This window comes from Equus asinus, chromosome 1 (assembly GCF_041296235.1).
Source record: "Equus asinus isolate D_3611 breed Donkey chromosome 1, EquAss-T2T_v2, whole genome shotgun sequence".
Lineage (NCBI taxonomy): Eukaryota > Metazoa > Chordata > Mammalia > Perissodactyla > Equidae > Equus > Equus asinus.
The window spans coordinates 128,280,049-128,856,764 of record NC_091790.1 but is presented as its reverse complement, the minus strand read 5'-3'; the positions used below and the strand labels follow the sequence as shown (position 1 = coordinate 128,856,764).

Here is a 576,716-nt window from a genome sequence, read left to right as displayed (position 1 = left end):
CCTCTGAAGTGAAACGTGCGTATTTAACCATTGCACCACCAGGCTGGCCCTGCTATCTGTTCTTTATTACTATTATTGCTAGTGTGGAAGGGTCACACATTCGCAGTCATATGGACAAAAAAGATATAGTTTTAAAAATTTTTCTTTAGTTATTGTAATCTTGCTCACAAATCACCCACTTTTTCAGTTAATGGAGATCCAAAAGCTAGTCAATAAGAGTAACTTGGTCATTCTCAGTTAGGGGGTCAGTCAATGTAAAAAGATCCAGTCTCTGAGAGATTGTTTCTCCCCTTCCCTCCTCTTTCCATACATGGCTATGAGAGGAAGGTTTCCAGTCCTTATGGTCCTGGGGAAGGGAAGGTTGTCTCTGGCTGGTTCTATGCTCATCCTTGCTATCTAGTCTGACTGAATGTCAAAGCTGACTACGGACTACTTTTCTCCTTCCATTCTTGCGAGAACAACAGTGCTCTCCAAGGCAAATTATGCAACTAAAGTGATATTATTCACATCATACTTGATCATTCTAAGCTTTGTGCAGTTGTTGCCAACTAGTTCTTGACTTTTATTTATGCTAGAAAAACGTGCCCATCATATGAATCAGTACAATATAGGTTCAAGAGACCAAAACTCAAAACAATTTACACAAACAAACTGACGAACTTATCAGATCAAATGGGCAAACTCTGAGTAGGGTAGAGCTCTCATTAATGACTTGCACCAAGGACTTGAGAATCTTAAGGATCACCTTCATCTCTTTTCTGTCTGTGCTACTCTCAGTGTGTTGATTTCATTCTTCTGTAAAGCTTCTCCATGAGGTAAGCATTCTCTCCCCTGGTTAGTTATGAAGATGTGGTATTCTTAACAGACTTGTGTACAGACCCAGTTTGAAAAACATCAGAGAAGCACTTCAATTGGTTCACCTTAGCCCATTCACCTGTCTTCTGATAGGTAGGCAGTTTCCAATGCAGGTCATATAAGAATCACATTCTTTGAAGAAACGTTTCACAGGGGAAGAAACCAGAGAAGGTGGTGAAATAGACATCAGAATAATACATTCCCCCACGTGCAAGTAAGTAATCATTTCATTGTCAATATTTTTAATAGAATGTATTCATTTTCCCTAATTTCTTCTAGAATCTATTTTAAATGTCTTCCCCAGAATCTTTAAATTATTACAGCCTTATACCTTAATATAAGTACCCTTTTCTTAGTTTTTAATCGTGTCACAAAATTGACTCTTCAATTTCAAAATAAATATCATTTGGCCCTGCTTACTCCTCAAACCTCATCTCTACAGCTCTGTGAATTCTTTTTCATGTTTCTGAAAATCTGCCAACCCTTTCTTCTCTGAAGTCTTTTGACCATGCTTTTTACTATGCTTTTACCATGTTTTTCCCCGTGGTTAGCCCCTTCCCATCTTTTGTTCTCCGAAAGACCAACTCCTACCACTTTAATTACAACCTTTATTTGTTTGTTGATTTATTCATTATTTGTCTCTTCCATTGGATAGTAAAATCCACAAATACAAGACCACGCCTCTGATCTCCCATTCTATCCCCAGAGGTTTGCTCAAGCCAGGCACATGGTAAGCTCTAAAAAGCCATTTGTCAACTTAATAGTTGAATTTGACACTTTCCAACTTTTGACTTAACCAGTTGCAGCACTTCTTCTTTGGCTTCTGTATCAATAATCTCTCTGGCTTTCTATTGTTATTCTGGCTCTAACTCCTTTTGCTTTTCCTCTCCATCAAAAATATTAGTTTTCTGGCAATCTGTGTTTTCTTCTCAAACTGCGTACTCTGACAAATCTGATTCTTGTCTATGGTTTTAACTACTGCTCTATGCTTATCTGCTTTTAGCTCTCCTTGTTATCGGAATCATTCTTTGTTGCCTATTGACTATCTCTTTTGAACATTGTTAAATGGAATTCAGCATTCCCCCACCCTCAACAAACTCACCCTATTTTCCATCTTATTGAAAGAAAATTCCAACAAGCCAGTGATCCAAGCCAGAAACCTAGAAATTTCATCCAGAGGTCTCATTCCATTCCACCATTTGCCAATTATGCCTGCAATTATACATTCTGTCACCAATATTTAATAAGTTGTGTTAATTTTTCCTTCTATATAATTCTAAAATTCATCCTTTCTCCTATAACAGTCCCTAACTTGTATCCTTACCACATAATATTGCCCAGGATGATTGAAACTACATACTGCCGCCAAAGTGGATTTTCTAATCATGAACTTGCCTTTTATAGGATTTAAATATTTCAGGTGTTTCCCCTTGTCTTCAGAATATTCCTCTTTTAAACTATGTAAAATTCTTTCTAACCTAATATCCAGATAGTCATGAATCATTTGTATATCAAATGATTTGTAATCTCTTAAATATTTTAAGGTCTTTCACATCTCTGTGAGTTTAACACATTTTTTTGCCAGTCAGTTGACTAATCTAAAAATTACCCATCCAGATCCATAAAAGTATTTTCCGACTATCCCATTTCAAAATGGCTGTGTTGCATCTCCTCTTTAATGTCAAAGTATTGTATATGTATGCCTATAAATGGTATTTATCACATTATATCATAATCATTAATTTGAATTTATGTATCCTCTGACTAATGATTATCTGGTTAAAATCACCACTAACATTTGTTACAATTCAAGGTGATTGCTCATGTTCTCAGATAAAGTGGGCTTGTCTGGTATAAAAGAACAGAACTCATTCAGAGAAATTCAAGCAAAAAAGGAGGCTTAATGTTAATTAATCACAGATGTAAACTTGGGAATCCTACCTCTTCAAACCCAGGAAAACTTACATCAAACTCCTCACTTCCAAGATCAGAGGAAGTCCAAGCTGTCCCTCAAGGATTCAGAGGATTCCTTGGAGTGGAGAGATGGAGAAGAAGCCAGATAACATTCTCATAGCCCCAGCTGATCCTGATTCCGTGAAGGAAGTTACCACATTGATGCAAACTTGAAATCCCACTTCTTCTCCATTGCCTTCCTCCACGGACACATGCAAAAATAGACACACAATCACACAAAAATTCACGAGTCTAATGGATAGTACTGAAATGCCAGAGAAGAGGTTACATTACATTGCAAAAAAATTTACAATCTCTGTTTGAAATTTCTATTATTGAAAATCTCCTTAAACCTCTCCTCCACTAGGGATGTTTTTCTTGGCCCTTTTTGCTTTGCTACAATCTTCTTTCCTTCTTCCCTTCTTCTCTTCCCACTTACTTCCCTCTTGACCACTTTCTCACTGTGTTTCCCCAGGAGCTCCAAATTCTTCTTCTTCTGTTAACCAGAACAAGCAAGTACAATCCAGTGTGCATTTTTAAACTTGCACCTCCAAATCCAAGAAGCTGTTTTACATGTTTTGCCAGAAATCAGTTCCCAACTCTTCCATGTTATAGAGAGTAACCTTGGACAAGTTACTCAAGCTCTGTGTACCTTGGCTTCCTCATCTATGTAATGGGGATAATAGTAGTAATTAACTCATATGTATATCTTGATGGTCAGATAACTCAATATTGATAAACCTAAACAAACCCTGACAGAGTTAGGGGCTTAATAAATGTTAATTATTGTAATTGTTATTTTTATGGTTGCTTACCCTCCTGGGAAGCCTCTGTTGTTATACTGATTATTTTTTTCTTGTTGTTATTCTTTCTTTCTCCTCCTCTCCTTTTCCTCCTCTTTTGCTGTTAAATAATGGTAGCATGGAATCTCTCAGAACTCCGTTACAGCTAGAATAGCCCTGTCATATGAAAACAAGCAAGCAGAAAGCTATGCACTTTTTTTCTTTCTGCTCTCATAATGCCTTTGACCCTTGCCTCTCTTTTTGCAGATACTTTATTAATCTGTGTGCACATGACATATGACACACACATAATGGCCACCCAAAAATGGTGTTCTAGGATCCCAAATCTATATAACCTACCCACTCATTTCAAGTCTCTGGGAGAGAAAATCTAATTGGTCCATCCTGGTTCAGGGGTCCACTCTTACTCTAGTTGACCTTTGTTCGAGTTTAGTGGGTTCTCTAAACAAAAACAAAAATGTTGGTCTCTTTTAAAACACCCCTTCTCTGTATTTGTTCACCTGGACTTTAGGGAATGTCTCTTATCTTTTATTCCTAGCATTAAGCACAGTCTTAGCCTATGGAAGACACTCAATAAATGCTTATTGAAAGGATCAAGTATTGATTCTTTTTTTTGTGCTGAATTTCACTCCCTAGCAAATTTTGTTAAAGTAACATCCTAGCATTTATGTTATTAATAAACTGAACTATTCTTATGTATTTAAGTGGCTTTCTGGTCATTTAATAAAAAATAGATGTGGCCTCTAGAGAAGACTGAAAAAGCAATCAAGGATGAAGTTGTCAGTTAACAGGACTAGAGAAAGAGAGAGAAATAAAGGAAAATAGAATATGCCAATAGAAATATATAGAAAACCGATAACACTCCCAGTAGTTATTCTCAATTATCTAAAGAATAATGAGAATGAGAATTATGAACATTTCTTTTTATATATATAATTATTCTTGGAAGTAATTTTTAGATAGTCATCAAAACATATCTATCTATTTCTTCCTGACTCGTATATCAAATTTCTAGGAGAGTTTTGTTTTATTTATTTTTCTAAATATTTTCAAAATTTTAATTTTCTAAGATTTTATAAACTTCATTTTGAAACCATCTAGAAATGCGGCCAGTATTAATTTTGGAAAATATGTTTAGCAGGTTTTCATTACTAAACACACTTTACTGCAGTTCAAGGTACCTAATTTTACACCTGCTTGATCAGTGAGTAGAGTAACAACCAGAAGAAACAGACAGGAGAGAATCTTTAAATATACATACAAATAATTTTTTAGTCCTGATTCTCAGTCACGCTTGTTACCAACCAGAAGTCAAGCCATATTTTAATTATTAGAGTCTATCAGTGAGGAAAAAATCAAGCCAGCAGCAGTGGAATGGGAAAAAGAGTGATTGGCAGCTTCTAGGGGAGCAAAACCTTCACTACAGGAAATGAATGCCATTCCATTTTGATTTTACAAACAAATAGCTTAATTGAAAAAATTCTTAGTGTGTTGGAAAACCTGATCTCCCACTACATATTTCTTGTTCCATAGACCATATCTAAATGAAGATTTGATGATCATAACCTAGTTAATAATCCTGAAATTTATCTGCCTTCAATAAATGTTTACAGATTTTCACAGAAGTGGCTCAAATATTAGTTTTTAAGTGCATAAATGTATGTGAGTATAGACACATACATTTGTTATATATATTAAACAGTTTTCTTTTTAAACTAAAATCAATTATTATTTTTTACTAATTAAATATATTAATATCAGATATAAACATAATTAAATTTATATGTATGTGCAGAGGTGTGTACGTGTGTGTGTATATATGTAAAGATAAATATTAATGTCTTCTAAACATTTCGAGGTTGTTGGAAACTCTTCCTTATTGTTTCTTAGATCTTAGAAACCTACTCCTAGATAGTAAGAGTACAAATAAATGAATACTTTTACTCTTGCATGTTTTGCTTTTCCAAAAGGAATCCTAGAAATTGCCCAGAGTAATTATCACGTTACACTGAAAACTGTGTGAAAACCAAAGAACTAGTTAACTTTTGCTTAATAAAGTTTAGTTGAAATGTATTTTATACATAAATTATTTGGCATAACGCTAAAACTGTCCATAGACAAACATTGTGATAAGCAAGTTTGCAAAACGAATTACACTTGACTTGTAATGGTCTCAAGGTTCCCTGTTTGTTCTTCCTTTCCTCTGTTGTCAGAATCCAAAATTTCCTAGAGTCCACATGGAGGACTTCCTGGAAATGCCGCGTAATTGACACCTCATCCCTAACATATTCTTCTCATCAAAATACTTCTTACCAATGCTTCAGTTTCTTGATTCCAAGTTCTCTGCACTTCAAGATTATTTTCTTGTTAAAACATTCTATTTTTACATTTCTATACAAAAAGAGATAAAAATGGTTTAGCCATAGAACAGTATACATTCCAAATTACTGTGTGCTGGCCAAAAAGAAAAGAAATGCAATTCCATCCTTTGTTTAGGACACTTGAAAGACGTGGTGGCAAATCCAACATCATTTATAGAAATACTTAATAATATCTTATTTTTCTCTCCTATCTTTTTTCCTCTTCCACCCCCAGTTGATGGGGCTGTCTTCTTTGGCCACCCCTCCCACAAATATAGTGTTATTACTTCCTTCAGTTACTTAGCATTTAGTTGGTGATTCTCCTTTCCTCTCCTATTTTATATCTTTTTCCCTCATGAATCCTTTTTCCTAAAAGACTATCCTCTATCTCTTTCTTGCTACTATCACAATCTCTCCTCAGTGTATAGTTCTATTTAGATGACCACATAATCTCCCTCTCTAGTCTGGAGTTTGATGCTAAATTCTACATGCTGCATTTTAAATGCTTATTTGGCACTTCCATCTCATGTCTCTTAGCACCCGTAAAGTTACCACCAAGCTATATTGATTAAATTATCATTTTCCAAACACGTATACTTTAAATTCTCCTCTAGTTTTACCTCCTAATAATCAGTTGCTAATTTCTATAGATATAGTCTACTAAATAAAGTTGCTCCATCTCTTCCATTGATATGTGTATCAATTTATTAAAGTTTTAATAGCTGTCATCTATACTTTTATACTTTCTTCATAACCTATCAGTTTGGAGACTCTTATCTTTTCAAGTAAGGCTCATAGTGCCCCAGCTTGATATCATTAACCACACAATATTAGCCCACTGAAAAAGGGGGGTATGTGTTTCCACATGACAGCCTACTAAATTTGAATAATATCAAAATCTTCAGAATATCATTCACTACTATCATACCAATAACCTCTAACCTATCAAACTGGCCTATTTATCATGCCAGGATATGAACTCTTAAATTTGTCTTTGCTTATAATATTGACATCATCTACAATGCTCTCTCCATCAATGTCTTTTAAAATCCTATTAGTTTAAAACTGTTTGAAATGCAACTTACATTATGGAGTCTTTTTTTGAACTCCACGTGTCTAGGTATAAGCTCACTCTTTCTCTCTCCTTGAATCTCAAAAGAACTTTACCCAAAAATAATTTTTCAAGATTTTTTTTTACTTTGTGCAGTGCATGTTAAACTTTATTCCACTACTGCCTATATGATTTTTAAAATAAATAATTCCATTGCCAATATATAATTTCCTTTGCTCCAGTAATTTTTTTGCTTTACAGTAATATCTCTCAAGAGGTGAATGGAAAGAGAGATGTGAGGATTTGGCTGATGAAAGTCTCTGATAACCATATTCTAGTTTCCCCAAATTTCAAAGTTCTATTTTACACAATGTTAACACAGTTTGTTTTACATAAATACAGTGCCTAAAAACCCTTAATTTATTTATTTTAATATTATGACTGTTTACTTTTTACAACCTTGAGCAATTTTTTCATATGGCTTTTTTATATTGTACATCGTAAATTTAATAGGAAACAGTACATTAACCAACAAAGTATTTTCCCAGGTAATGTTTTAGATGAAAACGTCATTCTTGGTATTGTGCCTGCAGTCTCCAAGAAACCAAAACTATAGAATGAGAAAGTGACATTTTTTATTATGTTGCTTGGTGGGTTCAAAATACTATACTATGAGTTTGCATACATTAATTCATCCAATATCACATAGCTTAAACGGGCTCGAAGTGACATCTCCAAGTCTGTAATTCTCACTATACCATTGTCTCATCTAAGCAAGTATTCTATTCATTTTAAAGATGAACACCTAGTAACAGAATGCAAAGGCTTTTGTTGGTTTTGTTGTTATTTCTACTTTTCCACACTATGATTATATAAAATTAATTATGGATTGGGTAGTTAAAATATCAAGCAGATTTCCATTTATTTGCATAATGCTTAGCTAATTTGTAGATAATTTCATATCAGTGGAAATGAACTGTTATTGATTTTTTTTGTTTCATTCCACTGTAGTCAGAAAATACACTCTGATTTCAGTTCTCTTAAATTGTTGAAATTTGTTTTATGGCCCAGTACATAGTCTAAACTGGTATATGCTCTGTGGGTGCTTGAAAAGAATGGGTATTCTGCTGTTGTTGGGTGAATCGTTCTACAAAAGTTGATTACATTCTGCTTATTAATGGTATTGTTGAGTTCTTCTATATTCTTGCTGATCTTCTGTTTAGTTGTTCCATCAAATATTGAGAGAAGCGTGTTGAAGTCTCCAACTATATTTGTGAATTTATCTTATTTCTCCTCTCAGTTCTATCAGTGTTGCCTCATATGTTTTGCACCTTTGTTGTTTAATGCATGTACGTTTAGGATTACTATGATTTTTTTTTAATGGATTGGAGCTTTTATCATTACGTAATATCTCTCCTTATCTCTGATAATTTGCTTTACTCTTAAACCTACCTAGTCAGACATTAATACACCACTTTTTCTTTTCTTAAAACAGTGTAATAGCTTTGTTATAGTCACAGAGTGTATGACCATCACCATAAAAGTGATTAATTATTAATAATATAATAATCATTATGTTAATATATAATGCATGATATATTAATTATAATAATAAAATAAAAATAACTATTCAAATGGAGCCCCTGTCTTGATGTCAATATTGCTAGGGTGGGAGTCCCTGATTCGTTAGTCTTCTCTGCTACTGCATACCTTACTGCTGGCACCAGGATACATCACACTCCCTAGACCCCCAGGAGTACCATGGATTGTACCCATGGAGACCAGTGGTCTAATTTTTAATTCAAAAGTGATAAAGGAATGAATACCTTATCCCTGAACCCCCCAAAACACCAGCTAAAGTGACCCAGTTACTCAAACAATGTCAACCTCCACCAGTCAGTTTGCTTGGGCCTTGTTATGTGCCACCTCATATTAACATGTGAAGAGATTGATACTTTGGCAAGAGGGCTAACAGTCCTAAGGAACAGGATGTTATAGCTCTCTTAAATGCAAACCTGGATCCCTCCAAAATGGACTGGGAAGCCTTGGAAGGAGAGATGGCTGCCTATGAGGCAGGCCTCCAAGACTCCCTGACCCCTTTCCCTTTAGCCACCTAAGGGCCTGCACTATGAGTTATTAAAAGGAGATGAAAAGTGAGAATGTCGGCTAGAATCCCACAAAGGAAAAACAGGAGAGAGATGTTAGGAAAAGACTGGCCAGTTTGGAGGGAAAAGGCAGAGTCATAGCAAAAGGAAATTCAGAGCTATATCAGAGTTTCAATCTGAGCATCTCTGGGTTGAGGACTCAGTGTTCTTCTGCTGTACTACTCTACTGCTTATGCCTCTATTGCAACAAAAAACCTGATCCTTAGGGTTATAGGGGAAAATATCTATGGCACAGCAAAGGGGCTAACTAAAACCCAACTTAGGCGAGAACTGGAGTCCTTAAAACATTAAACCAATGCCTTGAAGGGGGTCTCTAACCCTGACGATGCTGATTTGAAGATCTCCAGAGGAAGAAATTTATAAATATGATGAATGTAAAAAGAACCCTCCCCCACCCCAGTATATCCAGTGCCAAAAAATAAGGAATTAAAGAAAACTGGATGCAGGGCAAGGCAATTTTTTAAAAAACACTACATAAGTCTTCCATAAGTGGCTCAACCTAGTTGTATTATAGAGCCGCAAAAACATGACCCACATCTCCCAAGTGGGTGTCCTCTTGAGAATACCCCAGTTCTGCGTCTCTCTGGATCATGAGCTCACTTCATCTCATGAGATGACTTCACCTTGGACACTGAGACCACTGCCTCAGGGATGCCCACAGGCTGCCCCTCCTAAGACACTGAAATATTGGACACGGGACATGTATTGCTTTTCTTCCTTTGATACCAGGAAATCTATTCTATTTCCTGAGCTCACTGTTCCTTTAGCCCATGATACCTGCTCTTTGTCAAAACATACTATCCTATACTTCCACACATAAAAGGAAATGTTGTAGAGGTTACTACTGTCTGTGCCATTCTAAAAATTAATGGAGATTACTGCTTTCCTCAGGAGCCAACTACCTCATATGTGTCCAGCCCTTGACCCCATGGGGAGAGGACCTTCTACTTCCAGAGCCTTCTCTTACTCCTCTACTCCAGCTTTCCACTGCAACTTTCCACATTGTGTCTCTGACAATGACCACCATGACTGTCCCTTTCCCCTTGGTTACACTTAATTTTTACATACACCTTACCAATCAGTTCATACTCTTCAACAATGTAACTGCTGGACCTACTACCCTGACTCAATACACCAAGATATTATTGTCATCAAAATATAACTCAAACTTTTGCACATTTTATGACTCTGCCAAGACATTGTTAGAAAATTCAGAAATTTCAGATTTGTTTTCTTGGCTAATGCCATATAAATGGGGAACTTGGTTATGGGCTGGCCTACATGGATTCTTTATGCTTCCACTTGTTTTATTCCTTTTTACTCTCATCATAAAATATTTTCTAGAGAAGTTAGGGCAATTTATGCCCTACTGTGTGGAAGTCTCCTCTCCTACTTGGGCCATTCAACCCAAATAATTGAGCTCAAAACTGATGTCAAGACATCAAGAAGTCAATTGGAATATAGTTTTGTTTTGTTTCTGAGGGCTTGGCTGGAGACTAGGTCAGTTCCTACTCTTGAGGAGCTGATTAAGTCCACATCCCAAATACTTCCCTTATTGGACTCTCATACTTCTGATCCACTATGCACCCACCCTAATTGCCCAGGACCCAGGTACCAGGTGTCTACACACAGACCCTATTCCCCAGAGCTTGTGAAATTATTCAAATTAGCCAATCCACAGAGAGCTCAAGAAACATAGTTAAACCCATCCCACTTGCCACACATAAGCTGCCATCTCCAACTCCAGCTTGCTTCTACACTGAGCCCAGGTATAGCCCCTTGCCTGGCCCTGTATGGCAGCCTTCACTTGTTTGGAGCCATAAGTAACAAAGAGCTCTGCCTTTTATCTCTCTGAGTGTCACTGCACTGTTTACTGCCATCAAAAGAATCCTTAAATCTTATAAAATAATTGTATATACCTTGTCTTCTGTATACTTTGCTGTTAAGTTAGACTATCATTTATTAAGATAACAAAAATAAATTAATAAAAGGTAACTTCTGTGTACATTGGAAAATTCATGCTTTTATTTATCAATAATTATTCTTGTCATAAAAATTCTGCTTTTAGATTCTTAAGTTAGAATAGATTACATAGTTTTGCTTGTTTATTTCACAGAGTATCTATGGCATCTTGGTTAATATAACAATTAGGACATGGAAAAGGAAATTATGTTTCAGAAATCTTTCTGAAATGACTATTTATAGATGATATTTTTCTTTTTTTATATTTTTCCCACTCTAGCCGTTAAACTATTCATATAGCCTAGAAACAATTATCCACTGAAATTGCTGCCTAATTAAGAATATGACTTAAATTATGGAGGATCATAGGAGACCACAGATTAGAAATTAACTCACAAAAGTTAGTAAAGGAAATCAAATTTGACATTGAATTTTTTTCCTATTTGTTTAAGAATTAAACATAATAGTTAATAAACACACTATATGTATAGTATATAGTTCTATATGAGAACAAAGTAGAATGAGCAAGAGAGAAAGAAAGAATATGTAAAACAAAAAAAGAATGAAACGCTAGAATTATATTATCATTCATTTCACTGTCTTAATAATTCAGGTACATTAAACTTTTTAAATTTTTTGTTAACACTTAAAATAGAGTTCGCCTGTATTTTTAGAGAGGCAGAGAGAGAGAAAACATGGCTTAAACCTAAAGAGAAAGTCTCACCCTGTAAATAGACACCACAAAACCACTGCAAAGCCCTGAAAATTCTAAGGCTTTGGAGGGGCCCAGTGTTCTATGTAGGAGAGTTTTAATAGACACCGGTGAGGCATTCTGGCAGAATGACAGTTCCATTGGAATAGTAGCTTAAAAGTTTTCCACTTCCAGTGACATTTTATTTGTAAACTCCTGTCTTTCAGAGTTAGGCAGATGCCTCTTTGTTTAAATTTGACAATAATAAGCCAAAATTGAAATACAAAGATGTAGATTTCCAACATGTACTATGTTACTTTCTTACAGGCAACTAAAAAATGTATATCTGATCATTACAGAATGTGTTTAAAAAGAAAATTGTATACTTTAGAGGGAAAATTTAATAGAGGTAATCAGAAAGAAAGCATCAGCAATTGCACCCATGCGTTGGTTTAAATGCTCTAGGCTGTGTGCAAAACAGTTTCCTTCGTGTCGGTACAGTTTAGTCTCTTACATCAGAATTTTATTAATCTTTCCAAACTTTTCTCTTGGAAAATTTCTTTTACTTCAATGGCTGCAATATGCTGCAATATGCCAGATATTTCTCAATCATACGTATCTTTGGGTAAATGGACTTTATTTAAATAAAAATAATCTAAACCAGAAGTAAGCAAACTACAACTCTCATGTCAGATCTTGTCTGCTGCCTGTTTTTACAAATAAAATTTTACAGGAATGCAGTCTTACTCATTCATTGACAAATTGTCTATAGCTGCTTTCACACTACAACCGAGCTGAAGAGTTGCTACAGAGACCATATGGCCTGCAAAGACTAAAATATTTACTCTCTAGTCCACTACAGAAAAAGTTTGCCAATCCTTAATCTAGACCAAGGCTGTCCAATAGAATATTCTGTGATGATGGAAATGTTGTTTCTGTGCTGTTCAAAAAAGTAGGCACTAGCCACATGTGATTATTGAGCAAATGTGGCTACAGTGATTTAGAAGCTTATTATTTTAAATAAATTTTTAATGGTCATATTTCAATGGCTAATTACCTCTAGTAACTGAAAAATTCTAACATACCAGCATAACCTTGTACATATAAATAGCTTTCAGTTGTATTACTGATTATTGGTGCTGAAATGATGAAAGCAGGTATTGATTGTAACTCTGCTTGTTAATACTAGATTTCTCTAGTGAATTTTCTTTTCTGAAGACTACTTCACAGCTTTCCTCTCTATCAAACCACCAGATTCCTCTCCTTTCACCACTCTATTTCAGCTTCCAATCTCACCTTTTAATTCACTGAGAGAATAAAGTAAAAAGACGGAAGTGCCATTTTCCCACTGTCAAATCTACAAACCAAATCGTCCCCCTGTACTCACATTTTTATCTTCCCTCTTGTTACACTCCATGTTGGTCCATAAAGTTTGTTCATTCATTTTGATCTCTCCAGAGCACTCTAACTTATAACACTGCCACAAAATATCAATTTTCCTATTAATATGCATTTGAAGGTTTTTCTTTTTGTACTTAGCTGTGTACATCTAGTGAAGCTGACAAGAGTTTCTCTAAGGCACATTCCTATAAGTAAGATTTCTGTATTACAGGATTTGAACACTTTCAATTTTACACGTTATTGCCAAAGTGGTCTCCAAAGTTATTGTGCTTATTTTTCTCTATTAGCAAAGAAGGAGAGTCATCTCAAACTCTTGCAAAACTTGGTATTGTGGTATTTTTATATTTAACAAATTTCAAGGTATGAAATGGTATCTTATTATTGTTGTAATTTGCATTTCTTTATCAGTAAGATCAAATGTCTTTCCATCTATGCAACTCTAGTTCTTTCATCATATTACTTTGCTACATTGAAAAAATCTATATACTAATTGATAATATTTATTCTCCTTCCAATATTGCATTATTACAAACACTGCTCTGGTGAAAACACAGGGAATGCCTTGTTATCTGTACTCTCTCTCTCCAAGTATTTGCTACAACTTGCAAAACTTTCTACCCCATCTCAGTATTGAATCAAGAACATACACCCCATTGTAAGACATAGAACGTGCTGCAGCCATATCTCAGTTGTTTATTGGATAGAGTCAGGATCATGCCTTATGGTTGTTGTTTGAAGAGATCACGAATTAACACTCTCATCTTCTCTGCACTTTCTTTGTGGGTTTGGCCCTTCCTGGGCCCCAGCATTACCCTTCTAGTCTCCTGAACTACTTCACACCTTCTCCTCTCTCTTCAAATTGTCAACAACTTTCTCCACTTTTCAGTCTCACTAATGTCCTTCCTTATAAATGTCACTGATAAAAAAGAAGAAAATCCACAAACCACTTGTGTCTATACTTACATATCAGTTCTTCCTTCCTGTTCCTACGTATGAAACATCACTGCTGATATTGAAAACTAATCCCTCCACAGCTTTGCTAGATCTTGTCATTAAACTCCTCAAAGCTTTGTTTTCTAATGTCTCCATTTTGTTTCTGCTGCACAATCAAATTTTCACCCTTTCCTGGATTATTTCCATCAGCATACAATCATGTTTTGAAAAACTTTCCCTGGAACCCACATTCTCTAGTAACCACCTTATTTTACTTCTCTTTGTAGAAACACTCTTTGAAGCAATTATCAATTCATTCTGTATTTCCTCAGCTTTCATTCTTTCTTTATCTTAATAATTGCACTGAAACTTATCTTTCTCAGATTACTAATAATCACATAATTGCCAAATTCTCAGTCCTCATCTTACTTGACTTCTCAGCAACTATTAATTCACTTGCATCCATTTTGAAATTCTTTCTCGAATTGGCCCCTAAATTGTATTCTTACTTCACTAGCTACTTTTTCATAATCTTTGTAGCTGACTTCTCCTTCTTTTCCACATCTCTAAATTATCAGGGGCCTCAAAGCTCAGCCTTGACCATTTCTTCTTCTCTATCTTTGCACACTCCCTACAGAACCTCATCCAATCTCATGACTTTAAATACTATCTATCTTTATTTGACTTCTAAATGTATATCCCCAGCCTTAACTTCTTTCTTGATGCCAGGCCCCTATATCAAACTGACTACTTGATGCTTCTGTTGGCTGTATAGCAGGAATGTCAAACTATGTCCAAAGTAGAACTACGCACCCCCCCCCCACACACACACACGTCACCCCAATCTGCTCTTCTTCATCTCAGTGAATGGCACCACTGTTCACTCACTGAGTTAGGTCAAAGGCCTAGAGGTCATTCTCAGTTCCTCTTTACTTTGTATCCTATATCCAAACGATAATTTTTTAACTCTTTATTTGTCATGTACAGTCAATGAGGTAGGCACTTTATCTGCAAAATCAAGATCAGTTGTTGGCATATGTAGGTGTTCATCAAATATCTGTTGAGCGATGAACGAATGCAGGAGTAAGATTGTTTTTGTGTGAAATATGTAAATCTTCTCTTAAATCATAGATAGCTTTCAGAAAAAAGAATGAGATTTAACATTGCTTTCATATGCTTATGTAAAAAATGCTTTAGAAATAGTCAATCAACATTATGATTATTTATGTGTAAAATTGATATTCCACTGGCATAATGGTTCTATTCCTTACTTTTTCAGATGTGTTATCTTTGGCTTTCCTTCCTGGGTAGATTTCCTGATATTTTATGCTATTTCCACTTCTTTCAATCTAACTGTATAATTTAAGAAAAATTAGCCATTTATGGAGAAAAGATAGTCCCTAGTGACATTCAAGGGTATCAAGCAAAAGAAAAAGGCACACTCAATTATCCAAGATGGATCTATAGTACTTCTGACAGTGCAGGTTAAACAAATAGTTAACAAATTCAAAACAGAGCAATTCCAATCCTTCATTAGAGCTCTTAAGTTCTATGCATATCTGGTGATGAAACATATAGGAGTCGTTTATTATTTTGATTTGGACTATGAACTATTCCAAGCAATAATAAGGAAGGAAAGCACACTTTACTTTCTTATATGAAAAACACATACTTTGGTAGGTCACAAAATCTTTCAGATGTTGATGTTTGAGCCTTTTACCTAAAATACGCATCATAAGTGTAATAGATATCTATTATTTTTATCTTCGGGCATTCTTTCATTTGCATCTTTTTCGTTTTAAAAAGGCAGTTCCTTCTCCTATCTGGTGGAGCCGATAATCACCTGGCTTCACTTCCTCAATTTCATGGTGTATATGAAAGAAAAAGATCTGCTCAATTTTCTTTTTAAATGTTGATATAAATCTTAGGAAAGGGATGCTATGCACTTTCCTCTGACATTGTTGGGTATAAGTATAATCCAAACTATATCTGATGATGGCAGTGAGACAAACTTCTTGAGCATGAAGCCGTCATAGACTAAAAGTGAGCAGAGAGAAGACACAAAAAAGAGGCATATTGCATCCGTCCTGGTGGCGCAGCAGTTAAGTTATCACACTCCGCTTCGGTGGCCCGGGGTTCACTGCTTGGGATCCCCGGTGTGGACTTATGCACCACTTATCAAGCCATGCTGTGGCAGGTGTCCTACATGTTAAATAGAGGAAGATGGGCACAGATGTTAGCTCAGGGCCAATCTTCCTCAGCACAAAGAGGAGGGTTGGTGGCAGATGTTAGCTCAAGGCTAATCTTCCTTAAAATAAAAAAAAAGGGGGGTCATAATATATAATATTTGATTATATTATTTACGTTCCTGGATCCAGCTATGCCTAAATGATCTCTGGATTTTTTTGTATTTCTGAGCCAATATATTCTAGTATTGATTGACTTTTTTTCACTTATAACCAAAAGTGTCCTTACAAACACAAGCAAAGAAAGGATTTCTATGTAAATATTTACATAATTTTTTAATAACTTATAATTAAAAAGTAGTAAAATCATTTTCAAGATCCTCAAGTATTACTAGAAACAGAAAATATTAGCATTTAGAGCATTTGGGTTTTACTCATTGATTGGATTATTGAATTTACCATTTTCCTTATCCTTCTGTCACTATTGCTTCTTAGTCTTCTTTGAGGGTCCCTTTCTCTGAGTTAATTGCTTTCATTACTCTTTATACTCTCTGTATGTTATTTCATCCACACACACAATTTCATCACTGGCCTGTATGCTGATGACTCCCAAAATCTCCCTGATTTTCAGGTTTCTATATTCAATTGCCACTGGGTATCTTTTCTTACAAAATGTATAATTTTAGTCCATTATTTCTTAGTCTCATGTGAAATTATAATTAATATCACTGAGTAAATATCAAGAGAGAGAAAATATGAGAAAGTAACAGCTTTAAAACCTATGAGTGTACAAAGCGATACAGCTAAATAGCAACTCAGAAGAGATGGGGCATGTACATTAACTCCTTCTCCCCTGCGTCCCTTACTGATCTACCAGATAATTAAATCTAACATTAACGGAACAAGCCTAGGGTGGCATGCCCAACTCATTTCCCACCTTGTTTTCTCAATGTTTCTCTAGTCCTTTCAGGGCTATCTAAATTAATAGCCACCATACTCATATTCTGAGAGTTGTCATTGATTTGTCCCTTTCCATGAGTCCTGACAGCTAATCAAAAAATTTCTCACCTCAATGCTTCCCTAGTCATTTCTCTGCTCTTCAGCCCTAATTCTCCTATCCATCCTCCTCACGTTTTGCCTGAAAACTGCAGCAACCCTTCAGTGATCAAATAGCACTTTCTCAATGATGCCTTCACTGAACCCTCCTTGGAGTAGGTGGGGAACCCCTGCTATGTGCTTTCCTAATAATCTGTGATAGTTGGTATCATTGCAGTTGGCACATATCAGTGTACTTTTATTTGTTGGTCAATTCCTCTAAGTTAGAAGCAATTTCCCTTACTATTATTCAATATAGAAGAGGTGGAGCATCTTGAGTCCTTTCAAAATATGGCAAATACAATTTACCAGGTTTATTTTGTTTTTTATTTAAAGGTACCACTGCCTGGAATCTGACCAAATAAAAATCTAGGGAATTTATCTAAATTGTCAATCTCCAACATTATATTTAAGGTTAAGAATTTGCTTCATGATCTTCAGCCTCTTATACTTGTTTTCTTCAACTGATGGTTATGTGACATTATTCCTCTGATTCTGTGGCTTTGTAACACGGTCAGAATATTGTTTAATCCTCTGGATGATGAGGTCTATGATAAACCTAAATGCAATTCTTTTTGAGCCTTACCTAATTTGAAATTTCAGAACCTAGGTCCAAGTTGAGACATTCCCTTTGATGGAAATTTCCTCCCCAAGATCTTCTGTTTGTCATCATTTTACTCTCTGCTCAAATATCACATCTTCAGAAAGGCCTCCCTAGACCATAACTGCAAATTAGCTGCCAACACTCCCTGCTCTTAAAATCCTCTGCAAATCACTTGTGTCTTCTTACCCTATTTCAATTTCCCCAAAGTACTAGTCATTAAATGACATCATTTGATTTTCTATTTGTTTATTTGCTTATTGCCTTTCTTACTACAAAAAATATAAGCTCCTGTGGTAACAGACTTTGTTTTATTTTCCCATTTTATTCCTAGAGTCTAGAATACAATGTAGAATATAGTAGGACTACAATAGCTATTTTTTTAAAATAAAGAACAACTGGAGCATAACATATTAGTTTCATTTCCCCCTCTATATTGCCCATTGAGATGTTATATTTTTTGTTTTTGTTATTAATCATTAAAGCTATTCATCTCCTCCCCAATTTCAACTATATTATTGAGGTCATTCTTTTCCCATTTAATGTAAACATAAACATAATTATTTTGCCTTCTGCCTTACCATTTTGTTTTCCTTGCTTTTATCTGAAACTTCCAGTATCTCTTCTAGTTTCCCTCTCGCCAGTTCATTAACTAAATATTCTTCCTTTACTTATTCATTTTATCTTTGATAAATCTAATTTTAACATTTTCTTCTTAATTATCTAGTTTTTTATTTTATTTCTTAGCTAGGTTGCAGAGAATATGAAAAGACCGTTTCCTCATTAGTTGTAAGAGTAAATATGTATTGAGAAAACTGTGGTCTCTTAGTTTCATCTTCTAAGTTTAGTCTTATGGAGGAAAAGGAAAAAGAAGAACCATCAACATCACATGTTAAATTACACTGTCTAAGAATGACAAGTAAAAATACAGCAAAGGATTTATATAATGGTGTGGAATGACACCCACAGTTCATTCATTCCCAAAAGAGGGAAATTGTATCGTGACAAGAATTGAGCAGGGTACTTTCAAACTATTGGTTAATCACATTAAAGGTGATGAACTTGGAAAAAACAGTCACAAATACACTGTAGTTTACACTACATGGACATTCCATTCATCAGTCACTCTTTATGTCATATTTCCATTTTATAAATCTCAGAGAAGCTTGAGTTGTAGGTGTTGGAAAAACACGTAAACTCTGGAAACATTTTCTGCTCAAGTTCTTGGTATTTGTCATACTTATTTACTGTGATTCATGACAAGATTCACAAGAAAATCTTAAAATCTGCCAACTGTTAAATCTTTCTTAAACTATGACTTTTTGTTTGTCTTTGGGTTCATTTATTTCCCAACTAGTAGAAAAATACATGTGCCCATTTTAGCATTTTGAGAGGAAAAAATGAGGGTGCTAGTTGGAATGGATTTTTTCCAAATTGGACTTTGACTCTAAAACCAATATTTTTAACTATTTATCAAGAGTTTAGGGTTAGACATACATATATATATATATATATATATATATATATATGAAAATAGAATTTGACATGAAACTTTCTTGAAAAATAATTATTTTTGAGTATGTGAAGTTGGTTAATGGCATGGATTCCAGAAATATATTGCCTGTGTAAAAATTCTTTGCTATACTGCTTACTGTGTACATGACTTTCAGCAAGCTATGTTGCCTTATTGTTTTCAACTGTAAAATGACTATAATATTGGCACTTAAATAATAGTGCTGTTGACAGATTAAAACATGTTAAGTGGTGAGAATAGGGAATGACATATTAGGCACAATGTAAGTATTTAATTTCATAATTATTTTTCAGATTTGAATTAGAGAAATGTAATATAGGTGCTAAGAAAAAATAAAAGCAATTCAACGTATGCATAAAAGAAAATTAAATCACCAATTTAATATGGTCAATAAACTGGATAGGTAAGTAAGTTTTAAAATTTATACCAATTGGAAGCCAAGGTGAATTATAGGATTCTAAAACCACTTATGAAGTATGCATCTTTTATGCAATTCATAACATTTAAAAATATTCCATAAAGTTTAAAATAATTATTCCACAGAGAACAAAGTAATTGATAGCAGCATATTTCCATATTTCTATTTCTCTGCAATTTCAAAGCTTGTCTAAAGTAGTGATGAATTTGCCAATTTTTAAAAATCTGATCGAGTAGGACAAAGGATACTAGCTGACTTGAACTCTTTAAAGGAGATTAGTGGTTCCATATCTTGTAAATAAATTCAAAGTTAAATTTGGCTTTGATAAGGGAGGAAATTTCCTGTCTCATATTAATTTGTTGAATCAAATATTGACAATAATACTCCACGACTGAAATTAAATTAAGAAAAAAATCTTTATTTAAAATACTGAAATCACTTTTTAGAAAGATCTCTAGAATATTCTGAAATATTACCTCTCTCAAATATATATCTTTAATTTATGGCATAACGATTTAGTCGGATAGATCTATAAAAATATGTGGTAAATTTTAGAGTGTAAACCTAGGTTTCAAGAGAGGTCTTGCCAAGACAGAGTGGAAGATGTCTATGACTATAGAAATGCCTAGCAAATCTGGTGGATTTTAAATATTTCCTTCAATAGTATTACTTTGAACCAAGGAGGGGATCCAAGTTTTGTGAAGCCTGAAGCATAAATAACCTTGAGATCCTTCTGTAAGGAAAAGAAAAGACAAAACAATAATATAACATTGGGTGTTAAAGGATTTCTTGAAGAGAAAAAAATACAACAAAATATAAATATTTTAAAGCTTCAAGTCTATAAAGATACCTTCATCATAAATAGAATTATCACAATTGATCACAGCTGATTATAATTTTTATTATTAAAATAGAAATCTTTATTTCAGTTCGCAATATATTTATTCAATGATGAAGCAGTAATGGATGTCCTTGTTTAGAGCTTTATGTGTTTAATAGTATCTTCACCAGTATATTTTCTATCTAATTTCCAATAAAAATATTTTTCAGATATGTTCATGTATTTCGCTCCTCTTTATTAATTGGATTATCAAAAATCAAATAGCCTATTCATTACTTCTTTTTGAAATGCATATCTTCTTAATGAATTACTACATCTGCTATTCCCTGAAAAAGAAGAAAATATCAAAAGTGCTCTATGTTATCGCTCAGCTTTATCACTTTTAGTTCATATTCCATTAATATTTCATCTAAACTTTTCTCAGTTTTGCCATAAATAAATTTTAAAATGACAAAAGAAGGCAACCACAAGAAACAAAATGTGACACCAAAAGTGACTAAAACTCATCAAGTTCAACTGCAGCCAATAAGCCTTCACAAAAAAGCCAATAATATGTGAAATATAAAACCAGTAATATAGTCATAAACTGATCCTCACTTTTTAGAATCTAAGTTCCAAAGGTTACTCATTTATGAAGGTTTAGAATAAAGAGCTCTTCACTTTAAACTAATAGTATGTTTACATGTGTTAGAAGATACAATAGTCAATATATTCAACTATTTAATACTAAAAACTTCCCTTCATTTTATGAATAAGTTACTGAAATAAAAGTATAATAAAACTCAGATCAGAAAGTAATGCTGCAATGAAATAAATATTTAACCAGTGAGCAAATTTCATATGGAAACTCCAAGAGAACATAACAAAATGGTTTTCACCCTGAAAAAAAATTACCCTCATTAAATCCTAAAACATGCCTTCATTCCTAAATCGAATAATAAAGAACATTAAACATAACACATGTCCTCTTTATAACCCAGGTAAACATTAAAAGATTGATTCTAATATGAACAGGGGAAGTGTTATTTTGAAATGAAGGTGATCATGTTGATAATTCCGTTAAACTCAAACTATATAATTAACTTAAATTCAGAAAATTTAAAAAGTTGGTTGGCCCAGGGGAGTTGCTTTTTCAAAATCAGATCATTCACCTCTAGGTTACCATTTTGAATCCAAACAAGATAAAAAGAGACTGAAAATTGTTAACACACGATGTTGCTTTATGGCTCATAGGAAATTGGTTGGTGGTCTCAGCTTAATCCCACAGACAGATACTGACATCATTAAAAAGGCCACCAGAGTTTGCAGTAATTTGTCTCTTTACATCCAGGCTTACAAGAAACAAAGGAGGGGTCTCCCCGTGGCTGAGTGGTTAAGTTTCGCCGGTCCTGGGCGTGAACATGGCACTGCTCATCAGGCCATGCTGAGGTTGTGTCCCACATGCCACAACCAGAAGGACCTACAACTAGAATATACAACTATGTACTTGGGGGCTTTGGGAAGAAGAAGAAAAAAAAAGATTGGCAACAAATGTTAGCTCAGGTGCCAATCTTTAAAAAAAAAAAGAAACAAAGGAATTACTTGCAAAAAATCTCTCAAGGGCAGTAAAGGGATTAGTTAAAATACATTCAGAAGAGGCTGGCCCAGTGGAACAGCGGTTAAGTGCGCACATTCCACTTTGGCGGCCTAGAGTTTGCTGGTTCAGATCCCAGGTGAGGACATGGCACCGCTTGGCACACCATGCTGTGGTAGGTGTCCCACATATAAAATACAGGAAGATGGGCATGGATGTTAGCTCAGGACCAGTCTTCCTCAGTGAAAAGAGGAGGATTGGCAGCAGTTAGCTCAGGGCTAATCTTCCTCAAAAAAAAAAAAAATACATTCAGAAAAAAATATTATTTCAAAATAAAACTCCTATAAATATCTAAATCATAGAAATTTTAAGATTAATAGTTCAATTCTTTTGATAAATAATCTACCCATTTCAAAGTAGAAAATGACCCTTTTGAATTTGTCAGTATTTGGGGACAGCAGAAGAAAACAGACCAGCAGATATTAGGGCAGAATTATCACATAATCTGTTGCGCGTGTGTGTGTCTGTGAATGAATAGATTCCCAAAAAATGTATTTAAATTTCCTCAAAACACCCAGCATAGAGTTAAATATACTCATATATCTCTAAATATAATAATTTTAAGCTCAAGAGAACTATTTTATAACGTATACCTGTGTGATAAAGAACAGAATTTTGGTTCTACAAAGGAAAATAGTCCTGAAATTCAAATATAAAATATACTTGAACTAGAATTTAATTTGAGTCAACTCAGTTAAACTCAAACCCCAGAATCTGAAAATCTCAGACTGGAAACATCCTTCATTATTTCTTCATGCAACTTCTCTTCTTTCTTATCTGATATTTGAATTTCTTTTTAATTTTTGGTTATTTTTTCTCTACTTCAATATATTTAGAGATGGAGAAATCACTTTTCATAAAACATTAAATTTCATTTTGAGGTTGCTTGTGTGAGGATTCTTCACTGTAATGCACTGAAAATGCATGTACCAATTATATCCATCAGTAGGTTCTAATTTTGCCTTCTCTGGTGATGACTGTAAAGTATATCGTCTTTTCCCCAAAGTGATACTCCAAACAGACCCTACCTTTAGGGCATACTCAGTTGCTGCCTGTGACTACATAGCTATCAATTGCTAGAGCAGTAATAGAAGCCCTGGCTTGCTACTTTTGCTAAGTCCTATGCTTTTAGCAATGATGATATACTGCCTTCATGCTGCTGATGAGAAAGAGAACAATGGTTTTATGAAGGAGAAAGAAATACACATGTTGCAGAAATACTACTCTGAAGGCACTGAGGCAGAGTTTTCAGGGGACAAGTCTTGGTCATGTGGCTGGTTAGGAAACTGCACAAGGTTGGGCAGGACCAGGTATGGGTAATATCCAAATCACACTACTGGTTAGGTGTCTCAGGGTCAGGGAGGGAGAGGATGCTAAACTAACTCCAAGATTCAAGTTTATCATACCGGGAAGATGTGATACCATCAGCCAAGTTAGGGTCACAGGAGGAAGTGCAGTTTGTCCATCTTGGTGGATATAAATTTTCCTTTCAGACTTAAATTACCTAAGGTTGGAGGGGTACTATTTTTTTTTCAGCTTTATCCAAGTATAACTGTAAAATGCAAAATATTTAGAGAGTACAATGCGGTGATTTGATATACATATACATTGTGAAAGGATTCTACCCATTGGGTTCATTAACATATCCATCAACTCACATATTTGTCTCGCCCCCACCTTCTATTTTAATGAGAACATTTATGTTCTGTTCTCTTTGCAAGTTTCAGTTGTACAATAGAGTATTATCAACTATAGTCACCACATTTTATGTTAGATCCTCAGACCTTATTCAGCTTATAATTGAAAGTTTGTAGCCTTTAACCAACCTCTCTCTATTACCCCCAGCCCCTGGCAACCACTTCTCTACTCTCTGTTTCTATGAATTTGACAGGTTTTTTTTTTTTTTTAGATTCACATATAAGTGAGGTGTCAGACAGCTATATTGCATTTTAATAAATTTAAAACTTTAGATAATTGGAATAAGGATACTATGGTGAAATTGAACATATTCTGATGAATATGTAGTTATTATAAAAAATAATTCAATATTCCACCTATGAAACAACAGTGGATTCAACAATTTTCAGTTATTTTACAAAGTCGGTCTATTGTAAATATTTGAGTTGTGGCCCAAAATTTCTAATGTGCTAATTATGGAGACTTACTGAAGTTTTTTAAAGATCTCAGTGAGTCTTTAGAGATCATATATGGAACTTTAGAGATAATGTGACAAATTAAGAAATTGAGGGCCATGGAGATTGAGATTCATCAACACATACATAAAGTGGAAAAGCTAGAAGTCAGATCCAGAAAGGTGAAGTGGATCAGATCTGAAACATTTTCTACCAATGGTTTTATGCCAGTAAGCCGCAGATACTTGAGGTTTTCGTATAATGCTTCATGTCTGTCAGAGGACTCTCACCCTGCTTTTCTTTGTAATAAATACCCTTTAAAGAATCAAAGCATTTTTGGTACCAAACAGTACAATGTAATTCATGGTTTTCTTTATTGAACAAAGAGCCTATATCCACAGGGTCAAAGTTCTGCCCTTAGGAAAGCCCACAACCTGGGACATGTGTAACTGTACTGAGCAGCTAGGGTCATGTGGAAGTTATACTTGACAATAAGCTCAATTCTACTAGTGAAAAAATTTTTTCAATAGGATGTAGGATTTTGGGCATAAAAATTTGCAAGACACATCAAAATACCATGCTTATTACAGGTTATTTAAATTTATCCAGGAGTCAACAGCTATCTCTGATGAGTTAAATGAAGTTGATGGGAATAATAGGGAATGGTGAGGACTGTGGAATACTAGAGAAATCACACCAGGGCTGAATTCCAGCCATGTGAAAATGTAAACACAGTGTTGCCAGATCTTTTGTTTTTTTCCAAGATCAGCTGGAAATTCACGATTTTTGGTTTTCTTTTTGTTTTAGGTGGAGGGAGGTAGAATAGAAAATATACTGGCTTTACATCTTAACAACAAATACACTTTATTATTATTTTTTTAAATTGAAGTATAGTTGACATACAATTTTATGTTAGTTTCAGGTGTGCAACATAATGATTCAAGACTTAAATACATTACAAAATGATCACCACCAACAAATACACTTCAAAAACATTTTATTACCCCAACAAAATACAACTCTGAATTGCATTTAATCTAGACTCCTTCCACTTTTCATCTCCAATGTAGCTATATCAAATATTTTTGAGATGATATAAAATAATGACAGTGAAAGCAAAATATGCAGATTTTTCTAAATAACTTTAATCCTATGGAAAATTGCTAAAAATCTCTAAGAATCTACAAGAAATAGTTTCTGTACAAAAACTTATTCAGCTCTACTCTATGAATATACCCAATATGTTATAAACTGAGATCAAGAAATATTGTGTTTATAAATGCTTTATTTCTTCCCACTTGGTTGATATATAGGAACCTGCCAATAGCAGTTCATGTGAATAGCACAGTTAACTGGGGAAACACATCTTCCTGGATGAAATGCAGGGAGGGCCTGGGGACAGAGGTCAGGAATCTGTGCTTCTACACTCATAGTTAACTGCTATGTCTCGGATAACTGGAGATAGGTTAAGATCCGGAGTCAGAAAAATAAAACTGAATTATCTGTCAGGAACAGGAGTCAAATTACCAGGCTGTACTTGGAAACACAAAAATCAGGGTTATACAGTGAAACAGATGCAGCAAAATGAAACTGAGACTAAACCATAGTAGCTTGCGTCAGATTGCACAACGCAGATGAAACACAGTGGATGTCAAAGGGAGGAGGAGGGGGAGGAGAAACTTGGGCTCAGTCTCAGAGACTGAAAGAATTTATAGGCAGATCATCAAAAGACAGCAGAGTATCTGGAAGGCTTGAATACCTGGCAGGGTACTGTGGCGAATCCCACACCAAGTCTGGTTCACATTAAGATGTGTGTTTCGGCTTGCACACTTCCATCCTTGGTCAGGCAGAACAATCTGGGGCTACAATAGAGATTAACACATGGCAATATTTTTATACCTTCTCTTAACGCAGAACAATAAATCTACAAATAGAAGTCTAGTTCAGAGGCCAAGGACTGTTTTCTGTCTTTTTACTCTTACTTTTCAGTCTACTTTATCATCAGTATATTTGGTCTCTAAGGACCCTTTAAAAAAGGCAGTGCATCTCCCTTTTAGTCATGGCATTGAGAAAAGATATGGTGAGAGTCCAGTCTGTTGAACTGTTTCATGTGTCTTGGTTAAGGACCAATAATTATTTTGAGTGAAAACTTTACTTGACAGAGCAACCTGGTTAAAATTCTAAAATGTGGCAAATCTAGTTTCATCATTTTTTGAAGACATCTTATGAATATGTGCTTTGTGTCATGCATCATTATTGGATTCTGAGATGAAGAAGCTGTTTATGCTCCTCGCCTTCTCAGATCTCAGGCTTAAGAAAGAGATGGATCTGCAGACAAATGATCATTCAGAGTGTGATGAGGCGCCATTAACTTAGATGTGTAATAAATGCTATGAGGATACTGAGGAGCAAGGTGATGACCAAATATTAGGGGAAACGTCATACTTCAATTTAAAAACTATAATCCTTCAAAATTTTCCTGTAAATTTCTCTTCTCTCTGTCCACCAACCACATTTACCTGATTCATTATTTGATATTGATGAACGTTCCTGAATTTTATGCCTTAATTTGCTGAGAAGGCCATAATAGAGTATCACGAACTGAGCGGCTTAAACAACAGAAATTTATTGTCATTGTTTCACAGTTCTGGAGGCTGGAAATGTCGGCAGGGCCGTGCTCCCTCTGCAGGCACCAGGGCAGGATCTGTTCCAGGCCTCTCTCCTAGCTTCTGATAATTCCTTGGCTTGTGACAGCATAACTCCAGCCTTCACATGACATCCTCCCCGTGTGTGTGACTCTGTGTCCAAATTTTCCCTTTTTATAAGGATTTCAGTCACACTGGATTAGGGGCTGATGCAACTCTAGCATGACCTCATCTTAGCTAATTACATCTGCAGCAATCCTGTTTCCAAATAAAGACACATTTTGAAATATCAGGAATTAAGACTTCAACTTATGAATTTTGGAGGGACACAATTTAACTCAGAACATTTATCTAAATCCTGTTTATTTGATAAAAGGCCTGAATTTCTTCCAAGTATGGGATACTCTGAATTTGAATTTAGGTGCAAATATTACCAGATGAATACAAATCCAGGTGTACTTTCTGTATACTGCAGGCGGGTTCTTGGGAAAGATTCATAATGAAGTCTGCAAGGGATCTGGAGATTTGAATGATCCGTGTAAGAGAAATAGTTCATTATAAGGGGTTCTGAGATTCAAGTTGAGACAAAATTTCCCTAGTAACAGCAAAGTATATATTGGATTTATGATTTTGTTTTTTACAAAGTCGTCTTTAGATTTTGCTGAAAGATTTGTATGATTTTCTGTTGTACTAGGAATTCAGCAATTCTGCCATGGTTTCTTGCAGAAGATAATCTGTGGTAATACAAAACTTTGGTTAGATGTATTCAGTCTGGAATGAGTAAGATAGGTTCACCTCTGCTCAGTTTGGTTTGTCTGCCACTAGACGTTATATTGAAATGGTTAGAAAAGTGAGAGAAACACATTGTTTCATTTATATAAAGAAGGATAAACTATGATTACTATACATAAGTGTTAGTAGATTACCAAAAAGTGATGTTCATATGTTAATAAGAAACCTATGTTTCAATGTGATTGATTTATCATATTGAAATATAGGACATAAGCTTTGCATTACTGCAGAGGCCTGTTATGCAGAGCGTGGGGGAGGTGGTACAGGGTTGATAGACAGGGAAATTTGTTATTCTTGCTATTTTGACACAAGTGGCACATTATTGAGATTTGTACATTGTTAAAAATGTAAGTCGAAGTTTATCTCACTTTTGGATAATAAGGATTTCTTTTTTTAAAAAAATAAAACAGTATTTGGGTACTTAGTGTTGGTATAGCTTCTATCACTTCTGATTCATTGGTCTAAGAGTAAAAGACAAGAAATTAAAAATTAGCAGTAGCAATGACATAATCAAGTTTGACCTTTTCACAGAGAACATTATACCCAAGGAACACATGTGGTTATTCAAATTTTCCAGAAGAAAAGTTTAAGAAAGAAAAGAAGAGATTAGCCTGAAAAGTTCTTAAAAGAAAAGGTAGGAAATTAAAATCCACAGAAATAGCATATAACCTGCTGAAGGATGCACTCTTGGAGATTCATGAACACCGAGAAAAGTAAAATAAGATGAAGGCAAGATGTTTTAGTTTGGGAAGGATGAAAGACAAGTGATAAAAGCCAACGATACTGACTTTCAGGGATAATGTTTAAAACAAACAAACAAACAAAATCAAAGTCATTCCCAAATGCACAATAAAACAATCCCTTTGAAATAAATATATCAGAAATGCAAAATCCGCTAGAGATTGACCTGGTCTCTTAGACTACTGTATTGGGAATGAAGCAATCCAAAGAGATTACACACAACGCGGAGGAATTGAATGGATGTTTTGTGCTGGCCTTCTTTCCAGGATGATGAAGAAGCATCTATCCTGGAGTTACTTTGTACAGAGAAGGAAGTTGAAGAACTGTCAGGGAAATCAAAACAAAGACCTGATTGAAAAAATATGAGAAACTAAGTGGCCATAAATCATAAAGTTCAAATGGTCTTCATCTAAAACTTTTGAAGGAGTGAAAGAACGATGTAGCTAAGCTACCACCAAAAATGTATCAACACTTTCCATCAAAGAGAAGGGTGATGAATGCCCATCCATCCCTAAGAATAGCCCAGTGTTACTTGTAAGGTTAGATTTTAATAAAAAACATGGTATTGTCTAGAATTATTCATCCTTCAAAAAAGAGTGTAAGTATTTTTCCCTTTGTAGAAAATGTGTACTTTCACAATTAGTTTGTTGATTTTGGAAGATATTTCTCCACACATAGGCTTTCTTCCCTGTATTTGTTTGTTTTGTGGTGGGTGGTGTTTATTTCTGAGTGTGTTTCTCCATGAGTTTGTTAACCTGAACATTACTGAATGCTACTAACTAGACACACTCTGATGGTTTACCAAGGAGAAGATTGTAATCCATCCTGAAATATCTTATGGCAGCATTTGTTGGCTGTCTACTTGATCTGGTTGATAAGCAGTAACTTTATTGTTGCAACATGTGGGGGTCTTTGGATACTAAGCACCATGCTGAGCAAAGCAAAATAAAACCTGCTTGGTTAACTTGATTACTCAAAGCAATGCATGCATTTATAGTGGTTGAGAATTTTCTCACATTTGGGGAAAGTTTTTATTTTTAAGACAGAGAAATTCTATGATGCCCAAATTAACACAAATTAATAAATGGCTTACGAGCATGTCAGAGTTACTGGTGATGAATTCAGGGCCTCCCATTAAAGACCAGACACTGATTGCACAAGAGACTGCAGCTCTCTGCTTAATTCTTAATTCTTAGCAGGTGGGCACAGGCCCAGCCTTCCCATCTTGCACTGCTAGTGAACCTCGGATGTGACCTCTCCAAGGAAGGGAGGGGAATTCATTCACCATGTTTGTTTTATACTGAGACTCTTTTTAGATGAAGGCCCCTAACCGTGCTGAATTGTTCTTAGTTAAGAGTGTGAGATGTGTGGCATGACTGGTGTTTTTGACAGTCTCTAGAATGATTATTTCATTTGTAACTTTTAGACTGCTCCAAAGCCATCACTATACCTAAAGAATACGTTCAGATGAAATACCTAAGAAATCAGATGAGCCTTCTTAATGGATTTCCATAAAGTGTGTGATATTCAAAAGCCAGTTTACTTTGTTTTGCTAAAGGTTAAGGGGGAAAGGGATTCAAGGCACACACCTCTTACTGCCACATTCTTGGGATTGCCAATGTGAGCCAGGACCACACAGTATCTTCACAGCTACTGCCTCCTCACCTCAACTGCTTTATCCAAGCCATCTATAAAACATCATTTTTCACTGTTTTACTGGATTGGACAGTTATCCTGGGGCACTTATGGGCATTCCTGTTTCCCTTCTCCTAAATCATGTCTCTTTCCAAATTATGGCATGATTCCTTAAAATGAACATCTGTCCTCCAGAAAAACTTTGTAAGGATGGAAGACTGCATTAGGCGGTGAGAAGGAGCACTACTTCCAAGGAGAGGCAGGGCACGCGAAGAGGGCGCTGGCTCACAATCTTTTTAGATCACTGACCACTTTGAAAATCTAACAGAAGCTATGGACTCATTCATTAGAAAAATTTATATGTAAACATTTAGCAATGCAATTTCAGGTGGTTCATAAACCTACAGTAGCCATCTCCAGATTAAGGACCCTCAATCAGCTGATACATTGACTACAATAAACATTACTTGGAGCCCTCATTCTGTACAGTGACCTTTAATCCTCTACTTTACCTCAAGTATGTTGCGTCTCCACACTTAAACATGTTGCCTACTTTTCCGTCAAATAGAAGTAGAAGATGCTGTTCATGAATGAGATGTATTGGAACTGTTACTACATTGATCGTTAGGAGAACTAAATCTATAATAAACTTGCCACAATGTCTAGTTTTCTTAGTTCTCTGAGCAATAGTTTCTTTATCAATAATTAGATAAATTTGATTAAGTTTTCTCTAAGGTCCATTCCAGCTCAGAAATTAGATGACAACCCATATTTTTCAGGAAAAATTCCTTACTCTGATTGCTAACCTAATAATAAGAGAAGTGTTATATCAGTTGAAGAAATTCTGCAGAAATGATAGAATTATATGAAATTGGACATCTGTTCATTTAAAAATAGAATTTTTAAACCATTATTTAGTTTATGTTTATGTTTCTGTTTATGTCTGCTATTAGATTTTGACTCTTCCTATTTTTATTTTATGTGCATAATTGCTATAACATATATATGATTCATTATTTTCATATGCCTTTGATGTTGAAATATATTACCTTTTACACTCTTAGTGAGAAACATAGGAAATATATCTTGGAAACTAAGTAAATATTAAATTTCATAATCTGATCTTTATGATTTATAGGAAGAAATGAATGTCTTTCTTCTAAATTTGTATCTAGTTAGGGAGGCAGAACATCCTAGATAGGAAGAACCAGTCATTTGATTTAAACTGCCTGGTTCAAATCCTGACTCTGCCCCTCACTAACTCTATGACCTTGAGCCTTCTCTCCTGTAAACTAGAGCACATAATAATAGTGCTACTTTGCAGATGTAGATGCAGATTAGATGAGATGAGATTCATGCCCTGGTGAAGTGTTGGTCCACGGGACGTGGTCTATAAATGTTAACTGTTATTCTACTTGATTTTTTTTTGTTGTTTTTTTACAAACGATATTTTAAAATGAGTGGGTAAGAATAAAATTGCATGTATTATAATATTTTGCTCCAAGTAATAGAAAAACTCCAATATACACATTTATTACCCTCTCTAATAAGGGAAGTTCAAAATAGCTAATTCAAAGGTAGGGTGGTCTTCTGTGGGGTCAGGGACCTGGGTTCCTATGTTTTTCTCTGTTAATCTCAGCTTGCAGTTTTTCGCTGCACTGCCCAAGAAGGCTTCTCCAGCTCTGGCCACCATGCCTCTATCCCTGCCTCCTGGAAAGGGGATGGGATGGAGAAGGACATCTTGCTGTTCTTTAAGGTCGTTTCTCCTGTTTATATCCTATGCACCACACCGTAATCATAGCCTGGCCTTAAGGGCAAGCTTTATGCTAGGTGTCAAATCTAAAAATTGGGGTTCCATTACTAAGAAAAAAGACAATATACATTCAGGGACAATTAGCATTCTTACCACAAAAACTAAATATATCATTTTTTAATAATCAAGATTAACTAAATCCATATCAAATAAAATACAGTTATTTTATAATTTAGTGATAAATCAGAGCAACCCTTAATTTCCTGAATAATCATTAATCCCTCTAATTACTAAATAAATCTGTGAACTTTGGTACTATACCTTTCCCATTATTCCCTTCATTTATTACGTGTAACTGAAATATTTCATCTCTTCAGGAAAATTTCCTTAAATCTCTCCTCTTATTTAGATACTTCTTCTCTGTAATTCGATATCTTCTAAATCATACGTTAATCTTGGCACTTATGACACTATAATTATTAGTTACATACCTATTTCCCTTATTAAAATATTCCTTGAGGGCAAACACTATATCTGACATGTTTTTGTAACCTCAGCCCCTAGCACATTCCTGGAACACAGTACATTCAATCACTGCTTGCTGAAACAAATGAATGGACTACGTGAGGTAATTTATGAGCAGTAGCATATAGAACACTAGCAATTGTTCGATGCATGTAAATTAGAAATCAAGTATCAGATATACCACATATATTTGTTTAAGCAATCCTAGGAATATAATCCTAGGTATAAATCCTTTGAATTATTGCTATAATCGAATGTAACCAAAAGAATAAGTAGATTAAAAATATTCCTTTTCGCTTCCTCCTCCCCTAACCACCAGTCAGGAAGTGAGGAAAATGAGAATCCTAAGCCATGATTTCAATTTAACCTGTCTGAATAGTAATGTCAAAATTCTGGCCCCACCTTTTTGTAGCTGAGAGAGTGGACAAACAACATCTCAATTTTCAGCTCCTTTCTTATTACGGACAGGCCTGAGAGGTTCACTCTGACCTCATTGATAAAGGAAAGGAACTGACACTTTTCTGACCTCACTGCCAAAATGAAGCGTTGCCCCAGAGAGAGGAGCCTTGCACATTGTGAGACACTTAAAAAAAAAATATTTCTCTTATTCTTTCTGGTTTTAAATTGTACTGTCTCTGAGAATGAATATTTGTTTTTGGGAGGGGTGTGTGTGTGTGCATGTGCATTTCTTGGTTCTACTATTATTCCCCAGGCAAGTCTTGCCCTGAGTGCATGACATGTATTACTCATGGTGTGCAGAAGAACTTAGGTGTGACAAGGACTGTACGTCTAGGTCACACTCATTGAATACTGACTGAACCCATGGCATTGACCATCTCGTCTCAGGAAACAACGTACACAGAATGGTCTGGTGGAAACTCATGCTACACACACACTTTTCTCTGCCCATTTACTCCTTTCCCTCTACTCATTTGGAGACCTTGAGCTCACTTTACAAGGATGCTCCCAAAATCTGTTCCCAGTTCCCAGCTCTGGGTCAACCCTTAGAAATCCTCGCTTAATCCTCCCTGCAGTCGCCTGTGGATGTCAGCGCTCACCCTACACTGCCTTTGTGCCCCTTCCCTAAACTACTGCTACCTTAAGAAAGCCCCAGCCCTGTCACTCCCTGGCTGCCGCACACTCTCAGCCCATAATTCTCTTCTTCCTTCTACAGAGTCCCTTTCCTCTTAACCCCATGAATCCTTTCTGTGTTACAGCCCCACCTTACCCATAATCTCTCATCCTCATATTCCTAGTTCAATTTTTGATTCCCTAAATCCAATTTTACATCCCTTTGTAATCCTTACTGTGATCCAATCTTCCCCTGCAATGATGGAGTCCCTTCTTTCAGGCAGGATGACAGACACCCCTGATCTCTCCACCCTTCTTATTGTGAGACTCCTGAAATCTGGGGTACCCGCCCATACCTGCTATAGAACTTCTAGTCTTCATTAGCTAATAATGGTTCTCATACTTTTATCTTGGGATCTTCTTGCTGTTTTCCTTTGTTTGTGTCCCTCAAACCACTAGATTTCTTTTAAAAGCAAGCCACTTTGTGCCAGATAGTCATTGATACTTAGTGCCCTTCTAGGCGATTCCCTATACCATAAAGAGGGAAAGCTGGACTCCCCTGCCTGCAGGTTTCTGGTTTAGATACAATAATGAGAAGCACTCATGCAAAATTTGGAATGCAAAGAAGGAGAAGACAGTGTATTCTGACAGCATTTGCATGCTAGGCCATAGGAATAAGTTTGTAGCTGCCTGGGGATTTGCCAAGCTTTCTGGGAATTCCCCCATGTAGGTAGTCCAGCCATCAGTTCTAGCTTCTTTGTGACTCCTGTACTCCCAGATTTCTCGAAAGGAGTCTTCCTGACTTTCATTTCTCCAGGGCTTCCCACTGTAGAAGTCTCAATTTTGACTCCCTAAGCCTTCTTCCTCTCAGAATGCCTAAAATGTCCTTGATTTTCCTGAAAAAAATAAAAAGCCTGACTGAATCATTACTTAAGTATAAAAATGTACAAGTGTTATGTCCAAAAATTGGACATATTTCATTAACACACGGGAAATGTCATTTCAGAAATAAGGAAAACAAACAGACAAAATTATTACTCTGGCTGGTGGGCAGATTTCAATGTGGATTGGACCTGAAGAGTTCATCACAATCATGGGCTGGCTGGCGTCTTGATTAATAATTTGATGCCACCTGGAGCATTTCTCCAACCAAAGAGAAAAAACTGATATGCTTTTAAAAACAGGCAGGATATAATCAATGGAGAACAGCAGTTCTATGACAAAACAAACATTATACTCTTTCTCTGAGGGGTGGAAAGACTCCACAATATCTGCTAATTGTTTCCATGTAGAAATTTGAAGCCTGGGTTTCCAAATTTTTCACCTTATCAGGAGAAGCTGAGAATCTTACTTTTTATGTAAAATCTCCAAAACTTAATTGTTTGGCAATGAATTCCAAAATATTTCTGAACATTGTGTTTATCCCCCAAACACAGTTACACATTGTTTATAACCCATAGGCTGACATTTTCTGACCTCTGGTCTAGACGTAATGACTTAAATATGGGGAAATACACTACTTGAGGGAGGGGAAATGTTCCTAGTCAAAAATAAAATCCTATAAAAAAGAATTGAAATGATTAAATCATCCGTAGAGATCTTAAACATGCAAATATGAAGAAAAAGGCATCTTTCACTCTCGGGTGTACAAACTTGATATCAGGGAAACTAGATTAGAAAATGGGATGTAATCTTAAGAGACCAGGTTCCTCTCTGTGGCTTTAATTACTCGGTACATTCCTACTGGAACTATAGGAACAGCTGTATATTTTACCTTCCTAAGTTATTATTCCCTTGCGTTAACTAAAGTGAGATCATACGATATTTGACTTTCTCCCTCTGACTAATTTCACTCAGCATAATACCCTCAAGGACCATCCATGTTGTCACAATTGGCCGGATTTCATAATTTCTTATGGCTGAGTAGTATTCCATTGTGTATATATACCACCTCTTCTTTATCCATTCATCCACTGATGGGCACCTAGGTTGCTTCCAAGTCTTAGCTATTGTGAATAATGCTGCGATGAACACAGGGGTGTGAGTATCTTTCTGCCTTTGTGTTTTCAAGTTCTTTGGATAAATACCCAGAAGGGGGACATCTGGATCATATGGTAGATCTATTCTTATTTTTCTGAGGACACTCCATAGTGCTTTCCATAGTGGCTGCACCAGTTTGCATTCCCACCAGCAGTAGACAAGGGTTCCATGTCTCCACATCCTCTCCAACATTTGTTGTTTCCTGTCTTGTTAATTATAGCCATTCTGACAGGAGTGAGGTGATACTTCATTTTGTTAATGTGGTGTATCACGTTGATAGATTTTCGGATGTTGAACCATCCCTGCATCCCTGGAATGAAACTCACTTCATCATGATGTATGAGCTTTTTAATGCATTGTTGTATTTGATTTGCTAGTATTTTGTTGAGAATTTTTGCATCAATGTTCATCAGGGATATTGGCCTGTAATTTTCCATTTTTGTGTTGTCCTTGTCTGGTTTTGGTATCAGAGTAATGCTGGCTTCATAGAATGAGTTAGGAAGCCTCCCTTCCTCTTCAATTTTTTGGAAGAGTTTGAGAAGGATAGGTATTAAGTCTTCTTTGAATGTTTGGTAGAATTCACCAGGGAAGCCATCTGGTCCTGGACTTTTATTCTTTGGGAGGTTTTTAATTACTGTTTCGATCTCCTTAGTAGTGATCGGTCTATTCAAATTCTCTACTTCTTCGTGGTCCAGTTTTGGAAGGTTGTATGTTTCTAAGAATTTATCCATTTCATCTAGATTATCCAATTTGTTGGCATATAATCTTTCATAGTATTCTCTTATCTTTTGTATTTCTGAGGTGTCTGTTGTAATCTCTCCTCTTTCATTTCTGATTTTATTTATTTGAGCCTTCTCTCTTTTTTTCTTGGTGAGTCTAGCTAAGGGTTTGTCAATATTGTTTATCTTTTCAAAGAACCATTCATTTTTTCTGTTGATTTTTAGTCTCTATTTCATTTATTTCTGCTCTTATTTTTATTACTTCCTTCTGCTGATTTTGGGCTTTTTTTTTGGTCTTTTCCCAGTAACTTTAGATGCGCTTTTAGGTTATCTGTTTGGGATTTTTCTTCTTTGTTGAGGTAAGCCTAAACTGCTATAAACTTCCCTCTTAGAACTGCTTTTGCTGTATCCCACAGATTTTGGCATGTCATATTCTCATTTTCACTTGTCTCCAGGAATTTTTTGATTTCTCCTTCGATTCCTTCATTGACCCAATTGTTGTTCAGTAGCATTTTGTTTAATCTCCACATTTTTGTGGCTTTTCTGGTTTTCTTCCTGTAGTTGATTTCTATTTTCATACCTTCATGGTCAGAAAAGATCCATGGTATTATTTCGGTATTCTTAAATTTATGGAGACTTGTTTGTGCCCTAATATGTGATCAATCCTGGAGAATGTTCCATGTGCATTTGAAAAGAATGTGTATTCTGTGGTTTTTGGATGGAGTGTTCTGTATCTATCTACTAAGTCCATCTGGTCTAATGTGTCCTTTAAGGCCAGTATTTCCTTATGGATCTTCTGTTTGGATGATCTATCCATTGGTGTAAGTGGCGTGTTAAAGTCCCCTACTATTATTGTGTTTCTGTCTATTTCTCCTTTTATGTCTGTTAATAATTGCTATATATATTTAGGTGCTCCTATGTTGGGTGCATAGATATTTACAAGTGATATATTTCCTTGTTGGATTGTTCCCTTTATCATTATGTAGTGCCTGTCTTTGTCTCTTCTTACAGTTTTTGTTTTAAAGTCTATTTTGTCTGATATATGTATTGCTACCCCAGCTTTCTTTGCCATTTGCATGGAATATCTTTTTCCATCCTTCACTTTCAGTCTGTGAGTGACTTTAGTTCTGAAGTGTGTCTCCTGTATGCAGCATATACATTGGTCTTGTTTTTTTATTCAATTGGCCACCCTGTGGCATTTGATTGGGGCATTTAGTCCATTGAGGTTTAAAGTAGCTGTTGATAAATATGCATTTATGGTCATTTTGTTACTTTTTTTTCCTGGGTGTTTTAGTAGTTCTTCTCTGTTCCTTTCTTTTTCTCTTGCTCTCTTCTCCTGTGGTTTAATGGCTATCTTTAGTAATATGTTTGATTTCTTTTGTCTTACTTTTTTGCTTACTTATTATAGGTTTCTGATTTGTGATTACCATGAGGATCCTACTTAATATTCTATGTATATAACAGTCTATATTGAGTTGATAGATTCTTTAGCTTGACTTCTTTCTAAAAGCTGTACTTTTTCACTCTCCTCGTCCCACATTTTATGTTTTTGAAATCATATGTAGTCTCTTGGTTAGTGTGTCTATCCATTACCCTCTTGTCATTGAAACAGGTGATTTTAGTACATTTGATTTTAACCTTCATATTATCTTCACAGGTAGTTGATCTATCCCCTTTACTATATTTTTATTATTACAAGTGATTTTATTGCCTGGTTTTTGTTGTTGTTGTTTTTTGATAATTTTTTATCCCTATTTGTGGTCATCGCTTTCCCTCTTAAATAAGGCTTTCATGATTTCTTGTAGAACCCGTTTCTTGGTGATAAACTCCTTTAATTTTGCTTGTCTGGGAAGCTCTTTATCTCTCCTTCCATTCTAAATGACAACCTCGATGGATAGAGTATTCTTGGCTGTAGGTTTTTTCCTTTTAGCACTTTAAATACGTCATGCCATTCTGTTCTCAGCTGTAGGGTCTCGGCTGAGAAGTCCCCTGATTGCCTTATGGGCTTTCCTTTTGTATGTCACTGGTGGCCTTTCGCTTGCTGCTTTTAGAATTCTCTCTTTATCTTTAATTTTGGACATTTAATTATAATATATCTTGGTGTGGGCCTCTTCTGGCTTATCTTGTTTGGAGCTGTCTGTGCTTGATTGTCTGTTTACTTCCTTAGGTTAGGAAAAGTTTCATCTATTGTTTCTTCAAATATGTTTTCTCCCCCTTTGTCTCTCTCTTCTCCTTCTTGGATACCTATAATCTGAATGTTGGAGTGCTTGATATTGTCCCAGAATTCCCTTAGAATCTTCTCATTCTGTCTAATTCTTTTTTCTTTTTTCTCTTCAGCTTGGGTGATTTCCTCTAGTCTTTCGTCTAGCTCGCTGATCCATTCTTCTGCATCCTCTTCTCTGTTATTGAGTCCCTCTAGTGAATTTTTCATTTCCAGTATTGTATTCTTCATTTCTGATTGGTTCTTTTTATATAGTCTAGTTCTTTGCTGATGAGTTCACTGTGTTCATCCAGTCTTCTCCCAATATCTGTGAGCATCCTTATGGTATTTTGTTTGAACTCCTTGTTGAGTAGATTGCTTGTTTCTGTTTCATTTAGTCTTTTTTCTGGGGTTTTGTCCTTTTCCCTTGCTTGGAAAGCATTCCTTTGTCTCCTCATTATGCCTCTTTCTCTGTGCTTATTTCTATGTATTAGGTGAGTCGGCTATGTCTCCTGGTCTTGGAGAAGTGGCCTCATGTATGAGATGCCTTATGAGGCCCAGCAGTGTGCTTCCCTCTCATCACCAGTCCAAATGATCCAGGAGTGACCCCTTTGTGGGCTGCGTGTGTCTTTCTGCTGTGGCAGGGTTTCTCCCACTGCAGGTACCCAAGGAGTCTAGTCTTTCCTTCCCTGGCCAGCCGTTTGTAAATCCGGTTTGGGCAGCCTCAGCACATTTGGCTACAAAGTCTATCAGCACACTCCTATTGCAGTTTTCCTCTTAATTGGGTTGTTACCCAGTGTAATTGGCTGCTAGGCTCAGGGGCTTAGAGTTTCTGTAGGCCTCAGGCCTACAAGGCTGTTGTCAGTTCTCTTGGGAGTGCAGCTGTGTAGGTCTGGCCCTAGGCACTGGAGCACTCAATTGCTTCAGGCTTTGGAGGTGGGACTGATCCTTTCTATGTCTATTTGTGAAACACAGGTCTTCTGCCACTGCTAAGTCTCACCCCCTACAGGACCACACACCCTGTCAACTCAGTCTTGGTCTGTGCACACTTCTCAACCCCCTGGAGCATACCCCAGTCTACACTGCAAAGGCCCCCACCTCTCCACCAATAGCCCCCCCAGGTCACCTGGTCCTCACAAAGGCCCTGCCTCACAGAGGCAGACACACTCGCCTGCCTATAGAGGATCAAGGCACCCAGTCAATGCAGGCTAAAAAGTAGCCTGAGGGCTTGCTGTCAGGTGTTGCTGGTCCCTGGTGTGTGCTGCCTGCCTTGGCTGAACTGGATTACATTTGTGCTCTAGTGGGTGTGGCAGACCCCTGGGCTAACAGGCCAAGGGAAGAACCTCAATGGCGCCCACCGGGGTCTGTGTCAGCAGCCTGGACCAGGTCAGAACAATGGCCCCCACCAATGTCTTACTCACTGGAGAGGTTCCTCCTCTCACCAAGATGCCCCCAGAGTTCCCCAGGTGAGTCTTATTTCACCAAAGGACTGTCAGCCTTCTCTCTGGTGATTTTAATTTTCTGCATTGAGTGAGATTGTGCATGGGCCCTTTAAGACCCGGGTCTTTTTGGCTTTTGGAGATAGCTTTTCTGGGGGTATCCTCGTTGTGGTTAATAGCCAGCAAAGCCACACAGTAAGGCCCTCATCTCAGTTGGGCTGAGTCTGAAGGAAGCTTATAGCAGTATCGGTCTACACTCCAGACATCACTCCTCCACAGAGGGTTGCATACCTTTGGGTGTCTCTTGCCTGGCCATCTGAGAAGCTCCACTGCTCCCAAAGTTGGCTTTTTTCCTCTCCAGCAAGAATTACTGACTCTTCTGCCTTAGTCAGGACTGTCCGTTGTTGTGAGGGTTCTTTTTACCCAGTTTTCAGTTTTCTATCCAGGGTAATTTTTCCAAAAATAGTTGTAAACTGGTTGTGTTTGTGGGAGGACATGAATTCAGAGTCCACTTATGCCTCCATCTTGACAAGATATGCCTATTTATATTTTATATTTATCTATTTTATCTAGTTTATATTTATAAGATCTTCAAATGAGGGCTATATTTTTTAGTATTATAATAAATTTTAGAGCCTGTTCAGATAAATTTCAAAAGTGTAACTTGTTTTATGACGTGTCCTATGTTAAAAATGACGTATATGAAGCAACAGGTTATTCTTAATTCTTTTTTTTTTTTCTTTTAAAGATTGGCACCTGGGCTAACAACTGTTGCCAATCTTCCTTTTTTTTTTTATGGATTGGCATCTGGGCTAACAATTGTGGCCAATCTTTTTTTTTTTTTTCTGCTTTTATCTCCCCAAACCCCCCCGTACACAGTTGTATATCTTAGTTGGACGTCCTTCTAATTGTGGGATGTGGGATGCCATCTCAACATGGCCTGATGAGCGGTGCCATGTCCGTGCCCAGGATCTGAACCCTGGGCCACCGCAGCAGAGCGCGTGAACTTAACCACTTGGCCATGGAGCCGGCCCCTATTCTTAATTCTTAATAGGTTGTTCTTATAATTATTGAATTGCTTTTCTCCACACCTTTTTGAGGTCAAATACCATATGTCCCTGGCTCACTCTTTTATCTCCAGTGTCCAGCACAATGTCTGGTACAGAGGAGGGAAGAAATCAACAACTACCTGTTAAATGATGGAACAAATAAGCTAATTATGAGAACACTGTCCTGATTTTTCCTAGTTGGGGAAAATTTATTACACAAAGAATTCTTCATTTCAGAGTTTTTAGTCTTAATGATTAAAAGCATGACTTTTGAAAACAAATGTAGATTCCATTACTTTCCTGCACTAGAGTTGTGTGACCTTGGACAGATCACTCAAACCCTCAGGTTTTCATTTTAGAATGACACCAACGTCAAAAAGTTGCTTTGAGATTTAAATGATTGCTTGCACATAAAGCACCTAATAGATGGCTAGGCACATAGTAGGCAAGAAAATGGTAGCATTATTTAACGTCTATCAATGAATGACGACTATAGGGGTTTCTTAGATTCTGCTTAACTAAAAAGCCTAGTTCCTGATGTACAATGGTGAAGTCCTTTAATTGTTATCTCTTATTACTCCTTTTCCTTGTTTATCTCATTATTTAATTTTTCACATTCACATTTTTCACATTCAGTAGCATGTACTGAAATGACTACCCTTTTCTTTCTATGCTCAGAAAAAAAATGGCTGCTTTTTTGAGATACTGTTTTTGGTATGTGGTTAAGTGCGATAAAATTCTATGGTCAACCTCTCTATATGCAATAACTTCCAAATGATGCTAAGTTGCATTACTTTCTTAAATTTTGTTTGCTGAAGCTTTGCTAAGCATTACAATATTATTTCCAATTTTTCCTAACTCACTTGTAATAAGTTAAATGATGCATGGTATTGTATGTATTTGTTAAAGACTAAGTCTAAGTATGAGTATCATGACCAGTCACTTTTTTCACTGAGTTTATAGTTTAGTCAAAGTAAAATATCTTCAAAATAAAAATGCAGCTCTGGGAAAATGACACTGCAAATATGTGCTGTGAAGCTCACCCTGCCCCACGTCAAATACATAGCCACGATAGAAAAAATGTAAAAAGCAAATATTAAATAAAGTCATCCTCAAATGAGGATAAAAAAGACAAATATTTCTGTTTTCAAGAAAATGAAAAGAAATAGAATAAAATAATCAGAACAGAAGCTAATGGCCTGTTGGATTCTATATCTGGAAATAGTCAGAAGCTATTAGGAATTGAACTTCTGTGGGGTAGAAGAGACCAAATGTGTTCTGGGTAAATAGTACTGGGCAAAGAGTTAATTTTCTGCTGGAAACCAGTGGCTGGAATGGGGCTTCTTACTCTGCATGTAAAAGAGACAAGACAATTTCTGGTGCTGGGGCTCTACATAGTATGAAGCAATTTGCTTGGGGAGGCAGGAAGATAAAGGGCCAACCTCCCAACCAGAAACTGTGACAAACCCTCTATGGTTGGATTCCTTGATCTTTGAACTATCCCTGTGGTGTAAATTCCTCAAACTTCCAAATTAAGAATTGTTTATGTACTGGGGTTCCAGGGACCAGGTAAGGAAACCCCAATAGACTAGAGAATGAAAGGGAGAAAAACATAGAGAGACAGAAAGAGAGAGACTGAGAGTGTGCCAGCCTGTGTCTAGAATTCAAAATACCAAAACATGTAACTAAATCTAATTAGCAAAAAGATAAAAATCTAAGAACAGCAACAATCACAAGATGATGGTGGAAATTAAAATAACAAAATAATCTAAACATATTTAACATCACTACTCTTGGATCCTCAAAAAGCATAATTCAAGGAACAGTACCAGTTTAAAAATATATTTGAAATAAAATAAAGCAAAATGAAACATATATATATATATATATATATGTATGTATGCAATATAGAAATCTTGGAAACAAAAATAGTTTTTGAAAGAAAAAAATCATAACATGTAAAGTCTAGATTGACTCCAAAGGGGTATAGTAAACTATAAATAAACTGTGTTGAGGAATTAACACAAAATGAAACATAAAAATGGAGATAAAAAAATATTAGAGAGGGCCTGGCCCCAAGGCATAGTGGAAAAGTTTGCATACTCTGCTTTGGTTGGTGGTCTGGGGTTCATGGGTTTGGATCCTGGGTGCAGACCTATGCACTCCTCACCAAGCTGTGCCGTGGTAAGCGTCCCACGTATAAATTAGAAGAAGATTGGTAAAAATGTTAGCTCAGGGACAATCTTCCTCAAGCAAAAATAGGAGGATTGGCAACAGATGTAAGCCCAGGTGCTAATCTTTAAAAAAAAAAAATTCATGAGCAGAAGGAATATTTCACCAAAGAGATTAAAACTCTTAAAAAAAAAAAAAAGCCAAGAGAAATCCCAGAGATGAAGAACACAATGATGACATAAAAACAATCTAGAATCCTTAAAAAACAGAGTTGATGTTATAGAGGACAGAATTAGTGATTTTGAGGGCAGAAATATAGAAATGCTTCAGGTGGAGGAGGAGAGAGAAGTAAGACAAAAAAAGAAGAAATTCTTTGAGAAATATCCAACTTAATTAGGTAAAGCAACATAAACATTATAGACATTCCCAGAGGGAGAAGAAAAGAAGAAAGGAACAGAGAACTTGTTTAAAGAAATAATAGCTGAGAACTTACCAAACCTTGGGAAATAACTGAACTAACAAGTATATGAAGACAATAGAGCTCCTAATTACTTCAATGCAAAAAAACGTTCTCCAAGGCAAATAATATTAAAACTGGCAAAAGTCAATGCCAAAGAGAAAATATTAAGGGCAGCACAGCAGAAGTGAATATTCGACAAAGGACCTCATATGAGGCTTTCAGCATGTTTCTCAGCAGAAACCTTACAGGCTAGGAGAGAAGGAAATGATATATTTAAAATGCTGAGAGACAAAATCTTTCAACCAAGAATACTCTATCCACGAAGCTATCCTTCAGATACAATGGAGAAATAGAAGCTTTCCCAGATAAACAAATGTTGAGACAGTTCATCACCATTAGACATGCCTTACAAGAAATGATGAAGGAAGCCCTCTTACCCAAAACAAAAAGGCAAAGGTTTACAAAACTTTGAGCAAGGAGATAAAAAGACAGACAAAATCAGAAAAGTGCAGCTCTCTATAAGAACAGGTTAGCAAACACTTAATTGTAACATAAAATATAAAGGGAAGAAAAGCCTCAGAAATACCTATAAACACTTTAATTGAGTCACAAACTCACAACACAAAACAGAATAATTTGTGACAACAATTACCCAGAAGGTGAAGATGAAAGGGATGGAACCTGCTTAGGCTAATGGAGATAAGAGGCTATCAGAAAATGGACTGGGGCTGGCCCAAGTGGTTAAGTTTGCATGCTCCGCTTGGGCAGCCCAGGGTTCGCTGGTTCAGTTCCTGGGCATGGACCTGCATAATGCTCATCAGGCCATGCTGTGGTGGCATCCTACATAGAAGAACTAGAATGAATTACAACTAGGATATACAACTAGGGCTTTAGGTAGGAAAAAAAAAAGAGGAAGTTTGGGAACAGATGTTAGGTCAGGACCAATCTTCCTCACCAAAAAAAAAAATTTAAAAAGCAAAGCAAAAAAATAGAAAATGGACTGTCTCATCTACAAGATCTTTTATACAAACTTTATGGTAAACAGTAAGCAAAAAATCAGACAAGAGCCACAAATCATATTAAAGAGAAAACCACCAAACTGACATAACAGTCAGAAATACAAGGCAAAAGAAACAAAGGAAATATAAAACAACTGGAAAACAAGAGAGAAAATGGCAGTATTAAGCCCTCATTTATCAATAATCCCTCTAAATGTAAATGGGTTGAACTCTCCAGTCAAAAGACACCAAGTGGCTGGATGGATTAAAAAACAAGACCCAACAATATGCTGCCTCCAAGAACACATCTCAACTCTAAAGACAAACCTAGGCTCAGAGTAAAGGGATAGAAGATGATATTCCAAGCAAATGGCAAGCAAAAGAAAGCAGGTGTTGCCATACTTATTTCAGACAAAGCAGAATTCAAGATAAAAAAAGACAATAAGAGACAAAGAGGGGCACTATATAATGATAAAAGGGACATTACACCAAGAGGATATAAAACTTATGAATATATATGCAACTAACATAGGAGCACCAAAGTATATAAAGCAACTACTAACACATCTAAAGAGAGAAATTGACAGCAACACCATAATAGTAGGGGACCTCAATACTCCACTTACATCAATGGATAGATCATTCAGACAGAAAGTCAACAAGGAAACAGTGCCCTTAAATGAAAAACTAGACTGGATGGACTTAATAGACATATATATAGAACAATCCACCCCAAAACAGTAAAATGCACATTCTTCTCAAGTGCACATCGAATATTCTCAAAGAGAGATCATATGTTGGGAGACAAGGCAAGCCTCAATAGATTTAAGAAGATTGAAATCATATTGAGCATCTTTTCCAACTACGATGCTAGAAATCAACTATAAGAAAAAAAGCTGGGAAAGGCACAAATGTGTGGAGAGTAAACAACATGCCACTAAACAGTCATTAGATTAATGAAGAAATCAAAGGAGAAATATCTAGAGACAAATGAAAATGAAAACACAATATACCAGCCCTTATGGGATGCAGCAAAAGTGGTACTAAGATGGAAATTTATAGCAATACAGGCGCATCTCAACAAACAAGAAAAATTTCAAATAAGTAATCTTAAACTACACCTAAGAGAACTAGAAAAAGAAGAACAAACACAGCCCAAAGTCCGCAGAAGGAAGGAAATAATAAAAATTAGAGCAGAAATAAATGAAATAGAGACTAAAAAAACTTTAGAAATGATCAATGAAACTAAGAGCTGGTTCTTTGAGAAAATAAACAAAATTGACAAACCCTTAGCCAGACACACTAAGAAAAAAAGAAAGAAGACTCCAATAAATAAAATTAGAAATGAAAGAGGAGAAATTGAAATGGATACCACAGAAATGTGAAAGATTATAAGAGAATATTATGAAAAACTATATGCCAACACATTCTATAACCTGGAAGAAATGGATAAATTCTTAGATACATACAACCTTCCAAAACTGAGTCAAGAAGAAATAGAGAATCTGAATAGACCAATCACAAGTAAAGAGTTAGAAACAGTAATCAAAAACCTTCCCCCGCAAAATGTCCAGGACCAGATGGCTTCTCTAGAGAATTCTACCAAAGATTCAGAGGTTTAATACCTATCCTTCTCAAACTATTCCAAAAAATTGAAGCAGACAGAATGCTTCCTAACTCATTCTATGAGGCTGACATCACCTTGCTACCAAAACCAGAAAAGGACAAGACAGTGAAAGAAAATTATAGGCCAATATCACTGATGAATGTAGATGCAAAAATCCTCAACAAAATATTGGCAAAGCAAATACAGCAATATATTAAAAGGATCATAAACCATGATCAAGTGATATTTATACCAGGGATGCAGGGAGGGTTCAACACCTGCAAATCAATCAATGTGATACACCACATTAACAAAATGAGGGGTAAAAATCACATGATCATCTCAATAGATCCAGAGAAAGCATTTGACAAGATCAAACATCCATTTATGATAAAAACTCTCAATAAAATGGGTATATAAAGAAATTACCTCAACATAATAAAGGCCATATATGACAAACCCACAGCCAACATCATATTTAATAGTGAAAAACTGAAAGCCATCCCTCTGAGAACAGGAACAAGAAAGGAATGCCCACTCTTGCCACACCTATTCAACATAGTACTGGAGGTTTTGGCCAGAGAAATTAGGCAAGAAAAAGACATAAAAATATCCCAATTGGAAAGGAAAAAGTGCACCTCTCACTGTTTGCAGACAACATGATCCTATATAGAGAAAACCCTAAAGAATCCACCAGAAAACAATTAGAAATTATCAACAACTACAGCAAAGTTTGAGGGTACAAAATCAGCCTAGAAAAATCAGTTGCATTTCTATATACTATTCTATACACTAACAATGAACTAGCAGAAAGAGAAGTCACGAATACAATGCCATTTACAATACCAAAAAAAAAGAGTAAAATATTTAGGAATAAATTTAACCAAAAGGTGAAGGACTTATACACTGAAAATTATAATACATTATTGAAAGAAATCAAAGAAAACATGAAGAAATTGAAAGATATTCCATGCTCATGGATTGGAAGAATAAACATAGTTAAAATGTCTGTATTACCTAAAGCACTCTACAGATTCAATGCAATCCCAGTCAGAATCCTAATGACATTCTTCACAGGAATAGAACAAAGCAGCCTACATTTTACATGGAATAATGAAAGACCTTGAATAGATAAAGCAATCCTCAGAAAAAAGAAGAAAGCTGGAGGCATCACAATTCCTGACTTGAAAATATACTACAAAGCTATAGTAATCAAAACAGCATGGCACTGGCACAAAAACAGACACAAAGATCAATGGAACAGAAATGAAAGACCAGAAATAAACCCACACATCTATGGACAGCCAATTTTTGACAAGGGAGCCAAGAACATAAAATAGAGAAAGAATATTCTCTTCAATAAATGGAATTGGGAAAACTGGATAGTCACATTCAAAAGAATGAAAGTAAACCATTATCTTATACTATACACAAAAATTAACTCAAAACAAGGGCTGGACAGGTGGCATAGTGGTTGTTCGTACACTCCACTTTGGTGGCAGGGGGTTTGCAGGTTTGGATCCCAGGCGTGGACCTAGCACAGCTCATCAAGCCACCCTGTGGCAGCATCCCACATAGAGTAGAGGAAGATTGGCACAGATGTTAGCTCAAGGCCAATATTCCTCAAAAAAAACCAAACAAACAAACTCAAAATGGGTTAAAGACTTGAATGTAAGACCTGAAAGCATAAAACTCCTAGAAGAAAATATAAGCAGTACACTCTTTGACATTGGTCTTAGCACCATCTTTTTGAATACCATGTCTACTCAGGCAAGGGCAACAAAAGAAAAAATAAACAAATGGGACTACATTAGACTAAAAAGCTTCTGTAAGGCAAAGAAAACAGTGAGCAAAATGAAAAGACAGCCTACCAACTGGGAGAAAATATTTGCAAACCATATATCTGACAAGGGGTTAATTTCCAAAACATATAAAAATCTCATATAACTCAACAACAAAAAACACACAACCTGATCAAAAAATGGGCAGAGGATATAAGCATACATTTTTCCAAAGAAGATATGCAGATGGGCAACAGGCACATGAAAAGACGTTCAACATCACTAATTATTAGGGAAATCCAAATCAAAACTACAATGAGACATCACTTTACACCTGTCAGAATGGGTATAATTAAAAAGACAAAAAATAAGAAATGTTGGCGAGGATGTGGAGAAAAGGGAACAAACACTCATACACTGCTGGTGGGAATGCAAACTGATGCAGCCACTATGCAAGACAGTATGGGCATTTCCCAAAAAATTAAAAATAGAAATATCATATGATCCAGGTATCTCACTACTGGGTCTTTATCCAAAGAACTCGAAATCAACAATTCAAAGAGATTTACGCACCCCTATGCTCATTATTCATGGCATACAAGACATGGAAGCAACCCAAGAACCCATCAACTGATGAATGGATAAAGAAGATGTAGTGTATACATATCTATACATGCATACGCAATAAAATGCTACTCAGCCATTAAAACAACATCATCCCATTTGCAACAAGATGGATGGACCTTGATGGTATGATGTTAAGCAAAATAAGCCAGAAAGAGAAAGACAAACACCACATGATTTCACTCATATGTGGAAGATAAATAAACACATGGATAGAGAGAACAGATTAGTGATTACTAGAGGGGAAGGGGGTTCGGGGGTGGGCGAAAGGGGTAAATGGGCACACATATATGGTGATGGATAAAAATTAGACTCTTGGTAGTGAGCATGATGCAGTCTATAGAGAAACTGATTAATAATTATGCACACCTGAAATTACACAATGTTATAAACCATTATGATCTCAATAAAATAACTGAAAGAAATAGAGTCATAAAAACAGAGATAGATTAAGATGACACGACATAAATTTAAGAGCAATTTAAGAAGACCAAATGTGGGAAATGATAGAGAACGAATATTTCATTAGATAATGGCTGAGAATTTTCCAAAAGTGTAGATAACCTGAGCCCATCAGATTAAAAATTAACAACAAGTATTGCTTGGGATAAATAAAAACACATTCACACATGGTAAAACTACATAACATACTGGATGAAGGATAAATACGAAATCTTCAGTTATGCCATAATGGGGCAAATTTTCTTCAACTGTCATATAGCAGCCTTCTTATTAACAACAGTAGACGCCAGACAAAATGGAGTAATATATTTAAACTCCTAAGAGAAAGATAACTGTCAATGAAAATTTATATATCCAGCTGAATAATTATCCAAATGCAAGGGAAAAATAAAGGCATTTCCAGACAAACAAGGAGTAAGAGATTGCACTATTTTCAGATCATAGGATATAATTCAGGGGAAAAAATTAAATCAGAAGAAATCAATGGGATGCAAAAACAATGGTAAGCCTGAAATATTCTAACATGTATTGCACTATTTCATTAACTATTTCTATTTGGTTTTTAAGAACGTAGAACTAAATTCTAAAGAATGATATAAAGGAAGATGGAAGAAAGGTAGTTTGCCAGATAATTGAGGTATAATTAAGCCTTATTTTGTATGGTGAAGTTGATAGAGATGTCGAATAGCTGAAGACACTGTAGGAAAGATTTATAGTGAGAGACTGAATATATAAACAGACAATGTTCAGGACTTATAGGAAAAAAGAACTCAGACCCACGACCTCTGCAGCCACCAGCCTAAGAAGCCAACTCATAGCCTCTACAGCAATTGGCCCAGGATGTTCTTGACTTAATCAATGACTATAAGTTTTCTATATTCTGCCCACCTACTCAGGATCCATCAGCAAAACTCAATATGTTCCACAAATCACTTATACAAGATGCCTGACTTCTAGCTAAACTTGCCTCTAACTTCCCCATGCCAACAACCTCTAATTAAAGCCTACCTAAAGCCTTCTTTGTTTTTATTATAAAGGTTTTCTTCTTTCCTGCTTGGCTTCAAGTCTCTGACAAAACTTTATCAACTTAACAAATGTCAAGAAAGGGGAAGTTAGGCAGAAATAAAAAATGTTAAAGAACACCAAATAAAGTCTAACAAGTAAATCCAAATATATCAATAATAGGAGGATTAAATTTATCAATTAAGAGACAGAGAATATCAGATTGTATAAAACTATATCCAATGTAAAAGTCATATCCAATGTAAAGAACATACATATAATAAAGCTATTTAGAAAAACTGAAATTTATTTTCATGTAAAGGATATAGTAAAAACATACTAAATACATGAAAACAAGTATTATAATATTACTCTTACTCATATACAAATTAAAAAATAGTCAAAAGCGTTAATCAGAATAAAGATAAGATTTGCATAATAAAACAAGTAAATGTCTACCAACATAATATAAAATTCATGACTGTCCATGCTTTAAATAAAATAACCTTGAAATACGCAATGAAAAATTGATAAGAATCTGAAGAGAATTGAGCAATCACCATCGTAGTTGGAGATTTAAATTATGAATATGTAACATTATATAAAACAGGAACTAATGTATAAAACAAAACATGTTTGGGTAAGGAAACAAAATTTGAACAAAACAACTAAAAGATTTAATGTAAAAGATACAGAACCCATTAAAATATACTATAATATATTATTACATAATATATTATATAATATAATTTAAAAATCCAATACATTAAACTTGAATCAAATAGACAATATTCTAATATACATATTTACTACCAAAATTGTCTCATGAAAATAATAATTGTCTCATGGAAAATAAAACTTGCATAAGGCAGTGAAGCATTTTGAAAGTGAAATAAGTAGGTAAATGTCTACTCCTCAAAAAATATCTTAAGCATAAATGACTTTAAAGAGTATTTTTTAAATCAAACCTTCAAGAAATAAATAATGGGTAACTTCTAGAAACTGTTTCAGACCACAGGACAAGAAGGAAATCTATTCTGAAAATTTCATTTGAAAATGGACTCATACAGTATATAGTTGCTTGTGTCTGCTTCTTTCACAAAGCATAATGTTTTATCATCCATGTTGTAGCATGTGTCAAAACTTCATATCTTTTCATGACTGAATAATATTTAATTGCCTGGACATACTACATTTTGTTTATCCATTTATCAGTTGATGGACATTGAAGTTGTTTCCATGCTTGGCTGCCTAAGACATTTTATAGAGCATTTATAAAGGCTGTATAAGAAAACAATAATATATACCTACCTCACTTATAATTATTGATAAAAAAAATCTTAACAAAAGATTTTCAAGTGAAATTCAGCAAAGTATTAAAAAATATATCTTGATCACATAGGGCTTAATCCTAAGAATACATGCATATAAGACTTCATGCCCTCTATTCATAGTGTACCTATACTGCATAAGTCAAAGGTAAAAGATAGTTATCTCAAACATACACAGTCTATCGAATTCTATCTTTTTAGCAAAGAAATAAGCAAAAGAAATACTTTAAACTTGATTAAGAGTATCTCCTACTAACATACATTAAAGTTGACACAATATAAAAATATATAAGTAGCCCCATTAAATCACTTCTACTATTAAATCCCTTCCTAGAGGGCCTAGACAATGCTATATAGGGAGAAAACATGAAAATTGGAAAGAATAAATACGTTTGGTGATTTTTTTTAGATAACATTATTTTCTATTAATAAAATACGAAAGTATCTATAGCAAAATTATTGGGAATGATAAGAGAATTCAGTATTGCTTATGGATATAAGTTTATCAAAATTCTATGTGTCCCAAATGTAATAGATTCCACAGTACACATATGTGTATAATAGAAAGTATACCATCTACAATAGCAAAATAAAAATTAAAAAACCTATAAGAACTAAATCTATCTAAAGTTGTACAAGGCTTTTATGGAATACGTTATAAAATTTTATTTCAGTACATAAAAATTTCTATTATGGAGGAATGAGATATGTTTGTTGATAGAAAACATTGATATTACCAACAATTCCTTTTCTAATTTTTCTACAAGTCTTATGTAATTACTATCACAATCTTTTCAGGGGTTTTTATGGACCTTGTCAATGAATGACAAATGTTTTATGGAAGATAAAATGGCCAGGATATCAAACACAGTTTTAAGACACAAGAATTTAAATGACAATGGGTTGTAAAAGCTTTGTTTAAAGACACCAAAATAAAATTTATATATATTTTTTTAAATTGACAATTTCAGTACAATGAAACATTTCAATGGAACAAAATTTAATTTGTAAAGCAAATTAAAAAGTGAATTGAATTTAAAACAACACACAAACTAAGAGAAAATATTTTCAACATATCTTTCAATCAAAGAATTAATATTCCAAACATATTTAAAAAATCCTTCCGGAAGTCAATAATAAAAAAATAAATAAAAAGAAGCAACTCAAAAAGGAAAAAGATGAATCTTATGCAAACAAGTCATGAAAGAAGAATAAGGAAATCTTTTGGGCAGTACAAATTTTTCTACAAAACTAGCAATTAGTGAGAAGCAGATTACAACTAGGAGATCCTGCTTCATTCTCCTCAGACTGACCAGCGTTAATAAGGATCAGGACAATGGAATCCCCCCATACCTGCAGGAGGGGGTGAAAACAGGTCCACTCCTAAGAAAGCTGATATTGGTCATTTTTTTTCCCTATCCCAATATATCCAAGAAAATTGGGCAGAATATTCAAGGCAGTTGATATCAGCTGTTGCTACACTGTTATGTACCTTATTACTCCCTGCAGTTTTCCGTTTGATTGACCAATGTCATGGTAAAATAAATGAATAGGAAAAACAAAGTAAATAAGTGCTAAGAAAGAAAAACAAATTGGGTCTACAAGACAAAATAACACAGAGGATATAGTTTACATTGTTTGGTGAGGACCGTCATCTCTAAGGCCCTAACTTTTAAACTGTGACTTTACTTATTTAAATAGTGATTTCCTGAGGTACAGTTGGGAGAAGAACCTTCTAGACAAACAAAACAGCAGATATTGAAGGTCTGAGAAAGGAAAGAGTTTGGATATTTCTAGGGATAGAAAGAAAGCCAGGTTGTCTTGAGTGGAGTGAAAGATGAAATGGACCTGAGTGAAGGTGACTGTGGCGAGGGGTATTCATTTTATTTAAGAGCAATAGGAAACCAATCGAATGATTTTAAGGATCGAAGCATTGAAATAGGTTTGTTTTATGATTTTGTTCAATTATGAGAAGAATAGAATACAAGAGGCAAGAAGAGACTAGGAGACACTAAACTGAAGGTTGTTGCTATTGTCCAGGCAAGAAATGATGGTGGTGTAGACAGGGAGAAGTGGACCAATTTAAGAAATAGTTTGAAGTAGCATTATGAGGACTTTGTGATAGACAGCATGTGGAGAGTGAAGAAGAGGAAGTGTTTGAAGTATGGGTCTCAGACTTCTGACTTGGGCCAGTACTACTTTGACTAAAAAGAGAGGAAAAACTGGAGAAGGGACAGATTAGAGAAAGGGGTGGAAGGATAAAGAGAGATCAAGAATTTAGACACCAAAGTAGAAGGACATTTTTATATGCCGCAAAACAGATATAAAACCAAGTAATGGTCAACTTATATGTATGAGTCCAATAAAATGTATTGCTTACTTCCTCTTTTAGTATTCTTTAAAATGGGAATGTTTACTTCTAACTTTTCAAAATCCTCCTTTTCTTTTCAAAATCATTCTCTTATAATATTTGAGTTGCTCTTGTGTATTGAGTTTCAATAATTTTGATCTTCTTTAGTTGTAATTTTTAAAATTCACTTGCCAAGATTCTAACAATATGCATGTTACTGATTGGATGTCCAATAAGCTATTGTGATTTTGATTCTTTGGAAGAATATTAATAATTTGCTACTTAAAATAATATACATCTTAATAAGACTTTAAAATTTTTAATATGTTTCCGTACAAAGAAAAGAGAAAGACTTGCAATTAGATACAAGGCAGCCAAGGAGAAAAACATCAGGATGTCTAAAGACATTTAATCACATGTTTTTCATGAGATTTCCACTGAGGATTGATTGATTTTAAGTTCAATAATTTGCTCTTTTAATATTATGACAGGGACTCTGAGCCCTAAAAATGTGCAGAAATAACAACAATCGAATAAAATTAGCTAACATTTCTTGAGCACTAACCATGTATCAGATGCTGTACAAAGCAATTTATAACCCTCCTAACAACCCATATGATAAGTAGTATTATTCTCTTTTAGCAGATGGGGAAATACAAGCAAAGTAGTAAAAAATAATGTACTTTGAAAAGTAAAAACTAAATATTCCTATTAGAATGAAATTATCTGCTTGTTGTTCTACATGCCAGAGAGTCAGACCTTCAAATTTGGAGGAAGAGCGTCAATTGAGGCGAGCTTCCGGACCTGGATTAGGATGTGATTATTAACTGGCTCCACATTATTATAAAGGAAGTTACATTTTCTCACCTAGGCAGTTTATTGAATAGTGCCTGTAGATTCAGGGTAAAAAGTCTATTTTAGGTTTCACCATGACAATTTTACCATAATCTTATTTTTATTTCTGAAAGTAGGCTGTTGGACTTACTTGAAGAGAGTACTAACCACATTAAAACAACCTAAGGTTGTTTCAGAAATCTTGCAAGAGAAAATGCGGAGGGAAATATTTAGCATGCATTTGTTCTAAAGGAAGGTGGGTTTGTATTTATAGAAGATGTTCACTTTTGAAAGCAGTATATAATTGTAAAATTATACAGTTTTAGCTAATATGCTAAAATCAAACTAAATATATCCTGTTTGAAAGATATGAAATTTCCACTGTGCTTCTTCCAGCTGTCTTTCAGTGTTCATTTTATCTATTAGAATCCTGATAAGTTTGGGGTTTTTTTTCTTTGCCTTCTTTGTTAGATTTTACATCTAAACAATTTTTCATTTGCCCAAGAAGGGTCTAGAGACCACACAGAACTAGCATATTTTTCTGCATTGGTATTCCTTTTAATCTTTACCTTGTAGCTCATATCAAAGCTGCAATTGTTTGCTAGCCAGCAAAATCTAATGGCTCCCTCTGGTCAAAAGCTGTCAACAGCAATCTATCCAGCAGTGAGGGCATTGCCTGAAATAGAAAAGCAACACATATGGTCATATTCCTTGGTGAGCAACAAACAAGGCAGGGCTTAACATTTTCAAACACAAAACCATTACCAACCCCACATAATAAGACTGCAGTGCTGCCATATCAATAGAGTCTAGCATATCATTACTAGAGAGTATCACTTCCTGGTTCATTACCGTTCTACAGGTGAAAGATAAACCAACTGTTTATACCGTTTTTCCTTCCCTTGATTTGGCAATGTGGCAATAAGGCTGTTTCTTAGATGTTAGATCATGATTTATTAGGTGTCCAAAAGTAAACCCATACTTCACAATGTATAAAGAAAACAGGCCTCAAATGATCAGTCCAGATTTCCTCCTAAGTATAAAGACTGCTAAATTCATTAGGAAATCCAACAAAGTAAAACACTAAAATATTAAAAAAAAAAAAAAAAAAAAAAAGATTCTCTCCAAAATCTGTAATGTGCTGTTTAGGGATTCTGAGATGGGTGATTTGTTTAACATTTGTGTTATCACAACGGTATTGTGTAATCCTACTGACACAGTCCAGCATAACTCTAAACATCAAACCAACCATTTAGCCTCCTGCTGAGTTTCCCATCCAAGCTAATCAGAATTCTTGTCTTCTTAAAACATTTGCACTCATGGCATTCCAATGGTTTTTCCACTAATAGCTCAGCTTTTTGGATATTTCTAAATCAGAATGCACTGCATATTGCTAGCTTTACTTGCTTTTTTATTCCATCTGTCTTCTCACCTGAATGCCAGAATTCTTTTAGTAATTCCTCAAATGAACCCCAAGAAAGAGTTCTTACTATCTCAGTTTGAGGGCATCCAAATTTAAGCAGAGTAGAAACAAAATATTCACCAAGTAGTTGTCATACATTCTCGTGTATCCTCTCTCCAAACCAGCTTTATATAATGTATAGTGTATGATGGAGAGTGGATTGTTCTCAAGTTAGAAGTAAAATTCCTCATGTACACATAAGCTATGCTGAGCTTGGTATAGCGTATAAAATATGTGCCTAATCTTAATTCATCTAAAAGAATGATTATCTAGCTGTAAGATTTAGGTTATAAATTGAAGGAGAAAATAGTTTTAGGTAAGGTAGAAGAGAAACTATTACTCATTTGTTCACATTTAACAAGAGGAACAGCAGGGTACTATGTAAAAGTAGGTGAGTTGCACTGCCCTGTGGTTCATTATACAGGACGTGATAATAAGGCTCTGAAAGTTCCTGCAAAAAAAACGACCTATACTTTTATGAATTTGTTTCTAATTAAAATACTTGTATCACTGGTAGGAAATTCATCCCACAATATAAATTTTAGACACCTCATTAATTGCTGCCATGTCCTTGTATAGAAATCTCCAAAAAATGCATGCACAATTCTACTTCAGAGAGGATTATGAGTAACTGATAAGTCTTATTGGAATCTGCCATTGGTTTAATCATACTAATTCATCTCACAGGTGAGGTGAAAAGGGGAGAGCCTTCAGTCTAAATTCAAAGAAAGAGAATGGCTTTGGTTTAGTGAAAGCATGACAACGTTTGGTATTTTGTCTACTTTCCTGACATATAACTCCAAGGTTCAGTGAACTGGTAGTATGTTTTGTTCATTATAACATCTTCAAGCATTTCTAAGATGTCTGGGGTTTGGCAAGCTCCAAAGTCACCTTGCCAAGAACATTTTCCATTAGTACTTACACCCATATGTATTTTCAAGGAAACATTTGAGTGTTTCTGAATAAATAGAGCTATTAAATGTACAAGTGGCCCTTTGAATAAACTATGATAAGTCACTCAGCTTATTTTTAGGGGAAAAATGAAAAATCAGAAAGAATTCATATTTGCCAATGAGCCCAAAATTTTAAAGATTTGAATTGTGTCTAAACCTTAAATCAAAATATTATTAAATCTTAGAATTACATAAAATACGTTCTTGCCATGCATAGTATCCATGAAATTTTCTATTAATTTTGTCATGTCTGTCAAATTTGTATCTCATCTAACACCACAAATATTTTGAGTACTTTGACATGTGTATGTCATTTTACCACCAACGCTTTCCTGCTTCCTTTTTATGTTAAGTAATCCACATAGGTAGTAATAGTAATTCTTCACAGAGAAGGCCACAGCTCAGCTTGCCAACAGCACACCAAAAGTTAGGTGGAATTGTCTACAGTCTTCCCCTAGGCACTACTGTATAATATGTTAAGTAATATATTAAATATAATGCTTAACAGTGTATAAGTATTCATAAGCATAATATAGTATTTTAAGCAGTATATTAAGGCCTTAATACCTAGTATATTGAGGCACTAGTATCTACTTTTTTAACACTGAAGATAATATTTACTAAAGTTCATTTCATCTATCTCATACTTTATGAGGTCTACTTGCTGCTGTTGTAATAAGCTAAGTGCTAGGTGTCAGTGAACATTCTGACCCTTTAAACTTGAGAGTCTTTTCATGTGGAAGGCCTGCTATTTGAATCAAACCATGTTCATCTAAGGAGCAACAGGTTCCAGCTGACTAATTTTAGTCTTTTCAGGAAAAAGAACATACAGGCTTCTAGAAGATCAAGGAGAATAGTGATACAGACAATTTTGAAGTGTTAGCTGCTAAGTAAGTTTCTTGAAATTTTTTCAAGAAATCTCTTCTATTTCTCTCTTCTATAAATATTTCTTCTACTTTGACAGGCACTGGACACCTCTATGTTATGACCTATGGCAGTGCTCTTCAAACCAAGAGATGTTTCTTTGGAATACATGCTTTTCAAGGGAGAAGAAGGACATGTTATGGACAGTGTTAAGGAGTCACTTTCCAGCTCTAATTCCCAACTTTCAGAAATACTTTAAAATCTATTTGCCTGAGAATACAATTGCAATCAAGATGTTGTGCCAGCTTCCTTTCCTGACTACCTCCTCCCATCACTTTCTCCCACGTTTGAGATCTTTCCCTGGTGCATTTGACCCTAAATGTAAAAAATCCCTAGTGTACCAAACAAAGAAACGATGGAACAAACCGTTGCCTGAGAAACCTCCTTTAACTTCAAACATTTGTTTGAAAATGAAGATATTTGATTGGTCTTGGTAAAGCCTGTCTTTAGATTTCCCAAAAGTTGAGGATGTGGAAGACTTTGACGCCTAGGTAACAAATTCAAGTGACTTCCAATGCTTGCTTTCAACAAAATTGAAGGAGGATCTAACTGAGTTGTCAGCTAATAAATCATAAAAAGTAATTTTGGTAAAAGATCACAATATAATTTTTTTTAATTTGCTTTTTTTGTGAGGAAGATTGGCTCTGAGCTAACATCTGTTGCCTATCTTCTTCTGTTTTGTATATGCGTCACTGCCAAGCATGGCTTGACGAGTGGTGTAGGTCCACACTCAGGATCCAAACCCATGAACCCAGGCCTCCAAAGCAGAGTGCGCCGGACTTAACCACTATGCCAAGGGGCCAGCCCCACACAATATAATTTTGGCATGCAACATAGAAAGAGTTTAAATAATTGAGTGATATATCTATGCTAGAATTCCTTCCATTTCCATCTATTTATTTCTTTGAAATATGAAATATATTGCTTACTGCTGACATTTATAAAACTGAAAAAGAGGAGTAAAATTGAGGCTGAATCCTGGATGATTCTAGAAAGAAGTTACATTAATCTATGTCTGCATAAAATAATTAAAGGAAAAGCCAAAGCATCTCATTAAAAATGAATAAGATTTTGTTTAATAATTATTTATCAAAACTTGGTTATATTGATTATGTGCTGGTAATAATTCTAATGAAACAGAATACAGTAAATATTCTTTTTAAATCAGAGTTTACAATCATCAATATTTTTTTCAAATCATTTACACATTTTTGTTGAATATGGGTCTATTTTTCCTTTCCTTTGCTTGTCTGGAATAAAGGAACAAGTGAAAAGGGAAATTGTTTAAATAATACATGTGTCATTAAAATGTCTACTAATGATATGATTTGGCATGATTTGGATTGGATAGTTTAGACCATTGCTTTAATAATGATATGTCAGTTTCTAAAAATAAAAGTAGATAAAATACAAGATTAAGGATAATTTTGAAAAGAAAATACCTATAATCCTAGCTACCTTGAAAAACATATTTTCAATAATTTTTATCCTCTAGTCTATATATTATTTTTACAAAATATATCAATCAGTTTTAAAGAAACTTAATCTTAATTCTCATTATTAAAAAAATCTCAAGGGAAAAATGCACGACAGAGAGATCATCTATTATAGCAAATATAGTGGATAATTTTAGCATCATTAAGGGTAGGTCAACCAGATATTATGTAACTTCTGCTGTGATGTAATATGAAGTATATAATTTCACCAATATTTATTCTGGTCAAAAATGTCTCATTTGAATCCACCAAGCTTTCAGATTTAACTTACAGTTTACTGAAAATATGGCAGAAGGAGGAATAAGTTAAAAGACATCAAGAGAAAGCAAGCTAACAAAATCAAAAAGCAGGACATTCTTTTCGACAACTGTCCTATTTGTGTCAACAAGTCAGTGTCAGTTAAAAACGTATCTCATAACAGAAAATCTGGAAATAGCCCAAATTGAGAATACAATATTAGTATCAGATAAAAATGTCATCTTAAATCAGGAAAGGATACAACTTTTTAATAAGTGAGATTGTGTAATGAGAGCTATGTAGAAAAAAATAAATTTGGATCCAGTCTTCACGTCATATGCCAGGATAACTTCTAAATGGATTAGAGATTTGAAATTAAAAAAAAAAAATCATACGAGTGCTAGAAGAAAACATAGGTGAATTATGGACTCGAATTATGGACAAAATAATGAAAAATATCCGTAAATTGATAAATTTGTTTATATAAAAATGTAAAAAAAATTGCAAAGAAAAAAACCCACTCCATCATTCCAAAATGACAAACTGTAAAAAAATGTAATTTGTATAGTATAAAAAGTATGCTAAATATATTAAGATCTTCTAAAAATAAAGAAACCTCAAACATTATAGAAAAATGGGCAAAATATACAGACAGCTCAAAGTGAATAGAAATATAAATGCCCTTAAAAATATGAAATGATATTCTGCTTCACTGATAATAAGAAACTGCAAATTGTAACTACCCTGAGGTCCCATTTCTCACATATTGGATTGGCTAAAATCCAAATGTTTGGGAATATCCTCTGGATAGAGATAAAACATTCTCCTATATTGATAATGGAAATGCAAAATGTTAAAACCGCTGTGGAAGGAAATTTAGTAATATCCAGCAACATTTATGCATTTGTTCTGTGGCTTACTAATCCTACTTGTAAGAATACATCCCAAAAATACATTGACAAAAATATGAAAAATAAAATGATATATACAAGGTTATTTATGGCAGCAATATCTGAATAATAAAGACTGAGCAAAAAGGAAAGCAAATGTACATCACTGTGGGGCATGAATTGGTTGAATACACACAGTAAAGCAACACAATAGAGTTCTAGGTAATACTGACAAGACAAAAGGAATATGTCTATAAACTACTAAGGATTTTTCTTTATTTTGTTAAATAAAGAAAGCTAGGTGGAGAAAAATGGGTATAATGTGCTATTATTTATCTAAGAAGGGGACAGTATATGCAAAATGTTAGGTATAAATAGCAATATGTTAAAACATAAGCAAGATGTATTGACTGTTAATATATACACATGTATATAGCTTATGCTACAAGCTAGAAAAATAATTTTAAAATTAGAAAACATATGGATACTTTTAGGAATGGAAGAGAAGAGGATGAAACGGACAGAAATAAGAGCTAGACTTCTCTGAATATGCTTTGTTTTGTAGGTTTTATTCTAGAACCATGTAAATATTCTCTATAATTATAAAAAATTATTTAAAATAAGAAAAATAGCAATTCCTATATCCTGAAAGCAAATTGAAACAAATGAAGCTATGTATTGAATTGATAGCATAACCACACAGAGTGGAATTATTCCAAGTGCCTTTAAAACACAATAATTTGACTGTACACACATATGAGGATGGAGAAAGGACAAAAACAATTTTAAAAATATAAACAATTTTCAGTAGATATTTGTTAGTAATTATAATGATACTGTTAGTCTGACATATGCAAGTACACATACAAATTCACATATAGGAATTGTGTGCATATATATTTACAAACATATACATACATATACATTATACATATATGCATATATTCATATACATGTTTTTATATATATGTATTATTGTGGTTATTTTTTTTAAATAGTGCTTATTTTGTAGAGATACAACTGCGTTTTTATGGATGAAATGATATGATAATATTAAGACTGAGATTTACTTCAGATAAGTCAATTTTGTTCAGGGGGAGCAAATATGTCTTTGGAGATATAGAGATGAAACAGGATTGGCCTGAGTTAATAATTGTTGAAGTTATTTGATGAGTACATGGAGAGTGATCTTATTTTCCTATTTTATAAATGCTAGAAATTTTCAGTGATAAAAAGTTGTGAAAAGGGCAGAGAAGTAGGCAAACGTGATAGTTTAAAAGGGGTTTAAGAAACACCAAATGAAAATGAAAAGAAGTTTTAGAGACATCAAAACCAGAAGCAATGCTTTGATCTGGAATTAGATGCTGATTTAAACAATTTAAAGCTCGATTAAAATAATTTAAATTTAATCTGTGTATTAAAGAGTGAAAAAGTACAACAGAAATGGAGATAAATACTGATAAAAAACAGATCACAAAAGATATACAATAAGATCTCATTTCAGAAAAAATGTATTTATACATGGGAAAAGACCTGGAAGTCAATATACTAGTTATGCTTTGGGTTGGGAGAATATTAACTTTGTTGTTGCATTTATTTTCTAATTTTCTACAATAGATATTTACTGTCTCAGTAAAAATATAAGGTTATTTTATTTAAGAAATAAAACATGAAATCATTTTTCTACCCTAGTGCCACTGATACTTCTATTATAGCAATGTAAAATGATTATAATCTTTAAAATTATTCCCCATTTATTTTATTATATCTGAGCATGTTAATACTTTGTTTTTTTAAAACAAGGGTTATTTAAAAGGAATAATATAAATCTAATTGAATTAAAATTAAAGTCTTTATCACTTATTTTTTATCATTTTAAATACCCAAAGTTTCTCAACCACTCTTCGTGCAAAGACTCATTTTCCTGAAGTTAGTTTATCTTCTACCACTGGCCATTTAGAAGCTATACTTGCTTTTAATCACATAATTGTTCCTATGGGGAATAACTAGTGATGAAAATGAGACTTTATTTCTGTCTCTACTTTAAAAAATACAAAATAGCTTTTTTTTGGTGAAAAAGATTGGCCCTGAGCTAACATCTTTGCCAATCTTTCTCTATTTTGTGTGTGGGATTCTGCCACAGCATGGCTTGACGGGGCGTGTGTAGGTCCAGACTCGAGGTTCCAAATCTGCAAACTCTGGGCCACCAAAGTGGAGTGTGTGAATTTAACCATTACACCACTGGGCCAGTCCCTGAAAATACATTTTTTTCTCTTTTATGTAAGTACTAAAAAGACCTTCATCATTGCTGATTGATTTTTTAAGATATTTTTACACAATTACTATGAAGACATAGTGATCCAGACCTACATTACCGTATTAAACCAGCACAACCTGTTATCATAGTCTATCCCACATATTGTAAGCTAAATGACAAAATATGAGAATAGTCGATGAGAATTTTATGTGATCCAGTGACATAAATAACCAAAAAAGGCATACCTTTTTGAGGGAAAGAAAGGGTATGATTCCCTTTACTACAATTTCTTTTTTCAATATTTTTCCTTTATTAATATTATGTACTAATTTGTTTCATACCTATAATTTTTTACTCCTTTTTTCATACTGTTTTTCTTGAGTGTCTCCTTCAAATTATAGTCAAAATTGGAAAACAAAAAAGATATACTCATTATAGGTATAGTTGCTAATATCCCAGAAGCATAATTTTAAAAAGAATTTTAAATACCAGTCTTATGGCAGACTGACAATATACCTTCAGTTAAAGAGAGTAATAATTCTTTCTTATCCCATTTCTCATCCTAGTAAACAACAGCTCTTGGTTCTTTTAGGACTGGCAGCATTCATTGTCAGCAGTTGTAACTCCAACCTGTTTTATTGGAATTTCATTCTGCTTTGGGCTTCTTCATGTTTGGAAAAATATTAGGTTTCAGTGTTGTGATTAAGATGAAGCTCAGTTTGGCCATAACTTCTTTATAGAAACTTTGAGAGCCCAGGTTTACTACTCACTACACTGTTCTTAAATAAAGTGTATATCCTTTACAAGAATTTCATCGTAGAAAAAAATGTGATCCTTATGAAAATGATGCAAGTGATTTTAAGAAAGGAGCCACAAAAAAGGGAAGCTATAATCTGGCTCCCCCTTTTCACTCTGACCCCATTTGTTGCAAATGAATAAAAGCACAAATTGAGTTTTATGCTGAACACTTTAAAGTCAGTAGTGGTTTAAGGTTATAAGCAAATGAAAACCAGAAGGAGTTTTGGAAGTTATGCGAACCAATGTGCTTGAAGATTTGAGTTTCTCCCAGGTAATTACAGAGAGAAAAGTGGTGAGGATAAGGCTAGCGAGTTAGAGAATGATTCCTCCAGGATTCTGAATCACTTTGTACTTCAGAGTCAGTCTGTGAAGAAATCTCCTTGGGTCTGGGCCAAATGAAAACTGAAAGATGATAGAAAAAATTTTATGGAGCTTGCCCGGTGGCATGTTGGTTAAGTTTGTGTACTCCACTTCAGCAGCCTGGGGTTCACCAGTTCAGATCCTGGGTGCAGATCTACACACTGCTTATCAAGCCATGTCGTGGCAGGTGTCCCACATATAAAATAGAGGAAGACGGGCCCTGAGAGTTAGCTAAGGGCCAATCTTCCTCAGCAAAAAGAGGAGAATTGGTGGCAGATGTTAGTTCAGGGCTAATCTTCCTTAGGAAAAAAAAAATTATAAAGGTAAATTTGTTTCTCGTAACTTCTTTATTCCTTGCTTAAGAAGCCTGTGTATGTTTTTCTGTTGTTAAAAGGCCCTTTCTTTTGTGAAATAATTATACTTAGAAGTCATATTGTTATTTGTTGCTATTCCTTGAATTGAAATTGGTCATATTCATTCTTCTTTTTGACTTCTTATTTATTCAGAATACAAAAGTTAGTAACTCCATGCAGATTAATAATTATTTTTGAAATTGTACTGACAGGTGAAATGGAAAGGTCAGAGAACCACAGAATTGGGCCAACTTACTCATATAGAAGTGTCTTACCCAACATTACGCTTGTGTTCTGGCCTCTCTAACATGCCTGGTTGAGGTCAGTTGACTGAGATGTGAAATATAAGGCATGGGGGCCGGCCCGGTGGTGCAGTGGTTAAGTGCGCATGTTCCGTTTCAGTGCCCCAGGGTTCCCTGGTTCAGATCCTGGGTGCAGACATGGCACCGCTTGGCAAAAAGCCATGCTGTCGTAGGTGTCCCACGTATAAAGTAGAGGAAGATGGGCATGGATGTTAGCTCAGGGCCAGTATTCCCCAGCAAAAAGAGGAGGATTGGCAGTAGCTAGCTCAGGGCTAACCTTTCTCAAAAAAAAAAAAATAGAAAGAAATATAAGGCATGACAGATTGAGAACTCAAGAGCAATAAAGGGAATGCATTTAAGAGCACTGTTCCCCTAGCCCGGAAATCTACTCTATAAATCCCTACACTTTTGAGGCGCCCTACTCAGTTGATATTTGTCTCCTTCATTAAACTTTCTAGGCTAGCCCTTTTAGGCTAAGATCCACCTTTTTATACTATAGGGAGTATATGCTCTTTAAAAGCAGCCTGGCTCAAAATGGACCCATCAATTCAAGTGTTGGCTAAACTGGGCTGAGTTTATCTGACTCATTCTGCCTAATTTGGCTCTTGATTATAATTACCATAGGTTTTTCCAATGTCTCATGTCATTTAGAAAGAAGAAACTGGCCACACATAGTAACTCTGGGCTCTCTTTGTTTGACTTGCTTTCTGCCAAGATAGAAGCAGGGCCTCTAGGTTCCGGAGGTGAACTGACATCTGGTTACTAAATTCTGACCTAATGCTTTTTTCCTACTGACTTAGGATAATGAAAAAAAATGTACTCATTTTGTATTGTGAAGATTCATGTAGCATCACAGCTCTTAAAGGAACTCCTATCAAATATATTAAATAATTTCAAAAATTAAAGAAAGAGAGTGAGAGTTGTGGGACAGAAAAAAATTAGTTTAAGAGCTGATTGGAGGATTCGTCTGACAAGGTGTACCCATTGTTTAGCAAATTACCTGGAGGGGCTATTTTATATGGGAAAAGGCGGCACTCATGTATTTGCCTAGAGTAAAGAAACTGGCCAAAAGTGGAAAAAAATAAACAAGCAGTAAATTTTCCACCAAAGAAATACACAGATGTCTGGAATATTATAATTCAAAAAGGAGATGGCTCTGAAGTCCCAGGAGAAGTGAAAAGAGTGAATGGTTTTCAGTTGTAGAACTGACTTTATTATTATTTTTTTTCCAAAGACAGAGGTCTAATGGACCATTTTAAATGATCTGCTGTTTATTGCGGCAGCACTAGTCCTCACGCACTGTCCTTTAGTCTTCAGTGGAGGTCTCCTACTCAACAGCCGGGTAGAAGAGGGAGTGTGCTCTCTTTTGGATTACGTGAGAGGAGAGCAGGAACGGCCACAGGTGGAAAGACTTGAGGGAGGTGGAGAGTTTGGGATGAACAGGTAAATAGGAACCAAAGATGACCAGGCAAAGCTCAAGCCTCTCACAAAACTCAAGGGATGTTCACACAAGCTGGGAACCCTGTATAGGTAGAATGGTGATTCAACCTAATTGCTACTTGTATCAAAAGGACAAGGTGACTTTAACAACCTGGACAATTTAAGATAATCTAGGTCCCTGACATGAGACACAAAAGAAAGAAATTCCACTTATAATTTGTTTCAAATAATCTTCCTTTGTTTTTGTTTAGATTTTTATTTTGCTTGTTTTAACATTTCCTGTATGTTTTCCCTTATCAAATGGAGTCTGCTGACTCTTCTATTTTGTGTCATCCACCTCAACCTACTAAATTTACTCAACTATACTCTTTAAAACTACGCTATTAATGCCAACAACAAAATTCAAAGAATATACAAATTGCACTGGTCACTGTTAATTTTTATTAAACATGACAATTACTTCCATGTAATTTCCCCAAAGCATTGAGATAGCAGGAACATCTACAGAACTATTTCCACTCGTAAAGAATTTGCATCTCAATAAAATACTTTTCTGCCAAAAACTTTATCACTGGAGTTAAAGTAACACAGAGGTTAAGCTCTTAACTAAGGTGTCTCTCTGGTTCTCTTGGACTCTTGGTATCTTCTTCCCCTCTAGTTCCAGGTCCTCAAGACCTCCCTGGCGGCCAGACCCTTCCCCTCACGTTTCTTGTATGCTTTTTTCTTATCTGTGTCTAAGTCCTGGACCACTTGCAAGGTACAAAGGCTAAAGGCAACACAATAGTTTCTTCTTTCTTTAGGAGATAATCTTAGCTGTGATAACCCAGATCTGAAATGATGAGGACTTCTTACATTGTACTAATTACTAGAGAGACTTTAGTAGAGGAATTCTGTACGTAGATGACTTAATCAAGGAATGACCTAAATATACAAAGAAAGAAATTCACCAAGTGGAATGAGAATCTATGTGGTAAAGTAGGGAAGACTTTCTGATTGAGATAACTTTTGGACCAGCACCAGAGTGATGTTGATATGGCAAAGGACAGTCCAGGGCTTTGAGGGGTCAAGGGAACACTGAAGCATGTCTCCTGTACCAGGAATGGAGGAGTTATTTATAAAGAGCAAAGTATTTATAAAGAGCCAGTAGAGTACATGCAGAGCTTCTCAACAGTCTTGAAATATCATGACACATGATATTTGTAGTTTGTATTGCACGCTGGGGTAAATGGAAGACATTTGTCATGATTGTAGACGCCCTCCTTAGACATCTTAGGCTCCACCCACTAGCTCCCAGACCTAAAGGATGAATATTTGGGTACTCTAAAACCCATTTTTTGTGGACCAGTTCAAAAAGGAGATAAAGAGTCCCTGGAGCAGTTTCAGCAGACTCTCGACGTTGACACACCTTAGGATTTCATCCTCTGGGAAGCCACATATCTACGTGCAGTGTGGCCTTGGATTCCTCCATCCGGTCTTTCAGAAATTCCTTTACCCAACATAATAGACACGCTAATGAGTTGGTGTTTAAAATTAGGACAGAAAGAATGCAATTCTACAAAGCAGTTGCTTTTTAAGTTAAATGATCTACTTATTAATATAAGTTAAATTATCCTCAACTCTTCAAATACAGCAGCACCTGCCTTTGTGGTGCAAACTATAAATAAATGAATAAATAAAGTCATTTCTGAGGATGAAAAACGCTTGGAAGAAAACAAAGCCGAGCAAGTCCTTCCAAGGTGCCTGAGGTTGGGAGGCTGCTTGAGATCGGACCGTCATGACAAGCCTGCCTCAAGATCAGCTGAACCCTGCATGATGCGAAGAAGGCACCTGCCTATCCTGAGAATTACATTCCAGCTCAGGACACAGCAAGTTCTCAAAGCGGCGATAAGTTTGGAATACGTATTTGATGAACAGAAAGAAGGTTAATGTGGCTAGCACTTAGTGAGCTGGGGACTGAGAGGTGAAGATGAGGTGAGAAAGATAGCTGAAGGCAAATCACCTGAAGTCACAGTAACATTTTGAGTTTTATCTTAAAATTAGAGGGTTTGAAATTGTTAAATAAGCATGATATGATTTACATTTTTAGATGATCATTCTGTGTGGGAAACATATCACAGAGGACCAAGAGTGGAATCAGAGAGACTGGTTAGAAGACTATTGTAGCAGATTAGGCAAAAAGTTATAGCTTGGACCAGAATGATAGTAATAGAAATGAAGTAAATTGATAAATTCTAGCTATGTTTGGAGAAAGCATTTCCAGAATCAGAAATTCAAAATTGTTAGAGTCCCAGAGTTTATTACCTTTGCTTACTTATGTCACAAGAGACTGATGTTTAAAATCAAAATGCTGAATTTTTAAGAAGGAAGATGGCCTAAATTTTACCTATCAAAATACTCTGTCTCTCTATGAAAAAAACCCCCCAAAACACAACAATTTGGGAAGCAAAGAACAATTATTTATTTGGGTTGAATGGAAGGCAAATCAGTGCTTGTGTAGATTCTGCCAATGTTGTCATTTAGTCCTTTTTTTAAATGGTTTAAAGACTCACAAGTCCATTTTGGTGGATGTCAAATATCCAATCTGGTCATAAGGGTCATCTTTTCATTTGAGAATCATTCTTTCTCCCTGAGGAGAACTCATTTCTCTCCTCTGACCCATTTATGATATGAGTCTTTATGACTCATTTATAGCTTCACTCTCAGAACATAATATTCTCATGATAGGCAAGCCCCGTTGAACACATTCTTGGTTAATATATCCTAGTAGGTTGCTTCTTGTTTTTAATAAGCAAACATCTATCTCTTAGTTAAATTTTCACCTAAAAATAATATTGGAAAAAATATTTTTTATTCTCCTCAGTAAAACACGGTAAATGACAACAATAACAACAAAAAATATATTCAAGAAAAATCAAGTCACATTCAAATACAATGGGTAAAACTCGGAATCTCATATAGATGTCTTGAAGAATACTTTGAGTGTCAGTAAAAGGAATGTTGCTGGCACCAACAGTGACTATGTTATGGAATATAAAGCAACTATTTTTAAATAGCTGTATTTGTTGTTTAGGGATCAAGAAGTAATGTTTTAGATATTTTATATCCTCACATGGTAGTGAACTTCTTACACAAAAGTGTTTTACTATATTGTAGTTAAAAGATATTGGATGAGGATTTTGGTTTAACATGTAGCCTGTTATAGTTTTTCCAATTTAAAATAATAGAAAATGGGTCCTGCAGTAGGCTAAATAACATCCCCCAAACATATAAGGTACTAATAGCTAGAACCTGTAAATGTTACCCTATATGTAAAAAGGGTCTTTGCAATGTGATTAAGTTAATGATTTTGAGATGAGGATATTATCCTGGATTATCTAAGTGGACCCTAGATGCAATCACATGTATCCTTATAAAAGGGAGGCAGAGGGAAGTTAGATACACACAGCGAGGAGAGGGCTCTATGCATGCTGACAGCCACTAGAAGCTGGAAGAGGCAAGAAAGGACTCTCCCCTAGAGCCTCTGGGGGGAATGAGACTCTGCTGACACGATGTTTTTGGCCCAGTTATACCGATTTCAGACTTCTGGCCTCCACAACTGGGGGAGAAAGATTTCTGTCATTTTAAGCCCCCCAGTTTTTGGTAATTTGTTACAGCAGCCACAGGGAACTAATACAGGTCCCTCGTTATTATTTTCATAAAGAATCTCTGAATTTTCAGAAATGGATTTCTGATGTTAAGTAAATGATGTGATATGTGTATTTCCCGGTTTCTTAGATGAAAGCCTACTTTGGTAACATATGCACCTTCTATGGATCCTCTATTGTGATGAACTTTAACCAAAACTTCTTACTCTGCATTCAAAAATGAACTGATACTACTACTTTGTCCTGTTGAGACCATTTGCTTAAACCTTTGATTGGCATTTCTCCAGGTTTCTGTTTCTGTTCCTATCCCATTACCATCTACTACCTAAAACTACTTGACTGGAGGTAGAGGGTGTGTATATTCGAGGACAGAGTTTTAGGCTATGTTGAAAGGAATCGTCACAAATTACCTATGATTTGACAATAGTACCCATAGTACTGATTATGTTTTGTAACAAAGTATTGACAACAGAGAATAGTCCCATCTTGCTGAAATGTAGTGCTAAAGCATAATTTTCAAAAAGTTGAAAATACAATTTTCATACAAATATAAAATGGAGACACATGAAAGATATTATTTGAGTCTCAATGTTTCTCCATCACCTCATGACTGACTTGGGTCCTTCTTGGCCCTTGCTGGTTTGGAATATGTTCTGAAACTCAACTCTGTCTCCCATCTGGCTTTCCCTTGTCCACATGTAGCCTCTGCTTGTGACTCCTCTCACTCTGGTGATTCCTCACGGAGCTCTCGCTACATTTGGAATTATCTTTTCTACATGGTGAAGATCAGTTGCATCTCAATAAAACAAAATTAATTTGTGTTGTTCTGAACAGGAATCATTTGCATTGCTTTCAGACAAGAATCATTTATAGTGTGATCAGTTTTCAACAGTTAACCTCACCCCTACAGACCCTTAAATAGTCTAATTAATAGAAAGTCACAGCCCTGTAGAATCAGATAATGTCTGGAGGGTCAATTAGACGTCACCCAACACTTGATGGAAAGAATACTCACTAATCTCTTTGGTAAATAGTCTCAAGCAGTATTGATTTATTGTGCTGCCACCTCTGATTAAATATTGACGCTGGGTATTACTGCTCATTCCTGTCACCACTCCTCATCTGTTTGTTTTTGGCTAATTATGCTTACTACCTCTACTATTGGAAGAGATTCAGGACTCTCCATACCTCAAAATGCAGGCCCAGTCTCTTACTAGATCCATATAGTGTATATCCCTCCTCACCTCAAATCAGAGGCCTATAGTATTCCTGACTGCGATTAACCTCTTCCCAAAATAATAGACTGTAGGGAAATCTCACACCCACACACTATGGTATGGTCTTTTCCCGTGGACCTGATAAAGCAATCACCGTTAACACAATATTCTGCAGTAGCATCAACAGTACAGCATAGCAGTATGCACAGCCAGCCTTTCCTGGGGTAGTCAGCGTGTGATGCATCAGCTGTGGAACACTCCATTATCAAGGGAGCCCTTCTGAGTTTCATCACTTTTAGGAATTGGCAAAGGAAGCCAAGGCTGATATTTTGGATGACAGGAGAGCAGAACCGAACTCCCCTCAGATGGAGTACTACATTAAAATACCTTAGGTTAAAAAAAAGATGATTTTGTATCATGGTCACAGTCTAGGAAGGGCCAAGATATATGGATATACACTAATGGGAAGAAAAATAGGATTAGATGATACACATGAGGTAGATAGAATAAAATCTAGAATATTGCAAACAAATAACTATTATTTGTTAGTCACTGCTGCTATTACTTCTCCTCCTCCTACTATAATAAATATTGTTTTATATTCCCATGGTGTTTAGTATTATTCACACTTACTGAAATAATGGAATTAGTTGGCTAATTAAGCCAAGCTGAGCAATTAAGGCATACTTGTCTTATCAGAAATAAGGTGTCAGAGCTACTAAAAAGTACTAATACTTCATTATACCATAAAAAACAATTAAATGACAAAATTCTTAGCGTGAAATTTATATTACAAAAATGGAGCTGTCAAATTCCTGATTTGAAGGCACTTGTACTTGTATGAAAACATTCAGTAATATTAAGAAATCCGTTGAAAATTATACTTGATTTTCTTCTACCATCAACACTTTAAAGAGAATATATCTTTCCTGAGGCACAATAATAGATAGCTATGATAATACTTATATAAATTCCTAGAATACCACAGAAGAAATGACCACTAATGAAAGAAAACAATGATGTCATTTGTTTTTGACTTTTAAAAAAAATGTCTTTAGTCTATGTTTTAGTACTGTCATTCAAGGCCAGAAAAATGTATCAAGGGAGAAAATAGATGTAAAAATTATTAAAGCAATTAGGCCACTTAATAGTTTCAATTAATAATTATATAGTATTTCAGATTACTCGTCGTCTGGTTTCTAACCCATTGTTTATAACCTAGTTTTGTTGCTTCCCCTTGTCCTTCTGTTTCATCACTTTTTTTTTTCACATGGGCTTATACTTATAACACTGACAAGTAGCTTTTTTTCACAATTTTCATAACAGCCATGTGGAAAATTTTTCTGAATTTGAACGCTGATATTTGTTTTGACATTAGGTACAAATTCTCACCATTTAATTTTTTAATGATTGCCCAGTTTTTGTTAAACTTTTGAAACGTTTCTGAGCTCCCTCAACTGCCTCTAACTTGCAGATGTAAATTTGTCATTGAGTCCATCATACTAGATTTAATTTTTACCTAAGTCATTGCAATAGGAAAAAAAATGAGAATGAATACACAAATGTGATATGATTTTTTACATCAATATAACTTTTGAAATTCAATTTCAGGTTTGCTAACTACTTTGCTATTTAAAATGATCCAGACTTGCTTTTGCCTTTTACCTGGTTCCTAGTGATAAGTGATATTAAGTGTGCACCATGACAAAATCATACCCATTCAGATCCTGGATAGGATAGATAATAATTGCTTTCTGGAAGGGATTTTCTGGTAGCCCACTCAATGAGGGGGTCTAATTTATAGTATTCATATGGCTAGGCACTTCATAAACATTATTCTTTTCATTTTCAAAGTAAGTCTCTAAATTATGTACTTATGCTTATCCTAGAAATGAGGAATTTATTGCTATTGATAAAGGCAAATTCAGAGTCTGTGTTGGTTTTATTCCACAAAGATATTCCCTATCATAGAGTCAGGAATAAGAAAGTGCAAATAGAACAAACAGATCGTCTGTCAAAAGCCACAAAAAATAAGAAATATGTAGGTACAGCAAAATGCCCAATGGATAATGACTATTACCTATTGAGCAGTAATGACCCAGAAGTTTGAATAAAATATAAACTGAAATGGAATGCTTATTCCCACCAATAGTTCCTACCATGCCTAACTGACAGACCAACAAAGCAGTTTAGAGGACAAGTATCTTACTTAAATCAAAACGATATATGGAAGAGTTACATGTTTTACTTATTTATTTGTTTGTTTATGTATTCATACTTTTGATCTAATATATTTATATAAAAACACCACAATAATAAACTTAGAAACCAGGCACTCTAAGAGATCCAAATTTTCTTGAAAATAGCAAAAGGATTCAAGACACACACACAATTGCTTAATTCTGAAATTACCAGTCTTTCAAACTTCATTCTTTTGCACATGCTATCAGTATTTACCTTTTCTGAGAAGAACTCAGAATGTCAATTCATTGAAGTCTCAACTTCCAAACTTTTCCTCAGAGAAGTACTTGAGCTATTTTATCATCTGTGAAGTATTCATTGACTACTGCCTTCCCTCACAAGATCCCTGTTTGCATTAACACCCCTATTATTGCTTTTAATCAATGTGTACTGATTACTTGTTTATGTATTGCCTTCAGTACTCTCAACACAGATCCTTGAGGATAGGAAACCATCATTTTTGTGTTTTAGTGCCTCAAACACTGCCTGTCAATGGTGCCTTAACTCATGCTTGAATGGAAAAATGACTGTGTGAAGTAATATGTCATGGTTTATGTGAGTAAAATCTTAAAATTTAGGCTGTGTCTACAGAAATTAGATGCAAGATCTAGTGAACATCTTCCTATCTCTTTATATTCCTCTTTTGTTTGAGTTTGAGAGAAATATGTCCAAAAGGACAAACAAGCCTGCAGGTCTCAACCTTGGTTACACAACAGAATCGCCCCTATACCAATTATAGCTGAATCTCTGAGGATAGGACTAGTCTCTGCCTTTTTTAAAGTTCTCCAGGATATTTTAATGTGTACACAAGGTAGAGAACCATATGTCTATACTACTGTTCTGTTCTTTTAATCTAGAATATGCGTATGGGACTAGTGGGAACACAAATGAGACAATCAGATCAAAGAGGGTGTATTCTTTAGTGATTGAAAACCCCATAGCAGTTTAAGCTGCCCTTATAGCTATAATTAGGAGGCCACCAAGCTAAAATTTAGATTTACATATTTCTTGTGACATTAATTTACCTTCCTTCTCTTTCCTTTCCCCTCCATATGCAAAGACCCAATTCCCACCTTCCCCAATGCAATTAGACGATAACCAACTTGAAATGTAATCAGTATAATTATGATTTAAGTTTAGAGCTAATAAATCATTGTGAAAGGTAAGTTACAAGAAGAACAGGATCACGCTTTGTAAACAGACTGCTGGAAACAGAAGAACCTGATAGTGCAGAATACTATGTGGAAGAGAGAAGTATTTGTTTTCGCTAAGTAAACATGTGTGTCCTTTATTATTGTGATGGTACTTCATAATTATACCATCACAGAGATAAAATATCTATTAAGACCATACATTTTGCTTTTTTATTCTATGTTAATCAATGCCATCTTATGATAATGATTTGATCCTTTAATAAATACTAATTTTAATAATTAAAATTAAAATATTAAAATAACACTTTAGTAAATAGAGTGAAGGTGTCTTGAAATGACATATTGCTTCATTTTTCACGAGTTTTATCCCATAACAGATTGTCCTCTTAATTATTAATATAATTATTCAAAATAGAAAGTGACATTTGTGACATTTGGTGTCTGCTCATATAAGCATTTGACACACAAAAAAATCATCCATACTGTTGTCATTGATGTCTGATTTCACCTAGAATTCAGAGACTTCTGTCTATACATGCAATAACCTTGCTGAAAGCTCTTCAATACATAGCTGGGCCTATCTCAAAAGTTATGCTTACTTCAATCTTTTAATTGATTAATTTATTTATATTCATTACGGTAGCCAAGACTCAAATTATGTCTTAGGTGTTTCTTATATTCTCAATTGTGTGTAAAAATCAAACCATTTACCAAATCTATTTAAGAATATGATAGAAAAATTAGAAACCTTGAATGACCAGCTTGCAGCCAAATTCTCACCTTAGTTAATCAAGAAAGTGAAATTTTTTGAGTGAATCAGACTCGCATGTGTTTGGTTATCGCGAGTCAGACCACTAACTCTTGATCACTCTAGTGATCTGAAAACTGAGTTTCTGAATTTGCTGAACCAAGTAAAAAGACTTTGAACAAGGTACAATTGCAATACACTGAGGTTCGTTAACCATAGATCTGTAATAGAGCCAAATCAAAGAGGACAGAGAAAGGAGCAAAGAAGATTTTCTAAATTCCAATAGATAGGTAATTTTTAAAGATTCCTTAATTTTTTGAAGATTTGGAATAAGCATTTGTATAGAGGCATTCCGGAATTTTAAACTTGATTACCTTTACTGATAAACAGAATTTCATTTCACTTTTGAACATTGTGCCACTTTAATTTATTTTTGTCCATTTGTTTGGAGGCTTTCATAAACTCATTCATTCATTCAGCATATATTTATTATGTCTTTATGACAAGCAAGTCATTTATTGTTCTAATCTGGGTCCTGGGAAAAGCGTTGGCTTAAATATAAAATCTATTTCTCTTATTCACACAAGGAATGGATTTCTTAAAAAGATGTTTACTCTCTATGTAAAATCAATCAAACAGAAGAAGAGGGTTTGAGTCCATACCTCAACTGCAGTCACATGGAAAGAAAGCTGCCAGGCAACAGGCTTTGGATTCTATCATTGGATAATGGCTGATTGAACAATGGCAAATATAAAATAAACAGTAGTAATCACATATCCAAGCAGGTATCATTGCAAGGTAGAAATATGACAGCCCTGGCAAAGTGCATAAGGGTAGGAGCAATAAAATAGCATTTATCAGTTTACATCAAGAGGTGGAAACGTTTTTATATAATTTTGTTGGTGTTTTTAAATTTGTATATTGTCCTGAGGGAAATTTGTAAGCAGATTCTATGGGCAAAGTTTCCTCAATGATGTTCATGAGGTTATCTTTTAAATTTTCAAAGAATGTGATTTAAATTATTTGGTCAAATAGCAAGAAAGTTACAGCATCTGGTTTGAACTCATCTATCATACATAGTAGCATGAATAAATGGAGACATTCATCACTATGCACACAACAGAAATTGTGTTCTCCTATTGATACAATTAAATACTCATAGAAGCCTAAATGCATAATAGCTTCCAGACCCTTTGTTTAATGCCAAAAATCAATGGCTCCACTTCCAATGAACTCGATAGGCATATGTTCCCAGTCAGAACCATTGTGAACCCTCTCCAGTTTCTAAACATTTATTGCTGGTACTGTAATAATAAACATCTTGCATTTATAAATGTAATGTTGCCTAGAATTTTTCATTTTTCAAGAATGCAGAGCACACTATCTAATGGTTCTCATATGTCCAGTGTGCCCACGAACAATTTGTCTTCTGAGTGGAGTGTTAATCTGACACCTCAAGGACAGACCTGTTTTCAGAGGGACTGAAAGAAAAGCTAGAAATATTCATGGGCTTCAATAACTACTGAAAATCCTAGTGCACTATGGCTGGGATTACTCAGAGTTCTGGATCACATTACTTCTTCATGCCATATTTTGCTTAAATAAGAGTTATTAAAGATGCTGGGAGATTATTTTTTGAGTCATTGCCAAATATGTACACTAAACATACATTTAATATATGTGCATATATATAAAATCAAGCTAATGATGGCGTTTATGGTCCAATTATTTTGTTTCTCATCCAGGGTCAGAGTTGGGTGTGTAATAGTAATGTACTTTCCATTTTTTAAGCCAGTTTCATGTGATAACCCCAGAGCAGTGATGAAAGAAGCAAATATATTCTTTGGTCATAAACACCGTGGGGCAGAGCAAAATCCCTCCTTTAAAGACAAATCCAAGATTTTGATCTCGGGTCAAGGGTAGCACATTAAACATAAGGCTTTCCTATTTTCTCCTATTAATCTATTTCTCAAAATAAGCCCCACAAAAAATAGAGTTTTATTAATGGCACTATTCTGCCTGGAATAAGAAATTAGAAGCTCATTTCACCAATGGAATAAAAGATTGCTTTCTTTAAAAAAATTTAGTTGATAGAGAGAGGAAAAATATTGAACTAAAGCTAGAAACAAAGCAGAGACTCAGACCTGGATCCATAATGTTTGCTTTTCTTATTTGACATGATTATTTATCTTAACATTCCCAGGTGGCTTGAGCAAGACTTGAATATTCGCACGGCTACCTTGAACTAGAACAATGTTTTATACAGGCGTGAGGATAAAATAAAATGAAAACGATATCCATCAGGCTCACATACAATTTTGTTCATTTCTTTATCATGCTTTATATTTAGGAATAAGGTTTTTGCCCACCCCAAATTATCAACTCCTTGCATTCACAGTGATTTTTAATGCTCTCTCCATATTTCTTACCCCAAGGAAATACTTAATTCACAGCTTTGAAATAATGACGACTTCTCAAATGGAAAAAGCAACCAAGCTCCTAATATATGATGATCACAATTATTGTTTCCTCTACTGATATCCTAGCTTATCTTTTTCATGCCCGCAAACGTGTTGCGAATAGTTATGACCTATATTTGATATAGAAAAAACCAAAAGAATGTTTAAGATGGAAACAATTTTTCATGTGAGTTTAGTATTTTATACCATTTTACTTTTTTACTTAGATTTCAGCTACTAATATTTCCACATGGGCTAAAATGATTCACTACCTTCCAAAGTTCATCTCTCTGTTCAAACTTTAATAGTTGAGAACTCAGTGATCACATACTGTAGGCCGGGAGTATCTCTAGAACAGGCATGCAGAGTTTGGCATAAGTTCTGTGATCCCATTATGAAAACAACAATCCTGCCCTCTGCTTCCTTTTTTAAAAATTGAAATATAATGCACATATAGCATTATATTCAAGTGTACAACACAATGATTCAATATTTGTATATATTTTGAATGATCACGACAATAAGTCTAGCTAACATCCATCACCACCATAGTTACAAATTATTTTGTGATGAGAATTTTTAAGATTTACTGTGTTAGCAACTTTCAAGTATACAATACAGTATTATTAACTCCAGTCACCATGCTGTACATTACATCCCAGGACTTATTTATTTTATAACTGCAATTCTGTATCCTTTGATCATTTTCATCCATTTTGCGCTGTGCTCACCACCCCACCTGCCTCTGGTAACCACCAATCTGTTCTCTGTATCTATGAGCTAGGTTTTTGTTTTTTTTAGATTTTTGTTTTGTCTTTTTTATAAGTGAGCTCATACAGTACTTGTCTTTCTCTGTCTAGCTTATCTCACTTAGCATAATGCCCTCAAGGGCCATCCATATTGTCTCAAATGGCAGGATTTCCTTCTTTTCCTTTTTTTTTTTATGTAGTCTGCACATTTAGTCACTTTAAAACCTCTAACATAATCTCGTGTCCATTAAATAGAACCAACGATGTTGGGCCTGCTTAAGTTACAAGAAAAAAGTCACTGTGCACCAACCCAGTATCATACAAAACCAGCCAGCTGTCTGGCCACAAGGGTGGGGGATGGGAGAGAAGGGAGCACCCCTGGGCAGGAGGCTGGGTCCAGGAGGGGACAGGGGAATGATTGTCCTAATGGGAGGGGTACAAAAGGCATGTCAGAAGAGGGGGATTTGGGAGTTAGGACAGGTCAGGGCTTTCTCCACCAGGGCACACTGTTGCAGGGGCTCTGTGCCACCACCTTCTTAGGGCCCAGCTTGCCTGCGGCATGTTCATTTTTGCCCTCCATTGGGAAAGCTAAACACCAAGAGGACCAGATTGCAGCAGACAGAGGGTTTACTCACAAGGCAGCCATACGAGGAAGCAAGAGCATGAGGCTCGAATACACTTCCCAGAAAATAGGAGCTGGGGGATAGGGAGGCAGAGTGGCCTGGAATGTGGAGAGAGGTGATTGGAGGTGAGGAGAGGTGAGGTAATTGATGATCTGCTCAAGTGTAGTCAGACTTGGTGCCTCTTCATAGGACCCATGTTCACAAAATGGTGGTGCTAGCATGATCTGAGGGTGGAGTTTTTATCCCCCTGACGTCAAAAGGTCACTTATCAGGTCACTTATCTGCACAGGCCCACTTGATGAGTTGGTGGTCTCAAATGGCCTGAAGTGGACAAGGGGTTCTAATTCCTGAAGGACAGCTCAAACACCCATTACCATGGTGACCCAGGCTCCAGGGAGATGTTATCTATTGGAATCTAGTGGGAGTCAGATAGCATAGTGCCTAAGCAGCACAGTTAACAATGGGTGGGTAAACAGCTAAAAGCTATAATCAGTAATTGCAAAATGGAAAAAGACCTTTAGTTCCTAACTGCTTAATCATCAACGGCTAACTCTCTGCCAGGTTCACTTGCTTCTTCAGAACTTGGGGCTCAGCTACTTTCACTCCACACAAAAAAGGAGAATCTTCAAGGCTTCATTTCCATTTTTTTAATCTTTCAAGAACATTTTCTTACAAAACCGCATTCAAGTGGCCTGACAAAATTTAAGGCAACTGCAAAGACAACTTCCTATTTATAATAAGGAAACCATGGTTAATGGAGCTCAAAGAGGTATTCTTTGAGCTAAATATAGTTTCAACCTTCTTTTCATAGTTTTTTCTTTTTTTAAAGATCTTGGCCAAGAGAGTCTTAGTCAAATGAACAAATTCAGGGTGAAACGAAAGGGCCCATATGCATAGATGTTTATTCTGAGGAAGTTTTCAATGCTGTACAGGACCTTTTTGCTGAGTTTCTGATTTTATTTGTTGCTCTTTACACACCAAGAACTGCTTACTTAAAGTCATGTTTATCTACAATCTTTCTACTGGTGTCCTGCAATCTTTCCTGTCAGTGAAGATAAAGGCTATGGCTCAGGAACACTTACAAATGTTTTGTTAATTCAACCTTAACACCTAATAGAAGTTAAAGCACATTGCATTTAACTACCAAGCATTCACAACATCATTTTAGTGACCCAGTAATACTTTACTGATTACTTACCCTTTACTCACATTTAGATTGTTGTCGATCTTTTCCTATCATGAATAATACTGTGATAAAATCCCTATAGCAAATGCTTGGAATCTTGATCACTTATATCACTCAGTTTCTTTGAATTCATTCTTAGGTTTGAAAATTCTAGGTCAAAGTGAAATATATTTGCCAATGTTCTCTGTAAATAGCCTATCAAGTTACATGCATATAAGCAATGTGACAATTTGGGGGGCATGTTTATAATGTTGGAAAAGGTAAGAAGGGTATTTAAAAATATATTATGATAAATTAAAAAATCGTAATAGCTGCACGTATTGAATTAAGTCCGTAATTACTTTTTGTATACGAAAATACATTTAAATATCCCTTTCAGTCTAAATTTCCTTTCTCAATCTTGCTCGTGCTTAGGTCATAAGCTTTTATATTTAGAAAAGGATGAAATAACTTTGGAGAATTGAAAGACATTAAACACGGAAGACATGCAATCCTTTGCGGAGAGGTTGCCTGTCCTATTTTCAGCCATCTGTGTGGAAGTGGCACCTCAGTCACTCTAACCGCTCAGACTGAATTTCCCCATCTTAATCTCTGCAGACTATAAAGCCTATCCTAATTGTGGACTCTTCAAAAAACTCTGATGCTTCTTTTCCAGAGCTAATATATAACATACATAATTAATCCCTGGGAAATTAATAAATCTAATATAAGGCAATATGTCAAAGTAATACAAAAGAATCCTAATCTGTTTTCATAGCAAACTAGTTTGTAGGGGAAAAAAAAGGAGATTGCCATGTCAATTAGCATTTTTCTTTAGCTCCCATTGTATGTTAAAAGAAATTGTTTTTAAAAGTAAGTAAATTTAAGGTGGAAAGCTACCTCCAACTTGTTATTTCCACAGAGTACAAAAGAAAGCTTACTTGTAAGTCATATTGGGGTAAACATGAGGGCAATGTAAATTGCTGAATACCCTTTGAATATTATTTGAATATTTCTTATTCCTATGAATAATAAAGAACCTGTACAATGAATGCCCTAAACATAGGAATGCCAACCATTCTACTAAGATGTTTTCATATGGCTGTAGGAATTGAATAGTAAGAGAACATAAATAGAAGCGACACAATGTGAAAAGCTTGGTTAGTTAAAGTACACAATATTGTTCATGGCTTATAGGGAGAAATAGGACATAGGAATATAGTATAAGTGGGATAAATGACAAGAATGCTGTCATGCCGGGATCTCTGGTAACACACGCATTGCTTTGCATCACCTTCTTGTAAATAAGGAATTAGTGTCCCAAATTTCAGAAAAACGTCCCCAAAGAGAATGCTATCCATTACAGCAGCCTCGTTAGCTTTAAATGTCATGAGAGAGGGATCCAAGGACAGAATATCTAAGATTGTGCTAGGCAGTGTCATAGATTTTCCATTAACCTTACCCTGAATTGCTAGCATAACTTCAGGTGCTGAAAAGTGCTTCAAAACCCTAATGTCCCCCCTCCTGAGTAATTTTTCTAGTAACAGAGGGAGATGGATTACTGGAAAGAATTCTTGGCGCCTGAATGTTTGGCAAACTGTCTAGTTCTTTCTTGTGTGTTTCTTTTTTAATTGTGTTGGTTCGTTTTAAAAACATCACTATGTATATTCCACCATTTGACTCAAAAGGATGCCAGAAATGACATTGAAAATGACTCAGCGAAATAGCAAGTTTGTTCCAAACTACAACGCTAATATAAGTCATTAATATTATTACTATTCCGAAATCTAGTGGGTGGTGACATAGGGAAAGAGCTAAGAATTATTGTTTGTTTATTTATAGTTACACAATAACTTAGGCAGTGTTTGATTTTATAAGCACGTTTCTAATTGTAGCCTTAAAACAAGTTGGGAAAAAAAAGAAAATGACATAAACCACTAATGAAATCAGAACTTTGAGGACAAACATACATTATTCAGTTTAGTTTTCAAAATGTGTTTATTCAATTAATAATTTAACCACATAAAGAGTAACAACAAATATAGTCCTGTTCTGTCCAGGTAATAATAGCTAATACCAGAGGAGAAGTACTTTATAAAAATAAAGTAACAAAGAAACTAAGAACAATGTTGGATTTTTTTCCACTGAACTTTTAATGTTTGATGAAATATTATTTTTAATGATGTTGTTAAGCTGCATTATTTACAAATACGTTTTTATTCCATTATATATGCATTCAAAGCTCATGCTTGTCTATTATATTTATGTTTAGAAATGAAAACTGCTGCCTAAATAGAAATTGCTTGATGCCTATTCAATTTATTTATAACTATGATATTACCAAAGTAGCTTCTTTATAAAATATTCTGTTCAGAAAATAATAATTTAATAATTTATTGTACTTATATAATATTGTTCACAATTAATTCTGTTTCATTTCTATGATGATGAACCATTACAAAGAAGTAATTTAAAATAACACAATATGTGGTGACGACTGGGAATTACCCTTAGTACTTTGTACCTCTTGCTTTAACCACCAAAGGGGGAAAAAATCTTAAATAGCTCAAAGTGACTCAAGATAAATTAGTGTTATGATGAGTTTTAAAAAATTATTAGTATCTTCAGTTCCAAGGTAAAAAAAGGAAAAATTTGAAGATTATGCACTTTTACTTTAATGCCCGAGATGAGTGTGATTATCTTTTTCCGTGTAATCACTTTATGGGCAAAGACTGGTGAGGGAATCATGGTAGAAAGGACAAAAGTTCTCCACTCCATCCAGCAGTCACCTGTTTATGAACCTACCATGTACTTAGAGTATATCAGGTGAGCTGGACCCATATAAAACATATATGACATGGCCCTGCTTTTATAATTTTATAGTTTCTGTGTGGGGAAGAACTTCACTCAAAAAAAGTATAAAATAAAACAAAGAGTAATGACAGAAAATTTAGCCACAATACCATGTGTTTAAGATTCTTACGGAAGAAGCCAAAATAAAAATATTAAAGCAGGTAGCATATTTGGAGACGTACACAAATTAAAAATTCTACATTTCTAATTCTTTAAATGATTGAGTTTAATTATTACTTTCGCAGTGAAAAAACAAAACATTTACTAACTGACATTTTTGCACAAAAACTTCAAAATATTAACTTGTTTCTGTAATAGTTAGGGTAGACTAAACTGCAATAACCCCAGTCCCCAAAATAATTAATGACATAAACACAGCAGTTTATTTCCTGCTCACCTAATGATTCGAAATAGACATTCCTCGTTGAAAAGTAGCTCTTTTTCATGTGGTGATTCAACGACTCTCAGACTCTGCCTTTTCCTGGGACCTTGTCACCTGCCACCTCCAGCCAGTCAAAGGGAAAAATTAGAGTGAAGGAGGCATATATGCCCTTATTAGAAGCCCAGACTTTTGTGCTATTGGAAGAATTTAATAATGTGGCCACATCTACCTTCAGGAGGAAAGTAGTCTGGTCATGTGCCTGGCTCTAATTCTACTGCCATGGAAGGAAAAAATGGAATTTGATGGACAGCTAGCAATATTTACCACCGCTTTCATTAAAATGCCAGATTGATAAAAACAAGAAAAATACTCTGATTTTCTTGACTTTCAGTCTCTTATATTACTGGCATATTTAGGTATATTCTTGTATATGCTTTTCATTCTATGTATAACAAAGCCTACATCTCTCTTTCAAGATCATTTTAGTGAGTGTAGCAAGGACTGTGTATTTAATAAAGTTATACATAATTCCATTAGTTATATTTGAATTATTTTTTCATAAACACTCTCTGTTAATGAAAACTATATGTAGGCATAGCCTGTAAATCCTCTCTCCCCTTAAACCTTTCCTAATAGAACACTACCAAGTTTTTAATATCAAATTCCTTAAAATATAAATATGTCTCAGCAATACAGTTTTTTACTGATGCTTATTGAGGAAAAACTTATATATACATTTTTATGTCTCAAAACAAAGATTTTAAAAAAATTATATGGAGGGAAAGTCTCATGTTGTTTTCCAAATATAATTTCAGATTAGCAAAATCACAGGTAGGTGTGTTTAAAAGTGTTGTGCATGCTGATACAGGGAATAAGACTTCAAATGTTGCTAGCACCAAGAGGATCATCAGGGTATCACATCTACTGTCATTATTCTCTCTCCTTGTACAGATCTCCTGAACTTGTTTCTTTCATGTCTGCTTATAGTTAGCCCTTGGTTTTGCTTCATGCTATAATTGTCTTCAAAAGTTTGAGAAAGTTTTGAAGAAAAGTGTGGAGAGGTAAGTAAAACATGTGAGAAGAGCACTTGCAATAAAAGAGAAAATGAAAATAATATTGTTTGACAACAGAGAGCCACCAAAGACTGCACGTGCATACTGTGCACTTCGTCAACACCTTATGTACCATAATTACAGTGAAAAAAATGAGCAAAAAGTCATAAAGCATTTTGGTTGTAATATGTGCAAAGGGACAAAAAATACACACATTTATGTTAGAAAAGCTTGGGATAAACCTGGAAAGCTGGAGTCAAGCCAGAGTGATCAAGACAGTCCATTCTGTACTATGTTGATCTGTAAGAAAGTGAACAACACATTTGAGAAGATGAACATGAAAGTTATGGGGGAGAAGGATGAACTATTCAAGGCGCAAGCCCTGAATTTTGCTGCATGTTAAAACTATCCTCATTATCAAAACACCAGGGAAAGTGGCTGCAGCTGACAGTGACGTGGATCCCACATCCCCGTTTCATTTACAAAAAAAAATTGATGAAGGAGGCTATACCACTGAGGAATTGCTCACTGTAAAAAAGAAAAAAATGTTTTGTTTTAGGGTGTATGCCTTTCTCAGCATTTATCTTACAGTAGGAGAAGAAAGAATCTGATCACAGAGCCTCTAGGGAAGGCTGAGGCTGACTTAACTGCTGGGAGTTAGGTTCAAATCCTTTCTAGTGATCATTCTGTAAACCTCTATGCCCTCAAAATACACTCAAAGGAACATCACCAGCTATCTAGAGTTCCAACATCAACACCGGTTGATAAGACGGTTTTTGTGAATTATATACAATTCTAATTGATGTACTTCACATGGAGAATATAGCCAAACAAAATCTCAGAAAGAAGGCTTTACACAATATCGACAACGTTCCTGGACATCCATGCAGTGTTGTAACAGGATGACAACATTCAAATCGTTTTCCTTCTTCCAAAATCCGCTGTTTCAACCCATGGACGAGGTGGATATTGCATCCTTTATGGCCTATTATGCTCATTTGCCTATGGAATATGTAGTCTAGGATATGAATGCCAAACAAGAAGCTTCACTGAAAGACCTTTGGAAAAATCTTTACACAAAAAAAACTTTAGAGTTCATTGGTGAGTCATGGCAGAGAGTTTCTCTACAAAAAATGAACAGCGTATGGAAGAAACAAATCTGGCAACTCGTGGCCAATTTCAAATGCTTTGAAAACGCGGTCCATGCAAAGGGGAAATTGTTGCATTTGCAATGGTAACTGACTCTGAGGAGGTCAAAGAAAAAGACATCAAGAGCTTTTAGATTTCACTGAGAGAAATGGCAATAGCAGTCTGAAGAGGACTACAGTGATAAAAACCTGAAAAAGCAGTCAATGAAAACCCTGGACATTGACTTATAGTATGGATTATGCAACAATAAGCATCATCCTTGAATATATGATGAGCAGCCTTTCTTTGAAAATGGTCTCATGTCTTTTGTAACACCATTCAAAGATCTCCAAATATAAAAAAAGGAGTGTAAGTGAAGCTCCATTTTGAATTGATTTTAAAATTTAAAAGCCTGTGCTAAATTCCCTAAAAATGTTTCAAAATCTTCTTGTTCAGTAATGCCAACAATAGCATGAAAGTAGTGGAAAACTCAGATCCTTTGATTCTAACGTGTAGTTTACCTAAAATCGTCCCTCTTTAACTCAACTCATCCACGTCATTGTCTTCCACACCCAGTGACAATTTCTGTTCTACCTCTTCTCCACCTTATTTCCAAACCTGTTTTTCAAGTTTCAAGACCCCACCTCAGCTAGGAACAGTTTATTCTAGGAAATTGCTGTGGAAGAGGAGGTCCCGCAAACTATTTGTCTGGTATTAAATACCTTAGATAAATACCTAACTCTGCCCTTGTAAAGCAGCAAAAGCATCATTGACAATATGTACGTTAATGAGTGTGACGGTGTTAAAACGAAGCTTTACTTAAAAATTCAGGTGGCAAGATGAACTTTATTTTGAAGCTGTAGTTTGCCAACTTCTGTGACAGATAATATCCAAACACGGTCAGTATCAATTACTTCGCTTCCTGTATGTGTATAGTGCAACTGATACCAAGAAGTGGAATCTAATCCTCCTCTCCTTTAATTTGAATTAGTCTTAGTGATTCACTTGTAACTAAGAGAATACCACAGAATTAACATTTTGGGATTTCTGAGGCTAAATTATAAGAAGGCTTGCAGCTTCTGCCTGGACCTCTTGCAATGCTTGCTCCTAAATTGTTTCATATCTGAAGTTAGCCACTATGCTATGCGAAGTCCATGGAGAGACCGTGTGTGGGTGCTCCAGGAAACAGCTTCATCCAGCTCCCGGCCAATAGCCAGCATCAGCTGCCAGCTATGTGCACGAACAATCTTGGAAATCCAGTCTGGTTACACCTTTCGATAACTACAATGACAGCTGCCATCCTTACTGCAATCGTACGAGAAACCCTAAGCAAGAACTACCCAACTGAGCCCAGTCCACTAACAGGATTATGAATGATAATACTAATGTTGTTTTAAGCCTCTTATTAGGCTATAAGAGATAACCAGGACAATCACATAGGTTCTTTTTAATTGTATATTATTGTTTGCTTTTTATTCTAAAAATGTTTATTACATTGCAATTGACATGTTGTATCATAAATGAATGCTTATTCTAAGGTGTTCGAACAGTACAATGTACCGCATTTACTGCTTATGTTTTAAACAAGCCATATCGGCTTTTTGTTAGTCAAAAACTAATATTTTAAAACATATCACATCCTAACATGGTAGTTTGTTTCTTATCTATGATCATTTTAGAAAACTTGTTGAAGATTTGAGATTGATGTTCAATGTGTCATAATTTCTCACATTGAAGAGATAGGAAATGGGCTTCCAATAATCATTTCACAGGACTTTTGACTTTCAGAAATGAATTGCTGACATTAGTGAGGAGTCCCTAGATAACCTATTTTAGGCTGTAACTGTTAGTGAGATGAAGAATATTGAATTTACCATTACTCAGTACACAAATGTGACTCTGTTTAAATACCATGTTATTTGAAGTTGTGTCAATGACTTCTGGTAAACCTGTAATGAAATTACATCCATTATATTTGAATTTAAAATTGTCATTACTAGATTTGAGCTGAGAAGCTATATGTGTTATGAACAAGAAAAATATTTGTTTCTAGTTTCTTTAGGCTTTTAATAAGAAGTGACAAGTCTGGGAAATATAATTTTTAATGATTATTTACCTATTTAAAGCCCAAAGGTAAACTAAGAACATTATGGGGAAAGAATGCCACAATGCCATTTGTAATTGTTTTCCTATCACTTAATTTTAATTATATGACAGTGAAAAGAGAAAAAAGCAAAAAACAAAAAACTTGCACATTGCCTCTTAACAAGGGCTACATTGACCTAAGCTGCTCCTCTATTCACAATCATTTAAGATATAAAGAGAAAGAGAAATACGTGATTTACTTGTGGTAATAATTAAAAACCTGATCTAGAAAAACACAAAACCTTCGTATAGACCCCAGAGTATCAGTGTAACACAGATTTAGTGAATATACTTGCTCTTCTGAGCATTGCTTTGACCTAAATATGAACAACTTTCTTTACTCCATTCTAGAGTTCTGAGAAAAACATATGTCAGGCTTGGCTTGTAAAATCAATAGACATCTCTCAATGCTTGGGCCAAAAATCCCTGAAACAGATCCAGAGAAAGCAACAGTTCTAATGGGAGATTACAACATGTTTGGACATTTCATATTTCACTATGTATAAGAAGAATTCAACTTACAAAAAAATGTGTACCTGTATTTGAAAAAGTTCAAACACCTAAACAGAACAGATGTCATGTGCTTTTGGATATACCATAAACAAAAGAAAAATACCCCTACAAGGTAAAGACGTAATTTAATATTGTCACTAAAAAGTAAACAGACATTTACTTATCACATCAGAGTTCAGGCTTGATCACAAAATAAAGTCACAAATCCTATAACATATATTTAAATTGGCACATGTATAAAATATGGAGAAAAATTAGGCCACCTATAAGTTGAAAACCTTGCAAGTGTTCGGTCCTCAGATTCTATTATCACTGAACTTGGAAGAGTGTATTTTGGCAGTGTTATTGGATTGATGTCCCAAGGGTGGAATTAAAACAAGATTTGCACCATATGTAGACATACAAAATCTTGCTTGTTGGATACCACCATAAACAATACGATACAGGCCATCTCAATCTCTTGCTTCGTTCTCTGGGGCCCCCAAGGGTAGAACAAGTATTTTTCATAAAATAAATTTTTCTTCCTAATTGGCAAGACACAGAGAAGAAATAAATAGAACTGTGACAGAAGCAGATACCAGATCTTGGATATCAGAGGTTACAAGGCTGCTGGCATGCCCACCGCACTGAGGCGATATTTAACTGGGGGAAACCTTTTCGGCAACAGGGAAAGGCTCTTTAAGGCTACAACTATGTCTGAAGGAATTTCTTTGGACAATATGCTTCTAAGCGAATCCCTACTTCATACTTCACTTGTTTCATTTTTTGATAAGGAAAAAAGATAAACTCCAAAATTCTGAAATGTCAACCTCATAAGCTTTAAAATAAACTCGAAACTATGTTCACAGAAAATATAAATTTAACTTAAAATACAATTAGCTACCTGAATGTATCATCATATAATGAAAAACATCTGGATTAGCTTAATTATTAGTGCAATTGATGATTGAATTGCCAGAACTGACTAGCTGATGTGTTACAGAGATTCAGTCTGCTGGAAGGGGAAGATGAGGTTTGCTAGAAAGGAATTTACCATCTGGGTCTTATTTACAATTTCTAATATATTCTTGAGCAGGAAACAGAGAGAAGGAATTAAAAACAATCCTTCAACACTGCATATTATTCCCCCTGAAACTTGTGTCTGACTACTGACTAACATGTTCTAAGTGAGAGGAAGGGCACGATAAAACTGTGCTATTTTACTGCTCATGAGACGAAAACATATCACACAGGGTAAGTTTTTAGTTTAAGATCAGCTGGTATTTGTGGTGATATTTTCCAGATTCTGAGTAAGAAATCTTTAATGTTACTAGTAAGTGTTTCTTTCCTCCATTCCTGTTGATTATTTTTCTACTTATAAGCACATGTATCAAATATGGAAACATACGAATATTCTACATCAGATTATATCATATTTATGAGTTCCAGATTCTAAGAGTATATTTCCTAGAGTTCCTGATATTTCTTCCCATTTTTCCATTTAAAAACTGCTTCTTTCAGGTTTTGCTAATTTTAGACAAGTAAACATATTGAAAGGTTTTATATTTAAAATTAACTTTAAAAAAACTGAGATTAATTTAGCTTGGTTTGCAATAATTTTTTATTTTCAAAATGAAAAAAATAAAATTTAAGTTAGGATCTTGAGGCTCATTGGCAAAATACATTACTTTTTTCTTTTAATGGGGCAATTGTACCAATGATGTGTATTGTCAGTTGAAGTTCACTTTTGAAGACTTTTAAATAGCTTGTGTGCACTTACATGTGGAAAGCTATAGCAACAGGCAGTAAAATGTTACTGCAGATCACTTGAGATTTAGCAAGAGCCTTTTATAATATTAGGTAACCTCCTGGAAATGTGATTCCATTCTACCTTCCCTGAGTCTAAGATATACTGCAAAGATTCAAGCCCCCGCACATCTGCATGCTGCCATAAACAAAACCACAACTGTGTTTTGAAACTTATTCCATCATTCTTAAAGGAGAGGAAAAATTCCTTTTTTCCCCTGTATTCCTTATATATATGTATATATATATATATATATGTAAATCTATATACATATCATATATGTAGTCCACGAAATGCAGTAACACTCTTTGAATAATACTGGGAAATGCAGTGTTAAAGTACTACATGCAATATGAATCTTTCCAGTTAAAATGAAAAATTAAAAGAAGTTTCTTGAATTTGAACGTGTTCTGCGACAATTTATAACTCAAGTATTGATTTATATTTTTAGAGAAAAGTATATAAAATATTAACAGAATACTGCACTGATCAAAAGCATTTGGCTTTGGAATCAGAAAAAAAAAAATCTCAGTTCAATTTCTACTATCCCATTTTACTGGGGAAAGTTATTAATTTACCACAGACTTAATTAACTCATTTCTATGGTGGAGATAATACATCATAGAGTTGGTCAACCTCTTCAACAATAGTTATTTATTAAGTACCTACTACAACCCAGGCACTCAGCCAGGCTCAATGCTAGTTGACAAAAAATATGAAACTGTGAACAATGTCACCAGTCAACAAAAGAGACATCGTCCTGGCTTTTTTGGAGTATATATTCCAAAGGGTAAGAGAGATGATACTAAATAAATTAATATAAAATTGAATATACAATGATCATTTTAATAAGTGCTTTTGAAAGAGAAAGAAGAGGATACCCTGAGAGAAAAACAGGGGCAGAAGAGAGATTTGGGGTAAGGAGTATCCCTTAGATACCTACTCTTGCTCCCTTTCAGTATATTTCTAAACCAGCGGGCAGGGTCCTATGGTTTGTCTAAATCAGAGCATCAGGGTAAGAGCCAATAATTCTCCACTATCTGCTGCCCGTTTGCTGGCCTGACGTTATCTACACTTGTCCTTTGGCAGTGAGCTCCATCTACTTGAATTACCCTGCTGTTTCCTCCTCAGGGCCTTTGGATTTAACACGTCCTTGCCCTGTTATACCCCAGACTTCCAAGTGGCTCTTCCTTCTTTAGATCTTTAGGTCTTTACTTAAATACTATTTTCCCGGAGAAGCCTTCCTTGAATAATGTTTCTAAACTTGCAAACCTCCCAAGCCAAAATTCACTTGTCCTCCTTATTCTCCTTCTCTTTCTTATTTTCCCCTATGGCTCTGAGCATCTAACACAACATGAATTTACTCCTTACTTCATTGTCTGTCTTCCCACCTAATCGTAAACTCCACAAGGGCAGGAGTTTGTATCTATTTCACTCACTGCTACAGTCCCATTGTCGAGGACAAGGTATGCTGCATAGGAAGTCATCAATAAATATGTGTTGACTGATCTAGTCAGGACCTGTCTGAGGACGTGACATTTAAACTGAGAAATGAATAATGACTAGGAGTAATGAAGACTACAGGAAGGTATTCAAAGAGAAGGGAATTGTGAATGGACAACCTTTGAAACTAGCAAAATTTGGTTCTAGGGAGGAACTGAAAGCAAGCTTTGGATGGCTGCAGATTAGGGGAGAGTGGCCTCAAAGCAGCAGGAGAGATGGACAGAGGCAGATCATACTTAGACTAAGTCTTCCACTTAGTAAAGAATAAAATGTATAGTAACCTTTTTTTTGAGTAAACAACTCACTTAAAATTTGAAAGAAAAGAATAAAGAAACATTAAAATAATATTTTATTTTAGTCAATTGAAACAAAGAAAGAGCAGGTAGAAAAAAAGGCAGAGAGAAAAAGGGAGGATGGAACAGATAATTGTGAGTTCAGTTTCTGAAGACTAGCTTCCTGAAATAATGGAGGTGGCAAAGGAAAAGTAGAGGACAGTGGGAAATGGAAAGAATTAAAGAAATTAAAGAAAAAGTTAAGAATGAAACCAATATTTTTTTTTGAGGAAGATTAGCCCTGAGCTAACATTTGCTGCCAATCCTCCTCTTTTTGCTGAGGAAGACTGGCCCTGAGCTAACATCTGTGCCCATCTTCCTCTACTTTATATGTGGGACGCCTACGACAGCATGGCTTAGCCAAGCAGTGCCATGTCCTCACCTGGGATCCAAACTGGTGAACCTGTGCCGCCAAAGCAGAACGTGCGCACTTAACTGCTGCGCCACCAAGTCGAGCCCCTTGAAACCAATATTTTATGCTTACATTTACTTAATACTTTCTGTTTCTACTGTATCTCTATGACTCTATATTTTTTAATATTTTTTTGAAATTTGCTTTTTCCATGCTGTAATTTGCTTTCTCTAAACCTGACTTCATGATGGCTTCCTATTACCTCCTTTCCCCCATGGGGCCATCAAAACACAGGCCTCTTGCTCCATCACTCCCAACCCCCTCCTCTAACAGCTCTCACAACTTCTAGCTCTCCCTAACTTTTAGCTCCAACATCTCTCTTTGACCTTTATGTCAGCTACCACCTACTTGATCCCTGCTGAGAGCGCACTGGCCTGGAAGACTCCCAATCCCTTGGCCTCTTGCCTAACTCTAATTCCAAAGCTAAGTGGCAGCTGCTCTACCACTAAATCCATATTCCATAGTTTTATTTACAAAATATCTCTTGGCAGCATGAGCATATAATTTATTGTACCAACTAGGGGCCACTAACAGAAGGGGATATTGCCTGGAATAACAGATATGAGCAGAGGCTGTCCTGGGTAACACCTAGCTTTAGGGAACATATTCTGATTAATTGGCTTAGTGTTGCCACCTTGTCCCTCAGAAATATCATCCAAGGGTTGAAATGGGGGAATTCTACATAGGGTGTTTGGAAGAGCAGCAGCTAACACTTATTGGAGCAAAGATTATTTGTCACACACTGTGCTAAGCACTGAGCTTTATTCTCACATATGCACATAACTGCTTTTGTTGATTTTAAGGCCAGGCTAGAAGAAGGCAACTGAAACTTCACTTTACATTTTATCTAATAACAAATAAAATAAACCAACTGCTATATATAATCTGAAGGCTAAAGTTTCTCAATTACTGGCAGAAATTGTCTTATGTATATACATATACTATTTGAAAAAGAAATTACTATTTTTTTCCCCTAAAGAAGGCTTACGAAAGTCTTATACGACTACAGGAAAAGCTTCCTTATAATAAACCCAACTATCTCATAATGTAATTCAATGTAGCCTTTTTGAGACATGCCGTCAGTTCTCATTATTCATAGTAGCTATGTTCTTTACAGTCACTGCAAATACTGAATTAATGAGTATTGAATCATTGCTCCCAGGAGAAATATAGGGTTAGGTTCCTACAAGCCTCTGCTGGCAAAACTGTTATCAACTGATCAATACATAATCTTGTTTTAGGTGTATTTCTGTTAACGACATCTTATATAATATATATTGCTGATTCATTAACATTGAACTCACAGCCAGCAGTGCTATAACTCCTGCCTGCCTGAATAGAGCTTACCTAACACACGTGTTTTCTCCATAAGGCACATCACAGCCTTTCAGAACTTAGAACACTAGACAGCACTTTGGCACTATGCTTGGGGGACATTTTAAACACAAAAATCAACAAAAAAAGCATGAAAATGTGGTATGGAATGGACCACTAAAAGGGTACTTATTTGCGTATGAGAGGTGAACAAGAAAGCAAAGTGTCACTTTGTTCAACCTCAACTGGGAGCACGTACATCAGAGGCTCGCTGCTGTGTGCATATCTGCATACGACAATGAAAATACCCTAATATTGACTTGGGAGTTACAAGTAGATTTTAGTAAGTAGACAAATTTGCAAATACAAAATTCACAATTACTGAGAAATCCACAAATAAGGAGGCTGTATTATAATTTGAATTATGGCATTGTAGTGCTTAAAAATCACATGATGTCTTCACAGTACACTTGGAATAATACAACCTTCCACCCTGACCCATAGGCCTTGCCTCATGTCATCCTGACTATCTTTTAATTTTTTTGACCACTCCGCCCAAGCATACTGATTTTCTATACATCAGTGACTCCCACCCAAATCTGTCCTCCCAGCCTTAGCCTCTTCCTTAGCTCTGAACCACAAATTCATGTATCCAATTCCATATTAGAAATCTTGATTCAGATACCTAAGGAGCATCTGAAACTTAACCCAGTCAAAACAGAACTCATGACATTTCCTGCCAGTTCTGCTCTTCCCTCAGTCTTGTTGATCACAGTAAATGTCACCACCATCCATGAGGTGCTCTGGCCACCCCAGCCATCTTTCTGGCCCTACATCATGCCAACCTTATCCCCACCTTTGAGAGGTGACATTTGCTCTTTCCTCTGGTTGGAACTCCCTTCCTCCCCATGTTTTTAAGACTATCTCCTTCACATTTAGATCAAATACCACATACTCACTTACTCCTTCCATGACTACCCTTCCCTCCAAATCATACTATCATATCAACTTGTTTTATTTTCTGCATAGTGTTTCTCACTATCTGAAATTCTTTGGTTCATTTACGTTCTTATAATTCTTTTTAAACTGCCTCAGTCCATTGGAATATATTACCCTGGAGGGCAGTGACTTTTTCTCCTTTACTGTCTTATTTCCCTCACTTAGAAGAGGCCCACTTCATAGTAGGCCTTCTGATGTCTGTTGCTTCATCATCTTTTTCTAGACCATCACCTGCCCAAACACCTTTCTGCCCCAGAGCCTTTGCACTCACTCTTCCCTAAGCCTGGACTGGCAACCATGAATCGTTCTTCAGATCTCATCTGAATGTCACTTTCTCAATGAAACCTACCCAAACAACCCACCCCTAAAGTAGTCTCCTTTCTCACTTCTGAGTGTTCTCTCACATGACACCCTGTCTGTTTGTATTTATATCACATTTTTATTTGTTTAACACCTGTATTATCAATTAGCTTGGGGTTGGCAAACACTGGCCTGCAGACCAAATTTGACCCACTGCCTACTTTTGTAAGTAAATCTTTGTGGGAACACAGCCACACCTGTTTGTTTATGTGTTGTCTATGACTGCTTTTGTGCTGCAACAGCAGAGTGCAGTTGTTACAAGAGAGACCACATGATATTTAAAGCCTAAGTTTTTTAGTGTCAGGCCCTTTATAGGAAGTTTGCAGATGACTGCCTTAGATTATAGGCTCCTGAGGTCAGTGATTCTCTTTTAGTCACCACTGCATACCAAACATCTAACATACTACCATACATAGTTGGTACTTACCTATTATTTCTTGAATGAATGTTGCATGATTTAACATTAAAAATAATGTGATTAAGAAAATTTTTCATATTCAAAAATAAACAAGATTTTTTGTGAGTGTAGTTGCTTTTTGTTCTTCTCTATATTACTTGATCCTGATTCTTTGAACTACACTTATTTTCCATTATTTCCATTGGTTGTGTAACATTAAAACAACACAGAGAACTCTATCTAGTAAATATCTAACTACTGCCAAAGTGCTAAATAGAACAGTTTTGTGTGAGTATTTTGGGCCCCTAGATTACATTCACAGAGAGACTAGAATGTGGTGACTTTAGTCTCCTGACTCCTGCAGACATACAGGTATCATTCCTCACTCTTTTTGGCATGGCATTGCTATAGAAAGTATTTCCAATACTATCCCAAATCACCTTCCCTTCCATTATTATAGAAATATTGCGATGTGTCTTTTGAGGTAAGATCTCTGTCTTTTATTGTACTACCTTGAATTTGACACATCTGAACTTTGTTCAGTCCATTTCTCACTGCTTTTCTAGTTTGCCAAGTTCATTTTGAATACTGAATCTATCTTCCATCAGTAGCCCTGTCCTTATTCTCTTCAGAAGAATGAACTCATCTACAAACTTGATGAGCCTATTCTCTATTCCATTTTCCAGGTCATTGAAGAAACACTTAAGCAGCCCTGGAACCAAAGGTGACCCCTTAAAAACGTCACTTGTTATGTCTCCCCAGGCTGACACTTACTCATCAGTCTTTCTCTGGGTATGGGCAGCTGTTCAGTCTACTGAATATCATTGGCAAAAGTAACAGAGCAGCAAAAAGTGTTCAGGGAAAATATTTTGCCTTCTGCTTCACTAAAATAATGTAGTAAAGTGGTTGATGCTTTTTAGAAGTTGAATCTCTTTTGTATATGGAGAATTATATTTTTTGTTTGTGTAGTCAACTCTGCAATGTGGCCTATCATGAACACTGTGATTAGACAGAGAATTGGTCACCCTTGTTTTGTCACAGAATGGTCTCTATTTATTTTCAAGTCTTCTTTGTATCTGTATTCTCCATCCTCTGTGTTTGAGTAATTATCAAGTCCTGTTCATCAAACCAATTCTTGGAATGTTCTTTGCTCTGTTGTTACAGTTAGAGCCTCAGCTCTAGCCACTATTCCCTCTAGCAAAACTACTGGAAAAAAATTCTTAACTGACCATAATCTTACCTCTAAACTCTTGTGATGCCCTTGGAGGGAAATATCTCATCAAATATTATGTTGTTTCATGATTCTCAGTTTAGGAAACCAATAGTGGCTTCCAATTGCCATTCAAAATAAAATAAATCTTGTTTTTAAATGATTGACACCTGAGCTAACATCTGTTGCCAATCTTTGTTTTCCTTCTTCTTCCCGAAGCCCCTCAGTAGGTAATAGTATATTGTAGTTGTGATCCTTCTGGTTGTGTTATGTGGGACACTGTCTCAGCATGGCCTGATGAGCGGTGCCATGTCCACACCCAGGATCCCAACCGGGAAAAACTAGGCGGCCAAAGCAGAGCGTGACACTCGGCCATGGGGCCAGCCCTAAGATAAATCTTCTAATATGGCATTCAGGACCTTCTCATAGTTAGCTTTTATTCTCCAGTCTTTAAAGCTCACTTCCTGCTTAGTGCTCTGATAAGTAAGCATGGTTACCAATGCAGCGACTCCAAAGTCCCCAACATCATCTTATAATAACATCTGCTAGTAACTTAGAATATGCTTTTTTATTAGTAGTATTATTATTTACAAACATGTTCATATTTACCAATATAATATTGACAATTCACTACTTTTTAAAAAGTATTCCCATGAACAGCAGCCTTGTTAGCACTTGAAACTGGTCATATATGTTCTCTATAATATTATAATCATCTCTTGATCTTTTCTACTGATGCATTGTGCATTTGTCTATGATTTCTTATTAACCTCTTTGGATCCTTTGGAATAACTCATGAAGCCAAAAACAGAATCTTTAACCACAATGTATAATTATAGGTGGGCTTTACTGACTGAAAGCGAAAAATAATATTACTATTAGCATCCTTGATAATCAACACCACTAAAAAAAGGAAAAAAGGGACTTATGCTTATAAATTCAGAAAGCCAATTAACTAAAGAGTATTTTTTTAAAAAAACTACTAATGATTTAAGTGCAATTTAATTATCTTTTGTAAGTAGTGTTAGTAATGTTTCAACTTATATTCACCCCACTGCACATATTAGACTTTCATATAGTAGATACTCAATAAAAATCTGTTGAATGGAGAATTATTTGATTCATAGTGTAGGTATATAAAGGTATACCTTTTTTAGTTTTCTTGAGGACTACGTGCCCATCTTCCTCTACTTTATATGTTGGACGCCTGCTTCAGCATGGCTTGATAAGCAGTGCATAGGTCCGCACCCAGGATCCAAACCGGTGAACGCCATGCGCTGAAGCAGAACGTGCGAACCTAACTGCTGTGCCACTGGTCTGACCCCAAAGGCATACATTTTTAATGCTATTTTCCTATTTTGAAAATGTGTGTGGGGAACTGAGAGAGGAGAGAGAACAGGAAATCTTAAAGAAATGCTATGTTTACATAGCATCCATTAAATACTGCAGCATAATAGTAGTTTTTGAGATTCACTTATTAATGATTATTGTTATTAAGATTCATTAATGAAGGAAAGTAGAAAGATACATTAAAATATGCATATCACTTTCTAAATTTAAAGAATCGTTTTGTTGGAAAAAGTTACTTTCATTCCCTAAGCAACCAAAGAGTACAAAATAAAACTTACATGGACATTGATGCTAAGATATTTAGCATATACTAAATATTCAATCAATGTTAAAAAGTGCTAAAGATTATAAGAACTGGAGTGATCAAGAAAGAATTTATGCAAAAAAATGAAAAAGGCAACACAATTTGAAAAAATTAAAAAACATATCTATGGGTAATCTAAGGTATTGACAAACAATTGATTTTTTTATAAACATGCTTTATTGCCAAAATAAAGATGTGAGGAAAATTAGATGAGTTTACCAAAAATTTATTAGAAAGATTTATGATTGAATCAAAATATAAATTACAATAGATTTTGTTCTTTATTATTGCTCTATGAAAATCTGGATTTACTAAACAGATTGTACGGCTTTGTACTTTTCCATCACAAAAATAAAACAACACATGTAACATGCCACTGTGAAGTATTAAAGTGTTGTAGAATCATTATTCGAACAATGAAAACCAGCGTTCACTCCTCTGATATTTCCTGCCTAAGGGATTTTTAGCATTTTCTTTAGCTTTTTCAGATTCTTTCAGTCATCTTTAAAAATCAGTCTCTGAACATGTATAATCAAAGTGTGCTGTAGTAAATTTCCACTAAATCATGTGACATGTTTTAAATCTTGGTGATGGAAAAACTGTCTGATATAAGCTTATGGAAATATTCTTATAGTATGGAAATACAGTTAGCAATGTTGTTCTAATATGTATAAGGTAGAAGGTAAAGACATAGCAATCATTCTTGATAGTCAGTGCCGGCAAGTCAAGCTAGGTGAATGCATTTGAATATGTATAATTACTAAAATTAGCCCAGATTAGGAGGCAATGTAACACATTTCTAATGATTTGGAGTGTTACTGTCTGTCTCTATCAGCTTCCAACAGTGTGACTTTTGGCAAATTATTTAATATCTTGTAGTCTGTTTCCTCACTGATAAGACTGGTTAAGAGTAATAACTAAGTTATACAGTTGTTACGAGGAGTAAATGAGTTAATACTTACAGAGTAATGTATTTATTTCCTAGGGCCGCTGTAACAAATTACTATAAACTTGGTGGCTAAAAAAATGGACATTTTCTCACAATTGTGAGAAATTGTATATTTTCTCACAATTTTGGAGTCCAGAGTCCAAAATTAAGGTGTCAGCATGATCAGTTCCTTCCAGAGACTCTAAAGGAGAATCTGCTTCATACCTTTCTCCCAGGTTCTAGTGATTCCCAGCAATGTTGGTGCTCTTTGGCATGTAAAAACATCACCAATCTTTGCATCTATCTTTACATGATATTCTCCTCTATGTCTCTATGTATCCTTTCCTTTTCTTGTAAGGATACCAGTCATTGAATTTAGGGCCCACCCTAAATCTATGGTGATCTCATTTCAAGATCCTTAGCTTAATGACATCTGCAAAGGCCATATTTCCAAATAAGGCCACATTCTGAAGTTCCTCGTGAGCATGAAATTTGGGGGCACCCTTTTCAACCCCTTGCAATTACAACTGGGCTGGCACAGAATAAGTACTCAGTTTATAAAAGTGAAAAATTGGAATAATTTAAGTAAATACTAGTAAGAAAAGAATACATAAATCATATGAGTCACATGCTAAGCTTTATAACAGTTATTAAGTAATGAGCTCAATCTATTTGTATCAGAATGAATAAATCTGGAAAGTGTATTGTTGAATTTAACAAACTTCAAAATCAAAGGTATACTATTAATATAAGTTAATACTATTGCATTTTAAGGCTACAAACACCAAATTCATGAGAAGTATTGATTTTGGTTACAGAGGAGGAATATGGGACGGGGAAGAAGAGAGAATACTGTAATAATTACTCTTAAACTGTAATAATTACTCAACAACTGTAGTAATTACTCTTAAAAATATATTTTTCAATTTAATTTATAGTAGCATCAAAAAGAATAAAATACTTATGAATAAACTTAAGGAAGAAGGCAAAAGATTTGTACATTGAAAACTACAAAACATTGCTGAAATTACACACAAATATATGGAAAGACATACCATGTTAATGGATTGGAAGACTGAATATTGTTAATATGTCAATACTACTTAAAACAATCAACAGCTCTAATGCAATATCTATCAAAATCCCAATTATGATTTTTGCAGAAATAGAAAAGTCAATCCTAATTGAATCTCAAGAGGCTCCAGATAACCAAAACAATATTGCGAAGCAACAAAGTTGGTGGTATTTCTATACACTAATAGCAAACTATCAGAAAGAGAAATTAAGAAAACAATCCAATTTACAATTGCATCAAAAAGAATAAAACACCTAGGAATAAATTTAATCAAGGAGATGAAAGACCTCTACACTGAAAACAGTAAGGCATTTAAGAAAGAAATTGAAGAAGATACAAATAAATGCAAAGATATTTCATGTTCATGGATTGGAAGAAATAATGTTGTTAAAATGCCCATACTACCCAAAGCAATCTAAATCAAAATTCCAATGATATTTTTCACAGAATTAGAATAAATAATTCTAAAATCTGTATGGAACAACAAAAGATTCCAAGTAGCCAAAGCAATCTTGATAAAGAAGAACAAAGCTGGAGGTATCATGCTCCCTGATTTCAAATTATATTCCAAAGCTATAGTAATTAAAACAGTATGGAATATTGCATAAAAGCAGACACACAGATCAATGGAACAGAATAGAGAAACCAGACATAAGCCCATATGTATATGGACATAATTTGAGACGAAGAAGCCAAGAATATACAATGGAGAAAGGACAGTCTCTTCAATAAATGATGTTGGGGAAACTGGACAGCCACATGCAAAAGAATGAAACTACACTACTACCTCACACCATACACAAAAATTAACTCAAAATAGATTGAAGACTTGAATGTAAAACCTGAAACCATAAAATTTCTAGAAGAAAACATTCCCCTCTATTAATGAAAACCTTCTGGTGTTGAGGTCCATATTTTCAAACTTTTTGAGGAGATTGTTGAGGTCTGCAAAAGTTTCTGCTAACCCCATCACTATGAATTTTCTTGGGGGTTCTTCTTTTTCTTCTCCTGCAGTTTCCTTTTCTTTTGCCTCTTCTTAGGCTATGCATTAGAATTAGTCATTTCTTCAGCAACCACCTTTAGGAGCTCCTCAATCTCATCCTCATCCACACCCAGGTTAAAGCTGCTTGCCATCTCAACCAGAACCTTGTTGATTTTTGAAACCTCCTTATGCTTGGCCAATCCCTTGAAGTTATGGACAAACTTCTTGAGTGTCTTCTTCCAGATGTCACTCATACACTCCTTGATGACATCACCCAAAGCCCAAGAAAGGTTCTTGACACAGTCATAGATGTTGTAATCCTTCCATAATTGCATCAGTGTCTTCCTCAGTTGCAGCAATAGCTTGGGCAAAGGTCCTTCTCACATAGTAGACCTTAAAATCTGCTAAAACTCCTTGATCCATTGGTTGGATCAAAGAAGTGGTGTTATGAGAGAGAAACATCACTTTGATGTTGGGATGAAAATCACCAATAAAAGGAGGTTGTCTGGGAGCATTGTCAACAATAAACAAAATCTTGAAAGGTTGTTATTCTCCAAATAACACTTCTCCATTTCACTGGCATAGCAATTCAGGAGCAAGTCTTGGAAGAGGAGCTAGGAAATCCATGACTTCTACTACACCGGCAGCGTGAGCTTATTCATATACTCGAAGGCCCTGGTGTCCTCACTGTGCCATATTACTAATAGTTTCAATTTGTAGCCTGAAACATTGCCCCCAAGCAAGACTGTTGCCCTGTCCTTAAAAATCTTGAAACCTGGCATTGACTTGGCCTCCTTATGGATGAGAGTCCTTTCAGGCATCCATTTCCAGAATAGGGAGGTTTCATCCATATTGAATATCTGCTCTGACAAGTAGCTTTTCCTCCAAAATCAGCTTATCTAGACTTTATGAAAATTCTTTAGCTGCCTTCATATCAGCACTTGCAGGCTCACAATTTACTTTCACATTATGTAATGAAAGATGGTTTTTTTAAAAAAATTATTTTATTGAGGTCATATTGGTTTATAACATTGTGTAAGTTCAGATGTACATTATTATATATCTGTTTCTGTGTAGACTGCATCGTGCTCACCACCGATAGTCTAGGTTTTATCCATTACCATACATATGTGCTCCTCTATCCCTTTCACCCAACTTCCACCTTTTCCACTCTGGTAACCACTAAGCCGTTCTCCTTATCCATGTGTTTTTCTTCCATATATGAGTGAAATCATATGGCATTTGTCTCTGTCTGGCTTATTTCACTTAACATATTACCCTCAAGGTCCATCAATGTTGTTGCAAATGGGACAATTTTTGTCTTTCTTTATAGATGCGTAGTATTCTGTTGTATATATATACCAGATCTTCTTTATTCATTTATCAGTTGACGGGCACTTGGGTCGCTTTCACATCTTGGCTGTTGTGAATAATGCTGTAGTGAACATGGGGGTGCATAAATCTCTTTGAATTGTTGATTTCAAGTTCTTTGGATAAATACTCAGTAGTGGTATAGCTATCATATGGTATTTCTATTCTTTGAGAAATCTCCATACTGGTTTCCATAGTGGCTGCATCAGTTTGCATTCCCCCCAGCAGAGCATGAGGGTTCCCTTTTCTTCACATCCTATATGAGATTATTTTTTGTCTTGATAATTATAGCCATCCTGATGGTGTGAGGTGATATCTCATTGTAGTTTTGATTTTATTTCCCTAAAAATTAGTGATGTTCAACATCTTTTGATGTGCCTGTTGGCTACCTGTATATCTTCTCTGGAAAAATGTCTGTTCATATCCTCTGGCCATTTTTTGATCAAGTCATTTCTTTTGTTGTTGAGTTATATGAATTTTTTATATATTTTGGAAATTAACTCCTTGTCAGATATATGATTTGCAAATAATTTCTCAGTTGGTAGTTGTGTTTTTGTTTTGTTCATGGCTTCCTTTACCTTGCAGAAGCTCTTTAGTCTGATGAAGTCCCATTTATTTATTTTTTCTTTTCTTTCTTTTGTCTGAGTAGACATGGTATTTGAAAAGATGCTAAGACCGATGTCAAAGAGTGTACTGCCTATATTTTCTTTTTGGAGTTTTATGGTCTCGGGTTATACATTCAAGTCTTTAACCTATTTTGAGTTAATGTTTGTGTATGGTGTAAGATAATAGTCTACTTTCATTCTTTTGAATGTGGCTATCCTGTTTTCCCAGCACCATTTATTGAAGAGACTTTCCTTTCCCCATTGTATGTTCTTGGCTCCCTTGTCGAAAATTAACTGTAGATGTATGGTTTTATTTCTGGGCTTTCACTTCTGTTCCATTGATCTGTGTGTCTGTTTTTGTGCTAGTACCACGCTGTTTTGGTTTCTGTAGCTTTGTAGAATATTTTCAAGTCAGGTATTGTGATGTGATGCCATCAGCTTTCTTCTTTTTTCCCAGGACTGCTTTGGCTATTCAGGGTCTTTTGTTTTCCCATATGAAATGTAGGATTCTTTGTTTTATTTCTGTGAAGAATGTCTTTGGGACTCTGATTGGGATTGCATTGAATCTGTAGATTGCTTTAGGTAATATGGAATTTTAACTATGTTTATTCTTACAATCTGTGAGCATGGAATGTCTTTCCACTTCTTTATATCTTATTCGATTTCTTTCAATAATGTATTATAGTTTTCAGTGTATAGCTCTTTCACCTCCTTGGTTAAATTTATTCTTAGATATTTTATTCTCTTTGTTGCAATCATAAATAGCATTATATTCTTGACTTCTTTTTCTGCTAGTTCATTGTTAGTGTATAGAAATGCATCTGATTCTTATAGGTTGATGTCATACCCTGCAACTTTGCTATAATTATTGATTATGTCTAATAGTTTCCTGGAGGATTCTTTAGGGTTTTCTCTATATGGGAGTATGTTGTCCACAGACAATGAGACTTTCCTTCCCAATTTGGTTCCCTTTTATTTAATTCTCTTGCCTAATTTCTCTGGCCAAAACCTCCAATACTATGTTGAATAGGTTTGGTGAGTGTGTGCACCCTTGTCTTGTTCCTCTTCTCAGAGGGATGGCTTTCAGTTTTTCACCATTAGCTATGAGATTGGCTGAAGATTTGTCATATATGGACTTTATTATGTTAAGGTCGTTTCCTTCAATAGTTATTTTATTGAGAATTTTTATCATAAATTGATGTCGGGTCTTTTCAAATGCTTTTTCTAGATCTCTTGAATGATCAAGTGATTTTTATTCCTCACTTTGTTAATGTGGTGTATCACATTGACTGATTTGCAGATGTTGAACCCTCCCTGCATCTCTGGTATAAATACCACTTGGTCATGGTGTATGATATTTTCAATGTATTGCTGCATTCAATTTGCCAATACTTTGTTGAGGATTTTTGCATCTATGTTCATCAGTAATGCTTGCCTGTAATTTTCCTTCTTTTAGTTGTCCTTGTCTGGTTTTGGTATCAGGGTGATCTTGGCATCATAGAATGAGTTAGGAAGTATTCTTTCTTCTTTAATTTTTTGGAATAGTTTGAGAAAGATAGGTATTAACTCTTCCTTAAATTTTTGGTAGAATTCTCCAGAGAAGCCATCCGGTCCTGGACTTTTGTTTTTGGGGAGGTCTTTGATTGCTATCTATCTCTTTACTTGTGATTGGTCTACTCAGATTCTCTATTTCTTCTTGATTCAGTTTTGGGAAATTGTATGTGTCTAAGAATTTATCCATTTCTTCTAGCTTATCAAATTTGTTGACATATAGTTTCTCATAGTAGTCTTTTATAATCCTTTGTATTTCTGTGGTGTCACTGTAGTTTCTCCTCTTTTGTTTCTAATTTTATTTATTTGAGGCTTCTCTCTTTTTTTATTCAGTCTGGATAAGAGTTTGTCAATTTTGTTTATCTTCTCAAAGAACCAGCTCTTAGTTTCCTTGATCCACTCTACTGTTTTTTAAGTATCTATTTCCTTTATTTCTGATCTAATTTTTATTATTTTTCTCCTTCTGCTGACTTTGGGCTTTGTTTGTTCTTCTTTTTAGGTGAATATTAAGATTAGCTATTTGAGGTTTTTCATGTTTGTTGCAGTAGGCTTGTATTGCTATAAATTTTCCTCTTAGTACCACAGTTGCTGCATGCCATATGGGTCAGTATGTTGTGTTTTCATTTTCATTTGTGTCCAGGTTTTTTTGATTCCTACTTTGATTTCTTCATTGATCCAATGGTTGTTCAGTAACATGTTTAGTTGTTTAGGATCCACTATATTTGTGCTTTTCCCAGCTTTTTTCTTGTAGGTGATTTCTAGTTTCATAGCATCATGATCGGAAAAGACCCTTGGTATGATTTCAGATTTATTGAGGCTTACCTTGTTTCACAATATATGCTCTATCTTTGAGAATGTTCAGCGTGCACTTGAGAAAAATGTGTTCTCTGCTGGTTTTGGATGGAATGTTCTATATATATCTATTAAATCCATGTGGTCTAGTGTTTCATTTAAGGCCACCATTTCCTTGTTGACTTTCTTTGTGTATGATCTATCCATTGATGTAAGTGGGGTGTTGAGGATCCCTACTATTATTGGGTTTCTGTTAATTCCTCCCTTAGGTCTGTTAATAGTTGCTTTAGATACTTTGGTGTTCCTGTGTTAGGTGCATAGATATTCATATGTATTATGTCCTCTTCATGGAATGTCCCTTTTATCATTATATACCTTCTTTGTCTCTTATTGTCTTTTTTATCATGAAGTCTGCTTTGTCTGATATAAGTAGAATAACACCTGCTTTCTTTTGCTTTCCATCTTCTTGTGGTATCATCTGCCCTTCCTTCACTCTGAGTCTGTGTTAGTATCTAGAGCTGAGATGTGTTTCCTGGAGGCAGCATATTGTTGGGTCTTGTTTTTTAATCCATCCAGCCACTGTGTGCCTTTTGACTGGATAATTCAAGCCATTTACATTTAGAGTGATTATTGATATATGAAGCCTAATACTACTATTTTATCTCTTATTTTCCAGTTGTTCTGTATTTCCATTGTTTTTTTTTTCCCTTGTATCTTTGATTGCTGTATCAGTTTGGTGGTTTCCTCAGTTTTCTCTTTATTTATGATTTGTGGCTGTGTTCTGATTTTTCATTTAGTGGTTATCATGAGATTTGTTTAAAAGATCTCAAGGATGAAATAGTCCATTTTCTGATAACCTCTTATTTCCATTAACCTAAGCAGGTTCCATCCCTTTCTTCTTTCTCTTCTGAGTTATTGTCATCACAAATTATTCTGTTTTGTGTTAGTATGGTAAATTGTGAGTAAATTGAAGTGTTTATAGTTATTTTTGATGCTTTCCTTCCCTTTATCATTTATGTTATAATTAAGTGTTTCCTAACTGATAGAGAGTGGCAATTTTCTGATTTTGTCTGTCTTTTCATCTCCTTTCTCAAAGTTTTGTAAACTTTTGCATTTTGTTTCAGGTAGGAGAGCTTTCTTCATCATTTCTTGTAAGGCAGGTCTAGTGGTGATGAACTCCCTCAACTTTTGTTTATCTGGGAAAGCTTTTATTTCTCTGTTGTATCTGAAAGATAGCCTCACTGGATAGTGTATTCTTGCCTGAAAGTTTTTGTCTTTAAGTATTTTGAATATATTATTCTATTCCGTCCTAGACTGTAAGGTTTCTGCTGAGAAATCTGTTGAAAGCCTGATGTGGTTCCTTTCTAGGTTATTTTCTTCTGCCTTGCTTCCCTTTGTATTTTTTCTTTACCATTGACTTTTGCCAGTGTTACTATTATATGCCTTGGAGAAGGTCTTTTTGCATTGACGTGATTAGGAGTTCTATTGACTTCATGTACTTGTAAGTCCTGTTTGGGAAGTTCTCAGCTAATATTTCTTTGAAAAAGCTCCCTGATCCTTTCTACCCCCACCCACTTCTCCCTCTGGAAGACCTATAATCCTTATCTTAATTTTCCTAATTGAGTCAGATATTTCTCATGGAATTTCTTCATTTTTTGAAAATCTTAGTTCTCTCTCCTCCTCCACCTGAAACATTTCTATATTTCCATCCTCTAATTCACTAATTCTTTTCTGTATAACATCAGCTCCATTTTTTATGGTTTCTAAATTATTTTTATCTCATTAATTGTGTTTTCCATATCTAGAATTTCTGTTTGGTTTTGTTTTTTAGAGCTTCAATCTCTTTGGTAAGTATTCCTTCTGCTCATTAATTTTTATTCCTGGGCTCATTGACTGTCTTTCTGAGTTTTCTTGTAACTCATTGAGTTTCTTCATGATGACTATTTTGAATTCTCTGTCATTTATATTTTAAACTTCTGTGACTTCAGGATTGGTTTCTGGTGACTTGTCATTTTCCTTCTCCTCTCAAGTGTTACTGTATTTCTTCATGCTGTTTGATGAATTGATATTTTGACTGTGCATTTGTGGTAGTATCAGGTTGCAGATTCCATCTGTCACAGATGGAAGGGGGAAAGGAGCTCTGTTTTCTGATCCTACCCCATCTGCTGGTGCTTGTGCTGGTAGGGCCACTCTGCATTTGCACAGGAAGCCACAGCCACTCAGCAGGTTGCACTCATGTGGGCAGGGCGTATGTGTTCTGTCAGCCTGCCAGTGGGTCACTCTCACATGATTGGGGCCACTGTGCTTGGCATGGGACTGGCTGAACTGCTGCAGAAGAAGGGGCACGTATGCAGGACCTGAGCTATTGCCACTCACAGGGGAACATTCCCACAGGTGGGGCCACTACAGCATGATGGGTGCTCCTACAGGCCTGGCTACCACTCTGAAAGCATCCATGCACATTCTAGGCTGCCCCTGCCTCCACTTACAGTCTCTCCAGGCTGGCCACTGTGTGAGGATCTGTGACCTGGCTCACAGCTGCCCTGGAGTGGGAGGAGCGTGCTCACCTAGTTCCACTGCTGCCCAGGAATACAGTCAACCCCTGTTCAGATGTATGGCTGCATGCATCTCTCAGGCATCCTGTTGTGCTGTGCAGGGAATACCTTATTGGTTAATGAACATCCATTTAGTTGGAATTTAGAGGGAGGAGAGATAAAGGGAACAACTCACTCCACCATGATGCTAACGTCGCTCCCCAAAAAATGATTTTTCAATCATTTAAACCACCCAGAACTAGCATTAAATTCAACATTGTACTTGGGTCCAGCCTTTTCTTTCAACATTACAAACAAATTTTTTGCTTTGGCTGCCATCATCGTGGTGCTGAGAGCAATACGCTTCTGTGTCTAGTCTTTAATCCAGGTTATTAGAAGTTTGCCAATGTCTGATACAGGCCCTTCTCAAATTTTTGTTAGTCTCATTGTCTTCAGTGAATCAGATCCTTTAACAGCTTCCATCACTTTGCTCTTGTTCTTCAAGATCATAGCTATGGTTGAATGGGACATACCTGATTGGCAAGTAATAACCATCCCTGATTTTCCATCTTTGCAATCTTTAACCACTTTTAATTTCATTTCCAAATCAATCACTTGATGTAGCCTCTTGCTGGCAACATTAACAGTAAATTGTGTATTCCTAGTGGCCATGATGAACAGAACAACATGAGATTAAATCAAACACAAGAGAAAGTGATGCAATCAAGAGATGTGGTAAACACAAGATGTATGGGGCTGCTGGCATAACACAGCATATTGTTCTACAGTAAGCCTGTTTCTTTTATAAGTAGAAATAGTACACTCTAAAATAATGATAAAAAACATAGTATGGTAAATGCATAAACCAGTAACATAGTCATTTTTTATCATTATCAAGTATTATGTACTGTACATAAGTGTATATGCAATACTATTATACAATTAGCAGTGCAGTAGGTTTGTTTACACCAGCATCACCACAACACATGAGTAATGTGTTGCACTGTGATGTTACAGTAGCTACAATGTCACTGAGGGATAGAAATGTTTCAGCTTATAGTCTTATGGGACCACTATTGTATATGCAATCCTTATTGACTGAAACGTTGTCATGCAGCACATGACTGTGTTCATTCCATTGTATAAAGTTCCAGTGTAGTGATCTCATCACTCTTAAAGTTCACAAATAGGGATTGGAATTCCATCTTTTTATGAGGTTTAGGGAAATTAAATTACTATTAAGTGATGGAATAAGGATTTAAGTCAGACTTTTTAAAACTTTGCACTTTTCACTGAACCACAAGCATATGGCATGGCATGAACATAGGGGTAGAAAAGGAAATGGAATGGAATGAGGACTAGATTATATCACTCTGCAGGGATAGGCCTATGCAGAGAGAAAAGTGATGATCAAATGAAAAATGTAGGTCAGTGCCTGAGTCACTGCAGTGCACTCAAAGCTTATCTTGCCTTTTTCTAATCCCTTCCAATTAATCTTTTCAAAACATAGTTATCATGCCAGGTGCTTACCAGAAAGCTTCCAACAATGTTTCTTTGTTCCACACAATCTTACCCCTCCCAAACTTTCTCCATGATTCCCAGTTCAAATCCTCTATTTGACAGAGACTGTTTTCGTCATCATTTCTGAAACACACAATATCCTTGCTTACCTTTGAATTCATGGAACCCACATTGATTTCTCCTTTTTCTGATCTCTTATTAAATTTATTGTCTGAATCATTCTTTCTGATCATAAAAATCTCATTTAATTTATTGTGAGTATTTTTTCATCCCAAGTAGTTTGTAAAATGTCTTGTGGTCAGACAGTAGATCTTGCATTGCTTCTGTATGAAATCTAAATCAGGGGTAGCTTATAATACATATTTATTACTTGTTGAGCTGAACTAGAAATTGTGTAATAGCAGATGTTAGCTCAGGGCCACTCTTTCTCAAACAAAAAGAGGAAGATTGACAATAGGTGTTAGCTTACGGCCAATCTTCCTCACAATAGAAAGAAAAAATGATAGTCTGACATAAAAGTAATAAAATTTTAATAATTAAATTTTGATAAATTTTCAGATTTAAAAATATTATGTAACAAGTCTTGAAGGATACTGAAAATAATAATTTTTGCATTCTAGATTTTTAGCATTTGGATTAACTGACTCACAAATATTCTCCAATTCACTTGCATATTTTCTAGTATTGACCTAAGTAGAATTATAAAGTTATTAGAACTACTTTTTGGATGTCTTTCCTTTAATTTAAATTTCTCTCTGCCACTCTGTCCCCTACCGCCAAGCTTTGCCTAATTTTTCCCTTACCCAGATGTATCTTTTATCGAGAATAACTTTCCTTGGCTTCACCTCTCGTGGCAATTTTTGGTATTAAGGCCCTCAGCCAACCTGGAGACTTTTAAATGTCTCGTGCCTTTTTTAACACCCGAAGTATTTATATTCCCCAAGAAAATTCTTCAGTAATACAACTTGTCCTTTCAAAGGTGACTATACCAGGCTTCTGGTAACCACTAACTAATCCTAAACTAATCCAGAGCACAAAGAACATATTCTAGGTAATAACTTTTATCTTCTTTCTAGATCAGTAGCATTTTTACCAAAGTAAAATTTTTGGTAAGACAGTTCTAGACTTTGACCAAAGGGTATCTGAAGGAAAATATTTAAGATATAATAGAGGAAGAAGATGACCAGTGTTGGAAATATTTTGCATCATAGAATTCTAAAAATCATGCCTTATCTCATAAAAGAAGTTGCCCCTACGTACAGGCATAACTCATTTTATTGTGCTTCCCTTTACTACACTTTGCAGATCTTGAGCTTTTTTTTTAACAATTGAAAGTTTGTGGCAACACTACATTGAGCAAGTCTATAGATGCCATTTTTCCAACAGCATTTGCTCACTTTGTGTCTATGTGTCACATTTTGGTAATTCTCATGACATTTCAGACATTTTCATTATTATTACATTTGTTTTGATGATCTGTGATCAGTGATCTTTGATGTTATTATTGTAATTGCTTTGGGGTGCCACAAACGATGCCTATATAAAATGACAAACAATCAATAAATGTTGTGTGTTTTCTGACTGCCTCACCAACCAACCATTCCCCCATCTTTCTCCCTCTCCTAGGGCCTTCCTATCCCCAAAACAACAATATTGAAAATAGGCCAATTAATAACCCTGTAATTGCCTGTAAGTATTTGAGTGAAAGGAGAGTCCCACCTCTCTCAACTTAAATCAAAAGCTAGAAATGATTAAGTGTAGTGAGGAAGGCATGTTGAAAACTGAGATATGTCAAAAGCTAGGCCTTTTGTGCCAAACAGTTAGCCAAGTTGTGAGTGCAAAGGAAAAGTTGAAGGAAATGAAAAGTGCTACTGCAGTGAACACATGAATGAAAAGAAATTGAAACAGTCTTTTTGCTGGCGTGGAGAAAGTTTTAGTGGTCTGGGTAGAAGATCAAACCAGACACAACATTCTCTTAATCCAAAGCCTAGTCCAGAGCAAAACCCTAACTCTTTTCAATTCTATGAAGGCTGAGAGAGATAAGGAAGCAGAAGAAGAAAAGTTTGAATCTAGCAGAGGTTGATTCATGAGGTTTAAGCAAAGAAGCTGTCTCTATAACATAAAAGAGCAAAGTGAAGCAGCAAGTGCTGACGTAGAAGCTGCAGCAAGTTCTCCAGGAGATCCAGCTAAGATAATTAATGAAGGTGGCTACACTAAGCAACAGATTTTCAATGTAGACACAACAGCCCTATATTGGAAGAAGACGTCATCTCGGACTTTCATAGCTAGAGAAGAGAAGACGGTGCCTGGCTTCAAAGCTTCAAAGGACAGCATCACTCACTTGTTGGGGGCTAATGCAGCTGGTGCCTTCAAGTTGAAACCAATGCTCACTTGATATTCTGAAACTTCTAGGGCCATTAAGAATTATGCTAAATCTACCCTGCATGTGCTCTATAAGTGGAGCAACAAAGCCTGGATGGCAGCACATCTGTTTACAACATGATTTACTGAATATTTTAAGCCCATTGTTGAGACCTACTGCTCAGAAAAAAAGATTTCTTTTTCACTACACGTTGACAATGCACCTGGTCACCCAAGAGCTCTGGTGCTGATGTACAATGAAATTAATACTATTTTCATGCCTTCCTACACAACATCCATTCTGCAGCAAAGGAGTAATTTCTAATTTCAAGTCTTATTATTTAAGAAATACATTTTGTAAGGCTATAGCTGCCATAGATTGTGATTCCTTTGATGGTTCTGGACATTCTGGAAAGGATTCACTATTCTAGATGCCATGAAGAACATTTGTGATTCATGGGAGAAGGTCAAAATGTTAAAATTAACAGGAATTTGAAAGAATTTGATTGCAAATCTCATAGATGACTTTGAGTGGTTGAAGACTTCAGTGGAGGAAGTAACTGAAGTTGTGGTGGAAATAGCAAGATAACTAGAATTAGAAGGGGAGTCTGAAGACATGATTAATTGCTGCACTCTCATGATAAAACTTTAATGGATGAGGGGCTGGCCTGGTGGCGCAGCGGTTAAGTGTGCATGTTCCACTTCTGGGCTGCCCGGGGTTTGCGGGTTCAGATCCCGGGTGTGGACGTGGCACCGCTTGGCTGGCTGTGGTAGGCGTCCCACATATAAAGTAGAGGAAAATGGGCACAGATGCTAGCTCAGGGCCAGTCTTCCTTAGCAAAAAGAGGAGGATTGGTAGATGTTAGCTCAGGGCTAATCTTCCTCGAAAAACAAAACAACAACCAAACAACAACAACAAAAACTTTAATGGATGAGGATTTGCTTCCTATAGGATGAACAAAGAAACTGGTTTCTTGAGAGGGAATCTACTCCTGGTGATGATGCTGTGAAGATTGTTGAAAGAAAACAAAGGATTTAGAATACTACATAAACTTAGTCAATAAAGCAATAGAAGGATTGAAAGGATTGACTCCAATTTTGAAAGAAGTTCTACTGTGGGTAAAATACTGTCAAACAGCATAAGATGCTACAGAGAAATCGTTCATGAAAGGAAGGGTCAGGTGATGTGGCAAACTTCAGTGTCACCTTATTTTAAGAAATTGTCACAGCCACCTCAGCTACCTAATCAGTCAACAGCCATCAACATCAAGGCAAGACCTCCACCAGAAAAAGAGTATGACTCGCTGAAGGCTGAGATGATTGTTAGCATTTTTTAGCAATAAAATATTTTTTAATTAAGGTATGAATGCTCTTTTTTCAGACATAATGCTATTTCATGCTTAATAGACTACAGTATAGTGTAAACATGACTTCTATATGTGCTGGGAAACCAAAACAATTCATGTGATTTGCTTTATTGTGATATTCATTTTTTTCAGTGATCTGGAACCAAACCCTCAATATCTCCGAGCTATATCTGTGTTTATTGAATCATTGATTATTCACACCTGATTGACAAGCCACTGTGTAGTTTTTTCCAGATTTTCTCATAGAAATATTTCCTCTGATCTAATTCTATGCATCTGATTCTATTGATATTTTATCCTACACTATTAAAATAATATCATAAAGTTAATAGAATACTAATGGTTTGGAACTTACACTTTTTTTTCTGCCCAATGCATGATATTTTTTAGAACCGATGAACAAAAAACAACCAAAAGAATAACACTTTTCCAATCTTCTAGAGCTGGTGAATCAATAAAACATAAAACTTCCTGTCCCATCTTCACCTTACATATAATTGTGCTCACCTAAATCACACTGGGAAAAAAACACTTCTGTGTAGAAGAGACAGTAGACCCCGTGCTTTAATGAGCTCCGTGTATTACACATCCTTAGGTTAACAAGGCCCAACATTGAAATCATGGAGTAGAAAAGTGGAAGGATATGAAACGTTTTTGAAGATATTTATATAAAGTATATTTACATTTGAGTTGAAGGAGTTTTTCCAGAAATGCCGAATTGTTACTGTGGATAGGCTCAAAGTTTATTACCTTAAACTTATTGATAAGCTGTTTGGAACTCAAATTATTTACTATTTGGGATTTAAAATCTTTAATCTTTAATAAGTGAAACACTTTAAAAAAAAGAATCAGATCTTGAACCACATAATTAAAAATGCCATGAATTTTTATTTCAGTTACATAATATCTTAAATATTTGAACAAATATATCAAGCAGAACTATTTGTACATCATTTTAAACAAAATATTTTGATATTGAATTGGAAATAACAGATCTCATTTGGAGTTTATTGGCACAATTTTATTGATAACAACTTTACAGCCATCACAACCATCAGTAAAACTAAAGGGGAGATTGTGTTTGGATGGGATGGTAATAAAATCGTGAAATGGGGCTTGGAAATCAGAGAGAAGCTGGTTTGGTGGTGGTTTACCTTTCTTAAGGGAAGAAAGCTTTTGATCATTTGTTCATAAATTAGATAACATTTGGTATAAAGTACTCTCTTAAGAATAGCCTTGTATGATGGGTTATGAAGAAACCCAGAAATAAATCAAAATAAAGTCTGCATGTTTCTCCAAATCTTATCCAAACTTTGGTATTTAAGTTAGACTGGAAACTCCCCAGGAAAATGTTTCTTGGGCTGTTTCCAATATGTCCCTATTTTAGCCAAGATAGAAAATATCACAATGAAAGTATTCATGGCATTTTATGTGAAATCATGAAAATGTAAATGTTTTGTTTGTTTTTCCAATGAAAATTCTTGAAATCTGAAAACACTAAAGTTTGGCTGAAGTCCATAAAAGAGAGTTCGTATAGTCACAGATAAACTTTAATCTAATTTACCTAAATCCAATTAAAGAAAATCAAGATTAATTGCTCTCCTATACAATATTTCTACATGTAATTCTGCACTCTTCCAGCAGTATATTCTCTGTAATTTGAATATCAATGTATGCTGGTAATGTCTCTAGGATATCCAAACCCTCATACATACACACACTCACACATAAACAGACGTTCTAAATAAGCAGACATTGTTAAAAAGGCCCTCTCCTCATAACGTAGCTATACACAAACAGTAGCTGGGAGCTATTCAGGCAGCTTCAATTTGCATTGGCCCCTTGGGTTACATTTAGATTACAATCTGTTTTTTCTCCAGTATTATTATCTTTACTTTTGTTTGTACCCACATTTTTCTTGGTTCTCTACTCCCATTCTTACCATACCTTATATTTCTCCCTCAACATCCGTTCAGACTTTTCTTCAATTTATTCTTGCTTTTGAAGCATATTCATTCTTATTCTCTTGTTTTGGATGGAAGGGTAGAGAAGACACTTTTGCTAATTTTTTAGCATGATTATTATAATTATCCAAAGTCAGAGGACTACAAACATGCATGTCAGTGTAATCTAGCACATAACATAAGACTATGCTGTTATTCAAGACCAGAGTTTTATTTTGTTTATCTTTTGCAAAATGTTTAACTGTGTCTCATTATTTAAGTAAAATTTTCATGGAAGTGTACCTTACTTTATTTCCATATTTATTTTCTCTGCCTTCTTTGTCTCCAGAAATGAAGTGAGACAGTTTGTTTCTATGTTTTTTTTCATATACTGAGTAGTATGATTTTACTGCTGAGTAAAATAAGCTTCTGTTAGAAGAAATAAACCATTTATTCACAGGGAAATGGTAAAATATGAAAAGGAGAATAACAAATTATTACTCAAACAATGGATATTGGCTGATTTGGGGAAACATGGAAAAATGGACTGAAAATTAAGAGTTTATTATTTATTTATTGAAATTCTTTTTTTTTTTTTTTTAGGAACATTAGCCCTGAGCTAACATCTGCTGCCAATCCTCCTCTTCTTGCTGAGGAAGACTGGGCCTGAGCTAACATCCATGCCCATCTTCCTCCACTTTATATGTGGGACGCCTACCCCAGCCTGGCGTGCCAAGCAGTGCCATGTCCGCACCCGGGATCTGGACCAGCGAACCCTGGGCTGCCGAAGTAGAATGTGCGCACTTAACCACTGCACCACCGGGTGGGTCCCTGGAAATTCTTAATTTTCCATCTTATTCTTCCATCTTCCAATTATTTGCTGTAAACCAATTAGGGATATTAAGAAACATACGCTCAAATGATTTTAATTTTAAGAAAATGTGCCAATAAACGATTTTAAACGATTCTTTGGCAATTCCTACCCTCATTGATTCTTAGCCCCCTTAGTAGAACTTTTATCAGTGGGCTGGACTATATTCCTATTAACTGTTTGGGCACACAAAGCTAGAATTATTATAACTACCCAAAGAAATAAAAAAGGAGTTTATTTCCAATTTTCCTGTAAAGAAATCAATGATAATCATTTTATTTTGAGTAGGATAAAATTATTCTGCACAGAGACTGTATGAGATGGTGAAGAGTGAGGATTCTAGAGTCAGATCTAATGGGATCCTGCTTCCAAATAATAACAAGCGTGTGGCCTTGAGTAGAATGGCTTCTCCAACTGTGTCCCTCATCTGGAAAAAGAAGATAAAACAGAAAGGTGATAATAATAGTAATATTGACCTCACGATGTCATTGCAGGACTCACAAGAGACGATGCGTGTGGAGCTCTTTGCATAGTTTCTGGCATCTAGCAACTGTTCAGTTATCATCATCATTATTAATAATAGAAGTTGTCCACTAACATAGGAAAGCAGCTCTCAATAACATAGAAAACTAGATCAAACAGTTCTGCTTTGTGAAAATTATAGTTATTCTGATTACTTGCAGATTTTTGATCGTCAAGGAGTGGTGATACAGAAAGCCCTAATGTTGCCATAGGTTAAGGTGCCTATCTCATAAAATGCCTAAACAGAAATATCTACAAGAGGACATTTTTCCTAACAATTGCCTTCAACCACATTTTTTCTAAAGAGCCCAAATGCAGAATGTCAATCTGCCTGACAGTGTAAATCTCCTTAAAGCAATTTAATACAGATTAAAAAGATAACCTTGGTTTATATAGCAGAATGAGAGATCTGTTTTAAATCCATCACGTTAAGACTATCAATAACCCCCCATGATTGAGTGGTTTTAATTAATTTCAGTTAGGGCATTGGGGGAAGGGTGCTTCATTTAATCCTTCCTTGATAAAGTGAATATTATGACTATCACTGTAACTTTGTAGCTTGAACGTCTTTCTTTTTTTGTTGAATTTATTGTTTTCCTTGCTATAGAGCAATACCATTTGGGGAACTCTGGTTCCTAGGAGCTTTAGTGCTACCCCGCCTCCAGCACTATAAAACAGGGGCCTGCTGTTTTAATCACGCCTCTCTCTCTCTCTCAATGTTGTTTGCGCCCTGGTACAACCCATCTGCCTTGAATCTAGGGCTCCGCTGGGGCTGCACACATCTGCCAGCCAGACTACCTTCATACACAATTACTCAATCCACCGTAAGGCTCTTTAATAAGAAACAAGTGTGACAACGGCAAGCCTCTTTTTTTTTGTCTCTCTCTCCTCTCTCTCTTAAACCACAGAGTCAAATAGCTCTAATAGAGATGAAGCTTGATAGATCCGTCCAGGTGTAGGTGAAATGGTAGAGCCTCAGGGGTAATAGATGCTGTGCTCTCATGCTGAAGTTTAGCAGTTTGTCCTGACCGGCTCTCTAGCAGCAGTGCGATGGGCTGCTCCTTGTACAGTTACAAAGTCAACACGCCTCTTGCCGGTCACGTTTCTGCCTAATCCGGAGGGCAACCTGGGACCTAGGTAAGAACAGCAGAGCAATCCTTTTACTTCAACGTCTGGACAAAGGACAGCAAATGCAGTAAGTGGAAATTTTATTTTCTTCTTTTACTTGGGAATTAATTAAGGATGTTTACTCTCAGGGAATCCTCTGAAGACTGTGCAAAAGTGAACTAGCAAGAAGCCTGTGTTCATAACCCTGTGGATTTCCTCTGGTTTCATTTTGCACAGTGCCTTGGCACGGTCACTGAAGCTTAAATACTCCGCGAATGACTTCCTCATTCAGAAGGTCTTGGAACTAAAATGTGGTGCTAATAATATTGCTTATTCAATCCTGCAGACTGGCATATTTCTGGATGAAATGTCCTTTTATTACTGTCAAAAATGATGATGGCAAGTATTTTGTCACAGTTCTGAGAATAGAAAAAAACTTTAAGAAGCACATACTCTTCCTGAAAATGATTTTCAACTTTTCCACATAATTGCATTGTTACATCACTGTTCATACATTAACGTGAGGAATTTGCTTGTAATTTTTGCTTAACAAATCCATTCTACAACTCAATCTCTTGCCAAAGAAACGATCCTAAAAACTCTAAAAACAGTATTAGGTTGTAGCAGCAGTGACGATGATAATGAATTTTTAAAACAAACACAACAAAACAAAAGGTCATTTGTCTAATAGCATAGGAAAAGATATTAAAACCAGATGTAGGAAATCTCAACTTTGACTTTTTGGTCTTTCATGCTTGGTTTAAAGCAGCCTTCACATTGCGTTTACTTTGCATTTACAACTTTAGATTCACCATTAAACTATGTTTGAACTTGAAGTTCAGATTTGATCTAAGTATAACCCTTTTCCTTGAGTCCCCCACTCTGAGTTTTACTTGGCTATGGGGAATCTTTTTACTACCATACCATATATCCTGAATCGTGTTAACAAGCTAACCATAGCGGACTTTTTCAGATGGAATGTCAGCCAATGTGAAAGAATGTTTGCTGTTCAGACGTATGATGTTCCACGTAAGAAATAAACACATGGGACATATGCCCTGACAAAGATTCCAGTTATAATTTATAAATTCAATCCATCAAATATTGCACAAAGATGATCATATTAAAAAAGGATGCAATAAAAACTGTCAACACATTATATCAATTTGTAGTTAAGTTCTTTTGTGGGGGGTGGAGCATTTTTTATTTGAAAAATTAGTCTAGAAGGCATTGTCATCTCAAAAGACAATGCACATATTTCGGTAGGTAGACAAGCGAAATTAGATAAAACACTGTTGCATTGTTTAGATAATTCCCCTCTGGCCAATGTTTTGTTTTTGTTTTCTAACTATTATAGATGAACATCATTGAAATTGATGGTTTAAAAGCCATGACAATAGAATCCTGATGACTCCCTTGTGTATATTCAGAAATGATTTAGCTTGGATAAAGTTGCTGCTATGAGAGGTTTAATTAATTACTGCTAGTTAAATGTATTTCTTTAAGAATTGCACTTGACATTACTGATGGTGGAGTAAACGCAGTTTAAAAGTCATTCTTCATGAAATACTTTAACCGACAATTGTTGGCATTGAATAGCGGTCAATGTCTACCCCCTACAGGGAGAGAATCTAATTTCACTACGCCTTCTCCAGTATATGAATACCACGGAGTACAGTTCACACATATGAATGCTGTAACCAAGTCAATGACTCCAACAACTGCCCCTTAATGAAAAGGTCAGCCCTGTGATTAACAAGAAGCCAGTTTGAAAGGCTGGACTTCACTTCGGCACTGCATTTAGATTTGTTTCTTTTTCATTTACTTCATTTGCCTTTCAATGTGTAATAAGATGTACTGTACTTTTTAAACATATTGTGGTTGGTTTCATATTATAGCAATACATTAGTTAGTATATTTGGTTCAGTAAAAAAGTAATAAGTGAAAAAAATCAGTCAAGCCAATTATTTAGGGAAGAGCATGGTGAAAGAATTTTTACTCTTCATCCAAGTAGGTGGAATATATAGCCTTTGCTTAAGTTTCAGTTAATTTAATAAACTTTAAGAGGTACTGTAGGGGTGAAGATGGAGTGACAGAGGAAGGGTTTGATATATTACTTACGATTTATTATGCTTAAATGCTAGCTATATGCTAGCAAGTAAATATGCACTGGTAACTCATGAAGATAATAATTTTCCAATAATGGTAAAATTCATTGAAGAATATAGCTAAGTGGAGATAAAGACAGTAATTATAAACCTAGTGACATCCTCAAAGAAGCAATTTAGTCATCTAAAATTCATAAAGGTGGTTTTGTGATAACATTCCAATTAAAACTTGTGCTGTGTAAGTCCAATTTACAATTTAAAAAGATAAAACGTTTAGACTGGAATTACAGTTTGCTAATAAATATCATGTTAAAATTTCAGCAAATCACAAATTAGATGGTCCTTTAAAAAGTTTCCTTTATCTTTTCACTTATATAAGTGTTTTGTGTCCCTCTGGCTTTATCTGTACGGGTTTTTAAAGAAGGTTGAAACTTGCGTAATTACATAATACAGTGTAAGTATATATACTCTATGTAGTATGCATGAAAATTTCCATATGCTTGGAGGAAAGTTTTTAGAAATCACAGGATAGATCAACTTATTTTAAGGGGTATTCTCTTTCAAATAACTTAGATATTTTTAACCCTAAATCAACACTTATAGGATTTCATAACTCCATTTTGACTTGAAAGAAAGGAACTATATTACATATCAAGATAGAAAGTATGGGAAAAAATACAGTCCAATTTCAATGGCCACTCAAGGAGGAGACCATATAGTCACTCTATAGTGGGCACAGTGCTTCCTAGACGTCCTGCCACCTTCTTAATGCCTTCAGCTGTATCTTCCTGGTACTCTTCTATTCAGGGTTCCACTTTTGCTCTGAATTGAAAGCCAACTACTTCTAGATTGGGTGCCAACAAATAACATTAGTTAGACACCCACAAGGAACCAGACACTGCCCTGAGCATTTTGATCTCTGATTTATTTAGTCCGTCTAGGCCACTGAAGTAGGTACTATTTCTATTCCCAATTATAAATGTAAAAGCAAAGTGGTCGAGGGACTTGCCCAGTGTTACACAACTAATAAGTAGAGGAACTTGGGTTCAAATTAACTTTGTCTGAGGATAGATACCTTCTCCAATCACTAGACTACACTGCTTCCCTAACAGGTGACTTCATCTTCAGTGCAAAGTTGACTTTGTCTCTGACCACCTTATTAGGACTACCTGAATTCTAAAGAGGATTCATAAATGGAAATAGATAAAACATCCAGTCAAAGAAAGCATAAATAGTTAAATGCCAATGAGTACGACTCACTTCAAGTTACATCATCATTCAGCACTTATAGACCCTACTACTTTTCAGAGATTTTACTACACCTGAAGAAAGAGTTGCAGTTACATCCCAGACGTTTGGGGAAGAACCAGTTCTTCTACCCTCCCTCAGTTACTAAATTTCCGTTCCTATTAATATTAAGTCTTTGAGGAGAGTTTGCCTCCTCAGGCTATTTCCAACCAAGCTGCTGCTGATGCTAACAGGGGTGACTAATCACAATGGCCTCTCAATGAGTCACCTAAACACATTCCCGCCTCCAAGGCAGTGAAGAAAACAAGCTGTCAGTTATTCAACCTCAAACATTTTCAGGCCTCAGTATTCAAATATTCTGTCTGGGTATTTATTTTTTAAAACATAGAATGCTAATTGAATTTTCTCTTCATTTGTGGATTTTTTTGTCATGCAAACATAATCTGGAAAACACCTATTTGAAAGATTTCACTTCAGATACAGATTTGCCTAGAACCTGCATCTGTGGTAGGTCTATCTGCAGAAATATTTTCACCCCAAGACTGACATTCATCAATAAGATTGAGAACATTCTTTGCAGAAAGATCAAAAACAAAATATTTATGATAAAAAATCCTTTATATTTCATAACGTAAGTTTTGTCACTGTGGGTTCATATATCCTCTCCCAGATGAAGACAGAATATTCTGTTTAAAGAGTGGTTTTTTGAAAAAAAAATTTTAAAAGCCCATATTATCACAATTTTTAAGCCAAGACATCAGTTTCTTTTATAAATGCAAGCAGATTTATGCAATGCAAATGAAATGAACACGAGGGAATTACTTCAAAATTTTAACAACTTCAACCCATTTCTTCTGAAAAAGAGGCTAGCTATAAATGTTAATTTAATTCTCACATATCCTTTGGTTTTGATGAAAGATATTTGATAAAGATATTCAAATGTGATTGGCATTTATAAAACCATAGAATATTCTTAAACAAAAGAAGACGGAGAAGAAAATAAGTAATTTCTTTCAAACTAATCTCAAGATCCTGGAAGAATTAATCTATAGTGACAGGATCTGAAAGCTCTAAATGCCTTGAGGATTGATGATTACTTGAAAAGCAGTGGTCTAAGACTTCCTTTATCACTGTCCTTACTCAAAGATATCAGAAGGCCAGCTCCTTGAAGTTAGTCTTATCCTCATAAATTATTTTTGAGTTATCCAGGAACTACTTCATTTTCATTTGTAGGCTCATCTTAAGTGAGAGTCTCACCTCCCCTCCCCGCTCCTTACCTGATCCCTTCCAAGCCTTCCACCACAGCCCCAGCCTACAACTCATTCTTACACTGGTTACTTCCAGCTCATGTTCTAGGGAAATACTCGGAACATTGTAGGCTTAGACCTTTTACTGGTGGACAATTTCATACAGATTTGGTGGTTGGCTGTCCTTGCTCACTTCCGCAGTTTCATATATTCTGAAACCCAAGCCAGCAGTCAACCACAACTCAACTCATGGTCCTTCCCCTGCGTGGAGGGCTCTTGGCCCCAGTTTTCCTACACAAATAAGACTCCTGGACACCTTGGATCTATGTCTACAACCAATATCCAACAGTTCTTGAGTTTCTATCCCTGACTGATATTAAATATTCTCTTCATTTTAGGCCCACTAAAATATATAACCTATTTTGAGCAGGATATGGATTTTTAATTTTGTTTTAAATTACGCTTTACCATTGCTGTGTATTCAAAGTAGAAGTTGCCGGTGTGTGTAACTCAAAAATTCAAAGGGGCACCTAGGGGTGTTAGCAGTCAAGTTCAGTTTGTTTTATTCCTTAATATTGTACAATCAATTTGATGAAAGAGGCAGAGGGGGTGGTTAGTGTTCTATTTGTACTTCTATTAAAAGTTTGAAGTTTTGACCTTGTTTCTAGCCAGATATGCTGATATGCTTGAGTTTCACATGCTAGATAATCATTTTCCTTCTAAATAGTATTCTTAGTCACTCTAGAATTTGTTTTCCTTAGATAAATCATAAACTATTTATTATGAATATACATTTTAGCATATATAGTTATATTTGGTTGAATTACAGATCTAAAATTCTCTATAAGTGAAGCACTGAATATGAAATAAAAACATGGGGTTCAGGTCCTCTTTTTGACAATTACTACTTGCTTTCAAAACATGAAGAATATCCACTATGCAAACATATGGTGATTTACGTATGAAAGAACTTTAAAAAGTTACCGGGAAGAACTTTAAGAAATTATCCTAAGACAGAAAAGAATATAAGGAGAATGCACAAGCCATGTATATGATGCTGCGCACAAGACTCTTGCCAGACTTTTAAAGGATATTGCATATAATGCAGGACTAGATGTTTGTTGTAATTTATGTTAGATCACATAAAGCATAACACATATTTTCTTTCTTAGGTTAAAGTATGTTTCAGTGATATTTAGTCAGAAAACTTTTATCTGAGCCTAAGTTCCATTTAACAAAATATGAGTTTAAATAAATAATTCTTTCTGGGACCAAACAAACATTTCTCAAACTTTTCTCAATTTGTAAATTTAATGAAAGATTAATATGTAATTATTGCCATTTCTTGATGAGTGTCTTCCCTGTCCCATTTTAAACAATTTAAGAAATGAAATAAAGTTAACAATGGAAGCCAAAAATAATGTGAGAAGTATATTTTATCCCAACCAATATTGTGACCAAGTATTTAATTTATACAAAATGAAAATTTGTGTAAGATTAGCTTATGTGCAAACCTTTCCATTTTCTTTAAGATATAAAAGCAATTGTATGTGGGTGAATATAGAGAAAAAACATTAGTTTAGTAACTACTATATATCCTATGGTTTACATTATTTCATTTAACCTTCATATTAATAGACAAAAGTAGATTTGTAATTTCCACTTTACAGGTGAGCCATGTGTTTTATTTTCTCAATTTCATGAATAACATTAAACCAATAAAAATATTTTCAAGTGACTAATATAAAATTGAAAGCAGTAAATGTGTACAAACATGCCAAGATGCCCATATGCAGTGCAGGCTGAGGCAGAAACTGATTTTTATTATAGTTCCATTTCTTGGGCTGGGATTTAGAGACTGAAAATATTTCAATACATTATGAACCTCAAGGATGAGCACATACACTGTGTACATGGTAAGAGACATACCTGACAAAAGCATTAGTCTTGGCATCATATTTTGATTCAAAAAAATATGAGAAATGAGTGTGATACCATTTCTTTCAGGAAAACATTTTACTTTGGCGCTTTTATGAGAATGCAAATGCTAGATAGTTTTAACCTGTGGAAAATGATATATACTTTATATCATACTTTGTCTTTACTTCATATTTTTAGATATATTCATTAATTTGTGCAATAATAATGTGATAACTAGTTTTGTATGTGTATGTAGTTTGTGTGAAAGTGAATATGTGTATGTGTGAATAAACTCAGCATAATTTCTATCATATATTCTACAGCAATAGCTTTATTAAACAAAGGGTTTTTATTTTGTTTAAAGAATTGTAGTCTGTAACTTAAAAAACAAATCTCATCACAAACTTTTGTTTGCACCAACAGGAAAAAAATCTATGAATTTAAAACATTTGTTTCCTGGCTTACTTTGGCTGTTTTATTTTATTTTATTTTATTTTTTGAGGAAGATTAGCACTGAGCTAACTTCTGCCAATCCTCTTCGTTTTGCTGAGGAAGACTGGCCCTGAGCTAACATCCATGCCCATCTTCCTCCGCCTATCAAAGCATGGCTTTTTGCCAAGCGGTGCCAAGTCCCCACCCGGGATCTGAACCAGTGAACCCTGGGCTGCCGAAGCAGAATATGCATGCTTAACCGCTGCACCACCAGGCCAGCCCTTACTTTGGCTGTTTTAGAGTTTTGGATATTTATGTTAATCATTTGCTATTCTCTGCTGCTATGGGAAGGCTGTGCTTTTGTGTTATTTAATGTGTAACTTTAAACAATGACGTTGGCTAAGAACAGCCTTACACAGGTCTTATGGGTGGAATACAAGTTTTTTTGATAATATTATTAACATCATTGTCTTTTACTTGTCCATTTTGGAAACTGAACTTTTCTTTTTTATTATGACAAAATCCAGAATTTTTTTTCACTGGTATGAACTGATTCCCAAGACTACCATTGGCCACAGCTGACACCAGCCTACTCAGGAAGAGATAGGACAAGAGGGAACCACAGACTGCCAGCAGGGCAGCATCAGGGGCTCCCCTTGAGGCAGTCTCCTTCCAGCAGTCCAACAGCTCAGGTGCAAGTAGAGAAGATTAAAATGAGGCCGGTGGGCGAAACACCTCAGCTTAAAAGCCTCCTTCCCTATAGGAACTGATATCTTCTGTAACCACAGAGGCACAGCTTCTAGAGTTCTTGCAAGGGGCCTGCCCAGCGAAAATAACCCAGATACTCAGAGAAACCCAACATTAGGCTTACTATCAGGTATTTACAATTCTCCAAGTCCCAGTCCAGTGTAGAAATCAAGGGTCATTTTTACAATAGGTAATTTTCCTAGTAATACAGTTGGCCTTCTGATTTTTATCAGGTTCCCAAGGGAATAGAGGTAGACGTTTCATAAAACATCAAATTGTCAAGAGGAAGGGGAAAGTGTGTGTTAGTTCTTTATTCACAGGTGATTGACATGAAGTTTGAGAAGATTAATTTTAAGGACTAGCATGGCGTATTTTCATTCTGTCTACAAAGCAGACTGTACGTTAGTTTATGGGCATCACTGCTGCAGAGACCCGCCATCATTTGTCGTTTTGATTTTGCTTCCAAAGCACTGAAGCATTTCTGTCCCCTCTTTAAACTTTAAAAACTAAATACACCTACACACCAGCATCCTGAAGGGCTAATAAAAGGTCTAGCTAGATCTTGATTAAATTTCCAAAGGAATTTTGTGTTCTTTCTAAGAGACTAGACTAAGAAAGGTTGAGACTACCCTCTGAAAGTCTAAAACTCAAAGTCAGTCATGTACCCACTTAAAATAAATAAGGCTTCACATAAGATGAGCATGGAATTGTTTCCAAAGCTCGGGACACTAGTTCTGGAGAAAGACATTTAACATGAAAAGAGGCTAATAGGACCCATCCGTAGTACCTCAGTTTTGACTGCAGCAATAATGTTATATGTGGCCACACCTGAGGTAAGCATGCCTTCGGGCAAGGATGTGAATGCGAATGTGGCAGGAACTCTGGCTTTTCTAGAAGGAAGCAGTATCATGGTCAGATGATACCTTGTAAGTTTCTACAACTATGATTATCAGTGTTTAAAGATGGATTCCAGCTGTTTTTTTCACAAAGGGCTATGGGCTGGGCACACTCAGAGCGTTTTGAGTGATTTACTACTGTGGTTGCCAATGCTAATTATTGTGTTTTAAAAGCACTGCTAAGAATTTGTAATAGTGATATTTAAATAAATGAACACCAAGACACTATATGCAGTTTGGATTGAGTCTACTAATTTCTTATTTAGGAATAGATTTAGCTATACAATAATTGTAAAATATGTGTGTATTTATATATGTACATTGTTTTATAATGAGTAGAGAATTTACCAAAATTTCAAAGATTTTCCTTGCCATAAAGGCAAAATTAGCATTATGACCATGGACAGGTCATTCAATAACACTACCTCAATATTTTCAAATGTAAAATGAGAAGTTTGAAATAGATGTATATAGTTTCTTTTATGTCTAATTTTTTAAAATGTACATATATTATTTCATTTATGATAGTTATCATTAATCAACAGCAGTACATACAACATAATTTAAAAATAAACTTTAGGTAGAAGATATATTACTCTTAAGAAGACGTGTTAATTTTTTAAAGAATTTTATTTTTACCATACATTTTAAATGTCTTAGAGTCAGTCTTGACTGAATTAATAAGTTCTTGAGTAAGTAAATATCCTCAAGTTACTTGAATATTGAAAAATAAGGGCATTGATTCTTTCAGTTAATTTTACTGGCTTCTCTTAAAGTGCTTATCATGAATTGAGAGTTTAAAATGCATTTCTTGCACTTTAAATAGATAATAATTGCCTTTTTTCTATTAAAGATAATTTTTTATTCTGTCAAACTATAGACAACATAATAAAATGGAGATGGTGCAATGTAATTAGCTGAAAATAGTGAACTTAATTTATCTTGAATTACGTAGAAGAGGAAAAACATATGAAACCATATTGAGAACGATATTACCTAAAGAAATAGAAAAATATATTGCAATTATTTCATATTGCTTTTTGAAATTAGAGCTATAAATCTCTGGAAAATTTGACAGAGATATATGAAGTTCCTGTTAGATCTTTTTCAATTATACACAGCATTTCTTATTTAACAGATGTTAAGTTTTAACATCAGCTGTTGCTGCCTCTCTTAATTTGGATGAATAATATACTTAAAGCATTGTTGGATTTCTTTGTTTCAATAGGATATCTTAAAATTACTGTAAAAGATCTTTGGAATAATGTTTATTTTTAATTAGATTTGATTCTAACCTGTGCGGCATAAGCCATTAACAAGTGAGACACACACAAAAGAAGACAGAGATAATGAGTGTTTGAAAGACCCGTGGCTCACTGCAAACTTAGATTTGCCCTAGTATCTCTTCACCCGTCAACCCTGCAGTTAGGTGGACCTTTCTCTACTTAGAAGCATGGAGAACTAGGAAGTATAAAGAACAGGATTGACTATTAACAAATTGCGAGTGTTATGAACTTTCTCTTTGATACTCTTCCATCCTCTTCACAACTTTCCCAATTCAGGGGCAGTTTCTCCTCCCTTCTTCTCTCAAAAATTGAGTCACCCTCATGTTCACAGTCTTCATACTGACTTCTGATTGCCACAAAACTTGAACTTCTGCCAACAGCAGTGTTTTCAGTTCAAAAAACTCCATGCTCCTGGGGCTGGCCCCATGGCTGAGTGGTTAAGTTTGTGAGCTCCACTGTAGGCAGCCCAGTGTTTCCTTGGCCCGAGTCCTGGGCGAGGACATGGCACTGCTCATGAAACCACGCTGAGGCAGCATTCCACATGCCACAACTAGAAGGACCCACAACGAAGAATATACAACTACGTACTGGGGGGCTTTGGGGAGAAAAAGGAAAAAAATAAAATCTTTAAAAAAAAACAAAAAAAACTCCATGCTCCTAAACAGTCTTTATTCTTTGGCATTGTCACCCTCCTTCCCAGTAATTCCTAAATCAAAATACTCTTTCTATTGGTGCAGTAATTCTAGGTCCCAGAAGGGAAGCCGATTAAACATAGACACGGCATGTTGAAAAATACAGTTTGATGGGCATCTTTTAATTAACAAAGTTTTAACTCTTTGGGGGTGTTTAAATTTTAGTAAAAGCATTCTTCTGATTCAAAAGGGGTCATTAATTTTTAGCTTCAGAAAAATTTAGAGAGTTGAGTTTCAGGCCTCGAGCTTATTGCCCTTGCGTTCCACCCCTGGGCTGTGATCTTCTGCCTCAGGCCACCCCAGCCCAGGAAGCTGCTCCCTGGCTAGTGCTCTCACTGTCGGGAGATTAGGATCTAGTCCAATTCAATAGCAATTTTTGGTGCCAATCAGTTTTGCCTGTTTTGTGCTCATGTGCTCAAATTTTGAAACTAACCAATGGAGGAAACTTACTGAATGAAAATACTCTTTAAGAGAAGTTTTAAAATTTACTTTTGATGGTTATGTGTTACAAGTCCATTTTTCACCTTCTCTGCCATCCCCATGTTCCTTGTTAACCCCTAACCTCCATATTCTCCATCCCCAGCATTCTTTACCTCTGAAATCAGTTGTAAATTCAGCAGTAGTGAAAAAGGGAAAAGAGAAATACAACAACCCTGCCTGAATGTTGTTCATTGAGTGAAAGTGAGGCTGCTCCCTGTATGAAGCATTGTTCCCAGTGGCTGCTGCAGAGAACATTAATCTTGTTTTAGTAAACTTCATTTATATAATTAATCATGTTGTCATTTTGGGGCTTAGTGATGCAGTTTGCCTTGGATAACTGCCGGATATCTCAGACCCTTACACTAGCTTAAACTTTTCTGATTTGCCTAGTCTAAAGTTTATACCGAATTCAAAGTTAGTGTGCTAACGCAGTTGTGCTCTTGTGATTTTTGTTGTTATCGTTATCTTTGCTTTAAGTTGATCTTGAGATTTTGCAGGTGAAAAAAGAAGTATAAGTGAATGTTCCTAACAATTGAACTTCTTATGTATTAACATTATTGATAAGTTGTTGATGCTGTTTTAATGGTTAAACTATGGCAGGGCTATATGTATGGCACATGGTGTCATTGACATATGTTCAATTTGTTTGAGGTTGTATACTTTTTTAAGAGTGAAATATAGCTCTTTGAAAACCATTAATTTTAAGGCATAATTTAAGCATCCTTCCCCATTCTATGAAATCTTGAGCTAGGTAGTATCCGTCTCCGCTCACTGAATTCTGTAATACGTATTATCTGTGTCAGTTATTTGATAGCTGCCAGTACTGAGATATTTTCACTCCTAGTTCCATTCTCTGCTAGATGCCAAGGTTCCTGGACACAGGGGCCATGGCTTCTCCCTCTTTGTGTGCCACACAGCCATGACAAAATAGGTGTTCAATAAATACTTTTTGATTGAGAATTGACACTTTCACCCTGTAAATGTAGATTGAAGGGTCTTTACCTTCAGTCTCTATACCCCATTTGCTGTTTAATTGGCTATTAGCTGGAACTGATTGATAGACACAAAGTTTTTTTTAAAGAGAATTGGCAGCTATGTAAATACAGCACTTAACCCTAAGCACGCAGCCATTAACCTTAATCACTGTCCATTAACCTTCAAGCACCCCAGGTTTCTCCCATTACAATCCCTCAAAGCAGACCCTACTGAATGTATTTTTTAGCATGAAAAAGAACCTTAGTAGAATGTTTTTATTGTTCTGTGAGTGGCTCTAAAACATGTATTTTGAAAGAGAACATTTGACTCCATTTCTCTGTGTAAATACTAATTAATTTTCCAGGTGTTCAAAGAAAGATACTAAATTGGGAAATTATTTTGCGGAGCATGTTAGGACATAGTTGATGAGAGAAAGACTAGACAATGCTTTTTTAAAGTACCATTTATAAGGTTGATAATCACAAGAGTGTCACCTACCACTTTTGTTTTAAAATATCTTTGCAGTTAAATTGGATTTTTACTTTGCTTTGTTTTGAGCTACTGCTGTTTTTTTTGCTTTCTTTTTAAAGATTGGCACCTGCGCTAACATCTGTTGCCAATCTCTCTTTTTTCTTCTTCTTCTCCCCAAAGCACCCAGCACATAGTTGTATATTCTAGTTGTAGGTCCTTCTGGTTGTGCTATGTGGGACGCTGTCTCAGCACGGCCTGATGAGAGGTACCATGTCTGCACCCAGGATCCAAACCAGTGAAACTCTGGGCTGCCAAAGTGGAGCGTGCGAACTTAACCACTCAGCCATGGGGCTGGCCTCAACATCTATCACTTTCTAACTGACCCTACAAATGTATGAAAAATAAATAACCTTTTCCTATAGCCCTGGCTAAAATATTATTTAATATTAACTCCAGGTATATAGAAACAATCAATTACTTTAGGAATAGTGACTACTTGAAATATTTTCTATCTAATGTCGGATAATAACAGAGAGAGAAGGATAAATGAAATTTCCTTCTTTAAACATGACATTTTATATTTGTTCTTGTAAGTATTCTTGCCATACATACGGCCAATTTTATTGAAATAATACTTATTTGCATAATCTTTTGTAGTCTACAAAATCTATATTTTCTCATTTGGCTGTTTCACAAAAACTGTAAAAAATAATAATTGTATGTTATTGGAAAGAAACGAAATGTCAAGTGTTAATGTATTTCAATTTATTGTGTGTTGTTTTATTTCATGGTTTTGTTTTCACCAAGATCTACATTCACAACCTATAAATATAGTAAAATAACATTAAAAAGTTTCAAAAAGCTTTGTGTGTAATTTTATATGCAATTATGTTTTACGACCTCAATCTTTGGAAGGAAAACAGTAAGTCAGTGAAGTTCCCATTGTATTCTGAACATAATACATCTTAGGAAGAGGGGAAGTAGAGTGTGGGAGGGTGGCTCGGGCTGGGGAAGGCAGAAAGAGCACCTTGCTATATTCAGGAAAGCAACTTGATACTAATGGACTGATTATTTTTAGATTTGCCAAAGCACTCAGTTTTGCTTGAAATCCCAGAGGGAACTGACACTAGAAGGTGTGAGCAACTGAGGGCAGGGGAAGGTTTCCCTTACAACTGCATTTCAAGGTATATTTTAACAAACGTGAAATCTCACTGGAAAAACAAAACAGTGTAACACCATGACTTCAACTCTAGAAAGATGTTACCTCAACATTGGCTGGTTAGCTAGCTATTCACTAGGAAAGTACAGTTACCTAACTGAGGAAGAAGGTGATAATGAGAAGGAGACTTGGCAAAAGAGAGAACAGGCAGAAGGAGCTCCACAAAGGCACACCAAATCCAATACTGACAATGTGTTTTGAGAATTAATCAACAGTTTTCACAGAAATTACTCCCCAAATGCTTATTCCACTCTCTAAGCAGTGTTGTCATTCATTCATTCAGGGCCCTGAGGATGCTCTTGGAGGTACAAAGATCCTAAGGGCATACTAATTAATTTTCTTACTTTTTATTTAGTAGATTCTGTATCACTATATATATGGAAAAATAGCTTAGACATATCCATATACTAGACATTCTTTTCACACAGGTGATGAGAAATATGAGCAGATTTAGCTCAGAATTTGAGCAAATAAATGGAAGTAAATTTCTCTTCATCTTGGCAGAATGTCTTCTCCAATAGATACATTATTCATTTGAGTAACATTGCTTGAGGAGCTGTGTTACTTCGGGAGTACTTTAGGTTATTGCTGTCATTGAGACAGTGATAGAAACACATTAAGGATGTATTTTTGAATTATTGTTCTTTTTACAAACATGTGGCAGGTATTCTTCTATAATACTTTTTACTTGCAGAAGAACAACTGGGAATAAGACAAGTTTCTTTCCTTCAATTTGAGTGTTAAGTGCTATGATAGAGTCTGGATACTATAAAATTGATTAAAATGTTAATTTTTTTTCCTGTAGAACTTGGATAGAAATAGTTAGTAATTGTAGCCATGTCTCCAAGTTACAAGAAATAGTTGATTTACTGATAACACAATTAAGAACAAATTAAACCATATCGATTTTGTGCAATTTAGAAACTTACATTAGGTTCTCAGGGACAATGTAAAGAGTCTGGACTACATAAAATGTATATTCTTTTCTAACTCTATGTATTTTCTACTATTACTGTATCACTTTTTGATTATTTATCAGTTTGAATGGTTATGCATAAGAAACACAAGATTCTACTATCTTATTTTATTAAATAAATAGCAAAACAGTATACACAATATTAGTAAAAGAAAATTTTTATATTTGTTTATTGTCTTTATTTTTCACCTTAGCACCTAATATATATTAAACAATTATGATTTTGTTGAATAAAATTATTTAATCTTCCAATTAAACACTGTCAGTCTAATTTAATGAAACTAACTTCTAATTTTACCACTCTACTGCATTACTTTACAGACCCTAACCTCGTTGTTGGCTCTATTTTTGGATGACTGAGTTGTATTTTAAAAATTCTTAAACTAACTTTTTTCGCTTTATCCCCAGGTTCTAAGGAAATATAAAACTTTTATGGAAATCAAAAATTGCTACCATAAATGTTGTATCTTTTCTGTAAATCTGGCTTTCTTTGCATGTTTTTCCAAAATGAATTATAACCTAGATATGTATGAACACTAGAGATAAAGCCTACCAGGAGAACAAAGCAGCTCATAAGATTAATGCAGAAGCATTTTAGAGAAAACTGCCAGGGCAGAGACTATTCCTCAGGGACAGTTAGGGAGGGGGACTGTCTTTGACCCTAGTGTCTCTCCGGTAAGAGCAGGAATGAGGGTCACAGGTAATCAGGAGTTCTATAAGTAAATCCACCTTTCTGTGCTCATCACCTGTCCGTTAACAAAATATTTGCTCAAGACTAATTACTTACAAAAGATTGGGGAAAAAAATTAAGGAAATAGGGATGCCTCATATTTCCCAACTAAACCAGCAGGTTGCATATTATGTGAATTGTTTTTCTTAAAGACTGCTCTTAAAATTCATTTTGATCTCATTTTACCCATAAAAGAGTTAGGTCAGAGTGTCCAACCCAACCCAATAAAGTTTGCTCCAACATCTGTATAACTGCATTTTCTCACTTAAGATGTTTTCAAATGTTAAGTAGAAAGGAATTTAAGAAAATATTTGTTTAATATGTGTTTTTAACCTTAAAACAACAAGTCAACACACCACCACCACCCTAAAACCAATGACAAGAAACACCACAACCACTCATCACATTCACACACACCCTCACGCCAAATGAACAAACAAACGTACAAGCAGATGTAAAAAACAAGTCAACTACAAAAACAGATTCTGCATCTCTAACAACTCATCCTTGCAAGGAAAATTCAGATTGAATGTGTATAGTAAACACACACTTTCACCAAGTAGTGTGAGAGCGGCTGTGCCCAGCCCTCCTGCTCATCCTCACCCCTCCTGGGACCCAGCACTCTTGGGGGTGAGGTGAGAACTCTGGCGCCTCCAGCCCATCTGAGGCCTTCTGGAAGAAAAATGATGTCACAGACGTTTCACTGTTTTTTCCGTATCCTCTCTGTTTCCATTTTTTTTTCTCGTACCTTTGAAGATTTTTCCTCTCTTTCCAGTTCCTCTTCACTTTTTTAACTTCTAACATTTCTCCAAAGCTCTCTGATCCCCTAAATAGAGGGACAATTCTTCTGACCAAATATGAACATTCAATCTCACTGGTCCTTTGTATTTTCTCTCTCTCCTCACTGCGGATGGGGCTGCTGCTTCTCCTAGGGTGGAAGTGAGGGTGTGAGCATCATCACCTGCATTTGCCATCTCTAGGGAAACACTGGAGAATACTGGCTGTTAATTAATATTTTATGACGTGCTTCCTACTCTTCAGAGGAAAAACACTACATAAATGCCAAAAAGTCATAACTCAGTTCTCTTCTCTTCTTTGGGTTGTGGATGCACCAGCTCTCTCTTTTCCCTCGTGAGAAGGGAAAATCCATATTCTGTATTACACCCCCCTAGAGGATAAAATGTCAAGTGTAAAAGCTGCTACAAGGAGGAACACTTGTACTCATTTCAAAGTGATTTCAAATGTTTCTCTTAAAAAAAAATCAAATAGCCGTTTTCCTCATAACTGTCGGACGAGGGACCCTAACCCCCAGAATTCTGTACCATCTGAGAGGGCAGCCGAATTTCTCCCTGTGCTTCCTGCAGTGCTTCACTGTCTGGGAAACAACCTGCCTTTTCGAGAACAGCAAGCTTGGGTTCACTTGTCCTGAAGGCGACTTTCACCACACAGGAAGGTCCTGTTCTACATGAAGTTTCTTTGTGACGCTATTTTTGGCACACACATAACTTGCGTCTTTCGTCTATTGTTTTCCATTTAAAATATGAGAAATCTGTTTCCTCTAGCAAGGAATGTTCTGGTTTCACTCATTTATTTTTTCTAATCATATCATTTTTAGTATTATATTATAGTCAGAGAAATCAGAAAGAAACTTTTTTCTAAGGCCAAAAGATAAGGAAAGCAAAGGAGTGAGGATTCCTCCACTTCTAGCAGAGGAGACTGAGAGCCACGGTTACAGTGATGGGATGTCCACGGCCATGCAGGGTTTTGAACTGATTTGGAGCTCCACAAGGTCCAGACCCAGATGAGTCTCAGGCATCTGGACTCTTCTTCAATAAGGGTGTGGAAAATAGAACTGTAACTCGTTCCTGCTTCCGTATAGTGTTGTTAATTATATTTTGTCTTTTTAATTTTTTTCATTTAAAGGTTTTCTCTTAGAACCAATGTTTAAGATAATTTTCATAGTTTTGAGGCTCTATTTATGATTTGAAATTCTATTCTTAGTTTCCTCATTGTCTGAATGATCAGATATTTTTTTCCAACCATTCTCATGGTAATTATAACATGTCTTATATTTGACTTAAATATGGAATGCTAAGATTTATCCGTGGATGGCATTTTAATCTTTCTTATTTTTTTATTCCTATAATCTTATTCTTTTTGAGTTAAAATCATGGAAAATAATAAAATGATTAAACAAGAAGATTAATGTTAAAATCTTCAGAGGGAATCAGAGAGAGGAAACTAATATTTAATAAGTACCTAGGTATTGCATACTCTGCCTAACTATGTATATATCTTTCTTGTGTGTGGTTCTTTTTTTTTCCATTAAACTCAAACAATATCCCTATGAAGAAAGCAAATATGCTGGCTCAAAGAAATTAAGTAAATTGTGTAGGTTAATATTTAGAGTTACTGGCAGAGCTGTGAGTCAGACCCAGCCCTAACTCCAAAGTCTCATTTGTAACACCAATATACAGTGCCCTTCTCATGCCACTCTCACCATTATTGGAATGTTCCCAACGATATGTGTGTCACTCTAAACCGATAGTAACATGGAAAGCTGTTGTTAATTATATCATCTGCCCTTTAGGGGAGAGAGTATTACTTTACTTCTTGAATGTCAATATTTCATTATATTTGAGATTTTCCTTTTTCCATTGTTAAAATCTACTGCTAGGACTTTATCTGTAGCCTTGGTTTACGTGGACTTATATTCCACTGAAATAATATGATGAAGTGTGTCATGGTGAAAGTTTAAAAGCAGAATATTGATTTCTAAATGAGTTTACCTCTTACTATATCATATGATCCTTTTTGGCATAAGAGTTTGTTTTTAAAAGAAGATTTTTATTTAGCTCTAAAATATTTAAAGGTATTTTGTAATTTGACAAACACTGAAGGTCTTCTCTGATATAAATGGGGGGGGGCATGTTTTATCTGAAAAAGGCTGGAGGATATGATTGGAAAAAAGATCAGCAAAATACAGATTAAAAATAGAAACAGCATCAGCAGCTTCATGACCAGTAAAAATGCAAAGCACTAATGAGTTTTAACCCATTTCTCGAATAATTAACATGTCAGCTAAGATCTCCTTTCAATATCTAGATGTTTACTTTAAATCCTCCTTGCCACAAATCAATATCTCATCAAAGTCCAAAACTTTCCTGAAAATTTCTGCATATTTCCTGAAACAAGTGTTGGAGTAGAGGAATAGGACAATGCAACTCATGTTTTTATTTGTAGCCCTTGAGTCCAAGCTAACTTCTCTTCAATTCATAAAAACTTTTTACTATTTCTCTTGATTTTACTTACATGGACATATAAGCACAAAAGTATATTCATATTTGCCTTCTTTTCTATTCAGCCACGTATGTGAATATTTTACTGTAGACTGGGCGCTCAGTTTGAGGTTAAGTAATCCCCAGAGCTATCTGCTACTGTTCATTGACTTAGTCCCTTAAAATTCTATTAAGTTTAGTTAGCAGTCAGTGTCAAGTCAGTGCAATTAATAATAATCCTGGGCATTAACCTAAGCTACTAAAAGGAAAAATATCTGAGAGTCAGATAATGTGGAAGGCCACTATTCCTAATGTGTTGTTCACCAATGGAAGTGACAAATTTCTTTTCTTTTTTTTTCTTTTCTTCTCCTTCTTCCCAAAGCCCCCCCAGTCCACAGTCGTATATTGTAGTTATAGGTCCTTCTTGTTGTGGTATGTGGGATGTAGCCTCAACACCGCCTGATGAGCGGTGCCATGTCCACACTCAGGATCGGAACTGGTGAAACCCTGGGCCACCAAAGTGGAACTCGTGAACTCAACCACTCGGGCTGGGCTGGCCCAAGAAGTGAAAAATTTTTATCGGAACAGGGGATCTAAAAAATAAAGATTTCCCAGGGGCCAGCCTGGTGGTGCAGCAGTTAAGTTCACATGTTCCACTTCCACAGCCCAGGTTCACTGGTTCAGATCCCGGGTATGGACATGGCACCGCTTGGCAAGCCAGGCTGTGGCAGGCATCCCACATATAAAGTAGAGGAAGATGGGCACGGATGTTAGCTCAGGGTTAATCTTCCTCAGCAAGAAGAGGAGGATTGGCAGCAGATGCTATCTCAGGGCTAATTTTCCTTAAAAAAAAAGAAAAGAAAAAGATTTCCCAAGTCAGCCTTAGGTATAAAAGCACGTTTCCCTAGATACCAGGGGGAAAAACCATGCATAGAAATATGGATGGCTCAGACTGTCTCATGGCTGGGGGAACTGGGAGTTTTGCTGCACTCAAGCAATTCCAGGTCTAGGTTTCATAACACTTTCATTCTCTCTTTCTCCCATGAGGATATAAAGCCACTGGGATAGGTTGCTAACACAATTTCTGTTTTTAGCCCTCGAAAGACTGAAATTATTGTCCTACAAATCTAAGCTTTGCTTTTGTAACATCACTATAGATTTCAAGGTCTTTTGATTCTTCCTGCATATATTTCTTCCTGTGTGCCATGTAAAAATGAGATATATTGACATTAATCAACACTTCCAACATTTTATTAAAAATCTTATACTTAAAATGATACCTAAAGATCCTCCTTTAGGGATTTCCTCTTAGACTTTTAAAGCTTTATGTATCTGTTTAATAAGCGAGATATAAATATGATGTGTCAGTATACTGTTAGTCTTTTACAATGATACTGTGTCAAGCAGTCTCTCTGATTGATAAAAGAAATACTGTTGGGTCTAACAAAAACACAGTTTAATGTAAGTTTGCCCACAAGGCCACTCATAAGCATTAATACTTTATGACTCAGGGCTGGAAAGAAACCACAAAAGATAGGGGTAATGCTTTAATCCCAGTATCTATCTGGCTTAAGAAAACTGTTTCTTTTCTGTATATTGCAGGGTATGAACTTCAGAGTTTTTGCTGGACTACAGCCTTAAAATATCATAATTCTCCATTTTAGTCTTTCTGCTTGATTGTTGGAAGGCATGGTAAACTAGGGCCATCTCTTTCTTTTTTTTCCCTCTCTCTTCTCTCAGTGTTCCCTGTTTACTCTTTGCTAGCCAGTGGAGAATCATACTCTACTTTTCCCTCTGACGCAAATAATTTTATTGTGAAATCCAATTATGAAAAAAGATGTCAAGCACAGTCTTAAAGGAGAAAGAATTCAAATCTCAGGCAGCCAAATGGGCGAATGGGGACAAGGTTGGGACAGACCTACTTTTTATTTGTATAGTGCTCTTTCCAAAGCTTACACTAAGGAATATTGCTGAATAAGAAGTGTTAAAAAGTTAAAAGATAATTGGAGAAGGAGTTCGGGGATTTGTATGTATAAACTTGGCTATATCTTATATATCAGTAAGTAACTATTAGCTGTTATATATATATAAACCTCAGGTTTTTAGCATCAACTGACACAGTCTTATTCTGAAATGAATGATGCTTTGTCCTTGAGTTAAGTCAGTAGGTCACAACAGGTGAGAACTACCCACAAAAGGCCAGTCTGTACTCTCCCATCCTCACACCTTCCAGTGCTTTTTAAAATTCATTTTTTATTTTTTTAACAATATTTCGTAACTGTTACTGTTTTCTACTGCCCACAGACTCATTTGTGTCTCCTCAGATGCCTTATGACACAGCCTAGTTCTTATCTAGAATAACATGTCTTTTTGATTAGGAACATAAATTTTTTTTTTTTAATTTTATTTTTTTTCCCTTTTTCTCCCCAAAGCCCCCCAGTACATAGTTGTACATTCTTCGTTGTGGGTCATTCTAGTTGTGCCATGTGGGACGCTGCCTCAGCGTGGTTTGATGAGCAGTGCCATGTCTGCGCCCAGGATTCGAACCAACGAAACACTGGGCCGCCTGCAGCAGAGCGCGCGGACTTAACCATTCGGCCACGGGGCCAGCCCCCTAGGAACATAAATTTTGTCAAATTAAAGAAAAGTAAAGACGAGGTTTGTTAAGGACATTGTTTACAAGAAAAACACTCCTCATTTAATTTTGACCTTGAAACTTCTGGTAATGGAAACAATAGAGGATTTATGAACTCTTTATGAATTATAATGATGGGGGAATCCCAAGCACTTAAGGAATCTCCTAATGATTTTTTTCTCTCCTTCCCCTTTTTCATTAGATTACCTAGCAGGAAATTTAGTAACTGGTGAATATTTACTCACTGTGCTAACCTCAGAAGCAATGAACTATTTTCTGCGTAGAATGTTTTAATATGTTTTTGTTTCATTTTACTCTTTCTATTTCCTTAAATTTTTTTTAAAGAAACTAACAGATTTATCACTGACATCTCATTTTATGAAAGTAATTAAATCATTTTGTAGAAGAAATCCACTATATATGAGAAGTCATACAAATTGACCCAAGTTACAGTCACATTCATTAGAAGAATGCTTTTACTTTTTTCAAAAGCACTTTTTGCATATATCCCATTTAGCACATGTGGGCAATTATTTAAGTTAACAAAAAAAATTCTTAATGATCATCAGTTACCATGTAAAAGCACAAAACTTTCCTTATGTTTTGGGACACAAAAGAAGGAAGTTAATGCAACCTGTACTTTATTATTTTGTATCAGATGCAAAGCTTTTTCTAAACTTTAAATCCAACTGAAAGCAGCTGCTGGAAAAACATCATTACACTATACCTTAAGCTGCAAAAGCCAATTTAATGGTGACATTTTATTTTGTTCAGATGGTCTGCTCTTTTCTTCTGCTGAAACCAGTAAAGCCCATGGAAACTGTATCTGGATGAAATCACTGGAAGGTGAAGGCCCATGACCAAAAACATTCTTTAAAGATTACAGAGTTATAGTCAAATAGGATAGCAGCACTAACAAGAGTGAAGGTCTCCCCAAGACAGGAAGTAATATTACATCATTCATATACATAACCACATTTTCCCTCTCCTGGAGAAGAATAGAAAGTTTATTATTCAAAAATATCAATACATAAAATGTGGACATTACTTTTAAAACACATATGGTATGCTTTTCAGGTCAGCTCATTTCTATGTTTTTTAAAGATATAATTACTTTTCTGACCTCTCCAGGTGAAAAATTTTTTATAAAAATTCCTTAAATTTTGACCATTTTATTTGCTTTTACTGAAATGAAATGAAAAAAAGAGAAAATTGCCTATGTTGATATTATCACAAACAAAACTTGAATAGCAAGCAAAATCTGACACTATGGCTAATCTAGCTTTTTCAAAAATAAGAATATTTTACTGCAGAGAGACAGTTTTTTAAAAAAGAAAATAACCACTCTTGATATGAATCCAATACTCATAAATCTTTGTTGGAAAACTTTGGAAGTAGATTGTTTAATCTAGCACCAGCCTTTACTGAACAAGAAGGTAAGAAATCTCTCTACCACTCTCACTAATTCTCATTTTTAAATCATTCTTCTTAACTGATAATATGCTTTTGTTCATTCATTCACTCATTCACTATTTATACCTTATCTGTGAAAAGGACTTACAATAAAAGTTATAGATAACAGAAAACCATTGACTTAAATAGTTGATAAAAACAAAGAAAGGGATCCAGTCAAGTTACATTGTTACTGTGATGTGAGTGTCATTACACCTAGGAACCCAGCAGAGTGCCTTTGTAATGACCTTAAATGCAGGAAACTAAGCACCTGCCATGGATCGTAGTTATAACTTTTACGTAAGTGAGACAAGTCTTGCCACTTAGGAATGACTCCCAGGTGGTCCTGGCACAGCCTGGTCACATCTGCTACATCTTAGAAAGCTGAGAGTGAGGGTTCCACGTGCTGGCATTGTGCCACATGGCCTTGCTGAAAGCTTTGTACAAATAAGAAATGCAAAAACTCCCAAGATATAGAGGAAGAGAGAGTTCCAAATTAAAAATACAATAAGGGATGCCTCCAACAAGTAACTTTCCCTTTGTGCCCTAAATCTTCCTGATTCTTAAATGAGTTTGTTGGACTAGATCATTTCCAAGTTTTTACCCTTCTCTCCAGAGTTCTTAGCGAGCATTTCATCTCATCAGTGGTAATCTACATAGAGTCTATCACTTATTCATTCAATGAACGTTTCCTCTAGAGTTTGAAGAATAGAATACAGTCTTTATCTACCTTGGGCTCAGAGTTTTAGCAGGAGAGACAGAAATGTAAACAGATTATTAAAGAATAGAAAACAATTACTTAACACTGTTATTTTCAGGGATGTTGAAGGAAGTACTTAAGCCTTCTGGTGAGACCAAGAAAGCAGCTGTCTTGAGTAAGAGTTCAGTAGGTAACCACTATCAAAGGAAGGAAAAGGGAAGGCCATTTCTGGTAGAGAAAATGGTCTGTGCAAAGGCAGGAGGTGAGGAAAGTTTGGTAAACAAAAAGAGTTCTTGGAAGATCAATGATGTTGGAAAGCAGTGAAAATTGAAAAGTGGCTTAAAAACCAGACAGAGGCCACATCATAAAAGAAGTTGCATGAAGGACTATGTAGGTCAGTGCTTAGGGTCATGGCCCCAGAATCCAGTGCCTGGAATTGATTTCTGACTTAGTCATTTATGTGGTTCACAACTTACAAAAACTTATTTAACTCCTCCTAACCTCAGCTTCCACAAGTGCACAAAGGCGGTAAGATTTCTCCCATATAGGATTATGCTAAGGAGCAAATTAAATAATGTATACTAAAATTGAAACTTCAACTAGGCACCAAAAACTGAAAAATGCAAAATTGCAAATTGAGGTACCAAATCATCACGTGCAGATTTTTGAAGGAAATTTCTGAACACGGGTAACCCTTTGAAACTTTTTACAGGATGAGAGTGAAGAGAGAGGAGGAAGGTTTATGAATAAATTTTATTAAAAAGAACATTTGCCAATCTGTGGGCTTTCATTCTCACAGGAATAAGATGGGAAGTGGTACTATGTCCATCACCTCACGCCTGGGGGTGGAACTGCAGGTGAAAGGATCCCAGCCAGGGACATCCGAATCACTCACAAAGGCACTCCAGTAAAGGCAGTCAGCTTCCACCATCTTCCAGCCCAAGGTACCATCTAGCCCTCCAGCCTCATGCTGACTTGAGCAGACAGGTGGAAGAAGATCTGTCGCTAAGTCGGGTTCATCTTGGATGGAAATATATATTCTGATTCTAAATCAGGGCTGTGTTTTGCGACTTGATCAAAAATCTTTTACTTAAGAAGGGGCAGAGAATGCATGGGCCTGCCAGTTTTCTGTCGTAGGCAGGAAAATATAACCTTCATGAAAAAAGTTTTTGAAAGATAGTGGGAAATAAAAATGAAGTTTCAATTTGATTATGTCACAGACTTGCTCCACACAGCAATTTAACATTAAAACACCAAAAGGAGTAATTGGTACATAGTGAGAGATTAATTTTTGTACTGTTAGCAGCTATGCCAAGCTATGAAGCATGTCCTGGGTAAATTGCGAAGCCATTATAAAGAGAGAAAAATGATTGATTTACATAGCAGAAGATAGTTTTGAGCTGAGTTTGGACAAGTATGTTGGGGAGGAGGAGGAAATCAGAGGAGGTCGTTTAGGAAGCTATTTAATATCCCCCCAAAGACATGTTAATGCTTGTAATGAAAGCAGTAGCCGGCGTAGGTGGAGTACATTTGGTAGATATTTAGGAGGTAGAATGCAGGACCCAGGGGCATATATTGAAATGAGGAATATAGGATGACATTTCTGGTGTTCTGGCTTGGGCAATGAGAAATAAATGAAGAGGAGTCAAGTATTTTGTTTGTAGTATGTTGAGTTTTGGAACTTTCTGAGAGTTCCAGATAAACATATGAAGTTGAAAATAATCATCCATCCTCAGGAGTTAAGGCTGTATTAGAAATAAAAAATTGAAAATTATATTTACTCATGTGGCAATGGCAAACATGATAACACCTATGAATATTATCTATGAAAAGAAGAAAAAGTCAATGTTAGATCTATATAATATTATATCTGACAGTGGCCTCAGAGATAATTTACAATCGTTTTCAATATTTTTTAGCTTAATTCAAGTGAAATATTATGTGTCTAACATGTAAAACAGAAAAAAATGGAGCTATTTAACTGAGGAGAGGGGTGGGAGGAGGTCCTTGCCTGTACAGTCAACTTTCATCCATTTTGAAGACCCCTCCATTCCTGCAAAACACTTAAGACACCAAGGAATAATTTGAAAATTGCAGATCTTGTATAATCTTCTGCATTTTGTGCATGTGTTCTTTATGGGAATATAATTGATATGCAAAAAAAAAACCTTTTGGACATATTTAGTGCATGCAATTTGATGAGTTTGGAGTATGCACACACTCATGAAACCATCACCACAATCAGGGTAACAAACGTATCCATCAACTCCAAAAGTTCCCTCCTGCGCCTTTGTTTTCTGTTTTGTTTGTTTGTTTGTTTTGTGATAAGAATACAACACGATTACCCTCTTAACAATTTTTTAAGTTTTTAATACTGAATTGTTAATTATAGGCACTATGTTGTACAGAAGATTTCTAGAACTTATTCATCTTGCATAACTTAAACGTTATATCCGTTAAACAACTGCCCATTTCTTCCTTCCGTCACTCCATAATCTTTCCATTTAATACACAAGGAGATGATAGTAGGAAAATTTAGGTGGTTTGTTTAAAGTTGCACACAATCCACATATATTTATTTATGATTATATAATTCAATAAGGGTAGTGTCAAACTTAAGGGTTTGTTACCCTTAAGACTCTTTATCTCTTAAAGCCATACAGTAGATGATTTTTATATGACAATCTGTGGGTCACTATGTTTACTCCTCACATTGCTAAGGTCCCAGTTAAGACTTAAGGAAAAGCCTGTATAATCAAGTGGCCTTGAAACAACTCTTCCTGCTTCAATCCTCTCTTTTTTCTTTTTTTTCTTTGTTTTTCTTTTTTTTTAAAGATTGACACCTGAGCTAACATCTGTTGCCAATCTTTTTTTTTTCTTCTTCTTCTTCTTCTTCTCCCCAAAGCACCCCAATACATAGTTGTATACTCTAGTTGTAGGTAATCCTCTCTTGTTATTTATTTTATTAATAGGAATACATGCTCCTGCTTCAAAAATAAAAAGATATAGATTACATAACAAAAAATCTTCCTCATACCTCTGTGCTCCAAAAGCAGGTAAATATGACTTTCTTACATATCTTTCTTATGTAATTTTGCCCATCTTTGATATCTGTTCTCTATGGTCTAATCTGTATGCAACAATTAAAATGATCTTTTTAAAATGAAAAACAGATCATATCACCATTCCACTTACAACCTTGTTATGGATTCCTATGACAATTAGGGAAAAAATTCAAATTTTTACCATGGATTTTAAAGTCCTAAATGATGGATGTTGTCTACCTTTTTGGCATTATCACACTCTATGAGACCCTTCATTCACTACTTTTTTCTTAAACCTAATTAAGCACTCTAATAACTTAGGCCATTGTACTGGTTCTACTTCGTTTCTAGAATGTTCTTTCTCCTGTCTTGATCCTTCAGAAATCAGCATAAATGTCAACTCCTCAGAGCATCTTTCTTCTCTCTTTCATCTATTGTAACTTTAGTAGACAACTTTGGAGAGAAAGATTTGAGTTCCACTCTGTGTTCTGTCACTCACTTGCTGTGTAACCTCAGGCCCATGACTTTTCTGGGCCTTTTTAAAGTTGAAAAATAAAGATAACATTGCTTTTTTGTCAAGGTTGTTGTGAGAGCTCAATAAATGGAAATAGTTGTGTTAATTTCTGTCTCTCTTTCGCTCAAGAAGAATTTGAGGATCATTTCTTTTGTTAGAGTTTAAAAATAAGGAAAACTAAGAATGTGAATATCTGAATGGAAAATGATATTAAAGGGAGATTAAAGTTTCTAGATCACCAGCTATGCCCAGGACCTACCATTAATTAATTAATAATTACTCATTAGTATTTACTATATATCAGGTACTAACCTTAATCCCTGGAAAGATAATGACACATATAATCTATAGAGGAAGTAGGTATATAACTATATTGTAATATATATTATTAATATAAGTGCAATATTTTATGGGAACATAGTGTAAAGAACAGAGGTTTTATATAGGTTCACTTGATTTGATTCTCAGATATTAAACAAGTGTTTAACAAAGAGTAGAGGAAAAGTCATTCCAAACAGAAAATTATGGATGGAACCTCAGTAAATTCTAACACTGAGGAGAATGCAATGAGGAGATTGAGAAGGTAAAGTTTTAAGGAATAAGGGTCAATGGAGTCTAATGCTTCTGAGGTTAAATAATTTAAAATTTTTAAAGTGATTATAAGATTCGAATATGAGCAGTTCACTGGTAAATTTTTCAAAAATCATTGCCTTAGAGGGATACAAGCAGAATGTAGATTCAGTGTGTTGAGGAATTAAAGGAATTAAAAATGGAAAACAGAGTTAAACTCCTATTTCAAAAAGGTTGATAGCTATTTAAAGTACAGATGTTGAGTGAAGTCGTAGAGATTAGATTATTGAGGGAAAATGTATTAAGATGAAGGAAACTTAAAACTATTTATAAGAGAAAAGGAAGAGATAGTATAGAGAGGATATTTGAAAATATAAGCAACGGGGTCAATAGCATAGGTGGAGGGGCTCAGAGACACTTCCGTCTCTGGAAAGAGGTGAAGATGTCAGTTATGATTTGGGAGGTTGCGAGTTGAACAGCTACTATATAAATATACAAGGAACACTGTTTCTAGATCATCTTTTCACTAGAGCCCTCTTGTCCTTTTTACGTGCTATGAAAGTGAACTATTCTTGAGTGGCGTGGGCATCCACACATCGTGACTTGTTTCTGCTTTAGAGGGCCTTTGTTATTACAGAGCCACTCAAAATAAAGGTCTGAGGAACATGACTAATTAAGAATGCCACACTAGGAGGAAGAATAAATGTGACTTAAAGGAAACAAGCCAGACAAAAGAGCAGACCATAGCTATTCTAATTTCAAAAATGAGTCTTTAATGATCCTGTAGAGCTAGTGTCAGTATCAATGATCATGGAAAATTAGTTTCTCACATTCTTTCAGGGATGCTTTGGCTTTTTTACATAAAATTCCTTGGGAAGACTCCAGAAGTCACAGTTGCTATATGTAAAATTTTGTCATTTCTTCTTGCTTGATTAATATGAACCCCTGAATTATATGCTGCACTATAAAATATTGCAGCACTAGTATCCTGAAAATGTAATATAAGCTGAAAATCAGGCTATACATCTTTTGTTAATTCCTCAGAATGCTTTGGTAATAAGGTATGTGTTTGTGAGGAAAAATCATTCAAAGCATAAAATGTCAACGCTTAATAAAACATGAGAAAATGCTTTAGAAATTGTAAGGCGCTAGTCATTTATGAGGCATTATATATTCATAGAGAGAGGGGAATAACTAAGATACATTGGCTATCACAGTAGTTTAAAAAAATAGAAAGTGACTTAAAAGATAACTGAGCATCAAAAGAAATGTCCAAATGACTGAATATCACAAAATTTTATTAGTATTGCTAAGACAGTAGAATCTTCAAACTTCCAAATCCTGTTGTTGAAACATTGGTCTTTGTGGCGAAGATGGTAAACTTATAAATTGTGAAAGAATTGAATAACCCAGAATTAAATGAGAAATAAGAATCAAAGTAAAAGAAAAAGAATCATAAATTTATTTTTCGTAGAAATGAAAAAAATTCTCTTCCTCTATGTGGCTTAGTTTTCTTCCATTTGAATTGACTCCACCCTAGTGGTACTCAAGTTAGCTAAACATTAATAGATATGTGTTCTAAAGTGGATTTGACCCTTCTCAGAATGTCTGTTTATTTTCGTCCCTAAAGGTCTATACATAATTTAAAGGAAGGTGGAGAAGGCACGTCTCCATTATTTGTTCATGCCTATGCTTGATTATAATGCAAAAAATATTATCTGTTCATGCGTAAGTATCCTAAATTATGTATCCATAGTTCGTCTTATTTAAAAGAAGTGAAGACAGCTGTAAAAAAGAGCTTTCCAAGTATTTGTGCATGAAATATACATATTCATGATGGGAAATTACGCGCCTAAAATGTGCTCTTTGCAAGGGGCAACATTATAATTTTACCAAAGTAAATCCTATTTTTGTACTCTGTTATTGTGTCACTCCTGGCGGGACACAGCAAGCTATTCAGTGGCGATCCTTGAAATTTTGCTCTGTTTGAATGTTTAAACATATTGAACATAAGAACTAAATTTTAAGGATGTAAATGACTGAAACATAAGGCAGCTGCAGACTGCTCACTAAGAACATTTGTCAACATATTTAATCAGCAATTCATTTCACATCCCCTGTATAGAGCATCGTGTCTAGTAGATGGCATTTAAATGAAGTATACTTGAAGCATATTATGCTTTCTTAAATGGGGAAAATGACATATAACTTATGAATTTGAAGAATCTACCTAGGATGCTAAAATAATTTTACAAAAGAAAAGTATTTTAAAAATATAGGAATAAATAGCCTGCTTTTCAACTGCACATATTGGGGTTTCTCTTGGTTTGAAATGTAAGCCAATCTGTGCATCTAAGTGTAGGCATTTCAGTGAAGCTTATGTGACTCAGTTTTGCACTTAGGTACACTTGGGTGTCAGTTGCAAAGAGTCACAAATAACACCTGAAACCGGGAGGCTGAAGCTTCACTTCCTTTGCGGACTCTTCCATTTCCTACATGGATTTCCTTTTTGAGCCTTGGCTTCCTTATTCTTGAATGGGGAAAACAATCTCTTGTCTCTCCAGAGAGCTTTGTGTGTCTTAAATTAGATAGCATATAATAAAGCTCTGGGTAAACTGTAAAACACTCATCAAATGGGACAGCATATTCTAATCAAATTGCTGGTGTCTGAGTCAACAAATGGACTGGAACAGTGTAAAGGCTATGAGACCTTTAAGTTGTGGATAATTATTTACCTCAATTTCACCAAATGACAAGATTTGAGAGGGTAAATGAGTTTACATTCTTTGTTTCATTGCGAGATGGTAGACAGATGCAGAATAGCCTGCAAGTTGCATAAAACTTTTCCAAAATAATTACTACTATTATTATTGTTCCTTCTCATTTTTATTTTTTCTGAGGATTGATTAGCAAATTATAGCTCCCCATGTTTCATCATATTTTTGGAAAAATGCCCAAAAACATAAGTTCTGACACAAAGATAGCACTAAATTACTAGTTTCTGAATCTATTAAGTTAAGAAAACAAAATTAAACTTCTATCCCATTGCTTTATTTGCCTTTCAATCTGTAGGATTACAAATCCCCTGGAAGGGTGTGTTCGTGATTATAACACCTGTCTTTAAATTAGCTTTAAAAATTCTCAGTCAAGAATTCTTCACATTTTGAAAATTGGAATTGATAGTATTGTCAAATTGAGTTGATGAAACCCTAAAGCCTCTGAAAAGTTATATGTAACCAAGATTTAAATTTTCTTAAGTAAATCATAATTCATTCAAAGAAAATTTTATTCCTTAAGATTATTAATGTTTTCTGATGAAGTTATAAAACGTATGTTGAATGCAAAGCTTGTTATTCAGAGCGTCAAGGAAATCTTTAGGAACTTCGTAATTCAGACCCTGTGTTTCTTTCTATAGATTTTCCTCACACCATTGATTTGAATCATATCTACTTTCTTTCATCTCTATTAGGGTTGATAATATTTATTGTCCACCTGCTACAAAGGTTACTGAAGTTATTTTTTGTTTGAAAAACTACTTGAGTTCTTTAGAGATCATTTTAAAACATTGCAACTTGTGATTACTATTGTTTTGTTATAAAGAAATGAAGCACAAATAAAGTGTAATGATTCACATTCTCTAGAGAATTTGTTCTGTATCAACAGTTCCAATGTGAAATCCTTCTTGTTCTTAATGGTTCAGAAGCTACATTCTTTTTTTCTATCCTTGAAACAGAATGCTTAGAAATATGAGTATGTGTTTTTAACTGCAACTCATTTCATATCTTACATGACCTATATCCCTGATTTTACAACAACTTTCTGGAACGTGACAAATCCCATGTTGGAAATGTAGTAGGTCCTTGGAGGATTTTTATAGAAAGCAACAACAATATTATAAATACGTATGTATAAAATTTGAAAGCAGGTGCCAGGAGGGTGATGATATTAGTGCTGTACACTCACAGGAATTTAGTAAGAGCTGGGAGATGTCAAGACAAAATGTGAAATCTGGAGGATGACCAGGAGAGAGGTGGAGGACTCCTTAATCAGAAAGCTAACAGGCTAGAGGAACTTTCCTCAAGGAAAGGCAAGGCAAAAAGCTAGAATTCTAAGCTCCCCGGTGGGCAATTGCAGTATGTAAACTGAAAAATTAATAATTCTGTGAGAAAATTTTAGAAAATGCAATAAAAATTAAAAAGTAAAATGTTCATCCTATTTATTTGTTTCTATGATTTACATAGTAACAAAGACTAACAACTTTTTTCTCTGAACTAATGGCTTCAATAGGTTAAATTATAATAGAGTTAAATAAAAAATTGTTTAAATATTCATTTCTTCTCTTTAAAGAGGGACACAAATAAAAGCTGCTGCACATGTTAAATGAGCCATTAAGATGTGTTCTTTTTTCCAAAAGGCTACAGAGGGAAAATCACTCTCTTGGTATAAAGGTGAAGCATTGCTTTCTCATTTCACAAACTCACAATCTTCCTGTGTGTGTAATGCTTCTATGTTTAGAAGATGAATAATTACTCATGTAATTTAAACTGTCCTCTTCCAACATAGAATTTAACATAACATCCAAACAATTAAAAAAATAGGTTGTGAACACAAAGGACTAGGCCTAAAAGTCAAGTACACTTCGGCTCTCATCATTCGCCAAGTTGATTCTCCTCATTTCATTTACATGCATTGTGTGTGTATATATGTACCTATCTGTTTGTTTCTTATAATTATATAACATAAGTGGACTTTTTTGCCTAATAATTGTGGAGTTTTTTTTTGCCCAATGATTGATTGACTAATATATTTAACAAAAAAATTAAGAATTAGTTAGAAACATGTTTTTCCTTATTTATAATCAAGTGTATTTCTATTCTCAAGTTAGAACATCTCAAATGGATATCTGGCAGTTTAGTATATTAACTTCTATTTAAAATATATTAATCATTTGATTAAATAGAAACACTTGAGATTGTTTCTTTATCTAGCAGAAATGCCTCATTTAAACAAAACATTTTCTAGCTTAATTTTTTAAGGATTATTGCAAAAAAGTAATTTCAATTCAAATTTCCTATGTATTCAAATTACTTGAAAATTTATAAAGCAAAAACTACTTTTGGTTTTTCACAGTTGCTTTAAAAAGACAGACATAAATCTCTCTCCTCTAAATATTAAATCTTTCACTACTTTCTGAAGTCCATTAATTTGTGTCAGCAACTTCTCTAGAGTTTGCTCTGCACTCAGATCTTGATGATTCTTGATGGAGTGGAGGAGCTGCAGAACTGAAGTTTGATAAATGGTCATACATACCTACGTAGATATGAAGTGTATTTTCATGTAATTGAACAAGACTATATTCTATACTTGAGGAAGAACTGCCTCAGGAGAAACTGGAAAATTGCCTCTTTTCTATTATCCACCCTTCCTGACATTCCATTCCACACTAGAGATAGCATTATCATCAGATTTGTTCAGAGGTACTGGGTATTCATTGATGAATCTGAGATTGGAACCCACTTGTGTTTATATTAAAATTCATGTATATTTATATAAGACACGTAAATCAGTATGCTTGGTATCTGAAGACCTGAGTTTGAGTGTCCTGGCTGTATTACTTAATAGCTGACATTAGCTAAGTCACTTAGGGTCCATTGGCCTCAGGTTTTTTTTTTTTTTAAATATTTTTTTTTTTTAATTTTTATTTATTTATTTTTTTTTTAAAGATTTTATTTTTTCCTTTTTCTCCCCAAAGCCCCCCGGTACATAGTTGTGTATTCTTCGTTGTGGGTTCTTCTAGTTGTGGCATGTGGGACGCTGCCTCAGCGTGGTCCGATGAGCAGTGCCATGTCCGCGCCCAGGATTCGAACTAACGAAACACTGGGCCGCCTGCAGCAGAGTGCGCGAACTTAACCACTCGGCCACGGGGCCAGCCCCTGGCCTCAGGTTTTTATAATCATAATGGGTAGGAGATTTAAATTACAAAACCACTAAAAGATTAAATGGGTCTTTCTAACATGTTGTACAAATGGGGATTTGTTTGTTTGTAGAAAGGACTGAAGTGACATCACAGATATTAAATGTAAACAAAGCCAAATACACCATGATTATTTCTATAAGTTGTATAAAAAGAAAATTCAAACTTTTATTTTTTAATTGAAAAATTTATTCAATGAAGTTATTTTTTAAAGGCTTTACTATAGCATACATAACTATGCGGTTACATAAATCAATATATTACTATTCATTAATCACCAAATATTTTCAAAATTTAAATCTTTCTACTTGGTTGATATTAGATTCTCAGCTTCACATGGTAGAATTTTTATCATTTGATATCTAGCCCATTCAAAGTTAAATGGTTAAGAGATGATAGTGCCTCCTTAGTCATTTATTTAATCACAGTGTCTATAAATAAATGCTCAAAAAAGTTCGTGAATGATTCCTGTATTAATTTAGGAGTCCAAGAGTTTTATAACCCAGAGTTCGCTTTCGGCTTTCAAAATAGAGTACTAGAGTCTACCGTATTAAGGTGTTATCCATCACATAGCCCCCAAACTGACTGGACTGAAAAATCTTAGATGTCTTGACTATCTAATTTATTTTTACAGGCATATCTTTATAAGCATAGAGGATTAGAAATAAGAAAGGGGGATATTTTCTGATTTTTAAATATTTTCCCCCCATAGGAGAATCTAATAACTTGTGAAGTACATGAAATAATTTTAGAATATCATCCCAAACATCCTTACATTGAGGCATCTCATTCACAAGTGTTAAATCTACTTTAAGGCCTGAATTGTCAAGGATCACATACATTGGGTAGCTGCCAAATTTCCATTTCAGCTTATGCTGTGTAGACAGAACATGTATCCATATGACCTGCGTAAATCAGCCATTCAGCTGTCTCACAAGCTATTTCAGCTCTTGCCTACTGCCAACTAGGTGAGAAAGACTATGCATGAGAATGAAAGTTGGAGTATATTTGGGTTATTACATTGGTTAAATCTTGTTCTAACCCTTCCGTCTCCCCTATACAAATGAAACAAATGTTTTATTCTTGAAATTCAGAAAAATAAAACTCATAACTTTTAAAAATTGTTTAAAGTTATAAATTTAAGAAAATTCTTATAACTTGGTTCTAAACTTTAAGTGATAAACTTGAGACCATTCTTTTTAATTATGTACAAATATATTAATCAGAGGCCTCAGACCAAATTGTAAGAAGAAATGGCTCACACTGAAATTTCAGAGATATCTCTGAAAAACAAGTCCTCAAATGAAGAACTGAGTTTGCTAAGCGTTGCTATCACTAACTCAGATCGAGTGACTGAACTTAACATGTAATATACGACACTATCTTTTATACCTTTTAAGTTATTGTAAGGAGGTTATAAAAATATTTTATTATTCAAGCATCTATTGATCATTTGGAAGTATTAAATTATCATACATTCTTTCAAATATTCTTGTTCAATAAGATGTAAAATATTAGAGTAGTTCTATTAAAGTAAAAACAATGTTGTAAGATAAATTTTGTACTCTCATTTTAAAGGAATGCATTCAAAGTATTTAATTTGCACAATGTTTACATAAACTTTATATTTATTTTTTATCTTAAACTTTCTGTTTGAATTTTTAAACATCTTCAGAAAGAGGTATTCACCCGATCCATCACATTCATTTAAAAAAAATGAGAATGAGAGCTCTCATATTTCTAGCATACTGTTGCTTAAAATCGTCTATTTTAATCAAAATTCAGCTCTCTATTAAAAGGAATTAATATAGTGCAGCACTGTCCACTGAATTTATAACAAATATTGAATGTGGTAAAATGAGAAGCAATATTGACATACAAATGTGATACCAGCTATCTTGTTAATTTTTCTGAGAGTCTTAATTTTAGTGTATTATAGTACCTATAGCTTTAAAGATTAACATAATCTTCGAGGTGCTCTTTGTTAATATAATTAAAATAACTGTTTTTATTTGGATTACACATATAATTACTGAAGTTATTAAATCCATTACTGGGATCATATAAAGTTAATTTGAGTATACCTTGTTTGACAGTGGTAAAAAGATTTAAAATTTGAGTGCATTGTTTTTATAGGCAAAGATACATATCTGAGTTTTGATCTTGCCACCAGATGGCAGGAAAAATCAGAATCAAATAGTTCTATTAAGCAGCGTAAGGATCTTTTTTTTTAGGAGGGGTGTTTTTCTATTGTTGATGTTTTTCACAAAGCCCAAGACATCATAAATATAATGTGAATAGACAATAATATCTGATAATTGCTGGTAAAGTTTTCTATGTTTTCAATGTAATCATGCTATAAAATAACTTAATATATTCGTGCTATCATTGATATCATGAGTTTGAAAATTATAATTAAAGTTATTGTTTTAGGAACATTCAATTGTAATGACTCTAATGACAGTAATGACTGGAGTTTTCATTCCCCAGATTTCCCTAGGTAGAAGAACTGGTCACTAAGCTCCCTCATATACAGGCCTTCAGTTAAAAGAATGGCATGACAATAAAGTGTACAATCAATGAACACTCGACAAAGAGATGATGGAAAAGAAAACTAAACTCTCACCTTAAAGTTAGCTTCTGTTTGGTCAAGGCCAAGCAGGGACTTATCTGTGGCTGATATATGTCTTACAATTTCACAGAGTAAACATTTTAAAGTCGTAGTGTAATGCCACTTGACATCTTCTATAAATACAACCCAACTTAATTATAACACAGAATAAAGTCAGAAAGAGAAAATATTCCCCAATCTGCAGTAAGATTCTACAGTTCTTTTATGTTTTTTCCATGTATGCTTTTTACTTTTATCAGGAAAAGTTCAGGATCATTAACATTTTGAATATATGCAAAGGAGAGAATTGAGGCAAACTTTTAAATTATGTCAAATAATTGGTACGCATATATTGTGGATGCATTTTTTACTGCTCTAATAATCATAATTACTTCAATACAGCTACTTATTTTTCAATACAGCAGTTTTCTTTATCTTTCTTTAAAGTATCACTTTAATATCAAAAAGGATGGGTATTGTCTCCTCCCTCTTCTAAAAGAAAAAGTATAACTGGAATTAAACCATTTAATCAAGTCAGGTTTGATTCATTGATGTGATCCTTGCATAATAGCTTTCTTTAGCATATTAGCAAATACATTTTTATACAATTTTTTTTTTGCAAAGAAAGGCAAAGAGCTATTCTTGATAAATTCCAGATTACTTTTTACTGAGATAATGTAAACAATGGAAGACTATTTAATGTAGAGAGTGAGGCCTTTAGGGAAAGACAGGAGTGTTTCCTTCGGGTGGCTCCATTATGTGCCATTTCCTGACATTACACAGAATAATGCAGCATTGCACTGTGTGGAGTAGAATGACGTCTACCTGTCATTCAAACTGAAACAAAGTCTCATCAACCATAATTTCCTCTGAAAGTAGATTCAGAGGTTCTCTCTTCCACTGTTTAATTTGCATAATGGCAGGTATTCAAAGTGTGCAAAGATAGAACTTTTATTTTCTCCCCAGATTCCTTTGTCTTTGATAAAGATGAGGCAAAAATTTGGAGAGTCGTGGACTAGGGTTACATAAAAAATTTAAACTATCATTGGTAAAACAACCTGCTGCAAATCGATAAGGATGTTACCCTGCAAATTTCCAATGTTAACAAGAAGTGGAAAGACTCCAACAGTTTACAAAGATTTACTTCCGAACAAAAGACCCTTGCTTACTTGCACAAATGGTCACATGTGACCCAGTACACCAAGTTCAGGCAAGTTGTGAATGAAAAAGAAAAATGACACCTCTGGTCAGTGACAGATGAACTTTGCACCCATCATGCTGCTACAGGGAAAACAGGTAGGTGAATTGCTGCTGCTGTCAGCAAGTCTTTCATCAGCAGCACCCCATAGAGCAGTGCCAGTGGCAAAATACATAGTTGCCCTGTACATATTTTGGCTTTAAAAGACTTTTAAAACTAATTCTTAATAAATAGTAATATAACATTATTTATGTTTCATGCTGAGGCTCAATTAAAAAGGAATCACTAGGTTTAAAAGAGAAGCAAAGTAATGGGATAGAAATCATCATGAAACTTACCTGGGTCATGAGAACACTGAATTTATATTATCAGTTGTGCCACCATGGATGAATGTTTGTGGGAATAACATACAAATACTTTCCAATGGCCACATCATACTCACAGAGTGCATGCCATCCTATCTGGATTTCTGGCATTATCAATTCTCAAACAATAACATTTAATTCTCCATTATGGTCCCCATGACCTTATAGTCGTCCATAAAACAAGTCTTAATGGCAGATCACTCATTACAGAGTAACATCCACGTGGGTTTGTGTTAGAAGCTCAATTATTTTAGCTTCTATTTTTTTAATCTTGCCTTAAAATAACAATCTTGAGTCTACTTGGTGATTATTCTGTTTCGCCAAACATTGAACTTTTAAGCTTTACAGAGTGAAAGAGCAAAAGTGTGATCTTTACATGAAACTTTTTATTCAGACTCATTTGATTAGTAAAAATACAGATGTTAAAGATAGATTTAAATAAGCAAAGATAAAAAAAGTTAAAATAGATTTGAAAAATGACAAGTTAAACAAATACTACCTAATTCATTTAGAGATTAAGAGTATGAGGAGGGGAACAGAGATTGCAAATTTCACAATGTAATTGTTTCTTTATTTGAGGAAAATATAGTGATACTAACTAAGGTTTTGCAGACTATAGAGGAAAAAAATAAGACTTCGAAATTCTCATCAGCCTAACTTGGATGACGGGAAGTTAAAGGGATAATGCACATAAAAAAATAAAACTATGTTCCTATTCGCAATAAAGTGTTCAATGAAACATGAACTCGGCATACAGCTAGGTCACCAATGATTTTTAAACAGGAGTTTTGCCAAGGCAAATTTGCTTTGGTAAATTTGCTTTAAGTTTTCAAATCATGCCACTTTGTAAAGTAGTGCTGAATTTCAGGCATTGTAGAGACTTCCTAAATAGAAGACCTTAGCTCCTTTTCCATCAGATATTCATCCATGTATAAGGCAAATTTCTATCTATTGTCATGCTCTATAAAAATCACTACTATCACTGGTAAGAATAATCAAATCTCGGTCAATGATTTAGTTTAGCTTATTTAACAATAGTTTAGGACTATAAACATCTGTAATCAATTTAAGAGCTATTTGTGATAGCTGGGCAAACTTGTTCCAGAATGATTCAAAATTGACAACAGGGGCTTTTCCCTATGACTTTGGTTACCCACGGACCTGACTTTAAATAGCACCCAAAGGGGAGATTTTGCTTCCCAAGGGAAAGCACAACAGTTTCTGCGCTGGGCTAGGAGAAATGCTATGTGTTGCACATATTTTTTAACCCAGCAATTTTGCTTCTAAGGATTCATCTTAAGTATATAATCTCATCAGTCATCAGGAATGTATGTACAGAGTATTCATGAAAATATTGTTTGGAATATTGAAAAGCTACAAACAAAGCAAATTCTTACCAAGACAACACTCTTAGAAAAATTAGAGTATTTTCATGAAATGGAATCATTTCAACCCACTGAAAAGGAATGTGACTATTTAGAAAATAAAGCTCTCCAGGATAGGTTGTTAGTTAAAAAAGAATATATTTGAAGAAGGCATGCGAATGCAACCACAGTGGTGTAAAAAGTAAAGAAAGAAGTTACACAAGAATCCCTTCAAAGTGGTCACATAAGGAAAGTGAGGGAATATTTATAGGTGAGGAAATAGTTTTTTATACCCAATTGTACTAATATATGTATATATATATATATATAATTTTACTATGAAAGTAAGCAAGTGTTAATTTCATTTTTATAACTGAACAATTACTTATATAACTAACAAACTTATTACTAAAATGTTTATTTTGGATTATTTATAAATATGTATATATATGTACACATATAAACATATATGTAAATAATATTTGACATTATAAAATTATAACCACTGTTTATAGATTGGTGACAACATGCTAGATACAGATGTAAGCTTTTCATACAACATCATATTTAAACAGCACAAAACTCTGGGGTAAATTTTGTTATACCCATTTTGCAAAAGAGAAAACTGTAGCTTAGTTAAGTAACTTGTCTAAGGTCTCCTGGAAATTAAGTAGCCAACGAGAGACTTGAACCCTGATCTGACTCCAAAGCCTGAGTTTTGATTTCCCATTACTCTTAATAACTCCTTAATGTGGTCATTAAGAATGAATATTAAAGGCCAGCCCCAGTGGCCTAGTGGTTAAAAGCTCAGCACACTCTGCTTTGGTGGTGCAGGTTCAGTTCCTAGATGTGGACCTACAGCACTCATCAGTGGCCATGCTGTGGTGGTGGATCACATACAAAAAAAGGAAGATCAGCAGAGGATGTTAGCTCAGGGTGAATCTTCCTCAGCGAAAAAAAAAAAAGAAAGAAAGAAAGAAAAGAAAGAATGAATATTAAGATATTCTCCGAGACTCTAACTAAAAATGTAAATAATTAGCTGAAAGGTATTCCATCTTCTCTCTCCCCTCTATTATAATGAAATAATTAATTGTAATGTTAGAGATTATAAACTACATGATGATGAGCCAGGTACCTAAATCACTGTGAGTAGGTAGGTAGATAGATACTCAGGTTTCACACCTGTAAAGTGGAAATGATAACAGATACTCCATCTGCTTCACAGTTTGTTGAGAAAAGATGAGATAGTATTTATGAAACTGTGTTGGAAAATGTCAAGTGTTATACAAATTTTACCTGATTCGGGAACTATAATATTAAGATCTATTTTTTTTGATGATTCAAAAATACACATTTCACTGATTCAAAATATCTTTGTTGTATTTTTAGAATTATTGATTGGCAAGAAATGTTTACATGGAAACCTAGACATAGTTTTGAGTCTTTTAAATATAGCTGAAGCCAGAATGGTTGAAAAAATTAATCACTGTTTTCTTCTCATGATATGTAAAATGAATCCCACAATACATTAAAGGTAATGTTCCAGATTAAATTCCATGATGAATCATTATAATCCCTCTTTTCTATAAACTCTAGATTCCCTTGCCCAGTTTTCACTTTTACTTGCTTGACAACTAGGATTAAAACCAATTCTCCACCTACTCTATCCCTGAACCCATACCACTGAACAGAGGTAGAGAGACCCACACCCACACTGACGGTTCTCTCTTTAAGTTGACAATCGCTAACCTCAAGTAAGTCCTTCATGCTGCCTAGAAATTTCATTAAATTGCATGAGTCACCATTCTCCTCCTCTTCCAGAAGACGTTTCACCCCTTCTCCACTCTAAATTAAACCTCTAATACACCCCCCTCATCTTCACTGGCAGTTGACAACCTTCTATTTATTTACTGAGAAAATACTAGCAATGGAAGAAAGACTTCCAAAAGCTTCCACATCACATCTACTCACCCACCTGCATTGTGCTCATGCCGCCCAGCTTCTTGTCCATAACTGTAGATGGAATTGTCAGTGCTACCAGCAAAGGCCAAACCTTTCAGTTCAGCTTTGGATACGTTCTCTTCTTATCTATTCAAAGAAATCCTTCTCTCCTCCATCTACTCTATCTTTGAGTTTTTCTCTTTATTGGATCTATCAAAATACAACACACGTTATACTGTTGCTTTTCCATCTTTATAAAGAAAGAAAGGAAAAAACACTCACTGCATATTTTCTTCTTGCAGCTACTGCTCTGTTTATCCCTATACGGCAGAATCCCTTAAAGAGTGGTCAATACTTTCTTTCTCCATCCTTCTAACACATTCTCTGTGTTTATTTTATTTCTGTTATAATTTCATAGAATAAAATGCCCAGGTTTCCCTCAGGCCTTCCCTATGCCTGTATCCAGGCCCTCGCCTGCTCTTCTCCTGGGCAGGTGATTGGTGTGAGGGCCCGGCCATCCCTGCCATGGCTGCATCGTGGGCAGAGGCCTTATCCTCCAGCCTGAGTCTTACTTGGTGTGCTGGATAATTCTGTCGTCAACTTAGTCAAACTGGGGGCTCCATTACCCAGAATTAGGCAATATTCTTTTATTCTGTCTTTGTCAGTTTTTAATATCAGGTACACTGACCTTGTAGAATGAATTTCATTGTGGTCTGTCCTCTATTTTATGAAAGAGTTTGTATAAGATAGATATTACTTCTTCCTTCAATGATTGAAAAAACTTACTGGTATATCCCTCTGGGCTTGGAGTTTTCTTTATGGGAAGGATTTTATAATAAATTCAATTACTTGATTTGGATAGGGCTCTTCAGATTTTTCAATTCAGTCTCTTGTCAGGTTTGGTAAGTTAGGCTTTACAAAGAATTCACCTATTTCATGTGAGTTGTCAAATGTATTAGTATAACGATATTCACTAAATCTCCTTAGAATTCTTTTTATGTCTGTTTGATCTATAGTGATGTCTCATCTTTCAGTCCTGTTACTTATAATTTCTGATTTTCTCCCTTTTCCTTCATCAGTCTAACTAGAGATTTAACAATTTTATTAACTATTAATTATTTTATTAATTTTACTAACTTTAGACTTGATTGACTTGTCAGTTTTTGCTTCATTAATTTTTCCTCTTATTTTTATTATTTTCTTTATTCTACTTAATTTGGATGTAATTTACTCTTCTTTTTTTAGGTTCCTAAGATGACAGCTCAGGAAAAGTGATTTCACTTAGGAAAGTGTTTCAATATCTTTTTTCTTATCTATAAATTTCATTCAAAGCTCTGGCTCAGTTATATTTCACACATCTTAATATACTGATATCTTGCTTTTCTGGGTGAGGACTGTGGGAAGTGCTTGGCCTGGGCAGTTCTGAATCAGGTCTTTCATGCTATTAGATGGTGGCTGAAGGTAGCATAGTGGAGTGCTGAAGATACTGTGAGTTGGTCAGGCCTTCCCCCTCCTTCTCCCTTTCTCTGTAATCTCAGAGCCTCATTGTGTGATTTCTCCACATGTATTAGTTTAGAATTGCTCATAGAATGATGCTCTCAAGACATTCATTCAGCTTACACTATGGCTCAGGGCGCCAAAGGCAAGTGTCCCAAGAACACCAGGTAGAAGCCATACCACCTGGCCTTAATGACCTAGCCTTGGATGTCACATAGTGTTACTTCAGCTATAGTCACAAGCCTGCCAAGATTCAAGGAGTGGGAGAATAGGCCTCATCTTTCCATGACAGAATGGGTGGCAAAGTCACATTTTAAGAAGAGAATGCCAGATGGGAGATAGCATAGCTAAGTTTGGAAAATACAACCTGCTACATCATCATTGACCCATGGATGTGTATTGCTTTTTAACAAAATATATTTTTATGTATTTGCTTCTATCCTCTGCTCCAAATGTAATTATTTTGCATATTTGTTTACTTCTCTATCCCCTTAGCTAGTACATGGTAGGTGATCATAAATATTTGAATATATAAATAAATTTAATGATTCCATCTCATCTGTCATGGATTTACCAATTTTCATTTTTCTAACCTGAAACTATTTATTTTTAAATTTCAACATTAAAGGTGAATATATTCTTGATTAATTAATTCAATATGAGTTCCATTTGCTTTGTTTGTATTTTATGATCTTTAGAGAATTGGTAACATTGTCAGAAATCTTCATATGCACTGCCACCTTGCCCCTGTTTCTTTTGTGTTGACAGATTTAATTCCTTTTCCACTTTCTAACAGTTAGTAATTCCACAAGCAAGCTTTTTATAGCCTTAATCTAAATCTTCTTTGTGGGTGGCTAACCTTTGACAGTCACTGTTTGAAAAGTCTCATCAGAAATATCTATTTTCATGGCTCTGTTTTAATATCAGACATAATCCAGAATTTTTCATAGCACACATATTTGTTCTGTCAAAATAAAATAATCAGGACTGCTGCCTTGCTTATGCTCAATAGAAACACTGTAAATAAAACCAGCACTGGCAGTCAGTAATCTAAAATAACAAAATAGTTTTACTTCTTGAAATATAATCAAGAGTTAAGGCAGGCATGAAACTAAGATAAAATTCATCCAAGTAGGAACATGAACTTTGATTTGTCATAAGTCTTTTATGTTTCTTTGTACTTCCCATATCCTCTTGACTGAGAATTGTTCCTAGGTTCAGAATGAAAGTGGGGGAAGGAGGAGGGGGAGGTTATGTGCCTGTTCTCCCTCTCTGATTTTTGACCCATGGTTTAAGGGCTACAAGAAGGAAGAAGAAAGGACGTTTGCCATTGTCTTACTTTGAAGTCATTAAATCACAACAGCCTAAAACAAGTACAGGTGTTAGTGTTCATTGCTCTAAATCCATGTATATCCAGCAAAGAAGTCATCAAATGTAGAAGTTATTTAACTGTGGTGGCTCTAAGGAGTTAGTTCCTCTTCCTTTATTAAAAATAAGCATTTTTCTATTTTTCCTACCTTTCCTTTCTAAAAGTTTTTATTGGGGACCTATAGAAGGAAAATCATCAATGAAGAGAGGGAGCTGAACAAGTGGGTTCCCATTCTGTCTTCCTTGTGTTCAACTTCTCATTGAAGCTCTCAATTTTGTTACTCTTGTGTCATACTGCTTGGGTCCCTCTGATAGAACAGTCTCTGGAGAAAACCCCTTTTTGTTTAGTTTCCTTTGCACAGTTCAGACAATGATACTTTCAGAATGTTGATTTATTACATATTTAGAAACAATAAGCTATAATAAAGAGGAAACTTTAATGAAATCTGTTATAAGTTGAAATAAAAAGGAAACTTGAACAAAATCTTTTATTACAATATACAGATGATGAGCCCGGAAGTATTGGTCATTACCTTGCTGACATTCTTTGATCTCTCAAACTCTTGACTGTTTCTACTTGGTGAGTTCCCTCTCATTAACTATCATACAAAAGCAGTCTTCAGGCAATATGTCCTCTGTCCTTACTCAGGCCGAGGGAGGAAATATTATCGCTACTCAGTTTTTGGTTTGAAAGGCATCACTTTCCAATGTTTTGCTGGCAATCGGTGATGATACATATAATGAAGTAGCTCACACTTTGAGTTAGCCCCAACATCCTGCCTAGCTAAAAAGTTATTTGATCCATTACACCTCCATGGACCAATGAATTTTTAACTGTATGACAACTATAATTACCATGGCACACCCACTACAATTATAGGCTTGGTCTTCTATGGATTTCATCATAACATATTAGTTTGATGCCTTGAAGTTGTGGGAAAAGCTAATTGAAATAGTTGAGCCTAACATACAATGTTGTAGGGCCATCTTATTTTGACTATTTTTATTTTGTTTTATACACACACACAAATACATAAAGTCATTTTGAACACACTGTAAACTTCTTGAGTGCAGTATTTATATCCACTTCATTTTGGTCTTCCTATTTTGTGTTCAGAATAGACAGGCAGCCAATACATATTTGTTGACTGCTGAAAGAATAGCACTTAACTTCCTTTTGATTAACAAAGTATAATCCATAGCCTGTAGTCTTTGGAAGTTCCTGAAAATATATAATGCTTACATATTTTTCTCCAGCCCTTTTTAGGATAGATTGCTTTTTTTTCACAAAGATTTCCTTCCATTGTTTGTCTGTCAAGCCATTAACTTTCATTTTCTGTGACACATTGTTTGAAAATTAGCTTTTCAAAAATCAGCTGAGGTTAGTAGGGGAGCAGTTAATGTCACGTTGGCCTGAGGAAATACCAATACTAGACTGGAATATAATTAGTTTAGAGAAATTAATTTTGAAAGTAGCACCTGAGCACTACTGACTAGAGCAAATATTTTGATAGAGTCACACATTACAGTCCTTTACTGTTCTCTTTGCTTTTATTATGCTGATCTGATTACTGCACATTTCAAGTTACTTTCTTAATGGCATTCTCTATTTGAAAATTTCATCTATCTGGAATGCTCTGTTCTCATGGATCATAACAAAATATCAAGTTTTTAAAAATCTTTCCTTTAATGTTTTTCTTTAAAGCAGTTTTCCTTTTTTTATTTAAAAAACAGAAGTAGAGGGGCTGGCCCCGTGGCCGAGTGGTTAAGTTCGCGCACTCCGCTGCAGGCGGCCCAGTATTTCGTTGGTTCGAATCCTGGGCGCGGACATGGCACTGCTCATCAGACCACGCTGAGGCAGCGTCCCACATGCCACAACTAGAAGGACCCACAACGAAGAATATACAAAACAACTATGTACGGGGGGCTTTGGGGAGAAAAAGGAAAAAATAAAATCTTTAAAAAGAAAAAAAAAAGAAGTAGAAATAGAAAACTAATGCTGTAAAAGCATCAGATTAATTTTGAAATTAAATTTATGTTTTTAAAATGAAATGAAATGTGCTCTACTAAGCAAAAAAAGGTTCTATCCAATCTTTTGAGATACTACATAAGACTATCTTAATAACAATAGCAGTTTAAGTAATTGATGTTCAAACCAGACTGTTAACTGGAAAGAAGCAGGCAAAGAAGAATGGCCAGAGCAGGGAGTTACTTCGAATACCGGCAACAAAAACTAATTACTAGCTCAAATGACACAAAATTCCACCTACCATTTTTGTCTACTTCAGTGTTGCTCCTTTTTTATTCCAGCTGGTCTTCCAGGAAAAATTAGCCACTAAAGCTTACTTTCTTCTGATTTACCACATGTCATTCTTCATTTGAACCCTTTGGGAATCACCTTAACCAACCAGAAAGCCTGTGGTAAAAACTCCTTGTGATCTTTTATTCTGAGGGATGATATATAAAAGTACATAGAGCTGAGGAGCTGTTTTAGATGACAGCCACTAGGATTCTGCTTTGTGTCCCTATCACGGAATTGAATTACTGGTATTTAACTCAACATAAATGGCAGTTTCATACTATTTGGGGAAGCTGAATGAAAAGACTTTTGGATAAATAAATAATTTCTCTTTCAGAATAAATAATTCATTCATTGTTTCCACAAACACGCAATTTAATACTTAGCCCCTCAAAGAACATAGGATAAGTAGATGAAAGAAACCAGGACTTAATCTCAGTTACACTAAATTGTGAATGTTTTAATTTTTGCCCTTTTTGCATACAAGGAGAATTTTAAAACAATTTACGTTCTGATTGACTACTTAAACATATATCTTGTTGTGTCACTTCTACGTTAAAACATTCAATGGCTCCCATCATTATTAAGCTTTGTCTAAACTTATTTACATGGTATACAGGGATCTGGCTCCGGTTTCCTCTCTACTCTAATCCCCCGCCATATGTGGAGTAGATTTTTCTAATCTAGCGTTACTATAAAGAGAATGCTAGGAATCTACAAAGAGAAATCACTCTGTCTCACTTACCACTGACACCATCTGCTGATGGTGTTTTTTTGTGTCAATAATCCAATGTCTTCCTTTGTCTGCTTGGAAAACTTCCGTTCCTGTTCAGTACACAGTTATCACTGCACTTCATCTTCTATAATCTGCCCCGACTTCTCCAGAGAGAGGCAATTGCTTTCTCCTCCATGTTACTCTGCATGTAGTTCTATCATTTGCCTTATTATAATGTATTATAAGTATTTGCTTATAGACCTCTACTACTCAACTATAAGCCCTTTGAAGGCAGGGTACTCTTAAGTCTTTGAATCTTTGTAACGTGAATGTCAATGAATTCTTGTTAAATTAACTGAGTTTTGCCACATTCTGTTCCATCATTAATTCCTGAAGCTGGCTTCACCCTAAACAATTTTCTTTAGATTAGATTCTTAGAAAAATAATTAATGAACCTAATAAAGTTGTCATCAAATTTAGGTAGACTTTGCTATTCAAGCTCTTATTTTTAATTTTCTGTAACTTCTTTGAAACATATTTTATTTTCTTCTACCTATTAGCTTAAGTAAATGAAACAAAGTATTTTCTTCTTTTTAATTCAGCTCAAATTTAGTGAATTCTGACTCTAACATGAGTATAAACTTTTTGAAAAGTAGTTAGATTCAAAGTTTGGCAAAATATGACCTCTTGGTTCAAGGAAGAAAAGCTTTAAAAGACTAACAGACTGATAAGACTCCATGAACATCAAATAGTACAAAAAACAATATTTGATGAATTAGGTGTCAGTGAATCATAATTATGGAAACTAAATTTCCCCTCAAGTGCTCATGGGCAAAAAGGCAAGTTTAAATGCACTTAGTTTTCCTTCACACACAAACTTAAAACGAAATAAAAAAAATTTTTTCTCAAAATGTCCTCTAATTAGGGCTGCCTTTTATGTAAAATATTTAGGGCAGCCAGATTATTAAGAGAAACCACTTCCCCAAATAGCTGCACACATAATCTATTAATGTTAAATTCCATTATATCATTTGATTCTTTGGGAAAATGATCTTGAAGGACCATGTTCTGAATATGTAAGGCTTTTAGAGTTTTACACTCCATAAAGATCTTCAAAACATTATACAGTTTAGCTGTTTATTTCTTTGCCAAAACTAAACTTAAACACAGTAAAACACACACACACATACCATTCTGTGGGTGTGTGGTTGTGGAGAAATGTGGAAGGCTTTGAGACAAATGATCTATACCTTGAACCAGCATCCTTCACTGACACCTGGCCCTCCCAGCCAATCTGTTTCATGGATAGCCATCCCATGAAGCCTGTTTCTTTAATAAATCATCAGACACAGGGTCAAATTACTATGTTACATATGAAAGGTTAGAATTACTTATTTTTCACATCCATCTGATTGAATAATAATGATCTAACCAGTTTGAAAAGCTCATGCCTTAACTAAGCATGATTATATCCTTATAATAATGACAATTGGAATTTGCAATCATTTTCATTTTTGTCCATTCTATGTGAAATTTTAGCTACTTTTATTCTTTAATAATCACGTTTGTATAGAAAATTTTACTGTCTATTCTTTAGCATTACAGGAATTGCCCAGTTCTTATGCAAAATATTATTTCCCTACTTGGAAAGTATGTTATTTAGTTAACTTTATCGTTTGGAGAATATATATGTCAGAATTTCCTTTCAATTATCTTTGCTTTCCTAAAATCAAGCACATTTCATTTTAATTATTCTCCTAATAATTAAAAGCTGTTGAAATATGCATATTTTCTTTTGAACAAGTTGTATCATAATTAGAGCCCTCTTGAGTAATAAAACTATTCAAAAATAGAAGATAAATGAAACGAAGGATTGTTACATTTTAATAAAATAAAAATAATTGTCAAAGACATAGCCTTCCCAATTGGGTTTATATTTCATTTAGGTTGACAGAGTAACAAATACAGTCCTCAACATTTTGATTGAGGTATTTACTTAGTGTGAAATTTAATGTGTATTTTAACTTTCTATCTCCACAATTTGCCAGGAACATTTATAATAGCATAAAGCTCCTGGTAGCATATTACTGTGTTTATGGTTTCTGTGCTGGTTGACATTTATTGGTATTCTTGTCCGTGATATGTTCAGAAGGAAAGTGTTCGTGTCCATTTCCCTGCCTCACCTTCCTCCTTCCACCAACATTCTCAACAGCAAATTAAATTAGGACAATGTAAACATTTTGACTGCCTGTTCTTTCTTTAACATGTCTTTCTTGTGTGCATCTTACTGGATAGGACATCCTTGAATGAGAGGTCATGTTTTATGTCCCCTTCCACTCTCATTGAAAATTTTAACAGCAAAGATTTTGTTTTAAGCCATTGGAATTCTTGGTCATAGCCCTTCTTTGATTTTTTATTTTGAAATGATGATATAGGCCAAAAATAAATTATTGATATCATTCCTTAATTTAGAGGCATTTGGAGAGGCTGGGAAGGTAAGCATAGCTATTCAGATAGAATTATTCCAACTTATGTTCAACAGCTTCTAGAAAAGGTAGAGAAATGGGATGGCATTTATTATAGTAGTCGAATAACTTAACACCCCAGGATCCCTCTAACATGGTTTTCTTCTTTACCCAATGGTATAATCCTCACTCTAGAAGCCCCATCCTTTGGTAATGCATGTCCTCACATCTTCCCAGAGTAAGTCTTCTTACTCTTGATCAGAGAAAATGCACATAAAATATGTTTATTTGATTAGCCAATATTTTATTTTATTGTGTTAAAAATATTTAAAAATGGAGAACAGCATGTGTGAACAATGAAGTTATAGCCTTCCAGGGGAGATTAAGAAAGAATTTGAAGTTTTGAATAGGAAGCCTAGAGATAAAAGCTACAATATTTATCTGAAAATGTAAAGATTAGTGTTAAAAGATATTAAGTTTAAATATCAAAAGTTGTTGCAATGAGTATAATGGTAAGTTTCTCTTTGCTAATAGTCAAGAAGGGACATAATGTTAAAGCTCATTAGGAGATATTTAAGTTAGATTTGTAAGAATCCTATGATTTTACAAGTTAAAATTGGGAGTAAAGTTGTGTTGCGAACATTTTCTTCTTTTAAATCATAAAAAAAAAAGATTTACCTGAACAAATAAAGTTAGATAGATAGACAGATGATAGATAGATAGGTATTTAAACTGCTATGACAAAAAGTAAATAAAGATATAGGGAATCAATTGAAGTAGGCAATGTCTGGGGAGGAATGTAGTTCTTGTTTACAGGATGGCTGGAGAAGGCCTGTTTGGTGAAGTGACGTACATGAGGTAGGGACACTCAAGTTTATGTACAAGGATTGTGTTTATGCTGAAGGAATAGCAAATACAGGAGCCTCAAGACAGGACTCTGTCTAGTGTTTTCAAGAAACAGCAGAGAAGTCAGGGTGGCTGGAGAGGAGGAAGGGTAGGCAGTGCAGTCAGAGGTGTCAGAGACCATTTGAAACTTACAAACCATCACACAGTGACAATTTCATATTCAAGTCTTATACCTATAAGTCTTTCCATAGTATTCTCATAGTACCAAGACTACAAACATGTCTCCTTTATTCTGTATTTATCAAAGAAAATTTTTTTGCTTTTTATAAATTTTATATTATGTTACAATGAATTAAAATGTTGTAGTGATTACTATGATCTACTGGAAGGCAGGTTTAATACTTTATTCAGCACTACACTGCCAGAATCTGTTAAAATGGTTTTCCTTAGATGGCCAATGTACATATTTTCTCAATGAATGCGCGAATAATTCAAATCTCCTTTCACATTGAGAGGTAGCATAACATGGTTAAGAGCAGACACTAGGTGAGACTGCCTGAGTTTGAATGTAGGCTCTTTAAAACTTTGGTTACCATGGGAAATACAATGAACATCCTAAATTTATAACAATCTAGTTTTTTTGATCCTAATTAGCTTCAATAGCATACAAAGCTCTACTCCTATACACTTCTGCTCTTCTCCTTTATGTTGGTGGTCAAATTATAATTTTGTATATTATGTGCCCAATAATAGATTTATAATTATTTTTATGCATTTGTCTTTTAAATCATGTAGAAAATAAAAAGTGGAGTTACAAACTAAAATTTCAGTGACTATTGCAGTGTTCTTAACTATAAACTAATTTACATTAGGTTATTCCTCACATCTAAGCTGATGCCTGGGAATAACTGATTATCAAGAGCAATATCCAATTAAAAGATTGAAATGCCATTTTTTGTTAGCAATTTCTTATTATAATTGAGATTGTTTAAATGCAAACAGTAAAAATGTTTTCCTGGTATTAAAGGACTATAAAATTTAAAATTTTGAACAGAATTTCTATGACAGTAAGTTTATAGTTGAAATAAAACAAAATTTTGTAACAAAAACACAAACTGGTCATAGGATTTTTGGTGTGAGGAAATAAATTTACAACCCATCTGTATCAATTTATTTTTTCAGAAACGTTAAAGTGAATATTCCTGTCTTCTGTCATGTAAGTAAACATTTTACACAATGATATTCGTTAATTAAAAATCTAAAAGAAGGTTTTCGTCACCTTACAAGAGTTCAAGACCAAACAACATTGAAGCTATCCATATTTATTATAAATTTACATTTTGTAGTGTCTTGTAATGCGTACAGAGTATCTGAAAGAGATTTGAACTATTTATTTGTAACAAAGCAGAGCACTATTAAATCACAATATAGGTAAAATACTCTTTATTCAAGATTGGAGTAGAGTTTCTCTGCACTGAAATCAAATATCTATTTATAATGCAGCCAAATTAAGAAGTTTAGCACAGAGCTAAATTTTAAAATATGATAGCCAGTTACAATAATCAAGCAAATTAGGGTTTTTCAAAGGATTGTGCCTTAAAAATTGCAATTACCATGGGAACCTTAATGAACAAAGCAGGAACTGAATTTTATTCCTTCTTGGAACAGGATTTTCTAATTAGTCTGCTATGTTAGAGCTGTGGATCCATATGGATTAAAAATAGATGAATAGCCTCTGCATCATTTTCCCTCTGAAAGTTTGTCTTTACTCCAAAGCCTTTGCTCCAAATATTGCTTTAAATTATACCTGCCCAATTCCAAAGTAAACGCAAAAAACCTGAGAACATTTTCATTTTTCTGAATCTCAAGTTCCTATCACTTTTCCAATCTGGTATCTGACTAAAGGTTGATAGTCTATTGGTAAAGCTTCTGTCTTTCTTGTTTTAAACCCAAAGTTCCTTGTTTCAAAGATCTTTTTCCAACTTTATAACTTTGCATTTATGAAGTAAATGCATGTGACTAGAACTTCCTTTTAGGGATGCTGATTAGCAAGGAAGAACCAGCAATAAATAAATGAGCTCCTGAATGTCCCACCAATAACAAAAAGATATCAAAGTTTTCTGTTAAGTCAGAGCAAGCAAGTCTAGATTACATGGATATACTTTTTGAGGCTTGTGGAATTAGGTCTACCTTATGCTTTAAAGAAATTCTAAGAGTTTAGTTAACCATTGGTTGAGTATTAAATATATGGTAGGTAATTTTGTTGCTATATCCCTATCATACAACTCAGAAAAATAAGCACAGAGTGTATCTAAATTGTCCAATGATACACAGCTTGTAAGTAGCAATTTTGATATTTGAAACCTGTTACTAAACTCTCACTTGAGGGCCTATGCTCCCAGCTGCGCTGCTTCCAATGTCTAGAAGACCAGGGCACACACACAAGCAAACTGATATCAGCTTAAAATTTAAATATGACAAAATGCCAAAACAAGCCAAATAGTTCATTCTTTACATCCCCAAATGTTTATTTAGAAAAATTCCAACCTACAGAGATGTTGGAAGATTAGCAAAATTAACATCTGTGAAATTTATGAACTAAGTTCATCAGGTATTAACAGTTTTGCAACATTTGCTTTCTGCTGTTCCCAAGCAGCATTTTTCTCTGAATCATTTGAGAGTAATTGCAGACATTATGAAACACAATCCCAAAATATTTCAGCAAGTATATTCTAAAACCTAGGAAATTCTCTACTTAAATGACAATTTTGTTATGACACCCTACAATATTAATTTTGATATAGCAATGTCAAAAAAAATTTTTGAAACTTGTTAATAGGCAAAAGAGATTACTGAGTATCCTTTCATACACTCATTAGTACGAAGTGGTAAAATTAGTAAATTTTCTATTAGCCAGTTTATTTTATAACACCTAAGGTTTATAAAATAGCAGAGGTTAACTTGTAAATTTCTGTTTGCAGAGGTGAAAATGATTTCTATCTATTTAAAAATATAACCCCAATGGCTATAGTTTATTTCCCTAGTTTTGTATCTAACCCAGCAATGTTATCTTAATATTCCTTTGTGAATTTGCCTTTGGAAACCTAGCTCCTCGTATAATCTTTGGTCTAACTTTAATATCTAACTTGTTCCTCACTAATTAATGAGCTAGATAAAATCTTTGTCGTATATATTTATTTCATATTTGTGAGTCATGTTTTTAACTTTTTGAAAATTATTCTTTAACAATAGTCCTATCTAAATACAGTTCTTATTCAAATTTTCCCCAACTGTTTCAACAGTATTCCTTATAGTTCTTTATTTGTATGATTATTTTGATCCAGGATTCAATCAAGGACCTTGCATTGTAGCTGTTTTACATGTCTCTTTAGTTTCCTTTAATGTGAAAGAATAGTCCCTCCACTTCACCCTGTCTGTTTTGTTTTTCATGATATTGACTTTTTTTTTCTTTTAAGAATGCAGCCTAATTGTGTTAAAGAATGTTCTGCCATCTGGATTTGTCTGAAGGTTTAGTCATGCTTAAATTAAGGTTAAACAGTTTTCGGAAGAATTCTACAGGTGATATTGTGCACTTCTATTATATCAAATTCACTTAATGAATGTTTGCCTCCTTTTTGAAGATGCTAAGTTTACTCACGTGGTTAAGGTGACTTCTGTGAGATTTATCCATTGTAAAGTTACTGTTTATTGCGTGTATTGGTCAAGCTATCTATGAGGTGTTACTTTGAGACTCTGTAAAGATCCCATTCCCCGACAACATTTTAGCCAATGATTCATCATGTTCTGATGACTCGTGCTTTGGCCAATTATTACACTGGTATTTGCAAAACCAATTCGTTCATTTTAAAATGTCAGCGTTTATGGGCAGTAGAATGGTTAAGGGAGCTCAGGATTGGAGTCAAGAGATAAATGCATACATATGCATAGCTTCCAAATTTCGAAGAATGGTGAACCTTGGTTATAAAACTATTTTTTAAAATATAAAACAAGCAGACAAATATCACAATTTATCTACTTTTTAAACTGGTATCAAATAAGCTACTCAGGTTAACAATGCAGGGGTTAAACCATAAATATCATTATAAGGCTCAATAAAGTATCAATTAATAGAGCTATCAATAAATAGAGGAATTTATAGTGAAACAGTGTGTGTGACCTTGAGCCTAATTTTCCCCATCTGCCAAATTTGGAATAATAATCCATACTTCACAGGCACGTTTTGAGGATTAATTGAGATGCTACATGTAAAGCATGGATCATATTTCCTAACATGTAACAATGATTTTTAAATGTTAGTTATTTTTACTGTATTACATTGTCCTATCCATCATATGATCTAGTATTTTCAATTTTTTTAAAATTACTAATATGAAACAGTGGAAGGAATAAAATCTGCGCTGCTTTCAGATCTTTCCTCTCTACATATGCTTTTGATGGATTTGCTTTCTACTGTATGTTCTGTTTCATACCTTAAATCTCTTGTTCATTGTTTTAAAATGGCCACATAAAATCCTTAGAGAATGTGATTTTCATTCTTAAAAAACCTTCATTTAGAGAGGATGTGGCAATAGCAGCAGTACTCTACACATATGGTAATACATTCTGTGATGTCATAAAGGCAGCAGTTATAAACAGCAAGTTCTTAAATGAAAGTCAGTAGTGGAAAGAAAGAAATGTACAACAGAGTAATAATTCCAGGAGCATGTATGGAAAATTAATTAAATGAAAACTATTAAAATACTTTCTGTCTGTAAAAGGTGGTATTTCCTTCCAAGGGTAGAAAAGTAACTTTTATTGAATTTTTTATATTTGGGTCTTGAAAAAACAGCTTGATAAACAGAAATAGAAGTTTGCTCTGTGCACTTGAAATGCATGTCCACACATATATGTGTGCATGCATCTGTGTGTGAGTGTGTGTGTGTTGGGAGAAAGCTGTGCAACATCCTTATGCAGGACACTGTTTTTAAATTTAGGGAAGCTTTCTAAATTTTCAGTCATTCCTATCTGGAGTACTATAGCCTGGGAAAATGTCATTGCATAAATTATCTCAACCATAGTGTTTGCTTCTGTTTATATTTTTGAGTTAAAATGAAAGAAGTCAGGGAAATAGTTCAGGAACTTTAAAAATCCCTCATTGACAAATAAAAAGTCTTGCTTTTAAAATAACCCATGCAGTCTAATCTGTACACCACTTAGAGCACAGCTACAAGGTTTGCTCATCAGGAAAGGACAAAGGGAATTTGGCGATGTTTCTTTGTAAATGATCTAGCTCTTGTTTTATTTGCCTCTTACTTTGAACTATTTCTATATCAAAGTCATGGCTAGTAATGAAAGAGCTTTGGGGGGATTTCTGACTGACAGTTACCATTACTAATAAATTGCCTCAGAATGTAAAAATGTGACCCCTCATGTGGTTCAACCACATTGTTTGCAAACTGTGACTAAGTATCAAATTCTGGCTTTTTACTAAGCACTCACCATGGAACAATACAGTTTCACTCTTTAGTGCTTTCGCACTGATTGTGTAAGTCATAATTAGAGATTCAGCTGGGGATGAATAGAGAAGGATTCGGCTGTGCAATTGGCTATAACCACTCTGACCCTGCTTGATCCTCACTCCCTAAAAATCTGTGACCTCCTGTAGCCTCTTGCATGATCCATGTATATGGTTCGTCTTGCCTCTCTACCAACCTTTTCATCAGTAGGCTTTTCAAGCCATTACTTTGCTTTGTAGCCTTATCAAGGCATTCGTTTTGAGCTATCATAAATAGCATCCAGGAGTTCAAAGCTTTCCCAGCACAGTAGGAAAAGTCACAATGGATTTCTTAGGAAAGCAGTTGAGAAATGTAATAGAATTTTACAGAAATCATGCATTTTAAAACAAGTGCGCATTTGAATTAGAGAAGAACCACAAGAGAATGGAATAATGGGGATGTAGATACAAGGGGTCTATTTTATAGAGTCTATTATATTACCAGGATTCAACTTCACAAATTTTAATTTAATCCATCAAGATCTAGTTTACAGGTGGTTCATGATCTCTTGTTGAAAGAAAGCAGAAGGAAAACAAAAAACATAAAAAGAAAGAAAACAAACCTGAATCTAAAATACTGTCTTTCTTAATCCAGCTGTTTCATGTTGACATGAGAAAAATATAACACCAGAAAATTTCTCAACGTGTGTCAGGGAAAACATAATTTTTCAATGGAATTTTTACATGTCTTTTAAAATTTTAAAAGCTTAATAAATTTGAGCCCATCCCACTTTATCCCATTTGTTTTGTTATAACAGTAGAATCCAAGAATATATGTCATACCCAAACGTCAAGATTTTAAGAAATGGATGCAGTTATGTTAGTAGTAGTCTATTTTTTCAAATGGGTTTAATATAAAAAGCTGATTTGGCTGATATTTTGGAAACACCATAATGGAAGTAATAAGACATAAAGTCAATGATTCATAGTAATTTGGAAGCAAGGGACAACTAGAATTTCAGCATCCCTCCAAGATAAATTATTCCTGACAATAAAATATCTTATTACTTCCCGCTTAAGTTTATGCTCCAGTGACTGTGCTTTCTACTTTGTCCTTTAAATATGTTCAGATGTTAAAATAGAAAATTTTAATCATAATCATCTTACAACATTATAAAAAAACGTCCCAAGTAGGCTGCTACCATTTTTTCTTCTATTCCACAAATCAAGTGCCACATAGGAAAGAAGGCTGTCTGTCCACCTCTGTTCATGTTCTGAGATGTGGTCAGCTTTTCTCCTGAATGCACACCCACACACAGACACACAAATGCATGTGTGTACAAACATTTTTGAATACACTGACTTAACTGCAAGTCCATAATCTTCTACCTTAAACCTTAAGATTTGGGGGGCAATGACATGTTATACCCCCCACCCCAAGAATAGCTGGGAGTTCTATCTAATAGCTGCCCCTGTGTCAATGTAAAGCTAGTCTTTTAGGTGCAGATATCCTGGGAAAATAGTCAAATGGCTTTTAAGAGTCCAAGTGCGGAGAAACACAAATACTTTTGAATGCTTTAAAGGCGCGGGGTTAAATGCTCCCCCAAGCAATTTGCCATTTCCGTGTTAATTCAGTTTGTAGAAACACATAATTAGATCTCCACTACCTGCATTTGTTATTTTCCTTATGAGAAAAACATGTGGTAGAGACAGAGCAGTGGCTACATCGGGAAGGGAACACTTCATGGGGGGCCTTTACATCTGCTGAAAGGCCACAACTACTACGTTTCCAACAGAAAACAAAGCAGAATTACAGTTTATTCCTTTATTGAAAACTAGCACCTCTCCCTAAAACTAAAATAGGTGCTTTCATGTAGCATTGGTAATTTTCTTCTTTACAGGTGTTACACAAAGCAGCCTGGGGAGTGTGCCTTCTGGGCTGGGAATTAAAGCCAGGCTGCTCACTGAATCCTATAATACATAACCATACAGGCACAGGCTGACATTAAAAGAATGCCTTCTATCTTTAAAATTACAGAAGAAAATGCCCTCTGATGAGTAACCACAATTACTACTTGTAAAAGAAAAAAAATGTGTTGTGTATGATTTTCTATATATATATATATATGTATATATATATTATGTGCATGTATTATTGTGTATAAAAATATAATGATTCATGTGAATTTGTGTTTTCCTTTAACTAGCAAACAATTGATCATATAATACAAGAAGATAGCATGTATTTACTTTTGTTTATTCTTGTACTAGACCAAAGAAATACTTAACAGCCTTGTAATATTAATTTAATGTGACTTACCCAGTGGGAAAATTGTCTTTAAAATCAATTATCATATAATGCTACTCCATAATGTGATCTGTATTAATCTTTCTTTCCGAACAGGAAAAAAATGAAAACTTTTAAGGGAAGAGTAAGCATAATATTTACATTTCCTTAATAACATTAATACTACTGTATTTTATATCTCACAGTAGAAGAACCTTGAAACCAGTACATGACTCTCTGAGAAATGAAATTCTTATATAATTTTTATAGTTTCTATCTAAATTAATTTTTTTCAAAAATGCCTATTTCCACAAATTATATGCCATAGCATAGTTTTTCTCACCTAACATATTTGGTCCAAGAATGTCAGTGATTCAGAAAACACATTTGCTTTCTCCTTCTCATTTGGGAACAATTAAATCAAACACAAATAAATTAGATTTCTTCTTTTAATTTGAGAAGAACTTAAACAATGGAAGTTTTCTATCCATCCAGAAGTAAGTGAGTTTCAGGGAAGGAGTCAATTGTCATCTACGAATCCTAGTAAATGCTAAGTTCAATGTTAATAATGTCCAAGTTATTATCCTCTCGTTTTGATTTAAAAACATTCGGGCAGCTGTAAAATGCCAAGGAGGTAACACAAAAAGTTCTGATGTGAAAGGTGCCACTGGGATTTGTGTAGTGTGGTAGACCTGGGATGAGAGATTTTAGAGGGCTGCAGAGAAGCAAAATAGAACTTTGAACTATCATATACCTGTGATTGTAAAGCCTGCAGTGAGGAATTGAGAAAGGGTGATGCACTTGAAATGTGCGACACCTCTGAAATCAAGAGAAAACTCTTCTAAGAAGTGAATGGTCAGAAACGTCACAAGCCACAGAGATATTAATCAGGACAAGAAGTGAGAAAAAGGCACCAGACTCATTTATGTTAAATGAAACAGCCTAAAGCTCTTATTCTAGGTTCTGGGAAATTGCAGGCACACCATAAATGGTAACTCTTATTACTTTCAATAAGGAGGAGTGAGATGAAACTCAATTTTAGAGTCTTAAAAGACTGTTTGAATAGGAAAGTGAGGGAGTAGCTGGATTATACATGTTTGAAAATTGAGAGACAGAAATCAAAAATGGATTATCAGTCAACACGGCTTTTGGTTATTTTGTTAGTTTGCTTATTTTTACTTTTCAAAATAACTGTCCTAGTTATTTGAAAAAATAAACTGAATAAGACATGAGTCATCTAGCACAATGCCTGGCATACAGACTCAGAGGGGAAACAAGCTCTTTGTTTACCATGTGCCGTGCCCAGTTTTATAAGCTTTGCATGATTTATCTCATTTAATTACCACAAAACCCTACGGGTTAGGTAACACTCTACAGAAATAGGTGATTGTTCTAGTATGTCAATTTATGTAAAAGGAAACAACAGTCCATAGGGGTTAACTAAACTTTTCAAAACTACTCACCTAGAGAGTTTTGTCTGACTTCCCTCCACAGTGCCACATTTCATGTTAGGGGCTTCCCGAGCCCACATATGAGATAAAAAGGGAAGAAGTTCATGGAGAATGCCACGGCAAAAGTACAGAGGATTTTCTGGGAAATACCGGAAGTTTCAATGTAAAATAAACTCTCAATAAATGTTTATTGAGCAGCTGACTGATACTTTTTGCACACTTTAACTTTTCTATGTATCACAATTTTAATTAGAACTAGACAATTGAAGTAACAAATAAGATAAAGTAGATTATTATTTGATATTATAAGCATATAGAAATGCTGTAGCTTTGTAAAATTTTGAATTTCTGACCTGGTGTTTTAGTATGCCTTTAAAAACTTCAGTTATAAACTTGGAAATGTAAATCATCAAGATTTTGAAAAATCTCAAACAAAACCATCCCATTTTTGTGTTTTCTTTGCCAAAGAATATATGTCATGTTGCCATTTATGCAACTGTTTGGACAAAGAATAAAAAATCACACACCTTTTCTTAACTTATATTGGACAATAATACAAAGCTATCATCAAAATCATTAACAAAGGCATCACCAAAAAATTAACACATGCTAATTGCTTATTAACTACTAGTTATCCTGCTAAGAGTTTATCCTTATTTCACAACTAATGAGGTAAATACTGCCTTGATAAGGAAACCAAGGATTCAGATGTGGTTCTATATAATTTCTCCAAGGCAAGAAAATAAAGAGTATACAGATAGAAAAGAAAGAAAACTTTTGCTATTTTTCTCATGGTTTCTTCTTACATGTCACACCTTCAACCAGGAATGCTTCCCAGCTAAATATATTTCAGCATTTGGAAGTTCGTCTAATTAGAGTGAGTTGGCAGGTAAATTCTTTTACTTTTTGTTTTCCCAAAAACAAATCTTTTAATTCACCTTAGTTCTTGAAAGATAGTCATTCTAGGTATGGAATTATAAGTTATAACAGTTATTTTCTTTCAACATATAGAGGACGTTATTACAGTGCCTCTAACTTCCATTATTGCTGTTGAGATGCTAGTGCATTGTCATTCCTTTTCAAAGGCTATATGTTTTCTTGTCATTTATAAAATTTTCTCTTTGCCCGTGAGGTTCTATTAGTATTTTACATTACTATAATTACTATTATAGTACAATTACATATTATATCACTATAATAAATCTTACTCGAAAGTTTTTTTCATTTACCCTATTGGTAATTTCTTATTCTTCTAGGATAAAAAATTGGATTTCTTTCCCTTATTCTGTAAATTTATATCATAATTTTATAATTATATCTCAAAATTCATAATTATGTTCACTTTTTAAATATAAGCTTTTACCTATTCTTCTATTCTTTTATTCTGGAATTTCAGTTAGATATATCAGCCTTTCTCAGTTCACCTTCTGTGTCTCATAACTGGTATTTGATATTTTAACTCCTTTCTGTGGATTGCTTTATGAATAGTTTCTTTGGTTTTTTCTGCCAGTTATTGCTTCCATCTTGATACACTGAATGTTTTACTTTACTTTTTCCATTTCTAAAACTTTGATTAGAATCCTTTTTAAATTTTCACAGACATTTTAAAGTTTCTTGATCCTCACTCAAATTTTCAAACTTACTTTTATTTCCTCAAATATGTAAACCATGCATATTTAAATTATTTTCTTATACACTTAATATATAATCTCTCTAGTTTTCACTCATGGTACATTTTTCCCCAATGAGTTTCTTGTTTTTTATCTGTGTTTAAGAGTTCTGAATTGAAATTAAGGTTTTGTAGTGTCGATTTTGCATTTGCTTCTGTCAGTTGCCTGGGTATCCCTCCTAACAACTAAATTGTGTAAAATCGAGGAGCAAATCTACATGAAGACCAGATTATGGTTATGAATTCTCAGAGGATATTTCATTTTCTCTCACACAGTACCAGTGACATAAGGACATTTATTTACTGTTCCTCCTGCTGTGGGTTTATTGCAGGTGTAATCCTTCGGGAATGCAGCTTTATAGAGCAATCTTCTATCATGTGCTCTACTCAAGCATACCAAGGCTTTATCTTGTGTCCTGTGGACCCTGAGCAGCCATCAAAACGGAAACTTGAAATCCCCTGGGTTTGCTGCATCAACGTAGGGGACAAACTGGTGTTTAAGCACCACTAATTCCTAGGGTTCCACCTTCACTGCTGTTTTTTTAGGCCCATATGGATTTTTAAATTTTTCACCACAGAAAGGCATTTAAAAAGATACTTGCTACATTTTATATAGCTCTCATTTGTTTTCATTGAGAGGCCCATTTACAGTTTTGTCTACTAACTGCTGGCAATGAAAATCGTATTTGTGCTATTTTCAAAACTCCAATTACATATGCCTTCTTTTGTTACTTATTTGAATGCTGCTTTTCTGTATATTAAACATGGAGGTTTTAGTTTTAAAAAATTTCATTTGTTGTTTCAATCAGCCATCAACTTTCATACTGGTAGTGGAGTCTTTGTTAGAACTGATGCAAAAGACAAATTAATATTGATATAATATATTCAGGAAATCTGCCTCTAGTATTCCACAGAAAACTGGGTTCCTACGAATTATACCTCAGAAACAACATCCCTGTTTTACCTTAACTATTCTTTAAAGATTAGCAAATAATGCTCAGAATGCTATGAGCTGTTGATTTTATAAGAAAATCTTTCTTAACATGACAGTCTATAAATTCCTGATTTTCCAAATCGTGTGGTGCACATTGGGGTAAAACTGAGTTAATTATCTACCAGCACTTATCTGTTAAAAATGCTTTAAACTATAAGTAACAAAATACCTGACCAATAGTGGCTACACAATATATCATTACTTCTTTATTTAAAGATGCCTAGGGGCCGGTCCAGTGGTGTAGTGGATAAGTTTGCATGCTCCACTTTGGCAGCCTGGGGTTCATAGATTTGGATCTTTGTCATGGATACACACTGCTCATCGAGCCATGCTGTGGCAGAATCCCACATACAAACAGAGGAAGATTGGCACAGATGTTAGCTCGGGGACAATCTTCCTCACCAAAAATAATCATCATCATCATCATCATCATCATCATCATAAAAAGGTGCTAGAGGTAGATTGTTTCATGGATGATCCAGCAATTAAAGAATACTACAAAAGAAAGTATTTTCTTTGTAATTCTTAGTATGCTCTTAATTGTCTTAATCCTCCTTGTATCTTAGCCACAGATGTTTTCCATAACTCTAAGAATCACATTTGCAAGGTAGAAACAAAAGGGAAGGAGTGATGCCAGGCAGTTCTTTCCTTCTGCCTATTTCTTCTCATCAAATTATCTTCTGAACAAGACCCCAGTAAAATTCTTGTTAGGTTACTTTGGTCAGGACTGGGCCACATCACTATTTCTGGCTTCAAGAGAGACTAGAAGAAAGAGAATCTTCCGGTAATTGATAAGGGGAGGGAAGTTGGGAATAGAATGTGTAGGGGAGGAAGACTTTTCCTCTACGGAATGTGGGTTCATCTGGCTGGAGAATGAGTTAAATTCACATGAGACAGAATAGCAAGGGAAAATTAGACAAAGTTTTATGAGGACCATGGCCCAGGGCCTTTCTTCCCGAAGGAAGAAAGGGCACTGAAGAAGTGGGGTGCACAGAGTGGTTGTATACCCCCAAACAGGGTGTTTCACATATGATTGAAATGTCCCTCCCACAATAGTCACAAGATTGCCCTGTTGGCACAGCGCTTGATGGACACAGCAGGTTGTGGTCTGCTATCTCAGAGGCTGTAGCAGGAGGCAAGTCTATTATCTTGAGCTGGGTGGTCACAGGTGAGCACAGCAATCAGTTTCTAGCCTAAGGAAAGATGCTTAATCCTTAAAGAAATGCCAATGTTGAGAGAGCGAGGGAAGTCAATTATAGGAGGTTACCAAACAAGAACAATAAACAAATGCAGATTTAAGTCCTTGCCTTCCCCATGGATTAAGAGTTTCTAGAGGCAAGGTCATCCCCTTTCTTCTTCCTGGTACAGAGAGGGAGGCACCTTTACAGATAGAGATTTCCTTTACAATGTAAATGTCTCCTAACAAAGAGCAAGCAAGTTCCACCCCTCAGAGCCTCCTTTCCTGTCCCAGTTTATCAAAAGCAATCAGCCTCAAATAATCCTCATGCCAAAGAGACATATCTTGGGGTGGCCAATTCTGGTCCCCACAAACGTGAGAGGCAAACTAATGTTATCTGCAGTAGTCCACCTTTGGCTATTCAACATCCACACTCTTTTAACATGGAAGATACTCACCTCTCCCACAAGAAAAACCACCCCAAAGGCTCATCCATTTATTGCATATGGCTCCTTTTCTGTAATACCTAGGTGATATGTGTTACTTTCCAACAGGTTAGATGTGACTACTTATGGTTAGAGATTCCAAGTTAAAACAGAAGGCATTTGCCTCTAACACATACACTATACAATTGTGGTCAATAAATGCTACAACTTAATTTTTCATTTTGAATGTGAACAATTGGAAACACACAACAGTTGTTTCTGAGAGCGTATATCTTACCCTGATAGATAGTAATGGTAAGAAATCCTATCCTGGCAGTGAAGTTTCCTGATTAACCAATCCTTCTGTCCCTGCTTCTGTTCCAAGATCTTTAGTTCTATAACGAAGAGAGGAACATTCTTCTTTATCTTCCTTCCCATCGACATCTGAATTGGATGCTGGGGAAGACGTTTCTCCTCGAGGATCCCCTGCTTTAGCATGCTTTTTCCCATTGATGCTAGCTTAGAGGCCCAGGGATTTACACAGATGTTTCCTAGATAGATTTAGTATTTTATTGCTGGTGCATTTCTCTCAAATTTTAGTAGGTCCTAGTCTGTTTGCTTTTAACCAATTCCATGCTCCTGTACCTATGGCCAAAATAAATTTCTTAAACATAATCTTTAAGTTGGGATACGTAGGCATAACTTCCAATTGGGTATTTGCTAGAGGGTTTGCCCCCTTGATGAAAGGCACTAGGGAGAGTCTGAGGCATCTCCTTCGTGTATCTCCTAAAAAGGCTGATGTTTGCATGATAACGCTTAAACTAGCTTCAAGTGGGGCAAACAGAAGTTGGCTTTTCTAATCCTGTCAAGCTCCAGATTATGAGGGTGAACTCAGCCCAGATTGCAAGCCACAGGCAGAGAATGCCTGGCCTCGAAAAGTAACTAAACACAGGCCAACATTCTGAATTTTATCTACTCTGCTAGCACATTGTTTACATCCTAAAGTAGTTCAGGCAACAGGTGACGAAGTTTCACCAAATTTTAATTAGAGTCTGTAAAAGTCAGAAATCTTTGGTTTCTGGCTCTTCTTCATCTCATCATCAAACAATACCACATTTAGAGGCACTGGCATCAACCCAATTCTGTTGCTCTCTGCAGAATAGGTGTTGGCACTCATTGATGGCTTAGGAATCTTATTGATGACTCAATACCTCCGCATGGGAACGTCTGGTTAAGTGTGACCTTAACTCTTAAGTATGGTGAATCAAGTAGCACTTCAGGGAGAAATGAGAGAAAAAAAACAACAGGAAATCTGGATAGTGTTCTCACAAACTATATTTGTGACCAGAAGAACTATTTCTTATTTCTAGTAGTAAAGGGGTTAATACTATAAACACCATTGAAATTGACCCAGCAGTTGGTTCCCAGCTATGATAATGACCATAATTCTTGAATACCATCAGTTTTTTTCAGTTAGCTCAATATACTAAAAGTATCAGTAAAAAAATATTGCACTATCAGGTACTCAGGAGGCCTCCTACTGCAATGGCACTGGGATTGGAAGGTGCTTTACAAGTCTCAATAGAACTTCAAAACAACCAGTGGCTATACTTGCTTTATAAATATAAAGTGTCTCAGAAACACATCATTTATTTTATTATTATATGTATTTTTTACTTTATGCAGAGGACACGTGGCTGTTACTTTGGTACAAAATAATCATGACAACTCAAGTCTAATATGTCAACAAATAGAATAAGATGGACACAAGGGTAGGGAAATTACCTATATACTTTTAATCTCAGTTTGCATAGGCAATATCCAATTATATAAATTTTTGAGTGCCCTTGAATGTATTTTAAATATTTTGCAGAGTATAATTTCCGTCTTTCTCTCTTTTGGCTTAAAAAGTTTTATATGCCTACAATTCTATCTGTTCTGTTTAAAGAATAAACATTCCTTTATCCTGATCCTGTATAAGTTTATTAATATTTTTTTGAAAATCGCTGTTGGTATACGGCAGCAGGAAAATAGGCGGAATACATTTTCATTCAAGTACACAATTTCATTCTTTACCACGATGACTACTGTGAAGTTTCTAAGTAGACTTAACTAAACAATGGATCTTATGTTACACAGAGGAAAGGTATCTCCAATCACTTTTCAGCAGGTACATTTAGGATCTCTGTATAGTTTTATTAAATTTGGCATATTAACATTGCCAAGACTTAGGAGATTTGTGAATTGTTTCCTAACCAGCCTGGGCTAGACTACTCAGAAGCCAGGTGTGTACCGTTGCATTACACAATTACGTACTTGAAAATCAAAAGGGGGAAATGAAACCATAAAAGCTGCATAGACAGGAACGCCAAATGCACTCTCAGGGCGCATCATTACATACTTCAGACTTGCAAAAGAGGCTTCCTTCCTGTAAATAGTGGATAGGGAAATCAGAGGGTACATCAAATTGACACGTGGGGAGAGATACAGAGAGATCATATTCACTCTAGCAATTTTCTACCAGAGTGGAGCAACTCCAACATACCTGGATTGTCAAAGCCAAATAAATTTTAATTATGTTTTATCTAATCAGGAGAACTCTTGCTATATTTTCTTCTTCACTTGATTTGGTGTCTGACAGATAGAAAGATGCTTGCTTTGCAGAGAACTTCGCCACCAATATTTCTAATCCACACAATGTGAGACATAGAAATGGAGCCCTTTTATTTTTTTCTCCTCAAAATATCTCCTTTTTGTAAAGTGTTCCTTGTAATTTGTTCCTTTGTAACTATAAAGAGTGATTTTGACTTTGATACCCTAGACTGACACCAATGATCATAACAGTAAGGAAGTATTCCAATTAACTTTCACACTTTTATTTTCTTAGTCGTATTAATGAACTTTCGTTTCTACACAGCCCTTGGGAAAAGCTAAGGAATCAGGAAGGTTTCCTAGGATCATACAACAGAACTTCAGGGAAAATGCTCTTGGACCTATTATCAGAAACTAAAATTTCCTCAGATACTGTGTCCCTCTGGTAACCTACTAGGCTCTAGAAACATATTCATGTTTCCATCACTTATTCATGTTTCTATTACATGTATCTATGCTATTACTTATTCCTGTTTCTATGTGCTTCTATTGCTAGGGGTTGATACAAGTTCAGACCCATAGAAAGCATGTAATAGATGAAAGTATACTCAGTTTTCCTTTGTATTCCACACTGTTATATAAAGTTATATGAAGAATTATAAGAATTCTGGTGGTAGTTACAGTCTGGTCATCTGGAAATACAGAGAGGTATATAAAATTAAGACATTGAAAATTAAACAAAAAAATTTTGTAGAATCTGCTCAATAAAGGTTTTGAGTAATCAACAGTACACTCAAACGATAGTGGCCTAAAAAATGAAAGAAAATGTGCTTAAAAACAGTATGGATTCAGGAGAAATTATCCTGTAATTCTTTTAGTCTTCAAAAAGCACACAAAAATGTCCGCCCTTTTTAAAGAGATGTATAGAAGCAATAAGGTTATGGTTACTTAAGTACCAACTTCCCTGAAAACATCTCAATCCAAGATGGCTTAAGAACCAGGTGAAGGTTTTGGAAAAGCTTTTTAAGTTCAGCTTTCTTACATGAGCTAAGAACCGACCTGTCAACTAAGAGACTTTTCCGGAGACACTGAAATTCAAATGTTTTGAGATCAGGAAAAGTCTGTTCTTTGTTGGGTTTTGGGTTTTTTTTTTTTTTTTTTTTTTTTTGGTATAGAGTGAAGATACACTCTACCACAAAAAATATTTTGTTTTTAAGGTCAGATTTTAACACAGAATATGAATTGAGTTCTGTCTTCTATCTGTATTTACCATGATCCCTTGAAATAGGTTATTTCCATTGTGCACAGGTGGTAAACTTATCTCACATGGTTTTTATGTAACAGCCTGGAAGAGCCAGCTCTGAAGAGCAACATCTAATGATATCATTAAAATGATTGTAAACATGCCTGTTCTGACAGAAGTGAGCTTTCTTTCTGTTGATATCCATTCAAATTGTTTGGTAAGATCAAACAAATGTAGAGTTATAATACGTCAAACATGTGTACATTCTAAAAGTTTCTGTTTTAAAAGAGATCTGTTTCTTTAGAAGTCAGGACAGCTATAAAAGAGCCAGACTACAGATCAGATTCAAAGTCAAAACTCATTTTCTCTGATTAGAGCAGAATTCTCTGTATCTATATCATTTAGCCAACAGCTTCCAATGAAAAGAGATCAAACAAAATAATATTGCAGGTATTAAAATATATTGCGGTGGCATGTAGGTCTATTAATTAACCATAATTACTGCTAGGTTTTCTCCAAAACAAAATTAAATATTTTCAGTCATTAAATTTAATCTGTCCTTCTCCTAACCTTTTCACCTCTTCATCACCATTCCTTTTCCTCTAATTTATTAGTTTGCTTAGAAGTGTGTCATGTCATGTGTTCTAATTTTCATACCATTTAAAATTAATTCCAAGAAAGTCAGTTAAATTTGAAGTTCTCAAGCAAAAACCTGGTTTTATTTTTTTCCCGTGGCAATAGAATTGGATTTCTCTGGCAAGTTTCACTAATATGATTTCTTAATATTAGCAAAAAATTGTGGATTAAATATCTGTACTATATATGGAAGTAGAAAATGAAAACAGAGTATGTTTCCCACTTAAACCTAATAACCATCAAATACTTCACAGATGTCTGATGTTTTATAAAAATTATCTCATTTAACCTCCTTGGGCTTAAAATCACAGAGTTAATAAACCAGGCTTGTCTAAAAAAAGAACCTGCATTCTTAACCATTAGAATACGCTGCCTGTTTTTTTTTTTTTCATTTGAGATAATGTTAGTTACAGAAACTTCTATTTTAAAGTAGGTAAATATAGTACAGTATTATCTCTACATGTAGGAGAAATGAGGGGAGGGAGATTTCCCCTCCTGTCAAAGAGTAATACTCACCGAACATTCCATTTTCTCCCCCACATTAGCATGTAGTCTTACACTTACTTTGAATCACAAGATGATTTTGGAGAATAAAGTATGGGACGAAGTGTGATGTGTCTCATTTCTGGGCTAAAATTGTAAAAATTTGGGGTACCGTTCTTCAGCCTCTCTCTTCCTCTACTGTCTTTCTGGGGGGACTGGATCCAAAACAGCAAAACAAAATGGGTTACTGAGTTGCTGCAAGAGCATCAGCGCCCAAAGAATTTCTCAAATATGCACTGGATTCCAAATGAACCAGAAATGTCTTTGTTGTATTAAGCACTGAGATGTGGGCATTGTTTCTGTCTGTCTAACCTATCCTATCTAGTTTGTCTGTCTTATCTAGCCAATCTTGGTTATTGTAGTGGGTGAGCAGAGAGAGAACTGATACTAGAAGCTTTGGAGAGATGGAACTTCATTTCAAAAAGTAACAAAACATTAGAATAACGCGAGCAGCATATCACATACCTAACAAATGTGTGACTCTGGTTTGAAAGCAGGCTGTTTATAACACATGTGATTTGCTATTAATTCTATTTGGCAAGGTATATTAAGAAATAAATGGGCTCAGAATAGAACTGACTAGCTTGCAATCAGAAGTAAAAAGAGTCTAATACAGAGCCTTGCAGTGTTGGTAAAACAATTGTTTCATGACCCTAATAAATGATAAGAGTGCAGAAGTCTTTACAGATAAATGTCTAGTGATTTATTTCCAACTGATTAAATTGCCTCAAAGCAAAGAACAGGTTAAGAATGTGACACTCAATAATTTGGTAAAATGGCTCAGGGAAAAGATCAGATTAAGAGTGTGGCTTTGCTCAGATATTCAAACAGCTTCTGTGTAAGCCTGTTACATAGAGAGTGAACAATGCAGTGAAAGAGTTGAGATGTACAAGATAGAAAAGAGCTGAATACGTTCTGGGTACATGGAGAAGTTTGGAATTAAAGTTCTCTGGCTATTTTATGTTCTACTGGAAAAGAAGTTATGGATTTGAACAACAAAAATGAAAATGACTTTTTGTAGACTTAAAATGACTCTAAGTTACCAAACTTTCTATGAATAGTAAGCTGACTGGGAAAGCTCCTCAGAATCCAAGTAGGGGATCCTATTTCTGATGGGAACAACAAGTATAATGGGAAAGGAAACGCATCCTTAAAGATGAAGCCAGGAGCCCCAAAGAAGAAAGGACTCTCTGGAGGTCCCCAAAAGAAGAAACTAGATCCAACAGAGGAAAATTCCTCAAACCCAGTTTAGGACATCTCACAGTGCCTGATTTTGGGGACCAAAATGTCTAGGGACTAGTCACTGTTGTGTGTCTCTCAGTCTTCTTGTCTCCTAACGGCATCTGTTCTTGTTTCTGTTCCACCAATGTTATTATTATTATGCATGATTGTCATTTATTTTTGAGTGTTCATGGATGTGTATGTATATGTGTGGAGAGGGTCCCTTAACTTGTCTTTTTAGTTTATATGTTTCAGTCAAAAGTAGTGATGTCTGAACCTGATAGAGAGACTCTCACATAGCAGCCAGAGGTCTGGGTGACCTGGAAGCAGAGACTGTATTGGGCTTTGAGTTGTCTCACTTTGAAAGTAGTTGAGTGTGTTTCCTTGTAGATTAGTGGGAACAAAGGATATCTGGGGGACAAAGAAAGTCCTCAAACAATACTCCCCATATATTCCATTACTCCTTTACGATCTCCTTGCTCCAGAGGTTAGGTGGAGCCAAGAACTAGTCTTGATCAATGAAAGGTGAAAAGAAGTGACACGTGAAACTTTCAGGCCAAAAGAGTTTGGCTCATATTTGATTTTCCAATCTCTCTCTTTTCCTAACTTGGTGACAACAAAGACGTGTTAAGATGATACAGCCACATGATTGAAGCAGCTCGGATCACTGAGTTGCTGAACAGAGGGTAATGGCCTTGGGATGCTATGGGGATCCATGGTGTACTTGTGGGAATGAGAAAGAGACTTTTATTGTGTTAGGCCTCTGAGGTTTTTTTTTTGCTGCTATATAACTTCGCTTTTATTGACTAAAGACAACTATTACTACATTTAATGTAAATTATGTACAGATAATACTGTTTTTTTGTTTTCAGACTGAAAAAATATTTGACTAATATTTTTAACAGATTTATATTTGTTTTCATTATTACATATTATAATAATTCTGAAATCAATTTCTCTTTTACTCTTCTGAAGTCACAAGGCTAGATTTATTTTCTATGATTAGGGTTCTGTAATACGCAAACCTACAATAAAGTTTAACACATAATAACAAATCAAAAATAGTGTGAAACAGTAGATGAAAATTATTTTTAATTTTCCAGTGTCATAGAAAAGTGATCTCGGCCCTAACATCTTAGCAAAGATAAATGGAACAAGGAACCAATGAGTTATTTAAAGGACTCATTAACTTTCATATGACCCTATTTGTAATTGAGACAGTTGTGTCCTAGTAGTGCCCTCCAAGAAATTGAATAATGAGGTTTCCAAACATTCTAAATTGACTGACATGGAAGGGAATGATCCCATTCTTTAGCCAAATCTCTGTGAGGTCCAGGCAAAGGGGGAGACATCTCTTAAAGAATTCATGAGAATTTCTAAGACTAAACATTTAAAATGTAATTATTTTTCTTAAATATTAAAGAGTTCAGTACACTGGTTCAGTGAGGAGGTGAATTTATCGATTTTCTCTCTAAACTGAGCAATGTTAGAGCAAGTTTGAGGTGGAGGAGTTGGGGGGAGGGACAAAATAGGTAAAAGGAATTAAGAGGCACAAATTTCAAGTTATAAAATTAATGTCATGTGGATGTAATGTACAGCATAGGAAACATAGTCAATAATATTGTAACAACTTTGTATGGTGACAGGTGGTAACTAGACTTATCATGGCGACCATTTCCAAGTGTATATAAATATCAAATCACTGTGATATACACCTGAAATTAATAAAATATTATATTTCAATTGCACTTCAATAAAAAAATTGTGGCAAGTTTAGATACAGAAAATTTTTAGGCTCACTCGTGGCTCATGTTAGTAGCAGAGTTTTCACAAATGCATTGAATAGCAAGAAGAATTACTATGCCACCTTTATGATATTCTGTGATAAAGGAAATAATTGAAATACATTGCAGAAGATCAGTCTCATTTCTCTGGGAACAAATGCTGGACTCAGTATTCTGAATTCACACAAAACCTGCCATGGAATTTCTCATACTGCCTTATAATTCATTGAAACAATTTTTCCAAAGTCTAATATGCTAAACTCACTCTCATTCTGAAACCATAATTTCATTTACATTTTTAACATTTGAACCAAAATAGCCACAAATTGGTTGCCAAAAAAATCTAATTTATGTTTTTAGCAATTGTGTGTGTCATGCTGCCAGTGTTTTTGCCTTATTTGTTACTAATTGTCCCTAATTGGAAAGCACTATGAACAGTAAAATATTAAGAGAGAGGCCACCAGTACTTTGAAGTTTATTGGTTACAAAAATTGGATAGGTTTTCCTGTATTAACTTTGGTGAGCATGGAGCTTAGAGTTTTGTTTACTTGTTTGTTTTTTTCTGTTTCAGTTTTATCACCACATTCTAGTTATGGAATAAGCTGGTGATTTGAGTGATATTTTTCAAGACTAAACCACTTCCTCCAGTAGAGTGTTTGTTCTTATAAGTATGTTCATATGTTTAGTAGATGAATCCAGTGGTGTGTGCATGTTGAACAGAATCTCTCATAAGTAGTTTTCTCAATTCTTTGGAATTTCACTCGAATTTAATCTATGGAGAAAATTCAATCTGAAAAATAATTTTTCTTAGTGACAATATTTCTTCCCATAAACACACACTTCATCTTGCATGCATGTACTTAATTGTGTTAGACAAGCTCTGGAGATATTAACTGTAAATTATAAATTAATCCCATGAGTTATTAACTAACTCTTAACTATTATAAAGCTTAAAGTTTCCTCCAATTTTTTAAAACTTAGTACAAATGCATGAAAATATGCTCATGGATTTTAATTTTCATATTCATAAGGTCAAAGAAATGAAAGAAATGTAGGTCCAAATATAATGTTTCCAATTTACATTTTGAGTTTTTAAGTAAACTATACTGTAAGTTATACAAAAGGGTATTTTATGTCTAAATTAACTGCATATACATTCTTCAGTCTCTTTTAAAATAAAGAAACTTAGGATTGCTTTTGAGTATCAATCAAGTTACATTGCAGATAGCGTGATATTATGGGCAATTTCATTTACGCAGAAATATTAGGAATCGAAATTTTATTTGGCATTGCCTATGATAACGTGTTGCATCATCTGCTCTTGTCACTGTGTGAAACTGAAATTACCATCAATGGGAACTTCCCAAAGAGAGAAACCCTCTTCTGGTGTGTGGGAGAGAGATTGGGGTGGGTGGTCTGACGAGCCTGAGAGGACTTGCATACAGTCATGCACCAAATAACAACTTTCAGTCAATTATGGACCGCATAGACGACAGTGGTCCCATAAGATTAGTACCATATGGCCTAGGTGTATAGTATGTTATACCATCTAGGTTTATGTAAGTACGCTCTATGGTGTTCACGCAAGGGCAAAATTGCCTAATGACGCATTTCTCAGAACATATCCTTGTCGCAAAGCAATGCACAACTGTAAATTATATTCCCAAGGAGTCACCATCTTTTACTGGAAACATGGCTGTGTTCAAGTAAATGCCTTTTGATCAGTAGTAGCTGGAAGAGGTTCGCCACTAAGACCATGAGGCTCCTCCAGACTGGACTAGACCACTTGGTGAGTCACAGCTGGAGGTCAATCAGTTCCCCACTTAGGATGGAAACCTCTTCTGACTGCCCTGCGATGTTTTCACATGTTGGAAAGTTCTGTCTCTGAGGATGCATAGCGGAGACCAGGCGTGAGAATATCTACCACACTGGGTTGGGAGGTGGATTAAGTGAAGTAGTGTCCCAAAGTAATGACTCCCTTGCTGATCTTCTTGACCCCTTAAACCAATCTCATCTCATGGCATATTTTCAACAACTACTTTTTAAAAGATACAACAGAAAATAAAGATAAACACCACAACATTAACGAGTGTAATTTAAGCTTTCTTTGAAATGATAATGCTCATTTTCATTTGCCAAATAGCAGGTTGAGTGCTATATATACATTATATAAACAAATACTATTATTGATATTTTCCTTTGCAACAAAAAGCTGAAGCTCAGAAAATTTTAATTATTTTCCAAAGACAAATAGCCAATGAATAGCACATTTGGGCTTATATTCATGATTGTGTGATTCCAAGTCTACTCTCTCTCCCTCTTTTTTTTTTTTATTGTAGTAAGAGCACTTAACATGAGATCTGTCCGCTTAACAAATTTTAAGCATTAGTACATTATTGTTGACTAGAGGTATAATGTTGTAAAGCAGACCTGTAGAATTTATTCATCTTGCTTAATGGAAACTTTGTGCCTGTTAATTAATAACTCCCTATTTCCCCCTCAGCCCCTGGGAACCACCATTCCAGAATCTGATTTTATGACCAATTCTACTCTTAACCACCATGATATACTGTCTGCATTTGGAGACTCAGGAACAAATTTAGGGTTCTGCCAGCACTTCAAAGGCATGATTCTGGAAATTTTACTGATAAATTAGTGTGTGACAAAAAGTATAAATTTAAACTGGGGTAAGTTATAAGACCTTATATTATGTTTTTTTTTTTGGATTCCATAACAAAAGGTTATTATTTATATTTTTTCCTTATAGTGATTGCAGACATTCTCTAAGAGATATATAGCTAAAATATATTCGTATAATTATGATGAAGTAGGAATTTAAGCAAGGTTTGACAGAACTTATTTGACAGACAATTCTGTTTAATGGGTATTGAATAGCTGTTCTGGAATAACAAACACTGTAAATTCAGTGCCTTAAAACAACCACCAGCTCAATCAGCTGGAGTTTATCTAATGTAAGGTCACTCTAGCTTCTTCAGGTTAGCTGGGGTCGCTGACCTAGTCTAGGCTCGGCCAAGGCAGCTTATCCAGGGCAGCTCTGTCCCACATATTTCTCATTATCCTTCTGGGACCAGTTAGCCCAGGCATGTCTTTCTTATGGCAGGGGCAGAAGTACAGCAGAGGAAATGAAAACACATAACATTTCCTAAGCTTGGAGCTGGCACACTTACCTTCACCTCATTCTATTGGCCAAAAAAGTCTCATGACCAAACTCATAGCCCAGAGATGGAAATATCATTGGCCCCATTTGTGGGAAGAATGGCGATGTCATGTGGAAAAGAGCATGAAGATAAGAAGGGAGGGAGGACTGGGCCACTAATGTGACATACCACCCGAACAATTGCATTTTATTTGAAAATGTATTCTAATTCCAAACTAAAATGTTACTCTATATTCTTAACCATTTGATCACAGGATACAGTGAAACTTTCTGATTTCCTGAGGGACGGAGGAGATCTTGGGTTTTGGTCAGGTGTTTTCTTCCTATGAAATTATATTGCTCATGCTCTTTAAGAACCTTTTGTGCGTCTCTCTGGGTTCAGTTTTCAGCACTAAAACCTCTCAGTGAGTGACTCATTAAACTAGTCACCATTCTATCCACCCACTCAGCCTCATGCCGCAGCCCCCAAATCTGTGGCTGCTGTGTCACACAAGCAAGAAAACCGTAGAATCCAGAATTCCTATTCAACTGGTGCCAAAAACTGAAGTATTAAAGTTTAAGAAGAGCATTTGAGAGTAATCGTCTGGAAGAAAAATAGCTGGATTGCTGGGGAACCTGATCCGAAGGTGACTATTACTCACTCACAGTGAGTTAAGAGGAAATTGGAGGAGGGAATCATAACCCGGGAGTCTGACTGAAGATAGAAAGCCGGAAATGTCTAAAGCAGCTGAGGGGGTGAACATATTTTGTCTAAAAAGATAAGGCAGCTGAACAGGGAGTGAGAAGACATGAGCCAAATTTACACACATGAATAGTGAAAATAATCTCTAAGTAACCAATTTGGGAAGAAGTGAGGGAGATAATAATGCTCTGAGTGGCTAGTGATGAGAGAACAAAGAGGTTAGCGATGCCTGAGAGAGATCAGTAATGTTTCCCAGGTGCCAGAGAAAAGTTCACTGTCAGGAGGAGAGAGGAGTTCTTTTCTGTTTTTTAAACCAGTTTACCAAGAAAGTTCAAGTTCTGGTAAAGATTCAAATATAAAATATTTTTGTTTGCTGCTTCCTTTACTTTTCAGAATATTTTAAAGCAATCAATGGGACAATCTTTGAAGCAACAAAGGGAAGTATTCATCAAGAGGAGGCCTTTAGCAGCTATTTGGGAGGAAACACTATTTCTAAAAGGCATATGACCCTGCTTTGTGTTTGACGCTAAGTGAAACCTAAAACAGTTTTAAAGAAACTATTAACATCTGTATATTGTTATAGCCAAAATCCTCAAAATAATAGTTATCTAAAAGCAAAGCAAAAAAATCCAATTAGGTGTCTACTCATTTTTCCAAATTCAAATATACAAAATATTAATTGTTCCTCAATTTCTGTGAGAGATGGGGCTTCTCTTGATATAAGTAATTAAATATCTATAATTAACAGCTGTAAGTTTTAATATTTTATTTTCTTATATATATATATTCATCTCTATGAATCTATTTCCTCCCCTATAAAATGAAAATAAAAATACATAGTGTAAAAGTGTTTTTTTTGAAGAAGATTAGCCCTGAGCTAACAACTACTGCCAATCCTCTTTTTTTTTTTTTGCTGAGGAAGACTGGCCCTGAGCCAACACCAGTGCCCATCTTCCTCTACTTCATATGTGGAACGCCTGCCACAGTATGGCCTGACAAGCAGTGCAAAGTCCACACCTCAGATCCCAACTGGTGAAGCACCAGCCACTGAAGTGGAACATGCGAACTTAACCCCCTGCGCCATCAGGCTGGCCCAGTGTAAAAGTATTTTTGAGGTGTAAACAAGGTAATGTATATTAAAAACCTTGAGGGGCTGCCCTGTGGCCAAGTGGTTAAGTTTGCGCTCCACTCTGGCTGCCAAGGGTTTCGCTGGTTTGGATCCTGGGTGCAGGACCTAGCCTGGCTCATCAAGCCATGCTGAGGCAGTGTCTCACAGAGCACAGAGGCAGAAGGACCTACAACTAGTATATACAACTATGTACTGGGGAGCTTTAAGGAGGAGAAAAGATAAAAAAAGAAAAGAAGATTGGCAACAAATGTTAGCTCAGGTGCCAATCTTTAAAAAAAAAACAAAACCTCAAAAACCTTGAAAAGGCAAATGTTTACAGTTACAAAGTGAAATGGAGAATCGAGAAAATGAAGGAAACTAGGGTTGACCCATGGCTAAAATAGGAATTCAACAGAACTACCAAGTTTGTTTGTATGTTTTTAATCTTTTTTTTTTTAATGTTATGATAGATTACAACCTTGTGAGATTTCAGTTGTACATTATTGTTAGTCATGTTGTGGGTACACCTCTTACCCCTTTGTGCCCTCCACCTACCCCCCCTTTTCCCTGGTAACCACCGATCAGATCTCCTTGTCAATATGTTAACTTCCACCTATGAGTGGAGTCATATAGAGTTCGTCTTTCTCTGTCTGGCTTATTTCGCTTAACATAATACCCTCAAGGTCCATCCACATTGCTGCGAATGGGCCAATTTTGTCTTTTTTATGGCTGAGTAGTATTCCATTGTGTATATATACCCTATCTTCTTTATCCAATCATCAGTTTCTGGGCATGTAGGTTGGTTCCACGTCTTGGCTATTGTAAATAATGCTGTGATGAATATAGGGGTGCAAGGGACTCTTGGGATTTCTGATTTCAGGTTCTTAGGACAGATACCCAGTAATGGGATGGCTGGGTCATAGGGTATTTCTATTTTTAACTTTTTGAGAAATCTCCATACTGTTTTCCATAGTGGCTGTACCAGTTTACATTCCCACCAACAGTGTATGAGGGTTCCTTTTTCTCCACAACCTCTCCAACATTTGTCACTCTTGGTTTTGGATGTTTTTGCCAATCTAACGGGTGTAAGGTGATATCTTAGTATAGTTTTGAATTGCATTTCCCTGATGATTAGCAATGATGAACATCTTTTCATGTGTCTATTGGCCATATTTATATCTTCTTTTGAGATATGTCTGTTCATGTCCTCTGCCCATTTTTTGATCGGGTTGTTTGTTTTTTTGTTGTTAAGCCGTGTGAGTTCTTCGTATATTATGGAGATTAACCCTTTGTCGGATAAGTGGCTTGTAAATATTTTTTCCCAATTAGTGAGCTGTTTTTTTGTTTCAATCCTGTTTTCCCTTGCCTTGAAGAAGCTCTTTAGTCTGATGAAGTCCCATTCGTTTATTCTTTCTTTTGTTTCCCTCATCTGTGGAGTTATGGTGTCTGAAAAGATTCTTTTGAAACTGATGTCAAAGAGTGTACTGCCTATATTCTCTTCTAGAAGACTTATTGTTTCCGGCCTAATCTTTAGGTCTTTGATCCATTTTGAGTTTATTTTGGTGTGTGGTGAAAAAGAATGGTCAATTTTCAATCTTTTGCATGTGGCTGTCCAGTTTTCCCAGCACCATTTGTTGAAGAGACTTTCTTTTCTCCATTGTAGGCCCTCTGCTCCTTTGTTGAAGATTAGCTGTCCATAGATGTGTGGTTTTATCTCTGAGCTTTCAATTCTGTTCCATTGAGCTATGGACCTGTTTTTGTACCAATACCATGCTGTTTTGATCACTGTAGCTTTGTAGTATGTTTTGAAATCGGGGATTGTGATTCCGCCGGCTTTGTTTTTCTTGCTCAGGATTGCTTTAGCAATTCGCGGTCTTTTGTTGCCCCATATCAATTTTAGGATTCTTTGTTCAATTTCTGTGAAAAATGTTCTTGGGATTCTGATTGGGATAGCATTGAATCTGTAGATTGCTTTAGGTAGTATGGACATTTTAACTATGTTTATTCTTCCAATCCATGTGCATGGAATGTCTTTCCATCTCTTTATGTCATCATCAATTTCTTTCAAGAAAGTCTTGTAGTTTTCATTGTATAGATCCTTCACCTCCTTGGTTAAGTTTATCCCAAGGTATTTTATTCTTTTCGTTGCGATTGTGAATGGGATTGAATTCTTGAGTTCTTTTTCTGTTAGTTCATTGTTAGTGTATAGAAATGCTACTGATTTATGTATGTTGATTTTATACCCTGCTACTTTGCTGTAGTTGTTGATTATTTCTAATAGTTTTTCTATGGATTCTTTGGGGTTTTCTATATATAAGATCATGTCATCTGCAAACAGCGAGAGTTTTACTTCTTCATTACCTATTTGGATTCCTTTTATTTCTTTTTCCTGCCGAATTGCTCTGACCAACACCTCCAGTACTATGTTGAATAGGAGTGGTGAAAGTGGGCACCCTTGTCTTGTTCCTCTCCTCAGAGGGACGGCTTTCAGTTTTTGTCCATTGAGTATGATGTTGGCTGTGGGTTTGTCATATATGGCCTTTATTATGTTGAGGTACTTTCCTTCTATACCCATTTTATTGAGGGTTTTTATCATAAATGGGTGTTGGATCTTGTTGAATGCGTTCTCTGCATCTATTGAGATGATCATGTGGTTTTTGATTTTCATTTTGTTGATGTAGTGTATCACGTTGATTGACTTGCGGATGTTGAACCATCCCTGTGTCCCTGGTATAAATCCCACTTGATCATGGTGTATAATCTTTTTGATGTATTGCTGTATTCGGTTTGCCAGAATTTTGTTGAGGATTTTTGCATCTATGTTCATCAGTGATATCAGCCTGTAGTTCTCCTTCTTTGTGTTGTCCTTTTCAGGTTTGGGGATCAGAGTGATGTTGGCTTCATAGAATGTGTTAGGGAGTACTCCATCTTCCTCAATTTTCTGGAATAGTTTGAGAAGAATAGGTATTAAGTCTTCTTTGAATGTTTGGTAGAATTCTCCAGAGAAGCCATCTGGTCCTGGACTCTTATTTTTGGGGAGGTTTTTGATTACTGTTTCTATTTCCTTACTTGTGATGTTTTTAATCTTTTTTAAGGTATACTTTTCTTTTTCAGTGAGGAAGATTGGCCCTGAGCTAGCATCTGTTGCCAGTCCTCCTTTTTTTTCTTTTCTCCCCAAAGCCCCAGCACATAGTTGTATATCCTAGTTGTAAGTCATTCCAGTTCTTCTATGTGGGATGCTACCACAGCATAGCTTGATGAGTGGTGTGTAGGTCCACAGCCAGGATCCGAACCTGTGAACCCCGGGCCACTGAAGCAGAGTGCACAAATTTAACCACTTGGCCACAGGGCCGACCCTCTAATTTTTAAAGTTGTATTTAAGCCCTAACTACTCTAAGTTCTGATGGAAATTATAATTCATCTACGAATTCCATAGATGTCCCATATTTTTTCTTAAGAGGTATCTGTTAAGCTGTATAAATCTCGGGGGAAACCTGTACATTAATAATAAGGTCTTAAAAATAAGGAAAGGTTGGGGCTGGCGCCGTGGCTGAGTGGTTAAGTTCGCGTGCTCTGCTTCGGCAGCCTAGGGTTTCTCAGTTTCGGATCCTGGGCACGGACATGGCACCGCTTGCCAGGCCACATTAAGGTGGCATCCCACAAGACACAACTAGAAGGACCTGCAACTAAGATATACAACTATGTGCCGGGGGGGATTTGGGGAGATAAAGCAGAAAAAAATATAAAATAAAATAAGGAAAGGTCTTTCTTTCTCTGCAGAGTAAGTTACTAACTAGTTCCTCAGATTGCTATTCCAGGTTCTCAGGAATCTTGCCACCATCTACCTCTCTGAGGTTGTCTTCTACTTGTGTCCAATAAGATTCTGTACTCCAGACAGACCAGCCTATTCATGCCACCGTAATTCTGCACAGTCAGTATCCTCTCCTTTATTTCTGTAGCTTCCTTTCCCACCTGGGATGGCTCCCCCCTTGACCAAAGATTATACATCCTATGTCCTTTAAGTAAGAGGCCTAGCCTCTACCTGACAGCATTTCTGGATCATCCCAGCCCATGATGATTCCACTGTCATTTAAAAATATGATATCCATATCACTAATTTTCATTAGCAGGAAATAACTTACTAATTAGTAACAAAATTCGATTTCACTTTCTGTTGGTGAAGATAGAATTAATTGACTAATATAATGGGTGTTAAAAAGGGGCTATTAGTTTGTTAAATACCAAATGTCTATAAAGTAATAAAATATTCTGAGTTATATCTTTTTTCCATACGTGCATATATTCCCAATTTATGGAAAATGAAAAACAATGTCAGATGACTAGTAAAATATTATATTATTACAGAGGGAAAGAAGTCTGGTGACCACAAGTACAATATCATATCTTCTGAATAGCAGGAACTCAGGAAAAAGCTCTTTGCCTTTGAAATACTATAGTTGGTACTAGCCTATAACTATATGTATGGCTTTTCTAAACAAATTTAATGAGCCACTTCTCAATACCGCTACTTATTGTTCTTGCATCCAGTGGCCGCCATCTCTTCACTGGACTGCACTCACTGCTCTCACTTTTGCCTCTACACTCTAGTCTCCCCACTGCAGCCAGAATGACCATTTTAAATGTCAATATAATAATTTAACTTCATTTTGTTTAATTATTTTATTTATATATATTTATTTTATTATAATTATTTTTAATTTAATAATTATATATTTTATTTTATTATGATTATTTTAATGATTTAGAATAAAATTCGAACCTTTACTGTGACCTTTGTGTTTTGATCGTGTCTACATCTGACCACTCCTCCCACTGTTCATTCCACCTGAAGAAGACCAGCTTCCCTGCTGCTCTTTGAACGTGACAAGGAAGGTTCCATCACAAATATCAGTATTACTTATCCCTCACCTCTCATTACACATCAGCACATCCTTAGAGAAGCCTTCCCTGACCAGCCTAAAGGAAATATATTCCCATCATTGAAATCCACGCCCTCTGCTTTGTTTGTCATTATGGCACTTATTACTACTTAACATTGTATTGTATATTTATTTGATCATGTTTATTATCTGTTACCACTTAAAAGAATGACATATCTGTGAGCATAGAGTCTTTGTTGTGCTAACCATTTTATTTTCAGCACCTAGGTTACCATAAGGCATATACTAAATGCTCAATTAATCTATTTTGAATAAATGAACTAATATTTTCACATGCCTAGATTAGAAACATACATATGTTGTCCTTTCTAGTCTGCAGAATTAGGTTGTTAAACATTATATTTCTATAAAAAGATTGCTTGATCTAAGCATCCAAAGACGAGGCTTTGCTTTTGTTCCGGGTCCCAGGACCTTGGTGAGTCTCATAAACACTCTACATCTCAGTTTCTCTTCATGAAACAGTGATAAATATTATTTGCCTTTGTTCTTGTCACTTGGTGTCATGAAGCTGATGAACAAAGTATGTTAAATACCAAAAGTCATTTTCAACAGCAAGTTGTTATTAATCCAAGGTATGACTGAAAATGATTCTTCTACTTATTCCAAAGAAAGATGATAATGCACATTTGGTAAAAATCCCCTAGAAATAAGTCTACATAGAACACAGGATATTAAAAATCATTTTTTTTTAAAAAGTTCCCAGACATACTAAACTTATAAAATGTCTGCCTCTGAGCTGCCTTGAGGTTTTGCTGGGACTCCAAATATAGGTTTGTGTGTTTTATATGTCCATCTCTATAATTATTGATTTCCTTTGGGATGCAATTTTGGCAAAATGGATTTATTGTTTTCAATGAAAACAACAATAATATAACTCTAAGTGAGATGAATTGACATCATACTCTAGTGAAATCTTTAGTTACAGGGCTGGGTACATATTTGAAAGAAAATCTAAACTAAAGATACTTCATCAAGATAAAATCCATTCACTGTGTAGACATAAATTTACATACAAATACAAACAGAGATAGAGAGAGAAACAGAGAGACTGAGAGAAAGAACATGTGCTTGGTAGTGTATATATTCTGGCTATATAATAACAAGGTAAGATAGATGTACTTACTGGCTATATATGGTCCATACAATAACCAGGATAGATCAATACATACACTGGTGTGCCCTATCACTCTCTCTCTCTAAAATATATATATATATATTATACTTTATATATAGACTAACAACCAAGATGAATATAAGGCAAATAAAAGCACAAGCAAAATAAACGCCTTACTTAAATGTTTAATAGTTTCTAAATAATATTATAGTTAACACATATTTTCAGTAGCAAGTACTTCCTGTTGTTATCATTTGGCTGCATCTCTGAGACAAAATTGAATTCAATGTTTGAGGAGTAAAAAAATCTTCAAATAGAAAATCTTTGGATTTTCATTTTGCAACATGATTTTGAAAATATGATTAGACTTTGAGTCACCGCCAAAAACAATAAAACATAAAATTAATAAACTCAAATCAAAATTCTGACCTACTGATGTGATATTTAAGTGATCCACAAAATAATTACCTTAGTTTCAAATGATCCTTGAACTTGTAACCCTCATTACAAAGATAAATAACACACTTTTAATACGACTCATCTATAGAAGACAATGATTTAATTCCATAAGTGAATTTGACATACAGATCATCTTCTAATGGATTGCAAAAAGGGTATTACATATCATGAAAAAATACTAGGTCCTAGTGAGAAGCTCACTGTTTTGGTGAGAAAGATTCGCTACAAGTACAATGAGTGAATTTCCATTCTATTTTTGAACTTGTGAAGAAAAATAGATTTTTTATGTTTATACCCTATATTTAAAAATATTATGGATTATTGTCCATAAATAAGCTTAAGTATTTTGTTCTGTGTTTAATTTTTTATGGCACCTATAGCATTTCGTTTTGCTTCCTCATTTTCTTGACTAAGCCATAAAGTTCATGAGAGCATTAGTTATCCTTTTATTTTCAGTACTTTCCATAGAGTGTGTATAAAATTACTGCATATTTATTGAATATGTTTCTGAGAAAGTCCAATATTTTATAAATCTAAGATTTATTAGTGACCTTTTAAATAACCAAATTGTAGATTTGGCTAAGACAAATTGTATGGCTCCCAAAGAATTAAGTGTAATCTCTTTAGCCTAGTCTTCAAGGTCTTTCGTAGTTGGATTTCAGCCTATGTTTCCAACTCGATCTCTCTCTACCTATGTATGCATAGGTCTACTCACTATTCCAAATGTGCCTCTTACTTTCTTCCCTATACTTATATATTTTTTTCCATTACAATTTTCCTGTGTGGAGTGTTGTTTCTCCTCCACAGTTTGTATTAAAACCTTAAACTCTTGTTAAGTATTAATTCACATCCAGTCTTCTCTCTTTGAAATAACTAGAATAGCTGTAGATAGCTAGACTAGATCATCATCTTTTTGGAACATCTGCAGCAAATCTGTCCTTTGAATGTTCAGAGAAATTTTTAGCAAAACTGTTGTTTGGCAGTTATATTATAAGAAAGTGTGTTTTATTTATGCACATACCTTAGCTCTTTAAATATATTTTAGGATTCTTCAAGATGTAAACACATTCTGTGGATTACTCTGGAGAGTTTACAGGCTTAGTTTAAGAATGTTTCTTTTTAAAGGTAATTGTATATAATCTAAAATAAACCACATAGCATTGATTTCCCTGTTTATCTCGAGGTAAAATTAGTTAGACTAAATTATTGAGCACCCGCATAGCTGCTATTTCCACACATAATCTATACACTTACTTATTACTGGAAAACATCTTTTACTCACACTCCATCCCCAGTTCCTAGAGGGATTTTCCTGTCAGTTACTTTATATATCCTGTGTAGATGTGGTCTGAACAGGGAGAAATAGAGGAGAGCAGGGTTTGTAGATTCATAGACATAATTCATAGAGTTATTGTCAAGACCTTGGACAAGTTGCTTAAATTCTCAGGACCTCAATTTGCTCAAAAACCAAACTTGGAATGAGATGAGCCTACCTTATAAGTTTTGTTTTTTGTGAAGATTAAATGAATTTAGATGTAAATTGTTTAGAACGTTGGCCTGCTTAAGAACAAACTCTCAGTACGTTTCTGCCATCATTAAATAAGAGCAAATGAAAAATTCTACGTGACCAAGTAAATAAATTTGAATCACCATTTTTACATCATTAGTTTGGGATTGACAATTTACCTACTAGGAAGCCTGTCATCTTAAAATGCCTAGAAAATGACGTGTGGATTTTCATTGAACAGGGCTTACCTCAGTTGTTGTTTATGGCTGACCCAAGTGAATCTCTTGAGGGAGCCTGAAGTCATCCCGCCTTGGAGTACTCATCTGCTGAAGCAGAAGGAATGCGTGTTCCTTGTTCTCGCTTGTGTGAAGCGAGGTTGTAACCTACAGAGTCATACATGGTGAAATATGAATTGAACAGCAAGGATACCTTTTCTACCATGGTCGTTATCTCAGAAACTTAACAGATTAGAGCAGATTAATAAAGAGGAGTAGTTTACTATATTAGTAAATGAATATTCACCATTTCATTGCAGTTTACTATTTTAATATCACTTTGTACTATTTATTACACTTGTAATTGTTTGTTTAATGCTGTTTCTCCACTAGACTGTCAGACTTATAAGAGCGTGATGTAGTTTTGTTTTACTGAAAACTATATTCCATGGGCCTACTTCAGGTCTGTGGCATCTGCTAGGTTCTTAGCAAGTATATAATGAACTAAGTTTTTATGGTTGAAGCATGCAATGTATTACTCTAGCTAACTGATACAATTAGATCATAGGGTACAGTGAAATCATGATTGAAAAAGAAGGAGGTCTTTGACACATAAAAAGGGCAAGAATCTTGGACTTTTTTAAAATAAAGATTTATCTGTGATAGCTTTAATGGAAGCTTTCAAAAGGCAGTGGAAAACCTTTATTTTTTTCTTGGTAAATACAATATTCAAATAATTTAGTTGAACAGTAGTGTCCCTAATTCTATTAGTTTAATTGTTCATAACCTTGTTATAATGACTCTAATATAAATTATAATTTAAATGTTACGATTTTTTTGTTATTCAAGATAAAATATTTCATAAGAACTAAATTTATGATACTGATCACAGGTGTATTATCGATTCACAATCTCTTAAAATTACTAGAGAAGTATCATCTTATGATGTCTATATGGGTCTCAATATCATAGAATAGCATCTGATTCTGGTTATAAAATGAAAAATGTCAAGTGTATAATTTATCTAGGAACAACTTCAGAGTGATTCTGAAGTTGTTTCCAAAGGTAAGAACATACAATGTGAATAAAATCTGCATAAGTGAAGCACTGGTTTAGGGAATAATTTTTAGAGACTAAGAGATAATGGTTTGAGGCCCAGATTCACCACTGAAGAGCTCTGTGACTTGGAGCAGGCTACTAAACTTTTTCCGCCTCTTTTTCAAGCACAAAATGGGCGTAATTGTAATAAGTGCAGAGAGCACAAACCCAGTGCTCTCAAATTTAGACTATTCTGAACAATAAAGGCACCAAAGGAGTAATCTCTTTCTGGTTCCAAATTCTAAATATGAGTGGGGTTCCTTTCCAAGCATGAGTGTTGTGATAAACTGGATAAGACGTTCTTCTCCCCAGCATGGAGGCGAAAGGGAACTATTTGGTACACATTCTTCCTTGTCATGTCATTTCTTTTCCTGTGGCACAAACCCCACCCAAACAGTCCTCAGTTCTCCCTGCAGGGTTGAACTGACTCTTTCACCTCTATTTCTACTCTTAATTATTATTATATAATTGTCGTATGTGTTTTATTCCCTTTGTAGTGTCGTAATCAGAAGGTAATGGTGAGGCAAGATCCTGTTGTTGACCAGTGGGAGTAGAATTAGTGCACAGGGCAGCTTTGATCAAGAATTGTAACTCTTCTTGGTCAAAGGCATTCTGTGTTTTTAACTGTCCTCATTCTTGTGGTTAAAAGAATGCAAACAATTCTACAGTTCCAGCTCTTTTTTTTTCCTTGTTCTGTTTTCTTTTCTCTCCTTCCTCAAGGTCTCTCCGTGTCTTCAGGGCCTGTGTGATTTGAGCAGTCTATTCAGAATTTACTAACTTCTTTTGGTTCCAAAAGTTACTACTGATTCTTTTTTTCTTCTTCTTATATAATGAATTTTGCCTGATTCATAATTATTACTTGAAAACAAAAAAGTAACAGCATAGTAATGTTAATAGAAAATTGGTTTTCTTATTTGGAAAAAGAAAAAATATTAAGGTTCTTATGTCACACACCAAAATACACCTTGGGTGATAAAATGCTTGGTTTCTTATACCATACAACCATACTTTTTTGTGACTAAATTAAATATAAAATATTCAAATGATTAAAACATTATAAAAAATAATAAATAAATATAGCTTAAATCCAAAAAGATAATGGATTTCTAAGCTTAAATGACGAGAAGAAATTGTAAAGAAAGAAGTAAATAACACAAAATTAAAAGTTTTTATTTGAAAAATTTTTTATATATTTCTCTCTGTATATTTCCTCTCTTTAATCAATGTTGAAATTCAAACTACAAATTAAGACAAACTGTTTTCATGGAATATGACAAAGGATTATGTATATAAAACTCATTGGTTTCAGGACCTCATTATATATTTTTTTAAATTACTGAGAACCCTAAAAGGTTTTGTTTTAATCAATGAATATGTACTGTAATAGAAGTGAAAATGCATACATTTAAAAATATTATATTTATTAGTTCATTTAAAAGTGTAGTAAACTAATCACTTGTTGACACAAATACATATTTTGAAGAAAATATATTTCCAAAGCAAATTAGTGAGACTGTAGCATTTTTTCATACTTTTGTACATTTCCTTGGTATCCAGCTTTATAGACAGGTTCTCATAGCTGCATCTATATTTAATTTGTGGTGGCAGCACTCATCCATAGCCTCTGGAAAACTGCAGTATACACTCACCAGAAAATGAGGGTGAAAGATACTGATCATATCTTCATTTATTTTGAAAGCCATTTGACCTTGCAGAGCCCCCAAGAAGTTCTTGAGGAAACTTAGGATTCTCCAGCTCACACTCTGACAACCATTGTCCTGGACTAATCAGGTCCATACCAGGATTACTAACAATGTCACAAAAGCTGCATAGTTGCTATATAATTAAGCAGGACTAGAATGAGTGTGAAAGTGACAGTCACAAAGTTCTCTAAACCATAAAGTTTATTGTTAGGTAGCCATTCAAATAAGATTAATCACATTTATTAAATAGAAACTTGTTTATGTTATGAAATTGAATACAAAAAGATACAAAATTATATGTTTAATGCAGTCAATTAAAATATCTACAGAAACGTTTTAAAATGGACCAGAAGTTAGATCTAAATAAAGCCGTTAAAACATTTTTTTTAAAAAGACTGAAAAAACATCTGAAAGAAAATGCCTCCCCAAATTATCAGTGATTGCCTTTGGGACATGGCTCTGTATTTCCAAAGGTCCAATAGTGAAAAGAGTGCGAATCCAGTTGCCATCGCCTGGGCTGTCATGGAATTTAGGCCACTGAACTGTTTTCTCCCAGGGTTCCTATTGCTCTCACTTAATGAATCAGTTCTTTGTTGGTTAGAATTTGGGCCAGAGTAGTCTTTTCCCAAATAATTCATTTCCTTTATCTTTGATGGATGGAATTTTCAATAAGGTGTGTCAGGAAACTTGTCAGATGATATGACTTTGCTGAAAGAGAATTTCAGCAGATGTCTCTAGACTGACTCTCCCATTGCTACTTGGTTCGGCTTCTGAGGCAGTCTGATGATGTGTGTCAGGACACATCATCCATTTCCTTCCTCCGGCTATTGCTTAGTGGTACACTCCCACATTGCTGTTTTGTTTGTAACTTTCCCATTTTTTCCTCATCCATTTGATCTACAGCATGTTTCCCTACCTAGACTGATAGATGAGCATCTCTTCTGTGGAGGCACAGTGCTGGACTCTGTCTGCTTGACCCATCAAATACCCTTATGTCCAGTGCTGGGTTTTCAGAGCGCTCCTCTGACACTTGATGGGTTTCCTTAGCAGGGTCTGCAAACAGATTGATTGCTTCTGAGGGAACACATATGAAACAAATTTTTGCACATATAAAATATAAAGTTTGAATATAGGAATTAACTTTATCTTTCACAGAAGTCTCATGATATTCTTAATTGTTATATTCTTAAAATGTGTTCAAGTGCTACTGAGTTGGTTAGCTTGTCTCAGGTAGCATTCATTCACAGTATAGTTTGTTTCAATTAACTCATTTTCATGTACTTGGATGACTACTTTACCTTTGTTGTTTGAATTGCATTTTCATCTTTATTGTGTCACATTGTTATGTGCATCCCTAATGTCAAAGAAATGGATAAATATATCAAAGACAGTTGGTGAAAGGGTAAAATTACCAGTGAAAATACTATAGTTCTGTGAAGTATGTAAATACTAATAGTTAACAGAATCTTATTATAAATATAGAAGGCAATTTCATATGTAGTAGGCCATGTGAAACTTCAAGAACGTGAATTTTTCTAAGAAGGTGTAACTGGAAGGTGAGATTAGAAAGTATGATAAGGATGATCTCACAGTGATATATTTGCCCTTGGTCACCATCATATTCATTGTTATATACTGCTGTCAAGTAGTATTCCAGATCGTTCTGACAGTTTCAGAACAAACGCTCACATATGCATTCCAATATTCTTGATGGATCTATAAAGTCCTGGAATAATGATAGTAAAATTAACATTTGTTAAGCATTTATTACATGCTTGGAATTGAGACTTCTCTAATTCTCTCAACACCATTATGAGGTAGATACTATGATTACTGCCATTTTATGAATATGGTTACTGAGTCTTGGAGAGATTAAGTGACTTATTCAAAGTCATCCAGTTCTTTGTGGTGAAGGACATCTATCTCAGAGATTGTCTCCTGACTTCCCATTCTCCACCATTAAATATATCATCCTACATAAGCGTCAATAAAAAACAAACAGAAAACAAATGAAAGTTAAACTATTTCAAAGAACTTATAAAACTATCACAGAAATGGAAGAAGGGAGAGTCTAGAGCCAAGGTTCACCTTCTAATTCTCTCTTGTAGGATTCTTTGCATAGGAAGCAATGAAGAATACAGCCTCTTCTCCCAAGTCCTTCAGTTAAGCTCCCAGGCCTAACCCTAAAGATGCTTCTTTGACTTTTTTAATGATGTCATTTATATCCACATGATCTAGCAATATGACATTTCTTGGAATTCTGTTTGTAGTTCAATGTGCTTTTCCAGAAGGCTTAGCTTCCTATCCTACGTCAGGAGATTCATCATTACCAGGATGTCATTAGTAGTGAATAGTCCTTCTTCGACTCTCCTATTTTATATTAATCCTTTTCCCTTATGATGCCCATTTATTCTTTTTCTTTGAATATAAACTATTGCTTCATATTTGTGTGTACACATAGCTCAACTGCTCTAGTGGTAGAATCTCTTCTACTGTGTCATAGCTCTCCATTTTTATGTTTCTGTTTTGTAATTTTTATTTGTACATCTCTACCGTTTAGGAATATTATAATCGCTGATCTCTATTTTATATCATTTCTCCAATTCAAAATAAATATCCTTTGTTCCAAGTTGTAAAAATTTCTCCAGACCATTTAGCTATACTCCTTTGAAACAAACTGTCTCAACACTTCATAAGACCATGCTCCTAGTCTAGGCATCTCTCCTTTGGATCATAATCACCAATGGAAGTCACAGCCACTGTGGCTCTCCTTGGCGACTGCTTCAGAAATTGTGAAAAACAATCCTTTCTTTCCAAGGTCTAGCCATTCCAATCACCAAGAGCTCCTGCTTATTTTTTAGTTTTTATACTAGTTTCTGATATCCAGTAGGAACCAATTAACAGTAATTAACGCCAGCCTTTGAAAGTCAGTTAGTTGTAAACTACCCAAAAATCAGGGCACAAGATTTCTAAGAATTATACAAAATTAATTAAACCCACCTTCTATGGAAAAAATAAATCTTGGTTCCTGCCAAAGCTAGTAAGTTTTCTGTAGGAGATTTGAGATCTTACATTTTCTTCCTGCCTCTGTGGCTTGGCCACCCTGCCAAGAAAGGAAATTACATTGATTTTCTCCTTGTAAAACTACCCCATGCTTTCTGTGGTGTTTAAATAAATTTCTTCCTAATTAACTTCCTGGTTAACTTCTTACATCGGTTGTGGAAAAGTTTCCTGTTTTCTAAAGTTACATGTCTTTTCTACCATCTTTATTACTAGCCAATAGTATATTCACTGAAATAGTAATATAACAAAAGTCTCTTTTGCCCTTTCTGACATTATTATACACAGTGATACCTCTTTTGTGTTGTTTTCCTTCCCTTTCATCCTTCTTTCCGTCCTTCCTTTGATAGATTGCACATTTCTTTACCTCATGTCCTCATGTTTCAAAATTTATTGTCAATTCCATTTCACGTGGGAAAGAATGAAGACAACTCAATTCTAATTTTGTTTTGAACAATTTAGTTTCATTCCATTACTACTGAGTAGATGACAATCAATCAAGAACACCCTGTTTTGCCTCATTCCTAGTCCGTTTCCTTTCTGACATCATAGTTTTACAGCAAAAGTTAAGTATACTTATACAGGTTAATAAGGCCTGTTGAAAACATTTCTCACAATAAAATTTGTAATAAGCATATGAAGTTGTAAAACATTTTCAAGTATTCAAGGGAAAAGATAAAATATAGGAAAACAAATATTAAACATTCAATTCCTGATAAAATTTTTAAAAACATATTTATAGCTGTACGTTTTAAAAATTCAAGTTCAGTTTTAATTCTTGATAAAAGAATTTTAAAAGGGTTACTTAAACTTGTATACTTTTTTAAAGTGCTGTAAATAAGGATGGCTTACCAAAAAGTGCGGTTTACTCTATTCCCCTTTGAAGCTAAGATAATTTAAGAACTCTCTGAACATTAGTGGCAACTTGAATAATAAACTATGTATTCTAGACTCATCCTGACTTGCTCCACGTAATTTGGGCAAGTGAAAAATATGCTAATACTTTTGCAGTTGTAACCTCTTTCAATGTAACACCTTCCAAATCTCGCAGAGCAAGATTTGGAAGTTGTTACTCTGTTTATGCATTAATTTGTCAAGACGAAATGGAGAAAAAGGTGTCATATAATTTAACCTGTGTGGTTCTCAGGTAGACTTCATCAAAATTAAGCTGCTTTGAGTGATCATTAAAGGTTGCATAGTGACTGTTTTTCAACTTGTGGCACAACATCCCTACCTGGAATTTCAGAACCTGTCGTCTTTCCGGCACCATAAAAACCTTAATATTATTGTGCCAGCTCATCAGAACTAAACTTTTTAATATTTTAAAATTGTGTTTCATAATAAAGTAATTCTATTATTTGAATTTACCAAAATTGAGGACAGTTTAAAAATTAAAATAAATAAAGCAGTTAGACTAAATGGCCCAAATGAAATCCTTTTGTTGTTAGACTTTCTAGCAGGTGCAAAACTTACTTTATTTGAAAGAAAATCTCAGACTATTCAAACTGCATATTTTTGTCATTAAAATGCATGTTGTAAAGGTCTTGATTTCATAATGATTTAGTTTTACTTTATGAAATTCAATTTACATTCATTTAATAGGCTTCTACTAAATCACTGGTTATAATTAAAAAACACATATCAGAAACTTTCATGTTTAAAGATGTATTTAAGATTAACCTGTAAGTTCCAAGCCATTTTCTTACAATATGGATTAGGTTAAAAAGTAAAGTGCTGTTTATACTCTTGGAATTAGGGTCAAATTAAAGTGAATAAATTCTGCTTTTGAATTTGATTATAAAATATATATTAAAGAAGTAAAATTAGTTAGTACTGAGGTACAATAAATAAATATCTTACCTCTAAATTGTCTTTTTAAAAGCACGCGTTAAATTCATTATATTGTATACACCATAACATCAATATGACCCAAACCCTTACCCAGTTTTAAAACACTAAAATAATTTTCAAAAGAAAAACATAGTATTTTTAATATTTAAAGATCTATATCATTTATTGTGCATAGCTAGTAAATAGGGTCTATAAAACATGATGCATGAATCAGAAATGTAACAAAGATTTGAATAGCATTGCTATTTCTTGTTAAAACCATTTATGGAGAATTTCTGAGCTCTTTCCTTTCATCCTAGGATATTTCCATTTATTTTTATTTATAGCATAATGAAGCCAAGAGCACTTCAGACTAACTAGGTTTTTCATTTACATTTTATTTACCTGGGGGTATATATTAAGAAATTACATTCTCAAGCACCTACAAATTGGTCTTTTATTTCTGGTTTTGTTTGTTTGTTTGTTTGTTTAAAATACTTTAAATTGGGCTGATGTAGTTTTCAGCTTTCTTCAATCTTCTCCTTAGTTTGATTGTCTAGATTCAGCAGACAGAAATTTTTCCAAGTGGGAACAATATGATATGAACCCTTGATCAGATAAAAACCTACAGAAAAAAGAAAAAGGTGATTATACTGAGAAATCACTGGTGAGAATAATTTACAAGTTATTCATTGACTGGATAAATTAAGGCTTTTTAGAAAACATTTATGTAGGTTCTATCCACTTATTACCGAATAAACCTATATAAGTATAGTACATATCTATACTTGAATATAGATTATATTTCTAGCTTATTGAACAAACCAAATAATTTTATCCTACAAAATGGCTGAGAAATTGAGCCGACTTCAAAAGCAGCTTTGTTTTTGTTATACTGAACTTGTGAAACACTAGAGACTTGGTTTTTGGTCAAAACAGTTGTTTCTACTCTCATATTATGAACATCCTAATTTAGAGAATTCCATTCTGTGTACTTAATTTCCCTGAGAATCTTAACTGGAAATGATCTCTGTTGTCCTGAGCCAGTCATGAAGGTCTGGTATGCAGATGCTATACTTCATTCTAATGAAGCTACAGTGGTAGATAAATTGATTTCGTGACTTGGTTGGCAGAATAAAATTTGGTATGATAAAAAGAACAATAAAGCCATATTTCCACATCACTTTTGGAGAATTCACCTGAATTTAGTGATTCTGAGTTATTTTTGTCTCCTTCATTTCCCTACCAAATTCCAACTATATATCTATTTGTTTCTTGTGGTGCATACATAACACATGCACTCAGAAAACAAATATGACACTTGTAAAGAACCACACCTAAAAGGTCTAGCATAAAATTTTTCTTTCTTGGATAAAAATTTCTTTTAAATGATATAATTGAAAGAGCAGTTTTCCTCCTCCTACCCCAAAAGCATAAAAATTTCAGCAGTACTGTTTTGTCTCTATGAATGTTGGGAAGGATAAAACCTATTGTGCATATGATTTAATATTCATCTACTGTTGCTTAGCTTTATAGTTTTTATTAGAAAAGCCTCTTAAAAGAAAGTTTATCTGAAATTCTGGCAATTTAATTGGGGGATATAGGAAAAGGAACAAAAAGGGGAGGAAAGTAAAAATTTAATGGGTAGGGTAATGGTAGAGATACACACCTTCTTACAGTCAGTAGTAAAATCTATTTTTAAAATGTTATATCTCTCTTGTATAAAAAAGGAAACAAGAAATGATTTGTCTCTTAAAAGAGTAAGTTCAGAGCCATCTTACCACTTAAGGTACTAGCATCAGTTGAGTTGAATACAAATCTTTGGTCTAAGTTTTCTTAGCTATGTTGTCCCAGTAAAGAGTAAGCAATGACTTCATACGGGGGGAAATACATTGCCAGTGCTCTTTAATATATCCCTTTACGTCCAAGAACTCTGTGGATTGGTTATTACGTCATTATAAGGTTTGCTTTAAATTTTAAATGTTTACAATATCATTTTGATGAAATTTTATTTTCAGCTAGACCATGGTGACATTTTTATTTCTCAATTTTTTCAGAGCATTAAACTTATAGTATATGCTTTGAGAGTAAGCGTTAGTGTGTCGAGATAACATATGTTCTCAATACGTAACTGACACATAAAAGAAGAAAAATGTGATTTAATGAAGCAATTTTAGTATTCGTAACTTAACATATGGTTTGAGAAGAGGATAAAAATCGATAAACAATGTGGACCTAAAAGCTCACAGACAAAACTACTTCTTAGGTTAGATTCCATGCTTTTTGACATTTTAATGTTGTGATCATCAAGACTTTCTTATTCTCTCCCAAAAATGTGCTATGGGAATAAGCAACCTTTCAGAATTTGATTTCAATTTTATAAACAGCATAGCATGTCAGTTTCTATTCTAACAAAGAAAATGAAACACTTTTTCTCCATATTTCATGTTAATTTACTCATCTATGTTGAACTATGCTTTACCATCTGAATCTCTGTATCCACTATGTAATATATGTTATATAGGATCACAGAACTATATTAGGCATCTGAAAAATATACGAAGAAATAATTTATATCATAGAGAAGACTGTCTTATGTTAAAACATTATTTCTAGATCATTTTTTTTATTTCAGCATATATGAGAACTGGTACAATTGGTGACTAAACTTCCAAAACACTTCTATTATATTAAAAAAGAAAAAGGATATATGTGTGTGTATATGTATGTATATATGTGTAATATATATCTTACATATACTTTGTGTAATTTATAGTTGTTACAGGTTAATTTGATACTTGTCCTTACCAATCCAAACTTTCTTACCCATGAGCTTCCCATAAGTGACATATCAGTCTCCTCTTATTTGATCTCAATAAATATTTGTGGAAATAACGAATGTAAATGAAGGATGTGGCAGTCTGACTCCAACCTGCTTACTTTTGGATAGTCTCAGATTGTTTCAGGATGCAATAGCGTATTGTTACAGAAATGTATCCTCCTTTACCCCACACTATAGCCATGTTATATAACCATGTCGGTGAGACATCCCATATGTCATGCTCAGTCTTGGCCATCTGTATACTGTCAGCATGAGCAAGCGGCTTCTTGCCTTACTATAGAAAGAGGTCTACTTTAAGAATCGAGTTGAATTTTTGAAGTTCTGTTTATATCTTCTGGAATAGGGAGGCAAAAGGTATCATGCTGGGTCATATTGAAGATTAGAAACCCCTCAATTTCTAGTATAGTGTTTGGAAAAATAACTTGTAGTGAATTTGGGGAGCTATCTTTCAGAGGCCTATCCAACATGTGATATTACTGGAGGAGACCAAGCAAGATTCTAAGTCCGTACATAAATGGGGAAATAGGTGTTACGTATGGGAAAGATGAGAAGGAGTTTTGAAGACCATCTAAATTGTTAGGAATGTTGACATTGACTTTATATAAGTACTGTGAATAAGTGTTTGCCCTACACAGCTTATAATACCTGACCATCTGAAAAATACTTTCTAATGCATTATTTTAAAGTGTGTTTGTGTGTGTACATACATATGCTTGCATGCATACTTTCCTGAGTTCATATAAATTTCTATTTATACTACTAAACTTCTGTCTTGAAAATAATCTGCTTTTCAAGGAGGATCATAAAATATACACAGCCCTTCTTATCTTCACTCTCTTTTCAATCACTAACAACTCTTCAAGGACATCAAGTGTCATGACAGATCAAGTTGACTACATTTCAAAGATTACTTGAATTTTTGAGGAAACAGTAAATGAGAGACAAAGACAATTTGGAGATCCAACTTGTGAAAATAGTATAACAACCATGGTAATTAAGGATTTAGGTGCTTACTGGCACAATTGTGCTGTAAATCCTTCTTTAGTTACCAAACAGCATTATTAATGAAACTTCCTAAGAATTCTAAATTTAGACTTCAATAGAGCATAGGCAGACACTGTATTTTTAAACAACGTAAATGAAAAATAAACATGAATATATCCATTGCAGCTAGTAAACACATCTTCAGTGTGGAAGAAATACAGATTTGGGCCATTGGTGTGTGACTTTCACAAGGTGCATGTCCAATCACAAAGAAAATATTTTTCCCAGTTTTAAAAAAATGAAGTTACTAAACACATAGAACTTTTGTTGGATTAAAAATATATTATAAATGTATTGATTGTTTTCGATGAAAATTTACTGCTTTATGTATACTTAAAAGGAAACTACTACCTCACCCCCCCATCCCCTGCAAAACAATTGATCAGGTTCTATAATATATAGGCACCATGAGAAGTTATTGGCAAGTAAGTTTGGGCACAGTGAAGGAGATGATGTGGTATGAACAAGGATTATGGAAATAAAAAAAGGAAGTATAGATTGATGTGAAGGACACTTTAGTGGTCAATGTAGAGAGATTAATATAGATCAATCAATAGAGATTGACATAGATTAAAAGAAAGAGAGGTCAAGGTTAAATTCTAGGTTCTGGCTTGTATGACAGAACAGACATAACGCTGAAATAGGGAACACTAGTGGTTACGTCAATCTGGGGGTATCAAGGCAGCAAGAATGTTATTTCCAGTTAGGATATATTGATATACCCTGGAGATGTCAAGAAGGCAGACAGAGATATAAATCTGGAGCTAAGAGGAGCAGTCTGGCCTGGAGATAGCCTTGTTAAAAATTCTTTGAATGGTTATTCATTGAACCCATAGATGCATATGAGAATATCTAGAGATTATAGTGGAAAAAGAAATGAGGACCTGGAACAAATTCTAGGAGGAAATATCAATAAAGGCTAATGCTGTTAAGGTATCAGATAAGATTAGGTTTGAGAATATACTACTGGGATTATTAATATGAAGGCCATGGGAAAACAAAGAAAATACTGTCCTGGTGGAGCCAGATTGAAGTGGAGGGAAGATTATTCCTTCATACTAATAATTTCTCTTTAGCACAATGTCTGTCCAGATGTTGCACACTCTGCAGGCAATATCTTCCTTCCCCTCTTCATCTTCCTGTGTTCACTTATTCTGGAAAACCATTTCTGACCTTACTGCCTAGCTCATATCTCCATATTATATGTTTTTATAGAGTTATTTATTATTATTTAATTTATTTGAGTGTTTTTTTAAACTAATATTAGTCTCCTTTCCTAGAATTTAATCTTCATGAGAGACAGACCATACCTACTTTTACAGTTCATTTGTATCCCCAGCACCTAGCACATTTGGAGATATTGTAAGGGCTAGATGGAAAGAAAGATGAAAGTGGTGGAGAAAGGAAAAAAGACAGAGCTGAAGCTATAAAGTTTTATTCACTAAGGGAATAAATGAAGAACAAGAAGCCCGGGGAAACTAACAGACCTCCAGAAAAATATTAAGTAGATCGTATAATCCCAATACAGAAAAAACTACCTCAAAATTTAAGTACAAAATACATGGACTAAGTGAACAACTCATCTATACAACTTGATTCACACAGACACACACACCCATGTAACCACCACTGAGATAAATATATAGGATTCCTTCCTGTCAGTTTCCAGACAATAGTCCCTCAAGTAAAACCAACATTCTGACTTTTACCACTATAGATTAGTTTTTCCTTTTCTAGAAATTTATATAAATGAAAACATATAGTTTGTAGTTTGGGAGTCTGGCTTTACTCAACATTATAACTATGAGATTTGTTTTGATGTTTTGATGATTATTTCTTTTCTGAAAAAAGTAAGCAACTATAAATCTCAAAACAAACCAGAAATTTTAAATTATCAGTTTTAAAGAAATAATTTCCTTAGCCAAAGAAGAAAACAGAAATCACAGCTAACAACTGAGTGAATTTACATTTTATAATCTATGTGGAAAAACTAATCTTGACTTTGAATAAATATTAACAAATATTTAGTATTTTCTCTCATATATAGTAGTCTCAAAAAAATAATTCTCAATTAAAAATCTTGTAAATTTTATCTACTTCTATTATAATACTAAAATGTTGACTTTAGCAAAGCCATATTAATGTTTTTTTGATGAAATTTATCTTTCAGCAGTATTTTTTTGTTGTTGACTTTTTAAAAAATAGATTTTATTTTTTAGAGCAGTTTCAGGTTCACAGAAAAGTTAAGTGGAAACTACAGAGTTCCCATATTTGCTCAGCCCCACTCACATCCAATCTCTCCTACCCTTAACATCCACATTAATTTTTTAATAAGCTCTATTGAGGTATAACAGACATATAATAAAATTTATCAATTTTAATTGTAAATTTGATGAGTTTTGACTAATGTGTGCAATCATCCAGCCACCACCGCAGTCATGATATGAAACATTTCCATCATCCCCAGACTGCCCTCACGCCCTTAACAGTCAATTCCCTCATTTCACTTCTGGCCACTGACAATCAATTCTCTGCTTTATGAGTTTAAAATTTCGAATTTTCTAGCATTTCATAAAAATGGTATCATAGAGAATATATTCTATTGTTGTCCTTTTTATTTCTAAATAGTTTACCATTGTCTGGACATACCATAATTTGTCTTTCTAGTCACCAGTTGATGGAAATTGATTTTGTTTTTTCCTATTGAGAATAAAGCTACTATGAGTTTTGAATACACATCTTTGTGTAAATTTGTGTTTTAATATCTTTTGGGTAAATATCTAGCACTTAGACTGCTGGATTGTATGGTAAGAGATGTTTAACTTTATAAGAAACTGCCAATCTTATTTCTAAAGTAACAATACAGTTGTGCATTCTCACAAATAGCACATACAAATTCCACATCCTCATTCACTCTTGATGTTGTCAGTATTTTTATTGGTACATATAAAATAGAGTGTGTAGTGGTAGCTCATTGTGTTGATATTTTGCTTTTCTCTAATGACTAATGATGCTAAGCCTGTTTTCCTGTGCTTATTTGTCATTCATGTTTATCCTTTAGTAAAATATTTATGCACATAAGCACGTTGTTTAAATAGAGTTATCTTATTATTATTGAGTTGTAGAAGTTTTTTGTATTCAGGATGCGAGTCCTTTTTCACATGTGTGTTTTGAAAATATTTTCTCCCAGTATGTGCCTTGCCTTTTAGTTTTCTTACCAGTGTCTTTGAAAGAGCAAAAGTTTTTGAATTTTGAGGAAGTCCAAGGATTCTCCCTGATGCTTCATGTCCTACAAGGTCTTCCCACTAGGGATGACAGAAGCAAAAACTGTGATCCTCTGGCTCCAGATATTTTTCTGCCTACTTCATTTTAAATTGCTTCTTTTTTCCTTTCTAGGGTAGTCTACTCTCACACATGAGTAGGTCAGTAGTCAGCCAAAGACTTGAGGAGACCCTTCCACAGATACACAGTGGTCTTTCTCTTCCTCTGGGTAGCTCCCCTCTCTCCAGGACTCTGGCCAGCAAAGTCTAACTGCCTTGGCCTTTCAGAGCTCAGTTCTCTGTATTCTCAGCTCAGCAAGACTTTTGTTCTATACTTGGATCTTTTCCCTGTCTCTGTACCGAAGCATGTATACTGCTCCCAAGTACTAAGTTGATGCAATTGTAAGGCTCACCTGGTTAATTTCCTTTCTCTGAGGGACCATAGTTCTGCCCTACCTGTTGTCCAATGTCTTCAAACCATTATTCTACATATTTTATGGGAGTTTTTCTAGTTGTTTAAGGCAGAAAGGTAAATCTGGTCCCTGTTATTATTCCACATTGCCCAGAAATATTAGTCTTTATCTTCCATAATATTGGAAGTATTGTAAAAAATCCATATTGAGTGAATTGGTAAACACTTTTAAGCAAATTGTAATGCCCAAAATATCCTTATTCTAATATATTCTAACGAATTCTTCGCGTAAGTATTAATGGGTTTTCATAGGGTCAGATTGCTTCCTTCTTTAAATAATTTCTATGGGAAGACTCTTAATTTTCTGTTTGTATCCTAAGTAACTCTTTCTCTCATGATTCATATTGTTAACTTTTTACTGACATCTCCACTTGGCTGTCCTATAAGCACATCAACTACCTCTCAATGCCAGATTATCCTCTCCAGGCAAGCGTTTCCTTAGAGAATCAATATTTGGCAGAGGACAAAGTAGGATTCAAAAATCACTCTGAAGTGCTTAATTTGAGTAAGTATCCTAGCTGCCTAGCTCAGTCATAGGCAATTCAATGCAGTCATAGGCAAGTTAATCAATCTACCTTCATTAATTTTCCACATGGTCTGCCATGGAAATCTTCCTAACAATTACCTTGGTACATATAATCCGCCTGCTTACAGACCTTCCAGTGTTTTCCGTTGCCTGGAGGACAAAACTGAAACTCTTAAACATGGTACTCAATACCATTTACAATGTGACTAAAGTTTCTAATTCCAGTTTGTTCTCTCTCTACCTCTATTCCTGATCTCTATAATTTCATCCTGTCGACAGGTAGACTTACTATTTTCTTCCTTTGCTTCCTCATAACTGAATGTTCATTCCCCAATTATAAGAATTTTACTAGTAACCAGTTATTTATAACCATATTTAACAAACTTGCTAGATTGTGTGTAAATTCAAGAGATGTGGAAAATTTACAATTGAGATGAATCTATAGAGAAATATTAAATTGTGTATGTATACACACACACTTATACACATATATATGTCTAAGAGTCTCTTTATGCCTATAATTGAAGATCTCTTATTTTCCCTGAAATGTTTATTTAGTTTAAAAATAAAATTTCAAGGCCTCTACTCTTTCTGAATTTTAAAACAGTTTTCTTAATTCCCCAGTTAATTTATTCAAACAGACAAGGTTCTTGTGCACATGGATTTACCATGTAGGTGTTAAATAAGTTATGTTGTAATTACAAAAATGTAATTACAATCTTTGATAGGTTTTCCAAAGAAAAAAAATTTTCTGTAGTAGCAAAGAACAAATGAATCTGACTGAGAGTTTAGGAAAGGCTTCCTTGAGGTGGTGAATCATAAGACAGCATGTGAAAAATTAACAGAAATTAGCTTGTTTGGGGGTGAGAAGGCAGGAAATGCATTGTGAACAAAGATTCTAAAGTCTGAGAGAACATAAACTTCTAAAACAGCAATAGAAGCTTTTCATTAAAAAGGTAGTCTCTGGAGTTATAGGGCTATTTTCAAATCCTTAAAGGGCAGACAAGCTGGCATATGTAGGTAACATGTTCAGAATTATAATTTTAAAAGTCGCTTTTGTTGCAAGCATCATGGAGACTACATTGAAAGGCAGCTAGAATTAATGGGAGAATAAGGAGGCTATTTTAGTCATTCAAGTTTAAGATGATGGGGGCTTGGATGGGTGCTGTCAGTGGAGATGGGGAGAAGTAGGGAGAATAAAGAACTCTTCAGAAGGCACTATCTACAGAATCTGCTGAGGGAATGAATGGGAAGTGAGAAATAGTAAAGAATGTCTCCTAGGTTTCAGGCACGTGGATTCATAAACTGGTACAAGAATTATCAGAATGTTGGCAACTTGCCCATGATTTATACTTTCTTTCTTTTTGGTGAGGAAGATTTGCCCTGAGCTAACATCCATTCCCAAACTCCCTCTTTTGTGTTTTTCTTTTGCCTTGAGGAAGATTAGCTCTGAGCTAACATCTGTGCCAGTCTTCCTCCAGTTTGTATGTGGGATGCCTCCACCGCATGGCTGATGAGTGGATTAGGTCTGCACCTGGCATCTGAACTCACGAACCTGAGCTGCTGAAGTGGAGCATGCAGAAATTTAACTACTTGTGGAGGGGGCCGGCCCCAATTTATACTTTTTAATTCAGGGAAATTATCTCTAATGACTGGTAATTTAAGTCGTGTTTCCTAAAAAAAGCATATGACCTAATCTTGCCTTGATAGTCTTTGAAGATTGATAAAACAAATAGACTACTTTTTGAATGCAATATTTAAATCTCTAAAATTGCGCACTTAGGAATTGCTTAATAAGTGGGTGCTAGTTGAATATATTAAAGTTAAGAGACAAGATCGTGTTAACCACAGGGAGCATGTTGATATTGTGGTAATTCATGTCAAATGGAGACTTTTTTTTATCAGATCATTCCAATAATTAGGTTTAAGGACCTATTTTATTCAAGATTCTTTTATTCTTTTGAAATTGTCTCACTTCTCTGTTTTACTTTGTACATGGAGATATAACCATCATAAAGGTTAAGTTAAGAAACTTTGACTGTCAGAAGAGTTCTAATTTCTCTTTTACATTCCACATTTTTTTTACAGAAGATATTTTAAAAACAAATTTTACAAATTTGTTTTTATAGATCATTCAAAAGTCGGTAAAAATTTAAATCCCTTCTCCAAAAAGAATGTATCTCAGAAATACTGACATAATTACAAATTTATTAATATTGTAATTGATCTGACACAAATATTGCTAATATATGTATATCTTCCTAAACTATCTAGATAAACTCATCTTGAATAATATATCATTCTATGGCTTGTAAACTGAATGCTGAAATGTCTTTGCTAGAGTTAAAAAATATCCCTCAATCAGAAATGTTATCAATCAAGGAATAGAGATCTCATTGGGTTATTAACATATTTTAATGTATTGTTTAAAAATTTAACTAGGAAAATAATTACCTTTCAAATTTTCTCTTAAGAACATTGAGAAATCATAGCTTATAATTATGTTAATAATAATAGTTAATTAAATAGCTGTTTCAATGATTCACTTTAATAATCCTATTTTCAAGAGTTGTAGAAATATATTAACTAAATATTTCTTTTTCTTTATAAGATTTAAATAATCTGAAAATAAATATCGTTATCACATCAGGATAAGTTTTGAAAAATATGTTTCCTGGGCAAAGTTTAAATTCATTGAATTTTCTTTCTAAAGTGATGTTTTTAAATCCTCCCTGCTTTTTTTTTCCCTCTATAAAATAACTTCAGATATCCTAAGTGACTATTGGAGTATTAGAATTTTTTTTTCCCCAAAATTAACACATGTGGGTAAAATGGTTCTATGAACGTTGAAACTTTCTTCAGGTCTACTACAATTAATGTGCTATCAGCGAAAATGGGCATTGTTAAGGCTTTGAAAACTGATGTTTAAATTGAGAAAATAGGACACTCTTCAGACTACTCCACGACATTTTTCTCTGTTATACTTATCAAAGAAAGACAAAAATTTAAGCAGTCTCAGAATATTTTGCCCTCATGTTAGTTGTATGAATGGGACCTAAATGCCCTAATCAAAATAGCCACCCTTATATTCTTGGACTCCATACCTCGTGTGTTCAGAACCACAACTATGGGGAAAAGTTTTACACACATTCTTTAAGTCACCAAACCCTTTCCACAGTTCTTGCCAAACTTTTACACAGTAGGAACTATGAAAACGAGTGCCAAACCCTCACGTTCCTCATATAGCTTCTAACAGCTGCAAACCCTTAAGCTTCAAGTGCAGCTGCTTTAAGTAGAACTATTGAAAGGACCCACAAAGGCAGATACACAGATTACACATGTTCAATAACTTTAGAGCAATAATAAGAATATGTGGTTATATTAAGGCCATTAGACAGGAGAGAAATTGTACAAGCAGTCTCTAATTGACCTCGCAGGGAGAAGCTGATCTCCCTTCCTGTGCCTCTGTTAGTCCCCAAATCATCTACTTTGTTAGGATTATATTTTCTTCCAGGACAAAACCCCACACCAACTAGAGTGCAATTACGTTGGTTCAGTTAGTGCCTGCTTGCTGATTTGTAATTTTCCAAGGGAGCACCATTTGAACAGTTAATTCCTGAAAAGTCTAAAGCAATCTCTGGCACCGAATTATTACTAGGGATCCAATATATGTGACATGTACGCCAAAGTGGAAAATGGAACCTACCACAGACATCTGAGCTGTACCATATAAAAACAAAAAGCAAATTTAAGTAAAATCCCACATGTGAGAGAAATAACTTAAAACATGTTTTTTGTCCATTTTTTAAAAACTAGATTTGACCATGCAGTTCCCTTGTTCCCAAAAATCAAAACAAGTTCAGTTAATACTTTAAATATTTTTTTCCCATTTTAAGAATGTTAGAAAACTGGACATTTGTGAATTGCTTTTCTATTCGTTCAGCTTCTAACTAACTTTATTTAGTTGAATGAATACCATTAGGCAAGTCCATGTGAAGATTGAAATTGGCATTTAAAGATTTTTTTCTTGTGGACATGGGCAAACTGAATCCCCATCTTTGCCATTTCAGTGTCATTATATTCATTTAAACCTAATCTCTGTGCTTAAACTTTCCATTTCTTCAAACATTTATCCTTAGAAGGAAATAATAAGCCTGGAGTTAGAAATAAGTAAAATCTAAGAATAAGTTTAATGTAAAGTGAGGGTAAATTGTATTTAAACTCTTGGGCATCATGAGTTTCAATTAAAAAATGTAAAGAATATTAGCATTTTAATGATCAACTCTCATTACCTATTCTAATGCAATAAAGGCACAATGTTAAAATTAGGAGGGGTACAAAATTTTAGAATTGTTTAGAATTAGAATTTTAGAATTGTTTAGACAATTATTTAATTTATGTTTTAACTTCCTCCTCCACCTAAATTTTATAGTTTATATGACCAGATTTGTGTTACTACAGCTCTCTTAATGGATGTCTTTTACTCTTGTGCTTTATGCAAGCACTTAATTCTCATTCATATCATATTTACTTAATCACTTACCCACCATTGGGATATGTATAACATTTTCCACTGTTTTATATATATACATATGTGTGTGTGTATACACATATATAAACACATATATAAAACATATCTATTATATATATATAAAACATAGTGATGAACATCTTTGTGAACAAAGCTTTGTTAGACTTTGGTTAGCATAAAGTTTTTGTTAGGCCTTTGATAAGATTCAATACCCCTGAACAGTGGGGTCCATCATTTAACTTCTGCTTGAAACGTTCTCCTCCTAGAGATCTCACTGCTTCCTGAAATTCATTGTTAGGAAACATCACTTGTTAGGCAGTTCTGCATGCTTTTTTAAAAAATTTGAGAACGCTTTGGGTGCTACATGTAGATCAGGATGAAGATGTGCCAACCTGCCTTTCCCACAATAAGTGTAGTGAAAAGTATAACCTCAAACCCCAGCTGCACAAGGCATTCAGGGATCTAGGGAGATTCTTTATCAAGGAGTTTCCAATGATCAAGAATGCAAGCTTGTTTCATTTAAATCTCAACACAATGATCCCTCCATCTAAAACCTTTTTATATTAAATTGAATTTGAATCCATTCCTCGGAAAACTTTAGTCTTGAGCTAGTTATGACTCAACACTCCTGGCCTCAGTAGTCTTCTGTGGCTTTGGATATGATTTTGAAATACTGACAGTTGAATGCTGCAGAGTATGGCGCACAATGGAGAGTTGGCAAAATAGCGTTTGGGGAGATAAGATGAGAGTTATCTATCTTCTTTGAGTAGGACTTTGTTTTCTCTTAAAAAGCCTGTTTTAAGGGATGGAAAATATAAATGTGGGCATAGGTCTGTGTATGTTTTTGTGTTTGTGCATACATGTATCAACAAAAATCTGCTAGGCACACTAAACATAGTTTCCATATTTTTCTTGGCAGCTATTTTTTAATTTAATCATATATGGCATAAAAAATAATTCATTGAATTGCATAACAATAAAAATAACTAAAATTTATTAATGTGCCAGTCCCCTCCAATTTCTTTACATTAACCCACATATCAATGCTAGGAAGTGGCACAATTTTATCCCATTTTGCAGGAGAGTTAACTGAAGCTTACGAAGTATAAGGTACCTGTCCTAAGTCACCTGACGAGCCAAAATTCAAAGCCAGGCAGTCTGTATAACACTCCTTCTTTCTAACCACAACACTGATCCATTTCTATAGCAAAGATAAATTTAAGTCTGGAGAAGGTGTTGGAGTAATATAGATAGCAACTGTGCTATTCTTAGAAAAGTTGTATTTAGGGGAGGCTTCTTGAAGGAAATTGAGATGGTAAATAATCTCTTCATATTTTAACTTGGGCAGACTATTTTACACGACTGCAAGACATACTACTTAGTAAATGTGTGTATGTATGTGTACACATACATTTACCATCCTTTCATAGGCCTACTTGGGGATGTTTCTCTCTAATGCATTCTCCTCATGGAGCCCCCTGGTTATGTGCCTTTGTAGGTGATAAGGCCTCCTTGGCATTCTGCTTCCTCCTCCTTAGGCACATTTCTACCCCAGGCTCACAGAACACTGTCCTACTGTATGGAGATAAAACGGAGGTTGTGAAATGCAGTTCATGTTTTCATTCTTGCTTTGACTGAGCATCTGCTCACCAAAGACCAGTCTTTTTTAGTTCCATCTACTCATTACTATGGTTACCATGGTATATACTCTATTTTAGGCCTGTATCTATTGGCGTGTGGCCATTTTCTCCAGGAGCAAAACAGAAAAAGTTTTCCAGAGCCGAACTGGCCTTCTATTCAGTAAATATGGTAATTTTTGCCTATGCTAAATTTCCTTCCCTCCCCTTTCCTTTTATGTTTGGTGTTCTTCTGTTTGGAGAGGATCTTTCCATCCATCTTTTTTGTGTGGATTTAGCTACACATTTTCTACTTAATTACTCCCTCGGTTTTGAAAAGTTTCCCCTTAACTGCACTCATACAGGGTTTGTTTCCGTAGTCATTGTGATATTTAAATGTGAAAGTTGCCTGTATATATTCTTTTAAATATAGTATCTAGGGAAAAAAAGCTCTGATATTTCTTGAAGTAGATCATGCTGTTAGTAGATTTTACCCACGCTGTAGACCTGTGCTATCCGATTGGATTGATGGCTAGTAGCCTTGTATAGCAACTGAGTTCTTGAATTATGCTAGTCTGAGTTGAGTTTTGCAATTTTTGAAGACTTAGTGAAAAAAAAGAACGTAAAATATCTCAATAATTTCATATTGATTATATGAAATAACATTTTTGTTATAATAGATAAAATAAAATACATTAGTAAATTAATTGGACTTTTTAATTACTTTTCAATTTTTTAAAAGTGACTGCTAAGAAATTCAAAATTAAACATGTGGCTCACATTATATTTCAATTAGACTTTGCTGCTTCAGACCACTTCTAAAAGTTGAGATAATGTCGATAAACAAAAAAAACAATAATTCTTTCATTATTGTTCATATTTGGGGTCATCTTTGCATTCTTATTATCAGCTATAACAATTTGTTTGCTTAAATCTGTCTCCATAGTTCATAAACATGTCATTTAAAGGCAACGTGTTTGAATCCCCTAAGAAAATGTGAATCATATAATCTTTACTTTCCAGCAAGGACTAAACAGTGTGTGTGTGCATGTGTGTGTGTGTGTGCACGCATCTATGATATACACATATACGTATATATATATATATATATACAATTTCTCAGTTGCGATAATAAATTATTACCCTACACGACTATAACCTATATTTGCCAATGTAAAGATAGCTTTTTTAGCAGGGAGTAAACCTTCATAGTCAAAATATACATGGAAAGGTCTGAGGAATAAAGATATAAAACATGTTTTATTCTGAAAGGGGAGTGGCCATCATCATATCAAAAATAATTAAAATTATGTAAAAATTTAAATATATCTATTTTATAAGCCTATTCCCTTAGGTTCCACTTGCGACCAACATTAATAATAAGTTTAAAATGAAGAGAAAAGATAGAATTATGAAGGAATCCTAGGAATTTAGAGAATTTCTCTTCCCCATCATACATATCTATAGAATGGACCCAAATTATTTCAAATGATTGAAACTTATAAGAGTGTTTGAATAAAGAACGGTATTTTAAAGTATTTGTAATAGAAATTATATACCCAATATTAGAAACTGTTAATACATTTTAGAAAGATTTTCACTACAAAAGATCAAAATAAAATAAATTTTTTTATTATAAACCATTTATTTTAATTTTTTCTTATTTAATTTTATTTGCATTTATTACTTATTTTATTATAAATTATAAAGAAACTTTAGTTTTCTGGAAAATTTTCTCACCCATCAAACATCATATTAGGTGCAAATAGATGAAATTTTTTCCAGAATTAATTGTAAAATACTTTCCATATTACCCTGAAATCCATATCACATAAAATACATTAATAAATTTATAAAAGAAGACTTACAGAACAGTAAATGTGTAAATGGAAAACAAATTTGCATTTCCAAAATATGTACTCTTAGAAAGATCAATCCAAACATTTGGAATCACGTAAACAGAACTTAAAGGAGCAGTGATTTACTCTGAGTCTTTGATTACTTGCTGCTTTTCAGTTAATTAACTTTTAAGAAGAAATTATTACCTTTGGCATTTAGTCAATTAGAGGAAAAGACAAGCATGGATATTAACTAGTCTTTTTCAGTACACTGGTGGACTTTAGGTATATACCCAAATCTGTTAAATACGGGAGATACAGTCCAGAATCTGAACATTCTCTTTAGTACATTAAGTTTAAATTCCTGGCAATGGAACACAATGTAATGTGGGAAATTCAAAAGTTATTTCCCTTTAAGGTTTAAAAATAACTTCCTTGATGCCCCAAAGCTTAGAATTCATTTAAATTATAACAGATACTTAGTCTCTGTATGTGTAGCACATGTCTTGGATAAAAGTCTCAAACTGAAAACAAAAGGGAAAAGGCATAATGCTCAGAGGCATTTCAAAGGCATTATGCCTTTGAAAATGTCCTTTCGTTAAAGCATTTCAAGTTAGCTCACTTACCAAACTATCTCCTGGCTTATTGGCCTTGGAGCTTTATTTTCTTCATCTGAATCTTTCTTCAGAGGGTGCATACATCATGGCAAGCAGGAAAACTTTGAAATTTTGAAATAGTAATGAGCATTCTTTTGTAAATTTCTATTAATTAGAGGCTACTACCTCTCCTCATTATTTTGTTTTAATTTCTTCTATGAGTGGTGAAGATTTTGATAAAGAGTCAAGTGAGGGGTATTCCGAGTATAGAGTCAGCATTGTAGAAAACCTTAAACATCATTTTAAAGTTAGAGTCTTATTGGAATTGAATATTAGCCAATAGAGAGTCCTTCTGTTGCATTTCAACAATCTGCTGGAAGTGTAAACACCAGATTAGGGACAATCAAGGAAGGTTGTAAATGTGTTTGTGATGAGGACCTGATAGTAGCTTCAACTGAGAATTCTGGAAGATTGTGGTTTTACAAGATATTTCTAAACTGATACTCCCATGTAGTATGTAGGCACTGTTCTTGTGTTTCGCATTTTACATAAGAAATGCTCCATCAAAGCCAGATTTTTGTCTCAAAAATAGAATTAATGGAGGGAATTAAAGGACTAATTAACTGATTCCCTACATCAAGGGCTGAAACAGTGTTCAAAGCAGCGGTCTTAGATTGCATAGTAACTGTTAAAAAACGAGATTGCATTATTTCTCTTTCTTATCTTAAATAACGCAATGATTCATAACCCTATTATGTTAAATCATTGCATTGATAACGTCACTGTAGTGAGTAGAGACACTTAATAATAACCTATTTGGGTGCAAGAACTGTAAATATTTATTCCGGAGTAAGAGCTAATATGTAGTGATCACTTTAAGTATTTTTTCTTCTACAATTTTTTTGTATGGAGTATAGGTCTATCTATCTATATGTAAAGCATATCTACACCTATTTCATTAATACAGCATGTGAAAATAGACAAATATTTCAACTTATCAGTGCCTTAGATTGATTATGTCACAGCCATGTGTTAGGTTATATTCTTTTAATTATACTGAATTTCCACTGAAAAACCAAAAGAAGATTAGTTTTTTTTTTTCCATCTTAAGACATTTTAAATTGATCTTCTCTTAACTTTAGCCTTTACTTTGAACGCTGACTCCCATTTCGGCCTGGGATTTAATACTCTTAATTTAGGAATTAATAGACTTTAACTTGTCTAAAGATTACATTTCTACAGACTGCTGTCCAAGACCATTTAGACTAGAATTAAGAACATCTCATTTTATTGATAATGCATCTAATATGGGTACATTAAAAAAAAAAGAAGGTAGATTACATTGCCATGAATAAGGATTCATAATTATTTACAATCACATTGATCACATTCTAACATGCAACAGATATAGTCATTTTTTTTCTGGAAATGAGTCATCAGGACTTAGAATTTGGGGTTTATTTGTAATATCCTTATTGGAACATCTGGTATGAGCCACTCGTAAAACTCATAATGCCACACCAAGGCTCATATTAGTGTATTGCATGATTCAGCGACCTACGTAGTCTTTGGATCTTTCGTCGGAACTCTCTCTGAAAGGGTGCTGGTAAGGTGTAATGAGTAATGGTAAAAAACAAGTTACTCACTGAAAAAGGAAGACAACAGAATCTAGCTTATGATAATTTTGTGAATAAGCTGAAAAGATACCACTAGGAGCCAGAGTTTTTATTATTTTATTTTTTTGGTTCCATATGTACCTTCATGCAAATTTTATTCTTTCCAATGTGCCAGAACATTTCATTAATAACAGGAAAATGCCTCCTTGCCAGTGGGGTTCTCATCCACATTCCTATTTTATTTCAGGAGGTTGGGCTTCCTTTCCTTCCATTTCTACTTTTTCTGCCACTAGGGGAACATGCACACAGGCATGCAGACTTAGTTCTCTCTTATAACTTGCCAGCTGCAAGGCTGAAATACCAAGCTCTGAAACAATTTTTTCAAATAGCGGCAGCAGCAACATCTGGATCTATGCAACTTTAATCTTGGCTGGTTTTCTTCTTTTCCTTTTTGGCCTTCCAGGCACCTGTGGATGTCTTGTACATATACAATGACATCAAACCGTAGTTGGAAATCTAAATCTCTTGGTATAACGAACAATGATTAGTTTAGAAGCATATAAAACCACAAACTGCTAGTAATAAAGAACAATTTTAATGCATTGTAGATAAGGAACAATGAAAACCTTACTTAAAAATTAAGTCAATTTAAAACAGTTAATGAACACTAGAGTCACCTAAAGCTTTCATTTTCAAACTTTATTATAAAATTATGGGCTAGGATTAAAAGCAGAGACACACCTTTTGTCTAAGGGGGAAGTCTCTTGCCATAGAATATTAAGCCTTAATTTCAAGCTAAAAGAACTTTGGAAGGAAGCCAAAAAATTCTTCCAAATACCCCTGGCAAATTTTTTAATCATCTTAGATACTTCTGCTTTTTTCGATACCTCAAAGTTCCTGATGTCTTTTTGAACTCCAAATGAAATGATTGCAAAGTGGGATTCTGAGATTATTCAGAAAAGAAATCAATAGTTCCACAAAGAAAACCATGTCTGCCACAAGTATTGACAGCTTGAAACTCCAGTCTACACAGCTCATGGCATTCAAATATAAAAGCTGAGAGACACACTCTGATGTACAGCACCCAGCAGCGTATGGTTCTGGTCTCTCCTTCCATGGCATAGACTCATCAGTTTATGTTTTGAATGCCTTGGCAAATTAACCTCAGATATGACTATCAAAGAGATTGATATAGGACAAAATCCATTCTATACTTTTTGATCCTCTTTGATTTAATAAAATCAAAACCATTCTTCTCTCAGAGTATAAAGGAAGGACCATTGTAGTGTTAGCATGAGCTCACGGAAGAGTTGGATGAAAAACTGTGCTGTAAAATTGTACAATTCCCAGTTATTTAAGTGTGCAAAGAATAAATCGAGTTACCCCTACCATGCCCCACGTATCATAGGAAAAAAAAGTAAGTGGTAGAAAATAAGTAGTACAATGAATGGCAGGTGACTATTTTGGGTGGTAAAGAAAAAATAAAATAGGTAATATCCTTTCAATGATAAAGATATGAAAGGGTACATTTCTCTTCACATTTTACCTCCTCACAAACTCAGTCATTGTCCTCAAAATGTTAGCTTATGATGTTTACCTAAACAGATGATCTTCATTGGAAACATTTAAAAGTCAGTAGATCTTGTTACTTAAATGTATACAATGTTTCATTATATATAGTCTTCATTTTTTTTAAAGTTTTGATATTAGGTTCCCTCATTGTTCAGTAGGTACAATTAGAGTCATTTATGTCATCCGTATTCTTTATTTTTGAGATGTAATTATGTATGCAATTATTATCTTTGCTTTGTGAATTATGCTATAAAATATTTAAGAGTATGACCTAAATCATATTAATATCATAAAAGATTTTTTTCAGATTCATTTTGAATTCCGAATTGTGTATTTTTAATAAACCAACCACAAAAGTGAGCAATGGAACATATATCCAGGGCATAAAATATTTATTCCTGCTTAATATGAGGCAGTGATGTAAAATAAATTGAATATAACTGGCCTTGTGTTTCTAGTACTTGAGTTACTTCTTATGAGAATCTGTGTTTTCTATATCATACCTTTATCCTTGGCCATTAGGTAAGAATGTGGGCCTCTGATATTAAGAATTATGATTGACCCCAAATCCTTATAATTGAATAAATCACATTCTGGGGCCCATCAATTAAACTAGCAAGTACAAGCCTTAAATTTGCCGTAAAAATAATACCAAAACATTTTTCTAGGGTAGGACAGTAATTAATTTAAAGACCACGAAGGCCCCACGTGAAGTCACAAAGAGAAGGGGAAACACGTAACATAAAATAACACAACTTTTGGAATTATACACTGTATTCTCTCTTATTTTTCACTAAAACATGTTGTATATTGTTGATTTTAGTGATTGTTGTTTAGAGAAATGTAGAGTAACAGTATGTTTTATAGGAGTTTGGTAGACAAAACCATGGCCCCTGTCTTGCTTCAGAGTCTCCTTGTTGTTGCTTGGAATGTTGCTTGAGTCATCTGATCGGATTCCAGCCCCTCTTCCAGGTTTCGTGGAGAGTCTTCTGCCTAAAAATTCTGCTATGTTTATGTTTCTCCTCTGATTAAAATCTTTCTTAAAACTTTTGCCATGACAATCTCTCTCAAACCTCATCTTTTGCCTTCTTCTTTCATTAAAATATATGTTTTAAAACACAAAACTACATGTAATTCCTTGAACATTCAATGTTTTACTGCCTCCATGCCTTTATACATACTGTTACCTCCGCCTAGAACGCCCTTGTGGATTTATCTAACTCCCCATGTGCCTGGCACAATCTGATCAAAAATCCCGGGATAAAGTTAATTCCTCCAGGAAATCTTCTGTTAACCTGAGTTAGAATTAGTCACCCTATACCACCTCTATATCCTTGGTTTAGTTACATTTTTGCATTCCTCTTCCTAATGAATTTACATTTTTCCCTCCTGTGGGATTTTGAGTTCCTTTAGGGCTGGAACCACATGTTATTTACACCTGTGTTTCCTGAGCCTAGTCGAGTGCCTACACGCTTAGTAAAAATTTGTTAAATGAACAAAGGAAAGAAGTGAATGGGTCAAAATGAATAAAAGTCAGTACAATAAGGAATATTTTTATTCCCTATAAACTTGTCTTAGGTTGTTGAAATAAATCAGCTATAATCAATTGATTCAGTGTAGATGAGAGTCTATCTTATCAGAAAATAAACCTTCAAATATTTATTTTATTTTTTTAAATTTTATTTATTTATTTTTTTGAGGACGATTAGCCCTGAGCTAACATCTGCTGCCAATCCTCCTCTTTTTGCTGAGGAAGACTGGCCCTGAGCTAACATCTGTGCCCATCTTCCTCTACTTTATATGTGGGATGCCTGTCACAGCATGGCTTGCCAAGTGGTGCCATGTCCACACCCGGATCTGAACCGGTGAACCCCGGGCCAATAAAGCGGAACGTGCTCGCTTAAGCGCTGTGCCACTGGGCCAGCCCCTAAACCTTCAAATATTTTATGTCTATCAATTGATGTTGTGTTTTCACAAAGATAGAAACTTTTCACACACAAAAGCTTCTCATCCTGAAAATTTCCTTCTATTTCCTCTCTGCCCCTCTTTCCCTCCTTCACTATCTCCTTTCTCTCTTTCTTCCAAGAACTAGACATTTATTCTATGCCAGAAATTTCTCGAGGGCATGGGGTTAAAGGAGTCATTAATGTTTATTTATGGTTACCCAACTCTCTTGTGACGGTGCAAATGAGTTTTTGAAGTGTAAAGATGGGGACACTAAAATATTTTTTCCACATAGACTGCCATAAAAAATAACTGGCCTCTATGACTTTCAATCCCTATTCACTTGACTCATTTCTGGTTCTCTGAGTAATGTTCCTAAAGATTATACTGGCTCTTTTATTTCTTTAAAATTTACAAAAACACTTATTTGTACAAAAGGAATGATATGTGATCCAATAAAAACAGATTATTTAAAAACAAATGAAGACAGCCACAAATTAAAGATTTAATTCATAAAATTCAAAACTGTAATCTATCAACCATCATCTCAACAAATTAGAAAATGCTATAAATTATCTTTGTGCTCTATTTATTTTGTGGTAGATGCATGCAAATATTATGTTGGTGCCATTAATCCCGTTTTGAATTTTATCACAGGCTAAAAGAGTTTGCATAAAGGAAAACAGGCTTGAGAGTTGTCCATTCATCAAAAAGACCATGTACCGTAGCTGCTTTTCTATATTGAAGTTTGCTCTGTTTGCATACTTTTAGGCTTGAAATCTGTGATTAAATGCTACATTCTTTTCATTAGCTAGCAGTGGTGTAAGTTATAAAACTGGGTCTGGTTCAAAACAATGGTACTTTGAAAAAATGAATTCAAATCTGTGAAACGACAGTTATAATATACAAAGAGTGATTTTTATAGATTTTAAAAATGTTTCATATACAGAAGTATTCTAGTAGAGCTTATAGGAATCAAGAATATTTTTACATACTCTCATTCTTTGTCTGTTAGAAATTATGCATGCTTTTTGATACTACCTTGACTGTATGTGAACGATCCTAGTAGAATTCTTGGCATACATCGTGGGCTCAGTATTTCCCCACTTCCTTTGCCTGCCTGCTTTTCTTTCTCCCTTCCTCCCTTTCTTTCTCTTTTCCTCTCTCTTCCCATCAGGACCACTACATTTCAATGGAGTCTTGCCTCATTACTCCAGTTAAAACCTACCACTTACCTCCTAACTGCCACTGAACATACCTAATGGCCTAGAATTAAGTTACGTTATGAATTTTATTTTGAAATCTCTTTTGGAATTCTCTAACATATAAATATTAATCTCTCTAGAAATAATATGTCTATTGAAGTTAGCTCATCAACAGATTTTGCACATTTCAAACTGGCTATCATTTTTAAAATAGGTGTATAATATTATGCCCATATCAGCCTCTAAAACCATTTTTAAAACAAAGATAAAATGTTTATGTCATACAAATTTTTACAAAAAGGAATAAACAAAGAAACAAATATACATAAAAAATTCAATGGGCACATATCTTTCTTAAATGCCATCATTTCACAAGGAAATTTTACAAAATAAAAATGAATTGCTCTATATTTTTTCACTAACTATAGAGTGACTATGGTTTTCCCATGGGTTTTACTTATATTCTCCAAGCTGAAATAAGTCAAAAGCAAATAATTCAAGAAAATATTTGTTTTTTATGGTTCATAAATCACTTAAATTTAGTTTATAATATATTTCCTTGAATTATAGAATTGGCTGATAGAGCCTTTCGCCAGAAACCTTTATTTAACCATTAACACTATGAATGCCTTCACATAGGCAACCAATCTCTTTCCTCTGAAATATTGTAAAAGCTATCTGAATGATCTCCAAGCTTGCACAGGCAGCTCCAACCATCCCTACTCTGCCAAGTGGCAAGAGTGGTCCTTTTACAATATGCCAGATATTTCACTCCTCTGCTCAAAGCCTCCCAATTACCTACAAGGCCCCCTTCAAACTTCACAAGGCTCTCCATGGTCAGGCTCCCTCATACCTCTCTGATTTCATCTCCCACCACGCCCCTCACTCAGGCCACTTCAGCCACAAGGGCCTCCTCACTGTTCCTGAAAAACTTCTACCCGCATGCTTTGCGTCTCTGCTGCCTCAGGATCTTCTTCTAGATATTCTGTGGCCAGCTTTCTGAGCAAATCTCTGAGCAAGGGTTACCTTATTAGACAAGATCTTCCTGACCTTCCAATCTAAAATAACACCTCTCACCACTCTTTCTCTCCTTTGCCCCACTTTGGTAGTTTGTGGGTTTTTATATCGTTATAATTTATTTCTTCATTTATTTATTGTCTAAGGGTTGTCTATTGTATTGCCTCCTCTCCTTAGAACGTAAGTTTCATAAGAGCAAGGACTCTGCTTGTCCATTACCTTAACTTCAAAGTCTAGAACTGTGCCTGACCCATAGTTGACACAAATTAAATATATACATACATGTTTCTAATATATCTGTATATATACACTCTCCTTTGTTATAGGTCTGTAGGCCTATTATAAAAAATAAAGACAAATATAAATGATTACATATAAAGCATTTATTATGTTAGCTATGCCACTCCATTTCATATTCTTTACTATGCAATGAATATCTTTTTTCTTTCCACTCAAACATAAGCTCTTTGAAGGAAGGGGTTGGTTATATCTGCTCAATGTTAGTTTTTCCTACAATACCAAGCACATGACTTATATTTTATCAAACAATAAATATCTATTGAATGTTGAAGGAACATATTTTTAAAATTATTTTTGTGATTGACAATTATAATGCAGTCAGGGATATTGTGAATCTTCTTCCATTTTTACCAATATGGCAGTCTATTTAACTAGGCTATTATTTTCATATATAATATACAGCTATTTTGATGTGTACTTTCTCTTTCATAAGAATAGAGGATGACTTTAAGACCACACATCTTATGATAAATTTCAGTCGCTTTGAAAAAATGAATTCAGGAATAATTTATGAAATTTCTTGCTAAAGATAAAAAATGACATATTTTGTTATCTAGAATTCTAATTTGGTAAAATATGATTGCCAATGTCCAGATAATCATCATTTTGCTATTTATCTATTAGCCAAAAGCAGCATTTGCTTTGTTTCAACCATATGTTCTTTTCATTTTGCTCTATAACAATCTTGTTTTTGTTCATTCATTGGAGCTGGCAGATAACTCTAAGGGTATGAATTCTGAAGCCAATTCAGCGTTAACTTTATATCCATGACCAATGTCAAATCTGAACTCTATCTAATAGAAATGTTGAGTAATCTCAAGTTAATCTTCTCTGTCCCAGCTCTGACTAGCACTAATGAACAAGGCTTGATTGGAAACCTCAGTAGATTTCCATCGTCCTATAGAGTTTGCTTTTGAAAGAAACCACTCTATGGATTTATCCCGTCCCCTAAGTCAGGCTGCTGTGGCTCAACAATATTTGAAAAGTTTTCATACGCCCTGTCATTAAAGAAATCCTTGACTCATGGTGTCAGGAATGTAAGTGGGTTCAACCATCATACTGGTAAAAACTAGTTCTCCAGATAATTTTTATTTATCTACATATCTTGACATTGTACTGATTCACCATTTTTCAAAATAGTTAGGAAAGGTAATACATAATTAAAAACTTTAAAACAATTTATTTTCAACCACATTTAAAACAAAAACATACTACTCTCTTGAAGAGAATAAACAGACTTATGCATGATTTTAAAATCACATTTAAAATAAAAATAGTTGACATAAATATTTTTATTGCGCAGATGTTATGCCATAACAAAGAAAAATTCATAGGATATTACTTTTTGTCTGTTATAATACCAAAGAAATTAAATGTTGAATTAAAAAATAATATCCTTACCCTGTGTTGCATAAACCTTGAATGATGGTAATCAACCATGATGCGTGACTAAGGCACACATCTGTCCGTATGATTTATGACAGAGTATAATCAGACAATAAGCTCTCCAGTTTTTCAAGCACTATAGTTCATTGTAAGAAAGGATCATATTAAGCATAGAAGTAAGGAAGTATTTTTCATTTATCCTATTTCTGCAGGATTCTTTCCACTTCTTTCTCCCCAAATTTACTCTCTTTTACTCATTGAATGCTGCAAGTACCCCCTTGTGAACTTCCACTCAGGAAATGACATGATTTCTTCTCGTCAGAGAAATGTTTTCTTTTTATACGTATGTTCTGCTTTAGGGGAATGTGGTCTGTCTGTCATACTTGGCATACTTGATTATGTGGTGATTAATGCCCAAAGAACATATAGATTAAGAGACTTGTGATAATGAATATTAGCAAACTTTAGCAGCCACACCACAGTGAATTCTATCTTTGGAAGAGAGGATCAAGCTCTCTTGAGTATGATGCCTTTGATTGACATAATATTACAGTACAGAGAAAAACGCACAATTTTTTTAATTATCAATCTATAGCTAATCTTCAGATCATTAAAAGAAAAGTCTTAGCCTTATTGCTAACACTTATTAAGCATTTAATTATATTCAGCATTTGATGACATTTGTTTAAAGATTTGTTTAATCGTTATTACAACCTGACAAGGATTGTACTATTTCCTTCACTTTACAGGCGTGGAAACTGAGGCTAGAGTTGTAGTCATTTGCTAAAGTTTGCCCAATGGGTAAAAATGGTGGAGTCAAGTTTCCAATCTAAGCAGGTGACCCTGACTGCCATGCTCATAACTGCCAGACTCCTCTGTCCGAGTGTTAGGAACTGAGTCCCTTTTCCGATGCAATCTCCTTCTGGAAGCACCTACTGAGTTTACATGTGACTGATGCAAGTTCTCATTTTTCAAAATCCTCAAAGAATTTTTTTGCATCTTTCTTAAAATATGTATATTTTCCTTGAATATAATTAAAATACAAATGATGATGATGATGATAGTGGGATTATTTTATTGAGAGTTTATTTTTTAGAGGCATTTGTTTTATATGTACTAACTCATTTACCCTCACAAAAGCACTATGAGGTAGATGAGAATACTATCCACATTTTACATGTGATTAAACTAAGGTCACACAACTAATTAGTTACAGAGCAATGATTTGAATGCAGGCAGTCTGATCTCAGAACATATTTTTTTAAAAATTATTGTCTTATCATTATTGCTGGATCGTGCAGTGGAGAAAGACAGTGCTTTATGGAGATCTGGAGACTTTCCTAAAGTAGTATCTCAACATTTTAATTTTAATGATAATTGTACCCCACTTTGTTTCAGAAATCATGTAAAAGTAACTTAGGAAAAAATACAATAAAGAGCACTTTTATGAATTAAGAAATATTTGTTGAGTTAAATATGTAATAGTATGGTTAGAATAGCCATAATACAAAAATAAAGATTATGAGATGAGGTTAGAGTTATCAATTAGAATTGGCCTTATAAACTGTCTGTTTTCCTCCATAGATTACATTGAAACCTTTTGGTTTTATCTAGGTAAACTGAAATTTTGGAAAATGCAATTGTTAATCATAATAAAACTCCTAAAGTCAACAATTAAGACTAAAATTCAGCTAAATATATATTTGACTAATGTTAGGTAATTCTCCAGTGTTAATGGCCACTATGTATTTAGCACACCTGTGGTACAGACATTCTCGTATCTTATCATTGAATCTTCACAATAATCCTGAATGGCAATCATAAGCATACTCATTTTGCAGAAGAAAAAAAATGGAGGCACAGAGAGATTAAGTAACCTGCACTACGGTAACATAGCAAGTAAATTGGAAAACTCCATCTGTTTTCAAATCTCCTAATTTCTTACTACATCGCAACACTTCATCCTGTATAATACCTCTTACAATTAAATAATTATACACAGTTTATCGCTTTTTGTGTGTGAGGAAGATTCATGTTGAGCTAACATTGGTTGCCAATCCTCCTCTTTTTTGTGCTTGAGGAAGATTGGCCCTGAGCTGACATCCATGCCAATCTTCCTCCACTTTGTATGCAGGATGCCTCCACAGCATGGCTGATGAGTGGAGTAGGGCTGTACCTGGGATCTGAGCCTGAGGAACCCTGGCTGCCGTAGCGGAGTGTGTGGAACTTTACCCACTGAGCCACGGGGCTGGCCTCACAGTTTGTCTTTTTACTGTGAAATAAAACTGCTCTGTGCCCAATCTTAATTTATAAAAGTGACTGAGTGATAACAAGGAAAGATCAATGCCATTGAAAGAAAAGTTTAATGCTATTCACAGTTCCCCTAGAAAGATAGGCATGGCATACCACACAGGGCCACAGGAGGAATACCAAGTTTTGGTCAAGATGTAGAAGCAGGAGTGAGGGGAAAGACTCAGGACAGAGCCTTTAACGGGCTTCCTGCAGGAGAGGCAATATAGAGCAGAGCAAGAAGTATAGGATTGGCTAGTTTGAATAATTCTGACAGACTTTGGGCTATAGGGATAGTCTCTAGTTGCCTGCTAATTGGCCTTGGGTTGATTTAGAGCAAGGAAGTTATTAACTTGATGTGTGAGAGTTAGATAAGAAGATAGGTGGGGGTACCGCCTTGGATCTGCAAGTCTGTACATGAAAGATGTGTTCCAGGCAAGCTGTTCACCAGCCTCAGGAATCAGCCAGCCCTGCGAGGGGCACTATCTCCCTGAGTCTGTAAGCTCCCCTCGAAATGTCAAAACATCTTTAGATACAGAAAATAGAAAAGAAAGTTAATACAATAACCCACATATAGAAAAATCATTAATTTACTTGTAAAATATGTAATAGACTTCCCTTCTATGAAGCAAGTGACTTGAGATCCCTAAACTGTTTATTTCTGCAAAAGAATTGTATTTTCCTTTTGCTTTTTATAAATAATTCTGTATATCCAAGTACATACATTTAATAGTATAAGTAGCTGATGTTAGTAATATGAAATTTACAATTTTGCTAGCAATAAGAAACAACTTCTCGGATTTCTTTAATAAACTTTAAGAAATTCTCCTTGGGAGGGATTCCTACTAAAATTTAGCAACTTGTTTAGTGCGCTGGAAGGAGCATATCATTTTTACTTTATAAAGATAGATTAAGCATAAAATCTATAGACAGAGGATAAAAATGTTAATACATCATAATACCCGGAAAGAACAAATTATTCTCTTATGAGAGTAAGAGGATATAAATTTGTATTCCCTGTTAAGTATTGTTAGGACTAAAGGTATAATACACATTACCAAATGGTCTTGATACCTGGTTGCGCATCAGTGATTCCATAACCATAATAATAGCACAGACCCAGGAAACAAGAAAGAGAATAGAGTTGGGAATGATACCAGACATGGTAAGAGAAAAGTGGTTCAACTGAAGTCCTTTTTGCCAACTGGGTTCTTGATTTGTATTCACCTACTAGGGAGCTTTACTATTTTCATGACTTTGGCAGTCTCGTAAAGTCTATGAACTTCTTGCAATGATTTTTTTTTTAAAGATTGGCACCTGAGCTAACAACTGTTGCCAATCTTTTTGTTTTCCCCTTCCCAAAACCCCTCAGTGCATAGTTGTATATTCTAGTTGTGAGCGCCTCTGGTTGTGCTATGTGGGATGCCACCTCAGCATGGCCTGATGAGCGGTGCCACGTCCGTGCCCAGGATCCGAACCAGGGAAACCCTGGGCTGCCGAAGTGGAGTGCACGAACTTAACTACTCAGCCATGGGGCTGGCCCCTAGAATGACATAAGAATATTGAAAAGAATAGATTTCTGATTTAGTAATACATGCCCTTTTAATGAAATCATTAAGTAAGAAGATCTAGTAGAAGATCTGATAATACCACAATTTGAAAGAAGCGAGAGTATAAGTGACATTGTAAGATTTCTGAAAGAAAAATAATGATATAAGAATTATCCTCGTCCGCCTACTCCCCAAGACTAACCACATTGTTAAAATTTCACCATGCGTTTGTGAGACACATACATAGTGACATGGGAAATTTACATCTGAGTTTCCTTTTAGAAATGATTCAATTAGAATCACAAGTTTTGTGACAAATCTGTGAGGGACTACTGAAACAGTGGATACTATTTTTTTCAAACTTTATTTGTCCTGTTATATTATCTCACACTTATAATAAGATAAATAAATAAAATACAAATAACAATTAGAAAAATATTTGTAGCATATATAAAGAACAAAGAATAAAGATCCATAAAATATAAAGAGATGTTACAAATCAATGAGAAACAGACAACCAGTAGAAAATGGATGAAGGGTATGACTAGGTGATTTACAGAAGAAGAAATGCAAGGATATATATAAAGCACATATAAAAATATGCTCCACTTACCTATTACGCAATGAATTATTTTTTCACCAATGGGATTAGTCAAAATTTAAATATTAATAGTGTATAGTGTTGATGAGATTATGTGGGAAAAGGCATTTTATGTTTTGTTGATGGAGTGCAATTTGGAAAAGCTAAACTCTGCCTTTGGAAGATATTTTGGCAATATTTACCTAATTACATGTAATAACTATTTGCTTGATCAATTTCACTCAGAAATCTCTCCTGCAAAAATACTCTCACATAATTATACGTAAACTAAAACAACTTATCTGTCAATTAGTTGAAGTATCCTTAAACTGTAAATGGCATTTGTATTCTATGGAATAATATGTAACAGTTAAAAAGAATGAAGTAGGTTTTTGTTTATTACAGCTTTTTTTTTTTGAGGAAGATTAGCCCTGAGCCAGCATCTGTTCCCATCTTCCTCTATTTTATATGTGGTACACCTGCCACAGCATAGCTTGATAAGCAGTGTGTGCGTCCACGCCTGGGATCTGAACTAGCGAATCCTGGGCCACCAAAGTGGAGCACGTGAACTTAACTGCTATGCCACTAGGCCAGGCCCTTTGGTTACTACTTTTTAATGATCTGCACGGCATGTTGTTATGTTAAAAAATAAAAGCATGGTGTTAAACACACAGGTATAGTATAACTATTTTTATGGAAAAAAGCCCCAAATATTTAGATAAATATGTGGAGAAAGATCTAGAAGGATGTACTCCAAACTCTTACGCAATGAGGAGTAACTGGAAGGGTGGAGGAAACTTTTACTTTTTCATATATTCTGCCCAATTTGAAAAAAATATATATGTGATTTCTTTTGGTGATACAGTCACAGGTACTGCTAATACCACTGTGGTTTGTTACCTACCTTCATAAATGAAGGGATTGAAAAATTTCAGTTAAAAGTTACTAAAAATAATTTTTTTTTCCAATCCAAGTTCATCGATCACCTGAATTTTACACTAGATTCTTGGTGGTCTGTGAAGCCCTGGTTGAAAGCTTTGGGATCCGTAGAAATTTCTTCTCATGAAGTTAAGGAAATGGTTCTGTCAGTAAAGTATGTCATTGACACTGTCTGCTTCTTTACTTGCTGCCCCCTTCCAGCTTGTTGCCCCCTCTACTTACTTTATCTCAGAAAAACCAATTTCATTTGTATTTTTGACAAAAATTGCCAAGAACTTTGTCAGGGCCTAACATCAATAAGCTGAGCACTCTGTGGTCTATCTACCCTTCCAGCTTCCCTTCTCCCACTAAATGTCTCTGGTCAAAATATTGAAGTTAAAAGGCCACAGAGCCTAAGAACTGAGTCTTTGCAATCAGGTCAATTAATCCTTTAATATCAATTCTGTCATTGATTATCTGTGTTCATTGACCTTTCTCTCCCTCAATTTTCTTACCTGTAAAGTGAATCAGAAATACTTAACTAGCTGAAATCTTGTCAGAGTTAAGAATAGCTAATTGATGTAAAGTGCTTTGAACAGCCTTCGGGTTATAGCAAATGCCCAGTAATAGTAGCTATTGTTATCCTGACCTCTGGGATTTGGTGGCTGATATATGATAAATTACTATACTAATCATCATCTATGTGATGAAGAGACTTGAAATCCCTTGAAATTAGGATTAATATTTTATTCAGCCCTGTTTATTTTTATTATCTGGTGAGTGTGTAACATATGTGACAATTTTTTACATAAATATATTTAAGCAATACATTCCAAACACCCAATCTAAATGTAGACTGATGATTTCTAAGTGGTTATATTTCAAGCAAGTCAGTTTAGTTGATATCTGGGTCTGGTAGTATTGTATCCTGTCACAGAATTCACATACAGGTGCGATAAAGGTGGCTATAAAAAAGCGTTATTGAGCAATAAAAGTCGCTTTATGCTAACTGCCCCATTTGTTCTATTCTACATATCTAATAAGAGGATGCGAAAAGAAAGACATCATTTATTCACACAATAATGATAAGAACAGCTTTTAATGATTTCTTTAAACTTTGTTTCAAAATTCAATAAAATAATTTCAAATCATTTTTATTAACAATTAATTGGTGATTATCAATTTGGTATTAACATTTAACAACTAAAGAAAGCAGTCTAAATATGGAAAATCCATATTTCTATTTTTTAAATGCTATCAATGTTTAAAATCATAGCAATTTCATAGTAAATGCCGAGGAATTAGTTATCGCTTATTCAATTTAATGTATGAGGACAGGGAGGCTCAGCTATAACCTAAAAGCCATTTGATGAACAACTTGTTTCACTTCTTTCATAATTCATGCTTTGTTTCTTTCACTCTGTAAAAATGTAGCAAATGTCTTTGATCAATTGATTTTTAAGAATTGAATATACTTTTTCAAATAATATTTATTTCAAAGCTTAATTAGAAACCAGGCATTTTTAATACAATTTTGCAGTTTTGGGAGTTCCTGAAGTAGTTGCATGTTCATGGAGTTTTTCCTAAGAAATTCTGTCCACCAGAGAACAGTTATTGCAGTTAAATAATTTATTGGCAACTCAGCGACCATAATAACTGACAAAATATGTTGAGACAAGGAGTAGTCAAGTATAGTAAATGTGAAATGTACTGGGAATTTTAGAACAGGAAGAGCATATGCAAGGAAAAATGAAGGATAATACCTATAAAATAATAAGATTATATTTGTTTTTAATATTTTTAAGCTGAAAAACTAGTGATATTTAGGTTAAAAGCAATTTTATTAAAATGTGAGTTAAAACTAAAGGAGTAAAACTATGCTATAACAAAGCTCTATGCAAAAAAAGAAGTATCAGCCGATTACCTTTTACACCTAGATAGGGTGAGAGACAAAAATCAATGAATTGTGAGAGAGTATGCTGTCACTAAATACACAATATCGATTGGTAACTATAATATAGCCCATATTTAATTTTCCATACAAAACACTCTTCTCTCTAGCAAATCAAGGCAAAACTGAGGAAATTAAATGAAGAGAAAGAAATAAAAGTGCATTCTTAGGTTTAGTGTTTTAACAATCACCATCAGTGACCCAGTTTTGTTTTGTCTTTTTCCCTTCCAAGGAAAGAATCTATACATTACTTCCACAAGTTTTGTATGAAAGTCCCTCAAGGCTACATGTGACAAATGCTTCTTTGGGACAAATGTAGCCTGAGGGCTAGAAAGAGTTTTTAGGGTCCAAAAGCTGAATCTCACATTAATATGGAGAAGTGTCCTATTAGGATGATGGGTACCAGCTATAGTAGAACTTCCTAATGTGTGAAATTATTTTCTGCTGGTATCACGAGCTTTGTCCTGGGCGAACTGGTTTATTTGGAGCCTGCAACTTGTGAAAGCTTCACCTTTTCCATTTTTAGAAAATGTTAGGCAGCAAAAAGCTTTTTGACAAACTGCAGATGCTGCAGAGTTTAATCAGTTTGATTGTGGGCATCTCACTGCCTCTCCTTGTCCCTTATTTTATTTGAACACTAGCAGTTTTAGAAAAATTTTCTGCTACTGGATTATAGTTTTAAGATAAAGTAAAAGGATGTGATTCTGGAAGATTAAATATCTGCCTTCAGGAAAACATCAGCAAGTAACAGCAAAGAAGACTCACAGGAGCTTCAAAATGGTAACTCTCTCTGTCTTTCTGCCGCTCAACGTTTCCAAGTATACTTTTAATGTATAACCTAGCACATCTCTGTTATCTGGTTAATGGCTGATGTGATATGGTGGTCTGTACTCTGTATGATGCAAAAACAAAGGAGTTAGTGAATTTTTAGTTTGTGTACCTACATTCTGTGTGCTGTGAAATAAGTCCTTGTCTCAGTTTAAGGATTTAAAATTATTATTATTTGAAAATATTAACTGATTCACTCCAAATAGTTCTTCATATCGGTGCTTATTTTGGTTTTAATTTGGTTACAATCATTCTGAAAATTAAAAATGGACCACCTAACTTAAGGCAGTGGTCTTTCTAATTCAAACAATTTTATCTCAGTTAACTTCTCTCAAAGGGAAATGAAAAAATATGAGAAGATGGTAAAAAAAAATGTTTAGTTTGAAATCAGGAGCACTTTTTAAAATAAATAACAAAAGAAAAAAATGAAGCAGAGAAAATGGACCCAAAAGTACAAGAATGAAAAGAAAAAAATTAGTAGTACAAAAATAACTGAGAGGGAGTAATCCCTACAGTTTTAACCAATGCGTATACTTAAATTGAGTAGTCAGATTATTGGGCGAGTTTATAGTTGAAAATTAATAGCCTCAAAATGATTTGATATTGTAAGATATGGGTATCAGAGAAAGCTATTTGAATGGGATTAAAATGTTCTCTCAAAATTTTTTGAAGTATTGCTATAGAGAAATCTGAAAGATTTGCTAAGCTTACTTATTTATGACAAGAATATCTAGTTGATTGCTTTTATCAGTATCCTTTGGGGTTTTTTTGTATTATTGTATCACATTAAGAATAAATTGTGAGAAAAACTGCAGTCACCAAAGATTGCTTACACAATTGTTTAGAAGGAGATAAACTGCTACGAGACTGGTTTTAACAGAGACAATTTAGATGATTTCTCATTATTTGTTTCTCTCCTATGATTTTATGACTTAATAATTGTAGCTGGTATTTTAAAAGCAGAGTTCACAATTGTGTCTGTTATTATTGTGCCAATCCTCCAAGGAGAATAGAAAGTGTATAGACTTTCGTTTCTTGGAGTCTCTACTCCATGGGGCTTATGTCTCCAGTGGTGGTGTCATTAATAAAAACAGAGGCTTCAAAAGTTAAAAATACCTGGAGAAGAATACTTCACATCCTCTCCACCCTAATGGTCTATATTTGCATGTTTTACCTGAGCAGTGAGCTGAAATTTACTGATTACATTTATACATCTTTACATTTCGACTTGATATGATGCTTTGGAGTCTTGTGCAGTCTGATTGTGGCAATTTTGATTACCCATTCGGAAATGAATGTCTTACTGATCCAATCCCATCGGCTAGAACAGTTAGTAGAAAATCATTTCATAACAAACAAAAAACTTCTCCAGATAGTATTCTTTTCAGTTAGATGTTATTTACTTGTTCCCTATAATTGTATAGTACCGTGAAGGATTTATTATGAGATTAAAACAAATCAACTACTTATTCCATTAGTGTTGAATTGTTCTTTTCTTCATTTTATATTCAGAGAAAATCAGCTTTTACTCAAAAAAATGGCTTTCTGACTAAGTCTTGTCTGCTAATTCCCTGAATTCCAGCTGTACTAGGGTAGACAGGCCACAAAAAGAGGCCTCTCGAAAGCGGACAGTGCTTGGCTGTGCAAAGGGGACTTTTGTCTCTGACATTCTGTTTGCTCTACACCTTTGGCTTCTGTGCACTTTCTGTTGTATTGTTGAATCAGTGGGGCTACACGAAGTGGTACTATGCTAACAAATGATTTCAACATCTAGGTGGCTTTATAATAACAAAGTTGACATATTGCACTTTTTGTATGTCCATCATGGGACAGTTTAGGCTATGCTCCATCATTCCAAATAAAGAAGCAGACCCTATCTGAGATATACTAATCTCATAACAGAGGGAAAAGAACAAGGGCAGAACCATGAGCTGGCTTTTAAAGCTTCTGCTCAGATGTGGCACATGTTACTTGCAGTTACACGTCATTGCCCAAAACAAGTCATATGATTATGTATAAAGTCAAGGATACTGGACTCTAATTCTCCTGCAGGTGCTGGCCCAGCAGGGAGTAGCAGCACTCTTGACAATAATACAATCTACCAAAGTCTAGTCACAAATATTCCCTTCCCTCTCTTACACACGCAAAAGTCCCATCTAATCACAGCATCAGATTCAAAGGCTAGAACCTCATGATAGCCCAGATGAGGATCTTAATCTGAAGAACTAGGAGTTAAAAGGACCTTTTATATACTCTATCCCTCTCCTCCCAGCCCCCACCACACACATACACACACACACACACACACACACACACGTTTCTAACACATGACGGAACAGCAAGATACTTTTAATCAGAAAGGGGAAGAAATGAGGCACAAAGCAGTCACTGTGTAGATCATAGCAACTCTGAAATTATAGTGGGCATGACCCTCTCCTGATTATGGGGAATGTTTTGAATTAGTCCCCAGGTCTGAGGCCTGTGAGCCATTGCCTAGCGTATTATTCTCCCTCACCTTTAGCTCTGGCCTCTGGCAAATCTTTATCATTATTCTCCCTCCTTGGCATTCTCTGGAGAGGGCATTGTAGAACACTACCCCCTGCAGGCTAACCAGATTTCTTCTCTTAATTTTACTGCCAGTACAAATTTGGGAGACCTAAAGTTTATTTCAAATCTTGGACACTCACATTTTTCTTTTATTTCAGGCTGATGATTCATTTGGTTGTACAACTTTCTTAAAACATAGTAGGCTTTTTATTTCTAGTATTTTATTGTATTCATCACAAGCATGCACCAACAACCACACCCATGATTTTCTCTCCAAGCCTAGATACCTTGAGCTTACTGGGCTTCTAGAAGACTCATATCCCTTTTTTATTCTATTTTTTCTGAGCCGTTCTGACCAAAGGAAAGTATTTACTAGCTACTACCTTAATCAGTGCAGAGATTTTAACAAAGGAGTGAAAGTCACATCCTTGATTTGCTCTGTGCTACGAGCTGAGTTGTAGTCAGCTTTTGTGACTCAAACTTTTCCACAGTTTTATCCTTTACCAGTTAGAGACAAGAAACTTCCACCTTTCAATGCTGCAAAGCCTATAATTTCCAGAAAAATCTCTGTTTCTGTTGACTTTGCTTACAAACTGGCCTATATGAACCTAGGCCTGACAGTAACTCAGAGGCACAGCTGGTTTAGCACATTATCTACTTCCCACGTTATTGCAGTTCACAGCTTTACCAAATGCTTCTCCATTGCCTTACATGAGTCACCATCTTTCCGACCTCCAATAAATAGTTTCTTATCACCTACTGTTTGATCTCAAAGCTGATACCATATAATTTAGATTTTTGTTACTACAGTACTTTATTTCAAAGCACCAAATTCCATCTCAATTAGCATAGGCTAAGTTATGCTGAGGTTATTAATAGCCCTACAATAAGAATAAAAATTTTTATATCACTTACATTATACACATATATCTTCTGTGATGGTTTCAGCTCTGCTCTGTTGTTTTGTACGCAAACGTAAGAATTAGCTTGTTTCCCAGGAAAAAGAGTGATGCAGAACCACACTGTGGCCCCTATAGCTTCTGCTCAGACATAGCCCATGTCCTTTCCACTCACATTTTATTTGCCAAGCAAGTTATGTTGTCAAGCCCGAGGTCAAAGGAGTGGGAAGTATCCTCCTGATGTGGAGGCACACTCCATAAAACTTCTACATTTTTTGCATTTAATAAAGCAATCTTACACATTTTTCTTAGAAGAGACAATGCTTGAAGGTCGTAGAATTTGGAGTTATATGACTGAGACCTGCTTACCGAGTACACAGCAGAACCTCCTTATCATAACGTTCTTTCACTTTCTGCGACTTCAGTTAGTTGCGGTCAAGCACAGTCTGAAAATATTAAATGGAAAATTCCAGAAATAAATAACTTGTAAGTTTTAAATAGCCGGCCATTCTGAGTAGCATGATAAAATTTCATGCCACTCCTCTCTCCGTCCCACTTGGGACATGAATCATCCCTTTGTCCAAGGTACCCATACTGTGTACACTACCTGCCTGTTAGTCATTTAGTAACCATCTAGGTTAAGAGATCAACTGTTGTGGTATCATAGTGCTTGTGTTCAAGTGACCCATTTTTACTTAATAAAGACCCCAAAGCACAAGAGTAGTGATGCTGGCAATTCAGATATGCCAAAGAGTAGCCGTAAAGTGCTTCCTTTAAGTGAAGAGATGAAAGTTCTCAACTAAATAAGAAAAAAAATTGTATGCTAAGATCTACAGTAACTTATCTTACAGTATATTATTATAATTGTTTTATGTTATTATTGTTATTGTTGTTAGTCTCTTACTGTGCCTAACTGATAAATTAAACTTTATCATAGGTATGGATGTATAGGAAAAAACAGTATATATAGGGTTTCAGGCATCCACTGGGGGTCTTAGAATGTACCTGCCGTGGATAATGGGGGTCTACTGACTAACATGCCAATTGCTTGATGTTTTTGAGTAATCACTTTTTGTTTTTATTTTCCTAATGGAGCTAATAATGCTGATGTTGCTTATAAATACTTGTCTCATTGATATAACTAAAATGAGCATAATATAGATATCTGGTTCATTAATATATTAGATACTCATTGGGAAACAAATAGAATGCCTTGTAATATGCAGTGTACAAGGTTCCTAAACATATGCCTGTGATTTTTATTTACCTAATATTTTCAGGGAATTAAATCATAGATTTATAACAATCTCTGTCTTAACTAAAATTTTGCTTTTTATCTAATTGCAAAATTAGATAGATTCACTGAGTGAATTCTGAGAGTTTTAATAAACACGACTATCAAAATGTCTTAGGCCAGGTCTAGAATGAACACGAGAAGCTATGGGACACACTCTTGAAGGGTAGAAAAGTTGGTTGTTATATTTGTGAAAAAGACTCTCTCTTTACTCATCATAAGCACACAACTGGGAACACAGCATACACTTCTAGACCTTTCTATCACAAACTCACTCATCAAGCACAGTTTTATCTATTACCTTAAGTGTAAGAAAAACAAAACAGTTTTTTAACATGCAATTTAAAGAATGAAAGCTTACTGTCAAAATATTTGAGATCACAGGAAAGGACAATAAGTAATTAATTTGATTTATTCCCAAATAAGTGTGAATCATTATTTTTGTTTCTACAGAATTGCAAAAATAAATAGCTTAAGTGAGAGGACTTATAAACTTATAGTTTCATTCTCCATAAAATTTCTACATTTTCTACTCTCAAATTTGGATTTTTTTGATGTAGACAGCAATAGAACTTGAGAGAAAATAAGTATTCAAAAGTATATCGCAGCTGATATTCTATAAAAATAATGATAAATTGTTATTTAATTACATGAATACTTAATTAAGGTCCAGTGTAGTCAAATAGACCTGATATTTTATTCATAATGTTTCAAACATATACATTGCAAATAACTTTAGAATAGGAGGTATTGCAAATATCAGGAAGCTTCAAAAAAATGTTTGTACCAATAATGTTTATAACTATGATTAAGAAATAATAGAAAGATTCCAAGCCTTCTAAGGAATCATATATATTCAGAACAAGGAATTACATATATTTAGAATAGGTGGAGCACGTATGTTCAGAAGGAAATAGAGACTCCAGAAATTTTGGTGGTACTAAGCACTTGGGTGATTTAAGTTTAAAGTTTATCTAATTAAAACATAACAAAGTATGCACAAATCAGCTAAGGATTCTCCAAAGAGAGAGAGAGAGAGAGAGAGAGAGAGAGTGTGTGTGTGTGTGTGTGTGTACACACACATGCATACATGTGCGTGTGTTTTGCATATATTATATATTAATAGTGTATATTTTACAAAGTGCATATGAATTAAATATATAATATATACACTATGAATGAAAGTTTACAAGATAGCATTATTAACATATGAGTAAACTCAAACATTTAAGCTGTAGGTGATTAGTTCTGTAATAGTTCATAGAATTTCTGTTTATTTTCAAAGCAGAAATTGATTTCAGTGTAATTTTTTTAAAAAGCTTTAGGAATTATCTGTTACCATTGGGGTTCTTTCCACGACCTTTTAATGACCTAAAACTGTCCCAAGAAATTTGTGCAGGCTGATTTAAAGTCTGTCGACAAAGACACTGGGAAGTTTATTTAAGGAGATAATTGTTCAGAAGAGCCTTAAACTAAGGACAATGCTTTAATTTTCTATTTGTATATACTTTGTAATCTCATTGAAAAGTAAAATGATGAAGTTACTTTGTAATCTCACTAAAAAATAAAAATGATGTTTTAGATTTAGGTCTCTGTGCTAAATTTGAGACAATCAATGACAGCTTGGAGTTTAGAAACTGCTTACTTGAAGGAGAGATGCCATGCAAATATTTTGATCAGATTATACTTATTTTCGGCCTATGTCAGAACTGGTCTAAGACTGGATGATACAAACCTGTTTTACGTCATTTGAAGCCCTGGGTGTCATTTCTTTCTTTTGGTCACCTCATCTCATAGCATTTCAAATATATTAAATTTAGCTTTGTCCCACATTAAGAATTTTTTTATTTTAAAACTTTGAAAGAACTTCACATACTTGCCCTTTTATTTCATTATCATTTTCCAGGATTTTTTTCAACAACTTCTATGCATTTTGGAGGGTACTTGGTGAGTAAGAGAATCTTAACTATCAAAAGTTTTCAATTTAACAATTAATAAAGCTGAGAGGTTAAATTTAACAAGCATTTAGTTAAGTATTCCTTAATTTCTGATTTGCATCGTTTTTCATATTCTGGAAGCCATTTAACTTTTCACAACTTAAATATTTTTCTGGGACCTTGAAAAGTGTATTTTTTTCCCTGAGGCGTTTGCTTTAGCGCTTAATGACATATCAGCCTCAGTTGTGTGTACCCTAAGTCTTGACGATGCATCTTTAACACTTTGTTCATAGACTTGGGGCCCTGAACACCCTGTAGTCTGACTTGGATTTTTACTTCTATGCTTCCTAAGCATTCAGTACATACGACCATCATTATATTCATCACATTATACTGCAATCATTAATTTAGTTGTCTGACTCTCTCTGTAACATAAAATAAAGGAGGAGGGAACACATTCATTCAATTATTCAAATATGTACATTCATTCAAATATATACATTCACTTAATATACTCATTATATAAATTTGAATGCTACCCTTTGCCAGGCATTGTTCTCTTCAGTGGGAATATAGGGGTAAAGAAAAAGCAAGTGTCTGTTCCCTGGAAGTTCTATTTTAGCTGCATGCCTAATTTAATTTTGCACCTAAAGCATTGCCTGACATAGTGGATATGTTTAATAAATACTTTTAAGTGTATTAATAAATGAATAAAATATGGAAATTGTGTAATTAAACATAAGAACATTTGAAGTTACTTAAATTTACCCACTTTACTACAATTTAGATATTCAGGACAACACATATCTTCAAGATATTTGAAATGTAATACATCTACTAATTCTAATCAAAATGAGTTGGAATTCTGTATCAGAGATGAAATTAAACCCAAATTGATTAGTTTTTATTTTATTCATATTTACTTCTCAAATTACCTCTTCTTCTCACTCTCTCATGAAAGACAGAGAGAAGGGGAGATGGAGGCAAGAAAGGAGAAAGAGAGAGAGAGGTTAAATTTGGAATGAACTTTTCTAGAAATATTAATGACAGTTTTAAGTTTTTCCAATCAATTTGCTATGTTATTTTTAAAGAAAATGACCAATTTAAGTTTCAATTCAGCCAACTCCTAGTAAATCATTGCTTAGTGAAAACAAGTACAACAGAAAGTAGAATGTTACATTTCTTCTTGGTACATCCCTGTAGAAACTAGCAGACATCAGATTTATCAAAGTTACAACTCCTTTAGAGTTTCCAGGAGAACACCAGGATCAAAGAAAAGAAATAGATAAGAGAAAGAATTACAATTTGCTTGCAATAGGAGTTTCTCATTTAAGTTTCACTTGTTACTATCATTTTAGAACAAGTTAAAATTATGCTGGTTAGGAATCTTTACCTGACACTAATGGAACCTCTTTTGATAGATTTTGTGTTGGAAAATTATATGGTGTGAATTGAAAAAAGGAACTCTCAGATATTTTATATCTGCAGGTGCCTGCTTGGCTCATGTAATCTTCCCAAAGATAGGGGGAAAAACTCTTCTGTGCCAGAAGCTTCTCTACATTATCAGAGAAGATGTGTGTTTTCATTCTGTCAAATAAATATATTTTAGTCATAGTTATAACTATTGAATTAAACAATACTATATGTGTTAGAGTAAATTTTTTTGATCAACATGATGGTTGCATTGTGGTCAATTTGAAAAAAGATTAATGAAGTAGTAAAACTTCCATTGTGTTAAGTAAGCTGTTTTAATTATATTATCTTTAGCTTTTTTTTTTTTTACAAAAATTTGATTTGACCAATGTGTTATTGTTAACTAGAAAATTGTGTTCATAGCATGGATTTTACCAATGTTTGTTGTATATTTCCTTATCAGTTCAAATTTGTTTTTGGTTATGACCATATCATATTTTGCCTCTCCACCTCCCTCCTATCACTCTTCCTTCACTCTTTACTCACTGACTTTATTGCTGTTTCTGGAATATCTGTGCATAATCTTGCCTCAGGGCCTTTGTATGTATTGCTCCTTTGATCTTGAATACTCTTTCCCAAGATACCCACATAGTTTCCTCCTTCAGACCTCAGGTAAAATGTCACCAACTCAGAGAGGACTTCCCTGACCACCCCAAGCAAATCAGTACCCAATCACCTTCTAGCCTCTTATTTTATAGTGCTTACCATTGCCTGACATTGTGTTATGAATTTGTATATTATTTGGCTTATTGTTTGTATAAAATTTATGTGCTTTAATTTGTGTAAAAGTTATGTGCTAAAATAGTGCCTGGCACAGAGTAATTAATAAATATTTATTGAGTTAATGATAAATATCTATAGGAGTTATAGACAAACAAACCAGTTAAAGTTTATTGAGCTGTTCATGAAACAGAACACTTGTAACATCAGGATAAGAGAAAAGTCAAAAATATAAAAAACAGGCTTTATATTTGGAACAAAACTTCCCTTTCTTTAGGCTTGCGGTAGTAGAAGTCAAGGGGAGATCAGAATGCTGACGTATTCTGATCCACTCCTCTGCTGGCCTCTAGGTCTTCATATGCAGAAGATTCAACCACATTCTAGGAGGCTACCATCAGTGGGGCTCAAGGGATTGGCAATGTGCTCAGAATAAGTTGACCTCTAGACTGGCCATAAGATGCCTTCTGTGTGAGTAAAAAGGAAGCCCACATGTGGTGTCTACAGGCCACCACTGATGGGGTCAAGGGAGAAAGACAACCCCTGTGCTAGCCTAAAGTTGTTCATCAGAAGTCAGGAGAAATTCACACATCCTTTGCTGGGTCAGAGAGCACTGTCATCCCTGAAACCCTGAACGCTCCTGACAAGACCTCACAACCACCTCTCTGGCCACACTGATACTCACAGCCTCATCACTATGGTTTGTCTTGGGAAAATCAGGATTTGACTTGTCATACCTGCTTTCTTGTTTTATGTCAATGACCAAAAGGAACGCAGAACTTCTAAGTTATTCCTGATTCTCAAAACTTTCCTCCCCATTCTGGAATCCTCTCTGTTTCCTGATATCCTTTCACCACGCTCTCTGGAACTCACCAACAAAGCCGCTTTATCTTCAACCACTTTTTGTATTTTCCCCTTATCTTCTCTCTAAATGATGCCTGATTCTTCCCTGATGACTCTGCTTCTCATGCCAGCTTTCAAGAGATGGCTATTTCCCTACCACACCATTGCCATCACTGAGATTGGAGGTGGGATAATGTTCTCTTTGCTCCTTAATGTCACATCCAGAGCAGTTTCTTTCCTCCTCTCTAAAACTGCCCAACTGTGATCTCATGAATTAGTAGATACAACTTGCTATACCTCTTTATAGAAGTCTTCCACCAACCTCTGGTCACTTCCCCACTTCCTTTAAGATTTTAGCTTTAGGTTACTGTCACTCTCTCCAACTCCATTCTTGTCATATAGTATGCTAATTTCAGTATCCACATAGATGAGTCTTCAAAAGCACTAGCCTCTGAGTTACTTGACTCCTCTCCCCCGAAAGACCTTGTTTTCCACTTTATCAGTGCCATGGAATAATTTCACCATCTTGTGATGCATGTATCTGAGGAATATTTAACATGATATTAACATTTGAGTTTCAATGTTGGCATATATGCCTGGGGTAATAAATTATCTGTTTATTTGCCTATACATGTGGCATAAATTCTTTTACTTAAATCAACTCTTTAAATTTTCTTTAATCCTATCACATAGAAAGGGACCCAACAAAAGCATGCTGTCTAAATGCATGTAAGATAATATACTCTGTTTCTCAAAAATATAGTAATATAAAAATATTCTATATTTCTCAAAGATTTGCAGTAAAAAAAGGGATTGCAAATAATTCAGAATCTATATTACTGTAGTTTTTATTGACTTAAATAAGATTAATGTTATTTAATAAGGTTAATACTCAGCTAATGACTCTCCATTGCATAATTTTTTGGCTAAATTACATGTTTTCCGAAATGAGATAATATTAAGTCTTTGGTGCAGATTTGAATTGTCTTTATTTTGTTTTCTAAATTGTTTTAATTATTTATTCAAATATGAAATAGTGTATGATCAACGTTACAAAGCATCTATTTTAGTAAAATAAAATTATTCAAGGTATGTTTTTAATCTCATATTTGAAAAGATTCAGTTATTTAAAATTTCTATTTACTTTTCATGTATGCTATCTTTTCTTTATTCAGGAAAAAAACCCACTTTTGTTAAGGTGAAATCTGGGTGCATTTTAGCAGTGCCATGAAATTCCTGCTTAGTTGAGTTGTTGATGTGAGTCTTTCATCAGCAGCAGTGAAAAATGTTAACGACATCAAAACGTTATGGACAAATCAATAAGAGTGTGTTAGAATTTCCACTAATTCTCAGATAAATCAGTTATTCTTTAGCACAGTCAGAAGCTGAATAATGAATTGCTTCAGAATACCTCAGATCCAATTAGTGATTACCAATTGTAATTTGTTTGAAGGAGCCAGAGTGAAATGTTTGTCAAATTCAACGTCTGCCTCTTCTAATAGCTTTTTCCTTCCTACATTACATTCTCCCATGCAAAGTATTAAGGTTGTTTGAAGAAATTTATACTGACTTTTAATTTAGTGAAGCACCTGTTAATTGATTGCTAATTGTTTGGTTTATATTCTAAGAATGAACTTGTTTATTTTTATAGGGTACTTAAAGTGTCAAGGTATTTAAAATAACCAGTTGGACTAAACAAATGTACCTCGGGAATTAAGAATTTTTCCTGGAAGGAGGTAAGAGATTTCAAAATATGAACACGTTTGCATGTTAATAAGTTTTGGTGAAAATTTAGATATACTAGTACATTTGTTTGGCATATAATTTCGAAGATAATATTTAAATATTCAGGGAACTTTCTGTTTTCACTTATATAGTTTTCTATTCTATGGAATGATTTGGATATATGAGAGGGCTACAACATTTCAAAAAAATAATTTGTAGGGAAGCCACATTGCCACTTCAAAATGTGGATAGCAAATGTTTGGCTTTTTTTGTCTTCCTACTTAGGAATTAGACTGGGTTGGCCATGTTCCCCTGGAGCCACAGAGCAGAGGTAACTGGTGTGGGGGAAGATTGCCATCCAGAAAGATCTTTTGGTTAGGCTGGCCCTTCTACATTTCCCGGACCACATATGGTTACTATCAACTAGAATCCGTGCGAAAGCTTGAGTGCCAAGCACAGAGGGAGGAGTCAGTTTTTAGTGGGTTACCCTATCTTAATTTTGACCTGAGATGTGAGACTGAAATTTTACGCTTAAAGTAAATACAGTTAAGAAATCTGAATGTATACATATATTATTTTTTAAGTCCTCTTTATTCCTAAAGATTCCTTTCTGAAGTAGGTAGAAAATTTAGCAGTTATTAGGTTTACCATTCCACTGTGTTATATAAATTGCTATTAGAAGGAATAAACAAAGGAATTAAAACTTAGAGATATATGAGTAGTGTATGGGGCTGGTAAGAAAAGAAAGACTGAATTTAAATGTTTTTTTCCCTTATGGATTTTTGAGTAGAATAAAATTCATTTATCAATTTTATTTTGATTTTTATTTTAGTAAAACTATAGAGTTCCCAATTTTATTGAGTCTCTTTGGATTTAGTTAGATGATTCTCTCTATTTAATGTGAAGAAATGCTTTTTTCCCTAGGTTTTTCATATTTAGTGTCCAGAAAAATAAGATTTTTTGTGAAAACTATTTATATTATAATTGCTATATGTAAACATCACTTACATACACAAATCACTTATCACATAAGGTGAAAATTCACTGTTTTGAGATCTACATTGAAGTTGTTACTGTTAATATCAGGTCAATATATATTTTTAATTTTTTACAGGGACATGTCTCATATCTTTAGTATTGGTAGGGCAGTAAATACTTCAAAATGTGACTCTAGTGTTGCCAGTTCCCCGATACATGCATATACATATATATACATCCATTATAAACATATATACACTTATATATATGTATATTCATTAATGGGCTAGAATAATATTTAGCCTTCCACAACACTAATTTCCTGGATGCTATTTTTCATTAGTGCATCATACGCACAAATACTAAACATTTTCTTTCTTTTTCAGCAAATAAGAACCTTCTGATTTTCCAATTACAGTTGCCTCATAGGGCACCAATAAAAAAGGCCAGGTTCACAAAGAGAATATCCTGGGCACTAATTAAAATCTGTTCCAAATTTATAAAGGCCAAAGTCATACATAGACTTGGTTTCAACATCATTGCCCTCATTGCCTTTTAAGGTATACTTGAAAATCACGCCAATTTTTCAAAATTAGTTTATAAAACCCTCAACAGTCCACATGGATGAGTCTTAAATCACTGAATATAATTAACAATGTATCCATCAGGTTGAAATGGGATAGTGAATAGTAGTCAACTAATGAATATTTATAGAAGTTGGAGTAGCAAATTTGACTAAAATCTGGTGAAATTTACTTCCAGATACTCCACCTAACAGAACTATTGGCAGAACTGAATTTATGCTTCTAGACTTTGAATAATTCAAATACAAACTAGGGTAGATAAATATAAGCTTGTTGGAAAATGTGATCTGGCCATACCAATTGGGAGCCTTGAGACCTGTTTCTTGTCAATGTCCATTTCAGTGACAGAGCTACTCTCTCTCTTGGTTTCTCCCTTTATATTAACATAGATAACTTGGAGGAGAATTATTGGCATGTCAAATGTGTTATGATATATTTAATATAAATAATTACCTAAAAGAGTAGATAATATATTTTGCTTGTCCTGCTAATTTTGTTATTTAATGGCTTATTTGCTTAGGGAATGCCAAGATCCATGACACATTTTTTTCCCTCTCCTGAATCTGAGAATAGTTCTGCAATTATTGACTGTTTCCTAGACATGGCTCCATATATGTTTGATTCTAAACAAATTCTAGATTGAATATATATAATACCTTACTAGGAAGCTCATGACAAAGATTTCAGGCATTCATTAAAAAAGTAGAAGGCAATTAAAAAAGACTGTAGTTTAAAAGGATGTACTGATTTTGGAAGAGAGGAAAATGAGATAAAATGCCACATTAACTAAAAAGGAAAATTGAAAATGTGTGGATGAGAAGGAAGAAGATACAAATCAATATGCTAAGAAGATCAAGTAGTATTTATTAATTTGGTATTCCATTCAAGGTTCATAATTTTACGACTACTGAATAACTTTGGTCTCTTTCATAAGGAAGTGGTCTCATATACTAGAATGAAATTACACTTCAGAACTCACATAGTTCTGAATTTCTAAGCTGAATCACTGTGTGACATTGATAAAATTCCTCGGCCTTATTTAATATTCTCATTCATCTATTGGGATTAGTGATATCTAATTTTACTTGCTTACAATCTTTACATATTTTGAAATATTGTGTGATTTTTGAAAAATTGAATTTTGTAATGTACAATATAGTTTTCCTTTATTTGAATACTTTTCAAACTACCTTTTCCTTATTTTATTTTTCAAAAGGATTTTACTTTTTATGGTTAAGTATGAGTCTTATATTTTTACTCTATATTATAATCTTTTTAGGTGAAAAATATTTTTTCTTCTTTATGCCTTCCCCTACCCTGCAGTTTAAGGGACAGACAATATTTATTTAATTAGTGACTGAAAGAAAAAATAAGAACCTTTTTAGGTGAGGAAGATTTGCCCTGAGCTAACATCTGTTGCCAGTCTTTCTCTTTTCTTTTGCTTGAGAAAGATTGGCTCTGAGCTAACATCTATGCCAGTCTTCCTCTATTTTGCATGTGGGTTGCTGCCACAGCATGGCTTTATGAGTGGTGTATGTCTGTGCATGAGATCCGAACCCTCAAACCTATGCAGCTGCTGAAGAAGAGAGCGCCAAACTTACCCGCTATGCCACTGGGCAGGCCCCACGAATGTTTTTATACAGATATGTGGCTGGTGAATTGAGTTGAAACAAAACCATTTAAAACAGATAAAATTCTCGGGGCTGGCCCCGTGGCCAAGTGGTTAAGTTCACACACTCTGCTGCAGGCGGCCCAGTGTTTCATTGGTTCGAATCCTGGGCACGGACATGGCACTGCTCATCAAACCACGCTGAGGTGGTGTCCCACATGCCACAACTAGAAGAACCCACAACAAAGAATATACAACTATGTACCGGGGGGCTTTGGGGAGAAAAAGGAAAAAAATAAAATCTTTAAAATATATAAAATTCTCTAACGGATGTCAGTGTTTAAGAGGGAAAAAACTTTTGTTTCAAAAGAAGAATCATTTTAACTCAGTATGTTCACCTATTAATTTAGCTGTTATTTAATTTTTATTTTTAAATAGGCTCTCTTAGCTTATAGGATATTAATATTTTAACTTGTGTTGTAACCACTTCTAAGATTTTTCAAGGATTTAGAATATCTTTTCTTTATCAGAGAATTCCCTAAACATTTTTTAAAGAGAGAAAGATTGCTCAGGTGTGCTAAGAAAATCATTCCGGAACTGAGCACACACTCAGCTTTAGTAACAAGAAACTTTGGTGACCTGAGCAACTAGCAAGCTCTCACCTCATTGCCTTGGCTAGATATTAGCGCCCACAGGGTCAGAAAGAGTGCCTAAAGGTGTGGCTTTGCTCCCAAGAGAATCCAGCGCATGCCTAACCTCTGCACCCAGTGAGTGTGGTATCCAAATGGCCATGAGTAGAAGAATGTTACCTATCTCTTTGAAAAACCTCAGCCTGCGTGTTTCATAAAACCTACTTCAGTTTCAGACTGAATCTTTATTTTTCCATCTAATAATTCCTTCTTCCCCCAAACTGTTCTGTTCTATTTTTTTATTTTACCTTTGATAATCTGTACTAAATGTTTTTAGATTCACAGAATTTATGAGCCAGAATGGACTTGCGAGATCATTTCATTGTTTACATAAGCAAACTAAGGCTAAGATAAATTTAATACAAGTTACAGAGACCAAGAACCCAAACTTCAAACTCTAATTCTGGAGTTCTTTTCTTTATATCATAATATCTTGCTCTCAAAATATTCCGTTTGCTGGACTTTCTTCCTTATCATTTTAGGATTATCTATTGACAATTTACATTATTTATCAGCATTGTCTGTATCTGTAATTTGTAACTGTGTGGACAAAATAAAGAGGTAACATCCTCTTTTTCCACAAACAAAAGACTGTCAGTGGGTAAAAATAATTTAGCAGAAAGATTGGGTAATAATAGAAACACATGCATAGCACATTACCTCAGGGAGCAACCCCATTTAGGGAATGACATTTTACAGCTGGCTAAATATTTCTTGATACATATACAAAAGGCAAAACACTGCATAGAACTTGTATCTTAGTTAAACTCCTTAACATGTTTACAATCTCTTTGGGTGAAGCCTCTCTATATATTTATTTTTCCTTACTAACTTTATTGAGGGTTAATTTAGGTAATATAAACTGCATCTATTTTAAAGGGCTCAATTCCATGAGTTTTGACAGTACTCTAGACCCATGAAACCACCAGCACAAGCAAGATACAGAATATTCCATCACCTGGCAAGATTCCTTATGCCCCTTTGCTTTCTTCATACTATGAATTAGTGTGCATTTTATATAAAAGTAATCGTATAAGTATGCATTTTTATGTGTATTTTCTTCGCTTAGCATAATGATTTAGAGATTTATATATGTACCTGTTTGTATCAGCAGTTCATTTCTTTTCATTGCTGAAGAGTCTTCCATTGAATGGATATACTATATTCATTTATTCATTCACTTGTTGTTGGATATTTAGTTGTTTCTATCTTTTGACTTTTGTGAATTAATTTTTTATGAGCATTTATGTAAAAGTCTTTGTGTGGACTTGTGTTTTCATTTCTCTTGGAAAAATATGTAGGATTGGAATATCAGAGTCATTTAGCAGGTATATGTTTAACTTTTTAAGAAATGACGTAAGTTTTCCAAAGTGGTTGTACCAATTGACATTCACCTGAGCAATGTATGAGAGTTCCTGTTGCTCTGCATCAGGAGTCTGCAAACTATAGCTCTTGAGCCAAATTTAGCTTTTTCTGTAAATAAAGTTGTATTGGAACATGACCCTACACTCATTTATTTATGAATTAGCTGCTTTCATGCTACAAAAGCAGAATTAAGTAATTGTGACAAAGATCATATTGCCCTTAAGATGGGGCCTAAATATTTAGCTTAAAATATTTACTATCTGGCCCTTTAAACAAAAAGTTTGCTGATCTCTGCTCTGAATTCCTGCAAAACATTATGTTATCAGTCTTTTTAAATTTTAGCCATTTTAATGTATATGTGATGGTATTTCAGTGTGGCATCAGTTTGCATTTCTCTGATTAATGATATTGAGCATCTTTTAATTTCTGTATTAGCCATCTGTATCTCTTCTTTTCTAAAGTATCTATTGAAATATTTTACTCAATGTTTTTAATTGGATTTTGTCTTATTATTTTTGAGTTATAAGAGCACTTTATATGTTCTGGATACTAGTTTTTTGGTAGATATATATGTTTTGTGAGTACTTTCTCCCATTCAAGGCTTTCTTTTTTCATTTTCTTAAATTTCTTTTGGAGAGCGAAATTTTCAGTATTGATAAAGTGCTTTTATTCTTTTATATTTGTACTGTTGGATACTAATTAAGAAATGTTTGCTTACCCCAAGGTTAAATTTTTTATCCAATAATTTCTTCCAAGAGTTTTATTGTTTTAGTTGTTGAAGGACTATGATCCATTTTGAGTCAATTTTTGCATGTAGTTTGAGGCTCATTTGTTGAAAAGACATTCTTTTCCACATTGACTTACCTTAGGAATTTTGTCAAATATCAATGGCCTACATCTGGACTCTCTAATTTACTCCGTCAGACCATGTGTCTACCTTTTTGTCAACAACATATTGTCTTGATTTTTGCAGATTTATACTAAGTCTTGAAATCAAATTCTGTAAGATAACTAACTCAGCTGTATTTTAAAATTTCTTTGGTTCTTCTAGGTTGTTTCCCATATAACACCCCCAACCCCCAACAAACACACAAAAAAGCCTCCTGAAATTTTGATTGGGATTTTGTTGAATCTATAAATCAATTTATGTTTCTCTAGATATCTTATTGATTTTTAATTTAATTCCATTGTAGTCAGAGAACATATTCTGATATCAATCATTTAGAACCTGCTGAGAGTTCTTTTAAGACCCAACTTATGTGCTGCATAGTGTTTATTAAATCCACTAAGTGGATCGACTAACAAAATTCCTTACGATGATTATATAATTTTAGTTTTCCTCCTTTAGTTCTGTCAATTATTGCTTCCTGTATTTTGTCTTTTTGTTGTTGTTGTTAAGGAAGATTCTTCCTGAGCTAACATCCCTACCAATCCTCTATTTATTTTGTATGTGGGACACCTCCACAGCATGGCTGGTGAGTGGAATAGGTCTGTGCCTGGGACTGAACCCATGAACCTGGGCCACTGAAGCAGAGCATATGAAACTTTAACCATTCAGCCACAGGCCTGAGCCCTTGTCATTTTTTTTATAGGTTCATATACATTTATGCTTAGTATATCTTCCTACTGAATTGATCCTTTTATTGTTGTGTACTGTTTCTTTTCATTTGGTAATGCTTTTGCCTTGATGTCTATTTTAGCTGATATTAATATAGTCAATCCAGCATTCTTATGCTTAATATTTGCATCTAATTTCCAAGTCATCTGTTTAATGTGACAGTTGAGCATTTAATGCATTCTGATTTCTGTTCCTGTGTAACATGTATCCCCACCCCCCAGCAAGCAAAAAAAGCTTTTGCCATCATATTTTTATCCCTGATATTCTGAAAGGTAGTAATGTTATGCCTTTTGCAATTTGTTTTATTTTGTTATCTTTACACTAAGCACTGAGAAGACCCTTTTAATCTGAAGACAGACGCCCTTCAGTTATGGGAAATTTTCTTGGTGTATATGAAGATATGTATCTATGTAGAGATATAGAGTTGGATATAGATATATCGGTATATATGAAATATATATCAAGATATGGATAGATAGATAAGATACATAATGTGAAATATATATAAAAGAAACATAAATATAGATAAATTTCTTCCCTGGATTTTCTGTCTTCACATTCTGTTAGTCCTAAAAATCTCATATTTGACTACTTTAATTGATCAAGTAATTTCCTTTTACTTCTGTTTTTGAATTTTGCGTTCTTGCTGTTTTACTTTGTGGAATTTTTCTTGACTTTGTCTTACAACCCTTCTGGTGAAGTTCTTATTATACTTATCATACCTTTAATTGCTAAGAGCTCTTTTTGGTTCTCTGTTTCTTTTCCTTATAGTCTTATTTGTTTGCTTATTTGTTTTTAATAGATTAAGCATCATTTCTTATTTCTCAGGAATGTTCATTATATTATGTTTTTCATACCCTTCATTCTTTTTTTCAGGTTCCTTCATTTGGTGATTTTGGGGGATTTTTGTTCCTCATTCATGTTGTTGGTTTTCCTCATGAGTCAATTGATTCTGGGCTGTCCATTGGTATTTATGAGTGAGATATCAAACCATTTTTGGAAGCACCGTATGGAGAAGGGATGGAGGGGTAGGGATTTGAGGATACTTTGTGGTGGATCATTAGACAGCACATTATACTGGCCTGTAGGCAAGTCAGTCTATTCACAGTGGACCACCAAATAGTGATATGTGGGGTACTTTCTCCTGTGTTGTTTAGTTTCTTTAATAGTTGGCAGTGGGAAAATACCTGCTGATTGCTGATATTTTGGGAATAGGGTGGGGGAAATGGAAGGATTGGAAATTATCAGCTAAAATGATGCTTTGAGATTACCTAGATATTACCATTACTCATGTTATTTCTGTTCTCCTATTACCATAGATAGTTGACTGTAGTTTAAATGGAAGTATAGACTGAAATATAGTTGCACCTTATCTGTGTTTCATCAAAACCATATCCTTCTTGCACCACAACTGGACTTTGAAACAACTTATGTCTGGAAGAGCTAACCATAGTTGTCAGGGATTTGCCTGAGATCTGGGACAGTTGCTACAGAAACCATCCCATTCTACTTTTTAGCGAAAACTTAACCAACAGCAATTAGCCAGAACTGAAAATAACAAAAGGTGAAACAATAAGCATAAAAGAGCAGAGTATTAACAATAGATGGATTTGTAGACTGTTGTACATAGACCTGTGTAGATTAGTTTTTGAATTGAATTTCTGGAACAATTTAATCTACACTACAAAACTTGAGACTCAGACTCTAAAGTTTTTGAAGACTTTTATCCTACTTTATTCTAAAACTGTGGTCACAAGTTCCCTTGAGCTTTCTTTGTTAAGGACAATTATGTCTTTTTTCTTTTAGAACTTCTTTTAGTAGAGTTTAAAAAAAAAATTAAGACCAAATCATAGAATTATTTCTTAATCAGAAGAGCACAAGAGTTCAGATAAAATTTCCTAACATATTTTAAGTAGTGTTTCTCAAATATGATTTAAAATCTCAAAAAAATAGAGTATCAAACTGGACTCAGAAAGCCATGTTACTGAATAATATGACAAAATTGACATGATTTGAAGTGGTGTTAAAGCCATAAATACATTGCTATATTGGCAAGCTGTGGCTTTTTGGGGGACAGTGAGTTGGAAATTTTGTAGTAAACAAAAGTGTGTGTGTGTATGTATATATATATATATATACATATATATATATATATAATAGATATAAAATGATGGCATTTAAAAGATTTTCCCCTAACATCTAAAAGAGTTCTCCATTCACAATACTAAATTATCCTTGGATATTGACTAAAAAGCTATCACAAAGAAACATAGAAATACTAAGATGAATAAGATAAAAACGTGTAATCTTAAAGGATTCCTGGAATATCTGGGATCTACTTGTTCACATCAATAGAAAAATCAATTGCAGTTCTATAATCATTTAAAGAACACCTCAAATTTCCCTTTTAAGTGGTCAAGAAGTCCCTCTGCAGCAATAACTGCTATAACTGGCTATATAGACTGCCATGGATTCAGCCGGTAAGGAAACAACGGACCAAATAGATCAAGACACTTAAATTTTTGTTACTAGGTAATATGCAAAACATATCCATCTCTTACCATGAATCTTATCCAATTTCTAAAGTAGTAGACGAGTACGTTGCTTGAATTCATAATTAAAAAGAGGTCACACGTGTTGAGGTAGCCATTTTGAAGAAACTACATAAAATGGTTGTACCAATTGGTCTGCCAAAATGCCCAATTTCAATCTCATCCACTCATCTAGGTAATTCCATGTAAAACCTTCATGTCTCATCCCAATATTACGTCCAAAAAAAAAAAGCCTTCAAATTTTGCAGTAGTTGTCACACTTATAACTTGTTCAATGCTTGTTTTTTAGAAATATTTTCTATTAAGTTGGGAATTGTGATTCTCTTTCTTGTTACTGTTTTATTCAATAGTAATTGCTCAGTTAATATATTGATTGCTTGATTAGTTGAGCTTACATTTAAATATTATATATTTTGCTTAATTATTTTCATGGTTTCTGGCTCCTTCAAAAAGATATGTGAATATTCACTATGAAAGAGGCTTTGCCTTGTGCATTTATGAACATTCTTTGAGTTATCAAACCCAACCATGGTAATGGATATCATATCAAAAGTTTTGCGAACATTATCCTCAGTGTGTTGGTTGACATTTTCGAATCATAATGAAAATCCTTGATTATAACTAAAAGTTAAGTACAACCAAGAAGTGGTGCACTAGGTAGTAAAACAACAATTATTGTCTAAAATTTTGGCTTGAATATCAGAGGGCACAATTACAAATTTGGTTACTTATTAGTTGCTTTGTTTTATCAAAGACAGGAAAGTTAGAGCAGGAAGTTTTTAGCGATCATTCTGAGCAATTCATTTAGGTGTAAGAATGAACAAAATGAGGAGAGAAAGGCAAAATGATTTGTACCAAATAAACACAGTCAAAGGAAAGCCTAGGTGTAGAAATCAAATTTTTGAAATAATAAAGACACTTTTTCTATTGCAAACATGTGAACTTCACTTCAGTTATTTCCCTCCTTAAAAAATGTATTCTTTTGAAAAGTTTTGCCTCAAGCAAAAGATGAATTATAGCATTTATATTTTGTGAATGAAGAAAATCTTTACCTCTACAACCTGGTGACTTAGTGCAAGAATATCAGATGAAAATAACAAACATAATGTCTCATTTAACAACAAAACGATACTGTCAGTATTTTGATTAATGTCTATTTTGAATCAAGAGACCATTGTCTTACAGAAATATTCTAGACCAATTGGTAGTCTAGACTCTGTAGTTCATGGAAGTGCCTTCTAAATTAGATTCTTTCATATCCTACAGGCTGAGATCATGCACATCTGAGGCATGTTAGTCAAAATTCCACACAATCCTCAATTGCCAAGTTTGGATGCAATTAATATAATAGTAAAAAGTAAGGAAACTAGGAAAAGTTAACATTAAAAAATGTATATTACATAGAGGTCCTACAGATAGCATTGAGAAGAGAAGGGCCTCTAGCGCTCTCCAACCACAGGTTTAAACTTGAAGCTAAACTATTCTCAGCTCCAGAGGAATTGTGAAGGCAGGGAAAAGGGTTTCAAGATTGAGCAATGAAAAGTGAAATGTCCGACAGAGAAAGATAAATACTGTATGATCTCACTTAGTGGAATCCAAAAAAGCTGAACTCATAGAAACTGAGTAGAATGGTGGTTGCCTGGAGCTGAGGGTGTGGGGGAAATGGGAAGATTTTGGTTATAGGGGAAAATCTTTCAGTTATAAGATGAATAATTTCTAGGGATGTCATGGACAGCATGGGGACTATAGTTGTATATAGTACACTGTATTATATACTTGAAAGTTGCTAAGAGAGCAAATCTTAAATGTTCTCACCAAACACACCCACACAAATGGTAAAATGGTAATTATGTGAGGTGGTGGAGGTATTAACTAACCTTATTGTGGTAGTCATTTTGCAATGCATACATGTGTCACAACATCGCATTGTATACCTTAAACTTACACACTGTTGTATGCCAATTATATCTCAATAAAGCTGGAAAAAAAGTTTAAGCAATCAATTAATTCAGATGTATTTTCTGAACAGCTGTCTGTTGGGGACACATGAATAAGAGGTGTGATTCCTTTCCTCAGGTATCTGACAGTTTAACTGAAGAGGTACTTTTCTCACCATTTTACCAGTTCAACATTCATTCCCTGAATATTTAGAGTACCCCAGATATTATGCAAATTATTAGTAATAGAGGAATAAAAATAAGTGTCCTGCCCTACAATAAAAGGAATGTCATCACAGGAGCAATATAGCGAAAATTTTCAATAAAATATGGTAAGTGCTAGGATGGCAAAGTGCCCACTTCTCAGTCTTCACTTAGCCTTCATGCAACTCCCATGAGAATAATATAGGAATTTAATTTATTTAATTATGGTAACAAATAGAGACAAATAACTTAATACAAATTGACCAAAGCATATAAATAGATAATTACAGCAGACGGAGCTATAATGTGCAGCAAACATATGAAAGGACACTAAAGCTTACCAGTAGGGAAGTGCCAACTACAGCAGTAATGAGATACCATTTTTCTTTCATAAGGTTGATGAAAATTAAAAATAGGAAAGCTAGTTAATGTTTGCTAGGATGCCAGGATGTGGGCACATTCATTGCTGGAGGGAATCCAAATAGCCATGAATTCATGAAAACTAATCAAGAACTATCTACTGAAATAAAAATGCATATATTTTAATAAAGTAACAACTAACAAACAAATAAGACAAATAAACAAAGACAAAAGGAAAAACCACTCCAGGAATATCCAAAATGTTCACCAGTGGTAAAGAGTTAAGTAATGTAGTTTGAATCCATACTATTGAATAATCCATGTTGATTAACAGATCGGATCAATGTATTTGTGTGCAGGCTTATTCATGATGTTTGTTTCATGAAAGAAATATTTTTGCTAAACAACATTTATGTTATGATACTGTTTTTTTAAACAGATAACATAAAATTCAATCTATATGATATATAGGTATATATATGATTTTTCATCAATGTGAAGAAAGATATGGAGGAGGCTGCTGTTGGAAACCTGGAGCATGAGGAAGGGAGTTAATATAAGGAATTTAATTTAAATTTTTCTCTTTACATAGCTCCTTATATTTTCAATAGTTGAGGTGAACACATGTTGATTATTTTTGAAAATATTAATTATAACAAAACGTAGATATTCTGGAAAATAATTAGATAAGTGCACTTGAAATATTTTTTGGATTATTGTTTGTAATTTATAGAGCAGTGACTTATCCCAAATCCATTTGTACAGGTAATCAAGTTGATAATATTACTCTTTTTTTTTTTTTCTGCCGAGGAAGATACACCCTGAGGTAACATCTGTTGCCAGTCTTCCCTTTTGATATGTGAGCCACCCCCACAGTATGACCACTGATAGATAAGTGGTGTGGGTCTATGCCCAGGAACCAAACCTGGGCCTCTGAAGCCAGTGCAGTGAACTTAACCACTAGGCCATTGGGGTGGCCCAATAATATTACTCTTAAAATTAAGATATTTAAAGCAAAACAGAATTGTTAATTTTTTTTTTTGCATCTGTGAATTACTTTGGTATCTTTTATTCCACCTACTATTAGCAGGTTAGAAGAAGTAGTGTTCTCACTTTAAAAATGAATTGCCCTTGTCTATACACTAAATATAAGAAACACCATTGATTAATGTTCAGAAGGAAGCCCTGACATACCTACATAAATCAAAAGGGAACTGTGAGAAAGCGACTCCAACTCCTTTAAGAAGATATTCTTTCAAGAAACCAATGTGCTGCTAACCTGGCTCTGAATAGGTAATTATGTCAGTCCTTTGCCAGGGCACTACGGATAAACCAGCAAGGATAGGGCTTCACAGCAATGACTGGTCCAGATGTTTGAATCTTGATTATATTTGGGATGGAAACATTCAAAAATATGTGCTTTAATTATAGACATGGAAATAATTATTTCTCTGCCTCATCCATCACCCTGCCAAGGCTGAGATTTTTGTAACTACTGCTTCATCCAATGCATTTGTAAACAGACATTCCACAATTTTGCTAGAACTGTTTCTAAATTACTACTTGTATATAATTTGCTTCGAGAAATATATAAATGAATCTTCCCATGCATACATTAATATATTCGCCAATTACATCTCTACTAACTGGTCCACAGGAAAAACTTTGAGAGAAACAGGCAAGATATTTTCACAATATAAGTAACCCACAAAATATACAGTAAACATTGACTTTTAAAATATGTCCAAAAGCCTGTGAAAGTTACAGTTAATTATAATTTTCTAATAGAAATTGATGCAAGTCAGGATCACTTTTCTACATTCTTTATTTACACATTCTTGCAACTACCAAATTTTGTGTGTCATAAAGTCACTACTGTTCCCTTCTGTGATGAAGTTTGTTGAGGAGAAATTAGGAATAGGTTTTGGTCAATCCTAATTTGTGTGTTTTCTCCCTCTAACACATTTTTACATGATATTGCCATCAATTAAATAAAGTATGGAGAATTGCCTCCATTTTCAGAATAGAGGGTCTTCTCTTAAATGTTTTAAGTTTTATCTACTCGGGTGATTAAACTGGACCCAGGGTTTTCACCAAGGAATAGCTGAATATTGTAGTGATGGATTGTTTTTTGATCAGGCATTCAGTATACCTTAATCTGAATAAATTACTTAAAATAAGATAATTAAATTAGCCATAATTTATAGCAGCAATTTTAAAATCAAATCTTAGTTAAACCATATTTCATACTAAGTACATATTCTACTTTCCCATTTTAACTTCCAAATAAGCACTGACAATTAGTCAGCGTTTAACATTTATCATACTTATCACAGCTGCAGTGGCACCAAAGGTGACCAAGAATGACAAGAAGAGTTTTTTGAAAGAGTTGAAAATAAAGGGAAATAATGGTTGATTCTCCTTCGTTTATTGAGTGGTTGGAGGTAGAGAAGCGGATTTGTAGTGAGGTCATCAGTCACAATTGGATGGTAATTTGAAAATGGATTAGCTTAGAAGTAGCAATTTCTGCTCCATGGGTTTCAGTGAAAAAGTCTGCCTAATTCTGTAAGAGACCTCATGAACTGGCAGAGATCAATGCCTACCTAATGTGCCATTATGTACTGGGCACACGTCAGTGATTACAGCACAGCTGTGGCTGGGTTTTGCTTGCTAGTTCTTTAGCACTTGCACCACAGGTGCTCCACATGATTATTTTGCCCAAAGGAATAAACTCTTTAGGGAATTAAGATGGACGAGAGACTTTTGTTCCTAAGAAGCTTTTCACTTTTAAACCAAAGAATGAGCAGTGTCAGATGTCAGTAATGTCAGCTTAGTAACAAATGAAGACTAAACAACTTATAAGAAGGAAATCATTCTCTATTATTTGTTTGGATGGCACTTTATCATTAAAATTTTATAGCATAAGACTACCTGCGTTTTAGCTTGAAAGAACATAGCAGTACAAATTCCAAGTTAGAAATGTTCAGTGTTTTAAAGATTATAGATTCATATTAATATTTAAGAAATAGCATTAACCAATTAAGTTTTTTAGCTTTTCTTATAGACTGTGCAAATTAGTTGGCAACAAAAAATGAAAAGAAATTTGGTCAAATGAATTTACAACAAAATTTGAATGTGAGATACACTGCCGATAATTCTTAGGTTCTTATGCTCCCTAGATTTCTTCACTGTTCCTTGCAAACATTATGTGTAGGAACAGTGAATAAAATACTAAGGGCAGTTAAAGTAATTTGAAATGCAAATCTATGTAATATGAAATAAATTCTGCTTTATACTTTAAACAAAGGAATATTAGTAATATTATTTATCTGAAGTTTTCCATTTTATAGCTCTTTAAATTTGATATAATATGTGATGAGATGATATGAACAACATTCTGGGGTAATGCAACACACAGAAAGGAATTTGTTGAGAATAATTTATGATTAATTCCTTGGCACTAGTCTGAACAATATCTAGTACGTGATCTAAACTCTTTGAAGTCTTCTTTTTCCCTTTATGTAAGATAGATGATGTGTTTATAGTTGATAACCAAATTTATCAGCAACATTGGATTTCATTCAGCTGCCTAAACTGTTCTAGGTGAAAGGAATACAATACAATGATTAGCCAGAAAATACTCTTTAAGATTTTAGGGGCAAAGAAAAGCATCCTGTCCCAAATTACTCCTCAGTCTGCTCATGTAAAATCCTTTCAAGAAGGGATATTCATCTAATTCACAGTTAAATATTAACTTCTAAACGAAATATTCTTAGTAGTGGTAACACACTAATTTGGAGAAGTTTAGTAGATGTAAGAAGGATGGTGACAATCCCATTTAATACTTCCAAAGAGTTATGTTCAGATTTCAAATGGATAATTAATTTTAAAAAGGGACTTAACTCAGAGGAGAATTGTTACCATGGTGAGGGGACTCACCATGCCATTTGGCAAAAAAGCAAAACTCAATGGGAGAATTGGAGAAAAGAGGTAATTCAAAGGCTATCACATGAAAGGAGGATGAAGCTTCACCTGTGTGAATCCACCCGGTAGTACTTAGAATACTCTGTGGCTTCTTAGACACAATTTAGATAAATAGGGAAAATAACTTTTTTAGCTTATAGAACAATCTAAAAGTGCATGAGCTACCCTTGAAGTTATTACTAAAGGTAACTCTCATCCAGGGGTATTGAGTTGAGAGAAGAGATCCTTGGATTCTGCCTTATCCATGGACGTAGACTTGTTCTTTAATCTTCTGTGACATCAATGTTTTAACTCATAAAATGAATGGGTTAGACTAAATTTCTTATGTCCCATTTATTATTTTTGGTGAGGAAGATTTGCCCTGAGCTAACATCTTTTGCCAAGCTTCCTCTTCTTTTTTTTTTGCTTGAAGAAGATTAGCCCTGAGCTAACATCTGTTCTGTGCCAATCTTCCTCTATTTTGTATGTGGGTTGCCACCACAGTATGGCTGATGAGTGGTGTAGGTCCACACCCAGGATCTGAACCTGCGAACCTGGGCCACTGAAGTGGAGTACACCAAACTTAACCACTACACCATGGGGCCAGCCCCTCTTATGTCCTGTTTTTAAATGGTAGAAATTACTTCATAGGTGCCGCTTATTGGGTATATTGGGTGAACCAATTTTTGATTCATTCAAAAATTCAATATTTTTTCCTGTAAAATTTACCTTAAATTTACCTAAATAGGGGCTGGCCCCATGGCCGAGAGGTTAAGCTCGTGCGCTATGCTTCAACAGCCCAGGATTTTACTGGTTCGGATTCTGGGCGCGGACATGGCACCACTCATCAGGCCACGCTGAGGCAGTGTCCCACATACCACAACTAGAGGGACCTACAACTAGAATATACAACTGTGTACTGGGAGGATTTGGGGAGAAAATGCAGAAAAAAATTTACTTAACTAAAACATATATATCTATATTTGTGTATATAAACATTTTGTGATACTACATTTTAAAATGATCAAGATGGAAGGATCCATTAAAGTATAGGAAAATGAGATTCCACATTGTGTTTACATATGGAAGGGGTGATCTCAAAGAGAGATATACTGGAATATAGAAGATAAATTTCTCTTCATTCCCATTTGTCTAACCCCAGCATTGACCCTTGCTATTACAATTCTCATATATAGTCATGAGTTTAGTAAAATTAATCAAGTTAAATACTCACTCTCACTGTCCTATAATAACTTTCTACTCAAGATAAACCACAAAGACACAATCTGAGCCTGCAGATATTGTGGCAAATATGTCTCAGGGAACATTTGAAGTGCTCAATGTAGTTGATTTATAGATTGGCAGACTGGACAGAATATTGGAGGTGCTAGTTTTTTCAAACTTGCCTCCATTTAATACACATAACCATAAATTTGGAAAAATTGCTGTTGGCCTACAAGGTGAAGAAATATATAGACAAGGATTAAAATAAACAAATCAAAGCAATTGTTGTAAAATTTAGTAAATAAGATGAAGATTTGCATTATTTGAGAAGGAAGAGTTAGAATCCTGATTGAAGTTGACAGTTCTGACAATCCATTCTTATAAAGGCAATCCAATTAGAAAGACTCCTCGAAGAACAATGTTTTGAAATTATTGAAAAATGGAAAAGAAATACTTCACATTTGAGTCAAAAGGAATATCACCATAAGCGAAAGTAAAAAAAAAATAACAGATAAATCAGATCATGGGTTTTCAGAAACCAAATAGGCTGGGAAAATGCAGTGAAGGACATGAAGGAATCGGGCCTGGTGGAAGAGGAAGACTTCTGGCGTGATGTATTTGGCAGAATGAATTTAAAAATACATCTTGTGATTGGAATTTGGATTAAGAGAATGATAAAAGAGCGATGATGATACTTTGGGAAACCAAAATAGATAGTCCTTTTCAGCTTTAAAAATGGTATGATTCTAGGCTTTAGATGATTTGGAATGAAAAAGTAAGAGAACATGGCAAGTTTAGTTGTTCATAATAAAGTAAGGTAACACAAACTTTTTCCAGTTTTTATTTTCATTGAGAGACAAAAATAACTTGGCTCTGGTGATAACTTAGATGTAGCAGAAGCCAGGATGGTGCCTGGTATACAGCTGAGGTCAGTCATTTCTTAAATTGAATTATCATATTAATTTCAGTATGCGCTGAGTTAAACACTTAAGGAACCTCTTTGCTCTATGTATGTCTGTGTTATAGAAAGTAAATTTATTTTCTAAAAATTGTGTAAGTCTAGATATAACATGTAAATTATTTCTTTAGAAGTTAAATATAGATTATTGATGACACGAATGGCATCAAATATTAGGATACTCGGAAATACATTATTATTGCATTATTAAATGGTGCAAATGTAGTTTCTTGCTTTTAAAAGTTGAAACATACAAAACATAGTCAGGATCCTAAATCAGTAGAGCATAGCCTTAATGAATGAGATCTCTAGGGCAGGGGGTGGACAGGGGTTGGGTGGGGTTCAAAAGTTGCCCACTTTTGAGTTCAGGTTATTTCTTTGAATTCTGTCTACTATTTTGATAAACTTTTTCTCAAATTCTGTAAGCCCTGTTTCTATAAAATGGGCAGAAACAAATAGCTCCTGTATCAAAGAGCTATTCTGAGGATAAGTGGTAACAGTTTTTTTCAAGACATGTTAGCTATCATTATCTAATAAAATAATAATCCTATCAAACTAAAGGTAGTGAATTGGGGAGTTTTGAATACTATTTTCTTTTTTCTTTCCTAGAGATTCATATTTGTCATTTATTCTTTGATCAGTCTATTATTTTAGATAAAACTCAGGGATTCTTGAAGTGATTTTTTTAAATGAAAGGTATTATACATCAAAATGAAATTCTAAACCCACTCCTTCCTTTATCAGCATTACTCTCTATCTGTCCTGCATTCTTTCACTGTCTGGCACTGAATTTAAGGAGACTTCAAGATGTGACTGAAAGAGTTTGATGTGGATGAAGGTCAAAACAAAGCCACCACTACTCCATCAAGGTGCCTCATATTTATCTCATTTTCCTCCCTTAAAGTAAAAAATCCACCGCACTGCATTTTTTAAGCTAAGGTGGGGCAGGGGATAAATTAAAATTTTTTTAAGAAAATTTAGCATGCCAAGATTTCAATGGAGTTTTAATTTTTTTTTTTTGAGGAAGATTAGCCTTGAGCTAACTTCTGCCAATCCTCCTCTTTTTGCTGAGGAAGACTGGCCCTGAGCTAACATCCATGCCCATCTTCCTCTACTTTATATGAGGGACGCCTACCACAGCATGGCTTGACAAGCGGTGCCATGTCCGCAACTGGGATTCGAACTGGTGGACCCGGGGCCGCCGAAGTAGAACGTGCGCACTTAACCGCTGCGCCACTGGGCTGGCCCCAGAAATTTGAATTATTATAATTTATGCATATTTATTGAGGGCTGTACTTTTGCTAACGTAAATAGCTATTTGTTTCTTTCCCAAGTTGTCTATTGTCAAAGAAAATATTCCTTTATATGCAACTTATTTTATGAGAATCGTCTTATCAGCTAAAGTGAAAACAAGCAAAACATTCAAAGAAATTCTCAGAAAACAAAAAAAAATGAAGATTTTTATGCTAGCATTTATATCAGTCACTTAAAATTGTTGGCATCGCCAGCCTTTACATCTCAATATTTAGTTGAAAAGAAATATAATAACTTTCCTATTAAATGAATCGAGTTTATTACTTCCTCATGTCATAATCACATAAGTTAGGAATTCAATTGTGTGTGTGAATGTCTGTGTGCATGTGTTTGCACACACATATTTTTTTCTTAGATACTTTTGTTATACCTGTATTGATTTCATTTCCTGGAAAAGCCTTTAGTTGAGCAAGAGGTCAGAATTCTTTAGATTTGCCTTTTGTTTAATGTTTTCCTGCAAGTTTTCACGCGCCTGCTGTATTATCTTCTCTATTTAAATAGTAAAGGAAGTAGACTCATTCCAGAGAGAAGTTTGATTTTCTTCTCTGAAAGCACCTGGGAACTGTAGATAAACAGTATATGCAAAATGGGAGAACATTTTTTAGGACCACCACAACCACAACATAAATAATAAATAAAGTTTTGGCTACATTGTCAAATCATAAAAAAGTACAAGAAAATAACAGAAAGTGCCCCGCCAAGCACACATTGAGACCCGCTCTTTTCCCTCTTAGTGTGTCCACGTGGTTTTGATTTCCATCTAATTGTAGGAAAACACAAACATTGGCAAAAAGCTTTTTACTGGATGTTTGGTGACCCCACTGTGTTAAATAGGAGCTGAATTTGAATTCCTAAAGAAAACCTCTGTATGATAAGTTTGTTTGGCTTTTATTCCCAGAAACTTAGTAGGCCTGTCAATTAAAAAAGAAACATCATCCAGAAAACTGGAAAAGAATTTTGATAGTGAGATTAAAAAGTAGGCACATTCTCCTTCCTCATGACTTTTGTTATTAATAACTTTGAAAAAGTCGTTTGTTGACAGGACACAATGATTAAAGGGGATCCAGCCTTCTATTTGAATTGCTCAATACTCTGCAGAACAGTATACTAGAGTTGAATATCAAGTTTTAGTTTTTGATGAGTGTGAGGAAATGAAGCATTTTACCATACTAAGGTTGACCATCTACCTAGCCTTGTCTGCTCTCACCTCAACATTTTGTAGGTAAAGTCCAATGATCTTAGGTTGGTGATATTGTCAACTAGGATAGATTTAGGGCTATCTCCTGTTTTGGCTGTGTTTCAGATCTCAAATTCTACTTTTTAGGTTGTTCCCGAATTGTAATACTTGGAAGAAAGGAGAATACAATACTTAGAGAGTGGTAAGAGAAGCTAGCTTTTGACAATCAGGAGAACGAGAATAAATATTACCTTGGTAGGTGGTCCTTTTTCTGTTCCTACTGATCAGTGTCAGCTAGCAGTTGAAAGCTAGCACCTGCTCAGAGACAGATATACACGGCATTTACTGTAGAAGAGCACGCAGGTACTCAAATTGCACTTAAATTTACACTTTACTGTAAATCAGTTATCTGATTTCCTTGTATAATGCAACTATCTGGATTTTAAAAAGGAAAATGATGCTCATTCTCAAAACTGATATTAATCATAACAGTCTCATTTAAATATTTTGTATACACTTTAGCATTAATTTCCTCTCCCAATCTAGAATAGTGATTATTGTCTGTCACATGCAATCAGTTGCCAAATTTTCTGCATTCTTCTCTAGAATATTACATTTTTCTGTAATTATATTTTCATTGATAACACCTTTCTTTGGAACTTTTTTACCTTTCACTTAGTAAATTAGAGCACCAGGAAGGAATTAAGACTATTTTGAGCATTTTCCCGGATTTTTAAGCCTGCGAAGATGGTGGGTGACATTGAAAGCAGTAGTTAAAACAGAAAAATTGAGGAGAAAGATGAGCTGAGTTTTGACTAGATTCAGCTTGATACTTTCCTTTAGAAATACAAACACACAGTTTAACACATGCACGTATCTGTGTTTGCATATACCATGGAAATGCTCAGTGTGTTCATTGGTGTACTGATTCTCGAATGGTACAATTTTGGGTGCTCTGAGAACAAAGATTTAAGTGTTCAAGTAGGCTTGGAAGTCATGCTACCCATTATAATCCATACCTTTACACTCCCAAACACACACAGACACACGATTTTTCAAGATTAACAATCTATAATAACATATTAAAACTCTAAGATATGCTGCTGTAAAGAAACCTATTTAAATAATTTTATTCACTATTTCTCAAATTTATTTTATCGTGGTAGTTATTTTGTCTTACTTTTCTTCTTTTTTTTTTTCCAGAAGAGAGAAAGAGAGATTGCAACTGTTACTATGTAGAAATACAAACATTTGTCCTTTAGGAAACACTAGTTTAAGGTTATCTAGGGAGCAGAGAAGACTGCAAAAAAGAATGAGGGAAGAGATTTCCAAACAGATGTGTTAGGATAAAAAAGACTTAATTGTGTGTGTTAATAGATGGGAGAAAGTCAATAGAGATGGCGGGAAATTTCAAGAAATTATGAGGATGAGAATAAAGATCATGAAGATGCTTATAATTGATAATATCAACCACCTACATAAAAATGAGGTTACTTTAAAAGTTTTTGGAGGGGAGCTGTTCTGGAGATTTGAAAAATAATGTGGCAAGTTTAAGGAGAATAGAAGTATTAACAGTCACAAAAGGAAATGTTACAAACAGTCCACTAGGAAATTAAGGATAAATTAAAAAATTGTAAATCCACTTTGAGGATACAGCAGTAGCTAAAAAACATGAATTTACTGTGGAGCTAATTGAAAGTGGTGGATTTATGCCAGGAAAGGGTAATGAGCTGATGTGGACGTGGATGGGGGTTTCTGTATGCAATGCAAGTTTGGGACAGTCAAGGGCCCAGATGATTTTGAATGTTACAGAAAAGATCATTCTACTTCAATATGGCTTCTGGGTAGCAGCTGAATGGCAACCTCTCTGTTCTTTGAAATATCCATGAACATATGGAAGAAAAGAAAATGTCTCAACACTGTTAAAAAGCATTGTAATAATAACAGTGAACATTTAATTTTTACTATGCCAGCCAAGCATAGTTATATGTATTGATTCGGTTTATCGCTGTAAATTTTTTATTGTTATCCATAAATTATTCTTATGTTTCAGTTGAAGGAATTGATGTGGGAAGTTAAAGTAAAACACACAAGCTTGCACAGCTAGTGAACAACAGAGTTGGGATTTGAACCTAGTGAACTGTTCTTTTAAATATTACTTTATATTGTTTACTATCGAAACCTATGAGAAATTGATGATGATTTCATGTTGGAACAAACTGAGGAAAATACAGTTTGAATGAGAGAAACTCAGGGTCCCATCGATAAAGTTTTTCCCTTCTTTCTTGGGAGGAAGAGTAGGTCATCCCTCTCCAATCATGTCCAAGTATAGCTCATGTGTGATGCTCACTTAATTGTGAACATACTGACACCAGACCTAAACTAACTTCCCCCCAGCTGCCACATGACTCCCCGGGACTAGCAAGGGCTCATGTTCAGTGCTCTCCACAGGTTGCCCCCTCTTTTCTTCAGGGAGTCACCCTAGGACTGGCTGTTCCTTTTAGTACCACAGACTTCTTTGGAAAATTGCTATACCATTCTCGCCCTCCTCAGTCCCACCCTCATCTTGACAGTAAAGGAGGAGTAAGGAGGCAAAGAGAATACAATCCTTGTATCAGAAATGATTTCTCCAGGAAATAAAACTTTACTCTCAACAATCAGAAAAAATGCTCGTGGTCATTTAGGGTAAAAGATTAAATTCAGTGAAATGCTGTTTGAAAGATCAAATGCCTAAAATTTGGTATCACGAAAATTTGTTAAATTTTAACAGAAGAATTAAAAGCCAAAGAATGGATGAAACTCTAGCAGGCTATTAAAATTCAAAAAACAGTAACAGTGCAATTTTAATATTTCCATATAGACATTTCAATGAAAAAAATTAAATGGGACAAATTTCCCTTTATGCTGGTAAAAGATATAGACTCTGTAATATAGACATAATGTAACTTTAACTCTGAAATGCATTGCAGTGGTATGGTGATCTTTCACAATAAATTTCCTATTGTCAAGGAGCTCATACTGAGCTCAAAAGACAATGTGATTCCTGCGGATGGTGATATACACAGAACGCTGTGTAAATAGAGAGTAACATCTGAATAGACTGGGAGGTCAGACAAAATACTGAGATGACTTTTATTAGGAATAAGCAACATAAAATATGAGATTACTTATCAACAGACAAAAGAGAATAATGTAACCATGTGGAGCACGCAGCAGGCCAGTGTCACACATTCCCTGTGAGTGTACCAGCTTTAGATCATACGTTTGACTAACTGCAAAAAGTTTGTATTTATCTTTCATTATTTTGTATAAAAAAGCCTATTCTTTGTTTTGTTTTCTTCTTTTTATTAAATTTAATTTTATTTGGAAAAAATTCAAACACGGAAAAATTGCAAGAATAGTACAAAGAACTCCCACATATTCTTCACCCACATTCAATTTTGCTAGTTGCCCAGGCAATTATCACAACTGAATCCAATCCAGGATGGTCCCTTTCACTCAGGTGCTTGTGTCTGTTTCGTCTCCTTCACTAGCAACAGTTTCTCAGGCTTTCCTTGGCTTTCATGATCTTGACATTTTTGAAGATTAGAGGGCATTCCTTTTGTCGAATGCCCCTCATTGCAGGATTTTCCAGTGTTTCTTCAAGCTTAGACCTAGGTTATACATTTTTGGCAGGAATGAACAGGAGTGATGCTGTGTCTTCACTGCATCCTATCATTTGGCATATGACATTGACGTGTCCAGTTACTGATGATGTTAACTTAGACAACTTGATTAAGGTGATCTCTGCCAGCTTTCTCCACTAGAAAGTTACATTTATTTTTTCTTTATAATTAATAAGTATTTTGAAGGAAGATATTTTGAGACTAAATAAATATCCTGTTCCTAATTTCACTTCATTCATTGATTTTAGAAACTGTTGATATTTCTTGCCTGTCTTATACTTTGATGATTGTTGAATGATTATTTTCTAATTTCATTTATCCTAATCCATTTATTAGTTGATATTCTACACTAAGGAAGAGACTTGCCTTCTCTCAATTCATTTATTCATTTGTTTATATCAGTGTGAGCTAATGAATTACAATTTTATTCAGTGTGCTGTAATGTTTACTATAATTGGCCGGATTTGGTCAGTGAGAGTCCTTTATGCTAGATCCTTTATCATTTTGACGTGTCTAAATCAGTACTTTGAGTACTCCATTGCTATCTGGTACAACACAATGTTCTAGGATCATCTTGGACTTTGCTGCAGCCCAGAAAATTAGCCATTTCTGCAAGGAGCCCTGGTTACTTTCAGTGGAAAATAATGTGTAGAAACCAAGATGTGCGTGCTAGATGTGCTTGTTATTGGGTTTTGCTACTTACAGGCCCTCTCATTGGACGGAGTTAGGAAGTATATGCATTCACACACACAATTTACATCTATGTTTATATCTATAACTATATTTATATTTACATATTAAACCATGGCTTGATACTAATAGATCAAAATTTTTTAAAGTTTATTTTTATAGAGAAGTTTTAGATTCACAGCAAAATTGAGGAGAAGGTACAGAGTTTTCCCATATACCCCCTGCCCCAACATATACATAGCGTTCCCCATTATCAACAGCTCCCACCAGCGTGGAACATTTCTAACAATTGATAAACCTCTATTGACACATCATAATCACCCAAAGTCCATAGCTCGCTCTCATAGATCGTGCCTTTGGTGTTTTATCTAAAAGTCATAGGTTTACCTAAGGTCGTCAAGGTTTTCTCCTATATTATGTTTTGCAAGGAGTTTTATAGTTTCTATTTTACATTTAAGTCTGTGATACATTTTGAGTTATTTTTGTGAAGAATGTAAGATCTGTGTCTAGACTCTTTTTGTTTTTTGCTTGTAGATGTCCAGTTATTCCAGTACTATTTATTAAAAATGTCTTTTCTCCATCATATTGCCTTTACTCCTTTGTCAAAGATCAGTTGACTATACCTATGGGGGTCTATTTCTGGTCTATTTTGTTTCATTGATCTGTCTATTCTTTAACCAGTTCCACACAGTCCTGATTCCTGTGGCTTTCCAGTTAGTCTTGAAGTCAGGTGGTGTCAGAACTCCAGCTTTGTTATTCTCCTTCAATATTGTGTTTACTATTCTGGATCTTTTGCCTCTCCCTATAAACTTTAGAATCAGTTTATTAATATCCATAATATAACTTGCTGGAATTTTCATTGGGATTGTACTCCCTCTATACATCGATTTGGACATAACTGACATCTTGACTATCTTGAGTCTATATATCCATGAACATAGAATATTTCTCCATTTATTTAGTTCTTTTTTGATTTTATTCATCAGAGTTTTATAGTTTCTGCATATAAATCTTATACATATTTTGTTAGTCTTGTATCGAAGTATTTTTTAGGGGGTGGTAATGCAAATGGTATTGTATTTAATTTCAAATTCATTACTATAAAGGAAAGCAATTGACTTTTGTATATTAACCTTGTAGCCTGCAAAATTGCTATAATTACTTAGTTCCAGGAGTTTTTTTGTTGATTCTTTCAGATTTTCTACATAGACAGAGCTTTGAGTTTCTCACATCAAGTATGATGTTATCTGGAGGGTTTTTGCAGACATTCTTTGTCAAGTTGAGGAAGATCCATTCTATTCCTAGTTTACTAAGAGTTTTTATCAGAAAAAGGTGTTGTATTTTCTCAAATGTTATTTCTGCATGTATTGACATGGTCATGTGATTTTTCTCTCTTTGCCTGTTGATGTAATACATTACATTAATTGATTTTTGAATGTTGAACCAGCTTTACATACCTGGGATAGATCTCAATTGATTGTGGTGTATAATTAATTTTATACATTCTTGGATTTGATTTGCTAATATTTTGTTGAGGGTTTTTATATCTATGTTTATGAGGGATGTTGGTCTGTAGTTTTCTTTTTTGTAATGTCTTTGGTTTTGGTATTAGGGTAATACTGGCCTTATAGAATGAGTTAGGAATTATTCCCTCTGCTTCTACCATCTGAAAGAGATTATAGAAAACTGGTATAATTTCTTGCTTGAATGCTTGGTAGAATTCATGAGTGAATCCATTTGAGCCTGGTGCTTTCTGTTTTGGAACGTTATTAAGTATTGATTATTTTTTTGATAGATAAAGGCCTATGTCGATTGTCGATTTCTTCTTTTGCGAGTTTTGGAAAATTGCGTCTTTCAAGGAATTGGTCCATTTCATCTAGGTTATAAAATTTGTGGGCATAGAGTTATTCATAGTATTCCTTTATTACCTTTTTGATGCCTATAGGATCTATAGAATAGATCAAACTTTAGTCTATTATCACTCATGCCTGTGCAATGACTTTTGGACTGAAATGGGAGAGAAGGAAGAAAAGAAGAAAGGAAAAGATTAAAGGCCTTTGTTTCTGCTGATTTTGTTTTTAAGGCTTCATCATTATTTCCAAATATTCATTGACTTTTAGACATGGAAAGGATGCCACTTTGTCCAAAGCTCTCGTCTTATGCCTAAAATAATTGAGGTAGAGGGAAATGAAACTACTTGCCAAAGTAGCACATTTAGGTAAATGTGAAGCCACAAATTTTCCTCAAAATGTGTAAGTGGTCTCATACTTTACTCACCAAATATTATTTTACCTTTAGTTACTGAAAAGAAAATAAAATGACTAAGAGTTAACTCTTTTGATTTCATATTTATTGGGAGACTGCTATGAGTTAGGTTCTATGAATTGAATCTTTCAATCTTTTTTCAACAAAAACATGTAGTAGTAATTAAAAATCCATTTTACTAATGAGGAGACTCATCTTCAGGAAGACTAAATGAATGTCTTAAAGTCTAATAGGAACATCAATTGTGGCTCAAATTTTTCTGACTTGATTCAAAATCTGCTCAGCTTGATAGTACATTACTACATAAAATATTTGTAATAACAGAAAGAAGAATGGAATAAACCATGCCAAATGGCAATCAAATTAAAATAATCATTGATTTTTAAAATTAAATTAGACTGTGGACATGACTGATGTTTAAAAATTTTACCATTGTATTTGTGAAATAATAAGTCCACTCGAAAATTGGTTTATACAGCACCTATTATATGCTATAAATTGTGCTTTTAACAGAAGATATAATGATCATTAAATCATACCATCAAAGACTCAACAACACATGTGGAAAAATATAAAGTTACTCAATACATATTGAGCATATTATAAGGAGATACTTTTTATGAAGTAGATACGAAATACTGTAGAAATCCAGATTAAGGAGGCAGCAGGTACCTTCAATAAAGAGAGAAATATAAGAGATAAAAGGAATTTTTCCTTTCATGAAATAAGGAGTTACAGATAATATGTTTAATGAAGTTGCGCCATATTGTTTTTATTGCTACACACCCAGTACCTATTAGTGTACCCTAGTTCAGTGTAGACATTCAATAAATATTTACTGAATAAACAAATGAATGAAAGAACAGATTTGAGTGAACTTTTTTTATTTTAAAGATTTGCACCTGAGCTAACATCTGTTGCAAATCTTCTTCTTTCTCCCCAAAGCCCCCCAGTACGTAGTTGTATATTTCAGCCCTGAGTCCTTCTAGTTGTGGCATGTGGGACACCGCCTTAGCATGGCTTGATGAGTGGTGCTGTGTCCGCACCCAGGTTCTGAACCAGTGAAACCTCAGCTGCTGAAGTGGAGCTCACAAACTTAACCACTCAGCCACAGGGCTGGGCCTGAATGAATATTAAATAGCATCATATAGCTGAAACTTAGGGCATGGATGGGGAACGGCAGAAGGCAAACCTGGAAATATTAATTAAGGCACCTAGTGAATGTGTTCACTGCCACTTATATAAGCAATACATCATTCTGTGATCTTGAGCAGAAGGGTCTAATGGAAATATAATGTTAGCCACACAAGTAATTTTAAATTTTCTAGCATTTGAAAAATTATTAATGCATCCATAGTATACATTAAGTTAATTTGATATATCCTAAGGGTCAAAATTATTATTTTAATATATAATCAATATTAAAATTATTCGTGAAATATTTTACATTCTTTTTTGTACTGCCTTTGAAATCTGTTATTTTACATTTATAGTATCGAAACTTAGATTAGCCACATTTTAAATGCTTAATAGCCACATGTGATTACTGTATTAAAGTAGTTACTTTATAACAGCACAGGCCTGGGGTTTTGCTATTTAAAGTGTGGTCCTTAGACCAACAATGCCTGAGAAGTGGGTAGAAATGCAGAATTCTGGGCTGCACTCCAGACCAACTAAATCAGAATCTGCATTTTCTTGAGAATTTCATGTAGTTGTATGTCCATGGCAGTTGGAGAAGCACTAATCTAGATAACCAACTCTAACATTAGGTGAGCACATCCTCAGCAGTACAAAAGATAACTACTATTGAAGTCAGAAAAATTAGAACTATAAATTATATCGATTTCATCTTAAAAGTACAAGCTTTAAAATATTTACCATTGTGTTCATACTAGTGTCTTTACTTTGTCCAAATGCCCGATTGTCTTATGTCCTTAATGTCTGGTAAGCTAAGGTAAGAATTGAAGTTCCATGAAGGGGAATAAGTATAGTGTCTTTCTTTTGTCTATGCCTGGTAAGTGGACTTACGCATTTTATTATTTTTATGTTTCCTACCATTAACTAAACTAACAAAATGGAAGCTATAAAACATTTTTGCAAATACAAGAAAACAAAACGAAACAAAAACCTGGCAGAGCTAGCTGTTCTAATTCTCATAGAAAGTTTTCCTTGGTCTTGATTATAGGTAAAAAACTAATGATGATATAATCAGACTTACAAAGTGGTGAGGTGAAAACTCTAAAGTTCTCAAAATATCTACTTGAAATATAGATTAACACCCCTATAGTTAAAGGTGAACTTAGCCCACTATGTATATTGTTCTTTGAGATATTACCTAACGATGGTATCCATTATAATTAGGAAGACATTTGAAATGTTTTTAATTTAATCTTCTTTGTTAGGCTTTTTCTATATCCAGGTTTGCCTAGGGGAGTTCTGATTTACAGCAGTTGTCTCAATATAATTATTAAAAGCACCTGCTTTTGCTCTCAAATGAGGCTCTGCTTGGAAAATAAATCATTTGATCACGCTGTTTATCACATGCACTTAAAATTTGTCTTTTGGGTGTTTTATAATGTATGTGATGTATAAGTATGGTAAGTAGTACACTTACACAATTTTTAAATGAATGACCATATTCTGATAGAGATTTAATTTTTCATTGTTGTTGTTATGTTGGAGATCTCACAGTGAAGACCTGACTTGCAAGAAGCTGGAATGTTTCCCAGGTTCACTCTTAGCCCTGTGCTTAATTGTTCCCGGCAGTCCCTTTCAGGCAGGGACTATGTGTTCCCTTTCAAACTGATGTGAAGTGACAGTCTAAGCAGAACTGTGTACTTTGCTCTTTCTCCTCTCTCTGCTCCTTAATTGTCGGAAGAGGGGAGTAATTGTTAGGAATTTCAGAGGCCTTTCCTGCATAGTGGATTGTTTACTGATGGAAGGAAAGGCAGAATCAACAGGAGGCAGCATCTCAACCAACTGAGTGAGAGTGGCCTGTTAAAGCCTTGAAGACACATTTGCAAACTGCAAAGTGGATCATCCACTTCCAGCTCACTTGGGATAAATTAAATATACTCTGGAAATGGAAATTTTTATGTTTAAGCAGGAAAAGTAAAATATAAAATTTAAATCATTAAAAATGGGCCCTATTCTAAATAAATGGGTGCTTATATAATCTTTGAAAATCTTTTGGAGCTCTAAGAGTTTATATTAAGAAAATAAAACTTACGTAAATATACTTTTCCATTCCATGTAAATATACTATTATTTTTTACTTAAACTGAAGAGAATAGGATTAAAGAATTTTGAAGAATGAGCGATAAAGTTTGATTGACACATAAATGAGACAGGCAAGGTATTTTGGGATACGTCAACTGAACCAACAATTAGATGTCCCTGAAATGTGGAAATCAAAGAAACGTAAGGTTATCTGTCAAACATGGCTCTCCATAGTGGAGGAAAAAAATGGAGCAGGACACAGCCTACCAAAACATAGCAGACATTTGGCAGAGAATGTCATCAAAAATTTAAATTGCAGGTGTGTGTATTCTAGTTAGAAAATGTCCAATTGCATGCAGTTGTTCCCTCAGCATCCCCATCACTGCAGACAACAGATTTCGGTATTTTTCACATAATGATGGTTTAGATGGGGGCAGCTTTTCTCAAAGTGTGTTCCTTGGACCACTAGTTTTTCCAATATGCTTTGGGGAAAAGTACCACATTCAAGAAAATGTAGAAAAATTTTCAAACTCTAATACTGTCCTAAAATTCACATTGCACATTCACATACCTAATGGTCATAGGGTTCCTTGCAGTAGCTAAATTAGTTTTTTCACTTTGTTCATTCCACCATTACTTAAGCATCTTAAATTTCAGAAACTTTACTGTGAGTGAAATCTATTAATATTCAAGGAAATCAGTGTCCCACAGAAAACATTTTGGGAATTGCTGGGCTGGAGGAATGTTGCTGATGTACTACTATTCCTAGCATGCTGTTGACCTTGTCATGTATACCTAAGTTTAAAGAAAATCCAAAGCAGTAGTGGAAAAGTTTTTGAAAGATTTTAGTTGAATTTAAATTTCCATTGCTCAGTTATTTAAGCCTTCCTCTGTGTCTGAAATAGCAGTATTTTCACTCCTACATTAATGTATCAGCAAAAGACATGGTTACAAGGAACCTGACAAATAATATTGAAATATTCTCAAATATGAAACTTGTGATTCTATAAAGGCCAGGATTCATATACATGAATATAAAAATCGTAATTATAATATTAATATAATTATTAATTATATATTAACATAATATGTATATTAACCAAACTTCATATTTTTCAAATGAGATATACATACTCTCAGAAGTATAATGTTGAAAATCATCATTGTTGCTGTTTTGATGACATAACATACTGTTGGAAAATAATTGTATTTACATTTCAGCTCATGATTATTACTTATTTCTTAAGGTGAAAAAAAGCTGAGCTGAAAAACAGAAAATTCCCTAAGGAATTTCTTGTTGGTACCTAGGGACCAAATAGTGTTAAGTTTTCCAGATGCTCAGAGATAATGGTGTAACCGGATCTGCCTGTACAATGGTTAACTTGGTGGAAGTGTGGGAAAATATCTTTCAGCACTGGACTTTGTAATCTAGTCTCATTTACAATCAATATGAGTGATACAGCTTGAAGAATGAAGCTAACAGTATTGGTGAAGGAAAATGATATTTTAAAACATTCCAAGATGTTGTTGTCAATACAAGTTTATTTTGTTGCCTAGTTCCTCAGAACCAAGTTCTTTCCTCCCAAATCATATATTTGTCTCTATAAGGCTGATGATATGATTTTTCCTTTATTCACATTTATGTTTCTGTTAAAGACTTAGTGAATGTGATTTCCCAGAAGTTATAATTCTGACTTGAGAGAGACAATTCTGACTAGAGCTGGAAACGCTGAACCGCTTTTGTTTTGTGGGTCCATTATCTTCGTAGCTTCAAATGGGTGTGTATTTGTGTCTTTGAAATTAGTACACTTCAGAGGAGGTAACTAAAAATAAACAGAGAAAGAATGATGAAGAGGAGAGGAATTCAGAATAAGATTAAGATTAAAGATGATTTTGTCCACAATATATAATCCCCATATATTTCTTATCAAAGTTAACTATCCTTAAATTTGTTCCATAATAGCCAATTGCTTCAGAAATATGTATAAATAGTAGAAGCAGAGAAAGTGGGTCCTACTAATCCGAAAAATCCCAACCTATTCACCAGGTGAACCAGGCAGACTCAGGGATTAAAAGAAGTAATCTACCTGAAAGTTCCATTTTATAGAAATTGTTCCATGGTTAGAACTCATAATACACAATTTCTGTCCGTAAACTGTGCTTCTTTCTATTTATTTTTTAAAATTTTTTCCAATAGACTATTTTAAAATTTCATATTTGAAACATTTTCATTCCCCTAAAAAATAACACAATCCTGATGTATCCCTGAGATTTACCAAATAGGAAAGCAAACCAAATCAATAAAACAAGCATGCATATAAGAATAGAAAAAAAGAAAGATTATGGCCCAAGGCCAATAAACAGCAGATAGATCCTAAAGAACAGTCAGAGCTATTCAATCTTGCCGGGAGTAAGTAGGGGAATGCAATTTATTTCTCAGTTTTGTCATATTCCCTTGGTTCACCCCCTTCCACTTGTATCAGCAGGTCAAATAAAGGTCTGATACATGGTGTATGGGAGTCTGCAAGGCACACAGTTGTTTGTATTTGCCCCACAAGTGTTTCAGTCTTTATTTTCCAACATGCCAAGAGGAAATTTTTAAAGGAAAATAATTTGCAAAAATTTCTCTACCTGGTTCACAGAATTAAAACCACTCAGGCTGGAAAGTAAAACAAGACTTAGTGACACCTCAACTCTCATGGCCAGACAGACAAACAGGTAAATCACTTGAGAAGATTTTCAAGCTTAATACTTTGAAAGTCGATCTTGCCTCAAGGGGCTACCAAATCATATTCTCCATCTAAATATTTGTGTTTCAAGCCACACTTGTGCTCAACAAGTTTTGTAGGGAAGAAAAATGTTTTTGTTTTGAAACAATATGAATTCATTATTAAGAAAATACTTGAGCTTTATTTTTAGAAGTTAAATTATGCATCTGTTAAAAAGTTACTTTTTATTATAAAGTGATTACTATAATGTGTTTATATGTTCTATGAAAGTGGATAAAGAAAAGGATGCATATTTCCAAAGACACTACAGTACATATTTTAGCCAAAAATAATTTCTGCCACAGAAGTAAATAGCAATGAAATATCAACCAACTTTTTTTTTGAGAAAGTAAAATTCTACATGATAGCTCCTTGTGCAAACTTTAATAATAATAATAATAATAATAATAACAGTGTAGTGTGTATCTCCTTAAGATTAATTTAGGCTAACATAGAACATATTACAGAAACAAGATATTTGACTTGTGAGATAGGTGACCCCGATTTTACTCTGTGCTCTGCCATCAATTAGCTGTTTTATTTTATGTAATTCCCTTAACCTCTCTTGATTTAAATTCAATTATCCTTAAAATTGGAGAGCTTGACTATATTATCTCCTAGGTCCCTAGAAGCTCTAAAGTCTCTATGATGCTAAAAGGTCAACTTCACATAATTCCCATCTCCCTCAATTACTATGCCTCTCTCTCTGGCCCACTTTTGATCAGGGTTCATATGAACTAATGACATGGGTATTGTGTTCAAGGATAAACTGCTTCAAAGCTATGTTTCACTTCTTGGGTTTTCTTAAAATATATTTTTAAATTTATGTATCAAATATTAAGCATTTTAACTCCAACAATTAAGCCAAATCAGATATATTAGGAACAGAGTGTTCTAGTTCTGTAGGACGATAAGGATTGCTAAATAATCCAGTATGTATGTGTGTATGTATGTATGTATGTATGTATGTGTGTCTATATATACTTTTTATTCCAAGCTGACAATTTCAGGCTATTTATTGATCCAGGATGCCAGAAGAAAAGTGAAAGAGTTTCCAAGAAGATGAGAGAAAGAGAGACAGAGACTGAGAGAGAGAAAGGAAAGAAGGAGCAGTGAGAGTGAGAGTAAGAAAAGCCTTCTACTAGTTGTACAGTAAGGTTTATTTTGTTAGGAAGAGGAGTCACCGTAAGATTGTTCATTGATCAGCCACATGCATAAGTAGCAAATCAGAACCATTCATTTTCCTTGAGCTGAAGTTGCAATTCTCAAGAGTGGTGTGGATACACTAATGGGATGTGATTAGTTAGAGGTAAATTTCAAGCAATTTGATATTTGTTAAAGGACCAAACTTTGCAAATGATTTTCTTTAAAGTAAATCAGAACACATTTAGGTTAAGCCTATAATAATAACCACCTTGCTTCCATTCTGACATTGTATCTAGAGAGGAAAGAAAGGGTCGAGTAATAGAGAGCTGTAAATTGTTCATAACTCTGATAGTGAGTGCCTCTTCAGCTGAGAAAGTCCAGGAAACTCTGGATGAAAGTTATACAAACCAAACCCACCCAATGTAGCCCAAGGAAAGAGGTAAATACAGGAAAGGACAGGGATAGAGGTTTGTTTCAGACTTTCATGAAGCAAACACTCGTATATTCCATTGAAGGGCTGGCCCTGTGGCCAAGTTGTTAAGTCTGCACGCTCCGCTTTGGCGGCCCAGGGTTTCGCCGCTTTGGATCCTGGGTGCGGACATGGCACCACTCATCAGGCCACGGTGATGCGGCATCGCACATGCCACAACTAGAAGGACCCACAACTAAAATATACAACTATATACTGGGGGGATTTTGGGAGAAAAAAGCAGAAAAAAAAAAAGATTGGCAACAGTTGTTAGCTCAGGTGCCAATCTTTAAAAAAAAAAAACAACAAATATTCCATTGAGCCTTCCTCTCTCATTTTCACCTGGGCCTCTCTGGGCTTCACTCCTCTACTACAGGCAGTGTATTCTACCAAGCTGGAAGTAGGAGAGCAAACGTCAAAATTGCCTCATCCAAGTTTAGGACTCCAAGACAAAAACAGACACAGAAGCAGAGTGTGTGAACTTAACCACTCAACCATGGGGCCACCCCCAAAAGTAGATTTATTTTTAAGTAGGAGTCTATCTATGTAGAGATACTTAGAGGAAAAAAATCCATTTTTAAAGATTCAGAAACTGTTGCATATGAATAATATTTATACTTTGCTGGGGTTAGGTAAGGGATTTAGTTTATTACTATTTACTGACAAATTTACTCAGTATTAGGCAAATGTACTAGGTTCTGGGAATTAAAAAAAAAATTGTGATTCCTACTATTCAGAAGTTGATAATCGCATATTTGAGTGTATGCATGCACATATGTAGGGAAGTTGGATAGAGATAAGAGTCTTAAAAACCTACTTTGGAAACAATGCACTTAATAATATGTAAGTATTTTTAACAGGTGCCATCATACGTTTGCTAAAATTGGTGAAATTTATTTGGCAGGCATTTTTATTCAATATATTGAAAATTAAATCAGGAAGTATAAAATGACTTTCATAAATTTGACTATATTTCACTTATAACCTCTATTATTTGTATGTGTATGATAAATAATCTGTAACTGTGATTTGGTAGACGCATCAATGATTAGGTAATACTTATATTTAAGGTGGGAACTATTCTCAATAAGCTCTTGTATATAATATTCACAACATTCCTTAAACATTCTGGCAAGTCCTGTGGTGACCAAACCTCAGCTAATTCATCATTCCTATTTTCTCACTCACCAACTAAAGTAATTTCCTTCCATTTGGGTGCCAGTTGGCACTTCAAGTTTGTTTTCAATTATGTTTTTAATTTTTTTGAGTTGTATTTGGCCTCCCATTTCATTGCAATTTTAGGTTGTAGCTCTTTCTCACTAGATGACTCATAAGTTATTGTTTTTTTTTTTATTCTTCTTAACTGAAAAATGTAAATACACCAAATTTGCCAAAGGCTGATGATTTTTTATTCCACAGTTATAGATTCACACCAAGGCTGTTTAATTTTCAAAGTCACTTTCTCACATCCGTTCTCGCCTCTTCTCTGCGATGCTGAAATGGCCTTTTGGTTTTCCTGCCACTGCGATACTACTAGAGAAAGTTTCCTAAAACACCACTTTATCCATCCAAAAATGATCAGTGGGCCCTCATTTCTGGCTAAATTATGTTCAAATTTTTAGTCTAACATTCAAGAAAAATCATTCAATCTGTGATCCTAATAATTTTGTAGCAATGTTTTTACTACTTATCATGTATAGTCTATATATCAATTACATCTCCTGTGCATTAAAATATACTGTGGGCTTCATCTAAGCAAGATTGCTTACACGCAGGAGGTGAAGTGGTCAGAGTTTGGGCAGGGAAGATGGCTGGGGAAGTGGCAGAAATGAGACCTGTTACTAGTTTAGTCCACTAGGCTGCACAGACTAGTGCAGACAGAGTCAGGTGAAGGGAGATTTTCAAATAGTCAGGGAGGCATGGTCGACATGGTAGAAAATAAATATTTAGTTCTGGATCATTTAAAATATCTGCTAATGGAGTAGTATAGCCCTCTGAACACCCAAAGAAAAGAGCAGAACACAGTTACAGTGCATTCATGTTAAGTAATACTTGAATTGCACATTAGACTGTGTCCAAGGGGCCAGTCCATGAGTTGCAGGACTCCATTCCAGGATTAAGTTCAGAGACCTGTCTCCTTGTATTCACAGAAAAGGAGACACAAGGTAAAGCAAAAGCAATAGCTCAGAGAATGTGTACATGGGCTTTGGAATCCAAGGAATATGATTAGATGTGATTATAAACTCAGCTTTTCTGTTTACTAGCCCTCATTTATGGGGTAGTTCCTTAACTTTCTAAGCCTTTGTTAACATTTTGAAAATTTCAAAACAATACACAGGTAGAAATCTTGAACTATGAAGCAGTGTACTCTGGTCTTGGAAGTGGATGCTATTGGGTTCAGACACCAGCAGAACCTTACATTGCAAGGGAAATGGGCAAGTAGCCTGATGACTGGGATAGGAACTCAAAACAAAGGCCACACAAGACACCTGGTTCAGAAAACTGGCAGAGAAGTTTGGACAACTTCAACTCTTATAAGAATCTGGGAACAAACTAGTCAACATTGAGATATGATGAGCCAGACAACTTACCAGAGGTGGTGACTTGGTGTCTAAATCTCCGCAGGGCAATGCAAACACTGAGAAGAATGAGTGTGCCCTAGCTCAAGGCAGCCTGAAGCAGTCTAAAGAAGAGGTCCCGAACCCTTCCCGTGCCAGATTAAAAACTGGATTTTGTTTTTATAGGCATGAATGTGGCTCATTCTCATGATGAATAATGCTCCAAGGCACTAGAGTTCAGTTTGGTTACAATGAGCATCTCAGATCTGTGTATATGAATGTGTTTTATCTGAACCACATGGATCCACAATTGAGTTAGAAATTTAATGAAAATATGTTATCTTAATGTATCTGGTATCCCTGAATTTATTGCTGTTACAGGAGCCAGAAAAAAACCACAGGAGTAATTTTTCTTATAGAATTTTGGCTCTTTTACTGCCATCCTTAGCCAGAAGCAAAATGCATAAATATTCAGGAAAATTAAAAAGAACAGGGAAAAACTTATCCACATTGTTGCAGGCCCCCCAAGTAGCTTGCTTCAGGTTACTATTTGTTTTCCTCAAATATTTACATTCTCTCCTAACACATTCTGGAATGATTGTATTGAATTGTCTAAAGTATTCCGTTTACGTGAAGAGCTGAGAAGATATTTGTAAATTTGTACAGGAAGATAGGCTAATGAACATGTAAGATATTCATTATCTGATTAAAACAAAAATAAGACTGAATTAACACAAAAACAAGAAAAATAACACAATTTCATAAACAGTAATGGAGGATAAATCACCCATGTCTCTCTTTGGTAGAAGCAGTGATAATGATGATTCATTCATAATTTGTTTATGACTTTTATTTAAAAAGAAATTAGTTTATGCTATGTTTTACATTTAACAGTTTTAGATGTGCCAGAATAGATTTTTGGTTCCATTCTTCAGATGCCAGTTCTAACACGATGAAGGAAAAGTTCACTAACAGTACAGTTTATATTGGGATGCTTTATTTCCTTTTAGGACCAAGAGTCATGATTATGATTATCATATATATCTAATATGTACTTTTGTAAATAACACTGGAGAGAAGTAGGATAGATCTCCTGCTTTCAAATATTGTGCAAATTGATTTAGGAAATAAAGAGCATGGAACATCATTTCTAGAGATAACTATTAAAGGTAGTATGCATGTGTGTGAGAGAGAGAGAAAGAGAGAGAGAGCAATAATAGCAAATACTTACATTGCATTGACTGTGTGTCAGACACATTATAAATGCTTTATCTATAGAAACTAATTTAATCTTCACAATAAAATATGTGTTCGATAATTTCATTAAACCCATTTCATAGACGCAGAGGGACATACAGTATAAAATATCCCAATGAAGGAAGAAAAAGTAGTGCAAGGCCAAGCTAAGAAAACCATACCACATGTCCTGTTGCCAACATTAAAACTCTAGGCTCCAGAAGACTGGGATTTTCTAGTTTTGAGGCAAACACTACTGACCTTGCACTCTGTACTACCTACAATGTTTTCCAAGAGGGAGTGACTGGGACTTCTAGACCTCGAGTGCTCCTGCCTGTGTGTGCCTGGCTGTGGTTCACAAGATTAGATAAGAGCACAAATTCCATCATATATCCATATAATGTGACATATTTTAGAATTTGGGAATATCTTTAAAAAAATGAGTCAGTGGGAAAATATATTGCTCAAGAGCTAATAAGAAGGGAAGATACTATAAGTAAATGAAAAAATTCCATTTGCTAAAGTAGATGTTGTTAGTGCCCTTGAGTCAGTTTTGACTCCTAGTGACCCTGTTTACAGCGGAGAAGACTGCCTGGTCTTCCTGTACCATCATCTCACCTTCCGGTGCTATATCAGACAATGTTCCCTGCTATTCATTGGGTTTTCATGGTCAATTTTTTCAGAAGTGGGTGTCCAGGTCCTTCTTCTTAGTCTGCCTTAGTCTAGAAGCTCCACTGAAACCTGTCCACCATGGGTGACCCTGTTGGTATTTTAATTACCAGTGGTATAGATTTCAGCATCATAGCAACAGGCAGCTGCCACAGTATGACAACTGACAGACGAGTGGTGTGGCTCACTGACCAGGAAGCAAACCTAGGCAGAGGCAGTGAGGGCACAGAATCTTAACCACTGGACCACCAGGGCTGGCTACTAATGTATATGATTGCCATAAGTTATGTTTTGATTGTGCCAATCTTAAAAGACCTATAAATGTATAATTTATACCCAACAGTATAGTTTCTTAAAGATAACCCCTTCTACTTCTTTCACAAATAAATAACACAGTTTCCTCTTTCCATGGATCATCCATGAAATGTCTACTCTCTCTCTGTAAGCTTGACCTGGACACTATGAATAAACCCTGGCAGAGTTTTGAGAAGCTGTTCATCTATATTTTGTGAAATATTTATCTGACCTGTAAAGCTGATAGAACATAAACAGGAAAAAAATCATTTAGATATTTGCCATACATTGGGCTGGTCTACCTAGGGTTGCTGAATTAAAAATTGCTTTAAGTTTAAAGGTTTCTAATAGTTATATTTGTAAAAAAGTTATTCCATTGCCCATATATTTATAGATCAATTTATAGATATAGCTATAGTTATGGATATAGCTTTCCGTAGCACGTCCTTTCATGGAAAGTAATTTCATGCAAAAGGGCTACCATCTTTTTAAAATGGTGAATATGCTTCATTGAATACATATGTTAGTATGGTTATATGTTAAAAATAGAGCAATCCTGAAAAGTGTGATGATCATTATGTAGAAGGTATACTTGCTATGGTCTCTCAGTTGATATAAAACAATAATAGGTTCAAAGTAGCTTTAAACTGAGAGATGATCTCCAACATAAGTATGCATAGTCCTCCTATGCAGGGTCAAAAACATATCACCTGGGTTTTATAGATGCTCTTGGTTCAAAGGATCCTGCATATCTGTTGAAAGAAGATCTCTTTTTAAAAAAGATAACAATATTCACTTTAATAAATGGCTATGAGGATTATAAATAATATTAGTAGTATATTGCTGTACCCATTATAGTACCTGGCACAGATTATTTATTAAGCATATGTGACTATTACGATTATAGAGAGAGTTATATTTTATATATCTTGTTCTCCCATGAAGCTCTTGAAGATATGCCAGGCTTAAAAGTTTCAGTCATTCTCACATCATTTTATTCATTCCTTCATTTATTCATTCACTTGTTCACTTTACACATGACTGCCAACTAAATGTCATGCACCATTCTGTTTGTTGTAGATGCAATGAGGCATAGAAAATGTCTTTGAGAAAACTTTAGGAAGATGATGACATAGAAAATCACGAACTCCTGCTGGGGATTGATATCCCCAGTGAGCCTTGATCTAGACCACGCCCTCTCACCGGAAACAGCAGGGGGCTGTGTCCTCCTTTGATGGCATATGAGACTTCCGAGTGCTCCACTTCCTTTTTTACTGGGCTAATCTCCCAGTTCTTCACTTACGGTCTCCTTTAATGTCTTCTCCTAACTAATGTTCTCATTTATGGCAGCTACCTCTCCTTCTGGGCAACGTTTGATCTTAGCAAGGAAAGATTCTATTTCTTTCCCAGCACCATAAATATTCCTGTTTTCTTTTCTAGAATAAGTACTAGGGTTTATTGTAGGAAAATTAGATAATAACTGTTCATTTTCATGCTCTCCATTTTTTCTCAGGAGCATTTTCAGGTCACACTTTCCCCAGACCGCTCCCCAAATCCTCCCCCGCCCCTCCCCCCAACACACACATGTACAAACATGTATACCTGAGAAGTCAGGCTTGCATAGCTTTAGGGAACCAGTTTTTGTTCTCAGAATAAATGGTTGGAGTAGAAAATTTACTCATCTCCTTGGTAATTTATCTTGGAGGTGGTATCCAGATTAAGGACATAAGAAACAAGCTCTCTTTAAAAATTATACAATTTACGTACAATTAATAGAGAAATAGTCTTCTGTATAATCTATCCTCTCTAGTATAAACTGAATGAAAAAAGTTGTTGGTGATCATCATTGATTAGTTAAATATACAATATAGTTTTGAAATGTTCAAATGCCTTATTTAATTTCCTTGAAAAACTAATTCATATGAAAATGAGTAAAATACAGATATCTCACTATTGAGGTTGTTTAAAGATACTAGTCTCTAAAATATAAGATTCTTATAAGATATCTTATTTCTTCATCAGAACTTTAGTTTCTTGGTCATAGAAACCAGTTTTATGCAACAAGGGAAATATAACAGATGGCAAAGCCACAGCTCAGAAAAGAAAAAGTAATCATGCCTTCTGGTTTAGATAATCCCTATAGTTTTGCCTTTGGAATAAGACTAGTTTCCTATAGCAATACCTTAAAAAGAAGAATGAGGTTTAGTGGGTGGAATTTATGACTAGAAGTGAAGAATCCTAGGTTGTAATTTTGGTTGTCCCATTATTCATTGTCTCTTGGAGCAGTAAAGTAGCACTTATTAATAAGTAAATCTTAACAGACTGTTTCTAGGGCTCTGTGAAAAGCACACTAGGCAAATATTCATTGTCACCAGAAGTACTTAAAATATTATTATTCAAATATCAGATGGCAGAAAAATGAAACATAGGAGAGATTTTTATCACCAGTTTGAAAATATATAAAATCCTGCAGAAACCAAGAGTTATTGTCTCAGTTTTTTTCTTTTTTCACAAGGTTTACAAAATCATATTGAAAAGGGCAGAATTATCTTCTCAATATACAGGTTATAATTTTTTCTTAGGATTACTATGTCACATTTTCTCTTTCCCCTGAACTTTTACATGGTGGAAAAGAATTCAAGAGTTCAGTAAAAACATCACATTACCAAACATCCCTTCTATGAATAGCCATTGCACAGAGGAAGTAAGGGGAATTTAATAAAATAGTCACAATGAAGCAAAGGCAGCATCTGACCTTTGGAAATAGGAGCATATACTCAGAGGACTAGTCTGGGAACCTGAAGTCCTCATCCGCCCATTGACCCCCAACAAGGGACAAGCTAAGCAAAGGAAGTGCTGGGTGTGAATCCAGATGATGGAGGAGGTGGAACAAGTCAGACTTTGACCTGGTGTAAGAAAGTGTTGTCAGAAGAAAGGTAGAGGAATGAGGCTTTGAACACAAAAACTTGATCTCAGAACTTTAAAGTGAGAGGGTGTTCTATCTCATGTCAGATAAATCATGAGTATTTGCGATTGCTTTTGAGATATCACAGGAAAGGTATGAACACAAGAAGTGAAATGCCATTCTATTTAACACATCTAAAATAGGATAAGAAATTTTTATCAATTTTATCTGATTTGTGTCCACGTGGTTTTCTTTCACTGGTTTATTAGGTTATTTGATCCACAAATTAAGCACTAGCCACAATTAAGCACTAGCCGAAATTAGTGTCTTTATAAAATTTTGTTCTGAGTCTTTATTCCTCTTCAGTTTCATTTATGGAGAGCCGATGCACATACTGTTGATGAGTCAGATTAGGAAAATCACAGCAGCCCTATTTAATTTCACTGGGAAGCCCTGGCCATCCCCGTGAGGGTTACTGTTTCAGAGCAGGTACACATTCTTGTCCTAAAACAAGTGGCTTGAGTGTTATGCCAGTGCCCGTGTGTTTATGCATCTTAATTCTTTAAGTGTTACCTGATTACCCTGTATGAAATTGTAAATATATATCCCAAGGAAAACTAAAGGGAATGGAAGCCTATATTTCAGGATGTATTATGGCCCCAGTTTCCTAACGTCCTGGGGGAGAAGATGTAAGTTTTAAAACAGGTAGCATGGTAAACTAGCTTTACAGTAGATTTGAACTGTGGATGGGTTACTTGTTACAAGTTCAAAGAACTCAAGTAGAGACTAAAACAAAATTTAAAAAAATTAAAGTCCCCAGCCTGTTTTTGATGAGTGTTTGACATTTATTACTTCCTTTGGCTTTTTTCCCCCTCAACAAAATCTTGTATGATTTAAGAGGACCAAACCTCTAGCTGCTATGGAATCAGAAATTGTTAGTCAGAAAATGATATTCCCTTGTTACGATTTGATTCATGGAAAATTGTGGAGACACTCTCTTTACCCAAATAAATTTTGTCAGTTTTCTTGATCTGCCTTTCAACTATCTTAGCTCTCTAGGTCTGAAATACCTATGCCATGGGAAAACTCAGAAGGGAAAAAGAAGAGCAAAAGTATGATAGTTTAGATTTCAGTTTCTCCGGCATCCATTCCTGCTTCACCAGCGAAGAGAAAAGTTGTCAGGTAGTCAAACTGCCTGACCCATCACAACCAAGTTTCCATTCAGGGAGAAAAGTCATTATAGGGTTCAGAATACTTTTTATTTGTGTCTCATAAACAAGGTTAAAAATAACACCAAAAAAGGATGTTAACCATATGCCGTCTCACAGTTTGTGACTAAAGGGGATAAAGTTACCAAAGTTCCCTCAAGCCCTTTGAACTTGAGAACCAGCATGCATTTTCCATTCTATTGCACAATATGATAAACACTAACCCATTCGTTGCTGCTCCAGAGTGTGTGGTGGGCTCCCTTTGTTCACCAAACACAGGACATCACATCGTTTTCATTACTGTCATTAACTGCAGTACTTTCAAACAGCTGCTTACATTCACTAGGCTTTTGTTTACATTTTTTAAAAAAAAATACTTTTAGATAAAGTCATGATTGAAAATCATAGGTTAAAAAATGTTCAAAAGATCCCTAGGTCTACGAGCAGTGATCAGTTACAATGAATTTTAACAAAGTTTTAGGAATATATTTCATCATTCAAATATAAATGAGTTAAAGATAAATCTTTACTTTCAGATAATGATAAAATTTTAGTGTTATAAGACATATAAGGTAGCCACATATACTACCTTCATTTTACATACTATTTTTTCAGTCCTAAATATGGTAAAACAACATTCTTCAAGGTACCTTAACATGTCATTTCTTAGAAAAGAAGGAAAGTCACATTTGTAGTTTTTCTCTACATTTTGTATATATTTGAGCAAATAAAGGGACTGCAAATGTGCAAAACCAACCATACGGAGACTTAAATGTGGATGTGATGCCGCCATCATCACATCATCATCATTACCCCCATTGCCCACGTTCTGTTCTAAAAACTCCAGATGCTAATTCCATGTTGCATTTTATTCTTGTGCTTTAGGAAAGGATTATAAATCTCTAGATACTCAACAAAAATGAATAAAAAGTGATAGATGCAGGATTGTTTCATCTGCCATCATGATAAAAAGTCCATTAGAATTTTAAAAGTCTTGCCTATTTTACCAGTTGGCAGTTGTTTAAAGGATCAGGCAACATCCATGCAGTGCTGCGGAATGTTTCTGTTTTTATTTTTGGAAATGATTTTGGTACGGCTAATACTCTCCACGCCATCTTTCTCTTTCTCATTAGTAGATAAGTTCTTGTAATGAGACTGATGATAAATGTGAGTTCAGAATAAAATCATAGGAGATTTTCAATCAATGAAAATAATACAACAAAGACACAGGGGAGATCCATCTCTGAAGTTTTCTAGGTTAGACCAAAGAGAAGGGAGAATGTAGACTCCAGAGATATTCACCAAAAGCTATAGATTTGAATAATTCTTTAGGTTTCAAATTTCAACAGAGTTGCTGTAGTATAACAGATGTGTCCCTGTGCATTTCTAATTGGAATTTACAATCTTTGTGAAAGGGTCAAGAGTGAGAGAGTGTTGCCTTTGAGTGCAGATAGCCTGGATGGAAATCCATCGTGGAGACAGAAATAAGCTTTCTACAATCTCACTTCTTTAGGCCTCAGTTTACTCAGCTATAGTCTGGGAGTAAAAGAATAGCAGCCTTACAGAATGGTTGTGAAAGTAATTGAGGTAATATATATGCAGCCATTAAAAGAGTGTCTGTATTGGGGCTACCTGGTGGCACAGTGGTTAAGTTCGAATGTTCCACTTCCATGGCCCGGGGTTCACCAGTTCGAATCCCAGGTGGGGACCTATGCACTGCTTGTTAGGCCATGCTGTGGCAGGCATCCCACATATAACATAGAGGAAGATGGGCATGAATGTTAGCTCAGGGCCAGTCATCCTCAGCAAAAAGAGGATTGGCAGCAGATGTTAGCTCAGGGCTAATCTTCCTCAAAAGAAAAAAGAAAGTGAAAAAGAATGTCTGTATTATGATAAATATCAAAAAGTATTGTTATTTATATTTGCTATATTATTATTCACCATTGAGCCAAAGCCTGCCCATGCCAGGTTCTTAATGTCCCCGTGTACTTAACTCCATGATGGTGATCTACTCTCACATTAAAGCTTTGGATCTTCCTCTTGATTCTACCTTTCACCTGGACTTTGTCTCCAGCAGTCAAAAATAAAACCTCAGGGGCTGGCCCCATGGCTGCATGGTTAAGTTCATGTGCTCCACTTCGGCAGCCCAGGGTTTCCCTGGTTCAGATCCTGGCGTGGACATGGGACCACTCGGCAGGCCATGCTGAGGCAGCATCCCACATAGCACAACCAGAGCCACTCACAGCTAGAATGTACAACTGTGTACTGGGGGGATTTGGGGGATGAATAAAAACAGAAAATAAAAAAGATGAAGATTGGCAACAGATGTTAGTGCAAGTGCCAATCTTTAAATAAATAAATAAATAAAACTTCACAAGACACATGTGCTTCATAGATGAAGTACTTACCAAATTTTACTTCATTAAAATTTGAAGAAGGCTATTAGAAATAATGCTGTCATGAACCTCTTATAAATGTCTTTTGGTACATATGTGTAGGCGAACAGACATGATCAAACTGTTCATGGGGGCATGCAAAAATAGACAAAACTAATCTATGATGATAAAAGCTAGATTAGTAATTACCTGTCTAGATGGGCAGGTAATGACTGGGGGGGAGCACAAGGCAGGCTTCTAAGATACTGGCCATCTTTTATATCTTGACTAGGTGGGGGTTACATATCCATTTTGTAAAGATTTGTCAACTGGCACTTAAAATGGGTGCGCTTTACAATTGTCAAACTAAAATAAAAGTGTTTTAAAAACGTTTGAAGAAGAAATATCTAGAAGTAAGGATTGTCATGAAATGCATATTATCTAGAATTCACATTGGAATATTATGAGTCATTGCTCTGATTTCAGTTCTCAGGGAAGTCCCTAAGCCAGTGCACCTCAGCTCTTAGGTATAAGCCCTTCTAATTTTAGGTCATGCACTCGACTCTATCTCCCTTCATTCTTCTTCGTGGTTAGTTTCACTGACCTTCAAATCATTTCTCATCATTTCCTGAAAACTTTAGCATCCAAGTCAACTCTTTTTCCTCCCATCCAAATCCTATTGCCATCTTATGCAAATTCAATGTTTTTGTTCTTGCTCAGCTGACAACCTGTCCTCTCCGTTTCTTAGACTCATCTCCATTTGACTCAACCTCACTAACTAAATCTCATAGTCACGTCTGGGCCATGAAGGGTTTGGAATAAAAGATTGAAACAACTAAGTCTATCATAGCCTCCTTACTTCTGGCACTGTCATTCAGCTATTCCCAGTAAAGCAGTTCAGTTCTTTGTTTCATCCACACATCCAACAAACTAATGTTTCTATTTTCTCAGTTGTTATCATCTTTTCATTTTTTTACAATCTTCCTTGTTCAGCTTACAATTTGCTATCCAGATAATACCTAATTTCTCCAGGCCAGTTGAACTCTTTTTCATCTTTTTGCCAAAGTCCAGTCTTGGAGCGTTTAAACTGCCCATCATCTCCATGCTTCCACCAGAACTGCTAGAGAAACTCACAAAACAATGAAAGTTAGTAACAGAATACATTCTTGATGGCCAACACCAACTAGGCCCCGATGCTGCCCAGTGGTTCTTTGTTTTCCTCATCAATTCTCTCTGCAGTTCTCCATAGCAGTGATTTCAAAATGTATTTATCTTTCTTACTTACAGCCTTTCCTTTCCTCCACCCCTCCTCTCAGAGATAATTTAGCCACCTACTGCAGTGGAGAAAATAATAACCATCAAATGAGAACTATCCCAACTTTCTGCCACCTGATGGATAAATGTAACTCTCTCATCACTCATAATTTTCTTATTCCCTCTGAATACAGCAGATGTTTTCTTCTTCCTATTCAACTTGTGTTCTCAACCTCATTCTCTATTTCCTTTTCTGAGCTCTCACTCTGTCATATATTTCTTCACTCCTGTAGCTTCAGCAATTACTTCTATACTGGATAATTCTTATTGTGATTTCACAACAGTTATCTTCCATCTAAAACTTCCCTCTTTGCACACCCCCTCTAGCTACTACTCCCCTTTTACTCTTCTTCCTTTCACAGATATCTACATATATGTAGATACGTAGATACATGTATTTGCATATAAACATGTATAATTCATACATGCATATATAATACACACATTATATATCTCTAACTAAAATTAAAATGTGTAACACGTATACATGTGTTAATAATACATAAATTGTGTATCTATATCTATCTTCACACTTTTTATCTCTACAAAACTGATCTCATTAAAGTTGCAAATAAGTGATAACTAGGTCACTTAATCTAATAGGCACTTTGCAAACCTTATCATAGATCATGTTCTTTTGGACTTTCTCTTCACCAGACTGGAGACTCCGTGAGGGCAGGGACTAGACCTGTCTTGCTACTTCTGTGTCTGCAAACCCCCATGGCAGGTGCTTGTAAATATTTCCTGTGTGATTTAATTAATGTTATAAAAAGTCATATAATACTCCTTACCAGAACTTGCATTTAGAAAAACATTGAACTTTGTAGAAAGCATAATTCTAAATTACTTAAGCACAAAGGAAATATTTACTAAAGCTTTCAGAGCCAAGCTCTCTTTTTCAACTTTATTTCAATTCATATTTTTAGCATTTTAAAATAAATTGATGAGTTTATATAATACAATTTCTGTAAACGGATGATAAAATAATGTATTTTATATCTTCTAGTATGTCTTGATTCTTCATGCTATAACAGAAGCTCTTAATGTTTAGATGTCATCCTGAGTTACTTTATAGGTGAGAACTTGTTTTTTCTAATTTTTAAGTATGGGAAAATTTGGTTTTCATAAATGATAAACAATCTTCAAGAATTAGGGAAATATCTTAGATAAGCAGTAATTTTTCTGACAGGTTCATAACTTGTGAAGTAGGCTTCACTTTCAACAACAAATCTTATGTGCGTGGCCCATTTTGTTATATACACTACAGCAGACACAATATCACATCTGGAAAAAATATCTCATTCCTCCTGTCTTGTTCTGTGTTTGCCTTTATACAGAAGTCAGTATTCTTCTATTTGAGTATGAATAGTTTTTGCATCTTTCATCTTTCATAAATGATTACTAATGCTATCTCCCCAAGGCTGACTACTAAATTATGTGATACTACATTTTAGCAGCACCGTAGAACCACTGCCCACCAGGTAACAGTCAAGGGGTCTAATGCTGATCTTACTCTTGCTCGATACATACTGAAATCTTTTCAGAGAGCAATTACGTTCAAGGAAGAGGATTTCTTGGAGCATGTACTTTTCATCCACTCTAGCAGGCACTCAAGAAGAGTCATTCTTGGGCTGATCTGAATATTCAAATAGTTGCATATCATTTTGTTCCCTCATAGAATTACTTTTCTTGAATTATAGGATATTATTTTTAAAAGCTGTATTATTCTTTGGGTTTTATTTATTGTAAGCATATGAGACGTCAAATTTCTCAGGGGCCTAAGGATAAATTTCTCCAATCTCAGTACCAGGAATAAGTATATATGTTCTCTGCAATTATTTTACTTTATTTTGCGGACCTTGAATCGCATTCTGGATTGTATTAACCCTCACTGTCTAAGTAGCAGCTCACAAGAGTAGGAAAAGAAAGTTCTCTTGTTCTAAGTTAATTAGAAGAGAGCTCCTAATTCTTGCAAGCATTGTATAGATTCAGTCACCCAGGAAATCCTACCAGTTGGTCTGAGGGTAAAACAAACTGCGTTTACTGCTCAGGGGAAGCCCAGTATGTGGTGAGGCTGGATGAGTCATGTAACAATGTTTTGTGCAAAGAGTACTAGGACGGTCACTAGATGTGGTGCATGATTTCTGCGGGAACTCTGCTCCATAGAGAGCCTTGCAAGCTATAAAGAAATATAGTTTTCTTGAGTCAGCCTTCTGGCTCAAACACAGTCTCCCATCTTCACTTAAGCATAGATGTCCTCACTTAAGGATAAATGAGAACACACTGCTTATCCTAGAGTCAGTTTTTCTGACCATGTATCCTGGCTTCAAGTTCTCTTGTCCACTTGGAAGTGGGACTAATGGTTCCCAATCACATAAATTAGCCCTCTTGGCTTTTAATCTGCTGTTTCTGTCAGAAATTCCAACCCAGGTACTCTCCTGATCACTTACCAAAGCATAGCACCTTGGATCAGCAAATGATACTTTACATTTTAACCAATGCTTCTGAAAACCCAAAGCACCATAATGATGATAGAATTAAAGATAGCCACTTGCATAGAAGAAAGAACTCAATAGTGTCACTAAAGTCATAGTATGTTGAAATTTGACACACATTTCTCTTGTTGCATAAATAGCTTAAAAGGCATGGGCTATATTTGAACCTATTTACTGTGAAATTCTTATGAGAGGAAAAATCCTATGGAAAGAGTAAGCCCTATGAATTTTATCACTATTGTCTCATCTTCATTTGATAAGAAATATTTAACTATTCATAAGATTATCTCACTTCCTGGACATGAGTGTTCTTTGCCAAATTGAACAAAAAAAAAGTAAGAATCAGCTATTCCATAATTGACAAGTAAGAGTTAATTCCTAATAGATTTTGCTGTAAATGGTAAGATCAGAATAAAATACTATAACTCTAGAATTTTTCCTTCAGTTGTATTTTTTAAATAACCTATAGGTAGAGGTAGCCATTTTAAGAAAGCTTCCACTACTTAGAAATAGTGAACTGTCAATTTATATTGAATTGTGAAAACAGATTAAAATGAAAATGTAAGGTGCTATCACTTTAGAGTTAAAAAAAACCAGGCTGGCCTGTGGCCACAATATTTGCTTCCCAAATGTCATCTTTAGAACAATTTTTTAAACCCATTGTGATTGCCTCTCCATCCTCTCAACTCCCAGCAGGCTAAAGCAGACCCCACATAGTCCCACACAGATGCAGACAGAGAAACTGCTCATTATCAATCAACGAACACAAACAAGTTGAAAACTGCTCAGTTCCCCCTGTTAAAGGTAAAGAGGCTTAAAGCCCCCAAAGAGTTTATTATTTCAGGACTGAGATCGTCAAAGTCACTTGATTTTGACTTGCACAGTAGCCACAAAGGTTAAATTGAGGTTAAGTTTCCCAAACAAAATGGAAGCAATTAAACAGTTAAATAATATTGCTTTATTTTTTTGGTTTGTGTTTAACCTAGAGACCAAAAAAAGTATTAATATAAACAAAATGTGAATTTTTGCGTATCTCTAAGTAACAAAAGTAATACATAAGAAATTGCCTTTTACACTTAATTATATGTTTCTACACACTATTTTTTCGCTAAAAATCACAACAGAATAGTATGTATATGTCCAGCCAGTAACTGATTATAAGATTTCTTTCTTTGCAGTTGGATGTCTAAGGACTTTTGAAGTCTATAATTTTCGATTAGGAAGAAAAAAATCAAGATTGTTGAAATGGGATAATAATATGACTTATGTTTGTTAGAGTAGAGTCAATTAGAAAGAAAGCCAGTCACAGGGTCAAAAGACCTGGATGTAGCCATTTCCCTCCCTTAGAGCACAATGCAAGCATAATCTACTTTATTTTATGTAAATCATGTTCACATTCATTATCTCACTTGACTTGTAAAATAACTTAATAAAGTAGAGGGAAATTTGACCAAAGAAAAAAAGAAAGAAAGAAAGAAAGAAAGAAAGAAAACTCAGATTATGTAACTTGCCCAAGACCACATACTTAGCAAGAGTTGGAGCCAGACTCTAATTCCTCACTAATCCCATATATTACATTATGTCAGATTTGGAATCATGTCTCTTTAGGTATCATGGAGTATTTGGTTTTATGTCTAATAGAAAATATATTTTTGTTGGTATTCTGAAAGAATAATTTTTTAGCACTATAAAGAATAGTTGACATACTATTTACTGAATCTTCTGTGTCTGAAAAAAATATCTTAACCTACCACCATGGAGACCCGAATGTGTTGATTGTATGTGCTTATGTTGGCAAAAAGAAATTAAAAAAAATTTTAGGCTGTGACCAACACAAGCCCCTTTCTTACTAAATTCCTTTTTCCAGCTTGGTCTCAGTTGCTATGCTAAGAAGAAATACTCCCTTGCCTTAAGTTAATCTAAAAGAGTTTCAGTGTAGAGGGGCTAGTAAAAGAGGAAGGATGGATTCGAAGAATGGCCCCTTCAAAGATTTTCTAGATACCAGACAACCTTCAGGTACAGTAGCTGGAGGGAAGGGCAGGGGGCAAAACATGACTCCCATGAGGAACCAGAGCACTGGCATCGACCAAGGCATGGAGAAGCACTTCATTCCTCTGACACAGAGAGAGGAAAACTTGAGCTGCATAAAATATTGCACAGATTTGCCAAGTGTGGCCACACCCAGGTTTCCTGTTCCACATAAGGTTAGAGCTTGGATCACAGATGTACAGCCAAATGTGGCCTTGCTCTGACCCAGATCACGCCATGAGAGGACAAGTCACTCTGAGGAGCAGTTCTCTTTTTTTATTCCTTGAAGCTCTACACTCCCTTACAGTGGGATCACTGGGCTATTAAATGTCTTAAAGGACCTTTTTGTAGTGTTTCCTAGGTGGAGACACTCCCAACACACTCTGGGTAATTAAAAAAAAAAGAGACAGAGACATCAAAGAGTGGGATTTTTTAGCTTTGGTAAGGCTAAAGAAAGCCTTTTAGCACTATAAACAATCATTGCCATTCTGTTTATTGAAACGTGTCTGGAAAAATATAACTCATAGGTAACTAGGCTAAAGAATGTAGTTTTTATGTTTAGGCAGACTATGTAGAGACAAATTCTTGATGAACCTAAATGTATATATCTGCTGACTCTCAAGACAAGACGAGTATTCAGTTTATGGTAAAATAGTTGGTTGACCACTTGCCACAACCTCCCAGCAAAAGGTGATAGTTTTGCTGATTCCCTTTTGTTGTTGTGAAGTATGTGCTTGCTGGAGCATGCCACACATAGACATGTGTGATGCAGAAAGTATTCGTACTTCTTAATTTGTCAGAATGGTGTGGTCAAGAATTTGAAGTACTTTTTAATTCCATTTTAATAATTTCCCCTCAGACAAAATACTAACAGCCTTTTTAAAGAACAACCTAGAGATTATTTGAAGAGAAACCAGAGGATTGGAAGGAAAAAATAGACATAAGAAAACCAGGATTAATTGTATTTATTAAGTGCTAGTTATGTCTGCCATTTCCTGGAAAAGAGACCACAAATGCCAATTTCTATCTTAAAGTCATAAAGAAAGGTAGTATGTATGGTTATTTAGTTATTTACTGGATACTGACAAGAGAATGACTACTTTGTATCGCCCAACACAATGCAGAAAGTGGTTCAATGCATCACTTTTTTTTCCAACTATAAAAGAGCCCAGTTTGTCAATTTGTGCACATGTAGTCCAGAAGACAAATCATGCCTAAAGGAGCTTAAAGAAATTTAAACTCAACACATATTTTACCTTCTAAACACTGAGTTGATCAACATCTGCAGTTTTTAAGTTCTTCTAAGACTCATACTTTCTGAGAGCAGCACTTTCTTCCAGACAGCTACCTGGTGGTAGTAGTGGTGGTGACGGATGCTGTGATCATGAGTTTGGTGGCTCACTGAGTTTTTTTAAAGAATTTTGGAGGCCGAACAACTATTTATTCAACATGCTGTAGAGAGTTCTCTTCTCTTCCTCTGTGGACTGGCCAGTCAAAACGTTTTGTTGTATACTAGAAATTTTTATCACTCTTTATTGACTTACCTCTTCTTAACCAAAGGATTTTGTTACTGAAATTTATTTTGTTTAAAAATCAGATTTTTTTCCCAATTACAAATGTTATACACACCAACTTTGAAATATGTTAACTCTAGAAACAGGAGAGAGAGGGGGTTGCTTTCTTTTTAGATTGTTACTTTTTCCATTTTTCTAAAATATAAAATATAACGGAGAGATCAGGAAAAAATCGTGAAGATGTTAATATTGATTTAATTTTGATGATGTATATATGAGTGCATGCTACATAATTTTTTCTGCAAAATTAAAATACATATATTTAAAAAAATTTTAAATCCAAAAATCCTCATTGTGGAGCCACTAGAGATCAAAAATAAAACTAATTTTTCTGTATAGCTACCACTTAGAATTAACTACTTAAAAAATTTGAGAATAAATCTTTCTAGGCTTACTTTTTAAATATACATTCTCATAAATTTTTGTTGGTTTGTTTTACATTCCACAAGTTTTTTTCACCCATTTATACAATCTGATATTTTCGTTTTTTCTTACGAATTCATATTTCACCGAATTTTGGCACCAAAAGCATTTCTGATGTCATTGATTATACTTAAAAACCATGATTTATAATCATATCATCATATTGCATTACATCATTTTGCAATAATTATAGATTTATCTCCTATGATTAGATATTTGCATTATTTTCAATCATTTGAAAATATTGTGAAAATGGCACTGTGATAAATAGCCTTGTGTAAATCATTCTGATGACTTTCTTTAGAAGTTAAATTACAGGGTCAAATACAATACACATTTATAGTTCTTACACATATATACATATCAAGGTGTTTTCTAGGATGGCATAGTTTCTCCTACGAGAAGAATATGCCAGTGTTTAATTTATCACACCCTCCCCTAAACTGGAAAAAATAAATAGAGTTTGGGATTTTTGTCAGTTTAGGGGCAAAAGATATTAGCTTACTTTTATTTGCACTTATTTGATTGCTTTTCAATTGAACATTAAATGTGTATGTGTATTATATGATCCCTTGAATTTATTTTAGAGAGACCTTTGCTATAATTGGGGGCTAATAATTGTTGTATATATGTATATATGAATTATTAATCCTGTGTTATATTTGTAACAAAACACTATTAACAGTTTGTATTTTATTTTATTTTTGGCATAAAGTTTAAGAGTTTATGTAGTCAACTGTTTTGTTTGTATGTTTGGTTTTTATGATTTTTCCATTGCCTTTGTGCTTGGAAAGTCCTTGTATTAGTTTCCTAGGATTGCAGTAATTACCACAAACTTGGTGTCTTCAAATAACAAAAATGTATTCTCTCACGATTCTGGAGGCCAGAAGTCTAACATCTGCGCCACTGGGCTGAAGTCAAGGCTGGCAGTGCCACGCTGCTGCTGGCGGCTCCAGGAGAGAATCCTCTCCTTTACTCTTCCCATTTCTGGAGCTGTCTTCCTTGGCTCATGGCCCCTTCTTTCATCTTCAAAGCCAGCAGGGCAACATCTTCAAATCTCTCTTTCTGCATCTATCTTCACATGGCCTCCTACCTTCTGAGTGTGTGTCTCATGTCCCTCTGCCTCACTCTCAGAAAGACCCTTCGATGGCATTTAGGGCCCATCTGGGATAATGCAGGAAATCTCTGCAAGGTCCTTAACTTACTCACATCTGCAAAAACTTCACCACTTAAGGTAACATTCACAGGTTCCAGAGACTAGGATTTGATATCTTTGGGTGGCTATTATTCAGCCCACTATAATCCTCTGTCAAAAACCATTGAAAATGAATTAAATGTTCACTTTTATATTTTTTCAGACCTCTTATAATTCTCTCTCTCTCACTCTCGCTCTGCATTTGAATCTGATATATCTAGACTAGCTTTGGCGTTTGACATAATATTTACAGCAAATACTACTTTTATCTTGGGATCCAGTATATCTAGCTACCACTTAGGTGTAAAATGGCGATTTAAAGCACTTGAGGATCTATATGATATTTTTGTATTATAGTTACATACACTGCTTTTAATTAAAACACATTATTCAAACTAATAATATTGTAAGAAAATGTGAGTCCTGCCTATAAAATTATAGGAAAAATGACTATTTTACCACTGTGTATCAAGCCTTTATATTTACTTGGACAGGGTAAATTTTTTTATAACCTCTATCTTTTTTTTTAATCATAGCAGTCATTACCTAGACTTATAATGATAGAAATAGTGATTATGTGTGAATCTTTATCACGCAAATTCATCCAAAGGTGGCCCCCAAAGATGATTAAAATCAGTAATGTGGTTTTGTCTTTAATTCTAACTTCTCAGATTTAGTACCTCAGATCTCATTATATTCCTATAAATATAAAAAATATTCTAGTCACAGTTCTTTTATGATCTATTTTTTAAACTATGAAAAGAAATTACTACTGATAAAATAGAACTGGTATTGCATTTTTAGTCAGAAAGATAAACTGATGCTTTAAATAATGAATTAATGAGGCTCTCCCTGTAACCTAGAGGTTAGTTATGTGGGCTCTGCTTCAGCAGCCTGGGTTCCGACCCTGGGCGTGAAGCTACACAGCTTGTCAGCTGTGTGGTGGTACTGACCTGCATACAAAATAGAGAAAGATTGGCAAAGATGTTAACTCAGGGCTAATCTTCCTCAGCAAAAAAAAAAAAAAAAAAAAAAAATTCATTACAAAAGATTCTCAAAACCTGTTCTGAGAGTAATTATTTCAGCAAATAACAGTTCTCATATTTTAAAAATATAGTTTTTATGCATGTATTTCATTTTTCTTTGATATTTGAGTGTAAAATGAGTATGACACATGGCTACATAAGATGGTTTAATTACATTACGTAGTGTTTAGTGGGTGCAATTGCCTATGGGCAAAGGATTCAATTTATTTGCAAAAAATTTTGGTTCAAATTATTTAGATAAAATGTCTAATGTTTCACAAATTGAAAAATAATTTTGTGATGAGAATTAAACTTTTGATTAAATAGATACCTAATAAACTATTAATAATTTTTTGTTGTTTTACCTAAAGCAAATATGCATAGTTGTACAATCATGGAATCTTGTAGACTAATCTGAAATATGTTAATCTATCATTTAAATAGAAAAAAATCTTATTTCAGTATTATAATACACTTTTCTTGGTCTACATTCTTAACCTTCTTGGATTTGAAAAATGGCTTTAAATCGTAGTTTTTGCAGATAGAGTAAAAGAGAGAGATGACTGACTTTGGCAAACAGGCTTGTGTGTAGAGTGAAATATTTCAAATTATTTTGGAAAACAGACTTATCATAGAAAAAGTTTGCATCGCTATTTTTACATGTAAAAATTTGTGATTTAATATTACATATTAATGATTACCAGTAATCTCTTATAAGCTACTATTCCCCATTTTACCCAAACCAAGGGATTTGAGACAGCTGATTGAAATACATAAATACAAATTAAATGGAGGAGAGGAATAAAAGTGTCTAAGGTTGAAGTGGTTAGTAAAATGTATTTGATTCTGCAGTTGTTTGTTTTGAATATTGTGCTGAATATAACAATTTAACAGAGGTATGATATGGAGGTATTATTACAAAGCCAACCGGTATAGAAATCACAAGATGTTAAGATTAACTGGTATATTAATAACTACTGATATACACATATGGATTGGCAAATAGATAAATGATACATAGAAAGACATAGATCTGTATATCTAAAAATAGATATTCTGTGGGGCCGGCCCGGTGGCATAGTGGTTAAGTTCACGTGCTCCACTTTGGCAGCCCAGGGTTTGCAGGTTCAGATCCCAGACTTGGACCTGCACACCGCTCATCAAGCCATGCTGTGGCAGCATTCCACATAAAACAGAGGAAAATTGGCACAGATGCTAGCTTAGGAACAATGTTCCCCACAAAAAAACACAAAGATATACTGATTTGCATCAATAACTACTAATGTATAAGATGAAATGAAAAGTATGTTTATATGCACCGGAGGGCTTTGGAGAGAAAAAGGAAAAATAAAACCATCTTTAAAAAAAAGTATGTTTACTGTTGTTGTCCAATTCACTAGTATATTTTTAACAACCACAATTTGTACTATATTTGTTAATTTTCTTCAATAATGACTAGTTGATTACTTTTTATTTTTTTAGTTATGTAAACATAAAAGCTATTGCATTTCAAATGTTCCTTTAAAATATGCTTTAAGGCATTTCTAATATCCAGATTCAACATAATTATTTCAAATGTATTAGAATATGATTCATAGGATACTACATTCATCAGGATACTACAAAGTGAAGATATTAGCTTTATTTTCAACTCAGTCATTGTTCCACTAAAACATTCACTTGACTACTCATTCACTCTGACTTTTAAGAAGATCTTACTGTTGAAGCAATACAAGGTCCAGTATTTCACATTTTCCAAAATGAGTTGCATCATTATAGACTTCCTAATTTTCTCATCAAAGAAGAAAATGATGCTTGCTTATCCTTCCGCAGAGTTGAGTTAAGCAGGTTATACCTGTTAAACTGATGAGAAAACCAAGATGAAATGATAATAATTGACCTGCCTTTTGTCATATAGCCAACGAGGAGTGATGGAAAGCTGGAAACCTAATTTCTTGCCTTTTAGGTCACACAATTAGTAAGTAGTGGGCCGGTTTTAAACTCATGTCACTCGGCCTGAAAACAGGACCATTGAGTGTCTGACATAGTCTTGTTAGAACTTGTTGAAACTCTGCTGACAGCATAGAGCTTCAGGTCTTCTGACTCAATAGGAATAGTTTTAAAGTTAGTTGAAGCTTATATATTCAAATATACAGGTTGAAGATATAAGACCCTAATTTGGCCTGTGTTTATTTTCAGTTAGTATTTCATTTTCTTTAATCACACCGCAGACATGTTTTAGCATATAAATTGATATTTTAATAATTATGTATATGTATACTTTTAATTTAGATAACATAGTTGTCTGTAAAATGGTTATTTCTTTTCTCAATAATGAGCTTTCAGAGAAATTTTGATCACTGATATCTGGCAAATCATTTCTCTCTCATTTCCTCTAGGAGTCTAGTTCATACTGTTTCCTATCTTCAATGGTGTAGGCCTTTACTGTGGCTACTGTAGATTACCCACTGTTCTGTCATCAAGTTCAACTGAAAATGCAATCAACATCCCTCTGAAGCATTCTCATCTACTATTCCCTAAAAACAACCTATGTTCCACCAAATCTGGCTTCCTCAGTACTTCCCATATAGCCTTGATATTTGTCCATCTGGTGACCTGTGATATGATTGTCTTCTTTTAATACATGAGTTTTTTGATAGCACTTCAGTCAGCAATGATTCCCACTCTAATCCGCATTGCCATTGAACTTTGTTTTAAAAGCATCCCTGATGCATGTTTCTATTAATTGACTCTATCTATGTCTCAGTGCAGTGTCCTAACTGTAGTATACCATGATGACTAAAGCTATAGATTCTGGAGCATGACAATCAGAGAATAGTGCAAAATTAATAGCTACCTATATTCCAAGTGAATGCCAAACTCTTTGTGTCGGTTAAACTAATGTCATACATGGAAAAATCCAGGCATTTTAGGAGAATGTGGCCATTTATCGGTGGCTAGTAGAGTATTAGGGAGATGAGTATAACTTGTGAATGAGAATTGACTCTTCAAGGGAAAGTTGAAATGACACCTTGGAGGAAGGGCCTGGAATGTCAAACTAATGTATTAGTAATGTTCTTTCTCTCTTGAGAAAGGAGGCCATCATAATCAGAATTCTAGCAACTTAATACTGATGACTGTGTGAGTGAAGGAAAGGAGAGTTAGAAATCTCTATTAGGAGGCTATTTTTGATATCTAAGAGAGAAATATTAATGTCCAAAATAGGCTAATGTAACTGGAAGTGTATAGGAAATAGGACCTCATCCAAACTCTTACTTCGTTTGCCCACTGGCAAATATGTGATAGGCACATAATCAATACAGTATGGTAATTAGCTAAGAAGCACAAGGTAGAGGATGTTTAAAAAGTCTGGAGTTTTAAATCTAAGCAAAGGAGAGCATAGTGATGCATTTAAAATTGAAGGCATAGGGGCTGGCCCAGTTGTGCAGCGGTTAAGTGTGTACATTCCACTTCGGTGGCCCGGGGTTCACCAATTCAGATCCTGGGTGCAGACATGGCACCGCGTGGCAAGCCATGCTGTGGCAGGCATCCCACACATAAAGCAGAGGAAGATGGCCACCACGGATATTAGCTCAGGGCCAGCCTTCCTCAGCAAAAAGAGGAGGATAGGCAGTAGATGTTAGCTCAGGGTTAATCTTCCTCAAAAAAAAAAAAAAAATTGAAGGCATAGGAGAATGAAAATTTGGAAGGGAAACTAATGAATTCTAATCTACTCCCATGGAGTTTAAGGTAACTTCAGGCTTGTTTTGTGCAGTAAACAGCAGGCTCTTAAGTGTGTAGCTCTAATGTTTAGATAATAATTTGAGAATCATCCAGTAAGGGTGATATTTGAAGTTGTGGGAAGGCAGTAGATTAGTGAAGAATATGTAGAGTGAAAAATAATGCACTCTGAACATGGGACCCAGAAAATGTCTGTACTTAGGGGACAAGTGGAATAAGGTGGTGAAAGAGCTTAAGATGCAATGGTATAAAATGTGGTTTAAGGCAGCCATGCTGGTAATAAAGACAGCACACTCAACCATGGCAGATTCCTCAGAGTTGTCCAAGAATAAGCCATCAGTGAGTTTGATGATAAATCATTGATAATTGATTTTTATAAGAACTATTTTAGGGGGCCGGCCCCGTACCCAAGTGGTTAAATTCGTGCACTCTGCTATGGCAGCCCAGGGTTTCTCTGATTTGGATCCTGGGCATGGACATGGCACCACTCATCAGGCTACTCTGAGGCTGCATCCCACATGCCACAACTAGAAGGATGCACAACTAAAATGTACAACTCTGTACCGGGGGGATTGGGGAGAAAAAGCAGAAAGAAAAAAAAAAGAAGATTGGCAACAGTGTTAGCTCAGGCGGCAATCTTAAAAAAAAAAAAAAGCTATTTTAGGAAAATAGTTGGAGTCAGGAAACTAGATTTCATTTTGTTTAGAAACAAAAGGGAGATGAGGAATTAAAACAATTATATCTAAACTACTATTTTCCTCAAAATTAATTAGTTTGAATTATTTTTCTTATTATAATAATATATATTCATGCAGGAATTTCAAGTAATACCAAAAAGTATGAAAAAGAAAATAAAGAAATAAATATCAAAAAACATGCAAAATTTCAAAAAAATCAATCATTAATAATTTAGCAAACATTTTTCCAAACTTGTATGTAGTTACATACTACACAAGACACATATGTTTGCATATAATATTAGGTATATACTCACATGTATATAATTGTATGTAATATGCCAGTTTACAACATTTCATTTCAGTCAGTAATATAGTAACAATCTCGCCATATTGATTAATATAAAATGCATTCGATGGCTAAGTGCTAGTTCACTATACTTATATAAAATAAGTCATGTAACAAGTTTATTATGTACAGATAAAAACATAAATATTTGCACACACGTCTGATAATTACCTTTGGATAAATGCTAATAATGAAATTCCTGTTTTAAAATATATACATTTTTAAATGATTTTCATACATATTACCAAATGCCCCTACAGAGTGTTTCCTTCAAGTTGCACTCTAAGCAAGTTGAGGTAAAAGTTTTCCCCTATGCCAAATGTAAACTGAAAAGATAGCAAAACAACATTGGGATATTAAGTAATATTAATTAGCATTTTTCTAATAGATACAATTATTCTTGTTACTTGACCCTCTTCAGCAATGCTCAGCACTCAGGAATAAAAATGCAAAAGATTATCCTAGATTTGAAAATTGAAATGGTACAAATAACAGGCAGAACATCAGAGTAAGTAAGGAACAAATCTACAGATATGTGAAATTAATGACGAAATTTCGGGCTATTACATCTAAAAGGCATATGGATGCCGTGAGGGCTGGAGGTGAGTTGGAGGAGAGAAAGCTCATAGGATCAGAAATGTTTGGATGAAAAGATAAATACATTTAATAAAAACGGAGACCTTTGGAACTCAAGAGGTCTAAGCTTTATGAGGGTACAGTTTAAAGGCTCATTAACTTGAGTGTTAAGAATGAGACCAGAAAAGGGTAATCAAAGAATATTGTGACCAAACTGGCTTAAGTCAATGGGGAAAAGAGAAGAGCACCATGAAGTTGGGAAGATAAATGCAAATAAATGGGTAGAAGACAACACAACTGAATGGCATGGGCATCAAAAGCAGAGCAGTTACTGATAAATGATAACAGGGCAACAGTCTCAACACAGCAATGAGGGCTAAAGGGAACACTGGCCCCTTCACGTGAGTTCATGGGGATGAGTGTGGGGGAGGGTTTCAGGGTAGGCAGCATTAACAGGATTAGGTCAGATTTCAGTTCAGGTGAGGAAACCGAGACACTTCTAGAAAAAGTTTAGATCACAGGATTTTTTAATTTTCTAAAAGATCCAGAATGTACCCAGAAACAAATGCAGTTTAGAAAGGTCCAGAGAATGAAAAGAACATGGTTTGATTGCCACCACACCCCCCCACCCCAAATCAATGTATTTACTTTTTTATGCAGCTTGTTATTGATTTCTTATGCCCCATATGGCTATGAGGTCACTATTAAAACAAATGAATAGGCAAGACCATGACTATAGTTCTGAAGCACTTTATAAAAATGAGACACATTTTTTAAGTACTGAGCATCTAACAGACTCATGATACCCACAATATTTTAAATTTATTATTAATTAAATATATCTTATGCATTTGAACAGATACTTAATGCTGAGTTCCTACCAGGGCCCTGAGTTTCTCTAAATTCACTATTCTGTCCTTGCATGGCAGAATTTGCCAGACAAACCATCAGGTTACTTAGAAAATACACCAAAAGGTATTATTTTAAAAATATTTTACTTCTTGATTTAGTGTAAGATAAGTAAATCTGAAAGACAATAGAAAGAAAAATATACTCTGCTTACAAGTGTTCAGAGAATGAGACAGCATTATAGTGTTATTGAATATATCATTCTATGATTGAAATATTTCTCAAAGCTTTTAGATGTTTTTGGCTGACTCTTTTATTGTCATTTAAATGAAAATTCTCCCATTAATTTAAATCGTATTCATCAAGAAAAAAGCAATTTTCATTTTTTTGTCATTTGTGAAAATTGCATACTTGTGAATTCGTCCATGAAATTTTACCACACAGAATATCCTGTAGTAGATAATCTATATACATTTAATCCTCACAACAGTCTTATAAAGTAAATACTATTTTCCTTGTGTTTTTAGGAAAAAAATATATACATAGAAGTTAAATAAGTAGCTAAAATCACACACCCAGTAAGGATGTGGGTTTAGGGTTTAAAATATGTTTAAAAGCATTTCTGCTTTGCTGGGTATTCACCAGCAACATAATTTTTACCCAAGAGAACAAATGTATGCAGGAAAAATTGGTTCTTGACCAATGAATGTCTTAACAATAAAAAAGGAGAAAAGATTAAACTGAAGAAAATATTGCAAGATTGAGAAATTCCATGTTGCCCTGACTTATCTTTGGTCAAACCAAGTCTTTAGGTTAGCAAGTGGGATATGGAAAGTCTACAAAGTTATTGAAATAACCTGAACAAAGAGGAGAACAACTCCAAGAGTAATCTCACCTTAATTGCTTGTCATTCTCCTGAATAAAACACTATTCTTCATTAAATTAGTTCTTTGTTACTCGGTCCAGCTAAGAAGGGACGTGATAATGTGAAAGCCACAGAGGCTGTCCCAAGGAAAGAGGTGATCGTTGGCTCAGGAATCTCAGGGAAATAATCTGAGGTGCTGCAGAGGAGGGAAAGCACCTAGAACAGCGAAGATAACTAGATGTTTGTGAAATGTGAATCTGTGTTGGCGGAAAGCATTCTTTGACATTCAAACTGAACTTGGAGGAATTGCAAGAAAATGCATGAAAATACAAACATCGAGTGAGTTTTATAAGAAAGTTTGAAGGAAAAAATTAGAAGGAAAACTTGTCTCTCAGACAAGTTCTGTAAGATTGAGTACACTGTTTTCCTAGGTGCTGGGGTTAAAATGAAGAACCAAACATGTCCAAAGAAGAACAATTAAGAAAGAAGGGACAGCATCATTCCTACTTTTAAAGGGATAGTTGTTGGGTGCAAGCTTGTCACCTTCGTTGTTTAAAGCCTCTGTATCTTTACTAATTTGTATATGTGCCTGTGTCTCTGAATGAGCAATATGTCACTGAGAGATGTGTTCAAATCCATTATTCCAGCCATGGATTTTTACATTTCTATTTGGAAAACTAGATATGTTTGCCTTTTATATTTTGAAAAAATGTTTTAGTTGCAGGCAAATTTAAAAATATTTTATCTATTGAACTGAATATTTTGTCATATTTGGTGAACCTCTTTATTTTAAATGATGCCTTTTTTCTTTTTTCTGAGGAACATTGGCCCTCAGCTAACTTCTTCTGCCAATCTTCTCTTTTTGCTTGGGCAAGATTCTCCCTGAGCTAACATCTATGCCAATCTTCCTCTATTTTGTATGTGAAACACCACCACAGCATGGCTGAGGAGTGGCTTAAGTTCACACCAGGGAAGCAAACCCACTAACCCTGGCCGCTGAAGCAGAGCATGCCAAACTTAAGCTCTAGGCTACGGGGCTGGCCCCTTAAGTGATGCTTTTTATTTTTTATTTTGTCAGATATTAATAAAGCTATACCATCTTTCTTTTAATTAGTATTTAACTTAATAATTATCTTATTTTATATATATACACACAAATATATATATATTTATATCCTTTGTTTTCAGTACTTTTCTGTCTTTTTCTCTCTTTCTTCTCTCCTAAGAAACAAGGCTAAGAATTCCATTCTAACCCCAGTGGCAAAGATGTGTTTTTATTTTCCAAAGTGAAAAGGTCACTTTTCAGGCTAGGAGGCGGTTTCCCACCCAACTTGGCCTTGGCTTTGTCTCCTGTCCCTACACTCAGTCCCTTACAGTACACACCCAGCTTAGCAAGGATAGGCCGAAGTTCCCAGGGTGCTAATTTATCTCACAAGATTCAGACTTTGCAGTCCTTTCTGGCCTCAGTTTTCTCCTTCTCCTGGTGTTTTTTGTAGCGGTGCCACATTGGAAGCTTTCCTGTGGACATCTGGTACACCATGTTAATCAGCATTTCAATAGTACAATAGAGCTCTCCCTAAAAATTACATAGGGAAGATGCAATCTCATCCTATTTTAGAGTTTTAGGATGCTGTTACCACTTTGTTTATTATTTCCACTCCCAGGAAAATTATCATCTAAGAGCTTTTCTTCCATCTGATCATCTCCCATTCAATGGCGACTCCCAGTCTCTCTCTATCTCACCTCATGGATTCTTATTACTGGCCCACATCATGCACCTTTACCACATTGTAACCCATCTCCTCTCTCCTATACTCATCTCCTATAGGTAGACACATAGTTATTGGCTACTTACTATGATCCAGGTGCTGTGCTCGGAAGTGAGGTAGTAAGGCATCTGAGAGACATTTCCTGTGGTCAAGAAGGCCAAAGGATAATTTGGAAAATGACTTGTGTAAATCAACCATTTCAGTACAATGAGATACATGCAAATATGTATATGTACATGCACCAAGGGTGGTATGATTCACTATGTCTGTGAGATTCAGGAATGGCCTCAGGGAAGAAGTATCAGGTGAAAAGATTTTTAAAGTATAATTAGGGCTTCCTAGTAAGAAACACAGCATGGCAATCCAGCCAAAATGATTAACTTGTGTATACATACTCCACTGTGATACTCTCAGATTTGGAATAAATTGCAAATAACTGGGACATGCTGTTAACAGAGAAATGTTAGAAGATAAAATTAGAAATACAGATGGTCCCTGACTTAAGACAGTTCCATTTACTATTTTTCAACTTTACGGCGGTGCAAAAGCAATACACATTTAGTAGAAACCATGCTCTGAATTTGGAACTTTGATCTTTTCCCTGGCTGGCAATAGGCAGTACGATATTCTCTCATGACGCTGGGCAGCGGCAGTGAGCCGCAGCTCCCAGTCAGCCACGTGATCATGAGGGTAAACAACCAGTACACTAATAACCATTCTCTACCCGTAGACCATTCTGTTTTTCACTTTCAGTACCATAGTCACTAAGTTTCATGAGATATTCAACACCTTATTAGAAGATAGGCTTTGTGTTAGTTGGTTTATGCCCCGCTATAAGCTAATGTAAGTGTTCTGAGCATATCTAAGGTAGGCTGGGCTAAGCTATGATGTTCTGTTGGTTAGGCATATTAAATGCATTTTTGACTTAAGATATTTTTCAATTTGTGATGGATTTATCGCAATGTAACCCCATCGTAAGTTGAGGAAGATCTGTGCTGACAAAAGCCAGATTATTAAAAGCCCTTTTTAGAATGCTGAGGAAAGAGCAGCTATTGAAAGACTGTGTAACAGAACAATATTAACAGTTTTATATTTAATTAAATAGCTGTGTAATCAAGGTTACAAGTTGGAAAGTTATTGTAAAAGTGCAATCAAGAGCAGCTGAGACACCAAACCAAGCAGGGATAGGAGCAGAACCAGACAAGGCATTAGACAAGATTAGACAGTGGAATCAGAAGAACATGCTGACTGACTAGGTGGAAAATCCTGGGAGATGCAAGAGCTAAGATAACCGAAAGGACATGATTGATTTTGGGATTTCAGGATTATTATGTGCACTGGAGAAAAGTACAAATGAAAGGGGAGTGCTTTATTTGGGATAATAACGAATTTAACTTTACCCCTGTTGAAGCTGAGTTCCATACAGGATACCTATGTAGATAGCTTCCAAATGAGATAGAAATAAGAGTTTTGGAATTTGAAGGAAAGTTATGGGTCAGAGATATTAATTTGGAAAATATTAGGATATAAATAATAGTTGAAGCTATGATAACCAGGTGAAATATCATTTTAAAAATATCATTTAAAAAAATTTAAAGGCTGAAAAGAGAAGATGGCCAGGGATTAAACTTTGATAAAGAGTGAGGATACAATGAGGATACAAAGAGGTGATTCGGTCAAGATGATAGGGGAGGGAGGTCGGTAATAGATCTGTGAAGTAGGACAGTTCAGTGAGAGCTCTACGATGGAAAACAAAACGGGGAAATTTAGAGTAGGAATTTCAATTGATCAGGAGTGTCAAATGCCAGAGATTTTAAATAAGATAAATTACCAGATTATTAGGAGATCATTAGTGACCTACTTAGGGCATTCTCTTCACTGTGGAGAACTGAGTAATGAGTAAGGGTAAGCCTGGCGATGGTTCCAGTTGGCTCCTCTTCTGAGAAGGTTGGATGTAAGGGGAAATGGAGATTGGTTCATAGCAGGAGGGGGACATAGGAGAGATAGGAAGTTGTTCTTTACTGCCTTAGTTTTTCTTTTTCTTTCCATAAGATCAGGAAATTGAACATGTTTGTTGAAAAGAAAGAAAAGAACCAAAGAAAGGTAAGAGAGGGTATAGCAGATATAGCCGAGGCAACAGAGTAAGGAGTTGATGTGACTTCTTTCTATGGGTATACTTTAGGGGCCAGAGAGCCATAGTTTTGTGTTGCAGAACTCAAGGCAAAATTTTATTATTTTGTCTCCATGCTACAGGAAACCTTCAATTGAGGACTAACCTTGATCTAATCCTAGAAATACAGGACATGTAGACATTGAAAATTATAGAGGCCATAAGACTTCATTATAGTAGTCAACAGAAAGTAACAATTTTTTTTTCCTGTTTTGGTGAGGAAGATTGGCCCTGAGCTAATGTCTATGCCAATCTTCTTCTATTTCATATGTGGGACACTGCCACAGCAAGGTTTGATGTAGGTCTGCATCCTGTATCCAAACCCACGAATCCTGGGCCATCAAAGCAGAGCATATGATCTTAACCACTATGCCACCAAGCTGGCCCCATAAGAAATATTTTAAAGGGAATCCATCTGGAAAACAAATTCTGCTGAATGACATGTTGTACTTAATCAGCAATCCAAGATTAAATTGGATTGATAATGAAACTGGAAGGAAAAAAATGCATTTATCTATGAGATTCTAGTAACTGCTCATTCACTAACTCTATACATAATATTAATCTTCTTCAGAATCTTTTACAGTTGTCCATAGCCAATGAATATCTGAATTATTTGACCTTATTATCAAGTGAAAATGCTACTGCTCAAAAGGAGACTTGAGAAAAATAAATAAAACTTCTTTTTGCCAAATTTAATCCAAAATTTCAAGGCAACTTTGTAACTATATCTACATTTGGAGAGCCGTTTTTAGTGTGAGTCCCTATGCTGCTAGTTACAAATGACAAAAAATAAGATATGATGTGAAAGACTACCCCAAATATGTACAAAAGTAAGTTATTTACAACACACGTATTGTATCATAAGACTCAGGGCTCTGGAAGAAACAGCTGGCACATTCAAAATAGATAATTTGAATAAATTTTAATAAAAGGACAATTTACAAAGGTGTGGGCAGGCTGCTGGAAACCACAGAGGACAGCGCTGTATTCCAGTCCTTTAATAGGAGATGCCATTACCAACTAAAGAACTAAAGGGAGGGAGAAAGGTGCCTGTGTTTACAGAACTTGGAAACAGAGATGGAAAGCATGCAGCCAACCTATGAAATCCTTCAGGAAGAAAGCCAGGGAAATAAATATGGGACCTTCCTCTCCTTAATCCCTTTTCTCACCCATTCTGTTCTCATGCTGGTAATTCCTATTCACAAACCTGATATCGAAGCCAGAGGACCCAAGAGCCATTTCACTGAGTTTATATGTATACTGTGAAGCTCCTTTGGCACAAAGAAGAGAGGATAAGTGGAGAGAGGATTTGGAGGGGCAAATAGAAGATATATGGTACATATCTAGTTTATATTTAACATGAACAATGGTTAAATGCTAAATAAATGCTTCAAGAATATCAGGTCAATGGAGTATGATTTTGTAGCCTTCTTAAGGTCCCCAAATCTTGGTCCTGTATTAGTTAAAATTATGTCTATTTTCTCACTTGTGAGATGTTCACTTTATTCTACAGTTCCCAATCCACCCATGACTCAAGCGTCTGTTCTCAGCTCAAGCAGTTTATGCTGGCCTATTGTACTCTGGCTTCTTCAGCATCCCATTATAGAGCACACCCATGCTGCCATATCTCTGCATCCCAACTACCCCAGCCATATATTGCCTTCCATACAGGTAGAGCAGAAGCTCTTATCAAAGCATTAGAAGGGGCATTTTATGTTTTAATTGAGTTTTTTCTCCATGTCTCATTATCTGTTGCCTTTACTTACCAATCCCAAACGACCTTGAGTTGAACTACCACCCCCTACACAACCACACACATGCACACAAATAAACACACATCATCTACTAGCCCCTAGTAGCTAAGAAAGGGGAAATTAGGCAGTGATGGGAATTTCAAGCTGGAGAGAAGAATAGGCTTCTATTGCAGACTGGTGGTGGAATTACTTTGCACAAGCAGAGTCTTTCAGTTCCCTTCAAATCAGATCACACAGGTGGTCCTACTTATTAAAGAAATAATCCACTCCCCAAGGCATCGGGACTACTACAGAAATGGAATGAATGTGAGGATGCTTACTCAGTTGTTGGAAAAACACTCATAACTATAGGAGTCTTGTTTTCATGTGTAAATTAATTTAATAATACAGTGGCTTTGATTTACCACAGTTCAATTGAATAATTGAGTGGCCAGATAGAATGACATTTCCAGTCAGCTATTTCATTAAAATATATTTTGTTTTTTCAACATCACCCAATACACACTTATTTAAAGCAAATATGTATTTTTGCTTTTACTGTTGTCTCAAGAAAGGAGATAACAAAGAAATACTTGTTCTAATTTAGGAGCACAAATCTTCCCCGCTTCAAGATCAAAAATATCCTAGTAACTCGTTAATCTCTCTTGAGAAAGACTTTGTACAGCAATCACTTGTATTTTCTTCTGTGCTGTTAAAACTTCTCCTTTTTAGAAAAAAATAGAAACAGAACAAAGAAAACTGGTTTTCTGCCAAAACCTGTCTAGATTGTAACTTACGCAGTTCATGTTAAAGTACTCATTTATCATTCACAAATCAACCTTATACAGGATGGCTGCTCTCATTTCCGTCGCCTTTCTGTCCTGTGAAGAGCAAACCTCACGCATTAAACAAATAGAGAGTTGAATCTGTGAGGCATATTCAATGCAAAGAGGATTTTTAATGGCATCTCTATAATTATAGGCACTGATAACTGACTATAAAGCTTCATTTCCCAAATGCCACAGCCATTAGGAATAGAATGATATGTGATTTTGTGCTAGATTTTTTTAAGAACATTATGCCAAAATCATCTTGCCTTCTTTTAGCTTCAAATATTGGTTTTTGGGGAGTGGGTATCAGATATTTATTATAGCATATGAATATACTATGCAGAATGATTTTAAATGTTTGTCTTTGTTTTTTAATTGGAATATGATATCACCACCATGATATTGGCTGTAATCTTTGCCCAAGTATTGGGTGGCACTCTAAAAATCATACTTATTTCAGATAACAATAATATATCAAAAAATTTTCATTACTCAAGTGGGCAAAAAGCTACATTGAAAAAGATAAAGATGTGATTTTTACGGCATGAACACTTATTCTTGTGAGCTATGCCTTGTAACTTTATTGTAGACAAATTTTCTAAGTGCTTCAAAAATTCTACGGAACGTTTGCAAGTGTAGGTTCTCCCAGCTCCTGTTTTTTGTAAAGCTTTATGGGCTCAGCTTGTACACTTAAAGACATTTTCTTTAAAGACTCTTACAGGGGAGTCCATGGCAAAATGTGTGATTTCTGACACCTTTCCTGTTCCCGACAGCGCCATTCTGAATTTATGTTCCCTGTCTTGAATCCTGTTCTCTAGGGATAGAGACAACAGAATGTCTCATTTCCTAGTTAATTTCTGATTTGTCACCCCTTGAATGCTGAACACTCTTAAATATTTGGAAAGACATCATTTCACTCTTAGACATACTTCAAGGTGAATTACTATCTTTCCAAATGTTCTTGCACAATTAAAATCTACCTTATAGACACTATGTATATTGAAATTGAATAAGAACATGCATTTTTATATGGCTTTCAGTTGTGCTCTCAGGGGAAATTTACCACATAGCCAACTAATAAATAATAATGTTTTAACTTGGCATCCATGACTGTTTAAGTGCTTCTCAGAAATTAGCCCATTAATCTTCTTGCAGCTGCTTATAGACAGCAAGTTATCTTATTCTTCCCACCTTCTTCTGTTATCCCCATCCTGCTGCCTAGAATTCTACACTATTGTGCCCACGTCATCACAGCTTCCTCAGGTGCTACTCTGCAGAGCAGCGCACTCAGGGCATGAGTCTCTGGCCTCCCTCTTCTGCATTCATTCTGTGCTGCTTGTGAAAGGGATATTCCATGAATTGTAGAACAATACACTTTAAAGAGCTGCTTCGTTACTTTCTTAGGGGTCATTCAACAAAAGAAACTTGTTCTCTCCAAACGGATAATGTTGTTCGGGAATTTTTAATTTCTTACCACCAGTCTGGATGTATTATTCTTCCTTTCCAAAAGAAAAACCTGTGGCACATTGAGATCAAGCACAATGTGTGAAATATGATAAATTGATGAATTATTCAATTATGTGCTATTCATACTGTACAGAGCTGCGACCACAAACTCAGATCTCCTGATCTTGGTTCATCTTTCTTTATACTATGTATGATGCTTTTCTAGAATTATATTAAATTTGAAACTGAGATGACAAGCCAAATAATTTGTATATAATCTGATCATCAATCAATGAGTATAAATCAGAAATATTAATTTGAACTTTTCTATGAGGCACAGTAAATACTATTTTTTAAATATTTCCCTTTAGGCCTTCAAGAAGCTCATTCTCATTCTATCCTTCCTAATTCTTCTCTTCCCCAACTTCCTTCCTCAGAATGACTTACAGTGCTAGTACACATACCTGAGTAGAATATAAAGCAGGCACAACTTATTTTCATAATAGGGGTTAGACTATTACCTTATTACATGCAGTATTGATGGCTCACAATCCCCAAATATTCACAGAGTCAAGGGGAAACCAATGACTCAATTAACTTCTACTTGAGTAGTTACCAGCTGTTTGAAAAGGTCTGTGTACTAAGGGAGGCATTATTCAATTGGAGAGTGACAAATGAATAAGCATGAAGTCACATCCACCTCCCAGTGAGTGATGTGACAACAAATATTATTTATTTCATTAGTGGTACTTGAAAGGGTGCTCAAGGTGTCCTAAATCTCTCTTTCTCAATACTTGCACTGCCTAAGAAGGAACTAGAATGGAACGGACTTTGTCTTGTTTAATGGATTGTGTATAGTTCATAATGCATATTTTCATAGGAATGTTTTAGCTTGGTGTCAATGCTCATTCATCATGATGTTGTTTGTTTTTTAAAACCTAAGTAGAGCAAAAGATTAAGTGAACTTTTACCTTTTGGTATATTTACCAGACAATTTCTTAGAAATACTTAAATCTGGAAAATTTGAGGAGTTGTAAAAGTCACCTAAAACTCCTTTCTGTCATAATGAGAAAACAATTAATACTGCAATACTTGAAATTTTTTCTTAATTTTGCTCTAATTTACAAAGTACAAAGTAATATTTGCAGAGTCCAAGTATTTTGAGGTAAACATTCAGAGAGAAAAAACAAGATAATTGATTTAGAAGCATCACCTCCTACACAGGTCACTTTCATGCTCTCTTCTATCCTTTGGTACAAATTAGTCATGTCATCTTTATATTAATATTGAAAAGAACATGAAGATCAGAAGGTAAATGTATTCAAATGAATGATTGAGTTAAAGATGGGGAAAAGTTCAAGAGAAGATTATAGTCCAGTTTGTTTATGGTTAACATCTGAACAATGTACCGTTGTGGTAAATTGTTCTATTATCTGCTTTTATTTTTATGTATGTTTCTATTGAAGCCTTTTAAGATATTTCTTGACCACATACTTTTATTCACATATTTATCCTTGTTTTTGGCAAGATTTCCTTCATGTAATTAGCCCTATGTATACCTGGATGTTTATTTCAATAGAAGTATGTGATACAAGTCTCAAGGTTTGCTCCTGGAGAACCCTGCAACTGGGTTCAATTAAGACTTCTAATTTATTTCTAAACTATGATATCATTTTAACTTTCCTAAAGTTCATATTGAAATTCTCTAGATGTCTTGTTAATTTTATCATCTTTATTCCTCATATTGATTTCATATGTTGAAGCCTTAGCTTTTCACATAGACACACAGGATTCCCCTTCAGAGCCTATGTTTTTTGGTTTTTAAAGCCCATATTCTAACTGCCTAACACTTACATATAGAAACACACTCTATGTTGAGTTGAATTTTGAAACATAAGTAATAAATTATTGTCTTTGTGGTGAAATTTTATGTAATCCTATCAAATGAGTTTATTTTCCTCTAAACTACGAAAGAATCATGATATTTGGAAACGTTATTAGCAAGATTTGAGCTCCATCAGTGGTTTGACCTCTGCGTCAGTCACAAAGGGAACAGTTTACAGGCCAATGTAACTTGCTGGACAAGTGCACACACACACTATACATAGAAAGGTGAATAACCAGTTTTTCTTACTATTCTAATGATTTTTCTTCCTACCCTACTTCTGAAAACATTAAGTAAAGCTTTCTGTGACTGTGACAATTTTTGTGTTGTCAGCATTCCTTCTTCTCTTCCCTGTCTTTAGTTCTTAACCTTTTAATGAAGGTGCACATCTCTTACCAGTCTACATCTGCTTCCCAGTTTGCAATGCTAGAGGAGTCAGTCTGCTATAAAATATTTGTTGCATGACTTGTGAAGATTCGGTTATGATAAAATGTTGTATTCAGAAGCATTTTCAATTGATTTAGTGTGTGTTCCTGGCATAAGAATCAGCTAGGAAATTTATTGAAAACAAAGATGATTGTGCCCCACATCTCTGAGTCCTGAATCAGAAAGTTTGGAGTGATTTCTACATATTGGTATGTTGAACAAGCTTTGCCAAGGATATCTACGCGCAGCCCATTTTGAGAACCATTGTCCTGACACGGGTGTCACACATGGTAGGTATTATGCACTTAAAGAATGACTCAATGGGTAAATGAATAAGGCTGAAAATATTAATTTAGAACCAATAAACCTTTCTATACTGAAACTAAATATAATGCATTTTTTTTAAAATGACCGCTGCTTATATGAAATTTGTACATTATTCTTTTGGAAAATCTATCCTATGTTTACAGTTAATATTAAATTTTGGAACAAAAATAAAACTAATTTCTTGTAGGTTGCTTTGTCAGCAGCTGTCATTTCCAAGTTTGTCAGGTATGCCAAATTACCAAAAGCAATATGAGATTTTAACTGTTCCCCCCACCCAAATCCTATCTTGTCTGCTCATTTTACTACAACTGATACATTATCATGGTTAGATCTATTCTTTCTTTCTTCTTCTTTTTTTTGTTTGTTGAAGAAGGTTCACCCTGAGCTAACATCTGTTGACAATCTTCCTCTTTTTTTGCTTCAGGAGGATTAGCCCTGAGCTAATATCTGTGCCAATCCTCCTCTATTTTATATGTCGGTTGCTGCCACAGCATGGCTGGTGAGTGATGTCAGTCCATGCCCAGGATCCAAACCTGTGAACCTGGGCTGCCAAATTGGAGCACACTGAACTTAACCACTATACCACCGGGCTGGTCCCTAGATCTATTCTTATGTGTCCAGTCTTCCATATTTTATTTTGATGTATATAAAAAAAGTTTTAGCAATGTGGCTTGCATCTAAGTATTAATTATTGGTGATATGCCCTTCTAGTTTATCTATAAGTATAAGATCTGGAAATACGATATTATAGTCATAGTTTAGAGGTTATAGTTAGTGTCACAGGTAAAAAACTTGAAATCAACCTCCCTTTACATATCTCAGTTTAATTTTTCTTTGATCACTTTATCAATGAACAATATGGAACCTAAGTATTAGAATCAATGATAACACAGTTTTCTTGACATAAATCTTGTGATCTTGAGAAGTTTCTCAGAGATATAAAAATGAGTTTTGACAGTAATGACTAGATAGTATTAGTAAGTAATACTATAGAGAATCATCATCATGGCAGAGCTTGATGGTATAGACGTACATGATATCCTCAGGAAGTTCCATGGTAAGTTCCACAAGTGCTTTTGTGGGAACTATGGTTTCCATGCTTAGAGTTTTCATAGTATCTCTATACATCTTCAATATCCATTCAGAAAAGTTCAGACTCATTGTAACATACTGATGACTAGTATTAGAGACCTTCTGCCAGATATCAGAAAAGACTTCTTATTCCTTGCCAGGCCATAGATAATTGGTTTATTTTGTTAAGAAGTAAGGTGAGAATATAGAATTCTTAGAGGCAACAAATAAGTCATTACTTAAATGTCTTTAGCCAAGGTCCTTTTACTCTCCATCAAAGATTTGTGTGTGTGTGTGAGGAAGATTGGCCCTGAGCTAACATCTGTGCTAACCTTCCTCTGTTTTGTATGTGGGACACCACCACAGCATGGCTTGATGAGTGGTGCATAGGTCTGTGCCCAGGATGTGAACCGGTGAACCCCAGGCAGCCAAAGCTAAGCATGCAAACTTAACCACTGTGCCACTAGGCTGGTCCCCATCAAAGATAATCTTAATCAGATATTCCCCTCACTGGTTTATCAGTCTTCTGTTAGTAATATGGAGCAATTACTAGAACCCAGTGGGGAAGAATTATGCAGCATCAGCCTCTTTGAGTGGAGACTTGAGTGTTTTGTGGGTCTTCTATACCAACATTTTGTAAATAGTTCTTTTGTAAGTAAATTCTACTCAAAATATCTTACTTTGAATTGTCATAAATTTGCTGCTGGGATCCTAAAACAGGGAGGCATGACCTAAACATAATTAAAGATAAGTCGACACAGAGTAATATGATATGGGGGATAAAAATAAAATATAGTATTTATTCACCACTTAGAGAGGAGTTGGTTCCTCTAAGTTATGATAAATTAGAGGAATAAGTCATAGGAAAGCAAGCTCATGCTAAATGTGACAATTATATTACCGTATACAGTTGAAATCCCTAAATATCACCAATGCCTCAGTTCTTTTTCTTTTTGCTTTATTTCTTTTTGAGAAGTTACATTAAATTAGGGAATTAAGTTCATTTCCATTATTTAATGAAGGCCAACTGAATGGTATAAATCAAATGAAACGCCTTCATTAAGGCCACAAAATAATTAAGATTTGAGGTTTTCAATATTAAATTGGATGTTTCTAAAAATATCTAGAAATATAAAGTATACTCTCAAGTTTGTAAAATGTCAAATGACTTCCTCTCCTTAAAGCTAAGCATCTTTTTTAGACTATTTTATCTCTGATATATCTCGTCTTGTATCTGGGAGCAAGAGAACTTTTGATTACTTAATAACAATCTGAATGCAGAAGGCATGATCATATAATCCCATATGGATTTTACCAGGTCTAAGAATTCTAAGGCTCTTCTTTTAGCTTTATTTAGATTGAAGTAATAGACGCAACCTAGTTGTTAGGACACAATTTGTTTTTTTATGGTAAATCATCTTAAATTTTATTCTCAATATTAGAATATCTTCTCACTGAGGAACAAGGATCTTCAATCTGCAGATCTAGAAATCATACCATAAATGTTTCAAATTATCAGGATTTTGAAATGGAAAGAATTTAAAAATAAGCCTTACTTAAGAACCATAAAATGATCCTAACGTAGGCTAAGATGGGCCAGTAGCAGTATATCAGTCATTTTAGGCTTAAAAAATGCTGCAATAATAACAGTCCCAAATCTCAGAAGATTTATGATTTTGTTCACTTATTGTGAGCTGCTTCTGTCTCTGTTTCGAGTCTTCATTTAGGTTACAAGTTGCAGGATCAACCTCATCTGAGACATGGTAGAGGGAAAGAGATGGTGGAATCATAGGATGGTTCTAAAGCTTCTGTTCAGAGATTGCAGTATGGCTCACTTTTCACTGGACAAAACAAATTATATGACTAAGCCTAAAATCGATGGGGTAAGGAACGTAATCCCACAGCAAGAGGCAGCAAATAATTAGAAATCATATTTCAGTTTACTTTTCGAAAATATTTTTTTCTGATGGTATTCTGAAATACACGGTTTATTTACAAGTTTCTCATAAAAATGCAAAATTTAAGAAAAATTTTTCTCAAGTAAAAATTGGATTAAATTTTACATAAAAATGACACCTAGACCTTTTGATATTTTATCTTTGATAAAGGTCAACTAATTAACATTGTATGAGGAAAATGACTTTTCCTAACCCGACATAAGAAAAACACTTTGCTATATTCTGTAACTTCATAAATACACGTATACCTATCTGACCTTATTTTTAATAAACTACCTTTATTTCAATTTATTAACATTCTCAGATAAAAGCAAAAATCTGATATATCGCTCTTCTGAAATATACAATTATTTCTATAATACTGCATAAATATCCTTAATAATAGCAACAACAAGAAGCATAAATGGAGACAGCAACTTTAATAAAAACAGTACCTCGGATTTGGAATTAGGGTAAATTTGCCTTTAAACATCATCTTTCTGTTTTAGAGATAAAACCAAAATCTTATCATGAAAGTTTATTAAAAAGATCATATTTTTAATTGTTAATATTTCTTTAAGATTAAATTTAGATTTCTTTTTGAGATCTCTCTATCAAGAAAATGTATTGTATAAAATTCCTTTTTTCTCCATTTTCCATCATCATTAAATAAATACTCATCATCATTCTTTTATTATTAACCACTGTGGGATTTTCTGTAAAATCTGCAGCAAATGTCAAAAGTTCTTTATAAAAATAATTTAAAAAATATTTTTAGTATTTTTAATTTTAGGCTATTTGCATATCCCATATGAATGGGAAATATGTTGAAGTCATTTCCATGAAATAATAGAATTGACTATTAGGTATGGAAATTAGAAGCTCTGTTCAAAGTCGTAAAATTAGGTGTGAATTTATTCATAACTCTGTTCTTACTTGCAAGAAGAATGGGTGCTTAAAAAGGATTAAGAACAAATCTAATCTCCCTGGGGAAGATACTTTTAAAAAGAGTATTTTAAACCTTGATTTGTTTGGCTTTTTCCTTATTCCTTCCCTCCTTCCCTTCTCTGCTTCCCTCCTTGCCTCTGCTCTCTCCCTCCTCTTTTTAAAATGTACTGCATTTAAACACTGTAGCACATGGTAGAGCCAGCAAGCAATATTATAACATAAAATTTAGAAACAAGTTGAATTTTTTACACACTTGAATTTTTTACAATTATGTTCATTGCCATAAAAATAGACAGATCTGCAATTTAGAAATAATAGTTTTGTTCCCTTTCAATGATAGGAGACAAACCACTTCTCACATGTATTGGAGCATTCACTTTTTATTGTTAGTTTCTCCTAATCTGAAAGTATTTAGGTATTTTTAAATTATTAGAGAGGAGGAAATTATAGTACAAACAAATTAATTAATTTTTACTTGAAATATTTATGAATGAAATCAAAATTCCCGTCTATCAAAGAGAAGCGTTCGTTTCCCTACACTGAGTATCTGTTTCCGGAATACATGCAATACGCACTGAAAGCACATTACAGCTGTGCCAATCTTTTCACAATTATTTTGAATCGTTGGCTATTGGCCCCATTTGACAGTTTGTGAATATGGCGAATCATTTAGCATTCATGCTGCTGCTGTTTTGGCACAATTAACACCAATCTCGTATCTGCTGCTATTCAAACTGATTGCAATATGGGGGGAAAGAGAGTTACTGCCTTAATGTTTGGTTCTTTGTACTCTGCTTTTCTAAAAGTGGCTTGCTAGGCAATGCTAGATAAAACACAATGAAGACCACTTTGTGTGATGACCTAAAAGCCTCCGAGGACATCCCTTTTTATTAATTTCCTGATACCAATTTAGGTCTGGTATCTAATTTTAGAATTTTCTTCGAGAGTCTGTCGACTGGACGTCCATCTATTCCAAGCATGTGCAAAATATTTATGGGCCTCTGTGCAAAGCCAAAGACTGTCATGTCGTTGTATATATCATCGTCCGTTTGTCATTCTGCCTAACCTGACGCAGAGGCAATGGCTGTCACACAGTTTCTTTCTTATTCTCGGTGGCATCACTTGAGTTTAGTCTTCTGTTATGCTGTTTTAATCTGATCAAAAAATGTCAATATAATTTAAACTTGAGTAGGGGTCAGGTTTTGAAAAAGTACTTTAAAAATACATTTACCGTAGATTTTTAATCCCTTAATATAAAGAGCTACTTTTCCACCTGCTCTTATATCTTAAAAGAAAACCTGAGGATAGATTTAACTTTCACTACCAGAGGAGTCACTTTTAAATAAATACAAAAGTAATCATCTTCAGTAAATAGTTGTTCAGTGAACGAGTACTAGTGTTGAAGACTTCACTTATAGGTGTAAAGTGATAATACTAAAATACTTAAAAAACTGGCACCACAGTCTTTTCTTAGCTCTATTGTGCTAACACACATAGAAAAAATATGTTTGTTTCAGAGCGAATGAATAATGAGTCTATTAGTTTTTCACGGCTATACTTGTGGATGTGTTATGAATTCACTGATTCAGTAAATATTTAGTGACATTAACCATGTACCAGGTACTATCCCACGTGCTGGAGACATAGAATAAAACAGATTAGGCATGGAGAATACTTTCTAAAAAGAGTAGGAAAAACAGAATCTACCTAATTAATGTATATAATATGTATATAATATGTCAGATTATGATAAGGGCCATGAGGAAAAATAGATCAGAATTAGTTAAAAGAAATAAGAGTTATCGTTTTAAATTGGGGGGGGGGGGTCAGGGTGAATGGAACCTCATTGAAAAAGTAGTCTTTGATGATCCATGAAGGAGCTGAGGGAATGAGCAAGGTAGCTATTTGCGGGAAGAACACGTCTGGCAGTAGGAACAGCAACTCTTTGTCTTTGATTATTGATGCCCAAGAATGCAGAGCATAGAGGAGCTCTTCTAAGGTAAAAAGATAATATGTTCTACATAACTCAGTTATTCCTTTGTGTGCAGAAAGTCAGAATAAAATGTTCGCTCATTATCATTCCAGTTTTGTGAGTATAAGATTCTATCATTTTAATAAATGTATTTGAAAGAATGGCAGGACTGGTAGCATGTCTGTTTCACAATGCAATTGAATTCTTTAAAAAAACATAAGTTCTTTATTATCTAATATTGCTACCGTGTTATCTGACTAGATATACCAATTTAAGTCCAATTGAGTTGTAACTATACAGAGGAAATGTTAAAAAACACAATGTAAGCTATGTTGTCAGACATCAAATTACTTAATTTGCCCAGGGCTCAGTTTGGTCATCAGTAAAATGGGAAAAATATTCTTGTCTTGCAGGGTATTGCTGTGAAAATTAAAGTTATGGTATGAAAGTGTCTAGTTCAACATCTAGCTTATTGTAGGCAATCAAAAACTGATGTATGTAATTACTGTGTAATCGATTAGAATATTTATTATTAAGGTACAGTGAGAAACAAATGTCATCAAACCCATAATGCTCACAGTTTCATGACAATCACATTTATTTCTTTTAAGCGTACCACTTGGAGCCAAAAAAAGGGAAGACATTAACATACTTGGATGTTGAAGGGCATCACGTTGAAGGCATAGCCTGATGCATCTATTTTTATGATAGTGTTGTGACAATCTCCCCTTTCCAGAAAATGAAGGTTTATGGGAGATTTATGTGGTCTGCTCTGCCTGGCTTGGGGTCTTTTCTCTTAGTACCTCACTAGCTTCTTATGATTTGCACATTTTTTAGGCTCAATTTGCTAATACATTCAGGCAGATTCAATTCAAGCTTTTTTGTTCTGGCAGTTATGTGATATTTTAGAGGTGGTTTTGTATCATGATTCCAGAGCACTGTATTGATTTAATATTGACTTCATGGCGGACAGTTTTATTTTCCCAACTTTTCAAATTCTTGCTAGGACTCTTATTCTTACCACCTCACGCCATCAATAAAAACATTATCATCAATTCTATGATTATTTTGAATATCCAGAAAGTGAAATATTTGAATTCCAGAGCGAAGCCTCATTATCCCCATTGTTCTGCAGTGTTCATCCAAATGTCTGCCTCATTCCTTCCTTCATTCATTCATACATTTCACCTTTCAAAAACGGCCTTGATTTAGTGCCTAGTGTAAGCTTACTGCTTACTGCTTAGGTTATAAGGCAAAGAAGGTATAATTCCTCCCTGTGAAAAGAGGAAGGAAGCTGATCTTTAAACAAATCATTACAATGTATTTTGAGATTCTGTTATAATCACTAGGAACAGAGTGTCAGGAATTCAGAAATGGGTGTTAATAAATGTCTAGAGTTTTAGGGAAGAGAGAAGGTGACATTTGAGATGAGTCATGAAGGATGGGAAGGGATTTCTCTAATAAGAATATCTTGGGATTTCTTATAAAAAGAAGCAGGTTGTGCTAGTTCTCATACCCAATCCCTTGCTACAATTCTCATGCCTATACTCAAACTGTAAATATTTCATGACTTGTATTCCTTTATTTATATAATTTATATTCCTTTATTTGTACCTGCCACTCTTCACACTGTTCTTAGGAAATCCTGTTCCGGCAAAATGAGGCATAAGGGAGGCACACACAGAAAGTATGCTATTAGGTTACAGTCTCAAGTGGTTCTAAGTGCAGCTACATGTCCTACATGTAAGAAAAATCACCACTGATATTTCTGCTAGCCTCAGGATTATATAATTAAAAATAAAGATAAGCATAATAAATTAATAGATAATGCTCTTCAAGCCAGAATTAAATTCTTTGTACCTCTTTGCTTAAAATTAAGTGTATGAAAAAAAATGGAAATAATTTATTTAGAAAACTCATAGAAAAGTTTATCTTTAATTAAAACAGTACCAAAAAATTATGTTTTTCTTCAAACAATACATGCATGAGTTTGTATGGGAGAGAAAAGGGACCTTCAAAAGGAATGAAGAGAAAGAGAAATAAAATGCTGACCAAATATTTTATTACCATTCTTTCTATTGTTGCTGTTAATTGCACTTAATATTCTAATAACATTTGAAGAGGACTTTAGTAAACAGACACATACATGGATATTCACACGTGATTAAAATAATACAGAATGAGAAAATGCAAAAGAAAGGAAAAGGTGTTCTCCAGGAACCAACTAGGAAACTAGAAAAACCTGGTTTCTATATGTGAACATTAAATTCAATTTTAAACTTCCCATCAGCTGAAGTTAAAAGGAAATACATTTCCATTGACTGATAGTAAAAATATATCAGTTCTTCGTTAGAGAAAACCCTTTCCTGGCACTAAATTCTGGAAGGCATTTGTCATGTGTATCATTATTTGAGATGTTGACTAGTAGAATGAACAGTAATTTTGCAGATATTGGAAGAGTATTCTTTGTGAGATCATTTTTTATATCAACCTACAGTAAAAGTTAGGGCATAATACAACATTATGATCACTGAGTCACAATGACGCTTGGGGGAAAATAGAGAAATAGATTAAACCAAATTATTTGGAAGACAAGAGAATTAATGTCCCCAGTGTGATAATGATAAATGAAAAATGCTATGTGTTTTAAACAGTTTCCATTTTCAGAGTAGATGTTTCCATTTACACTGTGAATTCAAAATTCTAAGACGGTGAGAATTTTTAAATGTCATTTCATGTTTGAGAAAGAGAGAGAGCTGATTAGCCAAAGTCAGCTGATTATTAGTTCTTTCTCTTATGGTTGGTCTTCCCAAAACCCACTGCAACTTGGCTTCTTTTCCCACCGCCAACTCTGTCCTTGCACAGGCTAAGGATGATTTTCATCCTATGCCTTGAATAGAACTTGCCTTGCCCAGCTTCCACATCCGTCTTCCACATTTGGCTGACCTCCTTAAAAGTTTGTGACATTGCTTTCCCTGTCTCTCCCTGCTTGTTCATCTCATTCTCCTGTTTGGGGTTCTCCTCTTTTGCCTATTCCTTACTGCCATGCAGAGTTCTGTCCTCAGCCTACTTTTCTTCTCCACATTGATCCTAACTCCTGCATATGTTTCAGTCTTTGTCTCTGGCATTTAAGCTTAAAACTACTTTACCAGACTGCTTGTATGTACCTAAAATATATGCTTAGTATTCTTCTCAAAACCAACAAGTTCACACTTGAGCTCCCTTCTCTTTTCTCAAGCATATCTGCTCCTCTTCTTCTCGTGCTGGTATCAGTTAATGGCTCTAGTCATCTGTGGCGTAAGCATGGGAATTATTGTAAATAACTGTGTTAGCACAATATTTATAATATCAACACAATATGCAATATTTAATATTATAATATTAACACAATATGCAATATTTATAAGATTGTAATTGCAGCATGGGAAATGTTGTGAAATCCCACATCTCCATCCTTCTCTTTATCAAACCTTCCATCAGGACTAGCATGCCTCTTTTGTATTTTCCTTATGTGATTTCTCTCTTCTTTTCATAATCTACTTCTGTGATTCGGTGCCTTGTCATTTCTGGTCTACACTGTTACAATAGAAACCTGCCTGGCCTTCCTACCTTCATGCTTATTGTTAGTAATTATATCCTTCACACTGCAACCAGGCTCATTTATCTAAAAACCAAATCTGTCTATGGCTTTGTCGTTTTTACAGTCCTTCTGTGTCTTTTCATCACCTGTATCAGAATTACAAGCATGACTATACAGGCACCTTTTGACTTGGCCCCTGCTGGTCTCTCCTTCCTCTCCTCTTTTCAGTTTACACCCTGTTCCTGGCAGAATTGCTCCCATTTCCTGCACTCACACATGCTCTTCTATTTTGTGGCTTTGTACTTTGCTGGAAGCCTGGGCACAACCTCCTCATCTTTCTTCACCTGCTCTTACTCATCATTTAAGACCCAGCTCAGGCACCATCTCCCACAGGAAGCCTCTGTAAAGTCCCAGTTGGGCTAAAGGGCTATCATCTGTGCTCTCTGAGCAATTTGTATGCTGTGTTTTTGTTTTCTTTTCATGTAACTTTCCCTCAGTAGATTGGGACCTCCTCAAGGGCAGGAGTCACATCTTGTTTGTTTTTTTTATTCCCCATAGCAACTAGTTCAGTAACTGGAAATGCTTGATAAATATCCATTGAAATAAGTTGAATTAAAATTATTATCAACAATACTGTTTTCCCTTCATATCAAATGCAGATCCCAGTGTCACTGAATGAGAGGAATGTAAACATGTGCATTATGGTCTCTATTGACCCTCTCTGAGGAAGAAATTTAACTTTTCTTCTGAAAATGATAGGAATAGTAAACACTCTCCAGAAACCTCAACTTTAGCCAAATTCTTCTGCATCGTGCCAACCACATTTAACATCAGAACCATGTAATTAACTTTTATCCCAAATTCCTGCCTCAGACACTAGCATAAGAGGGATATTACAACTATGTTTTATTTAATAAATCAATATTTTGATATTGGGGCTATCATAGATATTTCCAAATATTTTAATTACAGTATTATACAATATTATATAAGTTTTTATATGTAATTTATAAAGTTTTTTATGTATATAATTTATATATATATTTCATAAAATTATATATAATTTATAAAAGTATATGTTTTACAATTTATATAAATTATATGTTTTTATATTTTATTCTCGAACTGAAATTGCAAATTTATATGGAGCAATATGAATCACTAAATTCTTATTCCTAACTAAAATAATTAAATATTGTTAATATTTTAAATTATAAATGTCACACCATGGTTTGAAATATGCTTTAGAATATTTTCAGTACTAGAAGAAACCAAAGGTGAAATATATCTAGTCCAGCTAACACATTTCTAGAGAAGAATTTTGATGTCTCAAGTAATTCATTATCTAATAATACATAACTGGTTAGTGCCCAAGCTGGAAATAGAACTCAGGTTGGGTTTCTGTCATCACACTGTACTGCCTCCTTGTTATTTAAAAATGTAATCCATGTATTTGGGTCAAACATGAGCCTGCACTCCCTCCCACACTCCCCCCCCCCCCAACACACACACACAGCCCACTACATGGAGTGGTTAAATGATGGAATCTTTTTATTATTGTCATTCTTACTTGGACCACTGAGGATTATGAAAGGCTTATCTCCAAAATTAATAGAATCATTGACAAGGCATTATGGAATGTTCATCTCTGTTTTGCAATTTCATTCTAGATTCTTTCCAGGTATATGTAACAAACTTTAGGTCTGAAAGGTGGCATTTCATTGCCCATAAACATGAAACAAAACACTCAGAAGAAAAAGAAGTTTAAAATGCAAATTCTAATCACAAAAAAAAAATTTGTTGATATTTTAAATTGAATCAAACTATGTTGGCCACTAGACCATTAGCTGTAAAACAACATACTATTTATATGTAGAACATTATTTTTAGAGTATTACTTGTATAGAAACCATTGCTCATAATGAGACTCAGGCAATAGTATTTACCTTTAAACCCATTTACAATGCACTAATCAGAAACCTGCAGTTTTCTATATTCTAAGAGTCCGATTTCTGAAAATAGCCTTTATCACTTTTTCCAAGTCTGAAATATGAGAGTATTTCTTCAGAATAGGGAAATGGGAGAAAGCCAACTGTTCCACTTGTATGTAAGATGTCAGAAATCACACATGAGTTTGTATCATTCGAGAAAGGACAAAATTATTTTATTATATGTAATTGAAAACTACCTCAGCCCAGCTAAATACTTTAAAAAGTCAAGAGTAATTATCTTTTGTCTATTTTTTAAAGTTCATAATTAATGGTATCTGGGAGGTTGTAAGCCACCCCTGGTGGTCTAGTGAATAAGATTTGGCACTCTCACCGCCATAATACTGGGCTTGTTTCCCAGTCCGGGAGCCACACCACCCCTCTATCGATTGTCATACTGTGGTGGCTGTGTGTTGCTGTAATGCTGAAAGCTCTGCCACCAGTATTTCACATACTAGCAGGGTCACCCATGGTGGACAGGTTTCAGCAGAGCTTCCAGGCTAAGACAGACTAGGAAGAAGGATCTGCCCACCCACTTTTGAAAAAACTGACCACGAAAACCCTATGAATAGCAGCAGACCATTGTCTCTGATATGGTGCCAGAAGGTGAGAGGATAGCAATGGTGCAAAAAGACTGGGCAGGGTTCTTCTCTGCTGTACACAGGGCTTCAGAATCTACTTGACAGCACTAACAACAGCAAAGGAGGTTGTTGGTATATACTTCTAAAAGGCTAGTAGTCTTACATTGCCTCTCCAACTCACTTGTAAATCCTTGATGGTAGGGAACATGTTCATTTGTCTTTGAATTCTTACAATTTTAGCACAGTGCCTGGCACAGAAGTTCAATAAATGTTTGGTGAATTACATTTACTGTGTATATATGTGTGTATATGAATGAATACATACAGATGTACATATACAGATGTGCATACATATACATATATGCATATATAAAATACATAAGACTAAAATGCTTTATAATCTTAAGAGAAAAAGTATTCGCTTGGCTTCAAACTCCTGACTGTCTCACTGCTTTAAAGTCCTGGTTGCGACACAGCCTTCCACTCTCATAGCAGTATTCCTTGAGTGTAGAGCAATTGAAAGGAACCCTGCCTCCCCCACCAACAGCCCCACCAACCTCCCGGGAAAAGGGTGACACATTTTCCCCACACCTACTTACACAGGAAGAAGACTTACTCCTAAATATTATAACACCTGACATTTAGCTTATGGGTCAAAGAACTGGGCAAAACAAAAGCCATTTATGTCAAATCTATACCTAATGAAATTCTATTATTTAATGATGTTTTATCACCCTACTACAAAATGCTTTTCTACATATCCCAAACTAGAACATATTAACACCTTCAGTTAAACATAGTTTTTAAAACATAGTATTTTTTTGCTCTTTTTTCTTTTCTAAATAAGCAAGTGGTCATTGACCAGTTTTTTGAATTCTGGGATTTGTTTTTCAAACCAGTCTTCATGGATTCAGGAATACATGAAATTCTTTTAATCAGTTTTTGATGGAATGGGCAGAGTTCTTCCAAAAACCTTCAGATTTCTTTCAACTCCTGTTTTTACTGTTCATCTGAACGTAACAGTTTTGAGAGCCAGCTTTGTCTCTTGCTGCCAACTGCATCCTGCATCTCCCAGGAACCATAACAATAGTCAGGAAGTCATTCACTTACATTTATTGAGGACGCATTGTGGAAGGAATTGCACTAGGAACTTCACAGGAAACAGTCCAGATGAGGCTCGCCACTGGAGATGCCCTGTAATTAAAGCAGTACTAAAAACAGCTATATTTATGATACGTGCACTTTACCGACAGAATGAATTCATACAAACATGCCCAAAACACAATACATACATGGAGAGATTTAGCTCATAATGCATAATGAGTGTTGGGGTGACTACAGATAGGATAAATTATTTTGCAAGACTTTATAGAGAATTGAATATAAAGAGGGAGTAACCAAATTAGAGATAGAATGAACTAGGGAAGGGGATAGTTTCTACAATATTATGTTTACTGTAATATACATAGAAAAAGGTATCTTACTCATTTTTTTACAGTATCCAGCCACTCATTTTTATAGTTGAGAGAAAGGACTGTGAAAATTACCATAAAGCCCATTTAATGAAAACACAAAAGATACTAAAGTATCAGAAATTAGAGAAGATCTATAGATTAAAGAAAACGTCATTTTGGTTTGTACAATAATCTAAGCTCTTTAACATTCACTTTGGTGAATTTAATTTGTAAAACTGTTGCCTTGTTTCTCTTTCTTTTCTACAACTTTTGAAGTATAAATGTGTGTGGAGATATTAACACTTCAGTAAATCATAATGGAAAGAAAGTTATAGTGTCAATCATGTAACTTTTATGAAATTATTCTGAAATTGTATGGGGCAAAAGAAATATGATCTAGCGGCTGGCATGGCAAACAGCCCGCCACTGTCAGATACTGAACTGCCACATCCTGCATCTTGTTAAACGTAACTCAATCGTCTCTATTTCAGAAGGATCTCTATTTTCCTCCTGGCACTCCAGTCTAAAGTAGACTAAAGCTTAAGTTTGTTTAAAGCTGCAACATGATTATTGCTATAAAATAATTAGTGACATTTGAACCACTTTCTGATAGACTCAATTTAGGGAGAGTCTAAGTGGCTTTCCACATTTATCGAATTCACATTTGAAAATGCTGCTAGGTACATTTGAAACACAGCGTTTTTGAGGGAGTACAACAGGATGGACTTTTAAAATTCTGTATAGGTTTATAAATCTTTATTTTTTGTTAAAGTCTGCTTAACATATATGACTACTCATGGCCAATAAATCTAGAAAGTTTTTCCATGGACTGATACATATGCAAAAATAGACATTGTAATTCTATTCAGATTGTGGCAATTGCATTTTTATACTTTGTAATGTTTTAACTTCTGGAAATTATTGTGAAAAATAAATATGAAAATGGACTTATTTTGTAAATTAAGATATTCACAACAATTCATTTTGTGAAACTGAATGATATTTTGTGGGTATCCATTTGTAGATCTGAGAATTTGTTCAAAGATCATTGTATAATATTAATCATTGTTGTGTTTTTGGCAGTGTATTTTAACGGTGACAATAAGGTAAAAGGGAAATGTTCCTGTTGAAACTATTATAGTAAAGCATTCCACTAGGTTGGAAAATTAACTTATTTACCAGCCAATCAAGATTCCCTAGTGTTCTGAAAACAGCATGAAACAAAACTTGTTGAAGTTAAAATACTAAAGAGTGTTGTTGACCTATGAGACATTCTGACTTAAAAAATAAATAGTAGCAGGAGATATTCCCATAATAGTTGTACAGGTGTTTCACCTGTTGACCTAAACTTCTCTGCTTCCTAAAGTTAAGTATGACACTTATCTGGGAAAATAATTTGCCCTGAAACATAAATACTAACCCATGAAGCTTGCACATTGAGGATTTAGTGCTAGTAATGGGTCCTCTACTAATTCAAGGTTTGATTTACCATAAAAGATACAGTTCTTCCTATACTGTGCAAGCTGTGAAAGGCAGAGGATCTCAAATCCACATCTGGCCAAGTGAGACACCAGCAATTTGTTAGGAGGTGAAATGCCTCTCTGCTTCAATTTGCAGCTGCCTGCAGTTTCAGGGCTGATTGGGGAAGGCAACTGCACGCTTATTAGTCTAGGTCATGGTTTCTCTGCCTGCTACTGCCTCCTCTACTCTTCCTATTCTAACTTAGACATTCTCCCTGATCAAACATGCTGCACTTGATATGAAATTTGATGAGTTTAAAAAAATAATGTGTGTTAGAAAGAAACTTTTCAACCCATAAAATTAACATCAGCTTAGGTCTTTCTTTTTCATCTCACGTTTGTAGTACCTACTGCAGTGATTCTCAAGCTGTTGTCTTTTCTTTTTCCAAGAGGGCATTTTGGAATCTCTGTTTTTTCTAAAAAATATCTACATGATACCCTGGCTCCCCATATTCAATTCTAATGCCCAGAGGATTGGCCAAGCTCTGTAGCTGCAGTCAGACTCCATGGTGTATGGAGGCGAAAACTCTGCCTAGGAACATTGGCTCCCTTGATGTCTTTGTGTTGAGCAATGTCAATAAGATGTCTGATTTGATCCTAAGAGCCCTTGGGAAGGGGGCGATCGTCAACTTCATTTCTAGACAAACGATAATTTCAATTATTTTGATACAAATTGTGATCTTGTGCTTTAAACCCAGGTGTCCTGTTTCATAGAACACATACATTTTCACAATTGTGGTGGATTTCTTTCTGGGAGTTTTATAACCACCATTCTTAATTTTTAAAATAAAAAACCATGAGAACTTATTGCCACTTGGAAACACTATATGTTTGGGAACACTGTAAAATACCCATTTTGATTAACCTGAATATTAGCAATGTACTGTAATACTTTGTAAACTATAGGAAATCTGAAGAGAGGTTTTTAATCTGAAAAGAAATACTTAATTGGATAAAAATAATAATAACAAAATGATGAAATTTTCCATGCTTTGAAGGAGAGACCAAACATTTTATTTTATTGACCATAAGATGGTTACTTTAGCAGCATTTTAAATAAACAAATTAGAACTCTCTATAATATTACTGCCTACACTCCAATACACGCTTAATATAACAGCATGGAAAACTAGTACAATTATATCCACAAAGAAACCATTTCTAGCAAACTATTTATTAAAATTGTGAGATATCTGGGCCACAGTATTTTAACTAGCTAACATATCTCCCTTGACTCTTTAATTAATTAATGAATCCTTTAATTAATAAGTTAAACTTTACTCTGTGCCAATATGCTAAGCACTGAAAATGAAATGATCAGAGAAAAATTTTCTGTTCTCTTTGAGATTAGAGTCTATTGAGGAAATTTGTTATAATGTAAAGTAATAAGAGCTGTAATAGACGTATGCACACAGTACCATAGAATCATAAGGGAGACACCCCCCATACTAGTCACAAAACACTGAAAAATTAAGCAAGCCTTTTTTTTTTTTTAAGCAATCTTATATCCTGAGTCCCTAATGCAAAATCCTGACATAGGCAGATTAACTTTAGGGGAATACAATAGCCTATAATCATGAGTAATCCAACAAAAGACATAGGCAATCTGTCATCGGCTAGGGTCTTCCACAATAATACAGAAGATATTACAAGAAAGAATGAAAACAATATAGGATTGGATGAAAAGCAAATAGCCGTAGAGATGTATTTAAAAAATAAACAAATAAATAAATAAGGCACACAGGCGCAAAGAGATATGGAAAGCTTTGTAAAGAGTGTTTATGCTTTGAGGTAGAAAGTTAAAAAAAGGGATCAATTGGCATTTGTTACCAGGAATACATATCGCTATTCTCAAAAAACATAATTTGTTTTACAAGTCACAATGATTGACACCTAGACAAGTCTCAAAATTTTGTTGAATGAATGGATAAATATAAAAGAAACAAAGCACGAATTATAAATAAAATGTTTTAAAGTTGACTGGATTTGAGAGTAAATAAAGAGTATATTTAAAATTACATATCTGGAACCAAATTAAGGGTGCTGAGTTACTGACAGTGGCAAGCACCCACAACCTCATGTTGACAGCCCAAGGAATAGATTACCACAATTAGCTTGATTCATTCAAACTTAGTCTTCTTATTTCTCTGTTTTTATTTTGGCTTAACAGAATGGAAATAGATTTCACAGCGTCATTCAATCTGCAGTAATTAGTTAATATGTCAAAATGAGACCACCAAACTATCTGATTCTATTAAAAAAAATCAAATGTCATTTCTACAAAGTTACACAATGGGAAATATACTCAGCGTTAAAATTGTAAGTTCAAAAAACTAGTGTTTTTTTTCTTACATATAATCAGTACGTTATTGCAGTTAATTGCTAAAGCTTTACTTGAGATAATAGGGCTAAAAACTGTGTGAGAACACAATTTGATATAGCAAATATTATTGTTGTGCCTCCAAAGGTGCTCTATAAAATTCTGTCTGTTAGATATTTGGGGGTCTTTGAAGTGCTTTAAGTTACCAAAGTCATGTATCAGCTTTTAAAAAATAAGCAAGGGAATAAGCATATTGTCATTTACGTCCTTGAGTCAAACCATTCTCAGCTTGGATCTGTAACTAAGAAGATTCAAGGTTGGACATATTAGATGGTATTTCTCCTCTCATCGATACAACAGGCTAGAGAAAATGAATTTATGATTGATTTTCAAAGAGATTTATTCTATGGATATGCCCTAAGGGAGAATGGAGAAGACTTGAATTTTCTTCATAAATCATTTGTTAAAAAAAGAAATTGTTAACTAATAAACAAGGCATTTCCTAATCTCTCCCATAAGGTGACAGCTGCTCCTGTAGCCAAGGCAGTGAAATGGAACCTGGCATGATTGTAACTCCACCCCCACACGACAAAGGGAAAAAAGGGTGGGGGGTGCGGTAGGAAGCCCAGACCAAATGATATTTAACACTTGAGACAATACAGAAAGGAAAGAAAATAATTAAAGTCTTTTCTTCCTAACTCTTGCAATTTGGTAAAATCTGTGCCCTTGAAAAGCAGAATGGACTGTAGCTTTTGAGTCACCGTCCACCGAACAGTTGGTTTTGCCATTATAATAACCCTTTCAAGGAGCTCCAGTTCTAGGTCTCGGAACTTCTGTTCCCTATCATTACCAATTTCAATTTCTTTTAAAACATTTTTTAAAACACTGTTTTTTAAAATACAGAGAATTTTAGTAAATTTAATATAGAGATTTTAGTAAACTCACATCTGAAGTGCAACATTCTTTCTAGTGGATAACAGAAGGAAACTGGATGCATCTGCTTTGCCCAAGTCAGACGGAAAGTAATCCTTTAAACAATACTGTCCAGTTTCTTCACTGTGTTTATCTTGTATCGATCTGCTCATTCATTTATTCAGTAAGAAGGCGTATGATATGCCTTTACTGAAAGCGAATAACTATAACTTCAGGTCCTGAAACACTCAACAGCCAACCTGCTCTTTTCATTTGTATTCCATGGGCGCCTCATTTTTTCCTCCTCACTGCCTAGCCTGTACTGATCAGTATTAACAATGGGATTTTTGTCTCACTTTGAAAACTTTCTTGTTCCATTTGAGTTAAGGTGGAGACACTCTCACTTAAAAACAAAACAAAACCAAAAAAACCCAAAAAACAGGTATTTTTGTATTTTCAGTGTTTTATGATTTCAATATGTTAATACTCAGGAACACTGTATTCACTTATCAGATAATCTAATATAGAAGCTGTAAGTGATGACAAGCTCCTTAAATAGACGGAAAAGGAAAAATTTCATGTTTAAAACATTTTGAAATGTTGAAAAATATGATGAATTTAAGAAGTCAAAAGGAAAGAGACTGTGGAAATGATAAATCATGTTTCTATAACTGGACTTTAGCCACTTTGGGCAATTTGGGTACTAACTATAAACAAAACTTTATGCATCCCTTTTTTTGCTACTCTTATCCATCCCATACTCAAATTTAGTAAACTAATGTAACTCACCTCCTAGCCCCACAAATCAAATTCTCAAGGAACGGGAAGCTACTCTTACCTTACCCTAAAGAAGTTCCCCTGTAATTTCTGATATCCTTAATTGTTTTAGTTTTTCTTAAAATCTTCAGCCACAAATAACATGACTGGCCTGTTTCTAGTTTCCTTCTGCATTGATTTAACATCTATCACTTCAATTCATTTGAAAAACAAGGAGTCTTTTATCTTGAGTCCCTATTTACCTCGAAGTATCATGAACATTGATATCACAAGAGAAAACACAAAATTATTTTTTTCACACTGTTACGAATTCAGTCCAGAGGAGGGACAAGTTGCATTTTACTGAAATCTCTATTCATCCAGTGGGTGGGAGGAGGCAGGAGGGAAAGAGAGGAGTTAATTCTTCTCTAAGGATTGAATTCCCTTTGCCTTTTACCAATTTCTCCTCGCAACTCATGCTTTCACATGTTACTTATACTAAAAGCATTGACAAGGGTCAGACTATGAAAAGTTTAACTTAATTTCTTCAATATTGCTTTTAACCTGCCAGTTCCCAGAGACTACCCCAGTAGTTCTTGAATAACTATCATTTTTGGCTAGAGTGAATAACGTATCAGCTATTTAATTTCCTCAATTAATAAGATGTCTTCTGGTCTTCTAAAGAATGTTTTCACCCATACAATTCTTTTTTAGGAAAAAAAGAAGCTTCAAATTCCCTTTATGAAAAAAAAAATACTCATTAAAAATGAATTTCCAACATCAGATGTCAGAGCAAGGGCAAATGTTCTACTATGACATTTGGCGTAATTCTATTGATCATAGGCCTTTCTCATGGACTAACGAAGCATTCCCTTCAAGGAACAAAACAGGAAATGGCAGATGTTGGATGGAAACTAATATAGGTTTTTTACATGACTCAATTGAGTAACACCTTGGGAAGAGTACTGAAATTTGTCTGCTTGTTTTCACTATTGGTTGCCTTCTTGGTGTTGTTTCTTAGGAGAACTGGTTAACTAACTCATTTTGAAATTCTTAACTCCGTAATTTCTCTTAAAGAGGTCATCTGCTTCTGTCAGTGGCACACACTTTGGGGCGACCCTCTATCTAACGACAGAGGGTGGCCTGGGCTTTTGGGGAGAGGCATGTGCGTTTAATAAAGTGCACCATAACTGCAAGTACACTTCATCTACTAAATCTTTTAAATACATCTAAACTATATTTCTCCTCATTTTCTTTTATCCACAAATATAGTGAGTGTTTTTATCTACCAGTCACAGAAAGATTCACAGTATCTATAACCTGGGGAAGTACTTGGAATACCCTCTCACAAATTAGAACAATAATTTCTGCTCCTAAACTGGAACGTTTATTGCCATCCAAATTCATTTTTAAAATAAATAACAAAATACAGAAAGTGGATATTTAAAAAATATACATGTTGGTTTTATCCAATGCATGAGAAAATCAAAATACATTTCCAATGGAGAAATGCTTTAATGTGTATCTTCTAATATTATATGGGTCTTTATTGAAAAACAAGACTTAACCAACCTCTTGTGAAGTTGGAAGTGTTGTTTCTCTAGAAAATCAAACACACCACCCAGAAAACTGCCACTCTCAGAGTTTTATACTTGAAAGTCTTTGTAATCCATTTCAATGTGGATTGGGTGAGATTAAAAACTACTGATTTATTTAACAGAAATGTATACAACGGCATGACCATCATATTAAACATCTGCTCCAATGTGACTCAGTAGTAGGAGTTAATCACATCTGAAAACCTGAAATTTAAAAAGATATTAGGAACTCAGTTGTAAGTAGAGTTAATTTTAGCACACGATTTAGATTTGGGATTAGAAAATGATTGAAAATAGATGCTTTGAGAAAGAAACAAAGTAAAATTTTTCACTTACACCTTACATAAATTTCAACATTGAAAAGTCAATATAAGATTTCTGACTTCTAAAAAGGGGTCAATGATGCAGGAAAATCAGTGGTTAAGGTGGCAAATACGGCAGGCTTGATCGTGTCAAGGCTCAGGCCACACATTTTCAGAGTAGGGCGTGATGTTACTTGCGGGGGAATCAAGCCACATTTCACACATGCACGTCAGATTCTGGTAGGTTCTGATAAACACCCGTCCAAGTGAGTCTACCGCTACTTCCCTTCCGCCTCAGCTGAGAAATAGCTTTAACCTTGCTTGTCTCTCATGTGTTTATGGGTGTAAGAAAAAAGTTGAAAATGACTTTATTTAATCTTGAAAGTCAGTTGAGAAAGTAATAGAAATATAAGTTTCCAAATACTTTTCGTAAGTATTTTTCAAGCATGTAGTTTATTTCCTCTTTTTTTTAATAATCACAGTTAAAATATCTATGTGTGGCTGCATTTTTCTACTATTTTATAATGTAATCAGTCTAGGATAGTTGTGCTGACCCAGAGAATTTACTAGTCTCACATTTTTTTAACAAAAAATTCTATAGATAAGCAAACATAAATATGAATTTATTAAACTTTCAAACAAATGAAAAGACAAAAATCGTAAAAAATTTGGAGGGTGAGAAAAATATCAAATATAATTAAATATATCAAAGTGTTTTTTTAAACTATGTGTATATGTTTGTAAAGTTAGAGGTGTCCATGATACCAAATTCCAGGCTTCAACATTAATTTAAATTATTTGTTTTACAAAATGAAATAATTCTGTTCTGACTTCGTGGTTCAAAATCTAGATTGGATGTCTTTCTTCCCCATGCACTCAATTCTGACAGGGTTTTAAGTGAATTTTACCTACAACCTTTTATTTTTTCCTGGAACATATCAAAATGTTTCAAGATTCGACATTATGCAAGTGAAATGGATACATTTCTAAATTTGCTTATCCCGTTTAGTTTTGACAAATATAAACTTGCTCTCCTACTCTAGGTAACAAGGGCTAGAGAAAAATAAACATTTTAAGACATTGAAAATATTTTATTAATGAAAATGGTGAACTACTTAAAGTATTTAAACTAAATATACGTGATATTTCAATAGGATAATTCCTTAGTTCAATCCTCTAAATAATCCCAAAGTGACATCAATTCCTCTGCAGAATGATTGTCTACAGAGAACAATCCATGGAAGAAGACAGACAAGCCTCTTGTCATTTATAGCCTTAATCCGTTGCCTAGAGCGTGAAAAGTGCTCAGGATAACAAGTGTGGGAATCAGGAAAATCAACATTATTTTTGGATTTTATTTTCTTAACAATACTGACTGGTCAATAGGCTTGTGGAAACTGACAGATACAATATGGTCTGTTTGATGAATCAATCTAGTGAAGCAGTGACAGAATGCCTCCTCCCTTCCTCCATTTCCCCCCTTTAAATCCTCTTCATCCTCTTCCTCCTCCTCCACCTGCTCACACACACACACACACACACACACACACAGAGCTGCTCGTTCTCTATTGATCTGTAGACATCAGACAATGAAAGCTGTAATGACAATGCTTAGATGATTTTTTATTAGAATACTAAGCCACTTTCAATAAGTGTTTGTTTTTAATTGCGAGACTTACCCTCTCTATATTATTGAAATAGTGCTCTCTCTTCCGTACTTCAAATGTGTATGTTATATGTGGGATCTGGGTGGGGTGTAGAACAGAGAGAGTTGGGGAGTAAAGAAGGGAAAGTTTTAGATGTTAACTTTTATACATCTCTCCCCATCAAAAGTTCTATAAGGATATCAGCTTTGGGGAAAATTGAAAGAAAATTAGAAGAGGAAATTTAAACATCTCAGACAATATGCCTAGGAAAGAACTAATGTCGTTTGTATGATTGCCTGAATACATGCATATGTGTCCACAGAAAATTTAGTAACCCTTCACCAGCTTGTGAAGACACACAGATATTCTCTTTATGTTAGTTCTTGACACTCAGCAGGGACTTTTGTGAACTTTGTCATCTTCCTTTGCCCTTTAAACCAAAACTAGGGAAGTGGCTTTAATTAATGAGATGTGATGCATTAAAAATGTTAGCCAGAGCATTCCAGAAGCTGGGAAACCATAGATGTTTTTAAATTCTGAGTATCCTTTTGAGAATCCCAAGTTGTAATTTATAATTCTCAGTGGACCCATATTTGTCTTGAACTGATTGTTGAAACGGGCTTTACTAGGAATTTCTTCACCGAAATTGCAGTGGGGCGGGGGAAGGGGATGGTCGATTCAAGGAGGTTTGTTGGGAAAGGGAATGATCTCTAACAAAGCTTTAAAACCTTCAGTGGTTAAAGTTACATTGATGAAAAGGATATACATATACATGCATAAACCGTAAATGTATATGTGTAGATACTTGTACATACACACACACATATAATGCACAAGTTCAAGGAGAATTACATAATGAGCACAGTTGTAAATTATGTAGGTAGCAGAATTCAGATTTTTTTAATCAAAATTGCACCTAAAAATGGCTATAAAACAACGCTTGCCTTGGGAAGTGAATTTATAGCTGCATGCCTTTCACAGGCACGCTGGAGGGTTCTGCTCTCAGCTCTAATCTCTAGGAGATGTTTTTTGCATGTGTTGTGTGACAGGAGGGAAGGGGAGTGGGTTGAGCTCGCCTGTTTTCCCATTGTCAGCCAGTCTAGTGAGCGTTGGGAAAACCTGTCTGTGGGATCTCGTGTCATCTCTCCCTACATGTGTACAGGAAAACTCCGCGCTGCTCACGGTTCCTCCCTCCCTCCCTCTCTCTCTCTTTCTCTCTCTCTCTCTCTCTCTCTCTCTCTGTTTCCCTTTCATTCTGCTTCCCCGGAGCCGAATGAAGCAGGGAGCAGGATTAGAGTCCGCCGGCTATCGGAAGAGCCTAGATAAAAAGAACTGCTTCTTAAGCACCACTGCAGCAGCTTTTGTTAATTTTTTTTTCCACACAACAGTTGTGCCTCATTATCCGGTGCCTGGCTCGATTTTTTTTCTTTTTCTTGGAGGGTTTGAAGTTTCTGTGCTTCAGTGACTGTTTCAGAAGAAGAGGTGTTAGTGTTGCCTTGAGGTCTTGATTGTCTGCATTTATGAATGAAACTGACCTAAATCACCTGTTACCTCCAGTTTCTAGATTGTTTGAACTTCTCTGGCCGCACAATACAGGAGGGAAGACTGAAGCAGCATAAGGACCGCCAGCGGCTGCAGCATGGGCTGCTTCGCTAGGATTGTCTGTCTTTTCTGGGGAGTATTACTTACAGCAAGAGCAAACTATCCAAATGGGAAGAACAATGTGCCAAGGCTGAAATTATCCTACAAAGGTAATTTTTTCTTTTTCTTTTATTTGGCTAGCTTTGTAATGCCCCCCTGCCTGCTGCCTTTTCATTCCTTGAACTCCCTCCCAACCTAAACCATAAAACCTTTAGTTTAACCTGGGAAACCTATGTGATTGTGTGTGTCTTTCTGAGATGATTTAAACACTTTTTTATAAAAGCATGCCTTCAGTTTGATGTATGACAATTTAAATGCAAACAAAGAACATTTAATCACATTTGCAGAGAAGAGCTGAATGCCTGGTAAATGCTGATCGTATATGTGATCACATTCTGTTGATTTTTCTGACTCTACTTCTATTAAAATATTTTTAAAAACTGCTATTGCAAAAATGTTCTCTTTGTGGATGTGAATACCTCACCTATAACAATTGTTATGATAAATTGTATTTTCTTAGTTTTAGACACTAAATGGTTAATTGTCATCATGAATATTCAGTTTGTTCAAATCTGACAATCAGATGCTTAACATAAGCAGTAGATCAGGGTTTGCCAAGAGAATATAAACTGGAGAGAACAGACTAGTTTTTCCACAGTGTGTTATGATTGTACAAAAGACTACGTATGTGGCTAATTGGTGTAAAGCTAAAGCCATGGAAGTATAATGTTATTTAATTCCATATGTGCTTCAGTGAGAACTGAAGAGACATTACTTTCTAGTTGTACAGCTAGTTGTGTAAACTTCTTTTCAAAAAAGGTATAAATTTAAGAAAGAAAAAAGCTTTATCACGTGGCTGCTAGTACTTTATTTGGTTACAGTTTAATGTGTATGCTTGTTTTTTAATGAGGATTTAAAAAAAATTTGTTCTATATGTGTTTAGATAGATTTTATTAGATAGGTATATAAAATAATGCTAACATAGATTCCAAAATTATATATATATAAACTTTAATGGAAGAGAATGTTTATATAACTGAGGTATTATGAAAATGGAGTTGAAAATTAAGCAGTTTTAACTCAAGTAGTTTTACTCCCTAAGGTGTTGCTTTCTTATGATTCTCAGATTTCTAGAATTGGGGGTGGGGCAGCAAGAATTTTCAATTATATTCCGTTTTTAGCCTGTAATGTGAAAGAAAATTATTGGATCTATCTGTAGAGATGTCCAATGTACGTTGCTCTTATGCCAGAAAACACATCCTTTAATTTTTACATGATAGGAAACATCTCTTTCTGAATTCTCTAGTGTGAATGAGGACCACAAATAGGAACGAGAGATGTAATTTTCACACTTTGAATTAGAAAATTAAACACCTATTAAATGTGTTTATTTGGATTTAATACTTGTTAGATAAAAATACATTGAATTGGAAAATATATTTATTTTTTGATATACTTTCTTTATTACTAAATTGGGAATGGATTTTAAACATTAGCAAACAGAATTGCAATTGTACTCATTATGCAAGATTTTAAAAAATAATCATATAGCATCCATTAAATATTTAATTAAATCTCTATTATGTTTCTCTTAGTAACTGTCTTTAAATTGTTTCCATAGTTTAAGATATTATGGCATCTGTGTTTTTATCAGCTTTTGCTTTCTATTTTCACTCTTTGAGAGGATGCCATCAAATAATTCTTAGGCTGATGGTCCACTTTATCCAAGTTTATATTCCTTATGACTAAGTTTTACATGCAACTTTAGTTGTTCATGATGTGTATGGTTATATGCTATAATTTTAGAATAACAAGTTTGAAACATGAGATACATTTTAAAGATCCACTAGATTTGGAGATACTGTGTAAGCACTAAATAAATTGTAAAGTAAATAAGAATTGAGAGTTATGCTTATGTATTTTATAAGAATTTTATTTCCATGGTGATAGAGTACTGTTCTTTTTAGAAGAGGCACCAGTCCTTTCTACATATTAAACGATAACATTTAATTAGAATAACGCTTTGTTAGGTATACATGCTTTAAACTTGTCCAATGAAGTAAGATGTATATGTTGCCAAAATGTGTATATTTGACACTTTTATAAGCCCTTTTTAGCAATGGTATCCATTAGAATTATTCTGCTTTCCTTTAAATCAAAAGCTGCCCTACAGCTACATAATAATTCTATTGATACACCTAGAGCTGGGCAATTTGGTAAAATAAACTGTGAAATGAACAACAGAAAGAAGAATAAAAGGAATGGCCCGAACAATTTTTCTTCTGTCATTTTATTGGTCTGTCATTACCTTTTTGTCTCTACATGTACACTTGTTTTGCCAAAGCAAACGCCTGGCAGCCGATTGTCACTACTTTGTTTCTAAACAATAATAGAGATTTTTTTTTTTTTTAGTTACTTCTTTTCCCTCCTTAATTAGATGTCAAACGCAGTTAAAACATCCACTGCTTTGCCCTTAAAAATATTCCAGCATGATTCATGAAGAGTTAAATCCCTGCCAACCCTAATTTCCCATGGTCACTTGTTTTTAAAGATCCACCATTAACTCTCTCATTGCTCAGGTTGCCAAGACAAAGTTTCTGGCAGTCACTGTGCTTACTTTCTACTTGTCATCTTGCGTGGTAGGAGATGAAAGAGATTTGATATGTTAAATGAGAAGGAAGAAGAACAAGAAGGCAGCCTTTGTAGTGGATGTACATACATATCTAATAAGGTGCCCCTTTACTTTCTAGGAAAAAGGAATTGAATAGATGTTTTCAGGACCATCTGGAGAAGTGATAATATTAGAAAAATGGGGTATGCTTGCTTTTTCTCTGAACCAATCTGATTTAGAATCCTTGTGGGGGAAGCAAATGTGAGAACTCTGTAAATCTCAGCAGTCACATACAAATTATCCTCAAGAAACATTCACTCAGAAATACTTTTGCCTTCCGTAAATATATGTTATATAGCTGAATGTTAAAATGCTTCTTTTCAAAACTGGTGGATAACTGTTTGTTTCCCCTAGAAAACTAGTCAGATTTTGTTTTTCTCATGAAAGACCAGAATTTCATATAATCTTTCTTTTAGAATGTTTGGTACAACGAAGACTTCAGAAAAACCTATGGAAATCACAAGGAAATAAATTAGGTTTGGGGTTTTAAACAAATGACAAATGTTCCGTCACTCAATGTAATGAGCTTTTCCAGGACAGTGTATGCTTCAGTTTTAGTAGAAATCAAAGACACGTGCAAGTCTCAATGTGAGGATGATCATATAGATCCAAAAGCTAAATCAATGCCTTTAACTTTAGCTTCATAGGGAGAACTTAGTAAATAGCACTTAAATAAATGGTAGACATTATAGAGGTTTCCTTTTCATACTTTGTAAAGTTTTTTTTCCACAGTCAAGTTGTTTAATCATTGTAAGATGAGATTATTACTTAAATCAAAATTCTCATACAGATCTTGCTGATACTAGAATATAATATTTAACTAAAAATTATGAAATAAAATTTGCAAAAGCTTTTTTATTTGCCATTGCTGAATACATTATTATCACTTCAAAATTTAATTAATATGAATAGGGTTTACTAATTAAACTTGTTGACTTTTCAGAGATTTTCTTTACTGCTACCAAAGCACCAACACACATTCACACATACATACGTATATGTGTATATATATGAATAACAAAACTTTAGGTTAACATTTTATAGTTGAGAAAAGTAATCTTGGCAATCAGGTTGTGAGTTATAATAAAATGCTGTACAAATAAGTTATTAGTTTAAATGACATTCATATTTTAAATTTTACATATATATATTTATATATATACACACACACACACATGCATATATTAGAGTGGGCATGATCTTTGAGTCCCGTGAAAAGTTTTCATAGATATCTCAAGTATGCACATAATCGTATAGGATGGAATTTGTCTTATACCAGAAATCTTCTCACAGCTAAAATAGAATGTGTCTATGAAAGGTAGGGGGGATATATGTATATATATATATCTTTTACACAGAGCAAAGAAGTTATAAATTCTTTGCAATGCCTTTTCTCCAATAGTCACTTCATATTTGGTGTCAGGTCTTTGACTGCTGATTCTTATTTAATATGGTCCTTTCTTCTCAAATTCTATGAACCTTAAAACTCATATTTTGATTCTGAAATCTTCCATTTAAGCACACTGAAAACTAAAACTTTTTATTCATCTACTCAACATGTATATCCTGGCAAACAAATGAAAAATAAAATAAAACAAAACGCTCAGTCACACATCTTGTGATCCAGTGCTGGTCAGATCAAATGAGGGCTAGTGAAAATCTCCAATTTGCGGCTTTTGTGTTTAAAGCTGCCAACCAGATTGGCCTCTGAAATAATAATTTATGCAGTGTAGACTTTAGCAAGTAAAAAATATCTGAGACCACAAAACCATCTCATGTAAGCCTCTGTCTAACACACTAACTTTTGATAATGATGTTCAGTTATTACTACCTTAAGTAAACCTGAATACTGACGAGATCACTTTTTCAATTTTAACTTTTTTATGTTGTCATTCTCTTCATATAAATTATTTTCAAGACTCCACTATTGTCAGTGATTGACACACCTGGATATTTAGATAACTAAATAGATGTATAGATCTGATAACTAATTTTTCTTTGTTTTCTTATTTTTAATTATCATATGTAAATTAAAAAACATAATCAGCAAATATGTTGTGATTTTTGATCAATTATATTTATATTCTATACTCAAGAATTAATGCAACTCAAAGAGCTTTCAGGTATCAATTTAGCTAGAATTAATTAATATGATTGCATATGTTCCAAATAACAAAACAAAAGTTAACTTGTCAGTAGCAGAGCATAATCTATTTACGCTCAGTGTGCATATGTAATTATATTTCAGATGTGTGCTTTGAGTAACTTAGGAAGTTATCATGATCTTTATGTCAGCTGTAAGAAATTGTGTGGTTTAACTTCCTACTCCAATTTTTCTCACTTAAACTTCAGCAGCACACCTACGTACCACAGTTCCAAAAGTCAAAATATCACACCTTTACATCTTTTGAGGAATTTTAAAATCTAAAGTCAGGACAATTTTACATAGACTTTATACTTGCATTTTTCTAAAATCGTCCAGATAGACCAGTACTAAAATAAATTTTTAATTGATCATTATCTAACAATGTTCATTTACAAAGTCATGGTATTACATCATGGTGAGTTACATATTAATTGGTTAAGACATTGCATTTATCAAACATTTATGAGAAGAAAAATCTATGATGAAGTGATCTGTTAATGCCAAGTTGTAGGTAAAAATCTCCAAAATGCATGACACTATCTAAGTTTAGTGCATGCAGTGAAAGCTTATTTTAAAAAGACCAGCAGTGGTAAATATAAATTAGAACAACTGTGAGTCTTGGGATGGATTTTACCCCTCCTGACTTCTAAGGTGCCATTTAAAGGAATTATCATGATTTGCAGTTCTGTGCTTCCACTAATAGGTGGCACTAGCAATTTGTGACAGCTCTTTCATTAGTTGGGAAATGGGCAGGCTGGTAGGAAAATAAGCACAGAGTAATGTGTGGAGGCCAAGCTTGGAAAAACTGGCATAGGAGTCAGGAGATGTAATGTGCAGAAAACAGAAGCACTAGTCAAAATGGAATTTTTTAAAGATTTGATGTGCTTTTGCATACATTTATTGGTATATTTTGACCCTGAAAAAGTAAATGGTTGTAAGTAAAATAAATAAATAAATAAATTTTAATTTAAATGAGACTTTACATGTGAAATTGATCTGTAAAATGTCAAACAAAATAATGAGTGAAGTATTAGTACCAAACAACCAGAACAATGGAAGAACAGTTTCATGTGTCTATATATATATTAAATATTTTATATATGTTCATATTTATATATAATGTGTGTATTTATATATATATGTACACACACACACTTTTTTGAAGCCTAAATCATAAAGTGTGCATAACAGGAATAAAGTCACCTGCCTTTGGCTCGTTATTGCCATCATTTACAATTGGAGAGTAGTTAGTTGAAAAGGTAAAATAATGTTTAGAAAATTACATTCGGTATATTTTTAAAAGAACGACTTCTTTTGGTTTGTAGATTGTTTTAAATTATATCACAATTAAACAAATGGAAAAATCAATAAATTCTATCTGACACAAATAAGTCTGAATGTCTCCAGTTATTATCTCCTTCAGTTGCCAAGACATAAATATCAGTATAAATAGGGAATTTGCACACTATTTCCAAACAGTAACATAGCTGGACTCTGTCGAACACAGGATAAGAAAATATACAATTTATACTTGAATTAGAGAATGAAGATAAGCAAAAATAAAATTCTGTTGATAAATATGAAGAATGAATTGGTCTGAGTATTTTCTACAAACTTAGGGTAAAATTTAAAGGGATCACAAATTTAAGGAGTTTTGTCATCTCCTGAATGAGTCATTAAACCTGCATTTCCTTGTTTCTTTTGCATGGAGAGATGTGGCATGGAAAACAATGTTGACCAAACCTTACAATAACTTAATTTGTTGCTGCAATCATAAACATGTCCTTAGATAAATATAACATCAGCCACTTGAGTCTTCATCAGCTAGCTAAATGAAGCTTAGTGCTATTGAATATGTCAAATGACTTCTTTGGTCTGTAAAACTACTTCTGTGAATAGTCTTTGTTCTGCCAGACTGTGCAGTTTTCAAGGCCAAATCTGTATTATTTTCACTGTTATATTTTTAAAGGCTAACACAGATTCACTTGTTGAATGAATTTATGCTTCATCTGATAAACGTGTTTTAAACACAAAACATACCTGTTTATAAGTGAGTACAAAAAGAGTGCAAATTTATAATAAATCAATTCATTATAAGTGAATTGTATGTTATGAATGATGTAGAGAAAATAAACCCAGTGCTAGATGCTAGGGGTAGGAGCTTATCAGCGGAGGCATTTAGGAGTACACAAAGGGTATGTGAGCACTGGTATCTCCACAAACAACGTCTCCTCTGAACCAAGCCTGTTCCAGGACTCAATCAGATAGTATCTGGGTCATCTTTGTTTGCCTGCAAGTAATAGATGGAGAATATGGAACAATACATGCTTCTTGGAAGGCTCTAGGAACGAGGTTGAGGAACTGTTTCACTACTTTGGACGAATACCCTGATCTTCCTTAGTATTGTGTCTTGGTACACAGAGCCAGAAAAAAAAGTGAATGAGTCTTCTAAAATCAAATAGTGACTACAGATAAAAGGTTTCATCACCATTCTCATTGTATCTGAAGCTTCCGGTAGAACAAATCAGTCCTACCTAACAGAGTTGAAAGTATAATTGTTTAAAATTTTAAATTGACAGCATTTCTTGTCCACACTTGTGGGAGAATCCTGGTTTTGGTCTCCGACAACTTGCTAAGATTTAGTATTGCAGAGCCTTCTTTGGTTCCTCTTATCCTTGATTCTGCTTATGGAGAGCAGCAGTTGCTCACTGCCCCTTCCTTTTCATCTCCAAGTCAGCCTCTTTCTTCCCTTGGCTTTGTGTTCTATCGCCGGGGACCACCGCCCACTTGCATCCTTAGCCCTTTCTTCTGAGCCCCAACTTGTCCAATAGAGTAGATGTGATAGGAAGTAACCACAGGAATCTTGGTTAAAGTATGAATGTACAAAATATATATTGAGTTCTTTGTTTAAGATCCTGATCTCATATAATTGAGAAGGTAGGGAAGAATAATAGGCTAATTTCCTTAGTCTGCTTATAGGTCTAAAACTGATGTTTAAATATAAATTAATTTACAATGCTTGATGTTATTCTTATAAAACTATATGTTGGTCTTGCGACAAGATAGAAGTATCAATAGGAACAGTAGGGCAACTACCAAGAGTGTTGTTATGTACAAATCATAGCTATTAAGTGGTGTTAAAAAATGATTAATGCCCAGTTCCAACCATTAAAGAATATATTTGGGAAAAGTCAAAACAAAGTTGTCTGTACTTGAGGTCAAATCTAAACTATACAAGTACTTGTGAATCAGGCTAGGAGCGTCATGAAGTTAATACACAATTGTCTAGGTTTGACTGGAAATGATATCAAGAAGGACAAGTGGCACATAGTTGTAAAGACTTTTCCACAGTGGCCACAGTGGTCACTTGGGCTTAACCATCTCTCCTTTGAGATTTGTCTGTAAAATACATGAGCTAAGCTTCTTCCTAACCAATGGAAAAAAGAAAGGAAAGTTGAGTTTGGTTATCCAGGGCAGAAACCACTGTGACTATAGTTCCTTGAAATTATAAAACATATTGATTTGAAATGCTGATTTCTTCTTGTTCTCCCAGTTAATTTGTATTTTTTCTGCTTTACTTTATTATTTTTGCAACCAATCCACCAAGAAGTTGTTAAAACAGCAATTGCTATTTTATAAATCATGTTCATTTTTAGTATGAAGACACCTATGTCATCTAGATGATGAGTATCAGGCATTAAAATGCCCCTTAACTGTGTATTCCTGTTGTATGCCACATATCTTTAAATGCAAAGTCATATATTACACATATTTTAATTTGCTTAGCACTTTGGTGTCATTCAGGATGTTTCTCTGGCTCACTTAGGAAAAGATTGGTTTCAGAACAAACAAGTCACTAAAATCTTGGAAACTTTTATAATAGACAAAATTGTAGGTTCATGGTATTTTGCAACACAAACTTCGAAAAGTTACTTCTGGAATTTTGGTCATAATAGTATAATCCCTTGAATTTACAGAATTACATATAGATGAAGACTACATAAATCAATGTGTTTACATATAGTAATACGTGTATATGTATTCATAACAAATACAAGAAAACTTATATTCAAGTAGTTGTTTTTCTAAATCACATCACATTTATTTGGGAATTATGGAAAGTGGAATGCCAATCACTAGAGCACAGGATTGAGGTGAAAGGTCATGGGGAGAGGGTCTCATCCTTTTCTTGATGTCAGGTCTTCGGGGGTTCAGGATTGGCTGTGATCTTCTGTCCTTTAATGGTCGGCCTTCTCAGAGCATCTTCTACTGTACAATGCTGCTGTCTAGCCAAGTTCTCTGCTCTCTCTTAGACACTACTATTCTTGGAAGTTGCAAAGATGCCCCTTTCAGCAGCCCTTCCATTGAGCCTTCTCAGCCTCTTGGCTCAGGACCTAGTGCTTGGGGTCTTGCCTCCACAAGCACACATACAACATTGCCACTCCCAAGTCCTTCTGCCTGCAGAGTGCAGGGTGTGAGTGGGAGCAGCTCCTCCTCTGCAGTAGCCTTCCATCAGTCCAGATTTGAAATCAAATTCCTTTTTTTTTTTGACTGATTCTGGACACCCTCTGCCACTCCTTTTCTGTGGAAGTGCAAAGTCTTCACCCATGTCTTCTCATCCTGTGCAAATAAATCTCATTTAAGGCTATCTTTTCAAAATAAAATCCTGTTAATTCTCCTCTGAGGGTATGTAAAAGTTTCTAAACCTCAAAGATTAAAAACTCTTATGTCTCTTTTGGGAAGAGGTTAGGAACCTTTCTTTCATTTTAGCAGATTGATCTAGAGAAGAGCAAATAAAATGACAATCTCTTCAGAAGGTAATCTTGCCACTTTAAATTTTCACAAATGGCCATCTTACACACACATACACCTAATGATCTAAACTAGACATTGTTGTCTGGTACAGAGAGTGTGGTTCTCATCTATTTTGGTCTATATACCTCAGCTTTACATCTATAAAATATGCTGATTAAGAGACAAATTCATTTCCTTGACCCTTAAGATACAGAAATGTTGCCCAAGTGATGAACAGGAAGGGAAGAAGCAGAAAGCTCACACGCTAGAAAGCGTTTGCCAGTGTTACCCAGGAAGTGCTTCCCAATCTATCTGCGCCCTGCCTAGGAAAATTACTTTCCCAGATGCTACAAGTTCTGGGAGCCAGTTGCTGGGCCAGCTGGGGGCTTTTGCATGTCTCTCTTCCACATATCCAAGGCCACAGAATATCCACACTTGGATCTCTCACAGGGGAGTCCAACTCAACTTGTTCGAAACTGTACTCACTGTCCTCTCTACAAACAAGTTTCTCCTCCTTATTCCCCATTTCAGGGAATGTTATCATTTTGTCCCAGTTGTCCAGGCAAATAACATCTTTGCCTCTCTCCTTGCCAGCCCACTCCATATCTAACCAGTCTCAATGTCCTGCGGATTCCACCTCTTGAGTCTCTCTGTCAAATCTGTCATATTCTCTCTTCCAGGTTAAGTCAGACCCTGATTATTACTTGCCCTATTATGATAACAGCCATCTATAATTATTTTATCTTCTTTTTCTGTCATTATGGCTACAATTCTTTCTGATATTCCAATCTACTTATGCCTTTCTCTTATTTTAAATTCCTATGATTAAAGCTCGAACTCTTCAGTGTGACCTATAAGAATGATTAACCTAGAGGAGTCTATGGCATAGAGACAACTATTTAGAGGTCCTGCAGTTGTTCAGATGTAGGGAAATTAGTGCTTGAATAAGGATCATGATAATGGAAATGAGAAAGAAAGGCTGGAGATGAGGCACATTGAATGAACAGAATAATTAAGTTTGGTAGATGACTGTATGTAGGGAGCATCTGGAGAATTCAACAACAATAAGGTTTTAAATTTCTGCAGCTAGGAGCATGATATAACAACTGGTAGTAACTGGAAAGTGAAACTTTCTTCACTTTGCAGTCTCAAACATGCCCCAACACAGTCCTCCCTTCTTGACGTCACACCTGTGAACTTTACTTCCTGGGCGCACATCCTGCCACCATCTCAGTTGTTTACTGATGCTGTCCTCTCCAGTAAACATTGACATGAGTATCTCCTTTGGCAAGGCTTTTGAAGAGGCACAGAAGTGTAAAACATAATATGACAACTGTCCTAAAGGAATTTACCATGTGGAAGGGGAGAAGACACAGCTTGTCAACTTTTTAACATCACACCTGTTTTTTTATCCATCTTATGTTCTCAGTCAAGTGCAGAGTCCTGCATAATGGGAGCCTCACTTAATACTCCTTGAATGAAGTGGTTGAAGGAATAAGTGAGGAGGTGACAAATAATCATTCCAGGTGAGGGGGCTAAGGAGCAGAAGTAAGACCATATACAAAATGGATATGAGTACAAGACATAGCCCAGTTTAATTTCAAGGTTTGTAAAATAGAGTAGTGAAACATTTGATTGGAACAAAAATTATTTACAGCTTCAGAAGCAGTTTAGATATGGACATATGGTAGAGAATTTTGAAACAGAGATTACAGAATTTAAACTTTAGATTTGAACAGTAAATGATGCAACTTTTTTTTTTTTTTTTGAGGAAGATTAGCCCTGAGATGCATCTGCTGGCAATCCTCCTCTTTTTGCTGAGGAAGACTGCCCCTGAGCTAACATCTGTGCCCATCTTCCTCTACTTTATATGTGGGCCACCTGCCACAGCGTGGGTTCATAAGCAGTGCGTAGGTCCACACCCAGGATCCGAACCGGCGAACCCCAGACCCCAGAAGCAGAACATGCAAACTTAACTGCTGTGCCACCTGGCTGCCCCTGCAACTTTTTAAAGTTTATAAATGAGTGGCATGTGCAAAGCACTGCTTTAGGCATCCAGAAACTTGGGAGTCAGCCTTCAGTTCTGTGTTATTGAGTAACCATCGAGAGCTGAAGCAAGATTCTGAGACAAATGGCTACAGTTCAGATTGGACCTCATGTAATGACCTTGTTCTCCTGGAGTACAAAGACCACATGTGGGCACGTAGCTTATTTTTACCTACACAGAGCAATATATTTCCACATATCCAGAAAAATGCAATTCATCTTTAAGAAAAACTGCAGATACTCATGCTTTTATGTAAGCAATTCCAACAATCGTGTCATTTAAGATGCAGCACTCTACCTAAAACTATTCTGTATTACATACTAATTCCTTCTGAATTTCTTAGCTTTAAGGTAGAGTGTACATTTAGAACTTCTGATGAGGAATCACACACACATTTTATTCAATCTCAGAGTCACTATTTGGGAAAAGCAAGATATGAAGGGTGACCTTTTTTTTCAGCTTGCTCTAGTTATGGGTTCCTCATTGTTTCGATGGATTTTTTCTTTTCTCCTGGGCTAGTGTGCAGGGATTCATTCCTTTGCACTCGACTCTAACTGGATAAAGTTGGAAGCTGCGCCCAAGCAGAGCGACTGCTCCTAAGACGCCAGTTCCCTGTGAGGCTCTCACGCTGGCCCAGAGTCCTGGAGTCTCTCACTTTCACCACATGTTCTCCGTGTTCAATAGAGTCTCAGCATTCTTTTGCTTCCTTAGGTGTCTATTCAGAACAGAATTAAAGTTCCTTTTGCACAATCTAACAGAGCAGACATCCTCTCTCTATCTTTCAACCTCCTAATCCTGACAGCTTCTTGAGAAAGATTTCTAGCATAACAACAAAATGAGAACAAGTGACTGGAACAAAAAAGTTTCTGGTACCATGAAATTACTTAGCAAGGCAGTCAGTGCCGGTTTTGTCCACTGTTGTTTCATCAGAAATGAGATTAATACTTATCTGATTGGCTTTGCTCTTTAGCTGTCAAATTAGAGAAAACACTCTACACTGCGACAGTACTTCTGTCCACAACTGTATAAACATCAGCAGGTTAATTTTGAAAGAATCTGTTTAGTCTATTTTAAGCAGACACCATATAAGGAAGTGAAATTATTGATGCTATAGTAATTTGTTTCTTTAGTACAGATCTCAGTCTATAATATTGAGCTGTACCACATATAACACACACTACGGGCCACAGTCTCCCAAATGGATTCTCCATGGTACATATTATAGCATCTTTTTCATGTGATTTAGTTTTCTTTATAGTTAGAGATCATGGCTGACTGTCTCTAGTGTGCCTCACCTAAACAGTCAGATTTCTTCCCTTTTCATATTTCCAAAAGAATAAAATTTCACACTTTTAGAATACACAAAATGATGGCACATATTCAATTAAAAATAAATACATTTGATAATATACATTATCATGATTTACTGTTATTGAATAGTAAGTCGTGCTGTGTTTACAGAGTTCAAGTACCTGCATGTTGGCCTATCGAAAATTAATGACCGTTTTGAATTTAGCTCCTGGAACGAAAATTTCACAAGTACAAGAGGAGTCTTAGCATAGCAAAGTGAATTGACTCAGACATTCTCTGGGGTGAGGACTCTGGCATGTTATCAGGTTTTTTAGCCTCAGGTTGCTCTTCTCTAATGTGGGGAGAGTAGCTGCTTAACAGCAGCTGTTAATCAGGATATTGACAATGCATGTGTAAGGTGCCCAATCAGGGCTTGGTATGGAGAAGATACTCACTAACTACTAATTCCTTGACGCAGATTGATAATTGTATAGGTTCTAAATTACAGTATTTTGCTCATTTGCTCATTTTGCTCATTTGGGGTGGGTATGCATGCATGTATTCTTTAGCTCCTACGTATTTTGTGAATTAGATTAATAATAATAATACAAATAAAATCACAATAGCTGTATTTGTAGTATGCTTCTTTGAAAGACATGTAGCACCATAATGTGAATGTTTAAAAACATGAAATTGTCAATATCAACTAGTCACTGAATATATGAGGAAGCTTTGTAAAAAGCTAGTGTTACAAGTAAACAATTGGTGAACAAATGGCTGGGTCTAACCTTAGGCCTTTCAGTCCTATACAGGTGAAGCTAAATGTCTTGATATTGACCTATGACACAGTTTTAAATGTGATTTCAATAGAATCTGGACCAGTGCATACATAGAGTTAATGATGGGCATGAAAGCAGACCTGATTTTTAGGTCTTCTGGCTATGAACACATACTGAACCAGGCTGAGCAAGGAAGCACCTGTTTATTCAGGAAAGGATTGCCTGCATCTCACAGACTATAAGTTCCAATTCATGTTTTCAACATGAACCAAAGTCAGTCCTTTAATATTCAGTAAAAATAACCAGGAAATGACTAGTTTTATTAGCTCCTGTACTTACAGCATATCCTCTCAAATGGTGTAATGGTTGCCTTGAATGTTATTTTGTTATAACTTGGTCCATGAAGACACAACATCCTTCATGACAACTTAAAGAGTATTGAATCCACATAGGAATTAACACAATATTCCTATTTGTTATGTCCCCAAGTCTGAATGAAATGCTGTAAAGTCAGAGCCTTTCTGACCAATTCTATGAACCACCTGTGATCACAAATAACCCATTTGCCGGAAAAAGGATATGTACTCAAGAAAATAAACTTTCAGTCTGAAGTTAGTAAATAGAATGAAAAACATGTTGAGAGTAACTTAAAGGGGCTTTTGTCTCACAGAAGACACTTGGAAGCCAGACTGGGAAATTTAGACGTCATTAGAAAGGGAGGTGACACTAACCACAGTCAGCTTTTAAAGGATTTTTCTGGAAGGCAGAATTCCTTTGGAAAATGCTTTATGTACCAGCATGAATAAATTTCTGAGGTACTCTAGACAAAGGCGAATTTTATTTCATTGTGGCTTTAGCCATATTACAATGCTCATAAACTATTTTACCTTATGCCAGACATGTGGAAGCAATCAGTATATGTAAATGATATGTGAAGGTGAGGTACGGTTTTAGCTTAAAAACTTAAACTGTCTGTGGTTATAAATTATAACCACATCACAAAGAGCAACTTGCCTTTTAATAGTAACTTAAATGTAAAAATAATCAGTGATGAATTCTTAAAACTTCTGGCATTTTTTTTGTAAAGTACAATAAACGTAAAATATAGTGCTACTTTGTGCTGTTAGATTATTTTTAGGGAGCAATACTCAAAGGCAAATATGTTTTACCTTAAGTAATTGTTAAAATGTAAGTAGCTGTAGTTAGACATAATTACATCAGTCTGTCGCTGAAAAACTGCTTTTGCCAAGGGTTGCATTTTAGACTGACTACAGTTATACTTTATTAAAATAAATGGTCCCCCTCCTTTTTTCTATTAGCATGATATCAATTTGGTTTTGGCCTATAATATACTCTTTCTACTTATATTTATATGTGTGTATATATGTATTCATATGCTTCATAACATTTCATAAATTTTGAACATATAACTTTGAATCAAATCTCCTTGAAAAGGAAACGTATATAATAAAAATAAATGTTTCCCTGTCTTTAAATTCAAAACAATGAAACTCTTAGTCTCAATATGATGGTGCCGTGCCTCTTTTAAAATATTTCTACCATCTACTTTATGTAAAGCTGGATATTAAAATAACAAGAATTCAAAGTAGCATTACTAGACAGACAAACACACAAACGAGAGAAGGGAAAGAAAATAAAGCAAATAAAATAAAAGATGAATATTTAAGCATTATCTTATCTTTTCAATGGGAAAAAAAGCACAAGGTCATATTTTGTTAGAATGAAATCAGATCTTTTGTACTCCTAATTTGTTCATAATAAAACAAAATTTCCACTCATTCTAACATATTTACTTGAGGGAGCCAAGAAGTGGATCATTATAATAAGTATCTAAATAAAATTCATCAATATTTAAAAGAAAGAAACAGTCACCAAACCTTTGCTCAGCATGCCATCCTTCATTCAATAGTTATGTTCTCGGCCAGGGCCTATGAGAAACTAGGACAGACATAAAAGACACAGTCCCTGTGCAGAAGGATCTTACCCCCCATTATCAACCCAGACTAATTAGGGTTGAGTATATCATTGGGCCGATTTTTTTTTAAAAAATGGAAGTTTTCAAAAATAGAATTAATTCGACAGTCTACTACGCAAATGCCAGTTGCCATTTGGAGTTTGCTTCATATGGCAGTAATAGAGGAATGTGAGGGGAAGAAGAATGACTGAGAATAAAGGAGCTAAACAGAGAAGCACTGACTAAGCATGCTGGATGCAAAAAGTGCTAGAAGACAAACAAATCCTTCAACTCAGATGCATGTGCACGTGTGTGTGTGTGTGTGTGTGTGTGTGTTTTGTTGTTGCAGTTTGGTGCCGGGTTCTAGTGTAAGTGATCACTAGGTTTAAATTTCCACATTATTGTGCTCTTGTTTCCTTAAGTATTATTCTCTTTCTCATCCAGGAAATGTTCTTTTAAAACTTTAAAAATTCATTTCAAATGAACAAAAATGTACTAAGTATGACTATACACCAATCACTGTAATGATTAGTAGAAATAGAAAAGCACAGAGGATTAACCTCTGTTTTCAAAAACTTCACAACATAATGCTCAAGAAAGTATAGCACCCAATGATAAGGCTTATCGGTCCATCATTTAGACATGAAACAAATGCTGTGAAATTTAAAGGTGACAATGGTTCATTAAGCATGCTATGGTATGCTATTGCGCGTGAGAAAAATATGTTTCACAGCAAGTAAAAATTAAGCTGGATCTATAAAGATGAAGAAAATATTGCAAGAAAGAATGGGGAAGACCTTTTGGTAGAAGCACAGTCTGAAGACATGAGGCATTAATGTGTACAGCTTATCTAAGAAACAGTAAAATTAATTTAATCTTATATGGAAAGGAGTGGCAGGTAGTAAGGCAATGGGAGCCAATTCTGAAAATCTGAGTATGTCAATGATTCTTTATAATCTTTGATCATTCCTCTCTTAAGTACTATTATGGTATGTGATGAAGTACACTGTAAATTATGGGATATGCTTAGATAAAAAGGACATGTGCTGTCCTCAAGGAACTCACATTTGTTGGGAAAGGTAGGCAAGCATGTTGAAACCCAGATTATGACACAAACGCGCAAAGAATAATATATCCCAACAAAGAACTGTGAGAATTCAGAAATTAAGATATTACAGAGGTAAGGGATCAAGAAAGGCTTTATATGAGAAGAAGCATTTGAGGTGGACATCAAAGAGCCTTTTGGCAAGCATGGAGGGGAGAGGAAGAATAGAGAACATTCTAGGTGATGGAAGTAAATAAACAATAAGCAAGAGAGAAAGTCAAGGGCATGTTATGAAATGTTTAGTATTTTTGTTTGCCTAGGCATATTTAAGAAAATCATATGAGATAAGTTCGGGTACTAATTGAGTAATCATGAACAGGTAACTTGGCTTCTCTGAGCACACAATGCATAACACAAAAAAGGTGATCAATAACTGTCTGTTATTTCACCCTTCAGTTTCCAATGGAAATGATTAAATATCTCATAGGAATTGTCATCATCACTATTTTTAATTGAACTATTTGGGTACATCCTAGGTGCATGGTACCAAGCCCCAGAACCACAATCTAGTTGGAACCAGTGGAGCATAGTAGTAAAGAACATGGTTTTAGTAATGAGGAGGTTTGAGCTCAAATCTGACACTTACTGTGTGTGTGACCTTGGACAATATACCTCACTGAAACTCAATCGTTATTTATAAGATGAATATAATAAAAGATTTACCCTTTAGGATGGTTGTATTGATTACATGAGGCTTGGACAGTGACTTCTATTTACTTATGTTTTTGCTGAGGAAGATTCACCCTGAGCTAATCTCTGTGCCAATCTTCTTCTATTTTGTATGTGGATCGCCACCCCAGCATGGCCACCAACAAGTGGTATAGGTCTGTACCTGGGAATTAAACCCAGACCACCAAAGCAGAGCATGACAAACTTAACAACTAGGCAACAGGGCCAGCCTCTGGATGGGGCTTTTTTGAAATGTATCATGGATAATACACATGGAGCACTAGCAAAGTGATTGTCATGGTGAGTGCCCAGTAAGTAGTAGACAGTAAAGAAAATATAAGAATGGCTCACAATCTATCAGGTCAAGTGATAAAAAGTACAGAATAGATAAGTATAATGGAAAAGCAAAGGAATCATTCTTCATGAAAGAGTGAGATAAGAGCTAAGGAAGGAAGAGTATAAATAAGATAAGTAAGAGTTGAGATAACAGTGTGAGCAATTAGGTAAATACATAAGCTATTGGGGGGAGGGGAGACAATTTATTTGATTGCCTTTTCCTCTATTGTATTAACCATTGGTTTGAATAAATCATTTCGGTCAGTGTGGCTACTCTTGGTGATGTAAATGGTAATTATTGTGTTTGCCTTTCTGTTATTCTCCCTGCCTTCCTAAAAGATTGATAAGCAGTGACTAGGCCAACATGTATTATAAAACAAGAAGGAGTTGAAAGATCAAATGACTAGATATTCCAATAGTTACAAGTAACAATGGAGTTGTTTGATATAATGATCTATCCAGAAGTTTATCAAGACAATTAAAGTGATGGGAGTAAATGAAATCAGAAGAGTAGAATCCTGGGGAGGAAACAGATGCTGTGAGGCAGAAGGGAAGAAGAAACTTTACTTAAAAATATATTGGTTAACACTATTTTTTCTTACATCTCTCATTCAAGACATGAAACAACTCTAACACAAAATTATTTAAACTTCTGTAAAGGATATTGAATTGTTGTATAACAATAACAACTAAATGGAGGTATTTTCTGAATCCACTTTATAAAAAGTGAATATTATATATATCATGCACAGAATGCATAAAAATTATTACCAAATGATAACATGTTCCCATAGTCTCATTACATTTCATTTATTATTGAAATTGTGCCTAATAATATGTGGTTCCTTTTAGCTTAGGAAAAGAATAGAAAGAGAGTTTTACCTTATGTGACAATAATGGCATATGCTACAGCTAAAGGAGTAAGGTGATACTAGATCATAACCATTTAGAAGAATAAAATGTATGGCCTATCAAGGTAACCTACGTGTAGGTTGTTTATTATAATGTCTTCTGACATGTTATGGATCAAAATATGCTTTATGAAGCATAACAGCTACCTAAAGTAAAGGCGACGTGCTGTAGACCCTTTAGTGCTCTTTTATGATATCACAGTTCTAAAGAAATTTAACTGGACTATAGCTCTATTCCTTTAACTATTTTCACTTACATGACTCATACAAAAAAAATGAGCTTTATTTGAATGAACATGCTCATCATGTCCTTTTAACTTTTTGAAGTAGCATTTTCTTAACTTTTTCCCTGGGTATTGCTAATAATAGAAGACTCTCCCAAAAATATTTTCAAGAAACTTGATAGCACCACTGAAGTAGTCCAATTTTAAGGCTCAAGTCTAGAAATTCTTATGCAACAGTGAAAGAAGGCTTCAATGGCTCCATTTTTTTCAATTTCCAGAGTCAGTTGTCTCTGCTACTGAAATCGAGTGTTGTACACTCTAAATCGAATTCATGCTACTAGGAAAGATGACTCCTGACTGCACTATCTGAATTATTTACAAAAGTAAATCAAAGTCATTGCTTTCAGTTCACAAACAAACATTGTCCAAGTGGCTAGGAAATGTGAGTGAATGGGCAATACTAGGAATTGTTCCCTGTCAGCTCTGAAAGTTCAGTTAAATGCTGAAAGAAATACTTAAACATTCTTAAACACTACTCTTAAGACTTAGATCTTAAGCATAGGAAGACCAGCTGTTCACTTTGTTTACAAATACTGATTTCTCTACTATTATCCTTGATAAAACGTGCTCATTTTTAAGCCACTGTTCCAGACTCTTAGGAGCATTCATGGCACCCTAGTAATTTCCCGTGCCATCTTTCATAAATAAATAAGCTCATACAACTTAGAAGATAATAGATGAATTTCGTTTTCTTTTTGATAGGTATACATCAAACTCATGGTATGTTTTCCATTAAATACAGGAAGAGTGAACCGTTTGTGGTAGAAATCCCAATGGAAAACATATTTACACCCCTCTGATCTCTATTCCAGTCTGGATAATAAGTTTTTGACTTGACTGCTCCTTTTTTCAAAGTTCTTACTATTCATGTTAAGTGAGACCTTTATTTAAATTGCTTCAGCAGTTTGCAACATACCACAAAATAACCTCTTAATGTGCGTTTTGTACCAAGATTTGTATCTACTGAAATATAAGAACTGCATCCTAAATAATTTATAAATTCAAGGAAATAAGATATTTTATATATTAAAAAGGGAGAAACTAAATGGAAAGAATTGTTCTCAGAAAAAAATAGAGAGTTTTACTTCAGAATTGCACATTTAGGCTGTCGCAGATTTACCATTTCCCATGCCAAATAAAGTGATAGGAGTGCTGTGAAAAATTTAACGCTTGTTAGTGTTGGTGAATCACTGTGACCATAAATAAAAACTGCTATAAAACTTCAGAGCATTCTTTTGTGGGGCAGGCAAGGTTCACATAGAGTCTGCTCCTATGCCTACTTCCAGACATTTAGGATTCACATATCAAGCTTTTCATTGTACAGGCATCCATCTGATGGAAGGTTCATCAGATTGTTTTATTCAAAACAATGTATATAGTAATACAGAGAAAAAACTGAAAAGACTGCTGTAGGCTTCCAATCAAAACATTTGCTAACTATCATTTAGATAACCGAAACCATTTATCTGCTTGTTTTATGCTCTGCCCTTAAGTCATCCAGAGGACTCCAAAAGAAAGGAATGGAATTTTTTCTCAAGAAAATTCTGGTTTTCAACCCTAGAACATGAGTCCCAAATAACACAGACTGCTGATTACTAAACTTGAAAGTGGTGAACCCTCTTCCCTCAAAAGCAAGGGAAAGCTGACAATCAGGATACTCAGCTGGCATAGGTAACACACTAGGTGCTGGCTTGACATCAACTTTCCTATTCCTTTTTACTGGGGCTAGTTGGCATTCCCCGATGTACTGTTATACTGGTATTTGAAATAGGTTAGCTCTAAAACAATTGCTTTTAAAGTTACTTAAAAGAAAAAACTCCTGTGTTTCTGTTGCAGTAAATAATGGTGAAGATAAAATTAGTATCACCAGTCACCATTTAATGAATACTTATTAGTGGCCAGAAATAGTGCTAAGATTTTTTGTGTAAACTATCTTGTGTAATTATTACAGCCACTCTAGGCAGTGGACATTGTCCATCCTTTTATGGATGAGGAAACCAAGGCCCAAAGTAGAACAAGTATAAAGGAAAAAAGAATTTTCATGTCTGTCTGACACTAAAGCCTTTACATTTTTTTCAATTGTTGTAAAAACACTTAACATGAAATCTACCCTCAATAAATTTTTAAGCATACAACATATTATTGTTGATTATAGGTACAATGCTGTACAGCAGATCTCTAAAGCTTATTCATCTTGCTTGACTGAAACTTATGCCCCTTGATTAATAACTTCCCATTTCCCCTCCCCCCAGTCCCTGAAAGCCACCATTCCATTCTTTGATTCCATATACTTGACTAGTTTAGATTACTCATATATGTGGAATCTCTTCTTTTAATCACTGTTCCCCATTGAAGAAGATCTGATTCCAAGTGATTGGAAGAAACCACTGTCCAAAGGCTGCAACCGTGCCATTGTACATAATCATTGCAGTACAAAAAAAAGACTTTCTAAAAAAATTAACAAATTAAAAAAAATTTAAAAAAATTTTAACAAAATCACAGAATCTTAAAATTTTTGATATAAATTATTGCTAGCTTAAAACACACACTAATATCTAAAATCTTTGAGGGGAAAAAATCTTTTTCTCTAAGTGTATGAGCCACATATAAAAATGAACAATTAGGACTACAAGAAGATTAATTCCAATCTTAGATCTTTACTCATTCTGTATCTTTATTTAGAAAATAATATGGATTTCCATAAAAATCTATCATTTTTTTAAGTGAATCATAATGTTTAGTTTACCAGTAATGTATAGCTAATTATATGCCATTACATAATTAAGTTTACTGAAATAAAAAAGGTAACACATAAAAAGTAATTTTTACAAAAGCAAAGAGTTCTAGCCTCTGTTTTTTGTTGATGCTTAACATACATCACATAGCATACACATCATTATTATAGATGTCAAGAAAATTTTAGGCAAAACTCAAGTGAAACTTCTATAGTATGGCTGGTTGAGGCTAAAATAATACAAAATCTCTGTGTTCCACAGAATTTACTCTCTAAACCATAAATCCCTTCCGAACATCCAAATATTACCCCAGCATTGCTGACACCTTGGACCTGGTTCACATAAAGGTTTCTAAGTTTTGGCAAACTTTTTGACAAATGAATAGAATCAGAGGCTAGCGTCAATTGTCACATTCTATTGCAGATGCTTCTCAGCATAAATAAAACGGGCATTTTTTATGAAATGTTAAGAGGCTCATTAATCTTTCAAGAAGAAAGAGAAAAACTGTTTAGATAATGTGGCTGCTCTAGTTTTACAGTAAGTGATGAGTTCTTCTGTTCAGAGAGAAGAACAATGTGGCAACTATGAACACCACAGGTTATATTTTTGTTTTTAATTCAGCTCTTTCACTTAAAAAAATGTTCTATGTGGTTCCCAGATGAACAATTGGAATGCTTAATTACAAACATTAAATCACTTGCCTTGACTATCACGAACCTGGAAATTTATAAACGCTTGGTAAAGAAACCAATTACGCATTATCTCAATATTTCTGGACCTTGAGATTGGATTTCTGTTTCATATTTCTGCTTGCGAATTTCAGATACATATATCTCTTTGTATCCTAGGTCTCTCCTCCTGAGTGTATCAACTTGAATTCATGTGTAACTTGAATTCATGTCAACTTGAGTTCCATAGGCCTTCCTCTCTCTCAGACCCCTTTCCTTGTCCTCTACCACTCAGTGTATGGCACCATCACCTATGAGTTGAGACTTGGGTCATGCTACATTTCTCCATTATATTAAATGTATTTGATTACATATTTCCAATAAAAATAACTGCAATTTTTATAAGAGTTTTTAAAGACAGTTCAGATGGTTCACTGGAAGGCTCTCATTTTTTTATGATTACTTTAAGCCAGCCCTGGTAGTCTAATGGTTAAGATTCAGTGTTCTCACTGCTGCAGCCCTGGTTTGTCTCCTGGTCAGAGAACCCCACTACCCGTCTGTCAGTTATCATACTGTGATGGCTGCATGTTGCTGTGATGCTGCAAGTTATGCCACCAGTATTTCAAATACCAGCAGGGTCACCCATAGTGGACAGGTTTCAGCAGAGCTTCTAGACTGAGGCAGAGTAGGAAGAAGGACCTGGACACCCACTTCCAAAAATACTGACCAAGAAAACCCAATGAATAGCAGGGAGCATTGTCTGATGTATCACCGGAAGGTGAGAGGATGGTGAAAAAGACTGGGTAGGGTCCACTCTGCTGTACACAGGGTTGCCAGGAGTCAGAATCAACTCAAGGGCACTGATGACAACAATAATATCTTAACTGATGATATGACAAAAATAGGGCAAATACTCTAACTAGAGAGAAACTCAGAGTATAGATAATAGCTAAAATATTAAATAATAACTATACTTTTGCTTCAAAGAATTTCTTCTCACTATACTTTACCTGAAATACAGCTGTAAGGGTTGGGAAAAACAAAAACATATCCTTTACCTTGTGATAGGGACATGAGAGAATTCCAAATTCCGTCATCAGATTGATTAATATTTCCCCAAAACTCTTCCAGGTACATATGTCAGAAGTGTGTATCTCAGGTTAAGAGATTCATATTTCCTCAGGTAAATAAACTCATCTTTTTTTCTATAACTTAGATTACTTTCCAAAACAAAAATAAAACAATAGATTGAATCAGGGGTCAGGAAATTACAGCCTGTGGGCTAAATCTAGCCTGTAGTCTGTTTTTGTATAGCTTGCAAGCTAAGAAGAGTTTCTACATATGTTCGCATGCTCCAATTCGGCAGCCCAGGATTTCGCTGGTTCAGGTCCCGGGCACGGACATGGCACCACTCATCAAGCCATGCTGAGGCGGCGTCCCATATAGCACAACCAGAAGGACCTGCAACTAGAATATACAACTATGTACTGGAGGGCTTTGGGGAGAAGAAGAAAGGAAAAAAATAAAGAAATATTTAAAAAAATAAAAAAGATTGGCAACAGATGTTAGCTCAGGTGCTAATCATTAAGAAAAATAAAGAAATCACAACCAGAAAGACTCATAGCACAATATTAAAAAAAATTATATGAAATTCAAACTTCAGTTCCATAAATAAAGTTTTGAGTTTGGTCAGAAGAAATTGTGAAAATATGCTGTTCTCTCTTGTTATATAAGCACCTACACAATATCCTCAATGTTGCCTCTTAGTCTGCAATGCCAAAAATATTTACTTTACGGCCCTTGACAGAAAAAGGTTGCTGACCACTGAACTAAATGATACTTGGAAATGACTAAGCTATTCATTTTTGCTTTCTAGAGATCAAAGGTCAATTTAATACCAATGATTGACAATATGGAGATGTACAAAATGAACATATTGGTTGGTTAACTCACAAAATATAAACAAATTCTGATTCCAAACATAAAAGTGTGTTTGAGATTTGAAAAAGTATAGGGACATCTTGCTTTTGTTTAGCTTTCTTCCTCTACCACTGAATATGTAAGAATAGCTTCTCTTTTTCTTTTTGACTCTCGTTTGAAACAGCCTGATATGGCTTACGTTATTATCCTCATCATACACCAAATGCAGAAAACTCAAAATGATCATTTTCCCATGTAAGCAGAATGAAATATAATGTTTGGTTATAAAAAAAACTTTTAAGTGTTTAGCATTAAAATAATTTGGTCCTTTCTTAATATAACACTTGTTTTGGTCCAAACAGTTCATTTAAATTATATGAATTATGTTTTCTTATATTATAAGAATTATATTAAGATTTTTGGGGTTTCCTTATTTTGTTTTTTTATAAATCTTATATGTAGTTACTATTTAGCTATTCAAGATATTATTCATCTAGACTTATATGATAAAACAATAGAAAACAACTGGGTGGGATACCAATATCAACATGAAATTAATTTGTCATATTATGGTGAATTTATATCTTTACATTATTATTTTGAAAACAATGAATTTTTCTAGTTGATTTTATATATTTGTAGGTAGAACACTTTCTAAGCTTTGGCAGGGCAAAGGTGTTTAATTTGCATATTTATATGCAATTTACATACATCAAAAAGCTTCACCTATTTCAGAGTAGTATAAATCCCTCTGATCTGAACACTCAAATTGTCAATGAGTAAGTGTAAATCTCTCCCCACTCTCCAAGCCAAACAAGGGAATACAATTTATCTGTTTCCTTACCCCTACTGCAGAGAGCATCCTTTCCCCTTCCTGTAATGTCATCTTTTAATGCCAGATTGTCACAACTTGAAGTTGAACTCTATATTCATTTTTGTTGAAAATTTTTTGTTGCTTCAGAAATAAGCAGTGTGTATTGATTTTGTACTCTCACTGAAATAACTATTCAGGAGACTGGAGCACTATTCTTTATAATTCAGTGTGATAGTGTGTTCCATCACCCGGCAGCTCAATTTCTTTCTTTCACCATCTGTTCTTTCTTTCTTTTCTCTCTGCCAAAAATCAATAGAACTCAATGAACAAAATTGAGCTGCTCCATAACCCAACCATATTGGGATTATTTTGTTCACAATACATTGACCTAGTTCTTACACTGGTCCAGTTTAATTAAGTAAGCCCTCTGTTTATAAAAATGCACGTTTACTAAACTGTAAACATTAAATGAGTGTTATAAAAGCAGCCAAAATGTTATTGTTTCAACAGTTAAGGTTTTAAGATGGCAACACTTGGCAAAGATAAAGCTACACAGTGTCTGTTTCCAGCTTGGAAATCTCTTTATGAAGCAAGAGCTTTTCATGAGGATCAATTGTACACATCCAGGAAATTCAATAATTAAATTTTTCAATGCAAGCAAGTCTGAAAATACTATCAGAGATTTTAACAAATATATATACATATAAGTATGCCTCTGAAGACAAGTCTATCACAATATTCACGTAATCCTAGAATAATTTTCAGTTGCTCTGTTCCACTTGAAAATTCTCTATATAAAGTTTTTGCGCACACATCAAACTCATTTCATATGATTGTCACAAATATAAATACAGCAAATAGCAGAAAAAAATATGTGATAGCATTTCTAATAATTCGTAATTGTCACAGGGTTTGTTATTGTGCAGCCTTATTAGCATAAAAAAACACCATAGCAAAGGGGTTATAAATTCCATTTAAAAAGTCACTGCAATGTTAAGCACCTTGAGAAATTGTAGTGGTTGCATTGTATATAGACTTTAACATTGTCTACTTTATTTATTACAAAAAGTCACCTTCATTTTTTAAATGAAATATTAAGACTTTTATATAAATAGGAATATGGGCAAGATGTAAAACAATGCATATATAAAAATGTTTTATCATTACAAGATAGTGAGTCGAAACAGACTATCAAGATGTTTTTCCTTAATTTATGTCAGCTGTGCTAACAAAGCTGTTTTCACCTGATGTCTCATTCATCTTTGCAACCTGAAAACCGAAATTGCAGTGTGCTTGGTGATACTTATATTTGTCATTTTCTTTCTTTTCATTTACCGTTTTAAAATTTTTTTTTTACTTTTCTTGCTAGAACTCTCATTAGTTGCAGCCCTCTTATTTTTAAATAAAGGTAGACTGGAAGGAAAACAGAGCTTTGTTTCAATATCGGTTAAATATGAAGCTATTTAATGAGATGAGTGATATCTTCTTTACTGAAAAGCTTAAAGATTTACTCAAGGAATTGTCACCAGTTACGGTCATTTTTAAAGAACAGTATCTCATTTTTAAAATTAATTTCATCCTTATTATGTGTATTAATAACACATAATTGTGTTATTTAATATTACTTCCCAAGAAAGTGTCATTCTTTTTGTGATTGACCGTAGACTATTCATTGAGACTTAACCTCAAAGAGATGGTATTTTGTTTTTTAGAGTAAAGAAGAAAATTCTGGAAAAAATCTTTTTTCTTAATATTTATGAATCTTAGTCCCATAAGAATAGAAATTATAATAATTCATATTAAAAAGCAATAGACTAATTACGATAATTTAAAATCCTTCACTACCACTTATATTTTGCTCCAGTAAACAAGGCTTACAAGGAAGAGCATTTATAGACATGCATAAACGATAATGCTTATCTGCAATGCTCAAATTTTACAGTGGTAAACCAGTGATGCTAGATAGCCTGCAGGTCAACTTATTAATGTTATTAATTATAAAATTGAAGCCTAAGATAATTCATTGGCCTTAAATCTTGAAGACTTATGGCAGAGAGAGGATTAGGGCCCAGAAGTTGCATCCGCATAGTCTTTGAACATTTTATGATGTTCCATTATTTTCATAGATAACGTAAGTAATGGAGAAAATTAATGCCCCTATTTTTTTCTCCATATCAATGTCTTTTTATTTAACAGGAATGTTATTTATAATTTATAATAGATGTTGTTTTCATCTCAATACTTAATGTATTTGGGACAATGTAGAGTTTGCAACACTGACTATATATTAGAATTATCTGGTAAGATTGATAAAAAAATAAAATACTGACACCTGACCTCAACACAGGCTCGATTATATTAGCCTCAATAATTTTTTAGGCTTGTCAGGTGACATTAATGTCCGATCAGATCTGAGATCACTGTTCTAGTGGTATATAGTTCAATACAAACTTGAACCCTCAAGAAAATAAAGTTGCATATTACAGCCAACTAGAAAAGAAGTTTAAACCATTATCTGACAAATTTAGATAATGAAGATAATTTTAAAAATGTATATTAAAAGATTAACTCAAGGGGCAGGCCCAGTGGTGTAGTGGTTAAGTTCACACTCTCAGCTTCGGCAGCCTGGGATTCACAGGTTCAGATCCCAGACACAGACCTACATACTGCTCATCAAGCCATGCTGTGGTGGTGTCCCATATACAAAGTAGAAGATTGGCATGGCCATTAGCTCAGGGACCATCTTCCTCAAGCAAAACGTAGAAGATTGGAAACAGATGTTAGCTCAGGTCCAATCTACCTCAGACACACACACAAAAAGATTAACTGAAATGGCAGAAAGACTCATATATATTTTGAGCCAGTAGGTATTATGTTAGGTATCCCAACTGGTTCCCATCGGATTCTGAAATAAAATTCCATTCTATTAATTTTCTAATTTGCTTATGAAATGCTATAAATTAATTTAATATAGTACCTCATTTCTATAACTAGATAGCCATCATTCATTTCCCTCTAGGTTTAGAACAATATGATACTCTTATTTGAAACATACATATTATTTCTTCTGTTAGTTTGTAGAAAGCGTCTTCCTTTTAATACTTCTAACTATATTTGTAATATTGTTGTTATCTTTATTAATGAAAGCAACTGACACTATAGAAGCTTAGCTGTTTTAAGAGAAACTAAAACACGAATTGCTATGTCAGCACGTGGGCTGCAAACAGAACAAACAATTTTGTAAATACACACACACTAAAGGGAATATGCAAATTGATTTAGCTGATTTTTGCAAAAGTCATTTGAATGTAGGGAAAAACAGCCCAGGAGATATACATCTTGTCTTACTACCTCTTTGTTTATCCTTCATTGTCCTTTTTCAGAAGCAGTATTTTCTAGTGGAGTATCATACTGCAATGTGGAATTCCAGAATTTTATTCCAGTTATATATGAATTATCCTTGACCTTAAACCATGTTGTCTTTATTTATTATTAGGTAATACTTCACATATTGAGTGAGATATGATTGTCTAATCATTGGGAATAAAAATAATAAATACAGTCAAGGAAAAATGACGGAACTCTATTTCTGAACCTATTTCTTATAATGACTTACAGCCATTAGCTGTTGGTTTGGCCCATAGCCCACTTCTCTATTTCATTCAGCTTCAAAACATTGTAGTCATCACTGCAATGCTTTTCAAAATTAGGCATTTCAACAAATAATCTCAATATTTATAGCTCTTTTTTGTTGTTTCTTCATTTGTATTATGAGAAGGGATGTTATAAGAATATTTATTTTATCCTCTTGAGTGATGTTAAGCTTGAATTAGAAAATGAAGACATTGGGAATTCTCAAACTGTATACCTAAATAAAATAGAAAAATCTGCACCAGATGATTGTCATTTCACTATGTCTTACACTTTTAACACCACTTACAAATTTGTCTGTACTCCACTATCTGTCTCATAGTTTCTGTCTTTTCATGACTTTTATTGTCTTGGATTCTTCTTACAACCTTCCCTCTGTGTGTCTGGGTGTTTGCCATATGACTCTAGTATTCAAATCCCTAAGAGAGCAAATTTGATCTGAATTCGATAACAAAATGTTCCTACTGAAAAGAGTTATTGTGCCAGGCCATGTCAGAGGCATACAGGGTGCACACTTTGGCTCAGGCAGAGATCTCTAATCCATTAAATTGTAGTTGCATGATATAAAGCATGTCAGCAAACTACTGTTCCTACTTTTCAGAAAGAAGCTATGGGTGTGCTGGACACTCAGAGTTTTAATGACTTTGACCCATATTCAACTGCCACCTGAAAACCACAACCACGTGTTCATAGGTAGCTTGAGGACCGTATGTGTGCTTTCTGGAGCTCAATCCTGATTAGGTCTCTTCCTTCTCTATTTTTTTTCTCTTTACTGTTTTTTAAGAGCAAAGATTCTTAAGCCAAGCTGCCCATATTCTGTTCTCAAGTTATTTACTATACATAAGTTATTTGTAAGTTTTCCCACTGCAAATTAGGGATAATAAAAGAATCCACCTTTGAGTTATTGCTAGGACTAAATGTGCTAATATAAGAGTACGTAGTCTATATAAAAATTATATAACTTGAAGCAATTGTAGTTATGAGAGTATTTTTATCAGTAAATAGACAAGATTATCCTTTCTTGGGTATAGGTGGAAGCCCAAAGCACAAAAGACAAATGATTATTCAGCCACTGAGTGGTATCTAAATACAATTCTATTTTTTCATAATTGTATAAGAATTTTTTGAAGATAAAAATATCAAATTTATCCTGGGAATTTTGTTGCAAAATGTCTTCTATTCAGAATAAATAACGGCAATAAATTTATCAGTAAATTAAGATATAAGCAGAATTACAATAAATGGTTCCCAAGCTGCATTCAAGTATCTTTTATGAGTATTTACCTTTGGTTTTATGATTTAGCATTTCTGTTAAAATAGTACTTTGTGAAATTAACTGCTACTTTCCCATATAAATATAATTTCCCTCAAAAGCATAAATATAGGCCAATGGAAAAGACGAGTCAATAAGAAGGTGATCATATAAATAAGGTTTCTCCCAAATATTAGTCAACATAAATGTATAATATTAGACATGTAGAAAATATCTATTTGTAATATTAATTTTATTGTTTCACTTATTTAAAATTACATATAAAATAATATATTAATTGAGGGACAATGCTGTTTTCTAATCTCACTTTATGAAAATATTTTGTTCAAAGTATTTTCATCCACCTGTGGTATCAGAATGTTCAACAATACTTAAGCTAGATTTAGAGACACCAGAGTTCAGCATTTTAACTATGCTATCCCTGAAAATTATAATCTAAAAATACTAACTCTTATAAAATAAGGACAGTTAATTTTTCTTTTTTTGGCCTTTGGGTATATATTTGCTCTCATCATCTACCCACTGTACTACTTCTTTAAGTGTACTTTAAAGGTATACATATATAACATGTATACATATGTGTGTGTGTGTGTGTATATATTTAGACTTGACCTCTAAATGTAATTTATAGGTTCTAAGATAATACTATACAAAGCATATGAATACTGGAAAGAGCTTGGATTTTGGAATCAACAATTTTGGATTAAACTGCAGCTCCAACAACTTGTCTGGTTTTAACAAGTTACTTTATCATTAATACCCTCTTTGCTTATCTATGAAATAAAGTTTAATAGTCCTTATCTTGCAGAGTGCTCAGAACTTGAGTTTCTAAAGAACTTACCAGCAATTACATTAATTAATCATTTGTATTTCTTTGACTTTAGCATACAGTTCCTAATGCCAGATTCCAGCCTCCATGTGGCAGCTCTCCCCCTGAGTCTTTACGCAAGCGAGTTCCCGCATCACCTTGACCAGCCACAGACAGAGAGTAACAGCGTCAAGTTGTTTCTGTCATGTCTCTTTTCTATTAGAGAAAAATGAACTTAATAAATGACATTTTGGAGCAAACTTCATGAATACAAGAACTTCATCCTAATATAGAAATAAATTATTAAAATATTATATTTATAGTATTCATTTTACATTACATGAAGCTGAATATCCTTGCTTTTTCAGCACTGTGAAATTTAAAATATAAACATTTTTTCCAAGTTAATCCAATAAGACCCTACGTTAAATACTGTATACTTAAGCAGGCTAAACTCTCAGGATGGGAATTAGGGTCAGGATTCAAATTAGTATTGAGCTAAGCAGTTTGGGGATATATTGTTATTTTTAATGATAAATATTTCAATTTGATTAAAAAATTGAAGTATTAATAGCATTAAATGAATTTAAATATTAATTCTTCTAGGATATTTAAGAAATAGAATATATTAACATTCTCTCTCCTGACAATTGGCTTGTCAACATTTTAAACATCTATTTGTTTTTGATCTTAAGTAAAATCAATATGCAAAAGTATTTTACATGAATGAGCATGTCTGTCCCGCATCTGCTCTGTACCAGTTCCAAGATTAGACCGTAGACGTCCAGCAGTTCTCCCCACAAATCCAGGTATTTCTCCAACCTCCAAAGCAGGGAAAGATATACACTATACAATGAAATCATTTCACACATCACTTCGAGCCACTCATTTCATGGGCTTGCCAACAACTTTTACAGTTTAGTACAGTAAAAACCTTCTAACATTGGTTTTCCTAACGTAGAGAAGCCGGGACTCCTGGTATCCCCTGAGGGTGCTTGGGGTGATTTGTGCTACAGGCAGTGTTTGTAGTATAAAGATTGTGCTCACATTTTAATTTCTGGGTTGAATTAAAAAATACTTCAATAAAAAGCATTCTCCTACTCATACAAAAGAGCAAACTTTTGTCCTAATTCTGGTGAATAGTTCTGTTGGAGCAAGCAGAAAGAACAGTTGTGATAAGAGGCCTGCGGGGATTTTAAATTCAGATAGCCCTGACACGTGCTAGCTCTGAGGTCTTAGCCATGTTTCTTCCCATCTGTAAAATGGGAATAACACTACCTACCTCATGAAGTTGTTTTAAGGATAATGTATATTAAGGGTCTGAAACAGCACCTGACCTAGGGTAGAACTAAATAAATATTACGTATATACTTTTACGTCAATAAATGGCCAATAGTCAAAATATTTCAGTACCAATATTTGCTGCAATTTTATGAGAATAAATGTAGAAACATCATACTCCTTTAGAATATATTTTAACTCTAAGTTTACACTAGCTCAGCTTTTAAGACTTCATAGCTACCTCCTGAGGTTTAAAAAGCTGTAAATTATTTCAGAAATAAAATTGGATCATGTATCAATCATATTTTGAGGATCAATTTATAATCTTTATTCCTGTTTTTATTCTTTCTAGTGTGCAATTGATGCTTTCCATTGTGGGACTCTTATTCTCATGGTTTCAATGTTTCTTTTCTGGCTTTGTAACAGCAAAATGTCCAAATTGTGAAACTCACAATATTAAACTCATTAGAAAACAATTGTCTACACCCAACATGCACATAAGACATTACCTAAAGCTAATGGTAAAATTAATCTTTCCAGTCCTCAAATTGCTAGATGCATTAATGCCTAGATTGCATCAAGAACTAAAAGAGCCTAACCATGTTTTTTGACAGTTTATTCTGCGATTAAATTACAGTATCACTAAGTAATGCACTTCTCAAACTGCAAATTGCCTTAATGTTGGAATGCTTTTCTCTAACTGGCATGAAGAGGTGGTGTTCTAATTTTATTTCCCCCACAATTACTATGTCAGCTCCCTTGGAAATACGGTGAGGGTAGACCGATAAAGCTTTACGGGGGAGTTTTGCATCTAAAGTGTTTTACTATGTAACAAGATCTATATGCAGTATTTCCTAGAGAAAAATACATTTGTAAAGATGAGTGCTTCCAAAAAACATCACCTATTTCTTTTAAATTACTATAAAATGAAAAGATACTGCAAATTTTTTTTTTAATTGCTGCTCTTGTAAGGTGTAGCAGTTCTGGACAGACCAGCTACTTACTTCTGTGAGTGTAGAAACAAACTTTCAGTATCACCATAACTGTATAAGCACTAAAATATGAACTAGAATTTTATGAATATTGTACCTTTAAGACCTTGGTAAACAACTTGAAGTGGCTGTTCACTATGCACAGGGGCAGATTCTTCTAATGGGTTTCTGTAAAGAGGGGAAAGCAGGCTACTGAAACAGTCCCTTTCTTTGAAAAAAAATGAAACAAGTAAAATATTTTGAGTTAATGATATGCAAAAAGTCATTACTGAGGCTTGTTTTAAAAACTGCGAGCACTGGGCCGGCCCAGTGGCACAGTGATTAAGTGCACACGTTGCCCTTCTCAGCGGCCTGGGGTTCGCCAGTTCGGATCCCGGGTGCAGACATGGCACCGCTTGGCAGGCCATGCTGTGGTAGTCGTCCCACGTATACAGTAGAGGAAGATGGGCACGGATGTTAGCTCTGGGCCAGGCTTCCTCAGCAAAAAGAGCAGGACTGGTAGTAGTTAGCTCAGGGCTAATCTTCCTCAAAAAAAAAATTTGCAAACACTTATAGAGACTAGCTTTACAAATTAGTCCATAAAATTTACTTTAGGACTGAACTGTAAACTTTGATACAAATTTTGGAATCACTAGTCATCTACAAAAACTAATATGTACAATTTTGCTCTTTGCTGTCATCTTGTAAAATTATTATATTTTACAGAGAAGATAATGTTAAAAAATTGTAGAAAAACAAGTAAAATTCAAAGCATCACAACAATATGCAACGATCAATGGAAAAACAATTAGCAATGGAATTTTACATAATAACTTTTTATTCATATTTTATTCAATCAATATTGTTGAGTACCTACAGTGTGCTAGGCACTCTGTTATGTAGAGGAGGCGTAAACACTTATGGCACTACCCAAATAACACTTATTGTCTAGTTGGGGAGAGCAACAGTAAACAAAATTATGGCAAAAATAAATATATAAAGTTCCACCCTATGATAAATGCTATGAAGCACATAGGATATCATGAAAAAATTTAACAGTGGAACCTACTGTAGATTCTCACATCAGGGAAGACATCACTGAAGTAATAATACTTAAGTTGAAACATAAGGTTCAAGTTAGCCAAGTGGAGAGGATGGAGAGGGGACTAGAAGATTCCAGACCAAGTTATAGCATCTGGTAAAGACCTAAGACAGAAAAGCATTATAGCTCTAAGTGTAGTGATGGAGGAAGGAATTAATAAGATGCTGGCTCTATCACGGCAAGCACTTGAGCAGAGGAGTTGCATGATATGATCCACGTTTTAAGAGGATCCCCCTAATTATGCTGTCTCCAATGCATTGAATGGCTGAGTCAAATATATTTAGAATTCTGTTGCATTAGTCCAGGTAAGAGAGAAGAGTGACTTGAAGTAATTTGGTAGTGGTGGCAACTGACAGGCGTGTGTGGGTTTGAGACGTATTTTAAGAGTAGAATTCACCGTGACTTTCTAAATTTGGGTAATTTACAACAACTATGAACTTTTCTATCAATTGCCCTAATAGTTAAAATCAATTGCTTGAATTAGCCATATGCTCTAGATCTTCAGAAAAGACTGCTAGTGCTATTTTCACACACACACACAAACACACACACACACACACACACACACACTGTTAAAGTAGGTAAGAATGCAAAATCCACCTTTTAACTTTTTCCTAGGAGATCTGCTCTCCAGAGTCCCCCTAACCTTGCTAGATATTAGTCAGTCTGTGGTCATTAACAACACCTTGCATGTGAATTCTCAAATTAGCATTCAACAGCCTCTGAACTCAAGGCTTTTCAGATCCCTGCAGATGTTATTCATCTTTCAGTAATGAAGTATGGTATTTCATAGAATGTAGACATTTTACAGTATGGAAAACAATGAATAGCTAGTAGTTATATCTGTATTTTTTAGATAAACATAAATATTGTGAAATATGTTTATAAGGATTTTGGATAAGTAGAGCTACCAGTGTGAAGGAGAAATATAAGCTTTTAATACTCAGAGGAATGTTAATGATCAGCATCCCTTCTAATGCCATTCAAAAGAGTACTTCTTGCCCACGCATATATTCCACATAATATTGAAATTGCAAAGATCATTCGATAACTTGCTCAAAATGTACCAAGCTTGAAAATTACAATGCTAATAGCTAATTTCTCTGGAATTTAAATAAAAACAAAGGATTCCATACATGCATTTTTAATCAGTGCTGGCATGCATAACAGACATTTCAAGTCTGACTATCTACCTTTAGGTGAAAAGGTTAGTTACAGCTAAGGATTTGGGCTTGATAATGTTATACAGAGTCCATTTAACAAAAGAAATTGAGACATTCTTGAAAACATTTACATTTTATGGGTCAGGATGGAGGACTATGACTTCCATTCAAATAAATATATAGGGAAAAAATCCTATGGCTAGAATGTACAGCTGGTGAAAACATAATATTCCCACATACATTTCATGTCTTCTTGACATGTGTATCTTCATTGTATACAGACTTATATACATACAAACTTTCCCACAGAAACATGCCACATACGTCGAATTGGAATGTGTATTTTACAAATAATTCTTTCACAGACAATCCAGGAAGTAAATACTAAGCAAAGTAATAAAACTATCTTTTCTGTGGCATGCTCAATTATGCAACATTAATATAAATCATTATTTTATAATAGATTATTTTGAAGATGCTTTCAAGTCATAGAATGACCCAAGAATGTTATCATAATTCTGACAAGACCATTTTATTAAGTGACACGCTTTCAGGGGTTCATGATTGCCTGTCATGAGGAAAAGTTTGGAGAGACTACTTTTCTGCTATAAGGCTCACAGATGAAGACTTCAAATTTCAGTTGAATCCAAATAACTAAGTAGTTGTCATAGCATGAGCAAAAATGGCATACTTTGGTCACCTCAGGAAGTCGGAAAATATAAACCCCATCATTTCCTTTTTTTTTTCTCTCCTGGTGCAGTAAATACTGATAACCTTCGATTCCAGAGGATTATATGAATAAAAAAAGAAAAATAAATTAAAAAGTCTTGTTATAATCTATACAATCCTAATTGGAAAGAATTGTCTAGAAACTTTAAAAAATTGGAATCATTATAACACCTTCAGAAGGAAAAGGTCTTAAAGATATTCAGGCATTACATTGTTTTTTTCTTTTTAACTTTGCCTGAGAAATAGTGAGGGGAAGGTATTTCCCATGTGGTCTAACATGGGCAAAGAAAGACATAGAATCTTGCTAGCAGTTCCATCATAAATCAGATGTTGAGTTAAATGTGGTATTCAGAACAAAGACTAAGCTTTCTGAATCTTCCTTAACCCTTACAGCTAAACTAGATATATTGGATAATAATTATGATATTATGTTGCTCAAATATAAGATAAATATTATTAATATAACTTTAACAAAATCTCATCAGGTCTCATCAGCAAGCAGAATTCATCCTTTAAAAATTGTTTTATTGGGTAAGTTAGAGAAGAAATATATTTAAAACATTATGACTTAGACTTTCCCCATCCTCTCCTACATAATCAAAATAAGCAAATGAGTGTAAAAAAGAAACAAGTATTGAAGCCAAGACTGAATTAGGTAACCATTTAAGGCAATGTTTGATACAAGTTGACACAATTCCTTATCTTGTACCCAAAAGAAATTCCCAAGTGGAAAAGATGGCCTATTTGAGGTCAAATGTTTTTGTTAAGTTGTTTGGGAAGAACAAGGCACACCTGCCCAAAGTATAGCAACTTCTTAAAATGTGGAAGCTCTGGTAGGAAGGTATAGAGTTGACGAAAGCTGAAATACATCCAAATTCTCCCAGAAATTGGAGTAGATTTTTTTTTTAAAGCTATGAAAATCTATTGGGAGTTGAATATATTTCAGTCTAATTCAAAGAGACACTATTTTATGAAGTCTTGGCCGTGCTGATTCAAGCAAAGGAAGAATCCTGCATGATGAAAATCTTACATGGGAAAGAGTGTTGATAGACAGGTCTTGAGTTGGAAGTATGAGGTCACTGGTTTATATCCTGGGGAGAAAACCTGGACATATTCCATGAAAAACAGCTGCTTTTGTAAAATTTAATGTCTTGCACACAAATGGAATTAAACTGGCTACTGTCATTTTACGGATTCCGCAACTCTCAAAGAGAGGTGGACATTTGGACTCAAGCATTTCAGATATGCTGCTTCAGCATGAAAATATAATTTTCTTTGAAATAAATCAATAACAGAAAAAAATTACATTGCAGTCATAGCACATACTTTATGACTTGAATTATTTACATTCATTGAGGCTTGCTTTATGGCCCAGAATATGGGTCATCTTGTGTTTCGTGTTTACTTGAAATGCATGTACATTGCATTCTTGTTTCGTCGAGCTTTCTACGAATGTCAACTAGATCAAGATGAGTGATACTGTCGTCTAAGTTTTCTGTATCCTTACCGATACATATATAGGTTCTATCAATTATTTGAAGAGGATTATTGAAATCTCTGAAAAGTGGATTTGCCTATTTCTCTGTGTAGTTCTATCAGTTTTTGCTTCGTGTATTTTGAAGGATTTTTATTAGGTGAATAAACATTTCCTAATGTCCACTTTAAAAAATGTGTAGTTCTGTTCGCTTGCGGGCCTCTGTAGCACTCCCGAGACCCTGTGAAATGGGGTGTCCCTGGGCGTAGTGCTCTGCGCTGCAGTGTCCTTGGCCCTGATTCCACCATTCTGTGAGCCTCTGGTAACATGCTCAGCGCATCCCACCCATCCTCGCTCAGGCCCTCCTTTTTTTAAAAATACCTATCCTCCTTATTGTTTTAATATTTTTACAAGGATATGTTTTTCATTTTAACAAGGAATATTTTTTAAAAAAGCAGAAACACCGCCCCACCCTCCAATTTTAGATCTTTAAAGTTGTCTTTCCTATAGCCAAGGTGACCCAGTCAGAGAGCCCCAGGCAATTTCCTGATAGATAATTGACCCTTCCCCGCCTGGACTCACGCGGGGGCTTGGTGCACCATCTCCCTGCGCCCAGGGCTCCGAGAACAGGCCTGGTGGAGATCCATAACTCCCAGGAGTAACGAAGCCACTGCAGAGAGCTGGAGGGAAACAGGCAGGCTGCCCTTCGGCCCAGCTGTAGAGATACCAGCTCCGACACACAGTAGGTGGTTAAAAAGCGGCTGGAGATGTGGAAGCCCCTCTCTGAGCAGGCCTCGCCTGAGGTTTTGTACACCAAATCCTTCCTGTTCTAGCGGCAATGCTCTATTTAAAAAGCATTTGAAGGCAGCCTGGCAGCACCTCCATATTCAAGATTGGGGATCCCAGAATTTGGTCCAGGTCTGAAAAGGCTTAGAGATGGAGCAGGATAGCGTCTTGATTGGGACCTGGGCACTGCCCTCTTAACATCGAGGGCTTGGCTATTAGCCCATGCTGCCCACGAGGCTCGCTTTCCTACCTGCCAGCAGGGACCACCATCGTCCTTCAGAAGAAGCTTCCTGGCGTAAGGATTCTGAATGCAGTAAGCAATTAGCCGTGTCTGCTGTGGGTGCAGGAGGCAGGAATAGCTGCAAATGTGCCAAGAATTTGTCATCTTCCATGTGAATGCCTGGTCAATGTCCCTCCCTTGGAGATCCTGCTCAGTCAGCAAAGTATCACAAGACGGGGACATCAGCTGATGGCCTGCTCTCTGTTGACCATCATGAAGACTTCCCTTAGCCTCAATGGATGGGAGCAGGTGCCCTCTTCTGCTGGGCCACCTCTGAGAAGGCTCCTGGCGCCCACTAGGACAGATGGATGTCCTGCCTGCCCCAAGGCCTGTATATATATGAAAGCAATGATATGTATAACAATATATACAATGGTTATACAATATATACCATTTTATAAGAAAGATTTGGCCAAATATGTACAGATATAGATAGATTTTAAAATTTAAAAACCTGTCTCTTGAAACTTACAGAAAACAGAAAGGGACATGTTTTATTTTTCAGTTAGGCATATGATTGAAACTCTAGGAAACAGTCCAAAGTTTTTATTAAGAAAATGCATATTAATCAGTTTCAGCTGTATTAGGTATTAAATATTTGTTGCGCTAATTCTATAACCTTTTTCAATGTTCTATTTACCTTAAATAGATCATTTTTCTTTAATCTGGAAATTTATATTTTTTAAAGTAAGTTAAAATTATATTAAGTAATCTGCTGAAAACATGAGGCGTTATTACAATACTGTTATGCTCCAAAATTTTAAAGGAATTGCAGACAACACTTGAGCTCAAAGAAAGGAATGGTCTACATTCATTTTCAAAATAATAAGCCTAGATAATGTCTATGCTTTTAAAATTCCCACCAAACTATTTTTCCCCAAAATATTTTAATGTCCTAGTATTTATTCATATGTTGTGTTATATTTTTAATAATCAATGTCTAATAATCAGTGACAGTGTCTCTCTAAATAATCCTTGAAAATAAGAGCAATTTTAGATTAAAATAAAGGCCCTGTGTCATACGACATTGGGAAACGTTAGGTTTAATAAAGTTTCCTTAAGTGAATTTCCTTACAACTAGACCTCTAAAAGTCTTTAATGTCTTAATTTGAAGTAAAATATAATGATGTATTTAGTATTCTTCCAAACTCAGTTGGAGAATCCTTTATTCCATGGAGCATCAAAGGAAACTAATATTTTAAGAAACATACCAGTATACGATCATTCATTCATTAATATGTATGTTTGCTTTCATTAGGCAAAGAGACAAGGAGAAAGAGTTCTTAATACAGAGAAAATGTCACATAAATGTCACAGAAAATATTTTCTAACTTTTGTTTGGAATATTTAAGATTTTCATACCCACGTGCTTTTCCTGTTTTGTGTTCTGTTTACCAACCATAGAAATATGATAGAAGGTAGAGGACAAATAAAGGCTGTATAATTAAAGTTAAATTTCACTAAAGTCACATTTTGAACCTCAAACAGCGTATCTACATTTAAGACGAAGTTCATGGTAGAATTGTTGAATTAACAAAACAAAAATACATTTAAGAAAAGATTGGCCACAAAAATAGTATAAGGCCAAGCATAAGAATCCATTTAAGCACAGAGATTAAAACGTGCATCTTTTTGCTAGCCCAGCGTGAATCTTTGCCTGCCAAAAAAAGAAAAAAAGATTGACCACTGCAAAGTACCTTAAAGATCATCTCCACTTCCTATCTCTCTGAAGTCCTGTTGACAGCTCTTTCATAAGACCTTAAAAAGCAAAACAAAAAACATGTGCCTTTTTATATTTTATGGTCGCTCCTTGGGGAAGAAAATATGCATTTTTTTATCCCTATTCTGTTGCCCTCACATGATTATAGGTAAGAGTTCTGAGGCCAATGATAACGGTGCTGCAGTGTATATTAAATCAGTGTGTGTACTGGTTGTGAATATTACAAGTCAACTACTGATGGTTCAAATGCTCTCTCTTTCTTTGATGTCTACAAGGATGATAACCAACTGTATGTATGTGGATGATGTGCCTTTCCTGATAGAGTCTCTTTTGACTTCAAGTCTGTTGGTAATTGGTACTTTTACAATAAGAGTGTTTTCAACTACCTGAATCAAGCCCTTCATAGCAGTATCACTTACTGGTTCTTGACAGCTAATGAAGTGGCAAAGTAGGGCTGATAAACTCCAGAGCCTATCAAGAGAGTTGAGGGTAGCATTTTTTAGATTCTGATTTACTAAATGAGGTGGAAGTCATTAAGTTCATCAAACAAACTCTGCTATGAACTTTTAAACTAATTTCTTGATTTTTTTAAAGTAGAAGGAATTTCTCCCTTTTGAACACTTAAAAATGACTAAAAAAGTTATAATTGAGAAAAGCTAGAAACTTTTCTGTATTTTGCAGTTCTTCTAGTTTCTACCACTTCTTAAGTTGTATCAGTAATGGCATTTAGCCTAATAAGAAAAAATGTCTATTTTAAATAATCCCCTTACAAGAAAATATAAAATTAAAATAAGTTTTTAAAATCTTGGAAATCTTATTAAAAATGTATTGCCGCTTAGGTACACAGCAAAATAGACAAGCTCAGCTTTTAAACCAAGTTTGTGAAGTGGAAAAGTACATAGGTTGCTATTTTCGTAACAATTTATTAATTGAAAAGAAAGTTAAAAAATAATACCTATCATATGTTTTCAAGGAAATAAACATGTTCCAACTTTAAAGATATAAAATTATTTTCAAATATTTAATCCAAAGTTTAGTAATAACAATATTGTTATAAAAAGTGATTGGCAGAGATAATCTTAACTATTTACATGCAAAATAAACAAGTATCAGGAAAATGAAAGAATTAAGAAATCAGTGACTTTAGATAAAATTACGTGACTCTTTCCTTGCTCACACTGAACTGTTCTGAGGGTTTTATTCAAACTTAATGGCACTAACACTTACTTTCTGTTCCTTCTTGTCTACAGGCAAATTTTATCCTTGTTATCCTCTGTATTCAGACTAATGGGAGAGTCTCATTGTGGCCAGCAGAGTTTAAAAGGAGACCATGTTTCACTCTAAACAACATTTATTACTTATCATTCTAACATTGTTATTAGCTTTTGTTTTTGTTTTTGTTGTTTTGTGAAAGAGAAACAATCACATTTTAGGATGAAGAAGTGTAGGAGGAGGTTTAATAAGAAATTGACTCACGCTGCTTTTCCGCCCGCTCTTGAAGGAGAGGTAAATCCAATTCCGAATTAGATGTTTATCCTCTGTGTCCTGTGTTGGTCTAGAGATTCTTTAGTTTCTACTGTTCTGTCGAGCCCAGAGATGTGCTTGTTTTAATGGGCCCTGGGAGAGCAAGGATTTTCAACAAGCAAGCTGGATTTTTAGCCTCGTCCTAGGGAATCACTGAGTTGTCTTTACGGCTCTTGAACCAAACATGGCTCACATCATGTTTAGCTTCAGTCCCAGAACAATTCTAAACATGACCCAATCTTAGAATAAATTTACAGCAGAATGTGTATGGAAAGGAAAATAGAACAATTTAAATTTTTCTCATTTTCTATTTAAGATAAAATACTTAAATTATTTTTTTCTGTACCAAGTAAATTTTAGAACAAATACCATCAGATAAGTTTTGCAAAAAATTATTTGGGCACAGCAGAATATAGGAAAACTTAATTTTGCCCAGAGTATCTATATAATGATCCCACTTTTCTCCCTTTTATTATGCATGTAGAAAAACTATAAACTGTTGAGTTGCTATCAATCAAACTCATTAGGGCATCTGACTTCCATTGCTTAATAAATTCTTAAATGTATCTACTCCAAAATGAAACACCTAAGTAGGGAAAAATATCTATAGCGTGTCATCATAAATAGCAAATAATATTGTCACTAAGATTAGAATGTACTCAGAATACATTGTATGGTTTCATCTAGAGACTTCTTTGATTGAGTTTGTTGGTTTTGAACACCCTCCTCTCCCACTTCCTTCCCACCTCTCTAAGGGAGATCTGATTCAAACAAAATCCTTTTAGGAGTAAGCCAGAAGTCTTTATAATTAACATGTATCTATTCTAGTTAAAGGAGTGGGACATGACTAGACATACCATATAGATGCCCTCCCTTCCCACCACCCCTCCCCCGAAAAAAATGAAGAGACAATAAAATAACCTCTCAGATGAACAACTTCTACTTTTTCAACTGACAAAATTAAATTGCATTTGTTTGTGGCATCCAGGCACTATGCAATTTAAGAGACTAGAAGTAGTAAGAACAGCAGGATAAATTATGGGTTATCTAACCCACATGCACTGTTACCCACTCATAAACATGTCTACTTTATCCACCTAATCAGAAATCCATCTGTTCATTCATTCAATAAAGACATAGTAAACACCTTCTGTTGGCCAAATCTAGGGTTTGGGTAATTCCTAACCCCAGCCACACACACCTGCTCCTCTGATTTGGTTCCTTGATTGATCCTTGAGAATGTCCACATGATCTCCTGGACTTCCCTTGTGACCTTCTCTCTCCCTTCCAACTAATAATTAAATAGACTCTTGCCTCAATCAAAAAGGGACGCTCACAAACACTGAAATAAGTATGTTCTCCAGTCTGTTCACACTTGCATGTATCAATTTTTGTCAGTGAATGAGGAAGACTTCCCTCCCGTAAATATGTCTTGGGATGAAAATGATGGAAAAATACTAATGAAATATTCAGTTTCTTTCCTCAATAAAAGTTCATTTGTTCAGCATTAGAACAATTCAAATAAATCACTCTTAAGCAGTTTTTAAAAAATATTTATAGTGGGCATTTGCAACAGATGATGGGTAACTGAGTGGTTTATAACTATTTAATTCTCCAAATGTGAATATTTTCCACAGTTTTGATACTAGAAAAATGAAGTATACAATTTGTAAATATAAAAAAACAACCCACTTACTTTCTCATAGTCATGTGGAATATGATAGTTATTTGAAGAACACACTGAAACACGTGCTGTGGCATATGTAAGTAAGCGATGAAGACTGCCTGAAAAATCAGACTTTCAATTGTGTTGATCAGATAAGGCTCTTTTTTTAAAAAAAAAAAAATACTTTGTTAATGATGATACAGTGCTTGCCACTCCTAGGCACTTAATGAACACTTGCTGGTGAACTGGCTGATAATAGAAACCTGCCTATAGAGGAGCCTTATAAATAATTAAGACATAAGACAGAATCAAAAAACAAAGTTTCGTTCTCTGAGTTAGTAACCCATCAGTCGAAGCACTAAATTAAACCAATGTGAATTGTAAAAGAAGGATCTATACTTTAATTCTAAATTTTTACTGACTAATCATCTCACACAGAAATGAGTGGTCAGTTGCGATGCATATTGGTATTAATCATTTTTATTCACACTAAAACATTTAGATTTTTATGCAATAATGACATTTAAACTCTCATTGTTATTCTTCCAAGGAGAAGTAAAAGTTAACATTATGCATTATTTCATTGTAAATTGTTTGCAACTTTTATTTTTTGAGCATATACTTGTACCAAAAACATACTGCAATATCAGGGATCAAGCAGCAAAAAATAAAGAGAAAAATTAATGTTATAATTTTTCTAGAAATTTATTTAGGAAGAGCATTGAACTGAGAGCCAGGAGACCTGAACCTAAACCTGGCTTCTGCAACTGTTAATGGTAAAGTCACCGATGCTCTTTTAATCAGACTTTATAGTGTAAGGATCCTTCTAGATCTCAAATTCAATAATTAATTAATTATCTAGTTAACCATTTTCTTTGCATATAATTAGGTCCACATTGCACTGTGCTAGCTTTATATCTAGGAGAACTAGAGCATGTACCCTAATGCCCATGTGGATGAGTGGCAGGCAATTAATGCCTCAGTGTGTGATAGGATCAAAGAGTTTGGGGCGTGAGAGGAGAGAGTAATGCCTGCTAATGCTCAAGGCTTTCGTGGGAGAGATGGCTTCTAACTGTAGCTTGAAGAATGAGAACAGGGAAAATAAACTAGAAGCAGGAGGAGGCGGGCCAGGTTTAGAGAAGAGTAAATTGGCCATTTCTGATAGAACTGTGGGAACTTACGGAACAGGCATAAAATAAGGTAGTAAAGGAAGATTAGGGACTGCGACTTTAATTAGGGAGACTGGGGGAAGGTAACAGTGGTTAGGGGAGGTGCTACTTTTTGTTGTTTTTTTTTTAATAAAAGTATTACATTTTTGAAATATGCTCTGGTCAGTTTATATGGTGATTCCCTGAAGAATATGTTAAAGTTGAGAGAAATTGAAGATAGGAGAACAATTAAACTATGTTGCTATAAACTATAGCAATAGTTAAACTATTGCTCCTGCAATAGTTTTTGTGTTTAATGTTAAAAAATAGAAGGCTGACAAACTTTTTTCACATGATTATTGTATGTAAAATGACTATAACAGTACCTAGCACATAAAATTATAAAAATTAGCCATTTTATTATAATTTTATAGCCAGGCTGTAATTAGGGTGTAGATGGCATAATTTTATTAGTCATTTGAATGTAATGTGTAACTGATTGGGAGAGCTAGTTTACAATCTGTCATACACTGTATATTGCTACATTTGCTTCTTCCTAGATGTTTATTATTACATTTACTTTTTCTGAGTGTTGTTGCATTTAAAAAAAAAAGAGGTGTTTCAAATAACAGTTATTGAGACTCTTGCTTCTATGTGACAGGACCAGGTATATGTCAGGAAAATGTTCTAGGACAAGGAATACAAAAATAAGTAAAAGCAGCATATTTTAACTTTAGAAAGGGAGCTACAAAGGTAAAGGAGCGATTCATCTGTATTTGTACAGGACAGTGTGTTTCACAAAGGAAGGCATGATACACTACCCCTTAGAAGGTCAGAGAATTCATAGGAGAGGCTTGACCTAGATCTCGAAAGATGAGTGGATTCGCCTAAGCAAGTGAGGGTGGAAGATGGAGAGCACCAGGAGGATAGAAAGCATTCTAAACTGTGGTTACTGTAGATGGCATGCCATCGAGGTAATTGGAAATAATTCTATATCTGCATGTGTGTGTGGGTAAATATACGTATTTATATATCGTTGTATATATAGGTACACACATGCACTTGCCCATGCTCTATTGGTGAATGAGCAAAAAAATAAGTGTGGAAAATACAAAGGGCTTAAATCACACAGTGGAAATTTCTAGGCAGGTTTTAAAGAGGCAAGGAATGTAATATCTGTGCCCTTGATTTTGACTCATATCTTGTTTGAATGAATTTTATTATTAAGAAGTTGTTACTGCTGTAGTTGCTTGAATGGGTGGGTATTCTGGATCTTTAAACCTTGAATGTTTGAGAATGTCCGATACTATTTCTCCTTCAAAGACAACTTTCTGGATATAAAATTATTGAGTCACATATGTTTTCACTTGGGTATTCACACAAATTCCTTTTATGCTTTCTGGCAAATAACATTGCTTTGAATAAATGTGAAGCCCACATAATTACTTCCCTTCTATAGGTGACTTGTTTTTTATTCATAAATTCTGAATATAGTCTTTGATTACTTAGTAAGTTCCATAATTGATCCTTCTATAAGATTAGAATTTTTTGGAAGATAGTGACATCTCAGACTGCAGATATAAGTTTATTTTTAGGTTTTATTTCCTATCTTTCATTCCTATTATCTTCTCATTAATCAATTTCATCTCTTTAAAAGAAAATTTGGTTTATTATTACTTATTTTGGAACTTTGGCAACCAGAATTAATCCTCTCTTTCCTATGTCAATTCCTCTTCTTTTCTATGCCTTCAACTGCATTTTGGTGAACTTTTTATCTTCTTTTGACATTGAGGAAGTGAGCTGGAGGAGTTCACAGTCTACAATCGCTGTTTTGACTTGAAAACAAGCTCCAAAATTTTTAATATACTTTTTTTCTGGGAAAATATGTTCTTCATTCTTTTATATTTTGGTGATTGGTGTGTTTCTCTATCAAAGACAGTTTGTGGACTAATCTGATGTTCACACCTTCCACTCCAGCCCTTACTGTATTTTATCTACAGTGGTCTCCTTTAGTAGAGGGATAATGTACACACAATAAATATCGTGTGTGTATGTGCGTGTGATTAGAACAATACCTGGCGTACAAGTGTCAGTTGTGATGATGATGATGCCTTTGTACTTTAGTTGTACTTCCATTCTTTATGGACATTTTCCAATAATTTCATAGCTATATAGACTCCTAGAGCTTGCTTCTGTAATAAAGCGTTTGAGGATGCAAGTTTTATGATTTTTTAACACTTTGATTAATAATTCTATCCTATCTGGAATATGTGGAGAGGTATGTTATATTTCAGCATTCTGTCTCAAAATATTTCATGCTTCATTATATTGGATATATTTTCTTAATAACTTTTGGTTTGATATTCCATTGGTGTTGGTTCCTCTCTTCATTTAATGTGGCTATTTTCCGCTATTTTCTTGTTCTTTTTTTCCATAAGACTCAAGGAAAGTGGATAGAGTGAAAGTGCCTTTTCTGTAAACTAGAAGAAAGTTATATTTGTTTTGTAGAAAGATTATTCTGGAGGCAATACATAAAATGGTTTGTTGGTGTAAACCTAGAGAGGAAGTTCTGTTAGAAGATACTTGCAATAATCGAGGGAAGAAATTATGAGGAATTGAACTATGAGAGTAGCAATGAGTATGTAAACAGAAGAAAACATAGGAGAAATTATTATAGTGTTAAACAAAACTGAAGTGATGGATTGGATCTGTGGACGATGAAGAGGTGCTGGTTTCTATGATTCTTTGCGTGAATGATACTTGCAACCAATTTTAAAACATACAGAAAGAAAAGTGATGATGTCACTAATGGAAAGAAGAAAAGGGAGTGAGCTCTGTTAAAGTCATGCAGACTCTGACATGTTTGTACACTATCTAAATAGAGGTTTCTAGTAAGTCTTTGTTTGGCCTTTGGTGGGAAATCTGTCTTGGAAGATATACATTTGAGACATGTCAAAATACTGCTAGTGATGAAAGCCATAGTTGTAGATAAGATTATATCTGCAGAATTATTATTGTGTAAAAAGACCGAGTACAGTGCAAATAAAATAATATAAATATCTAAGAGACTGGTAACTAAGGCAACTTACGTGATCATGAGAGGTAACCCCACTTCTCAATATCAGTTCTTAGTATTATCCAGAATGTATTCTTACATTTTGCACATTTCTTCTCAATAGTCAGTTCTTAGTATTCTCAAAAATTCTGCCTTCTTAGAGGTAATATAAAGTAAGACAGAGCCTGGCCTCTGCTATCAGATGGAAATGGGTATCTTGACTCTACATCATACCAGTTCTATGACCTGGGATATTCCCAATATTTATCTGAGTCAATTTCCTCATGAGAAAAAAATGGAAATGAAAATTCCCACTTCACAGTGTTGTTGTGAAGCTTAAATGAATATACTTATAAATCATTCAGCACCTTTTGGCACATAGTAGGCACTAAAATTTCTTTTCCCTTGTGTTTTCCCTTATTTCTATCTCCTAGTCTTTATTCATTTCCTGTACATGGAATGTTCAGCCCAACCTCTTTCTGCTGCTGAAAGTCCTACACATTTTTAGGTTTAATTGCCAAGCTCTTTCTACAAGGACTATCCACTCCTCCTGTGGCATTCATTTCTCCTCCCTGTTAGTTTCTTTAGCTCTTATTATTCTCTTTGTTGCTGTGTTCATTTAGTGTTTACTTCTCTCAGAGCATTTGTCTAACTTTCCAACGAGGTTTTTTTGTTTTCTGGGGCTTTTATTTGCTGAGCAGTGTTCGCCCTGAGCTAACATATATGCCAGTCTTCCTCTGTCTTGTATGTGGGTCGGCACCACAGCATGGCTGACAATTGGTGTAGGTCTGTGCCTGGGGCACCAAACTCGAGAACCCAGGCAGCTGAAGCAGAGCAAGCTGAACATAACCATGAGGCCATGGGGCCAGCCCCCCAGCAAGGATTTATTAATCTCTATAGTCCACATACTTCTTAGCCAATGCTTGTGTGTTATACATAATAAGGACTGGATACGTGTTTGCTGAATTAGTACTTGCCTAATTCGATTAAATAATAAAAATCTGAATCATCAGATTAGATTGCAAACAACTTACTTTCCACACATATTTTTCACATTATAAGAAGTGGTAAACAGTTTAATATCAACAGGTAGGCCTATCACTGATGTTTTACAAGCATATTTGAAGGAAAATGTATTGTTCCCTCCCTGACAGTGTGGTTCAGGGCACGTATGTATTGTGTGGGTCTGGAGGTGTGGAAATTGGGCTTGGGCTGGGAATGAACCTTTACTTGTCCAAAGCTCAAGTATGAGCACCTTGTAACTAGATCAGGGAGTCTATCCATGTCACAAAAGGCTGATTATTCATGTCAGCTATGAATAAGAAGCATCTGGCAGATGAGAGTCCTGGTATAAATTTAATGTGAGATCAGACCATCAGCAAATAGAAAGAACTGAGTTGCAAATGTCCTAGGCAAAGGTAGTAGGGTTGTATTTTATAGAGTGTTGTGGCCTCTGACACAGGCTGGAGAAAATAATCAATGTAAATATTACTGTTAGCCCAGGATATGTAAACAGGATGCACATTTTGGGTGTCTACCCGCTATTGAAATTAGAAAATAGATTTTTCTAAGTATATTCAAATGATACTTACCAAACTTTGTAAATTGAGAGAATATACTCAGCATCACTGAGTATAAATTAATAAATAAATAAAAGCATGTAGATGCCCACTAACATTGGCTCTGTTTATGCAATGACATGATGCGCTGTCCAGAAATGCTGGGAGCAGAGTCCATCATCCACAGTTTATCTGAGAGCAGCACTTGCCAAACAGAAGTCTGTGGAAAGGTACTTCCCATTTGTGTAATAAGTTTTCAAAACTAGACTTTAGTGAAATAAAAGTAAAGGAAGAAAATTAAGGTGAATTTTCCCACGATATAAATGTACTTATCTCTAAAGATTATCCTTTATATGTGTTTTTTGTCTTTTCTGCTATTTTTGTTAGTTAAATAAAATGCCTCCTCCTTTTTGTATGAAATGATAATGATAGTAAATAGTACTTCTTTTTGTTGTTTTGCTTTTGCAATGCAACAAAAAGTTGCCAACTTTTATTTCAGCCCCTATTTTGCTCTTAAAAGTTTTTTTGGTTTATGAAATTTAAAATATAATCCAGGAAGCACTGAAATATAGGATCTAAAAATTTTGGACCTCGATGAACTTTCCAATATTTACAAATATCTGGATGTGGTCATCATTCAGTCAAAATATTTTGGCATCATGTAGACCCAGCCTTTGACTACTTTAAATGGGGCCTTTGTCTGTTCTATGAAAAGGACAAAGTTTAAGTCATGGAAAAAGGACATAAGCCTAAAGCCATCAATGAATACAGGCAATTCATTTGAGTCCAGCAGAAGTTGGGATCCTATTACCTTTAATGCTATAAAACTTAGAGGAGAGAGAGAAGGGGAGAGTGGGAGAATGGGAGAGAGGGGAGAGAAAGAGAGAAAGAGAGGGAGGGCGGGAGGAAGGAACAGAGAAATAGAAATGTAATGGAAGTCAGAAATACAAAGAACAGGGTGGCTATTTGAATTTGAAGGTCAAGTATACAGCAGCTCTCCATCCCACTAGAAAAAGTCTAGTTCTAGGCGGTCTTGCATTCTAGAAATCAGTGTTCATTTCATTGCCTTTTTGAGAATCTGACCCGGTCATTGTAATGTAATCACCTGTATAAATTTGTGCTTATCCTAAAGATAATCAGAACACCACAGAAACCACACAGTTTTATTATGTAGAGATGAATAGTCACATATGATTTTGATGTAAATTTTGCCATTTTTTCATACATTAAAATAAATATATAAGAAGAGCATTAGTTTATAAAATAACTTTTTACAAATTTTTAAATTTTATTTATTATTTTTTTCAGGAACATTAGCCTTGAGCTAACATCTGCGGCCAATCCTTCTCTTTTTGCTCAGGAAGATTGGCCCTGAGCTAACATCCATGTCCATCTTCCTCTATTTTGTATGTGGGACACCTGCCAAAGCGTGGCTTGCTATGTGGTGCATGAGTCCGCACCCAGGATCCGAACTGGCGAACCCCAGGCTGCCAAAGCAGAATATGTGAACTTAACCACTGCACCACCAGGCTGGCCCCTAAAACAATTTTTTAATATCACAAATAATGTACTGATAGTGATTGCTAGCAATGTCTTGTCCTTATTCAAAGAGAGCTTCATTGAGATCATGATGAATTCGGGGGGAAAGGCAAATCTGAAAATTTATAAATAAGCAAGTAGAATGAAAATTGGAATTGACTCATTACAAGAGATCATGGTTTTTCTCCCATGATTATTTGGTAGGATATTCTGATTAAAGAACAGATCAATCATAATTTCTTTTCTTCTTTTGCTGCATGTTTAGATTAAACAGAAACCTATCAAATGGACTTTATGTATGTGTCCTGAATTTCATAAGACTCTATTTTTTAACTACCTAACAAGTGCAATCTATTTATAATTGATGACACTTCTGCTTTAAATTGTATGAATTGATTTTCCCTTTCAGAACATCTATACACTTATGCTTACTATATACGTCATCTTTTATCATAATAATAATGGTGATAACAATTAGTACTTATTGAAGACAAACTACTTGCTTGGCTTTATGATCAGTGTATCTTCTATTTTGTCATTAAGCAAATAATAGAAACACTAAATCATTTGGTGAATCTGGAATAAACAGAATGCTTGTTTAATAACCTTTCAAATTTAAGAATTCAAGTTCATTAAAGAGTGCTTGTCTGAAATGGCAATTTTTATTGCAATCCTACCTTTACTTCTCTTTATGGTTGATATAAAAACAGCATGACAGCATGTGGAAGTTGAAGTAATGTCTCAACCAGAGAAAAACTGAATTACACCCAAAAAGAATTAGTGCCTTTATATGCTTGGATGTTTTTACCATAGTCACGTTGATGCTATAGAAATTCAGGTTGTTCGTTAAAATAACATTTGTTGTTGTTCAACTAAATATGAACATAGGCAAGATGTGGGAAGCTAGCAGAATATTAAATATTAAATCTCACATTACTGAATATTTATTTTAGTTCCAGTACTAGTTTACGTAACGGTAAGATTTACATAACAGAAGCCCAAAAGAAACACCTAAAATTCTGAAGGAGTAGAGTCAAAGTTGGAGTTATTTAACATCAATTGCAGCTGACTGTGTCCACATATAGGAAAAACAAAATCATAAATAAGGAAAAACAGAATATTAAACAGCGCAAGATCTAGATTTAGAGAAATGGTCTCTGATTTTAACCTAGGTATTTTTGCCCTGGAAAGCGGTGAGATAACCTAAGCAATCCAGAATTTGTCATGGCTCACTGCCATAAGGGTCTCACAAAGACTCCTCTCGGTAATAAAACAACGTAAAAGGTCCCTGATAGAGAGGAACATCTAAAGAAATTGAAGCAAAAGGAATGATGAGGCAAAATTCAGCACATTTGAAAGCAGGGAAACAGCTGCTTAACCAGTACTCCAGGAAAATACTGTCTTTTCGTTTAATGAAATGATCCATCAGAAACATCCTTTACAGTGTAGTTTCCAGAGTGATTTCATACATAAACCACTCAAGACTTTTCTCAAGTTGTCTATACCTATAATTCTCCCTGAACTATTTTACAAAATTCAGCCCGTAACATATTTTTCAATTGGATGAACATTTCAGTGTTTGGAATTATGATATACAAAGTCATCATCTTTATTATTTAAAGTTCAGAGCACATAAATTGGCAAAGAAAAAGTAATACTTCACTCTTCTTAAAATGACCGTTACATTTAATATTAATGTAAATCAAAGAGCATATTGTTCTTCTTATTTATCCCCTTACGGTACAAGACCACTGATGCTAACAAATTATCACACTTGGTGAGATAGGTAGAAAAGTATTTTTTTCCGTCTGCTGCTCTGGACCATAATTTCCTACTTCTGGTCAACAAGATTGAACATATTAACATTTAACCTCTAATTAAACAAACAGGTAATCTTTAATTTAGTGTTTACTATGAGAACTATTGTTCTAGATATTTTACATGAATTATCTAACTTCACCTTCACAATAACTCTTGGAAGATATGTTATTAACCCCATCTTCCAAAAACCGAGGCCCAGGTAGTGTAAGGAATTCGTTCTAGTTTGCACACCTAGTAAATAGTTCCGTAGTGATGCTGATTTTTTTTTTACCTATAACTGGATGACTCCATGTTCTATAGCTATAGTAGTTGTCTTCCTATAACTTCTTCCACTTAATGCTTAGAGCTGCCTTATGTAGTTTCCATGCATTTCCATTTAAAATCCACCCTTCTGTCCCCTTGCATTGGTTAATATGTCTATGTACTTATCTTGGTTTAGACTCAGCTGGCTTTTATTTTTAAGTTTGCCTAGCTACCTTTAGTTTGCTTTCTCTGGTTTTAGGGTAGAATTATAGAGTTTAGAATTGGAAAAGTGAATGAAGAGCATCTAATCTATTTGACAAACAGACCTCCTTAAACAGCCATTCAGTCATCACATGAATATATCCAGTGACATAGCCCCTGCTTCTGGTAGCAGCCCTTTTCATCCTCACACAGCTCAGAGTACCTGAAATTACAGTCTTATATTGACTCTCTGTAGCCTTGATCCTTTGAAGTCATTTGGACACTGGTAAGAGGAACGACATTTAAATTCAGATACCATGTAGTGGATTCTCTGCTTTTTCTCTCTGAAGACTCATAGCTCTCATTTCTTTTAGGTATGATTCACATGAATGAAACTCTTTCCCTTGATCTAGTTCTTTTTTCCCTCCTTCCTTCCATTCTTTCTTGCTGCTTCTTCCTTCCTCCTTCTTCCTTTCTTTCTTCCTTTTTTTCAGCAGGGTTTGGGGGTGGAATAAGACCAGCCTAGTATTATACTGTTTCTCATGACGAGATTAGAAAAGCGTCTTTTAACAACTTGTTAACAATTAATTCTTGTAATTTTGTGTATTAGATAGATACATTTTGATATTTATTGACCTGGTAATATGGAAAAGAAACCGTGTGAGTTGTGGATAATGAGATATTAATTCATATTTCATGAAGTGAGAGAATGTTAATTCTGGTAGATAAATCATCTATATGAATGATTGTAATAATTGACAGTGTGATATGAGCAAGTTATAAGAGTAATTCAAGCAAAATGTTACAAAGAAATTAGTTCTATGAGAATTTCTTAGAGACCGCATTTGAACTAGCTTGGAAGAGTGGATACTATTTTGTCAGGTGGCATATAGTTGTATGTGTCAGGAACAATGGCAGCAAAGGCTAAAATGGATGACTACAGAGCATGTTTTTCTGCAGGGTAGAGGTCGTGAGGAGGAGTACTGGGGTGGGGTCTAAACTCAAACCTGTCCTTTAATGCTAAGTTAAGGAGTTTGAACTTTATCACCTATTGAAATAATGTTTTTGATAAGGTGGAGAAAGCAGTAGAAGAAATAGATAGAGCAAGGCAATTTATCAAACAGCCAATGTCCCAGGGTAGGGGTTTGGACAAAGAAAGGGTCTACATTGGTGCTTCCTTTCTTTGGAAGACACATTGTACATTTTATGTATGCTAATGAAAGGCCTCTACTATATGTGCACTGTAAAAATCTGAATCATTGATTCAAAACACAGTTTTGGAGGATCTTCAACATTTCTGTCCTATGGATGCTGGTTGTATTGGTATATATATACATAATTTTGTTTGAAGCAGATACTTAAACCTCTTTGGTGATTATCAACAACTACCTTTCTAAGGCAAAAGTGAATTTACAATTAATGTTATTTTTATCTGAAAATATTTTACTCACTTAAAGTATAGGCTTAAAAGTTCAGTATTTGCCCATTCACAGCAAAAGAAAATTGGAGAGCAATAACAAACCAAAAATTTGAGGTCAGATAATAAAATTAACTTAATTCATGTTTTCGTAAAAGTCTAACTCAGTTTCTCTATATGTCAGTTACAAAACATTACTAAGGATGTAGATGGTGGAGTTAATGATTTAATGATCAAAAGCACATATTAAAATTCCTCAATAGTAAGAGGTCGCAAACAACATAGAAGGTTAAACAATGTTTCCCCCATACTACTTTTGCTCTGTTGGCCCCTATACTTATTCTTCTAGCTAATGACTTAGAGCAAAAGAAACCACTTAAACAGGTCTTTGTAAAATTAAAGACATTTTATATACAATACTGCCCATTCTAATCTATCACTACACCCAAAGAGATTCTACGAGACCAGTTGTGTGGGCAAGGTATTTCTCTCTCTTTCTTCTGTAAGAGTGTGTGGTCTTGAGTATGAAATCAGCAAACTAATAAATATAACTTCCATTTCAATGAGATGTGAAACAAATTGGCTTCTGTATATTTCTTAGTACCATGAAGAATAACCACTGGTTGGTAAGTACAGCAGGCAGTAGTCAGCTTACCATGTACGAACAGTCTATGCTTATGTGGAACCTCACATTAACACCCAATGTCTTGCTTCGTTACCTTGCAGAAATGTTGGACTCCAACAATGTGATCACTTTCAATGGGTTGGCCAACAGCTCCAGTTATCATACTTTCCTTTTGGATGAGGAACGGAGTAGGCTGTATGTTGGAGCGAAGGATCACATATTTTCATTCAACCTGGTTAATATCAAGGATTTTCAAAAGGTATCTTTATTCTCATGCATATACTGTAGTTCTTTTGAAACAACTGAAAATATAAATAATCCTCTAGCTATTTAACAGTGTGACAACTGAAAAAAATGTTTAAATTAGTATTTTATCTTTTAAGATGGAAATAAAAATAATGCATTAATTTGATTATCACAAATGAATAGATGCAGTAAACCATAAAAATCATTGGGGAAGAAACCATAGTATTTTCAATGATCATTATAAGAAGTATTAACTTCAGCTTATCCTTCCATAGTTATATCATTTTCCTGCATAGATTTAAAATACTTGAATCGTTACAGAAATATAGTTGATTTCATGTACTGTGTATACTATGTTTATATTTGTACATCTCTCTATATTGCCAGCAAATGCAGAGTATATAAATCATTATACACATGCCTATCTGACGTGTCACTTGTGTTTGTAAATAAAGTTTTTTGGAACATGGACACTCTCATTCATTTACATATTGTCTATGTCTGCTTTCGTTCTACAATGGCAGAGTTGAGTAGTTGTGATAGAGATCATCTGGCTGACAAAGCCTAAAATACTTACTATCTGGTCTTTTAAACAAGAAAATTGCCAAAGCCTGATTTGGAAGATCACTTTTCAGTGTCAGGTTTTTGCAAATGTGGTCGTTTAGACACTACCAGTCTATCAATTTTATTCTTATTCTTTATAGTGTTTCTGGCTTATGTAATTAATAAGCTATACATTTTGGAAAATAAACATTGATTGACAGATTAGTGGAAATTGTGCTACTGAGTCTATATGCTGTACTCTAAGTCAACCATTTATTCAGTCAATATCTCCAGTCTTAATTCTCTGAGGAACAAAGATCTTTAAGCACAACTTTCACAAGAGTGCTAGTGTTAGTGCTTTTAAAAGTACATGCATTGCAGGAATTACGTATGTTAGTTTTGTTTCTTCTTAACTCTGAGGACTTTAAAGTGATGTGCCTCCACTTCTTATAAACTAACAGACTGGACATTAATTTTTAAAAAGTAACAGAATTGAAAAAAGCTTTTGTTCTGGCTGAAGAATGTTGCTTTTGGGATACAAGGAAGATTTAAACTCAAAGCTGATTCAAATCTCTAATAGAGTATACCACTAAACTGAAGACTTTTACTTTTATTACTCCAACTCTAAAATTCTGACTATATATAAAAATATTTGATTTGTTACATATAGTCATATGAAATGGCAATGCTCTTACCGATATTTTAGAATAAGATGTGGCATTTAAATATCACCTTGGGTATTTCTTTTCTGACTTTTCAATCTGTTTGATTTCTAAACCTACTCAGATAACAGCAATATCCCTAAGATTATCTACTATCTAAAAAAACTGCTTATTCATTTGTTTTTCTGAAATAGTAAAAATATTTTTCTTGGAGTCTTTTCTAAAGTAACAAAATAAGCAGGTTTTTGTTGCTGTTTTAGTGAAAGGAAACCATCCTTCATAAAATGAATTAAAAATCTAATATGATTAAGAAAAATTTGATATTTTATAATGGGAGGTTATATCAGTTCATATTTTCAGTGTTTATGACATTTTTATCATTTTATAAAATTCATATATATGAATATAAATATATATGTATGTATCTATAGATAGATATTATATAAACACATATCACTTCAGAATATATATATATAACATATTTAATGTTTCTCTCTGAATAAATATTCTTAGTTTGGGTTATATATTCAATTGATTCTAAAATTGCAAAGAACTAAATTATCATATCATATGAGACAAGCTACTATTTTATAGATGAGAAAAATCCTAGAGCCATTTGTGTGCTCGAGATATATCACAGTATCTTCTACCAACGAGGTTTGTAATAAATATATCCTGAAGTAATGAATTAAATAAAAGTTAAGTGATTTGCTCAACATCCAGTGTTCTTCTTGTAGCTCTGGCTCTTGAGCTTAAAATCATTATTCTAATAATAGAAGACATATTTTTAAAAATCCATTCCAAACATATTACTTAATTTTAATTACATCACCCTGTTTATAAAAGTAAATGCAGTTTACTTAAGGATGTACATTTGTTTGTCTATATTTGTCTATTAGTGCTCTTTTTAACCTATGTATAATGTTATTCAACAACTTTTCCTAAGCACCTACTATTGTGATAAACTCTATAGGGGACACTATAGTATGTCATAAATCCTCATTGAGGAACTTACAAGATAATATTAAAGATAAGATGTATGAACATAAAGGTAAATTCTAGGCCAATCCCTGTTAGAACCAAAAGCACATTCTCGGATTTAGAAGGAACATGGGAAGATTCTTGGCCTTGATAAAAGAGTCTAATCTATTCGAGACATAAATGCTTGTTAAATAACAAGCAAGAGGGACTACCAGGAGCAGCATCAGAGAGGCATAAAGAAGGGAAAGGGTAAAATAGATCATGAAGCGCTTGGAATATGAGGATGAGATCTTTAGACATTGTTTGTTAACTGAGAAATTTTGGAGCAAAGAAGACAAAATATCAACAGCTTAACAAATCTAACCAAAAAAGTTAGGAATTGTTCTTCATGGAAATGGATACTGTTGGAAAGACAATTAAATATGTATATTTATTTATAATATATATATATTTGTTCCCTTGACTTATAGTTATCCTCATTAAATTCCTTTCCAAAAGAGCACTTTCTGCATCAAAATGTATTTTACTCATGCCAAATCTTTAAGCTTAATTTTTTTTACTCTGGAACTCTAGAAAGAGTACATACCTCTCTAAGTATGAGAGAATTTAGCATGAATGTTATCAAAATTGTTTTTTTATTAATATTTGACATAGAGAAATGACAAAATGAGGCCCATACTGTCTCAACACCAACATCAGGAGTTAGAAAACTATGAGAAAACAACTGGAAAATTCAAACATTTTGAATTAAAAAAATTATCTGTTTTAATAGTCTGATTTTTGCACAATCTAGTCAATATGAAAGTCAATATGAATATGAATATGAAAGTCAATAAATTTTAGCTCTGTTGTATATTATTACTGTTGTGTCCCTGAGAACATTTGTATTTGGTTCTCATCCACTGTAATCTTTAAGAAAGAATGGATTACTTGGCCTTTCCATAGTCAATGTAAAGATAGGGCTGTGAAACCTGTGGAAGGAACTGCCCAGCAATTGCTCCAGTAATTCAGGAGTCAGGGTAATGTTACTTGTAAAGATTAAGGATTGTTCACTTTACTTGTAAGGATCATATTCTTGAATGTCTTTACTATGTGACTACTTTGTAAAAAAGTTGTGGAATAAGTCAAATGATAGTTTTAATTTACACACACAGACATACATGAAAAGAAAAGCACACAAAAAAAGAAAAGAATACATAAATTAAGAGCTTCAAATGGTAAAAATGAATACATATCCAAAAACTTTTAGGGCTTTGATAATTCTTACATGGACCTGAAATGCATTTGTCATATCATACATTATTTCAATAAGTCCTAAATTCTTGTTTATGAATGGTTGTATTTTGTTTTTTAATTCCCTAGATTGAATATCATAGTCTTTGCCCAAGTTTATGACCATTTATACTGAATTATCTAGAGGTTCCCAAATGAATGATAATCAGTCATTTTGAGACTAAAAGCTTTCTAGCAGACATAAATGATTAACTGCCATCATCTCTAGATTTTTCTTTTACATACAACTTTTTTCCCCTGAAATTAACTAAAGTTACCAGAAGAGAAAAATGAATAAAAAAACATTAAATTGTTCTGCCCCAGTACAGATGGGCGACACTGGCATTTTTCAGGGGAACTGGAAAATTTTATATTAAAATTTAGATGAGGGTATTTGCATTAATGTTATTAAGGGGAATGCATCCACAGTCCTCTAAGCCACCAGTAAACGCCTTGGCTTATCTACTACTGTCACTGTATTCGTACAATATAGGAACCTTTGGAAAGATGAAGAACAAATATTAGGGATGAAAACAGACACAAGTATTTCTCACTTAGTCTAAGTTTTGCCCAGAGTCGGGAGGGTGACTTTTTATTTTACAGCATCTGTTGGCTTCTTTATTTCCTCCTTTATCTCCTAAAAGTATACAATGCTACTCTTAGCATTTTTACCTGTCCCCCCCCCAAAAAAATACCCACTTTTCTCAGATGGGTTTTCTAACCCTATTAGTTGTTCATTCTCTCATGTCATGCTGAGATTTGGATTAGGGAAATGGATCCAGAGCACCCAATGTTAAAATTTCAAAATCACTATTTCATGATCAAGACTGATTCAATTAGAAAAATACAAGCCACATTCTTTGCCTATTTCTACCTTTCTTCACTAGACTCTCATATTCTTTTAGGATGATCTCCATCACCCGAACTGCCTTACAGTTCTTTCCACTGCATGCTGCTCTGATCTATTGACTACAAAAATTTCTGTGTTGCTCAAGTTTCATATACAGAAAGCGTAACACATAGATGGAGAAAGAATGATTTAAGTTATACCAGTTAACTGATGCCACTGCGAAGTCTAACCTGAGAGGTTCCAGTCATATAATGCTTTATGGAAGTTCCTTTATCTCAGTTGCGCCAACTTAGTCTAACAGACTATAATGTTGGGTCTCTTAGAGAGCTTAATTGGCGTAAAAAAATGTTTCTCCTCTGCCTTTAGATTGTGTGGCCTGTATCTTACACCAGAAGGGATGAATGCAAGTGGGCTGGAAAAGATATCCTGGTAAGTATCAATCTACAAAACTAGTTTAGTAATTGCATAAGTAATTTATTACTCTGTCATCATTTTTGTTCATTGTTGTATTAAACATCATGTTTTACTTGTGTACTTAATCACTGTTTAGAAACAAAATGATATTTAATTTTGAATAGGCACTTTTATATAAAGCATTGATGGTTTTATGTAAAGAAAGTGTGCAAAAATAACAGTACACCTAAATAAAGCAAAATATGTTCCCTTTGATGATTTATATATAAGCAAAAGATAATTAACAAAATGCAATTTTGTAGCATACATGTTTATGCTCAATAAGTCAACTTTCTTATACAAATTGGTTTTCTTTTCTTTTTTTTTTGAGGAAGATTAGCCCTGAGCTAACTGCTGCCAATCCTCTTTTTTTCCAAGGAAGACTGGCCCTGAGCTAACATCCATGCCCGTCTTCCTCCACTTTATACGTGGCACACCTACCACAGCATGGCATGCCAAGTGGTGCCATGTCTGCACCCAGGATCTGAACTGGCGGACCCTGGGCTGCCAAAGCAGAACGTGTGCACTTAACTACTGTGCCACCAGGCCGGCCCCTACAGACCAGTTTTCATATGTTAATTCCTTTTCAAAGATATGAAATTTTTCTGAGTCATCATGATTAAATTACCCATCCTTCCTTCTTTCCGTTCCATTCCTTTTGTTTCTTTTCTTTTCCTTCCTTTTTTCCTTCCTGCTTCCTTCTTTTTTCCCCTTTCTTCCTCTCTCCTTCCTTCTTTCCTTTCTTCTTTTGATGCACTCATTCCTTAAATAAATGTGGATTGAGAAGTGCCTATGTAATAGGCATTGTCCTGGGCACTATGTAACAAAAGATGAATGGTAAGCAATCCCTACAATGGTTTTACCCTTGTAAACTGGTAGAGGCCATTTTTCCTGAAGTAAACTTTGTCAGTAAAATAAAGTGGGCCACTGGTTTGAGGTATAGACAAGTATTTGCACAGATCACGACAAGCAGTTATAATAATTTAAATCAATAAATTAAAATGAATTATAGGATTTAAAAGTATATTTGTATTATTTTGTGTCTTAGACATTTCGTCTATGTATTAGGTTTTAGAAGAAATTTATCGTATGTGCCTAAAGACATAAATCAACCTGTATGTATATATATAGATATGTAGATATTTTCCAGGGACAACTTGATTGATTGGTAGTGGTTGCGTACGATGATGTATTTGTTCAGAATGTTTTAGAGGTAGAATCTGAGTTCATGGGAAAAGAATGCCTTGTTCTGGTAGCAGTGTTGGTTATAGGAGAAGGAAGGTGGATAAAGGAGCACAGAGTATAAGTATTCCCCATCTTTGCTTAATTACACATCAGCAAACATGGGAACTTCATCCTCGAAACTTTCATTTTAACGATAATGATTATAAGTTACACTACACACCTTCATAGTACAGCAAACATTTTTTCTGGGTATGTGGAAGTGGACAAAACAACTGTGTTCTATCAAATTTTGTACTATCCCAAATTGATACATATGTTGGGATCATTGGAAAGGAATAAATAGAAAGAACGAAGTAGGAGTCCAGATAAGTCAAGAATTTTATGTTGATACCCCCACTGAATCATTACTTGTACTTGAGCAAGTAACTTAATTTGGGGGGTGGGTTAGTATCTTTTCCACTGAATGAGACGTTACATATTTTACAATTATGAGAAAGAAGTTTAATAGTTTTTGTGAAAATCATATAAAAGTAGAAAATACTTCAGAAGTGTTTTGCAAAAAGTATAATTGAATATACAAAAATTTATTAACATAAAAGTGCAGTGTTTATCATTAACAAATTATGCTGAAGGGTTTCAACGTGATAATAACTAAGGATGGATAGAAATAGAGATTTTACCTCTATGCAGTTGTGACTTTTAAAAACACAGACTTTGTCCCATTCCATTAAATTTTAACAGGTGAGGATGTGGAAACTTAGAATTATTGAGAATCTTTTCTGTGCCAAGTACTATGATAATTTAAGTAGTATTTTGTAGATGGAGTTTTAACAATAACTTTATGATGTGGGTATTGTTACCCCAATTTCCTTGATCAAGAAATATAATGATTCAGAATATTCATTCAAAATATTTTCATTCAAAATTTTTGGAACATTTTGAGTACTCTGCTAAAAGTTGAGATAAAATTTCTGTCCCTTTGATAAGTTTTTGGTGTTGTGTGGCATATATGTATTCTAACTTGCCTAATAACACTCAGATAATAAGCAACAGAGATTCAAATAAATACTTTACCTATTCTGGTCTCATCAAGGTTGTGTGTATAATAATGACCAGCTCACAGCTTTACTATAAGACTCAAATAATCACAAGTGAAATTATTACATACAGTGTAATGCATGATAAAATGTTAACTATTGCTATTATTGGTCTATGTAATAGAGTTGCTTAGACAATTTTTAAGTGAAAACATTGTTAATAAAATGTTTGGTCTTAGTCTTTTTTGTTGTTTTTGTTGTTAAGGAAGATTTGCCCTGAGCTAAAATCTGTTGCTAGATCTTCCTCTATTTTGTGTGTGGGTCACTGCCTCAGCATGGCCACTCATGAGTGATGTATGTAGGTCTTCACTGGGGAACCAAACCCAGTCCACAGAAGCAGAGCAGACCAAACTTAATCACTAGACCACGGGGCCGGCCCCAGTTTGATCTTTAATGATCATGACCACTGTAGTGTTGCACTGTTCTGAATTCAATTTAATTTGAAAATTGAAGATAATAAACATAATTATCTGACAAATTATCAGGATTTTATAGTAAGCACTGAAGCCAAGTGCTGAGCATATTTAATGATTGAATCAACTAATTCAGTTGCTAATATAGCAGATATTCTTTTGTGTTTGTGATTTCCAAAATTTACCTCAGTGCATTTCCCTTATCTTTTATCGCTCTCCCCCCTCCCTTCTCCCCACCTCTCTGCTCTCCTTCCCTATATATACTGAGCACTGAGGGATTCTGATGTTGGTCCCGATGCAGTTAGTTCAGCAACTGCAATAAAGTCGTTATCCTCACAGTGCCTTCTGGGTAACCCTAATCATGACTTCAGAGGTTTTCTCTCTAAGAAGGGAAACTTTATTGTATTTTCCAGGCTTCCTTAAAATGCTTATGGGTTTTATAGAACTACATTAAAAGGAAGTAAGACAGAAGGCATTTGCTAAGTCTGATACAGGGTACCACTGGTGCCTGATCATTTCATAGCACCTTGTAATAAAGACTCTGAAAACTTATAAATCATGATTTATACATTATGGTAGAGATAGGTAATTATGTGTGCATTGGGAGATATACATTTTTGAAAGTTTAATGGTATGGCAATATTAGTCATCTAATCCTTTTAAAAGTCAACTAATTAATGTAATGATGAAATGTCTGTGCTTTGGTTATTCTGTTACATTCTGCATTAAATCAATTCAATTGTTGTGGATTTTGATTTCTCTTTGTTAGCACTTATTTAAGTAAATGAAAACAAACAGTTTTCATGTATTTTAGTTCAAGGAAAAATGTATTTTTTCTTTAACCATCAGGACTCCAAGTAGAGTTGTAACCCAAATAGGAACTGACCTGAACATTTCTAGAAAAGTAAACTAACAACTTCCTTGAGTGCTCTCCATAGTTTCCAGAACCCAAGTTTACCCTTTTCCTGCTGGTTTTAGTATTTTCTCTAAAAGTCCTCTGGAAATAAAGCTCCTTTAAACAAACCTTCCTGGGGGAAGTACTATCTTCTCGAGATTCAGATATAAAGATACAGTAGGAAAATACAATAGGAAAGTGGGGCAAGGATACTGGCTGATTTTATATATCTTGAGAGTGGGTTATTCTTAAGTCTGGTTAAGATGGCATAGCCGTCTGGGAAGTCAAGATATGCCACTGAATGGAACCTACATAGTTCCTGTGTCATTGAGCATAGCATCATACGGAAAGTTGAACCCTTTCCCCATTCTACTGGGCAGCTAGAAAGATACAAGCCATCGTTTCTCAGTGCTTGCATCATACGCATATGTTAAATCAGCAGCTGGAATTCAAGCAGCTGTTCTACAAAGATGGAGTTTGTGGCATAGAGGGAATCTGCAAGCTAAGACACCTTTATTTTCTGTCTCTTTCTCTGTATATGTATAGAATATAAATGTGTCTTAGGCTGCTGATAATAACATTTCTGACAACAACATTAATCTAAATTTATTTATTTTTCCTCTTGTAGAAGTGAATATATATGATATATACTAATATGCCTTCATTTTTGGTGGTGTAGGTTCTAAACCTTTACATTGTTACGGCATTTCTATATTAGAGGAGTGAAATGCTCATGAACTTTTCCAGTGTTGTTACTTGAGAGTTGTAATTTGAAAAAAATTATATAATATATAATATTATTGGACAGAAATGCTGAATAAGGAGATAAATACAATGCAGATAGCTTTATTCTGACTGCTATTGTGCACTTTCGTTTTCACTTTTGATATTTTTCTGGTGCTTAAAATCCACTTTCTTATTCACAATAACATTTCTATTGAAGGATTAACTTTCTTGACCCTGTTTTGGAAATGGAAACTGAATACATGCTAAGCTGGTAAAAGAATCTGTTTTGAATCAATAGCTCTCTGACTCTTCTTTGTTTATCCTGCTAAATCGTCTCTCTCTGCACTAAGTTTCAGTAAAACCAAATGGCAACCGTATGACTGTTAGAAATATTTTGAACAAAGTTGGAAATCAAAATTTCAACCTTCTGAGATGAACAAAAAAAGCAGATTCTTATAACTTCACTATTGTTGGATACATTTCAAAGCGTAGTTTCATGCACCTGAATTTTGGCACATTTTTGCAGTTCTTGAAGGATTTATTTTTATATTTTTGTCCTTAGTTTTTATTCATTTTTGATGATATGATATATTTTGATGCCTGTCAAATTTATCATGGCTCGTATTGAAGACCTCAACAACACTAATTTTTGCCAAATGAATGCATTTGAGAATTTGAAGCTACACATGCATCTTAAGTTGCAGGATAGTCCAAAATGACATCAACTTTGATTTTTGTATTTTAAGGACTTCAAAGCATGTTAAAAAATATTTTAATGCAGAGTTAGAATTATCTCCTAATTCTAAAAAAATTGTAAGACTTCATTAAATCTCAAAATCCTGATGTATAGTTGTCGGAAGATAATTTTTCATGGGTCTCTCACATTTCTGCACACCTGATAAACAGAAGCATTGACTTCTCATTTTGTGGACTATTTTTAAGGATATTCCTATAGTGAAGAAACTTGTAAGGTAGCGTCTCCCTCTTAAGCAAAAGGCTGGTTTGCAAACAACCTTGAGAAGTAGAGATAGTGTCCCTCTTGGAGCAAAGGGTAGGTATGCTTACTGTCCAGTACAATGAACATAACATCTCCTTCAAGATGTAATGGCCAACATATTTATGACTATTATAAAACATTCAAATTCCCTTAACCCAGGGTTCCTCTCTTAGAATACAACCCACTTCATGCACAGGTGTCACCTGGCTCTCTTCTCACTGCCCAGTGGGAACTGGAGCTTGGGGAACTGGCAGAAGAAATGCTGATACCCTGACTACTGCTATTTCTGTGAGTAATAAAGTTGTTTATCTCTGATCCAGGAGCTATATATCTTCTGCCAGCGTCCATGAAACTGTGTCAGGGTAACTTATCTTATAAGTAGGGCAAAATCACAGACCTTTTACATTTCTTGACAATATTGATTACAACTTTTTGTGGACATTCTAGATGATCTCACAAATGAGAAACTATGGTCAGTTTATTCATTTTTAAATATGAGTGCCATGATGAAATTTGATGACCCTTCAGATAGTCAGACACCTGACTTTTGATGAAAGCCAGTGAAAACCTTGCTTATTAAATGTCACAGAAATGAGCATAGATTCCTATGTGCAAGTACCTTTGTATGTTTATTTCTACTTGGGGATAAATGACAGGTAAATTGAACAGAATGATAACAGTTTAAATTCAGCATTCAGAAGTAATAATGATAATAGCTAACACTTATTGAGAGCTACTGTATTTACCAGGTATTGTTCTAAATGCATTACTTTTATTAACTCATTTATGTAACTCATATTTGTTTATAAGATACACATTTCCTTTCAAAGTAATTGGATGAACCAGTTTTGTATCTTAGGTAGGAGATACATGGGAAATGAAGCTTTGCCGTTAAAGTTATTTTAGAAACTAGGTTTCATTCATATTTTGAATTAATATGTTTTACCAATACAACAAAATAAGGTGGTAATTATTGTTTGAATTTCCATGGACCAAGTCTCATATATATGAACTTAGTTTTTTTGAAAATCTTTTAGATTCAGGATTAAAATTTAAATGCATTTTAAGTTTATATTTGCAAAGTAAGGCTAGCACTTATAATAGACACATTATATAAAAAGTTTCAGAGGGTTTGGGGATTTTGAGTTGTGCTCCTTTTTATTGGAAATTTCAATTGTACTCTTCAGTGGCTGAAATGAAATTCACATATTTGGCATTGCTTGAAAATTTTTTATTTAGATTTGATTGGACATCATATTTCACCCATGCATCAATATACATACTTTTAGAGTACAGTAAGCATTTTATACTCTGTAAGGTTCATTAGAATGATTTGGACAGTTCCTCCGGGAAAAGGATTTTGGCCGATGACTTTTGACTATGTAGATTTTTCCAAGTTCAACTGACATATAGTTTCTAATAGTCATCATTGATATTCTGCTTTTTTATGCACTTGATAGTGATTGTGAATGGATTTCTGCTCATTTCTGAGGGTACACTATCACTTCAGATTTAACACGAACTCTGGGAATACTTTTCCTAGATATTAAAAGGGTTCCTAGAACCAATTCAAACATGAGTGTGTATGGAGGATCCTCCACACCAACACGCAATTCTCTGGCACCAATTTGTGTCTGGGACTTCAACTCAATTCTGACACTATCTACCTGGAGATAGCATCAGATTCCACAGGGGGAGAGTTCAGTCCTACAAGACCGCCCCCGCCCCCCAGCACTTCAGATGCCAGTGGTAATCTCAGGTTGTAACCTGTGCTGCTTACTGACCAGGTACAGATTGGAGGTTCCCACGACCTCTCCTTGGACTTTAGTTGCCAGTCGCAAGTCCAGATTGTTACCTGTACTTCTAACAAACCAGCTGCAAATCTGAGGTTCCCATGACCCCCTCCTCAGATTTGATTAATTTGCTTACAGAGCTCAGAAAACATATTACGTACTGTACCACCAGTTTATTGTAGAAGGATATAAATCAAGAACAGCCAGATGGGGGAGGTGCATAGAGCAAGACATGGGGAAAGAGCAAAGAGCTTCCCTGCCCTCTTGAAGCATGCCATTCTGCCTGCATTTCCATGTGTTAACCAGCCTGGAAACATTCTGAACTGCATCCTTTTGGATTTTTATGGAGGCTTTATTACATAGGCATGATTGATTAAATCATTGGCCATTGGTGGTTGATCCAACCTCCAGCCTCTCTCCCCTTCCTGGAGGTCAGAGGGTGGGACTGAAAATTCCAACCCTCTAATCGTATGGTTGGCTCCACTGGCATCCAGCAGCCATCCATACCTGATTTCCAAAGGTCACTTCATTAACCTAGCACAAAATGCCTCTTTCACTCTCAGCACTTGGGAAATTCCAAGGGTTCTGGGAGCTCTGTGCCAGAAGCAGGGATGAAGAACAAATATATATTTCTTATTATAAATCATGTAGCAATAGAAAATCACCCTATGTACACAGGACATCACAAAACTTTCCTCAACTTCTATTTATATCATTTAACTTTTATCTATTTTTAAGTTTATTAACATGTATATATGGGAGAAACCCAGGAAAACCAAGTAACTCACTGAAATGGCAGAAGCCGTCGCCTTAAATTAAATACCATCTTCAGCTAAGAATGAAGGAGGGTGTTGGAGGCAGTGGTTTGGAACTTCAAAGGGGAGAAAGGCAATTCACATGGAGATGGAAAAGCAAATGTTTGGTAAACAAATGTTTGCTGGGCCATCTATAGATAATATGACCTGAGGGAGAGAAAATTTTGACAAAAATGGGCTTAGCCAGGATCCTCTCAGTCTGTCATATCCAGAGTTATCTATGGTGATAGCTCCTTCTGGAGACAGGCCTTCTACCATAAATTCTGTCAATGCAAATAACCCATGGTCAATCTATAAATCAAAATTGGGATGAGTTTATTATGAGCCAAGTTTGAGGACTACAGCCTGCGGCCTTAGGAAGGGCACCAAAGGAGTGGGGTGTACAGAGTTGTTATATAACATCTTGGAACAAAGAGCATATATCACATCACATATGACCGGAATATCTCTTTTACTACTGTCATGAGATGCTTAGCTGGCACAGCAGGTCAGGGGTTAGCAGGTCAGTGGTCACAGGTAAGCACAGAAGGTCAACAATTAATCCTTAGTTCCCAGGAAGAGATGCTTATCCTTAAAGAAATGCCAATATTGGGGGGAGTTACATCCCTATCTGTAAGGACGTCATTCTTGTCTTTGGGACATAGTAAACGTTTAAAGCAGATGTACAACGCATGCTCAATGGGCCATGTCAGGCCCTTTTGGAAAAACAGGGTCGGGCCAAATTAGTTTTAACACAAATGGCTTCCTCATATACTCCAATATATCCTATTGCTTTTCATTTATTTATCAATTCTTTTAGGCAGTTAGAAGAAAGGTAAAAGTTTCTTTCAGAGTCTTGAGCTTAAAAACAGTAAAGCAAGGATGTCAGCAACATGACAGAGTGAGCTGTTGCCTTCATTTCTCCCCCTTTTGAACTACAACTAAAAGGACATTCATTGACCAATGGAGGAAGCCCTCACAGCACAACAGGATGCCTGAGAGACACACACAGCTATACGTCTGAGGGTGGATGGACTGGCCCCCTGGGGAGTGGCAGAAATAGGTGAGCACATCCTGCTCTCACCTGGTAGCCCTATGCATGGAAACAAATGCTTTCTAACTTGGTGTAAGTGCCCAGAAAGTGGGAACACCCAGCAGAGCAACTGTAAGAGGAGGAGGCCATAACCCTTAGCCCACCCTTGTGGTCACTCTCCCAGCAGAGAGATGGAACCCACTGAGCCCCTGTGCCATCAAGGAGCATCCATAGCTCAGGTCACAGCAAGGAAGCCCTGCCCATCAAACACAGCAGCCCCACAAACTGTGGATTGTACACAGGGACCTCAGCAGATTTCCATGCTGGGGCAAACACCTCCCAGGCATGCACGAGCCCTCACAGTGCAGCTGCACTCCCAAAGAGGGAACAGGTCTGGGTGGCTGCAAGAATAAGTGTGGTGGCTTTGAGACCACTAGTCATCACTTTCTGGTGGGGAGGGTAACGTAAAGTGACCCTGAGGCTCCAAAGAGTGGCCTTAGCCTAGCGAGGAAGCCCTGTACAACAAGGACAGTCCACACAAGTGCCTGAACGCATCCCAGACTAGGGCAAGCACCCATAATACCCGGACAGCTTCCAGCATATGGGGTGGAGCCAGAAACACTGCTCCTGCTCCCCTCTAGTAGTAACAGGGGGAATCTGCATCCTAAGAACACCACAAATGCCCCAACAAAAGATTACCTCATCAAACACCATGAGAAACTGCAGCAACAATTCAGACTAGAATGAAATGACAATTCTCCAGAAACCAACACTGAAGACAGAGAAATATACAACCTAAATGACAGAGAATTCAAAATAGCCGTCATAAGGAAATGACTTACAAGAAAACATGAAAAGACAATTCAAGGAGCTCAGTAATAAAATTAATCTCTTCACCAAAGATTGAAACTATAAGAAAAATCAAGCAGAAATCCTGGATATGAAAAACACAGTTAATGAAATAAATAATAATCTAGAATCATTAAGAAATAGAATTGATCTTATAGAGGAAAGAATTAGTCTCCTTGAGGATAAAAATGTAGAAATTCTACTGGTGGAGGAGGAGACAGAACTAAGATTTTAAAAAACATTAAGGAATTCTTCAAGAAATATCTGACTTATTTAGGAAAAGCAACATAAGGATTATACGTATTCCATAGGGAGAAGAGAGAAAGGAGCAGAGAGCTTGTTCAGAGAAATAATTGCTGAGAACTTCCCAAACATGGTGATGGTTTCAGATTTACAGATAAACAAAGCTAATCCAACACTCAACTTCATCAATGCCAAAAGACCCTCTCCAAGGCATATAAAAGGAAAAATGGCAAAAGTTTGGGATAAAGAAAGAATATTAAAAGCAGCACTGCAGAAGAAAATAATCTACAAAGGAAACCATGTCAGACTTTCAGCAGATTTCTTGGCAGAAACCCTACAGGCTAGGAGAGAATGGAACGATAGATTCACAATACTAAAAGACAAAAACTAAGAATACTCTATCCAGCAAAACTTTCCCTCAGATACAATGGAGAAATAAGATCTTTCCCAGATAAACAAAAGCTGAGGGAGTTCATTGCCACTAGACTTCCCCTACAACAAATAATTAAAGATGCCCTCACACCAGCAACAAAAAGGCAAAGGTCTACAAACCTCTGAGCAAAGAGATAAGTACACAAACATGATCAGAAACCTGCATCTCTCTACCAGAACAGGGAGGCAAAAGCTCAATTACAACTTAAAATAGAAAGGAAAAGAAAAGATCAACAGTAATGATAAACCCTTCAATTTAGCCACAAACTCACAAAATTAAAAACAGAACAATGTGTAACAGCAATTACTCAGAAGAGGAGAGGAAAAGGAAGAATCTACTTAGGTTAATGGAGATAAGACGCTGTAAGAAAATGGACAATCTCATCTCCAATACTTTCAAACAATCCTCACAGTAACCACCAAACAAAAAATCAGAGCAGAACCACAGTTCACGAAAAGAGAGAGAGCTGAGAAATACCTCTCAGAAAACCAACAAAATGAAATGGCAGTCAAAAATACAAAGGAAGACAAACAGTGGAAACATAGAATAACCAGAAAACAAGAGATAAAATGTCAGCTTTAAGCCTTCATATAACAATAATCTCTATAAATGTAAATGAGCTGAACTCTCCAATCAAAAGACACAGAGCATGTGGATGAATTAAAAATCAATACCCAACAATATGCTGCCTCCAGGAAACACACCTCAGCTCCAAGACAAACATAGGCTTAGAGTGAAAGGATGGAAAACAATACTCCAAGCTAATGTCCAACAAAAGAAAGCAGGTGTTGCCATATTTTTATCAGACAAGGCAGATTTCAAGTTAAAAAAGACAATGGGAAACAAAGAGGGGCAGTATATAATGATCAAAGGGACATTCCACCAAGAGGACATAACACTTATTAATATATATGCACCTAGCACAGGGGCACCAAAGTACATAAAGCAATTATTAACAGACCTAAAGAGAGAAATTAACAGCAACACAATAATAATAGGGACCCTCAACACCTCACTTACTTTAATGGACAGATCATCCAGATAAAAGGTCAACAAGGAAATAGTAGATTTAAATGAAATACTTGACCAGATCAAGTTAATAAACATATTTAGAGCACTCCATCCAAAAATAGCAGAATATACATTCTTCACAGGTGCACACAGATCATTCTCAAAGACAGACCATATGTTGGGTAACAAGACAAGCCTCAATAAATTCAAGAAAATTGAAATTATTGCAATCATCTTTTCTGACCACAGTGTTATGAAGCTAATAATCAACCACAAAAACAAACCTGGGAAAGTCAAAAATATGTGGAGACTGAACAACATGCTATTGAACAACCATTGGATCACTGAAGAAATCAAAGAGGAAATTAAAAAATACCTGGAGACAAATGAAAATGAAAATACAACATACCAACTCTCATGGGATGCCCCAAAAGTGGTCATAGGAGGGAAATTCATAGCAATAAAGGCCCACCTCAACAAGCAAGGAAAATCTCACATAAGTAATCTTAAAATGCACCTAACAGGGCTAGGAAAAGAAGAACAGACAAAGCCCGAAGTCAGCAGAAGGAGGGAAATAATAAAAAACAGAGCAGAAATAAATGAAATACAGACTAAAAAACTGGTAAAAAGGATCAGTGAAACTAAGAGCTGGTTCTTTGAGAAGATAAATGAAATTGACAAACCCTTAGCCAGACTCACCAAGAAAAAAGAGAGAAGGCTCAAATAAATAAAATTAGAAATGAAAGATGAGAAAATTATAACAGATCCTGCAAAAACACAAAGGATTGTAAGAGAATATTATGAAAAACTATGTGCCCACAAATTCAATAACCTAGAAGACATGGATGAATTCCTAGACTCATACAACCTCCCAAAACTGAATGAAGAAGAAATAAAGAATATGTACAGACCAATCACAAGTACAGAGATTGAAACAGAAATCAAAAACCTCCCAAAAAACAAAAGTCCAGGACCAGATGGCCTCCCTGGAGAATTCTACCAAACATTCAAAGATTTAGTACCTATCCTTCTCAATCTATTCTGAAAAACTGAAGAAGACGGAGCACTTATTAACGCATTCTATGACTCCAACATTGCCCTGATACCAAAACCAGACAAGGACAACATGAAGAAGGAAAACTACAGGCCAATATCACTGGTGAACTTAGATCCAAATATCCTCAACAAAATATTGGCAAATCAAATACAGCAATACATTAAAAGAATCCTACACCACGATCAAGTGGGATTCATTTCGGGACTCAGGAATGGTTCAACATCTGCAAATCAATCAATTTAATACACCACTTTAACTAAATGAGGAATAAAAATCACATGATCAGGGCTGACCTGGTGGTGCAGCAAAGTTCGCACATTCCACTTTTCAGTGGCCTGGGGTTTGCCGGTTCAGATCCTGGCTGTGGACATTGTGCCGCTTGGCAAAAGCTATGCTGTGGTAGGCGTCCCACCTATAAAATAGAGGAAGATGGGCATGGATGTTAGCTCAGGGCCAGTCTTCCTCAGCAAAAAGAGGAAGATAGGTGGTAGTTAGCTCAGGGCTGATCTTCCTCAAAAAAAAAAAATCACATGATCATCTCAATAGATGCAGAGAAAGCATTTGACAAGATCCAACATCCATTTATGATAAAAACTCTCAATAAAAATGGGTATAGAAGGAAAATACCTCAACATAATAAAAGTCATATATGACAAACCCACAGCTAACATCATACTTGATGGTGAAAAACTGAAAGCCCTCCCTCTGAGAACAGGAATAAGACAAGGGTGTCCACTGTTGCCACTCCTATTCAATATAGTACTGGAGGTATTGGCCAGAGCAATTAGGGAAGAAAAAGAAATAAATGGAATCCAAATTGGAAAGGAAGAAGTCAAACTTTCACTATTTGCAGATGATATGATTCTGTATATAGCAAACCTGAAATAACCCACCAGAAAACTACTAGAAATAAACAACAACTACAGCAAATTTGCAGGGTACAAAATCAATTTTCAGAAAATCAGTTGCATTCCTATACACTAACAATGAAGTAGCAGAAAAAGAAATTAAGAATACAATCCCATTTACAGTCGCAACAAAAATAATAAAATACCTAGGAATAAACTTAACCAAAGAGATGAAAGAACTTTACACTGAAAACTATAAGTCATCATTGAAAGAAATTGAGGAAGACATAAAGAAATGGAAAGATATTCCATGTTCATGGGTCAGAAGAATAAACACAGTCAAAATGTCCATACTACCTAAAGCAATCTACAGATTCAATGCAATGCCAATGACATTCCTCACAGAAATAGAACGAAGAATCCAAAAATTTATATGGAACAACAAAAGACCCCAAATATCCAAAGCAATCCTGAGAAAAAAAGAACAAAGCTTGGAGGCATCATAATCTTTGAGTTCAAAATATACTACAAAGCTGTAGTAATCAAAACAGCATGGTACTGGCACGAAAACACACACAGAAATCAATAGATCAGTATTGAATGCCCAGAAATAAAACCACACATCTATGGACAGTTAGTCCTTGACAAAGGAGCCAAGAACATACAATAGAGAAAGGAAAGTCTCTTCAATAAACGGTCTTGGGAAAACTGGACAGCCACATGCAAAAGAAAGAAAGTAGCCCATTATCTTTCACCATACACAAAAAGTAACTCCAAATGGATTAAAGAATTGATTGTAAGAACTGAAACCATAAAAATCCTAGAAGAAAATATAGGCAGTATACTCTTTGACATTGGTCCTAGCCATATCTTTTCAAATACCATGTCTACTTGGGTAAGGGAAACAACAGAAAAAGTTAACAAATGGGACTACATCAGACTAAAAAGCTTCTACAAAACAAAGGAAACCATCAACAAAATGGAAAGACAACCCACCAACTGGGAGAAAATATTTGCAAATCATTTATCAGACAAAGAGTTGATATCTAAAGTATATAAAGAACTCACACAACTCAACAAAAATAAACAAACAACCCAATCAAAAAATGGGCAAATGATATGAGCAGACATTTTCAAAGGAAGATATACAGGTGACCAACAGGCACATGAAAAGATGCTCAACATCACTAATCATTAGGGAAATGCAAATCAAAACTACAATGAGATATCATCTTACACCAGTCAGAATGACTGTAATTACCAAGACCAAAAACAACAAATGTTGGAGAGGATGTGGAGAAAAGGGAACGCTCATACACTGCTGGTGGGAATGCAAACTAGTGCAGCCACTATGGAAAACAGATGGAGTTTCCTCAAAAAACTGAAAATAGAAATACCATATGACCCAGCTATCCCACTACTGGATATCTACCCAAACAACTTGAAATCAAGAATCCAAAGTAACATATGTACCCCTATGTTCATTGCAGCACTATTTGCAATAGCCAAGACATGGAAACAATCCAAGTGCCCATCGACTGATGATTAGATAAAGATGTGGTATATATATACAATGGAATACTACTCAGCCTTAAAAAAAGACAAAATCGTCCCATTTGCAACAACATGGATGGATCTGGAGGGTATTGTGGTAAACGAAATAAGCCAGACTGAGAAAGACAAACACCATATGGTTTCACTTATATGCAGAATACAAACAAACACATGGACAAAGAAAACAGTTCAGTGGTTACCAGGGGAAGGGGGGTGAAGGGTGGGCATAGGGGATGCAGGGGAGCACTTGTTTGGTGACAGACAAGAAATATGTACAACTGAAATTTCACAGTGATTTAACCTATAATGAATCTCAATTAAAAAATAATAATAAAGCCAAAGAGACACATTTTGGAGTGGCAAATTCTGATCTCCCACACTGTCCCTACAAGGAACGAACAATTCACAATACAGTTCTTTCCCAAGTCGTGGCATGGTGTGAGTTAAGCAGACATGGAAATAGTCAAACCAAAAAACTGATGATTATTTTAAGAGTAAGATAACCAGTTATTGATCAATAAATAAGTGCTGGGCTTCATTCTAAGTACTTTACATGGATATATCTTTAACCTCATGTTTAATTAAGAAGACTAAGTCTCAGAGAACCTAGGTAACTTTCCGATAGTCACAAAGCAAATGGAATTGATGCCTGAATAATTCTAACCTGTGTCTGAGTGACTTTTAAAGCATCAGATTAATACAGTTGTTAAACAAAAGTTCAACCAAGTAAATTTGAAGATCAGTTGGCTTTATTAAACGATTCATGAATTTGGCAGCATCCCATTTAGCAACTAGAAGTGATGCGGGGTCGGTGAGCCGAGCAGTCGAAAAGAAAGATTTCTTGGACTCTCAAGATCTGGCAGTAGTGCTCTTTTATTTAGAGAATAATGTGGAATAGCATGGGGACAGGACCCACGGGCAGTCAGAGCTGCTGCTGCTGCGTGGGGACAGGGCCCAAGGGCAGGAGGAGCCGCTGCTGCTACCCTGAGTTGAGGGTTAGGGTTAATTTTATAAGGCATGGGTATGTGAGTCATCTCTTTACAAGACAAAGGAAAGAACATGAAAAAAGTTAAAATGGTATCAATGCAGGTGGGGTCTGGTCGTTGGGTGATCCCATGACTTTTAGACAAGAATCAAATCTGATTAAGTAAAGGTTAGAAAGTTTAGAAGGCACCACCCTAAATCAGTTACATGAGATTGCCAGACAGCAACCAACTTAAGTTCTTGCCTTCCCCATTAAGAGTTTCTAGGGACAAGGTCATCTCTCTTCTTCTTCCTGGTACAGAGAGGGAGGCACCTTTTACAGATAGAGATTTACCTTACAAATGTAAATGTGTCCCAACAAGGGCAAGTTCCATTCGCCAGAGCCTCCCTCCCTGTCCCAGTTTATCGAAAGCAATCAGCCCCAAACAATCCTGATGCCAAAGAGATATATCTTGGGGTGGCCAATTTCAGGTCCCTACAAGGTCATCCCCCCTTCCTTCACAAATGCAAATATCTCTCAAAGAGCAAGCAAATTCCAATCCTGGGAGCTTGCTTCTCATCTGCAGTTTTTTAAAATTAACCAGCCTAAAATCTTCATCAGAAGGACACCCTACGGAGTTGTACAAAATGGAAGATTTTTCTATGGGGTGGAAGGAGAGCAGGGTTAGAAGGTATTAGCAAAAGAAAAGAAAGGATTATTTTGGGCCAGGACATCTCTTTGAAAGGAAGGGAATGGCAAGGGTTTTATCATGCAGATTGCCTCTTCCTCTGGTGGGTGGGGAAGGCCCACATGACAGATTACCTCATTGGTACTGACCAGAAAATTCCAGACTGGTTGATTAAGATTACACTTCTGTGGAGGGTTGAAACTGCAATTAGATCTGGTTTTAAATCTAGGTTTGCTATCTGGGCTTTAGCAGAAGTGATGCTGTTTTGGGCCTGTGGTTTTTCTCTTTGTCATAATTAACTACCTCCATGCTATTTCTATTTTATCATTATGATTTTATTACTTTTGTTCTATATGTTTTTCTTAAACTCCTTGAGAATACCTTTTCAAACGTAAATACCTACTTTAGAATAAGTAACATCTTCATCAAATATTAATAAACAGAAGCAAACTTTAAAATTCCACATCTTAATTATATTCAGAAATTACTTCTAAAATTAATATGTATGTGTATATGTATATATATACACACATTTACACAGACATAAATATGTGTGTGTACATCCAAATATATTGCATCTATGGATTATATATTATATATGGATTATTATAAATGGCTAAGGAGTGTCCATTTATTAGAAGATATGTTGACAACATTTTATATTATTAACTATATAATGGCATTTAGTACTTGAACATTAAGGACTCCAACCAAAAAACTTTTTACTTTTGATGATACCTATGGCAGAGGGTACAAAAGATGTATATATGAGTGAAATCAAGCATTCATCTAAAATCTGGATTTTATTTTCATTTTTCCTTCCTCAAGACTACATCTCATATGCAATTAAAGATGCAGTTCATATCCCCTATTTGAGAATTAAATTCTATTTTGATAAATGCGGATATGTTAGAATTAAGTTGCCAACTAATTCTATCTGCAATAAATCTCTTCAGATTGTAACTCTACCTACTAGGTATAAATCATTGATTTAGTTGCTTCGAGACATGAGCACTAAGTACTCAATACCTTGCATAAAATTGGAAGCCACACAATATCAGTACTGAAATCAGAGTGAGGATTTTGATTGCTTCATAGTTCTCTCGGTTTGGCAGGAAAAATATTTAGGTTGGTTTCACATAATATTTTACAATTGTTTGCATTCATTTGAATATAAGGTGAAGAAGGGTTATGCTAGGTACATATTATGGACCACCCACAATCAAATAACTCCAATGAATGGAACAAATGTAGCAATTAATTAGATTGATAGCACAACATAAAAGAAAGTAGCCAAAAAAGTAGATATCATCAGCTTTTCTGGTCCATATGGAATTTCGAAGTGAAATTACTTAAAGCTCCTTTAAACAGTAGAAGAGAATTGCCTTGGGCAACTTTTGCTAATATCATGGTCTCTAGTGCCTATGTGTATAATCATTTTGACCAAGTTTGAAGGTTTCAAGTAATTTGAAAGAAAAATGTTTACAGAATCTTAATCAGTATTTCTAGAACGTCAAAACGAATAGTCAATCCAGAGGTGAAAAACTTGTCAAATGGAACACTTAACTGATATGGACATTTAAGTAAAATGATTTGGTAGGCTTGTACAGAAGACTTCATTTAGTCTATCAAATCATTCAAGCCACTTTAAAATTTATTTTTCAATTATCCTAGGTTTAAAGGTGACACAGTTCAATTAATAAGAATAGGCTTACATACTTAAATAACTAGCCATGAAATAATGCTGACTTTGTTGTCCTAGTTGAATCAGTATTTTAAAAAAAATTCTCTGAAATTAAACAAAGCAAAGCATCAAGGTGGAAGGGTCAATGGGTTTTATTATACCATCATTCTTCTTAATAATGAGGGTAAAAATGTCTCCCAAAATGGACAGGACAGCCTACTTGCCATTTCATATGGTGGCTGTTAAAAAATTCTGAGTCACAAATTCAACATTAGATGGCTAATATTATAATTAGAACACAGTTAAATCGTCGTTTTATTAGATATGCCTTGTTGAAGAAGAGATTTCTAACATCCTTTAGTGAATGGTGAAGTATTAGGAAGATATGATTATGGACAATCTGATCACAGCTGTAATAGCACAGTGTTAAAAAAAAAAAAAAAGACAAAACATTGTTGCTAGGTAAGTATGGAACCGGCTTAAATAAAGAGAGAGATGAAGTGAGTGACAGATTACTGCTCTGGCACAAAGATTCTAGTATTCAGCTAGTTTGCCAAATAAATTGACCAGAGAATAAGAAAGTCAACAGATTAACTTCAGGAATTAAGCCTATTAATGGATTTTCATGAAGAAATGTATCTACCATCATGATAGGAAAAGAAAGTCCTTTTTAAATTTCCCAGCTGCTAGATTATACATTAAAATATTTCTACATGAACTACTGAGGTGATACAGAATATTCTTTTCTTTTTAATGAATGTTCACTGACCTGAGGAAATGCTGTATGATACCCATTCATTTTGGGCTGATTTATATTTGAACCAGACCAAGTTGTTTGATGTAATCAGGAATTGAGTATATTTGAACAGAGACTGTTCATCTTCACAAACTTCTCTCCTCTTATCTCTTTTATTTAGAGCAAAATTTCACTGCTCCATCCATAATTTAAGAAGATGCAAGGAGGTAATTGGAATAGGAGGTAAAATACAGTCTTTTGTAGAAAGTATAATTACCAGAAGTTAGTTAAAAACCCCTCAATTCTGTTTTAATTTTCATGTGTGGAGCAGTTGTTTTGACAGATGGATAGACTTTATTTTTGTAACCGTCCAGGAAAAGTCTACATAACACAGTCTAATCAGTGCTACATATTTGTAATGTTTGTTTTTGAATCGCTGTGCGTTTGGCTCCTATATCTTTTTCTAGGGGTAGACATTTTCTAATTTATTTTTCCAGGCTAATATCTCTATGTGTAATTCCTCTATCCATTTGATCCGAAAGCACTAGAAACCCTTAAAAAATAAGTATAAACGGTTTGTCACTAAGGATGATGAATCATCGCTCCTCAGGTGTGGCCTTGGGGTTTACTGGTTTATAACTACCTTTACTTTTACTTCTAGGTTAAGTTAACAATTTATAATGCTGTTGGTCTGGAGTACATTTCAGTAAAATAGGAGGTCAGTATGGTTGCCTGACTCTAGGGAAGCCAACTTGTTGCTAAACCTGTCTGTGTATATCAGCTTAAATTCCAAAAAGGATCAAGGTTTGAAAAATGAATTCATTTTGAACTGATTACATTCTCTTTATTACGTTGTAAATCCGCCAGTGCTGAGCAAAGCAGTGCAGTAGTTTAATGCCAAAAAGTACATTACATTCTGAGTTTTAAAAATCGTCATGGTTCAAGAAAAGGTCAGAAACACTCTTCTTCTGTCTCCCTAGAGCAGAAACGTGTGAAGTGGGTTTCCTTTTTCTGCCATGCTTCCTTTTTTTTAGAGGAATGTCCAGGCTGCTTCCAAATAAAATGAATATCCTGTTTTGGAACGCTCAAAACCTTGGCAGCAACAAGCTAGAGAATGAAGGCAAATGAATGACAGGATTGATACTCTTTTATGTAGGTTTTCTGTTTAAAGAACAATCCTTACTAACAATGTCTCTTTCAAGTTTTTGGTTCTTCTCTGTCCAGTTCTTTTAATTCACTGTTTCCTCCCACATTGTTGTTGATGAGTTTCCTTGAAGCTATTTATAACCAGTTTTGAAAGTATTTCATTCAATTTCTTTATTTCATTTCAAGTGTCTTAACATACTCTATAAACCCAAGAAATTTCTCTCCATTTTATTTGCATCAACCTTCACTTCAAAATAATATTGAGATAGCCCCAGGGCACAGAACAGTACAAACTGCTGCCAACTGGGAGAGTTCATTGGGGAATTGAACAGGATCATTCCAGGCCTTAGGATGATAGGGGTGGGTCTAGTTGCTTTGTAGCACAGATAAACTCTCTTATCAGTATTCTCAGTAGAATGCCAGGTTTCACAACTATAGTCTTCTGATTGATTTTTTTCTAGCAGCTCTGAAGAGGGATAGCTGTCCCCCTATAGTGGTGCTTCTTTGATAGTTAATAGAGAACAAATTAAAATTATGATGTTCAGTGTGGCTCAATTCCAGTTTTCAAGAACTCTGAGAGTTTTTCAGTCATTAATTGTGGCTAATCAGTTATCCAATCCAGAAGAGCTAAGAGCCCCAAATGCTGTGATTTTAGGATTCATAACAAGTTCCAGAGGTGATATGAGCCTTCATTTGTGTTCACAAGTATCCATGCTCATAAGATATTTCCTTTCTCTCTCTCTCTTTTTTTTTTATTGTGAAGAACTAGGGTCTATTCTCAAATTTCTAGAATGCACTTAGGTGTTACTAATAAGATTAGAGAATTTGGGTTTGTATTAAAAATTGCTTGGATATCTTTAAAGGCATGGAAAACAAAATGAAACACTGTTCTTTCCTAAAATGAACAAGACATCCATCTGGGTCTGCCTCTGTTATCTACTAGAATATTCGTTTGCTTACCAATATATACACAGCCTGTTTCTTGGCTTTAACATATGGTGCTGGAACTGGTTATTTATAATCTCGAATGCTCTAATATTGAGTGCACAGTCAGGGCTGGCTATCTCTATGTAAAAGTAGAGTGTGTGGCTATCTCCATGTTTCAAAGAAAGGGGTGCCATAAAATATTTTTCTGAAAATGACTTCTTTGCAAATGACTAAATTTTCTTAAAAGCACAAATACATCCTTTGGGTAAGACTCACGAATGCCTCATTTGTAAATGAGTTTATCAGATGTTTCCCTTTCCACAACCTTTCTCTGCCCAAGCATTCATGCCCTGTCCTCTTGAGGGAGGAGGAGAAACTGTTACAGAATGGAGAGTTTGTTGCAAAGAGTCTTGAAAATTAGGTTGTTTCTGTTTCACAGTTTTGTCTAAGGTATACCCTAGTGAAAGTGAAGCATGGATGAGATCTATGTACTCTTTAAGCTAGGAAATTTTTCTTCATAGCAACTGGCAAAATCAGTTGATTTCAGAACTTAATTTTATCTGTCATAATGTTTTACTAGACTAAAGATTCAGGATTTATGCAGCAAAACAGTGGGAGAAATTAGATGTATATTTTAGCTTCTCCCCTAATCTACTCAGCATATGTTAAGAAAGCATGAGGAGTCACAACTTGAAAGTTTTATATTTTACTTTAAATAGGTCTAATTTACCTTGGGGACAAAGTATTATGTTCATTCTCAGGTTTCATCCTAGAAAAATTAATGATGATGGAAAGCAATTATTTGAATTTAAATATCCATTTTTCTGCTCAAGTTTGGGTGTCTGCTCCGTATTTTATGGGCGCAATAGAGTTAAGACCAAAATCATCAGCACAGACACATAATACAAATGTCGTGTGGAAATGTACTTAAATTATTGTAACATTTCAATTATGAACTCTGACTACATGAAGTCCAAATGCATTCTGAGCTTTCATTTGAAAGTCACATGTCACAGAGAGTGACTTTGGGAGTGTTACACACTGAGAGGTGCCAAGACCAACCCAATCCTCTATTATGTTTGCCAGCCTTGCTTGAATCGTGGTCTGCTTTTGATCTTTTTCTGCATTTCTAATTATATATTTGGTTCTTATTTCCAAATGCATAGAGGCAAAAACACAAAATGAGTTTAAAAAGTCTATGATCAATAACAAAATAATTTTCAATGCAATTTTTATTATTTAGCATATGAGAGCCCATTTGGATACTTTCAAAATGAATATTATGTTCATATTCCATGATGAACTCGTATTTTCTACTTATATTGTATGCAACTCTTAAGATTTGTTATATGATTAATAGACCATAACATTTTATTTGAACCTATTTTCATAGTTTGAGTTTTTCTTTTCTATTTTTTCTTTTTACAATATTAATATAGAGTCATCTATTTAAAAATATTTTGCAAAAATTGTCTTTCCTGCTCTGGATTATTTTGGCAATAAAATTACCCAGTTTATATTCTGAATATCTGATTTTTTCCCCAAAATCTTTCCTCAACAAGGACAAAACCTAAGATTCCTGCTTGTTCATAGAAAAACATTTTCTTTCACAGGATCCACAGATGTAATAGGATATATAGAAAAAATATAAATAGCTCTGTCTATTTTATTTCTTAGGTGATATTTTATTCAGAGGATAAAATTGCAGGATGTCTAAGCTTCTTTAAATAATAATAAGCTATAACTAGAATTTCCTCTTGGAACTAGTTGTTCTTTACCGGGGGGATCCATGATTCATTGGGCATGGGGTCCATGTATGGGTCCAGGATGTCCATGAACCTCCTGAAAATACTTATTAATTACAGCCACTCTAGAAAATATCCTTCAGCCTACAGACATTCCAAACTTTAGCATCTTCTCTATATCATCTTAAATATAATCAAATTGTCTTTGAGGCTGAAACAACATTTTCCAGAGGAGGTGGCTTTACCTTCTCAGGGTCTATGGAGTTCACTAACAAGCAGCACTACAGAAGTTAAGAGTCAGTCACCCATCATTATGGGTTCCTAATGATGTTTAACAGTCATGTTTAATGATAGGTTGTGTTATATCTTAATTTTGTTTTATTTTTCTAAAATTAAACTCAAAGCTGGTTTTTGCAAAGAAATTTTCACTGTTATATTATTTAAGTAATTCAATACTTAATCATATAATTTGCTGTTCTCTTTTCTAGAAGAGTCACCTGTGATTGTTGGTTATCTATAACTTTATTCCACTTTTGTATAAATAGTTTTAATTAAAAAGTTATGGAAGAGAATATTATATTTAGCCCCTCAAAGAGTAAGAACTTTTATATTTTTAGTTCATGTAATAATGTGAGCAAACAATAGAATAATAAGCCCTAAAAATGTTGTGAAAAGGACATAAAAGAAAAGAAATCTGTTCAAGCGTGCCTAGCCCCCTAGAGGACACCTCGGTCATGCTGACTGCTAGAACTCACTGGTTTTCCTTTTGTTTTACAGAAAGAATGTGCTAATTTCATCAAGGTGCTTAAGGCTTATAATCAAACTCACTTGTATGCCTGTGGAACAGGGGCTTTTCATCCAATTTGCACCTACATTGAAATTGGACATCATCCTGAGGTAAAGCTGACTTTTAAAAAAGGGTGTTTGTTTATGACCCCTTCCTATTCAAATGCTTCATTACTAATTTCTTCAGCTCATTTAGCTTCTGGTTTGCTATTCAGTGGGACCTACTTCAAATTCAGATGCTGTTATTAATTTTAAGCTGTGGATGCAAAAAGAATGAGACTATCACTCAACGATAACTACAGAACAGGAGGAAGGAAGCAAGGAAGAAAGCATTTGCTTTCACCCTGGATTACAGAGTTCAATCCATTTTGCATGTGCAGCAGATGTCAGCAGGCTGAATGTGCACTGTTTTCTCCTTCATTTGTATACTGCCAGCTTTCCCCTCCATTTCCATCCTCAGCCGGAAGTGTCTGCCACCCCAGTTGTTTTCTTCTGCCTAGGGATTAAGAAAGGATGCCATACATGTGCACAATGATCTGATCTCATATTTGACCTAAATTATTCACATTTGTGTTCTTGTTCAGCTAAACTTTCCTTTTACATTTTTGGCTATTATTTTGGCAGTATGGAAAAGACGTTTCTTTAATTTGTCTGTTGCTCCTAAAAGATGTTTTAGTGAGGAAATTAAACTTAGGTAAATTTAAGTAAAACTTGAAATTAGGGAAATATTTAAAAGAAAAGTTACTAGTATTGAAAGCAGTTTCATGAATTGGGCTTACCAATAGCCTTCAATTATAAGCCTTCTATAATTTTTGGCACAAAATCCTAAGAAGAACAAAAACTTTCATGTGGTGAGAAGATAATTTGTGACAGAATTTGCTTCCAAATTGGATTCAGAGATACTAAAAAAATAAAGGATTTGTTTCCAGAATATTTCTGGAATCCTAAACATAACATATAATTTACATTTTAGCCACTTCTTTGTAACTTAAACTCTAGATTCTCTCTCTAAATTTTCTTAAGGTGTCCTAAATTGATAAAAATATATTGTTTTAATCCAAAGACACAGAAATCAAAACAGTTTGGATTTTTTCTATAAGAAGACTTCTTAGAGACACTGTGGTTTCTAGACTAAACACAACTATTATTACTTTCTTGGTAATCCTGGGAAGATTAAACACTTTCCTAAGGTCTCACCAGTTTAGGCGTTGGCCTCTCATCAGCCTATTCCTCCAATGCACCCTTCCTCCTTCTCCCTCCTGTGAGCACCTGTACTGTACTTGCTGACATATCCTAGAGTTTTAAGTAAACACTAACTTTAAGGAAAGGCAGTTCTACTTAAATTACTTGCTTCATATTGATGAAATTAGGAATAATTTCCTGCACATGGTCCTGGAGACTTTGCGCACTTAACTTTTTAGCACCTTCTGGATAAATCTCTCCCTCTTTGCTTTCTTCTCGGCTATACCCAGGCACCATAAAACTTGGGCCTGGAGTGATTGACCCACTTTTCTGTATTCTGAAGATAGCTCTAGAAAACTCCTTCCACATCATATTGCACTTTTTACATCTGCCAGGCATCATGCTGCACAGGGTAACAGAGTCAGGAGAGCTGAGCTCCTGGCACAGGTTAGTGGAGAAGACGTGGGCTTTGGGGTTACATCTGGCTTCTGATCTTATTCTACAACTTCCTGGCTCTCGATCATTGGAAAAATGAGTTAACCTCTCTGAGGTTAACCTCCCTGAGACTCTGTCTCATAATATGTAAAACAAAACTAAGCAAAACCCCTTTGATCCTCAGTGTTCATATATGTTAAATGAGAGGTTGACTTATTACCTCTAACCGTCTTCCAACCCTCCTAGCAGGGCACGACCCACTGACATTTTTCGCTATAGAAACTCAAGGAGTTCTAATCCCATCATTGTTAATTGCGTGTCCTGTGGCCTCAGACTGCTGGGCTTTTGTCTGACCTCAATTTAGTACTAGATGCTTGATCCTGGGCAAGCTACTTATTTTCTTTGTGTCTCTGTTTCTAACCTAGAAAGTAGTAATGAGAATGGTCTCTACCTTATACGGTTGTTGTGAGAATTTAACATTGTCGAATAGGTAGTTCTCATATTTTTAACATTTTCCCCAAAGTCTTGAGTTTTTTTCTTAGTTGCTGTTTAGTAAAGTTCACAGCATATTTCCTTATCAACTCAATGACTATCATTGCTGCTTTATAGATGGGTGGGAGATGGAAAATTACAGGTTCTGGAGCCAGACCATTTACCCAGAAAAATTGAGGTGGCCTTTTTGTCCACTGAAATAAATCAGTAAAGCTTCCCATTTGATCTCCTGTGAGGTGGGATATTGGGGTGCAAGTATTTTCCTGAGATTCTGAAACTCAGAACCTTTAAGAGAGCCCTCTTTCAGAAGCTCAGTGATCCTGATTTGCATGGCCACTATATATTGGGAAATGCTGTTCCAGACGGTTTAGGAGGTCAGAGGGAAGACGATTATGCAATTACCTGGGGGAATTTGGAGCAGTCTAGACAGTCAATCTAGGAAATTCTGGAAAAGATATTATCAAGATAGTTTGTCTAGACAACATAAAATTTAATTTTCAGTGCTTAAGCTGCCTTAAGAGAGAATCTGCTTTAAATTGATCTATGCTGATACTTAAAATACTACCCTTGAATTTAAACAGTTATGCTGTTTGTGAAGTTAAGAAAAAGAGATAATGTGCGCTTCATGCAGTTCAGAAAAGACTGACAGTAACGGAAAGATTCGAAGAGGAAGAAATCAAACAGCAATCAAGACTGAGGCCAGGACTGTTGGATTAGAGTTCATAAGCTCTCATCAAGTTTGAATTTAGTAACTTTTATATGCAAGCCTGCCTTTTCAGATAGAACCAGCACACATCTTTCTCCTATATTCTAGTATAGAAGTAGCTTGTATACTTTGCTGTTACCTGTCCCACTCTACATCAAATAATGAAATCGTTTCCTTTTTAAACTTCTGTTCAGCCTTTACATATTACAAATAGTTTTATCATACAAAAAAGGATTTTTTGCTTACTGTTTTTATGATGGCTTTCATGGACATTTTAACACTCAATTTTTCCTTTGCAGTATTCTTTCTTTAAAATAACTCATTGTCTTACATTGCGTTCCCAAGATTGTTAAAATCCACTGTTAGAAAATGACATTATGGACTCGCCATTCCAGATGGCCAAATGCTGCAAAGGTGAAAATGTTACTTTTGAATCAAATCAAGACTCCTTTCATCATTTAATAGCTTCAGAACTTGTAGGAGAAAATTAACAATTCCTTTTAAATAATGATAAACAGTGTGTGAAAACCCCCCTTCTTTAATCTTCAAGTTATGAACATAGACCTCATTTTACTTTCCTAGAATTTTAGTAGCAATATTTATACTTCTGAAAACCGTATTCCAAAGTCTACTCTTGCTGCGTAGTGAATGCCTTCCGACCACACACAGTATGTCATTGATTGCTGTATTAAACAGATTTTCTGTTTCCTGTAATACAGTTGGGAATTGGTAGACATATTAATTAACTCCAGTTCTATAAGATGTGTGTCAATCAATTCTTGGGTATCTGCCAATAGTACTTGACATTGCAGATAACTGCCAATAAGGTCACATACTGCATACACATGTGTGTGTTTATCATAAAAATGCATGCAGAGTTCACGGAAAGAATGATTCAGAGCTAGAGTACAGATGAATTTTGAGTTTAAGCTCTCAGCATCCATGCCATTCAAATGAAAAGTGTAAGTCATCCTTATGAGACAGAATATTCCCAAATGGCTTATAGTATATGGTATTTCCCCTTCAGATTTACGTTTGTTAATAAAAAAAAAGTATGAATTTAGGAGGAGTATAGCTTTTCGAAGAAGTCTCTGGATGTTTTTTCAAATTCCAAATGGGCCTCTTCCGTGTACTAGGCAGGAAATCTTAAGAAAGATGGACGCAGATGAGAGCTGGAAATTATTAACTCTGTAAATACTCTCATAATGTCATGATCTCAATTTATGATAGAACCAAAGGGACATTAAGAAATGCAATGAAGCTTAATGACTATCCCTGAAGTCATTGTACAATGACAACCAATATATCTAGATGTAGAATAAAACATTTTGTTTGGTTCTTCCTTTTCACCAAGAATAAGAGTTTGAGGCTGACCCAGTGGTGTAGTGGTTAAGTTCGCATGCTACCCTTTGGTGGCCCAGGGTTTGCAGGTTCGGATCTGTGGTTGTGAACCTAACACCACCCCTCAAGCCACGCTATGGCGGAATCCCACATAAAGTAGGAGATGGATGTTAGCTCAGTGACAATCTTCCTCACACAAAAAGAATGTGAGTTTGCTTTTATAGAAAACTTTGAATCAAATGCTCTTAGTAACAGTCCCCATCACCAAAATGCTATTTAAGCAATAGCTAGGGCTCTGTGGACAATTTATACATCGAATCTAACCTCTTCTAACTGTGTTATATCTTTCAATGTCTTATGTTATTTAGTCCAATAGAGTACAAGTTTATTTCTAAGAGGAGATAGTGAAGCTGAGAAGTTTAGGTATCTTGGTAAAATGATGAGGAGTGCTTTTGGGTAGGTAACATCTTTCTATCTTTCTTAGATCATCCAATACATTTCCCTTGTAGTAGGCTAACCTAGGTGGTGAAAGTCAGGATGCTTTGATGATTTCTTCTCTGCTACTGATTATTTCTACCAGAGGCAGTATGTTCCTCCTTCGCACTACTGACTTGAGCCAAATGTGGTTAGAGTAAGTCCATAATGATTTCTAGTTTTTCTTCCCTAATCTTTCAATACTTGAATCATGTTGAAAGGTGGACATGTACAAGTTACTGTACTGAATATACAATACTGTCATTTATATTGCAAATTAAATTTTAAAATGTTCTGCTGTTTGTAGTTGAAGGAAAGCATCACAGTTCATAAATTTTGAGTGAACTTACCAGCTCACCAATGTATTTTCTGTGAGCTATTAATGTTCTAAACCATAAATATTATCAATAAGATTGCTTCTCAAAATTAATAGAACTAATAGCCAAGTGAAGTAGTAGGAGGACCTAAGTTATGATTAGAAACAAGGCTAGAAAAGAAAAAAAAAAATCACAAATGGTAAAAAAAAAAAAGAGAGAGAGAGAAAAAGAGAGCCATGAATACAAACCAGCATCTCCCAGACCCTACTTAAAATGTTTCAAATCACCATTTTATTCTTTGACTTGTTTACTTTAAATATTTGATATGAAAACACCATAATTATGAGATTAACATTTTACCCTCTACCACTTATTTGGTTCAATTGTAAAGTTTTTTTTTTTCTCACAGTATTTTACCATTTTTTAATTCCTAAGAACAAGAACAGATAACAATGGAAAAGTGAGCATTCAGTTCTTAAAGTGCAGGGTATTTTGTTTCATGTTTTGTCAGATCTGGTTCACCTAATGCCCGGAAAAGAATTTGGACAAAATTGAACAGCTTTCTAAAGGCCATATTGGCGCAATGATGTCATTATCGATTGCTTGTTAAAAGTCTGGGGCCGGTCCCATGGCCGAGTGGTCAAGTTCTCACATTCTGCTTCGGGGACCCGGGGTTTCACTGGTTCGGATCCTGGGTGGGGACATGGCACCACTCATCAGGCCACGTTGAGGTGATGTCCCACATGCCACAACTAGAAGGACCCACAACTAAAATATACAACTATGCACTGGAGGGATTCGGGGAGAAAAAGCAGAAAAAAACCAAAAGATTGGCAACAGTTGTTAGCTCAGGTGCCAATCGTTAAAAAAAAAAGACCATATTATCTATAGTACTCAATTTCTGAATGGCATCGTCATTCAAGATCAATACAGTCATTGGTCTAAATCATATTAGCACATTAACAATATATTTTTTCTTTTCCTCGTGAACTACCAATAGCTAGTTTGGATCAAAGACCATACCTTTACTGAAACTAGCCTGTCACTGGAGTTGTATAGTCCCCAATTTACTCTTTTTCCTTTTGTGCTCTTTTTGATTGATTCCTCTGCACTCATTCCTTGTATTATCCATTTTAAGAGGAAACTTATATCCATGAAAACCTTAATTTGTTTGTTATCAATATTACATTTTACAAGAAACACAAAGAGTAGTACTAAACTCCATTGCCGGCTCTTGTGTTTGGTCCATTTTCACCTCCCCTTTATTCTCCTTCCTCCGTTGTGACCAAAGCTTTCTCTGCCCTTAAACTGTAGTTCTATGTTTTTCTTCCTTTATCTCTTTGTCTCCTTGTCTAAATTACTTCCTTTGGAACCAAAGTTTTAGATAGTGGAAATATAGTTTGGATATGCAGATGAGAAGGAAGGTGTTAGTTTGATATATTTAAAACTTTCAAAAAATAGCAGAATAAACTTAGACTGAATTTCCACAAATCAGAATACATTTGCCTCCTCTTGCAATGTGTTTCAAATGGGCATCAGCAAATTACGTTGCAGGTTTGTTTTAAACCGTGGTGGTTCACTGATGATAATCTGAAAAAATGATATAAGTACATTCTACATTATTTGAATAACTACTTACTAATCATATAAAATGTTAAGATTTTAGTGCCCTTGTTTGCTTGTGGCTTGTGATCATGTGAATGCCAAGAATACTCTTTTAATTTTCTTGGGCTAATGAAAAGAAACAAAGGTTGACTCGATATACAAATGCTGTATTCTTGCCAAGTAAAGGCCAAAGTAAGGTGAGAGTGGGCCGTATGAAGGAAGATTTTGCTGTGGTTCAGAGAAAGGTGTTTAGAGGAGGGTAGAACTCCTCACTCCAAAGACTGTAGCTCTGGTCACTAGGAACATATTCATATTGCAGGAAGGTTGTATTTTTCAGGATACACGATATCATTGTCCCATTGCATTACTATTGCAAATTTTAATTGTATTTGTTTTCTAGTTTTGTTGGTACCTAATTTTAACCATGAAGAACATAGACTTAGTTTTACAATTCTACAAATTTAATTACTCTTAGAAAACATAGGATGTAAGGTAACTCTGATGGTTTTCTAAGAAGATCAGCTTGTGGTAGTTTTTAAGCAGATAGTGTTACCTGTTCCCTATGTTTACATCAGAGGACTCTCCCCTTGCCCTAGTGTAATGGCCTCTGGTTTGGGCTCCTCATGGCTTTCAGCTGCTCCAGGCTTAGCACATGTGGTCAATTTGGACAGGATGAGAGCCGGGGAAGTAGAAATAGCAAAGGGTGGTGATGAGAATCAGTGTGAGGTGATGAGAATAGCACTGAGGTGAAAAGGAAAGACATAATGAGAAAACCAGACTTTCTGGAATAGAGGCTTTATTTATTAAATAGATTTGAGGGAATACTAGGAAATAATGGAGGTTTAACATCTATATCTAGAGCTCTTCCGATTTGTGGCTACAATTATACTCAACTGCTACAATCAATGCCCAAGTGATCTTGGAAGCAATTTGTATTCAGATGAATGATTCACAAGAAGTAAAATTAACTTTAATAAAAATATAGGAAACATTTTTCCTAAGCAAGGTCCTAAAAGTAATGACAAGAAATACAAACACAAATGTCTGCCCTCAAAGAGCTAACATATGCATAAATATCTAACTTCAACATAGGTGAGAACATCAGTAATAATAACAGTTATACCCTGAACAACTAATATTTACTGAGCATTGAACATATGTCCTGCAGTGGCTACTCACTCAGTCGTCACAAAATCTGATGAGGTAGGTACTCTTAGTATCTTCATTTTACTGATGAGAAAAATTAAAGTTTCATGGGGGTTTTGTAATGGGCCTGAGGCAAGCATGCTATTCAATGGTGTATGTCTGAGTCCAGAACCTGGTCCTTTGTTTATTTATTTATTTTTGCTGAGGAAGATTAGCCCTGAGCTAACATCCACTGCCAGTCTTCCTCTATTTGTATGTGAGCTGCTGCCACAGCATGGCCACTGACAGATGAGTGGTGCAGGTCCACACCTGGGAACCGAACTGGGGCTGCCAAAGTGGAATGCATGGAACTTAACCACTAGGCTGCTGAGGCTGGCCAGAACCTGCTCTTTTAAAAGGAAGTGCCAGTACCATGCAGTGGGAGAGAAGATAAAATCATTAATTATGATTTAGGGGATTGAGTCAGGGATTTTGTCCTGTATTTATTTTATGTTTCAAAACTACTTAGTGTGTGCCAAGTTTGAACATGGTGACAAGTATAAATGTGGGACCCCCTGATGAAGGGAACAAAGGCCATCACCTTTAAGCTGGATTTCGGAAAATGGGTGAAGGATTGATGGATGTGGAAGAAGGTCAAAACTGGAAGGACAGAATGGAAGGACAAAGACGTTGAAAGGCCAATGGGGAAATGAAAAATATCCCAGTGTGCATAGAGTATAGTGATTTTCAAAAGGGGAGGCTGGAATATTAGGATCTGGTTGAGTTTAGGGATACTAGTCAAGAGCTATACAAGTTTTTAGAAAGAGACTACTATTGTTTCCACAGTTGGTTTTGAAACATATTTTTGGTATAAATGTGATGGTGGGAGAATGGACATAGAGGTACATCCATTTGGAGAATATGGCAAAAGTTGAGTAGTGCCACATGGATGGGAGTCTAGACTGATGTTGAGTGAAAGATACTAAATAATATTTAAAATTCTTAAATATTAATTCTAAATTCTGAATATTTAATTCTAAAATATTAAAATTCTTATAGGAAAACAACAAGAAATCACAATAACACCCAAATTTCATAAACCACTAGATGAAATACAACTGAGATGATGATACTGTTTAAACTCCCCAGTGAAAAAATGTTTTCCCAATTCTTCTGTGATAATTATGGCAAACATGTTTGTTAGCACATTGTGGCTCATGCACACTCAATTTTTACTCCTGAGTCTACAAATAAGCTGAACTTATGTTGTGCATAAAACATTAAACCATCATATGCAAAATTATGTGAATTTCTCACCCATAGCGTATCACAAAAGCTTGGTTTATTCACACTTGTAAATCCAGAGAATGCCATTTTTTGTTTTGCAAATGTGAAAGTATTTCAAACCCACTTTGTTAAAAAAATAAAAATAAAAAGCAAACAAAACCCAACTAAACAGAAAGAAACAAGGTATAATACATAGTACTTAGAAACAGTGATTTTAAATGAAAAATCTATGCTTTATTTTTAATTTCATTATTACAATATAGCTTATACTGATTCTGTGAAATTTTTATGGAAATGATATATCTGATTTATCCCTTGTTATTCTGCTTGATTTCTCTTCTACTGTAACTACTCATAATTTTTAAATTATTATTATTACTATTAATGACTATCATTGTTTGCATATTTGATGGCTTTATCAATTTAGTTTCCTAACTCTGTGCTGCGAGTGTTATCTCCAGTTTTCAGTTCGAGAAACTAAGTCTCAGAAAGGTTTAACAGCCTACCTATCATCACACAACTAGTAAATCTGTTGTCATAACCATTATAACATATGGTCTTTCTAGTGACATAAATATTATATCTGATATTGTACCAATTATACTTCATTGTTATCACGCTGTGCCATGGGTCTTTTTTTAATTCTTTTTTTATTCTGGTAAGAATATTTAACACAAGAGCTTTCTTAACAACTTTTTAAGTGCACAATTCAGTATTATTAACTATAGGTGCAATGTTGTACGGCTGATCTGTAGAACTTATTCATCTTGCATAACTGAAACTTTATGCCTGTTGAGCAGCAGCTCCCCAGTCCCCCATCTCCAGCTCCTGGCAATCACTTTTCTACTCTCTGTTTCTGTGATTTTGACTAGATTCCTCTTATAAGTGGAAACGTGCAGCGTTTGTTCTTCTGGAACTGGCTTATTTTACCTAGCATTATATCCTTCAGGTTCATTGTCCCCTTATTCACAATAGCTCAGATGTGGAAACATCCTAAATGTCCACCAACAGGTGAACAGATAAAGAAAATTTGGTGTATACATACAATGGAATATTATTAAGCCTTAAAAAAGAAAGAAATCTCACCATATTTAAGAATATGTACTATGTGTTTATTAATACTCAGATCTAAACACTCTCAAAACATTGAATTTCAAGGAAAATGAATTACTACTTGCGTTATTAGAAACCTTCGTGAAAGAAGCATTAAATTCTTTGTGCTGAAAATGTGACAGTGCTTGTCAACTTGGTAAAATTTCGTGGCTGTGGCAAATTCATCTTTAAGAGGATCTGGTAATAATATAATCAGGGAGTCATGTTTCAATAAAAGAAGTACTAGGATACCCCACAGAATCAATTACTTTCTGTTTTGACTAATTCCCTCTATATGTAATCTAGGTATTGAGCAATGATAAACAAAACCTACTTAACTTGTACTTCCACTCAGACACAAGGAGTGGTAATATGTTTTACAATCAAAGAGAGTTGTAATTCTTTTTTTAATCCCAAGGGTAAAAATCAGAATCTGTAGCATAATAGAAATATATTTGAAATGGAGTTTTTAAAATATAAGAAAAAAATTAGAGTTTTCCACCTCTCATTCAAAGTAAGTTTAGCAATGAAACGTGTCCTTTTTCTCAATATTTTGATCATGTAATATTTCAAGAACACAGAAACGTATGGATACTGGGTATACATATATAGAATTCTAGATTCTCTAATAAACAGAAAACAAGTTTATATGGCATACAAATTATCAAATAACGGAAAGGTGGCATAGTCTTTATTCCATTTTCCCTATATGAGTGTGTCTTATCAAGTTCTCTCTGCCTGTGAAGATACTGAAATATTAACATGTTTGAGAAAAAGCCACATTTTTACTCAAATTTAATTTTGCATTTATAGGTCTTTAGAAATTCTAGCTGGAGCAAATGTATTTCGACAAATAAATATTTATGTGAAAGGACATCCTTTAAGCATTGCCTAAAATATTGAATGGGATAGGCCTTCAACTTTTATTGAACACAATTATTTCTATCTTTTCATATTTTGCTATTATACTTTAGTAATTTAAATCCATTCCCGTATAAATGATAGAAAATGTGGTGTTAGTATCTGAGTATAGCGTTGAGATTTGTACATTTACGTGCAGGAAATATATCATTTCAAATTTTCAGAAATTGAACCACATAGAATGACTACTTTCCATTTTTATTTTATTTTTATTTTTCAGTCTGCCATTTTAATTCAATTGTGCGTATTTGGTCACTGAAAGCAATCTCAGAATTGCTGAGTGGTTAAAAAGGGAGTCTAATGGGATCTAAAATCAATTCACGGGTCTGTCACTGATTCATTGTGTGACTTTTGCTGCCACTGAAATGACATTAAACTGGTCTCCTTAACATTTTTATATCTCAGGATTTCTCTTGTGATAGAAAAATACTTATCTAATACACATGATGCATATACACTTAAGAAAATAGGCTAATGATTAAGAAGTACCAGAGTAGCTTCTATTTCAATGAGTTACTTCGCTTCAGATTATCACAAAGCTTTTTAGAGGCTAAAAGTCTTTGTCCTTCTAGTGTTGCAAATGGGGTTTTGTATACATGCCAGGGTTTAAGCTCCTTTTAGTGCTTTTATCCCGGCAAACTTTTCTTCTTTTGATTTATATTTTGTTGCCATGTAGTAGCTGTCTTACCTCATATTTAAATTGCTTAACCTGGAAAGGATGGATGTTCAGTGTCCCGAGTTTACTTGCCCTTTGCTGGCCTAGATATTGGAGGCAAATGTAAGATTTGCAGGGAGGAACACCTAATCTTTGTATTATATCATGCTAGATATCAATCCTACATACTACCTTGACACTACATCAAATTTTTGCTAACAGCAAAATGGATTTTTAAAAAAATTCATGCTCAAATTACACACTATCTAAGCCATGTGTAAAAATCTTTTTTTTTCTAGAATAAGGTGTAAGAACTTATCTGACAGAGGAATGGGAAAAGATTATGTAAGTGGTAAGCAAAATATTACCATTTTTACTACGCAGACATCCAGAAAATGAGAAATGAACTCACATACCCTTGTTTAGAAAGTGCTTCAGAGGCAATCAATAGTTTTCTTGATTAAAATCAACTTCAGGTGAAATGAAAAACAAAATGATGTTTTTGCCGTATGAGTAAAAAAATGTAATCCCATTCACTTTTCTACCTTATATTTATCAATGTGTGAAAATGTTAATAATGTTCTAAGACAGAAATGAAAAGTATTTTTCAACTATGCTGCCAAGAGAAATATTTTGATCTGGAAGGTTTTAGTACAAAAAATTAGGTTGAAAAATTTGATATATTCATAACTGCTTAAGCCCAAAGTGTACTGAACACAAAGCTTGGCAATATGTGATATTCTACTTTTTTAAAAATTATATGTCCAGAGTTAAATTGTGACCACAATTTCCGTACAATTCTTGCTCAAAAATATATGTTTATAAAACACTGTAGCTTACGGCTTCTGCATAGCTCCTCTAACTCCTGTTCTTCATTTTATAGTATAGGAAATTTAAATTCAGATTGCTGAAATAGTATTCACAAATCCTATGGTTACTTAGTGGTAAAAGCTGAACTTAAACTCAGTTCCCCTGACAGCTAATTCACAGTCCTTCCCATTACACTGTGTTGCCTTCACTCTCACTGCCAAACATGTAAAAGGACATGAAAGACACAATTTTCCATGTATGTCAAGCTGTTTATAAGGATTTTTTTTTCAAAATTAAAGTGAATAAGTAAGTAACATTAGGTGATTATTTTTAAAATACATTGTCTTTTACTTTCTTTCTCCATGCATTCATGATCGGATTATTAACTATATCATCTAATTTCAGGGAAAAACTGTATTTGTTTCATAAAGGTGATATTTACGTAATGAAAATGATTCAGTTGCCTCTTCAAAATAGATAAAATTTGAATATTGTTTCAATACTTTACACTATTTCCTTTTATTCTCATAAAAGTAGCTAGATTTAAGATGATTTCGCTTAGTTGAAACAGTCAAGACATCAAATACTATCAAAGAAAATAATTGAAAGCATTAGGAAAGCAACCCGAACACAAGATTCATGCAAAATTTCACCCACACACCTTTATGTACAAAGGACAAGAGTGACTAAACGCTTTGATCACTCCTGGATAACATGAAAGAGTAAAAGAAAAAAAATCTGTTAGAAAAAAGGTTTAATGAACAGGGTGGAGACTAGCTGAGTGTTGACATAGAGCATAAGAAAAAGATAAAATCAGAAACAAAGTTATTTATAGTAGCAGACCTCAATAGGTCCAAAGAGATAAAGTCTGATTTAGAAAAAGATATTAAAATAAATGCAGTTTTATTTATATTTAAAGTATTCATAATTCCTATAATGAGTTCTGTACAAATGTTTTCAATAGGAAATATGTATATATATAAAATGTATATCTATACAAATTTTATGTATAAAACTATATATAGTGTATATTGTATGTGTGAGTGTTTATATCCATAGTGATGGCAACATCTTAGGAAAAATTATGAAGGTGCAATATAAAGAATATAAGTCAATTTAGACTGCCTGAAAATGTATTTGTAGATATAGACTTTAGTCTATTTTCCGTTTAACTTAAGGAAATAAATGTGTGTTGTGGGAAAAGTGACTTTTTGAAATGGATCAGTGCTATATACCGATAGAATTTGCCTGGGCATTGTCCATCACTCAACTGTTGCAGAGATATCCAAAGCAGAGATATTTCATCAGCACTTTATAAATTTGTGGGACTTTCAGGTTTGTGAGTTTTTGTATCCCAAAGGGTGTTGTTGTTGGTTTTTCCTTTTAGAATTGGCATCATATTATGCTACCATAAGCATAGACTCCACTATCATATAAATTAGTATTTTCCAGGATTCTGAATGTTACAACAGTTGTTCCCATCCTTATGTCTGATAGATGACATGCACATTTGTGACATTCTATCATGGGCATGCCCGTCATTATATGCATAAGGATATTCTGGAATATAAATGGGTAAAATAATGACATTAGAGCCTTAATTCTGAAAAATAAAGACAGAAGAACCTTAACCTTGAGTAGGTCATAATTTCTTAAAAACTATTAACAAAATAAAAAGAAAATTATTGAAAATGTATGTAATTTGAGTTCAGGAAAGTACGCCAAGTTTGAGGTCACAGAAAGTGAATCATGGGCAAAAAATGGCAAAAAACTCTGATGTTAGATGTAGTTAGAAAGTATTTAAGAAATAGAAAATGAAAGATATCTGCTACTAAGATCATGCCTGTATGTTTTAGACTCTTCTGCTGGACACCAGACCAGAGATGTAAAGGTCACTATGACATACGGTTCAATTTGATGAAATAATGCTCAACTTACATCCCTCTCCTTCCCGGCTCCTCACCACTACCACTTGGCCTGTCCAATAAGGTTGCTACACTGAAGCCAGAGTAGTCTTCTCAGAAAGCAAATGGTAGCCTGTCACCCTGGTTTAAATACATTGCCCTGCCTCCTTTGAACTTGCAATTAGGGAAATCTGCTTTTTGGTCTTTGTCCTTCCTACCTCTGCATCCTTGTTTGGACCACTCTCACCTTATCCCCTCCTGAGGAACTCTGAAGTTCCTTTTCTTCTTTCAGTTCCTTTACATTCCCAGTCTCTCTTTTTCTAGATCTTTGCACTTATTGTTTCTATTTCCTGGATGGAGCTTTCCTCAGATTTTGGTTTAATAAATCCACCTCATCCTTCTGATCTCAACTGAAGCATTACTTCTCTAGAGCAACGTGCCCTCACTTCTCTTGTGTTGTAGATACTACTACTATTATACATACTCTCATAGCAACACAGGTGAGGAGGCAGACAAGTAAATAGATACATATATTGTGATAAGTCCTGTAATAAGGACTAGAGAATTTATCTGAAATAGGATATATATTCGCAGGTAGGATTCACGTAATAAACTCTGAACTCTCAAGGATTATTTCTTCATTTCTCAAGGGTTAATTATTCTTGTGTTTTTCCTGTGCAAAAAGGTACAGGGCACAAATTAGAATGAGAACCTGAAATGAAAATCCCCAGCCAGTTTGAACCCTTGAATAACACCAAGTAATCTCTTTAAAAAATTGTGGGTACTCTGTATTTCAGTACAAGCAATTTTGCACATTTGACATATATTTCCATTGTCATGCCAGGAATAATCCATATTGATTAACATATAACTATGCTGACATTTTAGCACTTTCAATTATTTTGTTATTGGTAGTATCATTGTTTTAGCCCTCATATGCATATGGCTTAAGTAGAGAACAGATTTATATAAAGTTTTCACAATAACATTTACACAGATCTGCAATTGAAATTTATTCTGCTGTTAGAGCCCTTATGCAGCAAATCAGGAGAGAAAAAATAGAGGATATACATGACTGAACTTAAAAGAAAGAAGGAAGGGAGGAGGAAGGGAAAGAAGGAGAGAAGAAGGGAATAAGAGAAGGAAGGAATGAAGAAACATGCCTCAAAATCCATTTCGATAAAACAATGGAATAGGCTAACAATGGAATTTATTGCACACTACAACTACTACTAATTTGTCTATTAATTTTTATTTTGGGCAATTTTTTCAGAATAGAATAGGAATTCTTTGTAGAATTCCATACTCTGAATCAAGTGTGACACTTAAAGATGGTTTGGGTGCTCTCACTCATAACATAACGCTTATGGTAAAGTCTGCATTTCACTCCTGAAGACTAAGGCACAGGAAGCAATAAATATAATAAGCAATGTGATGTTCAGCAGCAGCTTTTGCCTGACAGTGTAGCGAAGTAGAAGGCAAAGGCAGAAATATGTACATACTAACATTCAACACATAATAACTGAAGGTAGCATTTCAAGAAGACTATACGCTATTGTTTGAGTTTCGAATTAAAGCTCTCTGAGGATAAAGGCATATTTTATTTTGGTAAAAGAGTTGCCTTTCATCTTCCCCCATCAGGATTTAATTGGCAGGAGATGACACAAGCTGCTTAACAATTAAGTATTTCAGAAGTTGAGCAGTTTGACAGGGAGCAAGTTTCCCTCAATTGTGCTTAAATGCCTTTTTTTCTCTGTGTGAACAGCATGTATTTGGCACGTGTAAAACATTAATTCACTAATACTCTCAGAGAGAAGTCATGGGTTAACTAGAATTCAGACATTAGAATTTAGCAGAATGTGCAGAGTTATGTAAAAATGCAACCTGTATGTCTGTCTATGGGAAAATAGTATGACGTTGTAATATTATGGCATTTAATTTTGTTTATAACTTACTGATTTAGATTCTAGATAAAGCATCTCAGAATTCTACAATGCTTGGCAGGTTAGAAAAGGAGCATTATAATCAAAATGACTGCCTGTTTTTGACAGACTAAAAATGACTGATGTAAGCTCTTCTCTTACAAGTTATTAATACGTCAATAAATTTCTGAATATTCATTGTGAGAAAAGATGAGGCTATTGCCTAAAACATGGTGTAAACGTAATACAGTTTTCCTTAAGCCTGATTGAGTTTTTAGAAACCACTTTGGATTAACCACAGTGTTAGCTAGAGTAATATTTAATTATATCATTTTACCTCAAAAGGATATTGTGATCCAATATGCTTAAGCTAGTAAAGCACTTTGCTGAATAGACTCTGAACCGTGGCACTGAGTGCTTCTTATTCTAATTCTCGCCCATCTCTCCGGCCCAGCACTCCAGATGATGAGGTGTGTCCTTTCAGTTTGGAGATTTTCTCTTCAGATTAGATGTGAAATATAAAATATTTTGTAAAAGCATATTCATTTTATCAATCTACAGTTTTCTACAGCTCATTGTCTGACACATTTTAGAGACTTGGTAATATTTGTTAATTAATAAGTAAATGAATAACCACCAGTGTCAGCATAGTTATTTCGACTTTAAAAGTATCAATTTTAAAAATTCTCATTTTTAATAGAAAAACATCACTTAGTTAATAGCATGCATTTGGTCCCACTTTGATTTCTTTTCTTTGCTTCCAGGTATAAGCTTAAATTTTATTTTGCATTTGTTCAACTCTGTGTGGCGTGTTTCCTTTTCTTTGCATTTAGGTTGAATTGTCCCTCCTTGCAGAGAAAACATGTTATCGCCATATGGTAGGCTATTTCTGTATACATTTAGGCAAATCATTCGCAAACATTGTGTTACCTTCCCATTATTTAAGGAACAAACATGAAAAATATATGTTTCAGAAATGGAAAAGAGGGTTTCTTATAATTTAGCAGCCATTAGTAGTCTGATTATCAAATTCCCGGATTTTTTTAAAGTTTTTGAGGAAGATTAGCCCTGAGCTAACATCTGCTGCCATTCCTCCTCTTTTTTCTGAGGAAGATGGGCCCTGAGCTAATCTCCCTCTCCTTTATATGTGGGACGCCTGCCACAGCATGGCTTGATAAGCAGCGGGTAGGTCCACACCTGGCATCCAAACTGGCAAACCCCAGGCTGCTGAAGCAGAGCCTGGGAATTTAATTCCTACGCCACCAGGCCGGCCCCAAATTCCTATATTTTTATTAAACACATATGTTGATTTTTTTCCTATGAGATACTCAAATTGACTGACTTAACCCCTGAACTTCCATGGTTTTACTTAGAAAGTTCTTACCAGCTGCTTTCTAAATCAAACTTTAAATCCAAGAACTAAATACAGTTAAACCTCCACTGCAATCCAAAAAATGAAAGCAATCTTTTGTAATATTTGTTTTATTTTATTACTCAGAGAATATATGGAATTGAACTTCAAAATCTTTCAAATATTTACAAACACAATTTCTCTAGTTTATTTCCTATAATAAGAAAGATCTAACTTCAAATTTTTCATGATATAATAATAATGAGATTTTCAAATATATTGTCCTAAGAATGAATGTTTTAAATGTCTTACTTATTTAGTCTATATATCTGTCAAAGATTTTGTTTAAAAATTGATTTGCATCTCTGTCCGTTTCATGACCTTTAACCTTTAGTTTGACAACACAAAAAGCTTTCTTTCTAGTTAATAAATCTAGGTGCTTAAACTAACACACAGTATATTTAAACTATGAGTTGTTTATGTATTTATATATACATATATAAATAGTTCTATGTATCTATAAATATATAAAATATATATATACCACCTATATATATATACCACCCTTATAGCTGCATAATTATAAAAGAAGCACTCAATTTGTAAAATGAACCTTATAGCAAATTTACCATAAGAAATGCTACTAACTACCTTGAAGGAATGCCTGTGTTTTTATTAGATGTTTAGGTAATTTGAAATTATAGTATGCTTTTCTGTGATTTAGATACGTATCATTTACATATACTTTTTCATCAAATGGCATTTTTCCTAACAGCTCTAAATTGAATCATCAAAGGTTCTTAGAAGGATTATTACTTCAATGCCTTTTTTACTCTTAGTATAAGCTCAAAAAAGCTAAGTAAATAAGTTTAAAGAACTTTAAAACCCTCTTTCCATAGTTTCAAATCCTGAAAAAATAGCATAAAGGAATATTTAGAGCAACAACAAAGACTTCTAACTAGCAAAGGGATAATTATATATTTATTTTTGAATTCTAAAACTAATATTTCGTACTATAGTAGTTTTCATCGTGTTGGGCAGGAAGTTGGGAAAAATAAATAGGATTGTACATTTCATACCATTTTTCTAAATATGTCAAATTTTATAGTCAAAGGATATAGTCAAAGGATAATAAAATATTCTATTATCTTTAAATAATCTTTTACGAAAAATGTCTTTATAATCAATCAGCATACAACACACACAGAATAGCATTTGTACCACATAGTGGTAAATAAGATTGAACTAAGATGCGATTCCTGCCTCAAGTAACTTAGAATTTACTTAGAGACATAAAACTGTGAAAGTCAACACAGACTTTTTTGTGCTCATTTTATGATGATGCCAATTTTATGGATTTATAGTTGAAAGATAAATTTGACATGTTTTCTGCCCTCAGAACCATATGGGCATTTGGGAAAGAAATCATATGTAACATAAAGCAATGTCCAATTATAAAACGGTTATGTAGAAAGTGCCACAGAAGCCCCAGTTTTGGAATATCCAATTTTGCCTAAGAGTATTTAAGCTAGTTTCAAAGTAAGTCAATACAAGAATAGGGTCATTTCATAAAATAGGAAGAGCACTGCAAGGCACAGAGGAACAGAGTAAAACAAAATGCAAAAAAGAGGAAGACCAACGATAGTAAAAAAATATAATACAGTGAAATAGATTTTCAGAGAATAGAGGTCAGTGGGAATGAAGTGGCCAGGAAAGATTTCAAGAGGATGGTAATTGACAGCAGTAACAATAAAACAACAATAAACTACTATTTTTGAGTTACTCTTGAACACTTCTCTGTATAACTCTGTTTATCCCCCAAATCATCCCTTAGATATCCTTCTCTCAGGGAAGGCTTCTCTGGCTACCTCATTCCCAGTCCTTACCTAAGTAAATCACCACCATATTTTCCATATGATATCGTCCTTTAGAAATATACATTAAAATTACATGAATGTTGTATGAGTTTTTGTTTAGCGTCTGTCTTCCCTACAAAACTATAAGAGCCAGAGGACTGATCCACTATCTGTCTTATCCAGCTCTGCAACCCTAGCCCCTGGTGTGAGGTAGGATCATTAAAAATACTGTAGAAATTAATGATTATATGTCCAAACATTATGCCAAGTAGGTATCTTATTTCATCTCTACGATAGTCTAAATAAGCAGATGGAACTTTTTTGCATGTTATAGATAAGAAAACGGAGCATTAGAGAGGTTAAATAACCAACACAAAATCACACATCTAGGGAATCCCAGACTCACAATTTGAACTCAGAACTACTTGAAAGTAAATTCTGATATGGCCTTGAAGTGTTTGGATAAAGGGATAGAAAAAGGTAAATATTTTCATTAAAACAAACCAATAACAGAAAAGCAAAGAGGGGAAATCAATAGGAAATGTACTATTTTTGTTGGATATGAGAATATGACAGAATATGTTGAATAAACTATTTTGCTTATTAGAAAACAGAAAATGAAGTTGGGCATTGGGATTAGATCAAATTATGAGGAATCAAAAGGCAGTTATATATACGAAAAAGAGAGAGCTACCGAGGATTGTTGAGTAGAAAATTAATATGATGAAAGTAGGTTTTATGCAATTTTAAACTGCTAGTGGAGTATGTGATGAAGTGATTTAATAAAAAAGTGATTTAATAAATAATCAAAGAAATCTTCTAGGAAGCTAAGCAGAAATCTAGTCTTGATGTAGTCATAGCCAAGACTTGAATGGAGAAGGTAAAAGAAAAAAATATAAGAGCTGCTTTGGTAGAAGACTAAAAGAATGATTTGATAATTGATAGTTATTAAAGAATAAATGAAACTGATAACCCAAAGGTATGTTCTGGGCTTTGAACACGTGTGACAAATAATGATGATTTCATTGATAAGATTTGGAGCATCATTAGGAGAATTAGCTTGAGTATAGGATTCTGGTGTGAAGAGTAGAGAAAGTGCGGTGGTTGGTTTCCACTCTGTTGAGGTTATGATTTGGAGGGGACATCCATGCAGTGTGTCACTTAGGCAAATACTGAGCTGAAGGGAAAAAGAAGGAGAAGTGTAGATGAGGGAGTCATGATTTTGAAGTTCTGAGTGATAATTAAGGAGAATTAAATACAAGGAAGCCAAAGACTAAACCTGAGCAGAAGTACTTTTGGTGAAGCTGGGGGAGAAGTGATGAAGAAAGAGAAAAAAGAGATAGGGGTAGAAGAAATATAGAGTAGAGTCAAAACAGAAAATCATACCTTGAAATGGGCACTCAGAATTTCCCTATTCGATGAAAACAACAAAAAAAGCCTTGAAAGAACTAGAGGGGAGCTGGGACAACTAGTGTTTTCTAGTATGGCTCTTTAAGTAGAAGAGCAGGAATGGAATTCAGCATAATGTGTTAATGTGGAAGGGTTAATTGAGGAAAAGGGACAAGTATAAAATGACTTATATGTGAAATTCAGCTGTGGAAGGAATCAAATTCAAGGGAGTGTAAGTAAGCAAGAAAAACAAATTGTGCAATTGGCTAAATTTATCTTTATGGGTCTAAAATAGCTTTCCCAATTAATCCTTTGGAAAAAACAAAATTTATCTTTGTTTCTCAGGGCTATCATTTGTTACAGAGGCCCCTGGTTATCATTTTGACATACGAAGAAATAAGTTAATACAACTTGTAGTAGAGCAAGATTAGAAATAATAGCTCCTTGTTCCTAGAATATTTTCTCAATACACAAACCACATGTATTTTGCTATGAATTTTTAAAATCATATGATTCACGTGGCAATGACTTAAACAGTTAAGCCTACTATATTATAATACCTTGGCCATGCATATAATTATTGTAAATTCCAGCTCTGTTAATTATTAGTTGTGCGTCCTGGAGCATAAGCAGAGCAGCAGAACCTGGACTCAAATCCAGGTGCCCTAATTCCAGAGACCATGAAAGAGGTACAGGACCTGGCATCTTGCTATGTTCTCAGCTTGTGCTGCTGTGATTTAGTGCTGGTACCAGAGAGACGGCTGGCAAAGGGAACGGTAGTAGTAGTGACTGTAGTAGCCACATCAACAGTGCCAGGCTTCATGCCTTTGACGTTCATGCTCTGGTTCTGTGCAATGATCACATAGAGCACCTACAGAGAATTGACCACAGCCATGGAGGTAGGAAAACAGGAAAAACGGCATGCTCTGGCCTCTTCCCTGATCCTGCAGACCGCCTATCTTTGGAAATTGAAACAATTATAATTGCCAAACAATGGCAAAAAACAAAAACAAAAACAATAAATTATGTGAAAGGCAAGCAGTCTGGGTTGACCATACGTTTAAGGTTCAGTTGTACTTCCCCCTTCCAAAAACCCGATGTGTCAAAGGTTCTGACCAACAAAGCCCAGTCTTCCTGATACCCCATGCATAAGCATCTTTTCCCTCATTTATTTTTAAAAGTGCAAGGAGGTACACAAAATATTAGAAGAGAAAGGTAGCTTCACTTATTTTTAGAGGGGTAAAGAAAACACAGAAAACTAGAATAATACAAGAGGATGCTTAAGATGAAATTAATTTTACAGTTTAAATAACTCAACAAGTTAATTTTTTAAATTGTACTCTGTTAAATGTTGTTAGACTTTTATCTGCAAAAAAACTTTAAAATTTCAAACTTTCCAGTTGTGCTATAGTTTGTAACTTTAGCACACGATTTAGGATATCCCTCAACTTAATTGCTGTCATATTTTCTTCTTTCTTGGTTTTACAGCAGTTTTTCATTTCCATCTGTGTTCACTCACTGCCCTCATCCCAGCCCACCAGTTACTTTTTTTCCCAGAACAATGCCTAAGGTTTTAGGGTCAGTTTCAGAGCTCTGTGTAATATAATATCCTCCTACATGTATGTTCTCATTTCCTATGACACCCCCTCTCATCCTTCCTTTGCTCCTCCTAAACTTCAATATAGACCATTGATGCAGTTAGCCAAAAAATACCTCATTCCAAACGTGGCATCCTCCCTCACCAATATTGACATATTCTTATGCTTGATTCTTCACATCCCTTGAGGAACCCACATTGTTAGGGATCATATTACATAGGCATTTTCAGGTTTCAATATACTATAACTTTGTTTCTCCTAACGGTATTATCTTTGACAATGGATAATGACAAGGAATAGCAGCTTACAACTAGGTTTGCAGAATATTGTGCAGTCTACATCTATGAAGACAAAAATAATTCACTTACTGTTGAGGAAAAATCCGTACCCTATTTTGCTCATGATCAGAAATTTTGACTTAAGCATTAGGATATTTGAGGTAAATGGGTGTTGTGGCTTTTTATTACTCAACTGGAGAGCTGCCTAATTTTCCTTTTCCTTACGTGTGCTACCTTTGCATTAGCAAAATTTGAGCGTCTTCAAATACAAAGAAGCTAGATTTCTAATACATGCCATATCCAGGAGCATAAATTTAGATGATAGGAGACTACGCTCGAATTCCAGAACTGTTCCTTTTGATTTTTAAAAACCACAAAATGAAGCAGCTCTCTAAAGAAAACATTTTGCCTCTTTTGGGAGGATTTTTTATAATACCACATAGAGCAGCAAAATTTTTACTACTACCCACTTAATATACTAAATGAATTTTGCCCCCAAATCCTTGCTATTCCAAATTAGCTTTGAGCTATTCTAAACACAATAGCTTCAGGGGATTATTTTATGATTTACCGAAAATTGGAATAACCAGATCATGCCATAAGTGATTCCACCTAAATTTTAATACATTTATTCTTAACTCAGTGTCTCAATTCAACTAACCAGAGCTAATTGGTCTCCTTTATGTTTTCAAATGTTTTTGAGTGAAAGTTTATAAAGCAAGAGGCACAGAATTATAATTCATTAGTTAGACAATTTTCCTAATGTGTCATTTCATTATCTATCCTAATTTCATAATTACTTTCAAGTAAAGTATAAACATTATTTTCTCTGATAACTGCTTTGTCATTTATTCAAAATGTATACAATAATTTCAAAAGATGTATAGAAACAATAGCCAGGTAGTCATTTTTCTGGTCTTTACAATCAGTTTTTAAAGCATTACTTTGAAAATAAATAAGTGACACTTAGAGACTTAAAAGAGATAAAGAAATTGACAACTGTAGCAAAACTGCAAATGATTCTGTAAAATTAAATGGGACTCAAAAATCAAGACATCAAATGTATAACCAGCTGAAATTTCATTGAAAAGATTGGTACTTCTAAGCCTACCACACACCCACAACTTGTATGATCACTGCTGCTCAGCCAAGCAGAAATCTGGACTTGAAACAGGTCAACAAAAATAAACATAAGACAATTAATAATGGCACTTGAGATGTAGCTTATATTTGTACAGAATAATGCCTTTGGGGCCGGCTCGTGGGTAGTGGTTAAGTTTGCGGGCTCCGCTTCAGCTGCCCAGCGTTTCGCGGGTTTGGATCCTGGGTGCAGATCTAGCACCTCTCGTCAGGCCACACTGAGTCCCACATAGCACACCCAGAGGCACTCACAACTAGACTATACAACTGTGTACTAAGGGACTTTGGGGAGAAGAAGGAGGAGGAGGAGGAGGAGGTGAAGGAAGAAGAAGGCCACAAATGTTATCTCAGGTGCCAATCTTTTTTTTGTTTTGTTTTGAGGTTTTTTGGGTTTTTTTGAGGAAGATTAGCCCTGAGCTAACATCTGCTGCCAATCTTCCTCTTTTTCTTGCTGAGGAAGACTGGCCCTGAGCTAACATCTGTACCCATCTTCCTCTACTTTATATGTGGGACACCTACCACAGCATGGCTTGCCAGGTGGTGCCATGTCCACACCGGGGATCCGAACTGGCGAACCCCAGGCCACCAAAGCAGAATGTGGGCACTTAACTGCTGAGCCACCTGACTGGCCCCAACAGGTACTAATCTTTAAAAAAAAGAATAATGCCTTTTACATAATTAACTATGGGTTTAGGAATAAAGATTGTAACAGTAACCCACAAAGATTACCAAGGAAAAAGGCAGGACTATTTGGTGGAAAAGAGTCTTAAGACTGAGATGCTGAACGATCTCTGAACTTCAGTGTTTTTATCTATTTTGATGGATTATGTAAAATAGTAATATTAATATAACTAAACTACCCAGAAGTTGTGATTATCCCTTATCTGAGTCAGTCATCATCTTGGTTTTATTTACATTTATTATATACACTGTTAAAGAAATACGTACAATTTTAAGAAATATGGTTTCAAATTACTATTTAGTTAATTATATTTGTATTTAATGAATTATAGTAGTAAAAATATATATTACATATAGTAATCATATATTGTGAACCATCCTATAAGCTGCCCATAATTTATTGTCCTCTGATATAAATTTAAAGGTAGAAAATATTATCAGAAATTGATTTACCAAAATAAATTTAAGTGGTCCATTTTCAATCAAATTTGGACCTCATTTGCTTTTTGACAATCTATGTTTTAAAAATATTTTTATATGTTTCTGTGAAGAGAAATATCTAACTGCTTAAATTCTAATATCAAATTTTAAGGATGAAACCTCTTTTTTATTATAACTGTAATGACACTAATGAATAACACTAACAATTGACATTATATATTATTTAAGTGATGCTATAAAATTCAGATGAGATTTGACTATGTTCTTTTTTAGGTTAGAGATGACTGCTCTGAGAGCATGACACCTGCAATGTTTTAAAAATGCCACAAAACCAAAATTTAGTTTTTCTATCCATGTGCAGATTTCAGATGGCTTGAATTTCTTGTGAGTTAGAATTAACAACTGATTCATATGGGGAATCCTTGAGCTCAAAAGCTAATAGCATTATGGACTTTACCTGTAGATTTTTTATATTCAAGATGCTCCTAGATTTTGGTCATCCCTCAAAAAGGACCTCAGGATCAAATTTTTACAAGCTTATATATAATATAACGTTTTCTTTTTAAATAAGGGAACACTATATTTTTATGCAAGATGAATGATAAACAAACACAACTAAAAGAAAATGTATTTCTTTATCAAGTCACCTTTCCTTTATTTAGTAATACAGGATTCTTCAATTATGACAGTAATATTAAAAAATTACCTAAATTCTTGAGGATTTAACACTCCACAATGTGTCCACTGCCTTTTTTATTGTCTTTTCCACTCTTTGTGATCATCTTGAGCTCTTTCCACTTTCTACTTCCTGCTGCTCATCCTGGTTATTTTGCTTTGTAGCTAGAATGTAGCTCAAATAAATAATTCACAACTTGAAAATGAATGAAACATATATAATGTATTCCACTCCTTCATGAGCATATACTTCTTGCCTCTGTGTGTGCTGGCACACAACAGTAGCATGGATAACTGAAATGATAAAACAATATTGAAGGAATCTGCATTAAAGTAAAACCATGAGGCAAACTGAAAAGCTACCCCAAAGTTAGAATTTTTTTTGTGTTTTTCTTCTACTACCATGGGGCAAGCCATTCTCAATCTTGTTCTCAATAGTATTAGGAAGGAAAAAAAAAGAAAAAAGAAGAGGGCAGAAATTTAAAACAGTGAGGCTTTAGTCAATCTTGTAATTTAAAAAAAAGTGTTCTCTTTTCTTAACCTTTAAAATATACATTACGATTTGAGTGTATCTGTATGTTTAAATAATTGTAAACCTAATATCATGGTAAAGAAATATTTAAAAATATAATATATAATATTAAGTTGTACACATGTATATTTAATACATAATGTATGTGAGGTCAAATATATAGAATATATGCATATGTGTGTATATGTACATATGCGTATGTATATTTATAAGTATATATGCGTATATAGATATAATCAGTAGTCCAACATAACTTTTTTATACCTGCATATTTCCTTCTAGTTTTTTCATTTGCATACATATTTATTTATGGGCTTTACGGCTGTAATTATGTGTATTACTCATCAACATTGATCAAACATAGACTTGGGAAAATATTGACAGGTCTATTTAGATTCAACAGTGCCTAGACAGTAGAAAACACAACTTGCTAAATTTTTCTTTCCTGTTGTTCCCACATCAGTCCATTGTTCAGATTGGGCCATTCTTCTAAGCATGCCACAAATATATCATGTGCATTCTTGCTTCTACTTATTTAAATCAGCTCTTTCATCTCTCATTTTGAATTTGTATAACACAAAGTGTGTAGGAATATATGTCATAACTTATAGTAATTAATTTTTTACTACTCTCAATTTTTGTGTGTTAATATTCTCCCTACATCTAAAATTTTAAATTTCTTAATGACAAGGATTAAAGTATGTTTTTTAGGAATAGTAAATGACCATGAATACGCTGAGCAAGATATTAAATGAGCTTTCAACTACTTTAAAATAATTTATAGAAGCTTTATTATGTTTTATCCAATTGAAAATGTCATTTAGAATGATATAAATGTCCTGTCCATGTGAATGGTAATTTTAGGTGTGCACTATAATTTTCAACATCAAACATTCTAACTAATAAAACAATAAAAATGCTTGATTTATTGATTTCTTCCAGATTATGTAATTATAATTGTTTATTTGGTAGCAAAGGAGTCCTGCTTTATAGCCGGAAACCAACTTCTACCAGTGAAAGGGATTAATTTATAAATAATTCAAGTGTTCACTATGATAGAGTAGAAATAACAACCCAGAAGTCAACTCAACATGTGATATAGAATGTCTCTATGGTCATTAATTTGAAAGCAAAATAAGCTACCCAATATCTGGGTACTTCTCTAGGGCTGCTTTGCCTTTATTTTGTGGTAGTTGACCAAACAGTCTTAAAGTTAAGCTCTTAAGAATTCTGAATAATTAATTTAGATACAAATACTTTGAACAGTCAATTTTTTTTCTAAGTAAAAGAGATGTTTTTAAACAGCAGTGCAGACACAGATCGATTTAATTATGTAAAAAGAAGGAGTGAAAACCTGTGGAGATTTATGATACTACGACAATTAAGTAGTGTTTCAAATCACTTTGAAGTTCCCATTAACTTATATGTTTAACCATGATTAATTGCTAAACTTTATAGTACTTTCATCATGATATATGAGAGCACGACCACAGCCCTTCTGAGGACTTTGTTGTTGGAAGTAAATCTGAAAAATGGGGACTATTAGTTGAAAAGTACAGTGTAGTTGTTGGTGATCAAGTAAGTTACAGTGCTTTATAAGGGTTGCAAACCCAAATGCGTACACTGACCATGCAGTGACATAAAAATATAAGGAAACACAAAAAACGGGGAGCAATGGAAAAGTTGTATTGTCCCATAAAAAGTCCCAAGTCCCATGAAAATGCATTCAAATTCATGATTTCAAAACCCTGTCAACTAAATAAAGCATGTCCCTGGGCCAGACCCAGTCCATGCACTGTCAATTTGAAGATATACTTAGATAATAGGATAGAGATATCCTTTTTTCTTTCAAATATATGAGCTGCATGATCATTGTATAAAATGCCAAAAAAGAGAAAAACAATATAAATTAAAAAAATACTCAAATGACATAGAGACAACATTTTAGTGCATTTCCTTCAAGTTTTTTTCCATGCATCTTACACAGTTGTTGCATTATTGCTTCCACGATGATTTAACAGAGGTCTTAATTCTAGGTATTACAACATATTTAATATAAACATCTATTATAATATCTGCATCATCATAAATTACGTAGATATACCGTAGTCTACCAACCCCCTCATATTGGCATTTAAATAGTTTTCAGTATTCTAAATAGTACAATGAACCTCTTCTTGGTTTAATTTTTCTATTTTTTTCTTTTTTCTTTGCATTTATTTCCAAAAGTAAAATGATAAAATTAAAATATATGGAAATTTTTAAGGATCTTTCAAATTGTCAAATTATTCTCTAAAATTTATATTCCCACCAAGAATTGACAGGATTGTCTCTTTCCTACAATACCTTTGCCAAAATAGTAATAACGTTTGAAATATTTTCTAATTTTCTAAAAGAAAATCATGTACATTATATGATTATGACAACACCTGAATGACAAGGCTTTGCTAACACAGAGCATGGTATAAATAAAATGGTAATTCTTTTGGCCTCATTACTTCCCAGATGTATCTATGAAAAAGTCTTTAGACGTAAAGAAATCATATGAAGTACATTCCAGTACTTCTTATAGTACATATGCTCCTTTCTAGTAGACATATTTACATTTAAGTTACTCAAATTTCCCAGTGGTGTCTAATCATGGATGTGACAAACACATTTATAAAAAGAAGTAAAAGTTAGTAGCTGTACATACATGATTTAAGATAAAAAAACAGTCTGATGCTTTATGAAATTATACGATGGGCAAATACAAATAACTATGTTTTAAACATGGAAGATCAAATGAATTGTTCCACTAGTGTATGTTTTGTGGGCCATTGATTCACTCTTTGACTGAGCTTACTTTACCAGGTCTCACTGGGGCAAAGCATTGTAGAGCAAATTGTTCACATTCTGGAATTTCTCATTCTAGCCAAGATAGAGTTTTCCCTTTCATTGTTACAAACCTTGGGAGTTTAACAGCCGTTCATAGCTTAATAATTTATACCATGACAAGTTTGTGATAGCTGCATAAACTCAAATTAAGATCCTATTAAAAATGTAATCTGCATGAAGTATGAACACATATGCTTTCTGTTTTCCTTGGTTTATACCATTAATTTTAATGATGGCAAAAAGCAGATGAATTATGTCACTGATGTTTGTTTGAGGAACCCAGATAAATTCAGGTCCCCTAAATTAAAGGGTAAGTCCTGTTTAATCCAGTTGTAAGAACTGTGTATTTTTACTAGGAGGATAATGAATAAAGTGATACTTTTCATAAACTTGGAAATAAGTAATTTTGTATAGTTTCCTGCAAATGAAGTTAAAAACATGTTAATTCCTTCTGCTTGGCTTTACTATATTAATAGTATAATGTGAGGACTATATTAAATATGGTGTTATCTGTCATGGTCAATTCACTTAAGGTTAATTTAGGGCCTGACCTATGCAAGAATTATAGGGAATGCAAAGTTGAGTTAAGAAATATTATATATAACAAAACTTCATGTGTGATATGTATTCATAAAGCTACATGGTTGGACAAAGCAAATACAAAAAAATTAGCTTTTTAATACTTCCATTTGTTACTGGATATGGAAATTGGTTACCTGGCTCTGCTATATACTAGCTGAGTGATCTGAAGCAAGTCATTTTTTTCTCTTTCTTTGTTACTTCATCTACAAAATTAGGATAACGACACTATAGATTTCAAGGAATATTGTGAGTATAAAAAACTAAATACCTACAAAGCACTTAGGACAGTGTTCTTGGCCAATAGTTGCATAACAGATATTAGCTATTATTATCATAGAAAATTAGTTATCAACATGCTATCATAGCAAAGATGTGTCATCAATAGTGTATTTATGATAATTAAAATTCTAATGAACTAAATTTCTATATAGTTTAAGTATGTTTCCCTATGTTAATACACATTGTATCTCATTTTATCCTTGAGGAAATTTTGTAGTGTATTTCCATTTTACTGACAGGAATAGTGACACTTCAAAGATATTTTAAAAACTTGTTTTAGACATATAATCAATAAGTAGCACAATGGATCGTAGAATCTAGATTTCATAATACAGAAACAATAATATTTTTACAACATCAACCTTAAAGGTCAAATAGTAGGAAAATTCTTCATCACAGAAAACCATATAATGTCTGGAGACCAATTTGTGAGGTAAGATTTCTAATATACTAAACCAATGCTTGAACAGACTGTAGAAACTGAAATCAATGAGGCTGAGGGCCAACCGTCCCCACTTCGGTTCAGCCTATAGATAAACAATGAGAATGTTGTCTACCCTGATGACACTATCATTTCTTCTATTTTGAATTCTAAGAATTCCTCCATAACAGAAATTAGACTCAATAAAAAAAGTCTGCATAGATATAACTAGATATTGATCATATACCATGAATATTATACTGGATTATATTTTATATAACTGGAATACTTTTATTATTTAATTTAATAGGTAAAATGCATTTTTGTCAAAACAATTATTATATGATTGGCTTTGTAGCTTTACTTGCTGAGGAAAATTTCCTTTCCAAGGTGTATATTTAAAAAAAATTATAATTTTTGACTCTAAATATTTTAGCATCAAATGACTAGATTTTGGATTTAAAATCAAATATTATAATTACTGTACATAGGAAACTACTCAAAAGTATCAATTAATGTGAAAAGAAGTTATTATTAGTATACACAGACCTAAAAATCCTTACAGCCATGTGCTTTTTCCTTGAATTTATCTTTTGTCAAGGTTCTTTTTTTTAATTAAGTTATTTACATGCAGCAGTGTATTGTTTATTTTATTGCAGAGAAACATAAAATTCTAACATGATATAGCTGACATCACAGTTAAATCTAAGATGGGACTAATATACTATAATCAGGGTAGAAAATGATGCTTGCTTTATTCACATAGCATTACTTTTTTCTTTTTTTGAGGAAGATTAGCCCTGAGCTAACTGCTGCCAATCCTCCTCTTTTTGCTGAGGAAGACTGGCCCTGAGCTAACATCCATGCCCATCTTCCTCTACTTTATATATGGGACGCCTACCACAGCATGGCTTTTTGCCAAGCGGTGCCATGTCCGCACCCAGGATCTGAACCAGCGAACCCCAGGCCGCCGAAACGGAACATGTGAACTTAACCACTGCGCAACCCGGCAGGCCCCAGCATTACTTTTTAAATTTCTCAGCATTTAGTGACAGACACCAAGGTTACATTTTTTTTTTTTTGTATCTTCTCCCAATGTATATTGTTAAATAACTCTTTCTAACACACTAATTTTATGAAGTTTACTATTCGTAATTACTCTTATATTCTTTTGAAGAGCCAAGGACTCTTAATAGCTCTCAATTTTTAAACACTTCTGGAAAGTAAGAAGATTTCATGCAGGCCAGGAAACCAAGTATGAATGATTAGAATAGCAGAGGGATTGGGGCTGAAGTTCAATGGTTGAATTTATAAAAATAAACGAATTCCAAGTAATAGTATGTAGAGAATGAAAAGGAAAATGGGTTTTAAAAATCTGGAGAATCCCTCTGTTATGTCTAAGGAGTGGGACAAAGAACAACAGAAGCCAATGTCCAAGTTCAGAGCGACAGGATTGTAGAATTGCACCATGTTAGAGACGGAAACATCTTCGTAGAATAACTAATTTGGAAACTCTTACCATGACTACATAAAGTCAATGCATCCTAAAGATTGCTGATAACACATATATATGCTTAACTTCAGTCTTCTTGAGGAAAGAATCCATAGCTTTGGTAGAATATCGAAGGGGATTCTGTTGCAACAGAAGAAACACGAACTACAAAGAAGCTAAATTAGTTGACCAAGTCACAACACACAACACCCAAAATTCCTCTAAACTGCGTAAGTGTAACAAGACCTACTTTCTCCTCTCCCCGTGCTGTGGTGGTAGCTCTTTTCCTGCCTCCAGGCTCGTCTGTCTCTAAATCATCATACACATCACTGTTAGATTCATCATAATATTGCACCTCTTTGATGCTGTTGTTCTCCAACTAAAATTATCACTCTGTCACTGGCACCCCCTGAACACAGACTAAAGTGCTTATTGTGGCACAGGAAACTTTCCACAGTTTGATTCCAAATTCATTTCTCAACCTTCTCTCTCAATATATGCATGTGTTCTTCATTGTCTAAACTCAACTTTGTTATTTATCAAATATAAATTATATTTGTTTTTGAGGGGATTTTGTTTACGCCATTTCCTCTAGAAAATCTGCCTCCCTGATTTTCTCTGCCCTTTCTCTGTGAGCACCTCTGAGCCTCTGCACCCACACCTCCTGCACACACATGCACATTCATGAGTATTCACAGTGACGCTCATCTCCCAGAGAAATAAATCCTTCAAGACACAAATCTGGAACAGAAAATTATCTATCCCCATTTTGAATTCCTGTGATTTCCAATTTCTACTATTTTAGGGTACATCTCACATAATATTTATCATAAACTTGCTTTTTATACAGTAGTTAAAAACTTGGATTTATAAAGAAACAGATCTGTTATTAAATTCTTATTCCATCACTTATTAGCTTTATAATTTTGAATATTATATGTAAAATGTCTTGGTTTCTCATCTGTGAAACTGGTGTAATCATAGTAGGGTTGCTTGAAGATTAAATTAAATAACATACATGAAGTCTTAGAGCGTCATTAGTGCCTAGTATGTGTTCAATGTTAAGTGAAATAATTACCAAATACTTTATAAACATTGTAGTATCACGTGTATGTAACGGATTATTGTTATTTTTGTTACAACAATTTCTGGTATGCTCCTTGAGTTAAATGATTGAACTTTTCACCTTCATATTCCAAACATAATTCTTACATAGTCACAGCTCAATATGTGTTTACTGTATTTATATTTATATTACTGTTTCAGAAAACTTCTGTAAATTATAAAGTTTCTAAAATAGATATAAAGATGAAAATACCAATAGGATATTACGTATTTTGTAAGTAGAAAATTACATTTGGCAAACCCATCAGCTTCTCCACTTTGCTGTTCTACTCGCCTAAACCCCAGACATATTTGGTGTAATTTGAAACGAGTAACAATGGTCAGGTAACCAGTTACACTGGGGTGATGGGCTACCCTGAGGGATATTACATCGATCAGAGAGAATTTTTGAAGTTCTGCAAAGGAATATTCTGATAATTTTAACCCTCAATGAAGATAGCTCTATGAGTGGGGTAATATTTATTAACAAGCTCAATATTAATAAAAAATTAATTACAAGGTCCAATGAAAATTAAAGATGAACAGGGATGCAAAAACAAAGGGACTATAAGGTTATATTCTTTGTTATTAGGGTTTATTTTTTGTCTTTATAGCTAGAGTAAATTCATATTTGAAGTGTATAAGTATCAATAATATATTAATAGTAACACATATTACACAAAAAAATTTAGAGTATCATATTTCCTAAGACTCACTTTAAAACTTGGTTTAGTATTTGGATTTTGTAGTCTGGCCTCTACTGCACAGTTGTGTTCGTGTCTGTGTAATATCCTTAAATTATCAGCTCCTAGAGACCAGGGCTATGTCCTTTCTATCTCTTGGATATAGTTTTTCTATAGAGCCTCTATTTGGTAACACAGTCGTTCATTTATTCACTCATTCTTTCATTGAGCATTAACTCAGTGCAAAGTTCTGTTTTAGTATTTGAAAGAAATATAGTGAATAAGATTTCTCACTAGTCTCAAAATAATTTAATAGGAAAAGAATAGATGCATTACTGAATATCAAGGTTGAAGGTAACAAATGACACAAAGAAGGTATGAATAGATTGCTATGCAAGTTCCAGGGAGAAAATATTTTTTCTGCTAGGGAGAATCAATGAACATTTAATGGACTAGGTATCTTGACCTAAAGTTTAAATAATAGGTAAAATTTGTACCTGCATAGATTTGGAAGAAGGGATGCAAATGGAAGAAGGACATACAGGAAAATACAGGGCGTGTATTTGTTCATCCGTACTGATGTTAAATGTTACATAGTGTAAACCCTGGTTAATAAAAATCAAAAACTAAACTAGTGTTTTTAGTATAATTTTTTTCTTGTGGATTTCATGGCCTTTTCTACTATGGTTGTGGTTGGATGACTTTTCTCTCCCTGGAGGCCCTTTGATTTTTGATTCTACTCTTTGCTGCTGAGGGAATAGGATTGAGGATCCAGAACTGTGTTGTCCAATAGAACCTCTGTGACAATGAAAATGTTTGCGTCTATGCAGTATTGTATTCACAAGCCTTGTGACTACTGAGCACTTGAAATGTAGCTAATGTAACTGAGGAATGGAATTTTTTATTTTAATTAATTAAATAGCCACATGTGACTCATGGCTCCGGTATTGCACAGCATAGATCTAGAGTCACATTTTTAGGAAAAGTAAATTCTGGATGAATTTGATCCACAAATGGATCTCCTTTGGGCAAAATACAGTATGCCACACTATTTCCTGTGAGATCTTATTACATCCCTTCTTTGCTGAAGCCAGTAGTTTTACCCAGTATAGTCATTGCCTGTGTACTATTATTAATTAGGATATGCAGAGAGGAAACTAATAAGTTATATTTGTAGAAATCTCTGAAGACTTTTAGGAAGTGACTTTTGAATTTACTCTTAAAGGAAAGGAAGTTCTCCCTGGGGTTGAGGGCTGAGAGTGGGTGGGGGAGGAAGAAGAGGTTTCAGACAAAGATGAACCAAAGCATGATGTGACCAGGGAATACCTGATAATTCAGTATAACTGACAAACAAGGTGTCTTTTGTCAAGAGCAGGAGAGGAGAAAGAAAAAATTTGAAAAATATAATAGTATATGTTTTTAAGTGCTGTGCTGTCCAAATATTGGTTTTGATGTAATTTTATATAGTTTCCCACTCAAAATGGTCATTCTATCACTTTTGTGTAAGATTTCTTTTTTTTTTAAACATCGTTTATGTTTTAATCATTAAATAAAGCAACTAAAATTGCAACTTGGTTACCTAAATTTATTGCTTGGACAAGATTGAGTTTGGGAAATTTATTGCCATGATGTCACCAATGGTTTATAATTTATAAGACTTTGGATTAGACATTAGTACAGTTATTATTTCCTCTAATGCGTTACCTCACCACAGTCTAATAACATTCAGGAAATCCAAAAGACAAAGGGGAAAGAGTGGTCTTGAAAGCTAAAAATAGCTGCTGAAAACTGATGCAATCACGTAATAAAATATGGCACAATAACTTATGTGATATGCTCATAGTATCTGCTAAAGCAATTAGAATCCATGCAGCTATTTTTTGTTCATATATTACTAAAAATGAAAACCATTCTAGCCCAAGTGAGACATACGAGCTATGCAGTTTAATGGTATACATCGGTCTTAGAATTTTTGGTCTTATTACTTGCATATGTTATCTATTTAACACTCTTTAAACCAGAAATCATTGAGTAGCAATCAGATTTCAAAAGGCCTTCCAAGTACAGCTAAACAGTTGTCTACATGATATGTTACATATGACAACATGGAATGTTAATATGCAATTATATTAATACAGAGTTCCTTTACAGTGGGTTAATATATTCACACATCTAATAATAGGTCTTACTCACAAGATAACAGAAACAGCAATATTGATGTCTCTTCATATCAATCACGTTAAATTTATCGGATATATTAAAAGGGTAGTCTTTTTTAATTGAGAATTTTTATACATACAGTATTTAATAATTTTCAGGAAAGCTTTTGAACTAGACTGGTCTAGCTAGCTATGGGAAAGAACAATTTTCTGTGCATTTGGGGAGTCCAAAGCATTTGTATATATTTTAAACACTTGTCCTAATTTCCACTGATGGAAATATCCAGGCATATCCACTGTGATGTGAGAGATATGGATCAGTGTAGGAAAGAATGATTTTATGGTGGCAACTAAAAACAATGGGAAGAGCAAATTAATGAATTTTTTCGAGGGCATACTAAGTATTTTTTATATATATTATTAAAATAAATATTCACATCAACTGTATGTGATTTTCTTATCCTCCTTTTACAGATGAGGAATCTGAGTTTCAGAAGGGTTTAGCGATTGCCTGAGACCCATAGTTAAGAAAAGGCAGAGCCAGGGATAATACCCAGTTCTACTGATTTCAACATCCTTGGACCCTATTACTATATGTAACGGGTATGAATTTTACACCACAAATGTTTGTATGTGAGAAATTTAATTCGCTATTCAGAAATCAAATTTTACTTGTTCCAGGCCCCCATCTCACTAGGCTGGAAAGGAAATTCAGTTTCTTTTTTTTTGAGAGAGATTAGCCCTGAGCTAACTGCTGCCAATCCTCTGCTTTTTCCTGAGGAAGACTGTCCCTGAGCTAACATCCAGGCCCATCTTCCTCAACTTTATATGTGGGACGCCTACCACAGCATGGCTTTTTGCCAAGTGGTGACATGTCCGCACCCGGGATCCGAACTGGGGAACCCCGGGCCGCCAAGAAGCAGAACGTGCGAACTTAACTGCTGCGCCACCGGCTGGCCCCAGGAAATTCAATGTTTTACTTTTCATTAGAATCATACAAGAACATAGAAGAATTGCATGGTGATACCCACAAACTTGGGTAAGAGAGACGTTTAATGGAAAAAAGGAGGCCAGCTTTGAATACATTACCTGACACCATGATGAAGGATAGTTTTCATCGTCTCTTGAACCATTACTGACATGCTTAGTCTCTCTTCCCATGAAGTCTAATCCTTTACCTTGTAAATCAAATATTAAACACGACATTGGAAGTACTTCTCATCTACCTTGGCATTGTCCTATTAACTTGGACATATGACCCCAGACATCAAGTGTCTCATACTTTGAGGGATAGCTCCTCTATCTTTGTCAGCATTGTAAAATGTCTTATGAGGACAAGAAATTTATAGTAATATTTATTATTGTTTTTGAACACACCACCAATTCTCTCTGCTGCTTCCTCCAACCTGTGAAAAATAATCACATCTACAAATTTTAGTATTTTCTATGATTAGTGGCAGTAGAGTGTGTATCTTTAACTGAGCATATTTCTTTTGGATTATTTCTTAATTTTTATCAAAATACATCTAAATATTTCTTAAGACATTCTTCTATGCTTTTTCTTAGTATATGTCAATGTTTCATATTATAATTTTAATATTCAAGTGCCTATGATAAATTTGTATTTGTAAACAAGTTTGTAATTTTGTGACTTATAAAACTGTCATTAAGTAATATTTCTTTCATATTATGCCAGGAAAGTTTACAATAATGGTAACAACTTGTGTTAAATTTTCATATTCTTTTGTTATAGTGGTAATATGAGCAGTGTTAATAAAATAAAAATAAATTGTGTTTGTTTTTTATTTTGCTGCTTTAAAAATGCTTTATTTCAGTTCTTTAATCCTCACACTAACATATGAGGTTAAATATCCTTATTGGCATTGACTTTTAGGGGCCTGAGATACTAATTGGCGACCCAAGAACCAGAGCTAATCATTGGCCCAACTGGGCCTCACTCCAGACTCACTGCCCTTTCCGCTACAACCTAGCACCATTCTGAGAAACCCCATAAATTATTGCATGGTGTAAGTTTTAGAAGTCAGCTAAAGAGGCATCATTCCAAGAGATAGCTAATTACCAAACGCAGAATCAATACAAGGCAAGAATAGAATTGGTAATTCTCACTCACAGTAACAAACATGGAGAACACTTTTGTTTTGCTTCCTTTTCACTCTTTCTCCCTAACTCAAAGAGCCATAAATTGAAACTCTGCCATTAGCTCCATCAGAAATATTAAATGTTAAATAAAGTGATCGTAAAATGAACACCATTTACTATCCTAAGAAGGTAGAAAATACTTTCATGTGAACAGTAGAGAAATTGCCAAAAAAGCTATTTTATTTTAGTCTGTGGACAAGTTAATGCGCTACTGGAAACAGCATCCATATTCTGATCTAATTAATTCCCAGAGCACTTGGTTCTGAAAAGAGTGCTCAGAAATACCTCCCCTTTTACTCCATTGTCACCTAGAAGTTTCAGTAGCTGGACACATTCTGAGGACTGTGTCTCAGGCATGAGCTAGTTACCCGCTTAAGGCTTTTGTTGCAGTGCTTTCTGGCATACTTTCTACTATGTGACTTCTGCATGTTTCTGCATGTAGTCAAACGTTCACCCCACTTTCTGGGTACTTGAGCCTTAACTGAGCAGACTTCCCTGTGATAAAAATGTGTCATCCCTGTGCTGCTTGTTCTAGTGATACTAACTCTGGGCACACCTCCCCTAACATACAGTTTGATATTTCACACAGAGAAACTGATAAGGATAGTTTCAGGTACTTGTACCTTCCAATGTGAGTAATTTAAAAATGCATGAGAAGCTTGTAAGCAGCAAAGTCGTAGGAATGACAGGCTGGGGGAAGTGACTGCTCTGGCTAGCTAGAATTTCCTTTTGGAAAGTTCATTCAGAAAAGTAAGATAGTGTATCTTATTCTAGAAATCTAATATAGTGGATTGCTATCTTTTTTCCCTATGTGAGGGGAAAAAAGAGTCATTTTATTTAAATTTGAAATTCTTTCCTTCAAGAGACACTAGGGTAGCTCTTGGCATACTTATGTGGTAAAATGCTCACTCTACTCTTGTCATGACCTGTCTTCTTCTTTAGAGTTCATTTATACCTTATTACTTGCAACGTGCTAAATGCTACTAAAGATCACTGAGCTAAGTAGATGTTAGGCTAGTAATAGCTAGGTTTTAATCCACTTAAGTTATTTTGCCATTTCTGAATTTTACACAAATAATAATACCCTTTGACGGTGGACATGAGTACTCAACCTTTGTCTGATTAACTGGCATGTTAAAATACTTCTTGTTATAAGTAAATTCAATCCTTCTTTTTCTTTCTTACAGGACAACATTTTTAAGCTGGAAGACTCACATTTTGAAAATGGCCGTGGGAAGAGTCCATATGACCCTAAACTGTTGACGGCATCTCTTTTAATAGGTGTGTAGTCAACAATCAATTAAACAGTGAGTTTTCTGTAGATAATAACCAGACTGTATGTTCATTTTTATATACCAAGGTTTTTTCTTATTGATCATAAGCTATTTTTGGAGGATATCAGTTGAGATATTTTCAAATATTTTGAAAACGAAGAAGAAACACTAAATGCTGCTTTGATTATTGCACTGTTTAGTCTAGGATGCTTTTTAATTGAAGTAGTTTAATAGTAGCTTTCAAATTCCTGCTCAATCGCTATACATCCCCACTAGAACTTTAAAATTTTTATTTTGTAAGAAAAAAGTTTTGGTTTTTATTTCATGAAAGAGATATTTTAAGGGGGAATTTTGACAAATCAGAAGGAAGGAATGAGATTCAGTTTATCTTGTTAATTGTAGTTCCAACATTTGTCACACTCTCAACATCTGAACAACTTAATTAGCACAATCAGTCTAAAGGATGCTACAGTTGGCAAAGACTCTGTTGTGTTACCTTAAGTTGACAAAGGCTTTCCGTATTCATCCTTTTTGGCTTTGTCTTATTTTCTCTTAATCTAACAAAACATTTTATATATTTCCTCTATCCTTTTCTCTAACCATCTTCCTTTCTAGTTTTCTTCTTTCCGCTTTTCAACATTGCACATGGGTGGTAAATGCTTAGTCATAGTTCAAAAGGATAGAAGATGATAGAAGTAGTCAGAAGAAAGAGAAAACTTTCGTCTGTATTGAAAAATAAAGAATTCTTAATACATTCTTTAACCACTTCTGGACTGAGGCTAAATAAACACACAAACAAAATGCGATACATCGTTAAAAAAGCTTTCATTTTCATTTTCATTTTCTTTTTTTAACTTTTGACCAAACCAACAACCTAGAACACAAAAGATTCTGGATCATTAGCCTGTTCCTGTATATACTTTTAATATAATTATGTAGAAATTAGGAAACTTTTTCTTTCCTTTTTTTGGATTCCTTTCTATAAAATATAGAAAGTAATTTTTGATACAACAAAAAGAGTAGTGAAACTTTCAAGTGTAAAATTTCTAATGGAATTTTGAATAATAAGTCTAGATGTTTTAAAAGTAAATTTAGGTTATTATTTGATGTGTCATAGTTCATAAAGTTTTACCAGCCTTTTTCTTTTTAAAAATAACTTTTTTCCTACTCAACAAAATAAACTAGTCATATTGACTACACTATTAACCATGAAGATATGTTTTTTACAATATTCTCTAACGTTTACTTTATTACTATGTGTCATTGATCCATTTTGTATTAAGAATAAAGCCATTACAGCACGAATTATCTCCTCTATTGCTTTTCAAATGTATACAGTTTTGGTCCATTTGATCCATTTATGGAGCATTTTAACAAAAGTTTAAGACCTGAAGGAATGCAGTAAATGTAGCACACTTATAATTTTCCTGTTTACAGATGGCCTGGTGATTACGTGTGGATGACTTCCTTAAGTGCACACACAGAAATTTGAGGTTGTCTTAAACAAAGAGGAGGAGTCCCACCTTGTTCAAACTTGTAGCCTATACTTATCTAAATTGCACACTAAAGAAATGATTGATAGTCCTCAAAAAGCAGTATGTAAAATTGTGCCTAAAGGAGCTTTAATTTGTGGTATGTTTCTCGGTAGGGATTTGCTTGATTATTTATTTTAATATTCCTTTGAGAAAGGATGATGACAAGTAAGTATTGCATAGTTCATATGGTATGCAACCACACAAAGTCCACAAAGAATAAGAAACTCCACAGTTTTGGTGTTATATTAGAGCTTGTTTGAAAAAGCTGTATAGGTTCGTGAAAATGAAAAGAGAATGAGGGAAGTTCTCTGAGTCAAGGAGAGGTTGTATAGCTATAAAGATGGCGTTTCAGAGAAACAGCTGTGAAATGGATATCCAAACCTTACCTATCCAACATGGTAAAATAATTGAGTAACTTTCAGAGGTATCTAGTGCTTATTGACAAGGAAGATTATTCGACCAATGTAAATTAATGTTTGAATCACTTGAATAGCAAGATATAGAAAAATGAATAGGCTTACCAGACCTGGTACAATCCCTGACAATATCCTCAACACCATTATAATTCAAGAGCTGTGCTTTTTTTTCATAGAGGTTATTTGCTTCTTTTGTAACTGTGCTATAAATTCTTCCTCTCACAGTATATTTAATTCCCCTCTTTGGGTTTTTCTTGGCATTTTGTCTTGTGCTGCTTTAAAAAGAATGTGTACTAATTTAATGGAGTTATTTAACATAAATATTTTCTACAGCACTTACCAAACTTTTACATACAAGGGTAACAACTGTCTCTGAAATATACAGGTTGCACATTGTATATTAGAGAATGGCTATTGGGAAAGCCTACCTACCCAAAAGATTTTTTTTTATGTCATGCTGGTTTATAACATTTTGAAATTTCAGTTGTACATTACTATTTGTCAGTCACCATATCTACGTGCCCCTTTACTCCCTAACCCCCTTCCCCTTTGGTAACCACTAATCTGTTCTCTTTGTCCACGTATTTGTTTATCTTCTACATATGAGTGAAATCATATGGTGTTTGTCTTTCGCTGTCTGGCTCATCTCACTTAACATGCTACCCTCAAGTTCCATCCATGTTGTTGCAAGAGGGATGATCTTGTCTTTTTTTATGACTGAGTAGTATTCCATTGTGTATACATACCACATCTTCTTTATCCATTTATCAGTCTATGGGTACTTAAGTTGCTTCCACACCTTGACTATTGTTAATAATGCTGCAATGACCATAGGGGTGCATAAGTCTCTTTGAACTGTTGATTTCAAGTTGTTTGGATAAAGACTCAGTAGTGGAATAGCTGGGTTGCATGGTATTTCAATTTTTAATTTTTGAGAAATCTCCATACTGTTTTCCATAGTGGCTATACCAGTTTGCATTCCCACCAGCAGTGTATGAGGGTTTCCTTTTCTCCACATGCCCTCCAACATTTATTGTTTTTTGCCTTGGTAATTATAGCCATTCTAACAGGTATAAGGTGATATCTCATTCTAGTTTTGATTTGCATTTCCTTGATGATTAGTGATGCTGAAAATCTTTTCATGTGCCTGTGGGCCATCTGTATATCTTCTTTGGAAAATGTCTTTTCATATCCTTTGCCCATTTTTCTTTTGAGGAAGATTAGTCCTGAGCTAACATCTGCTGCCAATCCTCCTCTTTTTGCTGTGGAAGACTGGCCCTGAGCTAACGTCTGTACCCATCTTCCTCTACTTTATACGTGGGACACCTACCACACCATGGTTTGCCAAGTGGTGCCATGTCCGCACCTGGGATCCAAACCGGCGAACCCTGAGCCACTGAAGCAGAATGTGCACACTTAACCGCTGTGCCACCAGGCTGGCCCTGCCCACTTTTTGATCAGGTTGATTGTTTATTGTTGCTCAGTTGTATGAGTTCTTTATATATTTTGGAGATTAAGCCCTTGTAGGATATATGAATTGCAAATATTTTGTCCCAGTTGGTGGATTGTCTCCATTTTCACAGTTTCCTTTGCCTTGCAGAAGCTCTTTAGTCTGAGGAAGTCCCATTTGCTTATTTTTCCTTTTGTCTCCCTTGCCTGAGTAGACATGGTATTCAAAAAGATCCTTCTAAGACCAATGAGAAAGAGTGTACTGCCTATATTTTCTTCTAGGAGTTTTATGATTTAACATCTTACTTTTAAGTCTTTAATCCAGTTTGATTTAATTTTTGTGTATGGCAAAAGATAATGGTCTACCATCGTTCTTTTGCATGTGGCTGTCAAGGTTTCCAAAAACCATTTATTAAAGTGACTTTCCTTTGTCCATTGTATATTCCTAGCTTCTTTTTTGAAGATTATCTGTCTGTATAGGTGTGGGTTTATTTCTGGGCTTTCAGTTCTGTTCCATTGATCTGTGTGCCTATTTTTGTACCAGTACCATGCTATTTTGATTACTATAGCTTTGTAGTATATTTTGAAGTCAGGGATTGTGGTTCCTCCAGGTTTGTTCTTTTTCCTCAGGATTGCTTTAGCTATTCAGGGTCTTTTGTTGCCCCACATGAATTTTGGGATTCTTGGATCTGTTTCTGTGAAGAACGTCATTTGGATTCTGATTGGGATTGCATTGAATCTGTAGATTGTATTAGGTAGTATGGACATTTTCACTGTGTTTATTCTTCCAATCCATGTGCATGGAATATTTTTTAATTTGTTTATGTCATCATCGATTTCTTTCAATAATGTCTTATACATCTTTCAAATCCTTGGTTAAATTTATTCCTAGATATTTTATTCTTTTTGTTGTACTTGTAAATGGCATTGTATTCTTGAGTTCTCTTTTTGTTAGTTTGCTGTTAGTATGTAGAAATGCAACTGATTTTTGTAAGTTGATTTTCTACCCTGAAACTTTGCTATAGTTGTTGATTATGTCTAGTAGCTTTCTTATGGATTCTTTAGAATTTTCTATATACAAAATCATAGCATCTTCAAACAGCAAGAGTTTCACTTCCTCCTTGCCAATTTGGATACCTTTTATTTCTTTTTCTTGCCTAATTGCACTGGCCAAAACCTCTAGCACTATGTTGTATAAGAACGACAAGAGTGGGCACCCTTGTCTTGTTCCTGTTCTCAGTGGGATGGCTTTCAGTTTTTCCTGGTTGAATATGATGTTGGCTGTGGGTATGTGATATAGGGCCTTTATGTTGAGGTATTTTCCTTCTATACTCATTTTATTGAGAGTTTTTATCATAAATGGATGTTGGATCTTGTCAAATGCTTTCTCAGCCTCTATTGAGATGATTGTGTGATTTTTCTTCCTCATTTAGTTAATGTGGTGTACCACACTGAATGATTTGTGGGTATTAAACTATTCCTGTGTCCCTGGTATAAATCCCACTTAATCATGGTATATCATTCTTTTGATGTATTGCTGTATTTTGTTTGCCAGTATTTTGTTGAGGATTTTTGCATGTCTGTTTATCAGTTATGTTGGCCTGTAGTTTTCCTTCTTTGTGTTGTCTTTGTCTAGCTTTGGGATCAGGGTGATGGTGGTCTCATAAAATGAGTTAGGAAGTGTTCTATATTCTTCAATTCTTTGAAATTGTTTGAGGGGGATAGGTACAAAATTTTCAAGTTTGGTAGAATTATCCAGAGAAGCCATCTGGCCCTGGACTTTTATTTTTGGGGAAGTTTTTGGTTATTGTTTCAATCTCTTTACTTGTAATTGGCCTATTCAGATTCTCTGTTTCTTCTTGGTTCAGTTTTGGGAGGTTGTATGAGCCTAAGAATTTATCCATTTCTTCTAGATTGTCCAGTTTGTTGGCATGTAGATTTTCATAGTGTTCTTTTATAATCCTTTGTGTTTCTGTGATATTTGCTATAATTTCTCCTCTTTCATTTCTATTTTTATTTATTTGAGGCTTCTCTCTTTTTTTCTTGGTGAGTCTGGCTAAGGGTTTGTCAATTTTGTTTTTCTTCTCAAAGAACAGTTTCATTGATCCTTTCTACTGTTTCTTTTGGTTTCAGTTTCATTTATTTCTGCTCTAATTTTTATTATTTCCCTCCTTCTGCTGACTTTGTTCTTTGTTCTTCTTTTTCTAGTTCTGTTACATGTAGTTTAAGATTGCTTATTTGAGATTTTTCTTGTTTTTTGAGGTAGGCCTGTATTGCTATGAATTTCTCTGAGAGGACCACTTTTGCTGTATCCCATATGAGTTGGTATGGTGTATTTTCATTTTCATTTGTCTCCAGATATGCTTTGATTTATCCTTTAATCTCTTGAATGGTCCATTGGTTGTTCAGTAGTATGTGGTTTAGTCTCAACATGTTTGTCACTTTCCCAGATTTTTCTTGTTTTTGATTTCTGGTTTCATAGGATTATGGTCAGAAAAGATGCTTGATATGGTTTCACTCTTCTTAAATTTATTGAGGCTCGCCTTGTTTCCCAACATATGGTCTGTCTTTGAGAATATTCCATGTGCACTTAAGAAGAATGTGTATTCTGCTGATTTTGGATGGACTATTCTATACATATCTATTAAGTCCATCTGGTCTAGTTTTTCATTTAGTTCCACTATTTCCTTGTTGGCTTTCTGTCTGGTTGATCTATCCGTTGATGAAAGTGGGGTGTTAAGATACCCTACTATTATTGCCCTGCTGTTAATGTCTCCTTTTAGGTCAATTAATAGTTGCTTTATGTACTTTGGTGCTCCAGTGATAAAGGCATGTATATTTATAAGTGTTACATCCTCTTGGTGGAGTGTCCCTTTTATCATTATATACTGCCCCTCTTCATCTCTCATTGTCTTTTTTATCTTTAAGTCTATTTTGTCTGATATAAGTATGGCTACACCTGCTTTATTTTATTTGCCTTTAGCTTGGAATATCATCTTCCATCCCTTCACTCTGAGCCTGTGTTTGTCTTTAGAGCTAAGATGTGTTTCCTGGAGGCAGCAAATTGTTGGATCTTGTTTTTTTTTTTTTTAAAGATTTTATTTTTTCCTTTTTCTCCCCAAAGCCCCCCCAGTACATAGTTGTATATTCTTCATTGTGGGTCCTTCTAGTTGTGGCAGGATCTTGTTTTTTAATCCATCCAGCCACTGTGTGTCTTTTGATTGGGGAATTAAATGCATTTATATTTAGAGTGATTATTGATATATGAGAGCTTAGGGCTGCCATTTTATTGCTTGTTTTCTATTTGTTTTGTATTTCTCTTGTTTCTAGTCCCATGTATTTCTTACTGCCAGTTCAGTTTGGTGGCTCTCTATGATGTTTTTCACAGTTTTTTCTTTATTTATCATTTGTGTCCTTGTTCTGATTTTTTTGTTTGGTGGTTACTGTGAGGTTTGTATAAAAGATCTCATAGGTGAGATAGTCCATCCTCTGATAGCCTCTTATTTCCTTAGTCGAAGCGGGTTCCTTCCCTACTTCTCCCCCTTCTAAGTTGTTGTTGTCACAACTTATTCCATTATGTGTTGTGAATTTGTGGTTAAAATGAAGTGATTACATTTATTTTTGTTGTTTTTCTTCCCTTTATCTTTAGAATTATAATTAAGTGTTTGTTAATTTGTTCTGATAGAGAGTTACAATTTTCTGATTTTTGTCTGCCTATTTATCTCCTTGCTCAGGCTTTGTAAACCCTTTCTTCTTTTTTTTCAGATATGAGGGCCTTCTTGATCAAATCTTGTAGTGGGGGGGGGGGGTCCTGTGGCAATGAACTCCCTCAGCTTTTGTTTATCTGGGAAAGTATTTATTTCTCCGTCATGTCTGAAGGATATAGTGTTCTTGGCTGAAAGTTTTTGTCTCTCAGAATTTTGAATATATCATTCCACTCTCTCCTAGCCTGTAAGTTTTGTGCTGAGAAACCCACTGAAAGCCTGATAGGGGTTCCTCTGTAGGTTATTTTCTTCTTCCTTGCTGCCCTTGATATTTTCTCTTTGTCATTGACTTTTGTTAACTTTACTAATATATGCCTTGGAGAAGGTCTTTTTACACTGATATAATTATGAGTTCTATTGGCATCATTTCAATGTAATTCCAGCTCCTTCTGCAGGTTTGGGAAGTTCTCATCTATTATTTCTTTGAACAAGCAAGCTCTCTACTCCTTTCTCCCTCTCTTCTGTCTCTGGAATAGCTTATGTTGCAATGCCTAATTGAGTCAGATATTTTTTGGAGAAGTTCTTCATTTCTTTTTAGTCTTAGTTCTCTCTCCTCTTCCATCTGAAGAATTTCTCTATTTCTGTCCTCTAGAATGCTAATTCTATCCTCCATGATATCAGCTCTGTTATTTATGGAATCCAAGTTTTTTCTCTCTCCCATTGTGTTTTTCATCTCCAAAATTTCTGATTGGCTTTTCTTTATAATTTTGATCTCTTTTGTGAAGAATTCCCTCTGTTTATTAATTTTCTTCCTGATTTCATTGAACTGTTTATCTGAATTCTCTTGTAACTCGTGGAGTTTTTTTTACAATGGCTGTTTTGAATTCCCTATCATTTAGATTGTAGATTTCTGTGCCTTCAGGATTGATTTCTGGGTGTTTGTCTTTTTCCTTCTGGTCTAGAGTATTAATATATTTTTCATACCAATTGATGGAGTGGATTTGTGCCATTGCATAATGATAGTATCTGATTGTATGTTCCAACTGCCGCCACTGTGTGGGGGGGGTGCGCAGCAGGGACTGTGTAATCTGAGCCCACTGCAATCCCTGTCAGCTGTGCCTGTCAAAGCCTGGGCCACTCCTTGGGATTACAGCTGCCATGTGGGATCTCCCACCAAACGGGAAAGCAATCATGCAGGAGTCCAGGGCTGTTACCGTCTGCTCCCACAGTCCCTCTGAGTTGTGCTTCCCCCTTTGTGGCTCCAGCAGTAGTCCGGGCATTCACAGCAATCAGGAGCTCATTTGCCCAGACTCACAGCTCTGCTGTGTCTCCTCCTAGGAGGCACCAGCCATTGTGTTTGGTGGGTGAGGACTCTCCACAGGGTCTGAGCCAGAACCACTCCCTGGGACCATAGTGAGACTGTGGACTCTCTCACTGGATGAGAGAGTGATCACACAGGGGCTCAGGGCTGCTGCTGCTTGCTCTCACCCTCCCTCTGAGACACTCTCCACCCTTTGAGGCTATAGCGGTACTATGGCATTTGCAGCAGCCAGGAGCTCATTCGCCTAGGTCACAGAAACACCGCTGTCTGCTGCTAGGTCTGCTTCTAGGTACAGCAGCTGTTATGCTTGGTGGGCGGGGCCTCTCCACTGGGTCCAAGCCAGAGCCACGCTCTAGGACCACGGTGGGACTGTGGGCTCTCCCACTGGACCAGGGAGCAATCACATGGGGGCTTAGGGCTGCTACTTCCTGCTCCCACAGTCCCACTGAGTCATACTGCCCAGTTCAGGGCTGCAGCAGTACTATGGGCATTTGAGGCAGCCAGGAGCTTGTTTTCCCAGGCTCACAGCTCCACCACCTTCAGCTCCTAGGTGGCACCAGCCTTTATGCTTGGTGCACAGGCCCTCCTAACTAGGTCTGTGGCTGAGCCTCTCCCTGTGGACCATGCAGCCCCGTTGACTCTCCCACTGAATGGGGAAACAATCACATGGGGGCTTGGGGGCTGGTCATCTGTTTCTGCAGTCACATCAAGGTGCACTCCCACCCTCGGAGCTGCAGCAGTGCTACCAGCACTTCAGCCGGGAAGGCAGTCACACACATGTGCTGGGCTGCCTGGGGACAGAAAGTGCTCATCTGTCTCTGTAACCTACTTGGGGGTAGTTCATCCACCTTCAGATGTAGAGCTGTGCGGGTCTCTCAAGCATCCTGATGTGCTGTGTGGGTATCCTTTGCTGATCAGTGAATGTCCATTTAGTTGTCATTTGAAGGGGAAGAGACAAAAGGAACAGCTCACTCCACCATGTTGCTGATGTCTGTTTTCCTATCCAAAAATATTTTGAATATAGTATCCTTATTTCAGCACATAAGAGAAATTTTCAAGGTGGTTCTGGGCTACTTCCTTCCCCAATACTGGGAAATAAAATTTCACATTTGTCTCAAATCATCTGTAAACTGGCTGGATGGATCTTGACAACTTCATAGCAGATACCTTTTTTTTTTTTTTGGTGAGGAAGATTAGCCCTGAGCTAACGTCTGTGCCTGTCTTCCTCCATTTGTATATGGGTCACCACCACAGCATGGCTGATGAGTGGTGTAGGTCCATGCCTGGGCTCCAAACTCATGAACATGGGCCACTGAAGTAGAGTGCACCAAACCCAACAACCAGGCCATGAGATGGCCCCTAGTAGATACTTTTTATACCATGAATCCCTCTATTAAGCAGTTTCAACCAGTAGTAAACTTTACAACCAGATGACAGCATAAAAAATTTAGTTTATGAAACCTGTGAAGGTTTATTATAACCTCTTTTCCAAATGCCATGGATTTTTAAGCTGATAACCATAGAAAATATGGATTCTCTCTTGGACAATGCATAGCTACTGAATGAAGTCTCCAATCTTGTAATATGTTCTAAGTTTTTCAAATCACCTTAGTAAGGTTAATTTTTTACATCTCCTTTAATAAAAATCATTTCATTTTTTTCAATATGAAATTGCTCCAGTATTTATTTTTTAAGTATTTATTATTTCACCCACTTGTAAATAGTTTTATGACTTTGTTTAAAAATTCTTTATTAAAAATAGCAGTTGCTCCCCTAGTCTGAATAAATGCCAGGTGGGAACACAAGAATAAAACCCAATATTTTCCTAACTAGTTAAGTATTATCTCATGTTTTCACGATGTGCAAGGAATAGTCAACTTGAAAGAAGTTTTATTTCTTCATTGAAGTCTTCTCCAAGCATTTCAGCACTAATAATTTAGAAATAGTCCATCACTAAGAGATGTTATTGAGATCTATTTAAAAGGTCTGGGACTACTAGCTATGGTTTATTTCCTCAAGCTAGAATTCCACCTTGTCTCAGGAAAGAGCATAATTTGACATTAGAATATGCTATCATTTGGTATTAGAGCAAATAAGGTACTCCCTAAATTAAGTAACTACAATTGACAAAATTATTTGAACCTCTCTGAGCCTCAATTTCTTTATATATAAAATGGCAGGGCCATGCTAATTCTGCTAGTTGTGAGGATTAAATGAGACCATGTAATAGCATAATACATTTGGGTGTTTGTATATTTCTTGGATACAAATGGAAGTAGAAACCAAAGAAAACTGATAGGAGTGCTTGCCTGTAGGGAGGCTCAGAGACAGATTTGGTACCTTATAAATTTTATATTTTTAATTTTGTACCATGTGCACATATTAACTATTCAAAAATATTCATTTTAAATGAACAACATAAGTAATAAAGCCACCATATTATATTTATTGATATGGATAAGGTGCTCAATAAATGTAAAAATGTAAAATTATTCCCACACCCTTCCATTCTCAAGAAATGGATCTCATTCATGCTGTCACGGGGTGGAGGAGATGAGAGAGAGAGGAGAGAGATAAATTTCTTTTCTTCTCTTTTCTAATTACTCTGCTACTCTGTGAAATGGAATTGACTTCAGGTGTTAAGAACATAATGGTTTGGTCTTTAGGTTTGTTTGATTTTTGCTCACATCCATGTCACACTTCACACCTGTGTTAGTAATGTGGCGATTTCATCAGTAAATTTTTTTTCACCCTCTCTTTCTCCTCACCACAACCTTCGTAGGAATTGTAATCCAATATATTAACTGATCTAAGCCACATTTTTTACTTCATTTTAAGCTATGAACAGAAAGTTGAGTACATATGAACTTTTGTCTTTAACATGCTTCTCAGGTAACTTTGCCTCGGTGGAATTGCAGTTCGCTAAACTTTGTGCTCATCTGAGTAAAGAATGTTCTCCTTAGAGACAGTTAAGAAAGCTTACAGTTAAGAAAGAATGGCAGTGTCCTCAAATAGCAATTTTCATATTTGACAATTTCTAGATTGTTAGCTACATTCTCTCAGCACTAATTTATCTTAGTCTGATGTATTATTTTTGAGACATCAAACTGCCTATGTGGTATTTTTTTTAGAGAGACTTTTAAAAACTTTGTTGGACAGAGTATCCACAACCACTTTTTGATACACATAACAACTACTTGAGTATATTATTCTACTTATTGATTTAATAAAATTGGACAAATATCATATTTTCTTTTACTGGTACCTCATTATATATGGAAAACCCAAAAGTATGTATCTTAGCCATAATGCTATTTGAATCATCATAGGATAACATTTACCTAATATACTACTTCAGATTTTCAAGAAGACTTATATTTGGGGTCATAAAACTAGAAAATTATGACTGTGCCCAAGAATCAACATGTAATTTGATAACTTCATAAATGAATGACCTAGAAACTACAAAAGAAGTTTGGCAAGCAGGCTTTTTTTTAAAGATATTTGTTCTCCAAAACTAAGCCAATTGAGGTATAATAAATTTCTTATACTCAGATATCATTAGATCATTTCAGATAGCCACAGAATGTAATAAGTCTTTGAAACATGATGGAAATGCACAAGTGTATTAAATGAAATATACTCAGAATCAATATTATATATCTGCTTAATGAGAATACAAGAATAGGATATTCCACCACCTATACATTTGGGTCAAATAACAAATATGTCATATAATATCTGAAGCAATCAACCTTCATAAGAATCCTATAGACTTTTCAGCAGAAAATCTGATCTAAGGCCTGGTGTAAACAAACACTTACTGATATTGAGCATTGACAATATGAGAATGTACCCTTCATGGCCATCTAATCATCTGGTGCCCTCCAGCTCACAGAAATCATATTGACTCTTGCTAAAAATAATATTTGGGTGGGAGGTAATTTCCTATGACTGGGGGCAACTGGTGCCTAAACTTGTTCCTTCGCTTGGTTTCTAAGTCAATTTCTTCATTTAATTCTGTTTTTAGTGATAAACTAAGTCAATAGCTCTTCTACTGAAGAACTCTTCTGTTTTCTCTGAATGATTGACCTATCTGTTGCCAAAAGAGAAACAAAATCACTCTTGTCTTTCTGCCTTTGCCTTTATTTATATTAATTTTTGCCTTCCTCATGTGGGAATGGATAAAAAAATAAGTATAAGTTATAAAACAACTAAACAAATGAGTAAGAGAAACAAATACCTATCTATATCCAAATGGTAGTTTCTTTTGTGGTTGTTTGTGTCATTTCAGCTGTCTCCTGAATAGAGTTTATATGTAATAATAACCATAATTTTGGATTTTACTCACACTAAAGCAAGCTAAGAGAAAAAAAATTAACGACATTCTTTACTTTTCTATTTCTGATTATACTTCCTATTGGGCATAGTCTTACCTGACTACACTCTGATATGAAATTGTTTCATTTTCACCTTTTGGTTGTTTTATTTTCACCTTTCCGGATATTCATCACGTAACATGTGGTTGAAAGGGCAATGAGGTTCAACTAATAATTTAATACTTTTGAATTTTTCAAGATAAAGAGGACACAAGGCATTCTTTGACAGGTGTTCCAACATCAAAATGTTTGAAATTGACATGAGCATTTTAGGCCGCTTTCACAACACATTTTTAACTAACACCTTCTTATTCACCCAGATCAAGAATAATAATTCACCTGAAGTTTAAAAATTCATCACATCTATTTCTCGATTATTTGTAAAAAGATAAAATATCAACCTTAATAAAAATGTTATAGTTATTGAATACAGGTTAAAATTAAGCAGACAATGGGCATTTAAATATTTCAAGATACCTTTGAAACTTATAGATACCTTATTCATAGTGTTTTTTGTGCTCTTAGAAAATGGTTATTTCTTGACTTTGTGGGCAGTTAAACTGTTATTGCAGCATATTATCGTGAGAGCAAGTCAAAATTGAACATGATATTTAATTAAGTGAAGAGAACACAAGATGCTTTTGAAGACCAAAGATACCATACTATGACGATTTAGGATGTCATATGACTATCATTCATTTAGCTAGTAGTTTTTACTTAATATATTGCCAGACCATCATTTTTATTTGTCTTGATTGACAATAATCCAAAATAAATGATCAATTTTTTAAAACTTAATCTCCAAGATAAGGCGTCTTTCTATTAATATTTAAATTCATGACTTGGAGTTGCTCAGTGATTCTCTCTGCAGAGGATCTCCAAAGCCTGGTACATCCAAACACATCAGAGAACCACAGGTTCTATTGAAAGAATTGACTTGGGTTGGATCACTGAGAATGTCTGTTTTCATTACAAAGCCCTTATTTGCAAGTGAGAATTGAGGGTGTGAACATAGAATATCACATAAAGAATCAAATTAATAAGATTTCCCCAAAGGCATTTATAACTGAAGATGCACAGAAAGTTTTTGATTCATCTAATAAATATGAAAGTCTTTTGGAAATGATAGTGTTATACAAATGTTTCAGTTTTGATTTATCTATGCCTACTTTATTTTCGGAATATGTTTCAAATCAATGAATTCAGAAACATTAACTTGTCCAAATGATCAACAAGATAATATTGTTTTACTGTCATTATGGTAGATTATTTAGAGAAAATTTTATATTTTTTTGTTTTGTTTTGCTGATAATTCAGTGTAAGTAAGCAGGAAATAATATGAGGCATTTTCTGTTTAAAGGAAAGAAATTGTAATTTTTATAAGCTTCAGTTTATTAAAAAGTGGTATGGTTTAACATAAGGGTTTGGGATTAAACAGGCCTACATTTGAACTTTCACTTTGACTTGCCTAGTCTTTAGCTGAGCAAGCTTGGGTTTCTTGAACTGTAAAATAGGGATAACATTTACGTCATGGGGTTGTTGACAGAACTAAATGAGATAATTTGAAAATGTCAAGCCTGTGCCTGACTGCCTGGCAAACACAGAATGGTATTCAGTAATATTAACTTCTCTTTCTCCTTCCTTTTTTCTTTTCCTTTCTATTCTAATTTTCTAAATATGATTCCTTCATTATTAAACTCTGACCTAGAGTTAATTCAGTTTAAATAGTAATGAGTCAAAGCACAACAGAATCTTGAGCTGTAGTGATAATGACCTGTGCTTGTCAAAATTTTCTTTTCTGCAAACGCATTTCTTTTATATCTGAGACTATGCTGTGACTTGTTTTTTGGATTATATGATAGCTTATATCAAGTTAGACATTTCTCCCACTTGATATATTAAAAAATAAAAAGCAAGAAAAAAATTTGGCAAGGAAAGTATTAGTCCTTTCTAAATTATAGCAAAATCTCATTAATTCAGATCCCACTGAAGAGGAAGTATATTATAAATTTAATCTCCATTAAAATAAAAAACTATAAGCAATAGTTACAATGATACCTCACTCTAATAAATAAGGATATTAAATTATAGTAGCTTTACACATGTAAAAACAAACTGTGATAAATATAATTTGCATTTTGCACTTTAAGTTTGTCTCTGGTCACAGTAGAAAAGAATAAAATTTCGTGTTTTAGTAATGTCCTCTGAATCATATTTTACTCAACTTGTCTAAGTTAGTACTAAATGAGTAGTCAGATACTTAATCAGTGAATGATCATTTAGTAAAATACTTTCTTCAGCAAAGACATAGGATTTAAATAAGTAGCTTTGCATAATGATGCAAAGAACATTTCTGTTTTCTTTTTAGCATGGTCTTAACATCAAACTTGTATTTTGCTTGTGTTGTTTTTCTTGACTTAATTGAATTAAAGTGTGTGTATGTGGTTTCATTTTGCCACAACACAGATGGAGAATTATACTCTGGAACAGCAGCTGATTTTATGGGGCGAGACTTTGCTATCTTCCGAACTCTTGGGCAGCACCACCCAATCAGGACAGAGCAGCACGATTCCAGGTGGCTTAATGGTAAGTGGTGTGTGCAAGAGCATAAGCACGTAACACGTTCTAACTGTAGTCATTCAATGGAGAGCTTTTCTTGTACAATACAAACAGTATGACTTCAGTATGCAGTTAGGCTCGTGGTGGTGACTTCATTACTGTGGGTGTGAGAAAGTGTGGCAAAAAGAGAAAAGAGAGATTAAAAATTCAGGAAAATATAGCTTTGTGCCAAAATTGAAGTTTCTCAGTAGTTAAGTATGGAAAGAAATAGTTCTGGGCTGGAGCTACGGAAGGGAGACAGTGGAAAAAGATAAGATGACTTACCAGTCTTATCTTACAGGGACACCACAACAAATTTCATGATGTAGTATTTTTTTCCTCCACACCTCTCATATTGCCTTGAGAGCACCATATAAGCTACTGAATGTTTAAAAAAAGTTGTAGCACTAATAACAGCATTATGTTGAAAGGGTTTTCAAAATTTCAAAGAACTTTTATATCATTTCACTTGATTCTCCTTTAATCTTCCTAAAATCCTCTCTCCTGTTTTATAGGTGAGGAAGTTAAGGTTAATCTTTTATCTAACGTTACATCTAACCTAGTAGTAGAAGATTTGGAACAAGAACCCAGTTTTCTGAACTTCAGGCACTGGCTTCACTACTTAATGAAGTAGATACTTTTTTTCACTCTCTTTCTCTTTTTAGAACATAAATAAACTTAATATAGGAGAAAATGTACAAAATTTATAAACCTAAAATAAGTACTATGTTCATTCGGATTTTAAACCAAATAATCCTTATATATTCATCTATGTAGGTTTCTTTTTATTATTCACTTACACATTCATCAAAGATTTTTATAATGGTCCCCACAATATTAGAGTGGTTATTTTTTATTATTAAATGATTATTTCCATTTATATCTGCCTTCAATATTATACAGTAAAACTGTTCAGTCACTAGTCTCTCATCCATGAACTTTTTCCTGGTTTCACATGCCTCATTAATAAGGACAAAGCTCACGATTTACAGTCCATCTGTGTTCTCAGTAAGATACTTATTTGCCTCACTCTTTGAACTTCTACCATATTTGATTTTCCTGCTTTTCTGGGGGAACCGAAAATTCGTTTCATCACCTGTGTCTTTCATTGGTTTGTTAGAGGAAAGTCACAATTCTGCCACTTGAACCTTACTGAAACTTCAGGAGACTATGAGTTATGTGTAACAATCTGTGTTCTAATATATCCCATACTTTAAACATGATGTTTATTCAAAATGTAAAGCATACCTCAAATTACCTCAGTCAACATCTCTTCCGTCCTGCAACAGCATTTCTGATTGTCCCAGGATTTTTCACGTATTAGTGAGAATAGTGTGCCTCTTACCTTCCACATTTGACCCTCCTGCTCTTGCTCTTAATTGCATTGATGTTTTTTCATAAATTTACCCAATTTGTGTTTCTTTTGCTGTCTGTGTCTCTTCTTCACCACTGATTTCTTCCTCTGACCTGAAAACTTGCTTGTTTATCCCTTAATCATGGTATGCCATTAAGTCCCTATGTGTCATAGCCTGGTTAGGAACATATTTCCTCAACATTTTTACCACCTTCAGCCGCTTTCAAACTGACTTTGATCTCATGAAACAGCTCCTCCAAAGGTCACTAATGATTTACTATACCTTTTTATCAACCCTCATTTAGACAATCTCACCTGCAGTATTTGTCACTGTTAACTAGCCCATTCTCTTTAAAAGAGTTACTTCTCTTAGTTTCTCTTATTTCCTGCTCTCTCGAGTTTCCAATAAGTTTGACATCACTTCTCTATTGTTGTTCTCTTAAATGCAGATGATGCCTAAGATCATTCATGATTTGAGTACAAACCCTGTGGCAATCAAAAAAGATTGGACGTATAGTCAAATATCCACCCCTGTGGGTAGAGGAGGTATAGTGGTACCTGGGCAACCATTGGAGAAAGTAGAGGCCTCACCAAGGAAAAGAAAAGATGCTGAGATCACAATAAGGCTATCTGTATAAAACTATAAAAGAGCCAAACTCCAAAATGCGAAAGGACAATTTTGGACTATCCACTGTCAATTATTAAACCTTGGCTTTGTATGATGTCAAAATTAGTAGGAAAAAACCTCTTTCAGCCTTGCTATCTGGTCTATTCTCAAATTGAAATATTTATGTAGAAGGGAAAATGTTTACTTTTTATTCAGCAAGAAGGAAACTTTGATCTACTAAGAACTCTAAAGGGCATACAGGCTTTCATTGTCCATGAGAAAGAAAATCTCAGTACAAGATGGAATGACATAAAGGCGAGTGTAGTATCCATTTCATTTTTATGGCCTTGGAGGAAAAAAATCGTCAAGTTAAAGATGCTTTTGTGCTACACACTCACACGTTGACAGCTGAGTCTGAAGAATTTACACTGTGGGAAAAGAGTCATTGTCCACAGCTCTGTACTTCATCTCTGCAAATGTGTAGTTCATTTGAGAATTCAGTTATCAGTCTCTCAGCACTAAATGTGAGAACTGATTTTACCAAATTTGCACAGGGCTTGCATTTGACAGGGTGCAGAAACTAGAACTGCTGGAGGGCGGGGGATGCAGGCACGTTTGAGATAGAACCAAGGGACTGTGTGAATCACAAGCCTCATGGAATTAAATACCTTTCCAGAATAAAACGGGAAACATAATCTTTACACATTCATGAATAAAATAAATGAGTTTTGAGGCATCAGCGTAGACTACACAATCATTTGTGCTGCCAGAAGTAATAAATTACCTTGCAAGGTACTTTTTGAAAGATCTTCAGGACTATTAAAGTTAATTTTGGCACAGGACTTTACTTTTCTCAAATCAGTTCAAACCAATTCAGTTATCTTGGAAGAATCAGTTGGCTTATTTTAGATGACTTCTAATTTTTCTCCTTGCTTAAGAAAAATAAAAGTTACCTGGAATTGGATCTTGAATTACTTTTTTTTAAAATGGAATTTCACTCTTTTCATAATTGCTCACTAATATTTACATTTTCTATAATAGTATCAATAAAGGTTTAAATTCAGTTTTATTTTAATAGCAAAAATTAGGGAGGGGTAATACTTTTAGATGAAAAATCATAAGAAAGATGGAATCTGCTGATTTTTTACATAACTGCTTTTTAAAAATCACCATTTACACTAGCCCGTAGTTTATAGTTGTTAGATGTTAGAACAACTTTTGATTTCAGATAATGTACTTGTACGTGTTTGATATGATGTACCCAAATTCACTATGCTTTTTTCTTGTGCTTCATAAATTCTTTCAATATTCTACTGTTTTAAACTTCAATTCCAATTTCAACTCACTAACAATAGGAAAGTTAGGTAAAATTTTTCTGTGCATATGTATAATAAAGAAACAAGTAAGTTTATGCTGTTGTTATAGTAATGATTTTAAGAAATTACTAAATTACATTTAGTATGTAAATGTACCACCTAGTTCTTGTACATATTTGCCATTCATTAGAGCAGATGGATGGCTAACCTATGTTTATTTTTCTGTTTGATGGACATATTTCCAATATTGTTTGTGTCTTGGACTAATATTCAGATGCTGTATGATATGAAGGCAAAACTATAGACTTTAGAGTGGGACAAAGTTTCACCTTGACTTTGGACTTGATTTTTAATTGGACTAATACTACCTACCTCTTACAGTTGTGAAAAAAAATGACCACATGATAATGTGTAAAAAGTACTAAGCAAGTGATTGGCATATAATAAGCAGCTAATAAATGTGAATTTTCTCTGTATCCTTTATCCCACTTCTGTTGGGTGGAGCAAGCTTAGGAAGCTTTGTCAGATTCATTTTGTGCGTGATTATATTTGAGTCAGGGTGAAAGGGCCGTCAGAGTTGGGTTTAATATATGAAACCATATGGATGCTTGAGAGAGCCAAGGCTCTGTGAACACAAACAGACCTAATTACAGGGCCCAGAGCGTGAGGCCTTCCCACTCATTTCAGGAAGACTTGTTTTCTTTTAGTGGAATTTCCTAAAAGGATCATGCCTGTGGATAGACCAACTCACTTACTTTTTTCTCTAATTGAAATGGTATGCAAGTCATCATTCCACTTCCTCTCACTTGTAACACTCCAACCAGGACGGTCTGCCCTTATTGGAATCAGCAGAGCTTCCTCTGTGGTCACGCGCTAGGATAGTTCATGTTCTCTAAAGATTCAAATTTCTCTACAAGATATATTTTTATGAAAATAGAACCAAGAAATGTGACCACAAATAAACTATGAGAGCACTAATTAATATTGCATGGTTCCAGATACCTAATGTCAAATCACTTGTACGACTCTCAATGTACTGTTTAATTCTACCATCTCTAAAGGCATAAACTATGTCAGAGTATCCAACTGGATTTTTTAAAATAAGCAAAATGCGTTATCTAGTTTTGCATAATGTCATAAGTCTTAATGATGCCACTTTGAATTATTTCTCTGATTGAAGTACGTTAGTGATATTTTGCTGACCTTGGGGGAAAAAACCCCTCTGGAAGCCTTTTTCTATGGTTATGTGAGCAGATGAGTATTAAAGAAGTTGAGTGATCATTCAGTTAGAAAGCAGCAGCAGCCACAAAGGTTTTCTTGGTTCACAGCCTGAGAAAGAAGCAGCACCGATGCAGTCTCTCTGAAGCTTTGAATTACGTCTTCTAGGAATTATACTTTGTATCTTTTAGTTAACAATTCTGAGGGATCAATGGGGAGAGCCGCAAATAAAAATGTTTTTAGTTATTTTTGCTGAAATTATGCTGAAACAAGGATATGTAATAAGTTTAAAACAAGTATTCATATATATATCTAAACACAACCTAGTAATCTGTTTTTTCTCATGAATTTATTACCCAGAAACATTTTCATCCTGATAAAGAATGCACACCCTGCAGAAGTATAATCTTTTCAAAAAGTAAACATACATCATGAAATTATTCTACTCTCGAAATAATGATAAATTTAATAAACTAATTATACTTTATTTTTTTCATAAAGAGCAAAATGTTACCGAAATATATCTTTACTTGATCTCCTTTTCTTAAGACGTATTTTCGATGTCACACTTTGTCTAAGAAACATAGTCACTTTTAATCGGTTTTGTTTGAAATTACATTGCGCTAATGAGGAAAAGTGAATAAAACTTTTGAATAAAAATTAACTCACTAGTGGCAATGTGTGGAGGGTGATTTTATTTTTTTCAGGCCTCTGAGAAAATGTACCTGAATAAAATTGTTAGGATACGCTATTTTAACATTTTTTAGTGGTGGGCTCTTTAATGGGTACAACTCTCAAGATTGGCATATTAGTCAAAAACTTTGAACCACTTACTTTATAACTTATAGTTGAATTGTAAGAGTAGAAAAATAACATTTAAGGATATTACCACATTTACTCAAGGAAATCTCAATTTTTAAATTGAAATCGATGAAAATGTAAAAAAATGAGACAGTATCTTGGAAAATTCTTTAAATCTCTTTTTCCTTTGGATTCTTAACATTTTTCTCTGTAGTCTTACCTCAGTTTAATGAATACAGAGCCTGTCTATGCCGATTTCCTCTTCTAGAGTACGTTCAGAGCTTGGTGGGCCTCAACAGGGATTTCCTGCTGACTGGGTAATCTGGGTTCATGTGTGCAGTGACACCAAGCAAGAGATTTACCCAAAGAGGTGGATGCCATGACAATGCGTGTAACCATGGTGTGACTGGCCTCTCTGACATGATTCTCAAAAGCTTTCCCTCTGCGAAAACAGAAGCCTGTTTGCAAATTAATTAGTTTCTGGCAGTAGCTTGATTGTTGACCCAGAGTTTGTAGAGTGGAAAAACAATCAGATTAGTGTGCTCAGGATAAAAGACCAGTGTGCAGTTGCGTGTGGCTTGCTCAACTATTGAAACTATGAATGGACTGAAACAAATTCCTTTCTGAGCAGCCTAGGCAGAGGTTAAGTGTGATGAACCTAGAGCTCCCCAACAGCAAGGGCTTGGGAATTAAAGGATTTTAGCCAGATAAAGTTGAATGATGGCAAGCAATGCCTTTGAATTTTAATGGCATGAATAGTTTTGACTAAAAAAAAAAACCCACTTGTTATGTTCTTATCACTGTGAGTGGAAGGAATAAGTTTATAATATTATTAAATTTAGGCTTGACACAAATACTTTCATAGTGGAAGATTTCAGAAGCTTTCAGACTGGAAGATTTTAATTATGATGTCTCCAAAGCTAATATGGTAATATCTAAATGAAAAAAAGTTATAAAGTAACCTGCTTTTTGATGTTCATAAAGTGTTTATTCATTTATTTACTCCAACTATTTTACGATGTGTAATCTTCACATGCCCAATAAAATTAATCCTGAGTCAAAAAGAAATGTTGACCCATGAGAATATATATTCTGCTATTTATTTTTACAAATATCAAATTAGATAATCACGCTAAGAAATGAAGGCTGCAAGCTTAAGACAAAAAATTCTGCATGCAGGTTTTGATGATTAAAATTTGCTTTAGTCAATAAATTATTATTTACACTTAATTTTGTAAGACTACCTAACACAATAATCCATATATACTTTTCCTTTTTAGATACCACAGGCGGATGTGTCCCTAAATACAGCTCTGATGGCTATCACGATACTTTCCCATTCAAAAATTGTTTCTGTCTCTCAATTTACAAGTGAATTGAATCCAGATTTCTCTGCCTGTCAAGTCCTTTGTCATCTAATCCTAAATGACCTTTCCAATATTAAACACTAACATACTCAAATCTAATAGAATTGGTTATCCTCAATTGTATTATCTTTTTCATTTAACTATACCATTCTCCTGATGGAGTTTAATCTTTCCCACCCTTGAATCCCAAGAGCACATAGTTGTGTGTTTGTATTTATCACTTTGCCTTACACTCTAGGATACACCAACTAAGAAGCTCTTCAATGAGTCCACTTTGCAGGTTCTGGAGGCCAATTGCCTAAGTTTGTATCCTGCATCCTCCACCTACTGCCTATGTATTATTTTCATCACTCATATAAGATTTGTGAAACAGGGTTAATACTAATATACTGTTTTTCCAAGGATACATGAGACAGACCATATAGGGTAATAAGAACAGTGTTCAGTAATATGGTAAATGCTCATGATAACTGCGATTGCTGCTGCTATCATTTCCATACCAGCTTTATACATAGTACATAATGCACATTTGGCAAATTAATATAGTGAACCAGTCTAAAGGGTATGTTTGCCTTTTTAAATCTGGCCTCCGGCTATTTTGTTTTCTTTTATTTAACTGATTATTGTCATTATATGGGGCACTTAGTACATCAAGAATATATAAAATATTTAGCTTTCGTATTAAAATGCAGTCATGTGCCACATAACGACATTTTGGTCAATGACAGACCACATATAAGATGGTGGTCCCATAAGATTAGTACCATACAGCCTAGGTGTGTAGTAGGCTATACCACTGAGGTTTGTGTAAGTACACTCTATGATGCTCGCACAGTGAAATCTCCTAACAACACATTTCTCAGTACATGTCCCCATTGGTAAGCAGTGCATGACTGTAGTAAACAAATTTTTTAATTAAATTAAGCTTAACCAAATTAGCAGATAAAACAAAGAAATAAACAAAGGCTAAATTTTGACAAAATGTCCTTCTCTAAGTGTTACCTTAGCTCTAGTAAGTGCAATACTCACCACTTAAGTAAAGAAACCATTAGGTTAATTTTTGTGTGTGAGGAAGATTGGCCCTGAGCTAACATCTGTTGCCGATCTTCCTCTTTTTGCTTGAGGAAGATTGTCGCTGAGCTAACATCCATACCCATCTTCCTCCATTTTGTGTATGGGACACCACCACAGTGTGGCTTGATGAGTAGGGTGTAGGTCTTCACCTGGTTTGCTTCAACCAGCAAACCGTGGGCTGCAAACTTAACCCAGAGCATGCAAACTTAACCACTATGCCTGGCCCCTAGCTTAATTTTTTATTAAAGTTTTTCCAATATAATATTTAAGAAGACATTGACTGCACTGATGACTCTATGAAAATCAGTTATCCTGATGTATCACAGCTCAGCTTTTAAATTTTTTCATGTGAAGACATCTATAACCTTTGCGATGGTGGCTAAGCGTGTGGAGTCTATGGAGCTCGACTGCCTGACTTGGGCACTAGTTCTCTGTGCTCAATATCCCCTTTTTTCATGTGGAAATAATAATAGTTTCTCCATTTTGGTTGTTATGAAGATCATGTATGAGTAAATTCACACAAAGCATTTGGAAAAATGACTACTATTACCAAAAACAAACAAACAAAACAACTCAGTTGGTGTTAGCTGGTTTCATAATATTATTCAAGAATTTTAAAGAATGGAACAATAAAAATACCTAAATATGTCAAGTCACTAAAAATGTAGTAGAATGCACGTTCTCACTTAATGGAACAGTCACATATTTCTAGTAAAGCAATGAAAGTGGCTTAAAGAAAACAGGAGAAGATGAAGTGGTAGTGTTCTATGTCCTTTCCTTAGACAGAGTTTATGTATACAGGATTTCTTGCCTAATGATTTCTGTACATTTTGATGAAAATAAATCTACTACTCCTCCTTTGCTTCCATAAAAAGAGAAAGAATTTTTTCTAAGCTTAGTAACATACTTATTACGAAGTTACTTACACATGACAAAAAGGCATTAAAATGTTCTAAACTTCATATATCAATTAAACATAAATTACAAAATGTTATCCTGGAAAAGGATCTTTAAAATATTTTCCCAATAATATTAGTAAGGAATATTCAGGTGTGTTTAGAGGCCCTTAAAAGGAACATTTTCAAGTTAGAAATGTTTGTGTCACTATATGATTTAAGAAATAAAACAAGAGAAAATCCAAGCTCCTTCACCTCCCACCCCTGCCTCCCACACCTTGCTCTCAGCAATCTGTCGATTTCCTAAGGGCACTTTTTGATCACCACATAAATTCTTCATTTTAAACTGTATACCGTTATACATGTGGTATTATTATTATTTTAAAATATATTGGTTAAAAAGTAAAGATATGCATTTGAAAACTAATTAAAATTTATTAGTAGTAGTAATTTTGTAAATTAATGAGTATAATTTTCTTATTCATTAGAAGTATAGTTTTTATTATTTTGCTTGATGATTTGCTAAATTATAACTGGTTTTGGATTTCATGGAGGCTGATAGAATAAGGGAACCCATCAAAAATGTCTCTTTTCTAAATATGCTTATAAATTTGTCTAAATTCATATATATCCAAATAATCTTCTTTGATCATTTAATTCTAATTTAAAAAGTTGCCAGGTTCTCGATATCAAAGAGAGTTATCTAATTCATCCATTTATGAAATCCTAACACGAATGCATATGGGAAATTGGTAACAGCAGATTTAGCTTTCCCTTTGGGATCCACTCTGCCTTTTCTGCTTAGCATACAATGGGATTTAAGTTACAGCCAGCTCAGAGTTGTGTTTTGGGTTTATATATTGTATTACGACCCATTTATAATTTAGTGAACTTTAATCTCATTGATCCTGAAAGTTATATAATGCCAAGGCTGATGTCAAACTGATGACTACCACTTAATCACTTAGCACCCACAGAGTTAGTGTTTGTTTATCAAATGTGTTTTCTAAACACATTTAAGAATGAATGAACAAATTATACTCATGTTTTGCAGGACAAGAAAGCAAGCTTGTAAGTCAAACAAAAATAAATGAATTTTGAAGATAGGAAACAAAACACATAGATTACCACAAAACCTTACTCATTTTTGCATGGATTAAGGGGAAATCTAGTCATACTAACGATTCAAATGATAGAATTTGGGTTTATAGGGCTAGGATGAACCAACAAGGTACAGGACATCTTTGATCAACGACTTTCATGTGTTTGCAATAATCATATCAAGTATTTTGATTGAACAGAAATTATTGAACTAGTGGCTGTTTGCTCTGTCTATATTAAAGACATGAGAAACGATTTCTTTGTGTTATTACAATAAAATGAGACAAACTCTGTACTTATTAAAAACTAAGTTGGAAGTATCAAATTGGTTTAGAAATCACCTTTATTCATCTATATTAGGTATCTATGGAAATGACTCTATATTAGCACTCAAAATACATTTCTTTTAAGATTGGCACCTGAGCTAACAATTGTTGTCAATCTTTTTTTTTTTCCTCCCCAAAGCCCCCCAGTACATGGCTGTATATTCTAATTGTGAGTGCCTCTGGTTGTGCTGTGTGGGACGCCACCTTAGCATGGCCTGACAAGTGGTGCCAGGTGCCCAGGATCCGAACAGGCGAAACCGTGGGCCACCGAAGCTAAGTGCACAAACTTAACCACTCGGCCACGGAGCCGGCCCCATAATCTTTATTCTTCAAGAAATAGGAAGGAATTAAAAAAAAAAAAAAAGGACTGGGGTTAATGGAGTAGTTGCACTGAACAAAAAACAAAAATTACTTTAAGCATCAGCAGCAATTTTAAATTCAATAAATCTGTAAATGCTTTGACATTTAGTATTATTATGCTGAATATTTTAATGTTTCAACAATTAAGTAATGAATTGAAAAATTGCAGTACTTACATAAAGAAATAATTGAAACAATCATGAACAACTGAAATCCTGTATTCATATAGTGTTTTATACTCTTCAAAGTGCTTCCCATAAGATCACTTCATCTTCCCCAAAACCCTGTGAAATAGAAAACTGAAAGGAATAAACTTTAAGTAGCCTTCAAGATGTCAGTAGTAACCTACTCTTGGGTGAAAAGTGAGACTAAACCCATATCTTCTGAACTCTCTTTCTAACATGTTTCTTTCTAACATGATCATTTTAGTATTTACCATTTAAAAAATGTGCATATTTCCATTCTTTGCTAAAGATTTCACATGTAGAAATGTTCATTAAGTTAAACATAGACTTTGGAAAATATAGGTACATGCTTTTCAGAAAGCAAAGATTTGCCAAAGTTAAAGGATTCTGTCCTACAATGGTTCACAGAATGAATTGTGTTGTTTATGCATAGCCCAAGTCACTGGAAACTTAACTGGTATAAACTCTTGCTACTAAGAATTTGGCCCTTGGACTAGCAGCATGTGCCTCTCCTGGGAGCTTGTTAGAAATGCAGAATCTCAGAGCCCTCCCAGACCTACTGAATCAGAATCTGCACTCTATCAAGGTCCTACCAAATTAGAATGTGAGTAAGACTAAACTAAACTACCAAAATATATTACATCTTTGATGTTAAAGAAGATACATAGAGACACAATGATTTTGTTCCATTCTACCTAAATAGACTATCTTGTAATCTCAAATTGACATTAGCAGGCAAGAATGTGTGTGTGTGTGTGTGTGTGTGTGTGTGGGTGTGTGTGTGTATTCCTTATTTAGACTCAATTTACTGCTCGTGATGTGGTCTTATCCAAACTCTGTAATTCTTCTGATATCAGCCTTCTTAAATTAGTGACTTTTGCTTCCATTTAAACCAGGGAGATATAAACACTAGCTAAGTGTGTACTTTGAGCTGGTTGGTTGGAATTTCAAATAACAATCACTGATAAGACTTCCTAGTAAAGCTGGTAAGACCCACCTTACCCTCTTTGAATCATTCTACTGAGACTGTGTCAGATTAATACAGCTGCTAGCACCTTTTTAATAGCCCATAAAAATCTCCCACAACTATATGTCCTGTTAAACGTTAAGAGTTTAAAAAAAAAATGTGGTAGAAGTGCTGGCCTAGGGTTCAGAGAAACCTCAGGTAGTTTAAAAAGTTGTTTTCAGAACAGGTTAATATGAATTAATTGCCCTTCACTACAGCTAAACTAGGATAAACATTCTGTTTTAAATAATAAATTGGATGATAAAGCAGCAACATATTTTTTAGAATATAACTATTACTTCCCCTATAAACATCTTTTTGTCAAAAGTATTCAGTAAAGAAAAACTAAGTAGATTTTTAGTGCAAAGAAACAGAATAAAACACAAATGTAAATCCCAAAATTACACTTTTTATGATACAACTTTAAATTTTGTGTTTCAACTTTAAATTTTATTTTAAAGATTTTATTTTTTTCCTTTTTCTCCCCAAAGCCCCCCAGTACGTAGTTGTATATCCTTGGTTGTGGGTCCTTCTAGTTGTGGCATGTGGGATGTTACCTCAGCGTGGTTTGATGAGCAGTGCCTTGTCCGCGCCCAGGATTCGAACCAACGAAACACTGGGCCGCCTACAGCGGAGCGCACGAACGTAACCACTTGGCCACCAGGCCAGCCCCTGCAACTTTAAATTTTAAATTATAGATATGTGATAGGATTATATATAATAGAACTTTTCCAATATGAAAAAAACTCTCCCAATTTCATGTAAATATAACTACCAACTTTCTCACTGTTCAGTTCACATAGATGTACTCCTAAAAAACCTCAAAATAGGTGGAAGTTGTTTTGTTAAAATAACAATAGTTTATATTTTTGCATTGAGATTAGGAAAGTACAAAAGTGGTGGCTAATGTTAAATTTGAATTATTATTTCTTAAGGGATTTAATTGTTTTCTGCAAATTCTAATTACTTTAAAAATTATGCTTAAATTATCTTCTTTTCTGCTTTGAATTTTCTTCCCCATATAATTAGATATTTTCAAGAATCAAAACTATTATTGTCTCTTAAGAACAAAAGCCATAGAAACCGCTTATTATATTGCAGTTGAACATGTTTTTGTTCTTTGAAGAGATCTTGAATTTCCGGCACTTTGGGGAACGTTTTCTGACCAGAGGATGATAGAAATCCTGAAGCTCCATTGGTGTTGTAATTAGGATAATTAGTTTCTATCTATAATAACATTCATTTTATTAAAAATTTGCCAAGGTCTGTGTCAAATAAAAATTGACCTAAATCTTCCCTGGTCCCTAAATCATTATTTTAAGAATCAGGCCACATTCTTATAGATATTTCCTTTTCCCTAGAACTCAAGACCCTAATCCGAGGCAACTCAGAGAAAAAGTCTCCTCTCAGTGCAGTTCTTGAATGAGGGCTTGAACTATTACTATGCCCTAAGAAATGGGTGGATATCAAAAAGAAACTTTCTCCATTTCATTTATAAATTGACTTTTATTTCACAGAATAAAAATTTTTTGTGAGATTACATATTCAGAACTTTTTTGGAAAAGTAAATTTTATGATTTTATGAAAATGGGCTTTTTTAAAAAAATAAAACTGTTACTGGAATTCACAAATACCAGTTTTGCCATCTGTAGATTCTGAGCTACTTTTCACAGAAAAAAGAAAATATAAGCAGAAGTTGAGTATGCACCTAAATTTTAAGAGAATTTAATAGAAAAAAATTAAATTGGTATTACATATTTGCTTCTGTTTTTGTGTTGCTTAGTGGTTTTTTTCCTGTGTTTTGGGCCAAAATTTCAATCTGTCAGTTTAATTTTGAATCATGTATAAAATATTTGAGTGAGAAAATTGTATCAAACCTTTAAGAAATGTCTCAGAGCATAGACAAGGATAAAAAGGTTTTCAAGTCATTCAAATCATATGGAGCTAATAGTATTACCGATAACAATATTGGACAAAAAGGAAAACTAGAAACAAATAGATTTACGACTACCAATACTCCAAATAAATGTATGAAATCAACTCTAATATTACAAGGGTGATTCAGTAATAGGAAATCTCTTAATTCATTACCTTAATATTTTAAAAATAAAATGTGCTTTATCTTGTTTAGTGTTGAAAAATCAAATGACTTTTTCTGATTAATGAAAATACGTTAGCTAGGAGTAGAGGAAAATGTTCTTAACACGATAAGAAAGAAAGAGTTAAACCCCTATGAAAGTTTTTAATGCATAGAGCTCTGTCAATTTAGGTAATATGTTATTATAAATTTTTTAATAATTAATTTTATTTTTTAGAGCAGTTTTAGTTAGGTTCACAGCAAATCCGAGTGAAAGGTACAGAGATTTCCTATATAATCCCATTCTCACACACGCATAGGCTGTCCATTATCAACATCCCCCACCAGAGTGGTATATTTGTTACAGCTGATGAACATACATTGACACATCATTGTCACCCAAAGTCCATAGTTTACATTAGAGTTTACTCTTGGTGTTGTTCGTTCTGTGGGTTTGGACAAATAATGGCATGTATCCACCATTATAGTATCCTACAGAGTTAGTTTTACTTACCTAAAAATCCTCTGTGCTCAACTAATGTTCATCCCTACTCCCTAACCCTTTGTAACCACTGATCTTTTTACTGTCTCATAGTTTTGCCTTTTCCAGAATGTTATATGGTTGGACTCATACAGTATGTAGCCTTTTCACATTGGCTTCTTTCATTTATTAATATGCATTTAAGTTGCCTCCATGTATTTAATGGCTTGATCTACCAAACTGTCTTCCAAAGTGGCTGTACCATTTGGAATTCCCACCATCAATAAGTGAGAGTTCCTGTTACTCCACATCCTGCTCAGCATTTAGTGTTGCCACTGTTATGTATTTTAGCCATTCCAATAACTGCATAGTGGTTTTTCATTGTTGTTTTAATTTGCATTTTCCTGATGACATATGATGTGGAGCATCTTTTCCTGTGCTTATTTGCCGTCTGCATATCTTCTTTGGTGAGATGTCTGTTAAGGTCTTTGGTCCATTTTTAAATCAAGTTGTTAATTTTCTCATTGTTGAATTTTAGGGTTATTTGTGTACTTTAGATAACAGTCCTTTAGCAGATGTATCTTTTGCAATTGTTTTCTCCCAGTCTCTAGCTGTCTTCTAATTTCTTTATATAATTGTTTTTCAAAAGTTGTATTTATTTCTGTGAAATGCATCTTAAACTTCTATAGTTCTCCTTATGTTAAATGTTACCAATGAGTGAGATGTAACTATAGATTGGAGAAAGAGTTGAGAAGCACTGATGTTTTTCTTCCTTCTCAGAGAGATTTAAATCACGCCTGTACTATATCTCTTTGATGTGTTGATATTTTTTTAGCTCCTTGCTTAAGCACTGAAACTTTTAAAAAATAAATCATACGTACAAATGCACTTGTTTCATCTCATTTAATAAAACAGAGTAAGCATACTGTCTAAAAATATTTGATGAACTTTCTGGCATAGGGAAGAAAAATGTGCTCTAATTTAAAATGAGGTGAGTTAGGAAATACCATGTTTCTTGAATGTCTACCAATTTTCTCTTGAAGAGAAAGTTTTAGTGTGAAGTCATCAATTAAGTAAGATTATATAAATTACTTTTTATCATGAAGCAATGGCTTTTCTAAATAGAAAGTTCCATTTTCTTTGGATGTAGGAAATGAAAATTTGCTGCCTTCATTTTCTTCATCTAAGTTCAAAATTCCTTTTTAAATTGTATTATATGCACAATATTGTAATTACTTTATGAACATGGATTCTATTGATAGCATGATTTTGTTTTTAGAGAGCAGAGTTTATATTATATATATTCCCTTTAATTTCCTTTCATATTGACATCTCCTATAATGACAAAATATAAAGGATAGTTGTCTTTTTCCCAAACCTTTTCAATTTTATAGAAATTAATTGGAAAAAAAATTCCTTGATGTCTTTAAATATAACAAATCAATACCCAAATTATTAACTGCAGGAATACGTGTATTATTATATATGTGTGTGTGCATGTACATAAACATTATAAGGTAATAAAAATATTCTTCCTGGAGATTGTGTCCTTCACGAAATTCCATCTGATCTTCTCAAATAATAAACCATCTAATCTAACCATACAGTAGCTTATATTTAACATAATTCAAAAACATAATGTAAATGATGAAAGGACAGTTTATGATGATGGATGAGTGCATTCATAGTATGAATTTATTTAAGATCTAATACAAGGAAACAACTATAAATATTTCAGCTTCCTGTAGTTTAGAGGGAATAAATAGTCAAAGATTATAGAAATGTGAAAAATATTATAGTTGAGGTAAGTGGATTAAATCTAAAGACATCAAAATATTTCTAATCCACATTTAACATGATAAAACACAGACATCTAAATCATTACACATAATGTATTGTAAATAACAGAATATCATATACAACTCCCAAAATGCAATGGAAAGTCACTCTAATATGTAATGAATAAGGTACATAATTGTATCATTCCCACATTGAAATATTGAAGAACTGCTCCTTTTATAACTAATCGATAAAAAAGAACTCATATTTACAAGATAAGAGAGTGGAAACATAGACCACATTTGGTGGATAATTATCAAATCATAAATAATAACAAAATAGTCATATGAACCTGTGATATATCCATTTACTTTGTTAGATTAATATTCCAATCACTCTCCTTAAAAGCTACTTGTGCTCAGCACTAGGTTCCTGCAATTTGAGAAATTCATCAAAATAGAGAAATGGTTATAAGATATACATGATAAAAATAAATCGGCAAAACAGAAAGACATAACAAGATGTATTTTATTTTAAAAAAACACAGTAAATATTTATTAGCAATTTACTTTCTAAATATAATTCTACAACTTGTATGCAATTACATTATGAAATGTTCCTATGTGAAGAGAAGATTTTAAAGACTATAATATTTAAGTAAAAAGAACATACATGATATCTAGATACAGAAAACTAACCATTCATTGAAGATTTTACCATACCAAATTTGCATCTCTGAAAATTTAAGCGATGCTTGGAGCTCTGCTCGGTTATATTGTTTGAATTTCTTGACTTTATTGCAGTTTGAGTTTAAGACCGAGCTATAAAAATAAATTTTAGTAAAATAAGGAAATTATTTCATTCACCACCCATAAGAATAATTACCATATTTACACACTCTTTTTTCTTAATTTTATCTTAACCTTTATATGTACCTAAGCTCTCCTTTGCTGAAAGTTAGGAAAAACATAGTACTTTTTGTTTCAGGAGGCATAGAAAAATTTTCTCTATGAAAATTTTCAAATACCAGAAAGTTGAAAGAATTTTATAGTGATACACCATTGTCCTCCACCTAGATTCTACAAATTTACAATTTACTATAGTTTATCCCATATTTATGTATCCATCCATTCCTCTCCATCCTTTTTTCTGAATTCAATGTAGATTTCAGACCTCAGCACACCTTTCTCATATGATGAACAATGATATGAGTTCAATATTTGTTTATGTATTTTTTCTATTTAGACAAAGTTTACATAGACTGTAGTGCACTCGTCTTAAGTATACTACTCAATGAGTTTTGAAAAATGATATGCTTCCATACCCCAAATGCCTATCAAGATATAGAACACTCCAGAAAGGTTTCTCATGCCCTTTCTCAGTCAGTCCCCACACCCTTCCCCCCAGAGGAATCCACTGTTCTGAATTTTCCACAACAGATTATTCTTGCCTATTCTAGAAACTCATATAAATGAAATTATACAATATGTATGGTTCATTTGTTGTAATGTTTGTGAAATCCATCCATGTCATTACTTGTATCAGTAATTTTCTGGGTTTTTTTTTAATTTCTAAGTAGGATTTAGTTGTATGGATATACTACATTGTCTTATCTGTTCTTCCATGATAGACACATGGGCTTAATAAAGCTGCTATAAACATTCTTGTTCAAGTCTTGTTGTGACCGTATGCTTTCATTTCTCTTGATTAAATAGCTAGGAATGGAATGGCTATATTGTAGGGTAGGTATATGCTTGGTTTTATTAAAAAACTGCCAGACCATTTTACATTCCCACCAAAAACTGTATGAAGAAAGTGTTAAACAATGGATTGGCATAAACAAATTGAATATTGATGAAGTCATTCTTGGCATTATGTGGAAGAAAAAATGTGCAAAGTTAAGACCGATAACAAGAAACTCCTAAATCTAGTGAAAGGGTGGAAAAAATTTGAGGACCAAAATTAAGACATGAAAGATAAAGGCAGACATGAAAGTTATTTAGGGGAGAGATGGAAATAAAACTTCATGATTGATAAAATGTCAATGGAGAGGAAGGAGAAGTCAAAACTAATCTCGGGTGTCTGAGTTGTGTGATTCTTAACAAATAAGGTGGCATTGAGAAAGATGAGGATCCAGGAGGAGCAGATGTGGAAATGATGGAGACAGTGAGTTATTCTGAGGAGCTAAATATACAGTGCTACATGAACACGGTCGAAAGTCAGCCAAAAATTCTGCTTGGGCATAGAAGAATAGCCTGGGAAGCAGGGAGTTAAACTGATTAAGATAACCAAAAAATTTATGGGAAAGGGAAAGAGGCAGAAACCATTGAGTAATATATTTTTGAGTATTTCCTTTCTCTACCATTTTTTTTTTTAGGAAGATTAGCCCTGAGCTAACATCTGTGCCCATCTTCCTCCATTTTATATGTGGGACGCCTGCCACAGCATGGCTTGATAAGCGGTACACAGGTCCATGCCTGGGATCCAAACTGGTGAACCCTGGGCATCAGAAGCAGAGCAGATGAACTGAACCACTCTGCCACAGGGCCAACCCTTCCTTTATCTACCTTTTTATATTCTTTTATTTAACAGCTGACATAATTTTTAATTACCTCATAATGCTTAGACATAGCCATATAGTCTTACTTGTACTTACTAATGTTATTAAATACAATAATAATTTAAATATTGCAAAGGTGATGAGTACTCTCATCATATAAATTAATTTGTTGACAGAGAGTACAAGGAAACACCTATAAATATTGCAGCACACCTAGTTTTGCTTGACTAAGAATATAGCTATTCAAGCCCCAGGATTGAGAGTAAAACTTTCTTTTGAATCTTTTAAGTCTATGTGTCTTTATCTAAGTCAGTATAGAGAAAAATGTCGCTGCTGCTCTTTTTAGCTCCTGACTCATTTTGACCTTCTCTTTTATTATGGACATCTGATGTGAAGGAGAGAGCTCTTGATTTGCTCTTTGTTTCTGCCCTCTATCATCCAGTCCTATTTTTCAAAAAGACGCTCGTCTTTTGTTGACCATCGTCTATGTGAAGGCAGTTTACAAACCGTAAGACAATTATGTAAATAGAATAGTGTTCAGTTGACTTCAAGTTAGCAACTCTCTTAAAGTGTAATATAGTATCTTAAGAAGTAGAGGGCATTCAAAGATGAAAGAGAAAACCCTGTCTCCAAAGAACTTAATGAAGAAACATAGTATATCACACTAAGAAAAATCTAGGGTAGGTGGGACGGTCTAACTACTCCAATTGAAATTTAAACAAAATATTATGGAAACCCAGGAAACAAATTTCCACCTGAAGAATTTAAAGAAGGTATTTTGGAAGGTATTTGAAAAAAGTCTTGGAAAATTGGCATGATTCTTCATCGAGGATTTGCATAAGTAAAGAATGAAAGTTCTGGGAATCCAGAGTGATAAGATAGAGGAGGGTACAGGGGGAAATGCAGTGGGAGGTGAGCCTAGAATTTTATATTAAGGCTGAGTAGTGAAGACCTTGAATACTTTTTAAAGAGTCTGAGTTTAATTGTTTAGCTGATGGAAAACCATCAGTAAAACTGAGTGTATATTTAGAAATACACACTGGCAAAATGGTGAAGTGTTTATTAGGAAGAATGATTTGAGACAAGTGGGTCTCTTAAGACAGACAAATACTTTAGGAGAGAGAGGAGAGAGCTTTAATGAGGACAAAAGAAGTAAGGAACAAAATACACTTAAAAAACATATTAAGGGTAGAATTGGTAGGAAATGACAACTAAATAGACGTGGGAGATGAAACTGAAAAGATAAAAGTGGAAAACATTTTCTCTTTAACTGCAGGATTGAATAAGGGAAACTCTAAGGTAATTAATTTAGTTTGACATGTAGAGTTGGAGGCACCACACTCCACAGTGATGTCTGTGATCACTTCTTGTAGGTCCAGTATCCCAAAGGCTTTTCACTTCCTCTTCAGTAATTAGTTTTCAACTTAGAAAAGCTGTGGAAAGTTTGTTTGTGTTATAACCATTTAGTTCAAATCGACTTATTTTGTTGTGTTATAAAGCAGCAAGCGTTTCCACTATTCTCTTATTGATATTAAAAACTCTCTCTATTAAAATAGTAATCAAAATAGCCAAATAGTGTATAAGGATATGCAACTTAGAGACATATTGAAAAATACATAGGTGTTAATACTTGATGCCACATGATATAGTAGAGACAACTCAGCTCTTGTTCATGTCCTGGCCTTGCCAGAACTAGCTTGCTCTTTGGCTATTTGCTGGTGTCTTAATGTCAGGGTTTCATTCTGGGAAGAGTGTGGATTAGAAGAATGTGTAAAAAGCACTAGAAAGGGGCACAGTAAATAGTACCTATAATTTTCACTTGACATTCTTCCTAATCTTCCGTCCTAGTCAGCCCTTCTCTCCTTCCTGATGTGACTCATCTTGAACCTTTCTTGGGGTTAAGCTATCCCAGGGGCAGTTCATAGTTTCCCAGCCAGCTAAGCATCAAAAGTTTTTCCAGGCCTGTTCCTTGGCAGCCAGAGGTTTTTATATTCCACAGCCAAAAAATGATATATCCATTCTGCTTAGGCTGTTAGCTAAGAATGTGAGACGACCTTATGCTACATTCCCTGCATTCCCAATATACTAGAAGTTCCCATTCACAGTCGTTTGATTCTTTGGGGCTTTTTTTTATCCCTTGTGTTATGGCAAAGCTAAAAGGAAAAGAAACCAGTCACTATGGCGGCCATCCTGGTATGCTGGCCATCATCTGCTGATGATTTTTCCTCATCACCAATTTCCCTGCTAGTTAGCTTGTATATATTTTGAACCCTGAAGCTGTGATATTGGAAATATTTTAAAAAATTGTAAAAATAAAGTTTTACAGTTTAAATACAGTTTGCATACTCAGTTGTCTTTAACAGGTATATAGCTTCCTTATCAGCTGACTTCTGATTCAACTTCTCTCATTAGCAATCTAAAACATATATTTATAAAGGATATTTCTCAAAGTTTTATAAACAGTGTTATAAAATAATAACAGCTAGTAATTTTGAAGGCCTATGATATGCTGATATAGGTAAGTAGATGGGTAGGTAGGTAGATAGACAGACTGACAGACATATGTGTGTAGACATGGATGTATACACATTCTCTAAAGTAATTCTCCCAGCACTCCTCAAAGACAGGTGCTTTCTGAGAGATAGGAAACCTGAGGCTGGTTGACATGAATTAATTTTTTGAAGTTACAAATTTAGTGAGTGGGAGAAGCCTGGTTTCTACGCAGTTTTCTCTGACTCCTATCACAGAACAGTTTTTGTATATGTATGGTGAAAGAAGAATTTGTTTCTTTTTATATTGGTAATTGAAGGTATGTATATAGTAGGGATTTTCCTTCATGAATAGTCATAATGTCAGTGGAATTCCTGTTCAAATGAAGAAAATAAGAATGTGTATGTACATTCGGTGAACTATATAAATTTTCAAGCCTTCCTTATGCTCTCCTAGGTGGCGATTTGGGTTGTTTTCCTGCAGTGGGTTTGTGCTTCTCCGATTCTGCTGGGGAACCTCCTGACATGCTTTACAAGAGGACTGAATGAGTGTTTCGTGGTATGAAACACTAACTAGTCCTTGCAGTAGTTGCATGAGAGAGTTTATAATCTTTAATTCCATCCACCATACAAATGAACTGTGTATAATTTATGTCCTAGAAAAGCAATATATGTCCTAACTTTTAAATTTATAGATACTCCAAAGCCTTAATTAATGGAATTATAAATTTAATTCATTTTCAGAAAAAATATTTCTACAGTTTTACTTGTATGTTCTTGTTCTTTGGGGGCTTGTTGCTGCAAGGGATAGGTTCGGCTAAATGCTGGTCAAATGTTGCTGTACTGGAGATTCAAATTGATCCTAATGCTGAGAGCAGCAAAATGTGTTCATTATTTAAGCTCAAGCTGCCAAATGAATCATAAAGGCAGCCGAGCATCCTGTGCCAAGGTGTCATTTACATTAAGTGTGAGATTGCACCTGAAAGACAGTTTAATTTGCAGCTGCTAAAAATATTTCAACAAAGTGATACTGTTACACGTGGCAGGTGGTGCCCAAACGTGAATTTTGCAAGAAACGCCATCCGTGGGATGAGGTGTGGAAGAATGTCAAGGGGGTGGTAAAGGAGATAAAGGGGGAATGAAAAGAGAGGCGTATTTACTCAATATTTATTGCTATTGTCATGACTAAAGATTCCATGCTTCACTTGATAGCATTGGCCCAAGATTATTAAACGTGATTATTTGTTCAGCTTCTACCATGTATCAGGGCATTGCAAAAGTACCACAGTACCTGTAAAGACAAAATTTCTTCCCCGAAGGCATACCTCTTAAGCTATCCAGATGAGAGAGTTCTTTCCAACTCTATTCGCCTTTCCTAGTGTTTACATTGCAGGTTTGTGATGGCGAGATTAAGGCACTTTGATCCTGCTTAAATGGATTTTGCCACTTTCTTTTGATGTTCAGCTTTTAATGTACATACACATTGACTTCCTGCTTCACATCTCAAGAAATATTTTCAAACTGTACAAGCTCAAAGATTTTGCTAAATCCGTGTCACGGGATTTTGTGAACTTTATAGAGTGAAAGAACATTGCATTGTGGAAAGGTATCTAGGGGCGTGGTAACTATTTACATTATTAAAAGATCTGGATATGTGTGTCCATTAGTTTCACTAGGTTTGGCCCACTGAAATCAAGAATTTGTATCTGGAGATTGGAAATAGGCGTTCTCTGCTTTAATGGGTTGCAGAACACACATTTAAAAAGACAAAGTAACTAGTGGGTTTGAGTTTTTCATTTCTGCTTGCCATTTGATGGGAGCACCCGGAAGGAGAATAACTTCCTTTGTGAATACCATGAACTTTCTTAGATTCCTAAGTAGAACTAATAAAATAGGTCAGTCGGAATGAATTTTGGTAGAAATTTTCCCTGGGGAGTTTTTGATGACAAGGCAAGCTATTGAATTGCTTGTATTTTCTGAGGACAAGGGTAATCTCTGACCTCCAACATATGCATTGTTTTTAGCTTCATAAAATGGGGAAACATGCTTTCTGTTGTTTTAATCTTATCGATGGAATTTGATTTTGAAAAGTTGCAAAAAGATAATTAATTTTACTTCATTAATTGTCTAACACAAAAGGATGCAATCAATAAAGGAAATGCTTCTCCTAGGTTAAAAGAACATTCATAAAATTTCAGAAGAACATTTTGAAAACCTCCTGTTGTGTAATAACTCCTATAAATAGTTGCAATTTAAAGAAGCATATCTAAGCATTTCTTTAACCAGGAACCTAAACATTGTTGAGCCTATGATGAGTTCTACTCATCCTAAACACATTAATAAACTCTATCAAAAAGCAAGGTAATGTGATTCTTTCTTTTAAAAAAAGAAAGATATTTTAATTCAGGAGATTCATTCATTTATTAATTAATTCATTCACTCATTTAGGAAAGATGCTTTCTTTCAAAAATTATACTTAGCTTGGAAGAAATAGTCAGGAAGGGGCCAGCCCGTGACCGAGTGGTTAAGTCCTTGCTTTCGGCCGGGGGTTTTGCCAGTTCAGATCCTGGGCGCGGACATGGCACTGCTCATTAGGCCACGTTGAGGTGGCGTCCATATGCCACAACTAGAAGGACCCACAACTAAAATATGCAACTATGTACTTGGGGGCTTTGGGGAGAAAAAGCAGGAAAAAAAAAAGAAAGAAATAGTCAGGAAAAAGTAGGGAGATCAGCTTAGAAGAAGAGAGGGGAAAGAAAACAAGTGATTAAAATAGAGTTTTATGGATTCTAATTGAGGAATATGTACCAGGCGCCAGGGAATGGTTTGTGTGTTAAAAGGTGATACACAGTACAAGATGGTTTGGGGAAGGTCAGGCCAGAGGCAAGGAAAACAAATTGAATGTGACTGCCAAGAGAGAGGAAAAAAGGGCTTACGTTTGGGTAGTTGCAGTGGGACAGATTAAAAATGTGCTTAGGGAAGTATTTTGTTAGGAATAGAAGCTGCAGGCAGGAGAGGGAAAACTGTAGGACAAATGCCTGTCATTACAAATATGAAAATGAGGATAAAAGAAAAAGAATTAAATGTTATCGAAGAGGAAGAAGCTAACTTCCTTTCATGTTATGTGAACTACATGCCTATGAAGATAGTGGATATGGTGTTTTCTAGAACGATAAGCAGGTTGACCAAGGGATTAAAGAATGACAGCAGTGGTGACTTCTGCTGGAAAGATAAGTCAAGGTTAGTTTGTGGATGACACTGATTGCCCTTAGTTTATTTTCTATATTAGAAACACTGTGAGTAATGTAACGGACAAGGTTTCCCTCTTTCCTCTTGTGCTAGAAAGCTTGGAGCCAAAATTGGGGCCCATCTTAAGTATATGTATTGACAGATGTAGTATCTACTTTCAGCCTTGTTACTGGCTCAGAGTAAAATCAGCATTATTGAATATTTTATTGTACCAATAGCCGAAGATAATCAAAGGAGAATGAGTATCAAATTCTATTTGATGATTTGGTAATTCCTGTTGATTATCAGTAGAACATTATCAGTGGTGAAAGATGCCGAAACCTAGCTAGTGAAAAGTTGAGATGCAGGTGTTAAGTAGGGCGGGGAGTTCTGAGTACAGTTGCTCTCTGAAGTCCTGTGGCTTAATGGATGCAAGAAATCACAAGGGATTCTACAGGACAGAATGGCAGTGGCAGGGTTTTCTTTTCTTTTCTTTTTTTTTGCAGAATAAAAATATTTTAAAAATAAATATTGGACACAGAGAAAGAGTCATTAGAAAGGGGAAGATTGAAAATCCAAGGAAGAATGCCTTCTTCCCTTCATTTTGCAACTCCCTGGTTGCTAGATTTCTTCCTACTTTTCAACACTGTTTTCAGTGCTTTAGATACTAGCCTCTTTTCTCTTTTTACTCTGTACCTTCTTAATTACTCCATTGATTTCCATTTCGAATAACTTCAGCTCTAGTCCTCAGTTCTTTTCTGAGGTCTTGTTGTCTCGTGGGACAACTTCACAAGTGTTTCACTCTAAAGATGCACTAAACTCAGTTCATCTCCCTTCCTCGCTCTTGTATCCATCCCTCCTCCAGTGTTCCTTATCTCAGTAAATGATTCCTATGCAATCAATTGTTTAAATCAGACATTTCTTTAATTTTTCCATGATTTTTCTCACTACTGTTTACGTTCAACATCTTATCAATGAGCGTAATCCATCAATTCTATTTTTATATAATCTCTGCATATGTCCCCTCTATCATACAGATCCAAATAACCATCATTTTTCACCAGTCTCCAGAATGGTCTTCCTGCCTTCATTCTGGCCTCACTATAGTTTTTTCTTTACAGCAGCCAGAGTGATTTTCTTAAAATAGAAATCTGATAACGTTGTTACTAGGTTTATAGCACTTCACTGGTTCTCTGGTAACCAATAGCATAATAAACTCCTGAACAACACTTCTTTCTTATTCCGGCCTCCATTTAACTTTCTGTCATCATCTCGGACCATCTCTCTCTATAGTGACCACTCTCTGTGTGCACAACATTCTCTGTTGTTTCTGTGACCTCGCACATGTGTTCCTTCTACTTGGGAGACTCTTGGTTATTCTTCAGATCTTGAATTATATGTAACATCTTCTGAGAAAAACTTTCCATAATTCCTTTAAGGCAGGAATTGATCCCTAATCCCTAACAATTAGGAATTCCCTTTTATTTCCCACTGCATTCTTTCCAAACTTTTATTTTTGTTCTTTTTGTGCAGTTTAATAATTGCTTTGTTTGCTAGTATTCTCTCACAGACAGTAAGCACCATGTAGACAGACAACACTTCATCATAATATCCCATAATATTCCACAATCCAGAGCACAGAGTAGGAAATATTTGATAACGCAAATATAAATGGTGAGTGATTGTGTGAAGAATAGAGATTGTTATTGTTATTCTGCAGATTATTGGGTTGGGAACAAATAGAGAGAAGCTTTAGACTTAGAAATGAGGAGATGTCAGTTTTTCCCCAGAAAGGAAGAAAATAAAAGTTGAGGAGTGAAGGAAGGAAAAGGAGGGAGTTCTTACTAAATGGCCTTGGTCTTATCAATATAGTAAATAAGTCCATCTTTGGAGAATAAGTGAGATTTTATACATTAGTTGATTTGAAAACAATCAGAATGATTTTAAATAGTTGCTAATAATAAATCTATGGTGAGCCACTAAATAATTCTTTAGGAACACTACGATTCTTGTTTAGGATAAATAGCTTAAATTTATAGCACATCCATTTACTATGATTATATAATTTTCTTCATCCTTGCTTAGGTATGGGGCGAAGGGAAAAAGGGTTCTGGTGCTTTGTAAGACAGGTACAGTGAAGGTTCAGAAGGCCAAGAGGTTCTAGGATGATAAAGAAGATGATTAGGATGTTCAGATTGGATAAAGAGGGGAGTTCACCAGTGAGGGGAAGAATAGACTGACAAAATAAGAGAGAAGGGTAAGAGGACAAAATATAAGAAGGAAGGGGAAGACAAAATTTTGGAGATTGAAGAAGTAGAAAATGACTAGTGAACATAAGTTTTGTTAAAAGAGAAGATTTTCTAAGTTGGAAAGAAGAATGTCTCCTTTTAAATTTTTGCAAGAGATCAGCTAGAGACCTATTTTATTTTGAAATAGGAATGAATGTATTTCCAAGTATTAGATATAACCTAAATTTCTTGAAGAGAAGTTGCATTAAATTGACGTTGTTTTTCTTTGATATTCTCTTTTTCTATTTTAATACATTTGGCACTTATTTACCACATAGAACTTTATATTAGGGCTACATCTGAAGCTATGTCAAACTGTTAATTCACCTACAAAATCCTCCATGCCTGTAGTATCGGATATTAAAAGAGAGACTAAGATTGAAGGCCCTTCCAACAACAGAGAGGGAGACATGATATTTGATAACACCTTCTCTCATGCCCACACACCAAGTTAAGAGAACATGTAGAATATTGTTCACTTTGTTATCATTTTTGTGCTTCTAACATCACTTTTCCTGGATTGTAGCTTTCTGAGAACAAGGGATATATATTGTTCATTTTGTTTGCTCCACACAGTCTTGCGTGTATTTGTGATCAAATAAAAGATAGTTGGATTTAATTACTTGACATTCTTTAAGTTATTCAACTGTTTTATATGAACAACTACACTAACTAGGGGCTAAAATTAGACCAACCTCTCCATTGCTCCAGTAGTAAAGTTGAAGAATGCATGATTTTTCATTTGAATTTTGTTTCTGGATTATAATGAACCCAAATCAAAATAACTGAATTTGAAATAAACCAAATTTGAAAATTACGCATCTGAGATCAGAGAAGTAAGAGTCTTGCCAACGGTCACAAAAGTTGCAAGTGACTGAACTGAGTCCTTTCACATGTATGTTTGTGTTATATATGTGCGTGTGCATGCACACACACATACGCTGCATTTATAGGAGCCTAAGTTTGTCAGTGTGGTAATAGTTCTCTGTTTTTTTCACGCTGCAATTCCTACCATGCCATGTTAATTATTCTGCTCACCATTCATCATGACACAAACACGTACACACAAATATATTCATGTATGAACAAGTAAAAATTTATGAAGAAAAATAAGCTTTGCAACAATTAAGGTTAAAATAATGTATTATTTTATGTATCTTTTAAAAATTCTAATACTAAGTAATTCCAACTTTTAAACTATTATTCTCCTACTCTTATTGCACTGGCACACTGAACTTTAAATGTGAATAGGTAATATTTCATATATTTTACTTTACTTACAGAGGCTGTATGATTTGCCTGAGAAGGAGAGTGGAGTACAGCCCTGTGAAAATACTAAGTTCTTAGTCCCAGAGCAAATGTTAAAAGAAGGTTACAAGCACAGAACACATGATAATGATGATTGTTCACGGGTGTATAGATTAGGACTGAATAACATGGATAAAGCTAGTTTCAGGGTTCTGATCTCTTTCCTAGTCTCTTAGGTATGGCGCTGACCTGTGTGTGTACATTTCATTGTTAACTTGATAACATAATACACCATGGGAGTAGAGGTAGCTTATTGTAAGAATTTAAATACCTGCAACGTCCTAAGTGCTTTCAGTGAGACAAACTCAGCTTCTTAGTATATTACATGTTAAAGCCATGAAACTACTACAGATTTTTATATAGTTAGTATGAGCCACAACCATATCAAGCCAGGTATTTACAAAAGTATTTTTTGAAATGGGGCTCTAAACATCGCTAATATATCTTCTGCATAATCTAGGCTGTCTCATTTTTTCCTTTTTTCTTTCCTTCCCTCTTTGCACAGATATTCATTGAATGCTTACTATGTTTTAAGCTCTAGGCTCAAAGCATCAAATAAAACATGCCAAGTCTCTTTTCTCTAGGAACTTATATTCCATTGGCGGGGGCAGGGAGACAGACAATAAGCAAATGAAGGTTAGGTAGAGACAGAGACATGTATCACAGCAGGTGTTTAATAATATTAGGAAGAAAAATAATGCATGAAAATAAAGAAAGAATGACCAGGAGTTAGGATTTCAGGGCTTTAAATAGGTTAGTCAGCAAAGATCTCTTTGTTAATGTAATATTTGAACAAAGACCTGAGTAAAAGTAGAAATTCAGTCTTTAGGATATATGAGGTCACAAAGTTACATAGGGAGGAAAAATTTGAGGTAGGACTGGGAATTCTTGGCTGAGAACAGGAAGGAGGTTGATATGGCTGGCTAGCAGTAAGTTAGGGAAGAAAGGGTAGGTAGAAGAAAAGGCATGTGAGGTAGCAGGGACCAGATCATAAATGGCTCCCGGTCACTAGGAGGATTTTATATTTTGTTGTGAGAGGTTTGGAAAGATATAGGGGGGTTTAGAAAGGAAGTGACATATCAGAGGTTCATTCTGGCTGTCGTGTGAAGAAATAGACCAAAGTTGGTAAGGTAGCAACACGAAGACTAGTAGGGTCTATCGTTGGCAATGGTGGTCTGGGAGAGTTGAGTAGTAAGGACGTGGTAAGAAAGGTGATGAACAGGAATGTACTATAGATAGAACGTGGATGTGAGAGCAGAGAGGACTCGAGGGTGGCTCCAGGGTTTTTGGCTTGAGTACCTAGTCAATGACGTTGTCATTTACTTAGATGGGAAACAACAGAGAGGATTTGTTTTTGTTGTCGTTTTATGGGGATCTTATCTCTCCCCTCCCACCCAGTCTTTGCTGGAAACTGGAATAGAACAATTGGTAGTTTGATTTAAACTATTTTATGCTTGAATGGAAGAATAACAATGTTGATGGCAATAAGTAATATTTAATAGCACTTACAGTTTGGAAAATATTTTAATATGCAGTAATGTATTTGCATTATGTGATCACACTAAGGATTTCTGCACCTACTCCTAACTATCCAAAAAAGAAAGTCGTGAATTTTTTTGAGCTATAATGTGATTTGTAACATACTTTAAAATGCATAAAGAATAGTTCACATGTGCTGAACAAAGTGGACTAAGGAAAGATTAGTTCTTGAAATATGTCAAATGGGAGTTAAGAGAAAGTGAAAATGGACTGTAATGGATGGTATTATTTATCCAACTTGAATTAATATGTATGCTATAATTTGTCTCTCAGATCCGAGGTTCATTAGTGCCCACCTCATCCCAGAGAGTGACAACCCTGAAGATGACAAAGTATATTTTTTCTTCCGTGAAAATGCTATAGATGGAGAACACACTGGAAAAGCCACTCATGCTAGAATAGGTCAGATATGCAAGGTGAGGTAAAAAAAAAAATTGAGAGAATATCATTGTCCAGTCACAGTTTTATTTCTTTTCCACCTATGTGCAAATACAATGAAAAACATGGCTAAAAAACTTGATGATCACTATAAATATTTAGGTGATAAAAAATGATTGAAAGCATAGTTGCTTATGAGTAACTCGTCATAGTTAAACATGCAGGTAGAGCAGGTGAGGCATTATTTCACAATCATGTTAAATGATCTTAGTTTGAAATTCTAGAGAAATAAAATCTTTTCATATCACCTGGGAGAATATACTTTTTTGTATTCTCAGACCTAGCACAGGTTTTCTACAATGTGTACATTTTGAATGAAACTTTGTTGTTGGAATAACTAAAGTGTTAATATAGGAGAGAAAAGCGTTAAAGCTTATTTTTATAAATTGATCATAGCATCTTATGTACACAGACATGCACACACACATGTAATTTTGAAGCTTTGAACTTTATCTATGTGAGGTAATTCATTTACTATGTGGCACAAAATCAGATGTAATATTGCATTATAATGCTATGTAGAAAAAATTGCTCAATAATTTCTTACAGATGAATTAGTATTGGTGTGAAGATATGATAGCAGTACTCGTCTTTCCCTCCAGACTGTACAGTGCAGTGTATAAGCAATATGAATAAAGCCAGCTGTTATTATATATTAGGCACCTTTCATCTCAAGAAAATCACAAAGTCAGATCCAGTAATTGTTTTAAAATGGAATTCTTCTGGTTTTCTTTCTTTGAGGAAGGTTAGCCCTGAGCTAACATCCGCTGCCAATCCTCTTTTTTGCTGAGGAAGACTGGCTCTGAGCTAACATCTGTGCTCGTCTTCTTTTATTTTATCCGTGGGATGCCTCCCACAGCATGGTTTGATAAGCGGTGCATAGATCCGTGCCTGGGATCTGAACCAGCGAACCCCGGGCCGCGAAGCAGAGCACACAAACTTAAACGCCATGCCACCTGGACAGCCCCTGGAATTCTCTCTTTTTAAGACAATATTATGAAATTTTAAAAATCTCTATTTTTTGGGGGTATCCTCTTTTCTACTCCTATTACCATCTAATTATTTATTTCTAGTATAGTAAATTACTAGAAATTCAAAAGTTTTAACTGTCTGGAAACATATAAATAATATGTGAAATATATGAGAATCTTTTCTCCACAAGATATAGATCATATTTAAAAGCACTACTTACAAGCGTTAAAAAAACTTTATAGTATATAAAATCATAAAAACGAAATGTAAATCACTGTTATAAGTTTGAAGTAACATTTATATTCCTTCATATATATGCACATAAATTATATTTTTAAATTTTTGAAAGACTGTAAGTGACCAGTGAATATATACCATCATAATAGAATTTACTGCTACATTAGGTTAAAATTAAGTTTCATTTTCAGTGAGGGGACACTTTTTCAAAATGTTTTCTCTGGAGTAAGTTTCCTTTATTAAGGTTTATGCTAATATTTTTTCAACATGCTATTTGTATAGTTAGAATTGCATCACCTGTTTAAGCTTATAAAATATTCATTGCTAACATGCTTTTATTTGGGAGGTATTTTCAGTGTGAGTTATAGGGAATGTTTTATTCTTCCACTCAGTAAATACTCATTAAGTGCCTGCTGTGTGCTAATGTGTTCACTACTGTGAACCAACCTACTTAAGTAAGATCTCAAGAAATGCACACGTAGGGTGAAGAAACTTAAGCCAAACCAAAACAACCATGAGAGTAATAATTATTCATTGCAGAGTGATGACAGAATGGAATAAGTAAAATAACTTTTTAATGCTAAGGGACATTTATTGTAAGTCATCCCTGGAATAAAGTTGGAGTAAATAGATGTTTAACAATACAATGAGAAAGCATAGTTACTTGTGTCTAGTCATTTACAATTCCTCATTCCTTATTTTGAAAAATGAGTAATTGTATTTTGTATGTGTCTTAAGATTTGAAGATAAAAGAAATATTTGAAATCATCATTACCATGCACAGTTTCTAAAACCAGGGTTTTCTCCTTTCAGAATGACTTTGGGGGGCACAGAAGTCTGGTGAATAAATGGACAACATTCCTCAAATCTCGTCTGATTTGCTCAGTGCCGGGTCCAAATGGCATTGACACTCATTTTGATGAATTGCGTAAGTAGCTGATGTTGTACAGAGAATGTTTGTTCAGACTTTGCCATAACCATCAAAAATGCAACTTTCCTCAATTTTGTTTTCAAACAGAGGATGTATTCCTAATGAATTCTAAAGATCCAAAAAATCCAGTTGTATATGGAGTGTTTACAACTTCCAGGTAAACAACTTTTTACTAACTTACTGTCATAGAAACTTCATGTCCTTTAGGTTCTTTCCAAGTATTCACAATTTGTGAAAACATGTTTTTGAAATAACAATGTTGATTTAATCTTTGAGCAGTTGTGCACTCTTGGGTGGCTGAAATAAGTTATGACCTAAATATTTTTTAATGAATTTTAGCAAAGAATATCATCACTATAAATAGAATGGTGAAAACCATATGTCATGTCCTATTTATGTATAGCTTTGACTTTAAAAATTTCAGTGAAATGTTGAGTATTATAAAAATGCAGATCTGAGTTTTGATCAGACTTTTTAGTGACATAAACTAAGGGTGGAAAGACTTTTCCCTCTTCTCTGGCTCGTCTCCTTCTTTTCCACCTCCTCTTCCTCTCTCACCCTCTCTCTCTTTCCCTCCTTCTGTCTTTCTTCACCCTCTTCTCCCACTCCTCCTGTCCCCTTTCCCCATCTCCCCGAAGGCCCTTGCTGTCAATCAAGCAGCAATTATCTCCTGACTATTACATTCAATATAAAATTTACGTTATCTGAAGTTGTTAACAGGAACATATATTTGCATGCATATAAATAGGGATATGCAGTCGGATAAGGATAAAATGTTCACAAGAAAAGTAAATTAGAATCAAGTCAGGAAAAGTTCTGCAACGGACTGTGATGGTATAAAGAGAAAGATTAACTGCATGTCCAACACTGATCTGTTCTGTATTTATTAATGCCATTACAAATTGATTGACATTTTTACTTAATAATTTTAAAAATAACATGTGGAAATTGAGAAACCCATATTACTAAAACTATATGCAGTTTCCCATACCTAAATATTTCTCCCCTTGGTATAAAAACAAAATGACAACTAAAATAAAAAATGTGAGGGGCTCAAATTAAATAACCCTTAATCTGATTCTTCTGCTTCCTCATTGCTTAGGACAGTGGTTCTCAGCCTTGAGAACGCATCAGAATCACCTAGAGAGCATGTCAAAATACAGATTGTTAGTCCCTACCCCCAGAGCTCCTGATTCAGTAGGAATGGGATGGGGCCTAAGAACTGGTATTTCTAACAAATCCCCAGGTGATGCCCATGCTGTTGATCTAGGGACCGCACTTTAAGAATCACTGGCTTAATGGGTAGAATAATTTTACCCCTCTCCTTCAGTGAGGCGGAAGTCTACAAGTTAGTCTTCACAGCTGAGTCATGATAAAGTCTTTCAATGATAGCTGATTTTATCAAGAAATAAGCAAATTATATAACAATGAAAAGGTACATACAAAAATTACAAACTATGATGTAGCAAATATGTGTTAATTTGCTATTCTATTATGAAAGTATTGTTATTAAATTCTATAAATATTTACTGAGATTTACTGTGTGTCAAGTGCAACATGTAATTGATCTTACAGAAAAGAAGCCAGGCATGGTTTCTTCCCTCGTGAGGCTTGCACTCTACCAGACACTGTTTATATGCAGCAGTTTCTGATAATAAACTCTTATGAACACGTGTTTTTCATTTGGTCTGATTTATATGGAATTTTCTATGAGGAGAGATTGGTTAAAAGATAAGCATTCCATATTTTAAATGTGTACAACTGTTTTATATCTTTGTGTAAATACATCCCTCAAGCAGTGTTTATGTAAGCAAAATAAAACGGAAAATCGTGGCAACTCATGGTGGCAAACTTCCAGTTTGTTCAGTTACCTGATTTTGTCTAGTAAAATACTGGGGATAATTGCCATAATACTCCACTTTGACTAGGGTGTAATAGGTACTAATGTAAAACCATTTTCTGCTTTGGGAAGAAATGATTTTAAATGCCTTCATACAAATCAAACTCTGTTACTTGATCTAATACTTTTGGTGGTTGGAATTTAATATAATGTAACACATCATTTGACATTGACTATTCATTTTCTGTACTACTTTCAGCTTATAAAATGACTTCTTACAACATTCTTGCTTACTTAAAAGTTCCCTGGTTTCAGTAATGATGTTTGAGTCTTAACATATTACCAAAGTTTATATTTTCCTTTCTATATGATATCAAAATTAAACATTACTTTTTAGACAATCATGTATATATGTTTTTCCTATCAAAGTTTATATATGATATAAATGTATATAGTCTATGAATACTAAAAATGGTTTCATCCATGCCTTCTACTTTTGAGAAATTATAATTTTTCTTTTGTATATTGTTAAAATATATACATGTAACTAAAAAGAAATTCCCAAAAACTGTCTGAGATTGCTAAGAATTTATGTTCATGTTTTGATAATTGATATATGAAATTTAAAAACCCAGTAGCAACAGTTCTCGTGCCATTGTATAAAGTTGAAAGTCTGTTTGTGTTCTCTGTCTCTTTTTTCAGTAACATCTTCAAGGGGTCAGCTGTGTGCATGTATAGCATGAGTGACGTGAGAAGGGTGTTCCTTGGTCCGTATGCTCACAGGGACGGTCCCAACTATCAATGGGTGCCTTATCAAGGAAGAGTCCCCTACCCACGGCCAGGAACTGTAAGTGGCCTAGGTGTTTAAAATATAAAACAGAAATTTTTGCTGAAGGTTTAAAAAAAAGTAGCTACCAAAAAAATGTTAAATACAGGTAATGTAAAACGATTCCAAGACTATAAATGAAAGCAAGATAAGGGTTTTCTGTGATACAATGGAATTCTACATTTAAAAATATGCTTTGTACAGACTTTGTGTTCCGTGCTTATCTGTTATTAATACTCAGAGTTTTTGAGAAATAGAAAGCGAATGAGTAGACTTATTTATTTTCTTTTCTGCATGGATTGTAGTGAAAGTGGCCTTCAAAAGAGTTGAAACAATTAAGATACACCTGGACTTGTTCTATCTAATCATAGCAAAGGCTCAAGGATTGTGCATTAAATAGGAGAAAAAAAGTTTTTTAGTCGATGTTATCTTCCCACGGAAATGGGACAGACCCCTCATTACTTGATATGTGAAAGAAGATATGCAAAAAAATCTCATAGCAAGAGCAGAGCCTAGATATTTTAACAGACACTGTCTACTCTCACCAGCCCTTTCCTTTTCCCTCCAGCAACCCTGGACACATTCAAGCTTAAAAAAAATTGGACAGAAATCAAAATAAAACCAGCTTTGAATCTTTAATTTAAAGTAGGGAGAAAAAAAGAAAAAGACTTAAATATGGTTGAAAATTAGTGAAGTCATCATCAATATGATGATGTCAAAAGTAAAAGAATATCTAGATAGAATGATCCACTTAAGTAGAACATCTTCTAATCCTAAGAATCTTTAAGGAAATTATTTCATATAGTTCACATAACTTGCATTTGAAGTTTAGCCATTACTTTACTTTAACTTCAGGGTTTTTTATTCTGTTAAATTCAAGTACATTATGTTCTTATATGATTTTATTAGACACACGATGCTTTTAATATTCTTGTTATTTCTGTATTGCTAAACTTATTTATGAGCAAATTGAGAATTTTACCTTTTATTACTTCTAGCTGATGGATCTTGTAGGTTAAAAAAAACCTTAGTTAACTTTCAGAAAAATAAATGAACAACATGGAATATCTCTTGATTATATAAAGTCAAAAGGGTTTTATAAAAAGTCTAAGGTACTTATCCCATTTCTTAATAGTAAACTGTTTTCACTTTGTTGGTGGACAGTTTTTTATAGCTATAGTTGTTTATATCTGTGGCTAATTAATGCGAGTGTATTCTAAATATAAACCAACTCTTTCTAGGTTCACTTCAACAGACTTGGTGGAATTCCTTCAGTGTGCCAGATGTTGTGCTACTATTTGCTATAAAGTTTTTGATCTAAAGATGTGTCCAATATATTTGGAATTAGTAGTAGAAATTAGAAATTACTGTGTGCCAGAACTTGTTCCAAGAGATTTATACCTATTTATATATATTACACTTAATAGTCCAGGTTTTGTTCGCATTTCACAGATGGGGACTCCGAGGCAAAGAGAGGAGCCAGGATTCAGTCCAGGCAGTTTGGTTCCAGAGCGTGTGTTCTCACTTACTCTTCATAGAGAGTTGTTATAACATGAACTATAGGCACCAAATGCTAGAGGCAGAAGGCAGAAAGTATTGCCTAATCTAGGAATTAGAGAGGGGCTGCTAGGAGGAGATAACACCTAACTCCATGAATAAAATTCACTTGGGATGAGTTCATTAATCCCCAAAAGTGGCAGCCGAGAATGTGTCATTCCATCAACACTACTGAAGAAAAGCATATTAAGTGACCTTCCAACGATGTGGCAGTAGAATGGCATTTTCTTTATTTTTAAAGAAAAATCTACAGCTCAGTAGTACTAGATACAGAAATAAAAGGAGAGTAAGGCAAGAGAATGAGACAAATTGTAACAAAAATCTATAATAAATAAATCCCTCACTTTAATTTTCAATCACGTATTTCTAAATTTTTGCGAGCTATTTTTAAATGGTAGTAGAAAAGCAAAAACATAATTTTAAATTTCATAAAAATATTTTATTATTTTAGGAATTTCTAGAGATATTTGATATTTCTGTAACATTAAATAAGTAATTTTATAATTTACTTAAAAAGTAATTCCTTAAATCCTTTAACTTTTATATTAGTGTTTTATTGTGTGTATATATATACATTATACATATACATACACATATAATCATAAATAGATGCTCTTTCCATTTCAAAACGGGTTTACTTATTTCACTTCTTATGAATTATTAATAATCTATATCAAGGTAATAGCAAAGACAATTGATTTCTCCTTCTAAGCCTCTTGTCAGATCAAGAACCTCTCAATTACATTTCAGCTCTCAAGCTCTTACATTAAATGGCAGAGATCACTTAAGTGTAAGACAAAAAGAAAGAGAATGATGATATTGTACTCTGAATACTTGTACCACATAATTAAATGCAGTGAAACAAGATGGTGAAATTTGAATTTTCCATTTTTGTTTTATTGCCTTATGTGGAGCGTTTATATCCAGAACTGATATTATGACACTATACACCGGTGTATCCTTTCTGGCTCTCTGTAGCCATCATCTGTTCTGCTTGGTCCATTCTGATTGGTCAGTTTCTGTGCCGTGCATGTTGTTAAACACTTTGAATAACTCCTCTCCTTATCCCTAAAATTACTTTAATTATTAAAGAGATTGTACTTTTGTTACTTTTTGTGGTACTTTTTCAGGGTTACGTTAGAAACAAAGCAACATAGAATAATTTGCATTGTCTTTTAGTTTGGAAAGAGCATTTGTGTTTTAGCATGATGCCGTAGGAAAAAGTGATACGTATCCAATAAAATTATTCTGAGTCCCTCCAACCTAATGATTAATTGCATTTAGTTGTAACATATTCCCTTTGGTATTTCAAACACTTCATCTATCACACAAATAAAATATAAGGTTTTGCCACTAATAGGGGCATCAGACTCCTACTGTACACTGAATTCATTAGATGTATTTGCAGTTTTTATAAGAAATGCTGACATGACTAAATCCCATTGAGACAAGATATATTTAAGAAATATATGCTATATATTACATCTACTAATTTAAGCAACATTATTTTTTAGTTTATCGGTTACTTAACTTTAAAAAAATGATCACAGGTTTAGATTCCTGGACCACTGAAGTCATATGTTTTTGTATAATTTATAATCCTATTTATTATATTTTAGACAAAAAGTATTCTTCTCTTTATCTTAACAGTGTCCCAGTAAAACATTTGGTGGGTTTGACTCTACAAAAGACCTCCCTGATGATGTTATAACGTTTGCAAGAAGTCACCCAGCCATGTACAATCCAGTGTTTCCTATTAATAATCGTCCAATAATGATCAAAACAGATGTAAATTATCAGTTTACACAAATTGTGGTCGATCGAGTGGATGCAGAAGATGGCCAGTATGATGTCATGTTTATTGGAACAGGTAAATGTTTTAACTTCAGTTCGAAGTTTTCTTCCAGCATATTGCGTTTAACTGATTAAGTCTACTAAGAACTGAGGGAAGTTTATATAGTCACTCTCAAGGTATAGTTAACCTGTAATAAATGACAAAAAACCTGAACATTATACCATTACAATGTGTTATCTTTCTAGGCAAGTTGACATGTATTAATTTAAATAGAATTTCCTTTTCAATCAAAAGTTGATAAATGTAACCAGGCAAAGCTAATGATTAGGTGAACAATCAATGTTATTCTGTAATTGAATCATAAATCTTTTCTGGCCCAGGGCTTTTTAAAACAAAGGTGTACTGCTCAAGGCAGGTCTAAAATTCCCAAGACATTCAATAACGATTCCAGAATATATTGCTGCAAAATGATCTGAACTTTAAAATTAGCATAGAGTGCAAATCTTCTAAAAAATAAATTTTGGCAACAAAATTTGTTCAGTGTTTTTGCCATACGATAAGAAAAAACAAAACAAAACAAAACTTCATCAGAAAAAACAAAAAAAATGAACCTAAGGAATCATCAGATACATTTTAGATCCATTTCTATAGAAATTAACAACATATTTTTATTAATTCCATGGTTAGAAACAAACTTTTTGCAGGTATATTTTCAGAACAAATTCCATTACTATTGTGGCTTATTATTTTATTTTCCCCCTACTCTTTTTAATAATACTATTTTGAATGTACTGATTACAAATCTGAAACTTGCTACTTCGGGTCAGAGTCCAAGGTAATAAATTCCTAGTCTCTATTAACGTTGTTAACTGACATAAATCAATGGGAAACAGAGTGAGTGCTCCACTGAAAACTTTGTATAATAACATTTATTTTCCCTTGGTGAGAAACAGAGAAAAAAGACTGCATTAACTACAGGGGAATGGCAACTGTGCAGTAAGTGCTTTAAAGACAAAGTTTTATAGTGAAATGCTTATGTTATCAGATATAACAGTGTCAGGTTCTGAGCAATACCTTTTAGTCTACTTTTGTGAATGAGAGTTTCTCTAGCAAATAAAAGAATCCCAATGCAACTCAGAGTTCAATAAAAGTCAATGAATTGCAAGTATCAACTTTTGGTTATAAATATCTTTAGAAATGATAAGATAATAGGATTTATCCTATTAATATTAATATTAGCTTATCATTTAATATCAGATTATAATTACGTCTCTCTACAGAGTCATTAAGTTTGTTAAATAATGTCACACTTGTCTTTTTTTTCACTTCTGGCCTAAACATATTGAGAATTCCCTCACTTACTGTCAACGCAACAAAAGCTTGCTTCTGGCTCTTTGACCAAAGAAACCCAAGCATGAGTTTTTAATTCCTTTTGGACACAAGCTGTCTTTAAAGGAAACAGTTTCATGAGCATGCTGAATGTCTGATGATGTGGATGGCTATCAGTCAGCACAGACCAGGGTCATCTGTCAGCAAAGTAAATTGATTACAGTAATTTTATCTTTTAACTAAGTTGCACATCATAGTATATTGATCCTAGTTGAGTAACCTCATTCAATTTGTGTGAAATTTTTTGAAATACTACTCGGTAAAACTTGACCTGGAACACAGATAAAGTTATGTTTGGACACAGGAGACCGATCAGAGGCACTGAGTAGATTAACCTAATTTACCTTTAATCTTCGGTGTTATGAGTAGTCTAAGGTCCTGTAAACACAGAAGGATCTTCTTAAAAGAGAGTTTTGTTTTCTTTTTACTTTATAGGGGATATACTAGCAACCTCTCTGGATCTCACATGGTACATCATATTGATCCCCTGAAAATGGTTACCAATGATATAAATATATTGAATCATTTTCCTGGTATAACTTATTCTTTACTGGCAAGATGTTCTTCTCAAATAATTAGTCTGGTAAACTTGATTAAAATGAGCCAGTTGAAGCTAAAAATAATTGATCAGCTAATCAGAACTAGAACGTTGAGTAAGGCCCTGTTCTTCATTCAGTCAAGGAAGAGGAACATGCTGTGAATAGTAGAAAATTAAAATCTTCCTAACCCAACTTTGAGTAAAATTGACAGCTCTTGTCATTAGAACAATTTGTTTCTTTTAAAAATGAAAATTAGAATAAATAATGCTTGAAATCTCTATAAAATATATTGTTTTTGATTCATGCTTCTGAATTTTATATTTACTTAGTACTCTAAAATTGATTAACCAATATATTAATCAAACTAATATGTTAACCAAAATTGATTAACCAGTTATTGAAAAACCACTGTAGTAAGTAATCCAAGGTGTTGATTTTGAGAAATCAGGTTATTGTCATGCATCACTTAATGGTCATTGAGCTGTCTTTAGGGGCGGGGCCTTTAAATACTAAATGCTGTCAGGTGACAGGAGGATGAGCAGTTAGGCTAGGAAGCTCTTAACTGCTTCTGTTACTTGACAACAGCCCTTGCATTTTGCATCTACATTAAGTCTTCATAGTTGTCCCTGATTTCATAAACAAAAGTGGAAAAACATGTCATATCAAACTGGTATTATTTTAAGGTTATTTTTCCTGAGATACCTAAGTGAGATAAAAAATAATAAAAATAGTTAATCCAACCTATTGATTATTATATATACTTTTAATTATGCAGCCTTAGGATAAAACTATCTCCAAACCTTCATATATTCCTAAAAATTCAATTCTTTTTATGCCATGGTATGTTTGTAGTTTACCTAGTTGCATGAAATGCATTTGAATATATATTTTACTAATGCTGTAATGAAAAAATAAAAGGAAGACTGAGGTCAAAATGTTCTTTTTAGTCGAATACTGTTTCCATTCATTAACGCTAAACTCTGTTTAGATCTATTTAAATTGTGGTCTTCTCCACTTTCTTTCAAAGATGTTGGGACCGTTCTTAAAGTAGTTTCAATTCCTAAGGAGACTTGGCATGATTTAGAAGAAGTTCTGCTGGAAGAAATGACAGTTTTTCGGGTGAGTGCTGCTTAATTTCAAGTGTCAACAAGTTCACTCGTATGCCTTTCCCCCAGGACAGCTGCACACTGAAATTGGTATGGACAAGTAGTCTAGCATACCCTTCTAATTAGCTTGTCAAATAGAAAACCAGACAGTAGTCAAAATAAACCTGGAAACTTTCAGTGCTAGTTAAATCTAAAAATGCAAAGAAATATATTTTCGGCTCATATTTTGTTTTCTCAATGATAAAATATATGATTTACATCTTATATGATTTATGTAAGATATCTCCATGGACAAACTCTATGCACCTCTCACCCCCAAAATCTTCTCTTTCACACTTTGTGGTATAACTAGGATGATAGGTGGCTTCCAGAGGAATGAAGACATTTCAATCTTTTTTTAGCTTATTTATGAATTGTTTTATCATATTTTCTTACAGAAATCATTTGTTAGCAAAATGGTTTGAGGTTTTTGTATCACTGGTGGCACATTTGTTAAGGATTTCTAGTCTATACACTTAAGAAATAAGCAGATATTTGACCCTTTGTCCTGAACATGGACACGGATGGCCCAGGTAAATTTATATAGGATTAGGAGTAGAGGCAGCAGGATATGGGTTGAGGTGAGGTGGGAAGAATAGAAGTAATACAGCATATACCACAATATCTGTTGTTCCTTTTAGAAAGCCAGCTAATACGAAGAGTTTGAATTGAAGCATACCTTAATATGAATTATTTATGAGATATGAGACAGAAGCAGATGCTTATAAAAGGTTTATTTCAGAGGGCCAGCCCAGTGCGCAGTGGTTAAGTTCACACTTTCCACTTTGGCAGCCCCGGGTTCACTGGTTCGGATCCCAGGTGTGGACATGGCACCTCTTGGCAAGCCATGCTGTGGCAGGCGTCCCACATATAAAGTAGAGGAAGATGGGCATGGATGTTAGCTCAGGGCCAGTCTTCCTCAGCAAACAGAGGATTGGCAGCAGATGTTAGCTCAGGGCTAATCTTCCCCCCCAAAAAAGTAAATAAAGGTGAAAAAAAAGTTTATTTCAATTTTTCATAAAAGAATAAGGCAAACATATGAGATATTTATAACTGCAAAATAAACTGGAATCAGAAGAATCTTGTGGATAGAAAATAAGAAAACTTTGGATCTAGTCCCACAACTTAAAATTATCTCATTTAGTCTCCAGGTGTCTCAGATGCTTCATCTCTACAGTGAAGCAGCTGGATTGAAGTTTTCAGCTGAATAAATATTTTGAAGAGAAAATGAAATACAGTATTGGAAGTTCCTGATATATATTCATTCAATTAAAATTATGATTTGCATTGAAAAAGACTACTGGTAAATCATGACATAGACATCTTGTAATGGCAACTAAATAACGCTCCAGTGGAAATAGTTTAAGCTTTTCAGTAATAGATACCACTGCGCTTCCCCATCAGTGAAACAGTGAGAATAATATCTACTTCCCAAAGAGGCTGGAAGAATTAGAGGCACTATATGTACAGCATCGAGGACAGTGCTAGTACTGTGTTCAACATTTTATTGATAATGTAATTTTATTGTTTCCGTTCAGCTATACTGACAACAAGCCACACTTCCAGCAGCCTTTGCTACTAACCCTGGGTTTAAGTCTTCAACATAGTAATATCAGCAGAATTCTATCAAGATTTTTTAAATCAGGTACTTTGGCCTTATTTTATTTATGTCTGCTGTACAGTGATGGCTAATCTCTATCGTTCACTGTCTCATTTCAGTATTTACATATTGATAGTTTAGCCTACAAATTCAAAAATATGATTATCCAAAGGCATTGTGTTAGCAATATAGAATCCATGCAGATTTAGCAAACAAATTATGGACACTGAGTGGTAGATAAATAAATTGCTGTCTTATGTTCATTGTTATGTATCCAGAGCCTAAAACATGTTTTCAACCAACATTTATTAAATGAATGAAGGAGTCGATATTGATGAAAAGATGAAATATGAGAAATTAAATAGTTTAAGGCCTTCCTTAGGGAGACCATGCTTAAAGTGAGGTGCCAGAGTATGAGGAAGATAAACTGGGAACAGCAGCAAGTTAGCCTGATGATTACATCCCATATTATTCTATAACAGAAAAAAAATTACCAATTCTATATCTTTGGAAATTTGTATTGCCACCACTGCTGCAAATGGAGTTAGAGGAGATACTAAAATATTAAGTCAACTTAAGAATTTCTTAATTATTTCCAGAATCTCTTATTTTTATATTTATCATGATTCATTTACATATTTCCCTTCATTTGTTGTATATTATTAAACCGAGTTTGATTTACTAATTCAACTGTAAACAAACATGTATTCTACGTACCATGGTCCTGGCACAATGCTGGTGATTCAGAGATGAACGCTGTAAACATGGTCCCTGACCTTATGCAGCTTACAGACTCTTACGTGGTATCTCTCATAGTCTCGAGGACTTAATTTATTATCTACTAGTACAATTAAGTTTCATCTTGTAGAATTATATCAAGTCCTATCATTCCATTTTAAAAATAAGGCTCTTTCTTTTCTATCATTTAATTATTGTCTGCGATTTTATGAATCAGAACATACATAGTTTTGCAGTAATACCCTATTCTTGCTAATATTCGTTCCCCACATCTCAGGAATTTTTAATTTACATTTCACATTTTAGCTATGTTCTTTAGTACGTTAATAGAAATTTTAGTTTAAAAAGATATTAATTAAATCTGATCTATTAAATAACTTTAAAAAAATCTTGAGATGTTGGGAGCTAACAATCTTGCAAGCACAAATATTTAATATCTATTCGAGTTTGTAAGTATTTTACAGTTTCCAGAGAAATACACACTGAATTACACTTACGAAAGCAAGTGAATGACATTTTTGTGATTTTTAAGATATCATGAGAAAAATTCGTTATCCGTCTCTAACTATTAAGTGCAAATAAGTAAAATTGTGTTAGCATGGAAATGATAGTTTATCAGTTTACAATTTTGTAAAAAGACTTTTTGCAACCTGGGACACATCTCTTTCCATAAATAAATGTCCCAGTTCTCTTTCATATTCTCTTCTGAGCATTATTGCCATTATTATTCCTTTGGCACTCAAGTAGACAAAACATATTTGGGCAGAGTTTAGAGAAATATTTACTTTCAACATTCTATTCTTTCAGGCAAAGTTCGTACATGTATTGTGGTCTAGCAATTGGAATATTTCACTGTCAAACTTTGTTTAATTTTGCAGTGGGAGGAAAAAAAAATAACACATTAAAGCAATCGCTATGTACAGTGAAACAAGCAGAGACATGTTACAGTTTTAGATTTCTCTTAGAGCCTTGCAAATCATTCTATTTAACATAAAACAAAATTAAAAAAGGTTAACCTGAGCATTATGCTAGTTTGACAAGGTAAATAGGCAAGGGACAGATTTAGGGTCATGGTAGCATCTGATACTCTAGATTTTAAAAAGAAAGACATTGAATGTCAACCAACCAGTTAATTTTACCATAATATCATCTCCAGGAGACCATGTTCATTATGTGTCCTTGCTAGACTGAATAACCAAACCTCATATAAAATCCTGAATTAAAGCCAGTACTATATCCATTGCCATCTTGAGGTTGGTTTTAGGAAAACATGTTGGCTAATCACAGAACATTCCAGTGGTTTCGGTTACTCCAAGATACTTTTATTCTGGGTAAAATCAAATCCCAATCAGAGAATAGAAAAAATATTCCTCGATAATAAAACTCTTCATTTTAGAATAAAATTTTAATAGGTAATAGGAAGTGAAATAAAATTGGCATTGGTATAGGACTCTAGAAATGACTTTGAATTGCAACTATATATTCAAAATGGTATTAAAGTACTAAGACACAAACAATTCCAAATATTACTTGTAATCACAAATCTGCATTTGAATCATATTTACTATGTGATTCTGAACAAGATGGTCAAAGTCAGTTCAGCCTCAACTTCTTCATTTCATAAATTTTTAAGGCTTTTTTAAAACTGCAGATTAGTTACTAGTAGATGGTACCTATTGTTCACTAGTTATACAAATGAAAATCTATTTTAAAATGCTTGAAAATGCCACATCTATATTTTGTTAAAAAATATTCAAAAGGTACAAAAGCCACACATATGCTGATTTTTACTTTACTCAATGTGGGATTTTCTTTCCAGTCCAGTCAAAGAGGGTTTACTTTTGAGCCAGTGACGTGTTAGATCAAGTTGCAGTGCATTTAGTACAAAGGGTTTTGTTTATAGTCCTACAGACTGCAAAGGATTGCAAGGCAGTTATGTCGATTACACATGCATTTTAAATCCAATTTATGCAATATTCCATGAACGGCTGAGCAAACAAATGGAAGAGTTTAATTTTCATTCAAATGTAAAACATAACTGATGCTTTCCAAAACCTAGTCTATTAACTAGTTCTAAAGGAGCGTCCACGTGCTTAGCATCCAGGGAGCTATGTGAGAGTCTCCTGGGATCAGCAGGTTGAAAAGCTCTGCAAGTGCAAAAGTTTAATAAGGACTAGATTGAAATATCTGAAAAAAATATGGTAAATTAGAGTCATAGAAAATCTTGAAAGGATGCTAAGTTTTTAATTTCGTTTTTACTCAAACACCAATTAAATTTGCAATTGAAACCAGTTTCATGAAAAAATGCTTATGAAGCTACATCTATTTTAAATGGAAGTCATATTCACCACCGGCTATTTCTCAGAAAAAAATATAGCTTATTTAAATGGATGTCATCTTAATATATTGTCTATTAAAATTCAACTGCAGGAGCAAGTAGCATATTCTATTCCAAACTGTTATTAATTTCCTGGTTTGGAAAATAAATAAGGTTCTTTTAACTAAGAGATCCTAGGATCTTAATTTAAGAATGTTGAAATCATAATATGGCACAACAGAGTTTGGTTTGTATTGGAGTTGTCTTGTTTTACAAGTTATGTATGAAATAATTCATTTTCATCCACCTGATAGATACTTAATTTTTCATATTTTCAATGAACATGAAATGTATGAATATTAATCAGCTTCTCTTTTATATAGTTTCACTTAAGTTTTTAAAAGAACTGAGACAGAGCTAACTTTCACTTCAGTTACACTAGCTGTTAATTCTCTAAGAAGCACTTTCCTTGCACCTTTGCTTTAAAATTTATCTCATGGAAGTCTGCATGAAGATAGCTGCTTACCTAACCACAGAACCATTTCTCATGTGAAGCTGTTGCAATGGAAGAAGTTGCTGTGGGAAATTTTCCTAACTCCTCTAAATTCTATTTGGGTTCACTGATTCCAGTATTGTACAAACCTAAATAAAATAGTCAGCTTTTGTCTTTTTAAGCTGAAAATCTGGGATGAATTGTCTCCTTGATTTTTGTGATATGATGCTATTAAATTCTAAAGATCATATCTCTGCATGGAGAATATTGGTAGATATTCCTTTCACTATAGTTGTCTTTATGACTGATAATTCTTATAGAAAATTATTTTAATATTATTAATTCAAGCTATGAAAATGGGAAACTATGGAAAATCTCTAAATTATTCTGTTAAATGAATTCACATCCTAACCCATTTATTTCATTTGTGTCTCAGGCAGGTTGTCTTAAATTTGTTAAGAAAATTCCATCCTCAGATTAGATACTAGAGTTTGATGAGGAAATTTGCAATTCTGCAGCACACCGGGGTAATTAAAACCACAAGAGTGGACAAGCTCACCAGGCAAAGAATGTAGCATCCAAAAGAGAGAGAAAGGGAGTCAGCCAGGGAAGGCAAACATGTGAGGAATGGCTGGAGGTTGAGAAGACTTGGAAAAAGGCTAAGAATAAATAGTCAATAAAGAGTTCCAAAGCATAATTAAATTTAATACAGGAAGCAGTTGAGAAGAAATGAGTGATCAATAGTGCCATATGAAACAAAAAAGTCCAGTAATAATAATATAGACTGAAAGTGTCCATTCAGCAACACAGTTCATTGGTGATTTCTGCTTCTGAGAATTGTAGGCTACCTCTCTATTGTAAGGGCTAGATTCAGTGGGCTGAGGGATGAATGGCACTGAATGGGACATGAACAAGTAAAGATAGTGAGTATAGAATATTTAGATTATTTTGGGGGAAATTCTTGCTAAGCTTGAAGGAATAAAGAAAGACTTTTTTAAAAGATGGCTGCCTTTATCTAATATACAAATTCAGTGGAAAGAACAGATGATAACAGGGAGAGTGAGAGATAGGAGAGAAAGGGGAAAATTGGAAGAGACTTCATTCACTCATTCATTTATTTAACAAATATTTATTGAGAACTTGTAAATACCAGGGACAATCCCAGGTGCTAGGGACGTGGCAGTCAATGAAACAGGCCCAAATCCCTGTCCTGAATTAGTTGGGGGGGGGGGGTGAGGTGTGGAGAAAAACAATTAAGAAGACATATGAGACGCCTCTGCTACCCCTCCTCACATCTGATCAGTCTCACTTCTAATTCCCACTGTGTGTCTGTCACTTTCTGCCCCAGGACTTCTCTGATAGCAAGTAAAAGGGCAAGTAAGAGTCACAACTGAGTGTGGGACTAATGGAATGAATAAATTCTTTGTGCAAAAATCAGTGGGCAATTTTGAGATCTATTGTCTACTATCCTCAGATTTTCTCTCAGTGGTGACTTCCATGGCACATCTTTTTATTGACTTTTCCTCCTTCCTCTCAATCCTTAGTTCCTCGCTCCTGCTCCTTATCTTGCAGATAAGAGCTTACCTCAGACTCTGCTTCAGGGTATGGGGGAATCTCACAAGACACAAGATAAATGCCATATATATATTTATGTATCATATATATACACATAAATGTAATACATACATATGTATTTCCAGATGGTGATAAGCACTAAAGAGAAAAACTAAAGCAAGAAAAGGATACGGAGCTGTGTGTGTGTGTGTGTGTGTGTGTGTGTGTGTGTGATGAGAGAGAATGAGAGAGGAGAGATTTGAATAAACACTATGTGCCAAGCGCATTTGTAAAGTGCTTTACATTTATTAACTCATTTAATCTTCTCAACAGTCCTATGAGGAAGGTACCATCATGCTTATTTTTGAGATGAGAAAATTGAATTACCAAGAGATTACATACCTTGTCTAATATCACACTTCTGCTCTGGTTTGAGTTACTAGTTGAATCTGTGCAGTTTGGCCTCAGAATCCAACTCTACGCTTTCTTCAGGCTCAGCTTTAGTCACCTACACAGTGAGGCCTTTTAAGATTATTCTTCCCACGTGAGCCTCTTTCTCATCAGCCACCTCTGAAACCGCCAAGCAATCTCCTTCTTAGCATTGTGTTTGTCACTGATGAAAGATATAATGGAGCATAGTTCAATGAAAATGAATCTAAGACAATATAGGCTAATGTGTTCAGGTGAATAGCCTTTTGGTGGTCTAAGTTCATCAAAGAACAGTACTTATTTATGCAGGCTACATCTGTTCATGATAGGCTTCGGTAGAACGCTTAATGAAGTGTATTGGTGATTATTACTTCCCTAGTTATTACTTCTCTAGATTAGCCTGTTGATAGAAATTGAAGAGATTATGTTCTGGCAAAGACCTAAAGTGTAGGCCTTTACACATTAAGCAGTCATCTTAATAATAATAAAGTGATTTCATCCCACTGAGCTTTCACAGTCCTTGATAGCTGGAAACTGGCTAATACTCTCAGTTCCAGCTCCTTATTGATGTCATTAGGAGCTGGCTTGGCGCTGTCAGCTAGGCCACGGTGTTCTTCAGTTGAACATAAAAATTTTCACAGAACACCAACAGCAGAAGGGGCCACTCTGAGATTATGATGAAGCAAGACCATTCTGTTAATCAAGTGTGAACACAGACAAGAACATAAACGTTACGAAAACCACAAAAATGAACAAATATCCCCCTTCCTGCCTGTACGAGTGATTGCTACCTCTTTACAAATCACTGCTCTTAGCCTCACTGTTCTTCCCTCCTTCTAAATAAGACTTATGCAGACACCTCATAATAAAATTACCTCTGTTTTTTTGACAGCATCCAATGCAGAGAAAAGCCCGACTTCCTTGAACCCTTCTTAAAATCACTTAACACAAGCCCAAAACATAGAAGTCCTTTCCCACAGTCTCTTACTGAGCAGTCCCATGGTCTCAATTATTGCAATGAGCAATAAACCCAACTTGGTCAACTACTGGTATGTTCCTGATGGTCTTTGGCTGGAGGACATTAATAAACCCTTATTGTCTGCTCCACGCATTTAACACTTATCTATGGAATTTCCTTCATGTGTTTTATTTCCCAGTTATCTTGCTTCTTGTGGGTACTAAAGTTATCTCTCTGAAAACTTATGTTAGTGCCCCATGTTAATTAATTAATAACTGACTTTTCTGATTGACCAAACAGTTCACATTTTCTTTTTCTTCTTTAGGAACCAACTACTATTTCAGCAATGGAGCTTTCCACTAAGCAGGTACTATCATTATGTATTACAATCAGTCACTATCTTGCTAATTTTGTGTTCCAAATAATTTTTGGAAATTTTTTTGAAAAAAAATTTGATCCAGCAAATTTTACAAATTTATTAATAATTGTTCAAAAAAACAGGAGAAAAGAAAAAGTATTCGTATAAAAAGCTAGTAGAATGAAATAAAGATAAATTTCATTGCTCCCATATTTTTAAGCAATTTCATATATATCCTATAAATACATTTCTTAGATCATTATTTCTCGCAAATTTCATGTATAGCATTTCTTTTATTGGTCTTTGTAATATAATTTACTCAATGATTTTTTTCATCTATCCTTTGAAAATAACATTGATGGATATTTCAGAATATAAATAAGTTTATAATTCAATTTAGTTTGCATATCTAAACAAAACACATTTTATAGGCTAATAAAATTATGCACTTTACTATATGTGTTTGGAGGATCCTGAGTTAAAAAGTTAATTTTACTTTTTCAGTAGTATCGTGTGCTAGAGAAAACATTTATTTGGCTCAATATAAAAGGAAACCAGCAAAATGATCACTGCCAAATGATGTTATTAAACTTCATGAATTCAAGGGTTAAGGTCAGCATATTAATAGTCTTTCCATTCACATTGAATGAGTGTTTTGGCAAGACACTTAAGAAACACAAATGACTTCCAAATCCTAAATGATATGTACAAAATAAATATAGTTTTAACTTGTAATAAATTACCTTTTCCCTATAAATGTTATAGACATTCTATCCAGTATATCAATGGTAACTACAAAAAAAGAGGCTTGGATACTGAGTTGAAATTAAGTATTAAATAACTTAGGAGGAAAAGCCAGAATGGAGTAGGGAGACCTCACTCGCTGCCATGAAAAGTTATATCCAAAATTGTTAACTGTGAGAATCATTTGGCTAATCTATTCCTGAATTGTTTACGTTTCATCGCTGACCATATATTATCCCTTGTTCAAGACACTAAAATACTGTGCCAATAAAACTCAGCATATGTTCTTTCCACACATACGTATCAAAAGAGATTGAAAACCTCCAAGATATTTAGAGAAACTCAGTGCAGATATTATTGACGTGATACTGTTAACTTACACTTCATGAGTATGTGTTCACCTGTACCAGTAATTTAAAAATTGTCAAATGTTGGCAAGGAAATCTGGGGATTTCCAGGATGGAAGCTAGACTGGGATATTCTTTCTTGTAATGATTTTTTAAAAAAGTCCCCCCCCCTCCTCAAAGCCCCAGTACATAGTTGTATATCCTAGTTGTAGGTCATTCTGGTTCTATATGGGATGCTGCCACAGCATGGCTTGATGAGCAGTGGGTAGTTCTGCTCCCAGGATCCCAACTGGCTAACCCTGGGCTGCTGAAGCAGAGTGTGCAAACTTAACCACTCAGCTATGGGTCTAGCCCCATTATTTTTCATTTTAATTTTTTTTTTTGGTGAAGAAGATTGTCCCTGAGCTAACATCCATTGCCAACCTTCCTTTTTTGCTTGAGGGAGATTGTTGCCAAGCTAACATCTGTGCCAATCTTCATCTATTTTATATGTGAGATGCTGCCATAGCATGAGCTAATGAGCAGTGTGTAGGTTCTTGCCCAGGATCTGAACCTGCAAACCTGCAGCCACCAAAGCAGAGCACGTGAACTTAACCGCTGCACCACTGGGCCAACACTCGTAATGATTTCTTAAAGTATTTATTCTCTAGTAAGCTTCATTGCCAATCTTAATTATATTACATCTAGTTTTGTAAAACCTTCCTTTCTTTTTAAAAATTTTATTTTTTTTGTGAGGAAGATTGGCCCTGAGCTAACATCCATTGCTGATCTTCCTCTTTTTGCTGTGGAAGATTAGCCCTGAGCTATCTGTGCCCATCTTCCTGCATTTTGTATATGGGATGGCACCACAGCATAGCTTGATGAGCAGTGTGTAGGTCCATGCCAAGGCTCTAAACCTGAGAACGCTGGGCCACCAAAGCAGAGTGTGTGAACTTAACCACTATGCCACCAGGCTGGCCCCATTTTTAAAAGTTCTTAAAGCAACCTTAAGAATTACCTATTAAATGCAAAACTTTTTACCAAAAAACAAACAAAAAGTGTTTATCAATTTACAATACCATGATAGAAGAAAGTGTCCCCAGCCTTCATTTTCCATTGCTAGAAGTTTGATTTCTTCCAGAAGAGACTCAATTTCATTCATGCTCATGGACATTTTAAAAATGAGGCAATAGTTTCAAGAGGGACAAGCAGTGTTACAACTAATTTTCTGGATAAATGGACTCATCTCCTGCTTATGACCTGCGACTTGTTAAGGAAGATAGTGAGAAAGCCTGTGGTGATGTTAAATTGGGCAGAAAAAGCACATCAGGTTACTTGTTAGTGACTGGATTATGCTCAATGATGTCTGCAAGCATCCCTTAGATTTCATTTAGCTAGCATAATTCGTTCTGCAAATCATTAATAATACTGCAGAATAATTATAAAATAAAAACTTGACATTGAATTGTATTTAAATTTTGGCATTTCATCACACTTTATCATTACAATAATTTCAGTTATCATATTTTTGGTTTTCTAGTCTTCCCATGTATTATTGCGATTTTCTCCTAAAAGGATATGACAGATCTAGCTACCGTTATTTAGATAATAACAACTCCTTTGCTACTCAAATGTTATATTCTTAGAAATCTATAAGTATACATTTTGTTCATGCTTTTTAACTTATTGGCCAAACATGAAGATCTTTTGATTAGGTATGACCAATTTAATCAGTAGCTTTTTAAATTTGTAGTTATGACCACAATTGTGGATAGGCATGCCCATATTCACCAATAACAATGATGCTTCTGGATATTGGTACCCCATTTTAGCTAATTTAATTGTTGTTTAAATGTGTTTGTTTCATTTTCCATCACATTGAAATTGCTCGCCTTCAATACAATCTAAATTTATTTTTTTAAAAACATGCCTTTGGAAGAGAGAAATAAAGGATAAGAGGGAGAAAAAGAAGTTCCTTCCATTAGTTAAGTTCTTTGTTAATATTTTTCAAATCATAGTTGACCGTTATCACATACTGCTTCTGTAGATGCTTTAAGAGAGGTACAAATCAATCTGACTTTCTCTCAACCAAAATCTTAACAATATTCATCTTTTCCTCCCAGGGACTTTAACTATCATTTCTTAATTTGCTGTGGTATGTAGCATTTTTCAACATGATAAAAGATGAATATAGTAAAAAGTTGAGTATCTGTACTACATACTGTATTCTATATGCTATGTAGAGTATTATGTATTGTAAATATTCTTCATTTAAGGGAATGGAATAGGCAATATTTGTCAGTATAACTGCTTCCACAATGGCTTCACTTTTATTGTATTACTTCTTTGGCCTTACATCCCTTCCTGTGTTAAGATATATGTAAGTTGGTTAGCTTTAAGCACGGAATTGTTTTCTATATAAGTACTCCTTATAACTTAGTAATTTCTTAGTTTCTAATTGATACATCAGTCTTCATTCAACTTATCTGTTTATTTATATGTGTATTCCATCTTTGAAAGTCTTTTGGAAACACAATTTTAATTATATCCATTGCTGATTGTCAGGCACTTTGTAATATTAAAAGAACAGACCATGGTTCAGAAGCTGGCTTTTCTGTAACTTATTTTTCACTTATAGGAAAATATAATTGTCTAAATATTTATATGGAGAAATTTCACTTATATGGAGAAATTAAAATACACTTTGGAGGTCTTTTCCATGTGTACTATTAGATGTTTCAGTATTTACACAAGTTTTATTTAAGGCTTACTATAAAGGATTGAATAATCCTTTAGTACATACAAGAAAAGGGAGCTGTGACACCAATTACGGTAGAATGTGGAGAAATCGCAAAATAGTTTTATTTGTATTTCATTTTGTGTTTACATAAATTTGCAGCTGATATGCTACATTCGCTCAACTTTGTTAAAGGCGTTTTTTAAATTGTACTTAAATCCTGAATTAGTTGTTGTTACAAAGGTTTTGTTTTTTTTTCCATATTCTGCCTCATTCAGTAACTCCAAATTCATTGATGATAATGGCATTGTAGTTCATTGTATCTGAATTCGTACTTTAAAGATTTAGTTAAACATGCTCATTTTACGGAGAAGGAAGTCTTAGAAAAATTATGTGAATGGCTCAAGATCACACAGAGAGTTAATGTAGGGCAAGACCTGGAATCCAGGTACCTCAAAGCCCGATACATACTTTCTCCACAACACTGGAGCTTTTTGTTCAAGTCTACTGCACCAGTCAGTGTGCACTTGATTCCCTTCTTTGATGATCTTTTGAAGGAAAAGTAATTTAGTAGTTTTATTTAAAGTAATCTTCTTGGAGGTAGTGCAAGGACAAGACAGTACTGAGCAAAACTTCTTACACATGCAGACACCAAAACTTCCCGTTTCCTTCTTTTAGGAGACAACTCTATCCCAGGCAATGTAATAGGGTGCCCACAAGTCATAACCAAAAGATCCCTCCCTACATGGCAATGTAGATAATCTGATCAATCAAAATGATAAACAGTAGAAGGAAAAAAAGCAAGCTATCTAAAAGCAAAAACTGAAAGGTTGAACGTTATAATGCTCAGTGTCTTACTGTATTCTTTTAAAAGGTTATTTTTATTGAAGTATAATTGACATAACTATTACTGTCTTCCTTTATTTTCCCTTGGTTTTATCCTTATTATAAAATACACCTGTTTCAGTCAAATATTAAGATTTTGATCTTGCTCTATTTTAAATGGTCACATTATCTGCCAGGCCTTTGAAGAAACTACCAATAATAGTATTATATTAAACTTATAAATACAAATTTATTTTTGATAAGTTATGTATAAATAAACATTTTTTAAGAAAAGAGATTTGAAAACAAGATAGTTTGGGTCCTAACAGTAAGCTCTTTCCACAGCAACAACTCTACATTGGCTCCACTGCAGGGGTGGCCCAGCTCCCTCTGCACCGCTGTGATGTTTATGGGAAGGCCTGTGCCGAGTGCTGCCTCGCCAGAGACCCTTACTGCGCCTGGGATGGCTCCTCATGCTCTCGCTACTTTCCTACCGCGAAGAGGTAGGGGATGTATTGGAAATAAATACAAATATTTTCTATTTATCTTACCTGATTCCATTTTTTGGAACAGCTTTCTTTGTGTAAGTTCATCACCTTTTTCTGATGAATAAAAAGAGGTTTCAGGAGGTTTTGTTTCATTTTTTTCCCTTAAATAGTCAAACCAATCAGAAAAATGTATAACAGGATAGTTTGGTACCAAATGTAGTGGAACAAATGGTTTTAACAAATTAGTGAGGTAGATCCAAAACATCACAATAATATCCTTGAATGGTTACTCTTGGGAATTATAAAGATTTTACCTTCATTTTACACAAATGGAAACTGAAAGCCAAAGCCTTGGAGAAAGTCATGATGAGGATCTGGCCTGGGCCTTGAGCCTTTGTACAAAAATGCTCTTTTGGCCAGAAAATGCTCTTCTTTTTCTATCCAACATTCTAGCCTGGTTTTAAAATTTAATGAGGCAATTTGTATCTCTGGGTGAATGGAAAATTCTCAGAGAAATGAATTTATTTACCTTTAGAGTCTTTGAGAGTCCGCAGGAACCCAATTATAAAAAGTCAAGAAGAGTTTTTTCTAGTTTTGAAGACATCACATCTTTGTGTGTGATATATATAATTTTGATTAACTAGCATCGAAATATATCTATTTTACCCCCAAATTTTAATACCACTATATTATCATAGTATCATCTCACATTTACAGTTTTTGAACTTGAAATATAAAACCATATAATAAAATATCTATTAATCTGTATATGTGTTATACAACTATTTTAAGTATACTCTTGATAGCATTTAAAAGTATTTTTTTGGATATGCTTGAATAAAAGTTTCTAAGATATATCTGAAAAGTTATCTAAAACAATATGTTTAGAAAAGACATAACTAAGTGACTGTCTGGGAGATTGAAAGCAGTAGACATGGACATTGAATCATTGAACACAGTATTATCTTCAGGAGGGGCGGTTATACTTCAGGGAACTCTTAGACATATCCTAAAAGTTGTACACAAACTTCGTTTACTTTTGCTTTAAAAAGTAAAAACACTTTCTTCATTTGACAAAATAGTCATCTCAACATATTGTCTACTACTCTCTTATGGCTACCTTTCTCTGTGGATATTTACCAATGTTTAGGAAATGAGCAATGATAGATGAAAGTAATGTACAATATCTTGCTAACATAAACCTAAAGATTAAAGGTATGCACATCAACCTATTGAAAAATAAAATAGAAATCAGCATTATTAAGCCACTGCATTTTATGAGCCATAAAATATACTTTTTATTTTTCATTACAGCTAATATTTTCAAAGAAGCTGTGAACATGGGTTTTTTTCCTTTGCTAGTGAAGCGTGTTCTACAACATTTGGATTATTTTAAATGTTTGGGAAACAGAGGAAAGAAATAACATGAATTTTTACTTAAATCTTTCGATTACACAATTTAGATAACATTGACTACTGTGTTAAATCATCTGCAACTTAAACCTATCATATAATCAGTCCAGATGGACTAAAACTTGGTCTCTTGTTAATAATACTGTTAAATGTAAATGTAGCATTAGCTCATAACATTTAATAAATATTGACAATTTTCTTAAGCCTTCAACACTTAGAATTGAGATAACATGTTTGTATTACTTTTATATACCTATTGATTTTGTTGGCAACTTAAATCTAAGATAAAAACTTTAGGTAGAGGTAATGTGTTATTGATTAAAGAAAACATGGATAGTTTAATAAATGGCAATATGCAGCTTTACTGCAAGAAAATTAAATTATTTAAGATTAAAATTTTATGATTCTTAAATTCATTTAGCTCTAGGGAGCTTTTAATGTTACTCAAAAAATGTAGAATTCATGTTTGAACTAAAAAGAAATAGTTGCTTTCCATGTGAAAGTGTACAACATTGTCTAATTTAGTAATAATACATTTGAATTTTAAGGTTTTCTTAATAAAAAAGAAGATAAAAATAAATCATAATACATCTATAATAAGTTAAAAACCTGTATATGATTATATATTTGAAATGCATTTATTGCATACCTACAATCCAAGATTGAAGGAATTATCATTAACACATTTTTGTTATGCCTTACAGATTTTACTTAATCCAGTTTCATGTGTCTTGAAAAGGATGTTTAGAGGCCTTATAATTTAGATATCCTTTGTGATGGCATTTTTCAAAAGTTTAAATGAAAGAAAAATGCCTTCCCAAATGATTTGTGGTTCGTGTTTCACAAGTTCCCTTGTTGGCTAAATTTTGAAATGTGCAACATCTGTTTGATGGTCTTACCAAATCTACAAATAGAAGTCTATAAATACTTTGGACTTCTAAATTCATGAATACAGTAACAAATTCCATATATGCAATTCTCAATGGCCTTTATAAGAGCTCTTTTCAGGGATGGTAACTAACTTTGCAGCAAGACAATATCCATTAAAATAGATGCAAAAAACAGTTGGGCAAGTGTCTTCAATCTTTTCCAGTCTATTACACATAGTCAATCTCCATTTTTAGCCTCTTTCTCAAACTACACATTTTTTTGCACCACAATGGCTAGAACCAACCTCTCCTTCCCTGTTAACCGTTAGCAAAATATAGAGAGAGGATGCCCAGAATGTACTGCAACTAATATGATCCAAAACTAAAAACGAACTTAAAAACTAGATTCCTGTCTTAATACTTTTAAATTTAAAAAAAAAAATCTACTTAAGGGATTATATATAAGTATTAAGAGAAAGAGAACATTCATGTGGATTTTAATTTTCAAGCTTAATCCTTTATCAGTGATGAGGGAAAAAAGTTTAATTCTATTTATTGAAGAAATGGGTTAATTTTGTGCTTTTTCCTCAGAATTTAAGATGTTAAGAATTTTAGAGTTTCTGGATGTTAGATTCTTATTCATTGACATCCAATAGCAAAAAAACATGAATTTTCTGTTATCAATACTTTAAAAGACTTTTAATGCATTGTTAGTACATTTGTCTACTGGTTCCCATTTTGATCGTCTTGGAGGTATACTGAGCTGATTTTAAAAAATCTTTTAGTCAAATGCAGATGCATTTCTTTCTATAAGCTCTTGAAGTCTTTGATTTTTGATTCTTTTTAATTCTTATGACAAATTCCCAAGAGACAATAGAGATACAATAACACCTTTTAAATGTAATTATTTTAGACGCACAAGACGACAAGATATAAGAAATGGAGACCCACTGACTCACTGTTCAGACTTACAACACCATGGTAAGTTACAACAGTTTTTGTCTTTTAACCTGTTAATAGCAGAATAAAATCATAGGCAATAATGCATATCCACACATATGCATGTGGGGCACACACCTCTTCCAGAACGCTTAAAGAAATGCAACTAAAGAGAAAGAAAATCTAGGAGAAAGAAAATTCTAAAGAACATAAAGCACTGGATTACGTTTTATTACTGCAGGTATGGTAAATTCCAGCTTCCAGACCTTTATGAGATGTAAAGCTCAATTTTCTCATATTAACAAAAAGGTTTAAGTACATGCTTCTGTATACAGTGGCAACCTGAGAGTAGTAGGCAACAAAAATATTCATTTAGATACATCAAAGAAGAAAATGTGATCTTAAAATAAGAGCTGCAAATTATTCATTAATATGCTGATGATATAGACCCAATATATTGTTATTGGGTATCCTAGTCAAGTAGAAGCTAATTCAGATGCCTTCACACTGATTTACTAGTTTGATATTCCCTTGAACTGAGGATTTTGGAGGAAGTTCATTTTATGCTCCCTAAAAGATGTCAAGACCTATTTAATGTCAAGTTGCTTATTTAATGCTAAAATATCAACCAATCTTCATTTAAAATGCAGTAATATTGTAGTATATCTCACTCCTCTTACTTCAACCCTTTACAAAAACAATAATGAGGCTATGCTTCCCTCTACTGGGGAAACTTACCAATGACATCACTGCTAATGAACATTCATGGTTAAAAATGGCTAAAATGTCAAATGTAAACATTTTACATGTACTTGAATATAATTATCCTATTAACTTTTTTGGTAACTTTTACATTAATCCTAAAATAAGGTCTGATGTTTTTGTAAATTGGATTTGATCTACTAATTCTGTGTATAGAATATTCTTGTTTCATAAATGTTAAGAAAATACACTGCACAAACAACACCCAGCATGCATTGGAAAACCCAGCTACCTCTCTGAAAGTCAGATCCCCCTGCTGTGTATCCCGCATGTGCTGGTGTCTGATTTATGAGCGTTCACAGTCTTGTTTGGGGGATGCCAATACCAGAGGACATGCAGCCACCAACTGAGCCTATATTCTGGATCCAGTTTTGCTTGCAAAATTTTCCTGCCAAGGACTTACCTGTCTGTTATTTTTCTCATTATAAAGAAAAAATATATCAATAAATTAGAGCACATGTTATCAGTCTTTATCTTTTTACAGATATAATGAATTATTGACACACCCTTCTTAAATGTGTCAAATGCACAGCAAAACATGCACTAGTCTTCCATTATCTATTTCACGTAAAAATATTGAATTATGATCAGCACAGTTTAAGCAGTGCAGTATTATGAAATATTAATTCATTATAAAGAATCTACTTGCTTAGATATGGAGAAGCTAATGATAATAACTGGAAGAAAAAGAAATAAGACAATGTAACTAGATCTCATTTCCAGTCAGACTTTAATCTCCATATCAATATGGACCTTGTTATTTTGTTTACTCTTATCTCTAGGGCTGTAACAGATACAATATCATGAATATCATAGATATTTAATAAATATTTCTTAAGTGAATAGTGTAATATTTCAAGCTGTAGCATAGATACTTGTTTTTATGTTTCAGTAGAGATTTGAACTAAATAGCATCTATTATTTATTGTGAAAATGATTTTTCATACATTGTTATTATTAACACCATCATATTCAGGAACAGAATCTCTCTTTTAAAAACATCATTATCAACCAATCCATTACCTAATAAATAATTATTATACACCTCTATATGTAGGATACTATGCTATGTTTTGAAGATTGCTGGAGAACTATGTATATATCACTGACATATATATATCTCACTGATATGTCTGTGTCTCTGTATCTTTATATGTATTGTAGGGGAGGAAGACATTTCCTCTTCCCAAATGTGGGTTCGTCTGGCCAGAGAACGAATTAAATTCACATGAGACAGAATAGCAAGAGAAAATTAAACAAAGCTTTATGAGGAACCATGGCCTGGGGCCTTTCTTCCCAAAGGAAGAAAGGGCACCGAAGAAGTGGGGTGCACATAGTGGTTATATACCCCCAAACAGGGTGTTTCACATGTGATTGAAATCTCCCTCCCACAATAGTCACAAGATTGCCCTGTCAGCACAGCGCTTGATGGACACAGCAGGTAGTGGTCTGCTATCTTGGTGGTGGGCGTAGCAGGAGGCAAGTCTATTGTCTGGAGCTGGGCGGTCACAGGTGAGCACAGCAATCAGTTCCTAGCCTAAGGAAAGATGCTTAATCCTTAAAAAAATGCCAACGTTGGGAGGGGGAGGGAAGTCAGTTACAGGAGGTTACCAGACAAGCACAATAAAATGCAGATTTTAAGTCCTTGCCTTTGGTATTGATTAAGAGTTTTTAGAGAGAAGGTCATCTCCTTTCTTCTTCCTGGTACAGAGAGGGAGGCACCTTTACAGATAGAGATTTACCTTACAAATGTAAACGTGTCCTAACAAAGGGCAAGTTCCATTCCTCAGAGCCTCCTTCCCTGTCCCAGTTTATCAAAAGCAATTAGCCTCAAATAATCCTGATGCCAAAGAGACATATCTTGGGGTGGCCAATTCCAGGTCCCCACAGTATCTTACTGATACTTCTATTTGTTTAGCAATCCAGTCCCTTCAAAGACTCAGTATTTTTTCAAAATGATACATATGCTGGAATTATGAGTGTACAATTATATAAGGAACAGCTGATCAAAGGCATATTCATTTTTTTTTTAAGTGAGACTGTGGATAAATAAATGTTGTTGACAATTGCATGAATGGACTTTGGAGAGTGCTTAAGTTGTGCTTTGATGAAATTAGAATGGTGAAAGCCTGTAGAAATTGGGAATGTAGAATTGCTTAGCTATGGAAAATAAAATGAACATGAATCAATTTTTCTCCTGATTCTTCAATCAGAATGCATACTGTAGGGAGGAAAGGGAATTGCTGTGGTTCAGTATTATGGGTCTATTTTTGGGGTAGAGTCGGGGGTAGAATAAACAACTCTAAGTAGATGCTTGTGATATATGGGAGGAAATGGTAAAATAGTCCAAGAAGCTCTGCAGCAATAAAACATTCCTTTTTTGAAGGCCTCTTTATTCCTTGTCTGCTTGTATTGCTAATTGACCAAGCATAAAAAAATATACACCATAGATTACAATAAATTTCAAATATATGGAAACTAAGTCAGGAATTCCCAAATGGCCAGACTGAGGCTTATCATTAGGAATCAGTGAATTATCTTGGAATAGGTGATGTCAATATTTGAAAGTAAAATGGGCAAAAACCCAGAGCCCAGCTCTGTTAAATCCTGTATGATGGCTTGCTAATGTCACATCTCACAGTGAGTAAAATATACGTGCTCATATGGAAATATATAAAGATATGAGATGCTTTCACAGAAAGCTGCTAAGCAACTTGAAGTCAAATTATACACTTCAGGATGATCAGTTCCAGCTGTAATGGTAAACATATTCTGTAACACTCTATATTTCACACATCCTGAGATTTTAACAGAGAGACTATATAAAATAACTCAGAATTAAGGTGGAAGAAATTTTACTCTCCGTGAAACCTTTAACACTCTCTCAGCACTCTGCTTCCTCTCATGTAAAGGCAGCCCTAAAGGTGAATTGGCCTAGATGAATGAGAAAAATCCAGGTCTGCTTCCCCTTGGTCCAGCACACTCCATCACTGGTGGCTATTCACCTAGGGAAATTTTAGTATAAAACCCTAAATATATATGCGCTGGCAGATCTTCTTGTCTTCCCACTCAGACTTCATACTGAATGCTAAAAAGAAACCTCAGGTTGTTTCCAATTCGTTACCTTCCTTAAAATCACTATTGTGCACACAATTGAATCTTGTCTGAATTTGCATTCAAGAGCATGACTGGGTGAGTCAATTTACCTTTAAACTACCTCGCATTTCCTCTTTACTAAACAAGAATGAGCTGTACTATGAGCTGCATGTCCAGAAAGGAAAAAGCTATACCATAAGTAACAACATTTTTAAAAAATTAACATCTTAGATTTTTTTAATCTTTGAAATATCTTAGGTCCTAACTTCTAGTTTAACGCCATCATTGAATTTCACTTCATAACAGTTATCTTGGCTGTTCTACATACATGCATTTTCTCTTTAGCTTCCCAACAATAAAACTCTACAGAATTCAGTCTTCTTAATTATCTCCATGACTAGCTCTTCCCAATTTCTGTCTTGGGTGGCATCAAAATCATTCCAAAATTTCATAAAATGTCTTTGGCAGTGTCATCTTTATGGTCTGCAGAGCTATACATTTAGTATTTTGTAGCAATGCTAGTTTGGTCTGTGCTTTAGCGTCTTTTAAATATATAGAAAATCCAACTATGAATCTGAGTATTTAGCCCCAAGAGAAGCCTCAAGCTTTGATAGATGAGCATGATGTTAGCTCTAAAAAATCCCTAACTTTAATAAATTAATAAATTGTATCAAGTCTAAGATGTCACTGAATGTAAGATACACCATTACTTTATGTACTTCTGAAAAAGAAAAGCTGTCCAAGATGAACAATCTAATAGATAGTCCCACATCAAGCCAGGACACAATATGTTTCATCATTAATACAAAGGAGAAATGAACTCCCATGCAGAAGAAGATAGCAAGGAAATTTGCCTGTTTCAACCATAATCATGGGTGGTGGAAAAAACACTCCTTGAATCACAAGATGGTACTCATGAATCTTTACTTTCTGAATTCACACCAACGGGGTGGACCAAAAACTTTAGACAGAGACTTTAACTTAAAGAGGTATTAGGGTAGTCGGATCTCATGTGTCTGACAGAAGTAAGAACAGATTTTTTCTGGGAAATAGCAACATCAACTCACATCAAAAGCAATTGTAAGACATATTCTGATATCAGAGACGTTAAAATATAAAGAAGTGTGCATCTTAGAATGAAATTATTAAACTATTATTTTTTATGATTTCTGTAAACCCTTTTGAAACTATTTTCACTGGAGATAATCAATCATCACAAAAGTCATCTTCCAATATTCTCTTAGGCAGATAATTCAATTATTCACAGTATACGTGTGCAAGACATGCACATACAACCTGAATAAGAAGTTTGAAAAATTTTGCGCTGTCATTTCTCCTTTTTAAGTTTTTAAATATGTCAACTGAGATCATCCAATTGTTTATACACCTATAATTGAACTGTTGTAAATGGAAAGTTTTTAAGCATGCTGTATGTCTTTAAATTCCAAAATTCATAAGGAACACATATTAAAATACAAGATGGTATTTTCATTATTGTTTATAGATTTCTGCTTCAGCAACTTGGTATTATCCATCATCTCCTATCATAACTCTTTGGGAAAAACTAAATTAAACATTAAAGTCCATGTTTCCTGATTTTTAAATGTAAAAGTTCCTATGGTAATTTTACTCTGGCATATAGATTATATGTGCTTTCTTGGTAAACTGTTTGCTATAAAATTATGAAAATAAAACATATCATATGTTCAATATAAACTAAATAAATACTACAGTAGATATCTTCATATTGGTATTGCTTTTTAAGTAATTGAATTTCAGCCTGCCCTATTCTAGGAAGCATTGCAGCCTCTAATATCACCAGATACTAAGCACAGTATTAAATATAACTTTTCAGATGACTTTACAGTTAGCTCATAACACATCAATTTCATTTTCATATCTTAAATTAATAAGGCTCTAAAAAATAAGATACTAATGATTCTCTCAAATACAGTAATTACCTATGAATAATAAAATTAAAATACCTGGCCCTATTTATCTGTCTGTTTATGCATCTACCTATCTATCTACCAACAAGAACGTTTTAAACATGAATCTACTTGAATCTGTGGATTCAAGGAAGATTAGGAACTACCTGAATTGTAAAATTCTAAATGCTGGGCTCTGGTTGATAATTACTTCCCAGCATCAAAGACAGATCTTAATTTAGGGCATAAAACAAAGTAGTTTAAAGTTTAAATTTATTTTCACAAGTTGACAAATTGTAAGTTTAAATTTTGTCTAAGATTTCATTAGTTGAGTCTTTTTTGTACTTGACAAATGGATGTATTAATCACGTGGACTTTAATATGCATAGATGCATGCATTTCTAGCTGCATTCATGCATGCACGCAAACTCGAATTCAACATTTACTGGGAAACTAGTTGGTATTAGTATCATACAAAACATTGGAGAAACTTGTAAGAAGAATTATCCTGATAAATAAGCAAACATGATCCCTGTTACCTTATTTAGTATATACTGTAGAATTTAAGTACACTGTAGTATATAATATTATTAAATCAGTTGTTAACCATGTAAATAGGTCCAAAAATATACATGAATATTAAAGATGAATGAAATTTTTATTGTCAATTTTTTAAATTTTTAAATATTTTACGTCTTCTCAAACGACATTGATTCATCCAGCGAAATGTCTTTTCAGCTACTGCTACTTAAAGAGATATTATTCATTTGCTTGAAATCAAATTAGATTCTTTTCTATTGATAAAGTGCCTGTTGAATTTCTGGAGAAAATCATCTTGATTCTAGTAAGGAAAATGTAAGTAATGATGCTTATACTTAAGAAGTGCATATCTACAATTTTCCTTGTCACTAAGAGTTGATGGGCAACATTTTCTTTCCTCCCCTGAATAACCTTTAACAGTGAATATTATTGAAAAAACAATTAAATTGCAATATGATGAAAACAACTGGAATTAGATTTCTTGTTATGCAGTTCAGAGACAAACTGTATTTGCTGAATATTTAAATAATTTGCAACCATTTTCCCCTCCCCCAGTTTTTTTACTTTTATATATATTATTTATGAAATTCAACTTTTTAATAACCTGAAGGAGGAGAACATCAAAATGATAACAGAGATCAAATAGTTGAATAAATATATGGTTCACCACCTTACTCATCTCTGTCTTTTCTACATGTTGTCAAATTTCCTAAGATTGTTACATTATTAACATTTCAATCTTGGGAGACACTTATAGGGTTAAAATGAAAAGTGAAATAAATGGAAAGCTGAAATGTGATGCCTTCTGTTTCTGCTATATTGGAAGAGAATCAAATACTAAATAAGGCCTTTAGCAACGTGATATTTCTGGCCAAATGATGGATATCATGACTTTTTGTTGTTACAAAAGGAAGCAATTTATTTAACTTCTTTCTTTCCTCCCATTCTTTCTGGTTTATTAGCCTCGTTTCATTTTCATAAATTATCCCACTAAAAGAGGAAATGATTAATTGAAGACTGCTTCCTTAAAAACATTATTTCTTGTCATTAACAGCTGTAACATATTGTAGCATTGTGTTATTCAAACACACTGTGATGTTTTTAAAATAATCTTAATTTTTGTAGCTCTCAATTATTTTGCTGTATCTATTCAGATTATTCAACCCATGAGAATTCATTATGCCAATTTAACAACTTTACCCTTCTTGTCTACTGGTAATGTTCATGACAAAAGTTTGTATTCAAAATAGTTGCTAAATAGATTTTAAAATGGATTAAAATGAGATTGCTTGCTTTCTGGAAATCTACAAGGTTAACTCATTGGCATGGACATCCTTGAGACATACAGGTGTCCCTGGAGATGTGAAAATGTATTCATATGATTTCTCAAGTCTCTTTCTCTTCCTATCATCTCATATTTGGAATTTTTGCTTTTGGAATATACTTGATTAGTCATCATCTTTTCCCACCATATCTCAAATCAACTCTTGTAACATTATAAAACTTAACAAATTTAGATTTGAGATGTTTACATTTACTAAAAGTTTAATAACATATTCTGTCATAATCAGGGTTATAAACCTGTTTTTAATTGATTAAACTTTTAATCATTTCTTTTATGTAATTACAATAACTCTGTGATTTGAGGATGTCAAGTTACATGAGATTCCAGCTTTTAAATGCAATGTAAATAGTTACCTGGATTTCCCATTCCACGGACATCAGCTAAGCGTTCCTGAATGCTTTGTGCCAGAATTATGGAACATGCAGTATGGAGGAAGATAACCAGATGAACAAATAATTGTAACAAATAAGACTTCATGTGCTCTAAAGAGATAGATAAAAAAAGATTTTTAGGAAACATAGAAGAGGAAATAATTTCTTTGATGCTGGTGCGGGGAATAGGATTGATGCTGAGAAGAAGTTTATAATTTGTCTCAGTGTGGATTCTCAGTAAAGGCTTTTAAGTTTTGAATTAACAGTTGAAACTGTCACAAGAACAGCAATAATAATATCACCTCACATATTTAAGAATATTTCTGTATCGAGACATTATTTTTTTTTGTAGATATATTTTAAGAACATCATAAAAGATATTAAAAAGGGTTATAAAAATTTTATGTTGTCTATAATTGCTAAATGACCTAATATATTTAAGACAATTTGCAATTGTTTGATTAAAAACAAAGATAAGGTAAAGATAGCAATAATGGCACATAAGCATAGCAGGTATACTGACAGAGAACACAACCATGCATGCAGCAAGAACATATTTACCAAGAAGCTGTAAGGGTAAAACATAAATTTGTCTAATGAGTTGTTTTTTGTTTGTTTGGTTTTTTTTTTTTTTGTGAGAAAGATTTGCCCTGAGCTAACATCTGTTGCCAATCCTCCTCTTTTTTCTCTCGAGGAAGATTAGCCCTGAGGTACCATCTGTACCAATCTTCTTCTATTTTCTTGTATATGGGATGCCTCCAGAGAATGGCTGATGAGTGGAGTAAGTCCACGCCTGGGATCTGAACCCACAAACCTGGGCCACCCAAGTGGAGTGTGCGGAACTTTAACCACTTGGCCATGGGGCCAACCCCTCTAAGTAGGTCTTTTTAGCCAATGTAGAGGGGAAAATGCGATCAACTAATCAGTCACAAAGTTTATTTTAAAAAAATCAATTGTTCAAGAGAATCTCAATAATTCCTAAAAACTAAGACCAAAAAGAAAAATTTCTCAAAGATGAACGTGGAGAAAACACCGCAGTGCAACGAACATCATACTCAACCACATTGTGACATAAACACAGTGAGCAAATCCATAGAGTACTGCTTATGGGCTTCCTCAACATAATCAGAGGAACCTCAGCCAACATAATTCCATAAAATCAGTTATGTTAGGGGATTAACACAATGTGTTCCATGTAAACTGCTCTCAGATCAACTAGTTTAATCTAGAGTGAGATTTTGGGTTTTATCTAACCCTGAATTTGCAAGATTTCATATCCTTCAAGAAATCTTTAATCAACAGTGTTTTCTCAGTTAAGCTTCTGATTTATATTGGGTGATTACGAGCTCAATATTATATGCTCTGAAAATACTTATAGCTATACTATGCTGCCATTTTTATGCAAAGCTGTTTGCTTTAATAAACAGTCAAAATGAGAGTACGTTTGACATTCAAAGAAAAAATTGAAAATCTAGTAAGATTAGAAGACAAGAATCAAAATGTTGTTCCTTCGTAAATTTTTCTGAAAGAGAGAGAGAAGGAGAGAGAGACAAAGAGTTATTGGGGGCAGGGGGAAGAAAGGAGGGAGAAAAGGAGAGAGAGAGAAACATATTGTTATTGGACCTCTAATGTTTTCTGTGTTGTGCAAAATTTACTCAAGCAGTTGGGTAGAAGGGCCAGGAAAGGGAATGGATATTTACTGAGTGCCTTCTAATCATTCTTTCTAAATATTTATTTGGTATCTGTTTATAAGATGTCAGGTTTGGAGACATTAACAGAAAAAAATGTTTACAGGTTGTTACATCTGAGCACCCAAATATCTGAATGCTTGGCTGAGGCCACTTTAAATGAAAGTTCTGGCCCTAAATTAAAAGTTGCTGATGATAGAAACATTCTACTGCAGAGGAATTAATGGAAATAGCTACACTTAGTGGAAATTTAGTTTTTGCAATTTTTGCTGATGGCAGCAGTACCTAACAAAACATAGAATAGGTGAATCTCAAATCGAGGAAAGACAACAGTGCCTCTGCATAGTGACTCGCTGAGAGTTAATATGACAGGACTTTTAGCTTCACTGCTTGCTAACTAGATTTTCTTTTGCTTTTTACTTAGACAAAGGAGAGAAAGAAAGGGCCAATTTACAGGGGAATGAGTCCTTAAGGTATTGGGAAGAGTAGTTATAAAGGCAAATTAACTAAAGCTAGCAGGCGAATGAACCAAACTTTCCAGTTATTGTTCTTATCTCATTCAGGTAGAAAAGTACCTGAATGTCAATGTTTCTTGAAAAAGACCATCAACTGTTGCTATAATAGACTAAAAATAACTTGGTATAAATTCTTGGTTAAATCAAATAACATCTTACATTATATTCTACTATAGGTAAGTAGAAGATAAAATGAAATATTTTTTAAATAGAAGAAAACATTTACTATCAAGAGAATTTTTCTTTTTGTACATTGGGAATCATTTGCTGCCACCAGACGTGATCTTGAAGAGAAACTAAAAACTGAGCAGGTTTTCAGGACTAAGAAAGGTTAATAGAAAGCTCTCTGTGGTTCAAGTAAAATGATTAAATTGATTGGGAAGAAGACAACCAAGTTACTTTTTTTAAGTGTACCTATTCAATGTTACATTTATATTAAACTCTCTTCTTTCTTATTATACAAGTTGCATCGCTCTTCTTAGCTTTGTGTCAACTAATGTACTGAGGGATTTAAAGAGTCCTATGTTTGAGAGCAATGATTTACTGATACCTTAGATTTCTATAGATATCCTTAGTAATTTAGACAGATTAGGTAAGAGACTAGTCAGTTATTATCGTAAATTTCTACGGGAAAAATAGGCCTGGGAGGTATAGTTGGTAAGCCAGAAGATACTGGTGGCTCACCATGGTGTTTGTTTCCAAACCCACTGGATTGTTTTTTCTATGTTATCATGCTGTCATATATCTTATGATTCATTAATATGTAGAGATTGAATGGAAAGTTTTTTCCTAAAAGTGAAAGGATTTCTTTTTTTAATTAAAATTTTTTCTTTTACTTTTTAAAATTTTATTGTAATAAGAACACTTAACAAACCATTCTAATTAGTCATGGTAACTCCTGAAATACAAGAGATTTTCCAGCCCCTGTCGGGCATAGAGATTCAATTCCTCTCTAATCCAGGGAAGCAGATGTCTTGCAAACTAGCACAGCAACATGTGCTATTCATAACGTATCAATTAAAGATATACAAATAATTTCAGAGGAAAAAGGAAAATGCTACCATAGTCAAAGTAGATATTGACACACAAAGATATATATCTCCAATATGGAAAAAAATGTGACTTGGAATCAGTTGCATATTGCTGTTTCTTTACATTTCAGTCATTTCCTGTTTTTTCCTATTTCCAGGGGATTGATTTGTTGAATAAGAAGGGACAGATACTTCCCAATATTAGAGGAGTTTTGTTTCACACGAGAGTAATAGAGGAAGAGGCAGTGAAGTTGACATCCCGGGAGATAGAAAATGGAGGCAGAAGGTCGCCTGTAGGCAGGATGAGGATAGGAGATGATTGACATAGGCCATGTACAGGAATTGGATGGAAGCAGGATTTTGGAAAGCTTTAAGTGTAGTGAGAGCAACTCATATTGTCTATGACAGACAGAAGTACTCAGTTGATTATAACAAGAGTAAAACTGTCAAAGTGATGCCAAAAAAGGGAGGAAACATTTTTTTTTAATTAAAAATCTCGCTGAGTTTGAAGTAGAGAACAAAAATTTTTCAACTGTCTACACTGTCAGCCCTCTATGCATGTGAAAATGTATTTATTATTTTCTAAATTAACTTAATGAGTTCCAGATTGTACAGGATGTCATAATGGAAACAGGATTATACAAGATAATAAGGAGTTTTTCCTCTAAATGAGTTTTACCTAGACTCCCTGTGTCATGCTTTTGATCTTCACTGTGTTTCATTTACCACATTGAAGGAAGTTACATAAAGGATAAAATAATAGAAACTTAATCAGGAAACAGGTTTCCTCATTGCTGCATTTTAATATATTCGCTTGCCATGTTCTTTAGCCTAATTCTTGAAAATAATAAAAGATGTGTCATTTTAAAATAAGGACAATGGATACCACATTACATTATAATTGTGCATCTTTCCTCTGAGCCATCCCAAATATTTCACACCAATTTATCTTCAGAACAAACTTGTGGATTATTTAGGGATTATTGATGGGGAGTATAAACTTCCTGAATTCTACTTGTATTCTGTAAAATACCAGATAAATATTATTGGCTAGTGAATTTAATTTTACAGATGAGAAAGAAACACAAAGAGGCAAAATAATTTCTCAGAAACAGATTCTTGTTTCCAAAAGTGCTGTAGAGTAAGTATGACTATTGTACTAATAGCCCAATATGAGCTGGCCCCATTTGTCACAGCATAGAGTTTTATGGTGAAAATAATTTCTTGGTGCCCATTATCATGGCGTATAAAGGTGTATAACTATACTCCACACATGACTGCTTTTGTTAATGTAATGCTTTTTTCTGGTAGACAAATTTCTGCATATGCTTTACATAACCCATACAAAAATAGTCTATTTAGGTAGGCACTTGGGTTTTGAAACCTTACATCCATGACTTTGCTGTCATCCTCAATCAATTTGGAAAAACTTCCAACTTGGCAACCAATTTATCTCTTGAATTGCCAAATAAATACTTTGGCAAGTTAGGTTTGCTTGTCTAACATTTTCTCATTTTATTTCCTCTTCACTGGCCAGATAATCACCATGGCCACAGTCTTGAAGAAAGAATCATCTATGGAGTAGAAAATAGTAGCACATTCCTGGAATGCAGTCCAAAATCGCAGCGAGCTCTGGTCTATTGGCAATTCCAGAGGCGAAACGAAGAGCAGAAAGAAGAGGTATAGGGATGAAATTGACTGGCTTATTTCTATCTAACATATACTGTTAAATGACCCCAGCATGGTTGACCTGAGGTGGGGGGAAAGTACTGTGAATCTTTATCCTTTTCTTAACCCATCAATAGCTCATTCATTAAACAAGCATTCACTGAAGGTTGATTAGATGACAGGTTTTGTGCTAGGATTTGAAGAAACAAAGGTGAACTGGTAAGAGTTTTATCCCAGAAGCAATTTGGGGATATACTTTAGAGTCTTCTTTTTTCTTCCTGTAGTTATCTTCAAAGCAATTATGTTATCTATATTTGTGTACAAAAAGAAATAAAATAAAATCCTCCTACTAATTTTAACTTTTGTTCAATTAATCTGCTATCCAAAGGTACTTTCCTTTCTCCATTAGCTTCCTCTTCAAATGGGGAGGGGAAATTTGAGGAAGGGAATAGTAGATTTTGGGTGAAGGATCTGAGGCCCCAGTATGAAGTCTGATATGAATTATACATGTTGCATCAGACAGAGCTTCCTCCTCACTGGATCCCTTTATTTATCTGTAAAATTAAAGAATTATACACAGAAAATCTCAGTGAGTACTCTGGGTCTTTAAAGCTTTTTAAAAGCATTAAATAAGAATAACCGAACTATGTAGATGATTCGTAAATGTATTATGTGCAGACATTGTGTATTTTACAAACATAATCTGAATATAAAGGTAAAAATCCTCCCATTATCATTTTTGACATTTGAAGAAGGCTTTAAACATGTGATCACATCATACAAATGTCAAGGCTGATTTTATATGTTACCAGCTTAGGCTTTCAGAGATCTCTGTTATAAGCTGTTTTCAAAATAAAACTGAAGTTAGATACACTCAGGAGCATATATTCATATTTATGTCACATCTAAAACCTAGGTAATTTAATATTTAATTATTAAACATGTAATCCCATGCTTTTTTCTGCTTGCTCAACTGCTGATTTTTTAATTTTATTTTTTAAATCTTATTATAAATTTATTCTAATGCTACATTGCTTTCTGGCATTATAGTTCTGCCTTTCCAATTCCTATATTTAATGTTAACTTTCTCCTATATTTATATACCTTCTTTAAAATCTATAAAATAAAGTATATCATTGTCCTTTCTTCCCATTATCTTGAGTATTTTAAATTATTATAATGAGAAATTCAATTAAAACAGTAGACAATCAATATTTTGCAATGTATCTTAAAAATAATTGACAGAGATTTTCTTTTCCCTCATGGGAAATGCTATCATTTCTCTTCAGTTAGAAATTTTATTAACTGTTAAAATGTGCTTCAACACATAACATAGATTTTTACTGAGACAGAGTTTCAGAATTTATATTTCTTTTAAATATATATATTTTGTTACGATCTTTTTTCCTTCTGCTAGATCAGAGTAGATGATCACATCATCAGGACGGAACAAGGCCTTCTACTCCGTAGTCTACAGAGGAAGGATTCAGGCAATTACCTCTGTCATGCTGTGGAACACGGATTCATGCAAACTCTTCTTAAAGTCACCCTGGAAGTCATTGACACAGAACATTTGGAAGAACTTCTTCACAAAGATGATGATGGTGATGGCTCTAAGACCAAAGAAATATCCAACAGCATGACACCCAGCCAGAAGGTCTGGTACAGAGACTTCATGCAGCTTATCAACCACCCCAACCTGAACACAATGGATGAGTTCTGTGAACAAGTGTGGAAAAGGGACCGAAAACAACGACGGCAAAGGCCAGGACACACCCAAGGGAACAGCAACAAATGGAAGCACTTACAGGAAAATAAGAAGGGTAGAAACAGGAGGACCCACGAATTTGAGAGGGCACCCAGGAGTGTCTGAAGTGCATTACCTCTAGAAACCTCAAACAAGCAGAAACTTGCCTAGACAATAACTGGAAAAAATGCAATATACATGAACTTTTCTCATGGCATTACGGGGATGTTTACAATGGTGGGAAATGCAACTGAGTTCCACCAATTATAAATTAAGTCCATGAGTAACTTTCCTAACAGGCTTTCCTCCTAATTCCAACACCTAATAGAGATCAGGTGAACACAGATGTTCACTTTAGCAGACTCAATGTTTCCTACGAGATTTCATTGTAGAGGTTTCACTTTCTTCTTTGACTGAGAAATAAAAATGTCATTTGCCATATTGCCATCTAAAGAAGAAAAACTGCATTAGTAAAGCCATTTTATTGAACTAAAAGTTTAAAATAAACTGCATGGATTTACTAAGCTGATGAATATTGCAAAATGTGGTTGGATTCAAGGATATTTTTTGTCTACCAGCACTCATGTTTATATGTACTAGAGGAGTAAAACGATACTAAATGAAATGGTCTGTGGAAACATAAAAAAACATAAACCATTCATCCTCTTGAAGAAAAATGGACTACACTGATCTACTACTGATGTCTTCTTTCAGCTTTGACCTAAAGATGTATTTTATTAAAACTATAATTTAAATGTACCATGACAAATATGCAGTAAAGTTTAGCTTTTTTCTAAGCTAGAGTAGGTCTTTGTCTTACAATTATTGTGCTATATAGTTTTTGTTTAAAAAACCCCAGTTGTGTGCTGCTTTTTTTTGACATTTTGTCTTCAGTTCTGAGAGGGATAGCCAGTATTGTCCTAGAAACATATATACATTATTAACAATTAATTCCTAAAACCTGGATATAAATTATGCTTTATTTCTCTGAGGAATTCAAACAAATAACACCTCCCCTTGTTTAAGCATTATCTAACTTAATTTTAACCTGCATAATGTCCTTAGAAAAACAGAGCATTTAGCTAGCAAACAAGGGAAGAAACAAATTGATTTGTTAAATGCATTTTTTTGTACCTAGTAGATTAATGAAGAAAAAAGGAACTGCATATTTCATGAAAATAATAAGAATTATCTTAATATAATGTTAATAGAAAATGTCTCTTAATTCTGTGCTTGAATCTCTGCATGATATTTGAGACATAAAAACTCTCTCATGATTCCATTAGGAATCTGTGCCACTTAATTTTTTTTGAAAAGACAGAGATCAGTAATATTCAGAACAGCTTAAAAGTAAATTTCCCAACTCTGTCTACATCTGTATCAGCTGCCTCTTATCTCACCATGTTTAAGACAATTATCTGTCTAAAGAACACGTGATTCTTTTCACATCAATGGGAATGACTTTTATACAGACTATTTTCCAGGATACAACCCACACTCAAAGCATGTTAAACCCTTTGTCATGTCTCAAGGATGTATAAGACCTTCAGCCTTACAATATACTCTCTTTTGCACTGCACTCACCTTTCCCAGAATCCCTCCCTAGGGCCTTCATCATGCACAAAAATGCAAAGGAAACATCTCATTGCCAATTAATGAAAGTGACATTGAAATTCTAACTCTAGCTGTCTTGGGATTCTAATTAACTGAGCATTAATTTCTCACCTCAGACTACAGTGAATTTTTAAAAAATTCTCTATCAGCTGAAATATTTCACAGATGGAAGCTCATGCTTCAGTTTTAATCATTACTTTGAATAAGCAATTTGTTGATGCTTGTTTCAAATGAAAGTCTAAAAATATTCTACATTCAATTTTAGGCTCCATTGATTAATACAGTGTTACTTTTGGAAGTACATCGAAGTACATCCTCAAATGGTAGCTGAATTTTAAATTATTTGAAGGACACACTCCCTGTAGAGAAAAAAAAAGTGTTTGAAATATAAATCAACGAACAAACAGTGCTCCAAAAAATAGGTCATTCTTTTATTTTCATAGAGTTTCTTAACTGTACTAAAATTCAGTGTTGCATTTCATTCTAAATTTGCAGCTACATCAGATTTATTTGCAATAATAGAAGTATCTTATAAGTCCTTAAAAATAAAGGATTTGAAGGGATAGAGGTTGTATGATAACTTTGGGAGGCCTTCCAATGGCCGAATGCATTTTGTTTAGCATTGTAAAATATCCATAGAAAGAAATTCTAGACTTCAATTAGAAGAAACAAAAACAAACAAATTTACTGTCATGTCTCTATAAACCATCAAATCTATGTTTTCAAAGAAAATTATAGATTTAACTTGCAGGTAAATAACTCATTGCAGTCATAATCTTCTGCCAATGTGTATTGAGAGGGGGCAGTTTGCACAAAAAATAATCGAAGTCTCATTTAATTTAGTTTTAATAGGCTTTGGTATATGCATGTATTATCAGAGTTGAAACTTTAAGAGACTCACGTGACCTTAAGCAAATGATGACAGCAGTCTTAAGGTAGGAAAAAGATACATTGCAGCGGAGAAATTATGGCCCAGTTGAAATCAAACAAAAAATGTAAATGCATGTAAATGCACACTTAATGCTCCTCTTTATGTATTACTTAGTGACTTTTAATATGTGTTTAATATTTTTGCTACCTACACATTAGGCAAAAGAGATGTAAATAATTTTGAAAAGAAGAGGAAGAACAGTATAAAATGCAACTTTTTATAGGTACTCAATTTCAATGTGTTCAACATCATCCTAAAATGCAAGATTTTCCCACACAGGTAACAAGGTGGTTTATGTGCTATTTAAGGGCAGAAGGTGTGTGCCCATTCAATACGCATGTTTTTTGCCAGGTAGTAAATATGTTCCATATCTGTATTTATCATTGCATTTCAGATGGGAACTAGAAAACTGGAGAGAAAAATGTAATGAAATTGCTGCTGTAAATTATTCCTTTTAGCATGTATTCAGTTGCTAAATACACATTTCTTCAAAAGATTTGAATTCAGATGTCTTTACTGTTCCCCATAGCATATGATGTCAAGGAACATAAGTTTAGAAAATGTTGAGAACCAGAGCCAGGTTGCTACATAATCAGCTAGCAGATTTCTTCATTGTAGTCATCTGTAAACTGGGTTCTATTATGGTGACGATGTGAATTTTTATGCCCTTTAATTTAAATATTGTTACATTTATGTCATACCTAAAAAAGAAATATGGGGATGAAATCCTATAATGTGTCATTATGATAATCAGTTTGGTTTCATTGAAGATCTACAAAGATACCCAATAATTGTTATTGAAATTGCCTATCCTGAAGGTCATAAGCAAGCATTTTATCAATATGGAGTGATTAGTATAACATTTTGAAATCTTTGGTTTATGAATTCATTTTTTAAACACAATTTGCATTCATTTTAATGGAAATCTATCAAGTTTCATGGTTTCAAAGACACACTTAACAAATAGAATTCAATGTCATCTTATTGTGTTATAGTGTGTTAGCTATAAATTGGCCTTATGCTCTGACATCCATTCTTTTTATTTTCACTTTGTTTGTAATAGTTATTTAAAGTCGGTGAATGTTTGCAAAATGCACGTTTCCATAAAGAAGAAAACATTATTTTTCAAAAAATCTGCAAAATGCTATTAGTTTATTTGATTTCTAACAATTTTCTTATTCTAGTTAATTAAAGAAACATACCTCTTTTAAGTTAATATAATAAGAGGACCTATAAATGAAAGAGAATGAAGTCACAGAAATGGTGCCTCATATAGTATGGCCATTTTCAGTCAACCTGACCAAAGAAACACATGGGTTTTTGTTTCAAATACGCAAGCACACACAGGCACAGGTACCAAATTAAACCAAACCAAACAAAAAGACGATTTTGAATATAAAGAAATTGAGCTTCTAGACACTTTATCTTTTACAACCAGATTCTTATCCATTCAATTAAATTCCAGTGATAGATTTTGTCTGTGTACTATGTAATAGGCACTGGTAAGTGATGAGGATATTCAGATGAGTGAGACATAACCCCTATCCTCAAGAGTTCACAATGAAATAAAGAAAACAAAATGGCCTTACATCATCTTCTCTGGCAAGTCTTTCTTGATCCTCGCATCCCTAGGTTAGGCTAACCACCTTGTCTGTACTAAATTTGTGCTTTCTATATACGTTTTATTGCCATACTTATCACGAAGTATAATTTCTTTGTTTACATTCCCATCTCCCTTTCTAGACTGTGAGCTCCTTGAGGACAGGATCTAATTTATCTCTGCCCTCAGTGCCTCACATGACACCTGGTATAGGAAATACCAATATACATAAGTCATTGTTGGAAAGAACCAGGTTACAATATGATAACTGCCAAATGCAAGCTCATAATAAAAGTGCTATGGGATCAGAGAGTAGGAAGTATTTAAATTGTGGAAAGGGATCACGGAAATGTTCAGAAAACAATACAGGCTGTGAATTGAAATATAAGTCAGATTTTCCCAGGTGAAGTAAAATGAAGGGCCATCTAGGCAGAAGACATAAGGAGAATGGAAGATAGGGTGAAAAATACTTTTATTCTGGGAAAAAGTATTCTCTGTGCTTGTACTAGCCCAGGGTTCACAAAGAAGAGTAAAATGTCCCATTACTATGAGTCAAGATGTTACATTTGTTTGGTTCTTCTTGGATTTTGATTTATTGCCCTCTATTAGTATTCACATTCTCATCACTGGCACATGGTGGCATTCACTCTGCTTCCTTCCATCCCTTGACCTCTTTGCTCTCCCTCCCTCCTTTCCCTCTGAGTGTTGGCCACTTTTATCTTTACTCAGTTGGAGTCATAGCACTGGGCAGTGTCCTCACAATTATCTTCAAACTAATCTTTATGCCATAATCTCTTCTCCAGTTCAGTCTGTCGTGCTTCAGCTGGGTTTTGGAGACTAATGGCTGGGAGAAAATAGCTTTACCAGGTTGACCCCTCTGTGCTGCAACACAGTTCAGATGAAGTTTCTCTTATATTTCACCTACCTTCAGGATTATCTCCCTCATCTAGTATTAGATGACGTGGCCACAGGTTCCAACATCGCCTTGCTAATTAGCAAGGTGACTCACAAACAAGACTTCATGAAAGATATCATTAAGATATGAAGCCTGTATTTGTTCAGTGGATACCCTAGATGGGGTACTTCAGGGCTAAACAATGATGCAGGTCAAGTTAACACAGATAGTTGACAGGCAAAGTCTCCTATTTTTTTTCTTTAAACAAAAGAAAAAGTTTTAAAAAATGAGGAGGCCTAGCTGCATCTTGAATCTGTCAACTCCACACCACCACTATATTAAACTGTCAAGTTTTTTCTCTTGTAACAAAAGAATGTATTTTATGTCTCTTAATGTAAACATTATACTTGTAGACACACTATTTATTTATATGGTACCTAAGCAAAAGTTTTCATAAATGTGTTCAAGTCATCACAATTTGGGTAAATTTTAAGTCTCAACTTCCATGCTTTCTTTGTAAATCTCACTGAAGCATTAGCCTTCAAGTAAATCACATGTTTTTAAATTCATGTCAGTTGTGTAAAGCAGTTCTTAATGTTTTCATTGTTTTATTGATAACTAATTCTAGAGACACTTAAACGCTTTCAGATCAAATTTTGTGTCTGAAAATCAAATAGCTTGTCTACTTTAGGATTTTGTAATACGTATCACATTTTAGGGTGTCTGCATCCCTGAATTTCAAAAAAAGAATGACAGTTTCATTAGTTCTGAAATATTCTTATTTTTTCATGCAATGTTTTAAGTTGCTGATAAAAGTCAGCACATTAATATAGGTCTCTATATACCATTCAATAAATTCTGCTTGAATTTAGATAATGACTAAAAGTGGTACATCTATGTTTCAAATTTGCATTGTTGACATCTACCAATCTCAGGAACATTGCTTATTTTCTTCTTTGCATTACTTTGACCCTAATAGCATGTTTGTTGAAAGTAACTTTACTGTATTTGGTTTAGGAAGCAGGTTAATTATACAGCATCAGAAATAAAATCTGGCATCCATATGGAAAAGTACACTATCAAAGAGTATATTGAATTCTTACGCTTATGAAATATATTCACTCACGAAAGCATAAGTAAATACTCTAAGATTACTATATTTTGGCCAAAACAATAGTCTACTCATTAATTTTAGAAACATGCCATTGTTAAAGTTTATCCTTTAAATTCTTAACTTCTCAGGAATTTAAAAAGCAAACAACAAATACTCGGGATTACAAAATCCCTAATCATTCAAAAACTAACATATCCTGTTCCTCCTAGTGAAGATTGGAATATAATTTGCAATTGTTTCCATACTGGCCTCTTTCTAAACTCCTCTTTGTCATTAGACAGTGTTTATTAAAATTATGTCCTACCAGGTAGCTCTATATTCATTACTGAGAAGTAATACTCTTGAACTTGTTCAAAGGAAATGTTTATACATTTTTATAAAATCATCTGATTGATAGCAGTACATATTAAACCTCAGAGCAGAAACCCTTTATAGTATATCGCATTGCATTACATTATGATTTAACATTATAATGTTAAAGTTAACATAATCAGAAGTGCAGAAGCACTAATAAACCTGTACTAAAGTCACTGTTTGGTGATAGCAGTACTACATTTTTCTACCACTTTGTAATGTTCAAGGTATTTTCATGATCTCATTTGATCTTCTTTATCTGAGTAGGGCATTTTTTTAACCCCAACTTTGTAGGAGAGAAAAGTAATAAATGGCTGGTCTTAGATCTACATTCAGCAAATTTTAAACCCCAGTTTGCAATTTTGTTATTTAATTCAATTTGAGCACAACCTTTTTATTATCATATTGCATCATATGGTGAAAATAAGTAATCTATTAATGTTTCAATAAACTGCCATTGCAATAAGCATTATTTTAGTTTAGATCATCTAAAAACAATATACATTCAAGGAAGCAATTTATTTACTTGAGCACTCAATTAGCATAAGATATTAATATGGAAGATGAATGAACCAATGAAAATCAGTAAATTCTTCAGTTATAAAACACTTAGAGTGATGTCGACAACTCATTTTCTCTAACAAAAAAATTGGTTTCTTCATGCATCCTTCTTAAACTGTTAAAATGAGGTCCCTTTCCCAAAAAAAGAATATTTGAATTGATACAAAATGAGTTTTCTTCACATATTTGATTATGTGACCATAATAAGAAAAAATATTTTTGGAATCATATATGCATTTATAAAGTCTGTTCTTATAAATGAAAATAATTTTGTTAGAAAATACCTCAATTTTTAATAACAATTTGAAATGAATACTTTTGTGAGAAACAATATCCTTACACAATAATTTAACATATCAGGGACAACATCCCACAAGCAAACTTCAAAAATTTTTAGCATTTTAATAAAAATATATAGCTAGATCAACTTTGTATATACTTTTTATTGAATTGCTACTTCCTAGTGTATAACAATATCATTAACAATTGACAATTTCGTTCAAAAGAATGAAACTGGACTATCTTGCATAATACACAAAAATTAACTCAAAATAGATTAAGACTTGAATATAAGACCTGAGACCATAAAATTCCTAGAAGAAAACATATGCAATAAGTTCCTTGAAGTAGGCATTGGCAATGATTTTTTTAATCTGACACCAAAAACAAAAGCAACAAAAACAAAAATAAACAAGTGTGATTACATCAAACTAAAAAGCTTCTGCATAGCAAAGGAAACCATCAACAAAGTGGAAAGGAAACCTACAGAATGTGAAAAAATATTTGGAAATCATGTATCTGATAAGGGCTAATATCCAAAATATACAAAGAACTCATATACCTCAATAGCAAAAGAACTAATCTGATTTAAAAATGGGAGAAGATCTGATTAGACAATTTTCTAAAAAGAAGACATACAGATGGCCAACAGGTACATGAAAAGATGCTTTACGTCATTAATCATGAGGGAAATGCAAATCAAAACAACAGTGACTGGGGCCGGCCCATGCCATAGTGGTTAAGTCTGTGCACTTTGCTTTGGTGGCCCAGAGTTTGAGGGTTCAGATCCCAGGGGCTGACCTACACACTGCTCATCAAGCCATGCTGTGGCAGCGTCTCATATACAAAATAGAGGAAGATTGGCACAGATGTTAGCTCAGGGACAATCTTCCTCAGCAAAACAATAACAACAACAAAACACCACAATGAGTTATCATCTCACACCTGTTAGAATGGCTATTATCAAAAAGACTAGAAATAACAAGTGTTGGTGAGGATATGGAGAAAGGGAATGGTTGTACACTGTTGGTAGGAATGTAAATTGGTGCAGCCACTATAGAAACTGTATGGAGGGTTCTCAAAAAATTAAAAATAGAACTACCATATTATCTAGCAATTCCACTTCTGGGTATTTACCTGGAGAAAACAAAAACACTAACTTGAAAAGACCTATGTACCCCCAAGTTCGCTGCAGCATTATTTACAATAGCCAAGATATAGAAACAACATAAGTGTCCATTGATGGATGAATGGATGAAGAAATTGTGGTGTATATTCCATTGTGTGTGTGTGTATATATATATATATATACAAAATACGCTATTGTATGATCGAACAATGGAAGGTTATTTAGCCATAAAAAAGAATAAGCTGTTGCCATTTGTGATAACATGGATGGATCTTGAGGGCACTATGCCAAATAAAACAAATGAGACAAAGACAGACAAATATCATACGATCTCTCTTATATGTGGAATCTAAAACAAATTGTAAATTAAGAAAAACTAGGCTCATAAATACAGAAAACAGATTGATGGTTGACAGAGGCAAGGGAGGGATGGGAGTAGGAGAAACAAGTGAACTGTGTTTGTTTTTTTTTTTAGTTTAAATAAATTGATTTAAAAATATGTATATAACAATTAATACCTTATGTCAATAAATGCCAGAAGAAATCCTATATAGATTCTCATTATTCAATAGTAGTAACTATAATTGTCCCATGTATATATATTCAACTCAAATACACATAATTTTTAAATAAACTATGTTTTTACTTGGTGCATATATCTAGGTAATTTAACTTAAAAACATCAAATTAAAGGTGTATAAGAGAAAATTGCAGAAATTCTAAATTTTATGGATGAAATTTTGTTGAAATTCTAGGTCATTTATTCTGCCACTTGGTTTTAAACTTCCCCAGTCCCACCAATTAGGAGAGCAGTCCTTGGTCTGTGGACTATTCCAGTGGAAGTGAACTGTAGGAATCACAACTTCCTTTAGAAGTGCACACCAACATCTGGTTAACTTCCAATTTAAAATGGCATCCTAAGAAATCAGCTTTGTTCTTAGTTTTCATTAGCGTATCTGAAAGATTTTAAAGATTATTTCAAAATCCAAGATTTAATATGAAACATAGATTAGGATTATCAATGTCATGTTGATGTCTCTTTCATTTCCAGTTATATTATTTTGTCACTTCTGCTATACCATATGGTAGTCAACTGTGTGATATTTGATTAGCATATTTTGAAAACTAGGTCAACTCATTAATGTTCTAAAAAATATTTCCATATTATTATGAGCTTATGTTCTCTGGAAGAATAGCATCTAGCGAAGAAAAGCATTCTTATTGGACCCTGCTGCCACTTCTAAAACTTTCTGCTGAAATCATAACCAAAAAAAAAAAAAAAACCAAACCAAAAAAACTTGTTTTGAATATTTTGCCATCTTCTCACTATTCCTTTCTTATCCTTTTTAAAATGACGTACTAATTTCCACAATTCTCTTACACTTTCTACAGTGTCTGACACATCTTTCCTTCCAGTTAGCAATCCATCTTGCAAAATTCAGTATCCTCATCAATAACCCATCTAACATCTGATCCCACAGTTAATTGACCTATTTCTCCAATCCACTTTCAGTCATCAATGAGAGATCAGGAAAGTTTTAATGGCCTGTAGAAATAAATTTTCAAGGATAAGAAACACCATCTCAGGCCAGATGGAGGAAAAGAGAGCACAGCTTCAAGGACGTGAGCATCTAGGCCTCAGACCATTTATGTTGCATGTGTTGAGTACCTCCTAAGTACCAGGAACAACATTCTGTGCTTGGGTTTCAAAGATGACTAAGAATTAGTCTCTGATTTTGAGAATTTTACAGTCTATTGAAGAGAGAAAAACACAATAGGCAACATGTCAAATGTCATAAACCGAGTCTAACCATAGCAACAGTAGTAGTCATCAAAGCTGTAGTAGTAACGGAAGAAGTAGTAAGTGTTTACAACAGACTGTTTTCTTTACTAAGTGCTTTCTTTGTATTTTTATATTTAACCAATACAACAGCCTGAAAAACCCTATTTTTATCCTGATTTAATCAATAAGGAAACTCAGGTACAGAATGGTTAAGTAACTAATTACCCAATTCACCAAACCAAAAGTGGTAGAAATAAAGTTTTAACCCAAATGTGATTAATGATTACTTGTGTTGCTAGAAAGATAAGTAGTCATGGTAAATATTATTTAAGGGAGCATGCTGTGTGGAAAGAGAGTGAAAGTATGTCAAAAAGTCTTACAAGACAGACAGAATGGAGTCTATTTCTTAAGAGAGGATAGACAATCAAGTGGCTTTGGAGGCGAGCAAACCTGTTTAATTGTCAGCTCTACCCTCTTAATTAGTGCATGTCTTTGGGCAATTTTTTTCCTTTTTATTTCCCTGGGCCTCAATCCTACCATTTATAAAATAGATAACACCTCAGTTCTTTCATCTGTATGAGAGAGATGATAGAGAATTTATTCATAGAATTGGTGTGATAGTTAATGTTGATATATAACATGGCTAACACTGATATATATTCACTTTTCTCCATTTCTGTCCTGAAAATGATGAGAAAAAGATGTTATTCCCTGTTTAAAAAACAAAATGCTCTTGATTATATCTACTGCCACCCTCTCCAGACACTTATCCCTCTACTTCTTGTCTTAGTCTCTTGCACCTATAATTCCTCCCTCTTCCTGTTCTAAAGGAATCATTGTAGCAATAACAATAATTTCCCTGAGTCATACCGTTTATCAGAGCACTTTCCTCTTGCCTTTTTCCATAAAATTTCTCAAAAGAAATTCTAAGGGACTCCCAATTAAAGGCAAAGAACTTATGTGTTTGACTTTGATCTTCTCATAAAATGCCATGAAATTAAGATGCCAACACATTTATCTTAATTTCCAACTAGATCACCTTTTACTTTCTAATTTTTAGGATTACTGTCTTCAATTACCACCCCAAAGCATGCATTCTAAAGATGAATTGGCCAATTGTTCTATACTAAGTAATCATTTGAATATATATATATATATTTTTTTTTTCACATACGGTTTTGGAAGTTAGCATTTTCAAGCTTGAAAAGGAAACATTTCTCCATACATTATTTCATAAACTATCTTCCAGAAAACAAAATAATTCTTTTCATATAGGCTCAAATAAACTATATTATATTGTGTGCTTTAATGTATGAAAAATCTTGAGGCACAGTCTTAAGTAATTCCAAGTGCTGATGAAGAACTTTCAAAAATAGAATCAAAGTTGAAAAAATAAATAGTATAGAAAAAATTGTATTTCTTGTAATAGGATATAGTTTACAGGAAGAAAATGTAAGAACAGGCATTTATTCATAGTCTCTAAAGAACACATGAAAAAGAACACTACCATAATTCACACCTAGAAAGACAATAATTTATGCAAAATCACTCCCTTTAAAAAGTAGAGATGAAAAGAGACACGACACCTCAAAACCCTGCCAAGCTAAGGATAAACATAAGAAATAAACCATATGTGTTGTGGAAGGCAAATCCACAAAGAAACTGTTAGGCAAAAATAAGAGCAAACTATGACAT

General features: G+C 34.6%; 1 protein-coding gene across 4 annotated transcripts; it reads left to right on the top strand.

Moving 5' to 3' along the window:
- Positions 1-117,607: 117,607 nt before the first annotated feature.
- SEMA3A (semaphorin 3A) lies at positions 117,608-573,650 on the top strand. 4 transcript variants are annotated; one of them, XM_070507456.1, is made up of 20 exons: positions 117,608-117,973; positions 169,331-169,364; positions 255,822-255,906; positions 353,737-353,930; positions 409,102-409,259; positions 413,921-413,983; positions 437,603-437,722; positions 476,765-476,858; positions 492,122-492,241; positions 521,887-522,029; positions 524,074-524,188; positions 524,279-524,348; positions 526,734-526,878; positions 530,065-530,284; positions 533,165-533,256; positions 541,697-541,738; positions 546,707-546,864; positions 550,045-550,112; positions 562,884-563,026; positions 564,432-573,650. In XM_070507456.1, exons 4-20 carry the CDS (start codon positions 353,819-353,821, stop codon positions 564,885-564,887), a joined length of 2,319 nt encoding a protein of 772 aa, XP_070363557.1. In that variant the 5' UTR covers positions 117,608-117,973; positions 169,331-169,364; positions 255,822-255,906; positions 353,737-353,818; the 3' UTR covers positions 564,888-573,650. The 4 variants fall into 4 exon arrangements, with proteins under 4 accessions (XP_070363557.1, XP_070363573.1, XP_070363567.1 ...); XM_070507472.1 differs by lacking the exon at positions 169,331-169,364; XM_070507466.1 differs by lacking the exons at positions 117,608-117,973; positions 169,331-169,364 and adding an exon at positions 244,214-244,412.
- The last annotated feature ends 3,066 nt before the right edge of the window (positions 573,651-576,716 follow it).

Coding starts and splice junctions, on each gene's coding strand:
- SEMA3A (XM_070507472.1), top strand. CDS start 353,819: ATGGGCTGCTTCGCTAGGATTGTCTGTCTTTTCTGGGGAGTATTACTT. Junction 409,260..413,920: donor ATATCAAGGATTTTCAAAAG/GTATCTTTATTC, acceptor CTCTGCCTTTAG/ATTGTGTGGCCTGTATCTTA. Junction 541,739..546,706: donor TGGAGCTTTCCACTAAGCAG/GTACTATCATTA, acceptor CTCTTTCCACAG/CAACAACTCTACATTGGCTC.